Source organism: Theobroma cacao, chromosome 3 (genome assembly GCF_053813885.1).
Source record: "Theobroma cacao isolate CCN51 chromosome 3, ASM5381388v1, whole genome shotgun sequence".
Lineage (NCBI taxonomy): Eukaryota > Viridiplantae > Streptophyta > Magnoliopsida > Malvales > Malvaceae > Theobroma > Theobroma cacao.
This window is the reverse complement of record NC_142641.1, coordinates 678,419-1,251,621: the sequence shown is the minus strand read 5'-3', so window position 1 is coordinate 1,251,621 and position 573,203 is coordinate 678,419. Positions and strand designations below refer to the sequence as shown.

Below are 573,203 nucleotides of genomic sequence, written 5' to 3'. Positions count from 1 at the left end.
GGAGAGGACAAAAGACCGGACACAGTCGAAAGTTAGCCAAGATGATGGGTATTACTTTGGCTGAAGTTGATCATAACCTAAGGAAAAAAGGGGACAATGAATGTATCTCGTGGAGTTTTCTGCGTAGTTATATCATGAAGTATCGGGACACCGAGCAAGGACAGCTTGTGATGGCCTTGGGAATTTATGGGCTAGTGATCTTTCCCAAAGTTTTGGGGCGTATAGAAGTCGGAATTATAGACTTATTCGAGCAAGTCATCAACAAAGCCAATCCTTCGCCCTCTATTCTAGCGGAAACTCTCAAATCACTGAATTACTGTCGAAGAAAAGGTGAGGGACGATTTGTGGGATGTGCACAGCTTCTCTCTATCTGGATAGTGAGCCACTTTGAATGCAAGGTCGATAAGTTCAAAAAGCCATTTCATCCGCAAACTGCCCCTATCAGAGAATTTTGTGAGATTGAATGGCCAGAAAATAGGACTAAGGAACAATGGATCTCTAGACTTTGGGAACTCATGAGTGTGAAAATAACATGGAGAGCCCCGTGGATGCCGCATCACCAGGTCTTGTACAAATGCGGAAATGAACCTTGGGTACCATTAATGGGGCCATGGGGAGCCATCAGTTACGCCCCAATTATGGTGAGAAGACAATTTGGGTCAGAGCAGTTTGTGCCGATGACACACCGACTTAATACTTTGGAGTTTACCTTTGGAGAACCGGGTTTTTTGAAAAAGATTGAGGAGATTGCGCAAGCCTGGAAGAAAACTAGCCGAGTTGATCAAGGGAGGTACACCGATGAAGTGACTACCGGATATCAGATATGGCATGACCAACGAGTTAAGGATGTGGTATATCCGAAAGAAGATGCACTACGTGGCCCAGTTGATCTAGAACCACGAGACGCTTTGCTCGAAAGTGAGTTGGCTCGAAAGAAGTCCGAAGCTGAAAATGCCAGTTGGAAGCAACGGTATGAAGACCTCCAAAAAGAGTGAGAAAATGAAAAGAGAAGTAAGTCAGCAAAAAAAGAAAGTCCGAAAAATGGAAGGGAAGTATGAGAGCCTGAATGATAAGTTTTCGGCCACAACCAGTGAACTTCAAAGGGAAATACAGGTGAAAGAAAATCGAGGCAATGAACTTCAAACGCACAATGATGGGCTAAGAAGACAAGTACGATTCCAACAAGAGTCCATCCAATTACTGAGACAAGAGTATGAAGAGGTCGAAGGGGTCATGACGACTTATCAACAGGAATATGAACGCCTCAAGCAACAGAGCACCAGAATTCAAGAATGGGGTGAATCTTATAGACAAGCTTATACAGAGAAATACGACCATATGGATTACTTGGTTTGGCAAATGAGGGAGGTGGCTTACAAGGCGAGAAGCATGGCTTGGAAGACGGACATATTAAGAATCCAGATCTTTCCAGTTGGAAAACAAGAGCAACAGTTGATCAAGCATTTAGATGAGGTGTATAGCCATTATAATAAGATTGGCGAATATTTCTAGATGGCTTCTGAGTTGTAATCAAAGACAAATATCTTATGCAATGGATGACTTTGTTGTTGGGTGTCATGTGACGAATACTTTTAGTACATAATCATTCATACATGCATAAATCATCATTTCATGACAATGAGTATTTGCATATAAAAAATAAAGATAATGGGTTCATTCATGCATCAAATACGCATCTAATTCATGTTTATGATCAATAATAAGGTTCCAAAATAGCTCGACCACCTAAGCCAAGTGACTAACTTGTTCATAATACGCGTCAGCGACCAAGGATCATGGAAGAAGAACAAAGAGAGCGAATGGACAGAATGGAAAGAGCTCAGGAAGAAATGAGAGAACAGTTAGCAAAGATGATGGAATTGATGATGAGTCTCAGTAAAGGAAAAAGAGCGATCGAAGAGCCAGCTCTGTCAAAAAACCCACCAGCACAAGACAGTGGAAACCAAATGGATGATCCATCCTATCCCCCAGGGTTCACTCCACCACATGCCCAAACCTCTCAAAGGGTCCACCCTCAAGTGATGCCACCCGTCTATTACAATGCACCACCCCCACTAGGCCATCAACCGACTCACGGGCAATTTGGGCCATATCCTGGGATAAATCCTGCTGAGCCAATACACGTCCCAGATTTAGACGACCCAAAAGAACAAGAGAAACTGAGAAAAGACTCGTCGCAAACAGGAGAAAATGAAAAAGACCAGAAGAAGTACGACTTATTGGAAGAGCGTCTTCGTGCTATCGAAGGAGTTGATAGGTTTGGTACCATGGACGCAACTGAGCTATGCTTAGTGCCGGATGTATTGATCCCTGCCAAGTTCAAGGTTTCGAAATTTGAAAAATATGACGGAACAAAATGTCCCATGGCACATATTACCATGTATTGTCGGAAGATGGCTGCACAGTCTCACGATGATAAGTTACTGATCCATTTTTTCCAAGACAACTTGACTGGGTCAGCTGCTCAGTGGTACGTACAACTAGATCGAAACAGTATTAAGACTTGGAAAGACTTAGCAAGAGCCTTCATAGCTCAATACAAGCATGTGGCTGAATTAGCCCCTGATCGGTTGTCATTGCAGACTATGGAAAAGAAGCAAAGTGAGAACTTCAAGGAATATGCCCAAAGGTGGAGAGATACAGCAACGCAAGTTCAGCCACCTCTCACTGATAAGGAGATGACTGTTTTGTTCATAAATACCCTCCGAGCTCCATTCTATGAGCGCTTGATTGGCAATGCCACGAAAAACTTTGCAGATTTGGTCTTATCGGGAGAAATAACAGAAAGAGCTATCAAAAGTGGAAAAATTGAAGGGCATGAAGTTGCCAGCTCAAAGAAAGGGAGTACGCCCAAGAAGAAAGAAGGGGATGTGCAAGCAGTCGCTCACAATAGCCAACAAGCCCACAACTTTAACCCATATTACCCGTACCCCCCATACCAACCCTTCTATCCAAACATAGGCAACATCACACAAAACCCATATGTGTACCAACCTGTCCCGCAACCAACATTTCAAACCAATGTTCTTCCACAAACTCCACCACCAAGACCGGTAGCTTCAACCAATAATCCTGGCCATGGTCAAAGAGGACCTAAAACTACCCTAGAAAGACCAAAGTTTGATCCTATTCCAGTCCCTTACACTACATTGCTGCCACAACTCATAGAAAATCGACTCCTTGCTCGAACCCCTTTAGAACCACTCCGACCACCTTTCCCGAAATGGTATGATCCGAATGCGCATTGTGATTACCATTTTGGAATTCAAGGGCACTCCACCGAGAATTGCACTGCTTTAAAACATAAAGTTCAAGCGCTCATTAAGGCTAAGCTTTTAAATTTTACCAAAAAAGACAGTTCGAGTGTTGATGGGAACCCGTTACCTAATCATGGAAGACCGACTGTGAATGCCATACATGAAGGGATGATTCGAAGGGTGAAAAAGGGTATTGATGAGATTCAAACGCCAATGAATAAAGTGTTTGAGGCGTTGTCCAAGATAAATGCCATCACTCCAGAACCCATTGACACAAAGGAATTGGGGCATGATCTCGCTTATTCTTACAAATTTCATATGGGGGCAATTGGGCATTCCATTCAAAATTGTGATAGCTTTCGTCGTAAGTTGCAAGAATTGATGGATTCATCGGTAATTGAGTTTTATGAAGAAGCTGAAAAGAATTTGGTCGGAACCATAAATGGAGAAACCCCAGCTGAAGTGGCATCAAGTTCATTCAGGGGGAACAAACCTAAACCTCTCACTATCTTCTACGAAGAAAACAGAAGCCCGATGAATGATACATCCCCAACTATGATCAGAAGTGGTATTACCATCGAAGTCCCCAGCCCATTCCCTTACAAGAGCGATAAGGCTGTCCCATGGAATTATGAGTGTAATATTTTGGGCACAGCTTCATCCGCCCCCCAAGCATCTCCTGAAGATCTAACTAGTGTGGGGGGTATAACGTGAAGTGGGCGATGTTATTCCCCTAAGATAGCGGAAAGAGTTGGAAAAGGGAAACCAGCACAGGGAGAGGGAGGCCTAAAGAAAGTAGATACCTTTTTCAAGGACCAAGTTGACGAATCTGTAGTGGCTCCAAACAATGAGGTCAAAAATCCTGTTACCGATAAAGAAGCGGGTGAATTTCTCAAGTTTATCAAACACAGTGAATACAGCGTGGTAGAACAATTAACCAAGATGTCCGCTCGCATCTCGTTGTTGTCCTTACTGTTGAATTCGGAAGCACACAGGAACGCACTGCTCAAAGTCTTGAACCAAGCTTATGTGGCACAAGATATATCAGTGGAAAAGTTAGACCACATCGTGGGGAACATTACAGTGGGGAACTTCATTGCCTTTAATGATGAAAAAATACCATCGGGTGGTCGAGGAAGTAACAAAGCGCTGCACATTACCATCAAATGCAAGGACCATGCCGTACCTAAGGTCTTGGTCGATAATGGTTCAGCTTTAAATGTCGTGCCTCGCTCTACTTTAACCAAGTTGCCAGTAGATGTGTCGTATATGAGAACCAACCGCATGGTTGTAAGGGCTTTCGACGAGACCACAAGGGAGGTGGTAGGGGACATTGAACTACCGATAAAAATTGGCCCTTGCATTTTTTAGGTCCAATTTCAAGTCATGGACATTGCCCCGTCATACAATTGCTTGTTAGGGCGTCCATGGATTCATATGGCTGGAGCCATACCATCTTCCCTTCATCAAAAAGTTAAATTCATAGCTGAAGGCCAACTGATAAGTGTATGTGCGGAGGAAGACATATTGGCTATTCAACCATCATCTGCTCCCTATGTAGAAGCAACAGAAGAAGTCCCAGAGTGCTCTTTCAGATCTTTTGAATTTGTTAATGCTACTTATGTGGGAGAAAGAAAAGTGATACCGACCCCTCGTTTGTCAGTAGCCACTAAAATGGGGGTTAAGCAAACTGTGGGTAAAGGATGCCGTGCCGGTTTGGGGTTAGGAAAGAATTTACAAGGAATTAACCGTCCCCTGACTCCAATGAAGAATGAAGAAAGGTTTGGCTTGGGGTACAAGCCTACCAAAGAAGAGAGAAGGAAACTGACAGCTCAAAAGAAGATTAAAAGGATGGCTCAACTTGAGGGAAACGAAGAAGAATTCGGGGAACAGACAATCCCACACCTATATGAGATTTTTCACTCTGCAGGTTTCATTCATCCGGAAGCACCATCAAAGGTCAATCAGGTTTTACGGATATTTGATGAGCTATCAATCCATATGATTGGAGATGAAGAACCTCACGAGAAGATCCCTATGGTGTATCTAGTACGACCAGGAGAGGAGATAAGCAATTGGACAGCCACGAAATTGCCCATCATCTTTAAGTCTTTCGAAATGTAATGAACAATTTTATCTAAATGCCTATGCCCAAGGGTGTTAAGAGTAATTTCCTGTTTAAGTAGGGCTTTCTGTTACCTTCATCATTTGAATAAATGACAATGCATAATGTGTTTCATAATTCATTAATCTTTTTGCATATTTCCTTTCATCTATTCTTTTAGCCAATAAATACTTGCCCATACACCCGTCCAACTTTACCCGTTTGCAGGTCTTTAAATAATGAATACGATTTGGATATCGATTTTGAGATGATTCCGAACATTGATGAATTGAAAAATGAAGAGGAGGTGGATGACTATAGCTTACCCCCTGATTTGTCGAGAATGTTGGAACAGGAAGAAAATGAGATTTTACCTCATCAAGAACTCACAGAAATGATTAACCTCGAAAATGGGGAAGAGAAGAAAGAGGTTAAGATTGGCACCTCGCTGTCATCCGATGAACGACAGAAGCTAAAAGAATTGCTCCGTGAATATGTGGATGTGTTTGCTTGGTCATATCAGGACATGCCAGGTCTTAACACTGATATGGTTGTTCACAAGTTACCTTTGGAACCAGATTGCAAGCCTATTAAACAGAAGTTGAGAAGGATGAAGCCAGAAATGTTGCTGAAGATTAAAGAGGAAGTAAAAAAGCAATTCGACTGGATTTTTAGAGGTGGCTAAGTACCCTGAATGGGTGGCTAATATAGTTCCAGTTCCTAAGAAGGATGGAAAAGTTCGAATGTGCGTCGATTATAGGGATTTGAACAGAGCGAGTCCGAAGGATAGCTTCCCTTTGCCACATATTGATACTCTTGTGGACAACACAGCAAAACATGCTTTGTTCTCATTCATGGATGGCTTTTCTGGTTACAATCAGATTAAGATGGCACCCGAAGATATGGAAAAAACAACGTTCGTGACCATGTGGGGAACGTTTTGTTACAAAGTAATACCATTTGGATTGAAGAATGCATGCGCCACCTACCAAAGGGCAATGGTAGCTTTGTTCCACGATATGATGCATAAAGAGATAGAGGTATATGTGGATGACATGATTGCAAAATCTCATACAGAAAGGGATCATACTGTCGATCTCAAGAAACTGTTCGAGAGATTGTGAAAGTTCCAGCTCAAGTTGAATCCTGCAAAATGCACTTTCGATGTAACTTCTGGGAAATTGTTGGGGTTTATAGTAAGTGAAAAAGGAATTGAAGTGGACCCGGATAAAATATGAGCTATTCAAGAGCTACCATCTCCCAAAACGCAAAAAGAAGTGAGAGGATTTTTAGGGAGGTTGAATTACATTGCTCGATTCATATCCCAACTCACCTGCAAATGTGATCCAATCTTCAAGTTGCTTCGGAAACGAGACCCAGGAGAGTGGAATGAAGAATGTCAAATAGCCTTTGATAAAATCAAAGAATATCTCACAAATCCACCGGTGTTGGTGCCACCGACTGTCAAAAAACTTCTTATTTTGTATTTGACTGTGAACAAGAATTCTATGGGATGTGTATTGGGACAACATGATGAAACTGGGAAGAAAGAACGAGCCGTATATTACTTGAGCAAGAAATTCATGGAGTATGAGTCCAAATATTCTGCGCTCAAGAAGATGTGTTTTGCGCTAGCATGGACCGCCCAGAGGCTCCGACAGTATATGTTGTATCACACAACATGGTTGGTCGCGAAATTAGATCCCATCAAGTATATTTTTGAAAAACCCTGCATGTCCGGAAGAATAGCTCGATGGCAAGTGCTATTGTCTAAGTATGACATTGTGTATGTGTCCCAAAAATCAATCAAAGGAAGCGTCATTGCCGATTTCCTTGTAGATGAGCTAATGAGGATTATGAATCTGTAAGTTTCGATTTTTCAGATGAAGATTTGATGGTCGTTTTGCATATAGAAGAGGGTGGTCCCAATGAACTTAACCCATGGAAGGTGTATTTTGATGGAGCATCCAATGCTTTGGGGCAAGGAATTGGGGCAGTATTGATTTCTCCGAATGGAAAGTACTATCCAGCCACGGCGAGATTGAATTTCAATTGTACTAACAATATGGCGGAGTATGAGGCGTTGGTAATGGGATTACAAGCAGCAATTGAGATGAAGGCTAACGCGATAGATGTTTACGGAGATTCGGCTTTAGTGATATGTCAAATGAAAGGTGAATGGGAAACTAGAGATCCTAAACTAGTTCCATATAAAAAGCTGGTTACAGAATTAAGCAAACAGTTCAAAGAAATCAGCTTCAACCATTTACCTCGAGAAGAAAATCAGATTGCTGATGCTTTGGCCACCCTCGCAGCATTGTTCAAAATAAAAGAAGCGACTGATGTACGCCCTTTTGATTTAGAAGTCTGTGAAGTCTCCGCACACTGCTTGAATGTTGAAGAAGAGGTTGATGGTAAGCCGTGGTATCATGATATCATGCAATACATCAAGCACCAGGCATATCTTGAGAATGTCACGGATAATGACAAGCGAACTCTTAGAAGATTAGCAATGAGTTTCTTCCTTAGCGGAGAAGTGCTCTACAAAAGGAGTCGAGATCAAGTACTCTTGAGATGTGTGGATGTTGCGAAAGCCAACAAAATAATGAAAGAAGTCCACGAAGGAACTTGTGGAGCTCATGCTAATGGACATATGTTGGCTAGACAAATTATGAGAGCTGGTTATTATTGGTTGACATTGGAATCAGATTGCATAAACTTTGCTCGAAAATGCCACAAGTGTCAAGTATATGTTGATAGGATCCATGCTCCACCAGCCCCATTACATGTTTTCACAGCACCTTGGCCATTTTCAATGTGGGGAATGGATGTGATTAGACTTATTACGCCAAAAGCCTCTAATGGACATCGATTCATATTGGTGGCCATTGATTATTTCACGAAATGGGTAGAAGCAGCTTCCTATGCTAATGTGACACAAAAGGTGGTGTGCAAGTTTATCCAAAAGGAGATCATATGTCGGTATGGGCTTCCAGAAAGGATCATTACGGATAACGTAAGCAATTTGAATGGTGCGATGGTGAAGGATGTTTGCGCTAAATTCAAAATCAAGCATCATAACTCGACAACTTACCGTCCGAAGATGAACGGAGCGGTAGAGGCAGCCAACAAAAACATCAAAAAGATTGTCGAAAAGATGACTGAAGTTTATAAAGACTGGCATGAGAAACTTCCTTTTGCCTTACATGCGTATCAAACTTCTGTGCGTACCTCCACCGGGGTAACTCCGTACTCATTAGTATACGGTGCAGAAGTAGTTCTACCTGTTGAAGTAGAAATCCCATCATTAAGGGTGTTGATGGAAATAGAATTGGAAGATGCTGAGTGGGTCCGCTCCCGTTACGAACAGTTGAATCTGATTGAGGAGAAAAGGCTTACGGCTCTTTGTCATGGTCAGATGTACCAACGAAGGATGATGCGAGTGTACGAGAAAAAAGTTCATCCCAGACAGTTCCGAGAAGGAGAGTTGGTTCTCAAGAGAATACTCCCTAATTAAACTGATTTTCGGGGAAAGTGGATGCCGAATTGGGAAGGGCCATACGTGGTAAAGAAGGCTTTTTCAGGAGGAGCTTTGATCTTGGCTGACATGGATGGGGGAGATTTGCCTAATCTGATAAATGCGGATGCGGTGAAGAAATACTATGCTTAAAAAAAAAAAAACGGAAGGGGTTCGTGCTGAAAACCCGAAAAGGGCAGCTCGTACCTAAAAAAGGAGGCTCATGCTGAAAACCCAAAAAGAGCGGCTTGAGGTTGAAAAGCAGGAAGTTAGAATGGAATTTGAGGATGTCAGCCTAAAGGGAACACAAGATGGAGGTAGAAATACACAATGAATGGAGCTCCACAATTTCACGAAATAGGGGAAGCTAGGGAATCTGCAACCTACCGATTTGCTCAAAGCATCAATCGAGGACAATTCTTGAAGTCGAATATCAGATTGTTTTCTCTTAGTGGTCTGAGTGTTCATTATTTAAAGATCTAATGTTTGCCCTGTAAATTCTTTTTGCCTTGGATTATTTGATTTCTTATATATGAAATTCTCCTTCGCCTATTTGTTTTAGCCCTTTTGTTATTTACCATCCCATGATTCACATAGTGATTGTCATAGAAATGAATGATAATTGGTAAAAGGAATAAACTAATTAAGCAAGAAGTTACACTCAGTGTTCAGCAAAAGACTTAAGGATGAAAAAAGGAATAGCAGAGCCCTGAACCAAAGGCAAAGTCAGATGTCAAAAGAGAGGGTACTTAAGGGAAAATTTGGAGTTACCTGAATTCTACAGGAGGAAAGAAAACAGGCAAAGAAGATCGAAAGTTGCAGTGAAAAATTGGATGAAGCAAGAGGAAGGTTTTGGAACCTTAATGAATCGTAAACATGAAAAGCATTCAATCATGTCAATCATGCATACATGCCTAGCCACGCACTCGACAAGAATCAAAATTAATTCATGTCCCAAGCGTCGAAGGTAGAAAGTCACTCGACCTAAAGGGTTGAGATTGTAAAACTTCAATGGAAGGATTTGAGTCTTTTCATTTCATGTTATTCCAATTAAGTTGGCATTAAAGAATTAAATCGAACCTGTTGTGAGATAGGTCGAGCCTAGATTAAGTCTAGGAATTTCAAATCGAACCTGTTGTAAGATAGGTCGAGCCTAGATTGAGTCTAGGAATTTCAATTTTGTTTAAATCGAACCTGTTGTAAGATAGGTCGAACCTAGATTAAGTCTAGGAATTTCAATTTTTAAATCGAACCTGTTGTAAGATAGGTCGAGCCTAGATTAAGTCTAGGAATTTCAATTTTGTGTAAATCGAACCTGTTGTAAGATAGGTCGAGCCTAGTTTAAGTCTAGGAATTTCAATTTTGTTTAAATCGAACCTGTTGTAAGATAGGTCGAGTCTAGATTAAGTCTAGAAATTTTAATTTTGTTCAAATCGAACCTGTTGTGAGATAGGTCGAGCCTAGATTAAGTCTAGAAATTTTAATTGAATTTGTTCTAATATGAGTCAAGCCCAGATCAAGTCCAGAAATTTCGTTTTTGTTTAAATCAAACTTATTTTGAGATAAGTCGAGTCTAGATCGATTTGATTAAACCAACTGGCTTCGAGATAAGCCAAATGTGGTGTCTACGTCTTTGCACTATCCTTGATTCTCAAGAATGTACAAAGAGGGGCAACTGTAGACACTTAAATATATATATATATATAATAATTAATAAATAAATAATTTTAAATTATAATAAAATAAACTAAAAAAAATCAAAAAATAAAAAAAAAGGGATGGCTGGGCGTACGCCCACCCACTACGCGTGATGGGGGTTCTGGCCACCAACTCTAGGGGGTGCCAGAACCCCATCACCGGGTTGTCCAAATTTTTCGACAACCCGGCTCCTTAAAACCACCTGCAACCTGCAAAAAAGGAGAAAAAACAAGAACACAAAAAAAAAGAAGCAAAAATCCTAGATCTACTAGCATCTACCTAACCACACAAAACAAAAATAAAAAAAAAAATCAAAAGGGGGAGCCAAAAATCGAATCGGGGTTTCAACGGGGGATTTGGGTTCGGCTTGAGGGAGAGAGATCGGTGAGCGGTGAAGGGAGGGACAGATCTGTGGAGTGCCGGTCACCGGCGTGAGCAAACCTAAACCCTTTTGGGTCACCGCCGATCGGAAGGAAAAGGGGTGCCCGATCCGTCGATCGGAAGGGAAGAGTGCTTCAAGAGAAAGAGTGAGGAAGCCAGCGCGAGACTCGGGGAAAGAGAGGACGCGACGCCGGCGTCGGCAAGGGAGGCTTTTTCTAGAGAGAAGGGAGAGGGTGCGGTTAGAGAGAGAAAAAGAAATTGGAAAATGGATAAAAAAGGCTAAAAAGGGTTTTTATACCCAGAGGAAGTATGTCTAAACGGCGTCGTTTCAAGAGGGTGAAGAATTCAAAGGGTCGACGCCTAAACGACGTCGTTTGAGGGAGACCCCGGAGCCCAAAACGGTGCGTTTAGGAGAGGGCTAGACGGACCAAGGAAACGAGCTTGGCAGACCTCCGTGTAGCCCAGACAACTTGGGCCATCTTTCTGGCCCAAGCAAGGTGAGGCCTTATCCGTTTCTTGTGGATTTGGGCTTATTGTTTTGGGTTTATCTAGTTTATTTTAATTGTTTGCTTAACTTTAATAAAATATAAAAATAATAACAAAAAAATTAATATTATAAATATATTTGAAGGCTTGCAAAAAAATAAAATAATAATAATAATAATAATTCATGATGCAAATGTATATATATACATATTATATTATATTTATATATATTTTAAAAATAAATAAATAAATAAATAAATGAAATAAAAAAATAATAAATAATAATAATAATAATAAGTGAAAAATAAATAAATAATAATAAATAATAAATAATATAATTGGAACAAATATTTGAGTATTACCACCAAAAAGGGGCGAAGAGTTGCCTCTTTCGGGTGGATGTCTTTCGGGTGCGAAGTTCGAGACAGATTTTCACCGAAGCGTCGGGATAAATCTGAACTCTAGATTTCAAAACCCATTAAGTCAAATAGTCATTGTTAGAAAACAATATATGTAGGAAAATTTTGTTACATTCGAATTAATATTACTAAATAAAGTTAATCCAATCGTTTAAAAATTAATCAATTATTTATTAGACAAGCTTTATAATCAGGTAAGAAAAAATTGACCAACAACAAATATGGATTTAAATAGAAAACAAAAAATAAAGTATATATATAAACAAAAAATAAATAATAAATAACCAATTTTTTTAAACAATCAATAAACGCGTGCATATAGATATCATCATTGTATACTGTCATTGCATGCCACTCTTATTTTGCAAATGGCGCGGGAATCCCGATGATGGGATTTCCCCGAGGAGCTTGTAGAGACGAGTTCTTCCGGAGATATCTCTAGGTGAGGAGGATTTCGAGACTTCACCAAAGCGTTGGGATGGTCTTCGAATAATTTTCCAATAAAAGATTACTGACTCCATCATTTAAAATAAACAAGTCACGACATCATTCTACGCTTGCATCATATGCATACGTAAAACCGAGTGGAAAACTCAGTTTGGCAATTCAATAAAAATTTAATTAATAAAATAGGGATTAAACTAAGAAAAGGCTATATTAAGATAACTTAAGATTAAATGGTACTGTTCATAGAACGGGCGTAACGGAGGTGCTAACCCTTCTCCGTGCGTAACCGCACTCCCGAACCCATCTCTAAAAAAACGTGGACCAGTTCTCGTTCTTTCGACGGACCTAAAATTAATTTAGGACTTCATTCTTGGTGGCGACTCCTAACCAGATTTTAATTTTCGCCCGCGTCTGGCGGACGGGTTCCCGGACCCGCACGTCATGACAGTGTCCGCAACAAACCCAATACAAAATCCATAGTCACGTGTTCTCATTTCCATTCAAGAATCGATAAAGGCTAAAGAGTACCTGATGGTTTCTAATGTTCTGCTTTAATCTATTGGCATGTGAAACATTTCGCTACAAACTCTGGTACGTCTCGTTTCATACCTCGCCACTAATAACTTTCCTTAATAGTCCGATACATCTTGGTGCTTCTGGGATGTAAAGCGTAGGCAGAAGAATGAGCTTCTTCTAAAATAGCTCGTCTCAACTAATTATCCTTAGGGATACAAACTCGGTCTCTAAACATCAAAGTACCATCATCACTGAGTCTAAACTCACTAGTTTCTCCATCTTGCAGCTTTTGAACTTCTTGCTTCAACTCATCATCGAATTTTTGTAATTCTCTAATTTGATCCAACAATGAAGGTCTCACAATGAAACTAGCAAGTAGGGTTCCATCTTCACCATTATTCAACTGAATCCATAGAGACTTCATATCAAGTAACATCGAAAAATAAGAACTCCGAAGCATTGCTAATGAAGATGAGGATTTACAACTTAAAGCATCTGTTACAACATTTGCCTTCCCCGGATGAGAATCAATCACCAAGTCGTAATCCTTAATCAACTCCAACCATCGTCTCTGTCTCAAGTTAAGCTCTTTCTAGGTGAGCAAGTATTTCAAACTCTTATGGTCGGTAAAAATCTGACAACGCTCACCATATAAATAATGCCTCTAAATCTTCAATACAAAGACTACTGCTACTAACTCCAAATCATGGGTAAGGTAATTCGTCTCATGCTTCTTCAACTGCCGGGAAGCATAAGCTATCACTTTCTCATCTTGCATCAATACGCACCCTAATCCCAACTTAGAGGCATCACTGTATACCACAAATTCTTTTCCATTAACAAGAAGTGTTAAAACTGGAGCGGAGGTCCATCGGTTCTTTAGCTCCTGAAATCGACTCTCACAAACATCATCCCACTCAAACTTAACTCCTTTATGAGTCAAACGAGTCAGAAGAGCTGCTATCAATGAAAATACCTAAATAAATCTCCGATAATAACCGACTAAGCTAAGGAAACTACGAATCTCAGTTACCGTTCTCGGTTGCTCCCATTGTAAGATCGCCTCAATCTTTTTGGGATCGACATAAATTCCAGCTTCAGACACCACATGTCCCAAGAAAATCACTTCCTTTAACTAGAACTCACATTTAGAGAACTTGGCATAGAGTTGTCTCTCGCGCAAAGTTTGCAACACAATACGCAAATGGGCAGCATGTTTATCATCATTCTTTGAATAAACCAGGATGTCATCTATGAATACTATCATAAACTTATCCAAGTATGGATGGAACACCTTGTTCATAACATCCATAAAAGCTATCGGGGCATTAGTCAGACCAAACGGCATCACCAGAAACTCATAATGCCCATAATGCGTCTTAAAAGTAGTCTTGGGTACATCCTGCTCCTTAATCTTCAACTAATAGTACCCAGATCTCAAATCAATCTTAGAGAACACCATAGCACCTCATAACTGATCAAAAAGATCATCAATCCGGGGTAGAGGGTATTTATTCTTGATGGTCACTCGGTTCAGTTGACGGTAATCAATACACAATCGAATAGTGCCATCCTTTTTCTTTACAAATAGGACGGTGCTCCCCAAGGAGAAGTGCTAGGGTGAATAAAACCTTTATCCACCAAATCTTGCAATTAGACTTTTAGTTCTTTCAACTATGCCAGAGCCATTCGATATTGAGGGACAAAAATGAGTGCGGTACCCGAAAGTAGATCAATGGGGAACTCAAGCTCTCGATCAGGAGGTAGTCTCGGTAACTCATCAGAAAATACATCAGGAAACTCACTTACTATTGGGACATCCTCTAACTTAGGTTCCCCCTTTGAAGTATCGATCACATGTGTTAAATATGCTGGATACCCTTTCTGCACCAATTTCAAAGCTTTGATGGTCGAGATTACACAGGATGGTAATACTCGACGTTCCCCTACAAATACAATCTCTGCTCCCTCTGAATTTTGAAGAATAACTTCTTTTCTAAAACAATCCACATTCGCCTGATGTGCAGTTAACTAGTCCATACCCAATATCAAATCGAAATCTTGGATCTCTAGAGGAATCAAGTCACCCCTAAATTCTTCCTCACCAACCATTACTCCACAATCTCTATAACAACTATTTCTAACTACTAAAGGGGTGTGAACTACAATTTCTTCCTCTAATGGTGACAGGTTTCTATCAGCAATTGATGCAAATGCCATACTCACATAAGACCTATCTGAGCCAGAATCTATCAAAACATAAGCATCTTTATCAAATAAAGATATAGTACCTGTCACTGCTCCAAGTGAAACCCGTGCCTCATCTTCTGTCACGGTGAAAATCCTTGTTGAATAACGAGTCTGTGGTCTAGAGGGTGGTTGTATCGGGGTATTACTCTCCACACCGGACCATATGGCTACTCCTTGTCTCGGTGGTAACCTAGAAGAATCTCTCATCTGCATATAAGTGCGAGCTAGTGGAGATGGAGCAGTTGCAGTAGCTTGTCCTAGCTGTGGGCAATTACTCTTGAAGTGACCTATCTGTCCACATTGAAAACATCTTGCTGGCCCTCTACAAAGCCCAACATTATAATTCTCACAATTTTTGCATATGTCAGAACCTCCGGAACTCTTTCGAGAAGTAGTCATCGTAAACCTACTAGATCTCAAAGGCCTCTGTTGTTGCTGTGGAAATGGGGGTCGAGAAAATGCTACGGAAGCAGAAGTAGTACTCCTTGAAGCAGATGAGTCTTTGCCCCTTTTTACTGACTGACTAGAAGATACACTCGAATTTCTCCTTTTTGTAAACTCGATCCAAATCCTTATATTCTCAATCACTAGTTTCTCAGCCCGTAAAGCCATCTATACCACCTCCTTATGTGGCTCCCTACAAATAACCGTCATTCGCTCTCTAATCTCATTACAGAGCCCTTCATCGAAGTAATTGGCATGATCTTGCTCAGATTTCACCAGATCCGACACATATAACATCAACTCGTTAAAACGAGCTTCGTACTCCTCTACAGTTAAATTTTCTTGTTTCAAACTCAAAAATTCTCTCTTTTTTTCTTTCTGATGAAAATAAGTGAAATACTGACCATCGAATTCTCTTAGAAAGTCTGACCAGGTCGGAGGAGTAATGGAACGGGATTTTACTGAATTCCACCATGTACGGGCTCTCTTCTCTAGTAATCTCATGACCACCATCAACTTCAGGTCATCATCCAACCTCATATCAAAGAATGTCTTCGAAACTTGATTAATCCAATCCTTGGCTATGGTTGGGTCTAACTCACCCGTAAAAGAAACACAACCAAGTTGCCTAGCTTCCTTCCACTTTTTTGCAATAGAGACATCTGACACTGGTGGTGGAACATGAGGTGGGGGTAGTGGTACTGAAGGAGCAACTGGTGGTACTATAGGAGGAACCTGACCAGCCTGAGCCTGGCCAGCAATAGCGGTAAAGAAGGCTGTCAATGCCTGGACTACCTCAGGAGACATGGCAGGAATATCAGTCGGTGGCGAAAGATGTGGGGAATGTGGAGGATGTGGAGGAGTCTCAGCCTGCTCAACAGCAGGTGCTGCCCAAAGGGTGGATGCAGCCGATTCTTCTTCTACTGCATCTAGCTGATGACATCGGGAATGACCTCTTCCCCTCCCAACCGATCTAGTGAGAGGTGGGCGTCCGCGTCGAGGAGGTATGATAATCTATAAGAGGAAACAAGCAAGTGTAGGAAACCTCAAGCTCTATATGCAGATGCATGCATTCTATCTAACTTAACCTAACTTAACCCGGGGCCACACTGACACAGTAAATTTTTAAAATAATATTAAAACTAAAAACTCTGATCTTTAAAACTAAAAGCTCTGATACCAAAAGAATTGTCACGACCCGGTACTCCCTTCGAGCCCGAGACAACCGTTGCGGTGTTCTGGTAAACACTCATTACCTGAAATGTCAACCCGAAACCCCACAAGGCTTAATATCAGTTTCTCATTTCCAACTGAAGATAATATTTTTAGAAAACTGCGTAAATAATTTTTTTATAGAGTAAAAGCAAAATAAATTCTTACATACAGTAGTACAGATAACTAGAGTATGAAATTTAATTTATAATGACACGTGGACCCCCAAATGACAAAAGTGAAAGAAGGCTATGAACCTACTATTTTTAAAGAAGTCGAGTCAACTGTAGCCTTCGACGCTATCAGCTATCTACAGCTTATACTGAGCTTGAAATGGATGAAAATGAGGGTGGTGAGATTATAAAATCCTAGTGAGTAAACGGACATTATCATAAACATCTAGAGTTGAGTACATGGAGATGATAAAATAAATCATCGTAAACTGGGTCACAGCATTAGTACACATTTCATTCAAAATACATAACAAGGCTTATGAATCTCATAAAAACTAGGCTTGTGCTATAAATCCATCTTCGGAGACATCTTGGCCGAGGCATCCTACCGAGACCGCCAAGGCTGTTAAAAATTCACATTTCTCATAAAACATATTTTTTTCATTTAAAAGCACAGCCGTTCCTTGGCGTTGGCTGAGTTCTCCCTCACGTGGTGGTTTAGCGTGAAATGAACCCTAAACTTTACCTTAGGAGATACCATACGCGCCTTTCCGATCGAGGTAAGAAATAATGGGGTTTACCGTACCCCTCTAAAAGGCTGGTCCATAGAAACCCCCTACTGTAGTGATTAATTAATATATAATCCACCAATTCAATAAAATTTTGACAGCATGACATGACTAATATAATACTACCCAGCCTACAAGTGTAAAATACAACAATTCATACAGTTCACAAAATCACAACCCAGCCAGTCATACCAACACATTAACATAAGCCATCACTTTAAACAATGAAATTGTAACAAATAGCAGTCTCCGTGTACTCTATTTTTTAACATCATTATTAATTTCAAAACAATTTATAAATTGATTTCATTGAAACATATTTATTCATAAAACATGAAAATTTACCTTTTTAAATTCCTTTTTTCATAGAATTCATGAAATCATCTAAAAGCCACCCTAGATAATTAAAATGATAGTAAGTTTACTCACAATATCTATAGTGCAGATTTTCGAAGTACTCAGACTACTGGTCCTCGGGTGCAATTCCCTTGCCTTTATCGGAGGACTCACCACCTTGACACAGTACAAAATCAAGAAATTTACTTCATTGGTACTAAATTGAATTTAAACTAATTTAGACAACTAATGCATGATATGGAATGCAAAATGTCTGATTAATCGCTTAAATGTAATATTCGACCTAAGTCACACTATATTTGGTCTAATCGATTAAAATCTCCAATTTAACTCCAAATCAATTCTTCTCACTTTCTACACTCCAATTATACCTAAATTACCTCAGTGACTGTGAATGAGATTCAATTTATCAGTCCGAACCATAAATCGCACATGTCTATACATTAGGTAAAAATTTAGATTTTCATGCCAAAATTTCCCATTTAATTTCTAGCCTCACCAAACATTAAATATCACCAAAATATCATAAAATATCATCAATTTCAGCCACAATATCCTCCCTAGAAAATTCGGCCAATGAAGAATACATAAGGAACAGGTGATTTTCAAGCTTGATTCTTACACTAAACACCATAAATCATTGAAAACATCCATATAACTTAAAATCCAACCAAACCATCACCAAACTCTCTCTCTCTAGAATTTGACCTTCATGGGTTTCATCATGCCAACTCAATTTTTAGTCATGGAAATAAGAGAATAAAGCATGGGTATGCTAGATCTCAAGCAAAAATTGAAAAATCATACCTTATCTTGCTTGATTCCTTGAAATTTCCACATTTTTTCTTGAAATTCTCTTATCTAGGGTTTGTTCTAGTTTTTCCTTTCTTTCCTTTGTCTTGACCGATTATGGAGAAGAAGAATGGGATAAATATGGTCTGATTTTCATAGAAAATAATAAAATATCTTTGCTTGACACATGTCACATGCTTATTAGTCTATTTTTCTTTTTATACTTTAATAATCATGCTTCCACTCTCGACCACATGATTAGTCAAAGGTCAAAATGAGGATAAGGGAAGACCATGTGCTGGACAAGTGTCTTGGTGGGGGAAAATTACTGTTTTGCCACTAGGGTGGCAAAATTACCATTTTACCCCTATGCTCCGAAAAATACCAAGATTATAATTTTTCACTTCTCAACCTCAAATTATGTTCTAAATAGTCAATCTTGATCAATCTTAGTCAAAAATTTCATTCAACACTCACATCTTAACCTCAGGTGGCAAAATGACCATTTTGCCCCTAGGTCATGAAAATTCCAAATTGACTCCAATTCATCCCTCGAACTCCAAATCATCATTTTAAATCATTCTGGGACTTTAAAATTCTAAATTTCATCTTAAAATCTCTCTTTGATCTAGTTCGAGTCTTAATTCAACTTAGTTGCATCTCTAGGTACCCTATCGACTTTTGACAATTTTTCGGGACTCTCCTAGCATGCAAACATGCTATCCATCACATGTATGTTATGACAAGTATTTTATAAAGTCAGGCTTTACAAATGTATCTTGTTAGCAATACATGATTTGATATATCATTTGTTGTAAATTTATTAGCAAGATATAGTTATTTTCCAACTCAAATACATTAAAATGAAATTAAGCATATACTTGGTATCTTCGAGGAATAATAAACATGGGCTTATATTAATTAAATGTATTTAAATCAAATTTAATTAGTTATGCAGATGTAGGATATTACTTTGATCCACACAAAACTCTATCTCAAATAGATTTTTTATTCACATGTGGAGGTATGACTATTTCATAATATTTTGTAAAACAATTTATAGTAGTTACTTCTTAACTATGTAGAAATTCTGGCAAGTGGTAAATGTGTGTGGTTAATATTTGTAACTTAACATATTTGAGGAAAGTGTGGTTTGTCAATCAAGAAGAAAATTCCAACAACATTATATGAGAATAGTACCCCTTGCATAGCCTAATGAAAGGAAAGATACATTAAAGACGAGAATACAAAACATATTTAACCAAAATTCTTCTTCACTCATGATTACTAAGAAAAAGGTGATATTAGTGTTTAACAAATTCATTCAAGTGACAATCGAGTAGATTTATTCACCAAAGTCCTTCATACTATAATATTTGAAAAGTTGGTACAAAAAAGTGGAATTCATCATTTTAAAGATCTTAAATAATGTCGTCATCAAGGGGAGTAAAATACGCGTTGTACTCTTTTCATTCATCAAGTTTTTTTTTCGTTGGGTTTTTCTTTTTTAGGTTTTTAATGAGGTAGTATTTCAAAGCATTTTTCTGAAAAGAATTTTATACTCTTTTTCCTTTACTTGCATTTTTTTTATAAGGTTTTTTTTCTTATTAAGGTTCTAACGAAGTATATTCTTAATACAATGAACATTCAATGAGAAATGTTATAAATATATGTGTGAATGTTCATTATATCATAACCCAAGAATTTAGACTAGGCCAAACAGTCTAGTTGACATTAGCTTAATCAGGTCAAATAGCCCAACATACTAGACACAAGAGTAGACTTGGCAATTTTAGACACAACACGTTAAAATGACATGAGAAGATACAAGTTAAACAGGTTTTGGGTTTAGTCTTAATGTGTTTCATGTCTAATTATGTCTGACATATTAAGGCATGAAAATTTTCGTGTCTTAATATGTCAGACGCAATAAACACGTTTAAACACATTTACTGAATCGTGTTATCGTGTTTAAACGTGCATACATGACACATTTATTAATCTATTAAAAATTAATAGTTAAATATTATTTTAACCTTATATAAATATTTTTAAATAATTATTTTAATAAGTTTTTTTAATTTTATAAAGGTAATAATGTAATTATTACAATTGAAAATTATGAATGATTTTTTATATTATTAGCATTTGAAGGTTAGATGTTAATTATGTATTTTATCATATTATATGATAATGAATTTTATATATGTTATTTATATTAAATTTTATTATATTTGATGTTATTATTATTTTTGTTTTGTTATAATTATTTTTATAATTATAGATTTTAAATTTAAATAATAAATTATATTTAATTTTAAATATTTTTATTTAATCATGTTAAACGTGTTAATCGTGTTATTAATCGTGTCGTGTCATATATTGACACATTTAATAAATGTGTTAATCGTGTCGTGTCGTGTTACACATTTATGAAACGTATACGTATACGTGTTTTAAATTTAAAACATGAATATTAAACATGTCGTGTTCGTGTTTAACCTTAACATGTTTCATGTCTAATTGTGTCAAATACGTTTACGACACGAAAACATGAATTGTCAGGTCTACATAGAAGTGTAATTTGATTCGAACTCTTTGATTTAATTATTTATATCTAAATTCGAATGTAAGTTAGATTAGGATTTAATTTGATTATTATTTATTTAAATTAAATAATTTAACATTATCTTTACCTTGTAAATTCTTTCTAAATAAGAGTTTATTAGCCTATAAATAGACTCATTATTTCATTTGTAAAGACACATTCAAAATAAGATTTTTTTACTTTCTTAATACTTTTTTTCATAATTGTTGTTTAAAGCTATATTTCATAACATGAACAAAATTTTTTAAAAAAATAAATGTTTTTCTTTTATGATTTTTAATAAATTTTAAAAATTATAAATTTGTAATAATTGGAATTTTTTGTTTTTTATTTTTTGTATTTTCATACATCTTATTTTTTCGACAATTGATAAGACAATATATAAGAACGATACGAGCAGCGATATTGAAATTAGATATCCCACTTAAGTCGTAAACTCATAATCAATGTTGATGCCCCACTTAAGAAAATTGATCACACATTTTAGTGAAAAAGTGAAAGGCCCCACTTATTTTTTGAGATCAATTTGTATTTGTCTATTAAAGCCATAAGCAAATTGTAAATAATAAAAAAAGTGTTGCTCCAATAAACATTTGACACTACACACATCTACCTTGAACTATCATTATTGTCCCTTTCACGCCCTTTCTTTTCTTCTCTCTGAAATTGTCTTCGTTACTTTTATGATTTTTGCCTTTTTTTTATAGCTGCACTCCCAATTTTGACACGTGCAACCTATGAGTGGCTTTAAGTGGAGTGTGGGAAGTGAAAACGGGAGTGGGAGTAGATGAAATTGACCGGTATACTTAAACGTAATGATTGGGGTGTGTGCGACTAAAATAATTCTATTTTCTGCTATGGCAACCGGCTATCGCTATAACCTTGGTTAGGACTGAAGAACTGAGGAAGTAAGACTCGTTTTATTAATCCCTGTAAGTTGAGTATTTTAATAACTTCATTATATTGAGTTCCACATACATATATACTAATTATTAGGTGCAAATTGGCTAGCTTGGTAATCAAATTTAATTTTCCATTTTTGTTTTGATAGATGGAGGTCAATAATGTTTGTTCGAGTGCAATTGTTGCTCAAGTTCTTAACGGAAAAGATAACTATGAAAACTGGAGCGCTTGCATAAAAAACTATTTGCGGCTAAGACATCTGTGGGACGTTGTGGAACAAACCTCAGAACCTCCCCAACAGGAAGAAGGTAATGGGGCTGATTTCAAAGCTTGGAGAAAGAGGAATGTGAGTGCTTTGCATGCTATTCAAATTTCATGTGATCCGATCATGCTTTCTCATATTAGAAACATGACTACGGCTAAAGATGCCTGGAACACTTTAGCCCAAGTGTGCCAATTGCCTATGCCCCAACAAGAACCTCAGGTACCCCAAGATGCAACACAGATAACCGAAGACAGACCACAGATACCAGGTCTCTCTCTCTCTCTCCTATTAATTAATCTTTGAACGAAAAATGGGGAAGAAACAGTGGTGCATCTCGGACCAACGGGCACCCATCTCTCCCTCCTTGTCTTTCTTAGTTTTTCAACAATTGATAAGGCACTCGAATAAACTGAGATGTCTATATTAATTTTGGAATCAAACCTAAAAACGAAATGAGTAAGGATATTGAAATTAGAGGCCCCACTTAATTAGGTCATAAAGTCATAGTCAATATATTGATGCCCCACTTAAGATTCTTTTTACACATTGACCACCTTTAGCCAAAGTGATCACACATTTTAAAGAAAAAGTGAAAGGCCTCCACTTATTTTTTAAGATCAATTAATATTTGTTTACTAAAACCATTTGCAAATTGCAAATAATAAAAAAATGTTTCCCCCATAGACATTTCACTTTTAATTGCAAATTACAATTAAAATATTATTTTAGATTTGTCTGTTGTTTACTTTCACTTGAAGTTGGAGTAGTGATGCTCGTGATAATAAAATATTTTAAATTCGAATACGATGATTCTTGAGGTTATTTAAAATATAAATTTTAAGCATAATTAATAAACAAATTGTACATCTACATCCTACCTCAAATATCTAACTCAATAATTATTAATTAAAATTAAAACTATAAATCCTTTTTGCTTAATTGCTGAATAGTATATGAATAAAAAAATGATAAATAAATTGTCTTAAAAAAAATTGCCAACTGGACTGTTGTCTTTTTCCCCCAGGGAGCACAACAAGTTTGCTGACCATCTTGGGAAAGCTGGTATTGGGAGATCTACTGAGCTCATTCAGGTTTTTAATCCTTTCATGGTCGATGCTTCTTCTTCTGGTTGATGTCTATTCGGGATTTTGCGTGACTGGATTCCTTTCTTTTTATTTTTTCTCCCCTGTTGTTTCGGCTTTGTGGCTTCTTCCTTTTGATCCCTTCTTTCTCTGATGTTGTGCCTCTGTGTTTTTCTTCTTTAGGATACTTGTTGGTCGTGCTCTGTTTTTGTGATGTAGCTTTGCCGATGCTTTCCTTAATATACCTTCTGCTATTCAACAAAATAAACGAAATATTAAATTTTAAAAGTGATTTTAATTTCGTTGAATTTAAGCTGAAATTTTATATTCAAATTTGGGAAAAGCAATTTTGCGATCTTTGGTCTTATAAAAAAAAAAACACCGCATGGGGCGGACATGACTACTCTAGATGGGAAGCTGCTGAGGTCCAAGTCTTTGCAAAGTCTTATTTAAATAAAAAATATAGAATCAGATCTTAAAGTATTAATACTATTATCAGTAGACTTATTGTACCGTTTACATCTGCACATGGCTATGCAAGAAATTGTGATTCACGCCTAAAAAACCGTCTGTATCATTGCCTACAATTCAACTCCAGAGAGAAATCATTGAGCCAAGAACAGTTATAGAGTGTTAGTTTGCAACTGCATGCTTTCCCCACTGATTAACTGAAGCACAAGACTCGTTTTGTTTATCCCTGTAAGTTGAGTATTTTAATAACTTCATTATATGAAATTCCCCACATATATACTTAATATTAGGTGCAAATTAGGTAGCTTGGGAACCAAATCTAATTTTCTTTTTTTCTTTGACAGATGGAGGCCCATAATATTTGTTCGAGCGCCATTGTTGCTCAAGTTCTTAACGGAGCATCTAATTATGAAAACTGGAAAGCTTGCGTACAAAACTATTTGTTGGTTAGAGATCTGTGGGACGTTGTGGAACAAACCTCAGAACCTCCTCAACAGGAAGAAGGTGATGGGGCTGATTTCAAAGCTTGGAGAAAGAGGAATCTGAGTGCTTTGCATGCTATTCAAATTTCATGTGATCCGATCATGCTTTCTCATATTAGAAACATGACTACGGCTAAAGATGCTTGGAACACTTTAGCCCAAGTGTGCCAATTGCCTATGCCTCACCAAGCACCCCAGGTACCCCAAGATGCACAACAGATAACCGAAGATGCACCACAGATACCAGGTCTCTCTCTCTCTCTCTCTCTCTCTTATTAATTGTTTAATTGTTGTTGAGCTTGAAAAAAGTACGTGGAAAAATGTCGCGTAGATTGTTGTGGTAGCTGTGATTTGAGGTTTTTCTTAGTATTGGATGTTATTGTAAAAAAAGTGTTGTTAGAGAGTTAAATTGTTTAAAAAATAAGATGATATTTAAAAGTGTTGTTGGCTTTTTATAAGTGCTTAACATATGACAAGTTTATTAAACAAATTAAATAATGATAAAAATGAATTAAATATGATATGTTAAAGTTATAATATAACAATACAATTAATTTGTTTAAACACAATTAGTCAATGATTATATAATTTTAAATATCAGTAATATTTTAATAAATAAATTTAAATTGATTAAATGTATATATTGAATCATGTGAATTAACTTATTCAAACACATTATAATAAATCACATACAAATTATACGAATCAAGCTATATTGGACGTGAAAATCTATATTATAATTATGTTACATTTTACAAAATCTAAAATTATTCAACCTAGTACGTAATAAATTACCAATCTTTGGCATAGTATTCTATTAATAACGTTGTGTGGTGGCAGTGGCTAGATGTATTAGCCGCACTCGTATTTTGGAGCTCCTCAAGGCTATTAAGGAAAGAGGTTTGGAACCAGCGAAGAGTCTTTTGACGTCCCAAGCGCATTTAGCCACTGCTGCCATTTGCAACTCCTCTTTCACGACCTTTCATTTCACAATCTTCAAAGGTCAGTTGGATATGATTGACGAATTTCTAAGCACAATGTCAGAGGAAGACCTCAAATTGCAAGATGGTACTGGTCGCACAATTCTTCACCGTGCCTCCATTTACACTAAAAACTCCAAAATAGCCCAAAGCTTGATCAGAAAGAATGGGGAATTACTTACTGTTCAAGATCACAAAGGAGAAATTCCACTTAATTATGCATGTTGGATAGGCCATAAAGATATGACTCACTATCTATGCAACATGACTACACGAGAATTTCTACTCTCACCAGAAAACGAACGTCAGGCAGCGTTGTTCGTCAAAGACTGTATTAATAACAAATGGTTTGGTAAGAGTGACATAAGTTGTAAACACTAAAACAATTCTTTTTTTAATATATCTTGTCACGGGGTTTAATTTTTTTCAATATCATCACTTTACTAGATGTTGCTTTGGATCTACTCCGTCATCGTCCACAGTTAGCATTTGCTCAAGAGAGAAATGGAGTGAATGCTGCTTTAGCATTATCGTGTCAACCTTCTGGATTCCTTAGCAGCTGTGGGTTCTCATTTTGGCAACGCTGGACCTATTCTTGTCAGTATCACTTCTCTCTTTCTCTTTATCAAATTAGTTTCCAATCTAATGCCTTTAATAATTAAAGTAATCCTTTTGCAAATTTTATTTCATGCAAAATTTTTAAACAAATCAAAAGTTATTATTTGTTCATTTTCTTTTTCCACTGGACAATTCTAATTTTATAAAGAAGTAATTGTTGGTGCAAATGGTGTTTAGATGGAATTTAAGGAATAAATATAATTAGCTTTAAAGTGAACCTTTCAATAGACGTTATTTTTTAAGACTTATTTTGCCTCTACTACTCGGTATGCAAAGGGGAATTATATGAATATCCATAAAGATATAATGAAGCCAAAGTCTAACTTCGTCTTACACTTTATGAGAATAGACCATTAGATATGCCTGAAGGTTTGCAAAGTTTTTTGGCCTTGTAGCTTACTTTCGGCAGCAAGTAGATTATAAGGAATTTGGACTCTTTTGGTAGTTGATGAGAATTTAAGTGTTTATGTTAATTTTTAGAACATAATATTTCTCTTACTCTTAATTTTGTTCTCTTATCTTGTTTGTTTTTTGTGTTAAAATGGTTGGTAGCAAATCTTTTATATAGACTTGCAAGTATCTCTTCTCAAAGGCACAACCCTTTCATTAAGGTATCTTTTTTCTTAAAGATTCCTTTACATTTTTGCAAGACAAAATCTTTGGGTAAATGTATTGCTTTAATAATTATTTTGTGAAATGGTAACTATTCATTTCATAAAACATAATCTTTGAGATACAAATATAAAAAAATAGCTTTTCACTTGAAGAGACAACTTTTAATTTTGAAAATATACTAACAATAACTATGGCTATTTATGTGGTGTTTTTTTTTTTTGAAAAGCTAAAAAGGAATGCTTATATTCAAGACTAGAAAAGGGAGTCCTTGTACAAGCAGTCAAAAAACCGTAACATAGCAAAAAGACTTACGGTGAATCAACCATTTGACAGATCAGTAAGAATGTTTTGAGGGGGGGGGGGGGGGGGGACATTTGTTTTGAACTTGACCAAATCACAAATCTCTACAATTCAACATACTTCAACAAAAGCAAGAACAAAAAAAACACCAAATGCTCAAAAGAACCCTCACATATATGAGCAGTCAGTATGTACCATCAGTTAGCGACAGAATCTTATTACTATGCACTGGATTGGCTTAAGAACAAATCCACAATAAATCATGAGGCCTCGACACTCCATTTTTAGCAAGTTGATTAGTAGCTTCATTTGCTAACCGAGGCACATATCTAATCTGCCAAGACAAGACTCTTTCGAGCAACTTTGAAATTAGGATGATGTGCTGGCTATATCTCTAAGGTACCTCAAAGGGGTTTTGGATGATGCAACCACATTAGTATAATCAGATTCAAGGATTAAAGAGCAAGAATGAGACCAACTTGAAGCTACGGAAAAGACGATGGCTTCCTTAGCAATAAAGATCTTGATGGCATTGGAGTTAGCATGCCCTGTATCTTTAGAGAAAATAATAAGCGAGTCCCTATTATCATTTCTCAAAAAACTCCCAATGCTTGAGTCTCTGAGGTTGCCTCTAAAGGAGCCATCGGTGTTAACTTAAGGAAACCGGCTTGAAGCTTCTGCCATTTAGCCAGGATAGGAATTTTCTTAGCATTTTTTGGGATGATGCCTTTATTGGGGAGTTGAATTAAATCTCTAATGCATAGGTTTAGGTTAAGCCATGACGTTACACCATCATTCCACTCTAACCTTAATGAGTTCAAAAATTTGATCAACATACCATTCCTTGCCTTTGAATGCCACTTCATTCCTTGAAATCTAGATTGTCCATAAGATAGCGTACCAAGCCATGACCCATATGTCTTTGTTATCCAACTGATTGCCGAACTCGCACCATGGAAAAAAACATATTTGAGGATCTCGATGGGAAACCCAATTGACATTCTAAGGCATGGCCCATAAGTGCCAAAGGTAACATGTATTTTCACATTCAAAGAAGAGATGGTTTATTGTTTCTTTTTTTTTTTTTTTTGCAAATAAGGCAACAAGCAGATGAGTCACTTATGATTATTTTGCTTGCAAGGCTATCCTTCACTACAATTCCTCCTTGTAGAAGTTGCCAGTAAAAGATTTCAGTTTTGTAGAGGGCAAGACCCGTCCAAATTTTCTCCTAAAGGCCGGTTTACAGCGTAATGGCTTGAAGGACATTGCGGTAGAAGGATCTCGAGTTGTATTTACCATTAGAATTACCCTTCCACACCAAGTTATCTTGAAAGTCTTTGGCTAAGATTTGACAGTCAAGAAGCTCCTTGAATTGTTGACATTGTTCACTCTTCGAACCTAAAACTTCTCACCTTAGATCAATTTGCCATTTCCATTCATTTCCATCCTAAGTACTAAAATCAACAACTCGACCTTCTTTCTTGTTGGCAAGGGCAAAAATCCTAAGGAAAAAGAATTTAAGCATGTATCCTTCAATCTATTGCATATCTTAAAAGCTCACTTTTTCACCATTACCAATTGAAATTTCGATGCCATCACAGACAAAGCTGTTGTAGTCATATGTACCATCAAGGGGTCTGGTGATGTTGTTCCATAGTCGGGAGGAATTCACACTGTTGGCAATAGTTGAGAAAAGACTATCATGGTTGTCCCCAAGCTTTCCTACCAAGACCTTCCTCCACAGGCTTTCCTGTTCATTGTTAAATCTTCAAAGCCACTTGTTTAAAAGCACCTTGCTTTTAAGAGCAATGTCAAGCAGCCCAAGTCCTCCTAAGGCCCGATAGTTGCCAATAGAGTTCCAACTAACATGGTGGAGTTTACGAACCAAATTTGGCCCTCCCCAAATAAATCTTCGTTGGATCTTGTTAATAGTGTTTTGAACTTTGACAGACATTTGAAAAAGTGATATATAAAACACAAGGAAACTATTGAGAACCAATTTAAGGAAAGTGATTTACCCTTCCATAGAAAGAGTTTTGGCTTTTTAAGAATCCAATCTGGTTTCAATCCTCTGAATAATTAGTTGCCACATATTGGTTGATCTTTGTTTCGCACCAAAAGAGAGCCCAAGATAGGTAGTTGGCAGCACACCAAGTTTGCAATTGATGCAGGCTGCCAAGGGCGGCTCAATAAGTTTAAAGGCATAAAGCGAAATATTCAATGAAACATTCTTTTATTGAAATTAAAAAATAATTAAGTTTTTATTCTTCTAGTGTTTTAAGATGCACAATTTTTATATTTTTTAAATGACTAATACAAAATCAACAATCAAGATTTTTAATTCAAATAAATCAACAATCATATAAAATAAAGGTAATATAATAATATAATATAAATTAAAAATTAAAGTAAAAAAATATGTAAATATTAGAACAATAGTACCTAATTGTTGAATGCTTATTGTAAATCGCAAATGAGGTTCATGGGTTTATGAAGATAATAACATAACGACTTCTTGTGTATTCCTTGGAGGAAAATTGAAGTTAAAAGAAGAAGGAAGAAAGAGCAAATAAGAAAAGAAGAAATCAAAAGTAGATATTATACATTGAAAAAGAAATAATTGGTTTTATATATAGGAGAAAAAAATAGTTGTTAGAAATCATTAAATATGTTGATTGAAAATAAGAGAAATAAGTGAGAAAAAAATAATTGTTGGAAATGATTAAATACATATAACCGTTAGTTGATTGAAAATAATATAGTATTCTAGAAAGTAGAAAGTAATAGCAAATTGAGATTTATTAGACACATAATTAAGGAAGTGAGAAAACAAGTAATTTTATTAATTATTTTTTATTTTCATATTTTTTAATTTTTATATACTTTTAATGTAATAAATTATATTATAAAATTATAAAGCCTCTCCGAATTGGGGGCCTAAAGCCCTTGCTTGGGTGGCTTTACCCAAGGGCTGGCCCTATAGGCTGCCCACTCTTCAACAATATTTTGCTCAATGCCAACCCCATAAAGGTGACTTTTCAAGAAGCTTATATTCAGCCCCAATATCACTTGAAAACACCTTAGAACCCTTTTAATATTAAGAAAAGAATTGAGGTAAGGTTCAAATAAGATTACTGTTTTGTCTATGTACTGGAGATGAAAAACATGAATTCTGGTTCGACCAACAACAATACCTTTAATCCGCTAATTGTTGACAGCTTTATGCATCATAGAGCTAAAAACTTCCACAACCAAGTTAAACAACATAGGGGACAATGGACATCCTTGTCTTAAACCTGTACCCATTTTAATTTCCTTGGTAGGGGTTCCATTGAAAAGAACCAAGACTGTGGTAGTGGAGATACATGACATTATGCACCTACGCCATTTGAACCTGAACCCCATATTTTCCATGATAGAGTCAACAAATTCCTAAGCGACACTAATAAATGCCTTTTCGAAGTCAACCTTGAAGAAGAGACCTCCAACTTTACTTCTTTTTTTTTTTTTATCTTATCCAACATTTCATTTGTAATGATGGAACAATGAAGAAGCTATCTTCCACTGATGAAGGCAAATTGGTTGATTCCAACAACCTCGTAAATAACATTTTGCAACCTTAAAGTAAGGGTCTTGGCAATGATCTTGTAGAGACAACCTACAAGGCTAATAGGTCAAAAGTCATTAAAGGTTTTAGGATTTTCCTTTTTAGGCACCATGACAACAAAGGAAACATTAATAAACCTTGCAATAATCTCATTAAAATATAAGTCCTAAACCAAGTTTAAAATTTCTTCCTTTATAAATCCCTACTAACTTTTGATACAAAAGTTAAATCCATCTGGCATTAGAACGAAAGTTAAATCCATCCGGCCTTAGAACAAAAGTTAAATCCATCCGGCCTTAGGGCTTTACTACCCTCAAAGCTAGCAATGGCTTCCTATATTTCTTGCTTAGTGAACTTCCTCTCATGAGATTCCGTAGATTCCATTTTGAGTCTCATGATATCACAGTTAAGGGCTTTAGGTCTATGCACTCCCTTGTGTTCATAAAGCTTACCAAAGTGTCCTTCAATCTCTTTTTTGATGAGCTTCAAATTAGTGATTAAGAGGCCTTGATGTAGGATTTTGGTTATTCGGTTGGCTCTTTTTCTAATTGAGGCGACATTGTGGAAATAGCACATATTACGGTCTTTTTCAAAAAACCATTTGATTCTTGCTTTTTGCTGCCATGTGCGTTCCTCTATTTTGTATAGCTGCCATAATTCTTTTTTTTTTTTGGCTAAGTTTTGGCTTTTTCAGCATTAATCCGTTTAGTTTGCATATTTTATAAAATTGATGAATATCTAACTCTAGAATGTGAATTTTGTCACTTAAATTGCCAATGGTGTCATGTTGCCATGTTCTGATATTCTGCTTAGTGCTTCTTAAGCGATGTCAAAAACGGTTAAGCCTACTGAATTTAGCATTATTTTTGAAATCACACCAAGTAAAGTTACCACTAGATAAGGGAAGATTGAAAAGACCTGACTCTTTTATGAAGTCTCTAAATTTAGACATTCAGCTATCCACATACTTGCACCCGGTTCTTTCCTCAATAGATTTGACCACGTCGAAGTCACCTCCCATGCACCAAATAATGTCTAAACTGCTGATTAGCTCTAATATCTATTCCCATAAATTTAATAGAGTTATGTAGTTTTCTTATGGATACCAATCAGTATGTCAATATAAAGAAATATATGAATTATTATGTGAATAAATTTTATACTAAAAGAAAACAAAATTAAAAAAAAAAACTATAGGTTTCAACTAACTAAATGAATAAGTTAAAGAAAGAAAAATAAAGAAGTGTAAAAATTTGGATTCGAAAGTGTTAAGTTTTATTAATTAACATATATATATATATATATATGTACGCAACAATGTAAAACTAACTGATAAAACTAAGTATCTAGATAAAGCTAAGATGATAAGAATAGAAATTAGATTACAATAATAGATAACGTCTAGTGTTATCCTTAATAATAGCCCCTTTCAAGCTGATGACAATCTTGACATGAGTCGAAGCTTGGCACGATGCTTTTCAAATAGAGATTTGCCTTGTGATTTAGTAAGGATATCGATTATTTGATCAGCATTAGAAATAAATCGAATAGCCAATTTACCTTAAGCTACCAATTCCCTCACAAAATGGTAATCTAATTCAACATGTTTTGTGCAAGAATGGAAACCAAGATTGGTAGTAAGATAAATAGCACCAATGTTATCACACCATATGGTAGAAGGTGAAGAGGAATGAAAACCTAATTCTCCTAGCAAGGAATTAAGCTAAGCTAACTCAGCAGCAACATTTGCCATGGCTTTTTATTCACTCTTTATGGATGATGAAGCTATTGTTGGTTGTTTCTTGGCAGTACAAGAAATCAGATTGACTCCCAAATAAATTGCATAACCATTAGTTGAACGTCGATCATCAAGACACCCTTCTCAATCACTATCAGTGAAGCATTGGAGTAAAAGAGAAGAATTATTCGCCAAGAACAACCCATAATCACTAGTATGCTTAAGATAATCCAATAAGCATTTTACAACTTTTTAATGAGTAGTAGTAGGACAATGCATGAATTGACAACAGAGCTTGTTGACGGAGAAAACAACATCTGACCTTGTGAGGGTAATGTATTGAAGGGCCCCAACAATTTTTCTATACAATTTAGCATCCTCAAAATGCTCACCCAAGGGTTTTTACAAAGGAGGATTAACAGCCATAGGCGTATAACAAGATTTGCTTGCTACTATATTTGTTTAGGAAAGTAAGTCTCTAGCATATTTTTGTTGAGACAAAAGCATACAATTTGGTAAGTAAGTAATTTTAACACCAAGAAAATAATGTAGAGAGCCCATGTCAAGAACAAGGAATCCTTGATGTAAGTCTTTGATAAAAGAATGAATCATATTCGGATGAGTACCTGTGACAAGGATGCCATCAACATAAACAAGAAAAATAGCTTAGGATTGCCATGTAGCTTAATGAATAAAAAGGTGTCGACCTTAGATGGAATAAAGCCATGTTGAATGAGATAATTGTGAAGCTTGTGAAACCAAGCTCTTGGGTCGTGCTTTAAAACTATGCAATGACTTTTACAGTTTACAAACATAATCAAGATGTTCACTATCAATATGGCTAATTGGTTGCTTCATAAAGATTTCATGATTAATATAACCATGTAGAAATGCATTAAATATATCCAACTGCTTAATAGACCAACCACAAAAAACGATCAATGCTAGCACAGTTCGAATAGTTGTGCTTTTAATAACAAGACTAAAAGTTTCAGCGTAATCTATTCCATCTTGTTGTGAGTAGCCCTTAGCAACGAGACGTGCTTTACAGCGATCAACATTGTCATCTAATTTCTTTTTAATCTGGAATACCCATCAATTGTCAATGACATTTTGATGTTGCGAACGAGGAACCAAAGTCCATGTGTTATTAGTAAAGAGTGCAATAATCTCATCAGACATGGCATTTCTCCATTCGACATATGGTTTGGCTTGGAAAATGTGTAAGGTTCTTGATGAAGAAAGTTTGGTTTAGAGGAAGGCAATAGGGCTGTATGAGCATGTCATTGTCTTTGGAAAGTAGAAGGACGTTATTTCATTGTATGCGTGCGAGGTGGTGAAAAAGGACAAGAATCGGTTTTGTAGTTGAAGTTATTGGAAACAAGATCTTATGTTATATCAACAACTAAATCAAGACTAGGTAAAGATTAAAGATTAGCAAGAGAGAATAAAAGAGATCGAGAAATTGTAAGAGATAAAAAGGAGGTAGGATTAGAATCTACTAAAGAAGGCATGGATGAGGATGAGGTGTTTAGGCATATTTGGGTAAGTAGAGGTTGACTATGACATAACGAGATAAGTAAGGTGATAGGGATAAAAGATAAGGATAGAGTAGAAGAATTAAAAACATTACTTGAAGGCTTGCATGCGATTGAGTGGCTATCTTTATACCCACAAAGAGAAAGCCATTGCTGTGAGGACTAAGACATAGAAACAAGTTGAGTGTATTTGTGAAAGGGAAATTCTTTGTCCAAGAATTTGACGTGTCAAGCTAAGTGTACGCAACCTGTGTCCAATTAAAGACAACAACGTGCATAATGAAAGGGAGAATCACTTAAATAAACGCACAATTTTTGCGAAAAACAAATTTATGTTTATTGTATAGGTGCAATAAAGAAAAGAGAGCACAGGCAAAGGGTTTGAAAATGAAATGATCTGGATTTTTATTACACAACAAGGAGAAAGGACTTTTATGTAGAGTAATAGGAGATGGTAAGGTATTAATCAAAACAATGGCCATATCAAAAGGAAAATTCCAATATTTTAAAAGGACTTTAGCATGAGCAAGTAAAATAAGGCTAGTGTCAACAAGATGACAAATTTTGTGCTCAACAATACCATTTTGTTCATGTGTGTATGGACAGGCAATGCGATGAACGATACCGATTTGTTGAAATACTTATTTAATTTATAATATTCAACCCCCCAATTTGAATGAAAAGCTTTAATTTTAATATTGAATTTCCATTCCACAAAGTTATGAAAATTAAGAAAAATGGAATAGACCTCACTTTTACTCTTTAAAAAGTACACCTAAATGTATCTAGTGAAATCATCAATAAATAAAATGACATATCTATGTCTTAAACTTGACAGCATTGGAGTCAGGCCCCAAACATTGGAATGAATAACATCAAATGGAGCTTGACTCCTATGATCAACAGAAGCCAAAGCAAATGAGCTAATTTACTTAACAAACATGAAGAACAAGGAGACACTAGTGAAGATTTCAAACAAGGCAAATTAAAATCTCTAACTACTTGAGAAACTGTACGAAGGTGAGGATGGCAAAGTCGAGCATGTTAATTTGTAAAACACAACCGTTCACTAACCAAGGCTTCCTTCTTTATTTGCAAAGAACGAAAAACATAAATTCCATCTTCACTCGGTCCATGAAATAAAACCTTCCTAGTGTCTTGATCCTTAATAAGAAAAGTGTTAGGCAAGGATTCAAAGAAACAAGAATTGTCATTAGCAAATTTTTGAATAGATAAGAGATTCTTGGTAATTTGTGGGACATTTAAAATACTTCAAGGTTTAAATTGCCATGGGAATAAGTAGGAAATGCAGTGCCAGTATAAAAAATATGCAAACCTTGACCATTACCCACATGAAGTTGATCACCACCTTTGTAGTCATTGGTAATTGTGAGATCAAAGAGATCTAGAGTAGTATGATAATTTACCGCAGTGTCTGCAAACCAAGGTGTAAATAAACTAGCATGGGTGTAATATGCAGATGGATGGGGTGAATAAGGAATAAATGAAGAAGATGGAGACAAGCCATAAAAGACATGATTAGCTCGTGGATTAGAAAACTATCGTGGAGCATAACGCTTTCTGCATTTATCAAGCATGTGATTCTTGAGTCCACAAATCTCACAAGGGCTCTATGGGTGACGTGAATAGGAGATAGAGGATTTTTGGATTGGAAGATAATGGCATAGAAGTGCAGGAAGGAGAGGGGTAGAATTGTTGGAAGAGGTAGTAGATTTGAGAATAATGTTAGCAATTGGTTGTTCATGAGTGCCTTTAAGAAGAATTTCGTGAGCAACTAATTAACCATGCAACTCATGAAAAGGGACAGGATTAGGCCGAAGATTAAGGGCAGTAAATAATGGTATTAAATTCAGCAGAGGTCATTTTTTACCCAGCAACACTTAATTTATCAGTAAATATTTGGCCCATTGTAGATATTTAGAGATAGAAAAATCATTTTTCTTGAATTCCTGAAGTTCAATGTGAAGCTGAAGTTGAAAATTTTTAGAAAAATCCCAAAAGCATTGGCAATAAGGTGCCAAACAGTGAAACAAGAAGGTAACCTAATCAGATAGGGAGAGATTTCTTCAATTAAAGATGATAACAGCTAAGAAAGAAACATATAGTCTTTTGAAACCAAGATTGATATTCGGGATTGGTAATTTGTTCTTGGGGTAGGGTGGGAGAAAGAATAATCTTGGCTGGTTCAAGAGAGGTTCCATCAATAAGGCCATTAAGATTTTAATAGTTTAAGAAAGGCAAAAATTGTGTTTTCCAAGCTAGGTAGTTTTTGGTAGTGAGTTTTACAGAAAAGGTGTGATGAGCAGCTGTAGGAGTAAAAAGGGGAGAAGTGGAGGTTTGAGGAATAATACTCATGGTGATAAAGGTCTGACACCATGTGGAGATTTTGATTTGTAATTGTTAAGTTTTATTGATTGACAAGAGTATATATATATACAATAATGTAAAACTAACTGATAAAACTAAGTGTCTAGATAAAGCTAATATGATAGGAATAGAAATTAAATTACAATAATAGATAATGTCTAGTATTATCCTTAACAAGAAGAACTAAACACAAGAAAGAAAGAAAATGTAAAAAACGTTTAAAGAATAAATGAGTTTGCACGTAAAAAAAAATTGTGGTGTATGTATAATACATCATAATATAATTTAACGATAATGACATATTGTTGTCGTAGGTTTAAAGGTAAAACAACCCAAAGCTTGGTTTAGTGAACACGATGTTCGGATAAATACTTATGAACTACAAGATCAAAAGGAAATGAAAAACTTCACAACGCAAGGTATGTTCTACTTCATGACTTGAACTACAAGGAATGAATTGGTTTTCTAATAATAAAGAAATTCTTTCTACTTTAGAAGGTTTTTTTCGTGTGTGTCTGTGTGTAATTAAACTTACTTGACTAACCATAAAAAAAGCTTTAAGTTTAATTTTACAAAAAAAAAAAATTCTGTGTTTGATTGGTGAAAAATTCAAAAAAAGAAGTTTCAAATAAAAAGGAAATCACATATAATAGTAATATACGAGTGAATTTTTGCCTCAGCTTATGGAAGAGTTTTTCTACTACAAAAGTACAAGTGTTTAATTCTCAAAATTTTAAAATTTTTAGCTTATGCGAGAAGTCTATTTGACCTTTTAGACAAAGTTGCCGATCATATTATTTTCAAAAAGTGCTAATGAGTAGTAAAAAGTATTTAATAAGACTTCTTTATATTCTAACTTTATTTTTCATAATTTATAAAATTATAGGAAGAATTATATTTTTTTATATTCATCTTTTTCGTTTGGTTCAATTTTTTCTCTTAAATTAATTCATTTTATTATTTTTAATTAATAAAAAATTATTTTATTTATTTATAACATGCATTCTAAAATTTATAATTTTGTTGAATACAATTGAACCTCTTATTTTTTATTTATAAAAATAAATTAGAATATTATTAAATAGTTTTTTACATTCTATAGTACTTCTGCATTAAGTTTACCTAAAGCTATTTAATTTCTCTTCACAGTACTTTTTAAAACAATTCTACTCAAACCGCACTTTTTATACAAGCTCTAAGTAAGAATGCTCTAAGATATGTTTTTCTTAATTATAATTAATTTTGCTCTAAGTGTTGTTTTCTCAATCAGACATCTTAACATTAAAATTTTAACTTGAAGATCTCATATTCAAATCTTAGGACGACAAGAGATCTTAAGTATAACAAAATGTTTTCTTAATCAGAAATTGGAATCTCAAATTTATATTTTTTTCATTTTTCCTTGGCTTAAATCTCAAATTGCTCAGACTTGATATTCTTTACATTGGCCTGTCTAAGTCAGAGAATGGGTTGAATTGTGCAGTTGCAGGGCAATTACTTGGGTTGGGGTCAAATCTCTTAAAATTCTTTGGTATGTTACTTGATCACTTTTGTTTATTCCCTTTATATATTTTTCAACTCTTGTTTTGGCAGCCATTTCTTCTATTATAGTAATTGGTTAAAACTTATATTTATTTATGTAGGAATCAAGCAAATATATGATTTAAAGCTGGCCCATGTCTATGCCCATGAGCTTCTGCTTTTGATGTCTAAGACAATAGCTACGTTTGAGATGGAACAATGTTATCAAGGATTAGTGATTCCAGCAATTATCAACGCTGCTCAACGGGGGATGATGGAGTTTATTGTTGAAATCATCAAACATAATCTAGATTTATTGATTATTAGTGACGTGGACGATAGAAGCATATTCCACATTGCAATTGCACATAGACAAGAAAAAGTTTTTAGCCTCATATATGGGCTTGATACTATAAAGTATATTTTTCTTTCTTTCACTGATGTGAACAACAATAATATGTTACATTTGGCAGGGAAACTATCACCCCAATCTCAGCTTAAGCTTCAACAAATCTCAGGAGCAGCTCTGCAAATGCAAAGAGAACTACAATGGTTCAAGGTCAGCATCTCTCTCTTTTTTATCAAAGGCATATAAAGGTTTCATTGATAGTGAAACTTCACAAAAAATTACCCTTTTATCTTTCAATTTTTCCACATTTAACACATAGCTCAACGGCCAATAAGATATCACTTTTTTTTAAACATACTCAACACATCAATAACATAGGCATTTGTTGAACATTTTGAATGAAATATGGAAAATTGAGAGAATACACAAAAGGTGAAGAAGAACAAGGAAGAAATTAGTCGAGAGGAAGGAGAGAGAAGAATTCTTTTCCACCAAAACGGGGCATCAAGGTTGCATTTCATTTAGCTTAGAAATAACAAATATATAGATGGTTTGATGAAAGAGAAAAATAAATGAAATAACAAACCATATAAAGCCATCTAGCATTCTAAGGATTGAGGTGTGCTAGGATCGGTGTAAGATTCCCTGGCACAAGGACTCAAAACAACTACCCAAACGGTATAGTTTTAACAAGAAAAAAAAAGTATATTCCAATCCTCAACAAACATAGAGGTAAACAATAAAACACAATAAAAAAGACTAAATGTTATAGTGACTACATATCAAACGACAAGAGCAAGAACACTAAACAGTAGCTTCCTAAGACCTTCTTCTTCCTTTCAAATTTCTTAGTTTCTTGTAAAATCACCATTAAAGCTTTCACTGTAACAGCTTGGTTGCAAGGCAAAGACCATAATTATTCAACGCACCTCCTTGGTGTTTGAACTACAAATCCTCAATTCAATTCTTAGAAACATGAATTGATCCTTACTCAAGCCTTTTGTGAAAATATTTGCAAGTTGAATACTGGTATTTCAATGCTAAACATTGTAGATGCCCAATTCTGGTTAACTATTACTTTTAAAGAACTGTTTATAGGAAAATTACATCAGGGATGTTCCAAACGCAGAAGTACCCCAAGGTGTTCCAAGCGTGGAAGCACCCAAGGGTGTTCCAAGCGTGGAAGTGCGGAAGCACCCAAGGGTATTCCAAGCGTGGAAGTGCCTAAGGGTGTTCCAAGCGTGGAAGCGCCTAAGGGTGTTCTAAGCATGGAAACGCACAAGGGTGTTCCAAGCGCGGAAGCGCCCAAGGGTGTTCCAAGCATGAAAACTCCAAGGGGTGTTCCAGGTGCAAAAGTACTCTAAGAGCAAGTATGGAACAGCTGTTTGTACGATGAGGTAAAAGCAAAGAACAAGTGGTAGGGTTCATGAGTTACCTTCACATTTGGGATGTTCTAGAGAGTTTGGCTTGGTAGCTCATATATGAAGATAATTAAGAGGAATTCCTTTTAACCTTTCCTTGAAGTACATGTGCTTCACAATTTTTTCTTCCTTACTCCTTAAAAATACACGTGGCTCACTATCAAGTGTTGCTATTCCATTACTCAAAACTTACACCAACTACTCAACTACATTGTCATTCTTTTAATATCCCATAAAACGTTCTTCCATCTGCTCTTCCATGATAAGCACGTTCTCTCATGATTAAACATGCTCTCCTAACTACTCATAAGAAAGTGCTCCCATTAAGTATAAATAGAAAGTTGGGAGGTAAGGAGAAAGGATTAGATACCTAGCAAAGATTACTCTGAAAGGTCTCTCTAGATTCCTCCAAGCATTCTTTCTCTTAAGCCTTTCCCAATCGCCATTGTCTGTTGCCTCTTCCACCTTTTCTCATCCCTCACCACCTGCCACCCAAAGCACTTACGCTTCAAGGACTGCTTCATTCTTCCTCTCTGTCGCCTCTAACGAATCCTGATTCACTCATTGCAACACATCATCTCTCTCTCTAACTAAAAGAACCCTTTACAAACATCAACTTCTTCATCTTTTATAGCGTCTCGAATAACATAGACCTTCACCTTGATATGTTTTGTTTTGCCATATTGGATTAGATTCTTGGCAATTGAGATAGCAGATTTGTTATCAATATACAACAAAATACCTTTCTTAAAGCTAGAACCCAAATCATAGAAGACTTTCCTCGACCAAATCACATGATTTAAAGTTGTTGCAACTGCTGTATATTCTGCTTTAGTTGATGACTGAGCTTCCACCTCCTAATTTTTTGAATTCCAATTGAATAGCACTTCCCAAGGAGAAATAATACCTTGTAGTACTTTTGGATTCATCAGTACTTCCAGGCCAGTCACTGTCACAAAAGCCTACCAGTTCATTACTAGACTTTTTCTTAAACTTCAAACCATAGTCAAATGTTTCCTTAATATACCTCAATACTCTCTTTGTTGCTGAGTAATGAGTCTGAGAATGTTACTGCATAAACCTGGATAATAGGCTTGTTGAATACATAATATCAAGTCTAGATGTTGTCAAATAAAGTAAGCTTTTTATAATACTTTTGTAAACAGAATTCACAGCACTTGGGGAACCATCACCCTTAGATAACTTGCAATTTGTAGGTAAAAGAGTATCAACAAGCTTACACTCTTCCATTTGAAACCTTTTTAACAATTCTTTAGCATATTTACTCTGATGTATACAAATAAAATCAAGAGTTTGTAGAAATTACAATCCAAGGAAATAACTCATCTCTCCTAAGTCAGACATCTCAAATTCACTCATCAGTTTAGCTTTAAATTCCTTCAACAATGACTCACTCAAACTAGTGATGAGCAAGTTATCCACATATAGAGAAATAATAAGCCAGTGAGATTCTACAAAGTTACTTACATATAGTGTGTGCTCATTTGCACTTTTTTGGAACCTTGAGATGTCAAGTAGGTGTCAATCCTCCCATATCAGGCTCTAGGGGCCTATTTCAAGCCATATAAGGCCTTCACCAACTTACAAACTTTACCTTCAGTTCCAAGAAAAACGAAGCCCTCTGGTTGCTACATATAGATATCCTTTGTAAGAAATCCATTCAAAAATGCAGACTTAACATCTAAATGCCAAATTTTCAATCCTTCCTTAGCAACTAGAGCAGTGAATAACCTTATGGTGTCATGCCTTGCCACTAGTGCAAAAGTCTCATAATAGTCCACCCCTTATATCTATGCATAACTATTAACCTTGCCTTGAATCTGTTGATTGTGCCATTTGCATTTAGTTTGACCTTGTAAATCCATTTGACGCCAATGATGTGTTAATCCAACAGGTTTATATACTAAAATCCATGTACCATTGTTCAAAATCATTTGTATTTCTTTATCCATTGCTTTCAACCATCTATCATCCTTAGCAGCTTTAGAATAGGTGGTTGGCTCACACACTGCCACATTACACCTGATTACACTTGACATAAATGTCTTGTAGTGATCCAATGCTTCTCATTACATGACTCATGTCACTTTTTGGATCATCTTCATTGACAGTTTCTTCATTAACCAGTCTTATATTTTCACATTGTTCAATAGTCAGCTTCTCCCAATTCCTCCTAACGTTCATATCAAACTTAACATCTCTACTAATGATGATCTTCTTAGAGTCAACACTATACATTTTGTATTCCTTTGACTTTTCACTATAGCCAACATGGATACCTATCTGACTCTTTTCATCTAGTTTTGTTCTTTTTTCATCAGGGATTGTGACATAACCAACACAACCAAATATTCTCAAGTGAGACACAGATGGATTATGACCAAACCACCATTCATAAGAAGTTTTGTCTACAAGTGCCCTTGTCAGATTCAGGTTCAACAAATAGTTTGTTGTATTTATAGCTTCCACCCAAAATGACTTAGGTAATCCTTTTTGAGATAGTAGACACTTAGTTATCTTCATGAGAGTTTTGTTCTTTCTCTTATATACTCCATTTTGCTGTGGATTATATGTCACAGTCAGCTGATGACTTATGCCAAGTTGAGATAAAAATCTTTCAAATTCTATAGAAGTGAACTCCTTACCATTATCACTTTTGAGAATTTTGATACGTGAGCTTGCTTGATTCTCCATTAGATTTCTGAACTTAAGAAAGTTCTTCAAAGCTTCAGACTTAACCTTTAAGAAAAAAAACTACTAATACCTTAATGCATCATCAATAAAGATGAGATAATAACTGTTCCCTTCATGTGACATAGTCTTCATTGGGCTTCCCAAGTTAGTATGGATCAACTATAGTTTTTCTATAGCTTTCCATCTCTTTTCTTTAGGAAATGAAAGTTTACTTTACTTGCTTAAGTGACATATCCTACAGACAAGGTCAAGCTTCTCAATCTTAGACAAACCTTTAACAATATCTTGTGAATTCATTCTTTGCAGTGACTCATAGTTGACATGTCCCATTCGTTTGTGCCACATTTCAGAATCAGTAACAGTACTGTAAAAGGCTTCATGCTCAATGGTACTCCAATCAATAGAATAACACTTGTACTTCATCTCTATAGTTAAGACTTTATCTCCATTTAGATCAAATATAGTACAATATATGTTCTTGAATAGGCGAACATAATGACTCTCAGTGAGCTAACCAACACTCAGGAGTTTTTGATTAGCTTTTGGTACAAAGTACACATCAGAGATGTATTTGTTGCCTATTTGAGTTTCAACTACAACAGTCCCTATCCCAAGGATTTTCAAAAAAGTACCATCACCAATCTCAACTCTTGATTTGTAACTCCTGTTGAGTGTGGTGAATTTGCTTTCATCACTTCTCAAATGATTAGCAAGCACTATCAATCAACCATTCCTTTCTTTGGATTGGTTTTCCAATTTCTCTAACCATAAACAAAACTTCATCGGAAGCTTCAACTTCTTCATCAATAGTTGCTTTCTCATCAAAAGCTGCAACCTTATTCTTACATAACTTTTCCACATGGCCAAGCTGATTTCATGACATGCATTTCACATGAGGTCTATACCAGTAAAATTTTACAGAATGAGTATTCTTTTTACAATGAGTATAAGGAGGATCCTTGGTTTTTTGCTTCCCTAACTTATCACCACCAATTTTCTTCCTTTTATCCTTTTTTTTTTTTCAGAAATAGTTCTTCTAGTACTATTACTTCTAACTTTCAAGTTCTTAGTTTTAGCCACTAAAGCACTATTAACCAAGTTTTTTTTTCCTAAAGGCCCTTCTCTGTTATAATCCCTCTAGTGCATTCACTAGCTCTTTCAAGGTGAGTTGTGCAATATCTTTTGAGTCTTCCAATGAAGAAATTTTGGACTTATATTTCTTAGGAAGGCTAACCAACATTTTGTTCACTAATCTTTTCTCAAGTATTACCTCTCTAACAGTCTAAGTTGACTAACAAGTCTCATTAATTTTTTAAAAAGTCCCTAATTATTTCATCATCTTTTGTTCTCAAAATTTCAAATTGTCTAGATAGATTTAAAGTTTATATCTGGCTAGTACATTCACTCTTATAAAACTTATCCTTCAGCTGATCACAAACCTCTTTAAGATTTTCTAAATGCATGATCCTAGCAAAAATTACATTAGAGACAGCAAATTGCAAGCAAGACAGAGCTTTATACCTCTTAGCAATGTCTTCTTCATGTTGCTTGAGTTGAGCTATGGTGGGGTTGGCATGCCTCGGTATTGGCTCAGTCCTAGTTTCCACTGTATCTCAAAGATTGAAGGCCTTAATTTAGGACTTTATCTTCATCGCTCAAAAAACATAGCTATCTTTGTTGAACACTGGAGGAGTAGATGTGCTAAAACTAGTTGTTGCCATGAAAGAAAAATAAGAACACACTACAAGATAAATAATGATCCAAGGATAAATGAAGAAACAAAAACAAAACAGTCCCTCAAGGTCCCTTAAGGTGCTCTGATACCATGTTGAACATTTTGAATGAAATCTAGAAAACTAAAAGAATACACAGAAAGTGAAAAAGAACAGGGAAAAAATTAGTCAAGAGGAAGGAGAGAGAAAAATTATTTTCCACCAAAATGGGCAATCAAGGTTGAATTTCATTTAGCTTAGAAAAAACAAATATATGGATGGTTTGATGAAAGAGAAAAATAAATGTAATAACAAACTAGATAAAACCATATAGCATTCCAAGGATTGAGGTGTGCAGGGATCTGTGTAAGATTCCCTAGCACATGGACTCACAACAACTACCCAGACAATGTAGTGTTAACAAGAAAAAAATATATTCCAATTCCCAACAAACACAGAGGTAAACAGTAAAACACAATAAAAAAGACTAAATGGTAAAGTGACTAAATATGAAATGGCAAGAGCAAGAACACTAAACGGCAACTTCACAAGACCTTAGTCTTCTTTTCAAATTTCTTAGCTTCTCGCAAAATCACCGTTAAAGATTTCACTGTAACAGCTTGGTTGTAGGGCAAAGACCATAATTATTAAAAGACATTTCACATAACTTGAAAAACTTGTTCCCGTGCGATTTCTTTGTATAAAACATATATACATACACTTATGCCTACTTCAATTGATAAAACCACATCAAAATATTTCCTAGGCACAATTTCTTCAAACACCATTTTCATGCATTTCTTAAAGACCATTTAAATGTAAGTCCATTTACTTTTTAAGCCACCACCACAATTCAAGGCCACCTAACCAAACTCCTCTGGTTATCAACCCTTGAAGCTACAATGATGCCTATAACAAAAAGGTTCATGATTAAAATTCTAACACATACTTTCAATTATAGAGTTTCAACTAGAACTATATGCATAACTTAGATCTAGGTTTTGCTCCAACACTGTCTACACAATTTCATACCCAATTCAAATCTTAAGGTTGATTTTTTTTTTAAACCTTGCCATGGTAAGCTCCTTCAATCTAGCTTCCAATCTTGATATATGAAGCTAAGGTTGGAGGTGGGTGAGAGAAAGAATGAAAAAGTTGAAAGAAAAGTGAAAGAGAGAGAATGAAAATAGAAGAGATAGGTCTTAATCGGTTGTTTCCCTCTTTTTATTTTTGCTTGCCACTTTAGAAGTATTGATATCTCTGATGTAAGTATCGATACTTCCCATGCAAAATGCCTTTCTAGGGCATTTTGACCCTTAAGTATCGATACCTCCTTTGTAGCTATCAATACTTATCATGCAAGATGCTTCCGAAGGCATTTAGGAACTCAAGTGTCAATACCTCTATTGTAGGTATCGATACTTTTCATAAAAAATGCCCCCCAAGGTATTTTGGACAACAAGTATCAATACCCTCTTTCAAGGTATCAATACTTCATAGTTTGCCATATTTCACTCCAATTCTCTATCATTCAGTTTCATAGTCATTTTCTTTCTCTCAAACAACTTAAGATTTCTATAACTAGGGTTTCTAAGGTGATTTTGAGACATGTGGCTCAAGATCCAATAATGCCTTTATGTCAGATTATCAATTCACCTTTATGTAAAATTTCGAAGTTCTATAAGAACCTCATTTATCTCCCACTTCTTTTTTTATAAACACATACTCATTTCTAGCTCCTTGTATCAACCACAACGTAGCACTACACACAAATGCCCAATTAAATTTACGTCCCATTTGTTCGCCTAAAAACATGGCCTGCTCCAAGAAATGAGCAATTGTGTTCGGCATGCACATTTTGCACTCCCACCATTTCATAATCTCTCACCATAAGTTCCAAATTCATTTACAATTTAAGAGAATGTGATTACTTTCATTTATACATACCTTACACCTTGGGCTCATCTTTTCCTCCTTCGATATTTGCATCCCTCTCTATGCTAGAAAGCTTTTTGTTGGGACTCATTCCAAGTAGGCTAACCAAAAGAAAACATTAGACCTTTGGTGGTAAAGGTCACTTCCATATTCGATGAAGTATCCCATTCTCCTCTTGCGGTGTCACTCCTAATAACTTGGATGACATTTTCCTCACTGAAAAACAGCCCCTCTCATCCCATGTCCATACCAACTTATCGCCTCTCTTAGGAACCAAGAAAACATAATCAAGGTTCTCGAATAATCTACCCAACTCCAACCCCCAATCAAACAAACTCCTTCTAAACTCAATCTTTTAAAGCATACCATCACCTTTGCCTCCTTTTTAGTCACAATATTAAAAAGCCAAGAAAAGCTCTCCCTAAGAGGATCATCAAGCCACACATCATACGAAAACAATATGCTTTCACCATCTCCCAAAACCCATCTACACCCTTCAGTCCCAATAAAGCTAGGAACGGCCCCGTCCTCATTTTGAAGTCTCATAATATCTTTTAGCTTAGTATTTTTCATTTAGTATTCAAGTCAAAAATAAATATTTGCAAGATAAAATTCTTCGACTTTCTTTTAGCTTAATCGTGAAAATATTTATTCACTTTCAGTTTTCCAAAAATTTGATTTATGAAGAAAAAAAAATGTTAGAGCTCAATAACATTGAACAAAAGCTTTAGTCAAGTAAAGCACATAGAAAATTTTCTTTCTCAAAAAGAATTTTTCTTTGAATATCAATTGGGCTTGCATTGAAACTAAAATAAATAATCTTTACAGTAAATTTTTGGCTAAAGAAATGTACAAAAATATTAAGCAAACCATACACAAAAGTCATTTCACAAGTCTATATTTAAGTTGTTTCTTTTATCTTTAGCTCACTTCCTTGCCCAATCCGCTACAAATTCTAATTATAAGGGTCAGTTCCTCGTGGAAAAACAAATCTTAGTATTATTTGTTCTGGATCAATAACTAAATTTAATTCCTCTAGCTTCATTTTGTATTAAAACTAGTGCATGATTCTTTTGTAACTAAAGTTTCCTTTGGTTGATGTTTTTGTTTTTTACTTTTGGCTTTTTTTTTTTGCAAAAAAAAGTAAAATAAATAAAAATAAATATAAAAGCAAAGAAAAATAATAAAAATTATAGCAAAAAAGTAACGATATATAAACAAGGTCTAAACTAATGAGTTTATGTATTTTTTTTAAAGCAATTTTAGTAGCACTAGAACCTTTATAACAACCGAAGTCTTCAATGTTGTTTGCAGAGCACTTCTTTTTACATATAAATTGACTTGTGCTGCATCATATCTATACAATTCCATATCCATCCACCACTCAGAGTTTTAGTGGCAGATACTCATATGCCTACATGACCTTAGAAAACATTGTGGAATAGCTCTCTATCCTTTACCCAAAAAAACCCAAGCAAAACAAATTAGGGTCCCAACAACCTGTCCCAGCATGATTTTTAATCACTCCCCTATAAGTAATTAAGTGATCAGAATTAAGTAAAAAACACAACTAAGCACTTTTCCTAATGTTCTTTACAACATACACAAAACCACAAGATCCTAAAATTCAATCCAGCTTGGATTTGGATAAAACAAAATTAAGAAAATTAGGAGGTACCTTGTCCATCAACATCCCTAGCTAACACACATACACGATCAAATTCTAGGACTGTTGATGAAAAAAAATTGAAATTATTATATGAACTTGACTGTCTTATTAAATTTATCTGAAATTTATCACAAATTATTATGTACGTGTATAATCTATTGCGTGTATTTGCTCTAGTATGTGAATAGAAGTTCAATGATGCAATGGAGTTGTAAATGTTAAAGTTTATTGTAAAATTTTAAAATCAAATGACCAAATTTAAGTTGTCATGAAGGAAATTGCATGGTGTTTTTGTAATATTTATTTTTATTTGTGATCTACGAGCTCACTTTTTTCATTTGTGATATTTTGAATTTGTTTCAAACTACGTTAAGATGCCATTAATATGGAAAAATATGGACAAAATTTGGCATGTGGCACTTAGATGAACATACATGTGAAAAATTCTATCGGGAAGTTGATAAATGGATTATTTGAAACAAATTCAAAAGAATATGAATGAAAAAGTTTTTTAATCAGAAAAGAAAATGAGATATTGTGAAGCAGTTATATATGGATTAATCATAAAATTTACTCGAGTATGTAATGTACAATGAAAAATAAATATGAGAAAGGAAAAGACCCTGAGAAATCTTTTGGCTTTAATGTATGACTATTTTCATTTCATTGAAGTTAAATTATACTAAATCCTTTCTCAATCGAAAAAGGACAAGAAAATAAGTCATCTGAGTTTTATTGGTTTTATGAATTATGAACACAGGAGGTGGAAAGCATTATACCAGCTGCGTATAAAGAACATAGAAATTCTGAAGGGGAAACTCCTTATGAAGCATTTAATCGAAGTCATGCAGAATTATTGAAACAAGGGGAGAAATGGATGAAGGATATAGCGCAATCCTCTACGGTTGTTGGCACTCTTATCATCACCATTATGTTTGCTTCTCTCTTTACTGTTCCCGGAGGCCTTAATCAGAACACTGGTGTTCCCTTACTCTTAACAAAGAAATTTTTTAAGCTATTCATAATATCGGATGCTATTTCTCTCTTTGCTTCGACCACTTCAGTGTTGATGTTCGTTGGCATCCTCACATCACGATATACAGCAGATGATTTCCTAAAATCCTTGCCCAACAAATTGATCATCGGACTTTCCTCCCTCTTCATCTCTATTGCAACAATGATGGTAGCTTTTTCCTCAACTGTCATTATCATGCTACAGGGCCAATTAGAGATTGTTATTCCGATCGTTTTGCTGGCTGGCATACCAATCGGTCTCTTTGTGTGGTTGCAGTTTCCACTTCTTGTTAAGATTTCTATCTCAACTTATGGACCAGGGATCTTTGATAGGAAAATGGAGAAATGGGTCTAGTTAATTATAGGTATATTTATGTTTTCTGAAGGATGTGTCGAATTGTGATTGTAAGTGATACTAATTTTATGTTTGGTGTCAATTTTCAAAGACATGGATGGGGAGGATTAAACTCCTCAACGCCCCCCTCTATTTTCTGTTACAGTTTCCTGTTACCAAAACTTTGACGAGCTTGGATTCTAATATATCTCGCTCTTGGATTGAAAAAAGGATAAGAGAGTTTATGAATGGTGTTTCAATATATGTAAACAACTTCAACAAGTTTTCCAGAGATAAGTCATTTCCCAAGCGCAGAACTCAGGGCAACAATTCGATTCTTCACATCTGATTCTTCCACCTGCCACTCTGATTAGCAGTTGCAGTTGCCTCACTGGATAGCCATTTTTTACTTCCTAATTGATCATAATAAGAACTTCTTAAGCTAGCTTGGATAATAACAAGCGTCAAATGATTCCACGGTGCAATTACAAGTTAGGCTAGAGAAACACTAAACGTAAATAACATTTAGAATTATGTAAATCTATTAACTCAAATTCTGTCTTTCTCAAAGATACAATATTTCAGGTTCTAATGTCCTAACTCTTGGTATATTAAAAAAATTTAAATTTTTAATAAAAAAAATCGAGACATTTTAAAAAATAACCCTTAAAGATAAAATGTTTTAAAAAATAGCCCTCTTTATAATTTTAACTATTTTTAGCCACGTTGGATAAAATTAACCTTAATGAAATTACATGCTATGTGTTACATGTCATGTACAAAAACATGTTACACACCATGGTTAGGTTGTTACATGCCATGTACAAAAACATGTGACAAGCCATGGTTAGGTTGTTACGCGCCATGTACAAAAACATGTGATAAGCCATGGTTAGGCTGTTACACGCCATGTTGAAAAAAATACTATTGTTACATGCCATGGTTAGGGTGTTACACGCCATGCTGAAAAAAAATACTGTTGTTACACGCTATATACAAAAACATGTTACACGTCATGGTTAAAAAAGGTTATTACACGCCATGTTGAAAAAAAAAATATTGTTGTTACACGCCATGTTGAAAAAATATTGCTGTTACACGACATATTCAAAAAAATTTTATTACACTTTAATGCTTAAAATGTTGTTGTTACTTACGAACCAAAACTTAAAATGCTCTCAACTCTTTTCATTTTTTTTATTTTTTTGACAATTTGACACCGATTAAAGTGTTTCTAACATGTTTTCATAAATCAAAATACAAATTTTTTTTATCTAAAATACATATTTTGACTAAAAATAAAAAAAAATTATTTGAAAACCTAGGTTTATAAATTTCAAAATTTTGAGTTTATTGGTGTCTAGGTCCCGAATTGATTCAATTAAGAGCTATTTCATTTATTTGTGATTATTTCTACCATTTTAGTTTTATCCAAAATACCTAAAAATCAAATTTTCCAAATAGCCACCCACCGAAACACGTCAAAACCATTGCTTGGTGTCTTGAAATCGCAAGAAATAGAAATCTGAAAACGCGAGAGAGAGAAATCAAAAACGTAGCAGACGAATGTCGAAGAGAGAAATCGATAAAATTTGAGAGAGTGGGATGGTGAGAGAGAGAAATCCAAAACACAAATGAGAAGAAACTGTGATGAATGGTTTAATTTATTTGAAATAGTTTAAAGGGTATTTTTGTCAAATCATGGATAAATATGGCTAAAAACAGTTAAATTTATTTTGATAGTTATTTTTAAAATGTTTTTATCAAAAAAAGTCATTCTTCACAATTTTCTCATTCTTTTTTATGAATGATGGATCAACCTTTTAAAAGAGAGGGGTCGATCCCTAGCTAGCAGCGAGGGAAAGTTTTGCTCTCAGGTTTAGAGGAATCGACCTTTAAAAGAAGGGGGTTGATCCCTTGCTTTCCACGAAGGATATTTAACTGCCTGGTCTTTGAGGATCGACCCTTGAAGCTCAGGGGGTCGATCCCTACATCATATTTGTGAAAATTAAATTGTTTTGAAGAGCTCTTTCATGCCAAAACACTTAACCAAATCCTTTCTAGGTATTTAGGGGATTTTCTACTTATTAAATCTTATTTTAAACACTTGTTTAAGCAATTTTGTTCCTCGACTTTAGTATTCGTATCTTTTGGGGTTTTTCTTTTTCTTCTTACAGTTATCTCATGTAATTAATAAGCTAATAAGCTATCCTTAATCCTTTTAGTTTATTGTTGTTTATCACTAATATAATTTTACCTTTCCAAAAAAAAATTGACATGAATGATGAATAAAGCATTCAAAAAAAAGAAAAAAGAGTATATGAATTTTTTTTTCTCTAAATATCACCTTAACTAGAGCAAAATCCCACTAGATATCGGTTAACGTTTTCCGTAAAAAAAATCACTAAGGTAGGAGGACAGATCTATTTTTCCTAAATACTAGCATATCTATGAGCAAAAACAAAAGATTCTAGCTAGGGACTCTGGTTCCATTACATATAGGTATAGTAATTAATTAGTGTTATCTCATCACTTCCACTCTTAGCTAGCTAATCATATTATACACATTTTTTAGTGAAAACATGTTGGCCATAATCATATTTTTACCAACGACTAATATATTGTCTCAAAGGAAAATATCAGTAATGCCAAGATTTCTTGCAACCAATATTAAAATATACAGGCAACTTGACTATCTTTGCCTCGAAAGAAACGTATAGGTTTTTACGAAAAGAAATCACATGCCTTTCAAAAAAAATATTAAAATATACAATTCATATTCTCTATCTAACATTGACTATGAAAATAATTAGGTCAAGGTCTTAAAATAAAGGATAGGTGATTTGTCATATTACTTGGTGAAATGTCATAAAGCCCAAACAAAGTAAAGAAAACCCTGAAAGAAGAGTGAGAATAACAGAAAAAGCCAAAAACAAATTTGGAATTAAATTCTAAAATCAATATTTGTGAGTGATTGCGTCTTACAAATTTAGATAAGTTTCCATAAGAGTAAATACTTTTGGAAAAGATAATCCAAAAAAATTAAGTATTGGGTCAATCTAGCACAAACAAATAAAGTATTCGGGTTTATATTATATTGGGTTTGGTTTTGGTTGGTAAGATATAATGTAAAATCCGACCCTATAAATACATGTCATGACATACATGCACTGAGTAGCATGTTATTATGTTAGGAAAGCATATAAGAAAAGACGAAACCCGATATCGTACCTAACGGTACACTTGAGTTGATTTAACCTCGAACTAGTTCAAATAGGAATTGTAGGATGAAATTTAATATTTTATAGTCTAGGAATGACAAAAATGATTGTTCGGAGTTCGAGGGTTCATTTGGGGTAAAATTGGAAATTTTGATGTTCAAGGGCAAAATCGCCATTTTGCCACCTAAGATAATAATTTGATCATGGAGTGAAATTTTTTGACCAAGATTAACTATTTGGAGTATAATTTAATGATAGGAAGTGAAAAAGTTTAATTCTGGTGATTTTTGGAGTGTAGAGGCAAAATCGTAATTTTACCATCCGCGGACAAAATTTGGGATTTTAAGAGAATTTAGATCAAATTTGACAAATTGGAGAATGGTATGAGAATAAGGGATGAAAAATATGTCTATGGGCAATTTTTCAGTTTTTGGGGCAAAAATGTAATTTTTGACTTTTACGGGGGCAAAAGTGTAAATTTTAAAAAATTACTCCACCGAGACTTTGGATGAGTCTGAGAATTTTATCTAAGCTATGAATATATGAGACAAGTGTATGGTGAAAATTTGGAAACAAATGGATGAAATTTTAAAAATGGGCCAATGGGAAAGTGACATGTGGCATTTTTTTAATGAAATAATATTATTTTAATGAAAAGTCAGCCATTTAAACCCAAATTTTAAGTGCTGGCCGGCCATAAAGAAGAACAAGAGAGGAAATAGAGAGGAAAGGAAGAAAAAAAGAAAAAACCAAAGAGAAACAAGAAAATTCAAAGGGAAATTCGCGGTTTTCGACCGTTTACGCGTCTAACGGTAAGATTTTTCAATTTTAGCTTGATTTCTACCTTTCCTATGCCTTTATTTCCATTTAGCATGCTTGAGGAGAGAGATCAAAAAGTGATATCAAGGGCTGGACGAAATTCTAGGAGAGAAATTGAAATTTTTAGGTTTTGATTTTTAGTTAAATTGATAGTTTTAGTTAGTTAAATGTGTTTAGAAATTAAATTGGGCAAGAAATCAGTAAATTTTCACAATACCCACTCTTGGCTGGATGCTCAATGCTGTACAATGATGATGAATTGATTTTATTCTAAGGAAAATGAAGAGAAAATGATGAAAAACGATTAAACGTGATAGAAAAACAAAGTAGAAAATTAACCGACTTAATGTCCCATTTTTGGCCGAATTTTCCAAGGAAGGGAGTGAGCTGATTTTGTTGTTTTTAGAAGGTTATTGGCTGATATTTAATGGTTAGAAATGTTGGAGAGAGAATGGGATGATTTAGAGCTAAAATGGAGCGCGTTAGTAATTTATCGGGCAAAGTGCCAAAAATAGGTTAATATCGCGTTTAAGCCGTTTTAGGCTATTGCATTTCATACCATGCATTAGTATAGGATTTAAGTTAATTATATAGTGATTTAGCATCAATGTGATGAATTGTGTAAATTTTTGTAATGTGCCTAGGAGGAGAGCCTTCCGGAAAAGGCAAAAAAGTCATACCCGACGAGTAGTGATCGGGGCGCTTAGAAAGCTTTTAGTTTGTACAAACGGTGAGTAAATTTATTATTATTGTAAATTATCTAGAGTTTATTTTAAATGCCATTTATGTATTTTATGAAATGAGAACGAGATTAAAACTGGATTTTTGATGTTTTAGGAATAAATGTGACAAATAAAAATATATTGTATTGATTATGAAATTGAGTAATTGGAGGCTACAAATTGACTTGAAAAATATATACTTTCCTAGGAATGGCTTATGAGAAATGAGTATATGTGGCTATATTTTGTGAATGCATTGGGAAATTTATGTAAGTTGTTTTACTATGCAGGCTGGATAAATAAATAAAAGCCACGTTATACTATCGAAATTTTATTAAAATTGGTGGGTTAGTCACTGCAGTGACGGGTTTTCGTGGACTGCCTATTAGAGGGGCATGGTAAACCCAGTTATATAGTTTCTCCGGTTGTAGAGGCGAGGAGGGTAACTCCTGGGGTAGTATTAGAGCTCACTTCACGTCGAACCCCCACGTGAATGTGTAACTCGGCCAACGCCAAGGGACGGCTTGTTTTAAAAATAAAAATGTGTTTCACGTGTTAATATTTTAACACCCTTGGCGGACTCGGTTAGATATCTCGGCCAAGGTATCCCCGAGGATTAGTTTTGGCTTGAGCCTTATTTTAATAAAAGACATAAGCCTTAACAACTATTTTGGTAAATTACAAATATTTTATGGTTTAAGAAATAAATTGAAAACATTATGAAATGTGTTAATTTGTTGTTTAAACTTGCCTCCATTTTACTCGCCTTTAGATATTTATGATAATGTCTGTTTACTCATTGGGATTGCAAAATCTCACCCAACTCTTTTCCACCCATTTCAGGTTCAATATAGACTGTAGATAGCTGATCTCATCGAGGACTACCATTGGATCTGCATTTTCCAAATCGTAGGTTCACAGTCCTCTTTACTTTTGTTTATTTGGGGGCCCTCTTGTTATTGTAAATTAAATTAAATATTTTGGCTTACTGTATTTCAGTATGTATAAATTTATTTAGCTTTTACGCTATAAAATTTATTCACGTATAACTCTATAAATATTGTTTTATAAGAAAATAGAATATTTTCCTTAATATTTCTTTTATTTTTTTATTTTATTCAAATAACCGTAATTTCGTTTTAAATGAAGATTTTAGACTTTTAAACTCATTTCGAATATGAATTATGTGTTTTGTACTTGTATATTACGTTTTAGCCAGTTTCGAAATTTTTGAGAAAAAAATGACCAAAATACCCCTGTGTGGCAAAAATTTTATTTTGATTGTTTTTGATCTAAGATAGTGTATATTCTCTAAAAACTCGATATTTAACAACGATTGCTCACAGGAAAGGAAAGAAACTGATATGTAAGCCTTGCGGGGTTCCGGTTGGCATTCCGGATAATGAGTGTCAATCAGGGACGTCGCGGCGATTGTCATGGGCCTGAGGGAGGTTTCGGGTCGTGACATATAAAATAATTCAAAACGAAAGATTGAAAGAAGCAATTCTGTAATTTCGTAAAACATCAATATTTTTTTTTTAAAATTAGAACATCAATAGTTAGAAGCAAACATTTCTTTGTTCAAGTTCTCTAGTTGTTGGCGTAACAAGCATGCATCTCTCCTACGTAATCAATTTGAATTTTGGTAAATAAAATTATTTGTATTTCACCAAAATACCAATGACATTGCCGATGGTCTTTGGCTCATTTTCCACTGAAGGAATCATGGTAAGATCGATGGAATAAGTGATAGCACCAATGAAACTTAAAAAAATTAGTAACATTACACTTTATCGGTGAATCGTCGATAATTTCATCGAAAAATTATAGACAGAATTGGTCGATGAATTTAATCGTATATCTACCAGACAGAAGATCGACAAATTGGACTCTTTACCAACCAAATTTGTTGACAAAATATTCTGTTGGTGAATTATTGACAGATTTTTCCTATCTCAATGGAATGACCTTTACCAATCAGGGTATTTTCGATTGAATACCGACAAAACTTTCCATTGACATTCCATCAATAATTTAACTTGGCAAATGGATTTTCAAACTTTATCAATATTGATGCCCCACTTAAGATTCTTTTCACGCACTGATCACCTTTAGCCAAGTGATCACACATTTTAGTGAAAAAGTGAAAGGCCTCCACTTATTTTTTAAGATCAATTAGTATTTGTTTACTAAAACCATTTGCAAATTGCAGATAATAAAAAAATTTGACACTACACACATCTACCTGTCACTTCTAAACTATTATTATTGTCCCCTTCACCCCCTTTCTTTTCTTTTCTCTGAAATTGTTTTTACTACTTTTATGCTTGATTTTTGCTTCTTTTTTTTTATTTTTTTTATAGCGGCAAGCACTCCGAGTTTTGATACGTGCAACTTTTGAGTGGCTCTAATTGGAGTGCGGGAGTAGACGAAATTGCAATTATAATAATTGCAATTTCTGCTATGCCTACCGGCCATCGCCATTAGCTTGGTTAGGACTGAAGAACTGAGAAAGAAGACTCGTTTTACTTATCCCGGTAAGTTGAGTATTTTTATAACTTCATTATAGGAAATTCCACATATATATACTTATTATTAGGTGCAAATTAGCTAGCTTGGGAATCAAATTTAATTTTCGTTTTTCTTTTTTGTTTTGACAGATGGAAGTCAATAATTTTTGTTCGAGCGCAATTGTTGCTCAAGTTCTTAACGGAAAAGATAATTATGAAAACTGGAAAGCTTGCGTAAAAAACTATTTGTGGGCTCGAGATCTATGGGACGTCGTGGAACAAACCTCAGAACCTCCTCAACAGGAAGATAAGGCTGAATTCAAGGCTTGGAGTAAGAGGAATGTGGCTGCTTTGCATGCTATTCAAATTTCATGTGATGCGATCATGCTTTCTCATATTAGAAACATGACTACGGCTAAAGATGCTTGGAACACGTTGGCCCAAATGTGCCAATTGCCTATGAAAGAAGAGTCACCAGGTCTCTCTCTAGATCTCTTCATTTTTCTTAACTATTATAGTGAGTCCCTAACATATGACATGCTTATTAAACAAATTAAATAATGATAAAGATGAATTAACTATATCATGTTAAAATTATGATATAACAATACGATTAACTTGTTTAAACATAATTAGTAGATTAATTTATATATTTTAAATATTAATATATAAATAAATTTAAAATTAGTTAAATGTATACGTTGAGTTGTGTGAATTAACTTATTCAAACACATCATAATTGGTCATATATGGATTATATGAGTCAAAGCATACTAGACAAGAAAATTAATTTTCATATTATAAATATGTTGGAGTCATTATACAAAATCTAAACTTGTTCAACCTAATAAATTACCAGTTTTTAGCATACTACTTTATTAACAGCATTGTGCGGTGGCAGTGGCCAGATTTATTGATCGCACTCATATGTTGGAGCTCCTCAAGGCTGTTAAGGAACATGCTTTGGAATCCACAAAGAGTGTTTTGACGTCCCACACGCATTTAGCCAATGCCGTAATTGGCGACTCCAGTTTCACGACCTTTCATTTCGCAATCTTCGATGGTCAATTGGATATGATTGACGAATTTCTAAGCACAATGTCAGAGGAACACCTCAAAATGCTAGATCGCCAGGGTCGCACAGTTCTTCACCATGCCGCCGTGACTGAAAACACCAAGATTGCCCAAAGCTTGATCAGAAAGAGCAGGGAATTACTTACTTTTTTGGATAACAGAGGATATATTCCACTTAATGCTGCATGTTTGGGAGGCCATAAAGATATGACTCACTATCTATATAACATGACTACACGAGAAGTTCTACTCTCACCAGAAAATGAATGTCAGGCAGCATTGTTTGTCTGTCAATGTATTAATAACAAATGGTTTGGTAAGAGTGACATATATCGGTTGTAAACACTAAAACAATTCTTTCTTTAATACATCTTGTCACGGGGTATAATTTTTTCTATATCATTCCTTCATCAGATGTTGCCTTGGATCTGCTTCGTCGTCGTCCAGAGTTAGTATTTGCTAAAAGCAGAAGTCGAAGGAATGCTGTTTCAGTATTATCGTGTCAACCTTCTGCATTCCCTAGCGGCAGTGGGTTCTCATTTTGGCAACGCTGGATCTACTCTTGTTAGTATCACTTCTCTCTCTCATCAAATTAAATTTCAATTCAATGTCTCTAACAATTAAGGTAATCTTTTTACAAATTATATTTCACAAAAAATTAATAAATAAGTAAAAATTATTATTTATTCTTTTCTTTTCCCATCCCATAATTTTAATTCTAGAAAGAAGTAACTATAATTATTCATATAGTTTTCTTATTCATACTGATCAATATGTCAATATAAATAAAAATAAAAAAAATTACAAGTTTCAACTAATTAAATGTACAAATTAAAGAAAAAAAATGAAAAAAAACTAAACACAAAAAAAAGGAGAATGTAAAAAATGGTTAAAGAATAAATAAGTTTGCACTTAAAAAAATAGTTGTGTATGTATAATACATTATAATATAATTTAATAACAATATGTCATTGTTATTGTAGGTTTAAAGGTAAAAGGACCCAAGCCTTTGTCTAGTGAAGACGATGTTCATATAAATATTTACGAACCACAAGATCAAAAGAAAAAGAAAAATTTCATGACGCAAGGTATTTTCTACTTCATGACTTTGAATAACAACACACTTCATTCCTTGACAACATTTGGTTTTCTGATAATAAAGAAATTCTTCTGTTATTGTAGGAATCAAGCAAATATATGATTTAAAGGCGACCCATATCTATGCCCATGAGCTTCTGCTTTTGATGTCCAAGACGATAGCTGCTTCTGATGTTGCACAATTTGATCAAAGTTCAGTGCATCAAGCAATGCTCAACGCTGCTCAGCGGGGGGTGACGGAGTTTATTGTCGAAGTCATCAAACCTAATATAGACTTATTGATGGTTTTGGACGAGGAGCGAAGAAACATATTCCAAATTGCAGTTGCACATCGACAAGAAAAAGTGTTTAGCCTCATATATGGGCTTGATGCTATCATGTATCCTTTAATTGCTTACACTGATAGGGACTACAATAATATGTTACATTTGGCAGGCCAACTATCACCCCAATCTCAGGTTAAGCTTCAACAAATCTCAGGTGCAGCTCTGCAAATGCAAAGAGAACTACAGTGGTTCAAGGTCAGCATCTCTCTCTCTTTTATAATTCTTGAACTTTGTCTTTGAAGAATAGTCAAATCTCTGAGTAAATTGCACCATCAGTTTGTGTTCATTTCTATTTATATCTTAAATAATTTGATTATTTTATATGTAATTTCTTGAATTTGTTTCAAATATATCTATCTATTAACATGTCTTAAAATAATAATAATAATAGAACACATCAGAAATAAATTTGTTTCATTTCTATTATCTCTTGAAACTAAATAGACATACACATCAGAAATAAATTTTGAATAAATTCAAAAAATCATAAATAAAAATAGAACACACACAGAAATTCCGAGTCTCTTAATTAACACCAATACATTGAAGCTTGCACTTTCGAAATTCTCCAATGCACACAGAAATTCGGATTTGCTCAAAATTAGTTCTTATCTTGTGCTAAAAAAATTGCCGTTTTGCATCTTTCTCGCTTTCATTTCTTTCTATACTTGTCCGATTGATTACTTCAACTGTTGGCTGCTTTTCTTTGCTTTTCTTTGAATTAAAAGAAGAAAAACAACATATTAATAGAATAATATTTGAAAATATAAATGAAAAACAAACCCAATAACCCTTTTTTTTTTTTTGCTGATATTGAATGAAATACTTATATTTCACTTGTGAGTTTTGACGCTATTTAATATGTATGCAACAAAAAACTTTACAGACACTTGTTGGGGTAAAATGATAAATAATTACTAAAAATGTTACAAAAATTAGTGAAAATAATACTTCAATGATTTTTAAAAATGTGCTTTTAAAATCTGACTTTATCTATCTATTTAATTTTATTTTTAGTAAGAAATAATAAAAGAATAAAAAATGGAATATTGAAAATAGAACTTATAATAAAAATTATTACATTTTTCTTTGTTTTTTTCTCTTCCTCTCAATTTTCATATCTCCTTCAACCTAGTGCACACAATCGATTTGGCTTTTTCGGCAACGGTGGAGCTAGCTAAGGCCAAATCTGAGAGCCATGTCGCACTCCTCTTTTTATCTTTTAGGTTCCGTTTAGTAAGGATGAAAATTTTTTCTGAAAATTTTTTTTATCACTGGCTTCTTAATTCCCATTTAGGCTACGTAGAAGTATGTAGAGAAACCCAAAAGAGAGTCTCAACAAAAACATTTGACAGGATACCTCACCTATTTAGCTTCTTACTTAAATATTTGGTATTCATTTTATAGTCAAATTATCAATTTATGTATTAAATATTAATTTTAATCTGGCCTAGATTTGGATAAAACAAAATTAACAAAATTAGGAGGTACCTTATCTATCAACATCTCTAGCTAACACATTATATGGTCAAGTTCTAGGACTGTAGAGGGAAAAAATTGAAATTATTATATGAAATTGACCATCTTATTAAAATTTTTTAAAATTTATTACAAATTATTTAACTACATGTCTCTGTATAATCTGTTTCATGTATTACTAATTGATAATCTAAAAATTATTTTCTAAAATTTTTTTATCACTGGCTTCTTATTTCCTATTTAGGCTATGTAGAAGTATGTAGAAAAACCCAAAAGTGAGTCTCAACAAAAACATTTGACAGGATACCTCACCTATTTAGCTTCTTACTTAAATATTTGATATTCATTTTATAGTCAAATTATCAATTTATGTATTAAATATTAATTTTAATCTGGCCTAGATTTGGATAAAACAAAATTAACAAAATTAGGAGGTACCTTATCTATCAACATCTCTAGCTAACACATTATATGGTCAAGTTCTAGGACTGTAGAGGGAAAAAAATTGAAATTATTATATGAAATTGACCATCTTATTAAAATTTTCTAAAATTTATTACAAATTATTTAACTACATGTCTCTGTATAATCTGTTGCATGTATTACTAATTGATAATCTAAAAATTATTTTCTAAAATTTTTTTATCACTGGCTTCTTATTTCCTATTTAGGCTATGTAGAAGTATGTAGAAAAACCCAAAAGTGAGTCTCAACAAAAACATTTGACAGGATACCTCACCTATTTAGCTTCTTACTTAAATATTTGATATTCATTTTATAGTCAAATTATCAATTTGACACATAAAAAAATTTACAATTAAGTACTCTAACCTTCATTCTATTTAACAGATCACACCTTAACTAACTGTATTAATTGAAAATGTGATGTGCCTTGAACAGTGAATGACAAACCTACTTTTAAACTTGGAAAATTTTAATTGCTTCTTTGTTTCAAATTTATTTCTTTTACCAAGCTTTTTAAATCTTAAAGCTCATTTTTTTTGGAGTTATTTTCAAATAAAAAACTTATGTTATCTTGTTGGCACAATGTTTCTTAGAAACCTTCCAAGGAGTATTACATCAATTTTATTGAGTGATATTATGGGAATTACATTCTCACGTGTTATTTTAACATGAACGTACTTTATTATTTTCTTCTAACAAAAAATTACCAAAATTTTGGAAGAAATAATTTTCATTTAATGTTTGAGTTCAAAAAATAAATATTAGCAGAATAAAATTCTTCGACTTTCTTTTAGCTTGATAATGAAAATATGTCTTCACTTACATTTTTGTCAAAATTTGATTTCTTAAGAAAAAAAATGTTAGAGGTCCAAAACATATCTCCAAACAAAAGCTTTAGGCAAGTAAAGCACTTTGAAAATTTTATTTCTCAAAACCAATTTTTCTTTGAATATCAATTTGGGTTTCCTCTTGGTTCATTTTGTATTAAAATTAGTACATATGATTCGTTTGTAACTAAAGTTCCCTTTGGTTGATTTTTTTATTTTATTTTTTTGCTTTTTTTTAAAATGACTAGAGAAAAAAAAAGTAAAAAATAAAAATAAATAAAAAATCCAAGGCAAATAATAAAAAGCAAAAATTAACCGTATTTATCAAACAAAGCCTAAACTAATGAGTTTATGTATTAAATATTAATTTTAATCTAGCCTAGATTTGGATAAAACAAAATTAACAAAATTAGGAGGTACCTTATCTATCAACATCTCTAGCTAACACATTATATGGTCAAGTTCTAGGACTGTAGAGGGAAAAAATTGAAATGATTATATGAAATTGACTGTTTTATTAAAAGTTTTTACAATTTATTACAAATTATTTAACTATCTGTCTTTGTATAATCTGTTGCATGTATTAGCTCCAATACGTGAATCGAAGTTCATGATACAATGGAGTCATAATAGTTAAAGTTTATTGAAAAATTTTAAAATGAAATGACTAAATTTAAGTTGTTACCATATAAATTGCCTAATGTTTTCATAATTTTTAATTTTATTTATGATCTAAATGCTCAATTTTTTTCATTCACGATCTGTTGAATTTGTTTCAAACTATGTTAACATATCATTAAAATATGAAAAATATGGACAAAATTTGGCATGTGACACTTATATGAACATACATGTAACAAATTTTGTCCATATACTTCTATCGGCAAGTTGATAAATAGATATATTTGAAACAAATTCTAAAGGTTATGAATAAAAAAAATTACATTTTTTAGATTATGAAAGAAATGAAATGTCGTGAAAAAGTCATGAACGAATGAATTATAGAATTTACTCAAGCATGTAATGTTCGGTGAAGAAATATACACTAAAACGAAAAAAACCTGAGAAATCTTTTGACTTTAATTTATAACTATTTTCTTTTCATTAAAGCCAAATTATGCTATAATCTTTCTCAATCCCAAAAGGATAAAAAATGTCATCTAAGTTTTATTGGTTGTATGAATTATGAACACAGGAGGTGGAAGGCATTATACCACCTATGCTTAAACAACATACAAACAAAGAAGGAGAAACTCCTTATGAAGCATTTGATCGAAGCCATGCGAATTTGGTGAAAGAAGGGGAGAAATGGATGAAGGATATAGCGCAAACCTCTACAATTGTTGGCACTCTTATCATCACCATTATGTTTGCTGCTCTTTTTACTGTTCCTGGAGGTCCTGATCAGGATACTGGTGTTCCCTTACTCTTAACAAAAAAACTTTTTAAGATATTCATAATATCGGATTCTATTTCTCTCTTTGCTTCGACCACTTCGGTGTTGATATTTGTTGGCATCCTCACATCGCGATATACAGCACCTGATTTCCTCAAATCCTTGCCCAACAAATTGATCATCGGACTTTCCTCGCTCTTCATTTCTATTGTAGCAATGATGGTATCTTTCTCCTCAACTGTCATTATCATGGTAAAGGGCCAATTAGAGATTGTTATTCCGATCGTTTTGCTGGCTGGCATACCAATCGGTCTCTTTGTGTGGTTGCAGTTTCCACTTCTTGTGAAGATTTTTATCTCAACTTATGGACCAGGGATCTTTGATAGGAAAATGAAGCAATGGCTCTAGTTAATTATAGGTATATTTATGTTTTCCAAAAGGAGGGGTCGAATTGTAATTGTGTTGAAAATGGAAGATTGATTTGCAATACGGCGTGTAACTTCTTTCTTGTGTTTCTACCTTTTGCGTGTAACTCTTCTCTCGTGTTTCTGCCTTCAGCGTGTAATACATGTGTTTCCTTTTATTGTGCTATTTTATTCCTTCTGTTTAGCATGTGCCGCGAGCATTTTTAAGTGAAGCTCGCGGCATGTGCCGCGAGCATTTTTAAGTGAAGCTCGCGGCAAATGCCGCGAGCTCTTTTTAACAAAGCTCGCAGCAAGCGTTGCGAGTTCCTTAAATATTATATATATTTTTAAAATGTTATATATATATAAATTTTTTAAAAAAGTTTTACTTATTTATTATATATATTTATTTATATTGCATATATAAAAATAATAATAATAATAATAAATTTATAATTTTGATAAGTTTTATTATTTTACTTTGTGGTTGTGATTTTTTTTTTTTTATACATAACAAATAAGTAAAAAAATATTATGTATGTATACTTATCTCTTTTTTTTTTTTGATTATGTTTGTAGGCTTCTTTTCCATCTTCCCTTATGCCTAGGATGCGTCTCCCTTCGAAGATCCATTATGGTGAGCCTGGGAGAGCTGCAACAAAGAGAAAGACCACTGCACATAAAAGGAAAAATAATGATTCTGAATTAGTTGCTCCTAAGAAAATTAAGGTAGGAAAGAGTGGTGAAGTTCCTCCTGTTCCTGAAAACTGGGAAGATGAAATTATTAGAGAACGAGGAGAAGATCGTTTTTGGGAAGAAGTTCGTGCCAGACAAGTTGACGAACATCCCTCTGAGTCTGTTGGATATGATTGGAATCGTTTATGCTCAGAAGCACCTCCTCATAGAAGAAGTGGTATTCCAGGACCATCTATTCTGAAATTCAGGTTTGAATGTGGTGAGTTTCCCCTTTCTGCTACTAAGTTAGGGTCCAATTCTCAATTTGTTCATGGTTGGGATGAATGGGTAACTAAGGTATTGAAGAATCCTTCTTATGTTAAACTTCTCTCTTCTACTAGGATACTTGATGCTATACGTATCACTTCTAAGCTCAATATTCGTACAGAAAAAAGGATAGATGTGTGGCGTGCTATTCTTGCGAGGTGGAGCACGTTTCTCATACTATGATTACTGCATGGGGGGAATTTACCTTCACTCTAGAAGATGTATGTGTTCTCTTGGAACTTCCTTGTATAGGAAAGGATGATTTTCACTCTATTAAGCTTTCTGAAGAAGAGGTATGTACTCGAGACTTTTTCTTTGATCTACTTAAGAGTCTGAGTAAAACTTCGAAGGTTGCACGATTTTCCAATTGGATAGGGGTTTTTTATAAAAAGTTCAATGCTAAAGGAATTGAGATTGATTCTCCTGAGTACCCAGACCATAAGTATGAGCTAGTAGCTTTAATAATTTTTTGGTTGGCACGGCACGTACTCCCAAGGTGTCCAAATGATGGTATCTCCTCAGCAGTTGTTCCTTTAGCAATAAAAATTGTTAAGGGAATACACTTTCCTCTTGCTCCACTGTATTTAGGATCCCTATATAAGAGATTAGACTTATACCAACTCAAAATTATTGAGTCAGCTGGGCGTTACAAGGTTTTGACTTATGTGGATGTTTCCTTCATTCATATGTGCTTGTGGGAAAGGTTTGGTACTTGCGCTCCCATGCCTAATGCATATCCTTTTGCATCTTTTTCTGTGAATAACCTTTTATCCAGAAACAACTATAGAGCTTGGGCATGGCATGATCGACTACAAAGGGGTAATGTTCTTGAAGTGATGGATGTTACAAAAGAATTCAATCCCAGACCTTATGTGCAGCCTATAAATGGATTTGGTGATCCTGCAATTTATTATGACCTTCATCCTCTACAGTCCGGAAGAATGAGCTCACGAGGTATTAACTTTTGTATATGGGTTCATAGTTCCCATTTGCCTTCTATGATTGAGAGTTCTAGTTCTGGTGGAGATAGAAACTTTCGTTCTGTTGAAGTGTATTCTCCTTATAGAGTGGCACGTCAATTTGGATTTGATCAACCAACTCCACCTGACTCTTCTTCTCCTATCAGCTTTTCTTCTTGCGTTTCTTCATTTCTCATGACAGGACTTTCACTCCATTCAGATAAACTTAAGAGTTGTACTATCCCAGCTTTTGATAGAGTTGGTATCCATACTTCTGGATGGTTTGCTTATTGGGGAGAATGTCTTGGAGAATGGAGATCTTTTACTGTGCCCTTAACTAATCCCACAGCTCGTCTCTACACTCTTCATGTAAGTAACAATGATGTATCCTTGCGCTTGATTCCTCTTAGAAAGAAGAAATGCATGACTGAAGAAGAATATACTGCAGTTCCTTCTCCTATTCGTCAAACAAAAGATAAGCATGCCTATCGAAAAGTAAGTTAATTTTTTTTTCTATATATATATATTTTATTTCCTCATTTTCATCAATTTTTTTTTTTAGGGAGAATCAACTACAAGAGGAGAACTCAATTCAATTGAAGAGGAAGAAACTTCTGAAGTAGAGACTGAAGAAGAATCATGTGACTCTAAACGTAGTGATGAATCTGATGATGAATCCATTGATGTTGATAAAGCTGAAATTGAGGGTGGGCCAACCCCTTTTGATGATTTCATTGATTTTGATGTTTTATTTCCAAATCATGTTCATAGTTCTACCATGAACCAGGTATAAACATATTACTATGTTACTCTAATTGATGTTGTTCCATTCCTCTCCCTTTTTTTTTTTTTAAATTAAGATCGTTCTTACTCCCCAGGCTATTCGAGATGAGGTTGTTTCTGACACTGAGACTATTCTTGCTGGTGAAGTTGTTCCTGAGGTTACTCCAAATATTGAGGTTATTCAAGATGTTAGAATTGATACTGATAATGTTAAAGTTATTCCAATGACTCCTCGTGCTTATTCCTCCCCAGTGCCAGAACATAGAGATACAAGTAGTGCTTCTGGCACTCAAATAGCACATACCGAACAAAGTAGTAAAAAAATTGACTTCCATGGTTTTCAAGTTTCACTGGAATATGTGACATACTTAGAACAGATTTTCAACATAGAGGGAGAGTTTTGGAGTACCTCATTTGTAAAGAACGTAGACGTAATTTGCTTAATGATGGACGTATTGGGTAGAGCTTTAGTCATTTCTCATGCTCCATTGATAAGTACTTCACCAGAGGAATTGCAACAGATGTTACAAGATTTCGATGATGCTTGTAACTTTGGATTCAAGCTTGAATGCCTCAATGATTGTAGATCAAAAGCCAAGATTTTTCTCAACAAGTCTTCCTTGGAAGATGAGTTAGAAGACATTGCAGTGAAGATAACTTCATTAAAAAAACGTGAAGCTGACGTACGAGAACAATTAGATGTATTTGCCAATAATAACTCTTCTCTATGGAATATGTAATTGGCTAGTCTTTTACTTTTCTTTGACTCTTTTTGAAACTCATTTGAGTCAGTACTTTGCTATTGATATATCACATTTCTTTTTCTTTTACAATAATAATAATGTTTCGCTTGTTATGTACTTATTCACTTTTTGTATCATTGTATGCGGCCAAAAGGTAATTCTCAACTTTTCATCAAGGAGATTAACTCTAACTTGACGTGAAAGAGATTATTTCATCCCTTCAAATAAGCAAGCATAAGAGCTGCGGCCAATTTGTGAGTAATAAGGTAAGGCCAAAGATGAGCGATGAAGCTTGCGGCCGATAACATACTATCATTACAGCCAAATTATGAGCGATAAAGCTAGCGGCTGAAATGTTAATGATTAATTATGGTCAAATATTGAGCGATACAGCTTGCGACCAATAATATTATTGCAGCCAAGATATAAGTAATGAAGCTAGCGGATAAATTATAAATAGTAAAACACAGCCAATATAAAAGCGGTGAAGCTGCGGCTGAAATGCCTTTCATTGCGAAAAAGTAAATCATGTATTTTGCATACAACAAAGAGTGGAGTTAGAACCTCATACATGATACTTCTTTATATATTAAAAATTGATCGGTGCAGTGATGGCGTTGTTCTTCGGATTTATCAATTTGCAATATCCACTTTCATTCACCTCATGAACAATATATGGTCCTTCCCATTTTGGGGTAAATTTAGAAGATGGTGTTCCTCTTCTAATATGCTCAGCTGCGCGTAACACTAGATCTCCCTCTTCAAAATTCCTCCTCTTCACTAGCTTGTCATAAGCTCTACTCAACCTTCTTTGATAGACTGATAAATTCTTCTTTGCTCTATCTCTTCTTTCTTTCAATGCTTCCAATTCTAACATCCGTAAATTATCATTATCAAGTTCAGCGTCTAGAGCTAATCTTGCAGACGGAACTAGAATTTCAGCAGGTAGCATTGCCTCTGTTCCATATACTAATGAAAAAGGAGTTGCCTTCGTAGGTTTACGCTTGGAAGTCCTATATGCCCATAATGCTACTGGAAGTGCATCATACCACATCTTTGGTTCTTCATGCACCATTCTACTAAGCACTTTAAGTAAAGTCTTGTTAGTAGCTTCAGCTTGACCATTTCCTTTCGGGTAGTAAGAAGTAGACTTCACATGATCCACATCGTAAAGAGCGAGTAATTCCCTTACAATGGCATTAATGAACGGAGTACCATTATCTGAAAGAATACGTCTAGGTATGCTGAACCTGCAAATGATGTTTTCCTTGATGAAATTTGCCACAGCCGGCCCAGTCGCATTCTTCAAAGAAATAGCTTCCACCCATTTAGTAAAGCACTCTGTTGCTGCTAATATCCAAGTATATCCTTTAGAAGGAGGATTGATAGGTCCAATCAAATCAAACGCCCAAGTATGGAATGGCCATGGAGTAATGATGCTATGAAGTTGTACAGCTGGAGCATGTATATCATTCCCATAAATCTGACATGGATAACACTTCCTTACGTAATTCACTGCATCTGCTTCCATAGTAGGCCAATAATACCCAAGATCCAAAAGCTTCTGATAAAGTTTTCTTCCACCTTCATGCTCCCTACTACTACCTGCATGCACTTCTGCTAACAATGGATTGACATCAGCTGGGGAAACACATTTCAATGATGTTCCTGCAAATGAGAGCCTAAACAAGTCATTTCCTTTAAGAAAAAAACGTTGAGCTCTTCTCTTGAGTTGTCTTGCATCTTGAAAGTTAGTTGGTAAAATTTCATTTTGGAAAAGATCAATATAAGGCCTACGCCAATCACCGGCACTTCCCACAAAATTACACTCTTGTACATCTGGTGGTTCAGAACATCTAATGCAAGCCTTTTGAAGCTGTAAAGCATCTTTGGACATAGATGGCCAAAAATATCCTGCTCTTTGGATTAAGCGATGTAAAGGTGGTCCTTCCTCACCACACCATTGTTCGTGGGCTATTCTCAATCTTTCTTTTGCCTCTTCCTCAGAAACGCATCTTGCTAGAACTCTATTACTTCCTTTGTGGTAAAGTGTACCATGAATCAAAATGTAGTGCTTTAAGCGTGGAATAGCAGTAGAACTAGGGTTAAGCAACTCTTCTATGATGGATTTTCGCCAATCCTCTTCGTCATAAATTGGAGGTAGTAATAGCTCACTGGATGGACATGAGATAGTCCTCTTGAGTACAACTATAGGAATACTTCGTTCTTTCTCCGGAATACAGACTTTAGAAGCCAAAGTAACAAGAGCATCTGCATAACGGTTCGTTGTTCTCGGAGTATGTTCACATCTCACCGTTTGAAATTTCTCTAACAATGACTGAACAAGAGTCTTGTAAGAAGCAAGTATTGGTTCTTTCAAAGAAAACTCACCATTAGTCTGCTTTACAATAAGATTAGAATCCCCATGGATGCAAAGATTGCTTATTCTAATTGTTGCTGCCGCATACAACCCCAAAACTAGTGCTTCATACTCAGCTTGATTGTTTGTGCATGGGAAATCTAGCTTGAAAGCTAACGAGATAGGTTCTCTACTTGACTCAAAAGAGTTTAACTCTAAACATGAAATCAAGAAATTCCCATCTTCACTTGGTGCTTCCAAGACACGAAGACCTTTTCTCTCCAAAGAGATGTGACCTCTACTCAAATGAGAGACAACTAATTCAGAACTTTGTACTGCAGAGTTATCTTCTCTATTCGGAGGAATAAGAACTATTCCGGCACCTCCTCCAAAACTATTTGAAGAACCATCAAAGTATAAACTCCACTCCCTTTCTTCAATATTTACTGCGCACACTTCTTCATGAAATTCAGCTGGAATGGCATCAGGAATAATCTCTTCAAACTGAGATGGAAAATATGCTAACAAATCTGAAAGTGCTTGAGACTTTATAGCTTTTGGCTGAACAACTGATACATCAAATTCTCCCAATAAAAGAAGCCACTTTGCTATTCTTCCAGATAGAACTGGCTTAGAAAGTAAAAACTTGATGGGATCTGACTTTGTCACGATTATGAGCTTGTGTGCCAAGAAATAGTGCCGAAGCTTTTGAGTTGTATAGACTAAAGCAAGACAGTGCTTTTCCATAGGTGAATAATTCAACTCACTTCCGTGTAAGCATCTACTAATGTAGTACACAGGTTTTTCTTCTCCATCCATTTCCTGAACAAGTAAAGCACCAATTGAGTATGGAGTAGAAGTCAAATACAACATCATTTGCTTTCCTTTGATAGGCATGATCATCGTTGCAGGAGAAGTAAGAATCTTTTTAATCTTTTCAAATGCTTGTTGCTGTGGTTCACCCCATATGAATGGAACACCTTTCTTAAGCAAGGCTTGAAAAGGCACAATGATTTCTCCTAAAGCTGGAATGAATCTCCTAATATAAGAGACTTTTCCCAACAAGCTTTTGAGTTGTTTTGATTCATCAGAGATGGCATGGATTGAATAGCTTTTATTTTTGTAGGATCAACATCTATACCTTTTCTGTGAACCATAAAACCCAAAAATCTTCCAGTTGTTACTCCAAATGCACATTTTAAAGGATTCATGCGAAGATTATACTTTCTACACCGTTCAAATACTTTTTTCAGATCTTCAAAGTGATTAAAAGCCTTCTTGGATTTCACTACTATATCATCCACATAATCTTCCATAAAATCATGCATCATGTCATGGAAGATAGCTGTCATGGCGCGTTGATAAGTTGCACCTACATTTTTTAATCCAAATGGCATTACAGTGTAGTAAAAATTTTCAAATGGAGTTCTAAAAGCTGTTTTCTCTGCATCTTCTCGTGCCATCTTTATTTAATTGTATCCACTAAACCCATCCATGAAGGAAAACATCTCATGACCAGCTGTAGCATCCACTAAAGTATCGATATTAGGAAGAGAAAAATCATATTTTGGGCATGCCTTGTTCAAATCTCTGAAATCTACACACACCCGAATTGTTCCATTCTTCTTTTTCACCGGAACTACATTTGCTAGCCATGTAGGATAATGTATGGGTTTGATGAATCCAACCTTGAGAAGCTTATTAATCTCCTCCTTTATCTGGCCCTCTATCTCATGATGAAATACACGAGCATGTTGTTTCACTAGCTTGCTTTGTGGAGAAATGTGTAACTCGTGAGTAATGAGATTCTCATCCAGTCCAGGCATCTGCTCATAAGTCCAAGCAAACACATCTTGGAATTTTCTTAACAACTCAATTAGCACAACCTTTTGTTCACCAGAAAGACTCTTGCTTATGAAGAGTGGCTTACTTGTCTCTCCTTCTTCTGCCATATTTATTTCTTCCAATTCATCCCCTTGAGGCTTGGGTTGATCTGAAAGTTGTTCTTTTGTGGATAATACTTCCTGTACTTTTTCCTTTTCTGCTTTTACTTGAAAACATGATGGTGATGTATCCGGTGGCTTCCAAAGTTTGGGATCAGGAGAAGATGTTTCCCCAGACCCCGCGTCCCATCATAAGCAATACATAATTTTTCCATCTTCACGTGCATAGGAAGTTACCCCATTAGACGTCTTTTCTTCATTTACTTCTTTGTATGTGGAAGTGTTTTCCCTTTTTCTCTTCCCACCTCATTCCTTTTTCTTGCCATTACTCTCTGTCTTATTCTCATACTTCTCCCATCGTGGAAATGGAACACCGATAGGTCTAACAATAGCTGTTTCTCCATCTGTTGCTAGATCTTCAAAGAAAGAAGCCTCTATATAACTCACCTCATGCCGTTCAAACGGAGCTTTAGTGGCTGGAATGAAAACCTCCTTCCCCTTCCAATATCCCTTAATACATTGATGACGTGAAGAAGGGATGATATTGTGCATATGCAAGAACTTTCTTCCAATTAGAGCATGATAAGCCACATTTGCATCAATAACATGGAAACATGTTTGATCTTGAATCGGCCCCATCTTAAAATTCACTGTCACTTGTCCCAAAGTTATAATCTCCTTGTTATCAAAAGAAGTGATAGCCATAGGACGATGTAAACTCTTCAAATCCATGTTTACAGCTTTCAAAGTGGATAGAGGTATGAGATTCACAGAAGAACCATCATCAATGAATGTTCTCCTAATAGGATATCCATTGATAGTACTTTCCACATAAAGGGGTTTATTATGATAAGGATGAGGTGTACACATGTCTGCCTCTGTAAACACAATAGCGTTCTTATATGCACCAACCATCTTCCCCATAGGTCGTCCTATTAAGTTACATTCTCCATACTGTTCTCCAGCTATCTGAACTAGGGATATAGCTGCTTCTTTCCTTGCTTCTTCTGAAAACCCAAGTTGGTCAAAGAAATGCCGGAAGCTAGGTGTCTTCATGAGTGAATTAGCAATTGAAGAAGTAACCCTAGTAGCTTCATTTGCATCATTGAATTGGGTGTTTGAAGAGGAAGGGTCATCATGGTGAGCATGAATTATTGCACTTACTTGTCCGCGAGGATTTGAATGAATGGGAAGAGGGTTATTTTGGACTCTGTTATTTCCAATCAACACTTCTCCTGCTTGCACCCGTCGATGGAACATTCTTCAAAGGTTTCTGCATTCAGCAAGTGGATGACCGACTGTCCGATGATAATCACAGTACCTTGGATTAGCCTTTTCCTCCGCTGTTGGTGGTCGTGGAGTGTAAGGTAAGTTTATTTGTCCATCCCTAACCCATTCTTGGAGAAGAGCTCTCACTCTATCTAAAGGTACTGAAAACGGTGGAGAAGAGTCATTCTCCTCATCTGGCCCTCTCCTAGGGACATCTCTTCTAGGACGTAAATTTGCTCGAATTGGACCCCTTCTTTCTCTACCTCCTCCTTGGATGGCATTCACCATTGGGTTATTCCTTCTACCAAAGCGAGTGAGTCCCTTTTGTCTAAGAACTGTATTATTGGTCCTTCGTGCAGCTTCCACTAATGTAGCAAAGGTTGGAAGAGGTAGATTCTCCAAGTGTAACCTGTATTCATCAAACATCCCCTGAATACACACTTTTACCAACTCTTTCTCATCATGAGATTCTTGTATGTCCAGCACTCTATCTCTAAAACGTTGGATATACTCCATTAAATCCTCCCTAGACTTTTGAAACTCTCTTCCAAGATCAACGAGAGTAACTTTCTCTTGAGTAGAAAAGAACTTTTCCCCAAACATCCTACACATCTGATTCCAAGATTGAACAGAACCAGGAGTGAGGTTAACATACCATGTATAAGCCTTCTCAGTGAGAGACTTGGAGAATTCTTTCAACTTCAGGTCATCATCCAATCCAGCTACTCCAAGAGTCTCCACAAATTTCATGACATGTTCGCATGCATCACCAGTCTTCCCATTAAATTGTTTGAACTTAGGGCTAGTATAGTCTTTAGGATATGGTTTTGCAGCTACACTAGCCGGGTAAGGCAACTTGAGATCAAACTCAGAAAAATTCAAACTCTTGTTCTTCTGATCTAACAACTTTTGGAGCTCTTCCAGTGTCACAAATCCTTGAGTAGGAATAGATGGGATTACTGTAATAGTAGTAGTAGTTGGAGTAACTGCAATAGTGGTGTTGGTAAGGTTAGGGTTTGCAGCAACTACTACATCAGCTGCACCTTCTCCATTGCCTCCATTCTCCTCAATGTTTGTAACTAGATGAGTGACTCCAGCAGGTGCACTCTCATTAGGATGCACAGATTGAGCTTGAAAAGTGGTGACAGTAGAGGATGCAAATTGAGATATAGTGTCCATCATTCGCTTATTATTGTCCTCCAAAATTTGTATCCTCTCTTGGGAAGTTTGAATCATTCTCATCAGATCCTGAATGTAGGAAGGAACAGGCGCATCCTGGTTGCCAGTGGAACTCTCCATCTTTTTCGAAAACAAGAAATTTCAGCAATAAAAGTCTTACTTAATGCAATCACTCCTCCTCAGTGGAGTCGCCAAAATGTAAAGAGGGTTCTTGTGATAGGGAGAGGAAGTGTTGCAAACAAGTAAGAGGACGTGCCAGAGGAGGCAGAGAGGAAGATTGAAGCAGTTCCTGAAGTACTAAGTGTTGTGGCAGGTGGAAGACAATAAGAAAAGACTTAAAGAGACTTAGAAAGTACAAGATAATTAGAGAGAGAATTTAGAGAGAGAAGCTCTCAAGTTGAGAATGTGTTAGGAGGGGCCAAGAAGAGTCCTCCCAAATGAATTGTGAGGCTCTATATATAGTGCTAAAAGTGGCGGTTACATAAAAATAGGCTTTAATGCGCCTAATGAATGACATTATTATGAAGAATATTAATGAAAGTAACCGTTACTGTAATTGGATGTAGTAAGACTTGTTCTCAAGTAAAGGTAATAGAAAAGAGGTGTACGAGAATAGGTACAAGAGAATAAGCTGTACATAAATAAGTATACGAGAACAAGATAAGAGGGTGAAACACTTGTACTTCAGGAAAGGGTTAAGAGGAACACCTCTTAACTACATCCATATCTGAGCCACCAAGCCAAACTCTCTGAAACATCCTAAGATGAAAGTAACTCATGAACCCTGCCACTTATTCTGAGTTACTTTCACTGTCATCCAAGTGAAGCGGTTATTCTATTCAAAGTAGCTGTTCTACTTGTATTAGTTGTTCCATATGGAGTAATACTTTACTTTTTTCTGATTATTTTGCTTTAAGTAGTACTTCACTTATTCTGCGTGAAGTAGCGCTTCACTTGTTCTGCGTTAAGTAGCTCTTCACTTGTTCTAATTATTCTACGTGAAGTAGCACTTCACTTATTCTAATCATTTTGTATACAACATTATGTTGTAACATAATTCTTTAAAGTAATAGTATTAACCAAAATCTAATATCTACAAAGTCAAATAATTTATTGATTATTATATTATTTAAATCTAGAAATTTTGATAAAAAATGCGCATGACAACTTGAGAAACTAGACTAAAACTCTCCATTGAAATGAAACAGATAAGTCAAATGCAACTTAGAAATTTGCAATCCAAGCAATTGATTAGCCATTGTATTCTTTGAACTTGGACAGGAGCAAGCACCCATGATTCCCTGATAGAAAAGGAGGAGTTCAAAGTAAAACGTTTTCTTTTGATTATAAGAGCAGCAGTTTCTGTTGCTACATGGAAAACAATGTCCTTTTCACGAGCCCAAGCTGCCGCCACTATGTCACCCACTCAAACTCTGGAGTCTGGACCAATGTAAGATATGGAAGGACTGCCTTATCCAAGTTCCAAATTCTTTTGTCTGTGAGAATCTCCAAATAGTTACTTAAAATGAAATCAGCCTATGTAAGCCTGAGTTTACCATTCATAGACTTTTCATTTTATGCCTGAATGAAGATAATAAATTTACCAATTATATAAGTAATAGAACATAGTATTTTTTGTGATAAACACAAAAAATGAAATAAAATAGATTTTATGTCTAATATAAAAATATATACATGGAGGAGTTGTAACATGTACCAATTTATTGCCAATGTTTAGACCTAAAACCTTTTGTCCACAATATTGCGAGTACTAATTTTTCCAACCCATTGTAATGACGGGCCTCTTGAGTAAAGACCAACAACCATTCTTGAGCTCACTTAGGGAGCTCATTATTATCACCCAAAATTGACAGCCCCAGGCATTTTTAGTGGTGGAGATCATTTTAGTTTTAAGTTTATATCAGGTAAATTTGTGAGGAAATTGTGAAAAATAATTCTCTTTATAAGTTCAATTTAAAAATATCTTTTATTATAATTTTTATTATTTGTAGTCAATTTTGACATGACTTGACAACATTGCCTTTTAAACAATTTCAGACAAATTAAAATAGTTTCGATTTTCTCTATCTCGCCATATAGACAAAATTTTGCAAAATTAAATCCTGATTTCTCTCTCTTACTAAATGCTGTCTATTTCGCCATTCAGTTCTTTCTCGCCATCCCAAAGAGTAAAAATAATATTAAGGTATATGTTTTAGATTTTTGGATTTATTAGTTTATTCATATAATTTCAAAGTTGAGAGGTTGAGGTTGAAATTGATTAGACATATCTATAAATTAAAACACTGTATGATTTTGACAACTTAAATCTGGCTGCAAGCAGACAAACCAATTAGTTATTAGATATTGCATTACTAGTTTTTAACCATTGTGTCACTGATTTTTAGATATTGCGAGATTGATTTTTAGGTAATGCCTAAACCACACAATACCTAAAAATTAGTCATGCAATGTCTTACGAACTAGTCACGCAATGTCATATCAACCAATTACGCAATACTTAAAAATCAATCACACAATACTTAAAAATTAGTAATGTAATACTTAAAAACTAATCACGCAACTCCCAAAAATCAAATACGCAATGCCTAAAAACTATTAAAACTATTGAATTTCATTTAACAAAATCAACAACTTCAAACAATACACTATATTCCATTTAACAACATAATCAATAAATATGCCTACTTAATCAAAAATGCTCAAAATGCTTAAAGGCTTTTCTTCATGTATCAAAAGCTACTCCAAAATACTTAAAAATGCTCAAAACGCTCAAAAAAAAATTTTTTGTGTATCAAAAATCACTCTAAAATGCTCAAAATACTTAAAGGTTTTTCTTTTTGGCAAGGAATGCTCTAGAGATGAATGGTATGGTTTGGTGAAAAAAGATCAACGGATATGAGTCGATTTGAAGCGTGAATCTAAACGTATGAATCGGTTTAATTAAGGGTAATTTTATTCAAAATTAATTTCTCTTGACTAAAAATAGTTAAAATTATAAAAAGAGCTATTTTCAAAAATATCTTAGGTATGAGGAATATTTTTGAAAAAAAACCTAAATTTTTTGGTCTACATACAAAGATTTGCACATTTCAATCTGTGCCCAAATCTTCATTCCCTGTGCTTGTCATCCTAGCCGTTTGTGACCATTTTCAAACAACATTTTTGCTTCTAAACAACAAACAACAATACCCTTATGACTAATTGCTATTAATTCAATTGGTGAATAGAAAGTATCTCGTGTGTAGGGATCGGGGTGTTTTTTGGAGTATCCTGTTCTTACCAAAGCTTTTGTTTGGATTCTGTTCATGCTGATTTTTTGGGCTTGAGATGTTTTTTTGTAAGTGAGAGTTGTTTTTTCATAGAAAGTAGGATGATCTCTTAGGAGGGGACTTTGAAATATTATTTTCGAATTAAAAAATAACAGGATAAAATCATCTTATTCTGGAAATAATTGTTCTCATTAATGAATATATTTTAATTTTTTTTAAAAAAATTCGATTGGTGAATAGATAAATCCAACATTTTTGCATTTTTCCATTTCTTGGTGGATTCTCTTCCAATACTAGTTTTTAAGGTAATTAAGCACAATGAATCCTCTTCTTTAATGCAAAACACATGGAAAAATTACCCTTTGCCCCACCATCAATTATTTTAATCCTCTTACCGAAAATAGATGCATTCCTTTGAATATTCCTTCCCGCAAGGTACCAACAAGAAAGGGTTTTCTTATTTTCTTCTTTTTGGTACATTAAAACAGGTCAAACAAGAGAAGAAAATTGAAATATTTTTTAGAAGTAAGTTTTTTTTATTGAAAAATTGAGATGTTTGCTACCAAATCCAAATGGGTTTATGCATCTGCAAAGAAATAGACACAAACCATTTAGAAATAGCAAAAGAAGTAAGATTACTACTTTTTGTTTAGTCAATCTGCGCAAAATATGGCCGCTTTGCTCACCTTCTGGTAATCACATGCGGATGGAAGTTTTTTGCACTTTAACGCAATCCCAAAGACAAAACATCAAAAGATCAAACCAGCCATCTCTAAACTCACCCAACACAGTAATCCTACCACTTCAAACCTTAAACCCATCATCTTTTGGGGGAAAAAACCTTAAACCCGTGTTTTAAACAGTCAAAAGCCCATGATTTTCTTCTCAAAAACTAAAGTATAAGAACAACAAATTAAGGATATATCTTACAACCAAACATAATGAACCCTCCCCAGAAAATAAACCTGAAACATAAGAAAAACAAATAAGAACAGAAAGGAAAGCAAAGGTTGGTGAGGAGAGAGGAGGCAATGGAGATGAGGGTTAGAATAAGTATGGTTTTATAATGGGGAGGAAACCGTCTTTAGGGCAACACTTTGGCCTGCTGCCAGGCTGCCAGCAGGTTTAGGGCAGCGCGTAAAGAGGTGTGTAGAAGGAAGGTGTGTGTCCGGGCAAGCCATTGCAGCTAACCCAAATAATAAAAAATTAGGCAACTTGCCAAGGGCTTTGCTGTCTAAACCCAAATATATTCACTGTTTTTGAGAGTTTGTGACGTCTAAATCCAAATTACTCGTTTTACTACATTAAAATCCAAATTTTTATATTAATTTTCATAAAATAGACATTTTAATTTAATAGAAAATAATCAAAATATACATTAAAAAATGCAAAAAAATGTATTATGTTATGCAAATGTTTATGTTCTTTCATGCATGAATAAAAGATAAAAAGTAGGTTTTAAACTTCAAACACTTGGCAAAAGTGACATCTGGGATGCAGCCATGGTTGCAGAAAAGTGCACGTACCAGCTTGTAACTTTGGATTGGGGCCGAGAGAAGTTTCCAGCCGAAGAAGAGAAGGATGGCCCTACGAGCTGAGAAAAAGTAAGGTCATCAAAACAGATGATTGCTTCGGAATAGAAGTTTCTATGTAGTACATGCCACTTCAAGGCCCATCGGCCTATGTGGTTATGGATTTTCATAAAACTTTATTATATAGAAAGATAGTATAGATATTATCTGCCCCATAATAATCTCCGAGATAATATCTCATGATTAAAATTTTGAGATTTTAATTTACAAGTCTTGGATTCGAATCTTAAAAAATTCGAATAACTTTTGATAATTAAATAAATTAATATAAAATTTCTTGATTAATTTGTAACAATTAAACTAACGTAAAATAATCTTCTAAGTATGTAAGACTGACTACACACCTAGTAAATATAGAACCAATCGTCTTTTTTTAGGCGCTTCAGTTCATATTGGCGTAATTATGCCAAAAAATCTTGAAGTAATAATATTATTATTTGTAGACTTATTGTACAGTTCACGTCTTGACGTGGGTAAGTAAGGAATGATAGTTCAATAGAAAATAGAATGACTATTGTTATGAAAATAGAATAAGATAAAAATAATCATTATGTAATTTGGTTCATGGAATAGAATAAGGTAAGAATTGTTATTATGATTTATTTTCATATTAGATTTGTAAAAATAGCTTTAGAATAGTAAAAGAATAGGAGATAAAAAGATAAAAATATATTTTATTATAATATATAATTTTTAATTTAAATATTTATTTTTATGATTTATTGAAAATATTAATAATTTTTTATTTAAAACTTAAATATGATCACTTATTTTATTTTTTAAAATTTAAATTTTTTTTTAAAAAAGTTTTTCTATTTTAGTATTTTCAATTTTTTCTTTTTCTTTTTTTTAGTTGGTAGGCCACCAATAATGTGACTAGCGTAATGGAGTGTTGATCTGACACTCTCAGTGGTCGGATTTGACCAGATACAATTATGGACGCTAGATTCAACACTGTCTCGATCTGATCTAGCTGTGGAGCACTTTCTCACTGCCAACACCAAGGCTACCTTCGCCATTGTCTCCCTTCGCCGCCCTCCAGTGGTGGAGGGAATTTCGAGAGAGAAGGAGAGAGGCAAAAGATAGGTAGAGAGAGAAATAGAAATGTGAAAAATAAAAAAAAATTGTATTTTACAAATGATAATTTTTAAATTTATTTAAAGATAATTTTACGATTCCTTCACATTCAAAATAACCAGTACTGAATCCCTTTTGGTATTGACTATTCACCATTATTCGGGAATGACCATTTCGTGACGTAAACAAATTTTTAAAGAGATCTTTGAAGGAGTATTCCATTGCTCCTTAGCAAACATACCCTTTTAGAATTAATAATATAATCAGCAGACTTAATTGTACCATTCACATCTTGACATGAGTGTAGACACTATCTATTTTATCTTTTATCTTTGTATTTTTATTTTTTATCTATCTCTTATTTGATGTTATCTATCTTTAAGAATTGATTATTACTATCATAATTTAATTTTATTTACTTACTATTATAATTTGAGCTTAATTTAGCTTTTATTCTCATTTTTATATAAACTAACTTTCACTAATGTCATGGGCCAATGTTTGATCCGAAATTGAAAAAATTGAGCTTTTGGGTCTTTGGCAGCTTTGGGCACATTGATGGCCCAATATCAGAAACCAGTCCAATAAAACTAATACAATTGAAAATGGATCAAAACAATTAAAACATTAATCAAGATTAAATTCCAAACGAAATCTGAATGCTTCAGAAACAGATAAAATAAATAAAACATAAAAAAGAGGGGAAAATAGCTGGACGATTGGCAGGGTGTGGTACACTGTGCCAGACGCGGGTCACCCTGCCAGGTGCAGTACACTTTGCCAGACAAGAAAAAATTGGGTATAAAAAATCCACTGTGGCAACCAAAGAAAAAGAAAAAACGGTAGCAAAAAAATCAAAAAATCCCTAGCTTTCTAGCAACCATTTTACCTTAGCCACAATAGAAAAAAATAAAAAAAATAAAAAAATCAGTCAAAAATATACAAGGAAAAATGAGAGAAGCAAAAGGTTTGTTTTAGAGTTTTTTGGTTTGGGTTTTTTTAGGGGTAGATTTTGATTTTTGGGAGGGATTTTTGACTTGGGTGATTGGCAATTTAAAAGAGGGAGAAGTCTTTCTTTTAGGAACAACCGGCGACAAAAGCAGAGGCTCGATTTAAGAGTGCCGCCGGTTAGGAATAGAGAGCTTTAAAGGGGTGTCGCCGTTTGGTAGAGACAAAACGGTTCGGCATCGAAATAAGAGAGAAACAGAGAGTCGAATCGGTGATAAAGGAGAGGGTGAGAGAGAAGATCAAGTAGGGAGAGGAAATGTATCATTTTGTTGGGAGATTAGAAAGAAGGAAAAGAGAGTTCAACGGCTTGAGAGATGAAGTGAGTTAAAAAAGAGAGAAAAGTGAATAAGAGAAAGGAAGGCTCTAGGGTTTAAAGGGTTATAAAACGACACCGTTTTGATCTACCAAGGCCTCCTTCCCATCGCCAAACGACGCCGTTGTTGTTGCTTGGAATCTGCCACACCAAGCTCTAAATTGTTCCACTCTAAGGCAGGCCAGGGTCCGGCGGTAGTTTAGGCTAACTAAGGCCAATCAGGTAAAAAAAAACTTTATTTATGCATGAATCTGTGAGGGATTTGGATTGGTTGTTTGGGGGCTAGCCCACTCTCTTTGATTAAGCTTTATTATTTGACTATATAAAATAAATTTAAATGCTTTGGGCATAATATTTAAAATCCTTTTAATAATATTTTAGAAGATTAAAATTAACAAAAAAATGTGAAATAATAATGTTAATAGTAAAAGATAGTAAAAAAATGTTTTAAATAATATTTTTTAGTCATAAAAAGAATTGAGATTTAGAAGAATATATATGTTTACAAATATATAAAATAAATAAATAAATAGTAGGAAAAATGTAGTAATAGATTTAGTCTAGTTTAAAAATAAAATGAATGAGAAGAACAAGATAAAAAGAAAAGAAAGAGAAAGAAAAGACATAGGAATAAGTAAGTAATTAATAGAAATAAAGTAAACGAATAAGCAAAATAAAAAACAATAAAGTATAATATAAGAGAAATGGATAAAAAGATAATATTTGTTATCAAGAGTTAAAATAGTGTGGCGGAGAAAATATTAGTCACAATAATAAAAAAATTGTTTTAGGTCAATATTAATAATTATGATAGTACATAAATTGAGCCTTAAAGTACCATACTATTAACAATAGGAATAATAAATAATTAATACCGATGATGGGACAATTGTCCAAGATATGAGAAGTCACAATTTTCAAATTAATTTTCCTTAAGCTCGGAATTCAAATTAGGGCTCTACCAGTATGATGGGAGAGCCTCGATTTTGAGATTTTGAGATTTTAAATTTTAAATAAATAAAAAAATTAATATTGTTTTCGCCATTAAACCATTAATTAGAAATCAAGTATGCTTTATGTTATAAATTCTTATTATGATAGATCAGGGATTAGTGTAACCTTCTTTATATATAAAGTTTTCTTTTATCAACTTGATTTTTTTATTTTGATTTGTTTTCTTACTTTAGGAAGTAAACGATAAAATTACATTTTATTAACAAAGTAAATAAGGTTTGAAAATGATGAAAATTAAAGGTAAAGAGAGTGAAAAAGAAAAACACGAGGGGAAGATAAAAGAAAAAAGAAGTTGAACTAACATAAACAAAAATTTTAAACATAAATAAATTAATAGAAATCAACATAAACAATGAAAACCTGATTAAAAATACATATATATAATATTAAGTTTGATTTTTGGATCGATTCGATTTGAAATTTTTTTTATTGAGAACCAATAGAATAAATTGTTAGTATCAAAATATTTGACTGATGAACTGAATAGATCAATCAAATAAAACAATTTTACTGGAATTTCATTTGAATCAGTCAAGTCATTTGATTTGGCCCATTTTGTACTCACCCCCGAGTAGGATAGAGCATGAGAGAGAGAGAGATTTGAAATTTGAAATTTGAATATAAGAAATACTAATTGAAATTTGAAAGAAAGCATGCGCGGTTCAGATGAAATTTGAATAGTATACAAAGCAGTCAGATTCCTCTTTCTCTCCAAGCCTTGAAGTCAACCTCATCACTAATAATTAATAATTTTAATTTTGTTTGAATGAAAATTTTAAAAAAATTATATGTTTTTCTTTATGATTTTTAATAAATTTCAAAAACTATAAATTTTGTAATAGTTGGAATTTTCTTTTTCTCTTTTTGTATTTTTTGAATTTCATTTTTCTTTGTTTTTCAACAATTGATAAGGCATTCGAATGTCTATATTAATTTCGGAATCAAACCTAAAAACGAAATGAGTAAGGATATTGAAATTAGATGCCCCACTTAATTTTGTTTCATATTTAAGTCATAAAGTGTGTCTATATTAATTTCATATTTAATGGACTGCTCTTTTGTTTGAAGTTGTTTTCGAAGTCTTCCTTCCAAAATGTCGTGGGAGACTTCATTTTATTGCTTGGAAGTCCTTTTGGAGCCGTTAAAAAGCATTAAATGCCAAAACTAGTTGTTGGGATTCATAAATGCTTGCTTGTCGTGATCCAAGGATCGACCTTTTACCGAAGGGGTCGATCCCTAGTCATAAAGTCATAGTCAATATATTGATGCCCCACTTAAGATTCCTTTTACACATTGATCACCTTTAGCCAAACTGATCACACATTTAAAAGAAAAAGTGAAAGGCTTCCACTTATTTTTTAAGATCAATTAATATTTGTTTACTAAAACCATTTTCAAATTGCAAATAATAAAAAAATGTTTTCCCCATAGACATTTCACTTTTAATTATAAATTGTAGTTAAAATATTATTTTAAATTTGTCTGTTGTCTACTCTCACTTGAAGTTGGAGTAGCGATGATCGTAATAATAAAATATTTTGAATTCGAGTATGATGATTCTGGAGGTTATTTAAAATATAAACTTTAAGCATAATTAATGGACAAATTGTACATCTACATCCTACCCGAAATATCTAACTCAATAATTATTAATTAAAATTAAAACTATAAACCCTTTTTGCTTAATTGCTGAATAGTATATGAATAAAAAAATGATAAATAAATTGTCTTAAAAAAAGATTGCCAACTGGACTGTTGTCTTTTCCCTCCAAGGAGGACAACAAGTTTGCTGATCTTCTTGCGAAAGCTGGTATTGGGAGATCCACCGAGCTCATTCAGGTTTTTAATCCTTTCATGGTCGATGCTTCTTCTTCTGGTTGATGTCTATTCGGGATTTTGCGTGACTGGATTCCTTTCTTTTTATTTTTTCTCCCCTGTTGTTTCGGCTTTGTGGCTTCTTCCTTTCGATCCCTTCTTTCTCTGATGTTGTGCCTCTGTGTTTTTCTTCTTTAGGATCCTTGTTGGTCCTGCTCTGTTTTTGTGATGTAGCTTTGCCGATGCTTTCCTTAATATACCTTCTGCTATTCAACAAAATAAACGAAATATTAAATTTTAAAAGTGATTTTTAATTTCGTTGAATTTTAGCTGAAATTTTATTTTCAAATTTGGGAAAAGCAATTTTTCGATCTTTGGTCTTATTAAAGAAAAACCACCGCATGGGGCGGACATGACTACTCTAAATGGGAAGCTGCTGAGGTCCAAGTCTTTGCAAAGTCTTATTTAAATAGAAAATATAGAATCAGATCTTGAAGTATTAATACTATTATCAGTAGACGTATTGTACCGTTTACATCTTCACATGGCTATGCAAGAAATTGTAATCCACGCCTAATAAACCGTCTGTATCGTGGTCTACAATTCAACTCCAGAGAGCAATCATTGAGCCAAGAACAGTTATAGAGTGTTAGTTTGCAACTGCATGCTCTCCCCACCGATTAACTGAAGCACAAGACTCGTTTTGTTTATCCCTGTAAGTTGAGTATTTTAATAACTTCATTATATGAAATTCCCCACATATATACTTAATATTAGGTGCAAATTAGGTAGCTTGGGAACCAAATCTAATTTTGTTTTTTTCTTTGACAGATGGAGGCCCATAATATTTGTTCGAGCGCCATTGTTGCTCAAGTTCTTAACGGAGCATATAATTATGAAAACTGGAAAGCTTGCGTACAAAACTATTTGTTGGTTAGAGATCTGTGGGACGTTGTGGAACAAACCTCAGAACCTCCTCAACAGGAAGAAGGTGATGGGGCTGATTTCAAAGCTTGGAGAAAGAGGAATCTGAGTGCTTTGCATGCTATTCAAATTTCATGTGATCCGATCATGCTTTCTCAGATTAGAAACATGACTACGGCTAAAGATGCTTGGAACACTTTAGCCCAAGTGTGCCAATTGCCTATGCCCCAACAGGCACCCCAGGTACCCCAAGGTGCACCACAGATACAAGGTTTCTCTCTCTCTCTCTCTCTCTCTCTCTCTTATTAATTGTTTAATTCTTGTTGAGCTTGAGAAAAGTACGTGGAAAAGCGTCGCGTAGATTGTTGTGGTAGCTGTGATTTGAGGTTTTTTTAGTATTGGATATTATTGTATAAAAAGTGTTGTTAGAGAGTTAAATTGTTTAAAAAATAAGATGATATTTAAAAGTGTTGGGTATTTATACTACATTGAGTCCTTAACATATGACAAGTTTATTAAACAAATTAAATAATGATAAAAATGAATTAAATATGATATGTTAAAATTATAGTATAACAATACAATTAATTTGTTTAAACATAATTAGTCGATGATTATATAATTTTAAATATCAGTAATATTTTAATAAATAAATTTAAATTGGTTAGATGTATAAAATGAGTCATGTGAATTAACTTATTCAAACACATTATAATAAATCACATACAAATTATACGAGTCAAGCTATATTAGACATGAAAATCTATATTATAACTATGTTACATTATACAAAACCTAAAATTATTCAACCTAGCACGTAATAAATTACCAATCTTTGGCATAGTATTCTATTAATAACGTTGTGTGGTGGCAGTGGCTAGACGTATTAGCCGCACTCGTATTTTGGAGCTCCTCAAGGCTATTAAGGAAAGTAGTTTGGAACCAACGAAGAGTCTTTTGACGTCCCAAGGGCATTTAGCCACTGCCGCAATTTGCGACTCCTCTTTCACGACCTTTCATTTCACAATCTTCAAAGGTCAGTTGGATATGATTGACGAATTTCTAAGCACAATGTCAGAGGAAGACCTCAAATTGCAAGATCGTACTGGTCGCACAGTTCTTCACCGTGCCTCCACTTACACGAAAAACTCCAAGATAGCCCAAAGGTTGATCAGAAAAAATGAGGAATTACATACTGTTCAAGATTGCAGAGGAGATATTCCACTTAATTATGCATGTTGGATAGGCCATAAAGATATGACTCACTATCTATGCAACAAGACTACACGAGAATTTCTACTCTCACCACAAAACGAACGTCAGGCAGCGTTGTTCGTCAAAGACTGTATTAATAACAAATGGTTTGGTAAGAGTGACATAAGTATTAAACACTAAAACAATTCTTTTTTAAATATATCCTGTCACGGAGTTTAATTTTTTTTAATATCATCACCTTACTAGATGTTGCTTTGGATCTACTCCGTCATCGTCCACAGTTAGCATTTGCTAAAGAGAGAACTGGAGTGAATGCTGCTTTAGCATTATCGTGTCAACCTTCTGGATTCCCTAGCAGCAGTGGGTTCTCATTTTGGCAACGCTGGATCTATTCTTGTCAGTATCACTTCTCTCTTTCTTTTATCAAATTAGTTTTCATTCTGATGCCTTTAATAATTAAGATAATCCTTTTGCAAATTATATTTCATGAAAATTTTTTAAATAAATCAGAAGTTATTATTTGTTCTTTTTCTTTATTGGACAATTTTAATTTTATAAAGAAGTAATTGTTGGTGCAAATGGTGTTTAGATGGAATTCAAAGAATAGATACAATTGACTTCAAGGTGAACCTTTCAATAGACGTTATCTTTAATACTTGTTTCACCTCCATTACTTGGTATGCAAAGGGGAATTATATAAATATCTATAGAGATAGAATGAAGCCAAAGTCTAATGTCGTCTTGCACTTTACGAGAATAGATCATTAGATATGCTTGAGGGTTTGTAAAGTTGTTTGACATTATAGCTTACTTTTGCAGCAAGTAGATTATAAGGAATTTAGACTCTTTTGGTAGTTGATGAGAATTTAAGTGTTTATGTTAATTTTTAGAACATAATATTTCCCTTCCTCTTGATTTTTTTTTTCTTCTGTCTTGTTTGTTTTTGATGTGTCAAAATGGTTGGTAACAAATCCTTTATATAAACTTGTAAGTGTCTCTTCTCAAGGACACAACCCTTTTATCAAGGCATCTTTTTTTCTTAAAGATACCTTTGCATTTTTGCAAGACACAATCTTTGAATAAAGGTATTGCTTTAATAATTACCTTGTGAAAGGGAAACCATTCATTACATAAGACAATCTTTGAGGTACAAATATAAAAATATAACTTTTCATTTGAAGAGACAACCTTTAATTTGAAAATACATTAACAGTAACTATGGCTATTTATGTAGTGTTTTTTTTTTTTTTTTGAAAGGCTAAAAAAGAATGCTTATATTCAAGACTAGAAAAGAGAGTCCCTATAAAAGTAGTTAAAACACCGCAACATAGCAAAAAGACTTGCGGTGAATTAGCCACTCGATAGAACAATAAGAATATTATGTCAAATGCGGGGGAGGGGGGGGGGGGACAAAAAGAAGCCCTGTACATTTGTTCTGAACTTGACCAAATCACAAATCTCTACAATTTAACATACTTCAACAAAAGCAGGAACAAAAAACACAAAATGCTCAAAAGAACCCTTCACATATCCCTTCACATATATGAGCGGTCAGTATGTACCTTTGGTTAGCAACAGAATCTTATTACTAATCTTATGACTATGGACAGGATTGGCTTCAGAACAAATTCACAATAAATCATGAGGCCTCAACACTCCACTTTTAGCAAGTTGATTAGTAGCTTCATTTGCCGACCGAGGCACATATCTAACCTGCCAAGACAGGACTCTTCTAAGCAACTTTGAAATCAGGATGATGTGCTGCCTATATCTCTAAGGTACCTCAAAGGGGTTTTGGATCCATGCAAGCACATTAGTATAATCAGATTATCAGATTCAAGGATCAAAGAGTAAGAATGGGACCAACTTGAAGCTGCGAAAAGGAGGACGGCTTCTTTAGTAGTAAGGATCTTAGCAGTATTGGAGTTAACATGCCCTCTATCTTTAAAGAAAATAATGAGCAAATCCTTGTTATCATTTCTCAAAATACTCCCAATGCTTGAGTCTCCAAAATTGCCTTTAGAGGCGCCATCAATGTTAACTTAAGGAAACCGGCTTGAAGCTTCTGCCATTTAGCTAGGATAGGAATTTTCTTAGCATTTTTTGGAGTGATGCCTTCATTGGGGAGTTGAATTAAATCTCTATTGCATAGGTTTAGGTTAAGCCATTTGGCGTTACACCATCATGCCACTCCAACCTTAATGAGTTCAAAAATTTGACCGACATACCATTCCTTGCCTTTGAATGCCATTTCATTCCTTGAAATCTAGATTGTCCATAAGATGGCGTACCAAGCCATGACCCATATGTTTTTGTTATCTAGCTGATTGCCGAACTCGCACCATAAAAAAAACATATTTGAGGGTCCCGATGGGAAACCCAATTGACATTCTAAAGCATGGCCCACTAGTGCCAAAGGTGTGCCAAAGGTACCATGTATTTTCACATTCAAAGAACAGATGGTTTATTGTTTCCCTTTCTTTTTTGCAAATAAGGCAACAAGCAAATGAGTCACTTATGATTATTTTGCTTGCAAGGCTGTCCTTCACTACAATTCCTCCATGTGGAAGCCACCAGTAAAAGATTTCAGTTTTGTAGAGGGCGAGACCCGTCCAAATTTTCTCCCAAAGGTTGGTTTGTAGGGTAGTGGCCTGGAGGACATTGCGGCAGAAGGATATCGAGTTGTATTTACCACTAGAACTACCATCCCACACCAAGTTATCTTGAAAGTTTTTGGCTAAGATTTGACAGTCAAGAAGCTCATTGAATTGTTGACATTGTTCATACTCCCAACCGAAAACCTCTTGCCTTAGATCAATTTGTCATTTCCATCCCAAGTACCAAAATCAACAACTCGACCTTCTTTCTTGTTGGCAAAGGCAAAAATCCTAAGGAAAAAGAATTTAAGCATGTATCCTGCAATCCATTGCATATCCTAAAAGCTCACTCTTTCCTCATTACCAACTGAAATTCTGATGCCATCACAGAGAAAGCTATTGTAGTCACACATTCCATTGAGGGTCTAGTAATGTTGTTCTATAGTCAGGAAAAATTCACACTATTGGCAGTAGTCTAGAAAAAACTATTATGGTTGTCCCCAACTTTTCTACCAAGACCTTCCTTCACAGGCTTTCCTGTTCATTGTCGAATCTTCAAAGCCACTTGTTTAAAAACACCTTGCTTTTAAGACCAATGTCAACTAGCCCAAGTCCTGATAGTTGTAAATAGAGTTCTAGTTAACATGGTAGAGTTTACGAACCAGATTTGGCCTTTCCCAAAGAAATCTTCGTTGGATCTTGTTAATAGCGTTTTGAACTTTGATAGGCATTTGAAAAAGTGACATATAAAACACAAGGGAACAATTGAGAACCAATTTAAGGAAAGTGACTTGCCTTCCCATAGAAAGAGTTTTGGCTTTTCGAGAAGCTAGTGTGGTTTCAATCCTTTGAATAATTAGTTGCCACATATTGATTGATCCTTGTTTCGCACCAAAAGGGAGCCCGAGGTAGGTAGTTGGCAGCACACCAGGTTTGCAGTTGATGCAAGTTGACCACTCTACAACAATATTTTGCTCAATGCGAACCCTATAAAGGTGACTTTTCAGGAAGCTTATAATCAGCCCCTATATCACTTGAAAACACCGTAGAACCCTTTTAATATTAAGAAAAAAATTGAGGTAAGGTTTAAATAAGATTATTGTGTTGTCTGTGCACTGGAGATGAAAATTTGAATTCCCGCTCAATGAACAGCAATACCTTTAATCCACTAATTGTTGACATGTTTATGCATCATAGAGCTGAAAACTTCCACAACCAAGTTGAACAGCATAGGGGACAGTGGACATCCTTGTCTTAAACCCGTACCCATTTTAATTTCCTTGGTAAAGGTTCCATTGAAAAGAAATGAGACTGTGGCAGTGGAGAAACATGACATTATCCACCTATGCCATTGGAGCCTGAACCCCATATTTTCCATGATAAAATCAACAAAGTCCCAACCGACATTATTAAATACCTTTTCGAAGTCAACCATGAAGAAGAGACCTCTAACTTTACTTTTCTTTATCTTATCCAACATTTCGTTTGCAATGAAGGCACAATGAAGAAGCTATCTTTCACTGATGAAGGCAAATTGGTTGATTCCAACAACCTCGTAAATAACATTATGCAGCCTCAAAGCAAGGGTTTTGGCAATGATCTTGTAGAGATAGCCTACAAGGCTAATGGGTCAAAAGTCATTAAAGGTTCCAAGATTTTCCTTTTTGGGCACCATGACATCAAGGAAAACATTAATGTCTTACAATAATCTCATTAAAATAGAAGTCCTCAACCAAGTTTAAAATTTCTTCCTCAATAAGTCCCCATGGACTTTTGATGAAGTAGAAGTTTAATCCATCCGGCCTTAGGGCCTTACTATCCTCACAGTTAGCAATGGCTTCCCATATTTCTTGCGTAATGAACTTCCTTTCACGAGATTCCGTAGATTCCACTTTGAATCTCTTGATATCACAGTTAAGGGTTTTAGGTCTGTGCACTCCCTTGTGCTCATAGAGCTTACCAAAGTGTCATTCGATCTCCTTTTTGATGAACTTCGAATTAGTGATTAAGAGGCTTTGATGTAGGATTTTGGTTATTCGGTGGGCTCTTTTTCTGACTGAAGTGATATTATGAAAGTAACACGTATTACGGTCTCTTTCAAAAAACCATTTGATTCTTGCTTTTTCCTGTCATGTGCGCTCCTCTATTCTATATAGCTGCCATAATTCTCATTTTTTTTGGCTAAGTGTTGGCTTTTTTTAGCATTAATCTATTCAGTTTGCATATTTTCATAAAACTGATGAATATCCAACTCCAGAGTGCGAATTTTGTCACTTAAATTGCCAATGGTCTCATGTTGCCATGTTTTGATATTCTGCTTAGTGCTTCTTAGGCGATGCCATATAGCAACACTCTTATTGATGAGACTTTCATATTCCTTCCAAGCTTCCTTAAACATAATCTTAAAGCTTTCTTCCTCAACCCACACATTAAAGAAACTAAAGGGCTTAGGCACCTAATTGGTATCATTAGAGCATAACATCACCAAGTTATGATCAGATAAAGAGCATGGCATATAGTTTCGAATTAGGCTAGGAAAATTGTCAACAATTTCAACACTAAACAAAAAACGGTTAATCCGATTGAATTTGTCATTATTTCTGCAATCACACTAAGTAATGGTACCACTAGATAAGGGAAGATTGAAAAAACCTAACTCTTTTATGAAGTCTTTAAATTTAGACATAGAGCTGTCCACATACCTGCACTCAGTTCTTTCCTTAATAGATTTGAGGACATTGAAATCACCTCCCATGCACCAAATAATGTCTAAACTGCTGATTGGCTCTAATACTTGTTCTCAAAATTTTAATAGAGTTATGTAGTTTTCTTATGGATACCAATCAGTATGTCAATGGAAAGAAAAATATGAATTATTATGTGAATAAATTTTATACTAAAAGAAAACAAAATTAAAAAAAAATAGGTTTCAGCTAACTATTTGAATAAATTAAAGAAAGAAGAAAGAAGAAGTGTAGAGATTTGGATTTGGAAGTGTTAAGTTTTATTGATTGACATATGTGAGTGTGTGTGTGTGTACATAACAATGTAAAACTAGCTAATAAAACTAAGTATCTAGATAAAGCTAAGATGATAAGAATAGAAATTAGATTACAATAATAGATAACGTCTAGTGTTATCCTTAACAACAGCCCCCTTAAGCTAATGACAATCTTGACATTAGTCGAAGCTTGGCATGATGCGTTTCAAATAGAGATTTACCCAATGATTTAGTAAGGATATTGACTATTTGATCAGCAGTGGAAACAAACCGGATAGCCAATTTGCCTTGAGCTACCAATTCCCTCACAAAATGGTAATCTAATTCAACATGTTTTGTGCAAGAATGGAAAACAGGATTGGCAGTAAGATAAATGGCACCAATGTTATCCCACCATATGGTAAAAGGTGAAGAGGAATGAAAACCTAATTCTCCTAGTAGGGAATAAAGCCAAGCTAACTCAGAAGCGGCACTTGCCATGGCTTTATATTCACTGTCCATGGATGATCAAGCTATTGTTGATTGTTTCTTGGTAGTACAAGAAATCAAATTGACTTCTAAATAAATTGCATAACCATTAGTTGAATGTCGATCATCAAGACACCCTTTTCAATCACTATCAGTGAAGCATTGGAGCAAAGGAGAAGAATTATTGGCAAAGAACAACCCATAATCACTAGTATGCTTGAGATAACACAATAAGCATTTTACAACTTTCTAATGAGTAGTAATAGGACAATGCATGAATTGACAACAGAGCTTGTTGACGGAGAAAACAACATCCGACCTAGTGAGGGTAATGTATTGAAAATCCCCAACAATTTTTCTATACAATTTAGCATCCTCAAAAAGATCAGCCAAGGATTTTGACAAAGAAGGACTAGCAACTATAAGCATTTAACAAGATTTGCTTGCTGCTATATTGGTTTAGGAAAGTAAGTCTCTAACATATTTTTGTTGAGACAAAAGCATACCATTTGGTAAGTAAGTAATTTTAATGCCAAGAAAATAATGTAGAGAGCCTATGTCACAAATAAGGAAGCCTTGATGTAAAGCTTTGACCAAAGAATGAATCATATTCGAACGAGTACCTATGACAAGTTGGTCATCAACATAAACAAGAACAAATAGCTTAGAATTACCATGTAGCTTCATGAACAAAAGGGTGTCAACCTTAGATGAAACAAAGCCATGTTGAATGAGATAATTATGAAGTCGTTGAAGCCAAGCTCTTAGGGCTTGCTTTAAACTATACAATGACTTTTGCAGTTTACAAACATAATCAGGATGTTCACTATCAATATGGCTAGCTGGTTGCTTCATAAAGATTTTGTGATCAATTTAACCATGTAGAAATGCATTAGATATATCCAACTACCTAATAGACTAACCACAAGAAATAGCCAACGTTAGCACCGTTTGAATAGTTGTGCTTTTAATAATAGGACCAAAAGTTTCAACATAATCCACTCCACCTTGATGTGAGTAGCACTCGGCAACGAGATGCACTTTATAGTAATCAACAATGTCATCTGATTTCCTTTGAATCTAGAATACCCATCTATTGCCAATGATATTTTGATGTTGCGAACTAGGAACCAAAGTCCATGTGTTATTGGTAAATAGTGCAATAATCTTATCAGACATGCCATTTCTCTTTTCAACATATGGTTGGGCTTGGAGAATGTGTAGGGTTCTTGATGAAGAAAGTTTGGTTTGGAGGAAGGCAACAGGGTTGTATAAGAATGTCATTTGTCTTTGGAAAGTCGAGGGGCGTTATTTCATTATATGTGTGCAAGGTGGAAAAGAAGGACACGTATTGGTTTTTGAGGTGAAGTTATTGAAAACAAGATATTGTGTTACATCAACGGCTAGATTAGGACTAGGTAAAGATTAAAGATTAGCAAGAGAGAATAAAGGATATCGAGAAATTATAAGAGATGAAGAGGAGGTAGGATTAGAATAACTAGATTGGGCATGGATAAGGATGAGGTGTTTGGGCATACTTGGGCAGGTAGAGGTTGACTATGAGATAACGGGATAGGTAAGGTGATATGGATAAAAAATACGGATAGAGTAGTAGAATTAGAAACATTACCTGAAGGCTTGCATGTGATTGAGTTACTATCTTGATGCCCACAAAGAGAAAACCATTGCTGTGAGGACTGAGACACAAAAACAAGTTGGGTGTATTTGTGAAAGGGAAATTCTTTGTCCAGGAATTTGACATGTCGAGCTAAGTATACCCAACCTGTGTCTAATTAAAGGCAATGATGTGCACAATGAAAGGGAGAATGACCCAAATAAACACATGATTTTTGCGAAATCAAACTTTTGTTTATTGTATGTGCACAATAAAGAAAAAAGAGCACAGGCAAAGGGTTTGGAAACGAAATAATCTAGATTTTTATTAACCAATAAGGAGAAGGGACTTTTATTTAAAGTAACATGAGATGGTAAGGTATTAATCAAAATAGTGGCCATATCAAAAGGAAAATTCATATATTTTAAAAGGACTTTAGCATGAGCAAGTAAAATAAGGCTAATATCAACAAGATGACAAATTTTGTGCTCGACAGTACCATTTTGTTCATGTGTGTATGGACTGGCAATGCAATGAATGATACCGATTTGTTGAGAATACTTATTTAATTTATGATATTCACCCTCCCCCCCCCCTCCCCCCCCCAATTTGAATGAAAAGGTTTAATTTTAATATTGAATTGCCATTTCACAAAGTTGTAAAAATTAAGAAAAATGGAATAGACTTCACTTTTATTCTTTAAAAAATACACCCAGATGTATCTAGTGAAATCATCAATAAATAAAACGATATATGTCTGTCCTAAACTTGACAACATTGGAGTCAAGCCCTAAACATCGGAATGAATAATATCAAATGGAGCTTGACTCCTACGATCAATAGAAGCCAAAGTAGACGAGCTAATTGACCTAACAAGCATGAAGAACAAGGAGACACTAGTGAAGATTTCAAATAAGGCAAATTAAAATCTCTAACTACTTGAGAAACTGTGCGAAGGTGAGGATGGCTAAGTCAAGCATGCTAATTCATAAGAGACAACCGTTCACTAGCCAAGACTTCCTTCCTTATTGGCAAAGAACGATGAACATAAATTCCATCTTCACTTGGTCCTTGTAATAAAACCTTCCTGGTGTCATGATCTTTAATAAGAAAAGTGTTAGGCAAGAATTCAAAGAAACAAAAATTGTCATTAGCAAATTTTTGAATAGATAAGAGATTCTTGGTAATTTGTGGGATAAAATATTTCGAAGTTTGAGATTGCCATGGGAATAAAGAGGAAATGCAGTGCCAATATGAGAAATGTGCAAACCTTGGCCATTACCCACCTGAAGTTGATCACCACCTTTGTAGTCATTGGCAATTATAAGATTAGAGAGATCCAGAAGAGGATGATAATTTACTGCAGTGTTTGAAAAGTAAGGTGTAAACTGACCGCATGAGTGTAATATGCAAATGGATGGGGCAAACAAGAAATAGATGAAGAAAATGGAGACAAGCCATAAAAGACATGATTAGCCCGTGGATTAGAAAACTATCATGAAGCATAACGTTTTTCGCATTTATCTGCTATGTGATTCTTGAGTCCACAAATCTGACAAGGGCCCTATGGGCAACATGAATGGGAGATAGAGGATTTTGGATTAGAAGATAGTGGCATAGAAAGTGTAAAAAGAGAGGGGTAGAATTGGTAAAAGAGGTAGTAGATTTGTGAACAATGTTAGCAATTAGTTGTTCATGAGTGCCTTTAAGAAGAATTTCATGAGCAACTAATTAACCATGCAACTCATGAAAAGGGACAGGATTAGGCCGAAGATTAAAGGTAGTGATAATACTGTGGAAATCACTACCTATATTTTGGTAAATAATGGCATTGAATTCAGCAGAGGTCATTGTCTACCTAGCAACACTTAATTCTTCAGCAAAATATTTGGCCTGTTGTAGATATTGAGATAGAAAAATCATTTTTCTTGAATTCTTGAAGTTTAATGTGAAACTACAGTTGATGATATTGAGAAAAAACCCAAAAGCATTGGCAAAAGGGTGCCAAACAGTGAAAAAAAAGGATAACTCAATCACATAGGGAAAGATTTCTTCAGTTTAAGAAGATAGCAGCCAAGAAAGAAGCATATTGTCTTTTCGAAACCTCGATTGATATTCGAGATTGGTAATTTGTTATTGGGGTATGGTGGGAGAAGGACTAATCTTGGCTAGATCTAGAGAGATTCTATCAATAAGGCCATTAATATTTTAATAGTTTAAGAGAGGCAAAAGTTGTGTTTTCCAAGGCAGGTAGTTTTTGGTAGTGAGTTTGACAGAAAAGATGTCATGAGTAGTTGTAGGAGTAAAGAAAGGAGAAGCAAAGGTTTGAGGAATAATACTCATGGTGATAAAGCTTTGACACCATGTAGAGATTTTGATTTAGAACTGTTAAGTTTTATTGATTGACAAGAGTATATATTTATACAATAATGTAAAACTAACTAATAAAACTAAGTATCTAGATAAAGCCAAGATGATCGGAATAGAAATTAAATTTCACTAATAGATAATGTCTAGTATTATCCTTAACAAGAAGAACTAAACATAGAAAAGAAAGAAAATGTAAAAAACATTTACAGAATAAATGAGTTTGCATGTAAATTGCGGTGTATGTATAATGCATCATAATATAATTTAACGATAATGACATATTGTTGTTGCAGGTTTAAAGGTAAAACAACCCAAAGCTTGGTCTAGGGAAGATGATGTTCGTATAAATACTTGCGAACTACAAGATCAAAAGGAAATGAAAAACTGCACAACGCAAGGTATGTTCTACTTCATGACTTGAATTGCAAGGAATGAATTGGTTTATGATAATAAAGAAATTCTTTCTACTTCTGAAGGTTTGTTTCGTGTGTGTCTGTGTGCAATGAAACTTACTTAGCTAACCATAAAAAAAGCTTCAAGTTTAAAATTACAAAACAAAAAATTGCATCTGATTGTTGAAAAATTTTTAAAAAAAAAGTTTCAAATGAAAAGGAAATTGCATATAATAGTAATATATGGGTGAATTTTTGCCACAGCTTATGGAAGAGTTTTCCTACTACAAAACTTACTGCAAAAGTACAAGTGTTTAACTCTCAAATTTTTAAAATTTTTTCTTACGCGAGAAGTCTATTTGACCTTTTAGACAAAGTTGCCGATCATGTTATTTTCAAAAAGTGCTAATGAGTAGTAAGAATTATTTAATGAGACTTCTTTATATTCTCACTTTATTTTTCATAATTTATAAAATTATAGGAAGAATTATATTTTTTTTCATATTCATCTTTTTCATTTGGTTCAATTTTTTCTCTTAAATTAATATATTTTATTATTTTTAATTAATAAAAAATTATTTTATTTATTTATAACATGCATTCTAAAATTTATAATTTTGTTTAATACAATTGAACCTTTTTATTTTTGTTTATTAAAATAAATTTGAATATTATTAAATAGTGTTTTACACTCTATAATACTTCTACATTAAGTTTACCTAAAGCTATTTTAATTCCTTTTCATAGTACTTTTAAAAATAGTTCTACTCAAACTGCACTTTTTATACAAGCTCTAAGTAGGAATGCTCTAAGTTATGTTTTTCTTAATTATAGTTAATTTTGCTTTAAGTGTTGTTTTCTCAATCAGACATCTCAACATTAAAATTTAAAATTTTGACTTGAAGATCTCATATTCAAATCTTAGGACGACAAGAGATCTTAGGTATAACAAAATGTTAAGTTTTTTTTATAGTTTTGAAGAAAACAATGATGAAGAAATTAGAATCTCAAATTTATATTTTTTCCATTTTTCCTTGGCTCAAATCTCAATTTGCTTAGACTTTATACTCTTTACGTCGGTCTGTCTAAGTCAGAAAATGGGTTGAACTGTGCAGTTGCAAGGCAATTACTTAGGTTGGGGTCAAATCTGCTAAAATTCTTTGGTATGTTACTTGATCACTTTTTTTTTTCTTTATATATTTTTCAACTCTTGTTCTAGCAACCATTTCTTCTATTGTAGTAATTAGTTAAAACTTATATTTATTTATGTAGGAATCAAGCAAATATATGATTTAAAGCTAGCCCATGTCGATGCCCATGAACTTCTGCTTTTGATGGCTGGGACAATAGCTACGTTTGAGATTGAACAATTATATCAAGGTTTAGTGAATCATGCAATCATCAACGCTGCTCAACGGGGGATGATGGAGTTTATTGTTGAAATCATCAAACATAATCTAGATTTATTGATGATGAGTGACGTGGACGATAGAAGCATATTCCACATTGCAATTGCACATCGACAAGAAAAAGTTTTTAGCCTCATATATGGCCTCGATACTATCAAGTATATTTTTGTTTCTTTCACTGATAAGAACAACAGCAATATGTTACATTTGGCAGGGAAACTATCACCCCAATCTCAGCTTAAGCTTCAACAAATCTCAGGAGCAGCTCTGCAAATGCAAAGAGAACTACAATGGTTCAAGGTCACCATCTCTCTCTCTCTCTCTCTCTCTCTTTCAAAGGCATTTAAAGGTTTCGTTGATAGTGAAACTTCAGAAAAAATTACCTTTTCATCTTTCAATTTTTCCACATTTTAACACATAGCTCAACAGCCAATAAGATATCACTTTTTTTTAGCATACTCAACACATCAATAACATAAGCATTTGTTGAACATTTTGAATGAAATCTAGAAAACTGAGAGAATACACGGAAGGTGAAGAGAACAGGCAAGAAATTAGTCAAGAGGAATGAGAGAGAAGAATTCTTTTTCACCAAAATGAGGCATCAAGGTTGCATTTCATTTAGTTTAGAAATAACAAATATATAGATGGTTTGTTGAAAGAGAAAAATAAATGAAATAACAAACCATATAAAGCCATCTAACATTCTAAGGATCGAGCTGTGTTGGGATCGATGTAAGATTCCCTGGCACAAGGAGTCACAACAACTTTTTCATCTTTTGTGAAAATATCTGCAAGTTGAATACTGGTACTTCAATGCTGAGCATCAACTTCTTCATCTTTTATAGCTTCTCGAATAGCATAGACCTTCACCTTGATATGACGTTCCTTGACCAAATCACATGATTTGAAGCTGCTACAAATGCTGTATATTCTGCTTTAGTTGATGACTGAGCTACCACCTCCTATTTTTTTGAATTCCAATTGAAAATAGCACTTCCCAAGGAGAAACAGTACCTTGTAGTACTTTTGGAATCATCAGCACTCTCAACCTAGTCACTGTCACAAAAGCCTACCAGCTCATTACTAGCCTTTTTCTCAAACTTCAAACCATAGTCAAATGTTCCCTTAATATACCTCAATACTCTATTTGCTGCTAAGTAATGAGTCTGAGAAGGTTGCTGCATAAACTTGGATAATAGGCTTTCTGAATACATAATAACAAGCTTAGATATTGTCAAATGAAGTAAACTTCCTATAATACTTTTGTAAACAAAATTCACTACACTTGGGGAACCATCACCCTTAGATAACTTGTAGTTTGTAGCTAAAGGAATATCAACAGGCTTACACTCTTCCATTTGAGACCTTTTTAACAATTCTTTAGCGTATTTACTCTGATGTATGCAGATAAAATCAAGAGTTTGTAAAAATTGCAATCCAAGGAAATAACTCATTTCTCCTAAGTTAGACATCTCAAATTCACTCATTAGTTTAGCTTTAAATCCCTTCAACAATGACTCACTCAAACTAGTGATGAGCAAGTTATCCACGTATAGAGAAATAATACGCTTGTGAGATTTTACAAAGTTACTTACATATAGTGTGTGCTCATTTGCACTTCTCTAGAACCTTGAGATGTCAAGTAGGTGTCAATCCTCTCATATCGAGCTCTAAAGGCCTATTTCAAGCCATAAAAGGCCTTCACCAACTTACAAACTTTACCTTCAATTCCAGGAGAAATGAGGCCCTCTGGTTGCTACACATAGATATCCTTTGTAAGAAATCCATTCAAAAATGCAGACTTGACATCTAAATGCCAATTTTTCAATCCTTCCTTAGCAGCCAGAGCAGTGAGTAACCTTCTGGTGTCATGCCTTGCCACTGGTGCAAAAGTCTCCTAGTAATCCACCCCTGGTATCTATGCATAACCCTTCACTACTAATCTTGCCTATAATCTGTTGATTGTGCCATCTGCATTTAGTTTGACCTTGTAAATCGATTTGATGCCAATGATGTGTTGATCCAATAAGTTTGCCTACCAAAATCCATGTACCATTTTTCAAAATCATTTGCATTTCTTCATCCATTGCTTTCAACCGTCTATCATCCTTAGCAGCTTTAGAATAGGTGGTTGGCTCACATAATGCCACATTACACTTGACATAAATGTCTTGTAGTGATCTGGTGCTTCTCACTGCACGACTCATGTCACTTCCTTGATCTTCTTCATTGACAGCTTCTTCATTAACTAGTCTTATATTTGCACAGTGTTCAATAGTCAGCTTTTCCCAATTCCACCTAGCATTCTCATCAAACTTAATTTCTCAGCTAATGATGATCTTCTTAGAGTCAACACTATACATTTTGTATTACTTTGACTACTCACTATAGCCAACATGGATACCTATCTAACTCTTTTCATCTAGTTTTGTTCTTTTCTCATCAGGGACCTTGACATAGTAAACACAACCAAAAATTCTCAAGTGAGACACAGATGGTTCATGACCAAACCAACATTCCTAAGGAGTTTTTTCTCCAAGTGCCCTTGTCAGAGTCAGGCTCAACAAATAGTTTGTTTTGTTTACAGCTTATACCCAAAATGACTTAGGCAATCCTTTCTGAAATAGTAAACACCTAGTCATCTCCATGACAATTTTGTTCTTTCTCTCATATACTCCATTTTGCTGTGGATTATATGTCACAGTCAGTTGATGACTTATGCCAAGTTGAGATAAAAATCTTTCAAATTCTACAAAAGTGAACTCCTTACCATTATCACTTTTGAGAATTTTGATAGATGAGCTTGCTTGATTCTCCATTAGATTTCTGAACTTAAGAAAGTTCTTCAGAGTTCAAACTTAACCTTCAAGAAAAAAAACTAATAATACGTTGATGCATCATCAATAAAGATGAGATAATAGTTGTTCCCTTCAAGTGACACAGTCTTTATTGGGCTTCCCAAGTTAGTATGAACCAACTGTAATTTTTCTATAGCTTTCCACCTCTTTTCTTTGGGAAATGGGAGTTTGCTTTACTTGCCTAAGTGACATATCCTACACACAAGGTCAAGCTTCTCAATTTTAGACAAACCTTCAACAATATCTTGTGAATTCATTCTTTACAGTGACTCATAATTGACATGTCCCATTCATTTGTGCCACATTTCAGAATCAATAACAGTATTGCAAAAGGCTTCATGCTCAGTGGTACTCTAGTTAATAGAATAATACTTGTTCTTCATCTTCATAGTCAAGACTTCATCTCCATTTAAATCAAATATGGTATAATATGTCCTTGAATAGGAGGGCATGATGACTCTTAGTGAGCTAACCAACACTTAGGAGGTTTTGATTAGCTTTTGGTACAAAGTACACATCAAATATGTGTTTGTTGCCTATTTTAGTTTCAACTACAACAATCCGTATCCAAAGGATTTTTGAAAAAATACCATCACAAATCTCAACTTTTGATTTGTAACTCCTGTTGAGTGTGGTGAATTTGATTTCATCACCTGTCAAATGATTAGAGCAAGCATTATCAGTCAACCATTCTTTTCCGTGGATTGGTTTTCCAATTTCTCTAACCATAAACAAAACTTCATCGAAGGCTTCAACTTTTTCATCAATAGTTGCTTTCTCATCAAAGGCTGCACCATTATTCTTACATACCTTTTCCACATGTCCAAGCTGATTGCATGACCTGTATTTTACATGAGATCTATACCAGCAAAATTTTACAGAATGAATATTCCTTTTACAATGAGTATATGGAGGATACTTGGTTTTTTGCTTCTCTAACTTATCATCACTAGTTTTCTCTCCTTTATCCTTTTTTTCAGAATTAGTTCTTCTAGCACTACTTCCAACTTTCAAGTTCTTAGTTTTAGCCACTAAGGCACTATTAACCAAGTTTTTTTGCATAAAGGCTCTTCTCTGTTCTAATCCCTCTAGTGCATTCACTAGCTCTTTCAAGGTGAGTTGTGCAATATCTTTTGAGTCTTCCAATGAAGAAATTTTGGACTCATATTTCTTAGGAAGGCTAACCAACATTTTGTTCACTAATCTTTTCTCAAGTATTACCTCTCCAACAGTCTAAGTTGATTAACAAGTCCCATTAATTTTCTAAAAAGGTCCTTAATTATTTCATCATCTTCTGTTCTCAAAATTTCAAATTGTCTAGATAAATTTAAAGTTTATATTTGGCTAGTACATTCACTCCCATAAAAACTTATCCTTGAGGTGATCACAAACCTCCTTAAGATTTTCTAAATGCATGATCCTAGCAAAAATTACATGAGAGACAGTAGATTGCAAGCAAGACAAAGCTTTATACCTCTTAGCAATGTCTTCTTCATGTTGGTTGAGTTGAGCTATGGTGGGGTTGACATTCCTCAATACTTGCTCAGTCTTAGTCTCCATTGTATCCCAAAGATTGAAGGCCTTAAGATAGGACTTTATCTTGACCACCCAAAAAGCATAGTTATCTTCGTTGAACATTAGAAAAGTAGATGTGCTAAAACTAGTTGTTGCCATGAAAGAAAAATAGGAACACACTACAAGATGAATAATGATCCAAGGATAAATGAAGAAACGAAAACAAAACAATCCCTCAAGATCCCTTAAGGTGCTCTGATATCATGTTGAACATTTTGAATGAAATCTAGAAAATTGAAAGAATACATAAAAGAGGAAGAAAAATAGGGAAGAAATTAGTCGAGATGAAGGAGAGAGAAGAATTATTTTCCACCAAAATGGGGCATCAAGGCTGAATTTCATTTAGCTTAGAAATAATAAATATATAGACGGTTTAACGAAAGAGAAAAATAAATGTAATAACAAACTAGATAAAGCCATCTAGCATTCCAAGGACTGAGGTGTGCAAGGATCTGTGTAAGATTCCCTAGCACAAGGACTCACAACAACTACCTAAACGATGTAGTGTTAACAAGAAAAAAATATATTCCAATCACAGTGACTATATGAAAAAAATACATAGAGGTAAACAGTAAAACACAGTAAAAAAGACTAAATGGTAAAGTGACTATATGAAACGACAAGAACAAGAACACCAAAACACAACTTCACAAGACCTTCTTCTTCTTTTCAAATTTCTTAACTTCCTGGAAAATCACCATTAAAGATTACACTATAATAGCTTGGTTGTAGGGCAAAGATCATAATTATTCAACAGCATTTCACATAACTTGAAAAACTTGTTCCCGTGTGATTTCTTTGTGTAAAACATATATACATACACTTATGCCTACTTCAATTGATAAAACCATATTAAAACATTTCCTAGGCACAATTTCTTCAAATACCATTTTCATGCATTTCTAGCCAACCATCTAAATGCAAGTCCATTTGCTTTTTAGGCGACCACCATAATTCAAGGCCACCTAACCAAAGTCCTCTGGCTATGAACTCTTGGAGCTACAATGGAGCCTATAACAACAAGATTTATGATTAAACTTCTAACACATACTTTAAATTATAGAGTTCCAACTGGAACTATATACATAACTTAGATCTAGGTTTTGCTCCAACATTGTCTACACAATTTCATACCCAATTCAAATCTTAAGGTTGACTTTTTTTTTTGAAACCTTAACTTTGTAAGTGTCGTAACGTGCGGGTCCGGGAACTCGACCGTCAGACGTAAACGAAAATTAAATGTTTAGGAATCGCCACCAATCATCTTTTATCTAGGTAAGATTAAACACCTATTAATCCGATTCTAATCAACGAAGTCCTAAATAAATTTTAGATTCGTCGAAAGAACGAGAACTGATCCACGTTTTTTTTAGAGATGGGTTCGGGAGTGCGGTTACGCACGGAGAAGGGTTAGCATCTCCGTGGCGCCCGTTCCCTGAACGGTACCATTTAATCTTAAGTTATCCTATTATTGCCTACTTTCGATTTAATCCCCGCTTATTAATTAATTTTTTATTAAATTGACTAATCGAGTCTTTTATTTGGTTTTACGTATGCACATGATGCAAGCGTAAAATGATGTGGTGACTTGTTTATTTTAAATAATGGGGTTGGCAGTCTTTTATTGAAAAATTATTCGGAGACCATCCCAACGTTTTGGTGAAGTCTCGAAATTTTCCTCACCTACAGATATCCTCGAAAAAAACTCGTTTCTACAAGTTTTTTGAGAAAATCCCATCATCGGAACTCCCGTACCATTTGCAAGATAAATGTGGCATGCTATGATAGGATAAAATGATGATATCTACATGCACACGTTTATTAACTTAGGTGGTTCATAATTCACCCAATTATGTGTTTAATAATTTATCATTTTGTTTATATGTTTATTATTATTTATTATTTTTTTATGGATTATTTATTTTTTTAAATATATTTTGTTTTCTATTTAAATCCATATCCTTTAATTAACGTTTTTTATTAATATTTTACTTGATTATATAGCTTATCAAATAAATAATTAATTAATTTTTAAACGATTAAATTACCTTTATTTAGTAATATTTATTTAAGCTAATTAACTAATTATATTAATTTAAATTCACATGCAACATTATATAAATTTTCTTTTATATATTATTTTTGACAACAATTATTTGATTTAACGGGTATTGAAATTTAGAGTTCGGATTTATCCCGACGCTTCAGTAAAAATCCGTATCGAACTTCACTCCTAAAAAATTCACCCGAAAGAGACAACTCTTTGCCCTTTTTAGGTAATAGTACTGAAATAACCGTTCCATTATATTATTATTTTTTTTTATAATTTTTATATTTGTATCATGTGTTATTATTTTTTTTTATTTTGATTAAAATAAACATTCAATACATATATAATTATATATAAATAACCTTTCCTAATATAGTTTAAATTATAACAAAAAAATGTATTTTATTTAACAAAATGGTTTAGACCCAAAATTAATTGAAACAAACCCATATCAAAGAAAAGGATTATACCTTTCTGGGCTCAGTTTAGTCCAGCTCAATGGCCCACAGAAGCCCAAATCTGCTACACTCGATCTGCTTCCTGAGGTCCACAAGGCAGAATTCAAAATACATTATTTGGTACCTGTGACACTACTCTATACGACGTCGTTTAGCTTCGAACCTTTCAGTTCCCCGCTCCTTGAAACGGTGCCATTTGGTTCTCTTACACCTGGGTATAAAAACCCTTTTTTTTTGGGCTTTTCTATTATTTTCACCTTCCTCTTTCTCTCTCTAGCCCAAATGCTCTCCCTTCTCTCTAGCTTCAAGCCACGGCCCCTCTCTTTTCACCGTTGGCCTTCACTTTCCCTTCCTTTACCAACGATCGGACCTCTCCCTATCGTTGGTGCCACTCGGATCTGCTTCTTGACCTCTTTCCTTCCGTCGGTGACAAGCCCAAACCCCTTTTTCCTAATCGACGACGAACCAAGCTCCCCTCCTCCTAACCAGCAGCAGCCCCAAACTTAAACACCTCACCGACGGCACAAAAACCCCTTCAAAAATCAGCAACAACCACCCAAACTCTTCCTCCTAAAATACCCAAACCAAAAATACACTAAAATCACTCTCTAACCCCCTCTTTTATATATATATATATATATATTTTATATTTTTTTACATTTATATTTTTTGTCGTTGATTGTGGTTAGGGTAGTCGGCTGCTAGATCTTAAGGTTTTTTTTGTTGTTGGATCTGTGTTTTTTGGATTATTTTCTCTCTGTTTCTTTTTTTGAAACTTTTTTTTTTGAATCTCAATTTCCTTGCTCCTAAAAAAAATTCCCTCCGAATCGGTTTGAAACCCCCCTTTTAAGAACTGGATTGTCCAAAATTTTGGACAATCCATAGGTGAAATCATGTTCTTCTAAGCTTGATTTCACAAGACTTTGGCAAACAGGAAAAGTTGGTAGCTGGAGGTGACCACTCCTCCCCAAATTCGGCTACCTTTCAAGAGCATTAATGCCCTGTAATGATGAACTGGAGGAGGGGCTGAGCACAAGCTCAATCCCTTCATGTTCATTCATTTTTTTTTATTTTTTATTGTTTTTCTTTGAAGTAGGTGTCTACAGTTACCCCTCTTTGCACATTCTTGAGAATCAAGAATAGTGCAAAGACATAGACACCATATTCAATTCATCTTGGGGCAAGTTTGATTCTAGCACTTTGATTTAAGCTTGACCTATTTCAAAACAAGTTTGATTAAAAACATGAAGTCCATAGGCTTGACCTAGGTTCGTAAAAGAATGAGATTTCTAAGTTTGACTTAAGCACAACCCGTCCCAAAATAGGTTCAACTAAAAAACGAAAATTTCTAGACTTGATCTAGACTCGACCTATCTCAAAACAGGTTCGACTTAAAAATTGAAATTTCTAGACTTGATCTAGGTTCGACCTATCTTACAACAAGTTCGACTTAAAGAATTGAAATTCCTAAACTTAACCTAGGCTCGATCTATCTCACAAGACAGGTTCGATTTAAAGAATTGAAATTCCTAGACTTAACCTAGGCTCGACATATCTCACAAAACAGGTTCAATTTAAAGAATTAAAATTCCTAGACTTGACCTAGGCTTAACCTATCTCCGAAAACATGTTCGATTTAAAGAATTGAAATTCCTAAACTTGACCTAGGCTCGACCAATCTCACAAAACAGATTCGATTTAAAGAATTGAAATTCCTATACTTGACCTAGGCTCGACCAATCTCACAAGACAGGTTCAATTTAAAGAATTAAAATTCCTAAACTTGACCTAGGCTCGACCAATCTCACAAAACAGGTTCAATTTAAAGAATTAAAATTCCTAGACTTGACCTAGGCTCGACCTATCTCCGAAAACAAGTTCGATTTAATTCTTTAACGCCAACTTAATTGGATTAACATGAAATGAAAAGACTCAAATCCTTCCATCAAAGTTTTACAACCTCAACACTTTAGGTCAAGTGAATTTCTACCTTCGAAGTTTGGGACATGAATTAATTTTAATTTTTGTCAAGTGCATGGCTAGGCATGTATGCATGATTGACATGATAGAATGCTTTTCATGTTTATGATTCATTAAGATTCCAAGACCTTTTTCTTGCTTCATCCAATTTTCACTATAGCTTTCAAGGACCTTCGTCTTGTGCCTTTCTTCATTGGCTGACATTCTTGATTTTCCTTATGTGTGCCCCCTTTTTTTTGACATTTGACTCTTTTTTTTTTTTTTGCTCAAGTTTAAAGCTCTGCCATTCTTTTTCTCATCATCAAATCTTTTGTTGAATAATGAACGTAATTTCTTGCTTAATTAGTTTATTTCTTTTACCAGTCATCATTCATTTCTATGACAATCATTATGTGAAATCATGGGATGGTAAAGAATAAAAGGGTTAAAATAAAGAGGCGAAGGAGAATTTCATATATGAGAAATCAAATAATATAAGGCAAAGAGAATTTATAGAGCAAACATTAGATCTTTAAGTAATGACCACTCAGACCATTCTGAGCAAACAATCTGATGTTCAACTTCAAGAATTGTCCTTGATTGATGCTTAGAGCAAATCTGTAGGTTGCAAACTCCCTAACTTCCCCTGTTTTGCGAAATTGTGGAGCTTCATTCATAGTGTACTTCTACCTAAGTCTGACATCTTTAAGTTTCATTCTAACTTCTTGCTTTTCGACCTCAAGTCGCCCTTTTCGGGTTTTCAGCATGAGCCTCCTCTTTTAGGTACGAGCTGCCCCTTTTCGGGTTTTCAGCCATGAACCCCCTTCGCGTTTGTTTTTTTTTAAGTATAGTACTTCTTCACCGCATCTGTGTTTATCGGGTTAGGCAAATCCTCCCCATCCATGTCAGTCAAAATCAAAGCTCCTCCTCAAAAAGCTTTCTTTACCACGTATGGTCCTTCCCATTTTGGCATCCACTTTCCTCAAAAATCGATCTGATTAGGGAGTATTCTCTTGAGAACCAGCTTTCCTTCTAGGAACTGCCTGGGACGAACTTTTTCTCGTATGTTCGCATCATGCTTCGTTGGTACATCTGGCCATGACAAAAAGCCGCGAGCCTTTTTTCTTCAATCAAATTCAATTGCTCAAAGCGAGAGCGGACCCACTCAGCATCTTCCAATTCTGTTTCCATCAACACCTTCAATGATGGGATTTCTACTTCAACAGGTAAAACTGCCTCTGTACCATATACTAATGAGTATGTAGTTGCCCCGGTGGAGGTACACACAGAAGTTCGATATGCATCCAAGGCAAAAGGAAGTTTCTCATGCCAGTCTTTATAAACTTCAGTCATCTTTTCGACAATCTTTTTGATATTTTTGTTGGCTGCCTCTACCGCTTCGTTCATCTTCAAACGGTAAGTTGTTGAGTTATGATGCTTGATCTTGAATTTAACACAAACCTCCTTCACCATCGCACCATTCAAATTGCTTGCATTATCAGCAATGATCCTTTTCGGCAGCCCATACCGACATATAATCTCCCTTTGGATGAACCTACACGCCACCTTTTGTGTCACATTGGCATAAGAAGCTGCTTCTACCCATTTCGTGAAATAATCAATGGCCACCAATATGAACCGATGTCTATTAGAGGCTTTTGGTGTAATAAGCCCAATCACATCCATTTCCCACATTGAAAATGGTCAAGGTGCTATGAAAATGTGTAATTGGACTGGTGGAGTATGGATTTTATCTGCATAAACTTGACACTTATGGCATTTTCGAGCAAAATTTATGCAGTCTGATTCCAACGTCAACCAATAATAACCAGCTCTCATAATTTGTCTAACCAACATATGTCCATTAGCATGAGCTCCACAAGTTTCTTCGTGGACTTCTTTCATTATTTTGTTGGCTTCCGTAACATATACACATCTCAAAAGTACTTGATCTCGACTTCTTTTGTAGAGCACTTCTCCGCTAAGGAAGAAATCCATTGCTAATCTTCTAAGAGTTTGCTTGTCATTGTCCGTGACATTCTCAGGATATGCTCGGTGCTTGATGTATTGCATGATATCATGATACCACGGCTTACCGTCAACCTCTTCCTCAACATTCAAGTAGTGTGCGGAGACTTCACGGACTTCTAAATCAAAAGGGGGTACATCAGCCGCTTCTTTTATTTTGAACATTGCTACGAGAGTGGCCAAAGCATCAACAAGTTGATTTTCTTCTCGAGGCAAATGGTTGAAGCTAATTTTCTTGAACTGTTTGCTTAGTTTTGTTACCAGCTTTTTATATGGAACTAGTTTAGAATCTCTAGTTTTCCATTCGCCTCTCATTTGACATATCACCAAAGTCGAATCTCCGTAAACCTCTATCGCGTCGACCTTCATCTCGATTGCCTGCTTGTAATCCCATTACCAACGCCTCATACTCCGTTATATTATTAGTACAATTGAAATTCAATCTCGCCGTGGCTGGATAGTACTTTCCATTTGGAGAAATCAACACTGCCCCAATTCCGTACCCTAAAGCATTGGATGCTCAATCAAAATACATCTTCCATGGATTAAGTTCATTGAGATTGTCTTTTTCTATACGCAAGACGACCATCAAATATTCATCTAGAAAATTGAAACTTACAGACTCATAATCCTCATTATCTCGATCTGTGAGGAAATTAGTGATGACGCTCCCTTTGATTGATTTTTAGGACACATACACAATATCATACTCAGAAATTCTCCCAGACAAGAAGGGTTTTTCAAAATTATACTTGATGGGATCTAATTTCGCCACCAACCATGTTGTGTGATACAACATATATGGTCGGAGCCTCTAGGCGATCCATGCTAGCGCACAACACATCTTTTCGAGTTCAGAGTATTTGGACTCATACTCTATGAATTTCTTGCTCAAGTAATATATGGCCTGTTCTTTCTTCCCAGTTTCATCATGTTGCCCCAGTACACATCCCATAGAATTCTTGTTCACAGTCAAATACAAAATAAGAGGTTTTTCAACCGTCGGTGGCACCAACATCGGTGGATTTGTGAGCTATTTGACAAAGGCTATTTGACATTCTTCATTCCACTCTCTTAGGTCTCGTTTTCGAAGCAGCTTGAAGATTGGATCACATTTGCAGGTGAGCTGGGATATAAATCGAGCAATGTAATTCAACCTCCCTAAAAATCCTCTCACTTCTTTTTGCGTTTTAGGAGGTGGCAGCTCTTGAATAGCTCGTATCTTATCCGAGTCCACTTCAATTCCTTTTTCACTTACTATGAACCCCAACAATTTTTCAAAAGTTACACTAAAAGTACATTTTGCAAGATTCAACTTGAGCTGAAACTTTCGCAATCTCTCAAACAGCTTCTTGAGATTGACAGTATGATCCCTTTCTGTATGAGATTTTGCAATCATGTCATCCACATATACCTCTATCTCTTTATGCATCATATTGTGAAACAAAGCTACCATTGCCCTTTAGTAGGTGGCACCTGCATTCTTCAATCTATATGGCATTACTTTGTATCAAAACGTTCCCCACATGGTTATGAATGTCATTTTTTCCATATCTTCGAGTGCCATCTTGATCTGATTGTAACCGAAAAAACCATCCATAAATGAGAATAAAGCATGCTTTGCTGTGTTGTCCACAAGAGTATCAATATGTGGCAAAGGGAAGCTATCTTTCGGACTCGCTCTGTTCAAATCCCTGTAATCGATGCACATTCGAACTTTTCCATCCTTCTTAGAAACCGAGACTATATTAGCTACCCATTCAGGATACTTGGCCACCTCCAAGAACCTAGCGTCAAATTGCTTTTTTACTTCTTCTTTAATCTTCAGCAACATTTCTGGCTTCATTCTTCTCAATTTCTGTTTAATAGGCTTGCAGTCTGATCTCAAAGAGAACTTATGGATGACAAGGTCAGTATTGAGACCTGGCATGTCCTAATATGACCAAGCAAACACATCCACATATTCACGAAGTAGTTCTTCTAGCTTCTGTCGTTCATTAGATGACAACGAGGTGTCAATCTTAACCTCTTTCTTTTCTTCCTCATTTTCGAGGTTAATCATTTCTGTGAGTTCCTGATTAGGTAAAATCTCTCTTTCCTCCTGTTCCAACATTCTCGACAAACCTGCACGGCATACCATAGTCATCCACCTCCTCTTCATTTTTCAATTCATCAATGTTTGGAATTATCTCGAAATCAAAATTCAAATTGTTCTCCAGATTGTCTTCATATTCATTATTTAAAGACCTACAAATAGGTAAAATTGAACATGTGTATGGGCAAGTATTTATTGGCTAAAAGAATAGATGAAAGTAAATATGCAAAAAGGTTGATGAATTGTGAAACACATTGTGCATTGTCATTTATTTAAATGATGAAGGTAACAAAAAGCCCTACTCAAACAAGAAATTACTCTTAACACCCTTGGGCATAAGCATTTAGATAAAATTGTTCATTACATTTCCAAAGACTTAAAGATGATGGGCAATTCCGTGGTTGTCCAATTGGTTAACTCCTCTCCTAGTAGTATTGGATACACCACAAAGACCTTCTCGTTAGGTTCTTCACCTTTGATCATATGGACTGACAACTCATCAAACATCTGCAGAACCTGATTGACCTTTGTTGGTGCTTCGGGATGAATGAAACCTGCAAAGCGAAAAGTCTCATATAAGTACGAAATTGTCCATTTCCCAAATTCCTCTTCCTTTCCCTCAAGCTGAGTCATCCTTTTAATCTTCTTTTAAGTTGCCAATTTCCTTCTCTCTTCTTTGGTAGGCTTGTACCCCAAACCAAACCTTTCTTCATTCTTTATTCGAGTACAAGAACGGTTAATTCCTTGTAAATTCTTTCTTAGCCCCAAACCTGCATGGCATCTTTTTCCCACTGTCTGCTTTACCCCCATTTCAGTTGCTACTGACAAACGAGGAGTTGGTATCATTTCTCCTTCACATACATAAGTAGCATTAACAAATTCAAAAGACTTGAAGGAGCATTCTGGGACTTCTTCTGTTGCCTCTACATAGGGGGCAGATGAGGGTTGAATAGCCAGTTTGTCTTCTTTCGCAGATACACTTATCAATTGCCCTCAACTATGAATTTAACCTTTTGATGAAGGGAAGAGGGTATGGCTCCCGCCATATGAATCCATGGATGCCTTAGTAAGCAATTGTAGGATGAGGCGATGTCCATGACTTGAAATTGGACCTAAAAAATGCAAAGGCTAATTTTTATCAGTAGTTCGATGTCTCCTACCACCTTCCTTATGGTTCCATCAAAAGCCCTTACAACCATATGGCTGGTTCTAATATAGGATAGGTCTACAGGCAACTTGATTAAGGTAGAGCGAGACATGACATTTTAAGCTGAGCCATTGTCGATCAAGACCCTAGGTACGACGTGGTCCTTGCATTGGATGGTAATGTGCAAAGCTTTATTACTTCCTCGGCCACCCGATGGATTTTTCTCATCATTAAAGGCAATGAAGTTCCCCATCGTAATGTTTCCCACGATATGAACCAACTTTTCCACCGATATATCATGAGCCACGTAAGCTTGATTTAGGACCTTAAGTAGCGCATTCTTGTGTGCTTCCAAATTCAGAAGCAAAGATAACAGCGAGATAATAGCAAGCATTCTCGTTAATTGCTCCACCACACTATACTCACTGTGTTTGATAAATTTGAGAAATTCACCTGCTTCTTTTTTCGTAACAGGCCTTTTAATCTCGTTGTTCGGAGCAACTGAAGGTTCGGTGGTTTGGTCTTTGAGAAAAGTAATTGCTTCTTTCATATCTTCTCCTTGTTTGTATTTTCCTTTTTCAACCCTTTCTGCTACCTCAGGAGAATAACATCGTCCACTTCGCGTTATTCCTCCCACACCAGTCAGATCTGTAGAAGATACTTGTGAAGTAAAGAGGGCCATACTTAAGATATTACATTAGTAATTCCAAGGAACAGCCTTCTCACTCTTGTACTGGAACGAGATAGGAATTTCAATAGTGATGTCATTTTTGACAACAATAGGGGATGTATCATTCGTCAGACTCTTGTTTTCTTCATAAAAGATGGTCAGAGGTTTAGGTTTATTCACCTCAGATGAACCTGATGCTACTTCAACTAGGGTATCTTCATTTATGGTTCCGACTAAATCCTCTTCGCCTTCTTCATAAAATTCAATTACCGATGAATCCATCAATTTTTGTAACTTACAACGAAAGCTATTACAATCTTGATGGAATGCCCAATTGCCCCCATATGAAATTTGCAAGAATGAGTGAGATCATGCCCCAATTCCTTTGTGTCTATGGGTTCTGGAGTGATGGCATTTATTTTGAACAATGCCTCAAACACTTTATCCATCGGCATTTGAATTTCATTGAAATTCCTTTTCACCCGTCGAATCGTCTCTTCATATATGGCGTTCACTGTCAAACTTCCATGGTTAGGCAAGGGATTCCCATCAACATTTGAATTGTCTTTTTTAGCAAAATTCAAAAGTCTTACCTTGATGAGCACTTGGACTTTATGTTTTAATGCAATACAATTCTTCGTGGAGTGTCCTTGAATTCCAAAATGGTAATCATAATGCGCATTCGAGTCATACCATTTCGAAAAAGGAGGTCGAAGTGGTTCTAAAGGGGTTCAAGCAAGGAGTCGATTTTTTATGAGTTATGGCAACAATGTAGTGTAAGGAATTGGGATAGGATCAAACTTAGATTTTTCTGGGGTAGTTTTAGGTCCTCTTTGACCATTGCCAGAATTATTGGTTGAAGCTACCGGTCTTGGTGGTGGAGCTTGTGGGAGAACATTGGTCTGAAACATTGGCTGTGGGGCAGGTTGGTACACATATAGGTTTTGTGCGATGCCCATGTTCGGATAGAAGGGTTGGTATGGGGGGTACGGGTAATATGGGTTAAAGTTGTTGGTCTGTTGTTTGTCATGGGCAACTACTTGTACATCTCCTTCTTTTCTCTTGGGCATACTCCCTTTCTTTAAGCTAGCAACCTCTTGCCCTTAAATTTTTCCACTTTTGATAGCTTATTCTATTATTTTTCCAGATAAAACCAAATCATTAAAGTTTTTTCGTGGCGTTGCCGATTAAGCGTTCGTAAAATGGAGCTCAGAGTGTGTTTATGAACAACACAATCATTTCCTTATCAGTGAGAGGTGGCTAAACTTGCGCTCCGGTATCCCTCCACCTTTGGGCATATTCCTTAAAACTCTTACTTTGTTTCTTTTCCATAGTTTGCAATGACAATCGATCAGGGGCTAATTCAGTCACATGCTTGTATTGGGCTATGAAGGCTCTTGTTAGATCTTTCCAAGTCTTAATACGATTTTGATCTAGTTGTATGTACCACCGAGCAACTGACCCAATCAAGCTATCTTGGAAAAAATGGATCAGTAGCTTGTCATCATGAGATTGTGCAGCCATTTTTCGATAATACATAGTAATATGTGCCATGGGACACTTTGTTCCGTCATATTTTTCAAATTTTGAAACTTTGAACTTGGTCGGGATTAGTACATCAGGCACTAAGCATAGTTCGATTGCATCCATGGTACCGAACCTATCAACTAATTCGATAGCACGAAGACGCTCTTCCAACAAATCATACTTTTTCTGATCTTTTTCATTTTTTTCCTGTTTGTGATTAGTCCTTTCTTAGTTTCTCTAGCTCTTTTGGATCGTCTAAATCTGGGACATATATTGGTTCAGCAGGATTTATCCCAGAATACGGCCCAAATTGCCCATGAGTTAGTTGATGGCCCATCAGGGGTGGTGCATTGTAATAAACGGATGGCATCACTTGAGAGTGGATCTTTTTAGAGGTTTGGGCATGTGGTGGAGTGAACCCTGGGGGATAAGGTGGATCATCCCTTTGGTTTCCAGTGTCTTGAGCTGGTGGGTTTTCTGACGAAGCTGACTCTTCCGTAACTCTTTTTCCTTTACTTAAGCTTGTCATCAATCCATCATCTTTGCTAACTGTTCTCTCATTTCTTCTTGAGCTCTTTTCATTCTATCCATTCGCTCTCTTTACTCTTCTTCCATGATCCTTGCTCACCGACGCGTATTATGAACACGTTGGTCACTTGGCTTAGGTGGTTGAGCTATTTTTGGAACCTTATTGTAATCATAAACATGAATTAGATGCATATTCGATGCATGAATGAACTAAAGAAATGAACCCATTATCTTTATTTTTAGGTGAAAATACTTATTGTCATGAAATGATGATTTATGCATATATGAATGATTGTAAAAGTATTCGTCACATGACACCCAACAACAAAGTCATCTATTGCATAAGATATTGTCTTTCATTACAACTCAGGGGTCATCTAGAAATATTCACCAATTTTATTATAATGGCTACACACCTCATCTAAATACTTAATGAACTGTTGCTCTTGTTTTCCAACTGGAAAGACTTGGCTCCTTAATATGTCCGTCTTCCAAGCCATGCTTCTTGCCTTGTAAGCCACCTCCCTCATTTGCCAAACCAAGTAATCCATCTGGCCGTGTTTCTCAATATAAGCTTGTCTGTAGGATTCACCCCACTCTTGAATTCTGGTGCTCTGTTGCTTGAGGCGTTCATATTCTTGTTGATAAGTCGTCATGACCCCTTCGAGCTCTTCATATTCCTGTCTTAGTAATTGGATGGACTCTTGTTGGAATCGCACTTGATTTCTTAGTCCATCATTGTACGCTTGAAGTTCATTGCCTCGATTTTCTCTCACTTGTATTTCCCTTTGAAGTTCACTAGTTGTGGCAGAAAACTTATTATTCAAGCTCTCATACTTCCCTTCCGAATTACTATCTATTTTTCGGACCTTCTTTCTTTGTTCAATTACTTCTTTTTTCATTTTCTCACACTCTTTTTGAAGGTCTTCATACCGTTGCTTCCAACTGGCATTTTCAACTTCGAACTTCTTTCGAGCCAACTCACTTTCGAGCAAAGCATCTCGTGGTTCCGGATCAACTGGGCCACGCAGTGCATCTTCCTTCGGATATACCACATCCTTAACTCGTTGGTCATGCCATATCTAATATCAGGTAGTTACTTCATTGGTGTACCTCCCTTAGTCAACTCGGCTGGTTTTCTTCCAAGCTTGCTTAATCTCCTCAATCCTTTTCAGAAAACCCGACTCTCCATAAGCAAACTCCAAATTATTAAGTCGGTGTGTCATCGATACAAACTGCTCTGACCCAAATTGTCTTCTCACCATGATTGGCACGTAGCTGATTGCTCCCCATGGCCCCATTAACGGCACCCAAGGTTCATCTCTGCATTTGTACAAGACCGAGTGATGAGGCATCCACGGAGCTCTCCACATTACTTCCACACTTATGAGTTTCTGAAGCCTTGAGATCCATTGTTCCTTAGTCCTATTTTCTAGCCATTCACTCTCACAAAATTCTCTGATAGGGGCACTTTGCAGATGAAATGGCTTTCTGAACTTATCGACCTTGCATTCAAAGTGACTTACTAACTAGATGGAAAGAAGCTATGCGCATCCCACAAATCGTCCTTCCCCCTTTCTCCGATAATAATTTAGTGATCTGAGAGTTTCTGCTAGAATAGAGGGTGAAGCGTTAGCCTTATTGATGACTTGCTCGAAGAAATCTATAATTTCAACCTCTATATGTCCCAAGACTTTGGGAAAGATCACTAGCCCATAAATTCTCAAGGCCAACACAAGCTGTCCTTGCTCGGTGTCCCGATGCTTCATGATATAGCCACGTAGAAAACTCCATGGGATACATTCATTGTCTCCCTTTTTCCTTAGGTTTTGGTCAACTTTCGTCGGGGTAATACCCATCATCTTGGCTAACTTTCGCCTATGTCCGATCTTTTGTCCTTTCTAATATATCTTATCCGGATTATCAAGGTCAATTTGTAAGAGAGCCGAGTACTCTTCGATTGTGGGGACCATATCCACTTCATTAAACATGAAGCACCTGTACGACGGATCCCAAAATTGCACAATGGCCTTCAACAACTGTTCATCAATCTGGACCTTAAGAAGTCGGGCTATGTGGCCATATTTCTTATCGAAACTTGCTCAAGTGGTGGCCCTCCATCTATCCCATATGTCAAGCAAATCGGTGAAGTCATTCTGTTTAAAATCAATGTGGACCCTATCAGGTAGTTATGAGAAGTGATCTTTTGACAAGCAATCTCCCTCACTTTGTTGGGCACTCGCCATGTGCTGAGTCACTTCGTATATTTCATCGTAACTTGAAAATGGCCATGATGACTGCATGTATGCAATTGGATCTACTCTATCAACGGTTGTCAGGTGACAAATACTTTTCCTATATGCAAAATTATGATGCAAAAATGCATATGACAAAAAGTTTAAGTCAGTACCGTAAACAAAAATTTCAAAAGATGAATAATTAATAACATGATACCTTTATTACTTCGTGGAGAAGAATTTAGAACAAGGAGATTATGAAAATTCCTTCATGTGTACCTAGTCAAAAAGTATATTCTCACGGATGAAGCTCTACCTAAGCAAAGACGACTCTCGGCATTTTACATGCTGAGTTTGGGTTGAAAATAGAGCTAAAGGTTCCCAAATCACTCCTTATAGTCGTCCACACGAACTAGTAAGGCACCCCGGTCTTCACCCATTACAGGCTTTAAACGGACTAGGTTCGATCTGAGTGGGAGTCTTCACTAGCCCATGCGAAGATTATCACCTCACGAGAGCGTAGCTACTTAACTCATTCCTAATTAAGGACAAAGCCCAGGTGGAAGGCTTATGCATGAATGCAAGATGTGTAGTGTGTGAGAAGAAATATACTAACCTTGGACCAATAATTTCACACTCCTCTTATCTTAAATTTCTAACAATTATTAAAAACAGTGAAGTAATAATAGCAAAATAAATGAATGCATTAAACAAAAATATGCAGAATTGATGCTAGGGAAGACAACAAATTATTTAAGGCTTAAGATAACTTATGATTAATTAATGGCTTGACTCTCAATTTCCCTAGTGGAGTCGCCATCTATCATAATGTGCGGGTCCGAGAACCCGATCGCCAGACGCAGACGAAAATTAAATGTTTAGGAATCGCCACCAATCATCTTTTATCTAGGTGCGATTGGACACATATTAATCCGATTCTAATTAACGAAGTTCTAAATTAATTTTAGGTTCGTCGAAAGAACGAGAACTGATCCACGTTTTTTTTATAGATGGGTTCGGGAGTGCGGTTACCCACGGAGAAGGGTTAGCATCTCCGTGGCGCCCGTTCCCTGAACGGTACCATTTAATCTTAAGTTATCCTATTATTGCCTACTTTAGATTTAATCCCCGCTTATTAATTGATTTTTTATAAAATTGACTAATCGAGTCTTTTAGTCGGTTTTACGTAGGCACATGATGCAAGCGTAAAATGATGTCGTGACTTGTTTATTTTAAATAATGGGGTTGGCAGTCTTTTATTGAAAAATTATTCGAAGACCATCCCAACGCTTTGGTGAAGTCTCGAAATTTTCCTCACCTACAGATATCCTCGAAAAAAACTCATTTCTACAAGTTTTTCGAGAAAATTCCATCATCGGAACTTCCGTACCATTTGCAAGATAAACGTGGCATGCTATTACAAGATAAAATGATAATATCTACATGCACGTGTTTATTAACTTAGGTGGTTCATAATTCACCCAATTATGTGTTTAATAATTTATCATTTTGTTTATATGTTTATTGTTATTTATTATTTTTTTATGAATTATTTATTTATTTTATATATTTTTTGTTTTCTATTTAAATCCATATCATTTAATTAACGTTGTTGATTAATATTTTACTTGATTATATAGCTTATCAAATAAATAATTAATTAATTTTTAAACGATTAAATTATCTTTATTTAGTAATATTTATTTAAGCTAATTAACTAATTATATTAATTTAAATTCACATGCAACATTATATAAATTTTCTTTTATATATTATTTTTGACAACAATTATTTGATTTAATGGGTATTGAAGTTTAGAGTTCAGATTTATCCCGACGCTTCGATGAAAATCCGTCTCGAACTTCACTCCCAAAAACTCCACCCGAAATAGGCAATTCTTTGCCCTTTTTAGGTAGTAGTACTCAAATAACCGTTTCATTATATTATTATTTTTTTTATAATTTTTATATTTGTATCATGAGTTATTATTATTATTTTTTTATAATTTTTATATTTGTATCATGTGTTATTATTTTTTTTTATTTTGATTAAAATAAACATTCAATACATATATAATTATATATAAATAACCTTTCCTAATATGGTTTAAATTATAACAAAAAAATGTATTTTATTTAACAAAATGGGTTAGACCCAAAATTAATTGAAACAAACCCATATCAAAGAAAATGATTATACCTTTCTGGGCTCAGTTTAGTCCAGCTCAATGGCCCACAGAAGCCCAAATCTGCTACACCCGATCTGCTTCCTGAGGCCCACAAGGCAGAATCCAAAACGCACCGTTTGGTACCTGTGACACTGCTCTATACGATGCCGTTTAGCTTCGAACCTTTCAGTTCCCTGCTCCTTGAAACGGTGTCGTTTTGTTCTCTTACACCTGGGTATAAAAACCCCTTTTTTGGCCTTTTCTATTATTTTCACCTTCCCTTTTCTCTCTCTAGCCCAAATGCTCTCCCTTCTCTCTAGCTTCAAGCCACGGCCCCTCCCCTTTAGCCGTCGGCCTTCACTCTCCCTTCCTTTACCAACGATCGGACCTCTCCCTACTATCGGTGCTGCTCGGATCTGCTTCTTGACCTCTTTCCTTCTGCCGGTGACAAGCCCAAACTCCTTTTTCCTAATCGACAACGAAACCAGCTCCCCTCCTCCTAACCAGTGGCAGCCCCAAACTTACACACCCCACCGGAGGCACAAAAACCCCTCCAAAAATTGGCAACAACCACCCAAACTCCTCCTCCTAAAATACCCAAGCCAAAAATACATTAAAATCACTCTCTAACCCCCTCTTTTATATATAAATATAAATATATATATATTTATATATATATATATATTTTTGCATTTATATTTTTTGTCATTGATTGTGGTTAGGGTAATCGGCTGCTAGATCTTAAGGTTTTTTTGGTTGTTGGATCTGTGATTTTTGGAGTATTTTCTCTCTGTTTCTTTTTTTTGAAACTTTTTTTTTTTGAATCTCGGTTTCCTTGCTCCTAAAAAAAAATCCCCTTTAGATCGGTTTGAAACCCCCCCTTTTAAGAACTAGATTGTCCAAAATTTTAGGAGGTAGCCGGAGGTGACCACTCTTCCCTAAATCTGGCTACCTTTCAGGGGCATTAATGCCCTGTAATGATGAACTGGAGGAGGGGCTGAGCACACGCTCAGTCCCTTCCTGTTCGTTCATTTTTTTATTTTTTATCTTTTTTCTTTGAAGTAGGTGTCTACAGTAAGCTCATTCAATCTAGCTTCCAATTGTGATATATGAAGCTAGGGTTGGAGGTGGGTAAGAGAGAGAATGATAGAGTTGAAAAAAAAGCGAAAGAAAGAGAAGAGAAATAGAAAGAAATAGGTCTCAATCGGTTGTTTCCTTTCTTTTATTTTTGCTTGCCACGTTAGAAGTATTGATATGTCTAATGTAAGTATCAAAACTTCCCATGCAAAATGCCTTTCTAAGGCATTCTGACCCTTAAGTATCGATACCTCCCTTGTAACTATCAATACTTATCATGCAAAATGCTTCCCAAGGCATTTAGGAACTCAAGTGTCAATACCTCTATTGTAGGTATCAATACTTTTCATAAAAAATGCTCCCCATGGTATTTTGGACAACAAGTATCAATACCCTCCTTCAAGGTATCAATACTTCATAGTTTGCCATATTTCACTCCAATTCTCTATCATTCAGTTTCATACTCATTTTCTTTCTCTCAAACAACTTAAGATTTCTATAACTAGGGTCTCTAAGGTGATTTTGAGACACGTGGCTCAAGATCCAATTATGCCTTTATGTCAAATTATCAATTCACTTTTATGTAAAAATTCGAAGCTCTACAAGAACCTCATTTATCTCCCACTCCTTTTTTTATAAACACATACTCATTTCTCGCTCCTCATATCAACCACAACGTAGGACTACATACAAATGCCCAATTCAATTTGCATCCCATTTGTTCACGTAAAAACATGGCCTGCTCCAAGAAATGAGCAATTGTGTTTGGCATGCACATTTTGCACTCCCACCATTTCATAATCTCTCCCCATAAGTTCCACACTCATTTACAATTTAAGAGAATGTGATTATTTTCATCTATACATACCTTACACCTTGGGCTCATCTTCTCCTCCTCCGATATTTGCATCCCTCTATATGCCAGAAAGGCTTTTGTTGGGATTCATTCCAAGTAGGCTAATCAGAAGAAAACATTGGACCTTTGGTGGTAAAGGTCACTTCCATGTTCGATGAAGTATCCCATTCTCCTCTTGCGGTGTCACTCCCCATAATTTGGATGACATTTTCCTCTCTGAAAAACAGGCCCTCTTATCCCATTTCCATACCAACTTATCGCCTCTCTTAGGTGCCAAGAAAACATAATCAAGGAGAAAACCTCCCAATCAAATAAACTCCTTCTAAACTCAATCTTTTAAAGCATTCCATCACCTTTGCCTCCTTTTTAGTCACAATATTAAAAAGCCTAGAAAACCTCTCCTTAAGAGGATCATCAAGCCACACATCATACCAAAACAATATGCTTTCACCATCTCCCAAAACCCATCTATAAAGCTAGGAACGGCCCCCTCCTCATTTTGAAGTCTCACAATACACTTTTAGCTTAATATTTTTCAGTTAATATTCAAGTCAAAAAATAAATATTTGCAAGATAAATTCTTTGACTTTCTTTTAGCATAATCGTGAAAATATTTACTCACTTTCATTTTTCCAAAAATTTGATTTATGAAGAAAAAAATGTTAGAGCTCAATAACATTTCTCCTTCTAAGAACAAAAGCTTTAGTCAAGTAAAGCACATAGAAAATTTTCTTTCTCAAAAAGAATTTTTCTTTGAATATCAATTGGGTTTGCATTGAAACTGAAATAAATAATCTTTAAAGTAAATTTTTGGCTAAAGAAATATAAAAAAATATTAAGCAAACCATATACAAAAGTCATTTCACAAGTCTATATTTAAGTTGTTTCTTTTATCTTTAGCTCACTCCCCCGCCCAATCTGCTACAAATTCTAATTACAATGGTCAGTTCCTTGTGGAAATCAAATCTTAGTATTATTTCTTCTTGATCAATAACTAAATTTATTTCTCTTGCTTCATTTTGTATTAAAACTAGTGCATGATTCTTTTGTAACTAAGGTTCCCTTTTGGTCGATGTTTTTGTTTTTAACTTTTAGCTTCTTTTTTTTTTGCAAAAAAAAAGTAAAATAAATAAAAATAAATATAAAAGAAAAGAAAAATAATAAAAAATAAAGCAAAAAGCAACGATATATAAACAAAGTCTAAACTAATGAGTTTATTGAGTTTTTTAAAGCAATTTTATTAGCACTAGAACCTTTATAACAACCGAAGTCTTCAACGTTGTTTGCAGAGGACTTCTTTTTACATATAAACTGACTTGTGCTGCATCATATCTATACAATTCCATATCCATCCACCACTCAGAGTTTCAGTGGCAGATACTCATATGCCTACATGACCTTAGAAAACATTGTGGAATAGCTCTCTATCCTTTACCCAAAAAAACCCAAGCAAAACAAATTAGGGTCCCAACAACCTGACCCAGCATGATGTTTAATCACTCCCTTATAAGTAATTAAGTGATCAGAATTAAGTAAAAAAACACAACTAAGCACTTTTCCTAATGTTCTTTACAACATACACAAAACCACAAGATCCTAAAATTCAATCTAGCCTGGATGTGGATAAAACAAAATTAAGAAAATCAAGAGGTACTTTGTCCATCAACATCCCTAGCTAACACACCTACACGATCAAGTTCTAGGACTGTTGATGAAAAAAATTGAAATTATTATATGGAATTGACTGTCTTATTAAATTTTTCTGAAATTTATCACAAATTATTATGTACGTGTATAATCTATTGCATGTATTTGCTCTAGTATGTGAATAGAAGTTCATGATGCAATGGAGTCATAAAAGTTAAAGTTTATTGAAAAATCTTAAATAAAATGACTGAATTTAAGTTGTTATCAAGGAAATTGCCTAGTATTTTTGTAATGTTTATTTTTATTTATGATCTAAAAGCTCGCTTTTTCTCATTTGTGATCTTTTGAATTTGTTTCAAACTATGTTAAGATGCCATTAATATGGTAAAATATGGACAAAATTTGGTACGTGGCACTTAGATGAACATACATGTGACAAATTCTATCGCGAAGTTGACAAATGGATTATTTGAAACAAATTCAAAAGATTATGAATGAAAAACTGAGTTTTTTAATCAGGGAAGAAAATGAGATATTGCGAAAAAGTTATAGACAAATTAATTGTAAAATTTACTTGAGTACATAATGTACAATGAAAAATAAATAAGAGAAAGGAAAAAAACCTAAGAAATCTTTTGGCTTTAATAAATGACTATATTCATTTCATTGAAGTTAAATTATGCTATATCCCTTCTCAATCCAAAAAGGACAAGAAAATAAGTCATCTAAGTTTTATTGGTTTTATGAATTATGAACGCAGGAGGTGGAAAGCATTATACCAGCTGCGTATAAAGAACATAGAAATTCTGAAGGGGAAACTCCTTATGAAGCATTTAATCGAAGTCATGCAGAATTATTGAAAGAAGGGGAGAAATGGATGAAGGATATAGCGCAATCCTCTACGGTTGTTGGCACTCTTATCATCACCATTATGTTTGCTGCTCTTTTTACTGTTCCTGGAGGCCTTAATCAGAACACTGGTGTTCCCTTACTCTTAACAAAGAAACTTTTTAAGCTATTCATAATATCAGATGCTATTTCTCTCTTTGCTTCGACCACTTCAGTGTTGATGTTCGTTGGCATCCTCACATCACGATATATAGCAGAGGATTTTCGAAAATCCTTGCCCAACAAATTGATCATCGGACTTTCCTCCCTCTTCATTTCTATCGCAACAATGATGGTAGCTTTTTCCTCAACTGTCATTATCATACTGCAGGGCCAATTAGAGATTGTTATTCCAATCGTTTTGCTGGCTAGCATTCCAATCGGTCTCTTTGTGTGGTTGCAGTTTCCACTTCTTGTTAAGATTGCTATCTCAACCTATGGACCAGGGATCTTTGATAGGAAAATGAAGAAATGGGTCTAGTTAACTATAGTTATATTTATGTTTTCCAAAGGAGATGTGTGGAGTTGTGATTGTAAGTGCTACTAATTTTGTTAAGCTTGAGATTGTCAATTTTCAAGGACAAGGATGGGAAGCATTAAACTCCTCAACCCCCTTTATTTCAGTTAAAGTTTCCTGTTACCAGAAATTTGACAAGCCTGGATTCTAATATTTCTCCCTCAAAGATTGAAAAAAGTATAAAGAGAGTTTACCAATGGTGTTTCAATATATGTAAGCAACTTCTACAAGTTTTTCAGAGATAAGTAAATTCCAAAGTGCTCCCTCCCTCTCTTGGGGAGCACCGATTGGTAATCTCTTGAATTTTTTTTCAAAAAAAATTATATAATAATAATTTTTAAAATTAATAAAAAAGAAATGATATTTTCATCTTTTCATATTTTTTGTTAACGGTGTTTACACTTTTAAGGCAGACTGTTTATTTTGAAAACTAATAAATCTATATAAAATTATAACTAAAATCAAAGAGGTGAGAATATTTTATTTTAAAATATTTTATAAGAAGACATCAAGCTCTATTCATGACTGCGCTTACACTGCATATATTTTTTCTTGCAAGAAATTGAAATATTCACCGATAGTTCTATGTGATAAGGCATTTAACATTACATATCAATTTCACCAACTTCACAACAATTAAATAAAAAAAATTTGACTATCCCGTCTGCAGCGCGCGGGCATCACTTTAGTATATGAATTAAAGGTGGCCAATGTCTACGCCCATGAGCTTCTGCTTTTGATGTCTAAGACGATAGCTGCTTTTGATGATGCACAATTCCATCAAAGTTCAATGCAGAAGCAATCATCAACGCTGCTCAGCGGGGATGACGGAGTTTATTTCGAAATCCTCAAACCTAATCTAGGTTTATTGGTGATTAGTGACGTGGACGATAGAAGCATATTCCACATTGCAGTTGCACATCAACAAGAAAAAGTTCTTAGCCACATATATAGGCTTGATATTTCGAAGAATCTTTTTTCAACTTCCAATGATAATTTCGGCAATAATATGTTACATTTGATAGGGAGTGTGTCTGTCTTATTGTGATTCGTTTTTCTTTTTTCTTCTTGTTCCAGTTTTCATTATTTATGCAAATTTGTGCTGGCCATTTGAATGGTGTCTTGGCTGGGTTGCCATTTCATCTTCTTCTTTGTATTTATCATTTTATTATCAATGAAATCTTTTGATTGGCTGATATATATATATATATAACATTTGACAGAGCAATTAGCATCCGAATCTTAGCTGAAAGCACTCCGAGTTTTGATACGTGCAACTTATGAGTGGCTTTAAGTGGAGTGTGGGAAGTGAAAACTGGAGTGGGAGTAGACGAAATTGACCAGTAGACTTAAACGTATGATTGGGGTGTGTGCAATTACAATAATTCCATTTTCTGCTATGCCCACCGGCTATCGCCATGAGCTTGGTTAGGACTGAAGAACTGAGGAAGAAAACTCGTTTTATTTATCCCGGTAAGTTGAGTATTTTTATAACTTCATTATATGAAATTCCACATATATATATATATATATATATATATATATACACTAATTATTAGGTGCAAATTAGCTAGCTTGGGAATCAAATTTAATTTTCGTTTTTTTTTTTTTGACAAATGGAGGCCAATAATGTTTGTTCGAGTGCAATTGTTGCTCAAATTCTTAACGGAGCATGCAATTATGAAAACTGGAAAGCTTGCGTACAAAACTATTTGTGGGTTAGAGATCTGTGGGACGCTGTGGAACAAACCTCAGAACCTCCTCAACGGGAAGATGAGGCTGAATTCAAGGCTTGGAGTAAGAGGAATGCGGCTGCTTTGCATGCTATTCAAATTTCATGTGATCCGATCATGCGTTCTTATAATAGAAACATGAACACAGCTAAAGATGCTTGGAACACTTTGGCCCAAGTGTGCCAATTGCCTATGCCCTAACAAGCACCCCAGGCACCCCAAGATGCACCACAGATACCAGGTCTCGATCTCTCTCTCCCTCCTTGTCTTTCTTTTTACAATATTTATAGTTCAACTTCCATTTTCTTTTATCTTCCCTTCGCGATTTTCATCATTTTCAAACGTGATTTACTTCGTTAATAAAAAGTAAGAAAACAAACCAGAATAAAAAGGATCCAAGTGACATGTGGCAAAGTATGGTTTTCTGCGTATTTGTTGATCAAAAGCTAATAGGAGAGCAACAGTTTAATTCCAGTAGTTGTCGAATTATACCATACTTAGGCGCCTAATTTAACATTGTTGTTGAGTTGAAAAAAGTACGTTGAAAAGTGTTGTGTAGACTGTTGTGATAAGTGTGTGATTTGAGTTTTCTTTAGTATTGAGTATTATTGTAAAAAGGTTGTTGTTAGAGAGTTAAAATGTTTAAAAAATAACATGATACTTAAAAGTAAAGAATGAGTTATTTTTTAAAAAATAATTATTGTTAAGACATATTAAATAATAATAATAAAGCTTTAATGTTCTATGGCATAGTTTTTAATATGTTATAACACGTATATATTATGATATTAATGAAAAATGATATGTATCGAAATAATTATATTTTATTTGCTAAATATATATAAAAATTACATCATATAATACATGATACATATTGTACGATATGATCGATATGTTTTTTATAAGCATAATCCTACCAGTTACTAAAATTTTTTTTTAATTTATTTTATTTTAAGTTTTTTTCAAGATTATTTTCTTTGGAGTTAAAATATGAAAATATATTTTGTAAATTTCAATTTTCAAGATTTAAATTTTAAATAAAAAATGTTATAAAACTCGAATTTCCCATTTGACTTCAACATGTGAATGTCTTTTGAGTTTATACTACTTTGATAATAGTCTCAAAATTTTCTTGTTAATAACATGACATTTTGGTGATGACCTCTCTCTATATCTCTCTTCATTTTTTCTAAACTATCATGCGAATGTCTTTTGAGTTTATAGTACATTAAGTCCCTAACATATGACAAGTTTATTAATCAATTTAAATAATGATAAAAACCAATTAAATATGTTATGTTAAAATTATGATATAACAATATGATTAATTTGTTTAAACATAATTAATCAATGAATATATATTTTAAAAATTAATAATATTTTCATAAAAAAATTTAAATTGGTTAATCTGAAAAAAAATTAAATTGGTAAATGTATGTTGAGTTGTGTGAATTAACCTATTCAAACACATTATAATAAGTCACATACAAATTATACAAGTCAACTATATTAGACATGAAAATTTTTATATTATAACTATGTTAACGTCATTATACAAAATTTAAACTTGTTCAACCTAACTGTCACTAAGACATTACCAATCGTTAACATAGTTTAACAACGTAACATCGTGTGGTGGCAGTGATTGATGGTTCTGAACGCTGGCGTATTATGTCCGTCCTCCGGGATATTAAGCAACATAGCTTGAATGAGGACAACCTATATTTAGCCAATGCCGAGATTTGTTGGTCCGGTCACAGGGTCCTTCATTTCGCAGTCTTCGAAGGTCAGTTGAAAATGATTGATAAATTTCTAAGCAGAATGGCAACGAAAGACCTGAAAATGCAAGATACATATGGTCGCACAGCTCTTCACCATGCTGCCATGTCCTCTAAAAACACCAAGATTGCCCAAAGCTTGATCAGAAAGAACAGGGAATTACTTATGCAAGTGCGGTAGGCCTTAAAGCTACGACCTGCTATCTATGCAACATGACTACACCAGAATTTCTACTCTTACCAGAAAATGAAAGTCAGACAGCGTCGCTCGTTATTGTCTATATTCTTAACAAATGGTTTGGTAAGAGTGACATCGGTTATAAACACTAAAGCAATTCTTTCTTTAGTGTGTCTTATCACGCGGTATGTAATTTCTTTTCTATATCATCACTTCGCCAGATGTTGCTTTGGATCTGCTCAATCGTCGTCCACAATTAACATTCGCTAAAGGCCTAATTGCAATAAATGCTACTTCAGTATTATCGTGTCAACCTTCTGCATTCCCTGGCGGCAGTGGGTTTTCATTTTGACATCGCTGGATCTAATTTTGTCAGTATCACTTCTCTCTTTCTCTTGACCAAATTAGTTTTCAATCTAATTTCTCTAATCCTTTTGCAAATTATATTTCACCAAAAATTAATAATTCAAAAGTTATTATTTGTTCTTTTCCTTTTCTCATTTGACAATTCTAATTTTATATACAAGTAAAATTAGAATTATATATAACAAAATATTGATGTATGTGTAATATATCATAACATAATCTAACAACAATGTTGAAATAGTTCATTGTTGTTGTAGGTTTAGAGGTAAAACAACCCAACACTCCGTCTAGTGAAGACAATGTTCGTATAAATATAGATACTGACGAACTATAAGATTAAAAGGAAATGAAAAACTTCAGGATGCAAGGTATGTTCTACTTCTTGACTTGATTTACAATAATAATATTTGATTTTCTGATGATAAAAAAATTTCTTTTTATTTTAAAAGATTTCTTTTGTAACATATATATTAGATTTGGTAATTTTGTATACGACGCGACAATACAATACGAACACAACTCAAGTTTAAGGGGGTTTGGATTTAAGCTAATCATGTTTCATGTATTAATTGTGTCGACAAGATTAAAACACAAATAAATCATGTCTTAACCTTATTAGACCCATTTTACCCATTTAAGACACAATTGATTAATCGTGTATCCGTATAACCTGTGACTCGTTTATTACCCATTTATTTAATCATGTTCATCGTAAACACATTTAGTAAATGGTTAAGAACTATTTATTTATTCATATAAATATAAATATTGTTATGATAATTAAGATTTATTGATGTTGAATTTTATTATATTTGGTAAATATTATGATATTTATAAGTTTTTGTTATAAATTTGAATAATATAATTATATTTTACTTGTACATATTCTATTTTAATAGTTTTAATTGGGTTAATCTCATTAATCATGCATTAATCCTATCAATCATGTGAACAGGTCGTAAATCATATAAATTTTAATCATGTCGTGTCGTATAAAATTTAACTTGATACATTTAATAAACATGCTAATCATCTTGTGTCATATTACATATTTATTAAATGTATCCGTATACGTGTTTAAGATTTTGACATGATTAATTAATCATGGCATGTTTACCTGTATAACTATTAATATCTTATATTTACACAACACGATTAAAACATAAATACACGAATTATGAGATCTAATTTATACATGTTTTGCGAAGTCTGGTATATGTGTGTAGCACAAAGAGAGATATTTATAAATCTCGTATTTCATGAACCTTACCATCCTCTTTCCAATAAACAGACTCGAATATAAGATCTTTAACCATAAAGGTACCACCATCAGGACAATTACCATATCCTTTTTAATTATTGAAGTTTCATTTTACAGAAAATAAGTATGCATTTGATTGATGAAAAATTCCAGAAAATGAAGTTTCAAAGAAAAAAGAGATCGCATAATAAAAATATATGAGTGCTCACTTTATAAAAGAGTTTTTTTACTGCAAAAGTACAAGTAAAGTTTTAAACTCTCAAAATTATAAAATTTTTAGTTAATGTGACAAGTCTATTGTGTTTTTAGACAAAGTTACAAATAAAATCTTTCTCTAAAAGTGCTAATAAGTAGTAACTGATATTTTATGAGACTTCGCTATATTCTCGCTTTATTCTTCAGCAATTTATAAAATTACAGAGAGAATTATATTTTTTTTCATATTCATCTTTTTTATTTGGTTCATTTTTTTCTTAATTTATTTTATTTTATCATTTTTAATCTATACAATTCTTTTATTTATTTTTTGCGTTCTAAAATTTATAATTTTGTTTAATAAAATTGAGCTTTTTATCTATAAAAAATATATTAAAATATAATCAAATAGTTTTTTACATCCTATAACACTTCAGAATTAAGTTTACTAAAAGTTATTTTAGTTTGTCCTTGCAGTACTTTTAGAAACAGTTCTACTCGAACAACACTTCTTACCGAAGCTCTAGCTAGGCCGGCTCTAAGTTTTGTTTTTATTAATTATAATTAATTTTGCACTGAGTGTCTTTTCTCAATAAGACATCTTAACATTAAAATTTAAGATTTCAACTTGAAAAGAACTCATATTCAAATCGTAGGATGGGAAGATTTGTTTTGAATCAAAAGAAGAGATCTTAGGTATAAAAAAAAACATCTTAAGTTTTTTAGGCATTTAAATAAAACCAAATGACGAAGAAATTGGAATCTCAAATTTTTATTTTTCCATTTTATCTTGGCTCATCAATTACAGCTTCAAGTTGCTCGGACTTTATATTCTTTACGGTGGTCTGTCTAAGTCAGAAAATGGGTTGAATTGTGCAGGGCAACTACCTGGATTGGGGTCAAATCTCTTAAAATTCTTGGGTATGTTACTTGATCACTTTTGTTTATTTTTCTTTATATATTTATTTTTCAACTCCTGTCCTAACAGCCATTTCTTCAATTAGAGTAATCAGTCAAAATTTATATCTATTTATGCAGGAATCAAGTAAATATATGAATCTAAAGCTGGACCACGACTATGCCCATAAGCTTCTTATTTCGATGTCTAGAAGAGCAATGCATTTAAAAGCTTCAGAAATCCATCCAAGTTTAGTGAGTCAAGCAATCTTCAACGCTGCTCTTGGTTTAAGCTTCTTACTTCCATTCCATTTTATTCCCATAAAATAGCATTCTATTCTCCCTCTATTTCAATTTGCGAACCAAACATAGTGTAAGGTTTGTCAGCATAAGTAAAATGCAAATGACTAATTCTATATATAGATTTATGAATTTATATTTGATGTGATTCTATACACTATAGGGACTTGGAACTAAAATTAAAAGTTTCCTTAAAAAATACGTAAAAATAAAAAAAAAATTTCTCTCCCCAACTCCCTCACACTGTTTTTCCTTCTCATCTTTTTATCTGTCCCCAACTCCATCATCTTCTTCTCCTCTTCTTTTATTGAAATTAAGTTTTTTTTCTGTCAAAATTAAGTTTGATTAAATTGTAAAACTTTATAAAAACAATAAGATAATTACCGATTTCAAAGTAAAAAAAAATAAAAGGGCTAAGTTTGACGATGAAGGATGAACAATTATAAATATTCGTTAAACGTTTTCTCTTTTCTTTTCTTCAAAGAAAAAGGGTTTTGAATAAAGGAAAAGGGAGAAAAACAAGTTTGAAGGTAAGGCAACCACTAAAAGACGGTTAAAATCACATCAAATTCTTCGTTTTTCTAATGAAATAAACAAGTTTGGTTGGCTAAGGTGAAGGTCCAAACCAAAAATAATCTAATCTCTCTGTTTGGTTTGAATACTTAAGTCCGTCTTAAATTTGCTTTCTCAGTTCTTTCAAAGTTGGTGGTGCATTTTCTGCACGTTCTTCTTGATCGAGTGGTGGCTCAACAAATAGCAATTAAAAAGGAAAAAAGCCAATGTCTGCCGAGTTAAGAACTTGACAAATAGTTCTCCATATATAAATCTTTATCAATTTCCTTTTTGATCACCACTAAATAAAAAGACTTTATGCTTTTTGTTCCTTTATAAAAAATTTTTAATTGCCTCTAAGAATCGCCCAAAAAATGACAAAAATTTTTATTCTTTTCTCAAATTCTAGCTTGATTTTAAGTCTTTATATTTATTACTTAGGTTTCAAAGCCATTATACTGTTCATCCTTTATGTTAAACTTAGTCCCATAAACAATTGATTTCTTTTTTTATCTTGAAATTTTTAATTATTTTATTGTTTTCAAAATTTCACAATTTTACCAAATCTAATTTTAATGAGAAAAGAGGAGAACAAGAAGATGACGGGGTTTAAACCAGATAGAAAGAGAAGAACAAGAAAAGAACAGTCATGAGAGAGTTGGAGAGATAAAAAAAGAAAATTTTCTTTTATTTTTTATATATTTTTTAAGAAAACTTTTAATTTTTAGCTTTAAGTATTCAAAAAATTTTAATTTTACTTCATGGCAGAATTTGATGCATAAAAAAAAAACCTTAAATTTATTATTTGAAGGTGACTTATCCTAACAAACCTGGACATGGCTATTAATATTCTTATCAGTATACCCACTATATCGTTCACATCTTGACATGGCTATTAATATTTTTATCAGTAGACTCATTGTACCGTTCACATTTTGACATGACTAATAAAAAAAATAGTGCATGTGTTTTCTGACATGGCTAAGTAATCAAACAAGGTTATGGTTGTTTGCTGATATTTTCTTGATAAAGACATGACAACTGCTGCTAGACCCATATCGGCACATGCCAAAGTCAGGTATGAACAAGGTGGTACTGGGATTTTTGGCCCGTCCCGAAAGTACTTTAGGACCTTGCTTTCCATACTTCACTAAAGCGTAGAAAGGAAGGGCAGGACACTCAAAAATGACAGGAACGGCTAAATAATTTCACAAGGTTGGCTAAATATTTAAATGAGATGTTTTTATTAAAATTAAAAAAATTATTAAAATTTTATTTTTTTAGTTTTTTGAGATGTAAAATTTCTAATTAAATTTTTATATTATAAATTGAAAAAAAAATTGGTTATATATATATATTAAATAATTGTTAGAGAACATTAAATATTTATTATGGTTAATTAATTGAAAATTAATAGCATTGTGAGAATTGAAAAGTAATAAAAAATTTAGATTTATTAAATAAATAATTAGAGAAATGAGAGAATATATATTTTATTAATTATTTTGTTTTTTATATATTTTTAATAAAAAATAAGATAAATAATTGAAAACTAATAAGAATATGAAAGTGTGGCTTTATGGTAGAGTCAGCCATGCAAGATGAGTTGTAGAAGAGAAACTTCTATGATGATCTTGAAGAGCATGAACGAAAGGCACTTCTTATAAAGGACAAGAACTATGATGACAAAGATCATAGGAAGGATAGCCATCTCCGTTTGGAAAGGGCAAAGAGGGAGGCTGTGGACCGAATTGTTACACGCAGTGTTGAGGACCTAATATTGATAACTATTTTTATTTTATTTTATTTTCATAAAATAGTTATTTTATTTCTTTTTCTTGTATTTTATTTTACAAACCATACATGCTGTAAGGTTTATCAACATAAATGAAAAGCAAAAGACTAATTATATAGATTTATTATTTGAAGACTTTGCAAGGACGACTTATGCCAACATACCTTGACCTGGCTATTATTACTTTTATCGGTAGATTCAATGTACCGTTCACATCTTGACAAGATTATTAATATTTTTATCAGTATACTCATTGTACTGTTCACATCTTGACATGACTAAGGAAGAAATTATAGTCCATGTGTTTTTTGACATGGCTAAGTTATCAAACAAGGTTAATGCTATTTGCTGATATATTCTTGAAGAAGACATGAAAATTGCTGCTAGACCCACATGGCTAGAATTGAATGAAAGTGTGGATGATGTGTTTAGAGATCCCGCGTCAGTAAGTTTAGTCCATAAGGCAGGTGGATTAGATAACCTCATAGGAAGGAGGAATTTATTGTGGATGGAGCATCATCAGGGACGTCGGGATAGGTAGGCATTGGGGGAATTCTCCGAGATCATAAAGCGGAAATAGTTATAAAATTTTCTAAGTCCACTGACATCTGTGATGTCAACCTGGCGGAGATATTAGCTGTTTGGGAAGCTTTTGTATTGTTCTGCAATTTTATGAGAAATTCACAAAGGAAATTGTTGATAGAAAGTGATTCTCATAACGCTGTAACATGGATTAATAATCCATCTCCTTGGCGTTTCAAGCAATATATGGTACAAATTGGATGGCTTCAAAAATCAATTTCCAAATGGATGGTGACACATAAGGAAATCCAACTCTGAGGCAGATGTGCTAGCCAAACACGGTGTATCATCTGAAAGGGACTTGTTTCAATTAATGTTTGGCTTGAGAAATTATTGATTCGGTCTGGTGATAAATATGTTTCAAGATTGCTGTCGAGCAGTGCCGTGGGGTGTATGTCTCATAGTAGTTAATTTTACTTGGTCTCTTTTTTAGTCTTTGACTTGATGGTAGCAATCTTGATTTAAATTTTTTTTTAAAAAAAAAAGGCGTTTATTGTGGAGAGGAATCTTATTTGACAAATGTTAACCTATTCCTTATGTTCTAGAATAGCCAACACCATAGAAGCCCCAATAATGACAATTCCCCTTTTTCCCATAATGGCCCAACCAAACAAAACTTTAAGAGAGGAGTAAGAATAGGGAGGGAATGGTTATTCCAGTCCCCCAACCAAACATATTATAATTTGTTAAACTTAACCAACAATTAAAATATTGATAATAAAAAATAATTTTATATAACATGTAAATTAAAAAAAAAAGACTTGCAATAATCTTTTAAGAGAGTTATGTTCAACCGTGTTTCTTGGATTCAAATTCATCAATTATATATGGACTTTGTACTAAAAAAAATCTATTTATTTAAAATTGAGTTTTGGACATTTTGATTCACATTGCTATTGTTTATGAGTTGAGCATTGAGGTTTAGTGGGTTAAGTATAGGAAAATCTTTTGGATGATTTGCATTTTTTTAAAGAATTTGTCAATTGTTTTTAACTTACTCATACTTTAATCAAACTTAAAAAAAATTAATATAGTCAATATCTAATATTCATTTTTTATTTCTATTTAAACTTAAAGTATTAAATATAAAACTATAATGCATAAAATATAAATAGTTAAATACAATAAGCAAGATTAATAATTTTCTCTTATATAATTAGGATTAATAAAAAAAACGTTGAGTTTTAGGTTGACTAGAATTCTAGATCTTATTTGATTAGGATTTTTTGTTTGTGTACAACATTGAGTAGTTGTATAGTTTTAAACTTCTTATTTCACATCGAATCCTAATCACATTCTACTTTAGACTCTTATACTATAAAAATAGATTTCTAGGCTTTAGAATTGCAAGTAGTGCTTTGAGAGCTCTAGAGAGGGAACACCTTGTAACTTTGTCTTTTGCTCTAGGTGGAGCGAGAGTGGTTTGAGTGAGTATTCTTGGAAGGTTATTGAGGAAGAGTGTGCAAGGGATCTTAGGTTGGTTTAGGGAACCATAATGGTCAATTTATTGTACTTTAAATTCTCAATAATAGAAGAACAGTTTCACTCCGTGAACGTAGGCAAGAAGCCGAACCACGTAAATTCTTGTGTTTTTCTATTTGCTTAATTTCTCTGGGTTTTATCTTTGTTGATTCTTAGGCAATTTTCACAACAAACTAGTATCAGAGCTTCGGGTTCAGTAAATTCAATATTCAACAAGGATGTCAAAAGTTACTAGTTCTATGAATTTTTCAATTGAGAAGTTTGATGGGAAGACTAGTTTGATGCAGTGGTAGAGAAGAATGAAAGATCTCCTTGTGCAGCAAGGTTTAATGCGTCTCTTGCTAGGAAAGGAGAAAGGGCAATCAGATAACATGAAAGATGTTGAATGGCAAAGTTGGAGCAAAGGTGTGTGAGCACTATTCGGCTTTGCATTGAAGATAATGTATTTAACCATGTTATTCATGAGGATTCTGCTCCAAGATTATGGGCAAAGTTAGAGAGAATTTACTTGGCGAAAAGTCTTTCTAACAAGTTGCAGCTTAGGCGAAAGTTGTATCGCTTAAAGATGGAAGAGAATGGAGACCTCATGAAGCATATGAATGAATTCGATGGAATCATTGATCAATTGAAGAAAGTTAATGTGAAGGTGGAGGAAGAGGAAAAGGCACTATTATTCCTAGCTTCGCTTCTAGACTCTTATGAGGTATTTTTGGAATCTCTTATATGTGGGATGGATACAATAATGTTAGAACAAGCACAAGCACAAGCAACATTAATGTCTCGTGAAGCCCGAAAGAAAAGTAAGGAAGGGGATAGAGATCCAAGTGGCTTAGTATTAGTAATTGAGGCTCGTAGGAGGAAGTCAATTGGTAAGGGATCTAAGGGTGGCAAGTCTAGATCCAATAATGTTCAGTGCTTTCAATGCAAAGGGTATGGACATATTAAAAGGGATTGTCCTACAAAAGATGATGAAAGTAACGAGAACAAATGTGAGTGTGCTTTTGTTGCTAAAGGTGATGATTGTGATGTCCTTACAATCTCAGAAAATATGGATGCAAATTCTGATTGGTATTTAGATTCTCCTTCTGCTACTCACATATGTTATCAAAAAAATTGTTTTGATTTACTTCAAGAAGGGGTGGCTGGGAATTTGACTTTGGGTAATAAGTCAATAGTGAAGGTCATGGGTTTTGAAGTGGTGAAAATCAAAATGTTTGATAAGGTTGTGCGCTCTTTGGGTGGTGTGGCCTATATCCCAAAGATACGTAAGAATCTAATATCATTGAGCTTCTTAGACTCCAAAAGGTATGGATATTCTGCTTGTGATGGAGTGGTAAAAGTCACACAAGGCGACATGGTCCTAATGAGGGGGAATTTGCATAATGGCTTGTATCGTCTAGAATGTGAGGCCTCGAAAAGATGGGAACAGTGCATAGGGGATGGTAGCTACCAAAGTGAGATTTCATTTGCCGAGGAGGTGATGAAAGATTCCTATGGTGTAGATGATGGTGAAAGGACAAAAAATCTTGCCAGTAGTGAATTGGAAGGGTCGTCGAGGTCCCTTTTCGAAGTCAATTAGTGCCATTGACTTGACGGCTACACAAGTGCATTGGCCGTTTTGTAGAATTGAGTGTTGGACCATACTTGATTCAGTATGTGTAGTCGTGGTAATTATAAAGGCCAATGATTTAGAAAGTCTTATGCTTGGAGAGTTGTTCAATGTGTTGGAAAGTAGGTGGAGTTAAGAAGTTGCAATTAGGTGCGATTGTAGACACCTCTTTTAAAAAATAAAATAAATAATAATGAAAGAAAATATAAATATAAATATAAATATAAAAAAATAGAAATAAATTAAAAATAAAAAAATAATGAAAAAAATAAAAAAAAAGGAAATGACTAAGCATACACTCAGCCATCCCTCCCATATAACCATCACAGTGCATTTAATGCACCTAAAAAAAGGAAGGGATGGGGGCTCTGGCTACCAACTCTCTGGTGCCAGAACCTCCATTATCGGGTTATCCAAATTTTTGGACAATCTGGCTTTTAAGGGAAAACACCAGAGAGAGCTCTAGGGGAGGATTTTGAAAGCTAGAAAACATAGGCAAAAATCAGGAGAAAAACGTTTCAAAAAAAAAAAAGCCAAGAAACAACCAAAAAAAAAACCCAATCTTTCCAAAGAAACCAAATCAAAAAAACCAAAGAATCCCATTCTCTAAACCAACAAAACCACAGATCCAAAAAATTACCAGTCGACTACCTAGCCACAACCAAAAAAATCACAACCAAAGAAAGAAACCAAAACACTCAAAAAAAAACCAAAAATGAGAAATGGGTTTTTTGGGTTTTGAGAGAGAGTAAGAGAAGGCTGAAAGTTTGAAGGAGAGAAAGAAAGATCTGAAAAAGAAAGGGAAATAGAGAAGAACAAGAAAAGAACAGTCATGAGAGAGTTGGAGAGATAAAAAAAAATTTCTTTTATTTTTTTATATATTTTTTATGAAAACTTTTAGTTTTTAGCTTTAAGTATTTAAAAAATTTTAATTTTACTTCATAGCAGCATTTGGTGAACTAATAGTGTATAGAACTTATGCCAACAAACCTTGACCTGGCTATTATTACTTTTATCGGTAGATTCAATGTACCGTTCACATCTTGACAAGATTATTAATATTTTTATTAGTATACTCATTGCACTGTTCACATCTTGACATGACTAAGTAAGAAATTATAGTCCATGTGTTTTTTGACATGGCTAAGTTATCAAACAAGGTTAATGTTATTTGCTGATATTTTCTTGGAGAAGACATGAAAATTGCTGCTAGACCCACATGGCTAGAATTGAATGAAAGTGTGGATGATGTGTTTAGAGGTCCCGCGTCAGTAAGTTTAGTCCATAAGGCAGGTGGATTAGATAACCTCATAGGAAGGTGGAATTTAATGTGGATGGAGCATCATCAGGGACCTCGAGAGGGGTAGGCATTGGGGGAATTCTCTGAGATCATAAAGGGGAAATAGTTATAAAATTTTCTAAGTCCATTGACGTCTGTGATGTCAACCAGGAGGAGATATTAGCTGTCTGAGAAGCTTTAGTATAGTTCTGCAATTATATGAGAAATTCACAAAGGAAATTATTGATAGAAAGTCTGTCGCTTAACGCTGCAACATGGATTAATAATCCATCTCCTTTGCGTTTCAGGCAACACTGTAGACACCTATAAAAATATATATATATATATATATAATAAATAATAAAATAAACTAAAATATAAAAAAGTATATTAAAAAAATAAAAAAAATAATAAAAAAAATCGGGATGGCTAGGCGTACGCCCAGCCATCCCTTCGCCGTCCCATCCCCCACCCACTACGCGGGATGGGGGTTCTGGCCACCAACTCCAGGGGTGCCAGAACCCCCTCGTCGGGTTGTCCAAAAAATTGGACAACCCGGCTCTTTAAAACCCTGCAAAAAGAAAAAACAGGGGTTAGCCACAAGGACACGAAAAAACCAAATCACCAGCAGTTAGCCACAGAAGGAAAAACACAAAAAAGAAACAAAAAAGAAAAACAAGGAGAGGGGGGTGAGATCGGAGAGGTGAGAGGTCGACGGGAGACTGAGATCTGGGAGGAGAGAAACCGACGGAAGGGAGAGATTTGAGGGGAGTGAGGCCGACGGAAGGGTGAGATCTGAGAGGAGAGGGGCGTCGGCGATAGAAAGAGAGAAAAGAGGGTGTCGACCGGCGTTCGAAGCTAGAGAGAAGGCGGAGGGTGCCGCCGCTAGACAGAGAAAGTGAAGAATGAAAGTGAAGAGAGAAAGAGAGAAAAGGGAGTTAAATACCTAGGGTTCGTGGGCAAAACGGCGTCGTTTCAAAGAGCCAAGCAGAAGCTGGAAGGACCAGGCCAAACGGCGTCGTTTTGAACGGCTTCGCAGGCATCAAAACCGTGCGTTTGGATCTTACCTTGCGGGCTTCCAGAAACAGGTCGGGGTGTTGGATTTGGGCTCCCACGGGCCGCCGAGTTGGGCCAATCGCAGCCCAACAAGGTATAACCCTTTTTGTTTTGTTTTGCTTGGGTCTAGCCCATTTTAATTTAAATGCATTTATCATTTTTTTTAAGAAAAATATTTATATAATATGGACACTTATATTTAATATTTAAAAATCAAAAAATAAAATAAAAAAATAATGATAGTAATAAAAAATAAAAAAATAATAATAATGGTAAAAATGCATAGTCTAAAGAACATATATATCAAATAAGTAAATAAAAAAAAATTCATAAAAATAAAAATTAAAATATATATGTAAATAATAACAATGACAAGTGAATAAAAAATATTTATATTATAAATATATTTGGAGGCTTGCAAGAAAAAAAATAATAATAAAATAAAATAAATAATAATAATAATAATTCATGATGCAAATATATATATATTATTATATTTTTTAGATAAAAAATAAAAAAATAAAAAGTATATATGATAATAATAAAATGAAAAATGAATAAATAATAATAATAAATAATATAATTGGAAGAAAATATTTGAGTATTACCGCCAAAAAGGGGCAAAGAGTTGCCTCTTTCGGGCGGATGTTTTTCGGGTGCGAAGTTCGAGACGGATTTTCACCGAAGCGTCGGGATAAATCTGAACTCTAAATTTCAAAACCCATTAAGTCAATTAGTCATTATTAGAAAATAATATATGTAGAAAGATTTTGTTAATTCAAATAAATATTACTAAACAAAGTTAAATTAATCGTTTAAAAGTTAATTAATTAATTATTTAGATAAGCTTTGATCAACAACAAACATGGATTTAAATAACCAAAAAATAAAGTATATATATAAATAAAAAAATAATAAATAACAAATAATCAAATTTTTTTTAAAACAATCAATAAACGCGCGCATGTAGATACCATCACTTTATACTGTCATTGCATGCCACTCTTATTTTGCAAATGGCGCGGGAATCCCGATGATGGGATTTCCCCGAGGAGCTTGTAGAGACGAATTCTTCCGGGGATATCTCTAGGTGAGGAGAATTTCGAGACTTCACCAAAGCGTTGGGATAGTCTTCGGATAATTTTTCAATAAAAGATTATCAACTCCATCATTTAAAATAAACAAGTCACGACATCATTCTACACTTGCATCATATGCATACGTAAAACCAAGCAAAAAACTCAGCCTGACAATTCAATAAAATTTAATTAATAAAATAGGGATTAAACTAAGAAAAGGCTATATTAAGATAACTTAAGATTAAATGGTACCGTTCGTAGAACGGGCGTCACGGATGTGCTAACCCTTCTCCGTGCGTAATCGCACTCCCGAACCCATCTCTAAAAAACGTGGATCAGTTCTCGTTCTTTCGACGGACCTAAAATTAATTTAGGACTTCGTCGATTAAGAATCGGGTTAATAGGTGACCAATCACACCTAGATAAAAAAGATTGGTGGCGACTCCCACACATTTTAATTTTCGCCCGCGTCTGGCGGACGGGTTCCCGGACTCGCACGTTACGACAGATGGCGACTCCACTGGGGATATACATAGAGAGTCAAGCCATTAATTAATCATAAGTTATCTTAAGCCTTAAATAATTTGTTATTTTCCCTAGCGTCAATTTTGCATATTTTTGTTTAATGTATTCATTTATTTTGTTATTATTACTTCACTATTTTTAATAATTGTGGGAAATTTAGGACAAGGGGAATGTGAAATTATTGATCCAAGGTCGGTATATTCCTTCTCACACACTACACATCTTGCATTCATGCATAAGCCTTCCACCCGGGCTTTATCCTTAATTAGGAGGGAGTTAAGTAGCTACGCTCTCGTGAGGTGATAACCTCCGCATGGGCTAGTGAAGACTCCCACTCAAATCGAACCTAGTCCGTTTGAAGCCTGTAATGGGTGAGGACCGGGGTGCCTTACTAGTCCGTGTGGACGACAGTGAGGAGCGATTTGGGAACCTTTAGCTCCATTTTCAACCCAAACTCAGCATGTAAAATACCGAGAGTCGCCTTTGCTTAGATAGAGCTTCACCCGTGAGAATATACCTTTTGACTAGGTACACATGAAGGAATTTTCATAATCCCCTCGTTCTAAATTCTTCTCCGCAAATAAATAAAGGTATCAGGTTACTAGTTACTTTCATTCATCTTTTGGAATTTTTGTTTGTAGTGCTAACTTGAATTTTTTGTCATATGCATATTTGCATCATAATAGGAAAAGTATTTGTCACCTGACAACCATTAACAGAGTAGATCCAATTGCATACATGGAGTCATCATGGCCATCCTCAAGTTACGATGGAATTTATCAAGTGACTCAGCATATGGCGAGTACCCAACAAAGTGAAGGAGATTGCTTGTCAAAGGATCACTTCTCATCACTACCTGATAGGGTCCACCTTGATCTCAAACAGAACGACTTCACCGATTTGCTCAACATATGGGATAAGTGGGGGGCTACCACTCGGGCAAATTTCGATAGGAAATATGGTCACATTGCTCGACTCCTTAAGGTCCAGATAGATGAACAGTTGTTGAAGGCCATTGTGCAATTTTGGGATCCGTCGTATAGATGCTTCGTGTTCAATAAGGTGGATATGGTCCCCACGATCGAAGAATACTCGGCTCTCCTGCAAATCTATCTCGATAATCCGGACAAGATATATTGGAGAGGACAGAAGACCGGACACAGGCGAAAGTTAGCCAAGATGATGGGTATTACTTTAGCGAAAGTTGATCAGAACCTAAGGAAAAAAGGGGACAATGAATGTATCCCGTGGAGTTTTCTACGTAGTTATATCATGAAGCAACGGGACACCGAGCAAGGACAGCTTGTGATGGCCTTGGGAATTTATGGGCTAGTGATCTTCCCCAAAGTTTTGGGACATATAGAAGTCGGAATTATAGACTTTTTCGAGCAAGTCATCAACAAGGCCAACCCTTCGCCCTCTATTCTAGCGAAAACTCTCAGATCACTGAATTACTGCAGAAGAAAAGGTGAGGGACGATTTGTGGGATGTGCACAGCTTCTTTCCATCTGGATAGTGAGCCACTTTGAATGCAAGGTCGATAAGTTCAGAAAGCCATTTCTGCTGCAAACTGCCCCTATCAGAGAATTTTGTGAGAGTGAATGGCCAGAAAATAAGACTAAGGAACAATGGATCTCTAGACTTCGGGAACTCATGAGTGTGGAAGTAACATGGAGAGCCCCATGGATGCCGCATCACCCTGTCTTGTACAAATGCGGAAATGAACCTTGGGTACCGTTAATGGGGCCATGGGGAGCCATCAGTTACGCCCCAATTATGGTGAGAAGACAATTTGGGTCAGAACAGTTTGTACCGATGACACATCGACTTAATACTTTAGAGTTTGCTTATGGAGAGCCGGGTTTTCTGAAAAGGATCGAGGAAATTGCGCAAGCTTGGAAGAAAACTAGCCGAGTTGATCAAGAGAGGTACACCGATGAAGTGACTACCGGATATCAGATATGGCATGACCAACGAGTTAAGGATGTGGTATATCCGAAAGAAGATGCACTACGTGGCCTAGTTGATCCAGAACCACGAGACGCTTTGCTCGAAAGTGAGTTGGCTCGAAAGAAGTCCGAAGCTGAAAATGCCAGTTGGAAGCAACGGTATGAAGACCTCCAAAAAAAGTGTGAGAAAATGAAAAGAGAAGTAAGTGAGCAAAGAAAGAAAGTCCGAAAAATGGAAGGGAAGTATGAGAGCCTGAATGATAAGTTTTCTGCCACAACCAGTGAACTTCAAAGCGAAATACAGGTAAGAGAAAATCGAGACAATGAACTTCAAACGCACAATGATGGGCTAAGAAGACAAGTGCGATTCCAACAAGAGTCCATCCAATTACTAAGACAGGAGTATGAAGAGCTCGAAGGGGTCATGACGACTTATCAACAGGAATATGAACGCCTCAAGCAACAGAGCACCAGAATCCAAGAATGGGGTGAATCTTACAGACAAGCTTATACAGAGAAATACGACCAGATGGATTACTTGGTTTGGCAAATGAGAGAGGTGGCTTACAAGGCAAGAAGCATGGCTTGGAAAACGGACATATTAAGGAGCCAGATCTTTCCAATTGGAAAATAAGAGCAACAGTTGATCAAGTATTTAGATGAGGTGTATAGCCATTATAATAAGATTGGCGAATATTTCTAGATGGCCTTTGAGTTGTAATCTAAGACAAATATCTTATGCAATGGATGACTTTTGTTGTTGGGTGTCATGTGATGAATACTTTTAGCACATAATCATTCATACATGCATAAATCATCATTTCATGGCAATAAGTATTTTCATTTAAAAATAAAGATAATGGGTTCACTCATGCATCAAATACGCATCTAATTCATGTTTATGATCAATAATAAGGTTCCAAAATAGCTCGACCACCTAAGCCAAGTGATCAACGTGTTCATAATACGCGTCAACGAGCAAGGATCATGGAAGAAGAACAAAGAGAGCGAATGGACAGAATGGAAAGAGCTCAGGAAGAAATGAGAGAACAGTTAGCAAAGATGATGGAATTGATGATGAGTCTCAGTAAAGGAAAAAGAGCGATCGAAGAGCCAGCTCTGTCAGAAAACCCACCAGCACAAGACAGTGGAAACCAAAGGGAAGATCCACCCTATCCCCCAGGGTTCACTCCACCACATGCCCAAACCTCTCAAAGGGTCCACCCTCAAGTGATCCCACCCGTCTATTACAATGCACCACCCCCGCTAGGCCATCAACCGATTCATGGGCAATTTGGGCCATATTCTGGGATAAATCCTGCTGAACCAATAAATGTCCCAGATTTAGACGATCCAAAAGAGCAAGAAAAACTAAGAAAGGACTCGTCACAAACAGGGGAAAATGAAAAAGACCAAAAAAAGTATGATCTGTTGGAAGAACGTCTTCGTGCTATCGAGGGAGTTGATAGGTTTGGTACCATGGACGCAACCGAGTTATGCTTAGTGCCGGATGTATTGATTCCTGCCAAGTTCAAGGTTCCGAAATTTGAGAAATACGACGGAACAAAATGTCCCATGGCACATATTACTATGTATTGTCAGAAGATGGCGGCACAGTCTCACGATGATAAGTTACTGATCCATTTTTTCCAAGACAGCTTGACTGGGTCAGCTGCTCGGTGGTACGTACAGCTAGATCGAAACCGTATTAAGACTTGGAAAGACTTAGCAAGAGCCTTCATAGCCCAATACAAGCATGTGGCTGAATTAGCCCCTGATCGTTTGTCATTACAAACTATGGAGAAGAAGCAAAGCGATAACTTCAAGGAATATGCCCAAAGGTGGAGAGATACAGCAGCGCAAGTTCAGCCACCTCTCACTGATAAGGAGATGACTGTTTTGTTCATAAATACCCTTCGAGCTCCATTCTATGAGCGCTTGATCGGCAATGCCACGAAAAACTTTACAGATTTGGTCTTATCGGGAGAAATAATAGAAGGAGCTATCAAAAGCGGAAAAATTGAAGGGCATGAAGTTGCCAGCTCAAAGAAAGGGAGTACGCCCAAGAAGAAAGAAGGGGATGTGCAAGCAGTCGCTCACGACAGCCAACAAGCCCACAACTTTAACCCATATTACCCGTACCCTCCATACCAACCTTTCTATCCGCACATAGGCAACGTCACACAAAACCCATATGTGTACCAACCCGTCCCGCAACCAACATTTCAAACCAATGTTCTTCCACAAACTCCACCACCAAGGCCGATAGCTTCAACCAATAATCCTGGTCATGGTCAAAGAGGACCTAAAACTACCCCAGAAAGACCAAAATTTGATCCTATTCCAGTCCCTTACACTACATTGCTGCCACAACTCATAGAAAATCGACTCCTTGCTCGAACCCCTTTAGAACCACTCCGACCACCTTTCCCGAAATGGTATGATCCGAATGCGCATTGTGATTACCATTTTGGAATTCAAGGGCACTCCACCGAGAATTGCACTGCTTTAAAACACAAGGTCCAAGCGCTCATTAAGGCAGGGCTTTTAAATTTTGCCAAAAAAGACAGCTCGAGTGTTGATGGGAACCCGTTACCTAATCATGGAAGACCGACTGTGAATGCCATATATGAAGGGATGATTCGAAGGGTGAAAAAGGGTATTGATGAGATTCAAACGCCGATGGATGAAGTGTTTGAGGCGTTGTCCAAGATAAATGCCATCACTCCAGAACCCATCGACACAAAGGAATTGGGGCATGATCTCGCTTATTCTTGCAAATTTCATATGGGGGCAATTGGGCATTCCATTCAAAATTGTGGTGGCTTTCGTCGTAAGTTGCAAGAATTGATGGATTCATCGGTAATTGAGTTTTATGAAGAAGCTGAAGAGAATTTGGTCGGAACCATAAATGGAGACACCCCAGCTAAAGTGGCATCAAGTTCATTCGGGGCAAACAAACCTAAACCTCTCACCATCTTCTATGAAGAAAACAGAAGCCCGATGAATGATACATCCCCAACTATGATCAGAAGTGGTATCACCATCGAAGTCCCCAGCCCATTCCCTTACAAGAGTGATAAGGCTGCCCCATGGAATTATGAGTGTAATATTTTGGGCACAGCTTCATCCGCCCCCCAAGCATCTTTTGAAGACCTAACTGGTGTGGGGGGTATAACGCGAAGTGGGCGATGTTATTCCCCTGAGGTAGCAGAAAAAGTTGGAAAAGGGAAACCAGCACAGGGAGAGGGAGGCCTAAAGAAAGCAAATACCTTTTCCAAGGACCAAATTGACGAATCCGTAGTTGCCCCGAACGAGGTCAAAATCCTGTCACCGAGAAAGAAGCGGGTGAATTTCTCAAGTTTATCAAACACAGTGAATACAGTGTGGTAGAACAATTAACCAAGATGCCCGCTCGCATCTCGTTGTTGTCTTTACTGTTGAATTCGGAAGCATACAGGAACGCACTGCTCAAAGTCTTGAACCAAGCTTATGTGGCACAAGATATATCAGTGGAAAAGCTAGACCACATCGTGGGGAACATTACAGTGGGAAACGTCATTGCCTTTAATGATGAAGAAATACCATCGGGTGGTCGAGGAAGTAACAAAGCGTTGCATATTACCATCAAATGCAAGGACCATGCCGTACCTAGGGTCTTGGTCGATAATGGTTCCGCTTTAAATGTCATGCCTCGCTCTACTTTAACCAAGTTGCCAGTAGATGTGTCGTATATGAGAACCAGCCGCATGGTTGTAAGGGCTTTCGACGGGACCACAAGGGAGGTGGTAGGGGACATTGAACTACCGATAAAAATTGGCCCTTGCATTTTTGAGGTCCAATTTCAAGTCATGGACATTGCCCCGTCCTACAATTGCTTGTTAGGGCGTCCATGGATTCATATGGCTGGAGCCATACCATCTTCCCTTCATCAAAAAGTAAAATTCATAGCTGAAGGCCAACTGATAAGTGTATGTGCGGAGGAAGACATACTGGCTATTCAACCATCATCTGCTCCCTATGTAGAGGCAACAGAAGAAGTCCCAGAATGCTCTTTCAGATCTTTTGAATTTGTTAATGCTACTTATGTGGGGGAAAAAAAAGTGATACCGACCCCTCACTTGTCAGTAGCCACTAAAATGGGAGTTAAGCAGACTGTGAGTAAAGGATGCCGTGCTGGTTTGGGGTTAGAAAAGAATTTACAAGGAATTAACCGTCCTCTGACTCCAATGAAGAACGAAGAAAGGTTTGGTTTGGGGTACAAGCCTACCAAAGAAGAGAGAAGGAAGCTGACAACTCAAAAGAAGATTAAAAGGATGGCTCAACTTGAGGGAAAAGAAGAAGAATTCGGGGAACGGACAATCCCACACCTATATGAGACTTTTCGCTCTGCAGGTTTCATTCATCCCGAAGTGCCACCAAAGGTCAGTCAGGTTCTACGGATATTTGATGAGCTATCAATCCATATGATCAGAGATGAAGAACCTGATGGGAAGATCCCTGTGGTGTATCCAGTACTGCCAGGAGAGGAGCTAAGCAATTGGACAGCCACGGAACTGCCCATCATCTTTAAGTCTTCTAAAATGTAATGAACAATTTTATCTAAATGCCTATGCCCGAGGGTGTTAAGATTAATTTCCTGTTTAAGTAGGGCTTTCTGTTACCTTCATCATTTGAATAAATGACAATGCATAATGTGTTTCATAACTCATCAATTTTTTTTTTTTTTTTGCATATCTCTTTTCATCTATTCTTTTGGCCAATAAATACTTGCCCATACACCCGTCCAACTTTACCTGTTTGCAGGTCTTTAAATAATGAACACGAAGACGATCTAGACAACGATTTGAATATCGATTTTGAGATAATTCCAAACATTGATGAATTGAAAAATAAAGAGGAGGTAGATGACTACAGCTTACCCCCTGATTTGTTGAGAATGTTGGAACAGGAAGAAAAGAAGATTTTACCTCATCAGGAACTCACAGAAATGATTAACCTCGGAAATGGGGAAGAGAAGAAAGAGGTTAAGATTGGCACCTCGCTGTCATCCGATGAACGACAGAAGCTGGAAGAATTACTCCGTGAATATGTGGACGTGTTTGCTTGGTCATATCAGGACATGCCAGGTCTTAATACTGACATGGTTGTTCACAAGTTACCTTTGGAACCAGATTGCAAGCCTATTAAATAGAAGTTGAGAAGGATGAAGCCAGAGATGTTGCTGAAGATTAAAGAGGAAGTAAAAAGGCAATTCGATGCTGGATTTTTAGAGGTGGCTAAGTACCCTGAATGGGTAGCTAATATAGTTCCAGTTCCTAAGAAGGATGGAAAAGTTTGAATGTGCATCGATTATAGGGATTTGAACAGAGCGAGTCCGAAGGATAGCTTCCCTTTGCCACATATTGATACTCTTGTGGACAACACAGCAAAACATGCTTTGTTCTCATTCATGGATGGCTTTTCTGGTTACAATCAGATTAAGATGGCACCCGAAGATATGGAAAAAACAACGTTCGTGACCATGTGGGGAACGTTTTGTTACAAAGTAATGCCATTTGGATTGAAGAATGCAGGCGCCACTTACCAAAGGGCAATGGTAGCTTTGTTCCACGTTATGATGCATAAAGAGATAGAGGTATACGTGGATGACATGATTGCAAAATCTCATACAGAAAGGGATCATACTGTCAATCTCAAGAAACTGTTCGAGAGATTGCGGAAGTTCCAGCTCAAGTTGAATCCTGCAAAATGCACTTTCGGTGTAACCTCTGGGAAATTGTTGGGGTTCATAGTCAGTGAAAAAGGAATCGAAGTGGACCCGGATAAAATACGAGCTATTCAAGAGCTACCACCTCCCAAAACGCAAAAAGAAGTGAGAGGATTTTTAGGGAGGCTGAATTACATTGCTCGATTTATATCCCAGCTCACCTGCAAATGTGATCCAATCTTCAAGCTGCTTCGGAAACGAGACCCAGGAGAGTGGAATGAAGAATGTCAAATAGCCTTTGATAAAATCAAAGAATATCTCACAAATCCACCGGTGTTGATGCCACCGACGGTCGGAAAACCTCTCATTCTGTATTTGACTGTGAACAAGGATTCTATGGGATGTGTATTGGGACAACATGATGAAACTGGGAAGAAAGAAAGAGCTGTATATTACTTGAGCAAGAAATTCATGGAGTATGAGTCCAAATATTCTGCGCTCGAAAAGATGTGTTGTGCGCTAGCATGGACCGCCCAGAGGCTCCGACAGTATATGTTGTATCACACAACATGGTTGGTGGCGAAATTAGATCCCATCAAGTATATTTTTGAAAAACCCTGCCTGTCCGGAAGAATAGCTCGATGGCAAGTACTATTGTCTGAGTATGACATTGTGTATGTGTCCCAAAAATCAATCAAAGGGAGCGCCATCGCCGATTTCCTTGCAGATCGAGCTAATGAAGATTATGAATCTGTAAGTTTCGATTTCCCAGATGAAGATTTGATGGCCGTCTTGCATATAGAAAAAGTTGGTCCCAATGAACTTAATCCATGGAAGGTGTATTTTGATGGGGCATCAAATGCTTTGGGGCACGGAATTGGGGCAGTGTTGATTTCTCCAAATGGGAAGTACTATCCAACCACGACGAGATTGAATTTCAGTTGTACTAACAATATGGCGGAGTATGAGGCGTTGGTACTGGGATTACAAGCAGCAATTGATATGAAGGCTGATGCGATAGATGTTTACGGAGATTCGGCTTTAGTGATATGTCAAATGAAAGGTGAATGGGAAACTAGAGATCCTAAACTAGTTCCATATAAAAAGCTGGTTACAGAATTAAGCAAACAGTTCAAAGAAATCAGCTTCAACCATTTGCCTCGAGAAGAGAATCAGATTGCTGATGCCTTAGCCACCCTCGCAGCGATGTTCAAAATAAAAGAGGCGGCCGATGTACGCCCTTTTGATTTAGAAGTCCGTGAAGTCTCCGCACACTGCTTGAATGTTGAAGAAGAGGTTGATGGTAAACCGTGGTATCATGATATCATGCAATACATCAAGCACCAGACATACCCTGAGAATGTCACGGATAATGACAAGCGAACTCTTAGAAGGTTAGCAATGGGTTTCTTCCTTAGCGGAGAAGTGCTCTACAAAAGGAGTCGAGATCAAGTACTCTTGAGATGTGTGGATGTTGCGGAAGCCAACAAAATAATTAAAGAAGTCCACGAAGGAACTTGTGGAGCTCATGCTAATGGACATATGTTAGCTAGACAAATTATGAGAGCTGGTTATTATTGGTTGACGTTGGAATCAGACTGCATAAACTTTGCTCGAAAATGCCACAAGTGTCAAGTATACGCTGATAGGATCCATGCTCCACCAGCCCCATTGCACGTTTTCACGGCACCTTGGCCATTTTCAATGTGGGGAATGGACGTGATTGGACTTATTACACCAAAAGCCTCTAATGGACATCGATTCATATTAGTGGCCATTGATTATTTCACGAAATGGGTAGAAGCAGCTTCCTATGCCAATGTGACACAAAAGGTGGTCTGCAGGTTCATCCAAAAGGAGATCATATGTCGGTATGGGCTTCCAGAAAGGATCATTACGGATAATGCAAGCAATTTGAATGGTGCGATGGTGAAGGATGTTTGCGCTAAATTCAAGATCAAGCATCATAACTCGACAACTTACCGTCCGAAGATGAACGGAGCGGTAGAGGCAGCCAACAAAAACATCAAGAAGATTGTCGAAAAGATGACTGAAGTTTATAAAGACTGGCATGAGAAACTTCCTTTTGCCCTACATGCATATCGAACTTCTGTGCGTACCTCCACCGGGGCAACTCCGTACTCATTAGTATACGGTGCAGAAGCAGTCCTACCTGTTGAAGTAGAAATCCCATCATTGAGGGTGTTGATGGAAACGGAATTGGAAGATGCTGAGTGGGTCCGCTCCCGCTACGAACAGTTGAATCTGATTGAGGAGAAAAGGCTGGCGGCTCTTTTTCATGGTCAGATGTACCAACGAAGGATGATGCGAGCATACGAGAAAAAAGTTCATCCCAGGCAGTTCCGAGAAGGAGAATTGGTTCTCAAGAGAATACTCCCTAATCAAACTGATTTTCGGGGAAAATGGATGCCGAATTGGGAAGGGCCATACGTGGTAAAGAAGGCTTTTTCAGGAGGAGCTTTGATTTTGGCTAACATGGATGGGGGAGATCTGCCTAATCCAATAAATGCGGATGCGGTGAAGAAGTACTATGCCTAAAAAAAAAAAAAAAAAAAACGGAAGGGGTTCGTGCTGAAAACCCGAAAAGGGCGGCTCGTACCTAAAGGAGGGGGTTCGTGCTGAAAACCCGAAAAGGGCAGCTCGTACCTAAGGGAGGAGGCTCATGTCGAAAACCCGAAAAAGGGCGGCTTGAGGCCAAAAAACAGGAAGATAGAATGGAATTTGGGGATGTCAGCCTAAAGATTGAGGTAGAAATACACCACGGATGGAGCTCCACAATTTCACAAAGTAGGGGAAGTTAAAGAATCTGCAACCTACAGATTTGCTCAAAGCATCAATCAAGGACAATTCTTGAAGTCGAATATCAGATTGTTTTCTCTTAGTGGTCTGGGTGTTCATTATTTAAAAGATCTAATGTCTGCCCTGTAAATTCTGTTTACCTTGAACTATTTGATTCCTCATATATGAAGTTTTTCTTCGCCTCTTTATTTTAACTCTTTCGCTATTTACCATCCCATGATTCACATAGTGATTGTCATAGAAATGAATGATAACTGGTAAAAGAAATAAACTAATTAAGTAAGAAATTACACTCATTCTTCAGCAAAAGACTTAAGGATGAAAAAAGGAATGGCAGAGCCCTGAACCTAAGGCAAAGTCAAATGTCAAAGGAGAGGTTACTTAAGGGAAAATTTGGAGTTACTTGAATTCTACAGGAGGAAAGAAAACAGGCAAAGAAGATCGAAAGTTGCAGTGAAAAATCGAACGAAGTGAGAAGGTCTTGGAACCTTAATCATAAACATGAAAAACATTCTATCATGTCAATCATGCATACATGCCTAGCCATGCACTCGACAAGAATCAAAATTAATTCATGTCCCAAGCGTCGAAGGTAGAAAGTCACTCGACCTAAAGGGTTGAGATTGTAAAACTTCAATGGAAGGATTTGAGTCTTTTCATTTCATGTTATTCCAATTAAGTTAGCATTAAAGGAATTTCAATTTTTAGGTCGAACCTGTTGTGAGATAGGTCGAACCTAGATTAAGTTTAGGAATTTCAATTTTTAAATCGAACCTGTTGTGAGATAGGTCGAGTCTAGATTAAGTCTAGGAATTTCAAATCGAACCTATTATGAGATAGGTCGAGCCTAGATTAAGTTTTGGAATTTTAATTTTGTTTAAATCGAACCTGTTGTGAGATAGGTCGAACCTAGATTAAGTCTAGGAATTTCAATTTTTAAATCAAACCTGTTGTGAGATAGGTCGAGTCTAAATTAAGTCTAGGAATTTCAAATCGAACCTATTATGAGATAGGTCGAGCCTAGATTAAGTTTAGGAATTTTAATTTTGTTTAAATCGAACCTGTTTTGAGATAGGTCGAACCTAGATTAAGTTTAGGAATTTCAATTTTTAAATCGAACCTGTTGTGAGATAGGTCGAGTCTAGATTAAGTCTAGGAATTTCAATTTTGTTTAAATCGAACCTGTTGTGAAATTGGTCGAGCCTAGATTAAGTCTAGGAATTTTAATTTTGTTTAAATCGAACCTGTTGTGAGATAGGTCGAGCCTAGATTAAGTCTAGGAATTTCAATTTTTAGATCGAACCTGCTGTGAGATAGGTCGAGCCTAGATTAAGTCTAAGAATTTTAATTTTGTTTAAATCGAACCTGCTGTGAGATGGGTTGAGCCTAGATTAAGTCTAGGAATTTTAATTTTGTTCAAATCGAACCTGTTGTGAGATAGGTCGAGCCAAGATTAAGTCTAAGAATCTTAATTGAATTTGTTCTAACATGGGTCAAGCTCAGATCAAGTCTAGAAATTTCATTTTTGTTTAAAATCGAACTTATTTTGAGATAAGTCAATTCTAGATTGATTTGATTAAACCAACTGGCTTCGAGATAAGCCAAATGTGGTGTCTACGTCTTTGCACTATCCTTGATTCTCAAGAATGTACAAAGAGGGGCAACTGTAGACACCTATAAAAATATATATATATATATAATAAATAATAAAATAAACTAAAATATAAAAAAGTATATTAAAAAAATAAAAAAAATAAAAAAAAATAAAAAAAAAATCGGGATGGCTGGGCGTACGCCCAGCCATCCCTTCGCTGTCCCATCCCCCACCCACTACGCGGGATGGGGGTTCTGGCCACCAACTCCAGGGGTGCCAGAACCCCCTCGCCGGGTTGTCCAAAAAATTAGACAACCCGACTCTTTAAAACCCTGCAAAAAGAAAAAACAGGGGTTAGCCACAAGGACACGAAAAAACCAAATCACCAGCAGTTAGCCACAGAAGGAAAAACACAAAAAAGAAACAAAAAAGAAAAACAAGGAGAGGGGGGTGAGATCGGAGAGGTGAGAGGTCGACGGGAGACTGAGATCTGGGAGGAGAGAGACCGACGGAAGGGAGAGATTTGAGGGGAGTGAGGCCGACGGAAGGGTGAGATCTGAGAGGAGAGGGGCGCCGGCGATAGAAAGGGAGAAAAGAGGGTGTCGACCGGCGTTCGAAGCTAGAGAGAAGGCGGAGGGTGCCGCCGCTAGAGAAAGAAAGTGAGGAATGAAAGTGAAGAGAGAAAGAGAGAAAATGGAGTTAAATACCTAGGGTTCGTGGGCAAAACGGCGTCGTTTCAAAGAGGCAAGCAGAAGCTGGAAGGACCAGGCCAAACGGCTTCGCAGGCATCAAAACGGTGCGTTTTGGATCTTACCTTGCGGGCTTCCAGAAACAGGCCGGGGTGTTGGATTTGGGCTCCCACGGGCCGCCGAGTTGGGCCAATCGCAGCCCAACAAGGTATAACCCTTTTTGTTTTGTTTTGCTTGGGTCTAGCCCATTTTAATTTAAATGCATTTATCATTTTTTTAAGAAAAATATTTATATAATATGGACACTTATATTTAATATTTAAAAATCAAAAAATAAAATAAAAAAATAATGATAGTAATAAAAAATAAAAATAATAATAATAATGGTAAAAATGCATAGTCTAAAGAACATATATATCAAATAAGTAAATAAAAAAAATTCATAAAAATAAAAATTAAAATATATATGTAAATAATAACAATGACAAGTGAATAAAAAATATTTATATTATAAATATATTTGGAGGCTTGCAAGAAAAAATAATAATAATAAAATAAAATAAATAATAATAATAATAATTCATGATGCAAATATATATATTATATTATATTTTTTAGATAAAAAATAAAAAAATAAAAAGTATATATGATAATAATAAAATGAAAAATGAATAAATAATAATAATAAATAATATAATTGGAAGAAAATATTTGAGTATTACCGCCAAAAAGGGGCAAAGAGTTGCCTCTTTCGGGCGGATGTTTTGTAGGTGCGAAGTTCGAGACGGATTTTCACCGAAGCGTCGGGATAAATCTGAACTCTAAATTTCAAAACCCATTAAGTCAATTAGTCATTATTAGAAAATAATATATGTAGAAAGATTTTGTTAATTCAAATAAATATTACTAAACAAAGTTAAATTAATCGTTTAAAAGTTAATTAATTAATTATTTAGATAAGCTTTGATCAACAACAAACATGGATTTAAATAACCAAAAAATAAAGTATATATATAAATAAAAAAATAATAAATAACAAATAATCAATTTTTTTTTAAAACAATCAATAAACGCGCGCATGTAGATACCATCACTTTATATTGTCATTGCATGCCACTCTTATTTTGCAAATGGCACGGGAATCCCGATGATGGGATTTCCCCGAGGAGCTTGTAGAGACGAGTTCTTCCGGGGATATCTCTAGGTGAGGAGAATTTCGAGACTTCACCAAAGCGTTGGGATAGTCTTCGGATAATTTTCCAATAAAAGATTATCAACTCCATCATTTAAAATAAACAAGTCACGACATCATTCTACACTTGCATCATATGCATACGTAAAACCAAGCAAAAAACTCAGTCTGACAATTCAATAAAATTTAATTAATAAAATAGGGATTAAACTAAGAAAAGGCTATATTAAGATAACTTAAGATTAAATGGTACCGTTCGTAGAACGGGCGTCACGGAGGTGCTAACCCTTCTCCGTGCGTAACCGCACTCCCGAACCCATCTCTAAAAAACGTGGATCAGTTCTCGTTCTTTCGACGGACCTAAAATTAATTTAAGACTTCGTCGATTAAGAATCGGGTTAATAGGTGACCAATCACACCTAGATAAAAAAGATTGGTGGCGACTCCCACACATTTTAATTTTCGCCCGCGTCTGGTGGACGGGTTCCCGGACCCGCACGTTACGACAAACATATGGTACAAATTGGATGGCTTCGAAAATCAATTTCCAAATGGATGGTGACACATAAGGGAATCCAACTCTGAGACAGATGCGCTAGCCAAACAGGGTGTATCATGTGAAAGGGACTTGCTTCAAATGTTTGGCTTGAGAAATTACTGATTCGGTAAATATGTTTCAAAGATTTCTGTCAAGCAGTGCCGTGGGGTGTATGTCTCATAGTGGTTAATTTTACTTGGTCTCTTTTTTAGTCTTTAACTTGATGGCAGCAATCTTGATTTAATTTTTTTTTTTTTTTAAATAAAGGCATTTGTTGTGGAGAGGAATCTGATTTTTAAGATACTGAGGTAATCTGGACACCTAACTTAACTGAAAGTCCGTTTATGCGCAAATATGGTGTGGATAGAATATCTGCTGAACGGCATTCAGTTGTTTTAGTGTTTACAACCCATGTTACCCTTATCAAACCATTTGTTACTAATACAGTCACTCACGAGCAATGTTGCATGACTTTCATTTTCTGGTGAGAGTAGAAATTCTGGTGTAGTCATGTTGTATAGACTATGAGCCATTTCTTTATTGCCTACCAAACATTCAAAATTAAGTGGAATTAGTCCCGGTTATCTGTTATAGTAAGTGTTTCCCTATTCTTTCTGATCAAGCGTCGTATAATCTCGGTGCTTTCAGAGGACAAGGCGGCACGGTGAAGAACTGCACGACCATTGGAACCTTGTATGTTTAGGTCTCTGTTTGACATTGTGCTTAGCAATTCCTCCATCATTTCCAACTGACCTTCGAAGATTGCGAAATGAGGGACCGTGCAACAGCCAACAGGTGCCTCAAAATTCGGTATTGGCCAAATGCAGGTTGGCCGTCAATAGATTCTTTGTGGTTTCCAAATCACGTCCCTTATTAGCCTTGAGGAGGGCCAGAATACGAATGCGTTCAACATCTCTGGGCACTGCCACTGCATGACATTGGTAATAGATTACCATGTTAAACATCGGTAATTTATTACGTGACAGTTAGGTTGAATAAGTTTAGATTTTGTGGAATGACACCAACATCATTATAATATAAAAATTTTCATGTCTAACATAGTTTGACTTGTGTAATCCGTATGCGACCCATTATACCGACCATCATAAAGAAGGCACCTCAGAAATCAAAGGAAAAGTTAAAACAGATAATGAACCAGAATTATTGCTCAACCAAATTTCATCTACTCTTACCATTTGAGTTAAATAATTTAAGTGACATCGTCAATTATGTTATACTTTCGTGTTAACATTTATTCATTATAAAGGTATAATATATTAGTCGGTTATTTATGTCCATATTGTAATATGCCAGAAAGGCTTGGACTATAATTTCTTACTTAGTCATGTCAAGATTTAAATGGTACAATGAGTCTACTGATAAGAATATTAATAGCCGTGTCTATAGATTTTTTATTTGAAGAAGACTTTGTAAAGATGACTTGTGCCAACAAACCTTGACATGGCTATTAATATTCTTATTAGTACTCATTATATCATTCACATCTTGACATGGCTAACTACTTGTTCGGCTTAGTTTATTTTTAGCTTTTTTATTTTTTAAAAATAAAAGCTGTGCCAAATAATATTTTATAAAAAAATTTAAAAAATTAATTTTTTTAAAAGAATAAATTCTTTTTAAAAAAATCATAAAAAAAAAGCTCCTAATAGGAGCTTTCTCTTCTCTTTTTTTTTTTAAAAAAAAAAAACATGCTAGCTTTTTAGAAGAGTTATTTTTTTTTCCCAAAAAGATCCTTCGTCAAAAAATACTCCTTCCCTCTCTCCCTATCAATCTTCCTCTTCTCTCCCTTTTTCTGTAAATCATTCTTCTAGGGTTTTTTTTATTACAAAAATTAAGGAAAAAAATAAAAGTTTAAAACTGCATTCAAGTATTATTTCTTCTTTTTCTTTCTGTTTTGTTTTTCATTTTATTTTCTACCCTTCTTTTTTTTTGGTTTTGAAAACTCTTTTTATTATATGATATTTCTCAGTTTATTGTTTGATGTGACAATTACGTGTCGTAACGTGTGGGTTCAGAAACCCGACCGCCAGACGCGGGAGAAAATTAAATTGTTTAGGAGTCGCCACCAATTCTTTTTTTTATCTAGATGTGATTGGTCACTTATTAACCCGATTCTAATCGACAAAGTCCTAAATTAATTTTAGGTCCGTCGAAAGAACGAGAACTGATCCACGTTTTTTAGAGATGGGTTCGGGAGTGCGGTTACACACGGAGAAGGGTTAGCACCTCCGTGGCATCCGTTCCACGAACGGTACCATTTAATCTTAAGTTATCCTATTATAGCCTACTTTTGATTTATTTCCTACTTATTAACTAAATTTTTATTAAACTGACTGATTGAATCTTTTATTTGGTTTTACGTATGCACATGATGCAAGCGTAAAATGATGTCATGACTCGTTTATTTTAAATAATGGGGTCGGTAATCTTTTATTGAAAAATTATTCGAAGACCATCCCAACGCTTTGGTGAAGTCTCAAAATTCTCCTCACCTAGAGATATCCCCGGAAGAACTCATCTCTATAAGCTCTTCGGGGAAATTCCATCATCGAAATTCCCGCACCATTTTCAAGATAAATGTGACGTGCTATGACAACATAAAATGCTGATGTCTACATGCACGCGTTTATTGATTAGTTGGTTGGTAATAATAACATGTTAATAATTTAAGGTAATTTATTGACTTATTTATATATTTGTCATTATTATTTATCATTTTTTTTATGTATACTATTTTAAACAACAATTAGGATTAATGGGTATCGGAGTATAGAATTCGAATTTATCCCGACGCTTCAGTGAAAATCCATTTCGAACTCCGCACTTAAGTAACCCACCCAAAAGAGACAACTCTTTGGCCCTTTTAGGTAGTAATACTCAAATAATTGTTCCATTATATTATTATTTTTCGTAATTTTTATATTTGTATCATGAATTATTATTATTATTATTATTATTATTATTTGATTATTTGCAATCCTCTAAATATACTTATAATATAAATATTTTTTATTCACTTATTATTATTATTGTTATTATTTATATTTTTTTAGAAAAAAAAAGGAAGGTAAACTAAATCTATTATATATTTTAAAACATTCTATAGTTTTTTTTTATTTTTATCTAAGGTAAGCAAATTTCCTATTAAATAAACTGAATAAGCCCTAAATAACAAGTCCAAATCTACAATAAATGGGCAAGGCCTCACCTTGCTTGGGCTAGAATGATGGCCCAAGTTATCTGAGCTGCACAGAGGCATCCCAAGCCTGCTTCGTTGGTTCGTCTGGCTTTCCCCCAAACGCACTGTTTTGGGGCTCCGGGGATTCCCTCAAACGACGTCGTTTAGGCGTCGATCCCTTTTAGTTCCTCACTCCACTGAAACGGCGTCGTTTAGACTCTAAACTTGGGTATATAAACCCCCTTTTTGGCCTTTCTTCTCATTTTCAAATTTCGTTTTCTCTCTCTAGCCTGCCACTCTCTCTGCCTTCTCTTTAAAAACCTTCCCTCTCTTCGCCGACGCCGGCATACTAACCCCCTTTCTCTTCTTTCTAACCGACGGCTCGAACCTTCTCTCCTTTAAGCCGATGCCGCTCCGATCTTCTCTCACTACCCGACGGCTTCCTCTCTTTTTCTTGCTCTCTCGCAAACCAAATCCCAACAACCTTATCTCATCCTACAGCCGGTGACTTCCTCTCTCTAGCCACCCACCACAAATTCGACCCTCCCAAAAAAAGACCAAGTCTCCCTCCTACAACCGGCGGTATCTACAACCCCACTTTCTCTGCCCTCCAACCAATCCAAACCCCTTAAAAAAAAAAAGATCTAAAACCCAACAACCATGCGATGAAAAGGAAACATTTTCCCTTTTTTCCCTTGATTTCCTATTTCTCTCAAATTTTTCATCTTTTTTGTTGTGGTTATCTGTTGCTGGTAGTTTAGGATTTTTTTTGTATTTGACCTGTGATTTTTTTTTTTTTGGTTATCCCCTGCCCTTGGTTTTGCAGGTTTGATTTTTAAAAGCTGGGTTATCCAAAAATTTAGACAACCCGACAATGGGGTTCTAGCACCAAGGAGTTGGTAGCCAGAGCCCCATCATTCATGGTGGTTGGGCGAAGGGATGGCTGGGCATACGCCCAGCCATTCCTCTTTTTTTTATTATTATATTTTTTTATTATATATATTATTTTATATTTTATTTTATTTTATGAAGTGGTTACATTACGTGATGTTTATTTGTTCTTAACTTCTTGCTAGTGCATATAATATTTCTTTTTTTTATCTTGAAATTTTTAATTATCTTATTGTTTTAAAAGTTCCACAATTTCACCAAACCTAATTTTAATGGGAGAAGATGAGGATGAGAAGATAACGGTGTTTGAGACAGATAGAAAGAGAAGAACAAGAAAAGAACAATCATGAGAGAATTGGAGAGATAAAAAAAAAATTTGTTTTATTTTTTATATATTTTTTAAGGAAACTTTTAGTATTCAGTTTTAAGTCTTTAAAAAATTTTAATTTTACTTCATGGCAGCATTTAGTGAACTGATAATGTATAGAACTTATACACTGTCAATGCATCAAATATAAACCCTAAATTTAATATTTGAAAGTGACTTATCCTTACAAACCTTGACTTATCAGTATACTCACTATATCATTCACATCTTGACATGGCTATTAATATTTTTATCAGAAGACTCATTGTACCATTCACATCTTGATATGGCTATTAATATTCTTATCAATAAACTCATTGCACCATTCACATCTTGACATGGCTAAGTAAGAAATTATAGTCCATGTGGTTTTTGACATGGCCAAGTAATCAAACAAGGTTATGGTCGTTTGCTGATATTTTCTTGAAGAAGACATGACAACTGCCCCTAGACTATAATTTCTTACTTAGCCATGTCAAGATTTGAATGGTACAATGAGTCTACTGATAAGAATATTAAAAGCCATGTCTATAGATTTGTTATTTAAAGAAGACTTTGCAAAGACTTTGTAACGACGACTTATGCCAATAAACCTTCACATGGGTATTAATATTCTTATTTGTACTCATTATACCGTTCACATCTTTACATGGCAAATGAACTGTCTCTATAATAATCTGTAATTCAAGTCCAAAGAGAAATCATTAAGCCTTAAGCCAAAACAACCGTTATAAAGCATTAATTTGTAACCACTAAAACCTTGAGGAAAACAATAATATTTAAATTATTAATTCACTAATATTTTAAATTTTGAAATTAAATGAAAATTTTAACTAGAAATTAGAAAAATTAATTTTAATATTTAATATTTAATATTTAATAAATTATAAAAGATAAATATTTTAAATTAAAATTATATATTATAATAAAAAGTACTTTTGTCTTTTTTATCACCTAGTCTTTTAATATTCAAAATCTCTTTTTACCAACTAAACATTGAAATAAATCATTATAGTAATCAAACAAGGTTAATGTTATTTGCTGATATTTTTCTTGAAGAAGACATGAAAATTGTTGTTTGACCCACATGGCTAGAATTGAATGAAAGTGTGGATGATGTGTTTAGAGATCCCGCCTCTGTAAGTTTAGTCCATAAGGCAAGTGGACTAGATAACATCATAGGAAGGTGGAATTTAATGTGGATGGAGCATCATCAGGGACCTCAAGAGAGGTAGGCATTGGGGGAATTCTCCGAGATTATAAAGGGGAAATAGTTATAAAATTTTCTAAGTACATTAACGTTTGTGATGTCAACCAGGCGAAGATATTAGCTGTTTGAGAAGCTTTTGTATTGTTCTGTAATTATATGAGAAATTCACGAAGGAAATTGTTGATAGAAAGTGATTCTCATAACGTTGTAACATGGATTTATAATCCATCTTCTTGGCTTTTCAGGCAACATATGGTACAAATTGGATGGCTTCAAAAATCAATTTCCAAATGGACGGTGACACATAAGGGAATCCAACTCTAAGGCAGATGAGCTTGAAGAGCATGAACAAAGGCATTTCTTATCAAAGGACAAGTCCTATGATGATAGAGATCATAGGAAGGATAGCCATCTTCTTTTGGAAGGGGCAAAGAGGGAGCCTGTGGACCGAATTGTTCCATGCAATGTTAAGAACCAAATTAATAATTATTACTATTCTATTTTATTCTCATAGAATAGTGATTTTATTTCTTTCCTTTATATTTCATTTCACGAACCATACATGCTGTAAGGTTTTCCAGCATAAATAAAAGGCGAAAGACTGATTGTATAGGTTTATTATTTGAAGACTTTGTAAAGACGGATTATCCTAATTAACAAACCTTGACATGACTATTAATATTTTTATTAGTAGACTCATTGTACCGTTCACATCTTGACATAGCTATTAATATTCTTATCAGTAGACTCATTGTACCATTCACATCTTGACATAACTAAGTAAGAAATTATCGGCCATGTGTTTCTTGACATGACTAAGTAATTGTTGTGGAAATTGCCCAAGAATCAACAAAGATAAAATCCAGAGAAAATAAGCAAACAGAAAAACACAAGAATTTACGTGGTTCGGCCTCTTGCCTACGTCCACGGAGTGAAACTGTTCTTCTATTATTGAGAATTTAAAGTACAATAAATTGACCTTTATGGTTCCCCAAAACAACCCAAGATCCCTTGCACACTCTTCCTCAATAACCTCCCAAAAACATTCACTCAAACCACTCTAGCTCCACCTAGAGCAAAAGATAGAGTTACAAGATGTTCCCTCTCTAGAGCTCTCAAAGCACTACTTACAATTTTAAAGCCTAGAAATTCACTTTTATAGTATAAAAGTCCAAAGTAGAATGTGATTAGGATTCGATGTGGAATAAGAAGTTTAAAACCATACAACTACTTAATATTGTATACAAACAAAAATCCTAATCAAATAAGATCTAGAATTCTAATCAACATAAAACTCAACAAATCTCCACCTTTGACTTGAATTCAAACTCTTTAAACCTCTTCCACTAGTCGCACCTAATTGCAACTTCCTAACTCCACCTACTTTCCAACACCTTGAACAACTCTCCAAGCATAAGACTTTCTAAATCATTGGCCTTTATAATTACCACGACTACACATACCGAATCAAGCATGGTCCAACACTTGATTCCAAAAAACAACCAATGCACCTGTGTAGCTGTCAAGTCAATTGCACTAATTGACTTCGGAAAGGGACCTCGACGACCCTTCCAATTCACTACTGGCAAGATTTTTCGTCCTTTCACCATCGTCTACACCATGGGAACCTTTCATCACCTCCTCGGCAAATGAAATCTCACTTTGGTAGCTACCATCCCCTGTGCACTGTTTCCATCCTTTCGAGGCCTCACATTCTAGACGATACAAGCCATTATGCAAATTCCCCCTCATCAGGATCATGTCGCCTTATGTGACTTTTACTACTCCATCACAAGCAGAATATTCATACCCTTTGGAGTCTAACAGGCTCAATGATATTAGATTCTTACGCATCTTTGGGACATAGGCCACACCACCCAAAGAGCGCACAACCCCATCAAACATTTTGATTTTCACCACTCCAATACCCATGACCTTCACTATTGACTTATTACCCAAAATCAAATTCCCAGCCACCCCTTCTTGAAGTAAATCAAAACAATCCTTTTGATAACATATGTGAGTAACAGAAGCAGAATCTAAATACTAATCAGAATTTGCATCCATATTTTCTGAAATTGTAAGGACATCACAATCATCACCTTCAACAACGAAAGCACACTCACCTTTGTTCTCGTTACTTTCATCCCCTTTTATAAGACAATCCCTTTTAATATGCCGATACCCTTTGTATTTAAAGCATTGAACATTGTTGGATCTAGACTTGCCACTCTTATATCCCTTACTAGTTGACTTTCTCCTATTAGCCTCAATTACTAATGCCAAGCCATTTGGATCTCTATCCCCTTCTTTACTTTTATTTCGGGCTTCACGAGACATTAACGTTGCTTGTGCTTGTTCTAACGTTATTGTATCCATCCCACATATAAGAGATTTCACAAATACTTCATAGGAGTCTAGAAGCGAAGCTAGGAACAATAGTGCATTTTCCTCTTCCTCCACCTTGACATCAACCTTTTTCAACTGATCAATGATTCCATCGAATTCATTCATATGCTTCATGAGGTCTCCATTCTCCTCCATCTTTAAGCGATACAACTTTCGCCTAAGCTGCAACTTGTTAGAAAGACTTTTTGTCAAGTAAATTTTCTCTAACTTTGCCCATAATCTTAGAGCAGAATCCTCATCAATAACATGATTAAACACATTATCTCCAATGCAAAGCCGAATAGTGCTCACACACCTTTGCTCCAACTCTGCCCATTCAACATCCTTCATGTCATCTGGTTGCCCTTCCTCCTTTCCTAGCAAGGGGCACATTAAACCTTGTTGTACAAGGAGATCTTTCATCCTTCTCTGCCACTGCGTGAAACTAGTCTTCCCATCAAACTTCTCAATTGAAAAATTCACAGAACTAGTAACTTTCGACATCCTTATTGAATCTTGAATTTACTGAACCTGAAGCTCTGATACCAGTTTGTTGTGAAAATTGCCCAAGAATCAACAAAGATAAAATCCAAAGAAAATAAGCAAACAGAAAAACACAAGAATTTACGTGGTTCGGCCTCTTGCCTACGTCCACGGAGTGAAATTGTTCTTCTATTATTGAGAATTTAAAGTACAATAAATTGACATTTATGGTTCCCCAAAACAACTCAAGATCCCTTGCATACTCTTCCTCAATAACCTCCCAAGAACAGTCACTCAAACCACTCTAGCTCCACCTAGAGCAAAAAATAGAGTTACAAGATGTTCCCTTTCTAGAGCTCTCAAAGCACTACTTGCAATTTTAAAACCTAGAAATCCACTTTTATAGTATAAAAGTCCAAAGTATAATGTGATTAGGATTCGATGTGGAATAAGAAGTTTAAAACCATACAACTACTTAATATTGTATACAAATAAAAATCCTAATCAAATAAGATCTAGAATTCTAGTCAACCTAAAACTCAACAGTAATCAAACAAGGTTAATGTTATTTGCTGATATTTTCTTGAAGAAAACAAGACAACTGTTGCTAGACCCACATGGCTAGAATTGAATGAAAGTGTGGATGATGTGTTTAGAGATCCCGCCTCAGTAAGTTTAGTCCATAATTCTAAGCCAAAAAGAAAAAATATAGATTGGATAGCACCATAAGAAGAGTGGATTAAATTAATGTGGATGGAGGATCATCAGGGACTCTGGAAGATGTAGGTATTAGGGGAATTCTCCGAGATCATAGAAGGGAAATAGTTATAAGATTTTGTAAGTCCATTGGCGTTTGTGATGTCAACCATGCAGAGATATTAGCTATTCGAGAAGCTTATGTATTATTCTGCAATTATATGAGAAATTCACTATGGAAATTGTTGATAGAAAATGCATACTACAATATGGACATAAACAACCAACATATAATATCTTTATAATGAATAATTGTTGTAATACAAAAGTATAACATAATTGATGATGTCCTTTAGATTATTTAACTCAAATGGTAACGGTACATGAAATTTTTGTTGAGCAGTAGTTCTGGTGCATTATTTGTCATAACTTTTCCTTTGATTTCTCTGGTGTCTTCTTTATGGTGGTAGGCCTATGGAAAAGGAAGACCTGCATGAGGTTCTTGAATAGTGTGGAAGTGCATACCATATTTCCTCTCTTTGAAGGGACTGTATTGTCTATCAACATTTTTAACCTATTCCTTATCTTCAAGAATAGTCAAAATCATGAGAGCCCCGGTAAAGGCTATTTCCCTTTTTTCCTGAATGACCCAACCAAACAAAACTTTAAGAGAGGATTAGAAATAGGGAGGGAATGACTATTTCATTCCTCCCAACCAAACATGCTGTAATATGTTAATTTTAATCAATAATCAAAACATGTAAATCAAGAAAAGAAATATTTATAATAATCCTTTAGGAAAATTGTGCTCAACCATGTTTCCTAGATTCAAATTCATCAATTATATATGAACTATATACTAAAAAACATCTAACTTCTTAGGATTGAGTTTTGGATATTTTGATCTGCATTGCTATTGTTCATGTGTTAAAGCATTGAGGTTTGGTAGTTCATGTGTAGGAAAATCTTTCGGATGATTTGCATCTTATTTTTTAAAAAATTTATCAATTGTTTTCTACTTACTCATACTTTAATCAAACTTGAAAAAAAATGAATACAGTTAACATCCAATATTCATATTTTATGTCTATTTAAACTTATAGTACTAAATATAAAACTATAATAAATAAAATATAAATAGTTAAATATTATAGACAAGATTCATAATTTTCTCTTATATAAAGATAACTTCTTTTCAATTAAATATAAAACGTAAAGCACATAAAAAAGATATATTCAATATAATTTTATCTTATATAGTCAGGATTAATAAAAAATTGACATATTAATGAAATTTTAAGTAACAATGCAATACTACAACTTATATTTGAGAATTATATAATAATTCATTAATTTTTAGAGATTAAAATCATAGAAAATAAAATCCATATAGTAGAAAAAAAACATAGCAAGTAGAAGATAGAATTGACAAATGACATAACAAAAAAGAAAGAAAAGAACATGGTTCATGGTTTATAAAATTTGAAAAAGAGAATTTATAAAAACTTAGAATATATAAGCAAATAGAATAGAAACAAAAAAAATAAATAATAATATAAATTGAAAAAAGAAGATAAAAGAAAACCTTACCTTCTCTTAATTTCAAACAATGGTGTTGAGTGGTTTCCGTCCTTCCTTGTCTAAGCTAACAAGTTCATAAACCTCTCTTGAAATGAAGAATGCAGTCAGTTTCGGTAATAAATTATAGAGAAAAGAGTACAGTAAAAATAAAAAGATAAAAGAGAAGAGAAAGAGACAGATATTTAGAGAAACTTAAGGAAGGTAAAATTAAAGGAGACATTTGAGATCATTTTGTTATTTTTTATTTATTTTAATTATTAAATAAAAAATTATTTTGAAGAACTATTAAAAGAACACATAAAAGATTTTAAAAATTTTATATGTTATAAAAAAAATTTTAAAAATTTCAGGCCCATAACTAAAAAGAGGATCCGCCCCTGTTTGAGACTAGAAAGATCTCAAAATATTCCTTGAGAAATTGGGCGGTAAGAATCAAACCTTTAATATCTAGCTTTATGTCAATGTCATAGTATTAAATGTTGAAAGTAGAGAGCATTGAATGACATCAATTTTGAGCCGATGAAGCGTCTAGATAATAGTCTGCAATCCAACCCCACAGAGAAATCAATAAGCCAAAACAATAGTTACAGTGTGTTAATTTGCAACCACTGAAGAACTGAGGAAGAAGACTCATTTTATGGATCCCTGTAAGTTGAGTATTTTAATATCTTCATTATATGAAATTCGACATATATATATATATATATACACTAATTAATTTTCCTTTTTTTTTTTTTTTACAGATGAAGGCCAATAGTGTTTGTTCGAGTGCCATTGTTGCTCAAGTTCTTACTGGAAAGGATGATTACGAAAACTAGAGAGCTTGCATAAAAAACTATTTGTGGACTAGAGATCTGTGGGACGTTGTGGAACAAACCTCAGAAGACGGGGATTGGAGTTGGAGAATGAGGAATGTGAGTGCTTTGCATGCTATTCAAATTTCATGTGATCCGACCATGCTTTCTAAAATTAGAGACAAGACTACAGCTAAAGATGCTTGGAACACTTTGGCCAAAGAGTGCGGATTCCAAAATGAAAATGATGCTGAAGGTCTCTTCCTCTCTCTTACGATTTACATCATTTTCAAACCTTCTTTACTTAGTTAATGAAACCTAATTTTATCTTTTACATCTTAAAGTAAGAAAACAAATCAGAACAAAAAACATCAAAGTGACATGTGCCAAGTATATGGTTTGATGAAAAGCAAATAAGAGAGCAACAGTTTAGTTTATATAAAGAAAAAAAAATTAAAACTTCAGAATAATTTTTACCAACGGTTGTCAAATTATACAATACTTAGGCCCAATTTTAATATTGTTGTTGAGGTTGAAAAAAAGGTATGTTGAAAAGTGTTGGGAAGACTAGTTGAAAGAAGTACTGTTGTGGTAAGTGTGATTTGAGTTTTTTTTAGTATTGGGTATTATTGTAAAAAAGTGCTGTTAGAGAGTTACAATGTTTCAAAAAAAAAAAGGACATGATATTTAAAAGTAAAGAATGAGTTTCTTATATTTTAAATAATTATTGTTAAGATGTACTAAATAATAAATTATTGTCAAATTTAATTTTAAAAATATACACAAAAAATATGTTTTTGATTTTTTAAAATATTAAAATTATTTCAAATTGGAAAATAGATAGGTATATTAGCACTATTTTTTTATTTTAAATTCAAAATATTATGCATAAAAGAAAAAGAAAAAACAAGAAAAGGATAAGAGAAAAAAAGTAATGGAAAAGTATTATAATTGGAAAAAGGGTAAAGAATCACACTAGTTATAACTTTTTCATGAAAATTTTCATATTATGCTTACCAATCTTTGGCCTACTACTCTACTAACAACGTTGTGCGGTGGCAGAGGACGGAAATGTACAACGCAAAAGTACTTTGGAGTTCCTCGAGGCTATTAAAAGATGTGATTTGGAAAGGGCAAAGATTCTGTTGAGGGCCGACCGGCTTTCAGCCAATACCGAAGTTCGGGCCATGGGTAATCTCTCGGTCTTCGATTTCGCAATCTTCGAAGGTCAGCTGGAAGTGATTGATGAATTTGTGAGCGAAATGGCAGAGGAAAACCTGGGAACGAAAAATCACCATGGTAACACGGTTCTTCACTATGTCGCCTTGTGCTCTGCAAACACCGAGATTGCCCAAAGATTGATCACAAAGGACAAGGAATTACTTCCTATTCAAAATTGAGAAGGGGATATTCCACTCAATTTTGCATGTTTGGCAGGCCATAAAGATATGACTCAATATCTATACAGCATGACCAGACCAAGATTTCTAATCGAAGAAGAAAACAAACGTCAGGCAGTGTTGGTCGTCCGTCACTGTATTAGGAACAAATTGTTTGGTAAGAGTGACATATAGGTTATAAACACAAACAATTCTTTATTTAATGTATATTGTCACGGGGTATATAATTTTTTTTTTCTATATCACCACTTCACCAGATGTTGCTTTGGATCTGCTTCTTGAATGTCCACAATTAGCATTTGCTGAGGTAGATGGAATGAATGCTGTTTCAGTACTATCCTCTCAACCTTCTGCATTTCCTAGTGGCAATCGGCTCTCATTTTGGCAACGCTGGATCTATTCTTGTTAGTATCACTTCTCTCTTCTTCTATTACATTAGTTTTCAATCAAATTTCTCTAATAATTAAGATAATCCTTTTTGCAAATTATATTTCACCAAAAATTGACAAATAAGTTAAAAGTTATTATTTCTTCTTTTTCTTTTCCCATTTGACAATTTTAATTTTACAAACAAGTAACTATGGTTATTCATATAGTTTTTTTATGGATACGGATCAGTACGTCAATGGAAAGAAATATATGAGCAATCTTTATTACATGAATAAAGTTTATAATAAAAGAAAACAAAAATAAAAAAAATTACTGCTTTCAGTTAGCTAAATGTATAAATTAAAGAAAGAAAAATGAAGAACAACTAAACGCAGAAAAGAAAATGCAAAAGACTTTCAAAGAATGGATGAGTTTGCACCTAAGAAACAAAAAGTGGTGTATTTATAATACATCACAATATAATTTAACAACAATAATGAAATAGTTCACTGTCGTTGCAGGTTTAAAGGTAAAAGCATCAGATTTAAAGAGAAAACAACCCACGAGTGAAGACGAAGTTCGTATAAATACTTATCAAGTACAAGATCAAAAGAAAATGAAAAACTTCGCAATGCAAGGTATGTTTTATTTTGTGACTTGAATTGCAATACACTTCATTCTTTGACAATATTTGATATTTTGATAGTAAAAAAATTATTTTAAGAAAAAAAAAGTTTAATTTAAAAGATTTCTTTTGTGACATGTGTGTAGCTAATTTACCAAACGTTATTTTAGCTTCCCTTTACAACATTTTTTAAGAAACAGCTCTACTCGAGCAATGCTTCTAATGAAAGCTTTAGCTAGATCGGCTCTCAGTTATATATTTATTAATTATAAATTAATTTTGGTCTGAGTGTCTTTTCTCAATGAGACATCTTAACATCAAAACTTAAGATTTCAATTTGAAGGTCTCAAAGTCAAATCTTATGACAAGAAGATTTGTGAAATGGCAGAACAGATCTTATATGTAAAAGAAATGTTAACTTTTTTATACAGTTGATGAAGAAATTGGAATCTCAAATCGTTATTTTTCCATTTTTCCTTAGCTCAAATCTTCAACGAAATAATTATAGCCTCAAGTTGCTCAAAGTTTATATTCTTTACATCGGTCTGTCTAAGTCAGAAAATGGGTTGAATTGTGCAGTTGCAAGGCACACACTTGGATTGTGGTCAAATCTCTTAAAATTCTTTGGTATGTTACTTGATCACTTTTATTTTTTTCTTCATATATTTTCAACTCTTGTTCTAGCAACCATTTCTTCTATTATAGTAATTAGTTAAAACCTATATTTATTTATGTAGGAATGAAGCACATATATGATTTAAAGCAGGCCCATGTCCATGCCCATGTGCTTCTGCTTCTGATGTCTGAGGAGATAGCTAAATTAGATTTTGCAAAAGTCCATGAAAATTCCGTGCATCAAGCAATCATGAACGCTGCTCAGCGAGGGATGACGGAATTCATTGTCGAAATCATCAAACGTAATCTAGATTTATTGGTGACTAAGGACGTGGACGATAGAGACATGTTCAAGATTGCAGTCGCACATCGACAAGAAAAAGTTTTTAACCTCATTTATGGGCTTGATACTAAGAAGCAACTTTTTCTTCCTTTCGTTGATAAGCTCGACAATAGTATGTTCCATGTGGCAGGGAAACTATCATCCGAATCTCAGGTTAAGCTTGAACAAATCTCAGGATCAGCTCTGCAAATGCAAAGAGAACTACAATGGTTCAAGGTCATCATCTCTCTCTCTCTTATAATTCCTCAGCTTCAACTCTTTTTTTTTCTGATTGCATGCTTATTTATCATTTGTGAGTTTTAATGCCTTTTTTTTTTTTTTTTGCTCGGTAGTTTTAATGCTATTTAATATGCATGCAACAAAAACTTGACAAACACTTGTTGGGGTAAAATAATAAATAATTATTAAAAATGTTACATAAATTATTGAAAATAATACTTCAATAATTTCTTAAAATGTGCTTTTAAAAATTATAACTACTTTTTAAATCCTACATCTAGGAAAAAGAAGGAAAATTTTATTTACCCTTTTTTGTATCAAACAAAAAGGAAAGAAATAATTTGACAAACAAATAACGCAAAAAGATTGAACAATTAGCTTTTATAAGATATTTAACTTCTGAAAATTAAATCACATAATATTATTAAAAAAATAATATTTCATTTACATATTACAAACAATTTGTTAAATAAACATATAATATAAAATGTCTCTAATTATAGTTTTTTGTAAGTATTCCTTTATAAATAAAAAGAAAGAAACAAGGAAAAAAGGGGAAATTAGAAAGATTCATAATGTTTATTTTTATTTATTATCTAAAAGCTTGATTTTTTCATTCGTTATCTATTGAATTTGTTTCAAATTATGTTAACAAGCTGTTAAAATATGGAAAAATGTGGACAAATTTTGGCATGTGGCACTTAGATAAATATACGTGTGATAAATTCTGTCTATATAATTTTATCAGTAGCTTAATAAATAGATATATTTAAAACAAATTCAAAAAATTATGAATAAACAAATTGAGTCTTTTAGATTGAGAAAGAAAATAGAATATCGTGAAAGTCACCAACGAATGAACTATATCATTTACTCAAGTATGTAATGTATAATGAAAAAATAAATATGAAAAAGAAAATAAATTTGAGAAATATGTTGACTTTAATATATAACTATTTTTATTTCATTGAAGTTAAATTATGCTAATATCCTTTCTCAATCCAAAAAGGACAAGAAAATATGTCATCTAAGTTTTATTAGTTGTATGAATTATGAATACAGGAGGTGGAAAGCATTATACCCCCTATGTATAAAGAATATAGAAATAAAAGAGGAGAAACTCCTTATGAAGCATTTGATCAAAGCCATGCGAAATTGGTGAAAGAAGGGGAGAAATGGATGAAGGATAGAGCACAATCCTCTTCGGTTGTTGGCACTCTTATCATCACCATTATGTTTGCTGCTCTTTTTACTGTTCCTGGAGGCCCTAATCAAGAGACCGGTGTTCCCATACTCTTAAGGAAAAAACATTTTAGGGTATTCGTAATATCGGATGCTATTTCTCTCTCTGCTTCGACCACTTCGATGTTGATATTCGTTGGTATCCTCACATCACGATATACAGCACACGATTTCCTCATATCCTTACCCAACAAATTGATCATTAGACTTTCCTTCCTCTTCATTTCTATTGCAGCAATGATGGTAGCTTTCTCCTCAACTGTCTTTATCATGCTAAAGGGCCAATTAGAGATTATTATTCCAATCGTTGTGCTAGTTGGCTTTCCAATCGGTCTCTTTGTATGGTTGCAATTTCCACTCCTTGCTAAGATTTTTATCTCAACTTATGGACCAGGGATCTTTGATAAGAAAATGAAGAAATGGCTCTAGATAACTATAGATATATATTTATATATGTTTTCCAAAGGATGTGTTGAATTGTGATTGTAAGTGACTAATTTTATGTTTGGTTTCAATTTTCAAGGACATGTGTCATGAGTCAACCTTGTATAGGGCTATGACAAGGTAGAATTCCTTAGGAGACTAAGTCTTTTATACCTCTAAGGGAGATGTTCCCCTTTCAAACATTGTAATGGTTTTTGGTAACATCGTTAGAAATACTTGTTAAGTCTTTATAAGAAAGACCCTTTAGAAAAAGAATGTTCTTATTTCAAGCATTATAATGGTTATTGGTGAAATATTTATAAAATCTTGTAAACTCTTTATAGAGGGTAAATAGTCGGCAAGTTATTGGACTGTCTCACTGGTTCAGGTGTGTTTGTGGCTAACCATCTAGGGTTGCCCCTATGGTCCGATGATGGCATGTTCCTTCTCTTAGTCCCTCTGTATATATAACATTCGATATGCCCCTTTGATTTTAATGTTATTTTTCATGATTTAACTCGTAACTATTATTTATGTTGTTCAGATATAATCGAGCAATTGATTAATTTGAGTGAAAGCGTCCATTCAAGCACCGCACAAAATATCATATACTTAAACGAAAAAAGTGTAGTCCGTGACAACATGGATGGAGAGCATTAAACTCCCCAGCCCCCTTTTATTTTCTGTTACAGTTTCCTGTTACCAAAAATTGGACAAGCCTGGATCAAATATTGAAAAAAAGTATGAGAGTTTAGCAATGGTGTTTCAATATATGAAAACAACTTCAGCAAGTTTTCCAGAGATAAGTAATTTCCAAAGTGCAGGAACCATTACGCGCAGCTCTTCACGTCTGATTCTTCCACCAGCCACTCTGATTAGCAGTTGCAGGACTTCAAACACTTGGCAAATAAAGTCACATCTGGCATGCAGCCATGGTTGTAAAAAGTTGTTGTGTTATTCAACTTTTGGATTGGGGCCGACGAAGAAAACAATGGGCCTAAAGAATTGTGCAAAAGAAAAGCCGTCAAACCCATTTTATTAACAAATAATTGCTTCAGAATAGAAGTTGCTTTCGTAGTGCATGTCATTGCAAAGCCTATTGGCCCCATACAGTTATGGACTTCCATTAAGTTTCATTTTATGAAATGAGAATATTAATATCATCTTTTACTCCTAATAGTCCCTGAGACAGTGCTCGGGATTAAGAGTTTGAGATTCTAATTTAAAATTTTTGGATTAGAAATATTGAAAAGAGTAAAATAATGAGATGAAAAGATCCATCAATGAATACAACAAACCATTGGACGACGTGATATCACCTGACAACTAATGTAACACACAAGTATAATTTCGAGCCATGTCATTTACCACATATACAAAATATATCACGTAACATTGAATCTAAATATTTCATTAACATTAAAAGTTTATTTACATACAAATCAAAGAACTTTTTCACATAAATGCAATAGTTCCAGAGCTTTTTTAATATTTAAACATTTATTATTTCAATTTTCGTACTTTATCTAATACCAATTCACTGCATTATTCATTAAAAAAAAAAAACCAATTTGCTTTATTTTTAAAGCAAATACTACACCTTTTACCATACCAAAATATAGGGCACCAATATTTCCACATTTTCAAAATTTTGCTACCTCCCTCTTCCAATTATCCTTCTCTATACACAACATTTTTTTAGTAAAATGTAAACAATAAATAAATAAATAAGTAAAAAAGGAATTTGTCAGCATTGGAAAATTATTTTTGTTTTTCTTTTTGGGTTTTTTTTTTTCAGCTCCTACCATTAAGTAGTTATGACCTGTCAATCCCATCCCCTCTACAAAGTTGAGATCACTTGGATACACTGAGCTACAACAACATTGTTTTACAAATAAAAGAATTGAACATTAGGGACAAGAAAAATTTACATATACACATCATTCTCATCCTTCACAATATCCAGGGAGTTTAGTTCAGCCAACAGTCGATAATACTCGCGCTGAACCTCACCGACTTCGCTTCTAAGCTTTTCGACCTGCTCGAGCAAAAGGATGTTTCTTATCAGTTCGGTCAAATTCAGGAACAAAGCAAGACTTTGGATGCCAGAACAGACAGCCAAAACTGCCTGTTCCATTTAAGTTTATTACCTTGATGTTAAGTTCCTCCCTTCTCTTCTCATATTCCGAGCATCTGAAACACGAAAAGTAAACCTCTGGTTATCAACTGAAAGGTTATTGCTAGTGGTTATCATGTACGTATGAATTTTATTTTCTTTTACAAACTTCTAAAACCATTGCATCAAGTAAAAAATGTGGATAAATATAGAACACTCACTTTGCACGCAGTTTTTTGTTTTCTTGCATCAAGTAAATAGTTTCTTGATCTTTCGAGTGATTTGCAGTAGTATCGACAGGCTAGAGGGAAAAAAAGCACAAAATGGTTAAGCAACAGAAATCCATTTGTTAAAAGATGCAACAGATAGATACTACTATGAGTAAGCAGAAGAAAACCAAATGTCATGTCACCAAGGTAAGAAGGAACTGAATCCTTAGGGTAATTGCCCCATGCAACAGCTAATTAAATAGCAAGAATTGGGTAGAGAACTCATATATGAGCAGGAACAATGGAAGGATTTGCATGCATGCCGTTTAAAATTTCAAATTTGCTTTGAAGCATAGAACAGTGAAGTAAAAGTTGTATGTTGTAGCAGACAATGGACTTATAGAAGGCACCCACAACTCCCTAATTGAATCTCATAGTCTAGAAACTTAAGAAAGTATGCTCTCTACACAGACCTGTACAACTGTGTTGGCACTAGTCCCTGCCTGACGTTTCACCTTTTCAAGGTTTGCTAAGTCGCCAGGTTCCTTCCTCTTCGTAGGCAATCCTGCACAATTACAAGGCACCTTGACTAAAAATCAAATCCTTCATATTAGTACCAAAACAAAATCATTATAGCACTTACCTTGCATGCTTCTCCCGTGAGAGTTGGTGATTGATTGCTTCACTCCAACATCTGTACACCCTGTTTTAGCTCTGTCAGCATCCAAGGAAGTTTGATTCAACAGAACAGGTTGTTCTGCACTGCTCTGTCCTGTAAAGTGAGATGAAACATGAGATGCTGCTGGTCGAGACTTTTTCTTGACCTGATACCCAATTAGTCCACAATGATAATCCCTGCAATTGGAAGAATGTGCTTCAGGTAGGCTGTACTGAACTATGCTTAGACCATGAACTACAACCTCATGAAGAGGCCAATTGGTCATTAAAAGAAATTAAGGAAAACACTGGAGATATACAATCTAAAGTATATAAAGGCAAAATCCATACTTCAAAACAAATTTGATCAACTATCAAATTGAATCACATACAAATACAAGCATGGGAACATATATTTTTTTCTCAAAACAGTAATAGAAAATAACAGTACATAGTTTTCATCCAAAAACATACAAACATAACATGGTAGAAAATGTGTAGTTCATCTCATAAACAGCCATGGTAGGCACCCAATACTCAGAGCAAATGGAACCACGAGACTAATTAGATAAGCAGAAAAGCAGGAGTAACAGGAAGCAACGTTAAGTGGGAGAAACAATAAGCTATGAACTTTTCATGTAATTTAGACATTAAAGAATAGATTACCAATATTCCCATGTCATTTCCTTCAAGCGACCTTCAAGCTTCTGAAAAAGGGAAGTTCTCTCAAAATCTTGTTTGTTATGAGTTGGCTCAACAAAATTAGCTTCCAAAACACCTGAAAGAATAAAACAACTCATTTGGTGAGTGCTAACTAAGATTTTAGGCGGAATTAACCTATGATAGAGAAAAAAGGAACCAGATATCAATGAGTGAATATATTTGTAGGCTTCTTACCAACCACACCTCTACCCCTACTGTCTGAATAGCTAACAACCTGCCAAAATGGCTGCAAAAGAAGAAATAGGGAAAAGACAATAGTTTAAGAAATCCTCCATGGTCACTTGAAAAGAAAATGTGTAATATCTATCACATGCAGCAGAATAAGTTTCCTCCTTAAAGACATCCAGGCATGTGACATTAATCACATCTACGAGAACAAGTTTCCTCTTTCAAGACACCTAGCCGTGGACACATGCATATGGCAATGCAAAATGCAAATATAATTATAATATCCCTGCACCCAGTAAATTCCCAGTTTTCTCATTCAAAACAAATGCACATAAGCATCATAAGACAGAAATGAAAGTCCATTTTGTTAAAGAAATAATAGGAAAAGTTTATTTATGATCTGGGCAATCATTCACTTTATGAAAGTTACCAGAATTAGACGGTTCTTGTGGTAGACGCAAAAGCCATGGATATTAACTTGTGGAGCTTCTTTAAGAAAACCAATTGTACATACAACCGTACCCTGCACAATTAAACCAGAAAGCAGAAATGTCAATACATGGTAAAGTCATAGAAACATGTAAGGCAATCAGCATCAAAGGATGCATGCAATACAATCATATCAACAAAAGCAACTTCCATAAATTCTCATCTGCAGCTCCCAACAAATGAAACCTGACAGTTGGGGTTAAATTACAGAGGATAGTTATTTTGGACATCAACCAAATTTTGGCTACTAACTTGAGGTGCAACATTGGAAAGGGAACTATTGTGGTTTATACAGTTCATTAGTTTCCAATGAAGATAAACAATGATAAACAACAAGGATAAGGCGTGGAACAAGTAATAGTACCTCCACAGATCCAAAGCTTTGAGGCCTATACAAGATATATTCTATAAATTTGAGATCATCAGCTATGTTATGATGCTCGACAATTTCCCCACGCAATATTATCCTGAAAGTGTCAGGAATTCGCAAGTACAAGATCGACAAATATACCTGTATGGTGAGACAGAATTAAAATATGAATCCTTTTACTTGTAAATTTAATATACAATAACAACACAAAGAAACTATGGACTCACACGAAGAGAAATATGATAACGGCTAGCAATGTGTTGTTCATTTACAGCTTTCCAAGCAGGGATTGTGTTGACTTTTTTGGTGTCTCCACTAATGCGAATATCCTGCAACCAGAATCATAAGATTTCATTTGAAAGATATTGCAACATATTCAGAGAGAGAGAGAAGGAGAGGATGCAAAAAGAAATTTCAACCTTTGGATCAGAATCAAAGTCTAGCTCCGAATCCCGATCATTATTGAGCCATAAATTGTAGATAATAATTTTTGTGCCATGGGAACCAATGTCATCAAACTGCAATTAGATGGAGGTACATGTGAAGCTAGTGAGATGAGAACAACTTTAAAGACCAAAACATTTCATGAAATGTCAATTAAGATTAGTTACACTGCAAGAAATTTGGTCTGCGCTCCACTTCTCAAGTCAAGGTGCTTGCATAAATTCAAAGTATATTTACTTATTTTCAATTTGAAGTGAAAAAAAATTAATAAATATCCAAACCATTAACATGTAATTCAAGAAGTTATTTAATTGTTTAAGGGAAATTAAGGTGACAACACTACCAAAATAATTCCAAAATCATAACAAGAACAACAATACATAAATCGTTTACTAGATATTAGGGTTAGTTATATGAGTTGAACCAAGTATGAGCCAACTCAATCTGTATCATATCAAAGTCTCAAGTCCATGTTTGTGCTTCATCAAAATAATACCAAACATCAAATTTAAGTCAACCTTTGTTTATTTAATTAATTTTGCAATTATAAATATATTACAAAAAGAAAACAGCACAATTAGCTTGCAAGTCACTCAAGCCAAGTATAAAAAACTTTGAAGTCAAATCTAGAATTTGTCAATCAACAAGTTTAGAATTATTTTTCAAGTAAAGCTCAGATAGCTTGCAAATAGGCTTGATTTGCTTACACCATACTGTGGTACTCAATTTAAGGAATATCCTTAATTCAACAAATAAAAGTTTTTTTCTGTTTCTTTTCTCCAATTTTTTTTTTTTTTTTGTAATTTCAATAGTTTCTTTGGTCTTCCCTTCTCTCTTTTGATATGGGCATATTATATTAAGTCACATTTTCTAATAAGAATATTTGCAAGTCTTTGTATCTCACACACCCCGACCACTTTTAGCATGTCTCTTTCATTTTTTCTCCCATTAGTACTATGCCACCTTCATCTAGATATACTTGCATTGATCATTTTCAATATGGACATACATCCATTATATCATTCTCGTCTCGGATATACTCATTATCTAAAAACATTAATATTTAGTTGTCAATCATTTAATGCAATAAAGTACTATATGAAATTTTCTCTTGAGATTTTCCAAATCACAAGGACTAACTCAAATTTTGACACTCCAATATCATTTATAGTTTTACTAAACTTGTAGTCCTTGCACTCAGTTCTAGACCTATTTAATGAGAAAACCCTTTGCCTTCAAAGTTCTCTTCACAACTCAAGCTTAGGATTAATCTTTGCTCTATAAATATATTCTACAATTTAGTCTCCTGAGTAAATCCTTCTATTCCCAGGGAAAAAGATAAACACTTGAAATTTTATCCTTGGTATAAACTTGTTGCTGTTACAAAGTAGTCAATCAACCCCACAATAGTAATTATGCCAATTACCAATAATACATGTTCTTTAGGGTGAAAATATCACAATATAAACTCATTTCTTCTCCAACATCAATGAACACCATGTCTATGTCTTTGTTTACTACTAATCTCTCCATCAAACATCACAACTAGATAAATAGCTTCCATAGTCAAAGTTCCTAGCACAAATCCAACTTTAGTCTCCAAGACACTAGTCTTAAAATTAACTTTAGCTTGACCATGCTATCCTACGAGTTTATATAGCACAAGTCATCAATTTGATACCACTTAGACATAATTCTATGTTAGTCTCACATAAACTTGTCAAATTACTCATTCTCCACACATTGAACAATTTCTTGGTCCACAAATTTTAGAACTAGTAAAGAAAAATTTTCACTTTGTTATATACTTCCACACCTTCAGAGGGGTGCCATGAGATTGATTTACTTTTCCACACCCTTCATGTTTAAAACCTTCTTTAAAACCATTACTTTTCAACTTTATCAATAAAAAGCACGCTTTCTTGTTCTTCCTCTCAAATACTCAATTCCTGCCAAATTGTATTGCAATAACATCCAAAGCAACAAACTTTTTAATCTTCATTCTTAAGCACTTAAATCTCCATCTCTTTCTCCCTCTTATGCTTGTACCCACCTATAGAAATGCTTGAAAGCCATAGTTTACTCTTCACCTACTGCATTCATAAAGATCAATATGTATTTCTTGCAGTTTTCTTTGTTTCTAGATTCATGCAAAAGTATATAGCCAGTCCTTTAACTTTGATAAGTTCTTGCACCTCCTTTTCTACCACCAGCATTCTTTATGTGATAAAGCACCCTCTCATTTAATTCTCCTAAAACTTAGCTTCCCCATTCATATAGAAAGTAACTTGTTCATACAGCAGAAAAGTACCTTGTTAAAAAAACCTTTTCTTTCCCTTTAAAACCAATTATTCTCTCCCTTTCTCAAATCCCATTATCCAAGTTGGATATTGAACATTTGCTTGTACTCTTTCATTTTTAACTTAACATGGGAATTGATAATCACTAACCTATGTTAGGTAGTCAAGCTTTCTCTTGAAATGACTTTGCAATCTTTACATGATTTTTTGTACTTTTTCCTTATAAGAAAAATATCATGAAAATATAAAATTAATTTTAAAAAACAGCCAGCAAAAAATACTATAGCTAACAGGAAAATAACATACATACCAAATTAACCAACCAGGTTTTGCAAATGTTATGTTCGGTACTTTTTCCTTATAAGAAAAATATTATAAAAATATAAATTAATTTTAAAAAACACCCAGCAAAAAATACTATAGCTAAGAGGAAACTGTTATACATACCAAATTAACCAAGTTTTGCAATGTTAATGCAGCAATAATAACCATTAACAATTGTAAGAAGGAAATAAAATCACAAAAAAAGAAAAAGGAAGAAGAAATGCACGATGCCTACTTGCTTCAAAAGCTCAGCCTCTGTTGAATATGGAGACCATTGCAACAAAATGGAAAGATTAGACACAAAATGTTCTCTACCATGCAACACATCCAGCATGCCAGTTGACACATTAAGCTCATAATCCACCTGCAGTTTGCACAAAGATCTTATAGTGGGCACTGGAAACTCATAAACTCAAATAGAGAGAGGATGCTCACCATAGGTACTACTATTCTATCATGGCCTGTTCTTGTCAAGAATGTATAAGAGAGGAGACCAATGCTTTGAGTCAATGACCTAATCATGGAATAAAGGGCATTAACCATTTAAAAGTGGCAATGCATGTGTGTTTAAAGACAAAAACATAAATACATGTAAATTGTTCTCCATATACACCGAAGATACAAGAAAAGCTTTCTTTATTAGGTGTCACATCCCAGGCTCATGCATAACTTTATGGACTTGAATCACATGAATTAAGACTTAAATCTGGACTATTAGTTATTAATAACTTGAACTTATATACAAATCATCTATCCCACCCTTTTTCATTGTGGGATGGCTACCAGACTCTATACATGCAAAACTCAATTCCTAGTCAAGGCCCACACCTCATATATTGAACCAAGATTACACAAGGACACAAGAACTCCTACCATAATTTCCCAAACTATAAATCATGCATGCTGTGATAGATTCATATCAAAAATAATGCCTCGAGCCCATCACCGCTAACTCAACAACTTTCAGACGTTGATCCACATGACTTACAAGAGCCTAAACTCAAGTTGGTAGAAAATAGTCTCTTGAAGTCTCGAACCCTTCTTTGCAACCCATCTATCTCACTACTTTTTAATGTGGGACAAAGAATCAGATTAGGCAAATAAGTTCTTTAAAATAAAGAAAAGTTAAAACAACATTTTCCTTCTTAGTCTTTAAAGGCAACACAAAATCATTTATAGCCCTATTATTTGGCTCCTTTTATTGTACCCAAATATGCCCTTATTCTATGATTTTTACCAAGATAACCCCTTATATGTGACCTTAACAGTCACGAAAGACAAGGCCAATTGACATTCTTCACACCTGTGGCAGATGACGTGACTTTTCTAACGTAATGAAATTTGTTGACTGGGACAACCACATCTTGGGCGGGAAATTTTCCCACTCAACCAATTTTACCATGATAGAAAAGTCATGTCAATGCCTACGGGGTGCAAAATATGCCAGCTGGCTATGGGCCTAATGATTGTTAAGGTCATGTGACATCTTTTCATCACATAAGGGCTAATTTGGATACAAATCATAGGATAGGTGTGACATCTTTTCATCAACATAAGGGCTTATTTGGATACAAATCATAGGATAGGAGCTTATCTAGGTACAAAAAATGAATAGGGTCTTATTTAGTATTAACACTAGCATTTTTCCCATTATTAAAAATGATCTTTCATCAGAATTTTATGAAAATGACAACATTGTCCTGTAAACAAATAAACAAGAGTAAAAGTTAATGCTCTACCTATAAGCGAACATACAAGATTAGCAAGAATAATATTTTAATGCATAAGGTAGAAAATGCTTGTGGTATAGGAACCAAACCTATTGTCTAAGTGGCGGCTGAAAACAATGACATCTCCTCCAAGTCTCATAGAACTAGTCTTGAAACCATTGCCATCTGGAAGACCATAACTTTTTTGATAAATATAAAAAGAAGGAACCAACAAAAATTCCAAAGAAAACACGAGATTAATACATTGTCCAATTGCAGATTTTGACTTCTTATCTGAAAATCCAAAGCTCATGCAGCGACGCATTGCTTCAGGGTCCATTCCACCACCATCATCTAATCGATAAGCATCAAGTTTTGGGAAGTAGTAGTTACAAAATTTTTTATTGTAGACAAATTTTATGAAGAAAATAACATAATTGAATTATAAATGAAAAAGATAACCTTAATGGTTTTTATGTGATTGAGACAAAAAATACCTTGAATTAACAATGCTGGACTCCCATCCCTCGGATTTGATGTTTTATCTACAATGACAAAAGTGGCCCCATTTTGGATCTATCCAATTTGAAAGAAGTAGGATGTGAAGTGCAAAACAGTAAGAATTCATCAAGATTGGAAATTGGGAAAGCAATGTAGTACCCTACATAATTGCACATATAGCTACCTACAAAATATCTATTAAAAAGGTACTAATGTGATAGAAAGTACAAGTATGCTTAAATTTCGATCACTTGAATAGGTCAACCATAATTTGAATAAACTCTACAAAAGTGTTTGTCTAGCCTTAGGTCTAGTTAACATATAAGATCTTTACTGTGGCTTTTATCTTATTCAAGTTGGTCTTATTCCCCAATATTAATGATTATATACAAACTAGTCGAATTAGGTTTAGTAAATCTTTGCCACTAATAAGACTTCAAAGTATTGATTGTAACAAAAATTCAAGTTTCTTGATTATAGTTCAATCCATATGAACAATACCCACAACCTGATCTATCTTCCCAATTGTAAACATACATCAATGCCCTTGTTCTACTACTAAAACCTCAAATCCCCTGCAAATTCTCAGACCAATTCCTACAAATTAGACGCACTTATTATATTATTAGATTAGATCCTAGTTCCATGACTGTTTTATCATATAATGTTTTCCCAGAAAACCTCATACAAAGCATTCGCAATACAAGAGAACCAAAATAAAAATTAAAAAAAAAAATGTCGAATAGTCTAAGCTGAAATTCACCTCATCAATGGCATTGTCAAGTAGTTCTGCAATAGCTGCAAACAACAACAAACAAGTAACTAGTGTAATACATGTAAAGTAATTCATTGATAAACGAAAATGGAAGCAGTATCAAAAAGAACTGCACAAGCTAGACATACCACCAAAGGCCCACTTATGCGAAGTGGCATTTGAATGAAGAAACAGCGGGTGAACATGTAGATAATTTTTGCTATCTGTTGTACAAGAATAGAATAAGAAATTAAGAAACATAAACAATCAGGAAAATCACATTTTATTAAAGAGTACAATACTATGGAAACTGATAGCTTCATACTTTGTAGAGTGACCTTGGAACCAAGCCCCCCTTCATAGCTCCCAGCTTTCCAGAATTGTCGACAAACTGGCGCTGGAGACACAGCTGAAGTTGAAGAAACACCTGTATCATCCCCTGGAGACTGGCCTTGTTCCAAAAAACTGGTACTACTTTGACCAGTACTTAAAGCGTTGTTTGAGCTTTTATTTTCTTCAGAAGCTTGTTTTCCTGATTGGGTTTTGTACTTAACAAGCTCAACAGGTTGGAATCTATGGTTATTTTTCTGCTTTGTTGTGCTGCCAACAACAGTTCCAGGCTCCAATTTAACAGGTTTCACATCTACCTCTCCAAGTTCATCATCACTAGACAAGTCCACAATTTCTACACAGTTCATCTCCAAAACTGTAAACAGACATGGAAACACAGAATTCATCTCCTAAGAACATGTTAAAAGAAAAACACATAGAATCATAATGCATGTAAAAAGAAACCCAAATATTCAATTCCCAATAAGCAAGGAAATCAAATACCAAGACATTACAAGAAAAAACATTGAATTTCATTCAAATTACACATGAAAGAAAGGGGCAAATAAATGAAAAAAAAAATAAAAAGAGCTTGGAATAAGTGGAAAGAACAAGCAGGGGACTCTACCTAGGAAAATCTAGCAACTCCTTTTTGGGTGAAAAGATTTAAGGACACAAAACTGGAACAGGAAAAACTGCCCAATTTCTTTCAACTTTCGATCTCCCCAACATCAACCAAATAACATGAACAAAACCAAATAAAAAAACAGACAAAACAGAAAACAACAAACAAACAGGATCTCTGTCTTGGGTTCCCACTCTTTTGATTAAAGGTACTTCCTTCTTTACATTTTGGAAAAAAAAAATTGTTGAAGCCCTAATCCTACAAAAAAAAAAATCCAATATTTCTTTGCTCAAGGGCAAAGAAGGAAAATAAATCAATAAAATAGGCTAAAAGTGACAATCAATTCAAGGGTATAGCTTTAATCTTTGCTCAAGGGCAAAAAAGGACAATAAACCAATAAAAGGGGCTAAAGTGAAAATAAAGGTAGGGGTATAGCTTTAATCTCAATCCCCTTATAGAGGGTATTATTGTTAATTTATATTTTTTTAATATACATTTTTTGATATTTTATTATTTATTAAATAAAAATTTTATATTTGTTTATTGTGTTTTTTAATGATATATCTATTATTTGTACCTTACAGTCACTCTTCAAACATGATTTGAATTTTTTTTTCAATTTTAATGAAATAGCTTAATCTATTTTATTTTTTGTTTCTTCTCACTCAATTTCTAAGATTTCTATTTAAAAACAACCATCACTTCCTCTAAATTAAATCTCATATTTTCTTGCCTTCTCCCTCCCCTTCACTTTTTTGCTTCCTCTCTTTTTAGATTATTTTTTCTTCTTTCAATTATTTCTTTTCACTACTTTGAAATCACAAAACAAATAGTAAAAGAAAAGTAAAAACAAATAAATATATATATATTATACTCTAAACAAGCTTTTAAAAAATTAAAAAATTAAAAAAAATTCTTTTTTTTATCTTCAACATCGTAAAATTTATGTAAATCAAGTTAATGGAGCTAAATTTCTTACTTTAAAATCTGATTGTCTTTGTTAATTAATTTCTCAAGTGATTATAAATGCTACAAACATTGCATATAAGATACAAATACTAAGATAGCTTAAAGTGATGGAAACAATTTAAGTCTAATTTATAATTAATTCTATCCTCTATGATTTAAACTTATAAACAAATATTTTAAATCAGCTATTTAAAAAATTTTACAAATCTGTTGCATAGCGTGAGTACTCTTCTAATCTATTATGAAAATGACAGTTAGAGGGTGAAGGAGTTTGTCAAAACTAATTATTCCGTACCTGAGCAAGGCAGGTTCGAGACTCTTAACTTAGGTTCGAAAAACTTGAATTTCTGTACATGGAGGTCTAAGAGGGTTTTCCATCATTGGTTAATGTAGTGGTATGGCTTGGTTATTTTTGCTTCGGAATCTCACCATTTGTGGTGTGGTGGTATAACTTGATTATTTTTGCTTCAAAATTTTACCGTTTGTGGGGTTTACGTCATAATTTGTCAAGTATTGGTTAATTATTTTCTCAAAATAATAAATTTATTATGAATATACATGTGAATATCCATTGTGTCACTTTTTAAGAGCTCAAATCAAGTCAAGCAATCAAAGCAAACCAAACAAGCCAACAAGCCAGACACAAGAGTATAATTTGATTTGAATTCTTATATTTGATTATGTATATTTAAATTTTGATGTAAATTAGGTTGGATTAGGATTAAGATTTAGCTTGAATATTGTATATTCAAATTAAATATTTTAGCATTATCTTTATCTTGTAAACTTTATCTAGATTAGGGTTTATTACCCTATAAATAAGCTTCTCACTTCATTACTTCATTAACACTTTTCTCTTATAGTTATTCTTTCAAGTTATATTTCACAACACATTATTAGATTGTTTAGTTTTCAAAATCATCTCAAAGTCAAAGTTCCATTTCTTTAAGTTTCAAAAACATTTCAATGGCTGGTTTTTGATATTTGGTTTTAGCAAATCAAATAAGTGACTTGATTTCCCTTTGATGTTTCATCCTTAAAAATCAGTTTCAATGTGAATTTGTTATCATGTAGTATATATCATATTTTGTCTTTTGATTAATTAAATCAAGTTGAGCATGCAAATATATATAGTTATATATAATCACTTTTTTTCTGATTTTTAGAATATGATTTACTCAATACATGATTTCTTTGCTTTGAATTTCGAATATAATTATGCTCAGTATATATAAATATGATTTTAACACTATAAGATTTTGCATAATACATTTTGAATTGAACATATAAAATTAACTTTGTTTTATATTTGTTTTGTAAGAAATAGATGAATACTTTAACCCACCAAAAATGGATAAATACTGTTAACCCACTATAAATGGATGAATAATGTAAAGATACAATAAAAAGAAAAAGGTGGATAGAATAAAAGTAAAATTGAAAATGTCTTATCATCGATGTGGAATGAAAGGCTATTGGTCACGCACTTATTATATGCTGAAATATCTTGTTGAATTTTATCAAGCATCAATGAAAGTTAAAAGAAAAAAATATCAAAATAAATTTTGTTCAAGATGATTTTAATCATGGTCAAATGTATATAACACATCTAAATGTTGCTAATTTTCTTGTCCACTCTAGTGGAGGAATTTATTATTTGATTGGTGATGTAAATATCCAAAAATGAAATTTCTTAATAGTTTGTTAGTGTATTTTAATATAATTCTATTATGAAGACGTTTTTATATGTTCTCATTATATTTAAATGATTTTTTTAAGAAAGAAATATCTATATTCTAATCAATCGTGGTCAACAAACACCTAAAACATTAGACAAAAACAAGTTTGTAGACCTCAAAGGTGGATTATCATAAATTAAACAAGACTTATTTTGAGAAAAAACCCAAATTTGCCATGAAATCTACTAGTCTATTTCTTTCACAAAAACCATTACGAGTTTTCACGTCCCATTCACATTGAAGAAGATTATGTATGGCCTTGATCAAATTTGAATTGGAGCAAAGATGTGACAGAGGAGATGTCATAGCTTGAACTATCAACATACTATCAACTTGAAGATCAATTCTTTTGTATCTCAACTCCTAAGCAAGGGTTACTTGTCAAGCACAGCTCTACAATATGTTTATTATACCATTCTTACATAAGAATGCATGTTTGCTTACTTTGGTACCTTGAAAATCGTTAAAGGACGACAATGTACCAAATGGTACAATTAAATTGAATTAAGCCTCGAACTAGACCAAATAGAGATTTTAAGATGAAATTGAGAATTTTAAAACCCCAGAATGACTTAAAATGGTGATTTGGAATTCGAGGACCGATTTGGAGTCAAATTGAAATTTTCATAACCTAGGGGCAAAATGATCATTTTACCACCCAAGGTTAAAAATTGGAATGTTGGAAGAAGTTTTTGATCAAGATTGACTATTTAGAACATAATTTGAGTTTGAGAAGTGAAGAATTTTAACTCTAGCTATTTTCGAGGATAAGGGCAAAATAGTCATTTTGCCACCCTAGGGGCAAAATTGTAATTTTACACCACCCAACACTTGTCCAGCACATGGATTTTACCCAATATTATCATGGATAATTGAGAAAATTTAAGTAGTGGAGAGAGATTGCTTAATGGGTAAGTATGACACATGGACCAATGGAATGGTGACATGTGTCAAATTTTCATTCATTTATTATTTGGCCTAAAAATCAGCACAAAATCAGCCTATTTCTCTTCATTATGGCCAGCCAAAGCAAAAACAAAGGAAGAAAAAGAAGAACAAAAACTCTAGAGTGAAAATTCAAGGGAAAAGTGTGAAAATTTAAGGAAACAAGTGAAAAAAAAGGTAAGATTCTTCATTTAAGCTTGAGATCTCTTTTTCTTAAGCATTTTTTCTTATTTTTCATGGTTGAATCACATGATTTCATGATGGGTCTCTTGCTGGCCAAACACTTAGAGGGAGGTTTTGATGCTTGATTTGGTTAGATTTCAATGTATTTTAGTGTTTTTAGTTAGTTAGTGATGTGTAGCATGAAAAGCCAACAAGAAAAATTCACTTCCTCTCATCGCCCATCATTGGCCGAATTCTCCATGTAGAATATTGATGATGATTTTGATTTTATTTCAAGTGATTTGGTTAGGAATTAGTGATTTATGGTATGAAAATCAAGTAGAAAAAATTATAGTGTTGATGCACCCACCATGGTCGAATTTTCCAAGAGAAAATGTAAGGATGGTTTTGCTAAATTTTATGTTATTTAATTTGTGTTTGATGATTTGGAGTATTGGGACAAAAATAGAATTATTTGGAGTTGAATTGGACATATTGCCAATTAATCGGGTGATAGATCGAATTAGGCTAATACCATTTTATTTAGATACATAATTGAATTTATATTAAACACCATATTTAAATAGTTACTCGAGTATTTCACATCCCATTTCATGCATTAGTATAAAGCCTAAATTGGTTTTACAACGGTTTAGCACAAATGTAGTAAATGGTTTATTGTACATTATGTCTAGGTGGTGAGCTTTTTGGCAAAAGTAAAGAGATAGTACCCGAGGATCAAGAATCGGAGTACTCGAAATTCGACTCCCGAAATAGTGAATAACCTTACTATCATCTTAATTATCTACAGTGGTTTTTATCCGATTTTGTGATTTTATGAAAAATGAGTTAAATGGTAAATCTTTGTGTTTTGTAACTAAAATGTGATTTAAATGAAATGATTTTATAAAATTGTCTTGAAATTGAATAATGGTTTTGAAAATGGAGTAATTGGAGACTAATTGTTGTGTTATAATTCATGGTTTGAATTGAACGGCTTATGATAATGTGGGCATGAGTGGCGGATTTGGTAAATATGTTGAAAAAGTATGAACTGTTGATTTGCCTTGAGAGGTTGTAAAATAAAATAATTGTCATGTCATGCTGTTGAATTTTATTGAATTGGTGGGTTATAAATTGATCGTTGTAGTGGACGAGTTCCGTGGACCAACCTATTAGAGGGGCACGGTAACCCTATTATATTCATATCTTAGTATGAGAGGCGCGGTTGAATAACTCCTGAGGTTAAAACTTTAGAGTTCACTTCACGCCAAACCACCACGTGAGGGTGAACTCAGCTAACGTCAAGAAACAGCTATGTTTTTAAAATAAAAACATGATTTATGCGTACATAACTTTTTAACAGCCTTGGTGGACTCGGTTGGGATAGCTCTCGGCCAAGGTATCCTTGATAACTGAGTATGAGAATGATTTTGACACGAGCTAAAATTTTAAGAAATTCATAAGCCATGTTGATTACTCGACTTATATGAATTGATTTTATTTGGTTGAAATGAGTTGAAAGGTGATGAATTACAGTATGTTAAATTATTTTATCTGTCTCCATTTACTCAACTTTAGATATTTTAGATGATATTTATTTACGCACTAGGATTACATAATCTCACCACCCTCCTTTCCACCCATTTCAGACTCAGGATAGTCGGTAGATAGCTCATTTCGTTGAGGGCTACAGTTGGACTTGCATCCTAAAAAATTGTAGGTTTACCGATTTAGATACTTTTGGTCGTTCGTGGGCCCACGTGTCACTGTAAATTAAATTTTATACTTTGATTATCTGTATTATAGTATATATGAATTTATTTAACTTTTACGATAAAAAAATTATTTACCGGTAGCTCTATAAATATTATTTTATAAGAAAATAGAATATTTTATTGAATATTTTTATTATATTCAAATAGGTATAGTTTCACTTTAAATGAATGTTTTAGACATCTAAACTTATTTTTGATTATGAAATATGTGTTTTCCACTCGCATACTACATTTTTAGCTAGTTTCGAGATTTTTGAGAAAAAATGATCAAAATGCCCTTGTGAGAAAAAAATTATTTTTCTATTGTTTTGATTTGGAAATAGTTTATAATCTCTCAAAACATGATACTTAACAACTGTTACTCACAGGGGAAGTGCGAAAAAACTGATATTAAAGCCTTGCGAAGTTTCGATTGGCATTCCAGGCAATGAATGTCTATCGAGACGTCGCAGCGGTTGTCACGAGCTCGAGGAGAGTACCGGGTCGTGACATTAATCCTTTAAAAACTCCCCAAAGTTCAACTCTATAAGCCATGCATTTACCAAACCGAAGGGAGTAACCTCCTCTCCAAATTCCATAAGTATCTTGAAATACACCTCTTATTGTTGTCGCTACCATCGAGGGCCTATATGCACCATCTGAATTCAATGCAATCGAATTTGCGAAGGGGGGTTACCATTCAATTAGTTTTTCTATCCAAGGACTTGAAGGCAAAATACCTTTCCAAGACCAAAAAATTGATGAATGGACATCTGTAGCCCAACTTTTAATAAGACACAACCATCCCTCTATTGAAACCTCTTTCCCATTAAAAATGAAACTATTACTCCATTTCCAAAAGAACCAACAGGTAACACTGAAAAAAATAATCCACAGTATATCATTCCACGAATCTTTACTCCTACTAAGTTTAACAGACAACGATATTAATGTAGGTGGAGCGAAGAACTGATCTATTTGATCTTGGGATACAATCCTTGTCCAAGTCGTAATGGCGATAGGATAGTCCCTTAAAACATGTATGATCGACTCATATGTGACACGACAAAATAAACAAGTTGGATCATTAGTTTAAACGGTGATGCACTTTTTCTTTGTTGGAATTGTTGAAAGGATAGATTTCACAAGCATGAGATAAGCTGGCAAAAAAGAGTGTGAAAGCTTTCGAAGAGCTTAATTTGTTTCAAATTTTTTTCTTCTAAATATGTTTTTATTATGTGTTTTAATAATATATTTTATATCTAATGTTCTTTTATGTTAACTTGTTAGTTTCTTAATATAGATATCTTATTCTATTGAAAAAAAAATATAGATATTCATCTAGTTGGTTCCAAGATCAATGATACAGATATATGTCTAACAGACAGCGTTATAATTCACATTATATTTAAAGACAAGAAATTTTTTCCCCACTCGACAATGGAAAAAGCTAATGTCAATACAATATCTAGTAGTATAAGATTAATTGAAAGTTCAAAAGAGCCAATATTTTACTACCCGAAGGAATAAAGTTTATAATAGAGGATGAATTATTTTCAACTAACCCGAAGGAATAAAGTTTATAATAGAGGATGCATTATTTTCAACTAAGTCTTAAAAAAATTTATCAAGTTTTAAAAATATTCATCTGAGTGAATATCATATAGAAATAACAAATGAAAGAGATACTGAATACCTCTATATTACATCTATTATTTCAAGTAAAAAGTGTGTGTTAGAAAAATTATCCACTTTATTCTCTAGATTGTACTACACAAATACTAGAATGATTGAAACTCATGTTATAGTAAATCATAAACTTACTAATGATTTTAATGTTTGGCATGATCAATTCGACTATCTCGAATCAATAATGATGTAAAAAATTATTTAAAATTCATGCAGTCATCCATTGAAAAACTAAAAGATTTTTTAATATAATGAATTCTTATATACTACTTGCTCTAAAGATAAAATAATTATAAGACCATCACCAGCTAAAGTTAAAACTAAATCCACTACATTTTTGAAACGTATTTAGTGTGATATGCGTGGACCCATATATCCACCATTTGGACTATTTAGATATTTTATAGCTTAATTAAAGTATAGATAAAATGGTCACATGTGTGCTTATTATCAATTCACAATTTGGCATTTGCAAGATTGTTTTCACAAATCATTCGTTTGTGAGCACATTTTCCTAATTATGCAATCAAGATAATTTATCTTGACAATGCTAACAAATTTACATCTCATGCCTTTAATAAATATTGCATATCAATTAGAATAACTATTAAATAGTCTATTGCTCGTGTTCATACACAAAACAAACTAGCAAAATCATTTATTAAATGCCTCCAACTAATTGTAAGGTCATTACTTATGAAATCTAAAACTCCATTTTTGCTTGGAGGCATGCCATTTTGCATGGTATAGCACTTGCATGTATCAACCCAATGAATTATCATAAATTCTCCTCTATACAATTAGTTTATAATCAGAAATCAAATATTTTTTATCTAAAATTTTTTTGATGTATAGTATATGTTCCAACTACTCCATCACAACACACAAAACTAGGTTCTCAAAGGAGATTAAGAATATATGTTGGATTCAAATCTCCATCTATAATTAAATATATAAAACCATTAACAAGCAATTTATTAATGACAAAGTTTGCCGATTGTCATTTTGACAAAATAATTTTTCCAACATTAAGGGGAGAAAATAAGCAGTTGAAAAAGAAAATTTTCTAGAATGCATTAGTATTATCTACTTTTGATTTTTGCACAAATTAATATAAACATCAAGTTCAAATATAAGTCATTTGCCAAATATAGTAAATCGGTTGCCAGGCGCATTTATTGATCTAAAGAGAATAACCGAATCTCATATATCAACTGCAAATGTTCCAATCAGAATTGATGTCCTTGTATGACAATCTACTATTTCTAATGAGTCTAAGGCACACCAGAAATGTGTGAGACTAATTGGTTCTAAAGATAAAAGTTCTAAAAAAAAAAAGAACAAATATTCAAGATGATCAAAAAAAAGAAACAAAAACAAAAACACAATGTGGGTTACTTAAAGAAAGAATTTGAGATAAAAGACCTGAGAAAACAAAGTTTTGTTTGACTTTTTAAATTGAGCACTTGACAAATGAAATTTTTGTCCATTAATCAAATTATATAGCAAAAGTGCTAAAATGATTCTATTTGAAAAAAGTGCATCTATTGAATTCACTAATGGTTGTAAGGTCACTAGATGTGAAAAAACATCATTTCTAACCTAATGCAATCAGAGAACTAATGTATCTTGCTAACATTACACGAGATGATATATCATTTGTTGTAAATTTATTAACAAGATATATTTCTTCTTCAACTTGAAGATATTGGAATGGAATTAAATATATACTTAAATATTTATGAGGAACAATGGATATGGGCTTATATTACTCAAATGTATCAAAATTAGATTTAATTGGTTATGCAGGTGCTGGATATTTATTTAATCCATACAAAGCTCGATCTCAGACAAGTTATTTATTCACATATAGATATACGACTATTTCATGGCGTTTTGTAAAACAAACTATAGTTGCTAGGTCTTTTAACCATGCAGAAATTTTAGCAATTCATAAAACAAGTCATGAATGTGTCTAGTTAAGATCTATAACTCAACATATTCAAGCAACATGTGGCTTGTCAATCAAGAAGAAAATTTCAGCAATATTATATGAGGATAATACCGCTTGCATAGCATAGTTAAAGGAATGATGTATTAAAGGCGATAAGACAAAACATATTTCGTCAAATTCTTTTTCTCCACTCATGATCTTCACTCATGTTCACATGACAATCTAGCAAATTTAATCACCAAAGCACTTCCTATTGAAAATATTGGAAAAGTTGGCATACAAGATTAAAATGCATCGTTTTAAAGATCTTAAATAATATAGTCATTAGAGGAGTAAAATACGCACTGTACTCTTTCCTTTTATCAAGGTTCTTCCCACTAGGTTTTTTTTTTGTAAGGTTTTTAATAAAGTAGTATTTTAAAAGCATATTCTTATAAATAATTGTGTATTCTTTTTCCTTTACTCTGATTTTTTTCCCATGAAATTTTTTCTTAGTATAGTTTTAACGACATATTCTTAATACAATAGACATTCAAAATGGAGTGTTATGAATATATTTGTAAATGTCAATTATGTCATTGTCCAAGAGTTCAAATCAAGATAAACACCCAAGACAAGCCTAACAGTTCAACAAGACAGGCACAAGAGTGTAATCTGATTTGAACTCTTATATTTAATTATGTACATCTAGTTTTGGATGTAGATTAGATTGGATTAAGATTATGAATTAATTAGAATATTATCAATCCAAAATAAATCCTTTGGCATTATCTTTCTTGTAAATTCTATCTAGATAAAACGTTACTAACCTATAAATAGGCCCCTCACTTCATTTGTAAATATACTCTCGAATAAGATCTTCTTGCTTTATTAATACTTTTCTTTCATAATTATTCTTTCAAGTTATATTTCATAACAAAATTTTGCTTTTTTTTATTGTCAAATTGGTATAATACTCAAATAAGTTCTTGAATTATATAAAAAATGTCAACTAAAATCTTATGTTTTTGTTGCATTCAATTAAATCTTTATATTTATATTTTGAGTCAAATAAGTCCTTATCATTAACAATTAACTAACAACCTTTAGTCAAAATTACAATTGTCCACTTAATGTCATGCCATTTACCACACTGTCACATGGCAGATAACATGATCAAAGATTTTATTGATTTGTCTTTCAACTTTTTATCCAGCCACATGTCTTAAAAACATCGGTTAAAATTAAAAAAAAAATCAAAATAAAATAAATCTAATTGCTAAGTGTACAAAAAGTCAAGGCAAATCCAACTTAAGTTCTTAATCACTTCAATTAAAGCACAATTAATAAAACTTCAACAAAATTCATGCTTTGTGATGCTAGCTTCTAGAGTAACAATCTTTATTTATTAGCATTTTCACTTTCCAATCAACAAAAAATTTCTCCAAACAACAAATCAAAAAATAAATTTCACAATTTGTTGTGTTAAGATAATTTTATAAATTACGTAGTTAGAGTTGATTATCGACTTAGACTACAATATTTAGTTAAGAGTTACACTACAATACACACACTTATATAACAATACAATTTTATCTACTACAAGATTTCCTCTTCATTTAACATGTAACCAAAGCTAAGGCTCTTTTTTCTTTCCTGAAATCTTGTTTCCACACCCTTTAAACTAAATCTAGCTTTTAGTTTCCATCAATTTTGATTGTTCGAAAGAGAAACTGAAGTTTTTCGACCAATTACAATTGTTTTGGAAGGAAATAATTACAATCAATATGCCTAAGGTATGAAAAGTTTTCTAATTGGACATAAAATTTGATATATTACCATTAAAGACATTGTTCAACCTACACAATGGGTTGATGAGACTACAGCAAAGTTTGCCAAATGACTTGAAGATTAGGATAGTAAAAATCATTAGATTATAACTTGGTTTTATAACACCTTTGTTCCAACCATTGATTTTGACATGGAAAAGAAGATTTGAGATTTTCTTGCCACCAACTATAAACCTACTAGGTTTGCTCACTATTATCAGTTATTTATCAGTTATGGACTACTCTTTACAATCTAACATAAGAATCTGAACAATTAGTAAATGATTTTTTAGCCCAAATTCATCTTATTTGGAACCAATTGACTCAAGCCAAAATCAGTGAGAATCAACTTCTTCTTATTCAAGTTCTCATGGCTCTTTGTCCGAAATATAAAGCTACCAAGGCTTCTTTGCTACATCGAAGTCCACTTCCAACATTTGATACTACTATTCGATAAATTATTTTTGAGAAGACACGTCTTGGTTTGGCTAAATCTACACAAATTGATATTACTCTTCCTACTACAAATTCTAGGCCTTCACCTAAAAAGCTAAAGTTCAATTTTGTATGTATTGCAAACAACAAGGTTATATTTTTTTTTTATTGCCCCATGATTGAATGCAAATATTGCCACAAGATTGGACATCATGTTGGAAAATGTCTTCTACTTAAATCAAACGGCAGAACCTTTAAACCTAAAAGAGATTCCTCATTTGGATTTTCACCCATTGATGCTGTTACATTTAAGGGAAATATTATCCTCACTACAAGAGACATAAAGGCTCTACTAAAACAGGTCATCTTCTCCATTTCCTCTTCTTACACTACTCTTTTTATTAATCTAGGTAGTTCATCTTGACTCCTTGACTCTACCTATTATAATCACATGACTCGTAATTCATTTATTTTTTCTACTAAAAATCAACTTCATTTATCTTTCTTATCCTTATATACCACCAATGCTACAAAAATGAATATAACTCATAGTAGCCATTCTTCTAACTTATATCTTAGCCTTCATGGTACTTATTCTGTTCCTACTTTAGCATTGAATCTTATTTATGTTGGTTAATAATGTGATTTAGGTCCTATTGTTCTCTTTTCTTCTTGAGACAAGTTGAAGGTAGGGAGATTATTTGAGCTTGTTTTCCTTAATATTCTATGAAACATGTGTCAACTGCCATTTTATCTAGTTCATCCTTGTATTAGTGGCATTGTCGTTTAGGTCATGCTTCAACTTGTAAACTTTGTCTTTTGGTTTCTTATGGATTGCTAAGATTTAAAAAAGATGAGTCTTTTCGTTGTTTGCATTGTCAACTTACTAAACAATCAGCTTTGTCATTTAACAATAGTAGTTATATTTTCATTCACCTTTTAAACTTGTACACTCTGACATTTGGGGCCTTTCTCCGACTTCTTTTGTGAATGTTTATCAATATTTTGTTATTCTTCTTGATGATTACTCTCGTTTTACTTGGATTTATTTTCTAAAACAAAGATCTAAATTACCCAAATTTATATAAAGTTTGCTCCGATGATCAAAACCTAATTCTTTCACACCATTAAAATCCTTTGAATTGATGATGCAATGGAGTATAACGAATCTTCACTTCTTCCATTCTTTGATCAACAGCGCACTTTCATCATTCTTGTCTTGGTACATCCTAGCAAAATGGCAGAGCTAATTGTAAACATAGTCACATTCTTGATTCAGTTCGTTCTCTTTTCCTTTTTAGTTTGTCTAAACCAATAATATGGTTATCTTCAAAATATTTACCATCAAAATTAATTAAGATAATTTAATCCTTATTAGATTATAATTGGTCAACCAATCTCATTACATTAGGAATTATCCAATCTTATTGAATAGAAATTTAATTATGAGATTTGATATCAATCAATTCAAACCAATTGATTCTGTCAAGGATTCAAACTCTTTGATTTTAGGCATGTATCCCTAACATTTAGAGAATCAATGATCAACTAAGGAAAGAATTTTTCTTGATCATTGAATGGTTATTTTTTTCAGCACACAACCTAATTCAATAATATGGTGGTGGCCATCCCAAAGGAATGGTGCGGCAGCGATATGTGGCGACTCCATAGACAACTTTTGTCATAGGTGCCGTTTGCAATGTAAAAGACATTCATTCAATTTTGCTAAGCGGCCAGCCAATTAAAAATTAATTAAAATTTAGAATTAATCCTTTAATTGAATATTTCAAATAAGGATAATATTATGAAATTTTCAGAATTAATTTTGCAAGATTATCTTGCCATACAAAAATCAAATCTCAAGCTATAAATGTACATTGAACTGAGTTCATATCATCATCAATTAATTTCTTAATTCAGCTTATTTTACCATGAAAATTTCCAAAAATAATCCTTAATGAACATTTCAAATATGGATTTAATTCGGAAAATTTTCAGAATTAATTTCCGAGACTTTTCTTGTCAATTAATATTGAATCTTATGTCAAAGCAATGAGCTGGATAGCTTTCACTTTTTGCTCCAATTTCTTACTTAAATTCAACCTATTTAATCATGAACGTTTCATGATTCTGCAATCCACTTATCCAGAATATAATGTGGAACAATTCCACAAAATTTGTTTGTTGAAAATTAAGCAAACTTCTAAGCAAGAAGTCCACAAGAACTATGCCACCCGAATTGCTCACTATTCCGTTTCCTTTTGCAATTGATTAAAGGTGCATCTCATGCATTCTTCACTTGCGTTAATGGCTGATTATTAACCTCTTGATTGGCCAATTAATGGATAAAGAATCTCTAGAACAAGGCTGATTATTTTCTGTAACCAAATCAAAAGATCAAATCGAAATATATGTGCTATCAATGGCTAATGGACAACACAAAACCAAATAAGATAATGCTACATTCAAAAAGCATATTTTAAATGGTAATTAATCCTAACCTTTTTAGGACTTTAAACATCATTTAAAATAATTTAAATATGATCTAAAACATGACCAAAAACGTTTTTGGATTTTTAATAAAATTGAAGCAAAACAAAAAAATTAAAAACAACAATATTGAAACCGGCTTTGCACATAGAGATACCAAAATCAAAATGTCAAACATCTTAATGCTTATCATCATCATACAACATGTTTCAATCATCCAAAACCATGAAAGATGGCTCTGATACCACTGTTGAGAGAGGGGTTTAATCATGCGATATCAACAATTGAAAAATATAAAATAAACATGAATATAATATCGTAGCGGAATTGAAATTAGGAACCGACTGTCTTTCTAATTTCACTTTCATTGAATTTTGGATGATTTATAATATAAGATATTACTGGTATGATCTGATTATTACCTTAGAAACAAAGAAAAGTTGAATTTCTTATCTTAATAACACTAATCAACCTTTAAAAAGTCTTTTCACAGAACTAAGTTGTCTCAAATCAAAGCTGTCCAAATGCATAGCTTTTAATGATCATCCACACGATGATTTTGAGAATCCCTACGTTAGGATGGGATTACTAAACCATTCAATGTGCTAGCAAAGGAGTGTTCACAACACTTCTCTTTTAGAATCACTTTTGCCAAAATGACAAAAAAAATATTGTTTTTCTCTTTTCCACACACCTAGAGGCGGCACACAAGTGGTTACATTTTCTTTTGCCTATATCTTTTTAGAAATGGCTTATTGCAAGGTATTTATACTTTGGGGCAACTTCAATCTTAATTAGCTTTTACATTATTTTTCTTGTAATTTGCTAATAAGTCCTTACATTTAATTGAACCATTCAATTAAGTTGTTAATTGGTCCTTGTACTTAATTAAATCATTTAATTAAGTTCAACTGAAGTTCAAAATTTTCAATTTTTTTTTGTTTAAGTCCAACTTAATCACCTATCCCAATTTAATCTCAATCATCATTTTTTGTATGTGACCTATTAGGTTTTTAACATGTTAGTAATAGAATTAAATTGTAATTTTAATTTTAATTCATTTAATTTCATAAACCAAGATTGGCATCTAGCAATGCATCATGGCCACCCAAATGTTAGAAAAGTCAAGATGGTTTGATTCAATCTTTCAGTGAACAGTCTCTTAATGTAATTCATTCCCTTATCATATATCTTGGAGATAATAAAAGTATGATGCAGTGTCTACTCTTATAAATCTTCAAATCATTCTTGAAATTAGATTATTAGCTCTATAGAAACTTATGAAACTCTTTTCATAATCTCCAAGTCACCTTGGCCAAAGGCTTCAATAAGCTAATAGCACTTGGAATAATGATTCTTATCTTGAACACTCATTTGCCTTCAAATGCTTTATGCTACAGCCAACTATATCCTATTTTGGCATCCTTTGCAGGACTCATAAGGATAAAATCAAATATATAACACTCTGCATATAAGACAACCTGATATCTCAAGTTTAAGAAGTATTTACACGATTGACATAAGAAAAGTATTGCATAAACACTAAAGTGAGATACCAAATACACTTCTCATATTATGTCATATTCAATAAACTTGCTCTCCCATGGCAAGCTCCTACCTTCTAGTTTCAAGTATCTGTATACTGCAACTATGAGATCGGTTACTTACTTTTCAAGTAAAGATATAAAATGTATCAGTCTCTAGGCATCATTGATGTCTAGTCTCAATGATACATTGACTAGGAACATTTAAAGTTATGCTTTATGGATAAGGAACTCATAATTGCAATCCATTGCAATTCCCTTACAAGGTATATTAATTTTATGGACTTCATCTAATTAGACTTATAACCTATTATAATTGATGTCTTATTGATAAAGAAAAACCCCTAATCATTCAATGTGAATAATATTTTTACATGATTGGAACCAAGCCTTGACCAATCTCATTTGGCTACAAAGCTCATTCTAACACCTTAACCATTACTTTATCCTCCTCTTTTGGAAGCTTTGAATCAGGTTCCTTTCCATTGCCATTTCCTTTGACAGTAAAGAGAAGAAATGACTTGACCACTTCTCCAACAAACTTCTTGTAATTAAAATCAGAAAGGTCGATTCCTAGTCACTTCAAAGCTGGGACTTGGACTTTAAACACAAACGACTCTTCCAAATCAATTTTGCTAAATATTTACCTCACAATTTCCTTGATCTTTTATTAAGTTTCCTGTTCCATATTATAGAGATAGAAAAAGAGAAGAGATAAAATGAAAGGAAGATATATAGAATTAAGAAATAAATGGCTTTGGATGTTCTACAGAAAACATATTAGGTTTTTTTTTGTTTCAAAATCCTAAATCAATGATTTTAAGATTTATGGTTGAGTAAAAAAATAAAAATCAAAAATCAAATCAATAATTAAAAAATCTAACTAGTAATTAGGCTATTTAAATTTTTTAGCCACGTCATCTGCCATATGGTACTGTCAACCTAAAAAATGACACATCAACATGTCACGTGGTAAATGACATGGCATTAAATTGGCAGTTGTTACTTTGATTAATAGAAGTTAGTCAACAGTTAATGAGAATAGCTTATTTGATCCAAAATAAAAATACAAAAGCTTATTTTAAAGATAATAAAAGTATAAGGACTTAATTGACTTTTCTTGTATAGTTCAGGAACTTATTTGAATATTATATCTTTCAAATTTAATGTCTATTAATATAATCTTTAATTTATGAAATATTTAGTATAATATTTATATTAAAAAATTCAACATAATATCTAAATTTTTTATCTTATTTATAATTGTATTTTGAGCTTTAAGATTGTTAATCAAAAACTAAATGAATTAATTTCATTAAAAAGAATCAAAATCGAAATCGATATAATTAATCAATTTAATATAAATTTTAATCACTCAAAATCATAATATTTTTATAAAAGAACTTTATTTAGTAGTTTCCAAAAAAAATAATAAATTAAACTAAAAAAATTGAAAGCTTTTGAAAATTTTCAATAAATTATCAAGGTTGATTAACAAGTATGTATAGATATTAATTAAGATCCGTTAAAATATTATATCAAAACATATTTTCCTTTTAATGGATTATTGTCACCAAATTCAATAAAAGATGATCCATCAAGCAAAATTGTTTATATAAAAAAGGTTTGATAAGGGTTTGATTAACAGGGGCCTATACGCACTTGTTAAGTTTATAATTTCTATTCAAGAAAATATCTTTTCATTTAATACACCATTCTCACAAGATTAAAAAAGAGAAAATGCAAGTAATGCCGATGCCCCTGAGCATTTGTCAAAAAATTGAACGTTTGTGCAGGAACTTTCTGTGGGGGAGTGATGAAAGTCATCGGAAGATTCACCTTATTAAATGGGAACAACTGTGTCGACCAAAAGATGAGGGTGGTATGGGAATAAGAAAACTAAAGCTTATGAATGAGGCCTTCCTCCTGAAATTATTGTGGCAACTGAGAGAGAGACAAAAGGTATTGTGGGCTAGAATTCTGTGTAAAAGGTATAATATCAACACTACTCGAAGGCTAGAAAGTATTCAAAGAAGTGGAGCTTCTAACCTTTGGACTGCAGTAAGTCGATTATGGCCAGTGGTTGCGTCTGCTACCAGATGCGTAATTGGAGATGGTATGTCAGTGAACTTTTCGAAGGATAAATGGCTAGGTGACAGAACGTTAGCGAAAATAACATGCAGAGTGGCACATCCGGCGTTAGATAAAGTGGTGGTGAAAGACTTTTTGAGTCCAAATGGACACTGGGACCATGATAAGTTATGCCATTGCCTTCCGCAGGAAGTGGTAATGCAAGTGCTACAAATCATGCCTCCTACGTTGGATTTTACACAGGACGAATTATACTAGGGATTATCTGTTTCGGGTCAGTTTACCATAGCATCAGCATATGATTACTGGAGACAATCATCATCATCAACAGATGTAAAGCCGAGCGGAATATGGCAAGGAGCTTGGAAGTGGCAAGGTCCACAAAGAGTAAGAACATTCCTTTTCCAGTGTTTACATGGGAAACTTATGACCAACAGAGAACGGTTGTGCAGAAAGCTTACAACAGAGGCATTATGCCCACTGTGTAAAATGGAATATGAAACCACGATCCACGTTCTATGGGACTACATGATGACGACATCTTTATGGGTGCGAATTATTCCTCAACGAGAGCAAGACAAGTTTTTCACTTCACCACTACGGGAATGGCTGGTATGGAATCTGTAAAAACACCAGCCACTAATAGGGGAAAATCCATGGTCTGTGGTGTTTGGACTGGCATGTTGGTACTTGTGGAAATGGCGCAACAATCTGGTATTTAATGATATCTCCATTCCAACACTTAACCGCTTAAGCTTGGTCAAAAGTATGGCGACTACTACAACAACAGCAGTGGCAAATTTTGATGGGGTGCAGGTTGAGGGAAGAAAGAAGGAAGAAATTTTGATAGGGTGGAGGGCCCCACAGGCGGGCTAGGTAAGCCTAAATACGGACGGAGCATACAGGAAGTCAAGTGATGAGGCTGCTGTAGGGGGAGTAATTCATAATGAGGCTGGTGAATGGCGAATCGATTTTGTGGCGAAATTGAGCAAATGTTCAGCATATAGAGCTGAACTGTGGGGAATGCTCTTTGGACTTCGATTGGCTTGGGAGTCAAGGTTCAAAAAAGTGATAATTCAAGTTGACAATAAGATGGTAGTTAAGGCAATTTTGATGGACAAATTAACACCATACGCGAATATGGACTTAATACGTGAAATAAAAGGCTTTTTGTAGAACGAATGAGAGGTACAACTGGTGCACATCTACCGTGAGGGTAACATGGTGACGGACTACATGGCCAATTATGGTTTTGATTCAGTAGATTCTTATGTTCTTTTTGAGTACCCTCCTCCTAGAGCGAGAAAATTTTTAATGAATGATATGTTGGGAGTGTATATTCCATAAATGATCTAAGTTTAATAAAAGATCTAGCTTTATAAAAAAAATATTACTTAAAAAATCTTTCTATATATATCATATTAATGAATATTTATAAATATTATCTTGAGAAACACTTATAAGCACATTTTTAATATTTTCCGATAAATATTACCTTAAATAATGCTTACAAAAACTCCTCAAATTATTACTCTTTTCTTTTTGGTGAAGTTAAAAGGACAATTAGTACTATATTCATTAAATGACATTAAATTTCCATTGAATAGATGCATGCACTAAAACTAGAATGCCATTGAAAGAGTAAAAGCTTACTCTGCATATTCACTCACAAGAGAAAAAAAATTCTTAGACTAAAAGGAGTAACAAGAATTGGTCCGTAATTTTACTCAAAGAAATCGATGAATTGAACCCATAATTTTTTCGACCATAAAAAATAAAATCGAATATGAATCTCGAAAAGATGTGTAAAATTACCTATTGACCCATGAGCAAGATTTGAAAATTCCAACAAGAAGTAATTTTCCTTCAAATCATTTTAATCTTGCTTGCATTTTCTTTTATTATTTAAAAAAATGAGTAATTAAGCACTACAAGTAAAATTCACAAGTTTAAGGCTTCGTTCAATAAAGTTGGTAGCGGTGCGATTGCAAATAGTGATGGTAATAAGATTAATAAATAGTGATTGCAAATTTTTTTTTCTTTGTTACATATTTATTTATGAACTTCAATAAGTATTTACTTATTTTTAATTATTAAATAATTAATAAAAACTTATGTATATATATTTACATTATTTTTTTATTTTTCTATACACATTTATTTCTCTTTTTTGCATTGATTTTTTTCCATATAAAAAGATGGCTAATACCAACTTTGAATTGAACCCTCTTTGTTTCTTACTCAAGGTTGGTGACAAATTCAATTTTCTCCTCACCAACTCCTTTGCGTTCTTTTTACGGATACATAAAGCAATTTCAAAAATTAACTTCAAATTTTTAATAAAATACTTGTAAACCAAGTCGTTATAATATTATATTTCTAAAATTTCGATTAACACTGTTTTTATATATTAATCACAGCAATATTATCTTATTAGCAATTTTATACTCAATTTTTTTTATAAAATACTTATAAACTATTTTTCTAATATCAATTTAATACTCAACAATAAAGTTAACAGTACTTGCATTGGACTCTCCAAATATACGGCCTCTATTGTATAAAATTGTGAGAGATTGGGTGAGAATTGTCTTTTCCAATATGCAGCAAGCCAGAAAATGAGCAAATCTGCCTCTTCCTTCCTATTTTGTCCGAAAAAACCTAACCCATTCTAAGCATTATCCACCACCACTCTTGAAGAGTTGCAGCTTACCAACCAAAGACAACATATGCACTGGCAAAATTACAACCTCTGAATTTGAAGTAAATAAGTTTTGACAATTATGTACCTAAGCAGTTAACTCAGTCATTAATGTGTATGTACAAATATTTAATTCAGTAATTCATATCTACAAAAAAGCATTGAACTCAACGATTGATGTATGTACAAAAACATTTAATTCAATGGTTAAAGTGCAGAAAAACAACACTCTTATTACAGTGACTCTTTCACTCATTAAGGAAGATCTATCTTAGTTCGAACTTACTTTCGTCCTAATATTTCATGGAAAATCTCAAATCAATAAAAAATTAAATAAATTCTTATATCACTTATCACGAGTCTACATTTTTAACCCAAAACATAAACCTATTAGGTGAAGAAAAAACTCTTGCTTGTAAGCTCAGGGCCCATTTCATTTCTTATTGATACGAAATCTATGACGTACACAAAAGTATTTAATTTAGTGATTGATGTATGCACAAGAACATTTAACTTAATGGTTAGCTTGCACTCAAAAACATTTAACTTAATGATTGACATATGACACAAACACCTACTCAAATCTCTCTTTTCCCATATCAAAAAAGAAAGAAACTAAAGAAACCATCCTTTGTGGTTGAAGATGTAACAACAGTTTTGTCACTAGACAATGCTAACTCTTTCCTACGGATTTCCTTTGTACCACAAATTGAAGTGCAAGTGAAATGCATTACCATGCATAGTTTATACCTTGTTGATGAAGTACAATTTGTCACCACATCAAAAAATTTTAAAATCATTGATCAATGAATGAACCCCTTTTTTCTTTTTCTTCTTTTTTTTTTCAATCTCTGTTCCAAAAATATCTAACAACTTTTCTTATGTGAAACTGAAGCCAATGGGGAAAACCAAAAACTATAGAACAAAGACAAGGTTGTTTGCACCAACTATTCAATTTGATTTTTGTACATTGTTTACATTTCAATCGTGGTAAGCCAGTAAGATGATAATGCTTCAATCCAATAAGATGCTAAACATAAAGGGCGTACCGCGTCAACGTGTACAACCTACTTGGTGTTCTATGGTCAATCAAAGCATTTCTGTACAGGAAGCTACGCATAGTAGAAAAACAAGCTATTTCCAGAAGCACAAGCAATCAAGTTTGCACATGGGTGCCAAGCGACATGTTGCAGCTTAGAACTTGAGGACCAGGAAAACTCATTACCAAGGGTTGTGTTTTCATGCCCTGCTTAATTAGGAAAACAACTAATAAGTGGCTGCTCAATGGAAGCCAAGAGCAAATAAATTAGCATATACTGGAATCTGAGAAGTTAACAAGTCTACTGAATACTGATAGCTCATACAAGGTATTCAAATCTATACATGCTGTCAGAAGGGGGAGAAAGAGAGAGAAGAAGTACCAACCTTGCTTGTGAAACCCGCGCGTAAGGTTACTTAAGGATGATCTTCTTGCCCTCTGAAGGGGCTTCCTACTTTTAATATACAAAGAAGAAGTACAAAGTACAATGTTTAGTCAGAAAGAAAACGGGCAGAGGCAGCCAACAAATGCTTGTAATAAGCATGCCGGGCACGAGCTCATAAATGTCATCATTTTACCAAAAAGTTAATTTCTATGAGTTAATGGTCAGTTGAAGAGAATCTTTTCTATGATCCGAACTGATTATGTAGACACCAATGTAGCTTTAATTAAAAAAACCTAAAGAAATCTAACAGGGATATCTATGAAAGCTGGTTTTTGGATTCTGATGTTTAAACCAGAAGGCATCAGTTCCTTGGAAATCAACATTATATGATATCTCAAGAATGGGAAAAAAGAGAGGGGTCAACTTCTATCAGATGTTAGTCCTTCCCCCCCTCCTCTTCCACCCACACACACACACACACAAAGAAGAAGAAAGAAAAGAAACAGCCAACCTGTTTGGATTTTTGCTAGCTTCTACTGTACTCCCCTCTTCACTTCCAACACCATGAGAGAAGATACGTAAGAGATTGCTGAGTCAAAATATAAGCGATTTGTGTCATTAGAACTGAGATAGGTCAGCAAAAGCCAGAGTCCTTTGACAACAGCATCTGAGAAAATTAGATGACTAAATACATGGAATATCAAGTAGTAGGAAAACCTATAAGATCCAGTTGCAAAATGAAGTCCATCTCCACTGAGGCAGCACTCAAATTTATCAAATATGGAGTCATTATTATACAAATCGCATAACTGCACGACAATTTGCAAGCTATCAGCCATAGGGAGACATTGATATGCAACACACTTTCTGAAATTTATCATATCAAAATTAACTAATTAAGATATTAGCAACTTTCAGCTTAATTGGAGGACGTATGTCAAACAAGTCATAAAGATACCAGCAATGAATCAGGAAGTAACCAAGCTGAAGGATAAATTGCTATATTTAAATTTCTAGAAGGAAAAGTTTTTATCTGAGCTCTAGATTTCAAGGCTTCAAGCAGCAATAGATTCAATTATGGTCGACTTGCTGGACCACCTTTAAGAGATATGACCAATCCGGTTGCAGGATAAGTTTACCAAAGTTAGCTTCATTATTTGGGACTATCTAATATCCAAAGCAAGCTTAAGTTGGTCGCTGTTCTCTCTACTGCAGTGTTGGACTGAACAACATGAAAATGTCGGAAGTATGTGTAGGTGGTGATGCTTCGCATGCCAATAACCTTAGTTTGTATCTTTGTGACATACAATGGAATTAAATCAAATAGGTAAAGCTACAGCAACAGAAATAGCAATGATCTCTCATATGCAAGTGTATTCATTGTAAGGTGTTGCAGTTATTATGCTTGCAACATATCACTAAGCAGTGGACGACTTAGAAATAGGTAAACACAAAATAATGGAGATAAGAGAGTAGCAATTTCTATAGCTCTAGTCCATAATAAAAAATAAGGGAACTTCAATGTCCAGCACGTTCATAAATAAACCTGGAGCCTTTAGCTGAAGCAACTTTTAAGTTTACCAAGTTAAATCCAACTTCAAAGAAATTAATTCATATGCCTCTTCTATACCTTCTCAAAAAAAATAAAATACTAAGATTAACAGGAAATTAACAAGAAAGCAAGTGACGATGCTCAAACTCAGGTGTTGGCTGGAAAGAAAATCTATCATTGCAACTCCTGCAAACTTCAACATGACCTATTCCAGCTCAATAACTTAAACCAGAATTTCATTGATGAACCCATAATATGCATGGGTGTTATAAAAATAACTCATACTCCTTTAATTTGTACTGATAATTGACATTTTGTGCCAATAGGGGAAGATATGGCCATTCAGCAGTTAGGACTCACTATTGAGAAATTATTCACTCGACCTGCCGGAATCGAACCAGCGACCTAGAGGATAAGTCCTCTGCTCTTGCCACTGAGCTAAGGCCGACTTACTAAACCCTACCATCATCGATGTTAACAAGTAAGACAATTTGTCAATGAACAGAAAATCAATGTTAGCAAGTAAGAGAATTTATCAATGAACAAAAGATACTGACAAGGCCTTTAATAGCCTTCTAAAAAGAGGGTTCATCACAGCTAAAAGAAATAGCATTTTCCCCTTAGCTTTACCATTTTCTTTATATGTTTTACCTCCAGCCTTTAACAAAGCTGACAGCACAAAGATTAGAGACTGTGCAGAGATGTCAGTCACTCTGTTAAAATCAGATTACAAGACGGTTAACACATAAAAAATGGCACTGATTTATCATGCATGAGCTTCCGCTAGAGATATCTTACAGATCAATAGGCAATGGAAGGATATGCACTTACCTTTGGGCGTAGATGTTCATGAATTTTAAATGTTGCAACTGGTGAAGAATCCATGTTTATATCCCACAGCTAAAATGTAACAAGAAAAACATCAGTTAATAGAAGAGATAATCACGTGCATTTGCATTCAGAATATGATATACTCACTAATCACCTTGACCATGTTCACACACCTGTTCATACTGTTATGACTAGAACTTAGTAGTTTAGAACAATAGAGGCAGAGGGTGAAATCAAGAAACCATGAAAAACAATAAACAGGATCAGAAAACACAAGGTTTTTGAAAGCAAAGAACATTTCTGGTGTGCTTGCTCCTTTCCAAATGCAAAAGCGCCAAAATTGAGCTGAGAAGTCAGGAAATAGCCTTTTATCTTATTTTATTTGAAAGAAAAGTGTTTCAAAGATTCAGCAATTGTGGGATTTTAAATTTATTGCCAAGACATTACAATATCTAACATATCTGAGAAAATTAAAATACAATAAAAAACTTTATTTGGATAAACATCCTCATCACCCCAATCTATATAGATGAGTATTGACATATGGAAGAAAGACCTTGGAAAATCACATCACACATTAAAGAGTCATACTCAGTTCTGGTCAGGTACCTTAAGGTCCATGTAGTCACGGCTTAAGATGTGCCGCCCATCAACTGAAAACTTTATATCGGATATAGAGGCAACAATCTCAGTAAAGAATGATCTTGACCCTTGACATTCTGCATCCTGCAATCTGTGTAATTGAAACCAAAGATGACAAGCATTAGAAACCTCCAATCCATGTTTGATAGTAACTGAAGTCACTGGTCATAATAACTAGAGAACTGCAAAAAACAAGAGAAGAAGAAGAAAGAAAAAGGGGCCATAACTCACATTCTAGCACTGTAATCACATAATGCTGATTGTCGCATGTCAACAAGGCGAATAAAACCTCTTGAGCTGCCATATGCAAGCAGGTTACAATGAATTGGATGGAATTCAGCTGACGTGATGACCTCTGTACAAAACTTAAAGAGATTGATCAGAAATGGTTGCAAACAGCCTGATAAAAGGTCTTGTCAAAAGGAGATGCAAACACTTGACTAGACCTGACATCAATTCAATTGGAACCACATATGGCAACTTCCCGTTCCAGGACAGAAACCTTAACCATGACTCAACCAACATAAGAACAAGAAATGTATGTTAGTCACCTATCTTACCCAGTTACCTCTCTCACCATATAAAAATCATTCACAACAAAACTAATCTTAAGTTGAAATGAAAAAAGAATGACAAAAAATAAAATGTTTTGAAATAGTTAATGGAAAAAAATCAGATCACAAGATATGACCAAAGTCATAAAAAAAATACATAGAGGATGCACAAAACTTACCAGTAAGATCCTCCATATTTAATGGCTTCATGTCAATGATATTAAATGACTGATTACTAATTTCAAGGTTCCACAAGTTTATCCTAAGATCATCTGCAGATATAAATGTCTCGCCGTCACTGCAAAAGGATTAGGAAACAAAATTATCATCTTAGATACAGCAAAAAGTTTAAATTTTTAATTCTACACTTTATTGATTGCCTTGCTATAAGTAGAACCAAAAACTCAGTGCTTTCTGAGTTCTGACACACACCTTTGGACTGCAAAAAGAATTTTAGATATAGAAGAAATTAAATGTACAGGATAAAGTTACCAGATGGAGGCTTTTACCTATTATTTGAAATTGAATTGATATTAAAATCATGAGCATGAGCATAGACCCTTCTACATCTTGCATATGTGGCATCTTCATTGTTACCAATCTAGGAACATAACAAGCTAGTAAATAATCTTGCATACCAAACAAACTAAAACAGTAGCTCCATAAGAGCTCTGAAATAGTCCACTTATACATACCTTAGCATGCAATTCTTGAGATGCGAATGTGTTGTTAGCCACATTCTCTTTCCACTCTAGGTTATTGCCATTAGTAAAAGATGGTATGTCTTGCTCACTCACAAAACTCCTTTCAGCCAGAAGAGAATTTTCTGAAGAGACAAATTGATGAGGATCCACTTCCTTTGCCTTCTTCACCTTTCGATCCTTTACCTGGCTCCATAAACGACAAGAAATTTCATCCGCAAACCATAATAAGTACAGAACAATGGGCTAATTTATCTACAAAGATGCCAACTTCTTGGGCTTAATCTTACTGATAGGTGTTGACTGAAAGGAAAGAATGAGAAAAGCAAAGCATCATATTTCTCCACAAATAAGACACAATGCCAATTAGAGTACTAAGGGTTAAATGAATGATGAAGCCTTGTTCTTACAGAAAGACTTAGATCTTTTGAATGTTGCATTGTAATGTATATTATGGAAAAAAAAAATTGAAAGTGTAAATTATCAAAGTTATGAGCTATAAGAATCCACACCTTCCACAATTTAATTGTCTTATCGTTCGTTGAAAGGATAAAGAGTGACCCATTGGGTGTTGTACACCATTTTACTTTGTTTATCTTCTCTTCAATCTCCAAGCTCTTCAAGTAATCAAACTATAGGGAATAAAAATGCCATCAGGAACCGCAATGCAAGTATATAACATATCATAAACAACAGTTTTTCACATGTGCGCACACCTCAGGCTCATGACTCTGAAATTCAGTCTTATATTGATATTCAGGATGGTCTAAAGAGACAAAATCCAACCGCTCCAGCTGACTTCTGGAATAGTGCTCATCCGGTGTCTAAGAAGCCAATAAGCAATTGTAAAAAAGATCATAAGACAACCAATACAGCTGCCAGCCTAAAACAAGATAGACAAAAATGAATTCCAAAAAATGAAAATAAAAATATTAATTAAATAAATAAGGTTCCATATAATTACTATTACTTTTACTACTTGCTTTCCGGTATTTACTTTTTTATGCCCTAAAAGTCCATAAAAAGTAAAAGCAAATACTTAGTAAAAAGCAAAATCACACTATTTATTTAAAAATAATCAAATGGTTGAGACATAACACACATTGAAACATAATTATTCAATGTAAAAGTAAAATTATGCATATTATTAGTAAAAAAAATTTATTTATTCAAGTATTTTTTTTTTCTTACAGGCGCCTATTGCCTTTTTCTCTAAGAAGGGAAAAGCAATTAAGAGAAGTACTACTCCCTCCATCCTTTTTCTTCGTCTTTTCTGTTAGATTTCCCAAAATGAAGTTCTTTTTAATCTCTGAAATGCCTAATAGTCTTACTTTTTTTATATTATAACTTTATTTTAGTATAACTTTTCTATTTTTTTATTAAAAATATTTTTAAATTTTAATATAAAATAGTCAATATCAAAGTTTTTGTATTAATATCCGAAAAAGTCAAAGAAAACAATCGATTTCTAACAATTAAACCAAGGTTAAACTTAGGTTAACGCATTGAAGATAAAGATGAATAAAATGAGAAAATTCTCACAGCTTTCCCGTCCTTTCTCTCGAATATTACAACCCGGCCGCCTCGATCTCCAACAGCAAGGTAATCACCGCTCTTCTCAAATTCAACCGCCGATATTCTATCAACTGAAAACAAACATCTTCAAGTCATTCTCTACACTTCACTTCGTCTCAAGGAAGTAAAATTTCAATTTCCTAAATTCGAAAAACAAACATTCTTCTTTTTTTTTTTCTCCAAACTACTGATAAATACTGATCACAACTCCGTCAGGAGCAGCCAAACAGTGCAAAGACAAATTGATCCATGCATGCAAACATTCGGTAGAGAGAGAGAGAGAGAGAGAGGGCTAACCATCTTGAACATCTTCGCCGGCGCTTCTTTCGCCGAAGACTTGAGAGAACTTCCAATCCAGAGGAGCCGGAGGAGAAGCGCGAGTGGAAGGCTGGCGCGTGCTCATCAAATTCATGCTTGCTTCCCTTCCTCAGTCCTTATACTGCGTCGTTTCTGTCCATCTCCTTCGGAGAAAGTTGGAGATTTTCACGAGCTGAATACGAGAATTACAACAGTTTGCTCTTTGGTTCGGACAGAGCGAGAAAGACTTTGATTCTCTCGTTCAGGCCTAAGTTTCGTTTTCCCCCTTCTGTGCCAGTGGATAAAATATGCGCCATTTTCATTAATTTCCTTTTTTTTTCCTTTTAATTTTCTTTCCCCTTCTTTGCGCCATAATATGTCGGGTGGATTCCCGTACAAGCCCATTGGGCCTTAACACGGGCGTAAAGAATTTCTTTTAATTATATATGAACTCAAAATGTGTAAAAATCATTCAAATATCAATTTTTATAGAAAAATTTTTGAATCGATCAAATTGTATTATAAAATTGATTTAAATTCAACCAGTTTATCGGTTTTCCTACTTTTTAGTATTTTATATAATATATAAAATGTTAATTAAAAAATATTGATGATATTTATTAATATTTATATTGTATTAAATTCTTATTATATTTATAACATAGAAAATATATTTTTAATAATAAAATTTTTTCGATCCATTCAACTGAAAATTTAAGATATAAAAATTAATGACAATAATAAAATAAACCAAATTAAGTAATAAATTAAAACCGAACTAAATTGGTCATATTCAATTTTTTTTTTTATAATTGGATGAGAGAGAATTCGAATCTTATTCTTTTAAGTAGAGGATCATGCACTAACCAATGAACCAAAAACTTGGATGCTATCAAATTCAATTTATTTCAATTGATTTATTTGATTAAAATCAATTAATGTTCATCTCTAATCTCAGATGAAAGAAAATCTTATATTTGGATTTATATTAATTTTTTCAATTGAAAAAAAGAAAGTTATTTGAATAATATATATATATATAGTAGCAGACGGTGTCTTTTTCAATAATTCAGCCCCTTAAAATCGATAGGATCCATCACGTCATTTTGACTGAAGACTAGGGAGGGCAATATCCAAGGCATGATCACGTGAAATTCCTTGGCATTAAAAGGATAGCTATTCAATTTCATGAAAAGATGAAATCATAATTTAAAATTTTAAAAAATGCTAACATTTAAATTTTTATTTATATTTTAATAATAAATAAAAATTTATATGACACAGTCAAATTTTTAAAATATTATTTAAAAAATAAAAAACTTATAAATCTAAATACTTGTTTGTTATAAAATATCAACAAGTTGATTGATGGAGATTGAAATTGTTCTCTCACTCACATTCATCATGAGACCAATCAATACTTCAATTGGATGGTTATTCATCACGAAGATCTCTTTTTGGAGTTGCATATTACGGATTCTCCACCATCAAGAACTTTCATTTATCTTTTAGTAGATAATTTGAGAGTATTTTGATTTAGAATGATGTAATTTGTTAAATTCCACATATATAAAAAAAAGACTTTTAATTGTATTATTGAAAAAAATGTAATCGAAAGTCCAATTTATTGTAATGCCTGCATTTAGCTTATTAATTAGTACATATTTTTTATTAGTATAATATTTGAAAAAATTCTTGAATTATTTTAAAAAATTCAAATAAATCATTATTTATTTATTGTATTCAATTTAATTTTTTTATTTTTATTTTGAATCAAATAAATTTTTATTGTTATTAATTAAAATATTAATTATTATTTTATATTCACATAAAATTAACATCACGATAACAAGAAAAGTAAAAAATATTAAATGATCATATTATTATATCATATTAATATATTACGTCGTTATCTATTATAATATTTCAATAAACTAGATCAATATCAAATGATATAAAATGATAAATGACAAGTTGAAAATCAATCATCAGTTATACTAATTTTTTTATTCAAAATAAAAATATAAAAATTTAATTAAATATAATAAAAAAATTTAATAATTTAATTTTAAAAAAATATTATATTTTTATTCAAAGAGTAAAATCCCAACGACAACAACAAAAGCTAAGCTATTTATTGCTAGAGGTGCCAAAATTGGTCACAACAAATTAACAGTATTCCCTGACACAAAGGTTGTGTTGTCCAAAGGAATTGGTAATGCGTCCTTTTCATGGCAACAAAACCCGTTACTTTTACTGGATTTGTCTTTTCATAATCATAACGCCACACATTTCTTAGTAAAAATCATGAATGCACTTACATAATTATTAAATTATTTATAATTTTTTCATATATATTAAGTAAAGGAGATTCGAACTTATCCTTTTTAAAAGAAAAATTATATACTCCTTAACGAGTTAAATTTTCAGATATTATTAAATTATTTATAATTACGTTCATAAATTTTTACATAGTATCTAAAACAGTTTTCAAATTATTTAAAAAAATTCAGATAAAATTTTTTTTTTATTATGTTGAATTGAGCTCTTATCATTTTATATTTCACAACGTTAATGTGTCAACTAACGTATCGTAATAAACAATAGCATAGCATAATGACGTAATATGATAATATGATCATATTATATTTTCACTTTTCATATTATCATTATATGAGTATAAAATGACAAATAATATTTTAATTTAATAATAAAAATTTATTTAATCTTAAATAAAAATACAAAAACTTGATTCCATGTAATAAAAAAATAAAGATTTAATTGATTTTTTTAAATAGTTTATAGATTTTCTCATGCATTATGCAATAAATTTTTAATTAAGTGATTGAAAGCAGTATAAAAATTAGAATGTAAAGAAGAAAAAAAAAGAACGAAGTGAATACCGATGATATGTGCAAAGTCATTGTTTCTATGTGTCAAAATCAAAGTTTTCTTTCCACAATGGGAACAAAATTCTCCAAATAGCTTTGGCCAGTCTTTCTCTCAGATTTACAATTGTTTGGTTTCCCCAACCTGAAGAGAAAATGAGTGAGTCAGGGCTATCTTGATTCAGGACTAGCCCTGATGCCAAGCTTGTGACTGGATGACTCTGGACCTGTTTGTTGCTCATCTAAAGCTAAAGGCCCCATGAAAGAACCAGATATGGTGTCTTCTGGGCTTAAAACACTAGCATTCAAGAAGGGAGGTTGTTTGGGAGAGGGAATTTCACAACTTTTATCTGTTAGCATCTGAACTACTTCTGCCATGGATGGTCTTAGTGCAGCTGAAGCCTGGGTGCACAGGAGACCAACAAGAAGCACACTCGATGCCTCTCTCTCTTCAAACCTACCTCTTAAGCCACTGTCAATAGCTTGTGTAATGGTGTCTGCCTTGTAATTCTTCCAGACCTGATAGAACAAGGATGAGTTGTCAGATTTGTCTGAAAAACGTATGGAACTGATGATAAAGGAAATCCCCGTCAGTTCAATTCAGAATCTTCTTAACATATAAATATAACAAAGACCTCTCCACCTATAAAGTATAGCACCCAATTTGTAGTCAATGGAAAAGGATTATGAATCTCACCGAGTACAAAATTGAACTTGAACCCTCTGAGAAAACACTGTTTTTCCTACCAGTTGCAATCTCAAGAACTACCACCCCAAAAGCATAAACATCTGCCTTCTCTGTTAGTTGTCCTCGGACAAGATATTCAGGAGCCATGTATCCTCTGCAACATCAATTTCTTGATCAGAAGTAGGTAGAAATGATTCATAGCAGAAAGCAGATAGGAATTAGGAAGAAGGGAAGATATCATGAACAAAATGAAGATTGAATCTCAAGAAAGGAAGGCATTAGATCTTTGCTAACACATCATTGTTCCACAAAAACTGTGAGGTTTTGTTACCAAAGAAGTTACTTCCCACCTCCAGGATTTCAAAAACGACATTGAACCGAATTATGTATATGCTATTTGGATTGAATGTTGAAAACAAGAATGTCAAATTTGTGCCAAAAGTGAACACTTGCTAATGAAAGATCAATGTTCTTACAGTGTCCCTGCGATTGCGGTACTAACATGAGATTTATCTGAAGCAACACAACGAGCAAGTCCGAAATCAGCAATCTTTGGGGTGAGATTCTCATCAAGGAGAATATTGCTGGTTTTTATGTCTCTGTGAATGATTTTTGCCCCGGAACCGCCATGGAGATACGCTAGCCCTTCTGCTGTTCCGCATATGATGTTGATCCGCTGCGACCAGCTTAGAATATGTCTTGTGTTCTTAACTGCATCAGGTAAAGGTTTTATTACAGTCTTGGAGAAACTTCAGAACAAAAGAGATACAGTGAGAAGTCTTCTTATTCTATATGCTCTTCGATGACTCAATAAATGAAATGAATGCCAAGTTAAATTTTGGAGGAAGGGAAAACCAAAGGCCTAATCACAATGGGAAATGCAGAAATGATCAGAACTAGGAATGTAACAACTCTATGAATTACCATTAACATGATAATCAGATTAAGTCAGAGAACTTCTTACCAAAAAGGATTTGATCTAGGCTCCTATTAGGTACGTATTCATAAACTAGAAGACTCTCCGGACCTTCAATGCTGCAACCTAGAAGCCTTACGAGGTTCTTGTGTTGAACTCCACTGATCAAATTTACTTCATTGAAGAACTGATCCACCCACTGCCGGGTATTAAAGAACAATCTTTTAACTGCAACATTTTTACCATTAGGGAGAATCCCCTTGAACACAGAACCTGCTCCTCCTTGACCTAACTTCTTTGATTCATCAAAACTGTTGGTTGCCTTTTCGAGCACTTCATACTTGAAGCTTAAACTAGTCTGGTTTCCAGTAGCCGGATTGTCATCTAGACCATCTAGCCATAAGAGAAGTCCACAGAAAATGGTGTTGAACACATAATTCAATAAAAATTGAGAGGTTCTTAAACTTGTAGTCTATAGATATATATACCTTCTTTCTTCTTGGATAATCTCTTATAGCTTATAAAAGCACCAATGGTAGCAAGCACAGTGAATGCAGTTGCTGCTAAAGCCATTCCTATGATGAGCCATCTACCAAACCCTACAAAGATAATACAGGAATACCCATGAAACATGACAAAAGCCATAGATAAAGAAGAAAATTTTTGAGAATTTAAAGCAACTTTTTTTAATTTTTTACCCTGATTGTCGTCTGTTTCTGCGTGATCAAAAAATCTATTGGTTGAATACCTCATATAACACCCTGAAAACATAGCCCTGCCTTCAGCTCCAGGGGCACACTTCCTCAACCCCAACCCTGCATTCCTCAAACACTCCCCGCAAGATCCTGCATCAATTGTCTTCCAACACTGCGCCAATGCGTAAACGGTCACCAGGCCTCCTTTCACCTCCGTTACCCCATATCCATTTTTCTTCAACGTCATCTTCGTCACATTCATGATCACTTGATCCAACTTATTTTGAAAATCCTGATATATGTAGCTGTCAATGGAAGCATTGGTAGGCGAGCCACACGTTGCGCGATCATATTTGGCATCAACTCCTTCATTGTAGAAGCTGTAATTATCGAAACGTTGAAAGCAACGATCAAGGTAGATACGGCCGGATGTGGCAGGGATGCACCTTTCGAGTTCTTCTCTGGCTGTGTCGAGACAGAGTCTGCAATCGTCTCCTTTGACATCTTTATAGCATTGGCCTAACCCAAAGACGTTAAATGGCGGATCGTTCACCGAGAAGGTCCCCCAGCCTTTAGCAGCAACGGATTCGGACAAAGCTCCCATGACTCTGTTAACATTCCCAACGAAGCTCCGAGAGGTTTCGTTGGTGGTTCCACACATAAGGCGGGCTTCCAAGGCTTGAGAATCAGAGAGGGAAGGGAAAAAACATGAAGAAAAAACCCAGAACATCCATATTATATTCCAAGGATATGGGATTGAGAATCGCATCGAATTCCAACCCGCCTCTTGCTTGACCCTGCTACCCTCTTTTTCTTTCCGTGCTCTGTTTTACAACTCGAAAGGAAAAACAAAACAGCATTCACATTTTCTGCAGAAGCTTTCTTCTCTTCTCTCCTAACCCTCTCTATTTCTTGTTATTCTTGAAGGGATTGGAGAAGGGGAGAGGACAATTAACTCCTAGGGAGGTATGGAGTCGTTCTGTGTAAAACGTTTTATGTTTTGTTCCTTTGCATGCATAATGCAAAGTTACCTTTTTCTTTTTGGGGTTTGTTTTTGCAGAGAAAGGGGAAGATAGCAAAACGAAGAAAGCAAAAAAGGGATAAATGAACTGAATTTCGTTTCTCTTCGCTTTCTTTAGGCCATTTTTAGACAATTGCTTCAATGCATTTGGCTGTGATCCTCCTTGATACCAGACAGAGTTAGGGAGGCCTACATTTCACATCTGCGTTTGGTTCCCAATCAGCCGCCAAAGTGGGACTACTTCCAAGACGTGCAATAGATTTTTTTTTTCTCCTCTTTTTTACTCTTATTTTATTTTTCTTTTCCTTTTTCCATTGTGTTTCTTGGTATTTCTTTAATTTGAAAAATTGAGCTGAAATGTCCAAAAAAATTTTAGCACAGAAGTGGTGGTTCGATGAAACAGATATGAAATATGAATTTAAAACGTGACATAAATCGTAAATAAATGTTTTTATTATAATCAAGTTCATTATTGAAATTCGCAAAGTCAATATCATGTTCAATTTTTAAAACGAGTATTCAATTTAAAATTTAGTTATAAATGAAAACACTTACTAAATAATAAAAAAGGCTCGGGACATGAGATTCGTCCTTATCAATTTTGAGTTATTATCTTCTTTGTTATTCTATCTCTAATAGTCTTATTGCTAGATATTTATTATGGCAAGAGATATCTTTCCTCTATTTTATTTTACATTTATTTTTTTTAAAAAAAAAGGGAAAATCCCAAAAAATAACTTAAAAATGGTGAAATGTAAATTGCCTTGTAATGATACCAAGATTTCGCAAACTATGGTAAGGCTCAATAATGACATGTTCCTTGAACAGGAAGCTTTGATGTGTGACTGATTTGTATCCATATAGACATAATTAAAGTGCAAGAAACAAACTATCTGATAAATTTGCTATACACTAATCAAAAACACAAAGATTAAAGAATGTTTGGGCAAAGTTCAAAGCAAAATGATTGGTTCCTTCCTTATTTCCTCATATTACTACTCTCTATCTCATGCTTGAAATCAAGTTGTTGTACTCCTTGTTGACAGATGGTATTATTGCTTGCCATCATGCTAATTAATCACAAGAAATTACTCTACAGATAAGCAAAAAAGAAAGAAAGAAAGAAAGAAAACAGCCCAAATCTTGTCTAATATTCTGCAAAGTTTTGGGTTTATAGTAGTTTGGGTTTCTGCATAGCTCACACATGCAGGGAAATAAATTCTGACCACAATAAGAGGAATTGCACTATTTGACTATAACAAAGCAATTGCCGACAAATCTTCTTCTAAGTCTCGAGTTTCTAAGATTTTAGCTTTGAGTTACCAACAAAACCTGCCCGTGTCTGTTGTTGCTATTTATGACCTTGTATTTGTTGTTAAATTTCTTTGGAGAATTCGCACTTCGATTTTTTGAATGTTTTCAAAACCCGATGTTTTGAATAATGCATGCATTCTATGATCATGGTAGAATGATTTTTTTTTTCTGCAATGTATACCAAAGAGTTCTGTAGAGTTGACTTCCACGGCTTCCACTAGCTTAAGCAATGGTAAGGGCTACTAAGTAATGAGTAGCTGTTTGAAATCATTGGCAGTTGCTGCCTCAATACGCAAAAACTTGTAAATTTAAAACTCAAAAATTCAGGATATTGCCTGCGTCAAATATCAGACCATCCTAGGGAGTATCATGAGAATTTTTAGAGGAAAACTGCTATCAAAACTGGCTAGGAACCTGAACACATTCACGCTCTCTTAGAAACCAGTTTAAAGAATGATTCAGGACTTGTTACTTCAGTTCGTTGTCATTTCCAGCTCTTCTTTACCCCTGAAGCACCTGCTTCATAGATCATTTTCGTCACTGCAATCGGATTATCTTGGACGACAAATATCAAGTAACACAAATTCTTTTGTTGAAAATTAGACTTCGAAATGCACAGCAGAAACCAACTATCAAGCGATTAGACAATGAAGATAAACATTTCATTCGACATCAGCAAGGTTTCAGGTTCAAGAATGTACAAAGCAAGACAGAGGCATCCCCTTAGTCATTCATGAAAAAATGGTCCACATAAACTGTCCATCACAGCAATTTGCATGTTCTCTGATGGTTTCCAGTGGCGTTTCCTTTGATTTATAAACCAGTTGTTTATCTGTTTCTGGTCTAGTCCTGTTGCCTCAGCAAGGCCAACCTTGTCTGCCTCCTGCATAAATCATATATTGACAAAAGTAAGTTGCAACAAAATGATATGATATTTTCTTATTCTTCTTAAGCAGAATAAAGTAAAATTTTTACTGATGTACACGCACTCTACATAATTTACCGTGGGATATGGCCATTTGTAGTGAACATTCCACCAGTCAAGTAAAATTTGCCTTGCTTCTTTCGGTAGTTTTCCTTTCTTCTTCTTTTTCGAAAATTCATGCTTAAGTGTGCTAATATAACCACTATACTTCCGTAAGAGTTTCTCTTTCAATTCGCGGTCTTCGTTTATCTGGTAATCCTCCAGTGCTTCCATCTCCCCTCCACTGAAGCCATCTTCGGATGATCCAGCAGCTTCATCTAGTAAGACCAGGATGATCAAACAGCAGAAAGGTACAAGATCTTCCATAGGCTGTAATTTATACATGCAACCAACACATTCCAAGATACAAAGGTAATTGTAGCCAACAAAACAAAACACCATGCTGCCTAGATTTGATTAGGAAACAAAACTAAGACAAACCATGTTTTCCAATTGTCCCAACAAAAGCAAAACCAGAGCCAAGCCCAGATATCAAATAAGGACATTACCTAAAACACATGGACATGAAGTTTCACAAAGCAGACCAGACAGGAAAAAGGCCCACCTTGAGGTCTTTGGAGGTAAGTCCATTAAAACCAACCAACCAAACCAAAAGACTTAGGTCCATTACCCCTGTCTTTTATCAATTTTTCTTTCTTAGGGGGGCAAGGAAAAGACCAAAACCCAAATGGGGTAAAGGGCCAGAAGACAGAAACCACATGGAGGGAAACCATCCATGTTTCTCCCAGGATGTGATGTAACACAGGTTAGGGGACCCCACATTCATTTCCTAAGTAAAACTGCAGATAAAGAGTGAGAGAGAGAAGAAAAAGATGGTGGAGGCGTTCGTTATGTCGTATCCAAGTCAGAGTTCAGGGTGGAGTTTCTTTGCAGAGCTGTTCGCGACAGTCAAAAAAGAAAGAGGGAAAGAGAAAGAGAAAAAGAGCTGAGCCTGCCTCTGCGTGCGTGTGCAGTAGTAACCCGCAAGGCACGCACTGCTTTTGGCATTTCAAATCTCCCTGCTCCTGTCAAACACTCAGTTCAGCAAGAAACTCAAAATGACAAAAAAAATAAACAAATAAAAAGTTAAAAAGTTGGGTTGATTCAAAGTACAGTGTTTTTTTTATGCAAACTCAGCAATTTCCCTCAGCCTTGGAAAGGGGTAAAGGTTTCTTTCTTTAGGTTTATGGTTGGCTACCATGTCGTCGTTTTCCCATGGAGTTTTTACATGGCACGTGTGATCAGAATCCTCAGCCTTGGGAATTGGCTAGCCGAAGAGACGAGGCAGGTTCTGGCAGTCATATTCAATTCTCAAAAGCTGTCTGCAGCGGCTCCTACGGGGGAGGGGGGAGCTGGGGGCGCGGGGCTCTCTTCAGTGTTCAGTCCATTTATGACCACTTCCACCACCAAAAAAATAAATGCAAGGCCAACAGAATCTAAAATCTACGCACACTATAAACAAAAAATATACAGATGGAAGAAAAAGCCAGTGACTTAAGAGAAAAAACTTCAACCCAGGAATTTGATGAGTGGCGGAGAGAGAGAGAGAACCTCACTGCATGCAAAATTATGCTCCAAGTTCAACATGGACCTTAACTCATTTTCACGTCTGAAATGCAAATGGATGAAATATATTCTATATGCATGACTTATTTATGTGTTGATCTCGGTATACAATTCGATTCTACTTGAAAATCGAAACGTTAAAACAACGAACACAAAGCACCTTCATATATATACATATATATATATATATAAAGGAACCCCAAAGCTCCTTCACATGCTTTGGTTCTATGATGACCACAAAGATGTCCAACTTCCATTTACATCGAGTTTTGGGATTGAAGATGAAAAATTCTGTGAACACAGTAGCACATTCATAAATTTACACAACCCTAATCATAATCTAATAAAACAGATAAAAGCTTTAGCGGTAGGCACTAGTATTGTAAAAATGATAATGCCATTGGTGTTAAGCACTCATGCCAACCAAGTACTAGTATGGTGAGCATCAAAAAAACCTGGACAAACTTAATAGTAGACATTTCCCCTTCCCCCTAAAGCCCAGCTGCTTAATCAGACAATTATCTTACCCTCAAAATTTATTTGGATGAAGCAGAAAAATTTAATACTAAAAGTATCCCATACGCTGATAGCAGAGTTTTAGAAACTCCGTGCGCATGTTTATATGCTTGTCACATTTTCATTAAAGCCGTTATGTTAACTTATTAATTTTCTTATATAAGTAAAATAGACACGTGACAAGAATATATACTCAATTGCGGAGTTTTAAAACTTCACTGAGTTTATAAGATAATAATGTGAAAAACTAAAAAAGGCAAGAGATTAGTTTAAAAGCTTAATTATGTCCCTAATTGTTGATAAATACTACAAAGTAACCCATAATAGGATGTCTACATCAGAAAAGAAATAAATTTTGCTGCATAACATCATATTATCACTATATATATATCTACATACTATCTATGAAATTAATCAGCCTTTTGACTTTTGAAAATGAAACTGTAATAGGGAGATTAAGGACAATTGCTAAGAATAAAATGAGAAACATAAATCATGAATTAAAAGTTTTAATAACAAGGAATTATGTGATCGGATGGAAAACAGAAGTATCTTTAATTATGCCGAAAATGAATATATTTAAGTTATATAGTTCACATGCAGCAAATGGAAATATTACAAGAAGCTAGCTTAGTGTCATAAATCAAAGCCCCTTTTAGTCTCATACACACCTATGGTTGTGAGTGTGTGTGAGTAACCTGAGCTCATATTATTTAACGAAAAGGTTCACTTAATAATGCATTTCCTAACTATTTTAGAATATAAAAGGAATAAAGAAAACTAAAATGTGCAAATATTTGTTATGAACTGAGCACTCTTCAGGAGACATCAACCAGGTTTCAACAAATAAGTAGGTAAATCATAATTATAAGACCCAAATTATTTGCAATCATCCACTCTATGTAGACGCAATATCCACAAAATACTTCTCACGATGAGATTGCAACCTAACCAAATGCCTATACCCTTAACCACCAGAGATGAAAACCAAGGAAAAGGCAGTAACGCAGTGATCATAAACAAGCCAAAACAATAATGTCAAAATGCTTTTTTGCATTAATAACTACAAATGAACATCTAAAACAGGTGCATGTTGAGAGTTTGAAAATAATATAACACAACTAGAAATTTGGAAACAGTTAAATCTTTAGACACTTTATGACTTCGTATTGGGAATACGCATATAAAAGACTGATATTTAATCACCTTGATCAAAAGCACTGGATGTTTGTAACAGAAAAATTTGCATACATACACTAAGGTGATAAACTACAAATTTCTACACTGGCAAACTATCGTTTTTCGTGTAGTAGTTCAATTATTCCATGTATTAAAATAGTAACATGTGCTGCTACAGTGTGGTATCTATCCAGTAGACAAGAATGCAGTGAAGGTATGACTAAAGTACCCTAATGTTGCAAAATAAAAGTAGAAGAACCTCTTAATCATGCAATTAACTGAAGGGCATAAAGCCTGCCAATGATCTTCAAGATCCAACCAGTCATATGCTTCCACCAAAATGTCCTCTTTCAAAACTTGAACTTTAGGTTCGCGCATGCCAGCTCCTACATTATATTTATTGCTGGTTCTCCACATTCAAAATCCTCGTACTCAAACCAAATCCATAACCTCCAAGCCGCACAACTAAAAGTACCATGCAATAAAGCAGCTTTCTCTTTAAGTGATGCTAAAAATAGCTTGAGACAATACAATATGGATGCCATTGTCGCCTTGACCACACGAAAGTATTACTAAAATAACATTTTGGAGACAAAGTCTATCTGTACCAACTGCAAAAGCCTATCGAATCGACTCTTATTTAATAACACAAACTAGCTTTAAAAATAGGAAATCAGAAGCAATGAGTAGAAGTAAAAGGAAGGAATTGAAGATTAGATCAATACCCCACAGCAAATGTAATACTTTGGAAACCTAACACAGGGTACTTGAGTCTATTGATATCTTGTGCTCATTACAATATTCTATAAGGCCCTACAGATGATGAGGGTGATCCTGGAAAAGGGAGTCTCTTTCAGATCAGGTTGTATTTTATACACATGAAACTGCTTGAAACTATTCCCAATCAGTTTCTTTTATGTGCAAAGAAACATTTAGCAGGCCCAGAGAAAGTACTGCAGCTCATGCAATATTAGGACACTAATAAACAAACATCAGACATAATTATGGGACAATGCCATTACAAATAGGAAAAGAGATGCATTCATAACAACAGGTTCTTTAAACATGAATTAAGTGATAGACCAAATGCATGTGCCCACACAGCAAAAGCAATGACTAACTATTCCATAGAAAACATGCAGATTATCATTTAACTTTATTTCATGATGGACCATTTTAGTAACCATTGCAGCTAAGTGAGAGGAAAAAAATTTGGGTTATTCTATTGCAATGGCCAAGAACTCGGTTATATTAATGTCCATTGGATGTACTTACCTTTAGGAAAATTATTTATGTGTTGCATTCTAAACTCCCAAGGACACCGTTATGTAATTTCCTCTTCCCTCATCTATGGAAAAGCATGTTTATCCTAGTCCTTTTGCCACTTTAGTAACTAAGGTGCATTCCATCTTGAGAGCCAAAGAATGCCTCAGCTTAAACACTATTTTGTTCTCATAAAATAAGGATAGACTTAGAACTGGCTTCATAAGGCTAGGAGTTTGTAAATGCACTTTTCAAAACCAAATGAAAGAGCAATAACATGAAATGAAAAATCTGTTTCCATTCACATAACAATGCTCCAAAAATGAACAATAATAGGATGGTTAATCTTGTTTCTGTAATTACTCACAACGAATGCCGTGTTTATATGTTTATATATACCATACCGAGAATGGTTTTTAATTAAGACAATTGGGAAAAACTAAAATCACAGTATCTACAAACACTAAAATATCAAGGATTCGATATACAACCTATAATTACAATAACTACACCCTAATTAACAGAAGCCTCCAATTCACAAAATGGATTACTAAAAAAATAAAATTGGTTTCTCAACTGCAACAAGGACAGCTTCATTGTTATCCAATATCACTTAAAAATTGAAATTGGCAAGAAGTGGTTTGAATTACATGATTGAATGTTAATAGAAGAATAGTTTTGCAAGACTAAGGAGTAATTAAATTAATTCGAGAGTAATTTAAAAAGAAAAGGAAGACCTTCTTATGCATTTTGTGCCACACCTACATGAGAAAATTGGGTGTCTTACTGGTTATGAAAAGAACATGGAAAATATTTAGAAATATTTATTCACCCAAAAGGGGAAAAAAAAAACCCCTTAGCTAAGAAAGCTGTTATGAGTTTAATTAAGCTGCTAAAATGCGCTAGGTTTTTGCTAACCTGCGCCTATTGTCCTCCATGCGATCACATAGAATTAACTCAGCAAGATCGATGCCGATAAATGAATAAATAAAAATAATGAACAGCACAAAAACCAACAAACTGGAATAGAAAATTCGAAAACAGAAACATACTGCAAAGAGAAAAGGATAAAATAAGAAAACCGAGCATGCTAGAGAAAGAGAGCAGAAAAGGTAACTGGTTGTGGAAGTAGCAGTAAATTTTACCATTGCAGAGATGAGAAAGCTGCGTTTTAATATTGTTGAGAAACGTGGTAGCATCATCAAATGGCTTTGACAGATCTGATTTGTACTTGAGCAACAAATCGCAGTAGGTTTCCTTCCCAACAAAAAAAAAATGAAAGTCAAATGAGGAAATGGATTGAAGCTTAGCAGCAGCTTCAAGAACTGAGAATACAAAGTCTAAATCTTTTCAAAGATAAAACAAAAACCCAAATTTTTGTGGTTTAAAAAAAAGGGAAGCTACCCATTGAAGAGATTTACAAGCATGTTGGAATGATTTTTTATTAGGGTTTAGGGCTGATGGAAGGTTGTTATAAGGGTTTGGGTGTGGCTTTGAGTAAAAGAAATGAGAGGGAATAAAGAGAAACCATGAAGTGATCAAGCTCGGGATCGGCACCCAAGCAAGTAGGAACCAAGGCGGTTCTCTTGCAAACGTCGCTTTCTCCACTGATTTCATCTAACATTTTGGCTATCTCCGGCGGTGCTCCCACCTGAAACAAAAAAGAACCCAAATTTCAGAAACTTGTCTGTCAAAGCGCATCTTTTCCCTTCCATTTCTTTTGTTTTTCTTGGAAGGAAGGTGGGGGATGGGATAAGCTATTTCTCTTTGCAAACTGAGTTACTGTGCAAGATTCAACCTACAAAACGGATTGAAAAGGAACAAAAATAGTAAAGACGGCGGGAAAGTTGAGTTATTAGCTGAAAACTGGCATGAAAAGGATAAATTTTAGCAGCTACAAAGAAGAAATCTACCAGAAGAGCACATGCAAATGCTAAAGCCCAAGACTCTTTCAAGTACACTGAAACCTTATAAAAACGTAACAGAATCTATCGCTAAAAGTTAACTATAAATGTGCAAAAACGAGCACCATCTTTTCCTCACCCACTCCCCAACCCTCTTAAATTCAAGTCTTTCCAGCTTCTACTGAGATACATGAGGAGTTCACTACTTTTTCTCTCTTTTTCTTGTGTTTTCCATCACCAGTTTCTCAACATCCAAACATATATATTAATACCTTCTGGCAATCAATATAGGCTTGGAGAAGTTTAGGGTAAAGAGGGTGAGAGGCAATCTTAGCCCTAATTGCACTAGAAACCTCTTCTTCACAGCCACCTCTTTGAATCTCAGCAACCATTGAATCAGCATCCGATATCCCAGACGAGCCAGACAACAACTGGCCTGACCCAAACATGTGCTCCACAAAAGCAGTAGCAGCAGCCGTATGAGACGGAAAACCAGCCGGGTAGTTTCCAGGAGGACTTAACATGTTGTCGGCGGCCGGTTGGGTGTCCATGGAGTAAACAGCTGTGGTAGCCGAGGAATGGAAACCGTACAGTTCCTCCATGATTGCTTTTAAGACAAACAAACCAGGAATACGATGATGATGATATTGATGCACAGAAGAAAGAAACAAAGCAAGAAAGCTTAGAGATGTGGTCTGTAAAGAATCGTTTTCTGTAGCTTATTACAGAGAGAGAGAGAAAGAAAGAGAATAAGTAGCAGTGAAAAGAAACAGTGGCAAACTTTTTTCTCTTTTTTACTAGGGAAAAGAGAAGCAAAGATAAAGAAAAGACCAGAGAATTAAAAGCATTTGTTAATTAATTTGAATGGTCATTTGCTGTGTTTATAATGATTGAAATGAAAGTGGAAACGGAGGAAGCAAGTGAAGGATAGAAAAGGGCCTTTGGGGTTTTGGGAGAGTGTGTGGTTTCAAGAATTTTTTAGCGTACAAACAAGGAGAAGCTCTGAGACTGAACCTGCCCCCCCTGCCCTCTGGCCTGGCCCTGAGTTAAAACCTTCTTTCCAAGCTTATTCTTCACTCCACGCTGTTACATGCCGCGTTTGCTTCACCTTCTGTTCTTGACCATCAAACACTTACTATAAATGCTCTATTTCTGGTACAATGGAATTGAACTATTTTAGTATCTCTATTTTGATGAAGGACTTTAATTATCAATTGCATGGTAGTAGTAATGAGTTGAGATATGTACATGTGACGTGATGCTACCCTACGCTGTATGTCCAATATTATGGTAATTTTGTGACATTTATTACAGATACTTATAAGTCAATACATTGATTCTACGCAGTGACGGAGTAAGGAATTTATGTTTGGAAGGATGAAGACACAGGAGTATTAACATTTTGTGAAATACTCATTTTCTTGAAATAAAATTCAATTCTCTTATTACTCATGATAATTTATTTTCATAATTCAGAAATCTTTAAAATTATTCAAAGAATTAATTTTAATAATTTACTTAAAATAACTAACTACTATAATAATAAATTATTTAATAATGACAATAATCTCAATTCCTAAATAAACTTTAATAACAGATAAAAATTAATAAATATAATAACAAAAATTTTAATAGAAAGCAATACCCTAAAAAATATTAAGTGCTATCAATAAACAATTTAATGGAAAGCAATTCCCTAAACTTAATCACAAAATTAAATACAATATCAATCAACAATTCAATGAAGAAGCAATCAACGAATAAAAAACTTAATTCTTTACAATAATCTAAACAAAAAAATAATAATAATTTGTAGAAAACAATCAAACAATCCCTAAATAAATAAGTAATAACTAACTTTAGGTATTTAATCAAATCCTTGCTTTGTTGTTTTCAACAAAAAATGATTAAAACAGTAAACTCTAAATCAAAATCACTAAATAGAAACTATTAAATAAAAAAAAAATTTAAAGTTGACAACATTAAAAACAAAATAACAGTAACTATACTAAATTTATCAATTATCGTGATATGAAATTTAAGTTATTAACTAGAGGTTTTATGCACAAAGAATGCTCAAATAAAAAAGTGTAAGGAAAAAATGACTTTTTGTTTCTATTTGGTAAGAAGAAAAGAGAACAAGAAGGGATAGTTGTGAGATTTTGAGAAGTAGGGTTTTGATATAATTTTATTGCAATAAGTTTTATTTGTAATTCTAAAGTCTATTAAAATTAATTGTTGACTCATTGTTCTGGGATTTCTCATCAAATAAAATATTATTATAAAAGTAAAATTATAAAATTTCAAAAAAATAAAATATGTTAAAAAAATTTTAAAAATTTTATTAGGAAGAAATTAAAAATTTCAAAAAAATAAAAGTAAATATAAAAATTTTAAAATTATTAGGTGGCCTCTGATTGTACGTAATTCTTGTATAATATTTTTAATCTTAATGATATTTCAAATCTATTTATTTCATCAATTATTGTTAAAAATCAAAAATAACATTGTCACAACAACTCATAAATCTCTTACATTACATCTTATTAATTTCACCTTAAAAAATTAATAGGGTTCACGTTTTTACCACCTAGACACCAATAACAACTTAACTCACTTGTTTTACCATGTGAACATCCACGTAATGATTCACATAATGTTAAGGTGATCGATTGTGTAAAATTTTAATGACAGTTGACAAAATTAATGAAATTTTAAAAATCAATCTTTATAAATTATGAATAAAAATTAAAGATTACACAAAATTTACTTGATATTTACATATAACCATTATGTTAATTAGCATACATTCATTCTTATATATCCTCGTATGTTCATTAGTATACATCCATTCTTATATATCCTCATATGTTCAAAATAATACATTTGAAGTTTGAAAATTTAAGTATTTAAATTAACCATCTCTCTATATATATACATCTATATTATATAATATAAATTAAAAAATAAAACAATTTAATGGAAAGCAATTCCCTAAACTCAATCACAAAATTAAATACAATATCAATCAACAATTCAATGAAGAAACAATCAACGAATAAAAAACTTAATTCTTTACAATAATCTAAGCAAAAAAAAAAAAACAAATAATTTGCAAGAAAACAATCAAACAATCCCTAAATAAATAAGTAATAACTAACTTTAGGTATTTAATCAAATCCTTGCTTTGTTGTTTTCAACAAAAAATGATTAAAACAGTAAACTCTAAATCAAAATCACTAAATAGAAACTATTAAATAAAGAAAAAATTTAAAGTTGACAACATTAAAAATAAAATAACAGTAAATAAACTAAACTTATCAATTATCGTGATATGAAATTTAAGTTATTAACTAGAGGTTTTATGCACAGAGAATGCTCAAATAAAAAAGTGTAAGGAAAAAATGACTCTTTGTTTCTATTTGGTAAGAAGAAAAGAGAACAAGAAGGGATAGTTGTGAGATTTTGAGAAGTAGGGTTTGGATATAATTTTATTGCAATAAGTTTTATTTGTAATTCTAAAGTCTACTAAAATTAATTGTTGACTCATTGTTATGGGATATCTCATCAAATAAAAAATTATTATAAAAGTAAAATTTTAAAATTTTTAAAAAATAAAAATATGTTAAAAAAATTTTAAAATTTTTATTAGGACGAAATTAAAAATTTCAAAAAAATAAAAGTAAATATAAAAATTTAAAAATTGTTAGGTGGACTCTGATTGTATGTAATTCTTGTATAATATTTTTAATCTTAATGATATTTCAAATCTATTTATATCATCAATTATTGTTAAAAATCAATAATAACATTGTCACAACAACTCATAAATTTCTTACATTACATCTTATTAATTTCACCTTAAAAAATTAATAGAGTTCACCTTTTTACCACCTAGACACCAATGACAACTTAACTCACTTGTTTTACCATGTGAACATCCACGTAATGATTCACATAATGTTAAGGTGATCGATTGTGTAAAATTTTAATGACAGTTGACAAAATTAATGAAATTTTAAAAATCAATCTTTATAAATTATGAATAAAAATTAAAGATTACACAAAATTTACTTGATATTTACGTATAACCATTATGTTAATTAGCATACATTCATTCTTATATATCCTCGTATGTTCATTAGTATACATCCATTCTTATATATCCTCGTATATTTAAAATAATACATTCGAAGTTTGAAATTTTAAGTATTTAAATTAACCATCTCTCTATATACATCTATATTATATAATATAAATTAAAAAAATAAAACAATAAGTATAGTAGTGGGAAGAAGTCGCCTATGGGCTAGTGGAATCATGAGCCGTGAGTGAAATTGTCTTGTTAAATTACTACAAAAGTACCTTTGATTCTGATAGGACAAATGTTCATCATGCAATATAATTGCAGTTATTCTTCCACTTTAACTTTAATTTAAGTTTTTTTTTCCCTAATCAAAATTTTCATCATCATTCTTAGTAAACTTAGGGGATGTGACTTTTAATTTATAAATAAATAAATGCAAAAAGAACACCCATGGAACTGAACTAATGCCTACCTTTTCCTTTGTTCCCTTGGACTCAACTATAACCATAAGCTGACAAATTGACTTTATATATGCTGATCTTATATATATACTAGTTCTTTACAAATTAAGCTTATTTTAAGCAAATGTGATTTAATTGATTAAGGGTAAACTCTATTTATGTCTTTTGTGATTTCAATTGTTTTACATAATATATTATGAATTTTTTTATTAACACTTCATGTATTTTTTTTAATTAGTATTCTGTGAATAATTTCTATCTCCACGAAAGGTTAAACGATTAATATTTCTCAATAAACTAGCAAAAAATTATCTTTAAATGCCAACAAATAGATTAATTTTGAGTTAAGGATATTTTTGCTATTTTTCTTCAGTAAAATTAATAGCTTAATCTCTCATGAGAACAAAAATTATCCACAAAATGTTGTGTCAAGTGAGAAAAAAAATGAATATATGTGAACAAATAGATTAACTTGGAGTTGAAGATATTTTAAGATTTTTATTTAGTAAAATTAGCAATCTAACTTCTTATAAGAACAGAAATTATTCACAAAGTAGTAAATTGAAAAAAAAAATATATTCAGGTGACATTAACGAAGGAAAAAATCATAAGATATCACTTGAAATGTAAGTGAGATTTATTATTTTTTAATTAAACCGTCCATTATATTGATTAATGTGTATTTAATTTTTAATTATTTCTTTATCTGATGGCATGATTTTCGTGGGTTTGAAGTCACAGAAGGGGTGAAAGGTTGGAAGGTTGAGAATGAAGGGAGAAGAATAATCAACGTCATTGAAATTTGAACCTACAAAGGTCGAAGGAAATGAGGGGAGAAATTCTAAAGGGAATCTAGGTCGTGTGTGGATCACACGATAGGAATTTGCTTCTTCCCCCCATTGGACTTGTACGGCATCTTTAAGTTAATCCAGCCATGCACTATTCTGCCCAAGCAAGTGGGATAATTAAATTTGCAATTGCTGAGCTATCAATAAATGTAAATTATTTTTTTATCCTCTCTATATTTAAATTCATTTTTTTTCAATTAATGATGGCTTGAATTTTTCCTCAAACTAAATATTCGGATATTTTATTTTTTACTTTTACAATTAAAAGAGCAAGAATTTTCTTTTTTTGTGTTGGATATAAATCGAATTAGAGACAGATAGATACGCAATAAGAAAAGAACTTACATTTTAAATAACGTTAATGGAGACTCATTGATAATCGAAATTGATTCTATTTGTTGATGAATTGAACAAACTAATTGTTTAGATCAAAAATTTTATTCATATGAGAAAGAGATTTCAAATGCAATATTACAATATGCACAACGCAGAAAGAACTTACATTATTAATATTCAAAGTTAATATTATTTATTAATAAAATAAATAAACTAATTACTAGAATCAAACATTTTGTTCATACGAGAGGCATTTTAAACTTTAAACTTTCATTTTGAAATTATATATTGTTGATATAAATTGAACAATTACATTGTGAATAATGTTGATGAAAAATTTATTAATACTCGAATCTAATACTATTTACTATTGAAACAAACAAATTGACTATTTGAATTGAACATTTTGTTGATAAGAGAAAGAGAGAGATTTCAAAGCTATATATGTTGTTGATATAAACTATACAACATTACAACGGGTGCAACATAGAAAGAACTTACATCTTGAATAACTTCGATGAACAATCATTAGTACTCGAATGTAATACTATTTACTATTAAAGCAGACAAATTAACTATTTGAATCAAACATTTTGTTCATTAGAGAAAGATTTCAAACATAAATTTTTCATTTCAAAACTATAAATCATTGATATAAATTATAAAATATTGTAACACGTGAAACATGAAAAGAACTTATATTTTGAATCACGTCGATAAAGTATCATTAATACTCAAATCTAATACTATATACTATTAAAACAAACAAATTAACCGTCCGAATCAAACATTTTATTCATGCAATAAAGAGATTTCGAACTTAAAATTTTCATTTCAAAACTATTATGGATATAGACTATTTATCATGCATATAATAACTCTAAAAAAAGGATAAAAGAAGAAGAAAAAAAAAAAAAAGAACTCCCTGACCACCTTTCCATGGGCTGGATAGATGAGAATCTAAAACTTTAAACAATTCAAACTCCGGTCCTAACCCTCTGGCCTTGGGAATGAAATTTAGTGCAGACATTACATGGTGGAGGCCCTAAAAGTCATCGTGATCACATTGTTTAATACTATGGTATTGTTCATGCATATTTATCTTATTAATTAATTAGACGCAATCAATTAAACTATGATGAATCCATGCCCTACTTTTTGATTAATTGCAAACACACAAACACTCTTCTTAAACGGCCGAATGAGAGTTAAGAAACGTGATTTAAATCTAAACAAAACCTAGCCATCTTTCCTTTTCGGCCAAAATTTATATGATTCTCATACAAAAGAATAAATTTATGATCTTTGTTCACAATTTTTTATTCTTGTACATATGAGAGGTATAAGAGAGGAACAGAAATTCTGACTTTGAATCTTAGTCTTTTTAAAGAGAAAAATAATTACTAAATCGAGTATGAATTTGTGTATTTATGTATGATTTTTATTTATATTTTTACGAATTTATATGTCTATGTGTGTACGCATGTTTACTCGTCAAATCCAATCCCTAAGTAATAACTACTGAACTAGATAGTAATTGACTGTGTTGATCAACCCTTTTACCCTAGCTCTAGTTTTTATCATTCAATTATTTTGGATACAATTATTCCAAACTTATATAGTTAATACTAAATTTTGAAACAAACACACACACTATAAGTGTTTGAATTCTATTTTATTTTATTTTATAGAGTGTATTGTAACTTTTTTTGGGTAAAAAGTTGCAACAAAGCTAATAAAGGGGAAGAAAAATAAATTAATTATGAAAGCATCTCAAATTGAAATATTTATTCATTCTTGATTTGGCACAAAAGTTAAGGAAAACTTCTAGGTTATTGTATTTTGAATGAAAATTTTATTTTTGATATTTATTTTCAATAATGTAAAATGTTATATATATGTGTGCGTGTGCGCGCAAGTGTGTGTGAACAAGTAATAAAAAAACACAAAAAGGAGGACAAAAGAGGCTGAGATGGGAACAAAGAAAGTAAAGGAAGAATTTGATAAATAAAATATAATTGAGTAAAATAATACAGGTATAATTACTTTAAGAACTTTTGAATTATTTAAAATAAATTTAAATAAGTCATTAGTCTTCTATTACATTCAAATCAAACTTTTATATTTTTATTTTAAGTCAAAAAGATCCTACACTAATTGTTATTAATCAAAATATCCTTTCTCAATTTTTATCCATGTGACATAATTTGAAAAATAAAAAATATTACATGATCATGTCATAATATCACATCATTATTATTTATTATAACATGTTAATATGCAATGTTTAACATATAAATGACAAGTGACATTGTAATTAATAATAATTAATAAATTATTATTTATAAGTATTTATTTAATTTAAAATAAAATTATAAAAACTCGATGAATGTAATAAAAAATTAAACATTTATTTAAAAATTTCAAGTACAAATATATAGTTTAATGCACACTTTTCTTAATATTATCTTCGGCCCCAGGGCCCAAATCGGCCCAATAAACTTGGAATAAAAGTCCTTGGGCCGTATGTCAGGCCCACTTTGTTCTTCATTCCTTGACCGTGCGCTTATCATTTTCCTCCCTGGAACTTTCCTACTTCCAAAACTTCCAACTAACAAACATAACGGTATTTTCTCATTCTCTTAATTTTTCCCATTTTCGCGCTAATAATAACCCAAAATTTTCCTTTTTCTTTTTTTTTTCCCTGTTTGACTGGTTAAATTAACTTTCAATTGTGTGCTTATAACCTGTTTGATGAAATGCGCAGTAGAGGAATGGACGTGGCTCATTGCTATTTAGAAGGCAATGCCGATGCCGTGGAGTTCTGCCCGCACGAAGGTTACCAACACGTGCTAGCGGCTTCGACTTACACGCTGCAAGAAGGCGACCAACCGAGCCGAGCCGGTAGTATTTCATTGTTTGATGTGAATGCTGAAAAGGGTAATCTCGAATTGTTTCATCGGGTGGATACCGCTGGGATTTTTGATATTAAGTGGAGCCCTGTCGGAGGCAATGTGGGTCCTCTCCTTGCTCAAGCTGATGCTGATGGGTACTTGAAAATTTACAGTTTAGAGGGTCGCTCTGATGGAGAGGAAGGTAGTAGAGGTATTGTTTCAAGTTATGTGGAGCTGTGTGTGTGTGTGTTAGTCCTGTTGTGTTGATGACTGAAAGTTATTCATACTTTATCAAACTTACTTTGCTACGGTTGGAAATCCGCGTTGTCATTGGATTGAAGATTCTAATGATTGAATATCTTCCATAGCAGGACCACTAAAAAAATTTGGGGAAAAGAAACAAAGATCATGCTTTTTACGCTGTAATGTTCATTTCATCGTGTTGTTTAATGCATAGTAATGGACTTAAAGGGAGTAATTATGGCTTAGGTATTAAAAATTTCCATTAACTGGGAAAAATATATAAGATACTTGAATTGATGGTATAATTTTACTCTAGAGACCCTTACTTGTAGCATGTATACAAACATATATGAACTTTTAAAATTATTTCTTTCTACTTTAGGTTAGTGTCAGAGCATGCTAATACTGGCGTTCAGTTCAAATTGCCATCCGTCTTCTGCTACTACTTCAAATTTTGCTCCTTGTTACAGAGTGATTGGCAAACATTGGAGTAGTGTAAAATTGATTCAAAATGTGCTATGCATCTAATTAAAGTTTCTGTGGTAATAAAAGGGGGAAAGCATATTTTTGGCGCTTGAGTGAACTTTAACAACTTTTGCCCTATGACTAATGCTTTAGCTAACTAACCTTAACTCTTTTCGAGTTAATCATGGCCATAAAATGTACAATATTACTCTGTTGAGCAAATATATCCTAAGCTATGTCATGTGAGCATCTGCAGCTAGAGGAAGAGAGTTTATTCATCATTAAGTTTGATTATCATTCTAAGCTTGTACACATTCGATATGATCATGTGAATTCAATTGCTTATTTAGGACTGTTCCACAATTGTTTTTAATATTTTTAATTCTACATCAAGTTCTTCGCATTTAAAATTATTCTTCTATTGCTATTGTTAGAGAAAGCATGTTGCTTATGGAGCATGAGATTAGATTTTTTTTGTTTTATAAATGCATTTTATTTTTTTCTTAAATTTATTTATGTTCGATGCAGGAGGCCTTCTTAATGCAGTCAGTGGTGAAAAAATCAGCTCCTCCATGTGCCTTTTCCTGGATTGGAACCCATCGGCCACATCCATCTCCGTTGGTCTATCAGATGGTTCTGTCTCAATAATTTCCCTTGTAGAGTCTGGAATAGAAACATTACAAGAGTGGAAGGCACATGATTTTGAACTATGGACAACTTGCTTCGACTTTCAACAACCACAGTTAGTATATACAGGATCTGATGACTGCAAATTTAGTTGTTGGGATATGCGGGATAGTCCAGCCCAGATGGTATTCCAGAATTCCAAGGTCCATAAAATGGGAGTTTGTTGCATTGCCAAGAGCCGCTGTGATCCAAATATCATCCTTACAGGTAGCTATGACGAGTACTTGAGGGTATGGGATCTAAGGTCGATCTCAAGGCCAGTAAATGAAACTTCAGTTTGTCTTGGGGGAGGAGTTTGGAGAATCAAGCACCATCCTTTTGTGTCAGGCTTGGTCTTGGCAGCTTGTATGCATAACGGATTTGCAATTGTCAAGATTGGAGGGGAGAAACCTGAAGTTGTTGAAACTTACAATCAGCATGGCTCGCTTGCATATGGGGCAGATTGGCAAAAAGATAAATTATTACCAGTAGGCAAGACCAAGAGTACTATTGTAGCCACTTGCTCATTTTATGACCGTCTTCTTCGCATATGGATGCCAAAAAGTGATATTTGCTGCATTTAAGGACATCTCATTCGTTGAGTTCACATCGAACCAAAGATGTTGGTTTACAAAATCTTTTTTCAAACTTAGTTAGATATGTATTGCCTACATATCAAATCTTTGTTGTTTCCAATTATTCATGACAGGTTGTTTTGCCCAAGATATGCAATTATGCATGAAAATTCTGTGTCAAGTGGGGCTCAGACATCTACCCTTAAAACGAGGGCTTTCATATGCTACCCTATCAATCAATTATTTAATCAGGGAGAATTTAAAAGTGTGATTAGTATAGATTTACAGAGGAAGTAAAAAGGTTAGGAGCATTATCTTAAAAAACCTTTCGGCACTGAAATACTTATGTAGCAGACATAACTTTCTCTATATTATTTGGTTATTGATCCTTTTTTCGTTTATACTCAACTGGAATCCAAATGTCTGCTTCTTTTGCTGAGCTGCTCAAGACTGGTTTTAGCCTTGCCTGTATCACAGCATCAAGAGCATTCTTCCTTGAAATGCATACAGTTAAAGTACTTCAGTTAGAAAGCCTTTTACAAATTTGGGAGGGGAGTATTCACGTGTGAGTAGTGGCAATTGGTGGGCCTGAAACGGTCCTTGTTCCTTTTGTTCTTTTCTTTTGGGATAAGATTCCAATGCTGCAGTTGATATAGCTAGCAACATGAGGATAATTCGCTATTTGAAGCCATCTTCGAGGTACTGTTACTTCTCAAAAGTTCTGTTCTTTTTCTTTTGTTATTTTCTTATGCATCGACCAGGAAACAAGGATTTGGCCGTTTTGTGACTTTCTGTTACAGTACAATCTGCCAACTCATTACTGCATTCGATGATACCTTGACTAAATACTGAAAGATTCAATATGTTCATTCTTGTAATCTTTCTGCACCTGTTGTCAGAAATGATTAAAACAACTGAGGAACATGCTGCACATTCTGGGTTATGCAAAATGTTAAGTACCCGACATTTATTTGCGAAGGATTCTTCATTTGAAAAATTGGAATATGTGTTAAAAAGCATATGTTCATGGGCCTCAGATGGCCTGAAATGATCTTATTTTGTGCTATTTGGTTCAGCTTGACCTTGGGTTTGTAACTTGTTCAAACTTCCTTATTGTAACAGTGTCACGGTCTCTTTAGGGAATCATGAAAATCTCATATCAATTGTGTATTAGAATACAATTAGATATTTAAATATTCACACTATCTTCAACTTGTGAGACGTATATTTTTAGAATAAAACTGTGAAGCTCAATAGGCCAAAATAAACATATCTTGTAAGTTGGTGTGGACCATGATAATTAATATCAAAATCGAGTTGTAAATTTCATATCAACTATGTACTAGAATACATTGAATATTTAAATGTTCACGCTTCTTTTTGCTCATGGGAATTTTGCAAAGCATCCTCTTCCTAAGGGCTGTATCCGTATGTATGCCAGTTGTTCACCTTTTGGATTGCTATTGTCTGGTAATTAATGTATGACCATCCATTCTTTTTAACCCATTCTCTTGAAATAATGTTATGCCTAACCTAGGGTTTTTTCTTTTAACACTGCACTTGTTGAATCCAGCTTGCTTTGCTGTGCCCATTTGGTATCAGTCCATTTCTCCATGGCAAAAACTATTCTCTCTTTTTGTCTTATATCTTATAGCTATCATGTCTTATTGTCTATTATATATATATATATTTGCTCTGTTCTTTCTCAAAAAAGAGTCGTGGGAGAGGAATGGAAGGGGCACTGCTAATAGGTAAGGAGATAATGTTTCTGAGGTTGTGCTTCAAAACCAATTTATCTTATTGGAAACTGCTGCTGCAATTTGTCAATTTAAATGATGAGGTCCTCAACCACCTTCTTTCTCTGTCTTTGCCATTTTGTTTCCTTACTCTACTGTGGGCCTAACTCACCAGGTGACACCTACACTTCCTTGTCTGTTAAAGCCCTCTTTTCTCTTTTACATTCATTGTTGAAAATGATGCCTCTCTGAATCAGCTTTGAATAGTAACCATCATTGAGAATTTAATTGTTGCCTCTAAATCTTCGGATGATTCATTAATCTTTTCCTAATTTAGTCTGTCTCACAGTAAAACTGATAAGTTATTGAGTTCAAATCTTACCATATGTTTGTAAATTTGAGTGTACGATTTACGTAAGATATAATATATCTTTTAATACGAAAAAATAACAATTTATTTATTTCTGAATTTTCTTTATTTTCTTTTATAAAAAATGATAAATTGATCAATAAATCAGGAAAAAAATGTGAGACATTTGTTTTTTACTCAAACATAGCTGAATAAAATGAGGTCATTCAATGGAATAAAGAAGGGTTGATTTTACTGGTATCTTGTTTAATTTCGAATGTATGATTCCGAATTTTCTTTTGTATAAAAAAATGGTAAACTGGTCAATGAATTAAGAAAAAAACCGTGGGTCATGTTACTGTAGGCTTGTTATTGGCTGTATAAAATGGGGTCGTTAAATGGAATCTGCTCAAGCTGTACACTACACAAATTTAATGACAAACGCAATAAAAATGGCCATTTTCTGGATAAAACATGGTATCTGTCTTGAGAGAGCTCCACGTCCACGTGAAAGTGTTTCTCTTATCAAGTGAAAAGACAAAGGCAAATCAAACAGAAATTGAGGCCACCAATATATATGCATTAAGCTTGATGTTTGTCCAAAAATATGTTGAACACCCTTGGCCTTCCTATTCTTCATGTGAGCATTTGTCAATGTCGGACCACTGTTAGCTATTAATTCCAACACGAAAAAATGGGTTTTTCTCTGTTAATGTTTATGAATCAGAAAATTCAATTCCTGTATGAATCTGCCTCACATCAAATGTTATTATGAAGAGAATTGGCAAATGGTCTACTTCCTTGGAAGAAATAATAAATTGGTTTGTGGTAATGAGTCAAAGTTCCCCAAGGAGTAGGCAAGGTGGAGTACTTATCAATCAGCAGGATTGCAAACTGGAAAGCAATAAGCATTGAATTAAATGCTCCAAGTTATAGGCAGTGGCATCATAACTGTACCATATGTTGAAAAATTTGTAAACTCCTTGCTCTTTGTTAAACTAATTCACGGTACCAATGCTTTTCTGACATCACCCGGCATAAAAACCAAAGAGTTTTGGTATGTCAAAGTTAGGCTGGATGGTTGATACTGAATCTAGGTAGCAGTAAGTACACTGACTTGAGAGGAGCAAAAGCTTAATGCTCTCTCCCTCTGAGATTTATTTGCACTGTAATTTTTTTTTCAAGCCCCTCTGGCATGACTTTTAACCAAAAAACAGCAGTTGATACTCCTTGGGCGTCTGTCCTAATTTAGTGCAAATCCTCCTTGGAATCTCTCAACCTCTCTCTCTCTCTCTCTCTCTCTCTCTCTCTCTCTCTTGCTTATCTACGCGAAACACAACCTGTCCTAGAGTGTCAGTTTCATGTGCACTATTCTTAAACTGGTAAACTATCATCAACCACTACCATTACTCACCTTCTAAACCACTCTTATTGCCAATAATCTGCGTCTTCTTCCCTTTCTTTGGTCTCCACCACATTTTTGCCAACATTATTATCCCCACATAATGCATTAATTCGATTTCTCTCCTTATTTTTTGAACGTTGTAGGCAGACCCCACAATAATGGCTCCCTTTTCCTGATGGAATTCTAGCCTGTACGTCTTTGAGACTTCAGTCTGGTCTCTGGAGTCTCCTCTGAAATGGGTTTGCTCAAGGTGTCATGTGTGCTTTTGCTTAGTTTGGTTTTTTCAGCTTTGTCTTTCAAAGGGAATTGTGACGGTTCAGAGTTCTCAGTGAAGTTCTTAAGGGCTCCTCATGCATTATCTCACCTTAGCTCAGCCAAATTTGTCTTCGAAGTTTTGGGAGGTGGCAATGGCACTTGCTCAGACTGTAGCATCACTTGCAAGGTTGGTTTGTTAGTGACACTGCTTGCTACATTTGCTCATTTACAGTTCTTGGTTATTCTCTCTCTCCTAGTTAAATTGTTCAACTTCTTTTCAACGTTTTAGAATCTAATATTGGCAAAGTTGCACAGAAACTAAGTAGCATTACCTTGTTTGAATTATTCTACCCTTTTTTTTTGTTCAGGTTTCTACTGTTCCTCTCTACTATACTGGAACTGAAGAAACTGCTCATGATTTTGACTCATTTAGTCAAGAATTTGTTGAGAATTCTTTTTCCGATTGCTAACTCCTTTCCTATGATGCCATGAATGCAGCTGGATTATGGCTCTGCTTCAGACTGTGGAGCTAGAAAGATTTTGTACTCAGGCTTGCCGGATGGAAACCACACATTTGGGGTCTGCATAAATGGCTCTCAAGGAGCTGGCTGCAGTAGCTATAACTGGACTGTTGGTTAAGAAACCTTCCTTTATCCTTTATAAGTTGTAATCATCTTTTCTCCTATCTACAACAAGTCACTTACATAATCAACTTTGCTCATACCATAAAAGTCTTCGAACGAGTCCTCTTCCAACGCATTGTGCAATGCACCAGAAATGTGTCAGCTTGAAATGTTTTGCAAAATCATCTTGGATTTCTGAACTCCCAATCTTTTATGCACCAGAGCTTTTTCCAACTTTAGTATCTTTGTATTTTTGCTTTAATATCTTTCTTCTCAATTCTTTTTGTTTCTTCTTCTGAAGACATTCAACGGGACCTCCTGCTATATGCATGAATTGCTGTTTGTGTAAAAGACCATGTTTGCTTTCTGTAAATCTTGCAGAAACTGCAGCTATCATTCTTCTGATATTTTAACTCAAGTTTGCACATGTTGCCAATTATAGTGGATTTGGTTCCTGTCTAGTCCTTTACTAAGGCCAATTCTACCTTACTTTTGCAGACACAGTCCCTCCCACAGCATATGTAACCTCATCGGCACCTTTCACAAATGCTCTAAATGTTTCTGTAAATATTTCTTTCACTGAATCTTGTCCTGGTGGAGGAGGTTTCAGATGTTCGTCTGTAAATGATTGCAATGTGAGTAGGTGCTTAAATTCTTTTAAATTAACTGGTGTTGTTCATAACTGCAGAACCTGGGGTAACCCCTTTGCTTTCCATCTACTAAAGTTTGGTTAGTTGATCGACAACAATGTATGATCACAACGCTGTCAAGAGTGTTTTCTGTGATGTTGTGATGTGTCTTTTAATGATTTTCCTTGTCATTTTTCTCTTAAGATCAGTCATTAGTCTTTTATATCAGTTTATGCAAAAAATTAGTGACCAAATTCTAACAAAGAAGTCTGCATCTCTTTGCAGCTGCTTGTTTATGGTGCTGGCCAAGTTGTACCCTCATCACTCATCATTCTGGAGCCAAACCTCAAGTATTCCCTTTTGGTGGCCATATCATCTGCTGCTCAGTATGGACGATTGGTATTGGTAATGGACAGGAGTTTTTGTACTGATTCTGCTGGGAACACATTTACTAGATCAGCAAATTCAAGTTTTCAGGTGCATTTTGGTGAGTTTTCTTGTTTGTTTATTCTTATACTAATTATCATCGTATGCCAGATAAAATTCCTTCAAAAGTAATCTCTGTTTCAATCTTTAAATATGGTTATAAGTGATATAAAAGCTTCTCTAAAGTTGTTCATCTTTTTTATCTCACTTAAAGTTCACATTATCTCCTTTCCAGCAGGAAGTTATTGGAAAGATCTTTAACATTTTGTAGTTATATAAGAATGCTTTCACATTAAAATGATGGGACCATTGTATAAATTTCTTTGAAATAGGGTTGTTAGGAGCCAGATAAAAGAATGTTACAAACTGGTCAAGTCTGTCCTTTGCCATGTTGGACAATGAAAATTCTATCAAGTATTACTTGGCTGCTTTGAGTGTTCTTTTGTTCCCACTTTTTTCAGTTTGAGATGTATTTACTCATAAATTGTTGACATGTTCTAACCCTAACTTGATGCTTGTGGCTGGTTGTGTTTCACAGATAGAAGAAGTGTATTTGTTGACCTGAGGACTCATGTTCCTGAGAAATTGCTTCAAGTTAATAGTAAAATTAGAACAGTGCGGGCAACCAATAATCATAATAACCTGAAGGTGTACCTATACTTCTCAGCACCTATTCTCAATTCATCAGCTGAGATTCTAAGTTCTCTGAACATAAGGCAGGGTAGGCTTCTTCCCATCAGTGGAGAACATCATGGGAATCGCAGATTCGGCTTTCTGGTTAGTCAGTCAGTTCTATAGTTTTCACTCATCATTGCTGTACAAACAGGTTTTGCCTTTGGTTTATCTATTTAATATTCTCAAGTCATTTCATTGTTTCCTTTCAGGTTGCTAATATATCTGATATTGCTATAGTAACAATAAGCCTCACTCCAAACTCTACAATAAGCAGACAGGGGACTCCCGTTTCTCCTGTGGCACCAGTTACTTTCCTATATGGTACAAGCTACATTTCTAAAAGAAGTTATAAAGAAATTCACATCTCATAGGGGATAAAGTTTACTTTCAGTGTTTCCCCTATTCTCTTCAAAATTGAAAATATTTCCAGTAAGAAGAAGATTCTAATATTCCATGGAGTTAAATCATTATATGTTGGATACTAGATGCATTAAATGCCTACTGACATGGACATAGATGTGATCTTCAGATTCTCAGAGGACTGCTGTGAGATTAAGCACAACATCTCACATGAGGACACGAGAACACAATGTCCCGATTTCCATAAAATTCATGAAGCCAGTTTTTGGGTTTAACTCGTCTTTGATATCCATCTCAGGAGGGCGTTTGCAGAGGCAAGTAATTTCTCATTACCAACCTCTATTTGGCTAGTCTATGTAGGAATATAAACTGCAGCTCAGAATTCAAGAGGCTGATTTTGTTTTCCCTGCTTTGATGCATTCCAGCTTCCATGAAATCAGTAGAAGCATATATGCTGCAGAAATACAAGCAGATGATGATGTTGTTTCTGTCAATATCCCTGAAAATGTAACTGGGGATGTTGCTGGAAATAAAAATTTGGCGTCTAATGTTCTCCAAGTGAGGCACTGTAAGGATCTTTTCCCACTTTTCCCTGTTAATTGCTGAGTGAAAATATACCAAGTCCTTGATGTTTGCTATACCAACTATATGCAGATTCTATACCTATAATTTCTTCTGTGATTTCCATCTTTGCAACTGCTGCTTTTTTGTTGACTTGTTTTGCTGCGGGGCTTCTCACCATGTCAACTGCAAGCCTTCAATCCGTTGGGGCATTTTCAAGACCGTCTTTATCTTTGTCATCTGACCCTGCAAGGGTTCTCTTTGTATGATACCAAACTCATCAGAACTCTTTATTTTATTTCCAGAACTTAACTAATCTCTCTTATATGACGAACATACATAAGATTTCATGCAACTCTTATAATGCTTTTGACTAGTCATGCAATATTTGATTAAGCTTCATGAACCTCAGACCAACAAAAAGTTTCATGAATGGATTGTGGAGATCGTTCAATATTGATGTTTTCTCATTTTCAAGTAAAAGTATAAAAACAATAGTGACAAACAATTCCATTCTCTTGCCTTTCTTTTTCTGCAGAGAAGTGCATGCCACATTCAGGTTTTTGCACTGTCTAGGTGGTTGGCAGTCACATTGCCAGTTGAGTATTATGAACTTGCAAGGAGTTTAGAGTGGAGCATCCCTTATTTTAGTCTCCCATGGGAAACTGGGCACATTCAGCCTGTTATGATGGGTTCAAGCCCCAGTGACGGTTCGACTTCTTTTTTTTCCCGAGCATATGATTGGGAAATATCCAATAGTTTTCAACCAAAACAAGAGGAATTCAAAGTAGCTGCTAATGTATATGGTTTACCACTTAGTGCAATGGAATACAGATCATTTTTTGAGGTCAGAAATCACTTATTCCTCATGAAAAAAGCTCGTACCTTTACATTGAACACCATTTAAGTAACAGAGGTGTATTTTATGTGAGCAGAACCAAAGCATGAAACCAGAAGCAGATTATATTTTGGATAAGCTGCATTCAAATGGGTACGTTGTCAGCATATACCTTCTTTTGTCTTTCCAACGAACTCTTCTATTGCTAAATGGATCTTGCAGACAGAGTAATGCAGAAACAATTGACATGAGTTTAATTGTTTCCTGCAAGCATATAGACAAAGTACAAAGTTCAAAGTTGACAGTTTCCTGCAAGCATATGGTCAACACCATGCCATCATGGTCAATGCCATTGTCAGAATTTTTAATAGAGACAACCTGAAGGTGTTAATGATTGGTCTAACATCAACAAGTTTTGAGAGTACAAGTACTCAGTTCATACAAATTATAGTAAAAGGACTAAATTCAACATTTTTGTAAAGCACATATACTAAATGTCAAGAAAGGTTATAGAATTTCATGCACATTTCTCTACTTTGCTGGAAACTGAAAAGTATCTTAGTAATTATAAAAATGCTGATTTTGGTAGCAATGGCCAATGATGGATATGAGTGTGTGTGTGTGTGTGAATGTATGTATGTATGCATTTTGAATACTTCTTACAAAGGTTAAAGTACTAACAATGTATATCGATAATATATCCTGTTTTTCTCATCTGTGTAGGTGGAGGGATTTTGATAGAAGCTTGTTCTGGTTAGCTGTAATTGGTGGCAGTTTGGTACTGCTGCATGTTTTTCTCTATTTCATTCTGAAGTGCAAGAGGAGAGATTTTGAAAAGCAGGGGAGTTACGGAGCACTAATATTTCCTAGATTTGAGATATTTCTTGTAATTCTTGCACTACCTTGTATCTGCCAGGCTTCTGCTGCTCTAGTTGCAGGTATCTTAAACATCACAATGTTTCCCTTAACTATGAGCAAAGTTAAGCATTCATGGATAAGTAAAGGATTTCAAAAAGAAACTCCTCAAATTATGTTCATCTGTTGTAAAGGATTTAAGTTAAGGTGGTGCACAACATGGAGAGAGTTATAGTTATAAGTGAAAGGAATAGTTGGAATTTCTTATAATGTTGTTGAAAAAGCTTGCTGATTTTCCCTCTGCTACATGGTTATATATTCCTTTACTGCATGTCTACATCATAGCAATGGCCAAAACAGATCTTGAGAAACATGAAAATGTTTTTCCATTGATACTGACTGTGAAAATTCCTGTTTAGACATCTTTACTCATTTGAAAACTATTTGACTGGGACATTACCTTTTCCAACTTTTGTGTTTCAAGGAGGAACCCCTTCAGGAGTTGTAGTTGGGATTCTGCTGCTGGGTGTTGTGGCTTTCGTACTGCTGTCATTACTATTGTTCCTGTCTGTCGGAATCACACTTGGAAAGCTGCTTCAATACAAGGAAGTCCATCGAGAAGGCCAGCAGTTTCACTGGTATCAAGATATCATCAGAGTGACTCTTGGTCCTGGTAAACGAGGCCAGTGGACTTGGAAAAAGAAAGCCAACTCTGTCCACCTAACCATGTTCGGCCCTCTGTTCGAAGATTTGAGAGGTCCTCCAAAATACATGGTCTCGCAGATATCTGGTGACAATCCCAGCAGACAGGGTGACCGTATCATTGCTTCTGATGATGAAACAGAAGATGCTGAAGCACCTTTCATTCAGAAGTTGTTTGGGATACTCAGAATATACTACACACTGCTAGAATCTGTGAAACGAGTTTCTCTGGGAGTTTTGGCTGGTGCCTACTTGAATAACTGGTTGTCTAAAACTCCAGTAGTTATCTTGTTATGCATTACCTCTTTTCAGCTTTTCTTCCTTGTTCTTAAGAAGCCTTTCATTAAGAAAAAGGTACAGTTGGTTGAAATCATCTCTCTTTCCTGTGAAGTGGGTATGTTTGCCACTTGTTTTGTTCTCTTGGAGAAGGAATTTTCAGCTGGGGGTGAGACTAAAATTGGAATCTTCATGCTTATGTTATTCCTATTTGGATTCTTGGCACAAATGATTACTGAATGGTATGCTTTGTATGAACAAACAAAGCAAATAGACACTGCTAGGAACTCTTTCCTGACAGGTTTGAAAATAGCTTCAATTGGATTTCTCCTGTATTTCATCCCTCAGAAATTGATGAAAAGCTTTGAAAGCAACTTCCCAGCATTTCAACGTGGGGGTGAAGTCACAGCGGATACAGGTGTTCCTTCCGACAGGATGCGGAGTACTTCTGGGAGCAGGAGCTCTGGCACACCAGAGAAACCATGGCCAAAACAACTAAGGGAAATGGCAAAGGCTAGCTTTAGTAAAGATGGAAGCAAAGTCCCAACTGATCCTTCAAGCAGCGGAACCAAATGGAGTGGGTTCTGGGGGACAAAAAGGAGTGGGAGCTCTTCTCTAAGTTCCTCTTCGGATATGAAGTCAAAGTCGAAAGGGTTGTACAAAGACTTAGAAGCCATTTTTGCATCCAAATGATGCCTATACATCCCCAAAAACTGGAAGAAAACTTGAGTTTTATTCAGAGTTTTTCTAACCTTCCAGCAGAGGAATGTAGAGCTGAGACAACCACCTCTTGAAATTCTGCAATTGGTAATTCAAAATTGGGCAAATGTTCCAAATCATAGCTTTATAGGAATAATATCATGGCTTCCTGTGGCTTCTGCACAGACACAAAAGTCCATTGTTTAGTTTTACCATTTATGGATATTGAAGTTCCAGTAATATAATTCTTTCTAATGCTTTGAAATTGCTGATGCACCCAACTTTATTGTTTCTCAAGCATTCAACATGGTAACAAAACCAATGCTAGTCCTGACAAAAAAGAATGAATTTTCCCTTTGAAAAATTTGCATGTATATATAAAGCATAGCTAGTTAAACCTGAAGTGAGAGTTTGGACACAGGTGATCTCAATGCCCCTTAAGTTGATGATCTTCATGTGCAAAGCCCTCCCATTTTCCCCATTTTTTTTCTCTTTTCTTGCAGAAGCTGGCCAGGTGGTGCAGCCATTTTCTGCCACCAATGGTGCATGTAAATGGACCTTGAGACACCTGGTCTCAGCTTTGGCTCTACACAGCTACACGTTTAAAACACCAGGAAACAAGATAAATAGCCAGGTGATCCGGTGTTGTTGCAATTCAAGCAAAAAGACCAAAAAAGAAAGAAAAGAAAAAACAAACCCTATCTCTAGAAGTGGCACTAAAGAAGGTCGAGGAGATTGTTTTCTGCAACCCTGTTGTTGTCTTCAGGTACTCAACTGTTTTTGACTAGAAAACTAGATGGAAAAGGAAATTTGACAGCAGTTTACAAGGTCATTGAACTGGATGAACAAAGTAAGAAGCTAGAGCATGTTTACTGTAAACAAAGTTCTCAACATTTGTTTTGTACTATGTTATTTTCTGAGGAAATTTCGTGCGTATAGAAAGGTGATGGACGGGAGATGCAACAAGCTCTAGCTGAGTGGAATCGTCAGGGGACAGTGCCTAAAGTGTTCGTTGCAGGAAAGCACATCGGTGGCTCTGACGGTAAGTCCAACAGGATCTCTCTACTTACTGTGTTATAAAATTTCAACAGTTCTCTAGGTTTTGCCATTGCAGCCGTGGTGGCTAAGTATGAAGCTGGGGAGCTGCTGCACCTTCTTGTAGCTGCCGGCTCCATGCCCAACATACAACTGTGAACCTGCTGTACTACTCAACTAAGAGCTGCAACCCACATTATCAATGTATCTGTTTCTAGATTATTATGGAAATTTTACCAAACACTATCTAATTCCTGTTTTATTTGGAGTTAATTCACAATTCTATGAGTACTAATCTTAAGAACTCATTAACAATCAAAAGCCTACATCACAGTTTCCTTACCAAGCTTAAGAAATCATTAAGAATCAAAAGCAAGAATGACATGCTTGCCGCTGCAATACCTTGATTAACTTCAGTTTTACACGATATTCCGCTAATATAAATGATAAATTAAATTCAATATAATTGAATTACAGTAATAAAATTTAGTAATAACTCATAGCATATTAATTATTTAATCTTAAAGTTTAACCTGATAATCTCATAATATATTAGTGATTTAATCTTAATTTCATAAACTAATAAAGTTTAAATCGATAATCTCAAACATGAAATAAATGTTTTTTATTGACATAAAATATTATTTTAATTATAATTTTATATGTTAAAAATTCATTTTATATATTTATGAAAAAAATATAAAAAATACATGAATAATTTACTCGAACTAAATATTATATTAAAATGAGTTTGAATCCTCCTTACAAATTAGAAACATCTGAATCTTAAATTAAATTTTGATTTTTTAAAAAAATGTTTTATGTTTGTGAGATGCATAAAGTGGCTTATCTCACAGAGGACAGTAAAAAAGTTAAAAATCCAAAACTAAATCAAATATTACCAAATAGGACTATGATTCTATACTAATCATGATTTTGATCAGACAATCTATGGAAGTTGACTTTTGTTAAGTTGATGGTTTTGGTTTGCATTGGCAAATTCTGCAGTAAGATCATTATTTTTTAACTGGTTAAAGATCATCTAATCAATGAGATTAAATTGCAGTCATTGATTTAAAATCCATAAAGAAATCGGTAAACAAATTCATCTGGTTAATAAAAAAAATAAAATTAAAAAAATTAAAGAGTTAGGAGAGATTAGAACTCTCTTCGACAGAGTGAGTTCTTTTTGGATGGAGGAATTTTTTTTTGTAATATTTTGTTGTGAGTTTCCTGGTTAAGTTTATTTTCCTTCACTCTCAAATTCACCTTTAATTAACGGGCAATTTTGTTGCAGCAAGTTTACAATAGCAAGCCATCCTCAGTCTGAGAGTTTCCAGGACAAGAGACTCTACCAAGAGCTACTTTTAAAGCAATGACTACGGGCATGATATATTTCCTTAGTGTAGGGTTTTGATCAATGGCCTTGGACATGGGTATTTAGTGTTTACTAAAAATAGAGGCCTTTTTCACATGTATATTGTTTTAAGGAAACTATGCCGTTTCAAAACTTAGTGGCAATGGCATTGAATAAAACACTTTGCTATCTATATTATATGATGCCTAGCCACATAAGCAAAATTAACATGTTTTTCCCCTTTATATTGTAGTGACTGTAAGTAGCCTGTTCTCTAAGTTAAATAGAGATGTATTTTTGTTATTGTGTGTTATTCACAGTAATCATGTATGTGCTTAATTCACATGTGAAGCTAAGAATCTAATGACCTAAGCATAACCAAAGTCAAATAGCATATAACAAACAATGGTTTTGGATCAAACAACATAGATATAGGGAAATTGGAGTTGCTTGAAAAGAAGCAATCTCTTCCATTGTTACAAATCAAATGGCAAACCAAAAATTCTCTTTTCTGTGATGAGACTTAAGCATTGCATATCATCATTGCTTCACAATCTGTGAGTAGATTCAAAATGACCCTTGATTTGATTAGACAAAACCATTTCAACCATTTCTCAGTACATTAATCCAAAGAATCATTGCATTTTCATAATCAAATTGACCTACTTTGTGAATTTTTCTACAACAAATATTTTATACATTCTCTAGTATCAATTAAAATTGGACATCTTTTAACGTCTCAAAAAAAAAAAAGTGGACATCTTCTTAGTGAATTAGGAAAGGATAACAAATGACATAGAAGTAAAACTACCAAAGATCCCTTTGTTATCACTTGCAAAAGAATTGCTCAAATTACTATTTTTTTTGCTAATATTCCACCTACAGGAAGGATGTAGCACTAACTTCTTACTTTTATACATGTTGAAAAAATGATCATGTATTATTTTTGGTTCTGCTTCTATACAGTATGAAGAAATTTGCAATTAGGCCATCTTCATGGCACAATTAAGAAATGATTATTGCCTTTTACCTTTTTATAATATGGTAATGACATTGTAGTCCGTCACTATCCATGAGATTAGCAATTATAATTTTGCCACAATTACTATTGTCTAGTGTATCAAACTGGTTGCAAATGTACAAAATGTCTTTCTCTTCTATCTTCCATCTCCTTGAGTTTGTAGATTACAAATTCATATTTACTGCAACCATAAGAGAATTAAAATGACTTGATTTGCATTCAATAAATACTAATAAATTATTGTAAATTAGGAACCTGACAATGCTAATGTATTAACAAGATGAGAGAAATGTCCAAGTGGCCAGAACATATGTGACACCTCAAACAAAACACCATGGAGAAGAAAGTTGATATGAGATGGTTGTTTCCTTCTTGGTTTGATTGAATTAAATTGTAAACATAATAATGCTATCTAATTCATGGTGATTTAAAAAATTCTCAGATCATTGCTACTTTCCTAATGTTTGAACTCACTGTTCTGCTTATCATTCATATCAATAATTAGCTTATGGAAATTGATTTAGAATTTTATGGGGATAGTCTACATCTGAGCCATGTATTTTTTTTCTTTTTCTATTAGAATTGCTTAAAAATAATCTGGTTTATAAGTTAAAAATAATTTGGTTGTATTTGAACATCATTACTACATAACTTATTAATTTATGCTTTGGCATTTGTTATTAATGTCTATCACAACAATTATTCAATTCATAATCTTGTTTGAGGCTAGTTATATTCACTTTATAATGTAGTTTTACATATACTATTGTTAGAAAATGTGTGATAACAATAATGAGAGATGTTGAGACTATGACAAAAACTGTCAAACCTTGTTAAAAAAAAAAAAATTACGATGTCATTTATATGCTCAATAGAATGTTTACATATTTAGGAAGTTCGAGAAATCGTTAAAAGACGATATTGCCCATAATGGTACCATTAAGTCGATTAAGCCTCGAACTAGTTCAAATAGGAATTTTAAGGTGAAATTAAGAGTTTCATAGTTCAAGAATGACTCAAAATGGTAATTCGGAGTTTGAGGATTAATTTGGAATCAAACCGAAAATTTCACTATCTAGGGGCAAAATGGTCATTTGCCACCTGGAGACAAAATGAAAATTTTTAGAAAAGATTTTTTGGCCCCATTTGATTTATTGGAGTATGATTTAAGGTTTAGAAGTGAAAATTTTTAATTTCGGTATAATTTGGAGTAGATGAGTGAAATGGTAATTTTGCCACCTCGAGGGTAAAACGGTAAATTTTCACCCCCGATACTTGTCAAGACCAAGGGATTTTATTCATCATAGAAATGGATAAACATGAGAAATGTGTGGTAGAGAATTAAAGAATTAAAAGTCAAATATTTAAAATTTGAACCAATAAGGAAATGCCATGTGTCATACTTTTATTATTTTATTGTTATTTTATAAAAAGGCATAAAAATCAGCCCATTTCTCCCATAGTGGTCGGCCAAACCAGAAGAGAAGAGAAACCAAGGAAGAGCAAATCCTAGGTGGGAAAAATCAAAGAGAAAGTGTTGGAATTCAAAGATTTGATCAAGTAAAGGTAAAATTTCTTTGATTTTGCTAGTGATTTACCTTACCCACGCATTTTTCCTTAATTTTCATGGTTGAAAAGCATGCTTTTATGGTGAATTCATGGCTGGTCAAAATGGGTATGGAGAGAGAATGATCTTGGATTGGTTTGATTTTGAGGTATGTTAGTGTTTTTAGGTGATTAATGATGTGTAACATGAAAACAAGTGAAGAAAACCACCAAAGGTTTGGTGTCCATCAATAGCTAAATTCTCTAAGTGAATACTGAGGAAGAATGAGGTATTATCCTAGGTGATTTGAGTAAGAAATAATAGTATTTGGTGTAGGAATTAATGAATTATGGTGAGAAAATTACGTAAGAAAAATCACGAAGTTAGTGTACCATTGTTGGCCAAAAGTTCCAAAAAGAAAAGTAAAGATAAATTTTACCTAATTTTGTGTTAATTAGTTTGTGTTTAGTGAATTGAGGGATTGAAAAAGAAATAGAGCAAGTTGGTGTGAAATTGGACGCATTGGCCAATTTATCGAATGAAAAATCAACTTAGGCCAATACCGGGTCTAGATGGCTACCTGTGTATTTTTTTCATTTCATATCATGCATATATATATATCGAGTCTGAAATAGCTTATGACTGTTAGACACAATTTAATTGGAATATGTGTCATGGATTATGGCTAGGTGGTGAGCCATTGGATACAGGTAAAGGACTGTACCCGCGGATTGAAAATGGGAGTATTTCTACTCCTAATATTGTGAGTGGACAATTTATCGTCTTAAATATCTAGAATAATTATACTTGTTTGATGCTTGTATTGAATGGTGAGTTTAAATTATAAAATATTATGTTTTTCAATTAAAATGTTTTTTAATAAAAATGAGATTTATACTGATTTTGAAATCAAATATTGTTTTGGAAAAATTGAGTATATGGAGACTGTGTTGAAATTTATGATTTTATATGTTATTGAAATTGTGGCTTATGACACTATGGTAGCATGATGGCTAAATTTTTAGGGTTGGCATGAAATATATGAACAGTTTTGGATTGGTCTCGGTAGACTGGGTTAAATTTTATTCGCCATATTATGCTACTGAAAATTTTATGAGTCTGGTGGTATATTAAACGGTCACTGCAGTGGTGAGGGTTTCCGTGGACTGCCTAAGAGAGGGGCACGGTAACCCAATTATATATTTACCTCCAGGGGGAGATGCTCGATGAAGTATCTCTTGAGGTAAGATTTGAGTGCACCTCGCGTTCGGGCCACCACGTGAGAGTGAGACTCAGCCAACGTCAAGGAATGGCTGTGTGTCAGATGCGAAAACATGTTTATAGGTATGAGACATTTAACAACCTTGGCGGTCTCAGTGGGATACCTTGACGAAGGTACCCGCGAGAATGATTCTGGCAGGGGCCAAGTTTAAGAAACTCATAAGCCAGGAAAATTTTGATGTAAAGAAATTGTTTGGTATAGATTGAAACGAATTTTACGTTATAAACATTATTGAAATATAACGTTTTTATATTGTCTCCATTTACTCGGCTTTAGATGCTTTTGATGGTAATTGTTTACTCACTGGGATTATGTAATCTCACTCCTCTTCCTATTCATTTTTCAGGCTCAGAACAGTTTGTTGATAGTTGATTAAGACGAGAATAAATCTCGGAGTTGCATCTTAGAAAGTAAGGGTTCGTAGCCCTACACCTTCTTGGTTAGTTAGGGGCACACGTGTCACTGTAAAAGTAATTTTATATTTCAATTATCTGATTTAAAGTATGTATGAATATATTTAGCTTTTACACCATGTTTTTGGCGAGTTTCGATATTTTCAAAAAAAAAAGACTAAAATACCCTTATGAGACAGAAATAAATTTTCATTGTTTTTGGATGGGAAAATAGTCCATATAGTTTCAAAACACAATTTTAGTTACTGTCGATCACAAGGGAGGTAAGAAAACTGATACGAAAGCCTTGCGAGGTTTCGGTCAGCATTCGGGGTAAAGAATGTTTGGTGAGACTTCGCGGTGGTTGTCACGGGCTCGATGAGAGTTTCGGGTCGTGACAAACTTCTTGCATGGATTTCGTTTTAGAAAAAGGTGAAAACCATAAAAACATAGATGGCAACAAAGCAAAGTCATTAACAAATCTTGTTGTCCAAAGCGATCTAAGAATGCCTTTGTCTTTTATTAGTGAAATGTGTACATATGTTGCTTTTTTGTTATTTGACATAATTGTAAGTATTATTGTTCATTAAATTGTGAAATTTATTATATATTGATGTTTATGTTGATGATTAAATTTAGTTTATAATAATAATTTTTTTTACAGTGAATCCATTTGTGGTGAAAATAAAAATAAAAACACATGTAATTTAAAGTTGTTATTAAAAAACCTAAACGTAAAGTTTTTAAAAGTTATGATTAAAAATTCTTAATGAAAAACAATAAGAATTGACATAAAAACTCGTAAAGATAGAACAATTAAATTTAAAATCTTAACGTAAATGTGTGAGAGTTAACGTAACAACTCAATTTAGGAAAAAAATCTAATTTTAATGAAAACAAAATATTTTAATTTATATTATCAGACTAAAAGTGTTTAACAATATAAAATTTGCAATTTTTAAATAAAGAATAATAAAGATAAAAATAATTATAGTTCAAAATTGATATAGAAAATCTTTTATGTGAAATTGTAAGAATTAACATAAAAAATTATAAAAGTGGAATATAAATTGAAATTTGTATATCGTTAAACACTTTTAACTGAAGAATATAAATTTAAGTATTTACTTTTCATTAAAAGTAGATTTTTTGTACTTAATTGACTTGTTACATTAACTTTTACATATTTACATTAAGATTTAAAATTTATTTATTCCACTTGTATAAGTTTTTACATCAATTCTTATAGTTTTACGTCAAAACTTTTCTATGTCAGTTTTGAAATATAATTATCTTTATTGTCAGTTAAAATTCAAAAACTTGTCAGTTAAAATCCTACTACGCAAGTATACGTATCGAATAGATGGTATATTAGCAAGCAGGGTATCGATCTCACAGGAAATTAATCTAAAACTTTACTAAGTACTAAAATTAGAACAATTTAATCTTATCCAAATAATCAAAATTAAATAATTAATTAAAACTAAAATTAAAACCAATACAAAAAATCAAAATAATAACTTGAGAAAATATCAAATCAAACAAGCCTAGGATCACAATATCCCTCACACTTCATCTAAATCTTACCTCTCTTACTTAACTTATTTCAATGGGTTGAATTGCTAATCTAGAGTCTTAAATTATTTATAAGGGTCTCCCGACTCAACCTATAAAAATATATATTTTAACCAAAACACTATATCCAAAACACTATATCCCTATGTGATTTGAAATTAAAACAGACTCATTAAGTTCAGGCTATAATTTAGCTACATACGGCCTATAGGTATATCCTTATCCTATACGCAAATCAATTAATTTGATCATATGCTATCCCAATTTTAGTCTACTCTAAACTCCCTTTTCCAAGTTTGTTTAGGTTCCTAGATCAATTTAATTGATGATCAGACAATTAAAAGCAGTAAGAACAAATTGGAATAAACAATTCAAATCCCATTAAAATAAGCAAGAAATAGATTTAAAAATTTAGACTACATGTGAGTTCAATTGCAATCTTAGAAAAAGAAATTTAGCTACTCATACTTGCAAAATAAAATAACATTGTATAAAATTCAACCATTGAAAGTAACAAAAATAATAAAAGCCAAGGAAGAAAACAAAACAATATTTGCCGCCTTGATTTCCAAGTTTCAGCCTCAACTTTTAGCTTATTGAATCTCCCAAAGGTTCTGTCTAATGTTGTTAAACATATCTTATTTATACTAATAGACTAAATCTAAAGTTCCTTAAGCTGACCTAGGGTTTAATTGGGCTTAAAAGTGTAATAAAAGGCTCAAAAATCAATTATCAGTCTTTACAAGTTTTCATTCCCGGCACAGTACGTCCAGCCATATTCCGACGCGATGTTCTCTATCTTCGAGGCAGAACTGGGCAAAGTGATCTTCATGAAAGTTGTAGCTCTGTTTCTTATCTTTCCAATAGTCAAGAATCGCATCATTTGAAGTTTTGTAACCCGAGATATGGCCAAAATACTAAAACATACGCAAGCAAATTTTGGATCTTTCAACACCTTACTTTCCAAAATTAAGCCCAATCACTTTTAATCCTACAAAAAATATAAAAACCACTAAATAATAACTAAAATAAAAGGAATAACATAAAATTAAAATAACTCACTAAAAAGTAACCTAATCATAAAAACAACTAAAAATAATTAAATTATAATTGAAAATTGACGACTTAGCTAATATTTAATAACAAAATTGAAATAAAATAATTCTATAAAAAAGAATTATCATTTATCCTTATTATTCTTCATTTAAAAATAAAATTTTATATATCGTTAAACACATTTAGCTAAGAATATAAATTCAAATATTTGTTTTTCATTAAAATTAGATTTTTTTACTTAATTGACTTATTACGTTAACTTTAACACATTTACGTTAAGATTTAAAATTTAATTATTTCACTTTTATAAGTTGTTATGTTAATACTTACAGTTTTACTTAAAGGCTTCTCTATATCAATTTTGAACTATAATTACTTTCATCATTATTATTCTTTATTGGAAAATTAAAATTTTTATATCGCTAAACACTTTTAGTTCAAGAATATAAATTTAAATGTTTGTTTTTCACTAAGATTAAGTTTTTTTACCTAATTGACTTGTTAGATTAACTCTCACACATTTATGTTAAGATTTAAAATTTAATTATTCTATTTTTACAAGGTTTTACGTCAATTCTTATAATTTTACGATAAGGTTTGTCTATACTAGTTTTGATTTATAATTATTTTTATCTTTATTATTCTTTATTTAAAAATAAAAATTTGTATATCGTTAAACACTTTTAGTTGAAAAATATAAATTTAAATATTTATTTCTCATTAAAATTAGATTTTTTTACTTAATTAACTTATTACGTTAACTCCTACACATCTATGTTAAGATTTAAAATTTAGGTATTCCACCTTTATAAGTTTTTACCTCAATTCTTATAGTTTTACGTTAAAATTTTTCTATGTCAATTTGAACTATAATTATTTTTATCCTTATTATTTTTTATTTTAAAATTAAAATTTGTATATCGTTAAATACTTTTAGTCTGAGAATATAAATTTAAATGTTTTTTTTTCACTAAAATTAGATTTTTTTACTTAATTGGCTTATTATGTTAATTCTCACACATTTACGCTAAGATTTAAAATTTAGTTATTCCACCTTTATAAGTTTTTACGTCAATTCTTATAGTTTTACGTCAAGATTTTTCTATGTAAATTTTGAACTATAATTATTTTTTCCCTCATTATTCTTTACTTAAAAATTAAAATTTGTATATCGTTAAACACTTTTAACCCGAGAATATAAATTTAAATACTTATTTTTTATTAAAATGAGATTTTTTTTACTTAATTGACGTGTTACGTTAACTCTCAGATATTTACGTTAACATTTAAAATTTGTTTATTCGACCTGTATAATACATCAATTCTTACAGTTTTACGTCAAAGCTTTTGTATGTCAGTTTTGAACTATAATTATCTTTATCTTTATTATTCTTCATTTAAAAATAAAAATTTATACAACGTTAAACACTTTTAGCCAAAAAATATAAATTCAAAAATTTGTTTTTCATTAAAATTATTATTTTTTACTTAATTGACTTATTACATTAACTCTCACACATTTACGTTAAGAATAAAACTTAGTTATTCCACCTTTATAAGTTTTTATGTCAAGTTTTACTTCAAGGTTATTTTATGTCAATTTTCAATTATAATTATTTTTATCTTTATTATTTTTTATTTTAAAATTAAAATTTGTATATTGTTAAATACTTTTAATCCGAAAATATAAATTTAAATGTTTGTTTTCATTAAAATTAGATTTTTTTACTTAAATGACTTGTTACGTTAACTCTCACATATTTACATTAAGATTTAAAATTTAGCTATTCCACTTTTAGAAGTTTTTACATCAATTTTTACAGTTTTATGTCAAGGCATTTTTATGTTAATTTTCAATATAATTATTTTTATTTAAATTTTTTATAATTTTTATAAAAATTAACATAAAAACTTAAATGTGTACCTTGTGAAATTTTTATAATTTTTATTTAAATAATTATAGTTGAAAATTAACATAGCAAACCCTTGACGTAAAAATGTAAGAATTGACGTTAAAACTTATAAAAGTGGAATAACTAAATTTTAATTCTTAATGTAAATGTGTGAGAGTTAACGTAACAAGTCAATTAAATAAAAAAAACTAATTTTAATGAAAAACAAACATTTAAATTTATGTTCTCGAATTAAAAGTATTTAACAATATACAAATTTTAATTTTAAAATAAATAGTTATAGTTCAAAATTGATATAGAAAAGTCTTGACGTAAAACTGTAAGAATTGATGTAAAAATTTATAAAAGTAGAATAACTAAATTTTAAATTGTCAAACCCTGTTCTATAAAATAATTACGACGTCATTTACATGCTCAATAGAATGTTTGCATATTTAGGAAGTTCAAGAAATCGTTAAAAGACAATATTGCCCCTAATGGTACTAGTAAGTCGATTAAGCCTTGAACTAGTTCAAATAGGAATTTTAAGGTGAAATTAAGAGTTTCACAGTTCAGGGATGACTCAAAATGGTAATTCAAAGTTCGAGGATCAATTTGGAGTCAAATCGGAATTTTCACTATCTAGGGGCAAAATGGTCATTTGCCACCTGGAGACAAAATGAAAATTTTAGAAAAGATTTTTTTTGACCCCATTTGACTTATTGGAGTATGATTTGAGGTTTAGAAGTGAAAAATTTTAATTTTCGGTATAATTTGGAGTATAGGGGTGAAATGGTAATTTTGCCAACCCGAGGGGCAAATCTGTAAATTTTCACCCCCGACACTTGTCAAGACCAAGGGATTTTATTCATCATAGAAATGGATAAATATGAGAAATGTGTGGCGGAGAATTAAAGAATTAAAAGTCAAATATTTAAAATTTGAACCAATAAGGAAATGCTATGTGTCATGTTTTTATTATATTATTGTTTCTTTATAAAAAGGCATAAAAATCAGCCCATTTCTCCTATAGTGGTCAGCCAAACCAGAAGAGAAGAGAAACCAAGGAAGAACAAACCCTAGGTGGAAAAAATCAAAGAGAAAGTGTTGGAATTCAAGGATTTGATCAAGCAAATGTAAAATTTTTTTGATTTTGCTAGTGATTTACCTTACCCATGCATTTTCCCTTAATTTTCATGGTTAAATTACATATTTTCATGATGAATTCATGGCTGGTCAAAATTGGTAAAGAGAGAGAAAGATGTTGGATTGAATTGATTTTAAGATATATTAGTGTTTTTAGTTAGTTTAGCATATTTAGAAGCAAAACAATAAGAAAAGAATCCATTTTCCCCATGAATCTTCATTGGCCAAATCTTCCTTGATGTGTGTGGGTGATAGATTGTTATTATTTCAAGAGAAATGGCTTTGAAAATGATGAATAATGGTGAGAAAATTAAGTAGGAAAAATCACGGTGTTAGTGCACTGTAATGGCCAAATTTTTCCAAACAGGAAGGTTTTGTGCTAAAATTGGTGTTATTTGAATAATGTTTGGTGAATTGAGGTATTAGAAATGAAATGGAGCAATTTGGAGCCAAATCGGACACAATTGTCATTTAATCGGGTAATAGGCCGAATTAGGTCAGCACCGCATTTAAGCGGTAGTCGAATAAGTTGCATATCATATCATGCATATACACCGAGCCTGAATTGATTTTATAATGGTCAAGCATTAATGTGGTGAATTATGTATTGTACATTGTGGATAGGTGGTGAGTAAATTACACTGGTAAAAGTACAGAGTTTGTGCTTGAAGACTGAGATTAGGAGTACATCGACTCCTAGAACTGTGAGTAAACTTATTATCATCTTAATTATCTAGAGTAGTTTTATACAATTATGTGATTTTATAGAAAATGGATTTAAATGGTAAATTGCTATGTTTTAGGAGAAATTGTGATTTTATAAAATGATTTTATAAATTTTCTGAAAAGTGGAATACTGATTTTGAAAATAGAGCAATTGGAGATTGCCTACTTGTGTTATAAATTATGTTTTAAATTATATGGCTTATAGCAATATGTGAGCATGAATGGCAAAGTTGGTATTTGTATCAAAAATTATATATACTATGTATTCAGCCTTGAGAGGCTAGATTGCGATAAATTACTATGTCATGCGGATAAATATTTTATAAATCAGGTGGTAGATAAAATAATCTATAATCACTGCAGTGGTGGGGGTTCCCGTGGACTGCCTATGAGAGAGGCACGGTAACTCAGTTATATATTTACCTCCAGGGGGAGATGTTAGACGAAGTATCTCCTGAGGTAAAGATTTGAGTGCACTTCACGTGGATCACCGCGTGAGAATGAGACTCAGCCAACGTAAAAGAACGATTGTGTGTCAGATGCAAAAACATGTTTATGGGATATTTAACAGCCTTGGCGGTCTCAGTAGGATACCTTGACGAAGGTACCCGCGAAAATAATTTTGGCAGGAGCCAAGTTTTGTGAGATATATAAGTCATGTTGATTAATTGAGTAAACTGAATATTCATGTTATGAAACATATATTGGAAAAGAATATTTTAATTTGTCTCCATTTACTCGCTTTTAGATGGTTTAGATGGTGTCTGTTTACTCACTGAGATTTTATAATCTCACCACCCTCATTTCCTCACATTTCAGGCTCAGAAAATTTCATAGTTAGCTGACTTTGACAAGGACCTTCATTTGGACTTGAATCGGCAAAAACTGTAGGCTTTTAGCTTCCAATGCATTTTGGTTAGTTGGGGGCCCACGTGTCACTGTAAAAATAATTTTATACTTCAGTTATCTAATTTAAAGTATGTATGAACATATTTAGCTTTTACACCATGTTTTTGACGGGTTTCGGTATTTTTGAAGAAAAATTGACGAAAATACCCTTGTGAGTCAAAAAATAATATTATATTATTTTGATTTGGAAACGACTTGTGATTTTTTGAAATGCGAGATTTAATAACTGTCGCTCACCGGAGAGATGCGGAAACTAATGCTAAGCCTTGCAAGGTTCCGATCGGCAATCCGAGTAATGAGTGGCTATCGGGACGTCGCGGTGATTGTCATGGACCCGATGGGAGTTCCGGATCGTGACATAAATCTTAATATAAATGTGTGACAGTTAACGTAATAAGTTAATTAAGTAAAAAAATCTAATTTGAATGAGAAATAAATATTTAAATTTATATTTTTCTATCAAAAGTGTTTAACGATATATAAATTTTTATTTTTAAATAAAAAATAATAAGGATAAAGATAATTATAGTTCAAAACTAGTATAGAAAAACCTTATCGTAAAACCATAAGAATTGACGTAAAACCTTATAAAAGTGGAATAATTAAATTTTAAATCTTAACATAAATGTGTGAGAGTTAGCTTAACAAGTCAATTAAGTAAAAAAAACTTAATTTTAGTGAAAAACAAACATTTAAATGTATATTCTTGAACTAAAAGAGTTTAACAATAGAAAATTTTTAATTTTTGAATAAAGAATAATAAGGATAAAAATAATTATAGTTCAAATTTGATATAGATAAGCTTTGAAGTAAAATTGTAAGAATTGACGTAAAAACTTATAAAGGTGAAATAATTAAATTTTAAATCTTAACGTAAATGTATGAAAGTTAACGTAATAAGTTAATTAAGTAAAAAAATCTAATTTTAATAAAAAATAAATAGTTGAATTTTATTCTCGGCTAAAACTATTTAACGATATACAAATTTTTATTTTTAAATGAAGAATAATAAGGATAAAGATAATTATATTTTAAACCGATATAGAAAAGCCTTGATGTAAAACTGCAAGAATTGACGTAAAAACTTATACAGGTAGAATAAATAAATTTTAAATCTTAACGTAAATATTTGAGAGTTAACGTAATAAGTCAATTAAATACAAAAATCTAATTTTAATGAAAAATAAATATTTAAATTTATATTTTCGAGTTAAAAGTGTTTAACAATATACAAATTTTAATTTTTAAATAAAGAATAATGAGGGTAAAAATAATTATAGTTCAAAATTGACATAAAAAAGTCTTAACGTAAAACTATAAAAATTGGCATAAAAACTTATAAAGGTGGAATAACTAAATTTTAAATTTTAATGTAAATGTGTGAGTGTTAATGTAACAAGTTAATTAAGTGAAAAAAATCTAATTTTAGTGAAATACAAATATTTAAATTTTTATTCTCAGATTAAAAGTGTTTAACGATATACAAATTTTAACTATTAAATAAAGAATAATAAGGATAAAAATAATTATAGTTCAAAGTTGATATAGAAAAACTTTGACGTAAAACTGTAAAAATTATGTAAAAACAAATAAATTTAAAATTTTAACGTAAATATATGAGAGTTAACCTAACAAGTAATAATAATAAATTTTATTGAATTAATTAATTAAATCTAAATTTAATATAAAAATAATATTCTTATAGTTTAAAGTAAAAAATAAAATAAAATTAAAAGTTAAATAATTTTAAAAATAAACTAAATAAGTTTAAAAATTATCTACATTATTATCTTAAAATAGATAAATTTAAAAATTATATATATTGTTTATCATTTAGCCTATTATGCAAGTTTTTATTATTTTTCAAAAATTTGTTAATTACCCTTACAATAAGGTTAGACTTAGATAGCATTTGGTACTTTATAATGTAATGTGATTACAGGTAATATGATTACAAATAATGTGATTGCAAGCAATGTGATTGCAGGGAAGATAACATTGCAGTGTTTGGTATATAAGTAATGTAATGATTAAAATGCAAAGAAGATAACATTGCAGTGTTTGTTTTACAAATACTTTACAGGGTATGTAATGTTAATTTCCAAAACTATCCTTATATATTAAAATACAAGTTTAACATGTATTTTTTTATTGTTAATTTTTATATAATGTCATTTTTAAATATATTTTTAATTAAATGTATTTTATTTTTCATTTCTTATTACAAGTATATATATTTTTTTATTTTTAATATAATTTCTTATATTGTATATTTTATTTTAAATTTTTTCTTTAGAAGATAATATTTTATTTTTATTTCTTAATACGTTTTATATGTATACATTAATGTGATGGCTTCCTCTCTTGTAACCAATAGCAAATCACAATAAATTGTGATAGGGTGCAACCAAAAGTTGATATAACGACTGGCAGTATCAATGAAACCTTTTTGCACTCTTTTCTTGCACCCTAAAATCTAAAAAAAAAAATTGTAATGATTTCTTACTGTCAAGACCAATTTTACCCTAAATAAAATAAAAAAAATGGGAGGTCAAATCTTAATAAAAAGGCAAAAAAAGAGTAAAAATTCAAATTCAGGGTTAAAATGAGATTTTTTGGGGTCAAAACGGCAGCAAACTGCCTTTGGCTGTTTGTCATCGCATAGATCTCGAAAAGTTACACGGATTCAAAATAAAAATCACCCCGATCGGACAACCGAGCGCAAAGTTACAACTTTTTGAAGTTGAGTAGGGGAAGAGATTCCTATATAAACCAACGGGACATTTTTAAAATTAACTCTTACATGTACAGAAACATATGACACGTCATGTATAAAAATATGTGACATACCATGTAAAGGAACTGTGACATACCATGTAAAGGAACATGTGACACACCATATACAAAAACATGTGATACACCATATACAAAAACTTGTGACACGTCATGTAAAGGAACATGTGACACGTCATATAAAGGAACATGTGACACGTCATATATACAGAAACATGTGACACGTCATATACAGAAACATATGACATGTCATGTACAAAAATATGTTACACGCCATGGTTAAAAAAGTTTGTTTCACACCATGTTGAAAAAATATTATAATTATACGACATATTCAAAAACATTTTGTTACACTTTAATGCTAGGTACGAGTTCTGCTCAACCACCGACATTAAAATCTTCAGTTAGACTACAAAGCCAGGATCCATGGATTTAGCAATACTAGGTACGAGTTCTGCTGCTTTCAGCATTTCTAATTGGATAGAACTTGAAAACTATTTGATTACCCATATTTTGTTAAGGGAATAAAAACCAAAAATTACAACCAAACACGCAACATTTTATTTCATCACAATTACCTGTGCCTTTTGTTGAAGATTAGCCTAGAAATCCAACCTCTCTTGCCGATCAAGGGTCAAATTGTTTTAGTGATAAATCGTAAAATACAAATAAGAAGAAAACTTAAATTAACACAAAAAAATCAGATTAAAGAATATAAGAAGAAGATAAAAAAAAAAAAGAAAAAGAAGAATGGGAAATTTCAACCCACAATTTCAGATGATGAAGAAGCAGAGCTAGAAGTAGGATGAGCGACTTTAGCAAAATGGAGAAGAAGCAGCAGAAACCCCAAAAATGACGATTTTACTTCGAGTTTTTGAATAATTTTTTTAAAAAATAATGGGTAAAAATATCCTTAAAGATATTATAGAGTGCAATATAATATAATTACATTAATTTTAGACTATAATTACATTACATCCATTAACTACAATGTGATTACATTACAATCTTATATTACAATAATCTATTATAAAATAAATATTATAATATAATTTAATTAAAAATATTATAAAAAATATGAATTTACATCCCTTATACCAAACACACCCTTATTATAGCGTTCACCGTAAGCATCGCACCTATCCCCTCACTTCCTTTTCGGGCAGAAGCAGCCTGACCAGCTGGAGACTACATGCCCTGCCACCAAACTATTACATGAAACCTGATCTCGAGAATTGAGACACCTGGTCTCACCTTTGGCTTCATATAACACTCACCCACGTCGCCAAAAAACAACAGAACTTCTCATATAAACCATGGGCTCTTGGTTCAGTTCAAGCAAGAAAAGCAAAGAGGAAATCCAAATGGCGCTTGATAAGGTCAAGCAGATTGTTTCCTCCAACCAAGTTGTTGTTTTCAGGTATTGGATAAAGGGTAGAATTAAAATTCCAATTTTTTATTTTGTGGGGTTGGATTAACAATGAATGCTGCAGGTGGTAGGCTTAATGTTTGCTTATGGTGTTTGATTAATGATGGGATTCTAATTCTGAACTTGCTTCTTTTGCAGTAAAACCTATTGTGGTTTTTGCAATAGGGTCAAGCAGCTGTTTACACAGTTAGGAGCTTCTTACAAAACTATTGAATTGAATCAAGAAAGTGAGGGAACTCTTTGTTTGTTAAAACAATAAATTAACTAGTTTGCAGTAAAATTTTGTTTAGCATTCAACATGTACTCAGGAAATTATGTGAGTTTGTGTTTTTGAAAGGTGATGGGGATGATATGCAAGCAGCTCTGCTGGAGTGGACAGGGCAGAGGACAGTACCTAATGTGTTCATTGGAGGAATACACATTGGTGGCTGTGATTGTAAGCCCCGATTGCTTCAACTACCCTTTAATTGTTGTCATCTTCCTTTGGAAAATGTGAAATTGAATTGTACTAAATATGGATATTGTTCTCTACTATATTAGTTATGACCTTTAATTCTTAATCCTGAATTTCAGAGTCATGAACCCATTTGTAAGAAGTTGATTTACATTACATTTTCCTGATTAAAGAGATGAAGAAATGTAAAAGGTAGTGCTAATTTGGGTTATATACATGATAAATTTTCTGTTTCTGTTTCTCCTTTCAATCATTGCAGCTGTTGTGGCCAAGCATCAAGCAGGTCAGCTTGTGAACCTCCTCACAAATGCTGGTGCTGTTACTGTGAGCGCCTGAGATTGAAGTGTTTGGGACCAAACTCTGCTGCAGAGAGTTGCAAACCTTTTGTTTCCTATGTAACCAGTGTATGCTTCGACAATGCTTTGCATTTGATGATACTTGTACTTAAATGGTGTAATAATGATATGAAACTGCTACAGACTTTGTTTGGTTCTTGCTAATCTTCTGATTTTCTTGACTCTACATGCTGAAACAAGTAGATTTGGTGCTGTAGTTGTTAATTTGGACAATTTCTGGGTACATGCTCGGGTTTTTTTTAAGTACTTTATTGTAAGCAGAAAAGACGGACAGACATTGGACTAATGATAGCTGCTAGATCATAAGCAGAAAAGAACCACAGACATTGGTCTAATGACAGTTAAATTTTTGTAAAGGTTAAAAGCTTGTTTGGGAAAAAATGATCATAGTATAAGACCTTTTTTAAGATTTAAGCCTAATACAAAACTGTTCCAGTTCAATGGATTCCAAAGAAATTGTTCTAAATTTTGACCAAGCACTCTATTCTTATACGAGTAATTACTATAAAAGCTTTTACAGATGAACAACAATCAAAGCAGTGAAACAGGACAGAAGCCAAAAGGCTGCAGGTGCTTTCTTCTCCCATACAATGTCTTGCAACTGAAATTCATGTGTTGGGCGAAATGGGAACAAAAGATACTTGCAAAATACATAGCTGAGGCCAAGATAAAGACTCAAGAGTGTAAATCTATCTATGATTACAAGCATGCATTTTCTTCTTCTTATATTCAAATGTTTCACTGTTTCAGGATGATCCCATCAATTCCTTTGAAGTTCAGAGGAGCGAGCTTCCAATCCTTCCACATGGAAACACCGTTCTAATGTAGTACAAAGAAATCCCAATTTTCCAAAAGCATTTCCAGGTTCTTGAGCTTTTATTGAATGTTTAGCTAAAACTTCCAGAGTTTTCTTGTACTAGAGCTTTTGCTTGCATGTTCTGCATTGGAGAAGAGAAGATATTAGTGAAGTTCAATCCAATCCGATGAGTAAAGCTACATATGCACAAAGTAGGTTTCACTTACGTTTGAGATGTCTATCCATGAACTAAGGGTATTGAGAGCTTTTCCTGATAATTGTGTCTCACGAGCCAAACTTACTCCTTCAGCAAGCGACTTCACACAGCCACTGACTAGGAGAGCTGCTGCTGCATTAAGGATCTGATAGATTGCTATTGTATTAGAATTCTTTCATGATTACAGACATGGCATGCACATCTGCATGTGCACATACATACCACGCAGAGAACAAAGAAAGAAAGGAAATGGTTTAGGGTGGAAATAGCTTACAAGTGCATCCGCAATGTGGCCTCTTTCCCCTGCCAATATGCGCTTCAATACATCTGCATTGTACTCTGGGCTACCACCTCGCAGGTCATCTAAAGTGCAACGATAAATGCCAAATTCCACTGTCCAACAGACATTCTCATGTTCTTACCATTTTAAAGTGTAAACATAGCATTGTAAAATCTTTTCTGCTATTAGTATTCAATACACGATGATATTTATTACATCCATCAAGGACTCAGCTTCACTTCAGTTGTACTACTACTCTCTAATTTCAATGAAGGATGAAGAAATCATGAATTACCAACAACATCTTACATGGATCAAATGAGAATTTTTCAATTTTTTCTGGAGTGACATCAAGAACTTGCCCGGGCCCTGTGTACATATGTCAAGAGATTGTAATGATTTAGGCCTTAAAATAGGAATAAGAAAGTAAAAAAATTGCACATAAAGATGACATCATGGATGACAGTGCCAAGGGGAAGAAGGAACAAGAATCTTACCGAGGGGACTCATTTCATCTAAACCCTCTGAGTGAACAACTAATGCTCGTTTCATGCCAAATCGTTGTAGTGCATTAGCCATTTTGAGGACCTATCTCAAACAGTTACAACTCATCTCAGTGTTGAATTGATGGAGCAAACTATCAAATTACATACCAATGCAAGTGCTTTACTATAAATCGAATGCTTTTTTGCGAGAATGATAGTTAAGTAGAAAATCACATATAGTAGAACCATTGTATGAAAAATACGTAGTCCTGCATCATAGTTTGAGGTGGAATCTTCAAGACCGTTGCACCACTAAGGTGTTAAGCATGCAAGCACATCACTCTATGCACATCTTATAATTTTCTTTGTGATATTGATAACTACTGGTATATATTTCTGGAGGGTTTATGGACATAATCTTCATCATAATATCTAGTACACCAGAGTTAGGGTTGAAATTATAAGATTTCTATGTGTACTCACCGTTCCATTGAGGATCCAAACATAAATACATTTTGGAAGAGTTTTGAGACCCTCATTCCTCATTACCCTTCATCATCAGTGAGCATCTAAACTCCTAGGACAGAAGCAGTGAACAACTAAAATCACACACACACACACACACACACATGTATGTATATATATATATATATATATATATATATATAGATATATGTATGTAGATATATGTATGTATGTATGTATATGTATATATGGATGAGTACATAATCAGACAAACAAACAACATTACATGATGCTAATTGCAAAATCGAGGTATAATTCTTGGGGTTTGCATGACTTGAATTCCAAGAACCTAAAATGAACTCTATTCCCAGATGCTTTATCATATACTATCATTTTAGCAGAATATCAACAATGTCCAAAATATTCTACCATTAAGAAAGGACCTCTGAACATAACCGAGGAAAATTGGCAACTACAAGGTTCAACAAAGAAAAAAAATGAGGGTTTACCAAAAAAAGAACATTTTAGCCGAAAAGTTTTGACCCATAAGATGCTCAAACTGGCATAGATGGCATCTAACAACCTAAAACCCCCAATTTATCCAGCCAGGAAAAAGGGGAAAAGGGTTTACTGACTCAATTCCTAAATTGCGGTCTGGAAAGGGTAGCAAGTAATTCTGTCTTACAGAATGCCATGTGCAAGAATTTGTAGGTCTGCAATGGTATTGGGCTCATAGTTTGGTCAGATGCAACTAGGCCCAAAATGCAGCTTTATAACATCACTCTAAAGGTAGGAGATTTGAAATCATAATGGATACAGCCAAGGACATAATCAATGAAATCATCAGAATAATAATTCAAAAAAGAATAAAAAAACTGATTATTTTGGTATATAAAAACACACAACCTTTTAGAAATCCTCCTTTTCTTTCTGATCAGATTTTAGGCTTGAAGTTGGAGAGAGAGTAATACTTTTACTAATGCTAATGCTACAAGGCACTAAGGGCACTTACTAGATCTTCGTTGTAAACACCAACAACTGCGTAAGGCACTCTTGCAGGGTTCAACATTGGGCCCAATATATTGAACACAGTTTTAATTTTTAGCTTCTTTCTAACGGGGCTAACAATCTTCATTGCTGGGTGGTACTTTGGTGACATCATGAAACCAATTCCTGCTTCATTCACACAGCTTGTTACTCCCTTCAAGAAAAAAGAGAAAAAGAAAAAAAAAATTGTTGAATCAATAACACAATAAGATCTGTACAGAGTTATAAATATTATATTTGGTACACATTTTACACTCATTTAATTGAGTGGGCCAGCAACTAAGGGCTTCTATCTACTTGCCACTTAAATATAGTTGCAGAGACATGTCATGAGAAAACCACACAAAATAGCAGCATTGATAATATATCAGAATAAGTTATATATGATGTGATAAAAATGCATGAACAAAATGTCATGACGTAAACTGTCGAAAGCCACGTGAAGTTTTGGTAGCAATAATAGTTGACCTTCTTTAGGTGAAAGTTTCAGTCCGTACGCTCTGATGCTGAATATGAAATTACAAGACATAGGAATGATGAATCTCCATAAATTCTCAACAACAGGCCACACATTGGACCCAAAGATAGAAAGCCTTTACTCTATAGAAGCATGTTTCCATTTCATAAAAGTACAAACAGCATTCAAACTGAAAGCCTAACAGGAGCAACATGTGATTAGGTAGAACCAACATGATGGATAAATAGGGCAGCGTTAGCAATTATATTGAATATAGCTGGTTGTTCTATTAAACTTTGAAAAGATGAAAAAAGAAAAACATTTAGGTATAATTAACATGGTGAGATATTGAGCATCGTATAAGAGTTCTATATTAGAACTAACAGGGTTATCCATCTAGTAAGTACTGGCAATTGTTACAACACTTCCCATGCATTGGCCTGACGAGCATTGAATAAAGCACCTAGTAGTTCCGCCACACACCACACGCCCCAACCCCCTCCACACCCCCCCCCCCCCCCCCCCCCCCCGCGAAAAAAAAAAAAAAGGCTCTGACAATTCATGGCAAGATGCTTGATTAATTTCGTTTTTTAGGTGCTAATATATGGATGAATGAGCTTTACCAAAGTGCCAAGTAGGTTGGCTTGGGGGAAAATACTACTCATCACTGAAACAATATCATTTACATTACCCTAATGACAAAAGAATGGGAGAAAAATGTATTACTTCCCATGATCATAAAATTAGCAGAAGAGCTACTGGGTTGAAGAATGTCACAATGTTTCACACGCTATAAAAATTGCCATTCGACCCAGCCCGACATGGAAGACTAATTCTAGCATCACAATATCATCAATGCAACTATAAATGACATGGTTCAAAATATACCAACCTCTGGGTCCAAATCAATAACTACCCCCAGAGCTTCCAATACATCAGCACTTCCACAGGCAGAAGAACTTGATCGGTTCCCTTGCTGCAACAGAGACAATCAAACAGTAATTATAGCAAATGATACCAGTACATCAGACAAGCAATTTTGCATCCATAAAGGAAAAATAAAAAAATAACTTGCTATAACTTTAAGGTATTGTCAGTCACCTTGGCAACTTTTGCACCACAAGCTGCAGCCAATATTGAAGCACCAGTTGATATATTCACAGTGTTTGCACCATCACCACCGGTTCCAACAATGTCAACCACATCATTCAACCCTTCTAACTTCCAAGCATGCTTTATCATTGCCCTCGCCAAACCAACAACCTTAATAATAATAAAAAAAGAAGAAGTAGTCTTTACTCTGATTCTGGCCCCATTCAAATGGAAAAAAAAACACCCATTTGCATAAAGATCAGAGTACTTATTTCTCTTTATTAGGCCAATAAATATGCCAATCAATCACACAACTTGTCAGGAAAAATCTCTTCTTTGTAATCAAAAGTAGGTAAAAAATAAGATACTTACTTCTTCAAAGGTCTCGCCTTTGGCTCTCAACAAAACAAGAAAAGCACTAATCAGAGCCTCATTAGCTTCAGCTAACAAAAAATCGAGGGACGCCTCTGCCTCGGACTCCGTTAAATCCACTCGATTTATCAAAGATTCAATCAACTAAAACCAAAAAATAAAAACAACCCAGATTAGGAAAATGCTAATATTCATACGTCCTAACACCCCCAAAACAAAATTCAAAATTTTTTCTTCTTACCTCATTAATTGAACCTATTGATGAGCTCGGCTTTTCACGTTCACTGGACAGAGCAGAAACAGAAGCAGAGCCAGAAGCAGGGTCAGAAACAACTTTGACAATACGCTGATATGAGCAGCGGTCAAGTCTTGCTGCAAGGAAACGATTCCGAGGATCGAGGATTTTGATTGAAGGGCGGCGTTGAGTAAATGCAGAGAAAGAAACCGAAGAAGACTGCAGCAGAAACACTGTTCTTGCCATTGCTCTGCAACCCAGAATCAAGTCAAACCCGGAAAGCCTTTTACGTTAGTAAAACAAGAACAATCCACCGATCCCGGAATTTAATATGGGTTTTTGCCTTTCACTTTTCTTTCTCCTGCCCTTTGTTTTGTTTTGTTTTGTTTGAGAAAAACTGAAGTAGCCAACGGGGATGTGGAATTGTGGACTGTATCCCCCAAATCTATAAAATAATAGGAAAGTGGAGACTGAGATTGGATAAGGCAGAATGAAAAAACATGGGTGAAAATAAGATTGAGGGGGTTGATTTTATAGGAGCTTTGATAGGTACTGCGAGTATCCACCATAATTCTGTTTCTGAATATGGAAATTGAAAGGTGATTCGTCGGGATTTATGCCATACCATTTATAGCTGTGTATATCATCCGATGAATCAATTACTCGTATGCTAATCGTATTTTTTTTAGCTGCTCTGCCTAAAAGAACTAACCATGCCACCAATATTTGAAGCACAATTAGTGTATTAGAATTATAAAGCTTAGGTTAATTTTAACAAGTTGAATCTAAGTGATGGCAAAAAAAATTGAAAGAAAACCCATTTGGGATTAACTAATGTGAATGAGGATACATGCATCTGTTATTAAATCAAATGTTCAAATGGATTTGGTATTTTTATTTCCTAATTTATTGACTTTGGTTGTTAATTTTTACTACCATATTTGCGTCTTAGCTTTTATACAAAAACACCCGATACAGAAAAAACTCTACTTGATTCGACAGTTCAATAATTTATCATCCGGTCATTGTTCAATGTTTTTGAAATTTTTCATTAGAGAAAGGGAGACTTGAATTGAATTTTTTAAATATGAGATACATATATCTATTTTGAAATCAAATATTTATATATACATTTATCTTGATCATTTGATAACTTGTTATTCGATCAATGTTCAGTGCTTTTGAAATTTGTCGATCAATTAAGTTTAAAAGATAATTTAGATTCAATTACTTGAGATTGATTATTAAAGTTTGAAGGATAGCTTTCTTTTTTTAGTCGAAGCATTCATAAGGTAAACTCTTTTAACTAAAGAAAAACAAAATCTGTGATTAATGTTCAAAGTTAACCACATCTTTCAAAGAGATTTCAGCAATATGGAAGACAAACCCAGAACAATTCTGATGAACCCTAACATCTATCTCTCTTCTCTCAACCAGAAATCAAAAAGTATAGCATGTTCTTAAAGGTATGGTGCAGGCAACATTGTGCTAATGTAACAATAGCATTTACATCATATTGATAAGCAAAGTTGAATCTATGTTTTCAAAGGGGCGCTTCCCATCATTCACATCGACATACATATAAAAAATCCTGCAAATAAATCAGATAATTAGGTATATATATGCGTAAATCATTGAATTTATTATATATATATATATGTGTGTGTGTCTGTGTATGTGTGATTTTAGATTACATAACGAAGAAATAGTTTTTTCTTTTTCGTAAATCTTACACCACCTAATTCAGGATTCTAATAATCGGATATCTCTTTTAAAGATAAATTAGTTATATAAATGGTTGTTTCAATTAAAACTCAACTATGTTTCAGTTTGGTTGAAGAGTGAGAGACAGAGAGAGGTACCTGCCAATGCAACCACCAATGACCATGTCCTTTTACTCGACGCTGAGCCTTCTGTGCAGAGAACAGACTTTGATTATTGAAACATTCAAAACAGGGTAAAAATAACTAAAACAAACAGTGTTAATTTCTTCTTCATTGGGAAGGGCAAGCCTAGCTTGATTTCCATGCAGGCTAAAAGATGGGGGTGACAATTTTAGGTGCAATAACTTAAATTCAATATGTCAATTAATTTAATCGTATATAAAAATTTCGAATCCAATTTTTAAATAAACGGATACATATATCTATTATTGAATCAAATATTCAATCGACTGTTAGTTATTATAATTATGTACATAGTAATCACACCACTAGGAAAATGTATCATATTTATCATCTCAAGAGGAAAAGCACTACTTGTCATCATCTATAAACAAAACTAAACTTGCAATGGAAATGGCTATCACCCTTAAAACGTTGAATTGTTGCTGCCGTCAGCTTAAACTGATAGATGGTTTTATACCATAGATAGAGGAAACATAGCATTAGGCTAAGAGTGGTCCTTAAATCGGATTGATGCTTTTTATATATAAGCCATTACTTGGTAGATATGTTGATATGATTTTTTTTTAAGTATTCGTGTTCTACACATATTCAATAAATATAGAAAGGTAATCCTTACAAGTATATTAAAAAATTTTAAAATTTTAATCATAATGTGTTCACACATCTAAATCCAACACTCACCCTAATCTGAATAACATTGATTGATAATTATGTTACTCTAATTCTTAATTGTTTTTAAATATCCGTATTTGACACGTATCTAACCTTTTAACTGTATAAAAAAACTTAATTTTGAACGTAAATTCATATCTAACACTCGTCCAAATCGGAGTAACATAGATTGATGGAACCGAAAGACAATTTGGTGTCAATCAATTTTCTCACCTGAATCACAAGTGGTGGTGGAATTGAAGCTGCCGCACATGCACAACTGCGTAACTCCATCACTTCCAAACCCACATGCTCCACCGGTGGCCTCACAAGCCCTACAAAACTCATCATTTCCTTGAACCGAATACTTGACTCGGATCCCATATGACCACCCACCAGCCCCATCAACTCTCAATGGAGCAAGGCTATAAGCACTACTATACCCTTCACACTCAAGCTTGCTCAGATTTATAGCCTTGATGGCCTCAAATGGCACAGCACAACACTCTGGTGGGCCTGACCCAAAAACTGACCCTACCTTTTTGTGACCCACCAGGCTCCATGCCGGGCAATCATAGTACTCTTCGCATCCCATCCCGGATACATTCCTGCAAGGCAGGTGCTTTCCAGGGAAACCCTGGAAGAGTGGTGATTGAGCTGAGCAACCTATAAGCATGAACACGTTATCAGGCGTCGGATTGAAGTACGTCGACCGCCATTGCTCGACTGCGAAGCCGTTGCCTCTGCCGCCTAGCACGATGGTGTCACAAGTTGACATGTGGGGGTCATGTAACGTGAGCGCTTGGTAAGCATAGTCTATGTCTAGGACCCTGTATGATCCTGAGCTGATGTGAAACATCAGAACATCGTTCATGCAGAACAAAAGGTCTCTGAAACCTGGATGACCGCAGCCATAGTCAAGAGCAAAAGGGTAATCTATGGTGAGATTCCCACAATATGATCGGCATGAGTTAGCTCGGACGGCGGCAAAACTTGGTCTAGCTAAGATCAATGCCAGAAAACTGAAAAAAGAAGTGATCAGGAAGAGTGAAGTCATGGCTGTGAGTGAAAAACTGAGAGTTTAGACAGGAAATTTGTGTTGCAAATGAATAAAAAAAAGAGAAAATGATACTTTGCTTGGACGGTAGAGGAATGAATGTTGGGTTTCTGTGAGAATATGATGCTAGGAGAACTTTATTCACATGCATTGCTTATACTTTTATGTGTTCTTCTTTCACTTTCATGAGGAATGATTAGGGTTTTTCTAAATGATTCTGCTGGCTTTTTGATGTGCTGCAAGCTTTAGTTTGCTTTCTGAGTTCACAGATGAAAATCTACATAAAATAATGGTTGATGGGTTTGCTTTATAATCTAGAAATATTTTACTTGTCTGTGACTATAACAGTGCAAGTGGAAAGCAATTTAAATTAGAGATAACAATGGAAAAGAGATTGTCAGATGGATGCTAATTAGCAGATGGCCGGACAAAGGCTCCAAATCCCTTTATTTGTTAATCATTTCTTGCTTACCTTCTGTATTTTTTTTTTCCTTTTTAAAATTTCTCAAGGAAATTATCAAGTAACTAGAATGATAAGATCATTGCTGATCAGACTTTAACACTTGAGAAGAGGATAAGAAAGAGTTTATGTTAGTGTAAACAAATTGCCAGAAAGAAAAACTAAAACTCCCAAATTACCAAATATATATATATATATTTATATATATTTATACACCTACTTACTTACTTTGAATATTGAAGGATTTCTTAATTTGTTAAAAATTGTCAAAATTCTTTTATTTTTATAAAATTTTTAATTATTTTTTAATAATTAAGTTCTGTCTAATTTTTGTAATTTCAACTTTTTCCATATGACATATTATGATTTTTTTTCTCAATTAACACGTGGGCTATTTTTTAAAAAAATTAATACCCTTTGGATATCTTTTGGTCTCACAAGAATTAGATTGTGAATTTTCAATAAAGTTATTAAAATACTTTAAATTCAAAATTAATTTATTTATTCACATTTAATGATTTTTTAATAATTTTATAGAACAAAATTAATATCTTTATAAAAATAAAACTTATTCACGAAATATTAATAGAGAAAAAAAGATATCCATGAGTACTCATTGAGAAAAAAATCACAAAATGTCATGTGAAAAAAGTTGAGATCACGAGATATGTAGACGGAATTTATTTTTATTTAATTTTGATATTGATTTTTAATATCTGAATTGATTTACCTTTATTATTTTTATTATCGTGTTCATTTTAGTTCTTTTTTAAGGTTACTCTATTGGAATAAAATGACTCGAACAAACCCTACTGGGCTTTCTCCTCTTCTAAATTCACCACTGCCTCAGCATATGAAGTATTATGTGGAGAAGCGAATCAAGTTATGGAGAATGGGTTTGGACAGTGGAATTTGGCTTGGAAATGGCAAGGACCCGAACACATTCGTACATTTCTGTTCCACTGCCTACATGATCATTTGTTAACAAATAAGGAAAGAGTGCAAAGACGTTTGACTAATGGCTCCTTTTGCTCTCGATGTCACTCTACTGAGGAATCGATTTTACATGTGTTAAGGGATTGCTCCTTTGCTATTGTAACTTGGACAAGAATTGTCCCTCGAGAGCAACATGACAATTTTTTTGCTTCATCTGCATCAACGTGGCTGTCTCTTAACCTTAGTACAGATAAGGATCTGTTCAATGATATTTCTTGGTCAATTATCTTTGGAGTAACCTGTTGATTCCTTTGGAAGTGGCGCAATTGTTTTATTTTTTATGGGAAAAAAATCTCACTAGAAAGTCGGTTTGTGTCTTGTGAATAGCTGGTCTCAAGCTCTTTTCTTATTCACTCTCCTTTGGTTCGGAGTTTGAAAGTCCCTCGGCTAACTCATAGGTAGAAAGTTTTATTGGTTGGTCACCTCCCCATATGGACTGGATTGCATTAAATACTGATGGTGCATATAAACATTCATTACAGCAAGCTATTGCGGGAGGTGTGCTTCGTGACTTCTCTGGAGGCTTGGAAAGGTGGTTTTTCTATTCCGGTTGGTAAAATGGCATATAGAGTCGAGCTATGGAGAGTTTACAGAGGACTGAGCCTTGCATGGGACTTAGGTTATAGGAGGATTGATCTTCAAATCGATAACATGTTGACCCTTTAAGGTATAACATCTCCTCTATCACATCCCGTTCCAATTTAGGTTTGATTAATGCCATACAGAACCTTCTTCAACGTCAATAGGAACTGCAGCCTTGACATACTTTTCAGGAAGGAAATAGAGTGACAGATTTTATAACTAATCTGAACATCTCTCAAACTGATTTATATTTATTTTATCACAACTCACCTTTGGGGTCTAATAATCTGTTATTAGCAGATGTTTTGACTGTTTGTTTCCTAGGAATGATTAAGATGTAAAAATTTCTTCTCTCAAAAAAGAAAATTACTCTATTGGACACCACGTGCTTCTCACGTGATAGAGAAGGGAAACTTTCTTTCGGGAATTTTCACATGCACCGTGCCACCTCTGTCGGTGGCGGCCGCTAATACAGAAACCATTTCGAGCTTTTCACCTGATTCCCGCTGTTTGGTTCCCGAGAAATCGAGGGCTGAAAAACAAAACAAAAACGTTTAATCGCATCCATTTTTCTCCTTTTTTTTTCCTTCTATTTTGCAACACCATAATTTGATCAATGGAAGCTCCTGAAGAAACCACCTCAAATGTAAGTCTTTCACTTCAATTTCTTTGAACTTGCTAAAAGAAGAAAAAAATCTTTTTTTTTTCATAGTGTAAACATAATATAATCTTTGCTTATAACTGAAAAACTTTGATCCAGTCAAGTTAGTTTCATAAAATTTCAAAGAACAGATTGCTGTCAGTAAAAGATAAAAAAGGTTTTCTCATTTCTATGGAGTGCTTGTAATTCTATACTTGCAACTATTCATTCTGCAATTATATGCTTTCTTTGCTTGATTCAGGTTTCTAAAACTTGATTTTGATGATACCCTTTTTGTAAAAATATATTTTTTGGGAGTTTTTGTTATTATTTAGAGCCATGGGTTGAAATTGATTTGATGAATTAATTAGCCTGAATTTGTTTTATGTATGATCAATCTTATATTGAAGCTATTATCCTATTGCATAGCTAAAAGTGCTAAGTTTTTCTATATCAGAAAACACAAAGATTAGCTGGAACTGTAAACTGGGGCACTGCGACAGTCATTGGAGTGTTTGCAGGCATGTTATATGGAGGTAGCAAGGAAGCTGCTGCTTCAGTTGTAAGTTTTCTGTTTCTGTAAAAACCTTCAATTTTAGTTCATAGGGAGTTGCAAGAATGTTTGAGCGTGATTTTATTTGTAATTGATGGGGGCTTACAGTCCTGCAATTGTTTGCCCTTGCTTGCAGTCATGTGATTGCCTGCCCTTCTTTCTTCAACGTTGTCTTTGTTAATGTTTATTGCATATCAATTATGTCCATATTAATAGTTAACTCATGTGGTTGTTTCATTCGATGGTATTTTTTGATTGAAACTTGCGAGTTCTTTGGCAGAGCAAAGATGCAGAAGTAATGTTGAAGCTTGGCAGCACTCCAGATAAACGGGAACAATATCGGTTGATGCGAGATGCAATGGAAAAAAGGTTTATCCGGGTCACACGTGGCTCAATAGTTGGTGGAGTTCGTCTTGGAATGTTCACTGCTGCATTCTGTGGTATACAAAATTTGTTAGCTGAGAAACGGTGTGTCCATGATGTCTTCAATGTTGTTGGAGCTGGTTCAGCCACTGCTGCATCCTTTGGTCTAATTAGTAATAATTCATACCTTTTGAAACTGGCTTTGGGAATTTGCAATCAATTTTCTAAGGGTTCTAGCATTGCTAATAATCTCAATGATCAACTTCTTTCATAGTTGAAATTGGAACTTTGAATAGAGAAGAACAATAGAAGGATAATATATCAGTCTCTTCTTTATTTAACTTCTTCCTTTTCTTTATTTGTTGATATATGTAGTGCCTGGGTCTCTTCAATGGCGTGCAAGGAATGTGGTGCTGGGTTCAGTTCTGGGAGCAGCTTTATGTTTCCCTCTTGGTAATTGATTTGCACATTATAATTGCGCACTCATAATTTCCTGAATTAACAGTGATCGGTTGCCTCCAATGTCCTCTTTATGTAACTGCTTTTTTGTGGGTTGCTCGATTCAAAACCTTGTGGCTCATTATAATAAGTCATTGTGATAAGGAGACGTGGCGAAATCGGTCTTAGTACAATAGTCTTTGCAGATTTTCTGCTTCATCATTTAATCATGAAGTATTTTACACCATGCACTCTAGACAATGTTACCATTAAAGCTTTTAAAGGTGAATGGGAATAGAAGCCAATGTTACTTTTAGAACTCTAGAAGACAGAAGAGTTGATTTATAGGGCTGAACATATAACATAAAAATTGCGTTTTCCAACAGGTTGGATCCAATTGAAGCTTGTAGAGAAAGCAAATGAAGGGAATATGGTTGCTAAAGATTCAGTACAAAGGGGAGAAGCAAAGAGTGGCCTTGGGGCTGCCATTGACAGGCTTGAAGAAAACTTGAATAAATAGAAACCAAATATTCTGATGGGTAAACCTTCATGTTTTTCATGGGTAGAGAAGACAGCATGACAACAGTGGCTTGGAACTGGATGTAATCCTTTGGGCATGTTTCTACTTCTTACTTCCTTTACTGGCCCTATCATTTGTTTATTAGGGCAAAAATCTCAAGTTTTGCATGGATAGAGGGCTGAGGAGAATGAATTGTGGCTTTGCTTGAAGCTGGATTTATGCTCAGTATGTACAGGGACCAAGATCCTTCTTCTTCACTTTTGGTTTTTTCCTTTTTGGGATATGGTATCAGTTTCTAAGTTCTTGCACTTTCAGCCTTCTATTCTACCTGTAAGATTTTCTATGAAAAAATTACAGGTTAAAACTGTTAATTCATGTAATTTATTTTGAATAAAATGTAGGCATTGGCCATTGAGGTATCAGAACACTATGAATATCTCGATACACAGCCGATCTCTTTTCACCTTCATTGTTGCTTTAACATGATACACAGGTTCAATTCCATTGCTAAATAAACAAGACTGGCAAAAAGAACATTATGTGAGCTGAATTTTTTAAAAAATTACATGCAATTAATGACTTGATTAGGCAGGAATGCTATTATCTGTTTGTGATTACATCAAAAACTAACTCACTGAACTATCTACCAAAACTTGTATCCTTATCTATGCTTCAGAGTAAAATCCAGGTTAGCTGCTTCACATTGACTTCCCCCCTAGCTCTTTGTGTATTTGTTTCTCTTGCTGATAAAAGACCTAGAGAGTGAAAAGAGTAACACTGAGGTAGAGATGAACCCGAGCCTGCCTTGTCTTCCTCTTTTAAATACATATTGTTGTCCCCCCACACTTAAGGAAAGTAAGTCACTCGTTTTCCTTACCTGCAAATAGTATGAAGAGTTTGAGAAAGGAATTGATTAGTTCCTAGAGTTATGATGTGCAAAGAAGAATAGCAGATAGAATAGTCACCTTCATTGCTATCGACTTGTGTAGTCTCTCGTGGCTTTTTAGCCAACCGTTTAGCTGCTTCAGCTGTAATCAGTGGCCAAAGTTGATTGTTGAAATGAATCAAAAGTTGAAGCATAAAGAAAAAACTTGATGAGATAAACTGAAAGGGCTAAAATGTCCACCACCAACATTAGTACACTGTATTCTCTTGACAGGATAATAATTCAATTACCAAAACTAAGACTCCGATTGGTTGATGCTTTCGCCTTCTTTTTTTTTTTGCAAAAAATGAATAGAAAAGAAAAAACAAAAGATAAAAAAATGAACAGAAAACCAAAAACAAATAGTAAAAAGCAAAAGCATCAAACTAAACAGAGCCCAAGTAACTGCCATCAGTGGAGGTTTTCGGTAATAGCAATAGTACAAGGAGAAAGATATTGCTCGTGAGAGGTTGTGCATTAAACCATTAACAGGAAAGGCTTCTTTTCCAACATTATTTCAATACAAGCTTACATGAACTCTGTCTCAGCAGGTTTCGGTATACAAAGGATGGGATTCTAAAGTTTCTAAATTGGATACAATAAGAACAGAGTATTTGTATTATATTTCCCTTTTATGATGCTGAGAAATTTTGATTTGCTTACCTTTAAACTTCCTTTTCTTGTTAGCCCTCCTCCTCTTCCTCTCTGACCTTGTAAGTTCTGCTTCTTCTTTAATGTCACCTTTACCAGCAAAAACTTCTTCAGGAGCCAGCATAGCTGCATCTGAGACGGCCATAGGAGCAATCTAACCAAGGAAAAATTATAAATAAGCATGTATACACATACACACACATGTGAGTAAATTGTTAAGCTATAACAAGATCAAAATTTTTTAAAAGAAAATTGGGAACCCTTTTTACCTCTTCCATTGCAAGAGCAGGGACATTTGTCTGAATAGACATGTCCTCAACAACCTAAAAAAATCAAGACATTATTGATAAATACTAAACACTCCACAAGCTGTTTTATAACGACTGTATTCAGAAATCAAGAAACTAAAAGAGAAGCATACAGGCTTTGGAGTAAAGTGAAAATGAGAAAGGGCATCCAACTTCAAGCAAAGTTTCTTGAATAGCATACTGGCCTGCAAAAAGAAAATACAGGAACATAACACCTTAGATGTCAGAATATCAAACATAAAAACTAATGTAAAAGGTTAATTCTTGACCGGAATGCTGTGGAACTAGTGTATCCAAGGACACAAACAAAACCATATGATATCTACCTCTTTCTTTAGTTCATCTGAGAAGGATAATGGGGCAGCGGCAGGATCTGTCTTCTGGACAAATTCTTCCTGCAAAGGATTATACATTTTTTCTATTTTCAGTTTTTGCAGTTAAAAAGAAGAAAAAGATAAAAATATTCTATGTCACAATTACTTATGATTCGTGAGCAAATATAGAAGCCAGTTTATGAATGAGAAATACACAAAAGTGCAGAAGGATGATTGGTAGTCTAATAATGTACAACAACATATGATAATCACATAGCATACATACCTCATAAACTTCAGCAAGACCCTTCTTGCTCTTATTATCATCCTGCAATATCACCAAATTGCAGCTTCAAATAATTAATTTCCATCATTAAATAAGGAGTCACAAAAACTTTAAAGGATTATTAATGATGAATTACAACTTACCAGCTCTTTGGTCTCTCTTGGTGCTTTTGATGATAAACTGCGAGATTTTTGAACATCATCAAACAGCCCCTAAATAAAATCATTTCGTTAATGTCTGCTAACACTTAGCAATCCTCCACTGGGAACGTGGCACATAATGAGAATTTACAATTTATTGATCTATCAAAACCACAGTGATCAAAGAAGCACTTCAAAAGGCATAAGACTATCTCAACAAGTACACAGTGAAAAACAAGAAACAATAAAGAAAACGTAGAACTAATAAATGCCGTGAAACCTAATTATTCATTCTTAATAGAATGTATATATTAACAAATCCAAGTTAAACAATCAATAATTTAGCGTAAAATTTTATATTAACTTAAAACAAAATCATCTAGAATTTCAGATGTATCAGATGACATGAATCAACAGGCACAAAACTTCAGGAAAATAATGCATACACCTAAAAATATAACAAAAATCTCAAGCTACATAAACTTATTTACACACCCAACCATCTACAATTGAGATATATGTAGAACTCTTCAAGCACTCAACAAAATTAATGGGGTTTAAGAGACATATAAAATGGAAAGATATGTGGTGCTATCATAAAGCAGTTTTTAGAAGAAAGTACAGAACTTTCATAATTCATGATATAACATTTTGAAATAAACATGTGAAATATAGTTTATTAATTTATTAAAGAACAAATTCCAAATTGTAACTGTTAGGGAAGAAATTTACCTCACTGATCCTAGTCTTAATTAAATCTTCAAGTGATGCAGTAACCTCCTCTGTGATTACAGGTGCAGGCCTCACATTGTGCTCAAAATCTAAATCAACTTCTAAGGCACTATTCTTTTGCCTTTGTGCAGCAGTTACCTGTTATTATAAATCTTAGCATATGGAATCTTATTCATGTCCATAAACACATGTGGTAGATGATATTAGGAAAGTTTATGCTAATATTGACAAAGTTACCTCTCCACGCATTGTCCAAACTTTTGGATCCAAGTTTGCTTTCTCCATCTGCTCGATTTTAGATTGAAGTTTCTTGAGTTCTTCTTCATGTGTAGAAAGACCATCCTTTCTCTGTAAAAAATAAAAATAAAAATTGGAATTTAGTCCAGTAAAATCAATGGCCGCAGTATCTTTCACTGAAGTTTTATAGTAACAGTAATGTGTGTAAAGTTCCATTATATATTTGTAATACATCAAGAGAATATAAAGCCTGATTTTCCAGGACCTTATCAAAATCTTGTTCATCATCTGATCCTGAATCTCCCTCGAACCTGTCTCTAGATTTGGCTTTCTCCTTTGGACCTTTGTTCTTTTTTGTGCCAAAAAAATCTTCATATCTGAATATAATAAGGGACAAAGTAAGGGTTAGGGGAAAGGTCAACCAATCGATAAAATCTAGAAAGAAGGCAGTGCCAATCATATGTCGTGCAAAATTATTTGCATACAATAAATTCAAGAAATAAAGCTTGAGAAAATGTAAAGCACCCAAACAGCATTAAGGCCGTATATCATATCCCAGCAGGGGAAAAGAGAGGTGATGATCGGATTCTGTTAGTCATTTTACTATGAGAAAAATCCAAATAGAAAGAGGAAATTTCCTTTCAGCAAACATACGGGGCCGATGCAGAAGTATGATTGATACATCTTTTAGAGTGATCTTAAAAGAATGAGGTGCATAAATTAAAACAATACACATGCATCAGCAACCTAAGGGTCGGTAAGAAGTGACATTGACGAATACAACTGCAGAACTGACAAACTACTAGTGATGTTTAAGAACAGATGTTCGTGGTGCAATGCTGACACCATGAATAGAAGTAATAACAACATCCTTATGGTGGCATCAAATATTGTTTTTCGTAATTTCAGTAACAATCATGCAGCACACAGAAATTGAAACGTCATTGGGAGCCATTATGTTGCTACTGTAATGCCAAGTTTGCCAACCATCACGCAACAAATGACAGCATTACCGGTAATGCAATCCCATCAGTAGCAAGATTACGAAATAACTAGATTCACATCTTAGATATAGTAAACATTCACTTCAGTAATAAGGAAAAACAGAAAGAAACAAAATAAAGTTAACAAAATTATATACACAATGTGCAAATTTAGAACCTGGCATTTTCCAAGCTGTCTTCATCGTCTTCGTCATCCCCATCAAAGAGTCCAAGCTGCAAAATACAAATTGAATTAAATTCTGATCAACAAAATTCTCAAAGATAACCAACTGAAAAAAGAAAAAAAGAAGTTCTTACCTCATCTTCCTCCTCCTCTGCCTCATCATTATCATCATCTTCTTCTTCTTCTTCTTCTTCATCTTCACCTTCTTCCTCTTCTTCAGTGTCTTCTTCCTTCTTTTTAGTTTCCGTCTTTGTTTTCTTGTTCTTCTTCAAGCCATATTCTTTGGCTTCATCCTCCTCTAAATACTCTTGCAATTCCTTAATTTTCAAAAACTTATCCTCTATCCCTCCTTTTTCCTCTCCCTCCAATTCCATTTCCTCTCCTTCTCTCTCGCTCTCCTCTTCCCTTCCTCTCTCCTTCTTCTCCTCCTCCTCCTCATCATCATCATAATCATCATCGTCATCCATATCTAAATCGTCGTCGTCGTCGTCATCATCGTCAATGTCATCAGTCCCCTTTTCTTCTACAACCTTCTTCTTCTTTCCTCCTTCTATAGCTTCCTTGAGCTTGGAAATCTCCTCCGGATTCTTCTCGAACTTCTTGACCTCGCGCCGGAGGGTGTATAGAAGCGGCTGCGATTGGAGGTCAATCTGCTGCCATATCTGCTCTGCGTCGAACCCTTCGATCAGCAGCTGATCAAACGGAGACTTCGGACTGTGCGGTTTCAGGCTCGAGAACAGGTGCTTCGACGCCGCTCGAACCGCTTGCGAGAGCTCCTGTTTTGGCACGAGCCACATCGGTGGCTCCTTCGACTTGATTTCGCGCAACGATTCCACGGCTGCTTCGATTGACGTCGCCATTGCCGGAAATGAGTTCCGCTGTTAGCGTCGTTTTGCTTTGAGGCTTTCCCTTGGATTTCTGGGGTTTAGGGTTTTAGGTTTGGTGCCCGTGAACCAAAAGTCAGCTCCTACTGATTAGTTTTTCTGCTGATGATGTGTCGCTCTTCTATTGGCTGATTATTTTGTTAAGAGATTTTTTTTTTCAAGGCTTGAAAGTTTTAATTTCAAAGATTAGTAACTAATACCTAAATAATAAAACTAAATTATAATGGTCAAATAAATTTTTAAATTATTAAAAATTAAATAAATTTTTTATTATATTTAATTAAATTTATATATTTTTATTTTATTAAATAAATTTTTATGATTAATAATTGACTAATTATTATTAGTTAAAACACTATTATTATTTTATATCCAAATAACACTAATATGACATTGATGTGAAAAATAAAAAATAGTATGTGATCATTTTATCATATCAATTTAATATGTCATATCATCATCAATTATAAAATATAAACACGTCTTATTATTACTAATTATAATATGTTAATATATCATGTCAACGTCACGCGGTATAAAAAGATATATGACATTTCGACTAAATCAATAATTAATTATAAAAATATAAAGATTTATTTAGTTCAAAATAAAAATATAAAAATTTATTTGGTTCAAAATAAAAATATAAAGGTTTGCTTGAACATAATAAAAATCTAAACTCTTATATTAATTTTCCTGAATAATTTAAGAACTTTTTTAAATATTATGTCAGAAACTAATTAGTCAATTTTTATTATTTGAGTTGATTAAAATCAAAGTTAATTAAGTGATGAAAACATAAAAAATTGTAATGTCATATAAAAGGTTTCAAAGAATTAGATATGATATTTTAATCCCATAATAAATAAATAAGAAAATTTTGAAAGATTTATAAGATTGTACGTTGCATACTTATCGAGTTAATGTATAATACTTCATAATAAAATGTAGGGAATGTTTTAAAAAGAGAATAATAATCTTTAATAAAATAAATTCAAGTCAAACTTAATTTTTATTTTATGATAATGACTTAAACTTAACTTTTGAATATTATAACTTAATTTCACCATCTAAGGTATGAAATAAAAAGATTTTTATTTTTTTTGACAACCACATGTTCCAATGAAGTAATTACCTAGACATCTACCAAACTTTGACAAAACCACTTTAAATCCTATATTTTTTTAGATTCCACATCCTTGTGTTTTAGAAATTTACAACTCTAAAATGTCCCATTCCACCTTGTTTCAAACATTATCTAAACTCAAACTTGTTCAATTTTGACTAATATATTAAACAAGTTATTATTATTATTATATTTTATTATATTAAGAAAATATACATATCTTTTTACTTATAACTTATCAAGAGATTTCATGTTTCAATTTTTATCGTTCCTAATGTATCATAAAATTTAGAAATATTTTTTTTTGAAATTTAAAAGTTATGTTGGATGAAGTTTTAATTAACATGTTTCTTTAAATAAAAAAGTCAATTTTAAATAAATTTTTATTTTTTATTATATTAAATAAAATCATATATTTTTATTTTAAATTAATTACAAATTTTTTATAATTAATGATTGATTAATCGTCATTAATAAAAATAAAAAAAAATCGTTATTAGTAAAAATGTTACTTGATATTTTTATATTCATAGAGTATTAACGTGAAAAGTGAAAATATCACATAACTATACTATCATATCATGTCATCATTTATTTTAATATATTAAAATGTCACATGCCACGTATAAAATAATAAATGATGACTAAATTAATATAATTAGTTAATTATTAGTTAGAAGAATTTATTTTTTTAGAGTGAGTTAGAAGAATCTATTTGATTTAAAAGAAAAATAAAAAAACTTGATCGGATGTAATTAAAAAATAAGTATTTATTTGAATATCTGTGATTAATTCATAAATTTTTTAAATATTATATCCAAATAAACCTATTTCTTTTCCCCTTTATTAAAAAACATTAAAGTCTTTTTTTAAATTGGTGCATGAAGCAAGCCACCAGCTTAAATAAATAAAAAAATTGGCCAATTTTCATCAATTTTGATGTTATTTCTCATTTCACAATTGTCTTAAAATCCAACAAAAAAAAAAACATTTACGAAACTCTCACAAGCACAGGCACTTTCAGAAATCTAAATTGTCTCTAATTTGTCCGGCGCCATAACGGTCAAAACCTGCCAGTCCACTCTCAATCATCTCCGGTTCGACGCCGTCCGATTACTATTCGCAGAGGATCAGTCCGATTTGTCTTTCCACAAGGTTCGGCTCGGTTTTTTGATTAATCTCTGATTCTTTACTTTTTTGATTCGGATCACGAGCCGTTGATTTATTTGATCAAAATTCTCGATTTCATTTCCAAATGATTAATGGAGAGGGGACTCGTAAGGAGAACCTCGCCGAAGTCGCCTCTCCCGATCCGTTCGATCCATCCCGTTCGAAATCGGACGGTGGTGGTGGCGGGGGCGGTGCCTCGACGGCGTCCTCGCCGCACTACTCATCTTGCGGAGAGTCTGAGCTCGAACGATATTGCAGCGCGAACTCGGCGCTTGGAACGCCGAGTTCGATAGCTACATTCAATGATTGTTTCGGAGAATCTGAGTTCGGGTCAGTGAGGAGTGTTAGTGGTTTTGGATTAGGTGATGATTTTGAGAATTTCAGTTTGGAGGGGAGCCAGAAAGTTCCATCCAATCGAAGAATTGAGTTTCCAAAAGACAGAATCGAAGACGGAAGGGTTGTTAATGTTAAAAGTGTTGAAGAAGGTAGTTCTTCATGTTTGGTTTCGGAGTTAAGGGAGGAAGATGGGAATTCATCGAGATATGAGCATTCAGAAGGGGAGGATTCGATGTATAACTATGGCATGGATGATGATGAGTGTAGGAATAATTCTTATTATAGGAAGAAAGATAATGATGAGTATGACACTAAGAATGTGAACGAGAATCCTTTAGGGATTAATTCATCTGTGGCCTTTGGTTCCAATGATTGGGATGATTTTGAGCAAGAAGCAGGCACAACTGATCTGGCTTCTTTCATGCTAGATGCAACTGCTGAGAGGGAAAAAGTTCAAGGTGGGAATGAATTGCAAAAGAATGTCAATAGTTTTGGTGAATTTCCAATTGGTTTATTGAGTTCAGTTGAAACAGAGCTTGTAGAAGAAGTGAAAGACATTCCTGTGGCTAGTTTTCAGGAACAGGTGGCTGATGACTTAGTGGAAGAGGCAAAAAGTTCTTTGGTCAATGTAATCAGTTCTCAAAGGGGTCATGAGGCAGAGAAATATGTGAAAGATATTCCTGTTACTAGGAATCAACTCCAAGATGCTGATGATGACATGAAGTATCTAGAAACTTGTTCTGTTACTGATGTCTTTGAAATGGAGCAGGATCCCCCTATAGAAAAAGCCCCTGTGGAGATAGGTTTGGATGTTTTGGATTCTGACAGGGTAAGGAAGCATCAATCTGCTCATGCTAAGGAAGTGATTGCTGTTGATGAGAGTTTATTATCAGAAAGACAGGAAATTGGCAATTATAAAGCAGAATTAGATCCCCTTGCTGATTGTGCCCATCCAGTCTACTCTTCTCAAAAAGTAAATGCAGAACTGTTTGATGATTGCAAACCAGATTCACCCACATCTACATGTGAAAATATTGTGAGCAGTAGTACATTCAAGAATATTCCTGTGCCAGCAGATGTAGTTGAAGAACATCCTGGACCAGTTAAGGTCAGTCACTTGTAAATTTTCTTGTTTCATCTGCTAGTATCCTAATCATCATTCAGATTAGTTAAGATTTATCTTATGCTTATGAATTACAACTGTTAGCTAGATGTGTTTATACATATTTTGCTAGTACCGTGAATGAATATTAACTTGAACAAAATCATTTTGGTCTGGCTGGAGAAGCATTTTGTTTTTATTTATTGAACTATTGGCTGGATACTTCAGTCAAGAATCACAATGATGCTCAACTCCATTGGGAAAATAACTAAGTGACAAACTTGTGACGGCTCTAAGATGAGCTGCAGCAGTAACCATCATTCTTACCGTAGTTGTTCATTGACTAATGTTGTAGTATATGACCTTTTTAGTTGTGCCGACTTACAACAAACTTATCATTCTGTGCGATGTAGCTGGAATGAGCTCATTAAGCGTTGAATGTGTCATTTTATGTACTGGTTTATTGTCAAATTTATGGGCCACGTACTTTTTGAGTTTGTGATTCATCAACCGTCTTATGTAGATAAGTGGTTATCAACCTGTTGGGTTCTGGTTCCATAAATTTCATTTTAAGCTGCTAATATTCTTATTTGTCCATCCTCTACATCTTGCAGATGGAGAAACTTGAGCTAAATGAATTTTATGATGAGGTTGTTCATGACATGGAAGAAATTTTGCTTGAGTCTGTTGACTCTCCTGGAGCCATGTTCTCTCAGGGTAATAGGATGTTCCAACCACAGTTATCTCTACCTCTAAGAGATGGAGGGTCAACTGCTTCTACTTCAGGTGTAGATGATGCTTACTCACACTCTGCACACTTGCTGAGAATAGATGGTGTTGAAGTGGTGGGCGCAAAGCAGCAGAAAGGAGACGTCTCACTTAGTGAAAGATTGGTTGGGGTAAAGGAGTACACTGTGTATAAGATAAGAGTGTGGTGTGGCGATGACCAGTGGGAGGTTGAACGCAGGTACCGTGATTTCTGTACTCTCCATCGTCGCTTGAAATCATTATTCTCTGATCAAGGTTGGAGTCTTCCTTCGCCCTGGTCATCTGTAGAAAGGGAATCTCGAAAGATATTTGGGAACGCAGCTCCTGATGTTATTGCTGAAAGAAGTGTTCTTATTCAAGAATGTTTACATTCCATTATCCATTCCAGGTCTTTTTCTAGTCCTCCAAGTGCATTGATTTGGTTTTTGTCTCCTCAAGATTCATTTCCTAGCACCCCTCCATCAAATACTCTGTCGTCTCAGTCTACAGATTTTTCAAGAGGGGCACATACAGAAAAGATTTCTCCTTTAGGGAAGACTATATCGCTTATTGTTGAAGTTCGACCACCCAAACCAATGAAACAGATTTTAGAAGCTCAACATTACACTTGTGCTGGATGCCACAAACATTTTGATGATGGAATGACTCTGATGCAAGATTTGGTACAGTCACTTGGATGGGGAAAGCCTAGACTTTGTGAATACACCGGCCAGTTGTTTTGTTCATCATGTCACACAAATGAGATGGCAGTCTTACCAGCAAGAGTGTTGCATAATTGGGATTTTACTCGGTATCCAGTTTCACAATTGGCTAAATCGTATCTGGATTCTATACATGACCAGGTAGTGGCTGTGGTATGAGATGCTGTTTGTAGGATCTATGTATAAGTGAATTGTAAATTAAAGACAACCCAAATATGGAAGATTAGGCATTGTTTTACATATGCCCATCCAGGATGGAAATTAGAGCATTCAGGCAGACACCTTTACTCCTACCTATGGAAAAAATTGCCTTACTCTCTCTTCTTCATACTTTTCACAGATCTAAAGATAAGGATCATAAAATGGGTAACTTTGATTCTCATCATTTTCCAATGCATTGATATTTGCTGTGGGTAGGGAGCCTAAGAATGACTTGATGGCTATTGGCTCTGTACTGGAAATTTCTTCCCTCGTAACCCCTCGTACAGTTTTTTATATATGTATTTAGATTTATGTTTGCATTTAACGAAATGCTTATAAGTAGAACTTTAATCTCCCAAATGTTTGCTTAAATTAATACTTAATGCCAAGCCAGGTGTTTTAACCAGATTTTTTATTTTTTTGCAGCCCATGCTTTGTGTTAGTGCAGTTAATCCTTTCCTGTTTTCGAAGGTTCCAACCCTGCACCATGTTATGGGCATCAGGAAAAAAATACGAAATATGCTTCCATATGTTCGCTGTCCATTTCGGATGTCAATCAACAAAGGACTTGGGTCTCGAAGATATCTTCTTGAAAGCAATGATTTTTTTGCACTTAGAGATCTCATAGATCTTTCCAAAGGAGCTTTTGCAGGTTAACTTCCCATCACAAGCTAATTTGGTTTTTAGTGGAGGATACTTTACTATTTAGAGGTCATTATTTTGAGTCTATCCATTTCTATAAGAGCGGGTAGAATACCACTTTTTGGAAGACTGTGACATGCAAACCAGAAACACTCACACACAGATTACCAATGTTTGAAGTTTTTGTTGATTGTTAAAATTTTAATGTAACATGTGTCACAGCTGTCACCCTATCGGGGTGAAGTCTTTGTATAAGGTATTATATATCACCTGAGAAATAAGAGGGGACTTTCACTTTGGACCTTTTTATTTTTCAGACATTACTTGTATTAGCCTTTTGGTTTTCTGAATCTGCAACATAGGATTTTTTTTTTCTATTACTCTCTTTCACTCTCTTGGCTTTCTTCTCCTATGTTGGTTTGACTCTGAAGTAAAGATGTCAATTCTCATGTCAGCTCTTCCTGTGATGGTGGAAACTGTATCAAGGAAAATTCAGGAGCATATTGTAGAACAATGCCTCATATGCTGTGATGTGGGAATCCCCTGCAGTGCTCGTCAGTCTTGTAATGACCCATCATCTCTCATATTTCCTTTTCAGGTCCGTGTATATCCCATTGCTTATTGCTGTTTACTACCTAGGTAATCTGTTGGTCCGAGATAAATGTTTACCCTCCAAATTTTCTTATAATCCAGATGTCTTTATTTCCATTATCATCACATGAATTCCACTACTACATGATGCTCTTTGTACTTTCTTGGGCTTGTTAATCAGAATGCCTAAACCATTGAGCTTGAGCATTACAAATTCTATACATGCTGATCTACTCTGTTTCCTCTGGTAGTTCATTTTGCTGGGGAAAAAGTAGCATATTTACTCTATTAACTTTTGCCTGAGAAAGCTCAAAAGTTCTGCATTATTGGTTTTTTTTTGTAGCCTATTCATTGCTACAATCTGACAGCATGAAATTTTAACAGGAAGGTGAGATTGAAAAGTGTATGTCCTGTGGTTCAGTTTTTCATAAGCATTGCTTTAAAAAGCTTGTAGACTGTCCATGTGGGGCGCTACTTAGGGCAGATGAAGCTACGAGGCATGCAAATAGTCTAATCCGTGGTGTCAGTTTTGGGGCCAGTGGAGCTTTGGACTTGTTAGGGAAGAGGTCAAGTTCAGGGTTACCTGTGGGTTTCCTCTCTGGACTATTTTCAAAGACAAAGCCAGAAGGGATGGAGCATAAGGATAATGAAAACATCATTCTAATGGGTTCTATGCCCAGCAATTATTTGTGATCACATGTGATGTATACTTTGTAAGTTACTTTGATTTGACAGGCTGGAGTTCGTTTTTTGGAGCTTGGTCTATTAATTGATATCGATGTGACCAAATTCTGAGGTGCATTCTCAACACCTTTTCCTTTTCACATTTTGTGCTTTTGTTACTGATAAGTTTCGCTATCTTCTAAAGTTTAATTCGTCTACTTAAACAGAAACCTGTGTCTTTGCTACAGGTGTTGACCAGTCACCTGTAGATAAAACATACACGACAAGAAAGCTGTCTCGAGGGCCATCATGTATGTACATAGATTTCTTTCAGATTTTCAGTTTTCTGGTGGTAAAAAATCTGGTAAAACTTTCCAAAGTTGATAATTTTAGAAGTTGTAAATCTTGTTTCTGCAAAAGGGTTGTTTAGTGGGAAAGTACAATGTTGTCTTAAGCCAAATTGTTGTCATTGATATTGTCTGTAAACACTCCTGAACGAGGATTAAGTATCCTATTGATCGCATTAAGAGAATCACTTTAAATAGCAAGCTACTCGACAAGTTTCGTCTAGTCAATTACGTTAACTGATTCAGAAAACATGAGCTTAATAGATCCTACTTCATCTCTCAACTTCACCTTTCCAATTTTTCATAATCAATATTCTAGTGGATGTTTGGAACAAAGCATGAACTGACACAAGGTATAATCCCTTGTAAGAATGAATGCATGCATGAGCCCACAAACATTACAAATTTTTGTTAATAAATTGCAGTTCCTTGTTTCTCAAGTTCACCAAGATATTATAAAAGTATATATCTGATGGGTTTATGTTTGATACATTGTCAATGTATAAATTCTATATATAATTAATGAATTAAATTTTGTCACACCACTAACGCATAAATAGGGATGTCAACGGGTCGAGTATCCTATAATTTCGAGGTACCTGAACTCTAATCTTACTAAAAATTAACTACCCTAATCTTATTACCTACTCGAATAATTTAAAAATTACTACTCTAACCCTAATCCTAATACATTCTTACTACTCTATAATTATCTTAACCAGTTTAAATATCCGATTAAATAAAAAAATTATTAAAATTTGTTTCATGGGTACCCAATTAATTTTTCTAATCTCATAATTTCTCTTTAGATTTATACGTTATAAGTTTATATAAATAAATGTATATATACTGTAATTAATAATTTTATGAGTTATAATTTTTGCAATGTTAACACAAAATAAAAAGTAAATATATTTATATTTAAAGTATATATATATATATACACACACATATATAAAAAATATTTTAATATATAAAATAGTAATTATATTTCTTATAAATTAACACAATATATACACTATATATATTAAAAGACATTACAAGTTAATCAATAATAATAGTTTCATGAATTAATTTAATCAATTATAAGGATTTGTTCTTAATTTCATGAAATTAAAAAAAAAACATTTAGATTCCAAAACTATTCTAATTTCAAAAACTTTCTTTAAGTATATATATTATAAGATTATATAAATAATGATATATATTATAATTAATAATTTTATAAATCATAATTTTTATAATTTTAACACAAAATAGAAAGTAAATATTGTATATTAAAAGTATATATATATAATAGTAATTATATTCCTTTATAATATGATATAATATTCAAATTATTTAAACATAATTAACAATCTAATAATTTTTTAGTTTAAATATATTAATGTCATCATATTAATAATTAGAGTAACCATATTTTTTATATATTTGTTAGTTTTTAACAAAAAAAAATTGCTTGTAAAGTTGATAGAAATTGTAAATTTTTAATTTAATTATTAAAATAATAATAAAATATTTATAAATAGTAATCGGGTTCGGATAACGGATACCCAAGGGGTGGTATCTGAACCTTTCCCGAATCCAATTCGGGTAGTAAAATCACTACTCGAACCCTTTTATGGAGTATCCTAATTCGGTGTAACAGAGTAGGGTACCCACGGGTATCTTCTAATAGGGTACTCGTTGACATCCCTACGCATAAATTTAAAACTTATGATAGTGTATAACCTCATTCAATATCATGATAAATGCTAATGGATAATTTTGGGTAATGATCTCTGTCAACAATGTTATGTGTTATGGTTTAGAGAAAAGTTATGAATCTCATATTGGCTGTATATTAGAATATTTACGAATCTAATTGTTTACATCATTTTTTAATCTGTAATACATATCTTAGCATTTAGTTTATTAATTAGTATATAATTTTTTATTTAGAGAATATAATTCGAATTTCCCTTTTTCAATTTAAAAAAAATTTGTGATACGAGATAAAATTGTGGGACTCTATGAATCAAAACAGCACTCATGTGAAATGACAGAAAATCCTAGTTGCTGTTGAGATTATTTTATAATTGAAGGATAGGTAAAAGATCATGATTTATCTATTGGAGTTTCTTTAATAGGAAGAATGGTTGCATAACTTTTAGTTGAAAACAACTAAAAGACTGTTGGACAGAAACAAAATAAAATAGAAAGATTTGAAGCTGTCGGTGATTAATTTCCTCTTTTTCTCTTTTCTTTTTCTTCTTTTTTTCTTTTCCTCCTTTTTGGATATCAACGTGAACATCATTCAAAAGCACCGATATATGATTGAGCCTCTGTTTCCTTCCCCTGAGTCAGCTTCCACAAAGTGAAACGATGTCATTACTCATTATGCTTCGCCGTCTTTGACCCCATTTTTCTTTCCCACACAGGTCATGCCCTCCACCTCAGCTAGACCAATCTATCACTGTTAGACCAGCCAAGTTGAATAATAAGCTTTAGAAAGCTGATGGGAATTTTTCTATCTGTTCTTTTTCCTCCTTTTCTCCTGCTGATAAGGAATAGATTGATAATGATTTGGGAGTTGGGACAGTTGCCAATTCCCAGGTTTTTGATATCTCGGAAAAACCCGTCATCGATGAGTTTTTAATAATTGAATATGTACATGGCCGTAAGGGCTCACATCGAACAATGGTGTGTTAGAGAATGACTGAATATTTAAATGTTTACATTATTTTCAACTTGTGGCGTCTCATGTGAAACAAAATCATGGGATAAATAATATGTAGATTAATGTGAATCGTGATAGATGGTATCAGAGTCGGTTCTAATAAGATTAAAATAAACAATACTCTGCAAGTTAGTGTAGACTGTGATAGTTAGTATCAAAATCGACTTTAATGATTATGTATTATGACAGTTTATGTATACACGATATTTAATCAAACATGTTGATTCAAATCATTTTAAGTTGATATTGTAACTTGTATGTACAAAAATACATGAAAATTGCTTGAACAGAAAAAAGAGACAAAAAAAAAAGTTGACAAGTAGACTTGGAGAAATAAGAGATTTTCCTTTGAATTCTTTTGAATATCTATCGGTAGTTACAACTTAAAAACTACTACACAACTCCCTAAAATGGATGTACAAACAAAGATTGCCTGCTTTCTTGCTTGGCCTGTTTTGTATCTTCCAAAACGCAATCTGATGTATCAACCCCTTCTGTCAAGTTTCTGATGCAAGAATCCTGAAGTTCCAATTATGTTATATCTGCCATTTGATGCATTGTCTGTATCTTTTATGGGGGAAAAAAATTCAAAGACCTTCTAACCAATTGTCTGCATAAACCCACCAGTTGAAGCTACCTCATACACTGATAGGAGTCAGGGAACCATCTTGAAAATGCATAGTGCTTCAGCTTTACCATCAAAGCAAAGAGACCATAGCATGGGAAATGCATCAATGCCACCGAAAAGTACCTTCAAATCCCAATTCAGAGATGAGAGAGTAAGTGTTTGTGCCAAGATGCTTGGATATATACAGATCAAACATGGTTTCTGATAGAAGCTTTAATGATTAGAAGAACATACCATAAGGGAGCAAATGGAGATGACAGATCAAGAAATGGATATGGCCACCTGTTTAAAATGATTGAAATCAACATTAATCAAAAGATAAATGGAGATTATGTATACCATTAGAGACAGATGAGAGTTTAATGGATTTACCAGACATTCACCCAAGCATGAACAAGCCACTGGAATATAACATAGATCACTGTCCAGAGGAAGAAGTATGCGATCCGGAAACAAGGAAAGCGCTGGACGTGACAATAAGCCGAAATTAACAAGAAATCAAATGGAAAGATTTAGAAACTATCAGGCTTTGAATGTGAGTAGTGTCACTTACCAAGCAGTTGAAAGCGGTATCAGCAAGCAGGAGGACAGCATTGATAGAATGCATATTTATGGCCAGCTGCCACAGAAAGATTCAGAAATTGTGCAAGTAAGAACCAAAGAAACTGACAAAATATTTCGGATTTTTGTTCTGTTTTTTCATATCATGATATGCCGAAAAAATTGGAATGCTCTATGCTTTTTCTCTCTTAATGGATTGAACAAGAAGATCAAGTTCATGAAATGATATCTTAAATTTGATCAAGTACAGTGGCTATACTTACAACACTCAGATTGTAATCTTTGATTGCAAGAAAAGGGACAATTATGAACCAAAAAACACAATCTGTAAGAAAAACAGCACCGGCATTCATCTGTTCACAAGAAAAACTATGTCATCATCCCTAGGAAGCAAAGCAGCTAAAAAGAAGTTCCCCTTCAAGGGCTAGAGCTTCAAGGAGAGACGAGTTACCCTTTGTTTTTAAAATTAGTTTACCTGGAAGATTATTTGAAAGACATAACCCGAAGTGCCTGCAGGTTGGCGAACAGAATGACCCTCAGGACACTCAGGGTTTTTTGCTGCATTGTTAGAGGTTTCTCCACCTATAGTATCTTCATAGCTTCCTTGCTCTGCATCTAACTCTACGTTATCAACCTTGTCGCCACTAACCCTTTTGTGGTATTGGTAACATCCACGCATGGAGAGCACTGATCCCAGCTACAATTGAAACATGAGATGAATGAGTTAACAAATCAAGAGCAGAAGAACAAGCTCTGCGATAGAGATGAACAAATATACAGATAAAATCTCATAGAAAAGATAAAGTGTACCCCAAAATAGATGGTGATCAATGTGAAAGTCCACCTGCACAGAACAAGGAAAATGCAGAAAGACTCAGAAATTGGTCAAGTCCATACTTCATGTAAGTAAGTTTAATTGGTTTCCATGAAAAGTTTACATGCAAATGATACGGTAAACTGATTTTAGCTATTTCCATAAAGAAACCATGTGATTTTAGAACCTCAACAACAAATTACATGTTCCTTTTTTTAAGAACTACTACAACATCAGTGCAGAAATTCATGATCTTTTCTTCTTCTTTCTGTAAGAAAGAAAAAAAGGCATATCCTCAATGCAAGGAACTCTAAAAAGATCATTGTTGTAAGGAAATCATCTTATATCTCGAAAGACAAGTATAGAGTACTAATTAAAGCTTGCAGCAGGAATCACAAATATGCAGAAAAAAAGAAATTTTCCCTTCTCAAATTTCATACATCAAATACGAAATACTATGAGTTTCGTCCAAGAGAAAGGGAAGCTTACTGAGTATAGTAGTAGAAAATGCTGCCTCCATCGACAAAAGAGGTGACAATTAGCAATATCAGAAGCACAAAGAAAGCAACAAGTCTGAAAGCCAGCAACCAAGCAGGGTGAATTCCTTTTAAACATGGCCTCCAAGTCTCATCCTCATGAAGAGATCCTGCTGTATCTTGCTGAGTTCCTCCATTACTGTGACTAGATTTGCGGAAACCTTCATATTTCCATATAAGAATAAAGGAAAAAGTGGCTGTGATCAAGACCCAAATGGAACAAAGCAAGACCCTCCAGTTGAACCAGTAGATTGTGGTAGTTGTGTTGACAGTCATGGCTGGTTGCCAAGAATCTCCTCCTCCTGTTAAAGAACTCATGATGGAGCAACTAATTACTTCTCTGTTTTTTGCCAAAGAATGAATTTGAAAAATGGTTTTTTGTGCTCAAATTCTTTCATGGAAATTAAAAAAAAAAAAAAAGGAAGATGAACAGCAACTTGGTTCTGAAAACAGAATGAATAGGATCAAGAACGTACTGATTTGAATAGAGGATAATAATGAGATAACTTAAATGAATCTAAAATAAAATCATGAAAATATGGTGAATGATTTCTTGAAGGAAAAAGGAAGAGTTTTTCATTAAGGAAGTAGGGAACATGAATTGCATGAAACAACAGAAAAGCTCCAGAGAATCTTGATGAAACAACAAACTTTCACTATTTTGAATGAAACAAACTCAGAAAACAGAAGACATTTTGTAAGATTAGAGCTCCAAAGGAATGATCTTTAACATACTAACTATTCCAAAGTTGTTAATGAAAAAAAATTGAAATAACAAAACAATTGAAAAATAGAGTTAAAATCTTAAAAACAAAGAATCAAACAATACAGGAGCGGCTGACTTGTCATGACTTAGGCCACATTCAAGAGAACTTTATGAAGAAATGGTTTTCTGATATATTCTTATCAACATCAAAACAGGTAGAGAAGAATCAGACCAATTGGAAATTCAGAAAATCAAAAGTTGCCCCAGTTTGAATTTGACCTCATATTAACAAATGCATCAGGCCTTTGGCAGAGATTCCAAACTTTAGAAATGTTTTTTTTTTTTTTTTGCACCAGAAATATACATTAACATAAACAAAAAGTTTTGATTAATATTAAAGATGAGATAAAAGCAGAAGGTAAATTCTGAGCAAAGGAAAGGTTGATGCTTACAAGGGAAAGCAAGTTAATGTGGAGGAGATGCTTTGATTCTTTGCTTACAGAGAGAGAACCAAAAAAACTGATAAAGCAACCAAATTTAAAGAGAGAGAGAGAGAGAGAAGGATAAAAAGGGTGGTATGCTTTGAGGGCAAGCTTCTCTTTCTCTTCCTGTTATTTATAAAGGAAAAAAGAATTCTTGGGAAATAGACTAGACTAGGCTAGAGCCCTTTTCCAGTCTTCACATAATCTCCATACCACCATGCAAATATTAAATTCCCAGACATGCAAGTTTTTTGTCACCTTTTTCCTTGGAATTCGAGTCTTTTGTAGTCTTTTTGGTCAATTTTTTCTTTTTTTTTAATTGATTATTCACAAAATATTTTAAAACAGGACAGAGAGATAGGAACAGTCACTATTATATTTGGATTTTGTGTTGGAATTCCGACGATGCTTTTTGGGAGTTCAGAGACTGTTTTGGTGTGTTCTGAACAGCTACTATTTGCAAGGAATAAAGCAACTCACAAAGGAGGGAAACAATGGTCTGATGAAGTGAAGTACCATTAACTGGTGATGATGAACCTTACTTTTTTTTGACTAATGATTTATCCATCATTTTGTTGTAACATCACATTAAAGATGATATTAGACTTGGGTTTTTGAGATATCCATAAACACCTACTGCTATTGATTTTTTACGTAAAATCATGTTAAAGGGTCTTCTCAGAATTGGATTTTGCATTGAAATTCAATCAATCCTCTTGTTTGAGACAAGATTGGGATTCTAAAAATCATCCTGGCCAGGGTCATTTGGCATGATGATGTTTACCCTTTTTTATGTGTTAGTTAAAGCATAATATCAGTTGATGTTCAAAACAGGGGACCCAGATGTGACCAAAGGTCATGTTTCTTGCCCCACAATCCCAAATCTTGCAAGTTTTCATAGGTCGATTTGCTAATAAAAATAATTAATAATTTTTAGGTTTTTTTTTAATTTTTTTCCATGTCGGCTCAACTTGGATGACACGTGTCATCCTTGAATTGGTTGAATCGCAAGAGCCGAGACTTGATTGATAAGTTTGGACAAGCAAGGCCCCACCTCGGGAATCTTCCTTGGCCTTGCAGAGAAAAACACACTTGGCAGAACAATAAAACCTTGAAGCAGAACATTTATTTTTCTTTTATTTTGCAAGCAAGCTAAAATAAATAATAATAATAATAAATAAATCAAAAAAAGGAAAAATTAGCCATCTTAAGTTTTGACTTGTCGCATCATATATATATATATATATATATATAGAAAGAGAAAAGAAAGAATAATAATAAATACTTTACATTACTTTATCTAGTTAAATAAAATTAAAATAATAAAATTATTATTTATCACCTATTGGATTTAGATTTAATACTGATTATAAAGTATTCGCTGCTCAATTTCACATCATATATACATATAAAAGAAAAAAAAAGTAAAAATAATAATAGATATTTTATAATAAGATATATAAATAATATTATCTAATCTGATTTGAGTAAGATTTAGATAATAAAATTATTATTTATTACGATTTTGAATAAAATTTTATAATGATAGTAAATCACTTATTATTTAAATTTAATTATATATATATATATTTTATAAATTATTACAATAATTTCTGAGTAAAAAGGAAAAAGAGATGAATGATTCGTTCATACTGTGGCATTCTTGCTTGAAAGAATGCGTGAGAAGCAATGACGGTGTGAAAATGGGAAGGAAAGGTGAGTGTGACTTGTTTTGGGGGTGATGATAAACGTGATCTCCAAGCATTAGCAAAGCATAAAATTAAATTAAATTAAATTTAAAAAAAAAAAGAAAGAAAGAAAGGAAAGGTCGGCACGAATTTCTTTGCTGTTTCGACAATCTAAATTTGCGGTGTCCTGTTCCAAATCATTGATAAAACAAAAGAATCTGTCAGGTCTGACTGCTCTTGTCTCCAATGTTTCATCAATGATAGTAAACAATTAATGCTTGTTGGATTAATAAGCTGATCATTGCTTCAATGTTGCTATAAAATTTCTTTATTATGTCTCTTACGAACATGAATTTTAAAGATTTCAACTCACAAAATCATACTAATTAGTCTTTGTTCGATAGGAAAAAAAATTTTCCAAACTTAACTCTTTAAGCAAAAACTTTGCCGAAGCTTAGGCGAAATACCTGCGGATTGATTTACAAGGCAAGCTAAAGAAGAAGACAAGAAAGAAAGGCTAGGGATACAAATGGTGGAGCTTGTGATTTTTAGAGTATAGAAGTTCCAAAACAAGGAAGAATGTTACTGTGGAATGTCATTCTCACATGTCACAAGGAACCCGTTTTCAACCCAATTTGCCTACCAAACTAATCCCCTATTTCCTGCGCATCCAAAGGACACCCATCAAACTTGAATATGGATATGCTGGAAACCTAGCCATAGTTATTAATTTAATTACGTGTTGCATATTGATTCGTCAAGTTTAATGTTGATGTGGTAAGAAAGATCTTTGTGATAACCTCTTGTTGGCTTCTAAGCAATGGTATATCCAGAAAGGGTTCAAAGAATTCAAAGATACCTTTGTGAGGCTGGCAAAATGAAGAATTGAGGATGTGAGAAGGGTACTGTTCAGGAAACAGTAGCAAGCTTGTTGGGATTTGCTGTATGGGCACAAGGACTGGGAACAAAGACTTCAAAGGAGCTAAAGGCAAAGGAGAGTTTTGAGTCCAGAAATCACAAGAAAATGGACATGGAAATGAGGATTAGATTATTGAATCTCTTTTAGTAAAAAGCTGAGATTCCTGAATTGTAGAAATCATATAACCTGATTTAAATACAAAATCTGAAAATAACATACTTACTATTTGGAAATGTCCATTGATTAATTTGTTCAAGGTCATCAACTCTTGTTACAAACTCAAGCGTACAACAGAGAACCATAAAACTCATTCAATCTCTCCTCTTCTCTATTATTCATTGTCATTGTAATTTCTTGGTGTAGAATGAGTAAAGATAGAAGAAATAGTCTTCTACATTCTTTCTTGAGTTTCAGACATAGACAAGATGGAACTGAAAAGGTTTTGCAAATGAAAATCATTGATAAGAAAATGAGAGGAAAAAGAATGGTTCATTTACGACATCCTTCATTCCTTCTACGTATGCATTCATGTTATGCAAAAAACAGAGAGAGAGAGAGAGATACCTTTCATGTTTGCTGATATCATTGGTGAGGGAGCCAGAGACTAACCACAAAGCTTTCAAAGACAACGCAAAGATGACAGAAAAGCAGTGAGGTTTCGTGCATATATATGTAAAAGATAAAAGAAGGCTAACAAGTTCATGAGGTTGACTGAGTAGGATGGGAATTCGGGTCCATGTTTTAAGCAAGCGGGGAATTCATGTGTGTCGGTCGTGCACCGATAAGCTTAGAATCAACAAATTGGAATTCTGCAAATTCTCGTGATCACAACAAAGTGTTATGCTGTCTAGGAATTCATTGAAAAATCATGACATCTTCAATTGAACACAGGCATATTTAGAATCGAGTTAACCTGTAGGTAGGCTGTCCCCGAAACCTCAGAGAATAATAGCCACAATTAGCAACAAGTCCCTCAAAATACAAGCAAGCTAGCCATTTCTTACAGACACCAAACCCTTCCAACTCATGCTACTTAGATTTTCATTCAATCAAAGGGGAAATTTTCATACAAAAACATTTACATTCATCTCTATCAAATCATTTTGTTTACAGTTTTCATTAGTTTGTCTGTACAGGAAAACAGTTGAAGAGAATATTAACCTATATACTCACTTACATAGGAAGATCTATACACTTGGATCACAAAAAAACATGCTTTACAATGCGAAGCTTCAGTTTGAAAATAACCTGATTCTATTTGTAGATATGGTAACTCCACTTCACCCAAGGTAACAATATCATTTCAGATTTCAAAAAGTATCGGAATCATCTCCTAGTGTGGAGAGAGAAAATGGGGCAATGGCTACATTGAAACTCGGCGAGCCTAATCTGTCAATGTGTTTCATCTCAAAGTCTCCTTCCTGCATTACAATGAACCCAAGGAAATTAGAACTTCTAGGAATGCATTTTAGCACATAGTCCAAGTAGTCCAAATAGTTCAGGACTCATTCACACAGAAAGGCATTAAAAATGACAAAAATCAAACAAAAAAGTGGCACAAAAGACATGTATAGAAGGGGCCAAGGATCCTTATCAGTTTGCCTCAGAATTGAAGCTTTCACACCCTCAAGGAAGTGGAGAAAATAACCATAAAGTGGACTATGGTCAAGCAACCTGACTCACTTTTACTGATTCTACGATGGATATGCCATAGAAAGATTATTACTAGGGCTGAATAACAATAACTATGTTCCACTCAAAATATTAAACTATAAATCCCAACAAATAGGAAGCTTAATGAAAAAAAATCCAAGATATGCTTTGCATTGTCTGTCAAGCTTGCCATTTATTTCAACCATTTTCCTCTACCCAGGCTTTAACTTGTTGCGTATTAAGAACAATTGGATTATATTAGGTAATAAGGCAGATTAAAACCTTGACCATGAGCTTTCTTTGTTGAAAGCAATTTAGCCAACAACTAAAAAAGATTACAGCACGTTGCATCACTTAAATAATAATTAAACATTATGATCAAAGTTCTTGTATTGTAAATCCCCTAAATTGAAAAAAGCAAGTTGAAAAAAGAAATTCTTTTTCTAATACCATGAATTAAATGGTAGTTCAGTTTTGACAAAATTAAACAACTTTTCCAGTGAGAAAGAAAGAAAACCAAAGGGCAGGCCCCTCTTACCATTCTGCCACTGGGCGTGCTTAATGGGCAAGCAGATGAGTATTCGAAACCTGTTCTGGGAAGAATAACTGGCTGTTCACCAATAACTCCCATCCCCCTGCAGTAAAAGAATGCTACAAGATCAGATGTGATGGAAATTAAGGAATAAAAACTTCCATCTGGTACTTATCAAACAGTGAAGGGAGAAGACTGAGACTAAGCTATATTAACAATGATAAATAAAAGATAGCATAGAAGATAATAGAGTTAACTCACCAAACATTTTCAGTTTTCCCATTGGCATCCGTGATAATCCAATGCCTTCTGAGAAGCTGAACAGGACGATCTGAGTTATTGGTTATTCTTATTCTATATGCAAAAAAGTACTGGCCCCTCGAAGGCAGACTTCGCCCCTCTATGTACACACTCCTAACTTGAACTCTGATTCCCTGAAATATCACAGAATATTTGTATCAGATTGACAAGGTTATGGTTCTTCCATTTCACCTTTAATAAACAATTTTCCGTAATTCAGTGTTGGCTCTGTCTTAACAGATATAGATAAAACGCTTTAAAAAAAAACAGATATAGATAAAACAGATTCCACAAAGCCAAATGTCTCACAAGTTGGAAACCTTACAGACCTTACTCCATTCACTTGGTAAGGAATTAGAATCCCAAGGCATACATCAACTTAGAATTTGATCAGAGAATCAAAAAAAATATGAAAAGAGTATCTAACTTAAATTCTGGAGTCTTGACAACAATAATGGCCAAAATGAACTTTCAAGCTAAAATATAATTTTAGAAAGCAACATGGAAGACATTAGTTATCCAAAATACCCAAGTTATATAAAAGAAGTTGAGATTTTGATAACCCTAAGCTACAAGAGAAAATTAGAAACAATTGTCCCTTTTAGAATCAGATCACACCTTCAATAAAGACATCTCACAATACCAAAAGATCTCTAAGAAACTTAACGTTTCACTCACTCATTGCTAGTACTACTTCTCTTTTACTTTCTCAAATGATGCCATGAAGCAAAATCATACTTGATTAAAATGAAAAGAAAATTGACTAAAAAGTAAATTGATTCCAACATAATTGAGCCCTAGAAGGCAAATGAAAATTTTCAAAATAAAATAATATTTTTCAAATAAAATATTATTATTATATTCGCTGCTGAATGTAGTCATGAAGGTGAACTATATGGCTAACTAGAATGCAAGTGGAAATTGGTCATTACAGTTAGATTAGCCATATAGTTCACCTTCATGACTAAATTCAGCGGCGAATATGGTAATAATATTTTAATATTATTTTTAATATTATTTTATTCAAAAAATATTATTTTTATTCCAAAATTTTTCACTTGTATTCTAGAGCTCCAAAACATCTTAATTGGCCCAATCTACTTCCATGTGACCTTCTGACTCCACTAATTCTGCCTCTAATAAATAAGTATTATTTTATCATTATTTTAGTATTATTTAATCACGTAAATATTGTTTTATCCATAATGTTTCCTTCCACCTTCTTATGCCTAGTAACACCATAATCGACCTTAATTCTCATCAATTATCCGTAATTAAGCTCAATTAGCTAGTGATCAAAGTACGGGGTGTTACACACACAGAGGTAAAATTTTTGTTTTGTTATTTATGAAAATTAATTTTTGTTTATGTATCCAATGCACTTCTTGATTTTCACTTCCAAAATCAAAAGGTAAGCAGCAAAATTAACCCCAAATGAAACCTTAGAAGCAAAAACAGGAGGTCAAATCCTGCTCATAGAGACTAAAATATGATAAAAACTACCCAACTTATCAACTAACCTAGAAAAAGAGACGTTACATGAACCGACTATATTCCACTAGAATAAAATTTTAAAAAATAAAAACATGCTTTTGAAAACCAGCAATCGCAGTGGTGTGTAATTAGATCATTGCCATACCAAGGTTGTTGCATCACTTGAACATTTCAGGAGAGAATGAGGTGCAATTTCCTTCAACTCATCACGATATCGAGCTGCATCCTGAAGAATTACAGAAAAGGCAGCAGATCCAACAGGTTAACAAACACATGCACATATATAATATTATTATCCATAAGTAATCTCTAACTGTCTGACATTAGAAATTAAAACAGGAAATTGGAGGAAAATGTATAAAGAAAAGTAGGTCATTCTCCAGTGTAGAAATGAAGCTTGAAAGAGGTTATGAGCCTCAAAGAATTGAATGTCAGCTACATCCAGATCCATATGAGTATGGGAAATGAATCTGGAAAGAGACAATGAGCTTAAAAATTGACTTTTGAGTTCAGCTGCATAAATGCAGGACAAGAAATAACAAAGGTAATAGTAATGAAAAACAGACACAAAGGCCATCACAATATGTAAAAGCACTCAAGGAATAACATTAAATCCTGACCCTGACTTAATTGAATACAAAATAAAGGAGCAACCACATACATGTTTAAAATACATCATGCTACAACTGTGGTAGAAGTAACTTCATCTCCAGAAGCATAATGGCCAAAATTTTAGGCAAGATTCCTTGGTCATTTCTCTTAGGTACCTAAATGAACTAAGTCAGGTGCTTAAAATTGCTGACCCAAAAAATAAAACCGGCATGAGTTTCAGGTGAAGTCAGCAATTTCACTCATTTGACTTATTTTCATTATGAAATCCTAGGAGAAGAACACATGGAACCTTAAGTAACTTTTTTCTATAACGTAATTGGATTATTGTTCCATCTTAAACTGCAAGATTTCGACAATTGTAATTCGGATAGCATTTCTAACTAAAAAAGCCACATCCCATGATTCCAAACTACCAACACTTCTCATTCAAGTCACAAAATCAAATTGAACAGGACAAAGAAGAAGAAAAAAAAAGCTGCCCATTGAAGAATCTTAGAGAAGTACCTCAAATCTTTCATCAGCAACAGCCTCTCGAATCAACCTCTTAAGTTTCAAAACAGGCTCTTCTTCCTCAAACATTTTCAGAGAATCACGTATTCTTGCTGCTTCTTTATAATCCTAAAAGCCCAAAGAAAACTCTTACTTCGGTTTAAAAAAGAAAAAGAAATGAAAAAACCCAAAAGGCGCAAAACAGAAAAAGAAAAGAAAACAACCTCAGATTTAGCGGCGACCTCCATTTGCTGTTTCAGCGTTGCATAAGTTTGGCTCCGGGATAAAAACGAACTCTCATTCGGAGTCGGGTTCGGGTTCAAACTCGGACTCTCCCCTCCACCATTCCCGCCATTCCCGTTCCTCTCCACCGCACACGCCACTATCCTACAACTCCGAACACCAGCAGCGCCGCCATTCCAACAACCCGACCCAACCCTTCTCGTCCTTCCAAAGTCTAGATCTGTCGCCAATCCGTGACCGACCCGACCAGGAAAACAGTTCCTCCTCGTTCTCGCATTCAAATCAGTAAAAACCTTTAGGCTCAGGGAATGCATTTTTTATTTAAACCACCTTGTTAGACGGAAAATTCTGAATTTTCCGTCACTTTCTCCCGCTTTACTCCTAAGAATTTTCCCGGAAAATTGTTGAAATCAATAAAGAGGAAGAATAATTTTATTCAGAGGATAATGCTACGTAAGACAGGCAGCCGCGACACGATTTTCACGGGACGGAGTATCTATGTTTGGAAATTGAAGTTACAAAACTAGCCTTGGTTTTCGTAAGTTCAAGGTCGAGAAGAGGGGTAAATGTGGAACTAGTGGGTTTTGTTGTCGGTCTCTGAGCCACGAGCCACAAGCCAAGTATAATTTGCTGCTTATGGCAGAGACAGATTGCACGTGTGGAATTTCTGTTCGTCCTACGTGGCTGAATATGAGGTTGGAATCTTCTAAGAATCTACCAAGAATCTACCAGCCGTCAGATTAAATGTGGAACTCATTGATGGGCCAATTGGGCCTACGTTTTGGATCCAAACATTTTCAAATCCAAATATCCTATGATCCATGGCTTATCCACGTGGAAACTTATAGTGTGTACAATCACGAGAAATATTAAAGATTATCAATCAATATTTGTTAAGGTGATATTTATAAAAAAAATTAATTGATGTATCATTTTTTCTAAATGAAAATCATGCCTTAAATGAAAAATTATTTCTTAAAATAGTATTTTAAATAGTCTTGACGAGTGTTTATAGACAAATGTTAACTTGATCCGATTATTATTTATTAAAAAATAATTTCTTTTAAGACTTCAAAATCTTCTAGTTTATGATCAACAATGTTGTTAAGAATATCTATTTTCAGACAATTGAGCAGTTAGTCTCTAAATATATATATATACATGTATGTATTATGTACAATTGAGCAGTTAGCCTCTAAATATATATAATTATAAATGTATACGTATGTATTATATTACTATGATCTTATATGATATCCTTAAGAAACACATTATTAGATGAAAATGATTTATTTTTTTTAAATAAAAAAAAGGAGAATTTGAATCTTATTCTTAAGCAAAAGATTATACATCAATCAATAAGTTAAATGCTTAGATGCAGATGAGAATGATTTGTTGTTAGGGTTTGATAGATGATTTGATATAATGATATTGTTTTTTTTTTTCTCACCACCCATAGTTTTATAGTGTTAAGAATGCATGTATATCATGAGGGCAATCATTTGTTATGATTTTGTAAGTAAATAAATTTGCCAATTTGGTTCAACCTTAGAAAAATATTTAAATATATAAATGGCTTTTTGCAAAAACAATTAATAATATTTTCTTTTGAAATTTTCTAATTTTTTGAGGAAGTTAAGCGATATATAATCCGATTTCGAATTTGTTAATAACTTAGCAATTGATAAAACACGCATAAGTCTTGTACCTAAACATAAGCTTTTACTACTAAAATCATCACACTATTAGCCATTGATTCACCAAGATTTGCTTTCATCAATGGAAGATCAGTGACTTTGCATTTTTTTCTTCTTTATGGGATTTGGGTGATGTTATTAGTTTGGTTAGTGCTCATGATCTTCCAACATGTGATCCACGCCTCTAATGATTAATAAGTACCTAACCCTCTTTACCACATAAGCACGTTTGATTATCTTTTGACTAAATATTTAAAAGAAAACTCTTGAATAATCATCATTTGTTCGACTAAAAATGAGTCGTTGAATTTTGATTTTTACCCAAACAAACTCCTAATCAAATCGTTGTTAGATTTAATGTCGGTTGATCTTTTTTTCTACCCACATAATAACTCATGTGACCAAATATGTCGCTTTTTTTTAATCACATCAACTTGTTAGGTCATATGCCACATAAGCAAAAATGATCCGTTGGTATTTAATCTAGCGAAAGTTAAATTTTCATTAAGGTAAGAATTTGTTTAGACTTAAATTAAAGTTTAAGGGTTCTATTAAATATAGTAAAATGTAAGGAGTTTAATTGAATAAATGGCTATATTACAGAGATTTTTTTAGGGCTTATGCCTTATTTTTTTACTATCATCGATGTATAAAATAAAATGATTTATATTTGATGAATTGTAAATTTATAAATTTCTAACAAACAAATTCATACTAATTTCATCTCCAAATTATATATATTTATTAATTTATTTTATTGCTTATTTTTATTCATGCTGATGTTAATAAGCAATTAGCAAATTTTGGTTAAATCAAAATCTTAGAAAATACAGTTCAATTATTAATGAATTGCTAACACTTTTAATCTGCCAGTAATCATGCTGCTTTGTGGTCCTTTCTTTTTTAAAGCCAGCTTTGATATCTTGTACTGAAACTGAACTTGTGCATGCTGACAAGGTAAGATCCTTAGAGATATTAGAGAGAAAAAAATAAATAACAATCAAATAGAAATAGTTGATTTTGTTTATTTTTTATTTTAAAATTTATTTTAATTAATTATAATTTAATAAATATTAAATTAATTCTATCGATTTTACTAATTATTGATCGAGAATTGAGATGAAAGTGTAGATGAAGCTTGCAACAGAGAAAAATAAATATAGAATTCGATGGTGTAAATTGAAAAAAGTCGATTTTGATTATTTTAAATTTTGAATATAATTTGATTGAGTTTAATTATTTTTGTAAAAATTTAAAAATTTAATTAATTAATTTATCTAATTAATATTTAAAAATTTGATTATTAATTGATACATAATTTTTTTATTTAAAAAATAAAATTTGAATATATTTTTTTAATTTTTTTAAAAAAATTATCCCATCAGTCTCTTCGAGAACTTTCTCTAAAATTGAAATCATATGAAAAAAATTAACATCGACCCTGAATGACACATAATAATCGAGAAATTATCCAAATTATTATTTCAGAAAAAATTTTTTTAACTCAACTGAGCAAATACTCGTCTCTACATTAAACCATCGAGGGATAATTGAGACGAAATAGTAGATGAAGCCCGCAGCACGGCATGTATCTAATTGGTCAGAGCACGGTTGAGTTGGTCGGTCAGCTGTGTGGGGGTGTCCGCGAATCACGGACCAACTTTTCATGGGTTGGGGCCAAACACAAAAACGTGAGCCTGAAACCAAGCGAGCCTTGGGACCCGCAAAGCTTTGATGATTCTTGGCCCTTTCCGCACACAGCCCTGTTTGTTTTGCTGGACGTTGGCTAACTCTGGCTAGCTAGGTGGCTGGCTCCTGATTCTGCCCCCACCCACTATCTCTCTCTCTAATTGATTGCTTCTTTTCTTGGTTTTGGTTAAGTAGAAAACTTCCTTTAGCTGGTTAGCATCAGCCTGACCACCACCATCATCTGCTCACCACCCAATTAAGCCTAAAGAAAAGCATGTCTAAATACAAAAATGTCCTCTTACCTTATTCCATTGATATTATCATTCCAGGCCTTGTAGTTTTGGAATGGCAAATTTGGCTTTTTGTCAGGTTACCCACCAAGAAAACGAATAGCAATTTGCCATTGTGTTCCCCCCAAGAAAGAATCATTGTACTGATTGAATTTTTTAACTTGAAATGGAACATTTTCTCTGTAGGAACTATACGTGAAAATTGATACCAAAAGGTATGAGAAAATCAGAATAGAACCTTATCGACCTGACCTGCCATCCAACCTCCCAAAAGGGCCAATTTAGTCAATCTGTCATCAACCAAGAAAAAAAAAAATTACTGGTGGGAAAAAGGAAAAGGAAAAAGAAAAAGAAAAGAAAGCTGAGGATCATAGAGAGCCATGAAGAATGCACCAACGAACAGCAAGACCAATAGACACAAACAACAGCAACAACAACAACAACAACAAGGAGTTCCCGTACAAATGGAATCATCGGTTTCCTTGTTAACAACTATAACCACTCACACCCCATTCTCCCTTTGCTTTTCCCTATGCCACCACCACTACCATCTTCTCTCCCTCTTTATTTATATTTCTCTCTTCTTCTTTTCTTATTCCCTCTTAGCTGTCTTCTTCTTTTCCCATTGTATCTTGTCAAATATTTTTTCATCCTCCACCTCCCCAGATCAGTTTCTCCTCCATTCACTTCGGTTCCAGGTACCCTTTTGTTGGAAAAGAAAGAAATTTGATTTTCTGATGTGGTTTCTTTTGCTTGGAAGATATGGGTGTTTTGTTTTGTTGTCTATCTAGTATTTTTCAGGTTTTTCTTTGTGAAATGAAATCCCAACATTTGGGATTTCCTCCTTTGTTCTTCTTTTGATTGAAAAATGGTATATTATGTTACTCATTTTGATCACAGGAAAGGAGAAGCCTTACAAATATGGGAGTTTGGGTTTTTATTTTTACTTATCAGTTTTATTCTAGATGTTCTGTTTATTGTAAGTGATTCATGTACTTTATTAACAATTGCAAGATTTCATCTTTTGCAATGATGCTATGGCTAATGCTGATGCTAATGACGGATTATATTTGGTTTTCTCTAGGAACATGTTTGGAGGCCATAACAACAATCCGGTATTGCCTGTTTTCCTTGAGGAAAATCGGTTTCAGTACGAAAATAATGCACTGCCTCGGCTACAGTTATTTGGAGATTGTAAGTTTTCCCTAGAAATTATAGTTGATCTTTGGGTGTATTTTCCTCTTATTGCAGTTAAAAGAAAATAAAAAGCCTCTTGTTATTGCTTGACTTTGGTTAGATGCCGTCTTTTGCTGTTGATTTGGTGATTGTGTACAATATTTCTCATATCCAGTACCATATATTCATAATGCTTTGTTTGAAATGTTTTTCCATAACTTGGTGTATCCTGGTTTTGCAAGTTATTTTCTTTGATCCGTACATCCTGGCTTAAACTTTAAGCTTGGATGTTTAGCTATCATGTTACGAAAGTACAGATTTTGTGTTGCTCCATTTTGTAGCTTGTGTGTAAGTCGGTTTAGCTCAATTGTTCTATTGAGCCTACTCAGTGAGGGAGAGTGCTAATGAGGTTATCTTGCATCACTTTAGTTTTGAGTATGTTGCGGCCTTATATTCAGGTTTTGGAACATTCATTTGCTGCTATTTGTTTTAGGTTGCATGCTTAATATTGTTTCACCAATTGGACCGAAATCAATACTGTGACTAAGGTTTTGGTGCTTGAGTTTTACCGATGATATGCAACAAATATTGCAATTTTTTTTTTATTATATGGTTCCCTTGGAGCTCTTGCATGAATCAAATTCTCTTTGTGCTTCTGCTTATGCAAGAGACTTTTGAATAGTTGACATCATTTGGGAAAATGTTACTTTTTTTACTAATGTATGAAGCCCTTTGTTTCAATCCATCGAAAACTTTGGAAATTTTTTAATATTCTTTAAATGTCAAACAAAATACTCTTCTAATAGCATGAAGCCTTGTGCTGGGTGCAAAATCCTAATGTATTTCAATATGTGCCGTGGCACCCATTATTTGTGATTTTTTTTTTCTTTTGTGAAAGGCATTATTTATGATTGTGGCAGCATGGGTTGAGTGTTGTGATCATTTGAGTAGCAGAGTTAGTGAGGATTGTCGCTTTGCTTTCTCACCGATTTGGAATTTTTTATCTTGGTGGGAGCAATTGAATTTTTGTAGTTTCTAGGAAGACTAAATGTGTTGCTTGAGGTAGCATGCTTTTCAATCTTTTAATTATCAAAGCCTAAGCTTTATTGGCTAGAATATAGATAATTCTTCAAAAGGCTCAGGCCATACTTTTTATAAGGAGTTTAGAACCAAAACCTTCTTTCTACATGTTACTTCTATTCAGACCATTTCTTCCCTTCCAACTTACTCTTCCACACTGATGTTTCCATAGGCCTATGTTTGATATGGTGTAAACATCTAACGGGGCTGTAATTTACTTTATTTTCAATTATTGCTTTTTCACATTCCTACAATCGACTTTTAATTTTTTAGTATAGGATGCCTGCTATTCCTCTTCAACTATGTTGTTTTTGTTCTAATTTCATAAAACAATGTTGCAATCCGTTACATTCTAAATTGGCTGTGGTGCAGGCCCCTTCAACAACATGGGAAATGAGAATACGACTTCTGTGAATCGGCCAATTAAAAGAGGCAGGGAGGCAGAACCAACTCTCAGACAACAAAGGCACCACATATCTGTGAATAATAACCTATGTCTAGATGAAGCTGGTCAACCTCGTAGTGTTCTGAATCCAAACCCTGTGTCGACTGGATTAAGACTTTCATATGAAGAAGATGAACGCAACTCTTCTGTTACCTCTGTAAGTGGAAACGTGACAACTTCCCTCCCTGTTATGCTGTCTCTGGGTGATAATCTAAAGGCGGAAATTGATAGGCAGAAAGAAGAGTTTGATTACTATGTCAGACTTCAGGTAATAATCTGGTCCATGATTTTTTTTTTTTTTTTGCTTTTTAGGCAGAATGTGCATTATTCAACTTCTCATGGTTCGCATTTAAGAAATATGCACTCAGTAATCAATCAACTTGTTATATGTGGGCAATAATCAATCAATAAATTTCCTTTCTAGTTTTCTACACAACAAACAAATGTGAGTTTTCTAGCAGTTGTGTAATGATGATGGTGATATGATGGTGGGATTTATTTGCAAGACTGAACCAGGAATATTGTGCTGGTAGATTTTTTTTTTTTACACATGCAGTCGCAAAGCTGATTTCTCTATTTTCCCTTCACTCCCCCTGCCCCAAATATGTTTCCAACAAAATGAATTGAGGCTTGTAAAACAGGATGGCAAAAGTAGACTGAAAATTTCACTACATGCTTCAGGATAGGGTAAGAAAACATGCATTTTAGTACTTTACAAGGTTTTAAGGATAATGCTCAGCTTGTGTTCTATGCATGCTGCTGTGTAGATATGTTTTACATGCTTTTCTTACTTGGTGTTTACATAACAGGAAGACAACATCTTAAAAGGTGTAAGAGAGTTGAAGCAAAGACAGACAATTTCTTTTCTAAATGCTATAGAAAAAGGAGTAGGCAGAAAATTGCAGGAAAAGGAGCTTGAAATAGAGAACATGAATCGCAAAAACAAGGAACTAGTTGAGAAAATAAAACAAGTCAGCATGGAAGTTCAATCCTGGCACTATAGAGCTAAGTACAATGAGTCTATTGTAAATGCTCTGAAGAGCAACTTGAAGCAGGTAATGGAACAAGGAGCCGTGCATAGTAAGGAAGGCTGTGGGGAAAGTGAGGTTGATGATGCAGCCTCATACACAAACCAGAACCATCTGGATGTCTTGGATGGTTCTGGAAATTCATTCTCCTTGAAGAAGCAGATTAATTGCAGAGCTTGCAAAATTATGGAAGTTTCTGTCTTGTTATTGCCTTGTAGACACTTGTGTTTGTGTAAAGATTGTGAAGGCTTTATTGATGTATGCCCTGTCTGCCAGGTAATGAAGACTGCAAGTGTTCAAATATACATGTCTTGAGAGTGTACTGGTGTATGTAAAGGGCATGTAACTAAGCACTTGCACTTTTCATTACCTCAAAATCGAGGAAATTTGTTCCACCGGATCAATGAATTGTTCCCAGGGAAATTGCTGAACTTGAATGAATGGAGTTGCAGTGATCTTTCCCATTCATTTCTCTCATAAATAACCCTCTGGAGGACTCACCAGGATTTTGATTTTGTTGGCTTTTTGTTACAGAACTTCCAAGAGCTTCTCTTCCTTGGATCCAGAACAGCTGAAAGCCTGAAACAACAGTTATGCCTGTTAGGTACTCATACTTGGCATTGGTGTGATGTTGGCAAACAAACACAATCATCTATTTTTTGCTTGCCCCTTTCTTATCTTTAAGTAAAGGAAAACAAATTTCCTTTCCCTTCCATTTGTTCCTTTTCTTTCATCACTTTTTCCCACTTACCAAACGCAGAAAAAGGTGGTCTGGTCCATCTGACATCACCGTGCACTTGACGGACGACTGAGGCCCCGCGCCCCCCCAGCAAAACCAAAGCTGTTGCCAATGTAGCATGCCTTGCCACTGCAAGGTTTGCCTTTTCCAATAGTGGGAATAAACCACGTAGGACTCATCATCGGGCTAAAAAGCTCACTCCCAGTCCCAGCCGTTTGCCCATGGCTTCCATGAATATGCAGAATCAACATCAAACAATCAAAACATTTAAATAATTTTAGTCAGACCTACCCCCCGGTCCCCAACCACACATTTGGAGCAGCCTTTGCAAACACTTCTTTTTTAGCAAATTTCTTTTATAACATCAGTTTTCACTAATAATAATAATAATAATAATAATACTCTTTTCATCATTTCCTTTATGGAACATTTTTTTAGACACTTAATATTCTTATTTTTCGTGATTTTTTATTTTTTAAATTAAAAAAATTGAACATTTATATTATAATATTTCTTAAATTTTAACATTAAAATATATTAAAAGCAATAATTACGTATACAAATCCATTCAAAGCAAAGATCTAAAAACCGTCTTGGTCTCCAGTTCTTGGCCCCTCTTTCCTTCCCACCTACCCAAGTGTCACGCTCAAGCCCAAGCTCAACCAAACCCATCACTGTTTCCTTCAATTGGCTGTAAATTCTCATATTCCAAAGTGCGTCGTACACCCCCACCTGTCCATTGAAATAGCAATGGCATTACCAAGTATGTACACGGGTATTCGGTAGTATTCTCTTTTATAAACGGTTCAGGCAGTAATTTAAGGATATTTATTATCTGATTTTAATTATAAATAATAAAATTTTAATATTATTATTATTTATTTTAATTTATAAATTATTCAAAAATATAAATTAATTAATTAATAAAATAAAATTATAAAAAATGATTATATTTTATTATTTATCATTGAAATTGAATTGAATCGAATTTTTTGTAACGAGTATTCATATTATTATTTTTAATTAAATAAATTTATTCGTACATATTTTAATCGAATACGAAATTTTCCCTGAAAAAGAAAAATAATTTCCTAAAAAATAAGTAAGAAAATTGCAACCCAAACATTGGAATATCCGACATTCCAGATCCGTTGGCCTTATATTACAACTAAATAGTGTTTTCCTCCCTCTCTCTAAAGGGGCTGCGAGGGAAAGCAAAGCAAGGAGGCGCAACCCGCTGTTCTCTACCAACTCTTTGACGGATTCCCCAAAACTCTTCTTCTGCCGAAAATCCTTTTCTCTCTTAGTCTGCGTAAATCGTCAGATCTCTGAACAAATTTGGAGATACAGAAACGAAGATGCAGAGCGCGGCGTTTTCTTTGTCTTCACCTTCTTCGTTTCCTTCTCTGAAGCCGAGGATATTCGGTTCCAACCTTAGATTCGATCCTGTTCGCGTTTCGTCTTCTTTCTCCGCTTCCAAACGCCATGATCTTTCCGCTTCGAGCAATGTCGTTTCGGTGCCTTCCTTGCCTAAGCGATCGTGGCGTCTGTCCTCCTCCTCTGGCTTGCCGCTCAGGGCATGGAACTCGGTTCCTTCTGATTCCAAAGCGGAGCGTTTTGAGGTTAGAGCCACGGCGGCCGAGAGTGCCGGTGAAGGCGAGAAGGCCGGTAATTTGATGAAGACGTTGGAGCTTGGATTGCTGTTTGGTTTGTGGTACCTCTTCAATATCTACTTCAATATCTACAACAAACAGGTTCCACTTTCATTTTCCTCACGTTTTGTTCATCTTTCTTTGTTTTTCTTAGTCATTATGAACATGGAATGTTAGATCACGTCAGCTAATTAGAGAATATTTCCAGAAACTTTCTTTCTAAAGAAAGCTTTAAAGGGAAAAAGAAAAAGAGACAAGAACAGAAATTAAGGTGTAAAGAATTCTTTTTCTGGAAAAGTAAATTCAATTTGATTTTAACAGTTCATGCGAAGCATCCGAATGATTCCTTTCCGTTGACACATGCAAATCAAATGAATGCTTAGTTATAACACAAGTTATTTCGACGCCGTTTGGTTGTTGGCTCTTGTTTCGAAAGCAAAAAGTGCGATTGGATTCAAATTGCAAAAGCGAATAATAATAATTTTCAAGAATTTAAAAAAACTAAAATTGCAAAATTTTCTATAGTTTTACTGTAATATAGCGTAATCATGTTAGAACAAGTGTTTCATTGTAGTCATTTTTTCATTTATAATGAATTATGATTTTTCGTTTAAATATTTGCTTTTGTTTTGTTGCACTTTTAAGGAAGCAAATAGCAATATACAATATGAAGTCTCGTAATGTAATGAAGAGAATGGAATGTGATTGGATTCTGTTTCTTTGTTCACAGGTTCTTAAGGTCTTCCATTACCCTGTAACTGTCACTGTAATTCAGTTTGCTGTTGGGACTGTACTCGTTGCTCTAATGTGGACTTTTAATCTGTATAAGAGGCCAAAAATTACCGGTGTTCAGGTATTTGGGTTTTTATTTTATTTTATTTTATTTTATTTGTTTGCGTATGCAAATAGTGATTCTGTTGGGGTTGTTGGTTGATGCTTAATTTTCGACTTGTTTCTTGACAGCTTGCGGCCATTCTGCCACTTGCACTTGTGCATACGTTGGGGAACCTGTTTACAAACATGAGTCTAGGCAAAGTGGCTGTTTCATTCACTCATACGATTAAAGCTATGGAGCCATTCTTCTCAGTTGTGCTTTCTGCAATGTTTCTAGGAGAGGTGTGATTTCTTTTTTAGCTATTGTCTTCAATTTTTTTTTCACATTTTCTTATATAAATATAATAGCTCAAGATTATAATTTAAATCAATAATAAGTTCTACCTGTTTGAGTTTCGATTGTTCTGTAACATCTCTTGAAGTTGCTTAAACTGTTCATTTTTATTGTTTGCATGAGTGATTATAATAGTGCTTGTTTTGAATTGCTTTTTGTGAAAAAACTGATGCAATTTCATTTTTTGTTTTTTAAGGATAAGTAATGCAGTTTCATATTCTCGATACTATTTGTTGTTCGTTTTTCACATTGGTTGTTCTAACTTGGATTATGATGTTTTGCTATTACAGCTGCCTACTGTTTGGGTAGTTGGTTCCCTTGTACCAATTGTTGGAGGAGTTGCACTTGCATCTGTTACTGAGGCCTCTTTCAATTGGTAAGAAATTGAAGATGCTAATATGTAATATCTATATTTAACTGTTGAAAATTTTCTTTCATATGCAAATGCAATTTTGTTTCTGATTCTGTCATAGATATCTTGATAGCAAGTACTTATTTAATTGGTTACTCTATATCATTGTAATATAACCTTTTTTTTTTCCCCTTATCAACCTATAAAGGGCTGGGTTTTGGAGTGCAATGGCTTCCAATTTGACAAACCAATCTCGCAATGTTCTCAGCAAAAAGGTCATGGTTAAGAAAGAGGTAAATTTAGTTTTTGAGATCTGTGTCCTTTTGGTCACTATGGTGCTAACATTTGTTGGAGTGGAAAGTCTATCTACTTCTTGATTGATACACTGCAATGTGGTCCTGCTAATCTAGTTTGAGAGTTAATTTATATACTTTTATATTGGCACATAACTATCTGTTATTATGTGCCAGGACGCAATGGACAACATCACCCTCTTCTCAATAATAACAGTTATGTCCTTTATCTTGTTAGCCCCTGCGGCTATCTTCATGGAGGGTGTCAAGTTTACCCCATCCTACCTGCAATCTGCTGTGAGTATTGGCAATTAGCTAAAATTGTTTTAATTACCCATTTCACTGTTGACTAAAAAATGTTTGTCTGAATTTCCTTGTAATGAGCTTTATTTTTTGTTGTCTAACAGGGTTTGAATGTTAAGGAAGTCGTAGTGAGATCTCTAATCGCTGCTCTTTGCTTCCATGCTTATCAGCAGGTGAGGAATTTTGATTTTGATGGTTTTTCTGTCTTCCTTAATAATCACAAGCATGAATACGTATGCACTGCTTACTGAACTACAAGTTTGGAGAATGGATTAAAAGAGATAAGAGGAAAAGCTGGATGCAGAAAGAGTCCACTTAGTATTTTGGATGTCTTTTGTTTTTTTGTTTTTAAAGTAATGCTGCTTTTTCCGTTATGCCAAATTCTTCTGAATATAGCCTTAATTTCTTTCAAATACATGACACTCAATGCATTCTTGATTCTTTTTCGTTCCAAACCATGCAGGTTTCTTATATGATACTGCAAAGGGTATCCCCTGTTACTCACTCTGTGGGTAACTGTGTGAAGCGGGTGGTTGTCATCGTCAGCTCTGTTTTTTTCTTCAAAACACCAGTTTCACCAATCAACTCTCTTGGTAAAATTCCTTTCCACTAACATTTCATCAAAAATTATCAAGCACCTTTTGCCGGTTCCTCGATTCTTTTGCTTTTTTAAGCCTTTCTTTAGTCTGAGATCATACCGTGGTGGTTTTTTGCAGGCACCGGAATTGCTCTCGCCGGAGTTTTCCTATATTCTAGGGTGAAGCGCATTAAGCCAAAGGCAAAGGCAGCTTAAAAAATTTTTGTTGCTGATAAATTGAGTCTGTTAGATGATATGTCGCCTGCCATTGATTCAAAGACTTGTTTGTAGTTTAGGCCAGCAACATAATTAGTCATTCTGGTTTGTTTTTCCCGGAATAATCTTAAATTATTTTTTGTGGACTGCCACTTAATTTTAGCAAGGAGAACAATTCTCATCTCAATTTTCCAACGGTTCATTTTCTCATTAATTTTAATATGTAGTATATAAATGTGTACAGTATGCTTTTCAAAAAAAAATATTTAGTATATAAATAGATATTTATTTATTATTATACAATTGAAAAAAATTAAAAAAAAAACTGTCTCGACTCCTTTTCATATGTAGAATAGATATAGATTAAGGTCAATTTTGATATATTAAAAATGAAAAATAGCATGTGACTGAATCTGCCAAATAAATCATACTTGGTCCCAACTCTCGGTATAAATGTTGCATTTATTACACCATACCTTATTTCTTGCATTAAAAGCATAATAAATTTTAATAAATAAGAAAAAAAAAAAAACTCCTTAAAGCGTATCCAAGAGTAATGGTATGCTATCTTCCATGCATGCCTACATCGACATATACATAGTTACATACATACATACGTTGCATGTCAGAACAATTCCCAACAAATATTTAAGTTGCTTTATTTTATTATTAAAAATCTTTTCTGCAAATCTGCATGGCACCCGTTTTCTGTTGATGCCACCCTTAATTCTCTAACTTAGCCAAATTCCCTGGAACCAAGCCTAGAACCTGCTCTGATAGTTGGCCAGAGTTTTGTCTTATGCTGGTTTTTGGGGGGCCTTATTACATGTTAGCCTGCTGGGAGATCATCTCCACCAAATCCAGCTCCTTCTTCACTTCATTTTTCATCACCAGAGCCATGTCCACAGGATCAGCTGCACCAGCAACATTAGGAGGAGCACTGGGTATTTCATCAAGAAGAGAATCGATGCTGCAGCTCTCTTGAAGCAGCTTCTCATCAAAACAAAAATCTGGGACCTCATTAAAATCATATTCTGGCACTAAACGATCGGTGGGGCAGAAATCCAAAGCTTTTGGCTGATGATTTGGTGCTTTGGTTGAAGTGTTCATGTCTGCTATGGCGGCATTAGTAGCAGTGGAAGGTTTTTCTTGGTACCTTGTGCTGCTGCTTGACTCCAAGTTCAAGCTCTTGATATATTCCTGCAGAATGGAACCCCTGGGGTACTTTGAACGACACTTGCGCTTTGAGAATTGCCTTCTTTTGGTTGCATTCCAATGGTTCTTGATGGAGTTTTCTGTTCTTCCAGGCAACCTCTTTGCAATTTCTGCCCATTTGTTTCCTATCTCTATGTGGGCCTGAATCAGGACCTTGTCTTCCTCTTCACTCCATGTGTCCTTCTGTAAAAGCATGCATCATGGAAAAATTAAAAAGAACTGACAATCTCATCTCGTATACTACATATGTTAATATGTTCATCATGAAATTCACTTAAAAAATTAACAAACGTAAGAGTAAAAACTATACGAACCTTAATGTCTGGCCTTAGATGGTTGTGCCATCTCTCTCTGCATTGCTTTCCTATCCTTCCAGGCAACATCTGAGCAATAAGAGACCATTTTCTCACCCCATACTGTTCAACTAATTGAATCAAGAGCCTGTGGAAAGCATGCATATGACCAAAACAGATGAGCAAAATCTGTTACCATGAGTAAATAATACATAGCAAATTCTGGTAATATTACAGTGAATTTCATATTTTTAGTTTGTTTAGAAAAGAAAACAACACTATGATGATTATAATTTTACTTTGACATTGATTAAGTCTTTTAAATCTCACGTAATTGTGTTTGAAATATACGTATTTTCAATCAATTTAAATATCGATATTATACCGTAAAAAAACAAAGTAAAAAATCAAACCTCTCCTATACCTGTCTTCTTCAATTGTCCATTGTCCCTTGACTACATTGGACTTCTTACGACCTTTCCAAGTCCTTTTAGTTGAAGCCAATACCCTATTCTTGTTCATGCCAACTTTCTTGTAGTAAGCATTTTCAGCAGTACTCACGCAGGAGACTTCATCTGGCACAACGAAATTCACAGGCTTCACACCTTGAAAATCAAAGGGCATGTAACCAATACTATCTGATCCCATAACAACATCATCCGAGTTCCTCTGAGAAAGGTTCAAGTACCCTCCACCACCCTGGAAATTATCCATAACTTGCCCATGTCCTGCCGCTCCTACATTATCTGCAAAAGGCTTACACTCATAGAAGTCAACATCATTTGCTGAACAGCCGTAAGGGAATGCATCAAAAGGATCATAGCAAGCTGTCTGGATACCAAAAACAGGATTCGGAGACGACCCATTGACATCAAGAACTTGATGATGATGTTCAAGGTGGTGAAAGTCTTGCCAATGGTAGCAACCCTTTGATGATGATGAAGGAGTGGTTTCAAAGGGGAACAACTCATCTTTCATGAACATTGGCTGCTGGCCTGGAGGGGTCATGTTTTCTCTAAGCTTTGCATCAAGCTCCATCAGGAATTTGAGAGTTTTCTGTCCATGTCATTTTCCATCCTTGAGTTCCTTAATAAGGAGAGATATGCGAAGGCATTTACTACTATTTGGCTTGATCTTGGCCGTGGATTATGGCTTATATCCCATGGTCAGCATTTGCTTAACATCAGTATTCATTTTATTGCTACATTTATCACATTTTTTGTTGTTGTATAGATTATCAAATTGGATAAAGTAAAGGATTTAATTCATAATTAATTACGTGACACTTTCTTCTTTTATTTTTCTTATTAATATGGTCAAAGGTATATTCACTTTTCATTTGAGCTTAATTCTCTTCTAGAACAATACCAGATATATCCATAATTTTACTTTCGAAATACTTCTTATATAAGTATGAATCTTACCTTAAATGGCAATAAAAATAGACTCTTCTTTACCGATTAGACTAAGTCACGTAAATAATATTCTCATTTTTATTCAACCTCAAGCTTAAGTATAAAAAATTAAGAAAAATAGAAATTTTGGTTGAATGTAAGACACAAAACAAAAAAACAAAAGCAACTATATATTTTCAAATGAACAATTAGTATTAGTAACTGAAGAATATTAAATATAAAATTTTTTTGGGCCAAAGTTAGCTAAAACATATACCTCTAATTAATTTAATTTAAACCTCAAAAAATATCCAAGATTGTTTTGTTTTTTGGTTTGGTATTTAACATAATAAATGAGCATTAATTTGTAACTGAAAACTCCAAAACATTAAGACAAACTCTTTAAATCACTTTGATTAATCACATATATATGGCTTAAAATTCAGCATCATTAATGGTAATTTTGGTTTTACATAATGAAGGCACAATAAAAACCAATTTTAATTCTCATTGGTTTGGTCAGGGTAACGCATGACCAGCAGTCCATTGATCTTAAATCTTTTTCGTGGCTGTTCTTAATTTAGTAGTAATTAAAAAAATTAAAGCTTTTAGTGTGTAAATAGTTTCAAATCAAAGCATCAAACAACAATTTCAACAATGGTGTTTACTTGCGGTATAAGTCTCAACTTTTTATTTTTTTTTATATTATTATTTTTATTTTGATAGATGGTACGGATGCGCGTAAATTACGAACAAGAACAGACCAAGGATGGTGGTAGGGGTGATGGCTGCCACCCTTGTTATATGTATAAAATTTGAGATATTTAATTTCATTACCCTTTTAACCACCCTTCATGCAAAGTCCTGAATGTGACACTGCATCCTTTCAATATGAAATTTCAAGTTCTAACTAGGGATGTGTTCTTAGACACACTATATAAGTGATTTTTTTTAATAGGAAAAGAAAGAAAATAAAGCCTAACCCTCTCATTTTCCAGGCACTTTTCTTTTTAATCTTCAAGTGATGGTGGGTAATGAAAGACAGATCCCACCAACAAGTTCTAACCTCTCTAAAGCTGTACACTACAGACATTCATCCAAACAAAGATATATGAGACATTAGAAACTTGTAATTTTGATTTCCAATTCATCTCCAATACCAAAAAGGAGATTCTATTACCAATAATTTGAACAATGCAGTTTAATAAATGAAGCTGTTAATGGAAACAGCTTGGTAAGTTTCTAAACAAAGTACAGCCCATCAAAAGGGCCAACTATTTCCCAGTTGCAACCAGGGAGGAAGGCACACCTGTATGATTTAAGTGGAAAAGAATCAACATATACTTGGGGGAAACTATAAGCATTTCTGCTGAAATGCCTTCTCGGGATTGTTCCCATCAATCTCTGAGTGGTGAGGAAAATCATACGGCATTTCTGCAGCGGAAAGCCATGCTTCATTGAAAACTCTCACAAGTTCCTGGAAGACTACGGCATTGCCTTCTGGTGTCAGATGCAATCCATCCCTGATATAAATAACAAAAATATATTCAGAATGTACTCCATGTAACATTTTCCATCTACTGATCTAAATCTTAGTGGTGAGTCTTCTAACTGGATAGAGTATTTCTTTCTCAGGGATTTGGTGTGCCTAATTCCCCAAGAATTAAGTCGGTTTTAGCTACCATTAGAACTTACAAGGAAGGCACTTTTGATTTAACAAACCATCTCATCGAGAATGGAAAATTTAATTGAACTTGATTGGATATTGTCCAGTAGAAACAACTGTTGCAATGCGTATGCTTAACTTCTTTCACTAAGGATCTGGTCTTTAGATATAGAGTAGCAAGCTTCTAAAAGTAGTTTAGAATACCACAAACCTCAGATATTGTTTCTGCCAACCATCTGTTTCCTGCATCTTGGACCACAGATTGACGGATCGGAGACCCAGTTCCTCAGCCAACTCAACACACCCCCTTGCATAGACTCCTGCCATTTCATTTGTTCTCTCTGGCAATGTCATAGCTTTCTCACCGTAAGTTGCCCTGTAAAACCAAATTATTAATTATTTGAGTTCTGACATACTAAGAAGTAGTAACATTTTCATGACAACAGAACTCCTTATTACAGTTCGCCTGTGTCTTGAGTTGTTGAATTTTCAGGTTCCCTGGATCTCCAAGTCGGGGGACTTGGAAGTTCAGAATTGAAGGAACTTAAAATTATTTAGGTTCTCAGTTTTATTGGGTTCTCATTTTCCTCTTTCTGAGATTTTGCATAGCAGTGCTTTGTAGTAGTATGTTGATTATTGAAAGAAATGACAGAACATCGACAAAAGCATTATGGGTGAAGGTAACATATCGTGATATAATTAAGTTTTATGTTTGATAACTCTATTATATAATAGAGTTATCTCATGTATATTTGAAACTTAAATTAAGCCAAGTCCTCTAGTTTCTAAGTAATTTATAAGTAGTTTTTTATACTTTTTAGTAGTAATTTAATTTATGTTACGACATTTTTCATTTATACAATTTTAGTTTAAATTCTTGTTAAAATTCGTTATTTCAGTTTCTACTTAATTAATATTCTGATATTGAAGGATATGCAAGGACTTGGAACTTAAAATGTCAATGGATGGTGCAAATGGGCTTAAAAAGTTCTTTGAACATACTGCGATGTTTTGAACACAACTCGAGCTACAGAAGTCTGAACGAGGTGATTCTTTGACAGTTGGAAAGTCGAAGACCTACAACTTTGGTGTTTAGCACTTCACCTAGTTTGGAAGGGATCATAGCCAAGAATGCATTTGAAGAGAAAGGACTGCAACAGACTACACAGTGCAAGTTAGAGAATTCCTTGCTGCAACAAGAATTCATTTTGGTTGTGGTGAGAAACATGAAGAAACCAACCCCGAGTCAAACTTTCTCGCTGTAGTGAAATTCATTTTGGTTGCAGCAAGATTTTCAACAACTTAAATCCAAAAGTTTCTCATTGCAGCAAAAATCCATTTTCGTTGCAACGAGAACTCGTCATTTTATGAAAAAAAATCTGCACAGGTTTCTAGGGCTAGGGCTGAAAATGGGGGTATAAATACATATTTTTGAGCTGATAAAAGGGAGCTTTTGAAGAGCAATTTTTTAGGCAAACAAGAAAGCTTTCCACAAGGAGAAAAGAAGAGGAACCTTTGAAGATAAGCTTGACAAAGCTGCACTAAAAGAGTTTTCTCTCACTAGCTTTATTTTTCTCTTTCTAAATCTCCTTGTATAAATGCTTTATTTTGCTAAAATGTTGTTGTAGGCTATGGAAATGTTAGGGCTAAACTTTCCTTTCTATTTGTTGCAGTTCTTTCTCTTCAAATGCATTCTTGGCCATGATCCCTTTTAAACTGTGTAAAGTGCTAAACACCAAAGTTGTAACTCTGCCTCTCGGCTTTCCAACAGTTTAAAAATCATCTCGATCGGACTTCTGTAGCTCAAGTTGTGCTCAAAACATCACAACATAGTCAAAGACTTTTTTAAATTCACTTGCACCATCCATTGCCATTTAAGTTCCAAGTCCTTGCATACCTTTCAATATCAGAAGATTAAATAGATAAAGGCTAAAATGAGAAATTTTAACAAGAATTTAAGTTAAAATTGCATAAATGAAAAATATCATAATATAAATTAAACTATTACTAAAAAGTATAAAAAACTACCTAGGATTACTTATAAACTAGAAAACTTAGCTCAATTTAAGTTTCAAAAATGCATGAGATAACTCTATATAATAGAATTCCCATACCTCTAAAGTTAATATTTTGCTAGTCCTCGAGCAAAACTTTAAAGCAATAAAAGAAATATGAGAATTGAAAATACTAAATGACAATTCAATTGCACCAACTCAAAGATTACTTTTAATTATTCGTTCACAGCAAATCATAAATATTGTTCAAGTTCATGTCTCAACAAAATTGCAAAAGTTCATGTCTCAACAAAATTGCAAGCTCATTTTCAATTGGTTTTCCTTATGTGTGTGTAGAGTTCCTTGCAATTAACATCATGTCACTTGAATAGGTTCATACTCATACAAGAATTTAAATTAGTTAAGAGTTTCATAAGTTTGCTCTTCATTCTCTCTCCACTAATGTAGGCTAAAATTTAATCAAAGATTTTTAAGACTTTATCAACCTTGTAATGTATGGCTAGGGTTCAAGTAGGACATAAGATAATATATGACTCAAATTACCCTAAACACACTATTGTTTTAGGACCTAAGTAGAGCTTTTTACTTTTATTTTCCTAGTATATTTTTCTTCTTTTTCCTTTTCTCTTCTTTGTTCAACACTTTATTCGTTTTCTTGTTTTTCTCCTTTTTTTTCTATCAAAACTTGACACCCTCAAACTTTTTTTTTTTTTGTAATAGATAATGGGGTGAATATTTTTGCAAGATTATGAACTTTTTAACACAATATCACATTTCAACAATATGCCATTACTCAATACAAATATCCTAAAACAATAAATATGCTTAGGAGTGGGGTATGCAAAACTGGAAATATTTTTTATAAGGCTAAGCTAATTTATTATATGGTTAAACAAAGAAAAGGGAAAATTAAGACTCAAACGGGGTATACTATAGATAAAAATTATCTAGGTGGACTCGAAAGGCTCAACCGATCCAAAAATGACCTAAGTCATTTCCTTAATTAAATGTAGCTTAAAATTTTGCCTCAAAAAAAGGTAAAACAAATTCTAAAACTTAAGACTCTATTCAAAAATCCACATTTGCATAAACTTTCTCTAAATGATCAAAAATAATTAAAGCAAGAAACATGTGCTCAATAAAGTGAAAAAACACAATTTACAATGATGCTTAGCAATAAAGATCAATGCAATACTCACACAATATTCACATTCACTGAGAGCATAAAAATAAAAAAGTAATTATTTTTCTTCATTGGATAAGTAAATCTAAGCCATTGGTGCAATTAATTATCAAATCCAATATTTTCAAAAATTAAAATCAGCTAACTTAAACTAACTTGAAGTTTAAAAGCAAGAAATATAACAAACAAATAGAAACAAAGTTTAAAAATTGTAAACTCCCCCCCCCCCCCCCCTCCCCCCCCCAACTTAAATTTAACATTGTCCCTATTGTTAAAGAAAAGTTAAGAAAGGAATACTCTCCTTAAAAAAGACTATCTTTCCTCCTCCTCATCCTCATCACGAGCAGTATCCTTTGCGATGGGTGAAAAATTTATCTTGTCCACCCCCATATGCTCAGCGAAAGCATGAAACATCTGCTCTATGGTTCTCATTCGTCGCTTTAGACACTTTATTCTTTGTGGTAAGGTGAGTTTTGTGCTACGAGCTTAAGGTCTTAGCGGAGCAGATGAACTCGCACCAGCAGCTTGTTGTTAATAGACTTGCATTCTCTGTATGACCCCAAGATCCAATGGAGCTTTTGATTACATGATTTTTTCATTTCGGCTCTATTGTACTCCTGTTTGTTTGTACAAAGTGATGATGAGCGACGGATACCATAGATCATCCCTACTAGAACTAGCAGTATACAAAATATTAGTGAAAAGTAATTGACAAACGTTAAGGGATTTAGTTGAAAGGATGGCGTATATCAAGATTGCTCTATCTTTGGTCACATCACGCGTATACTTGATTCGTAACATCTTGACTGCAACGAAGTGGTGTCAAACTTTATATTCGCTTTTCAGTGCACTTGCCTTGAAAGTTGTTAAACCTCATAACTAATCTCCATGTAGTCCTAAGGTTACCAAGCAAGTTAATCACCTCTTCTAAATTCACCTCTCCATTAACATATTGAGTGTACTAATCATTCTCAATATTCTAAGTGTTGTAGAATCAATTAATGGTGTGGTTATCAAATTTTACCCTTTTTTCCCAACAAAAATGCCATTATATTCTTGTGTTCTACTACATTGGCATAAAATTCTCTTGCTTCTAGTATGATTGATGCCTCAGGTTGAGTACAAAAGGGTTTTCCATCTCCTCTCCTCAATTATATCCACAATATCACTATAACAGATATAAGGCAAGTCAATACCTCTTTAAAAAACTAGAGATTTATTTAGCAATGATTGTGTGTGACGTTGAAATGCTGCTTCCGACACAAATTTTGCTTTATCAAAATCACTACTGCTAGTTTTAGCTCTTTTTGGGACCATGGTTCTCAAATCTCACACATCAAGATTAATCCACAACACTCCTAAATTTCACCAAATAATTCCACAATAATCCACAAGTGAATGAAATCTCTTCGAACCTCTTACCATAGTCAACAATTCACTAATACATTAAATTCTCATAAACCCATACAACCTAAATTATTCAAAATTGATAACTAACAATTTCCACAATTCCACCAAAATTCACCAAACTTGAACGTAATGCTAATATTATAGAAACTAAGCAATGCCCATCAAGAATTATCACATATAATTAGCACACGAGCATTTGGCTTATTGGTTGGTGTATTATCCCCCTGCCTAAAGAGCAGGGTTCAAATTCCCCTTCCCCCAATTATAAAAAAAAAATTATCACATAAAATTTTTTCAACCATCACTTTTCTTGAAAATCAAAATTTTGGCAAAAACTTAAGATTTACTTACCAAAAATCTGCACTTTGATGAAGAGAAATTTGAAAACAATTCTTGAATCTTATGTTTTGAAGTAACATTTTGTGTTTGTGGAAGGTTTAACTGAATGGCTGATGAAAATTTTGGATTTTTGTAAAGAGGATTTTGAGAATATGGAGTGCCATTTGTAGGGAAAAAAGAGTACCATTTGATAACTACACCACTAATCGGTTTTACAACACCCTAGATATTGAGAGTGATGAGTACACTTAATATGTTAATGGAAAGGTGGATTTAGAAGAGATGATTAATTTGCTTAGTAACCTTGAGACTACATGAAGATTAGTTAAGGGGAGCAACTTTCAAGGCAAGTACATTGACAAGCAAATATAAAGTTTGACACCACGTCGTTGCAGCCAAGATGTTGCCAATCGAGCAAACAAGTGATGTCACCAAAGATAGAGCAATCTTGATATATGCCATCCTCTAAATCCCTTAACGTTGGTCAATTGCTTTTCACTAACATTTGCATACTATTAGTTCTAGTAGGATGGCCTATGATATCTATTGCTCATCACCGTTTTATGTAAACAAGCGGGAATACAATGGAGTCGAGATGAAAAAATCATGCAATCAAAAGCTCCATTGGATCTTGAGATCGTACGGAGAATGCAAATTCATCAACAACAAGCTGTTGGTGTGAGTTCATCTACTCTGCCAAGACCTTTAGCTCATAGCACCAAACTCACCATGTCACAAAGAATGAGTTCATCTAGAGTAACGAATGGGAACCATGAAGCACATGTTTCGTGCTTTTGCCGAGCATATGAAGATGGACATGACAAATGTTCTACCCATTACAGAGGATACCATTAGTAATAAAGATGACGAGGACGAAAAGGAGGAAAACAAGTCTTTTTAAAGGAGAGTATTCTTTTCTTTACTTTTTTTTAACATTGGGGACAATGTTAAATTTAAGTTCAAGGGGGAAAGTTTGGAATTTTTAAACTTTGCTTTTATTTGCTTGTTATATTTCTTACTTTTAAATTTCAAATTAGTTCAAGTTAACTTATTTTAATTTTTGAAAATATTGGATTTGATAATTAATAGCACAAATGGCTTAGATTTACTTATCCAATGAAGAAAAATAATTACCTTTTTATTTTTATGCTCTTAGTGAATGTGAATATTGTGTGAATATTATGTTGATCTCTATTGCTAAGCATCATTGTAAATTGTGTTTTTTTCACTTTTTTGAGTACATGTTTCTTACTTTAAGTAATTGTAATCATTTAAAGAAAATTTATGCAAATGTGAATTTTTGAATGAAGTCTTGAATTTTAGAATTTGTTTTAGTTTCTCTTAAGGTGAAATTTTAGGCTACACTTAATTAGGAAAATTATTTAGGCTATCTTTGGACCAGTTAGGTCTTTCGAGCCCATTTAGACAATTTTTATCCATAATATACCCCATTTGAGCCTAAATATTTCCTCCTTTCTATTTAACCACATAATAAATTAGCTTAATCTTGTAAAGAATCTTTCCAATTTTGCATAACCCACTCCTAAGCATATCTATTGTTTTAAGACATTTATATTGAGCTAATGGCATATTGTTGAAAGGTGATACTGTGTTGAAAAGTTCATAATATTGCAAAAATATTCACCTTACTCTCTATTACAAAAAAAAAAAAAAAACAAGTGTTGGGGTGTGAAATTGTGATATAAAAAAAGAGAAAAACAAAAAAAAAATATACTGGGTAATCAAAAGTAAGAAGTTCTACATAGGTCCTAAAACAATGATGTGTTCAAGAAAATTTGAGCCACACATTACCTTATATCCTACCTAGACCCCAACCATACATTACAAACTTGACAAAGTCCTAAGGATCTTCAATTGAGTGTTAACTTATATCAGTGGAGAGAGAAATGAATTTAGCTTATGAAACTCTTAACTAATTTAAATTCTTGCATGAGCATAAACCTATACGAGTAACATGGTGTTTATTTTAAGGAACTTCACACACAAAGAGAAAACCAATTGAAAATGAGCTTGCCATTTTGTTGAGACATGCACTTGAACAATATTTATGATTTGCTATGAGTATGGAAAATAAGACAATTGACGAGGAATTAAAAGTAATCTTTAAAATGGTGTAGTTGAATTGTCATTTAGTGTTTTCAATTCTCATATTCCTTTTATTGCTTTAAAATTTTGCTTGAGGACTAGCAAAATATTAAGTTTGAGGATGTGGTAGCTCTATTATATAGAGTTATGTCATACATATTTAGAACTTAAATTGAGCCAACTCCTCTAGTTTATAAGTAATCCATTCATAGTTTTTTATGCTCTTCAATAGTAGTTTAATTTATGTTATGACATTTTTCATTTATATAATTTTAGCTTAAATTCTCATTAAAATTTCTCATTTTAGCCTCTACTTATTTAATCTTCTGATATTGAAGGATGTGCAAAGACTTGGAACTTAAATGGCAATGGATAGTGCAGGTGGACTTAAGTAGGTCTCTGAACATGCAGTGATGTTTTGAGCACAACTCAAGCTATAGAAGTCCAATCGAGGTGATTCTTGGATCGCTGGAAAGCCGAGAGGAAGAGCTACAACTTTGGTGTTCAACACTTCATCCAATTTGGACAGGATCATGGCCATGAATGTATATGAAGAGAAAGGATTATAATAGATGCAAAGTGCAAGTCAGAGAGTTTCTTGCTGCAATTAGAATCCATTTTGGCTGCAGCAAGAGCCAAGAAACATGAAGAAACCAACCCCAAGTCAGAAACTTTCTCGCTACAGTGAGATATATTTTGGTTGTAGCTGCAGCGAGATTTTCAGCAACTTAAGTCAAAGTTTCTTATTGCAGTGAGAAACATGAAGAAGCAGTCCTAAGTCAAAGAGTTTCCCGCTACAACTAGAATTCATTTTCATTGCAATGAGAACACGTCATTTAATGAAAAAAACATCTGCATGGGTTTCCAGGGTTAGGACTGAAAGTGGGAGTACAAATATATATTTTTGAGTTGAGAAAATGGAGGTTTTGAAGAGCAATGTTCTAAGGCAAAAAAGGAAGCTTTTCACAAAGAGGAAAGAAAAGGAATCTTTAAAGAGAAGCTTGACAAAGCTGCACTAAAAGAATTCTCTCACTAGCTTTATTTTTCTCTCTCTAAATCTCCTTGTATAAATGCTTTGTTTTACTAAAATTTTGTTATGGGCTATGAAAATGTTAGGCTAAACTTTCCTTTCTAGGATTATGGTGGAGATTAATGTATAGTTTGGATGCTTGATTGACTATTACTTTTTTGTATGGAATATTTAGTGTTTATTTAAATCAATATTTATTTCTCATTTTATTGACTGATTATCAATAAGATGAGTTTGAGTTTTTAGATAAGACTTAACAAAGTCCAAAAGGACCATGGTTTGAGTAATATATGATCATTATAATTTAGAATTAATTGGGTGATTTGTTAATAGGGTAGACATACACCTAATAACCATATACAGTCAATTATAGGACCTACACTTAAGGAACTTAATTAATTAGCTATAGACATATGGAGAATTAAATTAAGTTAGATCATTGTGCGATACCTTGACAGAGTATCGTACATACTTAAGGATCCTAGGCTAGCATCAGTTTTTTTATAAAAATAGGTAATTAGTCAATCTTAAGTCCAAATGAAGCATTAATTAAAGCCTTAATCTTAGGTCTTTCTCTGTTGTTTCCAAATTAAATTTACTTGCAATTCTAGTTTAACTTTAGTTGATTAGATTTCATTTTCACCAATTCTCAATTATCAACTCTTGGATAGAATTAGTTTAGTTTGAAATTAGTAATTAGCAATATAATTAGAGATAATTCCTCAAGAGATCGACACTATATTTACCACTTTATTACTTGTTGCAACATGTCTACTTGTGTGCTATTTAAACTCGACAACAATGTTGCTAATGATATTGCCAATGTCACAGAGATAATGTAATGAAACTCATGAAAACCAGAGTAGTTCTTTGGTTGAGATGTGGTATGGCTGGGTTGTTGATAGTTTTAGGGTGCTAGAGAAAAGATGAATTCAATATGGAAGATTGGAAGCAACATGTTGGTCTTGTAGTTGCAATGCATGGATGGAGTAGCAACATTGTTCTGGTGGAATTTGGGCAATGAAAGTTGTGGACCAGTTAGGATTTGTAACAAAATAATCTTGGAATAAGTAAGCTAGGGATGTTGGAAGTGTCAACTAGAACATGAAAATGAGGCTCAAGAGGTAACAGTTTTAGTAACTAACAAGGAAGGTAAAGAAGCAATATAGTGTTACAGTGGCAAAAGGCTTAGTGAAGGACAATGAATGTCTTATTTTCAGAAGTAATGGTTTCTGTCTAAGAGTAATGTTGAGAACCTAGCAGAAAAAATGGACCACAATGAACCTTACACGCACAAATATGACAACCAAAACAAAATGAAAAAGAAAGGTTGATGACAGAAATGATAACAACATATGTTGTTATACGTAATAAAAAGACCACATAATCTGAAAAAAGGTTAAAAAGAAGAAAAAGAACTCAAAAAATGCCTTGTTGTACCGTGCATATGCCATGCGCCCTTCCTCATCAATAGGTGGTGGAGTTATCAGCACAATAAGCATGGTGGGTGAGCATTCCTACAACCAGAAAATAATGATAAAGTGAGAACCATGCAAATTATGAGAACAACAACCCTCTATCACTTTTCTATTCATTACTTTCCAATACACCTTGAATCACCATTCACAAGTATGGGTTTCATAATTCATGGATGGATCTTACACATGTGAATGATGATGATAGGTGCATTGGAAAGTAATTGAGGGGAAGCCAATCCGTAAATTTATTCCTCAAGTTTTAATATACTCTACTTAAAATAAGCATAACACAAAAACAATTGAAAATTCTAGAGAGAAATGTGAATAATTTTTAAAGAGACAGTGTAACACCCTGTACCCTTGTTTAACAGTCTATAAGACCCTATCGATAAAACAAAGGGTCACTTGACGTAAATTTAAGTGTCGAAGAACAGTGACGGGTGAAAAAAAATATTTTAGAATAAAATAATAAATAAAATATTAATATTTTATATTAGTCAGGAAAGAGGGTTATATGACTAATTTAAGTAGGGAAGAAGAAGTGAGGAAGGATTTTGGAAAAAAAACGACGACAGTCGTACCCGCGTGTCTTTATTAAATAAAGTTAACGCGAGTAAGTAAATATTTAAATATTATGGTGATACCGCGTTGAAATGCAAACTTTATATTTTGTTTGCACACGTGTAAAGAAAGAAAAATAGAATGAAATTAAAATTTAAAATGTGTTGGAAGGACCAACTTGTAAAAGATGAAAGTTTGAAAGGTTACATGGTAAATAAAGTAAAGTTGAGGGCTTATGTGTAATTTTAATATTTAGAGGCTAATGAAATATTATTGGATGATATGGTGGCATTAAAAGGAAATGCATGTGAAATGAAATGCAAATGAAATGAAAGGAATAAATAAAGAAAGGAAAATTCATGACATGATATGTGATTAAAAGAAAAATAAAGAAATAAAAATAATGAAAGTGGCAGATGGAGAAAAACATTTTAAGGTTTGCCATGTGAATTAAAACATAAAATAAGTGAAGAAAAATCAAAAGAAGACATGGATCCTTGGGCTAGCCGCCCATGTGAACAAGATGGAGAGAAAAAACAAGTTTAAAAAAATAAAATAAAGAAAGTAAAGGAAACATTGTGTGTGTGATGGTAGAGGAAGTAAAAATATTTATGCAATGTGACTTAATGCATAAAGTAATGAAAGGAAAAGCCAACAAAATAATAAAAAAAGGATTGAATAGGAACAAGCCGGCCATGAAAAGAAAAAAATGATGGAAAAGGTGAGACTTTAGGCAATTCGCCCATAGGTGACAAATAATAAAATAAGAAAAACCATTTTAAGGCTATGCTTTTGAGAAGTCCGCCCATATCCAAGAAGAAAAGAGAAAAGATAAGAAGGAAAGGAAAGAAAGAAAAAAAGAAAAAAAGAGAAAGGAAGCAAGGTTCGGTTAGAAAAGCTAGAGAAAACCCGAGAGGTTTTTCCTCCCACCCACACGCCATTGTTGTGATTCAAGGAGAGCTTGGAGGTTTGGCTTAAAGATTTCAAGGTAAAGAAGATAGAAATTGTTAGTTTGATAGAATATTTACCTTTCAAACCGATTATAATGTGTGAAAATATTTGTGGCAGCAAGAGCAAATCGTGCATGTTGGTGGATCACAAGAAATGAGAGATTTCTTGATTTTAATCTCAAGTTGAATTATTGAGTAAAGCAAAAGTGTCAAAAGAGGAAGTGAGCTATGGTGGAGTGTCGAATCAGGTACGAAGTGACCGACGAATAGGATTAGTTATATACGCGCACAAATCAATAGCAAGGTAGCGTCTCGCTATTTCAAGGTGAGTAAGAGGTGTATATTTTAAAACTTCCATAGTGTTATATATATATGTGTGTGTGTGTGTGTGTGTGTATATATTTAAATGTGATGATTTTCTTTAAACGCAAAATTATGGAAAGCATGAGCTGTTAGAATTCTAGGAGTTTGTGAATGCTTAAATGATTGTAAATGTTTTGATTATATATAAGCTAGATACGTAAAGTGTTTTTAAACCATGATCTTTGTTTTATCAAATATACTTTAATGTTTGTATGTGGTTTGCATTCTTGAAGAAAATATGTGTTCACCATGCGAACTTATACTTTAACTTCATGCAACGATTTTATGTTAAAAAGCTTGTAAGGGTTTTAAAATGAGTTTTTGAAAGCATAACTCTATTTTTAACTGGTTTACTAAACCAAGAGATTCGAGAGTAAGCTGGCTGTTACTTCGATTATGTAGAATCCTCGTGCACGAGTGAGCTTTAGTTAGAGAACCTTTAGGTCATCGACGGGCGATTAGGCATGGCGGGAGCCACGGCCTGTGATATATATAAGTGGCTAGGCCACCGGTAATATACGCGATTGCGACCGCTTGACTTCTCCGATGTCGGTCAACATCGTCGAGACTACTATGGCATGTGGGATCCGTGGAGCGAGGCTCCCGAATGTTAAGGAAGATGTGTTAGAGGAAAATTTTTCGGATATTAAAATGATGCCAATAGTTAACGAATTTGAAGATGTGTTCCCAGATGAATTGTCAAGGTTGCCCCTATAACAAAAAGTTGAGTTTTACATTAGTTTGATTCCTGGCACGGAACCAATATCTGAAGTTCCATATCGAATGGCACCGGCAGAAATACAAGTACTGTGAGAGCAATTACAAAAGTTAAGGGAAAAATGATTTAAAACCACATCGGGAAATAAATCGAGGAGCTGTCGAATTCTTATAGTTCTCACCATGCGTAGAAAACATGAGTGTAAAAACCCAAAGAAACCTTACTCTCGAGTAAGAAACGAAGTAAAATAAAACCCGTGGTTCCTCTATCACGTAATAACATCCGAGAGCCTCGCTCCACCGGATCTCACATGCCATAGCAATCTCGACGATGTTGGCCGACATCGGAGAAATAAAGCGATCGCAACCGCGTATATCACTGGTGGCCTAGTCATGTATATAAATCACAGGCTGTGGTCACTAAACCTGACAATTTTGAACACAACACATTAACACAACACGAGAAGACTCGAGTTAAACAGGTTTTGGGTTTAGTCTTAACGTGTTTCATGTTTAATCGTATCTGACACGTTAAGACACGAAAATTTTCATGTCTTAATGAGTCAGACACGACAAACACGTTTAAACATGTTTACTTAATTGGTTATCTTGTTTAATCGTGTTATCATGTTTAAACGTGTATACGTGATACATTTATTAACCTCTTAAAAATTAATAGTTAAAAACTATTTTAACCTTATATAAATAATTTTAAATAATTATTTTATTAAAATTTTTTATTTTATAAAAGGTATAATGTAATTATACATGTTCAACCCTAATTTTTAACTTTTGGTGATTATTTGATGTTATTATTATTTTTGTTTTATTATAATTATAGATTTTAAATTTAAATAATAAAATTATATTTAATTATAAATATTTTTATTTAATCGTGTTAAACATGTTAATCGTGTTAAACGTGCTAATCGTGTTATTAATCATGTCGTATCGTATATTGACACGTTTAATAAACGAGTTAATCATGTCGTGTCGTGTTACACGTGTATTAAACGTGTATGTGTACGTGTTTTAAATTTAAGACACGAATATTAAACGTGTCATGTTCGTGTTTAACCTTAACGTATTTCGTGTTTAATTGTGTCTAATCGTGTTAACGTGTTAACACGAATTGCCAAGTCTAGTGGCCCTTGCCAAGCCTAACCACCCGTCGACAACCCAAAAGTTCTCTAAATATAGCTCACTCGTGCACGAGGGTCACACTTATCCGAAGTAACAACCGACCTACTTTGAAATCTTTCGATTTAGTAAACCATTCAAAAATAGAGTTATGCTTTCAAAAACTCATTTCAAAACCCTTACAAGCTTTCTATCATAAAATCGTTACATGAAATTAAAGTATGAGTTCGCATGGTGAATACATATTTTCTTTAAGAATGCAAGCCTAACACAAACATTAAGGTAAATTTGGTAAGAAAAAGATCATGGTATAAAGGCTTGTTTCTCACTTTAAAAACACTTTACGTATCTAGCTTATATATAATCAAAACATTTACAATCATTTAAGTATTCACAAACTCCTAGAATTCTATCAGCTCATGTTTTTCATAATTTTGCATTTAAAAAAAATCATCACATTTAAATATATATATATATATATATATATATAATTATGGAAGTTTTAAAATAGGCATCCCCTACTCACCTCGAAATAGCGAGACGTTACCTCGCTATTGATTCGTGTGCGTAGATAACTAATCTTATTTGTCGATCACTTTTTACCTCGTCCAGCACTCCACCACAGCTCATTTCCTCTTTTTACACTTTTTCTTTACTCAATAACTCAACTTGAGCTTAAAATCAAGAAATCTCCTATTTCTTGTGATCCACCAACATGTACAATTTTCTCTTGCTACCACAAACATTTTCACATATTATAATCGGTTTAAAAAGTAAATATTCTATCAAACTAACAATTTCTACCTTCCTTACCTTGAAATCTTTAAGTCAAACCTCCAAGCTCTCATTGAATCACAATAATGGCATGTGGGTGGGAAAAACCTCTCAATTTTGCTTTAGCTCTTCCAACTGAACCTTCCTTCCTTTCTCTCTTTTTCTTTCTTTCTTTCTTTCTTTCCTTTCCTTTCTCTTTTCTTTCTGTCATTCTTCTCCTTTCTCTTTTCTTTCTGTCCTTTTTCTCCTTTCTCTTTTCTTCTTGGATATAGGCGGACTTCTCAAAGGTATAGCCTTAAAATGGTTTTTTTTTATTTTATTATTTGTCACCCATGAGCGAATTGCCCAAAGTCTCACCTTTTTCGTCATTTTTTTCTTTTCATGGCTGACTTGTTCCTATACAATCCTTTTTCTATTATTTTGTTAACTTTTCCTTTCACTACTTTATGCATTAAATCACATGGCACAAATATTTTTACTTCCTCCACCGCCAATCACACAATGCTTCCTTTACTTTCATTATTTTATTTTTTTAACTTGTCTTTTCTCTCCATCTTGTTCACATAGGCGACTAGCCCAAGAATCCATTTCTTCTTTTGACTTTTCTTCACTTATTTTATATTTTAATTCACATGGCACGTCTTGAAATGTTTTTCTCCATCCGTCACTTTCATTTTTTTTTATTTCTTTATTTTTCCTTTAATCACATATCATGTCATGAAATTTCCTTTCTTTATTCATTCCCTTCATTTCATTTGCATTTCATTTCACATGCATTTTCTTTTAATGCCACCATATCATCCAATAATATTTCATTAACCTCTAAATATTAAAATTACACATAAGTTCTCAACTTTTCTTTATTTACCGTGTAACCCTCCAAACTTTCATCTTTTACAATTTGATCATTTCAACACGTTTTAAATTTCAATTTCCTTCTATCTTTCTTCCTTTACACGTGTGCAAACAAAATATAAAGTTTACACTTCAACGCAATATCACCATAATATTTAAATATTTATTTACCCACACTAACTTTATTTAATAAAGACACGCAAGCACGATTATCATCGTTTTTCTCCAAAATCCTTTCTCACTTCTTCTCTCCCACTTAAATTAGTCATATAAACCTCATTCCTTACTAATATAAAATAATAAATAAAATATTAATATTTTAATATTATTTTATTCATAAAATATTATTTTATTTTAAAATATTTTTTTCACTCGTCACCGCTATTCGGCACTTAAGTAACCCTTTGTCTTATCGATAGGATTTTTTAGACTGCTAAACGAGGGTACGAGATGTTACAGACAATCCTTAAGTAGAGAAATGTGTCATCCACCACATCAAGAGCTCTGTTATAAGCAGACAGTCCTAACTCCTACGTAGGGCTCTTGCTAAAATCTCAGCAACTGACCAGAAAAAATAAGATAAAAGAAAATACAAACATCAACAAGCTAGGCAACAACCCTTTTACTCAATAAAGATAAACAGTTGCTGGCTTTAATCATTTATTAATAGCCTATAGTTTAGAATTACGACCATCAATATTGCTCCTCCTGTATGTGAAGGTTAACTTGTAGGTTTCTTTTAGCAACACACTCTCCGTTTTGTTCTCATAATGCTAAGAAAGCTTGTTGGAAAATGCAGAATGAAGTATGTGTAGATCATGCATGTCAATTGCTGAAACATATAAAAATTAATTAAAGCTTTAAAGAATACACATATCGGATCTGGAAGATGCCCTGCTACAATGGCTGCTTAAAAGTACTAGTGAAAAAGGGGAAAACCGAACCTTCAAATGATTTACAATTTTTCTGAGGTTCTCCTTGTACTCTTCTACAGGGACATGCTGCCTTTCACTGTTTCTCCCTAAATGAGCTGCATCATTAGCCCCAAAGAAAATTGTGGCAGCAACTGGAGGTTTCGCAGAGCCCTAAGAGGAACAAGATAGATCTAAAAGACTAGTACATAATATCTAGTGCAGCAATTATGTTTAAACCAAAACTAAAAAAAGAAACTTTGTTTAGGGGGGTGGACAAGCAAATATATGGCTATCATCAGTGAAATGAAAGTATCTCCAGCAAGGCAGCAACACGAGATCAATGAACAACAACAATATAAATTAAGAGAGAGAGAGAGAGAGGTAAGTCCCCTGACTTCAATGACTATCAGAAATCTGTTATAAACTGAACAGTTTGATCCGCAAATGCACAGCAATGAGTCGTACGTACCATCATTCTATCCTCAAATCCATAAACATAAGGACTAGAACTTTGTTTCTTTACCAGCGCAGTTGAGTTCTCATTTCTCCCACTTAATAAATCAGGATTAAATTAATCTGTAGAGATCTATCCCTCATTCTAAGAACATCAAACAAAGTTCACAACCACAATCTAAAAACCTCACATTTCTAAAACAACAAAGTTTAACAGATCAACAACCCCATCTGCAGATCCACAACAGTAGTTCCAAACAAATAAAAAACAAAAACAAAAAAGTTAAGAACTTTACCAGAGGGAAGAGATGATGCAACAAGAACAAAGCCCATCTGCTGTTGTATCCACCATACCCACGAACTAAAACATCAGCCTATTATTAAAAAAAATCACAAGAACAGTAAAAGGACTCAAATTTGAAGGATGGGTCGTTTCCAAAAAGCAAGAAAATTACGAAAAATGTTGAACCTTGCGAGAGTAGGTGTCAGCAAGAGAAGCACCCCAACCGCCTGATCTAAAAGATTGTTGTGTTATTGAATCTCCAAATAGAACTATGTTTGGTCTCATTTTCCTTTAGTCTTCTTTTCTTCCTGATGCCCTCACCCCGTGCTATATACACAAGACAACGAAAAAAGAACAAATATTTAGTAGGAAACCACCAACTAGTAACTAGGCATCTGAGTTAGGGACCATATCACCTGCCGGTCTTTTCGCTACAAGCATACAATTTCCTTAGCTGGACCAACCAAAACTTGCCATGTGACAAAGTGCCAAATCATTAAACTTTAAAGACATGTTCCAATATGTTATCTTCTTAAAAAGCTTTGATCTTGGATTTATGGGTTTCTTTCATGTTAAAACTTAAAATCTTCCAGAGGGCCTTCTGCTAATCTTCCAAAGGGAGAAAGTGCTGATGATGAACGTCTGAAATGTGAGTTTGGGGGTTAAAAATAAGTTGACATCTCTGTTTATGTGGCAAGTCATGGTTGGTTCAACTGATTGAAATTGTAAGATTGTAGGGAAGGAAAAGAGTTGCGGGTATCTACGTTCGTGAGTCGTCCCTCTTGACTCGATTCTGTACGAGGATTACCGCCGTTTTTTAACGGTCTTTCCCTTCCTCGACCCTGTACGCAACGTTTTCCAATGCTTGTGTGTGTCCGCGGGCCTAAACCTTCTTCGATATCTCAGGCAGAGCTCGACCAAATTTGGGCCTTGAAAATCTTAGTTTAAGCCTAATTTTTTTCGTTCTTACATTGTGCTTTATTATCCTTTGAAAGGGTTGGATTTCTTTTCTGATAATAAGAGAAAATTTTGCTGATATCATGGCGTGCTACGTTTGATCTTTGCTGACATGAACACAGATATTAAATCTTCCACGTTTGATGAAGTTTCCACTACCTTGATATCAAGTTTCAATGGGGAACCGGATAAGAGAATCAAATCTGTCTTTATACAGATACCGAATGAAAGTCACTTCGGGGCCCCTTCCACTAAACAGCAAGATATGGTGCAAGAAATTGTAGGCTTACCAGGCCAATAGTTTCTTCATGTATGAACTAAAACTGGGAAACTAACTGAAAGAAAAACAAATCTTGTTACATGGAAGGATTTCAATATAGGAACTAGTGCCGGATGTCTTTGTTACATATAAGATTTTAGGATATCTTTACTTTAATTGACGTAAGATTTCTTTTATCATCACTTCAGTAGATTTCGATATAGGTACTCCCTTTAAAAGGGGGGTCTTTAATCTGGTCTGGTCATCAATCTATAGGAGTACAAAATGCATAATTGAAAGATGAACAAATAATGGAATGATAAGACAAACTAAGAACAAGCTTGGAGCCCCCTATGTACAAGTAGCAGAGATAGTGGAAGACTAGTTTACTTACCACTAGCAAGTGTCCCCTAGCTACTTAGCATAATGGATAGTCCAATCCTCCTCATTTCTGTGTGAATCATCCTTTCCACTGTCTTCATACTACAGTTTATGATCCTTCATAGTGGCATTTGTCAGACATTTGTGGAAAGCATTACAAGTGAAAGAAAAAAGGAAAAAGTGAACAAGCAGGAATTCAAGGAGAAAAGAAAAGACAATCACATAAACCAGGAACAGTGGAAAATTTCCGAAATCAGTACGAAAATGTACTTGTTTTCCACTAATTCATTACATTACCCTGGCAAAAAAGGAACATTCTTTGAGATGAGAATCGGGCATCCCTTGCATTTAAACTGCTGAAGGGAACATCCGGCTAAGACAATAATTAAAAACTTAGAATCTTGTTCTGCTGAGAAGAGTTCCCAACTGTTATGTGGATCTCTTGTCGGGAAATTGGATTTTCTCATCAACAAATCGATGATATTTGCACTGAATAACTGTACAATCATCATGCCTAAATCATGATGAGATAAATAACAAAGATTCACATCCAGAATAGCTAAAGCATATGCTCCCTTTGCTACATTAAAGAGATTCCACACTCATTATCCAAAGACTATAGTCCAAAGCCCGATGGATATAAAGTTCATCTGCATTTATCAGTGCACTACTGCTTTGTAAGGATGCTTTAAGGTAAAAGTTTGCCCCCTAAGAGAATCTCATTTAAAGAGTTTCGACTATAAGTATTAACACGGAGACGAAATGCACCTGTTCTGCCTTCCCTCTGCTGTAATATGAAACATGTTGGACCTTTATTTTTCAGCTTAACGTAGTCATGCTGCATGACTCGGTCTGTCCCTGTGATCTTAAGACCCTATAAACTTAACCACGAAAAGAAAGCAAAGCATAAGCACAATTAAAATAATCTGGGCATTTCTGGGGCTCTGCTGCAAAACTTTTCAAACCAGTATTTCTTCAAGACACCTCTGATATAATGTTTGACCAATTGCAATAAAGAAATGGATAATTTACCTGAAAGTTCTGACCAAATATTTGCATCATTGTGCAAAAATAACATCTCTAACGAGTAATAGATATGAAAATTGCAAAGAAGATGACCAAGTAGTATATTGTTTATCTTCAAGGCAATGCATCAGATTATCTGAATTGCCATACTAGAAAATCTCATCATTTTAATAAAATATGTTAAATCATAAGGCTCCCAAATCAATCGGACAGTCAGGCAGATAAACAGAATTTGATCTACATGTGTTTGGATATTTTATTTGCAGTTACAGGACGTCTTTGCTATTCTTTCTTTCAATGCTTTTAAGGCTTTCATGAAAGAACACGAGAAGTAAGATCAAACAAGAAATTCAAGCTACCATACGTGATAGTGAAATAAACACATATTCCATTATATTGGGAGATACAATTAAACACCCTATCGTTAGACGGAACTGGAAAACACACTGAAAAGATAACACCACTTACATGAACTAAGCACAAGACCTCTCGAGTGCCATTGACATAAACTCACTACTAACCAGAATTACAAATGAAGGTTTTTTAGCTTGACAACGAAGCATTGCTGCTTTGTCCAAGTGTAGATGGTCCAGGACTGGGAGTTTGCTTGAATTCTAATCCCTTTTCAGTCAAGCTGGGGCTTATTTCCCCCCTCAGTTGGCTAATCCGTGGACTACGTGCCCTTTGGGAGATCCGTGGGCTGTAAGCAGGTTTTATGTCCCCCAGTGAAGTTGGAGTTGCACTTGATATTTTAGGACTCTGTGAACGGCGGATTTCTCCACGGCTTCTTGTGATAATTTCATCTAGAATTTCTGCACCATCAATATTGTTAGTCCTTGCCTGAAGTTCCTGGTCCTGTTCAGTTTACAAAACATCATGCATTAGAATTCTCCGGGAAGATCTCAGATCATAGTGTGATCCATAAAAAAATTGTAAAAGAGAGATCAATTCATATTGAAAATATCGATATTTCCTAAAGCAATCCAAACAGTTGCAACTGTGCATACAGCAGCAGATACAAGGCACAACCATACTTATATCTAAATAAATTACACATAACATTAATATAAGTACACTTACTACCCTTTCTATTTAAAAGATCCATGAGAAAAAATGGCAGAGGGCAGGTACAAATAACTGGGCAAAACCAACACTTATTGCAACCTGAGCTACAAAGAAATCTATGATGAACTAAAGAGAGGTTCAGAGAACATACTTCAAATGTCCTGTTGTAGGCAATGGCTGGAGCTTCCTCATATTCTGCAGCATCAAGGTCTTGAAGATGTGCACCTTTGAAAAACTTGGGGAGCACATATTGCCGCACTGGCACAAGAAGCATGATCAAAAGTGGGAAGAGGACTCCAGCTATTGGGATCCATGTTATGCCAAAGCATACAAGCAAATAAACAGTCTGGAAAAAGGTAAAGGTGGCAATTGTTTTGAAAGGCACAGTCTCAACAAAGGTTGCATGATACTCCTCCAACACCCTGACACATCAGATACTGGAATTTAGATGTCTAATCTTCCAAAAATAATAATGATAAGTTGAAGTATGGACATTGTTACTTAAAAAAAAAAAATAGCGAACTTTTAAGATTATTCATCTTTGTTGAGCAATGATGTGAAAAATTAATGTCTATATACATGACAGTTTTATGATAAAGCTGCAATGTGAAATGAACAGAGAGAAGAAGATTTTGAGTAGAACTGGAGATAATGATTAACAAAGTAAAAAGGAGTTTATATTCTAGAACCCAGGGCAAGAATCCTGTGCTAAAAGCAACAGGAGCTAGATTTGGCTGGCTTTATGAACAAAACCCCCGGTACTCAAAAAACTAAGCAGAAAGTACAAGGAGAAAAAAAACACATACTTGTATCTTCGACTTGGAGCAGTGAAAAGCAATAATATCCTCTCCCAAAATTGATTCCCAGGCAAGCTTTCAATGGCCATGAAAGCAAAATAACCCCAAAGAACAGAAGTGGGTATCTTCTTAAGAAGAGGCATAGCAGCAATGCAACCAGCAACCATCAATGACTGAAGCAGGTTACTGAGACGTTGTTCTTTGACTTCAACAGGTAAAAGCTCATCAATTTCCTTATCCACGTCAAAAATGGCCTCGTCAACAGGTGCATCAATGTAGCCAGTACTTGAGGCCAGTTGGATAGTGGATTCTTTCAGTTCTTTCAGTCCCTATTTAAATAAAGGTGAGGGGCAAACAGGGATTATAATAGATGAAGTAAATGAAAATGATGAATACAAATTAATCTACCAGAGTGGATGGAAGTTGATAGACAAGTGGAGTCTGCATTTCATTGTATGCCTCTTGCATGCTCCGATAAACTTGACTCAGGTTTGAATTTTTACTTATACTTTTCCGTGCTGTTGACACAAGCTTATTACGCAAAAGCTGTCACCAATAAGACAAAAGAATCAATCACAGTGATATACATAAGAAAGGAGGACTAACAAAATAATAACAATGAAAAGGCTTTGTCTGCCTTAATAGGAAAGATAATGAAAATGTGGTAGGAAACTGGAAATCATGCTCCCATATTGTCCAAGCTCCTTGTTTTACCCTCAGGAGTTCACCAGGTGAACTCGATTCCATTTTCAGAACTTTGAGAAAAAATTTTAACAAAACGAAATAAAGAAGGGAAAGACAAAGAAGAGTAGGGTCAATTTATAGCCTCATATAGAAGGATAGAATGAAATTTCACTTAATTGATGATAGAGATCTCACTAAATTATAAGATCTCTGAAAAACTGGTTACATTTATATATTATCAAGAACTAGTAACTATCTATTACCTGATGTTTCAGGGTTGCTAAGCTTTTTGTGTGCATTGGAGATTGTGGAATAACACCATTGGATGGCGGAATGCCAATAAGACCACATAATATAACCTGGTCAAAACCACATTGAGTGTTAAGGAAAAAAAAAACTTTCAGCAGATAAAATCTGCATTTGTTACTATATTTGAACTTTCTTAATAGGTACATCATTCTAAAAACTGTATCCCAATACAATGCCGCACCAGAAAACCCAAGAGAAGAAGGTCATAATGGTATGAAGGTGGCTTTTTCAGATTGAACTCTTTCTGTTGAGCAAGTTGTGATGCTACACTGTGATCAAAATAGTAAAGCACAGCAATCATCGTTGCCGGAATAAATGCTCCAACTATGTAAAGAGGGGGCACATTCAACATTTCCTGAACAATCGAAAAAATGAGTCTCTTTCCAGGTTTTGTAGAAAATTTAACAAAAAAATTTAGCTCTAATGAAAAAAAAAAAAAAGGGGGGAGTGAATCGATACTAAACTATAAAACCACAGAGGAATCACCTTGATCACTGTCCAATTAGAGTATGCACCAGGAGACCATGGGTTTGGACTGAAAAGACGCCTTGGAATCCCTCTTGGAATATGATTAACAGGTATGTAAGATGCAGCAGTCCACACAAGCACCATAAGTGGCACCCCGTAATCTGCTATAAAACCTCGAACCCAGCCTATCAAAAATAAGATGTGCAAATCAGTATAAGATACTAAGATATTAAAAATTTGGCCTTCTTCCAACCAGGGGACTGAATAAGGTGATAACTTAATTAATGAAGGAAAGAGCTAGGACACACTTGCATGGTTATTAAACTATCCTTTCAATGGCCAAAACACAGATAACGCCATCCTCCAAATCCCTTATGGAAAGAGTTGGAATGCAGTAATCCAGTACCTGTTCCATAGCGCCAGGATCTTGCTTTACGGCTCCTTAGTGCAGTGAGAAGAAGGCCGAAGGACAGAACTAGTGCAAACATTCCATTGCCAAATCGCCAAGAAGGTCGCAATGCTGTTTGATCAGGATTTTCTCTTGCGGGAATGCCAAACTCCTCCACAACTCCCTGTAGGATTAGATTCATTATGTACTAAAATGAAAGAGTTCTATCACAGTTTTGGAAGAGAGCACAGGAGAAAAGCGCTGGTACTTTTGAATTTGAAATAACATAAAAAATAGAATTCAAGAAACCCAAATTAACTACTGGCACATAAAAGCATGTTCATAATCATTTCAACTCTCCTGATTCTAAGAACAGATCATTTCATATTAATCTTAGCAACCTGAGGATACTCACCCGAATAGCTTGCTGCATGAAAAGCATTGCAATTAGTAGACCAAATAATTCACCAGCAACACGTGTAAATCGATTTATTATAGAACATGCTCCTAGAATTGCCAATAAGAAAAGCAAAAGTGCTGTCCACACACAAACCCTGAGAACCCATCAAAGTAAAGAAAACAACTCAGTGCCACCAGAAAATCTATCTGGTTCAGTACTTAAGTATGCTGAGAATCTAACAAATACCATCCTGCCCAAGCTAAGAAGAGTTTATGCCCCAAATCCTTTCGGTCCTTCACAAAGTTGTACATAAATGTATACATCAACACTGTTGGCTCTGCAACGCCAAGAATGAGCAGGGGCTGCCCTCCAACAACCGAGTGAATGATGCCACAAAGTGCTGTTGATGCAAGAGTTTGTACTGCGGTCAAGCTTCCATCTGAAACAACAATAAAGCATCTCTTAATATCATGACTGACATAGAAGAACATGCAAATATACATGTGTCTAGTTTCTAGTTACCTGTATTTCTTTCCAGCTGCTCCCCAAAAGATATTACTGGAATTGCTGAAGCGAAGAATATATATGTTGTTGGAGCAAGGATCCTAAGTGATCAAAAACAAATATATCGATTATAACTTCAAAAAGATTGTAGTTTTTGCAATAATGATGTTTCATAAGAGCATATTGTATCCCATACATGAACAGAGATGAGCAATGAAAGTTACAAACCTGATACCTGCTCGGAAGCCACCAGTCCAATCTTGCTTGTAGCATAAAAGCCTTCCTTTCAGGTCATTCTTGATTCCACGGAGTGGAACAAAAGTTTCTTCCATGGTAGCTCAATATTGTTCAGACAAGAACGTTTTTCTTTTCGAAGTCTTTTCTTATTTAGATTGACAGATAACTAAAGAAGACAGAATACAAGACACAACACACTGACAAAGATTAAAGCACTCGAGAGGCCAGTATGGTAACTAAACTTGCATAAGCTAAGCTAAGCTGGGAAATTATGGACAGAAGGACAAGAATTGGCTGATCATGTTTGGAATTAAGAAGAAAAAAATATGTGTATTTATCATTTCTGCTATGTATAACCGACCCTTGGTAAGGCCTGCAACTAAATATCTAGAATAAAAGAAATTTACATTTTCAAAGAATTTATAAAGAATGATTGGGGAGTATATTGCTATGACGGATGAAAAGAATCAAATTAGATACGAATCAAAGCACCAAAATTCAATTTGTGGGTAGAAAGTCAAGGATGCTAACGAGCAAATGCCATGGTGAATTTGAGAAAGATCTTAGTTAACGGAGAGAAACGATGCTCTCCATATCTTTCAGATCTTAACTAACGATCAAATTCAACAAAACTTAGATCCATAATCACTTCTTCTTTACCTCATTGTTCAAAAAAGAGAAAGAGAAGCTTTCTTGACATGAACTAAATCCCGCCAAAAGTTTACCAACAAGAACAAAAGGTACAATTAGATATGATAAATTACATGGTATAATCTTACATGCTCAAAAACCAGGCAGAAATCTCAGTCAAGCTAAAAGTTTTAAGAGTTCGAAAGCAAGTACCAGAAAATTAGCGAAAACCCATCACTGTAAACTCCATTTGGGATCGTCTAAATCAAACTGAAGCAAATGGGCATTAACAAAATCCACGAAGAAACCTTTAAGATCAGAAAAAAAAAAAAAAACTGCCAGTGGAACAAGATTAACGAGAACCCATGATTGGACTCATATCAACAACTTTAAACCAGCTTTGAGGAAATGGACATTAATCAAACAGAGAAAGGAAGCAAAAAAGACAACTTGATCAAGTTACATTATAGAAAAAGAGACCCTTTTGAAGGAAGAACACTAAACAATTACAAAAAGAAGCAAACAAGGAGAGCAGTTGAGAGGTATAGTTTTGCAGTTACAGCTTAAAGGAGCAAGAGTGCAGAGAACATATATATAAGGAGTAAGAGGTAAGAAGACAAGGAAGGGAGAGAAAGGTTTTCAGAAGTAGCCAAGAAAAAGGTTGGAGTTGAGGAAAGCTATTAATGAGGGAAGTAAATAAACAGAGAATTGTTGAAGAGGTTTTTGGCAAACAAACTCTGCAATGAGGGAGGATTTTTGGCGTGAATCGAGATAGTGTGTGGTGACTAAGCATAAATAAACTCTTTTCAGATATGAATAAAAACAAATCATCAGCAATATCATGACAGAGAGAGAGAAAGAGAGAGAGAGAGAGTGGACTAACGGTTGCTGAGAGAACTGGGAAGAAAAAGGAAAAGAAGAATTAGACAATTTAAGCTTGATGTAATCCTGAGGGGGAAAAATGGAATGAAAATTATAACTGAAAACAGTCAATCATAAAGCAGCCGTTTTTGCATTGGGAAGAGCTTTTATAGTACTAGCAGTAATCTCAGTCTCAGTACAACATTTTTGAACAATTTTCCCTCTGTAACTTTCTCTATGTTTACTCTGCTGCATCAAACGAAGTTTGATTCTTTGCCCCTTGAGCTTAATGCAGATTATTATTATTGCAACGAGTTTTATCCTCAAATCTTGTTTTCACTCCACAGAGCCATGAATTTTGGCCTAATGATTACTTTTATTTCGTTTGCCTTCATTTTTCTTCTTCTTCGTCTTCTTCTTCTTTAAGGAAATTTGAAGATTTGAAGACTGTACAGTGAAATCAATATACCAACAACAAATTGAAATCGATCCGTGTGGTCTACCTTGGGTGCTCCATCATTAAAGTTCAGTTTGAATAATACTTTTTAAACAACTGAGTGATCAGAGTTAATTTATACCATAAACATGTAATCAGCTATCCATTTTGGGCTGACTTCTGCTTTGCTTTTCTTGCCCCTTGGTAAAGGGAAACGTTTAATCGCAATAAGGAGGAGAGGCTGGGAGGGGGGCTTTCAGATCTGAGGGTCAGACAAAAATAATGATGCAACCCAAAGGTTACTGCTGTATGCTGTAATAGGAAAGGGACTGATAAAGACTAAATTTAAGGAACAATTTGGACAAATTGATTTGTCCAAGTTAGCCTTACATCTTAGGGAAATAACAATGAACCCTTGCAACCCCACCTTGGCCCCTCTCCATCCCCCCACCATAAGTTTCATAATTTTTCTGCATGGTATCAGAGCTTACGACATGTACATTACCAGGCTTATCTATGAGTTATAATCACTGATTTTACATAAACCCGGTGATTGTTTTAAAATTACAGAACCAGATTTAAAGGATTATAGAAATGGCAATTGATCAAGTTTGTTCTCTTGCAAATGCAAACAAAAATGAAAGAGAAGTTTCTCTTGCAATTTCACCACACTCAGAAGGACAACCTGGGAAGTCACACAGATGGGGGAAAGTGGCACTCTCTCCATGTAAAAATTAATACTGAATACAACTTTGATGTCTTGATCTGATCCACTGGATGCAATGCCAATTCCAATGCTCTCCTTTCATCTGAAAAAGTAACATGCATGCAATTGCCATACCAACAACAAATACCATGCAAATAATCAGCAGAATTTAAGTAAACAAAACTTTACAATTCAGATCATTCTTTCTCTTGATACCTTTAAACTGTATAATCAAAAAGCTAAGGCCTTACCCTTTTCAGGTTTTGTCCAGCAAAAAGTAGCTTTAAGACAAACTTTCATTTTAGAAAGTTGAAGAACCTCAATGCATATTTATTCTCTTTCGGCTATAGTACTACACACCATTACCATTAAATTATTACAATATTTAATGCTAAATCAGGCAACTGAGGATAAAGTTAATTAGACGAAGATTATATTATTATTATTATTAGGCGTATTCTTAAGGTCATCCGAATCATCATTTTTTTTAATTATCATCTGCTAATTGTGCTTACGGTCCCTTTCCTCTTTTAGGTTTGGTTAGTTAATTTCGTCTTTAGTCCAATTAACGAATCCATTAACATATGTTTATGGAAAAATCAAGACTTCTACCTTAAAAAATTGGATGATACTTGTATTAGTTAATTACAGGGATTCGTTATAGTTAGGATGCAGTCATTTTCATATTTTTACCAGGAGCCTATATATATTTAATTGTTTTTAAATTAAATATTTTTCTTTTATATAACTACAGGCTCTCTTTTTTAATATATTTCAAAAAATTAAATTATTTCTTATGGTAATTATTTGTTATAATTATATACTACAAAATGTGTCATATATTAATATTTATATGTTAGAAGTCATGTTTTTTTATATCACTTGAGTTAAATCAAAATGGTTTCCGTAACGATTTCTTATTTTATTATTTTACATTTTAACTGTCTGAAATGTGACATTTGTTTAAAAATAATGAAAAAAAGTCAATGTAAATCACCTGCCTCGAAGAAATGCATGATATTTTTAATTAAAATAAATTAAATTTCAATTTTTAATTTTAAAGGTGTGAAAGCTTCACCAACTTAATTGACTAATGAATAATAATAAAATAATTTTAAGCTTCGGTTTGTTGCAATTAGTTTGTGTCATTCTCAACTACATGCATTAACATTTAATTAGTCTTTTCCCGATTGGACTACTCTCACCTATGGGAAGATCATTCTCGATTACATCATTTGCTTTATTAAACTACTATTTTTAGACGTAATCACGCATTTTATCCCTCTGTTTGAAGAATTACATTTGATTTTTTTAAAGTAAAAATGTTTTTAATAGGATGATAATCTCGAATATGATCTAAGAAATACAACTTAAACGAATTATGTTGTAGATAAGAATTTACTTAGTAAGATAATCGGATCAATCGAAAACTCAAATTAACCATGCAATCAGCCTATATAAAAAGAAAAAGAAAACTTAATTGTTCACACTTAAAATCAAAGTGATGGAACCTAGCTATTATTGCACAAAATCTTTTGTTGTTTATTTATTTGCCAAAGGTACAAAATTAAGCTGCTGTTAGTCAATAGCTATTGAAATCCAATTAGCCAACGCTTTTTGACTTGAAAAAATCTATTTTCAAAGATTTAATTAATAGTGTGTCATTATTATTTGAAAGATCAGCCTTGGCCACTTGACCAATTTAATATGTTGATTAATCATATCATATATCATAACAACGAAATCCCCAATTTAATACACTAATGACAATGATGCTATATGCCACGCTTAATAGTTTATAGCAATAGCCATTTTTTTTATACTTTCCTTTATTAGTATTATTTTCTTACGTATCTATTTTAATTAATTAACAAAAATGTCACGTAAGAACCTTAAAATATTGTCTGAAACTGGTTTTATTATTATTGCAAGTATTCAAATATAAATATATAAATATATATATATACGAAAATATATTTATCTTGCTCTAAATATAAAAGATTATTTAGGACTTAGAAGGATGTACTATTTTCTTTCCTTTTTCACTTTGCGACCAAGGACAGTCATAGCTAAGCTCTTGTCGTTTTCAATCTTACTCGTAAACTTTAAAAACTTCTTTTTTTTTTTTTTTAATTTCATGCTAACTAATACGAATATTTTCCTTTCCTTTACGAATAAGATAATTTTTTTTCCTTTCCTTTTTCGGGTTAGTTAATAAATGATAATTTTCCTTCTATTTTTCTTTTTTTTTTTCTTAGGCTCCCTTATACTTTTGCATTGGGTAGTTGACAGTGTCTACTATGTTCATCTGCCCTACCATAAACAGTCAGCTGCTGATCTCTGTTTTACATGATAAAGATGAATACTATAATCCCTAAGATGTACGGAAATTCAAACTTTTTTTTTTTTTATCTTCGTAAAAAATAGGATAGAGATGATGAGTGCAAATACCTAATATGCTGGATCAGAGATGTTCATTGGTTTGTTCACATTATTTCTGAGATTAGATAAGCAAATTATGCCCAATGTTTTTTGTTGGCATTCACCAAAAAGTGATGAGATGATTGAACTTTATTTGAGAGGATAAAAAGGTGCATACCCCATCGTAGCCACCTTCTAGGGCAGCTAGCTAGGTTTCTCAAGGAAAAATAAATAAATAAATATATATAATATTAAGCAAATTGTGGGATTGTTAATTATATTTTAATGACATAATATATAAAAAAATTTTGAGTTATTCAAAAAATTTTAAATAAATTATTATTTTTTTATTATGTTTATTTAAGACTTTATATTTTTATTTGAAATGAAAAAGATATTTTTAATTAACTTGATTAATTATTATTAATCAAAACGTTACATGTCATTTTATATTACGTGATACTAATGTGGTATATTAATATCTTTACGTAACATAACGATATATTTACGTAATATCTTTACCATCCACTTCAATATCATATCAACGTCACATGGATTAAGTAACGTTTTGATTAATAACAATTTATCAATAATTAATAATAAGGATTTATGAACCTTAAATAAACGCACATAAATTGGATTGAACATAATAAAAAATAAAAAGTTTATTTAAATTTTCTTCGAATATAATCAAGAGCTTCTTAAAATATTATACATTAATTATATTTTAATTGTAAATATGTTACATATTAATGTAAAATAATAGCAATCGTGGGTTTGATTTTTGGTAAAGACAAATCGGTCTTTTGCAGCCTTTAAGGTTAATAATAATGCTAATGAAGGAGTGAGAATATCTAATTCGTTAATTAGCCATCTTTTCTAAGATTAAAAAGATTATTAACATAGTTGAATTAAGGTTTGATTTAGACACTTAAAAATTAAAAGAGTTGACAAAATGATCAATTGCAACTCAAATAATAATAATAATAATAATAATAATAAAATAGTGACTAAACCTTGATTGGATAGGGGAGGAGAAGGACAGCAAGCACATTGGGGCAATTATTGTCTTCAATTGGTTGAAGTTTTTTTGGTCTAATTTAATTTTGGGATTACAATTTGATAATATAAATTTTTGTCGTTTTGAATTTATCTTTGGTTAACTATGCTTAATTAATTAATTAATTAATTTTTTATTTTTATGAATAATATGGAATTGTTTTTCTCTATGATTTGATGAATGAAGGCGTCATATAAACAAAACAATATCACTTCATCTTTTTGCCGGTTATCCTGCCGGTTTTCTGTAGGGATGATAAAAGAAGCTTTTCTGTTTCCAGGTGGGGCAAACTAGAGTTCAAGAACAACTTGAATTCCTTCAACTTACATCATGCTTCGGCAATGCCCTCCACCCTCAACAAATGTTTGCCTTTTTCTTCTTGCAATTCAATGACCCTTATGTCATATCTAGGAATCAAAGGGGTTGTTTTTTATTTTTATATTAATGTATTTGGAATTAATGGAATGGCCTTTTTACACTATGTTTGGTAAGAGAGAAAGGACGGGAAACACAGCGAAAAAGTACTGTAAATAAAGGAAAAAATTCCAAACTTTTGCTATATGAGCTGTATTTAATTAAAGATTATTTATTTATATATATATACTCTTAAATCATATCAAAAAGTATTCAAATATTTGGCTCGAGTAACAAGCACATGCATATTTTTCTGTTTAAATAGTTGAATTCAAATCTCTCTTTTCTTAAACGAGAATAGTCGAGAGACATAAGTTAAATAGCATTACTCAAAATTCCACTTGTCTGTCCACACTGTTTGAACTGGGGCAGGGACCAAGTTGGCTGGAGGGTGCAACTGGGAGAATAAACTATGGTGATTGGGGACAATCAATAATTGTTTCCTAGTGAGTGTTGTTAGGTCAATGGTTAGGTTTTGTAAGGGCTCGTGGAACCCACCTGGTCTGGTGGACAATTACGCATCCTTTGGCTACCTCACTCGTAACATCAAAATTATTATTATTAGTTTGTCGAGCTAACAAACAGGGTATTAAATTTGAAGATCAACATTCAATTAGGATACCTTTAATTCAAGATGTTTTTTAATATCTTCCTCGTGTGGTGGTGTAATAAACTTATTATTAATGAGCTTATGTGCGGTAAAGATTTCATAGGTAAAGATCATAATAAACTTATCACGAAAGATATACTAAACTAGGTAATATTTGTTTTGATTTCATATCTAGGACACCATTTGCTAACACCTTTTAAAATCAACCTTCAATATTCAAGATTATTTTAATTTAAGATGTTTTTTAATATTCATTTCATGTGTAAGAACAATAAACCTATTATTAATGAACTTATGGTGCGACATATGGGCTTTGTGCACATAAGGATATACAAGCTTATCACATAAGGGGCAACAAACGTGACAAGGTCCGCTTTGATATCACACCTTTTATAAATGAGTATTTTTAAAAATAACCCTTAAAGAGAGATGTTTTCAAAAATAGTGATATTTATAATTTTAACTATTTTTAATCAAGTTGGAAAAAATTACTCTTAATGAAATTATACGTTATGATGTTACACGTCATATACAAAAATATGTTACACGCCATGATTAGGTTGTTACACGCCATGTGCAAAAACATGTTATACACCATGGTTAGGTTGTTACATACCATGTACAGAAACATGTGACACACCATGTATAGAAATATATGACATCACATGGTTAGATTGTTACATGCCATATTGAAAAATACTGTTGTTACACGTCATGTTGAAAAAATATTATTGTTACACATCATATTCAAAAACATTTTGTTACACTTTAATGTCTAAAATGTTGTTGTTACTTACAAACTAAAACTTCAAATTCTCTCAACTCTCTTCATTTTTTTTTTTTGACAATCTGGCACCGATTAAAGTGTTTCTAATATATTTTCATAAATCAAAACATAAATTTTCTTATCTAAAACACCTATTTCAACTAAAAATAAAAAAAAATTCTTTGAAAATTTAGGTTTATAAATTTCAATTTTTTGATTTTATTGGTGTTTGATCCCGAATTGATTCAATTAAAAACTATTTCAAACATCTGTGATCATTTCTACCGTTTTAGTTTTACCCAAAATACCTAAAAATTAAATTTTTCAAATAGCCACCCACCCAAATACATTAAAACTGTTGCTTGGTGTCTTAAAAGCGCAAGAAAAAAAATATGAAAATGCGGGAGAGAGAAATCGGAAGCATAACAGATGAATACCGAAAAGAGAAATCAATAAAATTTGAGAGACTGGTATGGTGAGAGAGAGAAATCAGAAACACAAATGGGAAGAAATTGTGATGAATGATTTAATTTATTTAAAATAGTTTTAAGGGCATTTTTGTTAAGTCATGGTTAAATATGGTTAAAAACAGTTAAACTTATTTTGATTGTTATTTTTAAAATGTCTTTATCAAGAAAGACTATTTTTCATAATTTTCTCTTTTTATAAATTAGTTTTAGACTGAGAAGTCTTCATTATATTGGTAAATTAATGATGCATGTAAAAAAGTTAATATATGACAGCTACTTTCCAACAAATCACCATTTTTTAGTGCAGAACAATCGTCTTTCACGTTCCACGTAAAAAAGAACAGTCTAATGTCTTCTTTATTATAAGCTCAGGCTTATTACATGCAACTTGCAAAGTTAGAACCGATTAAAACTGTGGTTACTAATCTAAACCTTCAACATGCTTTTGATTATTAATCAAAAGTTCAAAACAAGCACAGTTCAGCCTGAATGCATGCATGCATGAGAGTTACTTTAGGTATTAAACTAAATCAAAAAAACCAAGTCCATCAGTTTATACTTTTTGTTCTACCAGGGGAAAGAAATGGCAAACCAGATACCCACAGAAAGATTAAACAGGTTCAACAAGTCCTTCACTATCTTAGATCAAACAGGTTCATCGAGTCCTTCACTATCTTGGGACATGGTTTGTTTATTACTAGGTAAATTGGTTATCAGTCATATTCCGGGCACTTTGACAACTAACAGAAGTTAGTTTACAAGAATATACTGCATATGCATATGATATGATTGACACCCCCCTCGATTCCAAATCGTCAGGCCATTGTTTCCCCAGAGTTTCATGCCTTTTTTGCTTGCTTTCTTGATGGGGCAAAGTTTTGTCTTTGAGCTTTTGTCTAGTTTCCCTATAAGAAATTCCCAAAGCAATTCGGGTGATAGCTAGGGCTACTATTTTGGAGTCAACTTCAGCCCTGAAGAAACCAAAGGAATCACATCTACTTTACCTCGAGAAGTATAGAAATTTGCTTCAGGAATTAACATTGCCATAGCTACCTTGCCTTCAATTGTTTAAAACAATCATGGGTAATTTCCCATATAAGCTCCAAATTTAATCAAGGCCAAGCTTAATTAAGGCAAACCAGACAAGGTGGCTGCAATAAATGAAAAGCTAGCTATATATACCAATAAACTGTACAAATTGCTCTACTACACCCTACTTGCTTCTGTCTCTATGTGTGACTTCTTAATTAGCTTTGAAATGTAGGCGGGCGGCTGTATGGCCAAGCTGTAGAGCTAGCAATCCAAACAAATTGCAAAGAGACAGTGCTGAGCAAACCAACTAGATGAAAAGAGTTTAGTGTAGTGAATGACATGAAAAGGAAATTTCCCATCAATAATTTTGTTGAGCATTGAAGTGAAAGGGCGGTAGAGCTCCAACGATAGAGATAAGATGAGAATATTTTCCCTCCTTTTCTTTTCTTTTCCTTTTTCATGTCGCAAAAGTAACTTACTTATTTCATCACTAGCTACCCAACAACAACTATGGAGATACAATATCCCTTATGTTTCACTTCTCCTCCCATCATAAAAGGGAAAAAGAAGTTGCTATTTTTGTAGCCTAGTAATTAAATTTTGAATGAAACTGTGTCATGCATACGTGCTTTTCGATTTTGATTATCGAATTTTAATTTATCTTGATTAGATCATTGAAATTTGTAAAATATACCAAATTCGATCACCTTAATAGATCCTGTCCAAACAATTGATGGAAAAAAATGACGTAGCTATCACATCAATTGGCACATCAACAAAAATCCATTCCATTTTTTTCTTTTTCTCTTATTTTGTGAATTTTTATTAACGTGATAATCACAACAATTTTACATCGCTTAAATACAATCTATTAGCATGACCAACAATTAAATCGATGCATATTTCTTCAATTATTCTCTCTTGTCATAATAAGGAATTTTTTTTTTGTAATTTTGTAGCCTAATAATTAACTTTTGAAAGAAAATATGCCATATATATATTATGTTTGTTTTCTAAGAAAAAACCATGACATATTAATGAAAGTGCATTAAATCTTTGAAAATTTAGTCCAAGAGAGGGGGGTGGCTAAGAGTTGTAGCCATGCAAATCAATACTTTGAGGTGGGGCAGAGGCTAATTTGGAGTTCAATTTGTAGGTATGCAAAATTCTTCCATCCTATAAAGTAGTGGTTAGTACTTCAAATAATTAGGGAGGGGGTGGCAGGTCAAAATGCTAAGGGGTTGTTGTAGGTATATATATTAAAACATCTGAAGTAAATGACCATTTTTATATAAACTATAAATATTAAGTTTAATTAAAAATGGTATTAATGTTCCAAAAAAGATAAAAGTAATCAATAAATTATTTCCTTTTTTGGAAAAGAAAATTATCGTGATGGGTTTATTCGATTAATTTATGCCGATGATCACTAAACTTTCTTAAGATTTTCACCTTGATCATTAAATTTTAATCTATCTTGGGTAAGTCATTGAAATCTAAACTATATTAAATCTGATCATTCTAATAGATTTCATCCAGATAAATGACCAAAAAATAACTTAATTGTCACATCAACAAAAGGTCAAAGTCATTTTTATCCTTTTCTTTCCTATCTTGTTATTCTTTTTTCTTTTGAAAAATTAAAAAAAATAATTAAATTATTATTGATATGATATATTGATGTGACAATTATGTCATTTGTTTAGATAAAATATGATAATATGATTAAATTTTATTATATCATGTCATGTCATCATTAATTATAATAAATTAATATGTTATATCATAATTAATTATAATATTTTTTTATTTAAGAAGGAATTTATTAATTAACCAAACGTGGAATACAAACTCCCATCATATCATTCAGGAGTAGAGAGAAAGCCTTTGCTGATGGGTAGTCATACAAAATACTATCAGAGTTTAAGTCAAACCCAAGATTAAATATAAAATCTGCAATTGTGTATATATGACTTATATTGACCTCCCAAGTCTACTTAACATACCTTTAATTGCTCTAATTAAATCAAGATTTGGAGCAAGGATGAACAGAAGAAAAGCTGATTGCCTGAACCACTGCCTTGTTATCACTTTGTAATTTAACTTTGCGGAAGCCTCGTTTCCAAGCCAGTTAGAGGTCTTTGTAAACCCCCCACAACGTCACGCGATATAGAATAACAAATAACATTTAAACTAAGTCAATTATTAATTATAAGGACTTATTCGACTCAAAATAAAAAATTCAAAAACTTATTTGACTCAAAATAAAAATATGAAAACTTAATTAAATGTAATAAAAGTATAAGAACTTTTTTAAATTTTTTTAAATAATTTAAAAAAAAATTTATATATTATGCCAAAAAATAAATTGCTAAGTGAAAGTTGGGTTTTTCTGCTTAGGTTTAGGTTGGCTTAAAACCGGTGTTGTTTAGGGTATTCTTGAAGCATTTGTTTGAGCACCAACGGTGCGTTGGTGGGGGAAAGAATCAGGCCTTGTTTGAGAAGGCCAGCCACAGCCCTGTTGGTGAGCATTACCTAGCTTGCCCGTGTCAGTGAGCCCACTACTATCTCTTGGAATCAGGCTAGCCCATTAGCCTATCTAAGGGCCTTGTTGAATCTTGGATTTGTGTTTCTATTTGATTTTTTCTAGTTTAGTAATTATAATTACTATTTTATTTTTTAAAAAAAATTGTATACAAAATATGATAATTAATAATATAAAATATCATGTGTTAAAAAAAATATGGGTATGCATAAAAAATATATATGACAATAATATATAAAAAAAGAAAAAAAAAAGAAGAGAGAAAGAGTATGTTATTTTGATTAATACTAATGATAGCATTTTTATCAAGGACACGAGAAGTCGTAATTTCAGATTAATTTTTTTAAGTGAGAGATTTAATTAAAACTTCACTAATATAATTGAGAGTTTTAATCTTAAATTTTAATATTTCTTAATTCGAATAATATTTTAAATTAGTTAATAAAAATTTGAGAATTTTGTTGGCTTAGGGTAGAAAAATAGAATGTTCATGTATAAAAAAATCTATAAAATATTTATGTTTTTAAAAATAAAATAATAACAATATAAACATATTATGAGTTATACCAATGATGGAATTTTTTTACTCAAGATGTGAGAAGTTGTAATTTCAAGTTAATTTTTTTATGTAAGATATTTGATTAAAACTCCACTAATATGATGATAGGGTTCAAAGAATGTTTTAATAAAAGACGTTTATTCGTACTAGAGTTTACAATCATGAAAATATTATTTGTACCTACAAATGATTATTCCAATGATGACATTTATTTGATAAACTTATGAATGAGAGTTTGTTCAAATAATTTATGATCAAATAACTTATGAATGACATTCTAAGTGAAAGCGTATCTTGGTATTCCACTAATATGATGAGTGAATTTGAAAACTATTTTCAGTAAAAAGTTTTTATTTGACAATTATTGAAATTTATGTCATATATTTCATAATTGTATCATATACATGTCATACTCATAAAACTGAATAATGGACTTTAGGTTACAACTAAAATAAAAAAAATAAAATAATAAATTATAATTAAGAAAAATTAAATGAAAATCAAGAATTGAAATTAAATAAGAATAACTCATGATTAATTAATATTGATATTTGAACGGATGTTGCAGGGTGCTGATATTTCCTTGCACGTAATTATACTTTTGAATTTGAATACTGTTTCGTAGATATGAACTTATTTTGTTAAAATGAACTTAAATTAAATTTAATATAACATTTTTAAAAAAATAAACTTAAATAGACAGTCAATTATATCTCAACAAAAAAATTTAATGACGACTCTATTTTACATTGAGTGGTCGGGTTCTTGAGTCCGTGCATTATGACAATAGCTGACGTATCCGAACCTGTCGATAAAAGCATGTCGCGTGTCTAAAAATATCGGGAAGAGAGAGAGAAGCGAGGAGAGGGAGGAAAGGGTACAGAGAAGGAGAGGAGGTTGCCTAGGCCGATCCGGTCGGAATGAAAGTATTGGGAGAGGAAAGAAAGTCTAGTCCAACAAAATGTGGGCTTCAATTTTGGCCCATGTTATCTATATTCTATAACCCTCATTTGGGCCTTACCAGTTGACCCAATTGATCTCATGGGCTTAAAAAGAAACCAACTTTGCTGACGTGGCAAGATTAGCGGGAGAACCGTGGAACCTGAAACCATCTCCTCCGGTCTCCACGTGTTCCCAAAAAAGGGGCCTTTCCCGATTTCCCCAAAATCTTTAAATACCCAATTTTCCCAAACCCCTGAAAAGTTGAAACCTGGGAACTATTGAAACAATGTTGAGGCTGGCATCAAAGAGGCTGCTAGAGCTAGCGTCGCGGGATGCTGCACCGTCACGGACGGTACAGATTCTGCCGCGGCTTTACCACGAGAATGTGATCGACCACTACAACAATCCTCGGAACGTTGGATCGTTTGATAAGAACGACCCTAACGTTGGGACGGGCTTGGTTGGCGCTCCGGCTTGCGGCGATGTGATGAAGCTGCAAATCAAGATCGACGAGAACACGGGGAAAATCACGGATGCTTGCTTTAAAACCTTCGGCTGTGGGTCGGCCATTGCTTCTTCTTCTGTAGGTATGTGATTCGGTTATTCCGATTAGGGTTTTGTATTATCTGCTCCTTTGGATTGTTAAAGGCTGATCGAATACTTTGTATGTTAATTCCTTGTTTTTAGATTGAATTTGTCAAATAATTAGAAAGAAATAGTTTTGATTTATGCAACTGTCTTACAGTTTAATGGCTATTGGGATACTAAATTTCGTACCCGTTTTATGGCTGTTTAATTAGCTGCTTGGAATTTGGTGCTTTGAGTTTATTGCAATAGATTTGGACTTCGGTTTTTTCTGAAGACGAGCTATGCTATAACTTGGGTTTTTCATGTTGCAGCTACTGAATGGGTGAAAGGGAAGAGCATGGAGGAAGTGTTAACCATAAAAAACACGTAAGTTCTATCCCTTATCTCGAAGGTGTATTTGTTTGGATTCATCTCGTTATTGTTTTACAAGTATATGTTTTGATATCCCTTGTTGTGTCCATTTATTTCATCAGATTAAGTATCTTTGGCGCTTAGAACTTATGTACTATTAGCTTTTATCTGTTTATTATTTGGTCGTGTTTGCATCTCGTTAGAGAAGGCATTCGTTTCTTGCAGCTATACACATACATTTACATAGAGCTAGTTTTCTATTTGGTTATCTAAAATTCATTCTTAAAAATATATTATATTTGAACTAATGATTAACTGTGAGATCAAAATCATGTAATAATCATTTCTTATGCTTAATTAAGTTTCAGAACCTGATCTTGAGTATTGATGATATGACAGCTGAAATTACCAACAGGAAAAGAAAATGTGGGTATAATTTTTTAATTAGAATTTGTGTGGTATAAATAAATATGTTGCTGTAGATAGATAACTTTACAACATCACAATTTAAGTATCTGGTGATTATGTGCAAACAATTATCAGAACTAACCTAAACAGAAGATAAACTAATTCATAGGTTCTTGATTTGACAAATTGCTGTATTTCTGTCAAGGTTTATAACATGTACGGAAACAAATCGGCTTTAACTTGTAAGGATAACATATTTTAGAAGAGATGAACCAAGTAAATAAATGATTGATATGAAAGAATGTTGTCATGGTTTCATCTCCCCTTAAAGGCAATGGTGCAATGTACATGACCAAGCCCTTGTATTGTGTGTAACTTAGATGCAGTTCTAGTTTCTTATGTTTCCTTGAATCTAATACGGTAATGTTGAACTGCAAATCTGATGGTGTGTTGGGCACCATGGCACAGTGCATTTGGGAGCTCCCGACTGCACTGTGCAGTGGTGCCAAACTGCATCTGAGTGCTTTATTGTGTTTTTCCTGACATTTGTAGCTTCTAAAAGGGAATACATTATATATATTGTAGAGCGATTGCAAAACATCTTGCGCTTCCCCCAGTTAAGCTGCACTGCAGCATGCTTGCAGAAGATGCTATCAAGGCAGCTGTGAAAGATGTAGAGGCTAAACGTGCCAAGTTAAATGGCAGTTCAGATGCTGCACCTGTTGAGAAGGCTGCTGATGCCTGATACCTGTGTATATGCTGAGAAAAAAAAAATTATCTGAAGACTTGCTGCACGTAGCACATCTAGAGTTTCCCCAGCATCCTGCAAAGTCAGTTGGACAGCAACAAAACGGAAGCTGAGGAACTCTAAAAAAACTATGTAGAGGACACACTTAAAAACTTCTGATAATATTAGGGGATGTTTGATCCATGACTATTAGCTAAATTATATATGTGAATTAAGTCTTGCCTCAACCTAGATATATAATGTGATATTGTTTGAAGCTGTTGTAGACTTCTCTCACCTTTTATCAAGTATGAGGTTTTGCAATTGACCTTTTTTTTTTTCCTCTGTGAAGCTTGCATGTCAATTTTGGGCCAAAAAGGTAGTCTGCCTTTGTGAGAAATGCATTATCAAAAAAATCACATTTCTTTTCTGTTTTTTCGTTTTTCATTATTCCTGGGTCTATGGGCTGAGTTACACAATAGAGATAGTCTCCTGTTACCTGATCTTGCTGAAGGCCTTACGAGATATCTAGTCTTTGATTGAATAATGAGAGATTTTTTCAAGCATTGTACACTATTAAATTAATCTTTTAGAGAGATAATGGTTTCGTGATAAAATGGTAGAGGATCTGACCGAGGCAATTGTAGGATTGGGTGGGGGAGATTGATGGGTAGAGGATCTGACCGAGGGTAATGGTCTTGACAGTAATGATCCTGTGATGCATACATGTCTTTCGCAGTTCGAATGCAAATGTAAGAAACTTAATGTTGTAGTTCGCTACTATATTAATTAGCATTTAGAAAAGATCAGCTATATTTGATAAAGTAGTTTTAGGTATTACTTTAGCTGCTACTAATCTAATTCCAATCATGTGCAAAATATGGTGGTTCCTATTCCAATTAAAGGTGAAGAAAACGACCAAAGTTAGTGCGGCGGTCCTGTGGGATGCTTCAATGTGGCGAGACCTCCTTTAAATGCAATGGCTGCATTAGCTTTGCCCATCTCCATGAAAGCTTCTTTTGGATGGTTGCTTGTGTATAAAGCTTCAACTCCTCCTTCAGGCCGATTATGGAGCAATGAATTAAACATTGAAACAAGTCTTGCTCTGCGGTTTTAGGTAAGGGGAGGGGAGGTTCATTAAAATGCTTTCAATATCAATAAAGCTATCACAATTAATGCTGCATTTAGCTTTTTGGTTGTAAAGGAAGAGAGTAGGCTGGCACCATTGTTACATGTTAGGCTTAAATAGCAAAATATTTTTGAATTATATATTTTCTTCAATTAAATCATTGTTCTTTTATCTATTTAAATAAATTTTTAATCTTAACAAAACGTGTGAATAGTTGATGTGATCATGCATTTGATCACGTTAATTATCATATGATTATATCAACTTGTTAAGTCATATATTATTGGCTTATAAAATATCACTAAATAATTTATATCCGTTGAAAACGTCACTTTACGTAAGATATGATAATAAAATAAAATAAAATAAGAGTGGTAATAGTAAATTAAGAAATTAAAATAAATTAATGATTAAAAAAAAAACAAAAGAAATGGATTTCTTAGGCGGCGCCGAGAGTCAAAGACAGAGTCCAGTCCAAAGTCCAAACTCGTGGGAAGTAAACATTACGCTCTTTCCTCTCGGGTAGCACTCAAACCTATCTCCACGACCGGTAACCCAATCCCAGTGTGAAAAGTATTGTCGTACGTTCAATTTTTCTCCTTTGGTTCGCACGATCCTGGTTCCCGTGTTTTGCCTTTCACCAGCTCAACTCAGTTATCATCCAATCAAAAAAGGGTTTCAAAGGTTGGGCAATTCCACACCCGTTTTGGGTTTTTGGTTTCCAAGTCTTCAATTTCTCACCTACTCCATATCTCATTCTTTTGTGGACTTTTCACTATTTGTCTTTGATTTTTTAGCCAATTCACTATCTGGGGTTGAATTTTGCTTTTCCATTTTTATTTTGGGATGCTTATCTTGATCATTGAATGTTGGTTACTTTTCTTGTTGACCTTTTCCTTCATTAAATTACAGTATCCATTTTTATTTTTTTTTCTTTGCACCCTTTATTTATAATTTGGGTCTAAGTCAATCTTATTGTGAATTCCCAAAGCAGCCCACTTTGCTCAGCTTTTTTTTATCAATTCAACAACCCCATTTCATATTTTTGCTTATTGATCTGGATAATGAATTACTTATTTGTAGTATTTTCTTTGTAACAAAATGAATTTGGTAAATTGAGTACAGGACAAGTGACCAAAAAGTCTCTGCCCCAAAAAACAGTTGGGGTGGTGTGGTTAGGCAGCAAGTGGTGAGAATATTGTTGGATTAATGGCTGGGTTAAGTGGAGACCAAGTTCTTGAAATTGACGATAAGACTGAGGACATTCAAAACAATATTAATAAGGACAGTAATTGTGATAGTAACCTTACCAACAGAGAGGTTATAGACAAGGCAGGGTTGGTGGTGAGAGGGGAGGAGAATAGTAACAATAACAATCAGGGAGGTGAGAGAGATATGGCTCCTCCTGCTAGCAATTCCATTCACAGGTCAGGTTCAAGGCCTCAACTTGACCTTAGCAAGGCTGCAATCCAGGGCAGTTCTGAGGAAAGGGATCCTACCATTTTGTTGCCTAATCAGTCTGATGATATTTCTCATTTGGCTCTTGATATTGGAGGTGTGATCATTTTTGATTCAACCCTTCGTTTCTTCTCTTTAAAGTTCTTTATGTGTTGTTATTTCTTGGATGGTTTTGGAATGCTTTTGCATTTGGAATTGGTTTTTGTTTTAATGGTTGGCTATTGCTTTCTGGGATTTTTTTTCCTTTCATTCTTTGGGGGAATGGAGATGGAGAAAAGCTGGGTTTCCTGTGTGGTCAATGTCATATATCTAATTACATGCATGCTATTCTTTTTCCCTCTTCTTCTTGCCTTTTTCTTCCTCCTCCTCCCCCTTTTCAACCACACCCTTATGTATGAGGAGGAAGTTCTGCAATACCAACTCTAGTCTGAATTATCGTGGAATTAATAATGGGAGAAGATTGATAATACTATATCTGAAGGAATTAATGCTTGATTTGGATTATTATATTTTGTTTCTTTAAGAAATCCTTATACCTGCTTCTGATTTCAGCATTTTAACTTCTTTAATAAGAGTTAAGATGACATTTGTAAGTCATTACTGTTTTAACAGCAAAATGAGACCCCTGCTGTAACAGTTTCCCTCCCTTTCTCCACCCTACCTGTGCATGTTGGTTCTGTTCTTTCTCTCTATGCTCGATGGCAATGGTTCTTTAATCATAGAACAAGAAACCTAGAAAGAAATTATTTGCAGCCTCTTCCAGTACATTCAAAAGTTCAAACATCTGTTTTTTCAGGTTCTCTCATTAAGTTGGTGTATTTTTCAAGACATGAAGATCGATCAATTGATGACAAGAGGAAGAAAACTGTTAAGGAAAGACTGGGTATTTCAAATGGTAACAGGAGAAGCTATCCCATTCTTGGTGGCAGGCTTCATTTTGTGAAGTTTGAGACAAGCAAGTTAAATGAGTGTTTGGATTTTATTTCTTCCAAGCAGCTTCACCGTGGCGGTATGCATCTGCATATCTTTCCCTTTTCATTTTTCTTCGGTCTTCTTATTTCGGAAAGTTAGAGAGTGCACATGCTGGTAGCATCATATTTGTGGCTTTTTTACCTGCATTAACATATTATGTTCAGTAATTCCATTCAGCCTTTTTGATTAGTCTTCTTCTTTTCCTTCCTTCTTTGCTAATAGGAATTGATTCCCACCATTGGAATTCTGAGGCCCCAGCCAATGAAAATGCAGTTATCAAGGTATTTTTGTTTTTATGACTTCTTCATAGCATTTTTACATTCTAATCTGTAGAAGTTGCACCAGTTTTATATTGCATTGCAGAGAATATCCTGTATTAAAGTTTTGTTTTCAAAATGTCTATCATAGTAAAATATGCATGGCATCTCATTTGACTTTGGCAATTTGAATGTCCAGCTAATTCTAAGCAATTGTTTCCTTATGCTGACAGAAAAACATTGGACTACCCCTTACTGTATATGCTGCTGTCTCATTTCTGCTGCTATTTGTTAATTTACTCTTCATACAAGATACCATCTCTTCTATTCTGAGTTTACATGGCTCATTATATGGCCTGGCTCAAGTTCTTGACCATTCATTTTCCCAATATTTTAGCAGTCTTTTTTAGGGTTCATTTTACTTAAGCAGCTATATTATGAATATTTTTCCTGATATTTCTTTAAAAAACTATCAAAATATTTCATTGATTTTGAGAATGGTCTTGTTCTTGAGCAATAATTGCAATGATAAGGTCAAATGTTCTTATAAGAATTGTTTAACTAAAGTTTAAATTGTTAATAGCTTCAACCACTTCACATTTATACTTTTTTAAATGCATAGTTCTCCTAACAAGTTGAGTTTATGAGAAGGCCACAGGGGGCGGGGCGTACAAGTTTGCAGACCTCTTCAAAGAAAGGCTGGGGGTCAGTATCGACAAAGAAGATGAAATGGATTGTCTTGTGGCAGGAGCAAATTTCTTACTTAAGGTCAATTCTTCATTAAAATTCCATTTTCATCTTTATCAACTTGTACACACAGGTGGACAAAGATCCTTATGTTTGTTTGATTGTCGAGATTGGAAGTTGAATGCATAGAATTAAGCTGTTCTGTCTTCTTGATGAATTCATGAACGCATACTAATTGTTATGTGGTCTTGTCTAGCACTCTTCATGTAGATGAACATTGAACACAGAGTTCCCAAATGGCTGTTGTTTAAGCAGAAAAAGCTGCTGGTAGTATATTCTTGAAGCGGTTGAGAATCTTCATGGGGGGCAAATCTATACAACAGTAGTGAGATAGCCAATCTTATAAGAGTTTTGGTGAAAAAATAATTTGTTCATTTGTGGTAATAGTTCCTAAAGTGTGTAGAATTGATGATTATTTTGCAATCTGCAATCTTGGGAATTCTTGAGGAGGGCTATCCTGGCTATGGAAGAAGTTGGGTAGAAAATTGAGCAAACTGTTGATTATCCAGATTAATTAAGGTCATTTATAATCCTAAACCAGATTATATATTATCCAAACATGCATTGGTGTAAAAAATTGTTTTCAAAATATATGTTTGGGGGTATTTTTCATATACTTTTACAAAATTTATGCTTGCTACAATAGTTTACAGCAAACATCTCAAATGTAAATTTGGTATTGTAACTGAGCAGGCTATTCGTCATGAAGCTTTCACACACATGGAGGGCCACAAAGAGTTTGTTCAGCTTGACCATAATGATCTGTTCCCCTATCTTCTTGTTAATATTGGATCTGGTGTTAGCATGATAAAGGTATTTTTTTTTATTTTTTTTCTTTTACCCTCATTTTCAAGCTGCTTGGGACATAAGCTTGATTAGGATATAAAACAATCTATACTCCTGGCCTGGTGAAGGTTGATGGGGATGGGAAGTTTCAACGTGTTAGCGGAACGAATGTTGGAGGTGGAACTTATTGGGGATTGGGAAGGCTGCTAACGAAGTGCAAGAGGTTGTTTTAATCTCCTAGTCCATTTTGTGTTATCCCAAGATGCTACATCTTCTCTGTATATAATTTTATGCAGGCCTTTCTCTTAATTCATCCCCTTTTTCAGTTTTGATGAACTGCTCGAGTTGAGTCAAAGGGGAGACAATAGGACCATAGACATGCTTGTTGGGGACATTTATGGTGGTATGGATTACTCTAAGGTATATCTTACTTATCATCTTTTCTATCTGTTACCAAAATATGTAAGAGGCATGGGCAAATATAAGATGCGTCAATTCTATGATTTATGGACTACTTGCTCATTCTTGATATCCACTATAGTTACCACCCTCTATTCTTAAATCATCACAGATTGGTCTCTCTGCGTCAACCATAGCTTCAAGTTTTGGCAAGGCTATTTCTGACAAGAAGGAGCTTGAAGACTACAGACCTGAAGATATTTCCTTGTCTCTCTTGCGAATGATTTCATATAATATCGGGCAGGTTAATTTCATGAAAACAAACCATTATGTAAAGTAGAATTACCTGATTGGAAATATATTGGTTTTGTTCCCTTTTCTAAGGAATTGGTAATGGGATTAGGCTTAAAGTCTTGCTTGAATTATCTTCAAGGATCATCCTCCCTCCCATATGATGGCAATAATTGCCACTTTCCTTAACCCTGAGAAGGTGAAGAATTATATTGTGAAAAACAATTCCTTTGCTGGGCGTTTTGAAAATGTTTTCACCTCTAAGAACAAACTTGTTAATTTATTTGTATATTAACTAGTTTTTATTGTGAATTTGATATTCAACCTCCTACATAACCAATCAGATAAATTATATTGATGTTCCTTATGTTGTTAGATGTCTTTCTGCTGCTGATTTCAGTAATTCTGCTATGTAGATATCTTACTTAAATGCACTTCGGTTTGGGCTTAAGCGTATCTTTTTTGGAGGATTTTTCATAAGGGGACATGCGTATACCATGGATACAATCTCCTTTGCTGTTCATTTCTGGTAAGTGTCTGTGTCTCTCTTTATTATTCAAGTTTGTCCATGTCTGTTCCTGTTGATGAGTAGTTACTGTACACTCCACAAATATCAAATGTTATATCTATGGTCTAGGTCACAAGGAGAGGCACAAGCTATGTTCTTGCGACATGAAGGGTTTTTGGGAGCTCTAGGTGCATTTATGAGTTATGAGAAGCATGGCCTTGATGACTTGATGGTGCATCAGTTAGTTGAAAGGTTCCCAATGGGAGCACCATACACAGGAGGAAAGATACATGGACCACCACTAGGTGACTTGAATGAAAAGGCAAGTATAGTTGGATTTTGTGATATCTGGCCTGAGTCTATCAACCCCTTAGAGATCAATGGGCCTGGGTTGGGTCTAAGTTGTAGTAAACGGGTTGGATTTGGGTTTGCCTCTCGACCTCGGTTTGACACTACATTGAAAACATTTTACATATTTATTTTCTTAAAATCTTCAAGGTTTAATCTTCTGTATGGGGGGTTGATTTCAAATGAATTAGTCTTGGCATATAGATTACTCTGGGCCTAACTCTGGGCTTTTAAAATATTCCAAGAAGAAAAATCAGGTAGAGCATTGTATATTAACAAATCTTGATATCGTACTTTCAAAGGTCAATTTTACCTATTCGGGAAATTTAAAATTTTAGTATTTATTTTGTACATCAATTTTCTTTCTTTATTACTTTCAAGGAGATCTTATTTTACCTTGTTTTCTCTGTTATCTGTCAATTTGAGAAATTTCATGTTTCGCTCAGTATTTGAAATACAAAGGTTCTGCAGAACCTATTTCTTAAAATAGGTAAAAATATCATTCCCGTGAGACAATGAATCACGGAGTTAATGCTGCTTACACTCTATCACATAAACTTTTCACCTTCGATCCTGCTTTAGAAATATAAAAACAAAAGGTTTGGATGCATATACTTTGGCCTAGATGAAACAAAGTTTTAGATGTAATAATTAATTCATTGATTTTTGCACCCTTTTACTTTATTTTAGTCTTGATAATTCTTGAACTTTTTCTTTAAGTTAATAATTTACAGTAAATAAAGGGCAAAATTTTAGAATCGAAAAATGTATATGTTTGCATGCTTCTAGTTGTGGAAAAATTATTTGGGATGGCTGAAGAAAGTAAAATGGACTCAATTTTTGTCACAAAGGGATAATTGAATAGGGGTAGAGATGTGGAGTAGCTTTCAAGTGAGGAATACTTTGGCACCCAAAGAACATATTCCATTAAAAGTGGATAACAGGAGCAACCTATTGTATTGTTAGTCAAGATATAAACTCTGCTCATCCAGGATCGATAGCAACTATTATTATGCATAGCATAAGAAAGTGTATTAAACAATTAAAAGTTGCAAAAGCATCTCCACTATAATGATTCCCTAGAATCTTATCTTTTCTAAGGCAACATAAAGACTTGATTCCTAAAGCACCTGTGTGGGAATATGTCCAGTAAAAGTGGACTATTATAGAAAAACTTAACTGACTCAGACAGATTAGAACATATTGATGACTTACCAAGATTGAAATCTAGATATTGCTGTTGTTAAATCGAAGAAAGGAAATAGGTGAAGGTTATCCATTTAATTTATTAGAGTACTCCCTAAATTTTCTTAGTGTATGCTAGGGCTAATGAGGTATATGAACATTTCTCTTCTTGGATGGCTGTTTCCAAAATTTGGGCTTCATTCATCCTATATTAGGACACGACATGTTGAACCTTTCTGATGAAGCATAAACTTGATCTGTAATTTTTTCTATAGAAGCAAGGTGGACCAACAGAAAATATTTTCATTTCAATCATGAGATCTCATGCTTTTCCAACAGAGGCTTCTTTTTTTTTTCCCCTTATGCTTCTTTTCTATGATCTCTAAGGCTTTGTCCATTTTTAAATTCTTTCTTTGAGCTTTTGTTCTCCCCCCTGGCCTCACACCCAATTTGTGTGGGTTTAACTGCAGATTTCTTGGATGGAAAAGTTTGTGTTGAAGGGGACTGAGATTACTGCACCAGTACCAATGGCTCCACCTGGAACCACAGGACTTGGAGGATTTGAAGTTCCCTCTTCCAAAGGTGGTACTTTGCGCTCTGATGCGAGTGCTTTAAATGTTGGTGTTCTCCATCTTGTTCCCACTTTGGAGGTGTTCCCATTATTAGCCAACCCAAAAATGTATGTAAATTACACTTTGGTGTTCCTCACTGTATTCTATCTCTGATCCTATTCTTTTTTTTTTTTATTTATAGTACCTATAATATTTTGCACATTTATCCTGCTAATGCTTAGACAAAAGACCAGTAGTTTATAGGTTCTGTTTATATATATATATATATATATAGATATAGATATAGGTCTACAAACAATATGTGAAGAAGTTGAATGGTATTGACTACTCTTTTGTCAACTTAATGCAGCACACTATGATCTGCGAGAAAATATTTGCATTATGAAATATACTATATCATACAAATTTTTTTTTTTATCTGTCCGTGCAATTGTTTAAACTCATATCTTGAATTACATGCAAACAGGTATGAGCCCAATACAATTGATCTCTCAGATCACAGTGAGCTAGAGTAAGTATGCACCTCAAATATGCTGCTTCATTTTTATTCAAGACTGCAGCTTATTTTGGAAATACATGTTGCTTCAGATATTGGTTCACTGTGCTTTCGGAGCACTTGCCAGACCTTGTTGATAAGGTAATTTAAACATTATAAAACCCTCTCTCTCTCTCTCTCTCAAGTGAGCAAGGCAAATCCTTGAGTGACTAAATCATGAAAGATCTGCCAATTGTATTTTAAGAGAGGAGCCATTTCTGGTAGAGTTTTGACAACTTCAATGTCACTGATTGGTGATGGCATTTCAGAATGGCATTCAAAATTCAAAATAACAATTTGAGCATTTGCCTGACATAACCTAGTGCCTACTGATACCTGGGTCAATTTTCATAAGAAATGTTTATGAAAACATAAAATCATATAAGCTGGAGGCTGTAGTTTTCCTTCTAGAACTAGTCAAAGATTGAGGACAGCTGAACTTTCAAATGGTTAAAATGCATTCTCCTAATCCTTCATTTAGGATCAGGAAAAACGAAATTTCCCTATTTCAAACAAAGAAAAAAAACGGAGAAAGAGAGAAAGAAAAAGTATTCTCCTTGCTTTCTTTGGCCATATTAAAAGGACTTTAGTTTAAATAATTGGAAGTTGAATTGCTCTTAGAACTATTGTATAATTTGTGAGCTTGTCATATATGTTAGGCAGTGGCAAGTGAAGGTGGAACTGATGATGCTAAAAGAAGAGGTGACGCTTTTGCGCGTGCTTTCTCTGCTCACTTGGCGAGGTGACTTACTCTAATGATTTTTATATATATATATATATAGTTAGTTGATAACTGGTAATATCTAGTCAACCCCTAGATGGAAAAATATCATGATTGTAGCTGAGGTTTTTTTTTTTTTTATATTGTAGAGGCTCATTATAAAACAAGAGAAACATGGGAAAGGCAATAATTTCAAATTGAAAATCACATTAGGTCACTTTGCTTAGAAACTTTTATCTGAGATCAAAATAAATGCTGCTTTTCAAAAAGCTTGTGGCACAGTTTATTATTGTTCCTAAATTTTGTTGAACTAAAAGTTATTGGAGACAAATTGAACTTTTACTTTTGGATGCTTTTGCTTTTACGCCCAACCAAATAGGTTGATGGAGGAGCCAGCTGCATATGGGAAGTTAGGGTTGGCTAATCTTTTGGAACTAAGGGAAGAGTGCTTGAGGGAGTTTCAATTTCTTGATGCTTATAGAAGTATCAAACAGAGGTAACCTGCATTTCAACCAAGTTGTGAAAATGCTTTTTCATTTTTTAAAACTTAGCTGTCCACTTTTCTTGCAATCTTATATGTTATGTGTGCACGCACATTATGTAGGTGTGCGTCCTTCATTATACCTTGCATCAATACATCTGTTTTCTTGTTTCTCCATACATGAGCATAAAAAATTACATGGACCATACTTAACTTGATCTTAAAAAATATGAAAGTGTTTTAACACCTAAATATGATTTAGGTATATTTCTAGTGGTTTTTTAATTAATAAAATTTTGCAAATTTGTTGATGAAGAAAAATTTTTCTATAATGCAAGCCTAATCAGGACAGGTGGAGTTTCCTCTACTAAAATGAAAAATCTGCTTATTCTTTTCTCGCAGAACTGGTTTAGTAAGAGGCTGAGCAATTGCATTGGCTGCTTGCATTTATTTGAAGAAGGGAAACACCATTTAAACTATTTTTAAGACATTTAATGTTTTCAAAGATAAGCCCAGTAGGAAAGCAAAATATAACTTTTGTCTTCTCCCCTACCAAGGTAGGTCTATGTGGATACATTATGTGATTTAATCTCTTTTAACATTTGATTTCCCAAGCATTTATGCATAGGAGATAAAAAGGGCATTAAAACTAGTTGGATATTTGTCCAAATACCTGCCTGCACTAGTAGTTACACAGCCATACTCGTACAGTTTCATGATTCATCTTACCAAATTCATGCAACAAAGATGGTCATTCAATGTTGTTTCTTGGGATCTTAGTTAAACTTCATTCACTTATGACTGTTTCACCGATCACAACAGGGAAAATGAGGCATCTCTTGCTGTTTTACCTGATCTGTTGATGGAGCTTGACTGTATGGATGAGGTATGGTAACTTTGAATTTTTCCTTATTTCCTGATTGAAGGAGCTTGTACTTACTGAAAAAATTATATCAGATGCTGTAAAATAACCTTGCTTCAAGTTTATTCATTCTTATCTGAAAAATGTTATTATAGGTATGAAACTGCTGTATCAGGCAAAAGACTCAGATGTGAATATGTGATCATTTGATATAAATTCTGAATTGGATTTTTGGTTGAGGTCACATAGTTCACACCACCATCCACCAGTTGTAATGCCCTGCCTTTCCTACTATTTTGCTGACCTTTCTTAATTCTCCTCATATGCAGGAGGCAAGGTTACTTACCTTAATTGAAGGTGTTCTAGCTGCAAATATATTTGACTGGGGATCCCGTGCCTGTGTTGATCTCTATCATGAAGGAACAATTATTGAAATTTATAGGATGAGTCGCAATAAAATGCAAAGACCTTGGCGGGTGAGTGCAGAAAAAATTGAATATATTTAAGGAATCTTGAGTTGCACTGTATTTTTTATTGAATAGAAAATTCAGTTAAGAAAAAAAACTCAGAAACAAACTCTTTGTTTCTGTACTACAGGTGGATGATTTTGACCTCTTTAAGGAAAGAATGTTGGGATCTGAAGGGAAGAAACCTCAGCCCCATAAGAGAGCTTTACTCTTTGTGGACAACTCGGGTGCTGATGTTGTCCTGGGCATGCTTCCACTAGCAAGAGAACTCATCCGGCGTGGAACAGAAGTAAGTTTGTCTCTTTATTGTGCTGGTGAAAGATCTTCCACTGAATAATGACTTGCACAATGAGATTGCCTCAAGTAGTTGAGTCCTTTACACTTCTGAGCCCTCCATTGTCAGTGTGAAATGTATCTGTGTACTCTTTCAATGCATTGTGTCATAAATTAAGTAGTATAATTATTCTCTTCTGAAGATGATTATTGTGCTGCACAAAAATGCCTTACCTTTTGAACTGAAATAGCAATCTTGTTTTGTGGACTGGTTATCTTCTGCAATGGCTTTATCTTGTTTCCTTACCATTTAAATTGCAGATTAACTTATAATGAGATGTTTCTGCAGGTTGTTTTGGTTGCAAATTCTCTTCCTGCACTGAATGATGTAACTGCTATGGAGCTTCCTGATATCGTTGCTGAGGCTGCAAAGGTTTGCCTTTTCTTGATATTGCTTGCTTTTCCTTTCCACTTCGCTTCTACATTATTTTTTATTTGAATACGTTTTTTGAAGCATCTCATGAAATGTTCTCTCATTTAATTCTAGAGAAAGAGGGAATCAGTTTCACATATGAACTTGAATTATAGATGAATTAGTGGACAACTTGCATCTAACTAGAGAGTTTACAAGACTTTTCTAGCAGAGATTGGGCTCTGATGAAAGAAAATGGAAATCATAATTTTAATGCAACAGAGACATATAAATGGCTTCATTTCTAGTTTTAGCTTTTCAGCTTTTGTTGTACTTTTTACCATCATGCATTCAACATGGTAAGCTGATTCTTCTAGTCCACAGCATTGTGATATCCTTCGCAGAGCTGCTGAAGCTGGAGGTCTTCTGGTGGATGCAATGAACAATACATTAGATGGTTCTAAAGAAAATGCATCTTCAGTTCCTTTGATGGTTGTTGAGAATGGGTGTGGGAGCCCATGCATAGATTTACGGCAGGTCAGCTCTGAGCTAGCTGCAGCAGCCAAAGATGCTGATTTGGTATGTTATTTGTTCTCTGATGCTTGCTTTTCACTGACTTGCTTACATCTGTCATGAGAATAAGAGAAATCATGCATTTTTCTGTGCAGATTATCTTAGAAGGGATGGGTAGAGCTCTTCACACCAACTTTAATGCTCAGTTCAAATGTGAAGCCCTGAAGGTATGGTTCTGTGATTTTCTATGGAAGCAATTATATGTAGCCTTTTCTCTAGTTGACGGAATAATCAGTGAGCGGAATCTTTGTATCAGATTTTTCTTTAGCTTAGGGTTTTTTACACTGGTAATCCTCAGCAAATCACTTGATGTAGTGGAGAGGGTAGAAAATAGTTCAGCATTTCAGCTTTTGCAAAAATATACGTTTAAGAGGTTTCTCGTGACCCTTAACCTAACACAAATACTCTGTTTGCAGCTCGCAATGGTGAAGAATCAGAGGTTGGCAGAAAAACTGATCAAAGGAAAGATATATGATTGCGTTTGCAGATACGAACCTGCCAATTGAAATCTTATATACTAACAACTTCAGGAAAAAACTAATAACAACTTCAGGAGTGGAGATGGAGCAAAGGAAAGCCCACAGCATTAGCCTATATCTTCCTTTTGTCTGTTTTAAGTTTATGATTTGTTGAATAGAGCACTTGGTATTTACCGGGCAGCTGCTCGCAGAGCTTCTTCAAATTGTGTTACTATTAGTAACTCCCATCATTAGCTGATTTCAGAGGGATAACGAATCTTCATTAGGATATTACATTGGAAAAGTTCTTCATACATCAACTGTAATTAATCAGGAGAAAACATGTTTGTAGATTGTTGTCAGAAATGTAGTTTAGCATCAGAACTATTATTTGTTTTTTGTAACTTGATAATCTACTTCGCACTAAATCTTTGTGCCGGTCCAAATTATCAGAAGGATGGTAACAGTTTTACCAAAAATCCTGTTCAAGGGTGGTAGCAGCGTCGGTGAAAATCGTGTTCAAGGACAGTTTATACGACTAGCTATGTGCATTGTGCCCACAAGCATCTGAGGGCGTTTGGTCTAGTGGTATGATTCTCGCTTTGGGTGCGAGAGGTCCCGAGTTCGATTCTCGGAACGCCCCTGTATGTTTTGGCAAATTTTCTTTTAAAAATTCTGGTCCTATGGCCACCTATGTGACGGGCAGAAGTGATTGGAAATAGGCCACTGCATTTACCATTTGATCACTGCAGGAACGGCAGAGCGGGAATCCTCAGAAGCCTGAAATAGAACTGGTTTGCTAGTAGAAGTATAACACTAGGAACTGAGGCTTTCCAATAAGTTAGTATGGTTTTGTAGAGAATGAGCAAACTCTCCGCATTCAACTTGAGAATCTCAAGGGTGGATTTAGATTTGGTAATTTTAAACACGACACGATAAGATACGGGTTAAACAAGTTTTGAATTTAGTATTAACGTGTTTCGTATCTAATCGTGTTTGACACGTTAAGACACGAAAACATGACAAATACGTTTAAATACGTTTACTTAATTGTGTTATCGTGTTTAATTATATTATCGTGTTTAAACGTGTATACGTGATACATTTACTAACCTATTAAAACTTAATAGTTAAAAACTATTTTAACTTTATATAAATAATTTTAAATAATTATTTTAATAAATTTTTTTTATTTTATAAAAGGTATAATGTAATTATACATGCTCAACCCTAAATTTTAACTTTTGGTGATTATTTGATGTTATTATTATTTTTGTTTTATTATAATTATAAATTTTAAATTTAAATAATAAAATTATATTTAATTGTAAATATTTTTATTTAATCGTATTAATAGTGTTAAACGTATTATTAATCATGTCGTGTCGTCTATTGACACGTTTAATAAACGTATTATTTTAACTTTATATAAATAATTTTAAATAATTATTTTAATAAATTTTTTTATTTTATAAAAGGTATAATGTAATTATACATGCTCAACCCTAAATTTTAACTTTTGGTGATTATTTGATGTTATTATTATTTTTGTTTTATTATAATTATAGATTTTAAATTTAAATAATAAAATTATATTTAATTGTAAATATTTTTATTTAATCGTATTAATAGTGTTAAACGTATCATTAATCATGTCGTGTCGTTTATTGACACGTTTAATAAACGTGTTAATCGTGTCGTGTCGTGTTACACGTGTATTAAATGTATACGTGTACGTGTTTTAAATTTAAGACACGAATATTAAACGTATCGTATTCGTATTTAACCTTAACATATTTCTTGTCTAATCATACCTGAAACATTTACGACAAGTTAACACGAATTACCAAATCTAGACGGATCCATATGCGGATGGCCATTAGCCATAACTATTTTCCCACAGGGATATGCAATTGTTTGTCATACACCAGTTCAACGGCAATCAAGGGTGTTAATTGTTGATTCACACTTTCCAAATATAACTTTCACAGGTTTGCTCAACCAGCATCGAAAAAGATGGAGAAAGAAATAGAAATAACACAATGGACATTAAGACGAGCAAATGAATTGATGTCTGAAAATGAAGAAAAGCATATTAAATCCAACATAGCCACTTAAGTAAGACTGAAGATATATGTTGCCTGCTCTTCTTCTTCCAAAATTTTCATCCCAGAAAGAAATTCTGTAAATTACATTTCAACAGTATCTAACTGTCTACACATTGAAAACTGAGGCTATTGAAACAAAATCAAAATTTCAAACCTGATTATTGCTTTGGATCTCTGAATCTGATTAATAATAGCCTTCCCATACAACAAAACTTATATGGTAGCATGTTTCCATCGTTTCCCCATTATGACTGACTCATTAAAACAGAACAATAAAAAGCAGTGAGAAAAATAACAAAAAGCTCACTCCATGACAGCAACTCCTCCAGCTGACTTTATCTTCTCAATTATGTCATTTGCTTCCTCCTTGGTGATGCCTTGTTTGAGCAAAACAGGTACCTTTTCAACAAGGTCCTTGGCCTCTTTCAAACCCAAATTAGTAAAAGCTCTCACTTCTTTAATAACTTTGATTTTTGCAGCAGCATCAAACTTCTCCAACTTAACATCAAATGCTGTTTTCTCTTTCTTCTCCTCAACCTTTGTAGCTCCTGCAGCTCCTCCACCTTGTGAACCCAAGTCCATCCCTTCAGTCTCAATCGGCTGCAATTTTGGGTGCCTTAGCGTCTCGGACAGAGTAGGACCAATTTGTCTGCGTTCTTCAGGTAGTAGGGAAGCAATGCGCTCTGCCAGTTGAACAATCTTATCAGAGGGCAGAGGTCTTGGGCCATATGGATCATAGAATTGTGGATATTTGAACCTTTTAGGCTTAGCATTGGGATCTCTTGGAACAAAATCATGCTGGAAGGTACGAGACTGCAAAGGTCCAGTTACTTCACGAACAGAGGGACGGACATGAATCACTTTTACAAGTCCAAATAGCTTCATGATTTGCATCAGATAAAACAATGACTCATGGAAAATATGGACAGAAAGAACTTATCTGCTTCAACCAAGTAACTAGAAGTTGCCAACTGTTCAACACCGCCTCATAAGATCTCACCTGCATGTGAAAGGACAATTAACACTATTTTTGCAGAGGAAAAGAATCCCTGCTCACATCTAAAAACGCAATGCTAATATCTGGCTATCCACACAACAGATGTTAGTCGTGGCAAGGACTAATTAATCATGCCCATTCCCCAACAAATATAGTCATTCCAATGCACTGAAATCATACTATATATATTTACATAGCATGTTACGTTTAGTTGATGGAATTATAGACTAAGCAATATTGGAGCTCTATCAATGGCTTAGGGAATAAATAAGTCAAGCCTATTCACAAATTACTTGGGCTCAACTCGCAAAATATTCAACTTCAATTAGTTCACAACCAAGTCGAGCTCAATAATCAAGCAAGCCAAGCTCAAGCATTAGAACACTTGGCTCGAGCAAGTCGCGAGCCTAACTGAGCTCCAAAAAGCACATAAACAACAACAACAAAATTACATGCAAGAAGCTTTAACTTAATTTTAAGTTACTGATAATAACAAAACGGAGTTCTTAAGTTCAAGTAGCTCTTACTCCTTTCAAGGTAAGCTTGAGTTTGAACAACGAATCCTGATCAATCAAATTTTACCAAACTTACTAAAACTGGGTTGCTTTTAGTTTCATTAAATAAGATTGAGATTATCGAAAGGAATTTTCAATGACAACGAGAAAACGAGAACGAGATTTGGCTTACGATTAAATCCATAGGAGATAAATCACTCAAAAGAAACGTAAGAATTTCTACTTTCCACCAATCAAAGTAAAAGTGTTTTTGGGACAAACCCAAAACCAGATATGTACTAGAAAAACACTATGATTCCAGCAAAAGAAGAAGAAAAACAACATATATCTTCCCGAATCAATCCCCGTTTTGAAAAATAAAGACAAATCCTAGAACCCAATATGAAACGAGACAAAAGAAGTAGTTCACTTACTTGAGAGGAAATGAAAAGGACTGTGCCTTTGAATCGGCGCGGCGGCGAGAGGCAGATGGAAAGGTGGAGCAAAGTGAGGGAAAGGAGACGAGAACAGGCAGAGCTCCTTTCAAAATTTCGGCCTGTGACTTTGGACTTTGTTTGGGCCGATGGAAATTATGCAAAGAAGAAATGCTTGGCCCAAAACGCTGCCGGTTCAAAATAAAACGACAACAAACATTTCCTGTTAATAAGGCTTGTTTTGTTGTTTGTTATTAAAACCCAAGTCCATAAATTCCCATTGTTAAAGGACTATTAGGCTCATACAGTCATATAAAATCTAATATTTATACCTTATTTAAACTCGATCAATAATATCTTATGAAAATTCTATTAAAAACTGAATCTGTTTATTTAGTTAAAACTAAAACTTAACCCAACCCGAATTAAATAATAAAAAAGTAAAATTTTAATCATTTTTATGTAATTTATTAATCAAAATTAAATTAATTAATTCAAAATAAATTTTATATTTAGCTAATTTATAAATTAAAATAAATAATTTGTCAAGTACAAATAATATATATCCTAAAAAATAATATGAAAATTAAAATACTTGTTAAAATATTCATTATATAAAATCATATTCGAATAACAGATATTTTAAAATTACTAATTGAAGCCGTTTTGATTTAAATGGACCAAATACTACGAAATAACCGTTTAAGTACTGCCCATTGTCCTCTCAATTAGTAGGTTATTTGTCTATTAATTGTAAATTTTAGTTACAAGAAAGAAAATGGAAAAGATTGAGTTACACTTGCATATAGCTTTTTCTTAGGTCGATTTCTCCAGCAAATGGCTATCTTTTTTCTTGACAAAAGCAGGATTTAAGAAATGAAAATCCCATATTCATCTTTTCTTTTTCTTTTTTTTTTTTTTGGTTGTGGAAAAGAGTCTCCCTCCAAAGGACAGGAGAGAGAGCACTTGGCTTAGTTGCCATGCTCCTAGTCCTAGCAATGAGCAGGGAGCCACCTAGGGTCACATGCAAACAGCAGGCAGGGCGGTTTCCAATTTCATGGTTTCCAGTTTCCCCTCATGCCTTTCATTTTCAGAGAACTCCCCAGGCCTCAACCATTATCAGACAATGCAGACATTAAGATACAAAAAGTGACAGCAAGAACTGGAAAAGAGCACTCTATATCTTCATCGGTATAACAACAAAATCCTAGAGCTTAGAATTTCTTTCACTCAAGACACCTGAGCAGAAAGAAAGCAAAAAATAAAGTAAAACAAACATTAATGCACTAAGGTGGCCATTTTTGGGAACTGCCTTCAGAGTTTCTCATTCACAAGCACACTGTTTCCTTCTTGTTAAGTCAATAAAAATCGAAGGCCACCCTCACAAAAAAACCAGATACATTTACTTGGAGCTGGACAATCTAGACTAATTAATGCAGATGATGATCCACAGTCATTTTAAACAACGTGCTGCCTCCAGGATTTCTAAGCAGTTGATTACAGATTGCTTCAGACCAATGGATTTGTCGTGGAGGGTCCATAGTTATTCATCATTCCAGACCATGATCCCAAGTTGTTCAAGTATCCATAAGTGTCTTTCCCAGCGTCAGAACATCCTTGATCTTGCCAGTCAAGGGACAAGAGTTTGGTGTTTGGCTTCACATCGACTGCATGTTGATCTGCATTTGCATCATAAGGAAGCATTATCCTCTGGCAGGTGTCCAGGAAAGTGCCACCGTTGCCATCAAGGGACATCCCGTATGGAGAGCAGAGGCCATGAAGATTTGGTGCCAACCCATGGCCCATATCGCCGAGTCCCCCAACCATACCCAACTCACCATTCCCCATAAAATCATAGTTCCTAGAGCTCCCAACAATGGCTTCTAGCTTGCTCTCCATGAAATCAATCGGCCTTGGATTTTCAAGCAGAGAATTGTACTTGCTCTCCATGAAGTTATTATTAGCACCATGAGTACCAAGCATGTTATTAAGGTGAGAAAGGTTCATTTCAGGAAATGAAAGGTGAAGATCAGTGGGATTATGAGAAGATGATCCAGGGTTGTTGCTGTTTGCTGATTGATCATTTGATTTCTTAGAAGCAACTTTCTTGTTCTTTCTACAGCCTCCACCAACAGGAATGTTCCTTAGCGTCCCTCCCTTGGTCCAGTACCTCCTACAAGTCTTGCAAAAGTACCTGGGCTGGGAGAGGCTGTAATTGTTGTAGTAGCAAAACTTGGTGTGCGTGGAGTCACACCTGGGGCACTTGAGAGCTTGGTCATGCGGGGGCCTCAGCCTCCTTTCTATCAAGGGCCTCGAACATGCGAGCATATCACCAGATGGGGATGAAGAATCCATTCCAGACTCCTCGTGAATCGTGCCCTAAACATGGAAAACAAGGAAGTAGTGGAAAATGTGTCAGAATTGTCAATTTAAAACAGTAATGAGCAATGTTAGGACTAGACATTCTTTGTCCTTTTCAGGCGGCAGATAATGAAATGACTCAATATTCCTTTATCCTTTCCACATATCCAACTACATTGTCTGAATGCAATAAAAAAAATCCTACTGTACTGACATATAGAACAATAATTGCTAAACGAAACCCGAGAAGGGAATTCCGCAGTTTAAGCTTCCAAATCTAGTAAAAACAGTTGACATATCTGGTAGCAAGATGTTAGTAGTACTAACATAATCCACGCATTCAGTGTAGTTTAGACTTCAAAAGCAAATGAGGAATCAGTGCGTTTTCTTTCATGCCCTTTCAAAGTTCAAACACAGAGAAGATCCCTTCTAATTGACATTGTTTCATTATTCATTGGAGTTTATGACACCCTAAGGTCATAACCAAGTACACCAAGACAACCATCTAGCTTGGCCGATGATGAAGAAAAGAAAGATGTATATACAAGACTTATAGCTTTGAAATGGCATGTAACAGGCATACCTGAAGCCAGTCAGAAGAATCCATGCAAACTTGCAGAGAAGTAAGACCCATTGAAACAAAACCGACCCAACAAAGACAGAATGCCAAATATTCAAAAGAAAACAATTGCTCTCTGCTCAGCAGCCTTTCTCTCTTCACTAACACTTGAGAGAGGGGCACAAGGGTACAGAAGAAGAGGGATGAGGAGGAGAATAAGTGAGAGAGAGAAATCCAGGGATTGAAATGGTTTGTGTCAGCTAAGGAGTTGGCTGTGAATAAGAAGGAAGAAAAAGGCATGAAGGGAGTAGAGTACATAAGTAGAGAGCTGATACTGTGTAGCTACGGTCCAATTCATTTCCTCCTAGTCGTCGGTGAGCCAAAAACAATATATTTGATGGGCCACCACGATGCTGTCCAATCCGAGGACAAAGGGCCCACTTATCACCATCTTGACTAACACTAGGTTAGCTTGATCAAGGGCTGTGATGTCACCTTGGTCGTCCTGTTGGGACAACCTGAGCCGCGAGATATGGGTTTGGTTAGACATTTACGTCAGAAATATCGGCGTAGTCGTCACAATGAAAACGCAGACTCGTGTTTGACGTGACTCACCCCAGTGAAGGAAAGAGAATAACAATTTTTTGTTGGGTTTTTCGATAAAGAAGGGAGGGAGGGCATACCGAAAGTGCACTCCACTTGCGGGCCCGAAAACGAGTGAGGGCCCCACTCGCCCTCCTCCTACAAGCAAAGGATCGATTCTCCTCTCCCCACCTCGTCACGTGCCTCCCTCCTCCATGGCCTCCTATGCTGGTCACTTGTCTCTTTACGTTCTTTATTTCCCTGGATAAATAGCTTGCTTTAACCCATTTTATCCCAAGAGAGAGTTACAGTCTAGATAGCATCAGCAAAGGCTTCTCACCATCAAGATTAATGAATCACTCGATTCAATGAATCCTTCGTTGACTCTCTAAGTATTAATGAATGGCTCATCAGGCCAGGTGCATGGCTTTATCCACTGGTTTGGATTTGCTTAAACACACATTTTTCAGAATGCATGGATTTGTTTACATGTGGGAAATTGCTTGTTTTCAGTGTCACCAACTACATTCCTTTGCAATCTAGCCTATCTTTCCCTGTCTGTGATATAAAAATAAAAATAAACCAAACCCACAAAAAGATAGACAGAGGGAATGAATACTTTTATCAAGATACCCAGTTTTCAAATCAAAATTCCTCCAGCTAGGCGGCTTTGGGTTTTCTTGGATTCAAAAACCAGACATATTTCAACAAAACACTCGATGGCTAGCTACTGCTAGAAAACGAGATGCTTGGGACAACCAGTTTCAGAAACTAGCTTCAGGATCACACTTGAACCAAGAGAGGAGGGCCCAAAAGTACAGACTGTCAGGTGAATAAAGTGCACTTACATGCCCACGTTTTCACCGTACATTTATACCCTTGACAGTTCCTTCACGGTAAAGGGTAAGAGGATGATCAGTTTCAGCATGGTCCACACAGTAAAATTAATCCCATCATTAATTTTCCTTTAGGCTCCATTCTTTTCGTCTTCTTTGGTTCAGGGAAACAATCATCTCCAAATGATAGCTCAATGACCCTTTTTTCTCTTCTCCCCTCCACTGCCTTATCCCCAAAAGGGAAATCAAGGTTTTTGTAAGGCACAGAAACTAATCATTTGCTAATTCATTAAGTAGCTCAATCCATCATGGCTGTGTTGAAACTTCTCAAAATGAAAAAAAAAAAGATGAATAAAGAAAAAAGAACAAGAGGAAGCAATGCAACTTATTTTCTTGAGTAATGTGAATGAAGATTTGGGCTACTTTTTGATGTAATACTAAGACTTTGATGGAATCATTTTCAGCCACTAGAGAATGCTGGCCAACAGTTGTCATCCTGTGCATAAAATGGTGATAGTGGACCTGTAAGATTTTTGTGTGTATATGGGGTATCTTTGTTGCCAGATGGTGACAAAATCAATGTGAATTCATAGCATTAGACTTGGAACAAAATCAATGTGAATTCATAGCATTAGACTTGGATCAAACATGCTAATTGCTTTTTTTGGAAGAAAAAATTTAACATATTGTCAAAAGCCCTTTGGAAGTGAAGACCCATAAGAGCAGCTTTGGTGTTCATCTGTCTATTTTATGTTCAACACAAATACTTTTCAAATTTACAATTTGCATGTATGATTGTTATGGTCGATTTTTCAATATTTCACACGTTAAGATTTAAATTTAAAAATTTTAATTCAATGTGTAAACGAAATATTAACTATTTCAAAATTTTCGTTTCAAGTTGACATTTGCACCCAATCGCAATGCCAAACTAAACTAGAGTATAAGTTGATATTGAAATATTGAATTCAATTAAAAGTTGGTAATTCAAACTTTAAAGGAAAATGAGAATCGATTTTCTTACAAGATTTTCCACCCACCCAATCACACTGTCAAACTAAGTGTAAACTTAGTTTCAAATCGCTCAATTTCAAATCAGCAACTTTGCTTCAAAATTATTCCTCTTTATCAAAGTAACTATATATCAACAAAGAAAGGTGAAAGAAACAATCTAGCTTCAGCTTCACGATGCCGCCATACCCAAATCTTGAATCAGTTCTTTAGCAAGCCTATTTTTTTTTTTCCTTTTGTAGATCAGCAGCCTAAAGCTCAGGAAAAGCCATGAATTCATCACTCTCTTATAAAAAAATCTTGGGTCTTTCTCTCTTTATTTTTTTTTCCTATCCTTTTCCTTTTGGAAATTTACAATCTTTTGATCGGATTAGTAAGCAACATTGTTACACGTACACCGCTTATCAGAAAAGACAAAAACATTGTTGATCGTATCTTTGTCTAGGCTCAAAGATGAAACACAGGAAACCTTCAAATTTTAAATTGAAAAACCAGGAGGGGGGAGGGCCTTTAGCCATATAAGAATCCAGCAAAGTTCCATGGGAGAGAAAAGGAACCCAAACCCAGTTTTGGACGATGATGATCATCAGATTCTGGTGTGGTCCTCTTCATTACGAATTGATGATTGTGGTCAAACAATGGAAATCTCGTTAAGCGTGCAGTCAATCTGGGTTTCAATCCTTGGGCCTAGCTCAGGAGGAAGGGACAAGGGGGAGTCTTATCATTGATCCTAAGCTTTTCTAGGCCACATGGAAGGCAATGATGCACCCCATCAAACAGGGTTTCGGGAACCATGATTGCATGGGAAAAAAATAAACTAAAGAAAAGTTTTTGCAATGAGTGTGATTTGTCTCTCGATCGAACGGCGCGGTTTGCTTTTGATCAGGCAATCGCAGCTTGGAACATTTGCTAAAGTTGCCGAGAAGAGTACAGTACAGGGTTCAAGTGTGAAAACCAAAGTGAAAAAGAAGGATTAAGGGGTCCTAGGAAGATAACCTAAGATTGTCTGATCTGATGCAGGATCCATGGCCTCGTGCATGTGAAAGATTTGGTGTGACAGATAGGGTTAATTAATGGACTAAGATTAAGCATAGTTGCATGGAACCTTTTTCTAACGTGGACAATGTTGGGGACCAGATGGGTGGATATGCTTATCTTCTATGCTTCCCACTTTAGCCTCCAAGAGCGTGTACCACATGTTTTGCTTGTAAATTTTTTAAATATTTTAATATTATTTAATTATAAATTTAATAAATATACAAATCTTTCGATGTAAATATTAATCGATTGAAATTGAAATAAGATCAAATTTTATTAAATTTAATTAGTTTTATCTTATTTTTTTGGATAATAATTGGTTACGATAAATGATCTATTTATTATTTCGATTGGTTTTTAATACTTAAGATTTACAATTAAATCAATAAGAAAAATTATTATATCTTGAAAGTACTGTATTTAAATAAAAAAATAGCTGACAGAACTAACAGACATAGATTAATTGATTTCGATCATTTCTTATAAGAATTCTGCAAGATAAACATATGGTTAAGACCAAAAGCAAAACAATTTTCTCAACTTGTTGGTTAATACCATAGTGGTAATCAAATCAGTAGGAGCGTGGGTGGCACTGTATTTTGAAGGGCGAGTGGGGTTTATCCGGAGGCAAAATTGCTGGGCTGCTCTAAACAATAGCGACACTGAGCTGGGGCAGCTCTAATGCGCATGCGCGACACCTCCAACGGTGACTGCGGCGCCAGGACTAAATCAAAACAAAAGGAAGAAAAAAGGCCACGCCATGCCAGGCGACTAACCACCTTACTTGCCTGAGGAATTTCTATTAAACCGAATCTCAAGGGTCGGTGGACTGGATCTTTAGACGACTTCCACCCTACAATTATTTTGTTCTCGTTATCATTCTCCTCCTACAGTTACTATATATTATATACTAATGTCTTATTATTTGAATATTTTTAAAAATTTTCACATTAATTAAATTAAAAATATTTTAAGAATTTATATATAACAAGAATTTCTTCTTTTATTATTAATTAGTTTTAAGTTAGATGTCTGATTTAAAAATTGAATACAGCATCCTGCTCTCATTTATTGGTTTTTTGTGAATTTTTTAAGATTTATTTTTCGTGATAAATCCGTTATTTTATAGGGGAGAAAGAGTATTGAGGTATTGATAAAGGAAATTTTCACATTAATTAAATTAATGGTATCTCCAGAACTTAAATATTATAAAGATTTTTTATTTATTGTTAATTGATTTTAAATTAAATGTTAGATTTAAAATTGTAATATATATTTTTATTTTAAGAATTTAACTTATTATTTAATTCAAATTAAGATATAATTTTTTATTTAATTTAAAAAATTATAAAAATAATTTATTCAAATTAAAAATTAACTTCATGTGATAATAACTACTAGTCCATCTGTCGTCACCACTCACGTCTTTGAATAAATTAAGCTGAGCTGGAAGTGATGTATTGAATATATATGTTTCTTCCCAATTAAGCTGATTTGATTTGAAATAGAAAGAATAAATAAAAATATCAACAGTTCAAATTCAATAATCAAAAGGAAATAATTCGTAGTTTTGATTTACCTTGTGAAATTATATACATTGATTTAATCGTGATTACATATTTGATTTGAACTAATTAATCCAATAAACACATAATTAAAGCATTAATGATTTTTTTTAAAAATGGTTGATCATATAATATATTTCTTGGGGTTTACAAATTTGATACTAACTTGTTTTTGTTCCTATTACCATGCATATGTATATGCATGCATCTGAATAGTCAACAAGGAAATTGATCAATGGTATTATCCATGAGCATGCCAAACTTTTCTTTAATTAATCGTGTTTATATTAGACAATCTTAAGTAATCCACTTTATAATCAAACATCCGTACTCTTTTAAAATTTTTGTTCTCTAATGAAACATGTGAAACACAATTACGTGTGACCTTGCACGGCGCCGTCTAATCAAAAAAGAAATATTACTCTTACTAGAGCATAAATCAAAAGCGATATACATGAAGATATCATTAAACTTAAATTAGGAATTAATAACACCATGATTTGTCTTGATCCATTTAGTTTAAGGAGTCGAGCGTGTGAATGGGATCTGGTAAGTGGATATATGGTTGGAATGTTGGGGCTTGCCTCAGGTGTTTTAAGAAAATGGAGAAACTGACTTGCGACTTCCGGTCAGCAAAAGGCTGCATGGAATTGCCAATAGGGGAAATTTCCCCGAATTTATGTTGGCTATGCTAATGCTAGTCAATGTAAAAGGAATTTTTTTAGTACATGTAATCTATTAAAATGTTAGATTTAGTTTTCGTTATAATAATTTGTATTAAATCTTTTGATCTACATGTAATGGGTTATAGTTGGAGTTTAGCACCATATTGGGCTTTTAAAGTCTAGATTCGTGATCCATCATATCTTTTGACTTAAAAAGCTCATTGTAAATAGGGATAAAAATGGATGGATTGATTTTAGATAATATAATATTCTATATAATTTTGGATAAGATTTTGATTTGAGAGTTAAGATACCCAATCCTCTAAACTATTTATATACACTAATCGATTTGGGGTGTGGATACCTAAGTAAATCATAAATTATGAATCTTATAAATAAATGTAACAAGAAAGAAATAAAAATTTATAGTAAATTCTCTGCTCTACATGTTACAGGCCACCATTGGTCTATAACACTATATTGAGCATTTAAAGTCTAGATTTGTGATCCATTTTATATTTTGACTTAGTAAGCTCATTATAAGTATAGTAGGGATGAAAATGGATAGATTTGACATCCACATTAATGTCATTTTGGATAATTATAAATAGATATGGATAAATTTTAAATAATAAAATTGATATCCTGAAATAACTTTGAATAGGATTTTGATTTGAAAGTTAGGATATCTTATTCTTGAAACTGTTTATCTAATAATTGATTTGATCATAGATATTGAAATAAGGAGTAGTTCTAAATTATGAAAAGAAAATTATAAGAAATAACTCTCCTCATAAGCCTAATTAAAAAATAGCCCTCATAATAATTTTTACTATTTTTAATCAATTTTTAGCATAACTTGACAACAATGCCCTATAAACAATTTCAGATAAAGTAAATGGTCTCAGTTTTCTCTATCCTACCATTTAAAAAAAAAATCTAAAATTACTATTTATTTGGCTATCTAGCTTTCTCTTACCATCCCAAAGAGCAGAGATGACATCAAGATATGTGTTTTTCGTTGTTGAGTTTATTAGTTTATATTCATAGGATAGAATCCCAAAGTCGAGTGAGTAAAATTGATTAGATATGTCTATAAATTAGAGATATGTATGACTTTGGCAACTTAAACGTAACTGCTGCGAGCAGGTAAATCAATTAGTTATTATGCATTGCGTTACTAGTTTTTAAGCATTGAGTCACTGGTTTCTAGGCATAGGAGAAATAAAGGTTTTTAAGCATTGGTGGTAATGTTTGTAGGCATTGCGAGATTGGTATTTAGGCATTGTGTTACTGGTTTGTAGGCATTACGAGATTAGTATTTAGGCATTGTGAGACTGGTATTTAGGAGTTGCATGACTGGGTTGTAGGCATTACATGACTAGTTTTTAGGCATTGCATGACTAGGTTCTAGGGGATACGTGACTGATTTTTAGGCATTGTAATATTGGGTTGTAGGGATTGCATGACTGGATTGTAGGGGTTGCATGATTGATTTTTAGACATTGTAATACTAGGTTGTAAAGATTGCGTGACTGAGTTGTAGGGATTGCGGGACTAATTTGATGGCATTGTGTGACTAGTTTGTTAAACATTGAGTGACTAGTTTATTAGGCACTGTGTGACTAGTTTACTAGGCATTGCGTTACAAATTGATTGAAGCTTACGATTACTCTTTTTTTTATATATAAATTGATTAATTGTGACACTTATGTTTTGTTAAATTTTAATGACATATCAAATGTAAAGTTTATGATTACATACGGTGATCAATGACATTCTGAATTGCAATTATGCAGATGGTTGATAACTCTATTAAATAGAGTTATTATAGGGTACTTTTTGGAGCATAAATTCATCTTATTCTTTTAGTTTTCTACGTAGTTCTTAGCAAATTTTCGTGCTTTTTAGTAGAAGTAACTTTTAGGGTGTCTAGTGTCATTTAGACAATTTTAGCTTCATTTTTTTTTATCAAAAATCCCCTCAGTGCAACTTCTGATCATTTAACCTTTTTGATGATTGAAGGAATGTTGGCTGAAAGTGAGGACCAAAACAACTCTGCATTAGGCAGCTTGAAGGAGAAGAACATGGAAGCAGAAAGCTCAAAGTTGCAGCTCCAAGAACGTTCAGGCAAAGAGTTTCTCTCTGTAGCGAGAAACAAAGCATTAAGGCAGCAGGATTTTCGTTGTAGCGAGAATCCAATCTCGTTGCAACGAAAATGAAGGTTTTTTTTTTGCAATGCCAAGTCAGCTTCTAGCTCGCTGCAACGAGAACACGTCAAAAAAAGGAATATACTTGGCTCAAGATTCTAGGTCACGGCTGAATGAAGAGGGGAGTATAAATAGGAATCTTTGCACAGAAAAAGAGGAGATTCGGGGAGACACTTTGGGCAAGAAGAGGCAGAAGCAAAACGGGAAAGAGAGAAGAATCAAAAGCTGGAGCTTGTAAAGCTGCAATAGAACATCTTCCTCTCTCTCTCTCTCTAGATTTGAAGCTTTCTCTCTCTATCTCATTTTATAAAACAATGCTTTTGTTTGCTATATTGTGTACTCTCTTTTTTGAAATGTTGAGCTAAAATCATTAATCTAAGATTATGGTTGACTCTATTATGTAGTTTGGATATTGTTTTGGTTGGTTGCTTAGTCTCATTGGAAATATTGATGTTTACTCAAGTTTGAATTTATTGTCTATTTAATTGATTGATCACCAATTAAATGTGCTTAAGTATTTGGATGACACTTGAAAAAGTTAGTCTAAATTAGACCTAGATTTGAGTAATGTGTGTTTAAAACACTTAAAAAGGAATTTTAGTGCTTTGATGTGCAATTAGGGTAGGATTACATTTAATTGCTACACATAGTCAGTTGGGAAAATTTTGGATTAAAGAGCTTAATTTAGTTGTCTCCTATAGACATATAGTGATTCAATTAGATTAAGTGAATGTGTAATATCTCGACCGAGAATTACACATACCTTAAGTTTTTAGACTAACTTCAACTTTCATTGAGATTAAGTAACTAATCAAACTTAATTCCAAATGAAATATTAGAAGAGACCATAATCCTAGAATATTAGACCATTGATTTCACTTCAATTTATCATTTGCACCACTTAGATTAAACTTAGTTAATTAGATTACATTTTTTATCATAGTTCAAAATTTGTTACTTGGATAAAATTAGCTTGTTTTAAGTTTACAAGTTAGCACAATTTTTAGATCAACTCCTTGAGGATTGACACATCAACTTATCACTTTACTACTTGTTGCGATCGTGTTCACTTACACGTAATCTTTGCTTGTATGTTGCATTCAAATTGAGCATATCCCATAAAGAGAATTATTTTTACAAGCAACAAGTTTTTGGCACTGTTGTTGGGGAGTTGTTTTCTATTTTTATGCTAATATTAATACTAAGCAAGCTAGTCTTAATTCAAGCTTTAGTTTTTGTGTTTTTAGGTACGTAGAACCCTTATTATATGAGAAAAGTACGAAGCTTAGAATGGGTTTTGCGTGATCCGAAAAAAGGGAAAACGTTTCAAAGACTACTTAGAAAATATCCCCAAGACGGTGAGCAAGTTGAAAACATGGCTGCAAATCAGAGGGAACAAAATGTGCAGCAGCACGAAATAGCGAATAATAGATCTTTGAGAGACTATACAGTCCCGTTGGTGCAAGGTTTTCACTCAAGTATTCAGAGGTCGGCCATTCAAGCTAATAATTTTGAGATTAAGCCGGCCATCATCCAAATGATACAAACCTCTGTTCAGTTTGGAGGCCTGCCCAATGATGACCCTAACGCGCATATCGCTAATTTTTTTGGAGATTTGTGACACTATCAAGCATAACGGGGTCACCGATGATGCGATACGATTGTGATTGTTTCCTTTTTCATTGCGGGATAAGGGGAAAGTGTGGCTGAACTCCCTTCCCACCGGATCCATCACTACATGGGATGACTTGGCGCAGAAGTTCTTAGCCAAATTCTTTCCTCCAGCAAAGACTACGAAGATGAGAAATTACATCATCTCTTTCACGCAATTGGATTCCAAGTCTTTATATGAAGCTTAGGAGATGTATAAAGATTTGCTTTGGAGATGTCCACACCATGGCCTCCTTAAATGGCTGCAAGTGCAAACCTTCTACAATGGGCTGCTAAACCCGATTCAGACTACCATCGATGCAGCAGCTGGATGTGTTCTCATGGCAAAGTCGATTAATGATGCGTATGACCTCTTAGAGGAGATGGCCTCTAACAACTATCAATGGCATTCCGAGAGGGCCTTGCCAAGAAGGGTAGCTAGGGTTCACGAGCTAGATGCTATTAATGCATTGACAGCCTAAGTAACTGCTCTCACGAAGAAAATTGATGCTTGTGGAGTCCATTCAGTACAAAGTCCATTTATTTCTTGTGAATATTATGAGGACGGGCATCCTACCGATCATTGTCTAATGAGTGCAGAATCAGTGCAATTTGTTGGTAACAAGCAGTAGAATTTTTCACAGCAGAATAACCCGTATGCAAATACTTACAACCTCAGGTGGAGAAATCACCCGAATTTCTCTTAGAGCAGCCAGCAAGGATCTTCATTAGCTCCACGTCCACATTTTCCTCCGAGTTTTCCACAACAACCTAGACCCCCAGTGCAAGAAAAGAAGCCTTCCATGGAGGATTTACTCATGCAGTACATGGCAAAGACAGATGCTCTTATTCACAGTCAAGCAGCCTCATTGAAAAATCTAGAAGACTCAAATGGGGCAGTTAGCCAATGCTATCAATGTTAGGCCTCAGGGAACATTGCCTAGCAACACAAAGCCAAATCCAAGAAGAAAAGGAAAAGAGCATGTGAAGGCCATCATTCTTAGGAGTGGAAAAGTATTGGTTGGCAGTAGTGCTAAGCAAGAAAAGCCTCAAAAGAAGTCAATTGAGAATGAAATAACAGTTGAAAGTTCTGACCAGCAGAAGCAAGTCAAAGATACTCAAACCACAAACCCACCATCTCTATTTCCTCAGTGTCTCCAAAAGCAAAAGTCAGATGCTCAATTTCAAAAATTCTTCGAAGTGTTCAAAAAGCTGCACATAAATATACCGTTTGCTGAAGCATTAGAGCAAATGCCCTCATATGTCAAGTTTTTGAAGGATATCTTGACAAAGAAAAAAAGACTTGGCGAGTATGAAACTGTGGCATTAACCGATGAGTGTAGCGCCATAATTCAGAACAAGCTGCCATTGAAGCTCAAGGATTCGGGAAGTTTCACTATACCTTGCACTATTGGGGCATTGTTCTTTGCTAAGGCTTTAAGTGACTTGGGGGCCAGTATAAATTTAATGCCTTTGTCAATCTATCAGAAGTTAGGATTGGGGGAAGTAAAGCCAACCACGGTGACACTACAACTAGCTGATCGCTCTCACTTATCCACGAGGGATTATGGAGGATGTGTTAGTCAAGGTGGATAAGTTCATTTTCCTAGTGGATTTCATTATTTTGGACATGGTGGAGGATCGAGAAGTACCAATCATACTTGAGAGACCTTTCTTACGCACCACAAGAGCTCTTATTGATGTAGAAAAATGGGATCTTACATTGAGAGTTCAAGACCAAGAGGTAACATTTAATATTCTTCGAACTCTAAAGTTTCCCAATGACCATGATGAATGCTTTACTGTAAGTGTTGTTAACAATATCACCCATGAGGTATTTGAGGAAAGTTACCCCCAAGACCCTTTAAAGGCATCTATAGTAGCTAGTTTTGAGAGAGACGATGATGATTTTGTTAAATGTGTGAAATTATTGGATGCATCTTCTCGAGTATTGAGGACACCGTTTGAAGCTTTAGATTTTTCTGCTACATCATCATTAATAAAACCATCCATTGAGGAGCCTCTCATGCTGAACCTTAAGCCACTACCTTCACATTTGAGGTATGCATTTCTTGGTAATTCAACCACTTTTCCAGTTATTGTTTCCTCTGCACTTACTAACTTGTAGGAAGAGAAACTTTTAAAGGTATTAAATGAGCACAAAAAGGCTATAGGATGGACTATTGCAGACATTAAAGGGATTAGCCTTTCCATTTGCATGCATAAAATCCTTTTAGAGGAAGATCACCATACTTCCATTGAGCATCAAAGAATACTTAATCCCATTATGAAAGAGGTGGTAAATAAGGAAATCATCAAATGGTTGGATGCTGGAATCATCTACCCCATCTCAGACAGCTTATGGGTGAGCCCAATTCAATGTGTCCTGAAAAAATGTGGGATGACTTGATCCCAAATTGGAACAATGAACTGATCCCCACGAGGATAGTAACCAGATGGTGGGTATGTATGGATTACAGAAAGCTCAACCGAGCAATAAGAAAAGATCACTTCCCACTTCCCTTTATTGATCAAATGTTGGACCGTTTAGCTGGTAAGGAATTTTATTGCTTTTTAGATGGTTACTCGGGTTATAACCAGATTGCTATTACTCCTAATGACCAAGAGAAGACAACTTTTACTTGTCCTTATGGTACTTTTGCCTTTATGAGAACGCCTTTTGGTTTGTGTAATGCTCCAACAACATTTCAAAGACGCATGATGTCTATTTTTCTGATTTGTTTGAAAAATGTCTTGAAGTGTTTATGGATGACTTTTCTGTATTTGGTAGTAATTTTGATGACTGTCTTTTGAACCTGGCTAAGGTCCTTCAACGGTGTGAAGAGACCAACTTAGTGCTAAATTGGGAGAAATGTCATTTCATGGTGGAAGAAGGCATTATGTTAGGGCATAAGGTTTCGAGCAGGGGCCTGAAGGTTGACAAAGCCAAAATTGAGACAATCGAGCAGCTTCCACCACCAACTTCAGTGAAAGGTGTTAGAAGTTTTTTGGGTCATGTTGGTTTCTATAAGAGGTTCATTAAAGATTTTTCAAAAATCTCAAACTTTTGTGCAATTTGCTAAAGAAAGATATCCCATTTAAATTTGATGATGCATGTCAGGCTGCATTTTTAGAATTGAAAAAGAAATTGGTGTCTGCTCCTATCATTGTAGCTCTAGACTAGAATCTTCCTTTTGAGTTGATGTGTGATTTTAGTGACTACGCTGTAGGAGCAGTACTAAGAAATCCAGAATTTTTCATTCTATTTATTATGCAAGCAAAACATTGACTGAGACTCAAATGCACTACACCACCATTGAAAAAGAATTGTTAGCTGTAGTATTCGCATTTGATAAGTTTTGTTCTTACTTTGTTGGCACTGAGGTTATTGTGTACACTGATCATTCTGCAATTAAGTATTTGATTGCCAAAATAGATGCCAAACCAAGGTTGATTAGGTGGATCCTGCTGCAACAAAAGTTTGATTTAGAGATCTGTGATAAAAAGGGAACTGAAAATCAAGTAGCAAACCAACTCGCAAGATTGGAGCTTGAATAACAAGGTAAGGAGGAAATTGTCATCAAGAAAACTTTCCCGGATGAACAAATCTTTCAAGTGAGTAAGAACTCGATCCCTTGGTGTGTTAACTTTGTGAATTATCTTATAAGCAACATTGTTCCCCAGATTTAAATTTTCGCCAGAAAAAGAAATTTTTGCATGATGTTAAATCTTATGTGTGGGATGAGCCTTTCTTGTTCAAGTAGTGTAATTATCAAATTATGAGAAAATGTGTTTCAGAAGAAGAAGTTCAAAGCGTGCTTCATCATTTCCATTCTTCGGATTATGGAGGACATTTTAGAAGAACAAGAACTGTTGCTAAAGTCCTTCAATCAGGTTTGTATTGGTCTACATTGTTTAAAAATGCTTACAAGTTTGTTTTGCAGTGTGACAGATGCCAAAGAGTGGGTAATATTTCCAGGCGACAAGAAATGCCCCTCAACAACACGTTGGAAGTAGAAATTTTTGACGTGTGGGGTATTGATTTCATGGGGCCATTTATATCTTCATTCAACAATAGATATATCTTGCTTACTGTGGATTATGTCTTCAAGTGGGTGGAAGCAGCAACATTTCCTCACAATGATTCGAAGGTGGTAATGAAGTTCATCAAGAGGAATATTTTCACTCGATTTGGCACTCCAAGGGCAATTATTAGTGATGAGGGGAGTTACTTTTGCAACAAATATGTCGATGCACTCTTTGCAAAATATGGAGTTAAACATAAGGTTGCAACTGCATACCATCCTCAAACTAGAGGGCAAGCACTAGCTTTTATCGAATGTAATTTTTCACATCTAACATGGTACAAACGGGTTGGGCAGGATGTAAAACGCACCTTCTGTGTTTGGCATGGCTTTGTCATCATGCCCATCTAGCTTTTACTTTTGCTTTTTTCTATTCTTTCTTTTTTTTCATTTTTATTTTATTTTTCAGAATGTCTTATTTGTTTAAATTACTTTGATTTTTTATTATTGATTTTAATCCTGTTTATTTAGTTTCACCCATTCTACTTCCACTTTAATCATTTGGACTTGTTTTCATTAACAAGCTCAAACATTAAGTCTATTCATTAAAATTCACAAGATTTTTAATTAAATTTAACTAACAATAAAATGGAGTAAAATAAAAGAATAAAATAAAAATAAAAATGTATACAAAATAAATAATAATAATAAAAATATTATATAAAAACAAAACAGATGATATCTACAGTATTTGATGTTATCCATAAACCTTCAATACAAATTAAGAGCCAACTTATTTAACAAACCATTCACCTCTTTTTTTAGTTTGTTTTATCTTTATTCATGATTTATATCGTTTTCTTTATTTCTTCTATTATCTTTTTTGTGAATTAATTAAATATTTTTTCTTATTTTATTTTATTTTCTCTTTGCACGTGATTTGCATGATTTTCACTATTTCCTTTCTTCTATTTTATCGTAAATTAATTAAATTTTTATATTTTTTTACTTTAAACTAAATAATTATACTAAATTTTTTATATTTTTTCTTTTTTTATTTTGTTTTTCCTTTAAATACGATTTAAATAGTTTTTACCATTTCTTATATTTTCTTTTATCGTAATCAATTAAATAAATTTTATTTTTATTATTTTATTCTCTTTTTTTCACACATTTTACATGATTTTTATTTCAATATTTTATTTTTCTGTGCATTAATCAAAATTTTTTTTCTCTTGTAACTGTTTTTTTATTTTGTTTCCTATTTACACACGTTTTGCAAAATTTTTACTATTTTTGTTATTCTATTTTTCTGTGAATTAATAAAATCATTTTTTCTTTTTTTATTTTGATTTCCTTTTGTAAACAATTTGTAAAATTTTTACTATTTTTTCTATTATTTTTTTAAATTAATCTAATAATTTTTTCTTTAAAGTAAATAATTTACTAAATTTTTAATTTTCTGTTTTCCTTTTGCACACAATTTAAACGGTTTTCGCCCTTTTTTCTATTTTCGTTGTTCATAAATTAATCAAACAATATTTCTATTTTTTATTTTATTTTTCCTCTGTATATAATTTTCACAGTTTTTACTTTTTTTTTTATTTTTTTAAGACATTTATAAATATTTCATTTGAATAATAGATTTATTTTGATACTTGTTTTGTTCTAAATTTAGAATTTTATATTATATTAGATGACTTTAATGTAAGATAATTTATTTGTTTAAATTTTTTTATTGTAATTTGTATAATGAATCTACCTTATAATTGGTTAAAAAGATTTTACTTTTAAAGAAAATATTTATTTAAAAATTTTATTTTAATCTCAAAAACTTTTTCCTTCGAAAAAGTTAAAATCAGTTGTGTTTATTTCAACAACGATAACAATTTGAACTTCTGTTTCAATTTTTGCAACAATCTAAATGTCCACTTCAACTCTGACAGCAAAGTCAACATTCACTTCAACTTTGATAGCATCTAAAGTATTTTTGGAATCCGGGTGTTTAACCCATGCAACTTCAACATTAGCTGTTTCGTTGAATTCAATCATAAACTGGCGAGCTCAACCTCTTCAGTGTCTTCAACTTCAACTTCAGAATCGACGGGTAACCGAATATTTGAACTTCAACAATTTTAAAAAGAGTATAGTACAGTTAGTTAAATCACTTTCCTAATTAAAAAAAAAAAACTTCGACATTAACAGCGTCAACAGCAGCCTCAACATCCACTACAACTGCACATAGTTTTTCCTTTTTTTCCTGTGAACTTTATAGAAGCCTTTCAACTATTATTATTATTTTTCTCCTTTACATATGATTTGAATTTTTTTGAAACAACTTTTTTTTTTACATATGGTTTTCACCATTTCTTTCAATTTTATTTGTGAATGAATGAAACAATTTTATCTTTGCAAACCAAATAACTATATTAAAATTTTTAACTTATATAAATTTGAAATTCCTAACATTTAGCATTAGTGAATCTGAAAATTTATATTTAAATTATAAATGAAATTTATGTTATAATTTAATTTTATTTTAAAAATGATTAATATTTTGTTTTGAATCGAATTATTAACCTGATTCATGATTACCTTTTATCCACCCCTTATGTGAAATCTTGGATTCGCCATCAAATATACGAATTTATGAATTGATTCGATTTTATAACGTAAAGAGATTCCTTAGGGAGGTGGAAGATGGAAATGATAAAAAGTCACTGCATTTTGCAACAAAGATATTTTCTTTTGTAGCGAGGAAGCTGAATTGATCTGATGATACTGGTTGTAGCTTGGTTGGTATTAGGTTTTAGTCAGCGTTATAGTTATAATTTATGAAGATATTAAAAGTAATTCTTGTAATCAGTTAAATAATCTTGTGATGGCAAATTCCACAATAAAGTCATTGTATCTGGGCTAGTGAATGAAAGTTAATAAAAATAAAAAAATAAATCTCTAATTAGTAAAGTTAAAGAACCGATTTTGCATTTTATAAGTGGACTCAATTTGCTTCTTATCAATGATGTATTTCGCCAGCATTGAGATGTCATTGCTTTTCCTATTTTGCAGATTTTATTGCAATGGTAAGATGGGCCTTGGAAGATAGTCTTTCTTATTTTTCTTGGCATTATTTGAACATTAATGAAGGTATTGTGGATCTTGGGTTCTGCATAGCTAGCACTCATTGCTTTCATTTCCTAATTTCTTTTTTTTTGTACCAAAATAAGCAATATAGTGCCTTATAATTAAGAAAATTTATGCTATATTTAAACATTTTCCTTGATTTTACTTTTAAAAGTGTCTCAATGAATTAATTCTTTTGTAAAAATTTAATATTTAAATATAAAAGAATTTAACAATTTACAAAATTTAATTTATAATTAAATAATAATAAAGAAAAAACTTAGGGTAAAATACAGTAATACCTTTAACTCTTAACTATAATTATACGTGAATTCATTACTTTGCAAAGTGAATGCCTCACCTCAAACAAGTAAACTGATTTAATATTTAAATGTGAAATATCTAAAATGTTTTTTTTTATTCTTTTCCTTTTTTAGGTCGACCGGCGATGTTCTTTACCTTAGCTGACCACCTAGTGCCCAGATCTAGCTCAGATTCAACCGGATTTCTCAAGGAACACCATATTTGGTGCTCCCAAGACCACCAAGATCGGGGCTTGCTAAGAAGCATTAGATTTGTGCTCCCTGTGTAGCACGTGAACGGTGCTCCTTAGGAAGCAACCATATATGCTCATTAGGGAACACACGAACAGTGCTCCCTCGGGAGCATCAAAACGGTGCTCCATTCTGTGCTCTCCGAGGGAGCACCTGATCAGCGTTTTAAGGAACACCATGATGGGTGCTTTTCTAGGGATCTCGATTTGACCGGATTTGGCACTTTCCAACCAGATTCGTCCATTGGGTGGTCAACCGTGAGTGGTCAGTGACTGACGATTAGAGGTAAGATAGAATTTTTTTTTAAAAAATTATAATTTAGTAAATTTTAAAATTAATAAAAGATAAAATTATCTTTTCAATAATGTCACGTCATTAAACTAGCATAAATATTAACAGTTGACCAACGATTATAGTTATATGTCTAACAGAAGATATTCCTTTAAGACAGAATATTTATTTTAAAAATTAGTGGATTCGCATGTAATTATGGTTAAAAGTTGAGGATGTCAGTGTAGTTTACCGTAAAAATTATCATAGTGAAAATTAACAATTGAAAAATCTTGACGCAAAATTATAAAAATAAAAAAAGAAATCATAAATGTGGAACAAACATCATTAAAATATTAGCGTAAATATGTGAAAGTTAACGTAACAAATCAATTAAGTCAACATAAATATGATTTTTGTGAAAATTAAATATTTAAATATATACTCTCGAGCTAAAAATATCTAACAATTTACAAATTTTAATTTATAAATTAATAATAGTAAGGATAAAAATAGTTATAGTAAAAATTAGCAATTAAAAAATCTTTATTTAAATTTATAAGAATTAATGCAAAAAATTATAAAGGTGCAACAAATATTATTAAAATATTAACATAAACATGTGAGAAATAATATAACAAGTCAATTAAGTTAAAAAAAAATAATTTTAGTGAAAATTAAACATTTAAATGTATATTTTCAAGCTAAAAGTATTTAACGATTTATAAACTTTAATTTATAAATGAATAATATAAAGGATAAAATAATTATAGTGAGAATTAGCAATTTAAAATCGTCACGTAAAATTGTAAGAATTAACATAAAAAATTATAAAGTAAATCAAGCATTATTAAAATTTTGACACAAATGTTTGAAAGTTACCATAACAAGTTAACTAAGTTACAATAATTTTTTGTGAAAATTAACCACTTAAATTTACATTCCCAAGCTAAATGTATTTAATGATTAGTAAATTTTCAATTATTAATGAATAATAATAAAGATAAAAATAAAAAAGTGAAAATTAGCAATTATAGTGAAAATTTAGAGGCTTTTGTTTCGATAATTGATCAACAAAAAAAAATTGCAACATGTTTGCCTATCTATCTAGCAGGTTGAGGAGAAAGACTTAAATAACCCTTAACAAACAAAAATAAAAAGTATTAATTAAGGGGAAAGAATTAACAAAGAGAATAACAAAATTTTTATGATAATTAATCATTTGCATTTATATTATTGAGTAAAATATATTAATTATTGAGAAATTTTTAAATAAATATTATAATAAAAATTACTTTTATAATTAATTATTTTAATTATAATTATTTTTATTCTTATTATTGTTTATTGATAAATTAATACTTAAAAACCTTCAAATACTTTTAACTCAATAATATAAATTTAGATGTTTAATTTTCACAAAAATTATATTTATTTTGATTTAATTGACTTGTTACGTTAAATTTTACACATTTACATCAATATTTTGACAATATGTTTTCCATCTTTATAAATTTTTACGTTAATTTTTACAGTTTTATGTCAAGTTTTTTAAATTGTTAATTTTCACTATAATTGTGTTTATCCTTATTATTATTCATTTATAAATTAAAATTTGTAAACCATTAATACTTTTAGCTTGATAAAATAAATTTAAACATTTAATTTTTTAAAAAATTATATTTATTTTAACTTATTTAACTTTTTAAGTTAAATATCACAAATTTATGTCAATATTTCCACAATACTTTTTCACGTTTATAATTTTTTATAGTAATTCTTTTAATTTTTCGTCAAAAATGTTCAATTACTAATTTTCACTATAAATGTTTTTATCCTTACTATTATTTTTTTATATATTAAAATTTGTTAACCGTTAAATATTTTAAATTCGAGAATACAAATTTAAAAGTTTAATTTGTTTAAAAATTATCTTTATTTGACTTAATTATCTTATTACGTTAACTTTCACACATTTATATTAATATTTTAAGAAGTCCTATCCACTTTTATAATTTTTTACATTAATTCTTACGGTTCAAGTAAATGTTTTTCAATTTTTAATTTTCATTATATCAAATTATGAATTTTTTAGTACGTGTAATCTATTAAAATGTTATATTTAATTTCAATTATAATAATTTGTATTAAATATTTTGATCTACATGTAGTGGGTTGCAGTTGGAGTTTAGCACCATATTGGGCTTTTGAAGTCCAGATCCGTGGTCCATTTTATATTTTGACTTGATAAGCTGGTTATAAACACGGATGGAAATGGTCGGGTGTTAATTGGGTGTCAAAACGAATTAATATTGTTTGGGTTAATTATAAATAGAGATGGTTGGATTTTGGATAATAAAATTATTACTCAATATGATGTTGGATAAGATTTTGATTTGAAAGTGAGGTTACTCAATTCTCTAAACTATTTATATTATAATCGATTTAAGTGCGAAACCTCAGTAAAGAGTAATTATAAACTATTTATGAATCTTATAACTAAATGTGATAAGAAAGAAATAAAATTTTATGTAAATCATTTGCTGTACATGTAACAGGCCACATTTGGGGTGCTATATTGGGTATTTAAAGTCTACATTTGTTATCCATTTTATATTTTGACTTAATAAGCTCATTATTAGTGTAGTAGGGATTCTTACGAAAATGGATAGATTTTAATCCGGTGTCAAACAAATTAAATTCATTTTAGATAAATATAAATAAATATGGATAAATTTTAGATAATAAAATTAATATCCAACATAGTTTTCAAGAGGATTTTGATTTTAGTGTTATGATATTCAATTCTTGTTTATATAATAATCGATTTGAACACGAATACTCAAATAAGGAGTAATCTTAAATTATGAATCTTATAAATAAATGTGTTAAAAAAGAAATAAAATTTTATAGTAAATACTTTGCTCTACATGTAACAGGCCACAGATGGAGTTTAGCGCCATATTAGGCTTTTAAAGACTATATTTGATGTCCATTCTATATTTTGACTTAAGAAGCTCATTATAAGTAGGAATGAAAATGGACGAGTTTTAATCGAGCGCGACACCAAATTAAATCCGATTAATGTTGTTTTGGATAGTTATATATGGATATAAGTAAGTTTTTTTTTAAAAGCAGATATAAGTAAGTTTTGTATAGTAAAATTAACATGTGATCGAATTTTATAAAAAGTGCTAATTGAGGGTTGGAATACCCGTTACTCGAAAATTATTAATCAATTTGGGTTCAGATACTCGAATAAGAACTTTACTAAATTATGAATCTTATAAATAAATAAATAAATAAATAAATGTGATAAAATAAAAATATGACCTTATAGTAAATTCTTGGCTCTACAAGTAATGGGCCACAGTTGGTGATTACTGATTAGCACCATATTGGACTCTAAAATCCCTGGCTCATACTATATTGAATTAAAAAGCTCACCATCAGAATCCCGATTTCATCGGCAAAGGTCAAGGAGGGTTACAATAGTAATTTCATCTATTCAATCGCACCGCTCCAGCTCCTCGGCTTCAAGAAAACGCGCGTTTCGCGTCTTAGGAAGAATAAAACCCTTCGGAATAAAGGAGAACAAAAAAAAAAAAAAAACTCAAAAGTCACAGTCGGGAAAGAGTCTCTTTCCTCTTCCAAAAACCCTCCCCTCCTTTTTCCCGCCAACTACCCTTTTTTTCGCTGTGAAAATCTCTCATTAGAACGGCGATGGTTACTTCCAGAGATGTTCAAGAGATCGTATCCAAGCTCTCCTCCGATAAAGCTAAAGCTCGAGAGGTAAAACCCTTCTACAGTTCTACTTACTTTCTTTACTGTGTTCTCGTTTCATTTCCCTGAGAAAATGATCGAAAAACGAGTAGAATCGAACTGTAATTTTCTTTTTATTTCATTTTTTCTTTGGTCATTTGCTCCGGTTTTCACCGATGAAGGAAAATCCGAAGAAAAGGAAGACATTACGATTCTAGCTTTTTTTTTTTTTTGGTTCGTTTCCATATATAAAATGGCATACTAATTTGGGAGTAATGGTTTAACCGACTCAAAGAAAGGCCATTCTATTAGCGTCATGATTTTTTTTTTTTTACTTTCTCACATTTCTAGTGAACCAAACATGATTTTCTTATTTTCTCGCAATTTCTAGGACAAAACAAGAGCTTTTCTGTTTACTTTTCGTTTAATTTTGGTCCAGAAAAAATAAGAAAAACAATTGTGTCGTGCCAAACAATCTGTCAGTTTTGTATTTTATTTTTTATTTAGTTCATTTACTTGATAACTAACCGAACTTGTTTTGGTTTTTTGGTCGGACTTGTATATTTTTCTTGCAATTTCAGGAAGGAATAAAGTTGTTGAATATGTGGTTAGAGGGAGAAAGATCAATCGGATTTTGTAAATTTTTTGGACAGAATACTGCAAAACTTAAACCAAATGAAATTCCTCAGTGTAAGTTCAATGTCTGTTAGTTTGCTTATGTTTTTGACATGCTTTCCTAATGTGTTGCACAAAAATTGTTGAAAGGGAATTGACATTCATTATATTGTTGTCTACAGCTGAAACGTGGCCATTTCTTATTAAATTGCTTACACAGTGTGTGTCATTGGAGATATCAACAAGCAAGCGCCGGCCACCTAAGTTGACTTTTGCAAAAACTCTTCGAATTGTCATTCAACGTGCAGAAGATACTAAGTTTTCAGGTAATTGACTGAGTGATTTGGTTCCCATATGATTTATATAGGAGAAAATTGTTTACTTGCATCTTTGTGTTATCAACAACTGGGTGGTCTTACATTCCTTAACTCAAGGGTTGCCATTTTTCAGTCAGGTAGATAGATATTTATATACTCTAGGGAGATTCTTGGTGAGTGAAATCTTTCTTAAAATTAATGCCAGCCAATATAAAATGTGGCCAATCCAACCAAGAATGGAGACTAGTCAAACTACCTTGCTAAAACCTAACAGCCACTGAAAACAAACCCTAAAAGTTATTCCTAAGACTTCAGGAGACATCTAGTTATGCCTATGGTAGTCCATATAAATTTTGAAACTGCACATTGACAGACTACAATAAAAAGTTTTGTGCAGGTTCTCAGCAATTTGTGCTTTCACCTTTTGTTAAAATCTTATATTGATATATCACCATTTTCCCATGTCAGGAAACATGCTTCCTTTGTTGTCCGTGGTTAAAACACTTTTTAGTCACATATGGGATGTGCTAAACAATGTTCCAAGCTTTCAATCAGAATATGGGATTATATTACGACATCTTTTGGTGGTCAGAGACTACCGATTTCATATGAGGAAGCACATTTACTCCTGTGAGTTTTATGTTGTTTATGCTTGAGGCACATATCTTTTCCTGTTTTAATGTTGGCAATCCTTGTTTGGAACTCTTTAGTCTTCTCTAATTTATTTTAATGCTTTTGGCTAGGTTTTATCATTTGCTACATGGAAAAGGTGGAAACAACCTTGACTGAGAAAAGTAACACTCAATGTAGTCAGAAAGAGGAAATCTTTCGCAGCATTCTAACGCTTCAATCTCTTCTAGAAAATCCTCCTGGAGATTTCCCAGATAACCTTAGGGAAGACATTGTGAAGGGGTTTGTTAAGATATTTTCTTATATAAGGTACACAGTTGATGGAGCCTGCTTGCTTTCAATTCTATTTTGCCTTATTGCTGCTTTATGCCAATTATTCTCTGTAGTGTTTGATATTGAGCTAATAGTTACTGCTTTCCCTTGTTGTACATGTTCAGAGATGAGGGAAAAGTTTCACGCAAGCTAATTGAGTGTATTAACACATATTTGTTGAAGGATGGTCCAAATTTGAGCAGTCAATCCTTAGAGATCCATAATGCAATACAGCAATTTGTTTTTCATTGTTGGCTGATAACTCATGATAAGGGTCTTAAGGTTAAACTTTTCCAATTTTTGAATTAAACTTGATTTTATAGATTGTATCTTATGTATTTTTTTTCCTTCTGCAGGATGCACTTGTTCACTATGCAAGGTTGCAGCTACATTTAATTAGAGGTGTAAATGATGGGAGTTTCTTGGTTGAACAACTCTTGGACGTCATATGTAAGGAACTAGATCAAAGCAATTTATCTATTCCTGTTACTTCTTGGTGAGTGCTTTTAATCTCTATTCTATTCCTTAAACAACTCAAACACCCCCTCTCCTACAACCCCCCCAAAAAAAATTGTTTTATCTACCAGTTGTTTGTTCTTGCTTTGATGGATGGTCATGCAAGAAACATTTAGGAGTGATGGAGCCAAGGATGAGAAGTTTGGAACCTTGAGTAGTTCGCAGTACAATTTGGTGGAGCTTGCGGCACTAGTATTATATCGGGTATTCTGCTCTCATGCTTAGTATCTAATAGCTGCATTTTACAATTATAAGTGGTGCTGTTTTTATGTGAAACCTGCATAATAATTTAGGTTGCCGCATTTTTTTGTCGAATTTTAAAATTGAGTTTCTGGTGCGCGTGTTGTTGATACACTTTAAATAATTATTGTTGAAATTGCCAACATTTTGTCAAGTTTTAATGGTTGAATTTTGTTAAATTTTAATGACATTCTTAATGTCATATGACTCAGGCATGTGCCAATAAAAGCAGAGCAACATCAAATGAAAAACGAGTTAAAAGGGAGAGTACCGCTGCCCGTCTAAAGGAGGCACTTATGAAAGGAAAATGGTTATGGTATGATTAACCTAAAAAAATTACTTTTTTACCATATATCCTTGAGTGGATTGCGAGTTGATTACTTTTTTTTTCATCATAGTGCCATATTAGATATCACATTTTTAAATAGTTTCATTTAGAGAATATGTTTTATACACATATATTCACGTTGATATGGCACTGATGCTTCTGCTGCTGTGGGAATTTGTTCAATGGTGCCTTTGTGATCTTTTAATTTACTGCCATTTAGTTTTAATCCCTATCAGGCTATCTCTTTTTTTCTTGTAACTAAGAATTCATTGAGTCTTTTATTTTATATACTTGGAATGTTCTTGTTGTGAACTTTGAATGATCAGTTGTGAATACTTGATTTTACTGCCGTACCCCAGTGACTACTTAATTCTACTTAAAAAACTGTTTGATAACTTTGCTGTGGAATCAGGGTTACAATCATATCTGTTTTTGCAATGCATTTTTCTTGTGCCTTTTACTTCATTGTATGGTTGCTTTCTTAATGTTTCAATATGGACATTTAACTTCTTCCTCTACTTCGAGTTCATTGACTTTATTTTTTCTTCAGAGTTCTTGCAACTCACCTTTTTGACTGAGTAGAAGTCTATATTAATATATTTTTTGTAGTCCTCGACATTTTTCCTTTAGGAAGGGAGGGTGGGGGCAGGGGGGGGGGGGGGGGGGGGGGGGGGGGGGGGGGGGCTTATTAGACTCTGTTAAATGGTAGGTTTGGTGATTAGGTGCTAAAGAGTAGGAACTAGGGTTTTGCATTAATTGTATGATATTCTACTATAATGATGGTTTGATTTAATGATATTTGATAATATGCTTCCATCATTGCCAGAGTCTGTTGAAGATGTCTTGTGTTAATATTACTGTAGCTTTCTTAATATGTTCAGTGCTGCTCAATCTCAATGATTTGTTAATATATGTTTATCTTCAACATAATGGCACAAGTTCCTCTTGTTGTATTTTCTGTAAACAATAGTGTGTTAAATTGAGCTGCATGGGCTTTACCACAGGAATGTGGCATTTTGTTATCTCATTCATAACTACTACACTCGCATTAGTAAGGATCTTCTTGTCTACTGGTTTGAAGGCATTTGTTCGAGCTTTGAAAGGTAAATCCAGCATCTTGTAAAGCTTGTCTTGTTTGATTGAATATATTATCTTTTTTGACTTTTTCTTTCTTTTTGGTAGCATATTGGTACATGAAAAAGTTGTGCCTTCATATGGTTTCTTTGTTCTTCCTGGCAACACCTTGAAAGCAGTGTGGGAATTTTACTTGCATTATTCTCAGTACAAGTGCAATACAGGGACACATGCATAAGCAAGTGCATGCATGCGTCTTTGTGCTCACATGCATAAAGATGTTCCCACTTGAGTATTTCTAAAAGTAGATTTGAGTGACATTATATATATATATATATATATATATAAATTAGTGGATTTGCCTTTGTGAGTTACTGCACCATTCTGCAAAAACATTCCATGTCTCTAAGGGGATCCCCATTGATTAGAATTTGAGACTCCATTTTGGATCTTGGGTTCAAAATCCTAGGATGGAAGGGGTTGGATTTATGGGATGGGAGAGGCTACCTTCTGTTGTGTAACTTAAAATTCCTGTGTACAAAAAACCAAAAAAAGACTCTTCTATGTTGAGGTATCATCTACTAAAGCCTTGCATGTTGAGGTTTATGCATCATATTTAGGAATTTTCTGGTTGATTATTGACAAATATGCATGATCTCTAGTTGCTTGAGGAAACAATTTGTGGTATTTTTCTTAATATTTGTGAACCATAACCTGCCATTATTTTTATTGAACTTTTTTGTTGGATTAAAATGTTGTATATGTTGCAGAATTTTGAATGATGCAAATATGGGGCATGCTTATGATGGTTTGCTGTGGACTTTGCGGTACACCCTTTGGACAACAAAGTTTTTGGATTGCTGTTTCTTTAAAATTTTCTTGATTCTGCATATTTCGTCTTCAAATTTCTTAAATTCCTTGCTTGGTTCATCTTATCAGTCATATTTAACTTGTAATTAGAGTTCTCTCTTCCTCTTCCTCTTCCTGTCTGTCTTTCCTTTGAGCTTATACATTTTAGTTAAATGCATCTAAAGGAGTCTGCAGGAACTTTCTTCTGTAGCACTGCTTTCAGATGCTCAAGTGGAGATTTCATTGAGGTCATCGTTTTCCTCAAAAGAGGTATCGTTTTCTTCTTACCCCTCTTTTCTTTTGGGATAGTTTTCTCTATTCTGTCATGCACACATTTTGGCCATTGATTTGTTAGAAAAATAGATCCTCATAAATTTCAATTTGGCTTATGTGTAGCAATTGGGAAACAGCAGCCTACTCCTGCCATATGGCTTGGTTGTTTTGAGTGTTGTTATCCCAAATTTTTTAAGTGTAGAATTTGACGTGGCTTTATATTTAGGTTGGGCTTCATCTATTGCTGACCGGTTTTTGTTTGGATGCTCAACATTGAGTTCCTTGGTTTTTTGTGTTGCTTGTTGCCCTTATTGGTTGTTGATTCATTAGATTTACTTGTTTAAGTCTTTAGTATTGGGTCTAAAACTTATGTGTGTGTTAAGTTGTATTCTTCTATGTGCTTAAATTTAGAATTTGTTGTGGTTTATGTTTGGTTAGGCTTTGCCATTGCCAACTGGTTTTAGGTTGGATGCTTACCAGTTTCTAGGCATTGCCTTGGGTCGGCTGCCTCATCGTGTCTATTGTGTGGGCTTGTAGAGCTGAACTTAACAGAAACTCTATGTTATTTTTGTGGATATTATTTCTCTCATTCAGTATGTGCTACTTGAATTTACCATACTCAGAAAGCCAAACTGAAGGAAGTTTGCCATATGTATGTGTTGTTGTCATCCACCATGAAGTGTATAATTTGAGTTTCATGCTACTGTTTGAATAATAAGACAGCTGTTTGGGAATGACCTGAAAAATCCTGGTTTATTCCAAAATGGTAGGTGTTAAGAGTTCCCTATAGAAACCATGCCCATTTTCCTAGTTTTCCAGGCATTTTGTTGTGTGTAGAAGTTAGTAGAAAACACCAAAATGACTGAGAATAATTATATGGAGATATACTAACTTTTTCTAACTTTATATATGGGGACTACTATTGGACAATGTTGTATTGTGTAGTCAGTCCTTGTTATTCAAATTTGCACTTATTTTTTCACCTGTCCAAATTCTTTGCGCATAATAATACACTATAACCATGGTACAGTCCTGAAAAAGACTATCAATTTGACTAGTTGGCTTGTTTCATCAATTATTTCTTTTGCTTGATTGTCCTTGTTGAGTGAGTTCTCTTACTTACGATTGTTTGACTTGGTGGTTGACAAACTCTGCAGTTTGATTGTGGTTGGCAATTAATATGGAGCCATCTTATGCATGCATTGCCAACATTTAGCAATGTAACCCCTGTAGTAAGTTCTGTCTATACCTTTCTCTCTGGCACTTTTTTTCCATAAGTTGGTTTAATGCTTTGTTTTCGTCACTTGTTCATTAATGCACTGAATATGTGTTTTTTGTTTTTCCAATGAATAGCACCTCAATGCATTAAGGTTTCCTTTTTTAGAGAAATGTAAAGTGACTTTTGAGCCTGCTAGAACATGCTAATATCAAGAAGCCTCTACAACAGTTGAAATCATTTTTTTTTGAAAGGCGAAACAATTGAAATCAATAATTGATATAATCATTCGTTACTATTCATTCTCGTCATTATTTTCGGAGTTTTGTAATTGGGTCTATGTCCCAATGCATTTGCAATGAGTGAGTTTCAGATTCTGTGCTTTTTGAGGTTAGAATGAGCATTCTTATTTGGAAGCAGTTTCAAAATGATCAAGAATTAGTCGTCACTAATGAAATTTTATGCAGCAGGATTGTGGTTAGTTAAATTTTCTGGTTTTGATGTAAGTTTTTAGAATCCAAGATGCTCACCCTCAAATTGATTCAGTAGTATTATTACTTAATTTAAGCTCTGTAAATATGGGTCTAGTCTATTGTTGGAATGCTAGGATATAATCTAAGATTAAGTTTCCTGCCTGTCTTAAGGTTCAAGTTTTCTGTTGTGCTGTCTATCTCATTGCATGGATGCCTTCTACTACTTATTCTTCCCAAAAGTTAGTGGATATACATATGTTAGATCTTCCAATTGAAGGGTGTGGACAGAACTGGATATCTATATGGATTAGTGGAAACTGAGTATAGAAGCTTCAAAACTAACAATGTTTGGTACAGCAGCTGCTCTTTGCAGGCACAGGCTGCTGCAGTTCAATTCCCACTGAACTCTTGTCATTCTTATTTCTTTCACTGGTAGAGGCAAAAAGGGTTATATATCTTCTGCTGTTGTTAAAAGAAACCAGTCCTTTCTGCATTTTTACTTAACCGCCTCTGTTCTTAATTCAGCTGAGGAATTGTGAATGCTTCCTACTTACAGATGTATTTTGTGAAGATTTATTAAAAAATAAACCTACCCCAGAAACCGCTTATACGTTTAGAGGAAACTCTTTTTACTTCTTTTGAGAAAGTTTTTTCTAGTCTTTGTTTCTTTACAAGTGGGATCCTGTTTGGCTAAAGGATAGCTTTGTAGACAGCTTAGTTAGTCGTTGCATGAAAAATAAAACGGGAAGCTCCTGCTAATCCAATTCACTAGTTTACTTGTATCCTGAGCTGCTATAAAGTTCTGAATTCTAGAATGTAACTAGGAAAGGGTCTGCTCTATGTTGCAGAGTCCTCTTATTTTCCTTCAAAAAACAAATTAATTAAGTAATTAATGTAATATTTTTATTTAGTGATATTTACAAATTATAAAGTTTACGTGACTTATCATAAAATTTTTTCAACTGATTATGATTTTATCATATTTTGAGTTAGTACAATATTTGACGAAATGTCATAGTTTTGGATAATACTTAGAAAAAGAAAAAAAAGAGATAAATGATGGGAAAATGAGAAAATTAAAAGAAATTGATATAATAGGGAAAAAAGATTCAAAGTTTTCATTGCATCTATTAGATAAAACTTCTTCACATACCTGTACATTTATCATTATGTCTTTCTTCTTATCTTTTTCATTTAGTGATTCGGACTAGTCAGCCTTGAGAACTACGTTGGAGAACTTATTTTGTATTAAATGGCTACTTTACCATTATTGGGGTTTACACTAAACTTTTGTCATGCTTGGTTTACTAGGGGTATTGAAATTAGAATTACATGGAATTTTGGTATCCTTGTCCAATAGCCTTCTTGGAGAAAAATGGCATTCAAATCCATCTAATCCTAATTTGAAAATTAAACTGCATGCTAGAATACAGAGAATTGTTGTTTGGAGATCTTTTTCATTGAAAATTTTAAAAGGAGTAGAAATATCATTTGTGTAACCTTCTTTTTGGGCTTCACTCTGCTGTTAAGTTTTTGCTTGGATTAATTTGTTTATTCATGCAGGTTGATGCTGCTCTGGCGCTCCTTGGAAGCATTATTTCAAATGTGAGTGCTATTCTACATTCCAATGGCCTATCAGTTAGTAAGAGAGTGCTGTATTATGATTTAAATTTAATTTACTAAAACTAATCTATTATCCTTCCCTTATTTAATTGTTCTTATGTTCTTTACTTATGATTTCTGTCTTTAGGATTTAACAAACACATGTGTTGTGCCCCATGATATATGGGATCTTCAGTTATTCAAAGGAATGCCGTCATTGTAAGTGCTCTTGTACTTTTAACTTAATGAAAAGATTTTTGTTAGGTGACTTTAATGAAAAGGTGAATAATATTCTAGCTCAACTTGTGATAAAAAGCTATTTTAGGTGTTTGTCTTTCCTAAAGTTTGTCATAACGTCTTTTAGTATTAGTCATCACTTAAAGAAGGCATACTGCCCAAGGATAAGAAAAATTTACATGCTTGAGAGATAAACTTGCTTCAATTTTTTTGGCTGTAATGGTAATTCTTAGAATGGAGGGAAGTTAATGCTAGAGCATGTAAAAATCTTCAGCTCTCCTAGTTGAAATCTTGAATTTCAACTGTAATGAAGGATATTTGCTAAGATATATGCTTATCTGTCTAAATATCATTGTGTTGCATTGCAACATTTTCTACTTCATCTGGATGCATGTAACTGTTTGTAGTGGATATTAACGTCATCATTTGTCAATTAAAATATCAATTAAAATAGAACAGAATCTGAAATTTTATGTGCATGTCAGAAAGCTGAAGTGATGATTAAGAAACTAGTAAAGTAATCCCAGTTGATACTGGAAATTCTCTTCCTTTATCTTTCACCATTTCTCTTTTTGAGGAACCTGATGTGCTTTATTTAATTGTGTGGCTGTTATGTTAATCTAGGTTTGCTCTGTACTTCATTGCATGCTATTTTTCTCGGAACGGTTCTCAAGTAAGTGGCACAGACTGGTATCTTTAGATTTTCAATTATTATACCACAATTGCTTTCACTGTCTCTATATGCTGGTTGAGTACTTGTCTGTTATTTTTCATTTAGCTCATATTATATTAGTCAGATACCTACTAGATTCGTTTTCACTCTAATAGTATGCATGGGAGTTTGCTGGTTTTCTTTTCGTTAAAATTCGAGAGAAATGATGTGTATACGGTACTCTCTTTGGGAAAGAAACAAATTAATAAAGAATCTTTGTCAAATATCCTGCCAACTTTGGTTGAATAAAATAAGATTTATCACCTTTTTTTATTTTAAGCTGGAACTGTAGCTGGCATGGCATTGTTTGTTTTACTATGCTAAGAATGGGGACTGTGATTTTATATGGAATCTGTCTTAACCTAAAATGTTTTCTTTTGGGTTTTGGGATCACACTGAAGGTCAACTTTGGATAAGCACAGATCATGTTATCAAGTCTGAAAGAAATTTTATGTATTTTATTGGCCATCTCCTGGATTTTTGCAGGGTGACCTTCGAGACATTTTACATCTCCGGAAGTATCTCTTAAAAGCAACTTTGGGCTCTCTCAACTGGAACGTATGTTGCTCTGATTCCTATACCACTACTGTCCTTTGATTGGCATAATTTTTAATGTTATTTGTGGCCCCTTTAGAGTGAGCATAGAAGTCAGAACTTTTAGATTGTTGTTTATTTTTTCTTTCTTATTTATTGTTTTGATTCGGGAGTAGGGAAATGGCTCTGTGTATGTGTTGGGAGAAAGGGGGTGGGTTGGGGGAGGGGAGCTATCCTTCCTTTCTGTTGATTTGTATCCAAGATTGATTTCTAGTTTAGCGAGGCTGGCTGTGATTTCTAGATTTGTTGTCAGAGTCTCCTCTCTAAGAACCTTCATTCTTAGGAGAAACATATTTTTATGATCTTAAGTCACTCCCAAGCTAAAATTTCTTGATTTATTGTGGCTCAGAGTGTTGTCTTTTAGGCATCTTGCCACTTGTATGTGGAAGCAAGTATGCTTGATCCTCTTCCATACTGCTTTTGTCTTTCTTTAGTTCAATTTAGGTGAGTGAATTTGTGTTGGGTTTCCTCCGCCCTTAGGCCATTTGTCAGTAGGCATAATGGCATGGATGGTTTTGAGGATTCCCATGTGCCTTTTTTCTTGAAATTTATTGACTGCTGCAAGTCAACTTCCTTTACTTCCCTTGGATCTTTTGTTGGGTTATGCAAATTGTCCATCTATAGAGTTCAATAGTTGGTTATTTGGTGCACTCAAGTTTTGTGCAATCTAGGATCTTTTGTGGGTTATGCAAATGGTTTATTTATAGAGTTCAATTAAAAGTTGGTTCTTTGAAGTTTGAAATGCACTTCAGTTTGGTGCATTCTTGTTTTCAATTCTGTGCTTGTAGGAAATTTTAAGTTGAGAAGAAGTTTGTTTTATGTGGAATTTTTGGTTGTTGTATAATTTTATTTGTCTGTTGAGAATGAAAATGATATCAGGTTTATACCATGTTCGTGGTTGGTTTTGGCACTTCTTAAGTTTATCCATTTGCAGCAAGATGGACTATCAGAAATCTTAAGTTTTCTTTATTTATTGAATGCAGGAGTCTTCCTTACTAAACGACCGCATGGTATTATTGTTACCAGCAGCTGTTTATGCTCTTTGTGCTGGTTGTGAGCATTTTACCCATTGTTATGAAGAAATTCTCCAGTTAAACTCTTTTGTGGATACTACCGAGGTTGCAGATGATTGGATCAAGGTATGTCATGATGGTTGATGTTTTCTTGTTTCGGCTTGACATTTGAATCTTAAAATTATAGGTTTAGTGTCTTCTGATACATTGAAATTGGATCATGTTTGTAGATTGATGAATATGATCATGAAAGGCAGCTTGAAAATTTTGAATGCTCTGTTGAGGTTCTTGCAAATATTGATTTGGATTCAAATGTTCAGGTCCTGGGCTTGTTATTGTCAAAAGCATTCTTAATATTCAGGTTTATATGATTTGTTAGTTCTGATTGATTTCAATAAACTTTCAGATTTCCCCATCTCAATTCCATCAAAGTGTATGTCTTCCTCGACAGTTGAGAGAGCCACTTCTGCATGAAATGGAGGCCCATATTTTGGGTGTTTTAGCAGATCACAAGGCTGAAAAGAAGCCTCCGTCTGATGTCTTCATCATATGTGCTTTACTATCCAATTTAATATATGGATTATATTTAACAAGGTTTGTATTATCTTCTTAACCATGTTTGATCATCGTTTAAGCTAGTCGTCATCAGCTTTTCTCTGCTGATGTTTTATTTGTTCAAGCAGCCATGGAAGTAGAAATTACCTCATTTTATGTTATGTTTTGTAGAAATTAAAACCTGTTCTTGATCTTTCTCCTATTATCTTAATCCTTTAGGTTCAGTGATTACTGAGTGTGATATTAAAGGCCCTTTTTACATAGCAGTAGAGTTCAAATCTTGCGTTCCTTTGTTTGAGTTAATAATTAACTTTCAGTACACTGCATATGTCGGACTTTGCTATCTTGAAACAAAGTTTATATAAAATGTATTTTAGACTGTGCTGATTCCATAGAAGCTTGACAGGCATGTATGTGGTTTGACATGTTAGAGATTAAAACTTATTAATTGGTTCTCATGCAACAATTTGAGTATTTTTTGAGTGGATTCTTTGTAATGCACGTTACTTTGAGCAATTTCAATTACTTTACAAGGAGGGGCATATGTAAAATTCTGAAAGGTAGCTTTGGTAATGTAGTTGAGTCTAGTGTTTCTAGGAGTTTCGAAGAGTATTGTGTGTTAATGTAATTTCATATTTAGGCTTCTGACTACTTGGAAGTCAAGGAATTGTTCAAGAGTTCCTCTTAGTGCCAGTCTCCTGTCTACATTATAGTTGGCTTATGGTTAATGAAATTACAAGTTAATTGTTTGCTTGAGTGCATGGTTGTACTGTGCATTAACTCTCCATTTTTTTTTTGTCTAATTGTTCTCATTCTCTTTTATCAATGTTCTCTATAGTATTGTTACCGTTGCATTCTTCAAATTAAGCCCTTCCTGAATCTTCTATCCCAAAGCCTATTCCTCAAAATCCTAGAACCTTGTCCTACCATTGAGCGAACAAGCTCAATTCACAGCCCTATAACTATAAAAATAGTTGTTGCCTATATTTCCTGCAACTTAGTGTCCAGTTTCACCAACTAAGAAGGGCTCAAAATTTTGAACTTTTCCTTCCAGTATGGCCCGAAAGAAGTTGTTGAACTTTGAAATTTCATCCCTACAAACAGAAATCTTAATATATCAACAGCAAACTATGCCGTTATCCACCATATAGGATTGGCAATATGGGTCATAGTGCAGCATTATGCTTTATTCAAGACCATATTCTCAGTGAGCTCTGTAAAAATAAGGTCCTTTCTATAGTTTCGGTCAATGTCTCTTTGGTCTTAATATCTCTAATTTTCTTAAATCTAGTCCACTGCATAACTAGGTGGATAGACTTTCACACATTCTTCCTGTTCCAGTTAAGTTTCTGTTGTTTTAGCTTGTTAATCAGGTAAACGGCTAATTCAGTGGCAGAATTTGTGAAACTTGCCCTTTTCCAGTGAATTTTTTGTTTGACCTTGTCTATTGCATAGACAGCCAATTTGTTTCAAACTTTTCTTCTACCAAGATGGTTTATTATTTGCTAGGGTGAGTTAATACTTGAATGCTAGACCAGTCGTGTCCTTAAGTTCCTTCCATTTAGGGTGAGAAATTTTTCTCTGTTCTTTTTGTAAATTTTCTCTATGGATGGTGCCCAATCTTGTTTGATCTTTCACTCTTTTGGAGTGTAACTGTGCATTTTAGAGATTTAACCACAGTTTTCTTTTAAAAACTTTTTATTCATTTACTACTTATCTTTTCCTATCATCTATTCCTTTCTTCTTCCACTCTTTTATTGATGCTTCATATGCATTCTTTATGCCAGGGAAAGAGAAGAAGTTTCGCCATTTCTCTCAAAATTGGGCCATTGTTTGTTAGAACTGTTGAATTATGCTGTTAATGTAATTGAAAAAAACAATAATGACTTAAGATCTCTTGGATTTTTGGGCTTTACCTCTGGCTTTAACCAAAAAAGTGCTGTTGTTGCTTCATTTAGAAGCTTCGTTCTTTGCCCCCTTTTCACCCAAAGGAAAGATCAAGATGCTCTGGATGTTGAACTTTATGATGCTGTAAAAAAATCCTTGGCAAGGCTTCTGAAGGCATTTGCTAAACTGTATGATGAATATACTAAATTCGTAAGTAACCTTCAGTCTGAGATGCTCTCATCAGATTCTTCTGGATCTGATTCTTCTGTACAAATTTCAAACCATATGGATAGCAATAAAGGTAGGATCATGGACATGGAGTTGGATGTGAATGAGGATGCTAAAGATGTAGATATTCTGACATCTGGGGGAAAAATTCCCGCTGCTGGAGCGTTCTCTGCAGTGAAGTGGAAGTTGGGTATGGTATCACTAATGTCAAGTTTCTTCTCAGTCTTGCACAGAAAAACATGGGATGTCCTGTTCAACCTCATGGAGAAAGAACTTGACTTGAAGGTAAGCTAGTGCGTAGTGTTATTATTCTGCGTGTATCTCATCCTGCATTTTCTGCATTTTATTGGTTCTATCTTTTCTATTATAATTTCACTTCTCAATGCATTCAGGTGTACGAGAATATTTTGTGGAATCTTTGTCGACATCTTCACTCGTTATCTTCTTCAAAGCTTGCAGATCTGGTATGGAAAATGTCTGGTTGATGATTGTTAATAATTTAATCCGGAAATTCTGGAAACTATTTATAATAGAAACAATAATAGGCTGCAAATGCACCCAAGCATTTTTTTCAGTTGTTGGTGCATGATCCGCCTGCTCAAATAGATGTATTTAACTTCCCCCTTTCTATTTAAATATAAATAACAGCCTGCTTAATGCTCATGCCTTTTTAGTAGTTTGTTTATCTTGTCCACAATTCTAACATTCCATTTTTCCTCTAGGTCAATTTAATAAATAACAGGATCAGAATGCAAGTTAGTCTGAAGCTTGATAGTTTTAATGTTCTAGCTGCAATTTCTTGTTTGCTTGATACCCTACTATCTTTGGACATTGGAAAGGATAAATATGGTGCCCTAGCTTTGGAAGAAAGAGAAGCTAAACAGGTATGCCAGAATGTTATATTATGTTTGTTTGTTTGTTTTCTTTTTAATTATTGGAGTTTATATGCTTGATTGGAAAAATAATGATGATAGTTTTTTTAATATTTGTGTAAGAGATTGAATTTTGAGGTAAATTGCTAGTTTTGGTTCAGATATAATACATCCATGATTTGAATGGAGCAGCCTGTGTAGATTTGGGTCAAATATGCTACAATTTTCATCGTTCATTAATGAACGAGTTATTTAGTCTAGTATTGTGTTGAATTTCAGATATCTTAAGCTGTTCTTAAACCAACCTGAGCTTGCACTAGGTTGACCCAAAAGCAAGATCGACCTGGAGTATAACTTGATTTCTATCTGCTAGTAGAGTAGAAATGTGGCAAAAAGTCATATCCAAATTGACTTGAAAAGATTACGATTGAAACCTAATCAACCTGAAAGTTGAAACCTGAAATGACCCAATCTACCCTGCTGCACCTACCGTCACCTCTACTGCTGGGGTAAGTGCAGCACTAATCTATTGCAAAAAGTCAATTCATTGCAATATGAATGAGCTAACTTATTTTTGGGTGCCAGCTTACTCTTGTTAGATTATATGTGTGTGTGTGAGTGAGAGAGAGAGAGAGAGAGAGACCTTAACATCGTGTCACTTGGTCATAGTTTGGATGAAAAATTTTCATGTGAAAGTATTGTATTTCACTCACAGACTGCTTTGTCCACCTTTTCTAATGCGATAAATCCTGATTGTAGCAACGTGCTCTTATTAAGTGACATGAATATTTTGTGTATTGCGGACATTCTGTTTTGACTATGTGTGCAGCTCCCTATTTGTAATTGAGTATTCAAAGATGTGTTTCCTTTGCTGCAAAATATAATACCTCATTCAACAATTTGTTTCTTTATGGTTATGATGAGATTGGCCAGGAGATTATGTCCCAACCAGTGTGTTTTTACTTGATATTGCTTTGCAGTCCTTGACATATCTTGCGGAGCTGGTGATCAAAGTTGCGGAATTTGATTTTCTTGACTGGTTTGGTCGAGTCAAATTGATTGACTGCATTTGCAATTTTATTTTACTCAGTCCCGAGATTGGTCAGGTGATTATTTGTGGATCCTTCCCTTATATGTTGGCACTTATGTTTCCTGGGCTCAGGTTGGAGAGAAAAGTACATGTTCTTGCTCACTTAAAATCTTAAATGTAGAAGACAAATGTAGTGCTGATATGATTTTTATTTACTTTATATATGATGTGGGAAATCTAAAAACTTATAGGTCATCAGCAATGTGAGGAAACTCTCTTCTTGATGAGAAACAATTTGAATCACTTTAGTGCATTTGGTCAACTACTTCATTTAATAGGGAAATTGCATTTAATTATTTTTACTCTTGAGACATATAAACATATTTCTGAAGTATTTATGCCTCCTGGACGCATGTTATTGCTCAATTCATTTTTCTATTTTTTATGATTGTAGTTTTCATCACTGTCTCATTTGCTTTAGGACATCAGAGAATATTTTGTTCTTATTAAGTTATTTTAATTCTCTCTCTCTCTACATGCCACTATATGGGGCCATTGTTGCTGCTGCTATAAATATTTACAGACAATGATTGAAAAGCTACTTTTGATGCTTCAAGATCCTGATTATCGAGTTAGGTTCTTTCTAAGTAGACGAATTGGTGTTCTATTCCAGACCTGGGATGGCCATGGAGAGCTCTTCCATGATATTTGGTGAGTTTCTTGAAATGTATTTGATTGTGTGAGAGGCTTATCTAACCATAAGCTTTTCTGACTTTGTATGTTGGAGATATGTCACATAAATCATGGTTAGTTCTTATTTTTCAACTTTGTTCTGATGCACATGCCAGTAATTTTGCCTTTTATTTCTGTTAATTTGAGTACATAAGTATTAATTGTTTTGCTAAAGGTGAAGTTTCAACACTTATTTTCTATTGTTGTAGTTATTGACGCTGTTATGTTCCTCTGTGTCTTTTTATTTCTCTACCTTAATGATATGATAGACTTCATCATTTTATGTTTTGTCTGTTTTTTTGACACACTTTAAATTTTCTCAATGGCTTGCCCTTTCTTATTTTCTTTCATGGATGTGTATATGCTTATTTAGTTACTATTATGATCATATTTAAATTTTTATTTTTCCTTTTCATGTTTGTGCCAAGCTAATAAAACAAGGTATTGTTTTTTCTGTTATCATTAATGCTCTCTGTTCATTAGTTATTCAACTTCAGATAAATTATGTGTTGGACCTCCTCCCGCCTTTGTGATGTTATCATCTTTCCTTAGTGTTTTGTCATGGGCAAATCCCTATCGGAATTGACCTAAAACGGACAACCTTTTGTGAATTGCAACAAATGCATATACTTTGTTTTTGTGTGTAATGCCTTTCGGAGGTTTTGAGAAGAGAGAATACGGTTTGAGTTAGGTTTGGGGTTTTGGAGACTGCTGCTATAATTATCTTCTACATCATTAAACTTTCTTGCTTTTCTGTTAGGGTGATGTGCGCTTTGAGAAAACTATATTGACCATATTGATTTTGCTTTTGGAAAATTTTAGTTGATTGTTTCTTCATCTTCTTTAATTTGCTTTTAGGTTTATGAGATTGTCTAAACAATGTTTACTTTGAACTTCTGAGGGATATTGAAACTGAAAATAGATGAATCTGAGCATCTCTGTGTCATTCTGAATATTAGCGTTACTTCAAAAGTATTTCTAGTTCTATTTTATATTGGGAATTATTGTAAAGGGTATATTATCTTATTGTACTCTATAATTTTAATAAATACATACTACCATATGGGTAGGTTCTCTAGTTCTCTTCAATCTATTTTCTCTCTCCATTAACATGTATGGAAGTGATCCTTAATCATCAAATATTAACACATCAAATCTTAACACTTAACTTGATTGTTTTTGCAGTTCCAACTTTGGTGTTGAGTTGGTGTTTTACTCAAAAGAAAAACTTGTTACAGCTAGGGAAGTCCTTGCTGCTGGTCCACAACCTCGTCCAAGAGTTGAAACTGTTATTATTACTCTTATGCAACTTGCTTTGCATAGTGAGAAAATTGAATTAGAGGTATGACATGTGTATTTGGTCTCTTACCGTAACACTTGCAGTTGTTGAACCATCTATATAGGATTGATAGGTCAAATGTGCAATTTAAAAAACTCAATGCTTGTATTCATTTAATATGCAGGCTGTTTTCATGATGTGTGCAGTTTCTGCCATTGATCCTAGTCAGAGGTATAATATTCTACCCTTTTTTTTGCAATTTTTTACTAATCATAGTTTTGTTCCTTGAACTGGTAATCCTTTTGCTGCAGGGAATTGGTTACTGCAGCACTCGATAATCTATCAAGAAACCTACAGTATATCTCGAGAATGATGGTGTGCAAATTTCTTTTCTTTTGATAAATTATGATTGTCCACATGAAACAGTGATGGTTTGGATAGTTGAAAAGGTTTATGAATATGTTCTTCCTTGGATTGTTTAAAAGAAATCAGGGTTTTTATTTTTTATTTTTTAATCTGGATGTTTTTTGGGGCTTGGTTACTGAGAGTTATTGAATTTCCGCTATCTGGAACTTCATTGGCTTTAACTTTGTAGAATTTTCTTTCTCTGCAGTACTTGGAAGAACTCATTGGATCCATTCTCTTTTGCTGGGTTGCTTGTGGTGTCAGCATAGCTGCTCTTGTGGAGGTAATTTATCTGTTAGCTTCTTATCGGATTCTGTTCTGATTGAACGAGACACAATGATGTCTTTTGTATTTAATCAAGTATGTCTTTTCAGAATTCGTATGTTGTATTGGTTTTGTTGTTTTAACAGCATTTATGCTTTTAGATAGTCTTAAAGATCTTTAAAATATTCAAAGGCGATACTTTTATGTTATTTAACAATGTTGCTAATTGTTGCTCCATCAGCTGTCAGCTTGATTTGAGTCTTCTCTATCTCTTATCATATATGTTAACGCTGATAAACTATAGAAGTTACTGAATATTTTGGAGTTTTATCTGTCTCAATCATTGAGTTGCATGTTTAAATCAGTTTCATTGATTATGTGTTGTAATCTTAGCTAATATCATTCTAATAGTGTTACTTTATTTGCATTCAATTATTAAACTTGAGAAGTATGTTCTGGTTGTTTATTTCCTTACGTTCGTTGTTTTTTCCATATATAATAATTCTTTTCAATTTTTTTCAACTTCTTTTTCCTTCTAAAGGAAAACATTGGCTGATCACTGAGTGGTTATTCTTTGCAGATACGACAACTTTTTGTATCAGATGCCGAACCTAGTTATTTCCTGCCATATTGTTTCAATTGGCTTCTTCCAGCTCTAGTTCTTCATGAGGACAACTCTAACCTGAATTGGGTTGCTAAGGTAGGAGCAAATTCATTGTTCTATAACTTTTCTGGTTTCAGTAAATAAAGAACTTTAAGGTTTCGAATAACATCAAAATTTTGTTAAATACTAGTTAGAAATCTTTGGGTAATGTCAATAATTTATCTTCCCTTTAGCAAGAAATTAAGGTTTATAGGTTGTCTTTAGTTGGGTCAGTCTGGTTTTTGCTTTGTTTCATAGATATACTGGTCTCTTAATGCCATCTCTTCTCTTTTCTACTTATGCACTATCTTGTGTTTTACTGACATGTTTAGTTAATTGCAGATTGCTGGCCAACCTTTGCCTGATATGGTTAAAGATCATTTTGTGCCAATTTTTTCAGTTTGTATGACACTGCATTGCAGTAAGAGCTCTGGGTGTGAGAAGGGAGCAGTGGTGCTTCGGAATTCTATTTTGCATTTGGCTGAGATTTCTGAGAATGAAAGAGATAAACTCATCAAGAAAAATATGGTATGTTCCTTGCAGGTTTGTGATAAATCTAATAGTTTGAGTGTGATTAAAAAATTAGGTGCACCATCTTTAAGTTGGTTTTTGCTTATGACTACAAACACTCTGCAGGATCCTTTGAGGAAAATTTTGTTATTTCATATACTGTTTTACTGTATATATGGAGACATCAGTAATGTTTCCTCAAGCTTTTTCCTGAAAACTAGTGTTTAATGATTACCAAGTTAGAACCATTTGATAACAGGTGGAGAGGGCCAACTTGAATATAAGGCCACAACAAATTGAGAACTTAATTGATGTTGGATAAAGCCACTTAATGCTGATCTGCATGTATAGAATGTGACAACTAAAAAACAAACAGGTTTACCATGTGGACTGTGAATATGGAACTAACAAGAAAAAAAAAAAACATAACAAATGGGCAACAAACAACGTAGGCTCTAATCTTGCCAAACACCCTAAGTAAAACAAATTGATAATATGTGGAGACTTCCAACTTGAATAGAAGGCCATGACAAACTGCAAAGATAAGTGATGTGGGATAATGCCAGATAACTCAACTGAACCTTAGAAAGTAATCTTCTGCATACGGATAATGATGTGCTAATGGTTTAGGTGCATTTTACGTTTTTCTAGAAGAGTTTTGTATGTAGCACATACATTTTGAGGACTTGCAAGTGCATTTTGCAATGAGGATATAAGTTGCATGCGATTGGGCAGGCTTTTCACTGAATGTTGGCTTCTGATTCAAACACTGAGGGACATTGCTCCTTTTATTATGCATACATAGTATTTGATTCATGGATTCATATACACTGAGTTCTATTTACATAAAGCTGTATTCATTATAAGGCATTTTTTATTTATGGACAAATAGATTTCATACTTGTATTTGATCAGGACCACAATGACTCTAATTTTGGCCTGCTTCTTTTATGCATTTGTAGGTGTCTATCGTCAGCCATATACTTTCTCTTGCATCTTGTGCATCAGATCCTATAATTCCCTTTTTCTCCAGGGATAATGTTGTCTGCGCAATCCAAACAGTTGTTGATGGATTTTTGGAAATGTGTGTTACCATCTGCTTTTTATGTCTCTGCATATGTAAACTTTTGTTTATTGTATGAAAAACATTTTCTTGTTTGACTCATGTAGGGAGGATGGCCATGCAAGTGTTAGTGTTATTGATAAGATTAACATTTTTCGCCCTGACAGAGTTTTCATGGTGATGATGCACTCTCTTATTTAAGGATTCTTTTGAACTCCCTTTCAATGAATAGTCTTCTTTGATTTCTGTCATGTTCTCACATTTATTGTAATTTTGCAGTTTATCATAGAAATGCATTACAAGATTTCTGCAGCAATTCATCACAGGCACAGATGCCATCGGTTAGCTGCAGTAGAGGTGCTTGTAAACATTCTTGGACATAGAGCTGCTCTGTCAAGTACTTCCAAGTGAGTTGCAATTAGAACTTCACGAGTTAGTCGAAATTATGCATGTGCATGTTTGAGACATTTGCATGAGCTTCTAAGTTAGTGTCTGTTTGGGTACTTGCTCTATGCTTTTGTCAAAGTTTGCATGTACTTATGTGGAGCTGTTATACATTTTCAGTCTTTTAATTCATTTGCTCAGTGTTGAATCAGAATAATTTTGAAGTTTTATTTTATTTATAATTATAACACTTTATTGTTGTGTTAAGTTGTGTTATTGTGGTGCTTAAGACTAAGTTATTAAAACAACAAATGAAGATCACATTAGGACTAGGAAGGAAGTGGGGGCTAGTTTATGTGGGATTTCCCTTTTGTTGTGGTAAAGTATTGCATATCACCAAAGTAAATATTGGATGTTTGGTTATATCTGGATTAAGGATGTGCCTAAATGTTATGTTTTCTTTTCTTTTATGAACATGTACTTTTTTCTCTGGATTTTATAGTGGAATACCATATTAGAGCTCTTAGGTTGAGTTGATTGCCATTTTAGGATGTTCGGACTGATATCCTTGCTAGATTATTGCCTTGTTTTCTTTCTTTTGTTTGTTTGTCTAAGGAGTCCGACCCCTCTGAGCTACATTGCAATATAGTTGTCCACTTGCTCAAAGGCAATTTCACCTTTAATGCAATCTTCTCTGGCCTGGGACATTAGTAAAAAGAAATTGATGCTGAATTTAGAGGATTTTTATTTTTTTAGTTTAATCTCTTCTTTGGATTCTTTTAGTCTCTAATTATTGGGTTGTGTGAAAGGGTTATTTTCTCTCAGACATCTTTGGCTGAGTTTAGTTTTTGATGTTTTGGTGCTCGGGTTTTCAGAATCACCTTTGAGGTTTTGAAAGAAATTTCAGTCTGTGATATGTAATAGTTTCAGCTTATGCAGTTATCATTTAAACTTCTGAGCTTTAATGAATTGAATTCTCATTGAATGGTTTTTGAGTTAATGCAGTTATCTTTTCAATTTGATTGGGCAATTTATTGGTTGTCATGCTTTACAAGATCAATGCTGTCGGATAATTTCTGCCTTACTCAAATCTTTTAAAAGTAACCCATCTAAGGAAATTGTTGGTGTGCTTGGTGAACAACTCCAGGTGTTGTATTTTCTGAACCCTTAAAAGCTGACAATATATTAACTTGATCACTCATCTCTGTTCTCAACTTGTTTTCTTATGCAGTTTTTGGTGTCTAAGTTGGTGGCATGCTACATTCCTCTTGAAGCTGATGGGCAACCTTCTGCATCTGGATCATCTCAAGTTTTATCTTTGCTCCTTGAGCTAACAGTGGATTCTGATCCATTGCTTTATGATTATATAAGAGTATGTTTCTTTGGCTTCATATCTATGGAGTTGAGTCTCCTGTAATTATTCCTTTATTGGACTTTGGTGCTTAGAAGTTTTCTGGACGCATATGTGATATTGTTTTGTATGAGATCAATGCTAAGTGAAGAAGCAGGCAGTTTTCTGTTTCTCTTTTGAACTTTTGGAAGTTTTATCCTTTAACTCATGTGAATCACTCTTTTTCAGGAACTGGAACCCTTTCCTGAAATAGATATCTTTGAAGGAATAAGAAATTTCCATCAGGATTTGTGCCGAGTGTATTCTCCAAGAGACCACTTATTAAAGGCAAGACTGAATTTAAGTTAAATGGTTTGTAACATTATATGTGTAACTGGATTGTTTTCTCACCATAGTTTGCCTTTTCTTTTTCTCTCTTTTATTCTGCTTGTTTTCAGTTTGTGAAGAGATCTTGCTACCTTCCGCCAAGATTACTTTCATGGAGGTGATTGTCCTTTGAAAACAGACGTTTCCTTGCTTTTGGTTCTTCAAATTGAAACTTGTATTAAATATCTATAGCTTTCGTAGTCAAGTTAGCATGGAATGCAAAAAAGAAAGCCTACTACTACTAACTCTCCCACTAGAATTTGGGAAGTTAGAATTTATAATTGGTTGTTTTTAAAATGCTTAAAGTTGATGTATTCAAGATTTAGAATGGAATTTTGTGATCTTATGTTGCTCTTAAGATGCTTCATCTTACTTGGCATTTGCAGTCTACAATCACTGCACAAGAAGCTACTCGCAGGGGAAACATTTCAAGAGGGAAAGACTACTGAAGAATTTGTGGATGCCACTTATTGGCATGGTGACCAGGAAATTGTCCATGCAGTTTGGACACTTGTACGCATGTGTGCCGCAGATGATGCAAATAGGATTAGAGGATTGGTGTCTGATTTTATATCCAGGGTATCTATGTTAGATTTGCTTGCACCTCATTGTCGATACTTTATATGATAGTTTACAATATTTTTCCCTGCGTAATTGTGGTTGTAGGTTGGCATTGGAGATCCACACTCTGTTGTTTTTCGTCTCCCTGGGGACTCTAACCACATGCATGTTTGTGGGCCCATTAGTCATAATGGTGCCTCTGAAATAAATTTTTCCATGGATACTGGCATATCTGAAGAGCTTCTAATTGCACTTTTGAAAGTTTTGAAGAAATATCTAATGGATGATTCTGTTAAAATAGTTGCTATAACGTCACAAACTCTTCGGGTGAGTCCATAAAGATCTGTTTGCCTCTGCCTTTGGCAAAGGTTATCAATTTTATAATTCTATTCAGTGGCTTGCTTTTGTTTCTTTAGCCAGCAGAAGTTCTTTTTACTAGGTAAGTATTAATGACAAAATAAATGTTACAAGCTCAGTATATTACCTGCAAACAAAATTTAAATCTTAATGAGAAAAAAGAGTTAAGTCTTTGTTGCTTGATAATTAATGCCTATGCACTTTCTTATAACTTATGATTAAAAATGAAATTTGAGTGGATAAGACCAGGGAAAGGCGCGTGACCTTGTTAAGATAGTGGAATCTTTGGTGAGAGTGAGTTCATAAAAATAATGGTCTTGGACCTAATTCTCTTAAAGTAGTTGTATCTTTTATTTTACTTCATTTTGTGGGAAAAAGTAAAATCACTCTGATTTATTCTCTTTCCTCCAATATCCTCTTTTCTTCTTTGGTTAATCATTTTCTCATGTTCTTTAAGATGTTATTTTTAAGTTTCTATGATAGTAAAAAGAGAATCTTATTGATTTTTTATCTGTACCCCTCCCTTCCCCAATAGGGAATACTGTCAACTGAAAGGGGTCAAAAAGCTATGTTGTCCTTCGATTCTTATGAAAGATCTCTTATTGAGGTATGTATTCTATTCTTTCATATAGTATACTTGTTATGCTTTCGATTCTTAATGTTACAAGTTCCATAAAACATTATGACTGAGGCCCGAGGGGATAGGTGGAACATGTATTCACTTTATTTTAATTTATTTTAACATGGTTATTTGGAATTTTAATGTAGCTATATCCTTCAACAGGGATAACTGACTTCTATGAGATTACCATCTATATCCATTTTATTTTCTTGTTTAGGTTGAATATGATGTGTCGTAGATGCTTGTTAGTTTAATATAAGTTGAAGTTTCTGTCACATACGAAGGTTGTCTCGTGTGCCTGAGTCAGAGAAAACGATGCTGCATCTGAATAGAATTTGATTTTGCCTTCTTGAGCGGTGATTAAATTCACACTTATTGATGATTGTCTAGGAGAAAAAGCTTTAGCTTAGGTTTTGATGCTCACAGTGCTCGCTATATCTCATATCTATTGTACCTAACTGGCTGCCACTAATAATCTCCTGCTTTTTGGAATTTCAATATGTCCTTTTCATTATCCTGGTAAGTTTATTTTATTTGATGAAAATTTTATGAAAATCTTTCTCTCTCATAGGTTTAAGTAAAGATCTTAATCTCTTGTAGGTTCACTCCAAAGGCATTAACCTTGAGCTGGTGGAAAAGTTTTTGATGGATCTCGAAAAGAAGTTTAGAGGTAGTGGTAGTGCATTGCTGAATGAATGAAAATTATTTCTCTCTGTTTAAAAAAGTTTAAGTGGCCTTTACATGTTGAACGGAACTTAGTGTTGTAGGTTTTTCTTTTTCTTTCTATTTTTAAATATTTTTGGCTACATTTGATATTTTCTCAGACATGAAGAAATCAATTATTCTAAGTCAGTGTAAACTTTTTTTGGGACACTTAGTGATCAGTGATGGCTTTTCCAATAATGCTATATGGCTTTCTCTTTTCAATAAGCATGGCGATTTACATGACAAAACAATTAAGGGAGTATGCTTGAGGACATGTAGATCCCAAATCGTGCAACTAATTGGTTCTTGGTTAAAAATAGGATGGATCCATTTATTGTGCCTTGTAGCAGCCTAACATTTATGGTGCCTTCTGTTTTGGTTAACTCAAATCCTGATCTTCAATTTTTGTGGAACATTTTGATTTTACGGTAAATAACATAAGTTTACTGTTGGTTTTTCTGTATCTATGTTCTTTAGCGATTGAATGTGTGATGACTTTTTCTAAGTTATGCCAGCTGAAGACATTTCTCTGGAGAAGTCTACCACCTGGGTGACACATGGTAAAACTTTTGAGACGTGGATATGTCCTCTTGTATACTTATTGATTGGCTACTGCAATGATGTGATCATAAGGTAATATTTCATGCATCTTCAGAAATGTTTTATGGTATGTTTCAGAATCTGCATTTGAGATGTGGGGCTTGGATTATCAAATTCAAATATTTTGGTCCAGGAATGGTTTTAAAAATTTGGGCTTGAGTTTGGGTTAAACCCGCTAGGAATTTTAAAAGGTCCACATCTAGGGTTTCAAATTACTTTTTGAGGTATGTATTTGTCAAATCCAGCCCAATTAAAGTTCTTTCTTCTCTAATAGAAGATTGTTTAAAATCGTAAATTCCAGTAATATGTTTATCCAAACAAAGGATTTCAAATTCTTGAATTTTAAATCAAAACTTTCAAATCTTCAAATTTAAATCCAAATTTAGGTTCTTAAATGCAACCTCAGTAATTTGTAATTCTGATTTTATTTTCTGGATAGTGTGCTTAAATTCCCAATTGCTTAACTTGTTTGCTTAATGTGCTATGTTCAGATTATGTCAGGATGTTGCACTGCTGAAAACTGAAGTTGCAGAGCTTCTGTTGCCCAGTGTTGTTGTCAATTTAGCTTCCAAAAAGGATATTGATGTGGACATTCAGAAGTTGATATCTTGTCAGGTTGCCCATTAGGATGTTTTTGTCAAAGTTTCAATGGAAGTTTTTCTTGAACATCTTACTAGTTTACCTTTCTGCTTGGCTCTTAACTTTTTAATGCATGTTATATCTTTTGCTGTATTTCAGGTATTTGCTTTACTAATTCAGTCTGTTATCGTATGGGAGGCAATAGCTCAAAGAGTGTTGTCTGGAGAAAAAGAATCTGTTTACTTCTTTTGTGTTTTTGGAGGAGCATATAGAGTTTGAAGTAGGCATGCTGTATTTCATTCTACTAAAACTGAAAAAAAAACTTAGAACATCAATGCTACCCATGATAGGTGATCTGTAGTCTTAATACTCAAGATCAAGCATTTTGATGCTGTTATTTCTACTAGTGGATGAGGTATTACAAAAGCAAATTAAAGGTGTTGAATAAACTCATTTTGAGTAACAATGAGTGGCATCATTTAAGAACAAGATAAAAGCCTTTTTGTGATCACCAGAGGAGCAGTCCAAATTCATTGGATTTTCATGAGAACAAGGAAGTGTGGGTTATAGAGAATGAATGACAATTAGATAAAGCGGCATTGGATACTACAGGATCATGTACAGGGATGGATATGACTTGAAAGCATGTGATATAGCTTTTGGCTGCGCAATGGACTGACCATCATTCACCACTGATATGAAATAAACAAAATGACTATTTTCCTGCTTTCGTTTTGTTTCCTTCTATGCCATCTTTCTTTTATAAATTTCCTTTGATACTGTCTGACTCTTCTTTCTTTTACTTGTAGATTTAACCAATATTCTTGTTGGAATGCCTTCTGAGTTCACTTTAGCTTAGTTCTAAATTGTGTATAATGCTAGTATTATTATGTCTCTATGATCTTTGTTGCCTAATCTTCCATGTGTGATACTTAGTTGAAAACACCAAGCTTAACTTTTAGCTTTGTGTAATGTGCAGGTTCAGGAGCATATATTTGTGGCGTCTAATAAGTTGATAAAATCGATTCAAGTTTGGTTAAATGCCCTTAATGAACTTCGGTTGTGTTACGTTCTAGAGAGATCTTCTTCAGGGCCATTACGGAGGGAAAGTTCTAAGGTGCATGTATCGGATTTCCTCTTTGATTGTTTATATGTGATGTTTGCTATGCTTTTTACATGCTGACAATTAGATAAGATTGATGAATAACTTAATTTACATTTCTTTGTCTTATTTATAATGATTTCTAAGATGCTTCATGCAAGGTAGTGTATCAGCATCATATTTATCATATTGTTATAGTTGCTATCTTACTTTACTTATCTACATTTGGTGAGGGTGGAGCAGAATAGTTTCTTAAGCATGTTGGGAAATCTTTGATTGAAAAACATTGGTGCAAAGCTTTTAGTGTTTTGCTGTAAAGAGTCAAAAACATGTTTAAGTATTTGAAAAGATACTATTCTAAGAATTTGTAATGTTCCTTGCTTAGTACTGGTCCTCTGAGAGGGTGAACTTTTGCATATAGCTTCCTCAAAGAGTCAAATCTGAATATCCAGTCATGGAAGCAAGCAAAGTTTTTTAATCCATACACATGGGCATATCCAATAGCTTATCTGTACTTAATTGTAACTGACCTATCAATGTATGACATTTTATTGCTAGTCAATATCCATGGCTTGGAACTATTAAATATTTGTCAATTTATCAGATGTTTGTATCGTTACTATTTGTATTCATAATCTAATGATTGTTTTGTGATGATTTTGCAGCATGCTAAAGCCTGTAGTTATAGCTCAAGATCCCATTCCTCCACTTTGAAAACTAGAGATTCAGCAGCTAGATTGAGCGCAATCGCCATGTCAACATCTTCATGGGACAAGGTTTGTTTTTCATTGTTTAAACGTGCATAAACATATAAAGAATACAGTTGGTGCCTTGCACTTGAGTTGATCCAAATATAATATGGAGAATTACCTGATTAGTGAACCATTTTGTTTTCCAGTCTATTAGGTTCTCCTCTTTATAGAAAGAGCTGTGTCTCGTAACCTTGGGCATCTTGAAAGGGAACTACTGACCTTCTGATTGGCTTAATAAAATACAAGTTTGATCTAAGGACTTGTGCATAATGTTAAACATCGCTTTATCTTGTTCATTCTTGCATGCTTCATGCTGAGTTCTGATTGTGGATGTTATGAGGTGTGATACCCCATCCCACATCGAATGTGAAAGTGATACTTAAGGCCTATATAAGGGTCTAAGTCAATCACTACTAACTTGAGTTTAAGCATTTGAGGGCCACATGGTTTAGGCTTGAAAAGTTGTTGGGCCAGTGGTGCTTGGATTTGGGTTGTTACAATTGGTATCAGAGCATGTGCCCTTCTAGTGTGGGCTTACACATTGCACTAGTGAGATCTCAATCTTGTGGAGTTGGTCTCGATTGTGATTGTGATTGTGATTGTGATGTGTAACCTTGATGAGGGTATCAAGGATTTGAGTGAGTGAGATTGTGATATCTTATCCCATATTAGATGTGAATGTGATTGTTAAGACCTATATAAGGATCTTAGTCTATCACTATTAGTAACTTGAGCTTAAGCTTTTAAGGGCCACATGATTTAGATCTGAACCCGAAAAGTTGTTGGGCTAGTGGTGCTTGGATTTGGGTTGTTACATGAGGAGTGCTAATGGAAAGTTATCCTAAGAGAAATGTGCTATTCTTTTGGTTTATTATTGAAAGGAAGGGTTCGCTAGAAGTTTCCTTAGTTTTTTTTTCCTAGTGCTAGAGGTGACACGGTACAATGTTGGATCAAGAATTTGTCCGCCTTGTTAGGATTTCACCTAACTAGTTGGGGAAGGAGAATTGTGGCACTTAATTGGAAAACAAAATATTTGAACTTATGGGTGGTAATGATTAATAGGGTCTTCTAGGAGCTAATTTGAATTAAGGCTATTAAAATTGAGAAGCAAGGACATACATGTGGAGATTTTTTTCCTTATTGTCTAGCTCTATCTTTCACCATTTCCCCTATCAGTGCTGTTCAATAGGTTCCATTAGTCCTAATTGATGACATGAGATGGGCATCACCTACTATTCTTAGTCAGTTAATGTTTGAATATCTTTATATCCATGCGTAAGGGATATTGACTTGCTGAAAGGTTCAAAAGGGAATTGACAACGAGAAAATAAAAGTTGCTTAAGGTACTTCAAATGCACATTTTTGTGATTTAGGGGCAGTTGTTACTCTAACTAGAGTTGATTGTTGAATATTGTTGCTCACGTGACCGTAAATTGTTGGTACCTCTGACTGGGGGTGTGAGTGGCTTATTTTAGTCATGCTTTGCTGCTCCCTTGATTTTTCATTTTGAGCTGATGTATTATTTTGCCAGGTGTATTGGCTTTCTATCAATTATCTCATTGTTGCTAGGTCTGCTATTGTGAGTATCAGAATCTCCACGCGCCACTTCCTTTCTTTTGTGCATCTTTTTTTATGCTGCTTGGGAATTATGTTCTTTTCTCTGATAGAATGTCCATGTTTTATAGATTTGTGGCTCATACTTTACGTCCATGATGTATGTGGAGTATTGGTGTGAAGAACACTTCCACAGCCTCACCCTTGGGAGCCCTGATTTTTCAAATCATGAGATGGTAACTTTCAGAGAAATTTTGTGTGCTATATTGTTCAACTTTAAATTGGGATACTAACACAGCGTATATGGCACGCTGTGAAGTTTAGTTCAGTTTTTGGCAGTCACTCATAGAACTGTGCAAGGAACAATGGGAACTCATTTAGTCAATTTTCCATTTGGTTTGTGTTTCTCTCATGTGGTTGCTGTGCGACAATACCTCATCTAACCATTCTCCTTTTATTGTCTGCCCCTGCAGTTACCGCAGCACATTGAAATTCTTATGTCGGCAATTACTCAAATCAACGAACCTGACAGCTTATACGGGGTTATCCAGTCACATACAGTTAGTCTACGTTGTCCATACAGAGCTGCAATTAGTTCTTGTGATATGTTTGTAGCTTTCTGTTCAATATTTATGGCATAATGTATACCCTTTTCGATGATTTTTGCATCTGATTTTTTCTATGCTTTCACTATCTTTTGCTAACTGGATTAGTCAAACTGCATAGCATATGCCTAGATATATGACATGTCTTCATGGTATGTGTGCTATTCGCCAACAATTATCCTGGAAATTGTTACTTAGTAAGGTTTTCTGCAATATTATGAGTGAAAGAGAATCAAAATTGTCTACCAGACCAACTAACCTTTAGCCAACTAAGCAAAAAAATTTTCTTCTTGGACTTTGTTTCTGACATGGGGAAAAAAATTGAATTGTAGTGTTTGTCAACTCAATTTTAGGAAATTCTTCCTGTTGTATGCATACAAATAACAAAGGTGTAAATGATGTTGAGTTAATAATTTTATTGTTTGCATGTACATTGAAAAAAAATGTTTGTCTAACAGTTGTCTCAATTCTCCTTTTTTTTTTTTTGGGGTTTTTGTTGTAATAGCTGACCTCCCAAATAATTACCTTCGAGCATGAAGGAAATTGGAACAAGGCCCTTGAATATTATGACTTACAAGTGCGATCTGAAGCCACAGCTTATGTGGTGGGGGGCAACTCCACAACTTTGTCATTGGCAGAGACCCAATCATTATCTCATTCTTCCCTTTCCACATTAGAAGATGAGACAAAGAGGAAACCTTATAAAGGGCTGATTAGATCTTTGCAGCAAATTGGTTGTAGGCATGTGCTGGATCTGTATTGCCAGGGATTAACTTCTGGGAAGGGTCAGTTTCAGCAGGATTTAGAGTTCAAGGAATTGCAGGTTTATATTCTTATTTTGTTTGTCTGCCATTGTTATGGATGGTTGGTTAACTATGTGTTTTTCTATCTGTCTGGATTTAATCTTTTCTCACTCTTTCCCACTCTTTATCTGAGCAAATATTTGCAGTATGAGGCTGCTTGGCGTACAGGAAACTGGGATTTCTCTTTACTTTATACAGTAGCTAGTTCTCATTCTTCAGGTCAACATACTAAAACTCATCATTTCAACGAAAATTTGCATAGGTAACTTCTTTTGGACATGTTTTGTATTGAATTTTTCAATTCGGATTTGTAAATTCTATTCTTACATTGTTTTTCGCCATCACAACGACAAAGATCTGGATGCTTAGATAGCAGAGACACATTTTCTGCACTCAATTTTTGTTTCTTTGTTTTCTCAAGCATCTAGGTCAATTTTTCCTGGAGATCTAAATGAACAACTCTTGATTGATCAAAAACTTTTTCATATTAATATCTGGATATGTCATGAGTCCAATGATTTAAAAGTCCATAAAGGAATTATTATTGTCACAAAATAATATTATAGACACGAGATATGCTGTTTCTGCTGGGTTTTTTATGAATGAAGTGAAAGAAGTTAATATACTTTTTCCAAGACTATTCCTTAGCTTTAGTGACGGTAATAAAAATCAAGTTTTAAGCATGAGCTACTGAGGATATTGGCAGTAGGTTTACAAGAATATGATGGATTGAGTGATCAATTTTGACTAAAAGTAGAACAGAAAAGAGAAAAACTAAAAGTAGGCTAAAATGGAAAAGAGAATGGAGTGAATGGGTAAATTATTTTTTTGATTGGCTTTGACATTGGCTAGTAGCTTAAAGTTGTTTAAAAAGTATCATATTAACATTGAAATTATTAGTGCTTTTCGTGCTTTTATTTTCCCTTCTGGTTAATGCGGAAGAAGAAAGCAAAAATGGAATTAAACTTGTTGATGAGCTATTGGATAAATTCATAGGTAAATAGACATGTTACTAGTAATAGATATTTAATGCACTGCTAGCTGATTTTTCCACTTGCTGGAATGCCAGTTGTCTGAGAGCTTTACAGGAGGGAGATTCTGATGAATTTTACAGAAAGTTGAAGGATTCGAAAGAGGTGATCCTAGTTTCATATATGTCCCAATTTGCGGGCTGCTTGGCATTGCATGACCTATTGACACATTCTCATTTGATTGTTTACATTTTAAGGAGCTTGTCTGGTCTGTTTCTCATGCAAGTGAGGAGAGCACTGAGTTTATCTACTCAACAATAATAAAGTTTCAGGTACGTGAATATCATTGCACTGCTGATATGGAGAATTTGACATCTGATAGTTTCTACTTATGACTGAAAATGTTTCATATATTGAAATAGATTTGAGCTTTGTACCCACATTACTATACCAAGATAGTATCTTCAGTCCAAGAGATGTACATTATTTTGGATCCACTGGCCAGGCTATGATCGCCCACCTGTCCTCAAACTCTTCCCCACCTAAGAGAAGAAATCTCTGACAAAGGTCAAATTTGGTAGCTTGTGAAAAGCCAAAACACCGCTATGTTAGTTTGAGTTGCTTTCTGAACGATACCTGAGAACTTTACTAGCAGAATATTTTTTATGTTTCTGTTCTTTTTTTTCGGCCAATTCAATATTCAGACTAATGAAGGAATTAAATGGTAAATCATCGGCAGAGCTCTTTGTAAAGGTTGACATGCTATGAAAACTGATATCCTTACTGCTAGGCATGTGGGGTCCCCACTTGTTGACTTAAACGAGGGAAAAAATAAGTCTTGCAGTTCATCCTAATATTTGGTCCCTAATGTCATGACCAATTCTTTCATGCAGATCCTGTATCATCTTGGCATAGCATGGGATATACGTTGGCCAACATCTTCATATGAAGGAATAAAACTCCAGAAACATAAGCAGAAAATGTTTTCAGTTCCTGTAATCCCTACAATGGGTCAGGTATTTATTCTGCTACTTTGTATACCATAGCTTTGGCAATCAATTTATGAGTAGGGATAATGGTCAAGTTCACCAGTCTACTAAATTAGGGGACTCTGAATTTACCATTCTACATTTTTGGTACAGTGTTACCACTCAACCTCAATTTTTGCTGCAATTTTACTATATCTTGATGGAAAAAGAATATAACATTAAGAATCATAATATTCTGTTCGCTTTTGCTAATTTGGACAAAAATAAATTATGTTTTATTATTTATATTTATATTAGTTATAAAAACCATTTTAAAATAAAAAATTCTAAAAATCAAAGGGTTGGATAAATTTAAAAACTAATGGAAATGTGTCTTGATTATTTAGAAATAAAAAATTTTCTTTTTCTCTTTTTGCTCTTCTCTTTCCCTTCTCTGGCTTTTCCACTGACTAACTTTCCTGACGGCCCTGGACATCTAGCCAGCGTTGATGGGTAAGATCTTAGTGGCTTTTATAACAGTAAACTGCTATGCCTTACAGAATTTTTAATGAATGTAACCTCAAATCTTAGAACAAGGAATTCATGCCTTACATTATAAATTTAATCAAATTACATTCATTTTATTGTTTGAGACCGAGCTGGGAACAATTAAATCAAAAACATGCTCCAAGTAAGATGTTGATTCCTTCCACCCAAAACCACCCCATTACACGACTGCAAACTTATGGCCCATATCCTATCACAAGGAAGAAATTTGACATTATATTTATGCTTGCATGTCACAGCCTATTGCTGAAGGAGTTCATTGGTGGTCTCAGGTCGTAAACCTGATTTGTTTGGGGAGGGTGGAAAGGAGATCTACCAGTTGTAACTGTAAATTGATTATACTATCTGACTTTAGCAAATTCGAAAAATAATGACAGGAGAAGAGAAAAAAAAAAAAAGACAGAAAAAATAGTGAGGAAATTTTTTTTATATTTTTCCTAAAAACTTGTTTTTTGTACAAATATAATTTTAATTTTTCTGGTATAAATTATATTTTAATGTTAAAACTATGAAAAATTAATTATACCAAAAAAATATGAAAAATAAAAAATTGTTATAGATTTTTGTACAAATATAAAAAATAGTATTGACATATTTTAAATTATAAAAATATATATTTTAAATTTATAATATGTACAAATGTAGAAAATTGTTGAAGTTTTAAATTTTAATACCAATTTTTAGTATTTATCATATTATTGAAACATGAATTAATTAACTTTTTTCACATTAGGAAGAGTTAACGGAATATTGGATTTTTAATAAAATATTCCTTTTCCATCTATATGATGGTGAAATTACACCAAAAATTATGGTAGAGTGGTAACATTGCATCAAAAAATGTAGAGTGCTAAATTTGGAGCCCCCAATTTAGTAGTGGTAAATTGACTGTTATGTACTTGCGATTGTTTGTTTCCAAATCCAACATTTTATGATGAAAAATGATTTGGTCTAAAAGTTTTTGTTATTTACTGTATAGTCTTGGTTTTATATGTCAATATCATGGGGGCACTGCTTTTCTTCTATAATTGAGGGCTGGAAGGAGAGAAGAAAATAGAAGATTGTTACAAGAATTTTGTTTATATCTTTGGGCTTCAAACTGGAGGCTTGTGGGTGTTTGCTTGTAGTATAATTTCATGGATTGTGTGCTTGAGGCATCATTTACCAATGAGATGTTTGAGTTTTATAGTCATAACCCAAATGACTTGGTTTGATCTAAAGTGTCTTATATACCTCAGTGTGTGGAAGGCTTGTCCTGCAAGGGGGAAAGTTTAAAAACTTGTTGTTAACTTAAATTTTAATAACAATATTCTTTTGCAGTTCATCATTTAATGCCATTGAAAGATGTTGGATGACTCCCGTCTTGCTAGAAAAAGATTGTAGACTTGCTACTTATTCTATGAACAGATCACTCCTACTTGCTATAATTGAAAATTTCATTCAATATTTTGTAGAAAAGTGTCATCTTCTTTTTTGTCATGTATTCTGATTGTCTTTGGAATTTATATATGTATATATTGCTTTTTTGGCAGTGGCAATTCAAGGGAAAATTTTCTTTTCATCATTGTCTTAAACAACTTTGTTATTTTCAATGTAGTTGTCGTGGCTGAATAAGGACTGGAGTTCCATGTTGAAAAAATCACAGTTACATATGAATTTGTTAGAGCCATTTATTGCATTTAGACGAGTTCTACTTCAAATCCTGAATTGTGACAACTGTACAATGGAACATCTTTTGCAGTCTGCATCCACACTTCGTAAGGTATGATAATCATTTGTAGTACTAGGCAACCATGCTGTATTCTGTTTGTCTGATTGGTTCTCTGTGGCACAGGGCTCTAGGTTTTCTCAAGCTGCTGCAGCTTTGCATGAATTTAAGTTTCTTTGTGGGGGAACTGGAGAACATGGTTTAACTCCATATTGGCTTGGAAGGGTAACTTTTTTTTTTTTTGTATTTTTCCTATATTGCTTTGCAGTAGAATTTACAAGCTATAGTACCTCATGTGTTTCTGCGGTACCATATTGATTGAAAGAAAATTTCTTCATATTATTGTCAAGCATAAAAATTAAAATTGATTGCTTTAAAAATCGAGATATTAAAAAATAAAGATAAATTAGAAATATTGTAATTTTTATTAATTTATGTTTGAGAATATATGATTAGTTTTTTACTTAGTTGGTGAAAATAAATTTTAAAATTTGGTTTTCAAATTAATATTATAGTCTTTAATATTTTTATTTGTATTATTATTTTCAATATTAACTCTAAGATAAAAACAAAATAAATAACATTTTAAATTCAATCCTTTTATGGTAACGGAATAATTGTTATGCTCTTTAAGGTGATGATTTGATTAAAATTTGTATATATTTACTCATCACGGTTTAAAATTTTTACTTTCGGTGTTTCGAAAGGTAGACATATATTTTCTCAAAAATGACTTTTCAAACGTTTATTTAAAGGTAGACTGGATGATATGAAACACGGTCTCTGGTATCTACAAGGGTTTCATTTAGCCTTTATGTTTACCAAATGTTGATACTTAATTTTGTATTGAATCAGAATCAAGCTATGAGAGCATTTTTTTTATGGAAAGGGCTATGAGAGCATTTTAACAGGTCATATCTTTTGGTTGTCAATAAAAATGACTTTTGGTTTTTCAAAATTGTTTCAGTTGCTTTATTCAGCAGTCAAAATAATTTTCTGCTCTGATTTCTCTAACAAACTTGGGATATATGGTAAATCCATATTAGGTTTGCCTCTTCATGATGCTAATTTGTCATCCCTTGACTTTTTTTGTCATATAACAGCTATGGGCTGCAAAAACTTGCCTTTTCTCATATTGTCCTTTTTTACCCCTTGTACCTTCATTCTATCTATTTCAAAGTTACTTGCTTATTTTGTCAACCTCCTGCCTCTATCCCACAAAGTAGAGTAGAAAGAAAAGGGGAAAATGATAAAAAGAAAGAAATAAACCTTTGCGTTTCCTTCTGGAGTAAATCATTCAATACTACCTTTCGTTTTCTCTTCACTTGGTGATTGAATCAGTTTTCTGGAGTGTTCCTTGCAATAAATGGTATCTATGGTTTATCTCATACGAGAGCATGCCTCCATTTTGTGTAATCATAGTTGATGTTTAAGTAAAAGCTGGAACCAGCTTTAGCGCAATATTTGTTTGATTATAGCTCGAAGAAGCAAAGCTGTTGCGTGCCCAAGGTCAGCATGAGATGGCCATCAGCCTTGGAAATTATGTCTTAGAAGCTTATCAGCTGAATGAGGAAGCTTCAGATGTATATCGATTGGTCGGAAAGTGGCTGGCAGAAACTAGATCTAGCAAGTATGATCATCTAATTGGGCCAGTCGTTCTTTTTTCCATTTCATCTATTATAAATGCTGATTATCATTCTTTGTTTAATGTTTTCTGTGTAAATATAGCTCAAGAACTATTTTCGAGAAGTATTTGAAACCTGCGGTGTCACTTGCTGAGAGTCACAAGACTGCCGACAAGAAGTCCGCAGAAAGACAAAGCCAGACTCATTTCCACCTTGCACATTATGCTGATGCACTGTTCAGAAGTTATGAGGAAAGACTTAACTCCAATGAATGGCAAGCAGCAATGCGTCTAAGAAAACATAAGGTAGCAAATGAACACACGCATATATACAAATATAACTTCTCTCTAAATTTTATGTAAATATTGACTCTGCAGACAATGGAGCTAGAAGCCCTTATTAGGCGGCTAAAAGGTTCAACGAAGGTAAGCTGCAACAGTCTTTGCATTCAAGTCAATTTATGCAATGCTATGTAATTGGTTCTTATGGTGTTTAAACATTAAATGTTTTCTTGTTTATCCTGGTTGATGGTTATATTAGGGGGATCAAATTGACTACTCAGAGAAAATAAAAGAGTTGCAAAAGCAACTTGCAATGGACAAGGAAGAAGCACAAAAATTGCAGGTACTGATTTACTCTTTTCAGTTTCATAAAGCATGATCATCTAAGCAAGGATTTCTGCATGTGCTCTGCAGAAGATGGCATGTGATGAGCTAACAGATATTCTTAGTCAGAAGTTATCTGATGTAGCTTGCTTAAAGACTCTTAGGAGACTAATGGATAAAATATTTGGCTTTGCTAACCTAATATTAAATTTTGGAATATCTAGGGATTCATTCTTTGATATAGGTTTTTTATTTGTTACTGCATAGCTGTAGTTTGTCTTTTGACTGACAGAATGCTTTGTAATCCATATATATAATAAAATTAACTCAATTGTTCTTTTTTCTTCTTTTGATCTCCCAGGATGACCGGGACATTTTTCTCAGCCTGGCTTTGGAGGGATATAAACGTTGCTTGGTCATAGGTGACAAATACGACGTAAGAGTGGTATGCACTTCTAGCCAAGTATTTGTGTGTAAGATAACACAGAAATGTACTAATTTTTTCCATTAGAAGATATAGAAATAAATATAATTATTGCTAATACCAATTGCTTTGGTGTCACTTATTCGAGAAAAATGTACACTTATTCTATTTTCCACTTTTATTTTTCAACTTTACTGGAGGAGAAATTATAGCAAATAAATTGCTCTTTCAGAAACTAATTTTTGGGCTTTCAGGTGTTTCGACTTGTATCGCTATGGTTCAGTCCTTCATCTAGACCAGATGTCATTAATAACATGCTTAAAACGATTGGTGAGGTAGGGAATTCAGATGGGCAATATCAGTGTAGTTGATGTGTAACCTATTATAATCTCAATGCAATTTTATTTTCTTTTCACTATTATTCAGGTTCAGACTTATAAATTTGTACCATTGGTGTACCAAATTGCTTCAAGAATGGGAAGCATAAAGGATGGAATTGGGCCTAATAATATTCAGGTTTTACATTTCTTGAAGTGTTTAATTTTCTTGGAAGTTGGATTTCAATACTAACCTAAATTAGCCATCTGCAGTTTGCCTTGGTTTCTCTTGTGAAGAAAATGGCCATTGATCATCCGTACCATACAATCTTCCTGGTAAGTTTAACAATTTGACTGGCTTCTTGGAAAAAATGAAGTTACATCGCTGAATACATCATTTGAGTAACTTATAAAAGAGCTTCTAAAAGAATTTGTAGCTGCTGAGTGAAGCCGAAACAGAAGACTTAGATAATCTGTGTCCTAGCACCAGAGAAACTTTTCTCTAACTGTTTAGTATCTATGCGGTTTTGTAACTAAATATAGTTCACAGAACATTGTTTTTTGTTTAATATATTCTACTTTTCTTTCCATTTTGATATTAGCTTCTAGCACTTGCAAATGGTGATCGTATCAAGGACAAACAAGGTAGGAGGAACTCATTTGTTGTGGATAGAGATAAAAAGCTTGCAGCAGAAAATCTCTTAGGAGAGTTATCAGCATATCATGGGCCTGTTATTATACAGGTGACGGATTTTTTTTTTTTTTCATTTTTGGTTCTTTCCAGTGGTTGTTCTTGTGTTAGTTTACTTGGCATTTTTTTTCATTATTTGTCAGATGAAACAAATGGTGGAGATCTACATCAAGCTTGCAGAACTTGACACAAGGAGAGAGGTTGGTTGCATACTTTAAATATACAGTGTTTGTGTCATTTCTATTCTTTTAGAGCAAGCTCCAGTTCAATTTCACCCAATAGTTAATTAAAATTCTCTCAATAGGACTCCGGTAAAAAGGCATCACTGCCTAGAGATATTCGCAGTGTACGACAGCTGGAACTTGTAAGTGCTTCATTTCTATCTCATAACTTTTGAATTGTTCGATTTTATTCAGAAAGGTTGCTCTAGGATCTATTCAAAATATTTGATAGATTAATTTCTGGATGTTAATTTTACCAGTTACACTCTCTGTGCTAAAAATATTGCTATATTTATCTGCTTCAGGTTATAGGTTTTTTTAATCACAAAGCCAAATCAAACTATGTCAAGACAGTAATTAATGATCTGTTATCCTTATACGAGCTCAAATGTTTAAATATGTATGTTTTAATGTGCTAGAATCATGCCCCACGTTTCCTAACTTCACCATGCAAGTCTACACATACAGCATTCAATTTGGCAATGACAGGACACATGTTTAAATATTTTAAATTTGCTCTAGTTTCTAGATGTAGGTTGGATAACCATCTTGCTTTAGGCGCTTCTGTTGGCTGAGTTACCTACTTCACAAACTGGTTAGCCGCTAGTAGTTTTAAACTATATATTGAAATTAATATCAGTACCAAATGTATTAAAAAAAAAAAAAGAGATCAGTAATAAATGTCCTGACCACTCCCTATCTAAGTGACTTATGGGCTTACTAGAAGTATATTATGGATTTGGTAGTAAATGGCAGTGAGACATAATTATCAGGTGACTTCTTAGAAACATGTTTGCAATTGGAAAGAATCAAGATCATATTTGTTACAGTTTGCAACACTTCATTCAAAAGTGGAATATGTATTTGAAAGCACATTTTTCCCAAGGACTAATCAGAAAATATTTTAATTGCACTTCTTGGTCTTCGTTGACTCACACCTGACTCATGTTGTTGTTATTAGAACAGTAAGTGTCAACCCAAAAACAGTCTTGAATTCTACTTGTTGCCACAGTTTCTTCTGACTGATTTTTATTCTTCTGGAATCTGTGTTGATGGAATGATATATTTCTGTAGCAGTTACCTTGTTTTTGCTTCTTGATATGATTAGCAGTTATTTAGTGCAGCTTTGACTCCTTGAATGCTGCCAAAGATGCTGAACCTTGATTTTTTAATTTTGATAGGTACCTGTAGTGACAGCCAGCTTTCCAGTTGATCATAGTTGTCAATATCCTGAAGGCTCTTTCCCACATTTCAGAGGATTTGCTGATTCGGTTATGTGCGTTTAGCCATATAAGCTGTGTTTGGGATTAACCACACTATTTATGTTTTTTCAGTATGATAGCAATACTTGAAGCTAACACTGATTGGTAATGATGAAATAAGCAGGGTAATGAATGGCATAAATGTTCCAAAAATGGTTGAATGCCTGGGTTCTGATGGTCGCAGATATAAGCAACTAGCAAAATCTGGAAACGATGACCTGCGACAAGATGCTGTAAGAGTTTTCTCTATGCTTCTGTTTTAGTGCCTTCTTGGTGACAGTAAATTTCTAGATAGTGCTCACACTTGAATTTATCTACTTTGGAAAGTATAATAACCTATGAGCATGCTTCAAATGAGCATATCCCGACATCTATCTACTTTGTGTATAAAAATGATTTTACTAATGTCTTTTTTCAGGTTTATATTTGTGATCCACATTGCTATGTTCTTGCCAGAAAATAGGTCAATTTATTGGGGGAATAGCTCTGCCAGTTTCAGATTAGAATTGATGGTTATTGCTCTGATAAATATCATATAAAAGTTTTGTTAAACTACTCATAAGTCATATATGGAGAACAAGCTATGATATCTTCCCTGGTTTTTCCCTTTTAAAATTGTTAGAAAAGCATACTTTTCTTGAGTAGTGGAAGCCCATGTTGTGCATCACGTAAGTTAAATGTAAACCTCGTAAATACTTTTTCCAGGTTATGGAACAATTTTTTGGACTAGTCAATACTTTCCTACAGAATCACCGCGATACATGGAAAAGGAGATTAGTCATACGTACTTACAAGGTACTATCTCATTTCTTTTATAACAAAGATGAAACATCTCAATGTGGAAGTGAAGAATTGGCATCATTTCCATAATTTTGAAAGCTTGGTTTAAATGCTGATTAGCTCATAAATTTCCTTTTTCCCTTCTGCGTGGTTTTCAAACTTAAGAATTGTTTTCTATTGATTTTGTCATACAAATTTCATAGTGGATGCAGGATTCCTTGTGTAAGTTGTGCAATTTCACCATTGTGAAATTTCTGTCAACTGATTGCACAAGAGTTCATAGAATGAGTTAGATTATATACTTGAAAAAATGAAAAGGGAGAGAGACCAGGGGGTGGGGGGGGTGTTGTTGATGATTCTTCTTGAAGAACTTGAACTATAATAAGATTTTGTTTTATTTTTGGCTTTATGGTGATTTCATCGAATAAGTGTTGTGAGAAGGTGAAAATTAACAGTGCTGGCTGGTTCTGTATTTAAGTGTAAATGTTTTTGTGGTTTAATTAAAGCTAGTTCTTCTTTCAAAGTTATAAATGCCTTTTTATTGATGAATTAGGTTGTTCCTTTCACTCCAAGTGCTGGTGTTATTGAATGGGTTGATGGCACTCTTCCTCTCGGAGAGTATCTTACAGGAAGGTTAGTCAACTTGCAACAGTTCGAGCCCTATTGCATTACCAGTTGATTGAAAGAGATTCCACTGAACTCTAATGACTTAAAATTCTCAATTTTCAGCAACAGAAATGGAGGTGCACATGGCTGCTATGGAATTGGAGACTGGTCATTTTTAAAATGCCGAGCACACATGTCAAATGCAAGTTGCCTTTCCTTTCTGTTACTTAATCACAAACAATAGTTTAATTTCTGTGAGCGCATGTGCCTAACACTTCTTCCTCTTCTCTTCCTTTTTTGGCATGTATAATAGTTATATTTCTGTAAGGTGTAATTTTCTAATTACCTGGAGAAAACTTGTCTAACCCTTCTCCATTGAGATTGGTGGATGAAAAAGAAAAGCTACCTAATATATTACTTTTATTTGTTGATAGGAAAAAGATAAGCGCAAAGCCTTCCAGGAAGTTTGTGATAATTTCAGGTTACACTATTTGGGTTACAGTACAACTAATGTTTAATTTTTATGTTTTTCAACTCCTAATGCACTTGAGGCCTTATGCAGACCTGTCATGCATTACTTTTTTCTAGAAAGATTTCCGCAACCAGCCAACTGGTTTGAGAAGAGACTAGCTTACACACGAAGTGTGGCAGCTAGTTCAATGGTAGGCACACTCTACTCTGCTTTGCATTAATGTCAATGCCCTATTCATGTTAAAATTAAGAATTGTTTCCTCCTAGCATCCCATCCAACCATTCATTTTTATCTTCCAGAACTTTTATTCAATTAGTCCAATTTTATATTTTAACAGGTGGAAGTACAAGATGAACTAAAAGCCTGATTTCCATATCTCTCACCAAAGTCTGGCCGTTATTTGTGTTTCCAACAACCAAATTTGTTGTGTTATATCATAGCATAAATATTGAATGCTGATGTCCCTAATAAGCCACTTTTAAGAAGTCATCCAGTATTTTATTTTTTGGTAATACGATCAGGGGTGTCCCCAGGCTTTGCCTGGGCCTAATCCTCTCCTGGGGAGATCTTAAAGGTGCGCTCCCCCACATTGGCCTGATGCATTCAGGATTTTACTCACGGAGTGCTCCCTACGAGGTTCTAATGCTGGTTGACAGGGAGAGGGAGCTCCTCTCCTTACCAACTGGACTAACTCATGTGGGTAAGAGTCATCCAATATAACAGCCTAGGAATGTATTTCTATCTATGCAACTGTGAGTCAGAGGTAAAAATTGAAAAATTCATCCATTTGTAGGATTCTTGGTCTGTATCATTTCCATCAAAATGATGTTTAATGACTTCTTTCCTTTATTTCATATTTTATGTTCTAAAAGGTAAAACTTCTGTTCTCTTTGATATTAATAGTAATTCAAGTTAAATTCTGATTTCATTACCTCTCTGAAAAACAATGTAGCGCAAATGAAGTTGTCAAGACATTGCTGAAGGCCTGAGTCTGTCACCATATTTGATAGTACTGAAAACATCTTTGTTGTTTCAGGTGGGTTATATTGTTGGCCTTGGAGATAGACACACTATGAATATTTTAATTGATCAAGCCACAGCACAAGTTGTTCACATTGATCTTGGTGTTGCTTTTGAACAAGGCTTGATGCTCAAGACTCCAGAACGGGTACACTTTTTCAGTATTTAGCAGTTTTTTTTGTCTCCCATTGCTTATTCAGTTATTGTTTAATATTATTTCTCACCATCATTTCTTTAACCAATTGTGACAGGTTCCATTCAGGCTGACAAGAGACATCATTGATGGCATGGGTGTAGCTGGAGTGGAAGGTATTTTCAGAAGATGTTGTGAAGAAACTCTCTCAGTAATGCGGACAAATAAAGAAGCCCTACTGACCATTATTGAGGTATGTTACTTGGGCAAGTAAAATTTCCCTTTTTTATTTTTCTTTGCTGAATATGAGAATTCTTTGCAGGTTTTCATCCATGATCCTCTTTATAAGTGGGCTTTATCACCCCTAAAGGCTTTGCAGCGTCAAAAGGTATTTCCTAAAATATGTTCACTTTCCCACTTATGCAATTTGACTACAGCATTTCTTTGATTAAGAGAAATGAATAGTGAGATAATGAAGGACATCGACAACTCAAAATCCAACTGGAAAAGAATGCTTTCACATAATTGTCTCAGTGATGGCCCAGAAAATTGAAACAGTTTTTAGCTTTATGATTTGTATATTTGAATACAGGAAGTGCAAAAGGTATTGCCATCTATGATAAACAAATAATAGAATCCCACACCTGAACATATATAGAATGGCTGGTTGGCAATAGTTCTACATACAACTCTGCCACGCACCTCTCTCCTTCTCTACCACTTTTTGAGGTGATGCCTATAGGGCTCACTATGTAATTATCCAAGTTAAGGTCCTTTTATGTTATGGCTAGTGAGCTGGTGGCTGATTCATAGAATATGCCAGCATTGCTTCAGTCTTTCCTTCTTCTGCGTAAGTAAAAGCCAAATTTTTGGGATTACATTAGAAACTACCTATGCCAAGATATAATATCAAGAAGTATAAACTTTTTTTTCTTAATTATGCTATTCTTTTCATTACCTTAATAAATAATTTCACCAATAGTTGACGTGGATTCATCACCTATATTCCAGCGTTATAAGAGAACCAGCTCTTTTATCGTGATAGTAGAATGGCCAAACTGCTTTGACATTCGTGTTTCTGGAAATGTTACATGTTTTCTCAAGCATCTTGTCTGTTTCTTTTTCCCATGGCCATTAACAGGAGAACGATGATGATTTGGATACAAGCTTGGAAGGTGCCCAAGATGAGTATGAAGGTAATAAGGATGCTGCACGTGCTCTCCTGCGTGTCAAACAAAAATTAGATGGGTATGAAGAAGGTGAGATGAGAAGTGCACATGGACAGGTAATCTTTAACTGCTACTGCCACGGTGGTGGTCCTATATTTCTAGAAATATTGCTAGCATGATGTTTCTTTTTGTCTAATTCTGTTTTTGATGGATATGCTTTGGTTTTTGGTTGCCTCAACTAAACTCCATTGAATGATCTTGATCTTGTTGTCATGCATGAAAGTAATTTGCATCAGATAAATTATTGTTGTAAACTCCTGCACCTCATTAACTTAGTTTGATTCTACATAAACATGAACTTCAGTGCTCTAAACATTATAGCAGATATCTTGGCCAAAAACAAAAAAACATTATATCAGAGGTCCGAAGCTAGATTGAGATGAATATTAATCATTAGCAAGCAATAAATCTCCATTCGTTTTTCCAAGATTTTTTCTAACTAACCCTTAGATGACTCTTTCAAATTTCTTTTACTATCTAAGTTTGCAACAGATAACAGAATTTATGACTGCGGACTGTTTAATTAAACAGCTAGCAGAATTTTTTATCTAAGTTGATTACTGTATTGTTATTTGAAAGGAGGCTGATATTCATAAGCCTCCCCATGTTGCATACTCCTTTTCATTGTTTTATGGAAATCGAGCCATGACGTTTTTCTAGCAGCATACAGCTGAGATATTGAAAAATGAATGATTTTTTGAACTGTAGGTTCAACAACTAATTCAAGATGCCATTGATCCTGAGAGATTGTGTCAGATGTTTCCCGGATGGGGAGCTTGGATGTAAATCATATACCCGTTCCACCCAATCATGTTTGTACAGTCGGCTTTCTATTTGTTATTATAAAAAGTGCATAGTGAGGTTTCAGGGTTGCTCGTTGTGTTGTTTGTATAGTGAATTGTATCGTACAGAAAATTCCCCTTTTGTCTTTTATGTGTTTCCTGGTTTGGTGGATATGCAGGAGCTGGGGCTTAGCCCACCCGGCAACCCCTAAGTGGGGTGGGTGAACCGTCAGGCTAAGCCGAAGATGCCAGGTTCATAGAGGAAAAATTTTGAAGATTGGCTTGGAGTAGGGACCAAGAATAAATGCAAGGGTTTATATTTGTGTACTGATATATTGAATAACAAGCCGCCATCCCATTATTATGCAAATATAATAATAAAAAATTTTATCTAAATAAATATATTTTAATTAAGAGAAATCTAATTATATTATGGATTTAAAATTTTTAGATAATCAAATTTTTCTTATTCTTCCTTTAGAATATTAGGAAAGAGAAACAGGCAGGGAATATTTCCTTGTTATAGTTGGAAAACTTGTGTTAGGAATGTGTTTAACATCCAATTGCCGAAACAAAGTAATCTTTGCCTCCAAGGCCTATGATTCCCTGGATAGAACTGAGAATATTACACTTGAAAACAACAAAAATGCTCACACGTACTTGTCTGCTGCCACTTTTATGATGATTCCAGGTGGCAGTTTCTCTTCAACTCTGGACCTCTAAGTTCCATTTTTCCACCATTGATCACGCAAAGCGCCTCATGTTCCACATTGGCTAGAATCTCTCCAACTTACGGATGTAACTTATCATCGCTAAAACCATCTAATCATAACTATGCACCGGCAAGAATCTCTTTAGCTAAAACTTTATTCAGACGTAATAATTTAAGACTAGACAGTTGAGTTATTTCAATCTATCGGCACCGGTAAGAACCTCTTGAGCTTACACGTTACTTAGTTGTTCTATTTAATTGTTGACTTGACGGCTCTGAGTCTTTCAGTGTAATCTTTGGATTTAAACTAGATAATTTGAATAGTTGAAAGTTGCTATTATTCATTTAAGTGATTAAGATTATTTGGTAAAATGATCTCACTCATTGGGGTCCCCTCTTCCCTTTTCTTTAAAGGAGTGTAGTTTCCTCGATATTGATAATTACATATCCCAACTGCCATGGATGCCTAGGTCAAACCTAGACCCTCTACTCCGCCGCTGGGTTTCATTCAAGTGGCAATGAGGTCTGAGCCTGTGGTGGGCGTGGGTCTTGTCAAACAAACCCTCTTTGCAGACTGAATGCTGTGAACACAATGGCTGGCGGCACATGTGATGTGATGAAATCAATCAGAGTTTTGCAGCAAATACAAAGTACCATTTGTACATAAATATAACATCCGTCTTTCAGTAACACAACTCCTCCGCCATCCACAGAATTTATATATATATTTCCTTTTTATCAGGTATGTGTTAACATCCAATGCCAATGCCAGAACAAAGTCTTATTTGCAGGAGAAATATAACAAAAATGCTGTGTTTTGCCATTTATCATGGTGGATGATTCCATCCAGGAGCAGTTTTCTTCAATATCTTTGAAAATCTAAACATGGAATCTCCTCCAAGTTCCATTTTTCCACCATTGATCACGTGAAGTGAGTTGCCTGTTTTACATATATTGACTTGTAGATGTAGTTATCCATAGGTTCTTACTTTTCATACGTAATTAACATAACATTAGTTGGTATAAGATATTTTTGGTAAACTTATCTCAAACTCATCAGTCCCCTCCTCCCTTTTAGAGGAGTGGATGAATCCCACTGCAATCATGTTAATTAAATAGGATTTTTATTAGTAGCGGACTTATTAAATTATTATGATTACAATATTAAATACTTTAATTTTTTTAATATTAAAAATTTCTATGGTAAACTTTACATTTATTCTGAATATTAATTCAAGGTAAGTGCATGCACCTCTGATTAAAAAACCAGGTTCAAAAATCTTTTTACCATATAAAAAAAATTAACATCTAAACCTAATGCATCAAATATCAAGTATATAGACCAGGAGGAGTATCTCTCCCTTGGGTCTTTGGTGCATGATTTTTGTAGTCCAAGACATGTAAATGACATGAACTCCTCTCATCACCTTTGTCTTTGTAATAATAATAATAACTTCAATTATACTTAATTGAAGGTAACAACTGACAATGGAATTAAAAAGATTTAATATTACCAATTAACCCAAACCAGGTCTAGGTCTAGGTCTAAGTCTATGTTTCAGTGTTTCTGGTTTTGGTTCAAAACAAATTTGAGCAACCTGGAATGAAGATTTCATCTTTATCCTTTAACTCTCAAGCCTTCCCTCATGCCTGGAAGGTTGGGCCAAGCCTTTTCCTCCTTCCATTCTCTCCGGGGGGGCTACGCGGTTTTCTTAAAATCCTGCCTAAATGACAATTTTATTTGGTTTTATCTCTCTACATAATTTCAGCATATTTACAGATTCCAACCAAGACACTTAAGTTTTAGTTTGCTCAAAAGAACTAAATAGAATTAATATTCAGTTATTCGTATTTGTTGTGTCATAATTGTATTGTATTTAGATTAGGTATTAATAATTAATATGAGTAAATACAAATTAAATGAATTAAACATGTCATAAAAAAAATTAAATAATTTTAACACTCGTTTGAGATACGAAACAAGATAATCTTAAGTTTTAAATTGACACTTTATTTTATATCGTTTTCATGTCGTATTAATAGATTATGTCTAAAATTATTATATAGTTAATTAAAAAGAATGAAATATCATGTATTGAAAGTGATGATTTGATAGCATTTCTTACTTTTAATTTGTAAAACCGAGACTTGTTTTTCAAAGAAGAAATCAAAATCTTGTCATAACAAAGAAATGTAGGGCATGAGGGAGATATGAATTGGTTTCTTTCCTTCATACTGCTTGCGTATGCTCATGCGCATACTAAAAGAAACACAAACCAGACCAAGGATTTGCCCAACTCTCGTTCACACACACAAGCTTAAAAAAGGATTAAGTCGTAGTTAAAGTGGAATTAATTCCCATAATCTTCTTTCCATGAGAAAGGTCGGTTTGAGCAGGAAATGACCTGTTTTGCTTTCTACTTTCTCCATGAACCCCAAGACAGGGAAAAAAGAGAACGCAAGCAATTTAAGGATAAAACCTGTGAAGATGTGAAGGCATCCAGCCATCCATCAATCAGCAATTCCATGTGCTATGAAAAGCCACAATGAAAGACACATGTACTACCCGCAATGGGATATATATATAAAATATAAGTTTTTCTTGAAAACAACACTCTTCCCAGTCTCTATTTCCACAACCCAATATTCACCCTCCCTATTTTCTCTTATATAATAATAATAATAAAGGGATAAATTCTATTTACCCTTTTGAGATTTGATGTGATTTTACTTAAACCCTAAACCCTATGTGAGAATAAATAATATAAATGAAATTTAACTAAAAATAAAATAAAATTCATAAGCAAATATATATATATATATATATAATATTATCGAAATACCAATCCCAAGATGAAATCTAGATAAACCCTAAATACAATAATCCCAATGACCCAAAATCCCCGAAACCTAATATATTAAAATAAAAAATAAAATAATACTTATATTGTTCTATTTTAATAAAATAATACTAATATTGTATTGGGTATTAGTGTTTCCTTCCTTAGAGCCCAATCCTGTAATTTTCCTTCCCTTTTTTCAAAATCCAGGTAAGCCAGGCAAGGGGTAACCGCCTTCTTTATAAACCCAAAACGACAGGCTTCCCACCTTATAAAAGAAAAAACAACTAGCGCCCCATTGCCCGCCCACGGCCATTGCTTTCCTTCCTTCTTCCCCACTCCAGGAGAAAAAGTCGGTTTCGTTAGTTTTCCCCTGTTATCTGTATTTAAGCAAGTGTTCCCCTTTTTATCTTTTTGCTCTCTTCTCCAAGTAAACCCGATCTTAACCTTTCGTCTCTGCTAACAACACCTGGAATTCTTTCCATCTTCTCTGTTTCTTCTATTCTACTCTGTCCTTCAGAGATGTATAATTAGATTGTTTGTTTGTATCCTTTTTTTTTTCCTAATTTTTTTCTGGGTTCGTTCAACTTGTTTTCGTTAGATTCTCTCTGGGTACATATTCTCTGTTTTTCTTTTTTGCTTAGTACTCGATATTGGTTCATATTCTGATCCAAAAGTAGAAACTTTGATTCTGGGTTTCTTTAAATTATTGCCACTATGGCTTTTAACCAAAACGAATACAACGACAACAATGACAACTTCCTTTCTTTCGAAACACGAGACTCTGAGAAGACTCACACGGCATCTTCAAATTCGACTACGTTAGACACGGTAAATGATCAAGAATCCGTTCTTACCGATTGCGAAAGCGGCGTTTCTGGCCCCAGTTTTGATCAATCTCCCCTGTTTAACAATGGGTTGGTTCGGTTATTCCCGGGGGACAAGGCGCATGACGTGATCATGAAAAGGTTTCTTTCCAATCTGGGTGCTCTGGCAGCTCATACTAAGGACTTGACAATCCATAAAAATAGTTTTCTTGGTGTTACTTGGCAAGCAAGGCTTCAATCTTTCCAGATTTTCATCAAAGCAATGGAGAAAAAATGTGGGGGCGACGCCAACATTAAGTATGCATGGTGCTCTGCTTCTAGAGATGAGATTTGTAAGATTGTTGAGCATGGTTTTGGTCATTTCGGGTTGCCTGAAAACAGTGGATTGTATGGTTGCGGCCTCTATCTTTCCCCTGATGATTCTCCCATGGAAAGGTAAAAAAACACGACCGGGTCATTATGTTCTTATTGAAAGTATGGTTTTTTTTTACTGTTTATTATTAGATATTCATTGCTAAATTTGATTGTTTTGCTTCAGTGTGAAGAATGCAATGGTTGATAAAAATGGGATGCGGCATTTAATGCTTTGCCGTGTGATATTGGGAAAGGCAGAGGCGGTGCAGCCTGGTTCTAAGCAATGTCATCCAAGTTCAGATGAGTTTGATTCTGGCGTTGACAATCTGTCGTCGCCGAAAAAGTATATTTTGTGGAGTACACACATGAATACTCACATCTTGCCAGAGTTCATCTTGAGTTTCAGAGCTCCATCGTCCTTGAAAGGTAAGCGACCTGAGTTGTATGGCGTTGAAAAAGCTTTGAAAGTCAAAGGGATTGGTTTTGACCTTGGTTGCTTATTGTTTAGGTTTCCTTGGGATGCAAGATAGGTTGAAGATACCAACTTCGCCTTGGATATCATTTCCAGCTCTCATATCTGCACTTTCGGAATTCTTACCTCCTCCTTCCATCAATTTGATCTCCAAATATCACAAAGATCTCAGGGTAAGTTCTGTTTATTTGGTTTTTTTTTTCCTATGAAAGTCATATGGTCTTGTTCTTTATTTACAATCTTATGTTGAATTTTGTTCTGCAGGATAAGAAAATATCAAGGCATGAACTGATACAATTTGTAAGACAAATAGCAGGAGACAAGTTGTTGGTTGCTGTCATCAAATCCTCCAGGACCAAGGTATGGATAAACTAGATGTCTTATGACTATCCTGGAGTTGGTCTTCTTTTCTTTTCTTTTTCTTTTTTTATTATCTATTTAATTTGTGGAGAAAAAAAAAGTGAAATACATAGCTTTCTGCAATTCTTGCAAGTTGCTATGCTTAAATAAAGGAAAAGAAGTTGCAACACTTATTAGATCTTATGAGGAATGATTAATTCTATTTTCCTACTGTCCAACATGCTTAATGGGCCACTACCACATGCTGTATACTTTTTCTTGTGGAAAACATGTATCTAACTCAATTGATTCAAGGAATTTAGATCCCAAAATCCTCATCCTTGAACCATGTGCTGTCTTTTGAAATGTTTTTTTTTTTTAATCCATTGAAAAGCTTATTAGACCTTTTCAGCCTCATTATAAAGACATCACATTGTTTTTTATGTGTATCTAATTCACTGAAACTATAGCTCTAGCTTTGTCCTTGGAATGAACAAACTGTTATGCAGTTTTTCATTACCTGCAACTTTAGTTTGTGTTAATGGAATCAAAACTGAAAATGGATGTTTACTGACAACCTAACAATTAGGTGGAAGACCGCTAACAACCTAACAATTGGGTGGAAGACAAAAAACTTCTTGATTGAGGAATAGCAAGTGGAATGAAAAAGGCTTCTTGTCAATTGTTAAACCTTGTCTTTCTATTCAAGCAATTTCCGTGCAGCTTTTCTTCATTCATTTTACTTTGCTTTTTTTCCTATCTACCATCTAGAAAGTTATCTCACTGCAAGGAAACCTTTTTATGTTCTGCTTTTGCAGCAGCCTATTGCATTTAGCAGCATTCAACGAACAACTGAGCATGGATCCAGGAGCAGGTTTCGACATCCTTAGAAGGCTGGCTATCTAGGTTGACTCAATGTTTTAAGTGGATGGGAATTTTCTGTATATAAATAGAAGTAGCAATCACTGAGTGGGGATGAGAAGGCAGATCACACAGACCAGGCAGATTGTGAAAGCTTGAGGTGGAACTAAGATTCTGTTTTGTCAAAAACCAGTTGTGGAATGTTTGGTGTTTTTGCTTTACAAAGCTGTCACGTCTTCCTTTCAAATTACGCTAAGTGAAAATGAACTCGGTTCCCTGTTTTTGGTTGATTGAGGAAGTAAACACTATGGTTGCATTGACTTAAAAATTGTAGAATGTCCAAAGACAGCTCAAAGATCAGGTTTTTGTAGTCAGCTTAACAGTACAAACTTCATTTACATTCTTCAAATCTTGCTATTAGACAGATTTACTAAGCAAATTGGTTCTTTCCTGAATATGAAAAACTTAAAACTACCTTAAGCAAGATAGCCTCTTTGATTAGTACAAAATGTCTGCTAAATTTATACTCTTAATTCTCACTTTGCAAAAGAAAAGACAGCTTAATCTTGGGTTATTTCCATGCAAACCAGAAACTTTCTTCTAATCTTAATTCCTATTTCTTTTCAATTCATTTACAAATAAAAAATAGAAGAACTGGTAAGGTGTGGAACTGAGGTGGGTCGGGATTTCATGCTAAAATTGTTTATGTATCCAAGTCCAAGCACAGATGAGCCCAAGCCCAGTAATCCTCTGACTGGATAGGACCAAAACTTTTGGACACCATGGTTACTAACCTTGGCCTAATTGAATCCTAAAACCTACTTTCATGGCTAGAGTTCTGTCAATTCATTCTATTCTTCTTCCTTTTGAAGAGGGTTTGTAGTCTCTTTCCAAGTCAAGGATATATCTACATAGGTTAAGCTGCATTGAAAATGTGCATTTTGCCACAATATGTTTTCCTTCTAATTCATAAACCCCAATCAATCACCAAGCTTGGGAACTTTTGGTCATTAGGAAGTTGACAGATGGATTGGTCTTTAGCTCTAGAGGCAAGTACTCCCCTCCAAAATTTTGTTTGAAATTAATGAAAGTATAATTCATTTTAACCTAAAAGAAATTCTCGTATATGAATGTATCATCAATGTATAATATTCAAGTCAATATAGTCGATTTAAGAACAAATGATGTTTACAAATTCACAAATGAATGGCATAAAAATAAAATAAATTTATGTGTTCCAAACACATTTGAGAAGAAAAATTCTGTAGAAATTTGGTTGCCTATGGTAAATAGATTATTTGAAGATGACCCAAACTCAAACAACCCTTTGTAGGAGACTTTAGGTCCTAAAATATTCAATACAGTTCACACAATTATGGTATATGTACCCCACAAAAAATGAAAAAGAAACAATTAAGGTATGGGTGGCAATTACCCCTTAATCACGCAGCTGATGCACACTCGATTGCAATCACAATTCCCCTTTCCTTACTTCCAAAGTTTACTTTGCCTTTACCAATTTATTCTGCAAAAAGAAAATAATAATAATAATAATAATAATAATAATAATGTGTGAATTATTGGATAATTAAGTTCAAAAAATAAGGGTGGTTAATTGCTGTTAATGCTGTAATAACTCAATCAAAAAAATATATATTGTAATGGAAACATATCATTGGATTCATGGGATATATATACATATATGCTCATAATCATCAAAATTCAGCAGCTATCTCATCCTTTTTTACATTGAACTACAGCATGACTAAAGATGAACAAATATTTAATTCAATAAACAAGTTTATAAATTACCCATGCCAGCTCGATATCATCGAGTGCAATACATTGTCGATCATAATTTTTATTTGGTACACATGAGAGATAAAAAGAGGGAGTTGAGTCGGAATCTTAGACCTTAATCTCTTTAAAATGAATAACAATCGTTAAATTAAACTTGAATTATTTTGATGATTATAAGTTTTGAATTATCGTAATCTTAGTCAATCTGATTTGATGTCTTGGTAAGGGAGATAATTACAAATCAAGTCAAATTTAATGGGTTTTGTACCCCATTAGTATTATGTAGTGAACAAGAAAACAAAAAAAACTGTAATGTCACAACATATGAGGTAAAGAGTATCAATCACTAATTATGAACAAATACAAACATGTTAATGTTTAAGTATTTCTTTTTATTTGATCAAATGGTTTATTGGTGATTGAAACCTTATAGTAAAATATTAAGCTTGCTAGCACACATTATTTGTAAACAGCGTTTTAGGATTAGACGGCGTAGTTAAACACATGCCAAGCAGATGATGCGATCATATAATATACGTGATAAAATGAATTTTTATTTTTAAATATTTAATATTCTTATTTTTTATATTAGAGTTTTTTTAATATTTATATTATTAAAAAAATTAAAATTTTAATATAAAATATATCTATATCGAAATTACGGAACGGAAAAGGCAAAATAAAAAGTGTCAAAATCATGCAAGTTGTTACGTGAATTTCCTCCCTCTCCTGTTGGGCAGTATCCTTTTCACATGAAATTGCGTGGCAGCAAAACAGGATTGTGACCCCCTGAGGGGGTTTGGGGATTATGAATTCGAGACAAGTGTTCGGCGTCGAACTTCCGACGTGTCAAGCAGCGGCGGCGGAGATTGCGACGGGAATCCTCCACATTACTGGTTTACGTCACCGCCCATTGCTGGCAAAAGCAAAGGAAGCCAAGTCTTTTAATTAATAATTTAGATGAGATTCGATGCCAATTCTGGCTACGTGGCTCTCCTGCCTTCGCCTTTCCCCTTTGCAACAAAACAAGTGGCCGCCATGTGTAGACGTAGGCCAAACCTCCTTCTTGGGTGCAGTAGTTGAGTGCTCTTTGCACTTGTAGATTACTAGGCTTGAACTCCTTTTTTTAACCTTCTAACAACTTTAAAGATGGGAAATTAAAGCTGCATTTTCAGCTATGAAGGTACGCGTCACATGAGATTTGTGATATTTTATTTTATTTTCGTTATATTTATTTTTTCACTCATATTTAAAAAAATTTATTTTCATATTAATATTTTTTATAAAAAATTAAATAAATTTGGATGTGACTTGCCACGAATGCATGTTTTTGACTTAAAAGACATTTCGGTCTAACCTCAACATTACTGTGAAGGGAGCGGTCTGCTGCAGCAAATCCAAACAGCTTCGTTTAATTTTAGAAAAATGTTGTAAAAGTTCAAGGCAAAATGGTTCAAGTTTTGATGTCTACATCCATGATCAAACATCAATTCAACAAGGTCCTCTATAGGGTTGAATCATTTAATGCCCCCAAGACTTAACCCTCATTTACTCACATCTTTCTGAAATAAACAGCTAAGCAGCCTAAGGGAAAACAAAAACAGAGGAAAAAGGCCACCGCCACAGTTACAAATGACACTAGCCTCCTATTTACTGTACTCGCTTGATGTCTCGTTTAATGTTCTATTTATTGTTTTATACGAGACATTTAATGTAATTCTTATATTATTGTCATTCTTATTAATAAATTCTTTATTTCTATTGTTAAAGTTTAGAAATTAAGATTTTCAATTTATAATATAAATTTAAATACGTAGTAACGTAGAATTACGAAAGAAATACTAAACAGGACATTGAGAGAAGTCGGAGGACTTTTATGCTGGTGTGAAATCATAAACTCTTCCACGTACAAAACAAAAACCCAGCTCATAATTTCGTGTGAAAGAAGCAAAGAACTTTCCAAGATTAGGAAAGAGGAACTCCCTCTAGAATTAGACCAAAAACAATAACAACAGGAAATTTATAAAAAGAAGCCAATCCATTGGTCACATTCACCGAACGTTTTCCGCAATCCCAACAGCCCCCCCTTCTCTCTAGAAAGCGCGTCTGCCTCCCCCCGCCCGGCCCTTTCTTCAAATATCACTCCATTGCTTTGGAGCTTTGTTTGTTTGTTTCCTTTTCTTTTCCTTTTTCTAATGCTTGGAGGAAATGGGAATGTCTTTCTTAAAGAACCCATTTGATTTTGAAGCCCAATCCTTTATGCCTATAACCCGGACTTGACAACCTTTTCTTTCCCCATTTCGACCAATTCCATCTCCTCTTGAACTATCAAATCTTCCTCTCTTGTCTCTCACTCAACAAAAGAGAAGGAAAAAAAAAAAAAAAAAGGGAAACCGGGTTGGTTTTGATCTCTTTTTACTTCTTAAGTTTATCGTAGATATGCAAATGCAGGCAAGTCCACTTCTGTCTCTGTCCCCAAGCTCTCCAAGCTTCAACACTTACTCTTCAGGCAGGCTTGCTGAAATCGCTGCGAGAGTTGTCGAAGAATTCAGACAGGAGTCTGGTGATTCGTGTCAGGACGACATTTACGAAACCTGGCCCCCGCAACAAAAACAAAACCCGCAGCTCCAACAGCAAGTCATAGAAGAGGAAGACAATGAAGAGGAGGAGGAGGACGATGATTTCGAGTTTGCTTTTGTCTGTAGAGAGCCGGAGACTTCTCCAATCTCGGCAGACGAAATCTTTCACAACGGACAAATCAGGCCAACTTATCCACTTTTCAACACCAACTTGTTGCTCAGTGATGATCAAACCCCTGATGGCAAAACCGTTGACTCTACTCATCCCTTTGTATCGAAACCAGGACCCCGTCGCTTACCATTGAGAAAACTCATGAGTGAAGAACGTGAAACGACTTCGTGTTCGTCCTCGGAAGCTGATGAATTGGAAGGAGTAACGCCGGGGTCTTACTGTGTCTGGAAACCGAAAGGAGGGTCATCAGGGAATGACCAAGAATCCCCTGGAAGATGCAAGAAGAGCAATTCAACCGGGTCATCCAAGAGATGGAAGTTAAGAGACCTGCTTTATAGAAGTAACAGTGATGGTAAAGACACGTTTGTTTTCTTAGCACCGAGCAAGAGAGAGAAAACCAGTAACACTAATGGTAACAAGGCCATGGAAATTCCAGGAAAGTTTCAGGCAGCTGAAGAACATTGTGGTGGTACCAGAAATTTGAAACCAGGGGACAAGAGAAGGTCCTTTTTGCCATACAGGCAGGACTTGGTGGGGTTATTTTCTAATGTCCATGGCTTGAGCAAGAATTTGCATCCATTTTGAAGATATATCAGAATCACAGTGTGAGATGAAATTGAAAGGTGGGCTTATTTCTCCTTTCCCTGTTCCTTTTCGTTTTCCTTTTCTTTTTAATTTCCCATTTTTGTGCTTGATAGTTTTTTCTTCTTTTTCCTTTGAGAAAGTAAATATGATTAGTTTGATTAAGATGGGTTTTCCATATGTTGTGTATAAATTAATATATATACAAGCGCTTGAGTAAAATCATCCACTCTTTTCTTCTGCTTCTGTTCTTCTTCAAAGCTCCATGAGAAAGACTGAAAGAGCAAAATGATTTGTCTGTTAAGTGTGAAAATCTGCATTTTGGGTAGGCAAAATTTTGTAATTTTGAATGTGAAAGCTGTTGAGAATTGAATTGAATTACAATTTACAAAGCCAGAAGATTATGTCAGTCTATATATTTATTTTACAATTATTTTAGATTTAATAATGAAGATTAGGTTTGACAGTCTCTTTCAGGATCATCCAGGGCGCCGATTTTTGCTTACCATAGAGAAAAAGATTGGTACAGTTGAAATTGAATCTTCTGTTCTTCATTTGACATAGTCTAATGTCGGCGAAATTTGGCTACTGGAAAGAAATATTATTATAGGGTTTGTTTCCGTCTTCTTTTCATCAATCATACCCAATATTTTATAATTAGAAATGCAAAGAAGTCAACAAAAGATTTCTATTAAGAACTTGGAGAGAATGTGCCTAAAGAACCATCTGCCCTACCAAGTCATGCAATGCAAAGGGGTTATGGGGTTTTCTTTCTCAACAAGAGCAAAGGAAAGTCATCCAATATAAAGTTATTTTTATCCATTAAATATTGAAATAATATATCAAATCAAATTATGTAATAACTATTCTCATTTTAAAGAGATTTAGGCTAAAAGTCAAGTACTCATCTGCCAAAGTTTGCTGCAAGATAACAGGCTGTTGGTTGGTTTAGAATCTTAATCTTTTATCCTGTTTGTTTAAAGAACTTATCCCCTTCTTTGGTTAAAATTAAAAAGGAAACTTGTCAAGATCATGAGCAGGCTACCTCTATTGAGTTTTTTCTAATCGGAATGGAACATGCGCCGGTGGTTCACAAAATTCTTAACTATCTATCAAATCAAGGCTTGAAGATGGCTTACAAGCAAGTAGAGTGGGTCGTAAACCTGACGTTAAGTATCCTCAATCAAACCAAACAAACTAAAATTATCTCCCGAATAAAAACTTTCATATGGCACCCCCTAGCTAGGATTGCTAAACTTTACATCATTACATAATCATAAGTTGACAATTGAATATCTCATATCTCGTTCCCAATTTCTTTTTGTTCTAAGGATTGCCAGGGGGGATAAAGAGGATGGAAGTAGGTAAGAGGAAAAACTATGATGGCAGATGCAACTTTGTTCTTTTCCAAGTGAAGATAAATATTAATTAATGTAAAATTTAAAGGATGGTGAGAATTACATTCACAAGAAAAGAAAAGAAATAATGATTGCAATGCTGTCATGCTTTTATGGCCATATTGTTGAAATAAATAACCTTGCCCTTTGCTGATTCACAAGCGCAATACCCCAAGAAAACTTAAGATTATTCTACTTTCCATCTTGCCTCATCATTTCTGGAAACCCCAGAGTCCCAAGTCTCAAGTATTAACCAAAAACTAAGAAAGAATCCTGTAAAACTTTTTCTTCCAGGGCAGCTCCTCCAGGGTCCCATAAAAGGGGCATACTAAGCTATTTTGTGATTTGTGGGATGGGAAACAGTGGGGGCCATGATCTTAGTCCTAGTTTTCTTTTGGGGGGAACAAAATTTTTAATTTTTTCCATTTGCCAAGGCTGTGTGGGTTGGTATTGGATCCATTAGGACAGCAGCTGTAGAAAATGAAAACGAAAAGCAAGAGGTTAAAATGATGCCATTGGCAGCAAAAATGAGTGTCGCGTTTGGGAGCCTTTAGGGTCTTGGTCTTGGTCTTGGTGTATGCCTTTGTTTTTTTTTTTTTTTTTTGTCATCTTCCTCCTGATTGAGTCTGTCCAACCCATTTTTACTGCAAAAGCTTCCAGGGATTGTTGGATATTGTGTAAAGCTAGAGGAGGAATCCTCCTTCTGCATTCCTGATCTCTTCCAAGGTTTTGACAATTACCAGACAAAATGACCACACATCAAGGAGCATGCAATGCATTTATCGAAGCCTCTAGCTGTGGTTAATTTTTTTCGCTTGCTTTGGTTTGATGCCCCTCCTGTATGTTTCGTTTCCCCACCTGTTTGCAATCTGGTCTAAATTTTCCTTTAGAATACTACTGCACTAGATATAAAGTAATAAAAGCAAATGAATTAGTCTCTTAGGGGGGGGGGGGGGGGCATCCGATGAAATTGGAGTGATATAGAATGTTACAAAAAGAGAAATTTTATGTTTTGGTTTGTATATTATTCATATATATAAAGAGAATCAAGTTAACAATATCGTAATTATAATCTAACATATCATCGAGTTAATAGTATCGTAATTGTAATTTAACAGAATTTTACTGATTTTAATTATAATTTGTACAAGTTAACTAAGAGAATGTAGATGAATTAGATCCACCCAAATTTAATGGTAAACTTGATGAGTTGAGAGATAGAGAGAGAGAGATAGGATACAATCTAGCAAATCTAAGCTTTTCCTCCCGAAGAGAAAAAAAGATAAAAAGGAAAGTAGGGTGTCAATGTAAGATTAAAGAAAGGATCACAATCTGCAAGATTCGTTTCAGGTACCAGGACCATTGAGCCTTTTCTCTCTCTCCCTCTCCTTTAAAGGGACACTAGGAAACAGAGAAAAAATAACAGTAAGTGATTGAATCAAGCTTTATTCTATCTTCTTCTACACATTTTTATAAAGAAAACAGGAGAAGGTAACTAAGAAATAGCAGAAGAGGGCATCTTGGGTCTTAGACTGTGGGGCATATTTCACATCCTTTCTTTTTACCTCTTCTAGAGCATACCATATGCCACAACAGTCAAAGCCTGCATACTCCTCAGTCACAGCCAGGCACCCTTATTTCTTGGGGTACCAACAGAATCTGCATTGAGTCCCTCCATGACTCCCCACTTTGCTAAAGCTATTTTACATTTCAAAAAGGCTTTTTCCAGTTTTTTGTTTATCAATTATATTTTTCCTCTCCCCTTTGAACTCTCCAAAGAGAAGCAAAACTAATGTTACAGCCTCTAATTTGGTAATATTACATAAATCCAATAGGTTAAAATTTACTTCTATTAGTTTGAGTTTTAGCTTTTATTATAGCTCGTAGGGAAAATGATTGCAACTCTACAATTTCTTTTATTATCATATAGAATATGTCTAAAGCATAGTAGCCCTACCATTTGCTTTGTCCAAACTTGCAAAAAAGGTTCACTGCTATAGGCTCTGTGTGTACCAATTTAACAAGTCATTGGGATTACATTAAAGCATCCAGCCACCCTATATGCCATATTCCAACAGGAAATTTAGGTGCATCCCATCACTATGTTTAGCCATCTTCCTAGAAGCTATACCATGCCAATTATCCCATATCCAAACATTGACTCAAGAACAGTTTGCACCAAAGTTTTTTTTTTTTTTTCTCTCCAAAAACCATAAATATGGATACTGTTTATCTTGATTGGATTCATGTGGTACAAGGTGGGGGGTGGATTTCTTAATGTATAGCTGGCCATGCTGATGAGAACCGCAGCTTTAGAGCCACTTTGCTCAAAATGGCAGACCAAGTTTTTCCCATTCATGTCCTTGCACAATTGCCATGTTGCTTCTTGATTTCTTTCATGAAAACAAAAAAAAATGCCATCTCTATCGGCAGCAGCAGTGACATGTTAGCCAGCATAGTATCTACGGTGCAAAAAGGATGAAAAAAAAGAGCTTGCTTGTCCCCATTTTAACTGAACTTTCACACATCCAACATTGTAAGTTGAGAGGATTAGATGCTCTATCTCTCTCCCTAAGACTTGGGTACTTGCCTAGTACCTATTAGCCAATGTTGGTCTAATCTGCTCTTATTCTCCTGATATTTACAACCACCTTTATCTTTTCTTTTTCTAGGGAAATAAGGGGCAAATCAACAAAATAGTTATTGATAAATCTTTCTATTTCAAGATTTCCTACTTAACTTATAATCCGAGAAATATATTAAATGTATGATCAAAGGATTTTCAAGAAACTAAGAGTACGATGATTTAAATTTAAAACTTCAATCCAAATTCGTTTATTCCTGTCGTATTTATTATCAAATCTTATAAAATTAGAACCTGCAACCCTTTGGAGCACAACTTTTGTTTGATATCTCATATTGATCATTAATTATTGCTACTAATTAAGGAGAAACAAAATTTGCTCACCACTTAAGTTGAATGGTTTCACATTGAGAACAAAAATCTAGCCATTGTTGAAGACACCCAAAAGTTTGTGGATGGACCAAAAGATGGATGAGAATTGTCAAAGACGGAAGCTGGATATATACAAAGTTTAACCCCCAAAATGATTCAACTTTTGACACCATGAAAATGGATTCTGACGTTTTGAAGGATTGGAGATTGTGACAACCAGACAAGAAAATACTAGATAAAAACAACCGTGTTTAGTGGAGATTGCTGTTGATTGGTCGCATTGTCCTAACTATTTTCCCACCCAATTTATTAGTGTAGCTTTAGGTTGGGATATAGTGCTAGTTTCAGTGGATTCCAGATGAATCTCTATCCAACAACCAACACTTAGATAAAAATGGCAAATCCCTGGGGAAATAGCCTGGAAATGAGACTACATTTATGTCTGCACCGTTTTTGGACGATTTAAGAGCTCTCCAACCTGGAGATCTCGTGCTTGTCTACAGGCACAGTAGCCCATCAGAGAATCCATTAAGTTAGTGTTTGTTTTTAAGTTATGATTAAAATTGGGTATTGATAAATGTAGAAAAGGATAATGTCCGACCATTCATAAGCTTCAAGACGTGTATCAAAGTGAGTACAGACGATAAATCTCGAGATTATGGTGCAGGAAATGTGCTCTTTTCGCTTTCTAATTGTAAAGGTTTTGGACTAGACAGAAAGGATTTAGACTGGGTGTAAGCTTAGTTTTGAGGTGTCACGGCAGCGGCCCATGCAGTTGGCCTTAAACCCTCACCCCAATCCCAGGCTGCAGCACTTAAAATGAACAGCTTAAACTCAATCCAATCAAAAATCGGAACTGACCCAGTTTCAAAATTTCAGGTTTGATTCATGGGCCTGGTCTGAATCACTCACCTTGTGCTAGCCGAACCTCAATACCAAAGTCTGATGAAAACCAGGCTCTCTATTGTTAGGTGAAGAGCACAAGAACAAGGAATCCAAACCCAACTACCCCGTTTACATGTAATCATGTCAACCGTGGCTCATATTCCTCGAGAACATATAACATTTCCTGGCTCTCTAACACCAAGGAAACATTAAGGCAATCGGAAAAGTAAGCCATGGGTGTAGAAAATAACTGCAAAAACAAAATCAAATGAAAAACTTTTTGTACAGCAAAAAGCAATCTTCATTGTTCCCCCACCTTTTTTTTCCTCTCTACTTATCTTCCCCTCTTTTGGTTATAAAAGCTGATAATAATTTTCAAGCTACCAATATACTTAGGATTGTGTTTGAGAATGTACAACTAAACAGGGGAATGTTATTCAGGAATATATGAAACAATTGCTAAATGCCCCCATAAATCTTCGCAAGAACGCCAGCCTTTGGCATAAATTCAAAACTTCCGAGTCTTCCAAATAGGGTCATTGTTATCCTGGCCACAATGAGCAAGCCGACAATCATGCAGGAACAGGACTTAGACCGGAAGGGCGTTGCAAGCTAGCAGCATAGTCTCGTGCCCACAAGTCATAATGTATAATTTCCTCTAGGGAAGGAGTGGCCACCAATTCGTCCCGGTGCTTCTCACAAGTTAGTTCCACCAACTTGAAAATATCCAAATAACTGATCCTGAAATATCGAAACTATTTATTAGCTCCATGTAACCAAGTTCTTATATCAAGCAAATGCATAACAGTAGAATGAATTTATTATCGATGGAGAAGCACGTGCATCAGCTGATATAATCCTCATATCATGATAACAAAATGTTTAATAATCACCACTGTATATTGACTTAACCTAATTCCAGAGACAGGGAGATTATCTAGCTTCTTCCAAAATGCTAGTAGTGCTTTTTCCAAAGAAACCATTCAGTCATGCAAATATAAAGGAAAAAGTTTTTCAAGGAATGGTTAAGAGAAGTAACCACAAAAAGATTTACATTCAAAACAATGGAGGTGTGTGAAGGGGAAAAAAAAGCACTAAGCAATTGAGGGAAGAAAGGTGTGGTTTTGAGGTGGGGATAAGAATCATTCTTCATATTCTTCTTTAGGAAAGGGCCAATCATGAAATTTGCTGATGTATCTCAAAATGGATTGGTTGGGGAGTAGAGAATACTTTACAGTTCTATATATTTTTAGATATAGAGATTCATGTCAAGATCAGAAAATCATCATTGGCTTACCAAAAGAAAACAAATGTATTTGACTTAATAAAACAAAATTCGATAAATAAAATTATTTCGCTTGTTTCACAGCTTTTATGATTTTTTAAAAGGCAAACCATAAACGATAAATGCAGGATATATGCTGGCCAAAATATCCAATATTCACATGAAAGGTATTCCACGTTTTCATAACTTCAACATGGTTAGAAATGTGTACTGGATTGGAAGAAATTTTAGTTTGATTTGATGTTGCTCTAACCTAATTGGTTTTATGTTCCTTATTTATAAATTACAATCAGTAAAAGTGGTTTAAACCATAAAAGCCATCAAGAATCTTTATCATTAAAAAAATCAAAATTCACATTAAGGGGGAAAGCAGAACCAGAAACAAACTGTAAAATAAAAAAAAAAATTTCTAACAAGATAACATCGAGAAACCAAGCACTTACTTTTCATTGATGAACAGCTCTACAGCTTTTTCATTAGCTGCACTAAGAACTCCTGTCATGGTGCCTCCAGCTCTTCCAGCAGCGTAGGCAAGACTCATGGAGGGGTATTTCACATTGTCAGGATCCTTAAAAGTTAGTGAACCAAGCCTGTTTCATCCATCAACCAATTAAACTCAAGAATTCCAGTATAGTGATTATGAATTTGAATGAAACCCAATCAAATTTTGAAACACTAAATTAGTAATGAAATTAAAATTTGAAAGGAGACAAGCCAATTACTTGCAAAGATCAAGGCGAGGCCAAGATATTTCAGAGCAGTAAATTCTTTCTGGCCATGACATAGTGTAGAGGATTGGCAAGCGCATATCTGGCCATCCCAACTGAGCCAGGACAGATGAATCCTGAAAATATGGAAATACAAAAATAATACTGAGAAATGAAAATTGAATTCCAGTCCGTACTCTCCACATCTTGCCAATCAAGAGCACAGCTGCGAGACAAACTAAAAAGTGAACTATATGCAACATCTATGGCATCACCGAGCAATAGCCAACATGATAGAGTTTAGAGTAAAACCTGTGTTTCAACCATTGAATGTATAATAGATTGTGGATGAATTACTATCTCAATGTTATCATACTCAGCTCCAAAAAGATAATGGGCTTCAATGACTTCTAGACCCTGTCAAATAGAGACTCTGCTTAATGCTTGTAATTCAGACCAGAGTAACATTTTGAAAAATAACATACAAATTTGAACAGTACACTGCTTGTAATTTTGAATGAGACATTTGATAAATCTAAACCTTATTGAAAAGGGTAGCAGAGTCCACAGTAATCTTTTTTCCCATATTCCAGTTAGGATGCTTCAAAGCATCAGCTACTTTAACTTCTTTCAATTTTTCAACAGGCAAATCCCTATGAGAAACAAAGTGAGCAAATCATTCAAATAGCTTCTTGATTGGAGATATGAAAACAAGTTAAATCACATGTTCAGTAATAAATACTATACACTTGATCCTCAAATGAAGGCATTTATGTGTGTGTGTATACACACTCACATGCGTGTTCGAATATAATTTCAACGCAGGAATGTGTATAAATAATGTTAAAAGCCTAAGTTTTTAATAATGTCAACTTCAATTGCTTTACAATTAGAAAAATAAAGTCAGGCGAGATCAGCAAGTAAACAGTTCATAAATTCAGATTTTCAACTTACGAACTTAATCATTCTAACTTAAATTATGATTCCACACCTGAAAGCCCCACCAGAAGCAGTTAAAATAATACGCCGAAGTGCACTCTCTGGTAGTCCCTGAATACACTGAAGAAGCAAAAGATTCTATGAGCTTGTTCTGAAATTATCAAGAAAAAATTTGAGGGACAACATGACAGGCCAAGCAAGTTGACTAACAAGTTACACCAAGAAAATTGTGAAAGATGCCCAACTACCAAGAAGAAAACAACATAACTGACAGAGAATTTCTGAACTACGCAATTTTCAGGCAATCTTATTCATCGAGTTACAGTTCCATACCTGAAATATGGCAGAATGTTCCGAATCAGCCGGAAGGATTTTTACTTTATGCTTGTGAGCAAGAGGAAGGACAAAGGGACCACCAGCGATCAAGGTCTCTTTATTGGCCAAAGCAATATCTTTCCCTGCTTCTATTGCAGCCACTGTGGGCTACAAAAAAAAAAAAAAAAAGACAGACATTTCAGCGAGCTAATCAATGTAATATAATAAGCAACATACTCTTTGCTTCTCTTTCTAATACATATTCTAATTCTTGACAGTCGACTGTAGCTCATAATTTCTTCAATATACACTGTTCAGTGGACGCAAAGGAAACTATACATAGAGGAAGTAGAAATAGATCTGCACATAATTCTCTCTCGTTTGTGCACAAATGAGCACTACAACCCACTCATAAATTTAAAAAAAAAAAAATCGAAACATCTAATTTTCTTCTTTCAATTAGACTAAACTATCAAGTTTTAACATTACATTTTAAACTAAAACTAGCCCAAGAAATCTTACATGCAGCCCTTATGGAAAGCTCCTAGGTCTTATGGATCACAGGGTTGAAAAGGCAGCATGTGGAGCATGACCAAATGAGGGGAAAAAGTAAAAAGATGAGAGAGTACCTTCAATCCTGCACAGCCTACTATCCCAGTAACTACACTGACAGCATCTGGATGGCGAGCAACCTGTAAAACTTTTTAAGCTTAACCATCTAAATAATGAGAATTGCTCTATATATTTAAACAAAAGAAACAATCAACTAATATAGGCTACCTCAATAACTCCTTGTTCCCCAGGAATAATCTCAGGCTTTTGTTCCATATCGGCCAAAGCCTCTTTGAGTTCACTTACCAAAGACTCATTTCTAACAGCAACAATTTGAGGTTTGAATGTCTTCACCTGTAATAAGCAGAAAAATTATCAGCCCTCAAAGCCTCTACACCCTATTGTACCAAAACTCAATTCATATTTTAAATTTTTATCAGCGGAAACCACTTGGCATGGTATTATACTATACAAACCACATATGGCTAAAGTATCAGTGGATAATGACACAATCATGTTAGTCCATGAATCAAGTTACTCGAGTCCTTGTTTGACATTTATAACTTTAAGAATTATTGGAAATTGGAAAAACTAATGTATTACAAGTTGCCATAACTCGGTGAAAACTGAATAATTACCTGATCAGTAAGAAGGGTCACATTTGAACCAGCAGCAAGCCCCACAATTCTGAATTTATCTGGATTTTCTGCCACTATGTCCAACGTCTACAAAACACCAAATTATGATTCTAAACAACTTGATCAAGTGCCAAAAACAAGCATGCAAGCCTAGAATTAAAGTTCAATAGCAAAACGGGGCATGACCAGATAGTTATCAAATGTTAAAAAGTTCAAAATTTTTCTTCTTTCCCCTTTCACCTGAGTTCCAATGGAACCAGTTGAACCAACAATGGAGATAGGCTTGGGACCATCCCAAGTCTTGCGTCCAGGCTCCGGAAAAGCTCGTCCTGGCCAGGCCGGTGGTGGTTGTGGAGCCTGAGCTGAACATTGAACTCTCCTCCCAAACGTCGTGCCACAATCCTTCCTCTTCAAAACAAACCCCCCTAAAATTCACAAAACACTAATCTTTAGAAGTATAATCCGAACCCAAGTAACCAAGACACAAGATTTCTCAGTGCTTTAAACAAAAAGAAACAAACTTTCTGGGTTTCCTCAGAAACCGAGCATAGAACCAATCAAGAAAGAAAGAAGTAAACTTGGAGTACGCTGAGGCACAAAAACCTAATAAAAAAACCAAATGGGAAACCTGGAAAAAGCTTGGGGAGGAAATTGGACTTGGACTTTGTGGAATCCAAGAAGGAGATAGACTTGATCTCAGGAGAAGAAATCAAATTCAAAGCCATCAAAACTGTGGAAAGGAACTCTTTTTAACTCAAAAAGCAGAGGAAAATTCAAAGAAGAAATGAAATGTGTGGTGTCAAAAATAAAAACTTTGAGAACTTTTGGAAAAACTCATAAAAACATAGAACTTTTAAAGAGATGTGTGGTGGGATTGGGAAGTGGCAGAGACTGGGGAGTGGGGGAGTGGGGGTGTACGGGTGTTTGTTTTTACATGGTAAGCTGAATAAACAGTAGAGTTAGGCAATGGGACAACTGGGACAGTAAATAGTGATTAATGAACTAATACCGGTGTATTAGTCAGAGTTGGATCATTGGAGGATGATGAGAGGATAAGACCATGAGGGAATCAGATTGCGTTTTGGACCAGAGTGGTCGACCGGTGCCCTTTTGTCCTTGTTGCTGCTCCATTTTCTTTCTTGGGTCAACTTAATCTCCAATCTTACGTCCTTAACTTGTTCAGAGGCATTGCAACGTGTCCCCCACCATGAATTTTTCACCCCCTATTCCCCCACCGGCCAACCTTGCCAGGCCCCAGCACTTTGTAGCTTCCAGTTAAATTCAATGCCCTTTAATATCTTCTTTTTTTATTAATTTTTCTTGATTTTCTACTATTTTTAATTTACAAAAGTTCTAAATTTAATTTCCATTTTAGATGGAAACATATCAAGACAGATAAAAATAAAATTTTATCCAACTTAAACTCAATCGACAATTTAAATACTTTTATTGAATCTTGGGGATTGAATCATCAGTTGTTTTGAATTGAAAGAAAGACAAAAAGGATCTTGAATAGTTTTGAAAACCCATGATACTCCATCTCATGAAAGTTGGCCTCTCCTCTTTATACCTTAATCTGCATTCAAAGCATTTGGAGCTGCCTCATCAACATATTATTCCTTCTAACCTTGCTTTCTATATTAATTTAATTGTATGCCAAAACTTTGAACACATTCCAGCTGAGAACAACACAACTCATTGTCCAAGGACAATGCCACTCCATTATTTTTATGACATGGTTAAATTTCATTATTTAAAAAAGATATACGTTATTTCAAAAGGTGTAATTAAAACTCAAATTTATTGTAGTATTTTTAATTTTGTATAATTAACGGTTATGAATATCAAATGATGAGCGATTGATGAATACTAACTAAAATCATTTTATAAAATTAACCCGACATCTTAGTATGGATCTTCTCATTCATTTTCTTCAAAAAATTAATTTATGTTTTAATAGTAAATTCAACATGCAAGTACAAGATTGAAAAATTTATAATTTCTTTTCAGTTGAAATCATGGAAAGTGAGTGAGGCAGATTGAAAGCAACAACTTGTTTTAATTGTTAATCAAAATATTGGGAGCATTCAGTAACTAAATATGGTATTTGTCATTTCATGCAAGAGCATCTCCCTAGTTTTGTGCTGATTATTACAACAAAATCTTAAACCTAGAAAATCAACTTCTTCTTTAAGACAAAAAATGGTTTTGTCATACTGTGTTTCTTTTGGGGCAGATTCTTTGATTTTTTTAAGAATACTTTTGATGATTATAATGTTTTGTTGTTGGACTTCACCAAAATAAAATACAACAAAGTTAATGCCCAATTCTTTTATTTGTGACCACTCACATCTGCAGCCTCTCAAGAATCCTACTGGAATATTTCCTTTGCTCCCTCTATATATAATTTGACAAAATGTTTATATACGTGTAATGTTATTAATCAGGATATTTTCTAAATCGACTTAATGTATTTAAGATTTTATTGTTATAACATTTCTCTGTCGAATCTTAATTGATAAAGAAAGAGAACTCGTTTCTTTATCAATTGAATTAACTCGTGTCGAGTAAAGATCGTGAATGTTGCTTTAAAGAATACTCGTCTTATTTTCAGGTTTAATTGTCTTGTATTACTAGTCAATTCCCCCTCTCCAAATTAATTCAACACTTCTAGAGATAAATAGGATACCTTGGTGAGAAAAACGTTTACGTCTGACTGGAAAAGGACAATTATTTGTTGTTGAGACAGATTCTGTGGATGTAAGAAGAGAGCATGTTTCACATGCATCATGGATTCACGTGTATTTAAACAAATTGATAAGCAGAAGAACAGAGAAGGAAGAAAATTGTTACAGCTTTAAATCATTAAAGATGTGATTAATGAATAGTTATCTACACCGAACAATAATAATTTTACGTGATCACAAGATAGCTGACGTAAGTTCTTAATTGTCATCGCATGAAAGATACTCACGTTTCCTCAAATAGACAAGGGTAAGCCTCTGATTTATTTAGAGGCGTGGAGGTTAGTGCAACTTATTTTCAACGTTATCCCAAAAGCAAAGGATCTCCTTTCCCTTACCCTACATTTAACTAATACTATAAACACTAAGATTTGCTTCAAGATCATCCTTACTGAGTGGATGGGTGCCACAAATACTATATGGAGTGGGATGTGAAGAGAAAAGAGTGGATGAGTGGTTCCAAAAGGAAAGACTTGCTTAGAGTTAGTGGGGTGGGCAAATGTTATACCTAAAAACCCAACATCATTAGCTAATTCTTCAGTGTAATGCTAGAATTTTTAAATTTTTTCGACAAATGGATGCAAACAAAAGTTTTCAGCAGTTACAGGGCCAGCCCAGACCAGCTCAGACGATCATTTACCGTCAGGGTGTTTCCTCATCAAACAATAACTAGACTCGGAAACTGAATGATGCAAAGAGACAACCTTGCACATACCTCAACAGCCTGTTGCGTGCTTTTCTTGACTACTTAGGTAGGTAAGTAGCTAAAAGGCAAGATGATACTTTCAAAAACTAGCAGACAATGAATTATTATTATTATTATCATTCTACATACAGAACTTGCCATGAAAAGAAAGGTCTGCCTATACTGCGAGGATGCTCAATTTTAAAGCACAGTAGTTTAGATGTTGACAGAAAATATTCTTGGGTACTTTTTATCATTTTTAAACACATGTATTGGTAAACCTTAAATCAGGCTTACCCTAGAAAGTTAATCCGGCTTTAGTTCTCTGAGTAGCTCTGTTCTTGTTCTTGTATCTCAGTTGAGTTCATGCTTGAAAAACCCCCATTTATCTCCACTGCACCTGCTGATTCAGATATTTTTGTGATCCTATTTAACTCATCAGTTGCCTCTAAAGGCCGAGCCACTGACTGATCCTCAGCCAATTCCTCTTGTTTAGCAGCCTCTTTCAGAGCTGATGATTTTGGCCGTCGAATGGCTTCAGCTGCTTCTGGCATTGCCACAGGTGGCGGCTGGGGAGGAACCCATGTACGCTGAACTGGTGGTTCATTGGTTTTCACCCCATAAGGTCCAGCCTTAAGTTCATCTTCATTTTCAACCTCTGTGATTCTGACATTTTTCCGTTGCCACCAAGGTGTTGAGCTCTCATCATCAACCAAATAGTTTAACCCATTGTCTTGAACTTTTTGAATCAAGCCTTCGCCACTTCCTTGAGACTGGAGTACCTGGCTGGAGCCATTTTGCGCCTCCCAAGGCTGCTCATTTAAAAAAACAAATAATAGTCAGATTTGGGCAAATTAAAGGCACCTTGACATGACCCTTTCTAAGTCATATTTTTCAGCAAATAAAAGCAGTAGTACTGATTATTTCCAAGTATTCTAACATTCTAATGGCATTAACACAGTGGCAATTCCAAAATTATCCCAAGAAATAAAACATGGTGACCAAGATTTGATTATATTTCCTTAGATTGAACCTCACCAGACCGTGAGATGCAGAAACCTGATCCAGAGGGCCACTCTTTTCGTCCAAAGCATCAAATCAGTAACTATTTGGTAAATAGATTAGTTGTGGCCCCCTATAGGTGATGAACAAACTCTTCAAATATAATACTTAAAATATCCAATTTTTCCAAGATTTTAAGTAGTTAACCATCTTGAAGTGGAATCCTGGTAGTCTATGAATATAATGCAAGAGGAAAATGATCCAAAAGATTAAAGAAAAACTCTAAAACATACCTTAGTTCTTGGTGCTATGCGAGGATTTGATGGTTGCTGGTTAGGGTTGGGAGGCATATCATTGATTTCCTGCATAAGAATCAGAAATGACAGAGTTACCATTGATGCAGTAGACAAGCTAATATCAACATAGAAATGTAAACTGGTTTACTCTGATATTTGAAGGTTTCTCCCCTCTCTGGACCATTGCCATAATCTGCAACATAATTACAAGTATCAATTAGTAAAATTTCTTCAAAACCTATCCAAAAATATGATTTGTGTTTTGAAACTGTTAGAAACGGATTGAAAGACCAAGTAAATTAAAAATTCAAACTCAGTCATAGCTTGGACTATGAGAATTAAGGATAGCAAGTACATTATGCAGTACAGAGGACTGTGGAACATTATTATAGTACTTCTTTTTAAGGATGTCTGAGTAGCCAAAAGATCAAGAGAATTACTACCTCCATATATGACTTTGGGTGAGGTGGTTCCGCAGATGCAGGTGGTGAGGCAGATCTCACTGCACAGGAAATCCTTGTTATACGGTACAGGAATTCAAACTGTTTAACAGACTACATAACTAACTACCAGAATATGAATCACAGAAAAATTACCTGAGCGCACATCAGCATCCACCCTGCCATTCGCATAGGATTGCTGTAAAGGCATTTTTTATTTAGTAATAACTCATCTTGCACTCCTCAAACGGGGATCAGGGAATTTATTTTCCAATACAGATAAAAAGCATTCAGAGTCAACACCTGGTTTCAGCATACCTTCGTACTTGAGGCCGACACTCTGTGATCTTCATGATCAACAAATGTTCTGCCAGAGCTATCAGCTTGTCCTAATGGTTAGGCAAACAACAGAATTTAGTAATGAACTTAAACAACTAACCAACCACCATTGGGAGGTCTTATGCAGAAATCTAAACTACATCCAGGCACAAAAAGCTAACAATAACACTATTTATTATAATTTGATAATAATAAGAAGGCATAATATCTTAAAAAGTCCCCAAATTATTCAAGAAAATTCAAATAAATCTTTATTTTTTAATTGTGTTCAATCAAGCCGTTATACTTTTATTTTGAACCAAATACATCCTTGTACTTTTATTTTGAGTCAAATAAGTCCTTATAACTAATAGTTGACTTAATCAAAATGGCACGTGTCATTCCATGCCATGTGACATTGATGTGGCATTTTGACATGTCATAATGAATGATGACATAGTCATGTGGTATTTTTTACCCTCCACATCAATGCCACGTGGGTGTAAAATGACAAGTGGCATTTTGGCTCATAACAATTAGTCAAACATTAGTCATAAAGACTTATTTGACTCAAATTAAAATACACGGGCTTGATTGAACGCAATAGAAGAATAAAGATTCATTTCAAATTTCTTGAATAGTTGGGGGACTTTTTCAAGCATTATGCCTACATATTTATTGCATAGCAACAGAAGAAAATCAGACTTACAAAACCAAAAAAAAATGTATTTATTATCGTCTAGTTTACCATGAGTTGAGAGGCTTTTGTGTGCCAGAAACTTGAGAGAATGCTCTACAAGTGAGGTATCAATATTCACAGCTGAGATAACTTCCAGCATGATGTTTATTAACCAAGGAAGTGGTACAAAACACTAGTACTTCCTCTAACTAGTGTTCATTTAATAATTTCTGGGGATCAATTGTTGGTAATGCAACAATTCAGATATAAGCAAGGACACAAAAGGAAAAGTTCAAGAATCAAAGTCCATGAATGTTTCATAGTTTGACTAAAAGTAGGATCTAAGTACCTTCCAATTTCCTTATGGCATTACTCATTGACTTCATTTCTTGTACTTGCACATCTATCAGATTCATAAACTCCTCAAAGCGCCTTCTCTCTGACAAGGATCAAAGTAGGTTCAGTAAATCAAGAAGATAATTACTGAGGCGTAAGGAAAAAGACCAATAAAACATAAACAAACTACTCAGTAAAACAAAAAGGTAATTAGAATCCCACCTTCATTTTTGGAGCTCAACATTTCCTGGCTTGCTCTTGCAACATCAGCGGCTGCAGCCGCAGCTGCTTTTGCTGCAGCAGCTGCCTCTTCTGCCAAACTTGGTTTCGCATCACTTTTCTTGGCATTTTCATTCTCTTCTTCCAACACAACTTTACGAATCCAAGACTTCAACCTTGGGATAATAGCATTCTAAAACAAAAAAGACATTATCTGAACATGCAATATAACTGTGAGAAAACCCTAGCTTATGCAATTTCACTTGAAGCCGGATATAAGCAGTTTGAAGAGATGGCAACCGAATATGTAAGTTAGGCTAGGCATTAACATATGATATATCTTACTAAATATGAAATGATAGAGATGTACTATTTTTTTGGGTAATGATACAATAGCAGATATTGATACCTTGATTAATACAGCTGTGCCAGCTCCTGAAGCTGCCAGTACCCCTACAGCAAAAACAGCATGATACCAGTGAAACTGCCTCTGTGCAAGTGTCCCGGCAGACACAATACCAGTAGGAGCAGCTGCTACAGGTGGGGGAGTTTGCATTGTGGCTTGAGTTTGAACGCTAGATGAAGGCTTCACTTGTCCATCTGGTTGCAGTATGTTACAGTAACAAAACAGCATCAGTGATGCAAGGATAAGAAAAAAGGCTTGGCTCCCACTTTACTAATACATGTATTACCTTGATTCAAACTAGCTGGCTGTGAACTAGGAGGAGGGTCCTGTTAAGAATCAATAAATGCTTCATAAAAAACATATCATGAGAATAAAAATGTCAAGATAATAAACCAAACTAAAACAATTAGTATCTTTCTTACAGGCACACGCCGGAAAGCTTCATCTATTTCCTCCTTTGTAAGGCCTTTCCTCTCGAGAAATGATCGTCTATAAATAACAGGGGAACCCCTAACTTTGGGATGTGAAAGAAATTTGACAGCATTCGAAACCTGGTCCTCTCTTATCGGTTCGGAGTTCACAAACACAGATGCTGGAACATTCGGTTTAGCAGCCTCTGGCCTACCATCTTGTTGAACCTCATTTGCTTGTTGTACAACCTCTGCAGCAATGGATTTCTAAAATTAGAATCATCTGTCTATCCTACACATACAATTCTTTTTTCTTCTTTTTCCCCTTCCAATTTCTCACTTTATCCAAGACCCGGAACTTCCTTTTTCATATAATTCAGCTTACAAGACCGCTTCCAAGTAAGGAAATTCATGTAAAAAACTTGGGTTTAATTCTACGTTAATAGAATGTCAAAATTATCAAGTTTACCGACTACAAAAACTTCAAGAAAAAGGAGAACGTAATAGAGAAATCAGACCTGGAGTAGTTTGGGGTTTATCTTCGGTGGAATTGGGAGGAGCAGGGGGCTGAGTCGTCGCCATAACAAGTTCACTGAGTTAAAAAGAGAAAAAAGTTACTCAGGTGAATATAAAACAAAGCAGAATCAATAGTAACAGAAAGGGTTGAAGTCGAAAACAAAACGTGATTCGAGAAAACAAAGCTTACAAGGTTGGTGACAACAGATGATACGAAAAGAAAGAGTCAGAAGAAATGGGTTTTGCTTATTTCGATGCTGCTGCCGCTATCATCTTCTCACCATTTATTTTATTCCAACAATCTCAAGCTCAATCTCACCTTCTTCTTCGTCGCTGGTGGTTTTGGGCCTTGTGATCGCTAACACGTAAGCTGGGGGAAAGAAAAGGAAGACGCCGAATATTCGGTCCGGAATCGGATAATATGATTTCTTACTGCCTTTGGTTTCTTGGATTGGGCTTCCTTTTTTCGGCTAAAATCTATACTAACTTTTTTAGGCTTTTAATCAATTTGATCGGTTCGGTTTTAATTAATTAAAATTTTATAAAATAATTAAAATTGACCAAATTATAATTAAAGTTTGAAAATAATCACAATCATACTTATTTCGAACAATTTTAACTATTTCGGAAATTGGGGTTTTTTATTTTTTAAAGTTTATTTTTAAATTATTAACAATTTTTATATATGTAAAATATTTAAGACTATTATTAATGGTTGGTTTTTCAATCAATTCAAATCGACGTCTTTTCTAGCTAATTTCTTGTTCAAAATAGGATAATATGATTTCTTATCGACTTGAGTTTTTGTTTTTCAGTTAAAATTAGTACTTACTGTGAAATATAATCTGAGAAAAATGTAATAATAAAGTAAAAAGATGTTCTTGAAATGTGTCTTTATAAATGAAGTGAGGGGTTATTTATGGGTTAATAGTGTAGATAGAATTTATAACAGGATATAATTTGAACAATTTAAATAGAACTATAACATAAAGATAATGTTAAAGAATTTAATTTGGATGGAAAATATTAAAATTAAATCATAATCTTAATTTACTTCAATCTATATCCATATTTAAATATACATAATTAAATTTAAAAATTCATATCAAATTATATTTTTATGTTTGGTCTTTCAGGCTGTTCGACGTATCTAAATTAATCTAAACTCTTGAATGGTAACATAATAGACATTTACATATATATTCATAATTTTATAACTTTCTCCTGTAAGCTAAAATCTATACTCACTTTTTTTGGGCTTCATACTTATGAGTCAAAGGAGAAAGAAAGGTGCTCAAATTTGACTATTTAATCGATATTTTGGGTTTAATTTTAAATTTTTGAAAATCAAATTAGCCAAAATCTTCTAAAAAATAATCGAAAGCGAATAAATTATAACTAAAAATTAAAAATAATTGAAACTAACTTATCTAGATTAGTTTTAACTATTTTAGGGTTTAGGATTTTTTTTGGATATAAGAGATGTTACTGAGGTTTATTTGTAAATTATTAATAATATATATAATTATATTTAAAACTATTACTAGTGATTGGTTTTTCAATACCATAAATCGATTAGACTCTTATAACCTATTAATATAAAAATGGAAAAAAACTAATCCAAAATCAATTTTGATCAATTATTTAGATTTGAATTGATTAATACTCATCCCTGCCAACTTGGGTCGAATTAGAAATGAGCATAATTGGATCATCTAGCCTAGCTAAAGAAGGGGCTGATATTTGGGCCCAATCCAACAATTTTGGGTCAGTATTCCTTTGCTCGAATATGGTATTAGTGATTATGACATGTATATATACAGCTTAATTATAATTTCTTTTTTGAAAATAGAGCTTAATCATCATGTTATACACTTAATTGCGTATTTTATCTATTAATAATAAAACTCCACACAGCTGCTATTTTTGCCAATTTTTTTTTTACTTCCTCAAGCCAATACTTTTGTTAAAGAGTTATAAATAAAATAAATATCTTTAAAATAATAAAATCTTATATTCTACTTTTATATACTAACGATGTTATAATTAGTATCAAATTTTAATTATTTATTTATTTTAATCCATTATATGATTATGCATTTAGTTTTTTTACGTACAGTTTATAAGAAATTTATAAAATAAATAATAACACATAGCAAAAATAACAAAAGCAACTATCAAAAATAATTTTAAGTACTTTGTTATCATAAACATGTAAATATTTGGCATAATGCTCAAAAAACTTTTAAATTATTTTAAAAAATTCAAATAAGTATTTATTCTTTTATCACATTTAATAAAGTTTTTGTATTTTTTTTTTGATCAAATAAGCCATTGTAACTAATAATTAATAAATTATCATCAGTTAAAATATTATTTATTATTTTATATTCACATGATACTAACATGACACTAATGTGAATAATGAAAAATGCTACATAACTGTATTATCATGCCACATCAGCATGCCGCATTATTATCAACTATGATATGTGAATATATCACATCATTATCAATTATGACATGTTAGCATTTAAAGTCAATGCCACATAATATATAATGACAAATGGCATTTTGATTAAATCAATCATTAATAATAAAGACTTATTTAACTAAAAAAAAAAAAAAATATATATATATATATAAGGACTTATTTTGTTTAAAATAAAAGTATAAAAACTTGATTAAATGTAATAAAAATATAAGAGTTTATTTAAATTTTATAAAATAGTTTTGGGTTTTTTTTTATATTATGCCTAAATAGATAATTCAAGGATAAACACATTATATTTAACTTTAAAGAATTAGGAATTAATCACATAAATAATTTTATGTCTATGCATATAGTGTCATGAGTTTACGTCTTCAACTCAAAACACGTGCCTATTGAGTAAAAGAAAACCTTTATATATAAATTTAAAACTCATCTTATCTCTTACTAATGTGAATTCGTGACATATAATATATATTTCTTAAAGAACAAAAAGTTTTCAAAAGGTCAAGGCTTCAATATTGATTAATGAGTAAAAGTATATAAAACAAGAAGAGTTGTTTGGAAAACAGAAGAAAGAAGCATTATAGGAGGATGGAATGTTAGGTAAAGTTTTTATAGTCAAGTTGCTAAGTTTTCTACCTAATGTTGATTTTAATATAAATTAATGACTAAAATGTCAAAAACATGATTAAACATGATTTATACATAAAGTTTAATCGATGATTATTAAACAATGAAAGTTATATTAAAATTTTAAAATAGACATATAATTTAAAATTAATTAATAATAAGTAAAGAGATCATAATTATATTTATATATCTAAGTTATACTTTTAATTTAATAAATATATATTTTTTTTATCATTATTTCAATACTCTTTTTTACGTGTAAGAATCACGTACTGATTACCCAACATGAATCAATCGATTGAAGATAACAACGAGGGAGGCATGCACGGCATTATAACCTTTGGACCCTATATGAAAAGCACGTGCATGGCTTGCATTCAACGATACCTTTGAAACGCAAACGAAATAAATAATATAAAAGTTGAATACGTCCTTATCAGCTTAATAACCTATTGGGACTTTTTCTTTAATAATTTGTAATGCTTTATGATATTTTATGTATAATTATAAAAAAAGATAGGATTAGATCCAAGGGTGGAGGAAGAGGGGTGACAGGGGTGGCGGTCGCCACCCATTAGTTTTTAATTTATTTATTTACATATATAATTAAAAATATCTAGATTTGTCACTCTTATCCAAATTAAATGTGTTGTTTTGGAATCGTGGTAAGAAACTTAAATTAATGTTTAGTGGCTTAAGTTTAATTCTTTTTATATCTAAAATTTTAAATTATTTTTTTTCTTTTTTTTCTTTTCTTTATAAATATACTAAACTTTTTTTTTCTTTTCAACTTTTTTTCCCTTTAAAAGCATAAAATCAAGTCGAACATAACTTTTTTTCTTCCACCTCAAGCACAATTTACGATGCTTAATGTGAAAATTTAATATTAATATTTCTTTTTATATTGATAAATCTAAAAACTTATATAAATTTAAATTTTTAATGAAATTTTATGTTATAATTTAGTCAAACACAATTTACGATGCCTAATGTGAATATCTAATATTAATTTTTCTTTGCACTTTATGTTTATTACGATACTTAATGTGAAAATCTAATGTTAATTTTTTTTTGCTTTATATCTATTTATATTGGTGAATATGAAAGCTTATATAAATTTAAATTGTTAATTAAATATTATATTATAATTTAATTTTATATCATAATTAATTAATTTTTTATTCAGAATCGAATCATTGACTCGATCCATAACCTAATCCATGTTCTTGTATGATTAATGTACAGCCACCCTTCATACAAAATCTGAATCTACCATTGATTAGATCCAAAACATAAGATAACAAAAAAGAAATTAATTATCAAGATTAGGGGGTGGATCGATCCATAAATATTAAAGAAATAATTAAAGATCAAGGACAAGTTTTTTCTTTTGCATAACCTCGAAGTAAAGTATCGATGGAAAGATTCAAATTTTATTGTTTTAATTAAAAAATCATGCACTAATAGTTCTTTTAGTTAATTATTGTAATATGAAAATATTTGCTTTTACTCATGTTTGGTTGGTGAATGTTTTCAAAGGGACCATGTGATTAACTTCATAATTAATTAGAACCCTAAATTAAGTCCATAGGCAAGAGCATGGTAAGCTGTGTGTTTAGACATTAACCCAAATTTTTTAAATCCAAAGGAAAGCTTCTAGGAAACAATCACATCAGTTTTTTTATTTAAAACAAAAAAAAGTGTATCAATTATTTTTTTTTAAGTTCAAAAGGAGATTGTTTTACGATTTTTTATGTTGGAGATAACTAATAAAACTTATATTAAAGACTCTAATCTCAATGAAATTTCACCTATTACATATATATTTTATTCATGTACTATTTTTTTTTGGATGAAATAATTATTTATTAATTTGATAAGAGTATTATCACAAAAAATACATTTTTTAATAATAATTGGGGATATTTGTTCATGTGTTGAAATGGGTCAAAAAGAAAGAAAAGTTTAATACTGTCAAGTATTCGCTAGTTAATTTACCCGCGAACCCGAAAACCCTAAACCCGATTAAACGTTAAACCCTAGGGATTTCGATTCTTCGAAAACCCCTAAACCTGATGAAGACGGTAACGGGCAAAATCCTCTCTTCAACTCCGATTTCCGTCTCCAAAGCAACGAAAATCATCTCCAACTTCGCCGCTACAGACAACGGAGCGTCGCAAGCGGTGAGCGCATACCTTCGACGCGCCTCGGCTTCATTCAACGAGCTCAAACAGTTGCACAGGGAGCTGCGAAAACAGTCGAAATCGGGTTGCAAGCACAAGAAGTCCAAGTCTGAGATCACGGTGGAAAGTGCCGGCGAGTCGAGTCTAGAACCGAGTGTATTCAACTTGACTCGTGGTGCTGTGGAGCTGAGTCAACAGGCGAGTCATGGGTGTGGGGATAGTGAGGGAAAGAAGCATAAGAACAAGAAGAAGAGAGAGAAGGGTGAGGTTGGTAATGTCGGGGATGGTGAAGGCAGAAGTCTAATTTACGATGGAGAGAGCAAGAGGAAGAAGGAGAAGAATGAGATTGGTAACTATGAGGAAGATGAGGAAAAGATGGTAATTGAGGAACCAAGTGAGAAAAAGAAGCACAAGAAGGAGAAAAGTGGCCGAAAAATTGAAAATTTTCAGGCAAATGGGGTGAAAATTGAGAAGGGTGAAATGAGACATGAAGCAGAAGGGCAATGGGAGAACAAGAAGAAGCGTAAGAGTAGAGAGATTGAGGAGGGAATTGAAAATGATTCCTTTTCAGAGCCAAGGAAGAAGAAGAAGAAGAAGATTAAAAATGAAGTGGATAATTGATTGATTTGAGGCAATGTAACAACTTCTGTTGTTTTCTTTTCGTTTTTGTTTTTCTTCTTATTTCTGCTGTAGTGAAGCATTTGTAATATTAGTGTTTGTTTTAGGTCTCTGCGGCCATTATGTTTGTTGCAGGAATTAGCTCTTGCTTGGAGTATTTGGAAGCTGTCCCATGGCCTGAGGAGGAAGAGGAGAAAGTCATATCTCATCTCAGCCAACTTGAGCTTCATAGCTCAATGACTGAGGTTCTTCAGAGAGTATCATCTGAACCATCTACTTCTGCAAGAGCTGATGACATCTTCTTGCAGCTACTTAGTGGTGTTCTTCAAGCCAAGGATGATAAAGCACGTGGAGAAATGAAAACTCTTATTTCACGGTTACTTAGAGAAGATTCATTTGATGATGACCATCGGCTTGATGTCTCCAAAGAGACCCTTTGTCATCTCTGTCACAGATGTCCTAGTTCTCTAGTCCTCTGCTTATCTGAAGCTACAGGTATGGACAATAGCTGGCGAGATCGAGGGGTTTTAATGGCTGAAATAGCTCGAGAAGCTGACAATTTGCAGTGGATTGTTGATATTCTAATTGACAAAAGAATGGCGAATGACTTTTGTGAAATTATGGGCAGACCAGAGGGAACTAGTAGCCCTTCATTCAAAGATTCCCATTATGTACCGGCATGAAATCAGCAGAATCACTGCTCAACTATGTACCGCAATTGGTAGAGGAAACATCTTGGTGCCGAAAGATAGCCGTTTCCCTTTGCTGTCGACATGGTTGGAAGCTCTTTATGAAGACTTTGGATGGATGAGAAGGGCTTCTAGATCTGTAGATAAGAAACTAGTGGAGGATGGACTCAGCAAGACAATTCTTACCCCTTCTTTGAGGCAACAGCAGGTTATCTTGCTCAGTTGGTTTGATCGATTTCTCAGTAAAGGGGATGACTGTCCCAATATCCAGACAGCATTTGAAGTTTGGTGGAGAAGAGCTTTCATCGGACAGTACACTGATGTGCAAGATAGTTCCCAGTTGCAAATAACTGTTGGCAGTTATCCGACGTGAAAGCTATGCCAATAAAAGTTAAAGCCAAGTATGTATATACAAAGTGACATTCTTTTGTAATTTGTCAGCTTGTCTCCATGCTTTTGATGTCCTTCAGTCCATATGAAAATTTTTGTTCTTTTTCTGAAGCTTCTATCTTCTATAGCTGGGGCCAGAGGTCATGTATGGTAAGAACATTGGTGTATGGAAATGAAAACGGTTTGACTCATTAGAAATTGTTGAAATGCCATTTCTTTTATATGCCCAGAAAACTTGTAACAAATCTTGATCCAAGTTCAAACTTCTTTGGCATGAGCACAGTATGTACAAGAACTTGATTGAATCGCAAGTTGAGTTCAAACATAAAGTAATCAGACCTAGGTCTATCAAAATTCATTTACTGGACAACATTTGAAAACTGCCTGCGGCATCTATTATATGGCAACCACAGGCAAGTCGCCTAGAGATTGCACTACTTCCAAGATATTCCAATCATAGAGAAAACAGTTAAGGGTCCCTATATTTCACATTTGATGAGATTCTTGGGACTTTTTAATAAGATAAATGCAATCAGCCTCTCTTCTCTGATCAGAGAAAGTGCCATGTTGAACAGCATTCTTGATTAGAAGCCAGCCAGCTTCTAGGAAACGAGAAAGTGCAAAACTTTCACTCAAATGCTACAGCCCTCCGACCATGCTGGTGACTGTCAGGCGAAAAAAGGGAGCGGCAGCCGCGTTTTCTTCTCTTGACATCTTGCAACTCTGAATGGATGATGCTGATGCATAATCAACATAGAGCATACTGTTGACTGCACAAATTTCTGCTTGATAATTTCCAAAATGATGAACTCAAGATAAAACTGGATCTGGTCCATATCGTAGCATAGGAGGTGGATCAACTCTGCAAGTAGGAAAGGAAAATTAACTACCACTTCTTAAAAACCCATGGAAGTTAAGAAAAATCTTCTCTAACAAAACATTATGTTCAGTCAATGCAGGGCTTAATTAACAATATGGCACCCATTTTCAGTGTTCCTCATAAGAACATGCAATTCCAAGCATGAAAACTTGTATCCTTAAAAGTGTGAATGAGCATCAGTCCATCATTACTTTCAACCTCCAGGTTATCGACAACCCCAACAGAAAAGTTAGATGGCATCCACACAATGCCAACAAGAATTAGTAAGTAGGTTACTTGCAAAGTCATCATAGGAGCAACAATGATTAAAGGTCCAAATCAAAACAGGAGAGATCTGCAGATTATGGTAGGTTCGCGATTTGTCAAAGAAGCAGCAAGAGGAAGAACGTTTGAGACAGTAATTTCTCCATAAGAGGGGATGCTCAAACAGTCTGCACAAAGCAGCACAAGATTACTCAAATCATTCTTTTTACATTAAACGGGAAAGATTTAAGGATTACATTCAAGCTGTATTGTTACCAAAGCACCACAATTGGAAACTTCAGTAGTTTATTTCTCCACCAGCAGGAAATACAAAAATTCACATATAGCTACATCAAATCCTAAAAACTCATTCTTGTCAGTTAAGTTCGTATCTGTCTGCACCAGAAAGATAGCCATCAACTGTAATTTATGACTCATAGAACAACATGCAAGGCAATGCATATTTCTTGGATATTGAATCTATTGCAATGGACAGCAGTGATGGAACATGTGAAAAAGAGACACAAGACATTTGTAACAAAAATCAAGACTCCTGATTAAAACAGCACTGAATTTGAGTATGGCAAAAAGTAGTCAAAGGAATCAAAAAGTAGTCAAAGGAATCAGTAATAACCAGAGGCCAGAAACTTGGAACATTCTAAACCGACTTCGTCAGTCTTCAATAATTCAAATTACTTCTCCACAATTAAATTTACTTTATTGATGGATTGCCCAGTAAAAATTATAAATAATAATAGGGCATTAAAACAGATTATTAGAAAATGTATCGCATGCTTACCTCTGTATAACTTTGAGTATTCCAGTGCCTATCTGCATTGGGATGCCCATGATGATGCACTCAGTAACTCCCTCAATCTTGTCATCCCTCCCGTTAACAGCAGCATTGAAAAGGTGATCAGCTGTCCTCTCAAATGAAGCCAGCATCAATATACTCTTGTCCATTTTTTGGATTCCAAATCTTGTGATGCCAAGAACTTCCCCCTGATACAATAATAATGTAAATGCAGTTATACATTGTCCTAGAAAAATTATGTACACAAAACCAGAGGTCCAAAACATAATCTAGATTTTCATTACAGGACAGAAAAATGGAAAAGAAAAACTTATTTTCATTTTTATTTTCCAAGTGACAACAGGCAATGAATGTCAACGAAAAACCAACCCTAAATGTCATCACATCTGCTAGAAGCATCATATGGCGTCTGTCTATAGTCATTCCATGATGTTCCATAGTTTGTGCTATCTCATCGATTATGCATTTCCTTGCAGCTTCAATTCCCAATATCTGCTCCATTTCCATTACATGGTTACTCCATGTCCTCCGTCCATCAATTCCTTCAATGCCCATAACTGCTTGGAGCCCCGTGCTGAAAACATGCACAAGACATTTCTAACAGTTAGGAAGAAGTAGCTCTCAAAAAGTAGGAAATGGTGAAGGATGCAATAATTTTTGTAACAACAATAAACATCACACAAGCAAAACGTGCTTGAAGAACTATAAATCAACATGTTAAATTCCATATTTCTGCTTTCATCTCCTTCCATGCCCTTTCATTTTGCTGCTGGAATTTAATTGTTCCATCACTTACTCAGATTATAAAAGTCTATATTCCTTCATCAGATTCAATTTGTACATCCAATGCCTCATTGAGCTCAAGGTAATTACACAGAAGTAAACCACATCAAGCAGCTCTCTGCTATAGCCCTATTTCTCCTAATCAGAAGAAATCTTTTTTCTTCTTTAGCACTTTGTGTAGTTTTTTCTGCCGTATTCCTTTCTTGCCTCAGTTCCCTTGTCTTAGTAATGACCAAGTGACTTCTTTTTTTAAATTCCTGCAGTTCTTTTTCCTTTTCTAGATAAAAATATAATCCTCACCCTTCCCCAGGAGTGGGTGATGGGCAAGGCTAACTTCAATTAAGTTGTAAGTTACAAAAGAAATATAAATTAGACATGATTGCCAAAATAAGTTAGCATTGATCTCTATCCATCATTTTATCCAAAATACTATTTTATGGTATGCATACAGCACAAGTTGCAGGTTTGAGGCACATTAAAACCACTTCAAAGAGACAAACAGGGCAATTAGTTTTAATTACAGCAACAACAGAATGAAACCTGTGGAATCTAGCAAAAACCATACTAACCCTTCTACAAGCAACTGGAAATGCTTCGTTGTCTCTTCTTCTTTCTGATTTTTCTTCTCTTTGTTCTTGTCATAAACAACAGTGCGTTCAACAGTTTTTATCCCCTATCATCCAAGGACATTGAAATAAGCACATGTATTCTCTCAACATCTCCAATCACAAAGATAAACTAAAGCCTCACCTTTACCACAACCAGTGGAAGCAGATTTTTAAGAGAATGAAGTTCAAAATGAATTTGACTTCTATCAGCTGGAGGAACAACTTCCAATTTTCTACCATCCAAAACCTTCACATGCTGCAGAGTAACATAACAGGAGATGTTAAGAATCCAGAGTGACAGTGTCAAGACCATAAATAAGAAATCTGACCTGCTCCTTTAGTTTAATTTTCGGAGTTTGCAAAATTGATTCTTTCACAATATTTGCATCTATATACAATTCTGCATCTAGGATTATTTCCATGTCAAGGGTGATAACAACTGATGCTGATCTTGAAGTAATTACAATCTTGATGCTCTTAGCAACCTACATTACAAGAAGATAGTCAACTATGAAAACAAATCAACCATATGAGAACAAGTAGACAATAGAAACAGCATTGCTTTTTGTTTTTATGAGATCATAAACAATGGAAGAAGAATCCAAAAGCTAAAGGTCCAAGAATTCAAGACATCCATAACATATAAGACTCTGAACAGAATAAATTAAGTGATAGATGTCACAAGATCCACGACTACATAAATTATAATCCAACTGATGAATAAATATTAAGAAGTTATAACAAGAAGAAAGATGGAAAATAAGACAACTATAATTCTTCTGAATAGATTATTTCATACCTGCCCTAAAACGGTTTTCTCAATTCGACCTTTTACTATTTGTGCAATGTTCGGATTATCATCAAACTCAAGTTCTGCAGTAATTACGGGAGTACTAATTCTTTTGGCTGCATTTATGATTTCTTTGATACGAGGAACTCCTTGTGTAATATCTAAAACAATGTTGAGGAATCACACTAACAAACATTTTAAAAAGACCCAAAGCAACATTAATTAACAACAAGAGCATAAAGGTTAATAAAATCAATGAACAAGGATACTCATGCTCGCAACTCCAGCAAAGTGAAATGTCTTCAGCGTCATCTGTGTCCCAGGTTCACCAATACTCTGAGCTCCAATAGCTCCAATGGCAGTTCCAGCTTCAATTACTTTAGAGCGATAACGAGAAATGCAAGTACTAACAAAAACCTATTATGTCGTAAAACAAAGACTATCATTAGAGGCTGCCACATTTTTCTAATCATATAATAACAAGAAAAATATGTTAAGAGGGCTTGAGTATCAGAGCATTTAAATACAAGAAGAATGGCTGAGATCAACCCATGGCATGGATATTTCTCCCTCCGTCAGATAATCAAGTTCCCTTCAGAAAAGCAAAAACTTCAAGAAATTCAAATTTCAAAATTCTCATTCCAAAACTATCCATTTAATAAATGAAGTGTAAAGGCACAAATTGCGATGTTTTTGAAAGGTAATTTTGGAAAATGAAATAATAATTCTATGTACTGGAAGGTTGATTTTGGGACATTTAAATATAATCAAAAGTGCTTATTCATCATGGTACAAGGAAGGACATACATACATGTCTGTACATACGCATGCACAAACATATTCACAATAATTCATGCATGCATTACTCTTACCTAAGGTCTTTTTTTCCACCCAAATATATATATATATATATACACACACGACACACACTTCTTTGGCATGAGGAGAAACAAGCAACAGAAAACAGGAAGACGTGTGAAGCAATTATTTACACAATGGCAATAGTTACCTCCAACTGCCTGTCAGATATACCAGATATTTTATGGCCAACTTTCTCAAGTATCTCACTCTTCTGTGCACAATTGTTAACCAATTTCATCACTCTGTCTAGTTCGTTCGTCTGACTTTTAAGGAACCCTTTCAGAGATTTTTTGAAGGCTTCAGAGCAAACCCCAGCAGGATCATGTTTAGCAAGCTGCTCCTCTAACATTTGCATGATAGAACCAACATGTAAGCATTTCTGTTCTATCGGAGGACAGGTAGCCTGCAGATGGACATCAAACAACATAGTCAAGTTCATCCACCCCACAAATTACAAAATTTACAAAACCTGCTGAGCGGGGACAGGGTTCCACACCTTTACTTTCATTAACAATCTGTCAAAATTCAGAGGAAATCCACTTTTTCCCTCCATACATGCAGGATCCATGCCATCATCTCCATAAATAAATTGAACTATACATCCACTTGCATTGCGAACGGTGTTATCATAATGAATGCTCAAGTCTTCCAATGCTTTGATCAGTCTACGAGACATGTATCCTGTCTCAGCTGTTTTTACCTGCAACAGTCAAGATAAGTCAACAATAATTATTTGAGCCCAGCCATACCTCTCTTTCAATCAATGAGAATTTATTTCAACTCTTCAGATATAGGTGTATTAGTATCAGTAATGTATTACAACAATTCCATAAGATAATTCTGAATGCCCCAATATGATGCTGAATTAAAATAAACGTCTTACAGTAGATATGATACAGAATAAACAAATTCAAAACTTGATGCAGATTATTGCTTTCAACTTGTATCAGTAATAAAATACCAAAACCAACGCCAGATGTAATCAAATTAAAACAATAGTTCAATCAAGAAATAATTCAGGTCTATGTCCATAACTGAAAATACATAATAGATAAATTTTGCCATAGAGTAAGTGATCAATCTAGTAGTCCCCACTAGTGAAATAGTCCCTCCATCCTAATTTACAGGTACATGCTGAAATTGCAGAAAGTTTAAGATGATTGACTTAAAATGCATTTACTCAAGTTTAAGATGTTTTATCTTTGTAGTTGTTTACATTTAAAATAAAGGGTAGCATTGTAAAAAAAAAATCATTAGTGATTGTCTACTTTTAGCAGTGAACCAAAATTTTGGAAAAGTGGTCCAGGCCAGAATGTAATTAAGCACAAATAAGCACACAAACACATGTACAAACGGCCCACAATATATAACTGCACCAAAACAGATTTCCTCACAACAATTTCTATGACCAGACAACTTTAAAGGACATAAAAAAGAAGTGAAAAGAGATCATTTGTACAGCTGTATCCACAAGGCCTTCTCGCCCAGCCATCGTGTGAAAGAAAAACTCTGTAGCAGTCAAACCACTGTAGAATGAATTTGCAACAAAGCCCTTAGCCTGCAAAAAATCACAAAATTATATGCTCAGAACTTCATCATGTTTCATCAAAATCTCCAATATTGTTTTATGAGAAGATGCAAGACAAACAATTCCATGAATACCCAGATTTGTCAATTGTCATCAACATTTTTGTGTGGTTTTATGAGATGAAGAAATACAAAAAGCATCTTCTTTCAAAATTTATCACCTCAATCTATCTTTGCTGTTCAAAGCCATATAAATGCAATGATCATTTTAAATATATTTATCTCAGTTTTGGATAACGTTGATGGTATGCTGCCACGTATTACTAAATCTACAAAAGGATAAAATATGACGAATTGTACATTCACCTAATATAAGGGAAAGAAATTCATCTTTTGTATAAAAAACCACAACATGAATAAAGAATAATCATCTTGCAACACTGCATTTCACTGCTATGCATCCATAGGCCTTTTATTTCAAGAAAATCCGACAGTTAAATAGCATAGATTTGGAGAATATGCAGCAGACTTAGGGTCTGTTCGGTAACCAGAAAATAACTTTCTACGGGAAAATTTTTTCTATGTAAAATATTTTACAGGAAAATTTAATTCTTTCTATTGTTTGGATAAACTATATAAAACATTTTTTGTTGTTTGGATCATCCTGTGAAAAATATTTTTGTCATCACTATGAAAACTATCTTCCACCATCCTATTTATAAATAGGAGTTGATTACAAAACAATGGTGCCATTTGGTTTTCACTAATTTGGAATCAAAATTAGGAATGAAGATGAAAATGGACAAAATCAATAATGATATTTCCCAAAACATTTAACCACATATCAGTAATGAAAGTAAGCTATATAAAAAAAACTTCAAAAAATTTTCCATCTCATCACTTTTATACAATAACACTATATAAATATCGATATTCATCAATAGTGTAAAACATCCAAAACTATACTTATAAATGTATATTCATCAAATGACGATCATTGAAATATTTTTTATTATAATCATTAGTAACATATATTCAATTTATAAATAAAAATTTTAATTGCATTGAATGATTTCATTAAAAGATATATTTTTTAATTATAATAGTATTGAATAATTTAAATATTAATATATATTTTTAATATTTTAAGTTAAATATTCATCAAACACATACTCCTAGGCTTAATATAAGAGTTTTTTTTTTTTTTGGTTCTCTGGAAAGTGTCTTACACCCCTTAAGGGCGTAAGACATTTTACCTGGCCAACGGGTGTTTTTCCTGATGACCCATAAAATATTTTACATTTGGAATAAATTTTCTGTCTTCCAAACAAGTATAAGTCGTGAAAATGTTTTCCGGAAAATATTTTATGTCAAAACAAACAGACCCTTGAATACACTTGATTATTCAGGTTTTTTATTAGGAAGCAATGGTTTGAAGTATAGAACTCAAACAGGTGGTGGAAAGTATAAGTATTGATATAACTTTGCTGAAAGCAAAGGATTAAGTTGCAGGAATGATCTGGACAGTAGCTTTCATTATAGGTTCCCAGGTTGTTTGCTTAATGGTTGTTGAAGGGTCTCAAGGCTACGAATAGATTCAGGGGTTTGGAGAATGAGGAAACCAAGGCTAAGCTGGAGTTAATTCAACTATCACAGTAGCAAAGATAAAATAAAGATATTTTTAATAACAGAAAACCACTGTAAGAGAGGGTTGCCCAGCAACTACAATGCCTCAAGCCCTAAATATCCTAATTAGCTCATAGTTTCATTGATAAAAGCCTAAAAATGTATACAGAATGAAACTATTCCTCACACCAGATTCAGAATGTAATTAGTCACCAGCCAACTAACTTAAAGAGAACAAACACAAAGAATCAAACCCTAGAATCCCTATGCTAGATTGAAAATTAGAAAAACACCAGTGTCATATGGTATAATAGTCCTTTAAACCTAGGTAAAGAGTATTTGTTTGTAAGTGTAAATCACTCATAATCTTTAGCATGAATGTGAGGAACCAATATGAACAACTCAACCAATAACCCTTTGAGTGAAAGTTGAAATTTAAATAAACATTCATTAATAAAACCAACATGATGACAAAATAAACATCAATACTGAACTTTAGGACAGATTTCAGACATCAAAAAAGTCAGAAATTATATTCCATCTTATATGCATATCAACTTAACACAAGCTATTCCAAAGAACAATGACATGTAGAGAAACAAGACTCACTGAGAAGTATTAAATCATGAATGTGAGGAACCAATATGAACAACTCAACCAATAACCCTTTGAGTGAAAGTTGAAATTTAAATAAACATTCATTAATAAAACCAACATGATGACAAAATAAACATCAATACTGAACTTTAGGACAGATTTCAGACATCAAAAAAGTCAGAAATTATATTCCATCTTATATGCATATCAACTTAACACAAGCTATTCCAAAGAACAATGACATGTTAATATAATACAGGATATCATGAGAAACAAGACTCACTGAGAAGTATTAAATCTTTTTCATTGTTTTATTTGAAAGACACTAAAATCGATCTATAAGCTTAAGTTCTTGCACAATTAACAAAGAAAATTAAGAAAATTAGGTTTTCAGAGCTAAAAAAATGTAAAATAAACTTACAGCAGGGGTTTTTGATCCTCTATGAAAATGAGGAAGGCTACGATCTATGAATCCATTAGGAGCACGACGACCACCAACTGATTGCTGACCAACACATGCAATCATTTGACTTATATTTATAGCAGAACCCTTGGAACCACATTGCGACATGATCAATGGACTGTTTCTCCAATGTAGTTCTTTCATGCATACCTGTTTCAAAGCAATTCTCATAAACCATCATCAAAATAGTCTTCAAGTAATCATCATTCTAAAAACAAATGCATAGTTCAACGTGTATGGAAGATGATATAAACGCAAAAGATTAAAGGAACACAACTAAGTTTTCCAGCAGTGACCATTTAACACGTTCAAATAGAAATTCGAAAATACTACAACATACCCCCAATCATTACCTTCCCCGTTTTGTCCCGAATGTTATTCAATATTGCAGTTACATTAGCTTCTAGTGTTTGAGCAGCATCATAACCAGGTTTAGGCTTTAGTTTTCCTTCATTGAACGTCTGTATCTCTTCATCACATTTCTTATAATCTCCTGAAATTGTTAATGCTTTCTCATCATTCAACCTTTTCCCCGGTTGGACATCATCAATTCCAATTGAAAAGCCGTGATTCCCTATCCATCGAGCACTGCATAGAAGCATATAAAGAGAAAATATTTTAACAGAAGAACAAAGAGAATACGAAGTCAAATTAAGACCTGAAATTACATTAAACGCAACAGAATCAATTGGAAAGTGAAATAGGATTCTGTAGAAACGGTAACATGTATCATTCATGTGACTGCTATAAACAATATGAAATCCATGTTATATTAGGCTAGACTAAGATTTTAAAGAAAATTTTTCACGAAAGAATGGAAAAATTATGAACTTGCCCTCACAAAAACATGAAGAACTTGCATAGCATGGAGTCATTCAAACAACCAAAATGTTCACATATGAACTTCAGAAACAATGACAGATGAAATTTGGCAACCAAAATCTTATTATGATTGGTTACCTCAGTTTAGCTAACCGATTCATGCAGGCAGCAGCAGCATGTGCATTGTAGTCCCTGAGAAGAACAGAATAAAGTCCATCCTTGTTGCCATTTCCTGGATTCATTTTGCAGAATATAAGAAATTGAAAATGTCAAGAGCCTAACCTGAAAATTATTGTTCTTTTGTCCACATAAGTCAAGCCAAAGAGCATTTCCAGAATGTTAAAAAAAATTAAAATTAAAATTAAGCAGTTAACAAACTTCAAAAACAACAATTAATCTCTTACATTAACTACTGGCATCTGAAACAATCCAAATAGATAGAATATGTACAATGCTTAGACTGCTTGCTGGAAACTATTCTACTGGGTTTCAGCCTGTGTTTAGTTCATCACAGAGGAGTTCAACAGAGTGTGGGCCCTGTAACCTACTATAAACCCATAATAGGAAGGTGGAATCATAAATAGGCTAGATACTAAATCCAGTCCTAATCCTAAAGCAATTAGTAAAACCTAAGTTTGCCCCATTAAGAGCCACCCAAAAATGTCATGTTGCAGTGATCTCAAGCTCTAAACTCGCGATCATGTAAAAGTGGCCCTACAAGCCAATAAGACTCATTTCAAATATATCAAACAAGAGGTAGAAAAGCAGCTCTATCATACACCGTACACAGAGGAAACCAGAAAACAGCAGAAGAAAATAAGAAAGATAGATAAGAATTAGCTCCTCCACATCTATGGGCAACTAAGAGTGTCTGTGTGTGACAGGCTTTCTTCCTTTCTAATTCTAAGGAATAAACTGAAAGGAACATAGCAATTATAGTTAACATAAAAGTTTAGCCATGGTGAGTAATAGATTAAAAAATGCAAAGTCTCAAATAAAAATATGCTCTAGAGAATGTCCAACACAAATTACATTCTCTTCATTTCACCTAACCAAAAGTATGATAGAAACTTTGGAACAAGAACTGTATTCTCTTCATTCAGCATGCAGTTTTTGTCTAATTTTTTATTGAGTAATCTTTTCAACATACCAAATCAAAATTACAAAGTAACAGATCTTATCTCACCCTGATGATACTAGATGCAGCTGGTATCTCTCAAGTGTCATGATTATTAAACTAATCTATGAGACACTTTGCCAATGCACGTTTCTATGACTCAATAAAAAACCTAACAAATGAGAATCGTATTTGAGGATAACAAATTAAAAGAACATGAGATTATTGATTACATGCAGAACATGTAGGAAAAAGTAAGAAATATGCAAAAACTCACCTAAAGTAGCCTTCCCCAGTTGCCCACATATAAGCTCACTATTCCGAATATAGACAAATCCATCGTCTGGGCACATTGTTTCTACTTCTATTTCCTTATTTCCAATCCTTTTGATAATCTTCTTGGAGTAGTTCCTCTCCTTAACAATAAGATTCAAGTAGACTCTCACACTCGCATGTGGGCGTAATAGAACACTAAACAATTGCTTACCAGTCCAAAGCTCTATTGGCTGCATCACAACAATTGAATTCAATAAAAAATAGAAAAGCATATAGCAAAAGTACTACAAAAGGGTATCAGCATTTACCTTAAGTAATGCTGGAGTCGGCAAATCTATAAGATCCATGCCATCACCCATATAGGAGCATATAAGAGAAAAAGCTGCACGATCATAGAAAATATCCTTCCTTGTAATGAGAAAGGAAGATGTTAAAAAATCTTGAGTAGAAGCAACCAAAATTTCTCCATTTTTTGGCGTGCATAAATTATTTTGCACCTGGAAACACAAACAACAACTCATAAGAAATTTTCAGATTTATCTAAATTTTCACGAAAAGGTGTTCAGTAGCAGTTCATAGGTTCATTTCTGAACATGTTTCCTATCATACCATTATCATCACTATGATATTGTGGTTCATCAGTGGAAAAACATTTTAAAGGCCAGAAATACATATCAATTTGAAGCAAGCTGAGTGGGAATTAAAAAAACTAAATGCATATGATATTCACAGGCACAATTCCTAAGATAGTATGATATAAAAGAATTTACCCCCATCAACATGAGTGCCTCTGTTCGAGCCTCCTCCGTTTGTGGGACATGCATGTTCATTTCATCACCATCAAAATCAGCATTATATGGGTTACAAACAGACTCATTGAATCGCAATGTTCTCCACGGCATGATTCTCGCCTGCATTCATGGCATGAGGAATATGATCAACCAACAACTTGGAGAAAGAGAGAACAGAATAACTACATGCTGCAATTTAGTACATCCACAACTAATAATCACCCTATGGCACATGATAGACATTCTATGCAAGCTTGGCTGTCTATTGAAAAGAACAATATCTCCATCTTCTAAATGGCGATCAACTACACAACCGAATTTTAGTTCATCAGCAAGACGCTTTCTGTAATCACCTATCAAGAGCCTGCGGCATTAAATTTTAAGCCCAAACCATTAGCAAATGAAACAATTATCAATATTAATATGATGACAAACATTATAAGATGCAAGAGTGATGAACCTAGCTGAACCATCAGGATATCTGACCATCCTTGCACCAGGGTATTTCGAAGGGCCATTACGAACACACTGCCTTAGCTTCTCTATATTGTGATTGGAAACACGTTCTGGATAAGTCAAAATCCGAGCCATATGGATTGGGATAGCCACCTGAACCATTAATTCCTTCAGAGGACAAATAAACCAAGATCTCAAAATCCTAAAACTGCTCAAACATTACTAGGACACCCAACCTCAGTAATTTTCAGATTGGGGTCAGGTGATATAACAGTCCGGCCAGTATATTCAACACGTTTGCCAGATAAGTTACCACGAAAGCGTCCGTGCTTCCCTTTGATGCGCTGAACAAAACCACTCAGCGGCTTTGACACTTGCATACTAAATGGAACACCTCGAACATCACTATTAATGTACTGTGCAACTTCAACTTGAAGCATCTCCCAGCCACCCTAAAGAAAAATATTCAGCATAAGACATCACAAGTGATATTCCCAGAGAAGAAAAAAAATCTAAATTAATAACATTTCTCAGCACTCAACAATTTACTAACTAGCCTTCAGCATTCCTACTATAACAAAACACCTGCAACCATACTTGTTCTAGTCCTACTTAGCCTCTTTAATATTTAATCTTTAAAGTATCTCTCCAGAATTTAATTCATCTAAAGGATAAGGAAACGCAATAAGACGATACCAAATATGATTACAACAATAGCATTCAACCAGTTAACAAAGAGACATTTCAATGGTTAAAGCTTGGGGCTTCCCACTACAAGGTCTGATGGGAGGTGGATATAACTCCCTCTCGTTGTGTACCTCAAGGCCCAATGGGCCTCCATATATACAAACAATAATGATAACAGATTCTACATTGACCTAAATTCCTGCAGGTACCTATTAGGTATCAGAATCCATTTCCATACCAGACATTTGAATGCAGCATTTGTTTCTACTAATTCCTGACGAAGGCTAGCATTTGCCTGAATAATTCGTTTCAACCTCTCAGTAATGTCATTTTCGTTGCTGCAACAAGGAAAGAGGAAAATTGTAAAAATAATTTATACTTTTATCACCTATAATTGCAGCAACTACCAGAGACAAAACATGATGTGTAGCAAACAAAAAGAGAACCTCTGTGACCCATCCATAATGACTGAAGGTCGGATAGGTATAGGTGGCACAGCAATATTTGTAATTATGAGCTTCTCAGGTCTATCAGAAAGATATAGCAATTCGCAATCCTGTGAACAATGAAATGCAGAATATCTCGTGTTATAACAAAATCAATAAGTGCAAAAATTTTATAAAAGATCAAAAAAAGAAACATTTCTTTGTTTTTTATTTAAAATGCATGCTCCAATATTGGTTTCCAATATGCAAAACATGTGATAAAATTTTGCAAACCAAAAGAGCATAGGGTTATACCAAATCAGTCATCCTTTTAAAAAGAGAAAGCACTTTGACAGGGTTTAGAACATAAGTAGCAACGTTGAAGGATGCCTTGGACTCCTTTGTGTGGGAAATTGCTGATCTAAATTCTTCCAAACTGTTGTCATTAATTTTTGAACGATCATGAATAATGCCCAACATCGCCACAGCCTTCTTCACCGTACCTACAACCATCAAACAGAAAAGTAGTTCCTAACTGGTTTCATTTCATACAATTATAAAAGCCCAACAAATCCAATATAGCAATTAGCACAACCAGCTTGGATTCTTACATCAATGAAAAAGATCCAGCCATTTTAAAATAAAACAACCTCAAGAAAACCCTATATAGCAATTACCATAACCAAAGATGAGCTTCATTTCACTTTTAAAGATGATAAATACATCATGTCAGACAATTATATTTAAGTTAAAAGTAAATATAGAATCCAAACCATTTACATATCCACATCTCCAGCACTTCACAGCTTTACTACTAGCCATAGCACTACACTTCTTCACGATACTTTTCATTATATCACCCTTCTTTAATGCATCGATCTTCGGACTTCTCATCCTCTTCAGATAATCTTTGCATAATTTCTCATCCAAAATTATACGAGAACAAGACTGTACGCAAAATTTCGCAAGTAATAACAATCAACACTGTGCTTCAATTAAATAAAATCACAATTCAAAAATTTGGGTCACAGTTTTATTACCTTACAGATGCACTTTAAAATGTCTAAAATTGTACTTAAATATCCAACATTATAAACAGGAAGGGCAAGAGATAAGTATCCGTAATGGCCTGGGCAATCCGCAAAATTTCCATAGCAGGTTGCACATTTCCCGCTTTTATTTGCAGGACCCTAAAAAACCCATAATGGAAAAAAAAAAGTAAATTAAAACTTGAAAAATAAAATAAAATAAAGCAAAAAAAGAACAAATAAATACACAATGGAATAAATAAAATTACGTAAAAAAAAAAAACATGTAAATACACAATGGAAGTAAATTTTAAGTACCATTCGGGGATCCAATAAGCCGCCTTCGATGGGGCGGCTTTTAGGATCATAGTAAAGAGCTTGATAAACTTGAACTTCAGCAGCTTTGGCTATCTCCGAATCTGATAACATAGAAAATTGAATGCTTTTTCTGCATACATAATAATTAAAAACAACATTAATAATTTTAATGAAAAATTAAAAATCCAAAAACGACAAATAAATGAAATACAATTAAAAAAGAGAGAACGGGTGTCACATTTTTCGCGGCCCGACATCTTCGATGTACGGCCGTTTTGTAAATTTTTGCTGCATCTTCGATCAAAAATGAAGAATTTTGAGGACAAAAAAAAGGAAAAGAAACGGAGAGAGGAAGGGGTTTAGGGGGTGGCGGGATGGTGAAGTTGTATCGTGACTTTCTCGGCAGAATCAAAGTCGGGTCGGGTAATGAAATCCTTTTAGAAGGCCCCCGATGCCCAATCGCACAAGGCAAATCTGCCCATGTTCTTTTATTTATTTGGGCCTCTTTCACTAACATATGCTTGACATGGACTTGGACTTTATCCAAATCGACTTTGGGCTACGAATAAAATCTTCAATGATGGGCCAATATTTTCTCTTTACATTTCCCAAGCCCCGAACATTAGGTCTCATCAAGTGAAAATTGAAATCCTTTTGAGATCTTATATTTAATTTTTGAAAAATAAAATTACCAAAAAATTATATAATATAAGATCAAACGAGATTTTAAATATACAAAAATATTCAATAACTCTTTATTTTTTTAATTTTTAATTTTTTATTATATATATAATTTAAGATATATAAATTTTTGATTATGTATAATTATATTTTAGTCACTTTTCATATAAAATCTTGAATTCATTAATGTATATATTAAACCCTAATTGATCAATTATTTTATTTGTTTTCGATAAATGGTGTGCATGTAGGGTGGTGGAAATTGAACTAAGCTTTGATTTTTTTTAGAAAAAATGTTATAAAAGAAGAAGAAGAAATTGATTTACATTGTCCATTCCAATTGAATTAGAATGCTTTATAATATGAAATAATAGAATAATAATAGCAAGTAGCTAGTTAGTGCTAGACAGTTGCAAAAAAAAAAAAATGTCAATTGTCCAAAAATTGAGACAAATAGACAAAAACAAATTGCTAAAATTCAACATAGAATTAATTGATATTGGGAGCCAGGAAAGTACCCTAATTTTTCCTGGCAACAGCTAAGACGATATATTGGAATTATTGCTGGCATTCAATAGGTGAAAGTTATATGCATTATCCCAAAAAAAACTTATATAAATGTGGATGAGTTTAGTCTTCCAAGTTGTTATATATATATATCATATTAAACTTTAGGTTATTAATTTAATCATCTCGTTTTTTTTCATGTCAAGTTGAGTATTTTTTATTATCCCAATCGATCTTCGTATTATTTTTTTTTCTAGTATTGTAGTGCGTTCAATGCATGCCCTTGTTACAATATTTATCAAAAGTCTCAAGAAAATTAACTTGACCATTTCGTATTTCTTTTAGTATTAATTGAATTAAAAAAATGTGGGTTTTAATTCAAAATTATTTTTTTTAGAATTTAAACCTAAAAACCATTGAATTTTATTACTAATAATGCAAGATTCTTTTAGTTTTGTCATTTTTCCCAGTGTTTGATTGATGCTTAAAACGTTAACGCGGCCGCAAATGTTAGCAAGAGGCAAGACCTGTCGTTCCCAACATATTCTTTCGTTACTGTAGTGGAATGTGGACTTGCTTGCTTGAAAGTTAGGTCTCCATTTTTCATGGCCTTCCGTCTGTTTATCATACAAACCAGAAACTGGCCTCCACGTACGTACTGCCTTCCCACGTTTCTTTTCCTTGTCTTTCCCTTCAATTTATTATTCATTTCTGTTCTTCTTTCTCTCCCTCGTCCTTAGCCGGTCGAAAGCGAAAGCTTGGCTTCAAAATTAATTTAGTGCTATTTTAAGTAAACAAGCTTAGAGTAATCTATCATAAATTATGAGTTAATTATTGATTCAAAAACATATTATTATTTTGTATTGTTACGTTTTTTTTAATGAAATATGGTTTATGTCATTAATCTCTATTTTGTATTTGACATAATACATAAAAGAAAATCTAAACTATTTAAAATAATTCAAATAAATCATTATTTTTTTTATTAAGATCGATTAGGCTTTATATTTTTATTTTGGGTTACACAGATTTTTATAATTAACGTTTGACTAATTGTTCTTAATTAAAATATCATTTTTTTATACTACGTGGTATACTAATATGATGTAATACATGTTAATGTAACATAATGATCTAATCACGTAATATTTTCATGGTTTACATCAACATTATATTAATGCCACCACCAATGGACTATTCTACCATTTGGGCTCAAAACTGCACCATTACTATTTCAAAAGGCCATGATCAAAATCTTTGAGCCCATCCTTGACTCGGCCCTCATTCACATCGATGACATTCTTCTGTTCAGTCCCATAGAGCAAAGTCATCTTCATCTCCTTCAAAGATTCTCAAACCTTATTTTTCGATATGGTATCATACTTTCAGAATAAAAAATGCAGATATTCAAGTCAAAAATAAACTTTCTTGGAATGCATATTCTTCAAGGAAAGTACAAGCCTGACCCGCATATCTCACAGGAATTATTAAAATTCCCATATCACAATCTTACAAAAAAAAGTAGGTTTAGCAATTTCTCGGAATAGTAAACTATCTCAGAGATTTCATCTCTAAACTTTCAAAATAGATAAATCCTTTCACAAAAATGCTCAAAAAAGACCCTCTAGAATGGGGACCAGCCCAGTCAAGAGCAATACAAGATCTCAAGCAAAGGATGCAAAATTTGTAACCATTGCAAATACCTTCTGATGGAAAAAGGATCTTACAGACAGATACTAGTGATAAATATTGAGGAGCAGTTCTTCTTGAAAAAAAATAAGGTAAAAGAAATCTTTGTGCATTCAATGGTGGAAAGTTTTCAGACTCAGAAATACATTATCATTCCACTTTCATAGAGATCCTTGTAGTCAAAAAAGTCATCACAAAATTTGAATTCCACCTTATAGGCCACCATTTTTTGGTCGAAATGGACATGTCATCATTCTCTCAGATGCTCAAGTTCAAATAAAAGACAGTTCCTCATCCTCAGCTGCTAGGGTGGACATAATGGTTTTCAAAATACTCTTTTGACACCAAACACATCCAAGGAAAGAAAAACCATCTTGCAGACTTCCTATCTAGGAATTTTCAAGAACAAAAAATCCTGATGTTTAACCCAAGACCTCTAACTCAGCCAAAAGCAAAACAACCCACTTTCACACCTGAACCAGGAACACACATTGAAGGAACTCCTTCTTCCTTTATCCCAATAGCCCCAAACCTTCACCTTGATTATCCTCTCAAAGTCCTTAGGTTAGTTCAAGAAAGAACATTCCATCCAAAAACTGACTAAATGATTTTTGAATACAAAATTGAAGTTTTCAAAAAATATAGAGGACTTATCCTAAAATCATCCGGACTTCATCCCAAATACCCCTTTATCCATCCCTTTTACTATGAGTTCATGGAATTTTCAGATGAATTAAAATGGATTTTTTTGTACTTAACCCATAGGTACCACATTGGCATACAACTTCACATTATGGACTTCCTAGAATTCATTGAAAAAGCAATCGACAAAGAAGTTGAGCCATGACGAAAGAACTTTGTAGATATGCTCACATGGTTCTATCTTCTTTCTCATTGAAAAGCATTGGTTGTCTCAAAAGCAGGAAAGAAGAACCAAATGACCATTTTTATCCTTTACAAACCTCAATACTTTCTCACTCATGGGAAAGCCACTTAGCTCGATTCTATTCCCTCTACATCGACTTACAAGTCATCCCCCTGTAGTATCAGAGAGTTGGAGAAATAATATCAAGAATTTCAAAGGAGAATTTGCCAGCATAACAAGATTATCCCAAACCATATCTGGCCTTCATTTGAGATAGAAATGTCATGAGACTATTTTTCAAAAATACCAAGACCCTACTAGAAAAACATACAAGAAGTATTGAAAGAATATAATGAAAGAAACCCATATCCTCACGAGTGGTCTCAAGATCCATGAGATTATGGAGAAATTGATGAAGACAAAATTACACAACTCTCCATGAAAACACTAGAAGACAAAAGCACACGTTTCTCCAAAACACAGTTAAGAGATAAGGCCTCATCTTCTAAATCACCGTGTGATACGTGTGGAGGATACTGTAAAGAAGACTCAAAAGATTTTTCTCTTCACAATTAAATCTGCAGAGAGAAAAAGTAGTAAAAAATAATTGAACTAAACCTCACCTCAGACCCAGAAACTGACTACGACTGAAAAAGACTTATCTATATAAGTCAACATCTTATAAAAAAGTCTAAGCCTATATATTCAAAAAAGTCTAAGCCTATGTATTAAAAGTCCTAGCCTATGACTAAGAAGTCTAAGTCCTGGATAATCTTATCCAGACAATTTTGTCCTTTGTGTAACTCGTTGTCTATAAATATGGAGAAAATCAATAAAAAATTTAATCTTAGTTCTAGACAAAAAATCTCTCTTCTTTATCATGTCTTTCTAAACCTTCTTTTATTTCTTTAGGGATATTATAGTAAGAAATTTACAGTACAGTTAAGAAAATAGATCCTTTGAGTATGCTCTGCACTTGCCATTGATAATGGATCCTGTGCACCAAAAAGAACTCTGTTCTTCAAAACAAAAGGCTGAGCAGTGAAGATGAATCCTTAGGTCTTATGAATTATACTGATAGATAAAAGGCCAGAGCCACCGTCATGGCTAGGAAAGTCATTTTATGGCCAGTGCACACCTTCTATCTGTATAAGTCATATGCACTTAGACAATTATGGTACTAGAGCCCTAGCACTTTACCTTGAATTGTATCAACGTTGTGATTGATTTTCTTGAGGACAAAATTTTGTGCAATGGCATTTTCAATTTGCCAATTTAGTGTTGCTTCTGCAGCACTGATTTTGGTTGGCCTTCCTGTTGCATTTGCTTGAAGCAAGGTTGGGATTTTAGGTATGTGTCTAAAGTCTTTTTGTACAAATTCCTCAAGAGGAGGAAACTCTTGTTAATAAGAAGGATTTGTGGGTTGGAACATGGAGATTTGAGAGTCTAGTTGTGAATTTTGTACAGGATGAGTTTGGCTATGTTTTTGAATCCATTTTTGGGTTTTCCTGTAGCAAGGTAGAACAGGTTTTTGGAAATTTGGTGGTGGTTGTTTCTGGGAAAGTTCCTCTAATGGTACAGATTTTGTCCACTTAGAAGGTGAATATTTTACTATATACCGGTATCTTCTACCATCTTGTCCTAAAGTTTCAACATGCGGATCTCCATATTGGAATCTCTTGTACAAAACTCAATCTGAGCATTTTGACTTGATTTTGACTTTTTTTTCTTGTCCATCTCATAGTCTGCTGCAAAGTTGTCTTCTTAACATCCTTCACAAGTGCAATTGACGTCCCATGGATAGTGACTAGTGATAAGATCTATGAAATGGAAAATTGGTTTGCCCCAATAGTCAAAGCTTTCAATGAGCTTTTGTTCTGAGCCTGGTTCTACTGAGTCAGTCTGTCTAATCATAAACATTGATGAAAAAACTGGTGGAGTAGAAGGTTCTTTCAAGTGGGAATGGTCAAATTTTATTTCTATAGTCTCATCAGTTTTTTTGGTAAAATTGGTTTGTGTGGACTGAATGAAAGTTTTGGCTTATTGCAACTTTTCATAATTGATGATCCATTTTTCTGGAAGAAGTTTGGCAAGATCCTCTCTAGGGATTCTTTTTGGAACAAATGAACAAATAAGAGCTTGTGATATGTTTATGGCCAAAACCAATGCATCATTTAAGTTTGTCTGAATTTTGGAAAGGTTAAATGCATGGTCTTGAACTTTATAAACCATCTGGTAATGAAGTGTTGCTATAATGGCAAAAGGTATTTGTGGGGCTCTTATGATCTGAACTTGGACCTTTAAGGCAGACAATAAGTTGGGATCACAAAGGGCCATGGTATAGTTTGGAAATAGGGTAACAATTAAAGTTTTCGTATTTAAGGTGTCCTCAACAGTACCAATACATGCATGTTCATACTTTATGTACCTGCTATCAAGTAAAGCCATATGTGCTACAACTGACTGTCCTTCTCTCCCATGATAGTTTAGTGCTAGTCTGACCGCTCCAAAATGGATATGTGAATACCCATGGTGAATCCATTGCTGTGGAAACTCAAGAGGTATCTGAAGTGTAACAAACTGTTCTGCTTGATCTCCTTGAATGAAGTGTTCATCAAATCTTGTGGACTGGATGTATTCTTTTGGTGCTTTTGGTGAGTGTTTGATTAGGGTTTTTATAGATTTTACTGGTGAGAAAGTAGGTTTTGCATACACAGAGTAGGGGTTGGTAAGAGAAAGTTGCAATGGTTGGGTTTTTCCTTCTTCAGGGATATAATCTACTTCACGTAAAAAATCTATTTTGGAGATGGATTTTATAGCAGAGGTAGCGTCTAAAAAAATTACAGCATTATTTACAATAGTTGAATTTTTTGAAGAGGACATGTTTTAAAGAGATATTTCCTTAAAGAGTATTATAACAAATGATCACAATACATGGCTCTGATACCATAACAGTGACTCTGGTTTTTTATCTATCAATATAATTCATAAGACCTAAGGATTCATCTTTACTGCTCAGCCTTTTGTTTTGAAGAACAGAGTTCTTTCTGGTACACAAGATCCATTATCAATGGCAAGTACAGAGCATACTCGAAAGATCTACTTTCTTAACTGTACTGTAAAATTCTTGCTATAATATCCCTAAGGAAAGAAGAGGAGGTTTAGAAAGACATGATAAAAAAGAGAAATTTTTTTTTTTAGAACTAAGATTAAACTTTTTATTGATTTTCTCCATATTTATAGACAACGAGTTACACCAAGGACAAACTTGTCTGGATAAGATTGTCTAGGACTTAGACATCTTAGTCATAGGTTAGAACTTTTAATACATAGGTTTAGACTTTTTTGAATATATAGGCTTAGACTTTTTTATAAAATATTGACTTATACAGATAAGTCTTTTTCAGTTTCTGGGTTTGAGGTGAGGTTTAATTCAATTATTTTCTATTGCTTTTTCTCTCTGGAGATTTAATTGTGGAGAGAAAAATCTTCTGAGTCTTCTTTACAGTATCTTCCACATGTATCACATGGTAATTTAGAGGATGTGACCTTATCTCTTGACTGTATTTTGAAAAAACGTGTGCTTTTATCTTCTGGTGTTTTCATGGAAAGTTGTGTAATTTTATCTTCATCAATTTCTCCATAATCCCATGGATCTTGGGACTACTCGTGAGGATCTGGGATTCTTTCTTTGTATTCTTTCAATGCTTCTTGTATTTTTTCCTGGTAAGGTCCTAGTATTTCTAGAGAATAGTCCCATGATATTTTTGTCTCAAATGAAGGCCAGATATGGTCTGGGATAATCTTGGTATGCTGTCAGATTCTCCTTTGAAATTTTAGGTTTATTTCTCTGACTCTCTGATACTGCAGGGGAATGACTTGTAAGTCCATGCAAAGGGAATAGAACAGAGCTGAGTGGCTTTCTCATGAGTGAGAAAGTATTGAGGCTTGTAAAGGATAAATATGGTCATTTGGTTCTTCTTTCCTACTTCTGAGACAACCAATTCTTTCCAATGAGAAAGAAGATAGAACCATGTGAGCATATCTACAAAGTTCTTTCTCCATGACTCAACTTATTGGTTGATTGCTTTTTCAATGAATTTTAGGAAGTCCATAATGTGAAGTTGTATGCCAATGTGGTACCTATGGGTTAAGTACCAAAACATCCATTTTAATTCATCTAAAATTTCATGAACTCATAGTAAAAGGGATGGATAAAAGGGTATTTGGGATGAAGTTCGGATGATTTTAGGATAAGTCCTCCATATTTTATGAAAACTTCAATTTTGTATTCAAAAATCATTTGATCAGTTTTTTGGTGGAATGTTCCTTCTTGAACTAACCTAAGGACTTCAGGAGGATAATCGGGTTGAAGGTTTGGGGCTATTAGGATAGAGGAGGAATGAGTTCCTTTAATGTGTGTTCTTGGTTCAGGTGTGAAAGTGGGTTGTTTTGCTTTTAGCTAAGTTAGAGGTCTTGGGTTAAACATCAAGATTTTTTGTTCTTGAAAATTCCTGAATAGGAAGTCTGCAAGATGATTTTTCTTTCCTTAGATGTGTTTAGTGTCAAAAGAGTATTTTGAAAACCATTCTGTCCACCTTAGCAGCTGAGGATGAGGAACTGTCTTTTGTTTGAACTTGAGCATTTGAAGGAATGATGACATGTCCATTCCGACCAAAAAATGGTGGCCTATAAGGTGAAATTCAAATTTTGTGATGGTTTTTTGACTATAAGGATCTCCTTGAAAGTGAAATGATAATGTATTTCTGAATATGAAAACTTTGCACTCTTGAATACACAAAGATTTCTTTTGCCTTGTTTTTCTTCAAGAAGAATTGCTCCCCAATATTTATCACTGGTATCTGTCTGTAAGATCCTTTTTCCATCAGAAGGTATTTGCAATGGTTACAAATTTTGCATCATTTGCTTGAGATCTTGTATTGCTCTTGACTGGGCTGATCCCTATTCTAAAGGGTCTTTTTTGAACATTTTTGTCAAAGAATTTGTCCATTTTAAAAGTTTAGGGATGAAATCTCTAAGATAATTTACTATTTCGAGAAATTGCTGAACATGCTTTTTTGTAAGATTCTGATATGGGAATTTTAACAATTTTTGTGAGATGCGGGTCAGGCTTGTACTTTCCTTGAAGAATATGCATTCCAAGAAAGCTTATTTCTGGCTTGAATATCTGCATTTTTTGTTCTGAAAGCGTGATACCATATCAAAAAATAAGGTATGAGAATCTTTGAAGGAGATGAAGATGACTTTGCTCTATGGGATTGAACAGAAGAATGTCATCGATGTAAATGAGGCCGAGTCAAGGATGGGTTCAAAGATTTCGATCATGGCCTTTTGAAATAGTGATGGTGCAGTTTTGAGCCCAAATGGTAGAACAGTCCATTGGTAGTGGTGGTTTGGTATGCAAACTCCTGTCTTGGGCCTGTCTTCATAATGGATTCCCAATTGCCAAAACCTTGCCTTCAAGTCGAATTTTGAGAAAAATCTTACTTGAGAAAGGTTGTCATCAAGTAGAAAATGATTAAGCGGTTGGTAGTTAACAAACTTAAAAAACAACAATTAATGTCTTGCATTAACTATTAGCATTTGAAACAAACCAAACAGATAGAATATGTACAATGCTTAGAATGCTCGCTGAAAACTATTCTACTGGGTTTCAGCTTGTGTTTAGTTCATCACAGAAGAGTTCAACTGAGTGTAGGCCCTGTAACCTACTATAAACCCATAACAGGAAGAAGGAATCATAAATAGGCTAGATAATACATCCAGTCCTAATCCTAAAGCAATTAGTAAAACATAAGTTTGCCCCATTAAGAGTCATCCAAAAACGTCATCTTGCAGTGACCTCAAGCTCTATGACTTATGTAAAAGTGGCCCTACAAGCCAATATGACTCATTTCAAATATGTCAAGCAAGAGGAAGAAAGCAACTCTATCATACACTATACACGGAGGAAACCAGAAAACAAAAGAAAAAAAATAAGAAAGATAGATAAGAAGTAGCTCCTCCACATCTACGGGCAACTAACAGTGTTTGTGTGTGACAGGCTTTCTTCCTTTCTAATTCTAAGGAATAAACTGAAAGGAACAAAGCAATTATAGTAAACATAAAAGTTTAGCCATGGTAAGTAATAGATTAAAAAATGGAAAGTCTCAAATAAAAATATGCTCTAAAGAATGTCTAACAAGAATTTTATTCTCTTCATTCCACTTAACCAAAAGTATGGTAAAAACTTTGGAACAAGAGCTGTATTCTCTTCATTCAGCATGCAGTTTTGGCCTAATTTTTTATTGAGTAATCTTGTCAACATACCAAATCAAAATTACCAAGCAATAGATCTTATCTCACCCTGATGATGCTAGATGCAGCTGGTATCTCTCAAGTCTCATAATTATTAAACTAATCTACGAGACACTTTGCCAATGCATGTTTCTATGACTCAATAGAAAACCTAAAAAATGAGAATCATATTTCAGAATACCAAATTAAAAGAACATGAGATTATTGATTCCATGCAGAACATGTAGGAAAAAGTAAGAAATAAGCAAAAACTTACCAAAAGTAGCTTTCCCCAATTGCCCACATATAAGCTCATTATTCCAAGCATAAACAAATCCGTCGTCATGGGACATTGTTTCTACTTCTATTTCCTTATTCCCAATCCTTTTCATAATCTTCTTAGAGTAGTTCCTCTCTTTAACAATAAGAGTCAAGTAGACTTTCACACTTGCATGTGGGCATAATAGAACACTAAACAATTGCTACCAGTACAAAGCTCTATTGGCTGCATCACAACAATAGAATTCAATAAAAAATAGAGAAGCATATAGCAAAAGTACTACAAAAAGGTATCAACATTTACCTTAAGTAATGCTAGAGTCGGCAAATTTATAAGATCCATGCCATCACCCATATAGGAGCATATAAGTGAAAAAGCTGCACGGTCATAGAAAGTATCCTTCCTTGTAATGAGAAAAGAAGATGTTAAAAAATCTTGAATGGAAGCAACCAAAATTTCTCCATTTTTTGGCGCGCATAAATTATTTTGCACCTGGAAACACAAACAACAACTCATAAGAAATTTTCAGATTTATCTAAATTTTCAAGAAAAGGGGTCCAGTAACAGTTCATAGGTTCATTTCTGAACATGTATCCTATCATACCATTATCATTACTGCGATATTATGGTTCATTAGTGGAAAAACATTTTAAAGACCAGTAATACATATCAATTTGAAGCAAGCTGAGTTGGAATTCAAAAAAACTAAATGCATATGACATCCACAGGCACAATTCCTAAGATAATATGATATAAAAGAATTTACCCCCACCAACATGAATGCCTCTGTTTGAGCCTCTTCTGTTTGCGGGACATGCATGTTCATTTCATCACCATCAAAATCAGCATTATATGGGTTACAAACTGACTCATTGAATCGCAATGTTCTGCACGGCATGATTCTTGCTTGCACACATGGCATGAGGAATATGATCAACGACATTAATGCTTTTTCTGCATACATAACAATTAAAAACAACATTAATACTTTTAATGGAAAATTAAAAAATCCAAAATCGAAAAATGAGAGAAATACAATTAAAAAAGAGTGTGAGTGTCACATTTTTCGTGGCCTGACATCTTTTATGTATGGTCGTTTCGTAAACACTATATCCTGTGATTTTTGCTGCATTTTCGATCAAAAACGAAGAATTTTGAGGGAAAAAAAAGGAAAAGAAATGGAGAAACGAAAGTGTTTAGGGGCTGGGAAAGTGAGGGTTTTAGCCTAAGTTTTTAGGTAGAATGAAATACTAAAATGAACTTGGGAGCTCTTTTTTGTAACTGTTTCTGTGAAATTTGGGCTGGGCTAGTTCAAGTTGGGTCGGGTTGTGTCGAGAAATATAATATATAAAAAGAATCCAAAAGCGGTGTCTCGAAACTATTTTATGACTCATAGTACAATATGCAAGGCAATGCATATTTCTTGGATATTGAATCTATTGTAAAAGACAGTAGTGATGGAACATGTGAAAAAGAGACACAAGATATTTATAACAAAAATTAAGACTTTTGATTAAAACACCACTGAATTTGAGTATGGAAAAAAGTAGTCAAAGGAATCAGTAATAACCCGAGGCCAGAAACTTGGAACATTCTAAACCGACTTTGTCAGGCTTCAATAATTCAAATTACTTCTGCACAAATAAATTTAATTTATTGATGGATCTCCTAGTGAAAAGTATAAATAATAATAAAGCAATAAAACAGATTATTAGAAAATGTATTGCATGCTTACCTCTGTATAACTTTGAGTATTCCAGTGCCTATTTGCATTGGGATTCCTATGATGATGCACTCAGTAACTCCCTTAATCTTGTCATCCCTCCCGTTAACAGTAGTATTGTGATCAGCTGTTCTCTTAAATGAAGCCAGCATCAATATACTCTTGTTCAATTTTTGGATACCAAATCTTGTGATGCCAAGAACTTCCCCCTGATACAATAATAATGTAAATGCAGTTATACATTGTCCTAAAAACATTATGTACACAAAACCAGAGGTCCAAAACATAATCTAGATTTTCATTATAGGAAAGAAAAATGGAAGAGAAAAACTAATTTTCATTTTTATTTTCCAAGTGACAACAGGCAATGAATGTCAATGAAAAACCAACCCTAAATGTCATCACATCTGCTAGAAGCATCATATGGCGTCTGTCTTTAGTCATTCCATGATGTTCCATAGTTTGTGCTATCTCATCGATTATGCATTTTCTTACAGCTTCAATTCCCAATATCTGCTCCATTTCCATTACATGGTTATTCCATGTCCTCCGTCCATCAACTCCTTAAATGCCCATAACTACTTGGAGCCCCATGCTGAAAACATGCGCAAGACATTTCTAACAGTTAGGAAAAAATAGCTCTCGAAAAGTAGGAAATGGTGAAGGATGCAATAATTTTTGTAACAATAATAAACATCACACAAGCAAAACGTGTTTAAAGAACTATCCATCAACATGTTAAATTCCATTTTTTCTGCTTTCATCTCCTTCCATGCCCTTTCATTTTGCTGCTAGAATTTAATTGTTCCATCACTTAACTCAGATTATAAAAGTTTATATTCCTTCATCATATTCAATTTGTACATCCAATGCCTCATTGAGCTCAAGGTAATTACACATAAGTACACCACATCAAGCAGCTCTCTGTTGTAGCCCTATTTCTCCTAACCATAAGAAATCTTATTTTCTTCTTTTGCACTTTGTGTAGTTTTTTTGGTTGTATTTTTTTCTTTCCTCGGTTCCCTTGTCCTATTAATGAGCAAGTGACTTTTTTTTTTTAAATTCTTGCAATTCTTTTTTCTTTTTGAGATAAAAATATAATCCTCACCCTTCCCCAGGAGAGGGTGATGGGCAAGGCTAAATTCACATACGTTGTAAGTTACAAAAGAATTATAAATTAGACATGATTGCCAAAATAAGTTAGCATCGATTTCTATCCATCATTTTATCCAAAATATACTATTTTACGGTATGCATACAGCACAAGTTGCAGGTTTGAGGCACATTAAAACTACTTCAAAGAGACAAACAGGGCAATTAGTTTTAATTACAGCAACAACAGTATGAAACCTATGGAATCTAGCAAAAACCATACTAACCCATTAAGATCTTTTTGTCTTGAAGTAGTTTTAATTAGTATGTTTTCACTAATTAAGATCTTATGTATTAAAGATCTTTTTGTCATGATATTGTTGCATGTGGGTGAGTGCCATGCATGGTTTTCTTGCTCCAAAAGGTTATGACTCCATTGTTGGGTGAGTTCCACGTTATGCATGTTAGAATTTACTTTTAACTGTAAATTTTGTGAATTTTGCAGTAAGAAGGCGTGGAAATGGCTAAGCAATCTGCTGAAGTTGTTGTTGAAGGACTGAAGAAGATTCTCATCAGGTTTCAGTATCCAATAATCGATTTATCTATCTAGAGAAAATAATATTACTTTTATTAACCAAGGTCTGAGAGTAGCAATTAATTGTAGGTAAGACTAAGAAAATTTTTATATGTTGGTTTCAGCCAGAAAGAAAGCCTGGATTAGAAGGTTCAAGGAAAAGTTGAGAGGCTTATTGTTGAGCTCTAAGGGAAAAGGCCTTCATTCGACCTAGATGCTTAAAGGATCAAAGATGGCTTTGGCTTCTTCAAGAAGAACATATATGAGTAAGATGTCAAACTTGGACTAGAATTCATCCCTGTATAGTTTTCAAACATTGCTTTGTCTTTTTGTCCAATTATTAAAGAAAAAATAAATAAATTTCTACCCTTTTTTATAGAAAAGCTGAAGTTTTTATTAATAAAATTGAATTTTTTCCATACAAATAAAAGACTTAAAGATCAAGTTTATGAATTCAGTTGTCTCGAAATTATTAATTACTAATAATAAATTTTGTTATCTTTATACGTTGATTTGATTATCTTATCTATTACTTTATGTATAATTTGAAAGATACATCGAATTTACTATCTTTTTGATAACATTCTACCTAGATGCATGCTTGAGAAGAACCAATAGTTCTAATTCTCATGGAAATTGGAAACAAGATGCGGTAGAGACTCAATTAATGGATAATGACACCAATTTTTCTGCTTTCTTGTAGCAAATATATTGAATGTTTCAGTGAACTTGCAGAAGGTCAACACCCAAGGGTAAATCACTTTCCAACCCAAAGTTCTTAATCAAAATTTGTTTCTATAATTTAAAAATGATTAATTAAGATTATGTAATACTAATTAATATATTAATTAATGTGTTGTTAATTCATTGTTCAGTTTTTGGTCTTTGCATGCTCGGATTCTCGAGTAAGCCCCTCAGTTGTTCTGAATTTCAAGCCAGGAGAAACCTTCAGTGGCCTCAATATTGCTCATATGGTTCCTCCATTTAACTAGGTTAATTTCCCAAACCTTTTGTATTGAAAAACAAAATTCTTTCTGTTGCACAGGATCCATTAACAATGACAAGTGCATAGCATACTTGAAGGATCTGATCTTATGACTGTATTGTAAATATTTTACTATAGTATCCCCTAGGAAAGAAGAGAGAATTTAGAAAGATATGTTTAAGATCATAAGAAGAGTTTTTGTTTTCTAGAACCGATCTTGTATTTTACATCGAATCCCTTCATATTTATAGATAAAGGGTCATATATAAGACAAACTAGTTGGATAAGTATGACAAACTTATCCAAGATTTGGACTTTTACAATACCTAGGTTTGGACTTTACAATACTTAGACTTGGACTTTTACAATATCTAGTCTTGAACTTTTACAGTATCTAGATTCAAACTTATCTGAGACTTGGAATGCTTTTACAAAATCTTACCTTTTATAGATAAGTCTTTATCATTAGTTATAATCAGTTTCTGGATCTGAGGTGAGGTTGAGTTCAATTATTTTCTGTTACTTTTTCTCTCTGCAGATATAATTGTGGATAGAGAAATCTTATGGGTCTTCATTACAATATCCTCCACATGTGTCACATGGTGATTTAGAGGATGTCGCCTTATCTTTTGATTGTGTTTTGAGAGAATGTGTGCTTTTGTTTTCTGGTGTTTCTATGGTGAGTTGTGCAATTTTATCTTCATCAATTTCTCCATAATCCCATGAATCTTGGAACCACTCGTGAGGGTCTGAGATCCCTTCATTGTATTCTTTTAATGCTTCCTTTATCTTCTCATGGTAGGATCCTAGTATCTTTAGAGAATAGCCCCATGACATCTCTGTCTCCAATGAGGGCCAGATATGATCTGGGATGATCCTGTTGTGTTGACAGATTCTTCTTTGAAACTTTCGGTATTGTTTATCAAGTTCTTTGATACTGCAAGAAAATGATTTATAAGTCCAGGCAAAGGAAATAGTACTGAGTTGAGTGGTTTTCCCATGAGTGAGAAAATATTATGGCTTATAAAGGATAAAGATGGTCATTTGGTTTTTCTTTTATGCTTCTGAAAGGACCAATTCTTTTTAGTGGGAGAGAGGATAAAACCATGTGAGCATATCTACAAAGTTTTTCCGTCATGGCTCAACCTCTTGGTTGATTGCCTTTTCAATGAATTCTAGAAAATCCATAATGTGGAGTTGTACGCCAATGTGGCACCTATGGGTTAAGTACCAAAACATCCATTTTAATTCGTATGGGAATTTCATGAACTAATGGCAAAAGGAATGGATAAAAGGGTATTTGGGATGAAGTCCGAGTGATTTTAGGATAAGTCCACCATATTTTCTGAAAACTTCAATTTGGTATTCATTGGAGACAAAGATGTCATGAGACTATATTTTAGAGATACCAAGACCCTACCATGATAAGATAAAGGAAGCATTAAAATAATACAATGAAATGATCCCAGACCCTCACTAGTGGTCCCAAGATCCATGAAATTATGAAAAAATTGATAAAGACAAAGTTGCACAACTTTTCATAAAAACACCAGAAGACAAACACACATTCTCTCAAAACACAGTCAAAAGATAAAGCTACATCCTCTAAATCACTATGCGACACATGTGGAGGATATTGTAATGAAGACCCAGAAGACTTCTCTCTCCACAATTATATCTGCAGAAAGAAAAAGCAACAAAAAATAATTGAATTTAACCTCACCTTAGATCTAGAAACTGACTATGACTAATGATAAAGACTTATCTATAAAAGTCAAGATTTTGTAAAAGCACTCCAAGTCTCGGATAAGTTTGAATCTAGATAATATAAAAGTCCAAGTCTAAGTATTGTAAAAGTCCAAGTCTAGGTATTGAAAAGTCCAAGTCTAGGATAAGTTTGTTATACTTATCCAACTAGTTTGTCTTATATATGACCCTTTGTCTATAAATATGAAAGGATTTGATGTAAAATACAAGATCGGTTCCAGAAAATAAAAACTCTTCTTATGATCTTAAACATGTCTTTCTAAATTCTCTCTTCTTTCCTAAGAGATACTATAGCAAAATATTTACAGTACAGTCATAAGATCAAATCCTTCAAGTATGCTTTGCACTTGCCATTGTTAATGGATCCTATGCAATAGAAAGAATTATGTTCTTCAATACAAAAGGTTGAGCAGTGAAGATGAATCCTTAGGTCTTATGAATTATACTGATAGATGAAAGGCCAGAGCCACCGTTAAAGCCAGGAGTGCCGTATTTGGCCAGTGCATATCTTCTATCTGTTATAATTCATTTGTACTTAAACCCCTTAATGAATCCATTTTTGGATTTTTCTGTAACAACGTAGGACAAGTTTTTGAGAATTTGGTGGTGGTTGCTTTTGAAAAGGTTTCTCTAATGGTACAAATTTTGTCCACTCAGGAAAAGAATATTTTACTAGATACTGGTATCTTCCACCTTGTCCTAAAGTTCCAACATGTGGATCTCCATCTTGGAATTTCTTGTACAATTCTCGATCTGAGCACTTTGGCTTGTTTTTTGACTTTTTCTTTTTCTTTTCTCTATCCATCTCATAGTTTGTTGCAAGGCCGTCTTCTTGACATCCTTCACATGTGCAATTAATACCCCATGGACAGTGGCTAGTGATGGGATCTGTGAAATGGAAAATTGGTTTGCCCATATGGTCAAAGCTTTTAATAAGCTTTTGTTTTGAACCTGGTTCTACTGTCTCTGTCTGTTTGATCATGAACATTGATGAAAAGACTGGTGGAGCAAAAGGTTCTTTCAAATGAGAATGGTTAAACTTGATTTCTATAGTTCCATCTGCTTTCTTAGTAAAATTGATTTTTGTGAACTGAATGGAAATTATGGCTTCTTGCAAATTTTCATAATTGGTGATCCATTTTTCTAGAAGAAGTTTGGCAAAGTCTTCTTTAGAGATTCTTTTGGGAACAAATGAGCAAATAAGAGCTTGTGATGTGTTTATGGTTAAAACCAGTGCATTATTTGAGCTTGTTTGGATTTTGGAAAGGTTAAATGCATGATCTTGAACTCTACAAACCATCTGGTAATGGAGTGTTGCTATAATAGTAGAAGGTATTTGTGGAGCTCCTATGATTTGGACTTGGACCTTTAAGGCAGACAGTAGGTTGGGGTCGTAAAAGGCCATAATATAATTTGGGAATAGTATCAAATCATTGGTAATGTTTATCGAGATCTGTCTTTTTGAAAGAACAACATTTTCTTTGGAAGAATTCTTTTCTTTGCAAGGCTCTAAGATCATCAGGATTTCCAAGAAAGTATCTATGAAGGATTTGAATTACCTAGCCAAAATCTTGAAGTACTAAAAACTACATCTGGTCTGCTTGATTAATAGTATCCCACCAATTTCTTAGGGTTCCCGTAAATCTTGAGACAAATTTCATCAGAATAATATAATAACTATCTTCTGATAGTCTTTTAGTTTTAAGCCAGGAGTGGAACTCTTGAAACCTTTCTGCCCATCGTGATGGAGGAATGTCATCAATTGTAAATGTTAACTTTGAAAAAGTAGGTGCTGCTGAGTTCTTGGGAACATGAATATGTGGGACTTCATCATCTACATCCATTTCTTCAACTTTTACACCAGCTCCTGTTATCATGAATTGTGAGGGATTTTGATATTCCTCAAAATTGTGAGAGAGTGTTGATGATTCTACGTTTGAGGATTCGTTTGAATGACATCCTGTAGTTTCAGAGGTTGTAGCAGAGGACAAAGTGTGGTGTTGCTATGCTGCAGGTTCTGTGGAGAAGATTTTTGGAACAGTGCTTTCAATGTATTTTTTTGAGAAAAGAAGGGAGGGAATTGTCCATTTTCATCATTATCGTCTTTGGGTCTGTTGTAGTATTCTTGGTTATTTCTGGTTTTTAGGGAAGTGGATCATTACCAATCATTGGTCTCTTCCCTTGGGCTTTCTCAGAGATAATTTCTAATTGAGCAACATCTTCTCGTTCCTTTTTGCTTTTGTGTTTTTCTTCTTCCTCTTTCTACTTCTTGAGTCTTTTGTAAAGGTTAAAAAGAGTGACCTGTGTGGACGGTGGTGGAAAATCAATTCTTGTGGCTGATGGTTCTTCAGGTGATGGTAGAGCTCTTGTATTTAATCCAAATGGATCATTGTGTTTTGGCGATGGAATTCTTTTGGTTTCTTGGAGGAGTTTTATCTGAGGTCTGAGCTTTTGTATTTCCAGCTTTTTCTATTCTTTATATAGTTGGAATGGAACACCTTGTTTAGGGACTTCTGTAGAGACTTGTCGAAGTCTTTTATGTAAAAGTCTAATCATATCATTGGCAGCTTTGGTGTTTTCATCCACCTTTTCCTTTATTTCTTGCACTTTGCCTTGAATGGTATCTACCTTGTGGTTGATTCTTTTCAAGACAGAATTTTGTGTAATTGTATTTTCAATTTGCCAGTTTAGTGTTGCTTCTGCAGCACTGATTTTGGTTGGTCTTCTCGTTGCATCTGTTTGAAGCAAGGTTGGGATTTTAGGTACATGTTTGAAGTCTTTTTGTACAAATTCCTCAAAAGGAGGAAAGTCTTGTTGATAAGAAGGATTTGTGGATTGGAACATGCAAATTTGAGAACTTGGTTGCGAGTTTTGTACAAGATGGTTCTGGCTTGAATATTCGATTTAATAATAAATACACATTTTTTCAATAAAAAATTATGATTTTTTATAGTTCCCATTACCTAATTAAATGGACATGTAAAACTAGAAAATTATTGCTAAAAATTTTTCATTTATGGGATTTGGAATCCACGTTTCTCCTAATATTGTTGATTGCTTTATTGCATAGCTGAGACACACCGAAATTGGCTCAGCCATTGAATATGTTGTTAAAGCTCTTAAGGTGAAACATCTACACATTAAAATTCAACTCGTGTTCATTTCTCTTTACTTTTCCACTCCCTTTCCTCCCTAGTTTTCTTCGTCATTTTAGAAAATTCTGCATAACAAATGGAAAGAATTAAAGTAAAAAAAAAACATTTATAAGTAGAAAACATCCTAGTCATTGGACACAGTCGTTGTGGTGGGATAAAGAGGCTTATGAAGCTTCCGGACGAGAGTTATACTTAGTAAGCCTATGAACTCCAATTTTTTGTTTTGAAAAATCAAACAATTTTTTGTCAAATAAAAGGATTGAATTCTTATTTGTCTAACTTCATCTAACTTGAGCTATGCAGTGACTTCACAGATCAGTGGGTGCAAATTGGTTTGCCAGCAAAGATCAAGGTCCTGGAAGAGGCTAATCATCTGCCATTTGAAGAACAATGCAGGCTGTGTGAAAAGGTAAAATCACAAGCTGCCCCAACATGTTTCTGTCATCAAATTGAGCAAGGATATGTTCCATGGCAGACCATCTAATTAACAGAAAAGAAATCAATCCACAAATTGTGATGCAAGAATCAATGAAGAACTCGATGGCAAATCTGCTGACTTATCCATTTTAGAGAAATGCAGTGGTGAGTGTGATGCAGACGCATCAAGAATTCTATTTTATTTTCGTTAGCTTAGGATTTTATTTTCTTTATTTTGTTTAGTTTGAGATTCTTTTTCCTATCTTTATTAGAATTTTAGTACTTTAAGTCTTTATGTAGGATTAAGATTACTATTTGATTATGATTTATCTTAACTATTATAAGTACGTGATCTTAGATAGAAGATTATTATTATCATCTTTTGTTATTTTGAATATTTATTAAAGAGATTTCTTTAAAAAATCTAATTATCTTTCTATTGTTACAACACAATCAACCCTATTCTAGCCCTAATTGTTAAGTTTTAATTACTCTAAATCTTTCGGCTACATCAGAGTGGAACTCTGACAATGAGGGGAGGTTATTATGATTTTGTGAATGGAACTTTTGAGCAATGAAAGATGTGGACAGAACCAATGCCTCCAATGCCTATGCCCTTCTAAAAATATTTACAAGTTTTAGACAGTGAAGTCTCATCTAGAGACACAAATTAAACTTGTATGAATAAGGTAGAGAAGCCATTGTGAGCTTAGTTTGCTCTTAAAATAAGTTGTATTTGTTCTAGTCTTTCACTTTCTTCATTTCACTTGCTTGATCAATTGATTACCTCACTCTGTCTCGTTTCTTTTCATTTTCTTAGAACAAAGTTGGGTAATTAAAACAAGCATAATCAAAGTCCATTAGAATCTGGATGAAATGCTGAGGCCTATCAGCTGAGACGAAAACTAGACTGTCACTATTTCTATTGGGGTTCCATTCAAGCTACAATCCCAGCGCAAGCTTCCACAATTAATATATGCTTGTTGTACAACATCTGCAGCAATGGATTTCTAAAATTAGAACCATTTATCTATCCTACACATACAATTTTTTTTCTTCTTTTTTCCCCTTTAATTGCTGCCAATTTCTCACTTTATCCAAGACCCAGAACTTCCTTTTTCATATAATTCAGCTTACAAGACCGCTTCCAAGTAAGGAAATTCATGTAAAAAACTTGTGTTTAATTCTACGTTAATAGAATGTCAAAATTATCAACTTTACAGACCACAAAAACTAAAAAAAAAAAAAAAAAAACTTGAAGAAAAAGGAGAACGTAATAGAGAAAATCAGACCTGGAGTAGTTTGGGGTTTATTTTCGGTGGAATAGGGAGGAGCAGGGGACTGAGTCGTCGCCGTAACAAGCTCACTGAGTTAGAAAGAGAAAAAAGTTACTCAGGCGAGTATAAAACAAAGCAGAATCAATAGTAACAGAAAGGGTTGAAGTCGAAAACCAAAGGTGATTCGAGAAAACAAAGCTTACAAGGTTGGTGACGACAGATGATACGAACAGAAAGAGTCAGAAGATATGGGTTTTGCTTATTTCGATGCTGCTGCCGCTATCATCTTCTCACCATTTATTTTATTCCAACAACCTCAAGCTCAATCTCATCTTCTTCCTCGTCGCTGGTGGTTTTGGGCCTTGTGATTGCTAGTACGTAAGCTGGGGGAAAGAAAAGGAGGCCGCCAAAGATTTTGTCCGGAATCGGATGGTATGATTTCTTACTGCCTTTGGTTACTTGGATTGGGCTTCCTTTTTTCGCCTAAAGTCTATACTCACTTTTTTGACAATGAGTATTTAATTAATTTAATCGATTCAATTTTAATTAATTAAAATTTTATAAATAATTAAATTGATTAAATTATAATTAAAGTTTGAAAATAATCAAAATCAACTTATCTCGATCAGTTTTAACTATTTCGGTGATTAGGGTTTTTTTTTATTATGAGAAGGGATTTCGATTGTATTTTTTGAATTTATAACATGATATAATTTGAATAATCTAAATAGAATTTATAGCATAAAGATGATATTAAAGGATTTAATTTGGATAGATAATATTAAAATAAATCTTAATCTTAATCTACTGTAATCTATATTCATATTTAAATATACTTAATTAAATTTAAAAATTCAAATCAAATTACATATTTATGTCTAGTCTATTAGACTGTTCGACTTATCTAACCTAATTTAAACTCTTGAATAGTAACATAATAGACATTTACACATACATTCATAACAATACTCACTTTTTGGGACTTTGTAGCTTTCTCCTTTATGCTAAAATCTGTACTCACTTTTTTTGGGCTTTATACTTATGGGTCAAAGGAGAAAGAAAGGTCCTCAAATTTGGTTATTTAATCAATATTCAATATTCTGGATTTAATTTTAAATTTTTGAAAGTCAAATTAGCTAAAATCTTATACAAAATAATCGAAAGCGAATTATAACTAAAAATTAAAACTAATCGAAACCAACTTATCTAGATTAGTTTTAACTATTTTAGGGACTAGGGTTTTTTTTGGATATGAGAGATGTTTTTGAGGTTTATTTGTAAATTATTAATAATATATATAATTATACTTAAAACTATTATTAGTGATTGGTTTTTCAATACCAAAAATCGAATGGGCTCTTATAACCTATTAATATAGAAATGAAAAAAACTAATATGAAATTAATTTTGATCGATTATTTCGAATTTGAATTGATTAATACTCATCCTTACAAACCTTGGGTCGAATTAGAATGAGTGTAATTGGATCATCTAGCCTAGCTAAAAAAGGGGCTGATGTTTGGGCCCAATCCAACAACTTTGGGTCAGGATTCCTTTGCTTGGATATAGTATTAGTGATAATGGCATGTAAATATAGAGCTTAATTATCATTTCTTTTGTGAAAATAGAGCTTAATCATCATGTTATACACTTAATTGCGTGTTTTATTTATTAATAATAAAACTCCACTCAGTTGCTATTTTTGTCAATTTTTTTTACTTCCTCAAGCAAATATTTTTGTTAAAGAGTTATAAATAAAATAAATATTTTTAAATAATAAAATCTGATATTCTACTTTTATAATACTAACAATGTTATAATTAGGATCACATTTTAATTATTTATTTTAATCCATTATATGATTATGCATTTAGTTTTTTTAAGTACATTTTATAGGAAATTTATAAAATAAATAATAACACATAGCAAAAATAACAAAAGCAACATTTTTCAAAAAAAAAAAAGTTATCTTATCTTATCTCTTACTGATGTGAATCCATGACATATAATACACATTTCTTGAAGAACAAAAAGTTAACAAAAGGTCAAGGCTTCAATATTGATTAATGGGTAAAAGTATATAAAACAAGAAGAGTTGTTTGGAAAAAAGAAGAAAGAAGCATTATAGGAGGATGGAATATTAGGTAAAGTTTTTGTAGTCAAGTTGCTAAGTTTTCTACCTAACGTTGATTTTAATATAAATTAATGACTAAAATGTCAAAAATATGATTGGACGTGATTTGTACATAAAGTTTAATCGATAATTATTAACTAATGAAATTTATATTAAAATTTTAAAATAGACATATAATTTAAAATTAATTAATAATAGATAAAGAGATCATTGTTATATTTAATATTTAAGATATACTTTTAATTTAATAAATATGAAATTTTTTATCATCATTTCAGTACTCTCTTTTACATGTAGGAATCACAGACTAATTACCTAACATGAATCAATCAATTTTAGATAACAACGAGAGAGGCATGCATGGCTTTCTAACCTTTGGACCCTATATGAAAAGCACATGCATGGCTTGCATTTAATGATACCTTTGAAACCCAAATGAAATAAATAATAAAAAAAGTTAGATACGTCCTTATCAGCTTAATAACCTATTGGAACTTTTTCTTTAATGTATAATTATAAAAAAAGATAGGATTAGATCCAAGGGCGGAGGGAGAGGGGTGACGGGGTGGCGGCCGCCACCCATTAGTTTTTAATTAATTAATTTATATATATATAATTAAAAATATTTAGATTTGTAACTTTAAATCAAATGTGTTGTTTTGAAATAGTGGTAAGAAACTTAAGTTAATATTTAGTGGCCTAGGTTTAATTTTTTTTATATCTAAATTTTGAAATTATTTTTCTTTTTTTTTTTTTCTCTTTTTTACCTTTTTATCTTTTTCTTTTTCCTCTCTCCTTTATAAATATACTAAACTTTTTTTTTTCTTTTCAACTTTTTTTCCTTTAAAAGCATGCAATCACATCGAACATAACTCTTTTTTTCACGTCAAGCACAATTTACGATGTTTAATGTGAAAATATAATATTAATTTTTCTTTCTACTTTATGTCTTTTTATATTGATGAATTTGAAAACTTATATAAATTCAAATTGCTAATAAAATTTTATGTTATAATTTAGTCAAACACAATTTACGATGTCTAATGTGAAAATCTAATATTAATTTTTCTTTCTACTTTATATCTTTTACGATGCTTAATGTGAAAATATAATATTAATTTTTCTTTCTGCTTTATGTCTATTTATATTGGTGAATCTGAAAACTTATATAAATTTAAAATGTTAATTAAATTTTATATCACAAGTAATTAATTTTTTACTTAGAATCGAATCATTGGCCCCGATCCATAACCCAATTCATGTTCTTATTTGATTATTGTGCAACCACCCTTCATACAAAATCTGAATCTGCCATTGATTAGATCCAAAACATAAGATGACAAAAAAAGAAATTAATTATCAGGATTAGGTGGTAGATCAATCCATAAATATTAAAGAAATAATTAGAGATCGAGGAAAGGTTTTTTCTTTTGAACAAGCTCGAAGTAAAGTATTGATGGAAAGATTCAAATTTTATTGTTTTAATTAAAGAATCGTGCACTAATAGTTCTTTTAGTTAATTATTGTAATATTAAAATATTTGCTTTTACTCATGTGTTTGGTTGGTGAATGTTTTCAAAGGGACCATGTGATTAACTTCATAATTAATTAGAACCTTAAATTAAGTCCATAGACAGGAGCATGGTAAGCTGTGTGTTTAGATATTAACCCAATTTTTGTAAATCCAAAGGAAAGCTCCTAGGAAACAATCACATCAATTTTTTATTTAAAACAAAAAAAAAACGTGTATCAATTATTTTTTTTAAAGTTCTAAAGGAAACTGTTTTACGATTTTTTATGTTGGACATCTGGAATTTGAATTATGTGAAAAAAAAGAGGTTGGGATTTAGGAGACCAAAGATAATAAATAAAACTTTTATTGAAGACTCTAATCTCAATGAATTTTCACTTATTACTTAAATATTCTAAAAAAATTTCATAGTTGAGTTCAAATATAGGAAAAGAAAAGGAAAAAAAACTTATTTTATTCTCTCTTTTTAACTAATAGTATTTTAATTTTTTTTGTTACTTAACTTTTAAAAATAACATTTTGATCACTAATGTTTATAAATATTATTATTTTAATTACTCAATCGTTAAAAGATAATAAAATTTTTATTCTATTTCACATAATTAGTTGTCACGTGGTAAGAAAAAATGTAAATTATTTTTAATTGTCATAATCCTTATAAATGTTAATAATAAAAAACGTTATTTTTCTAAAATTGAGTGAACAAAATGAAAAATTTCAAAAACTTAGTGATCAAAAAATTAATTTATTCTAAAATTTGTGTCACTTCCTTTACTTTTGTGCATGCTTCTTTCTTCAAATCCTGGAAGAGCACTTGATCAAAGCACTCACTACTTTTTCTTTTTTTTTAAAAAAAAAATAAATAAAACCAACTATCCACAACTTTAGCACCCAACTTTATTTTGGTAGTTCTTTTTGTGCATCAATATGGTGACTACATGCACAAAATATTTGACTATATTCTCATAATTAATTAATTTTGAGATGTAACCAATACTTGGTAACGGTAATAAGATGTGTATTGATCCTTTATCTCGTTTGTAAAATTAAAAAATTTCAATGTCGTAATTATAATTGTCATTTATTCATATTATATAATAATGAATAAATAATTATAAATTTATATCGCATGTGCTTATGATCGAGAAAATCCAACACAAAGTCCAAGATAGTTAGTGAAGTATATAAAGGATTCGATGATTAAAAGAAAAAAAATAAAAAGGAATAATAGGATGACTTGCTCATAAATCTCCATAATTATTTATCAAGAAATTATATATTTGAATTGAATTTATTTATCAAAATTCCTTGGAAATTATTAAGCTGAGAAACTAAGAGGATAGGCATAGAATTTAGTGAAGTCTCAAAAATTTTCTCCTCCACATTCCAGATGTATTGAAATATGGAAAGGTTTCTTTGACTGAATCGTTCAACTTGCAGCACCTCGATATGGAAGCTTGGACGAAAAGTCTAGCATTAAAGATTTGATTTCCGAGATTCATTTCGATCCAAACTTCACAATTACACTAGTTTTGATGGCATGTGAAAGGGTTGAAGGATTGCCAGAAAAAGCAAAAGCCAAGTCTACCTCGTGCAGGAAAAAAAGAGGAAGAGTAATATGGACAAGTCTTAATTAACCAAACCTCTGAAAGCCAAGTCTATCTAATGCACCCATTAATGGAAAGAGGCTGACCGGCCTCTATGTGTAAGCAGGATTCTTGGCAACTGATCGAGAGGTTCAGACTTCATAATGAAAAATTAACCATTATCAAATTTAATACTAACTAATTAGTTTCTATCAATGTGACAAATGACATGATCATGCAATAGTTAAAAAATTAATGTGATCAAGTCATTAAGTCATGTTAATTGATATTGAATGCAAGAGTTGGTTAAATTAAAGATTAATTTTTTGAATACATTAAAAAAATAAAGGCTAACCTGTATACAGAAGGTTTGTGTACAGGTTCTATTTTGTTGATGCTTAATCTAGTAGTGGAGGTTCATTTTGGGAGATAGGTTAGGCTAACCTTAGGGAGGTGAACGAGCTGGAAAACAGGTGGAAGGGGACTACCAGATGACACTGCAGTCTGCAGATTATTTTTTAATAGAGTGGGTACAGGCTGTTGCCATGCCTCCTAGCTTATCTATATTGTGTGTGTGTCTTTTTATTATAATATACTCTCATTAGTTTTCCCAAAAAAAAAAAAAGAAAATAAAGGCTTTTTTAATATTAATGTCATCCATCTTTTATTACTTAATTATGCCTAGATTAATTAACACGTACGACTTTAATAGGCATGAGCTAGGCCTAGGAATGTTCTTGTCAAAGTGATAAAGGAGATTCAATGGTAAATGAATAGGTGTAGTAAGTGGAGAGGGCAGTTGGAGATAGAGAGGAATTTCTTTTGATGAAACAAACAAGAAATGAATCATAGAAAAAAGAGAGAAACGTGTTTGATTTTCTAGCTAATTAATGAAATATTGTCGTGACACTAGAAACAATGGTATAGTCTAGAACATCATTTTTGACAGGACGACCATGTCTTGGAAGCCTAAACTCAGTCTATAAATAGCAGCTTGAAGCTGCATGAAGGATGTATCCTTTAGCTCTCATATCTCAATACGTGTTAGCCGAAGTGTTTAGGAAACTGAGCCTGTTTTCTTCTTAAAAGTTCATAGCATTGCTCCTTAGACAAGGTTAGTTCGTTGATTGATTTTGAGAAGTAGAAAGTGAGCATGCATGCATCATCCATGTTATAGTTGAAAGGAAGAAAAAAAAAACATCGATTTCATTTCTTACATTTAAATAGACAAATTTCATTACCGACAAGTTAATTAAAACAAAGATCTTATAGTTTCATTACATGAGATAAAATTTTTCTTTGGAACTGTTGTTTTTGTGTTTCCAACTTTGTCCTCTTAGCTTTGGCCAGAAGAACTTACCCTTTCACTTTATTTAAATTTTAATAAAATTATTTTGCCTTCGAAGAAACAACAAAAAAGAATTTTCCATGCATGCTTTTTTCTGACTCCAAAATGTTATGAATCCATTGCTCGTTTAAGTTTGTCATGCATGCTTCTTTTAACTGTAAATTTTGTGAACTTTTTTGCAGTAAGAAGTCATGGAAATGGCAAAGCACTCTGCTGAAGTGGTTGTTGCAGGACTGAAGAAGATTCTCATCAGGTTTCAGTATCCAAAATTCGGTTATTTATTCAGAGAAAATAATATTAAAGTTTATTAACCAAGGTCTGAGAACTGCTATTAATATTTAATAAGACTAAGAATATATATATATATATATATGTTGGCTGCAGTGAGAAAGATGGTCTGGATCAGGAGGTTCAAGGAAAAGTTGAGAAGCTTATTGCTGAGCTCCAAGGGACAAGGCCTCCTCCACCCCCATGTGACCCAGATGCTCAAAGGATTGAAGATGGCTTTGACTTCTTCAAGAAGAACATATATGAGTAAGATGGCAAACTTGGACTAGAATTCATCCCTATCTGTAGCAATTTTGAAGAACTTAATGTTGTTTAACTTTTAACCAAACATTGCTTTGACTTTGTTAGTCCAGTTATTAAAAAAAAAAAAGCAAAAATTTCTATTTTTTTAACCTATATTTCAATACAAACAAAAGACTCAGAGATCGGCTTTGTGAATTCAATTATCTTTAAAATTAACTAATCATTAATAACAAGTCTTGTTATTTTTACGTGTGGACTTTAATCAACTTATCTGTCATATTATATATAATCCAAAGGATGTGTCAAATTTATTAGCTTTCAACCTTAGTTTTTAAGATTTCAATATGCAGGGTAACATTCTACCTAGGCGCATGCTTGAAAATAACCAATAGTTCTAATGCTCATGGAAATTGGAAACAAGAAGCAGTAGACAACTTAATTAATGGATAATGACACTAATTTTTCTGCTTTCTTGCAGCCAACATCCTGATTATTTCAGAGAACTTGCAGAGGGCCAACACCCGAGGGTAAATCACTTTCCAACCCAAAGTTCTTGATCAAATTTTTTTTATATTTAATAATGATTAATTAAGATTATGTAATGCTAATTTATTAATTAATCTGCTGTTAATTCATTGTTCAGTTTTTGGTCTTTTCGTGCTCGGATTCCCGAGTAAGCCCCTCAGTTGTTCTTAATTTCAAGCCAGGTGAAGCCTTCAGTGGCCGCAATATTGCTAATATGGTTCCTCAATTTGACCAGGTTAATTTCCCAAACCTTTTTCTTTCTTTTTGTGAAGTAAATTCTTATTTAAAGAAAATAAAAAATACTTTTAATAAAAGAAAAATTGTTCTTAATTAATTTTTTTATCTATGGTCGAGCAGAAAAATTCATACTTTGATAACTAATTTTATATTTTATCACGTGTCCATTTAATAATAAATGAACAAATTAATTATTATCAAGCTACAAATTTAAATATTTGATTCAATAATAAATACATATATTTTGGAATCCATATTTCTCCTAATATTGTTTATTGCTTTATTGCACAGCTGAGACACACCGAAATTGGTTCAGTCATTGAATATGCTGTTAAAGCTCTTGAGGTGAAACATCTACACTTTAGAATTCAACTCTTGTGTTCATTTCTCGTTACTTTTCCCCTGCCCTTCCTCCCCAGTTTTGTTCCTCGTATCAGAAATTTCTGTGTAACAAATGGAAAACAACATACATTTACAGGTAAAAAACATCCTGGTCATGGGACATAGTCGTTGTGGTGGGATAGAGAGGCTTATGAAGCTTCCGGACGAGAGTGTTACTTAGTAAGCCTGTGAACTCCCATTTTTTGTTCTGAAAGATCCCGCAATTTTCTGTCAGATAGAAAGATTGAATTCTTATTTGTCTAACTTCATCCAACATGAGTTGTGCAGTGACTTCATAGATCAGTGGGTGCAAATTGGTTTGCCAGCAAAGCTCAAGGTCCTGGCAGTGGCTAATGATCTGACATTTGAAGAACAATGCAGGCTGTGTGAAAAGGTAAAATCACAAGCTGCCCCAACATGTTTCTGTCATCTAATTGAACAAGGATATATTCCATGGCAGACCATCTAATTAATAGAAAAGTAATCAATCCACAAATTGTGATGCAGGTATCAGTGAAGAACTCGATGGCAAATCTGCTGACTTATCCATTTGTGAGAAATGCAGTGGTGAGTGGAACTCTGACATTGAGGGGAGGTTATTATGATTTTGTGAATGGAACTTTTGAGCAGTGGAAGATGTGTACAGAGCCAATGCCTCCAATGCCTATGCCCTTCTAACAATATTTGCAAGTTTTAGACACTCAAGTCTCATCTAGAGATACAAATTAAACCTGTGTGAATAAGGCAGAGCAGCTACTGTGAGCTTAGTTTGCTATTAAAATATGTTGTATTTGTTCTTCTCTTTCACTTTGTTCAATTCCACTTGCTTAATTAATTAATTAATTGCGTAAAATATCCCAAATCCCTTCAATTTTAATCGAAATTATTTTTAATTTCAAAATGAACACTCTGCTACGAACATCTAAATGGTGTTAATATTAAATATAAAATATCTAAAATATTTTTTTTTATTATTTTTTTTCTCAAGTCTGCCAACGAGGTCACTTGCACGGGCCGACCACCCAACGCTCCCTTAGGGAGCCCCCAATTGAGAGCTTTTTTTTTTTAAATTAATAAAAATTTGATAAAATTATATAATAATAATTTTTAAAATTAATAAAGGATAAAATTATTTTTTTAATATTATCACATCATCAAATTGACAAAAAAACTAATGATTGATTAACGGCCAGACCTATGTGTCCAATGAAAAATACTTTTTTCAAACGGAGTGTCTATTTCGAAAACTAATAAACGCATTTGAAATTTCGATTAAAACTTAAAATGATGGAAGTATTTTGCCCTTAATTAATCACCTCTCTGTATCCTTTCTTTTCAGTTTCTTAGAACAAAGTTGGGTAATCAAACAAACATAATCAAAGTCCATTGAAATCGGGTTATTTTGAACATGTAAATAAAAAAAATATTTCTACACTTGTTTCTATTAGCATTAGAGTTTCATTAATTCATTCAAAATAATTATTTTATTAATTTTGAATTATATTTATTTATGGAATTAAACTCTTATTATTTTATTATACTCAAACAAATATTTATATTTTAGTTTGTACATACATAATCTTTTAATCTTAATAAAATACTAAGAATCGTTAAATTCAATAACATTTGATATTAAATCTGACGATTGTTAAATTTTCTTTAAAATTAACAGTTTCGTTAATTGGATACAATAAAAATATAAGAGGTTTTAGAGCAAAAACAATTGTCTTTCTTCTCCCTCCAATTCCAAATCCTTATCGTGAATGAATGGTTGCATGTGAATCATTCTCTCTTCTTACATTCTCAAAATCTGTCTCAATAATTGTCTTTTTCCAATCAAACGTAAACGTTTTTCTCACCAAGGGTGTCTTATTTACTTTTAGAAGTGTTGAATCAATTTGGAGAGGGACCATTGACTAGTAATACAAGACAATTAAACCCGAAAATAAGACAAATATATATTCTGTAAAGCAATATTCACTATTTTTTCTCGCACGAGTTTGTCCTGTTGGTCAAGAAATGAGTTCTCTTTTCTTATCAATCAAGATTCGACCAAAAAAATCATAATCATAAAATCTTGAATTCCTCAAGTAGATTTAGAGAATATCCCTGATTAATAATACTATTTTTTTTGATAAAAGGTGAATTTCATTCATTAATGACTACCAAGACAAGTAATATATGAAAATTCATCAAATAGATACAATAATAGGCGCTCGCATTGTAAATATTCCATAACATAAAGAAAGAACCTTGTTAAAACCCTTCTCATGGAAAACCTTAGTAGGAAAAAACCTGTAAAAAGGAAAAAAGAATACCCTTTTATCATGCCAATTTAATTATCACCTGATTAATATCATCATTCCGAGAAGCACTTTGAGCCCTAATAGGGAGATCATTTAAATCCCTCCACAACACCTGTTTCATATCCAAAACCTTAACTGATCTGGTAATTTCATGAGCCGCCCCATTTGCCTCACGTTTACAATATTTAATAGAGGAACAATTAATTTGACTCATCATCAGACAGCAGTCCTCAATAACATGACCCATTTCACCATTAAATCATTTGCTTTGAATCCAACCTGCTGGCAATCCATTTCAATTTTAATCACCAAACACTAATTCTCTCCTACACATCAAAAGGCCCCACGATAAGGACTTCAATTCAGCCATCGCCATGATTGAAAGATAAACAAATTTTGCCCCTTTTAAATTTCTAATGATGAAACCTGTACTCACCCACGTTACACCTTTCAACTCATAAATAGATGCATCATAATTCAATTTTATTCCCACAGGTGATCTCCACTGTCTTGCACCAGGTGCAACTGTTTATATGACAAGAGATGGAAATATCCCAGCCTTTACTCTCGTGCATTCTTCTTTCTACTAATCTTGGAAGAGCACTTGATCAAGGTTCTCACTACTTTCTCCTTTTTTGTTAATAAATAAATAATTCTATATTTATAGTTCACATGCTTGTGAACAAGAAATTAAGCCCAAGATAGCTAGTGAAGTAGGTAAAGGATTGGATGGTCAGAAGAAAAAACAAAGAGAAATAATGTATGACTTGCTAAATTTTTAATTAGGAATACAAACAAAAACGAGAAAGGAGAAAGGAAGAAAAAGACTTTCAATAGTTTTTCTTTTCTTTATTTTTTTTTCCACCGAAATAGAAACTTGTGTTTATCTTTCTACCCACATACACGACTTGGGTTTCCATTATTTGTTTTATTAAATATAGGTTAAAATTAAAAAATTACTCGTTTAATTGAGAATATGTTATATTAGATTTGTCAATTTGTTCGGTTTTATATTTTTTTTTATTAAAAATACATTCAAACTCAAAAGTTACTCGCTTGATTATTGGGAGTATAATTTATACCAGTAATATATACATGTATTTTGTAAAACATAAAAAAGCCACACCGTCCTCTTAATATTTTATAATTATTTACTAAGAATAATAGTTGAATTGAATTTATCTAGATAACAGTGCTTTAAAAAGTTTCTGAATTATTCACAAAAAATTAAATAAATTTTTATTTTTTATTATGTTTAATAAAACTCTTAATTTTTATTTTTATGATTAATAGTTGATTAGTTGTTGTTAGTCCAAAAATTATTTGTCATTTTATATTTATGTGACGATAATATAGAAGGTGAGAAATACCATATGATTATATTAATATTATCATCCAATATAACATGTTAACATACCAATATCATATGATATAAAATGATGAGTGATATTTTAATTAAATTATAATTAATTAATAATAAAAAAGGTTGACCGGACTCTATGTACAAGCATCATTCTTTACAAGTGCCTAAGAGGTTAAGGCTTAATTTTTTTTTTTTTGAAGTAAGAGTTGATTTCGTTACCTCATCAATTGAATTGCATTTGGGACATATATAACGAGACAATTACTAATTGTTCAAAGTAACTTAAAGAAACCTTCCTTATATATGATTAAAGAGCCTCATTAAAACCCTTCTCATGAAAAAACCCTAAGGGATAAAAAACCATGAATAAAAGAGAAGAGTACCCTTTAAATCATATAATCATTGAGACTATAATAAACATTCTCAACCTAATTACCTTCAAACGAACTTCTAGACTCTCTAATGACAACCAGTTGAATATCATCAGGCATATGAGATATATTGAACCAAGCCACTGCTTCCTCACTTATGTCTTTGGCCCTTTTAGCCAACAAATGCGCCACTTCTTTACATTGTCTTGGACGATGGAGAATAACATCACTATCAATGCATGCTCACCATAAGATTGAGACAATCTTCTACAATATGGCCCAAGACACCTGACAAGTGTCTTCCTTTAATCCAATCAACCACCACCTTACTATCCATTTCAATCTCCTTCATCATAATATTCTCTCTTTGGCAGCAATGTAGAGACCAAACTAGGGTAGCTAATTCAGCTTTCTCCACCGTTTGATCCATGAGCATTCTTCTCGTGCCAGTGAATTCTACCTCCCCCTGACATGTTACGTACAACTAGATTTTTTTTCTTTTTTCCCTTCTTTTTTTACTGCTAGTTAGACTTTTTTTTTACTGCTTTTTTCCTTTTTTCTCTTTTATAAATGGTTTGGAGGCTTATCATCCATCATTTTCTCATATTCTCCTCTTTTATGAATCAATCAAACAATTATCGTTCATCAAAATTAAAAAAAAAAAACCTTTCTCATATTCTCTTTTTTCATGAATCAATTAAACAAATTTTTTCTCTTTTTTTTAATATGTATTGAAGGATTTGGGCCTTTCTCTTATTTTTTTTTTTTGGTGAATCAATCACACAAGTGTCATTCATCAAATTAGAAAAACCCTTTATCCTATTCTCTTTTTTCGTAAGTCAATCAAATAATTTTTTTTTCTTGTATTTCTCTCTAAACCAAATAACTATTTGGCTTTAGCATATATTTTTTTAGATAACTGGATTGACTGACTCTAAACACTTGGCATAACTTTATTAAAATATTTTGTATTATTTTATATAATATGCTATAGTCTTATAAAAAAATACGTTACTTAATAATTTACAATGCCTAATGTAAAAATCTAATGTTAATTTTTTTGCTTTATATCTATTTGTATAATTAGTAAATCTGAAATTTATATTTAAATTGTTAATGAAATTTCATGTTAGAATTTAATTTTATTTTAAAAGTGATTAATTTTTGTCCCGAATCGAATCATTGACTTAATCCATAACTTTGTATGATTATTTTTAGCTACTCTTTATGTAAAATCCTTGATCCACCATTGAATGTTATGGTTGTTAATTTTTATGTTAATACAAATAAAAGGATAAGTATTTCTTTAGATACAATAAAAAATTCTTATTTTTTTAAATATTTAAGGCATAGATTTTTTTATTAATTAAGTACATCTCACATCCTACATGTACCTCTTTTCCCATCGCTTATGTCATTTTGTTTACATTACTTAATTTTGTCCAGATTAATTGAAACATATGACGTTGATTTAATAGGCATGAACTGTAAAGGTATTTGTCAAAGTGGAGATGATTACTAGGTAAATAGGTGTGGAGAGAATTGGAGATGGAGAGGAATTTCTTTGAGGAACATCCAAGAAATGAATAATTGCAATAAGGGAGAGCCGTGTTTGATTTTCTAACCACAAAAAAAATTGTCACGACACTGGAAACATTTTATAGCCATTTTTCGCATGCACATCGTGGTTGGAAGGACCATGTCCTGGAAGCCTAAACTCAGCCTATATATAGCAGCTTGAAGCTGCATGAAACATGTATCTCTTAGCTTTAATATCTCTATATACGTGTTAGCCAAAGTGTTTAGAAACGAAGCCTGGTTTCTTCGTACAAGTTCGAGGCATTATTGCTCCTTAGACAAGGTTAGTTCGTCGATTAATTTTGAGGTAGAAAGTGAGCATGCATGCATCATCCATGTTAGAGTTCAAAGGAAGAAAAAAGATATAAAAAAAAATACCCGATTTCATTTCTTACATTCAAAGAGACAATTTTCATTGCCGACGGATTAATTAAAATAGGGATCTTATGTATTAAAGATCTTTTAGTCATGATATTGTTGCATGTGGGTGAGTGCCATGCACGCTTTTCTTGCTCCAAAGGTTATGACTCCATTGCTGGGTGAGTTCCATGTCATGCATGTTAGAATTTACTTTTAACTGTAAATTTTGTGAATTTTGCAGTTAGAAGGCGTGGAAATGGCTAAGCAATCTGCTGAAGTTGTTGTTGAAGGACTGAAGAGGATTCTCATCAGGTTTCAATATCCAATATTCGGTTATCTATTCAGAGAAAATAATATTAGGTTTATACCAAGGTCTGAGAATTGCAATTAATAGTAGATACGACTAATAAAATATTTATACGTTAGTTGCAGGGAGAAAGAAGGCCTGGATCGGGAGGTTCATGGAAAAGTTGAGAGGCTTATTGCTGAGCTCCAAGGGAAAAGGCCTTCATTCGACCCAGATGCTCAAAGGATCGAAGATGGCTTTGCCTTCTTCAAGGAGAACATATATGAGTAAGATGTCAAACTTGGACTACAATTCATCCCTGTATCATTTTCAAACTTTGCTTTGTCTTTTTGGTCCAATTTTTAAAGAAAAAAAACACAAATTTCTACCCTTTTTTTAAGAAAAGCTGCAGTTCTTGTTAATAAAATTGGATTTAAGAAAAGCTGCAGTTCTTGTTAATAAAATTGGATTTTACTTTTTCATACAAATAAAAGACTTAAAGATCGAGCTTATGAATTCAGTTTTCCCGAAATTATTTAATTACTAATAATAAATTTTGTTATCTTTGTACGTTGATTTGACCATCTTATTTATTATCTTATGTATAATTTGAAAGATACGTCGAATTTACTATCTTCTCAATAACATTCTACCCAGATGCGGCTTGAGAAGAACCAATAGTTCTAATGCTTATGGAAATTGGAAACAAGATGTAGTAGGGACTCAATTAATGGATAATGACACCAATTTTTCTGCTTTCTTGCAGCAAATATCCTGAATGTTTCAGTGAACTTGCAGAGGGTCAACACCCGAGGGTAAATCACTTTCCAACCCAAAGTTCTTAATCAAAATTTGTTTCTGTAATTTAACAATGATTAATTAAGATTATGTAGTGCTAATTAATATATTAATTAATTTGCTGTTAATTCATTGTTCAGTTTTTGGTCTTTGCATGCTCGGATTCCCGAGTAAGCCCCTCAGTTGTTCTGAATTTCAAGCCAGGAGAAGCCTTCAGTGGCCGCAATATTGCTAATATGGTTCCTCCATTTGACCAGGTTAATTTCCCAAACCTTTTTCGTTTTTGAAGTAAATTCTTATTTAAGGAAACAAAAAAAAACCTTTAATAAAAGATAAATTGTTGTTAATAAGTTCTTACATTTATGGTTGAATAGAAAACTTAATGCACTGATACTTGATAGTAAATGAATAAATTAATTATTATTGAGTAAAGGATTTGAATAATCGATTCAATAATAAATACACACTTTTTCAATAAAAAATTATGATTTTTTATAGTTCCCATTACCTAATTAAATGGACATGTAAAACTAGAAAATTATTGCTGAAAATTTTTCATTTATGGGATTTGGAATCCACATTTCTCCTAATATTGTTTATTGCTTTATTGCACAGCTAAGACACACCGAAATTGGTTCAGTCATTGAATATGCTGTTAAAGCTCTTGAGGTGAAACATCTACACTTTAGAATTCAACTCTTGTGTTCATTTCTCTTTACTTTTCCCCGGCCCTTCCTCCCCAGTTTTGTTCCTCGTATCAGAAATTTCTGTGTAACAAATGGAAGACAAAATACATTCACAGGTACAAAACATCTTGGTCGTGGGACATAGTCGTTGTGGTGGGATAGAGAGGCTTATGAAGCTTCCGGACGAGAGTCATACTTAGTAAGCCTGTGAACTCGCATTTTTTGTTCTGAAAGATCCCACAATTTTTTGTCCGACAAAAAGATTGAATTCTTACTTGTCTAACTTCATCCAACATGGGTTGTGCAGTGACTTCATAGATCAGTGGGTGCAAATTGGTTTGCCAGCAAAGATCAAGGTCCTGGAAGAGGCCAATGATCTGCCATTTGAAGAACAATGCAGGCTGTGTGAAAAGGTAAAATCACAAGCTGCCCCAACATGTTTATGTCATCAAATTAAACATGGATCGATATATATATTCATGGCAGACCATTCAACAAAGAACTAATCAATCCACAAATTGTGATGCAGGAATCAGTGAAGAACTCGATGGCAAATCTACTGACTTATCCATTTGTGAGAAATGCAGTGGTGAGTGGAACTCTGACATTGAGGGGAGGTTATTATGATTTTGTGAATGGAACTTTTGAGCAATGGAAGATGTGCACAGAACCCATGCCTCCAAAGCCTATGCCTTTCTAAAAATATTTGCAAGTTTTAGACACTGAAGTCTCATCTAGAGACACAAATTAAACTTGTATGAATAAGGTAGAGAAGCCATTGTGAGCTTAGTTTGCTCTTAAAATAAGTTGTATTTGTTCTACTCTTTCACTGTCTTCATTTCACTTGCTTGATCAATTGATTACCTCTCTCTGTCTCCTTTCTTTTTCATTATCTTAGAACAAAGTTGGGAACAAACATAATCAAAGTCCATTAGAATCTGGATGAAAGGCTGGGGCCTATCAGCTGAGACGAAAACTAGACTGTCACTATTTCAATTGGGGTTCCATTAACGCTACAATCCCAGCGCAAGCTTCCACACTTAATATCTGCCTAAGAGATTACTGTGCAGTCAAAATGGGCTAATGGCCAGCCCACATGAACTTTCGTCTTCCCTATGAATTTTCTATGCTTCCGTAATATAAAAGGAGTGATAAAAAAAATCTCACATAGATAGTTTGAATATATAAATATAGAAAGAGTCGTTCTACTTATTGTTATTAGTTTTAATTTTAGTAGTTAGCAATAACTATTAGATCAACTCTTTGAGGATCAACATTCAACTTATCACTTTATTACTTGTTGCGATTGTGTACGTTTGCACGTAATCTTTACTTGTATTTTGTATTGAATTTTGAGCTTATCCTATATTGCACAAGCAAAAGATAAAATTTTTCATATTGAATTTTGATATGCTTCGGTAATATCAAAGGAGTGATAAAAAAATCTCACATAGGTAGTTTGAATATATAAATATAGAAAGAGCCATTCTACTTATTGTTATTAGTTTCAGGTTGGATGTCTATTTAACATTTAACATGTTATAAGGGCAGGATTGCTTCTCTATTATTGTCTTCTTCCTAATAGATTATTTTGTGATAGCTCCATTGCCTTTATATGTGACAAAAAGTATTTAATGGTGATAAAGAAATCTCATGTCTGATAAGAATATTCTAGGTATATAAATATATCAAAACATTTTCACCTATTATCAATTGGTGGCCATATATATAAAAGTAATCATGGGTGCCATGTTTCCAGCTAAAATGCCATTACATGGCTATCAAGTAGATGGGTAAGTGCAAGCACATGCATGATCTTAATCTGCTTTCCAACCTTGATGTGGACAGCAAATTATCCTAATCAACATGGTTCAATGGACCACCACCTTCCTCTACAAGGTTTGAGCCGCCCAATGTCCCCTCCTTTTTGGTCAGGCACTTCTCCACTGGTTCATATTATGAGAGAAATTAATGTGCTGCACCATGATTACCTATCATTACATCAATTACAAGGTCAAATGTTCATATCATTTGAACATCACTTAACAAAGTTATCTAATGTTATCCAAAGAGAAAAAGAGATTAATTTTTATTAACTGTCTTATCAATTAATAACATAATATTATTTCTTATGCTTCACAGTATCTAAAACTCTTTACCTTTGTCCTCAAATTCATAATCATGCAATTAATTACCAACAATCTTATATATATATAAAGATGGTAATGGTGGGGATAATGTCAAGTTTATTTTAGTGTTTTGTATGCTGATTATTAATCCTTGGGTATTACTTGGTTGTTTTTGAATAGTTTTTATTGTAGGATTTTTCTCATAATTAAGATTCGTTTTTGCGATTTATCTGTTAAATTGTTTGTTATATATCAATAAAAATTCAATTTATTTTATTAAAAAAATAAATAAATAGGACCTTTGTTAAAGGTCCTATTTGATGATATGTGAAAGGGCCTTTGTTACCACATGAAAATGTGAGTGTACAACGTGCCAGAAACCTATCTCCCTCAAAAATTTATTGTTGTGCAGAGCACAGAAACAAACCCACTTTATTTTTCCTTTCTTTCTTGTTATGACTTTCTCAGTATGAATGATTTTGTCTTTGAAAGTGAAATTGGGTAGAATAAATGTGAGCAGGCAACTTTATGTACATTATTTCAAAAGCAGCGATAAGTTTTGTTGAGTGGTGTAGATGACACATTCAAAAGCAAATTTGTAAACAGAAGCTGTCTAATTTGGCCGTATCAGACAACAATGTCCATGCCCCATCCCCCTCTGCTGCTTGGCAGAAAGGCCATGGTGGTGTTGATGAAACCTTTTGTGCCATGGCTTTGATGGGTCTAAGCCCCTTCTTGTTGTCTTCATGCAATCTGGGATTTGTACCATTATGTAGAACAAAAAAAAAAAAGCAAAGATTCCCCCTCTTTCCTCTCAGATTTCCAAATTAACATTTCTCCTCCATATTCTGTGCCTTTTTATCTATCTCAATTACTTTGTAGATCATAAAGAGAATGGATGATCACGAGGGGAGGAAACAATTGTGTGAAAAATTTCAACAGTCCAATGATCATTGATGATCATAGCGCCCAAACAAGAAGAAAAAAACAAAAGGTAAAAGGAACGGTAAGTATATACAGTGGGTAAAGCCGATGCCAAGCCTGGAAAGATTGATGTTTTCCTGGTCAATTTGTTATCGGAGGCACTTGGCCTTTCTGCTATAAAAGCTCTTGTGATGAATTTCAGGGTGGTTCCATGGCAGATAGCATTTTACGACATTAATATCCACCAGTCTTTCAGACTGGTACAATCAATGTGACACATTGACGAAGGATCCTTGGTCAATGAGGGTACCACCACATTAATTAATTCCTTCGGACGCACGGTTGATGATTTAATTTGTTTAAAAAGTATGTATCAAAAAGATAAGATTATCCATATAAAGATTATTCTTTTTTCAAAAGTGTTATCTTTTATATATTTATACTAACTTGTGACATTTGCTATGTGTAAAACATTATTTTTAACTAAATACCATAAGTTATACTTTTATAACAAAAGAAACAGCTAGATTTAAGTTGGTCCAAAATATGAACGAGAAATTAATTATATTATGTTTAAGATTAAGTATTGGTATCTATAAACTTGATGCAATAAGATCATCTTTCTATCTCTCCCTACCCTAACCTCGGGTATCTAATTTGCAATAAGATCATCAATAATTGTTGTTTGGAAGGCTATAGCCATGGCTTAGCCCAATCTATGCCGAATGGCTAATGCCTTTGATGAATAATGGCATGTGACTAGCACATGCAATTCAGACAAAATAATAGAGACTATATATCTATTTATTTTTTACTGTATAAACTAAGATCATATATATGCATGAAATATTTATATATGTGCACCAATTGGACCTAAAAATCTGTTTTCATTAAGGAGCTTATGAGATTACAAGAAGGGGAAATTGTTGTTTACAAGCCAAGCCAAACAAAATCAAGAGACTCATCTAGGAACTCCATCACATTGGGTGTATGCGACTTAAGCTCGTCATGGAAAAACCAAGAAGAGCTTTCGTAGTCATCAGTAATGGCAACCAGCCCTTGTGCACCCTCACAATCAACTGCATTTTGAGAGTGCCCATCTGATGTCATAATCACCTTGGGGTTCACATGACCTCCGCCATCACAGCTATGGGGAAGTTTAGAATTTGGACTCGAAGATGTACTGAAATCTTGCCTTGATTTTTTAATCGTAATTCGTGAAGAAACGCTAACTTTATTTTTTTCCTTCTTGATCCCGAGCTTCTTGCTCAAATGAGTGTTCCAATGATTCTTCACTTGATTGTCTGTTCGTCCGGGAACTCGACCAGCTATCAAGGACCACCTTCAAGGTAAGAGTGATTGAATTCAGTATATGTGTGAACAGTAAATGACAATGTAAACAGTCCCCTATTTGTGTATAGCAGCTATAAGTATGTATATTAGGTACACCGTGATTACAATGTTTGTAAATAGATGACAATAATTACTGGTGTAGAAATGGCATATATTTGCCAATAATGATCTTCCCACCAAGCAAAAGCTCATAATTGTAAAGACAACCTTGGTTACTGGTGGAATCAAAAGTGGTAACCAGGATTGTTCAGGAGAAAGAATAAACAAAAGGGGGAGGGGCTAGAATTAACATATACTTAAAAGCAATATTAAACTTTTAGGACGGAAGGACAAGTAAAAGGACACTTGTCACGTGGTAACATATCACGAAAGGAATAACAACGGGAAAGTACGGTATCTCCTCTGATACAACAATGGGAAGAGCAGTGCTTGCTCTGATATAATCACTCAACAGATGTGAGATTTCTTGAACACCACTCTCATATGAACTAGAGGTATAGAAGGGGCCTGGAAAAGGAGGGGGTTGTGTTTAGCCTTCTTCTTTTGGCCTGAAATTGAAAGAAGAAAAAAAAAATGTACGAACCTGTTGCCAAGGAGATTATGAAGGCGAATGATAAGGTCATTTTCTTCCTCAGAGAAATCGCCACGCTTAACACCAGGACTAAGGTAGTTGATCCACCTCAATCTGCAGCTTTTGCCGCACCTCTTCAACCCTGCACCCAGAGTGACAAGAAACAGTCAGATTTAGTAAGTTTCTAGCCATACAACACCCCCACCACCCACGCCAACTTAAACAGCTTCCTTCTAGAGAAAATTAACAGCTTTGTTCCAGCTAACCTGTAATCTTCGGAATCCGATTCCATTTCCCTTTGCCATGCACCCGTACGTAATCCATTAGAATCCTATCCTCCTCCACTGTCCACAGCCCCTTTTTATATTCACTACTCTTTTCTTCCATATCGCTCATAGCAGCTAAAAAGTAGCCTGGGCTCTTTTCTTTCTAAGAGAAAGAGAAGAAAAAGAGAGTGGGAAGTGCTCTTAGATAATTTGGGAAGTTTCGTTAGCAGTAGCCTGCTGCTTAATAGTTGTGTAACAGTGTGATAGTGATGAAATTTAAGAAGGATGATCTTTGTGTGGTGGTGGGCTGGCTTTTCTAGGGACACACCAGGAGAGGGTTGCCATGGCCCATGTGTAGGGTAGGAACCTGCCCTTTGGTCAGGAACGGTGGAAGGGGTATCTTTAATTTTGATGTGTACGATTATAAAATTGAATATAAATATTTTACCTTTAACTCACTGGAGCTCGATTAATAATACTTACAAGAAATAAAATAAATACAGAAAGTAGACGGGCTTTATTAATAATATCTAAGTAGCTGTTTATGCACACTGTTTTCTCTGGAAAATGGCTAAAAGTCACTCTCAAGGTAATTCAGCTTGAGGCCATCATCCATCTAAATAAAGATCAGAAATGTGAAATCTAGGTGAATGTTAGTGTTCCTTTCCTGTATCTTTGTTCAAAAATGGGGTCACATCCCCCACTTTTCCTTTTTCTCAATTTACCGTGACAATGAGCTAGGGTCAGTACTGCGAGGTAGAAGAAATATTCCTGCTTTTTGACTTCCTGGTATAAGTAAGGGCAGAAGTGAAAGAAATCTGGTGAATATGCAAAGTTGAAAGACATAACAAGAAATCCGGGTCAGGTGATACAGACAGATAATTTTATCAGACAGACACCCCATGAAGTCATTTAGAACAAATTTTGTTGGTACAAGACAACATTTTACCAACTCATTGCCGGTGCTGGACATAAAAAGAAACGATGAGAAAATAGTTTTACTGATTACTACTCTTTAACCTATTCTACTCAATGGAATTGGATCCTTCTTTCATATGGAAAAACCAGATAAGTTTCTGCAACAATTTTGATTACAAACCCGTGACTCATCCAAGCAAAAAATTCTTGACTTTGGAGCTTACAACCTCCTGAAACAGAAGTTATTCCATGCAATGTTCTGTGCCTATTGGTGCTTTTCCAAGAAACTAGAAGAAAATGGGATATGGTCCAAGAAGAAAAGTGAAACAATGGAGAGAGATGGATGAAAACCTAAAGGGTATTTAATGCAGGAGCTGTATTGAATGGAAATGGGACAGTTTTGAGCATTGATTGCATGGGGGCAATTAGCAGTTGTTGTTCTGAATCTGGTGTAAAGAACCAGGTGGGAAAACCATGGTTCAGGTTTCGGTTGTCCACTAAAAGATTGACAGGAGCTTCGTTTTCAGCTTGTCGTAGTCAAATTTCAGTTCAAGCGATGAGTTGACGAGAATAAAAACAAGACAAAGAGGTAATAATCTATCAATTTCTCTCATATGTGTGGTATTTTCATTAATGAATATTGGATCAATTTCTGATAGAAATTTTCATTGAAAATTTCAATAATTTTCAATATCAAATGTATTAATTCGGCCTCATTTTTTTTAATCAATCTCCGATTACAATGATTTTGTCGAATATATTTCATCCAAAATCTGTTCAAAATATTAAAAAAACCAGTTTCCATAAAAAATCAGACGAAAATGGAAAGGTATAAATTCATCTACTTTCCTTTGCCCCTCTGGTATTTTCCTCTCACAAATTGAAAAAAAAATAATCTAGAAAGGTTTGGTAGTATACAATATGTACAATATCTAGACTGGACTGCTGAATGATGTTAAAGCTACAGGTTTAACAATTCAACAATCTATCAGAAGCAATTTAAATAGAAAATTGAATCCAATTCAATGGAACAATCTGTTCTTTTGATCAGCTTCAAGCCTCAGCTACTGCTGGAATACTTTTAACAAGTTCAGCAGAAAACTGATAAAGAAAATCAAATGCCAACAACCAAGATTTCCATGATACATTAATAATAACTCACTCATCAGTCTTCAGTGAGTACATGGGGGGGAAATAGGTCAAAATGACTGTTTAACTACTCATTTAATGCAAATAAGGCCAATGGATACGGCAGTCATTGTTAACTTTGAATGGTGTCTGTCTCTCACATGTACCTAACTCTATCAACCTGACAACTACTGCGTTCCGAGTATGTCCATGGAGTCCTCTAGCTGCATGAAAACATTGAGATTTATGCCAGACACATATAATGAAGACAAAAACAAACCAGACGAAAAGGATTCAAAAGCAAGGAAATACTATATACTACAGATTAGGAGTTATCAAACTAAATTTTCAACAAACTTGATCATTGGATGTTCTTAAGCAAATGCTCCACCATAATTATCTGCTGCGCTCCACTTAGGGATTCTGAGTTCATGATTGCGTTAGCAACAACGACGATGGTGTCTGGAGTGGCAGCATTCACCTAGAACATAGTACAAATTTTAAAGGAGAATTACTGTTAGTGTTGAGAAATTTTTACTGACTTCTTTTATTTAAAAAAAAAAAAGGAAAAAATCAGTAAGTGAAAAAATGCCTAAATCGAGTTTTTCAGTTGGCCCAATAATAGAAACGAACTGTAACATATTAAATACAGAAATTAAAATATTGTTTAACCAACTGCAATAAAATTGCTGCCTCAAAGATCATACCCAAACCCGGCCATTTAAGCCAACAGCTATTTCAAAGGAGAGTTTCTTGCCAAGAGCCTCAAGAACTGGACATGTTGGTGAACTTAACAGCCTTCAAAATGGAAAGGAGAAAAAATGACCAAGTCAATTATTATTCCACTCAAATGAAAAGCCTAAAAGCTATGTAGATGCCTGTAAAGAGTTAAGATGGACCCTGTAAGAAAAAAAAGTAAGAGTATCTCAAATGAATACATAGCGCCTCACTTTCTTGATAGACCAGTTGAAGTTTCAAACATGTATCCATCTTTGAGGGGGCCAAATTCAGCTGCTTTTCCACTGGCTATACATAATAAAGATTTCAAAGGTAATGTCCACAAAATCAAGACATTCACAAGGAAAAATGGCATTTGTTTTGACAAATGTAAAGCACGTTAGTGACTAACCATCAGTGCAGGACAGTTCAGGGTTCATGCCAAAGTTTGCCTTCACAACTCGGAGATAAAGAAGAGTACCAACCTGTAACAAGAAGCATTATACAAAAGGAAGCAGGGCTGAGACAAGATGCTACATTATAAATTGAAAACACACACACACACACAAATTCAAAAAACAAACCACTTACCGATATGTAACTTAAAATTTCGTGAGAATTTATCCTTTGGGTTTTTAACAAAAGCTTCCTTCATTAATCTTAAAACATAGTTGGTGAGCATGTATAACACTTTTGGATATGATGGAATGTTAATCTCACAGAAGATAACGAACACAGAGTGCTGCAGTGGAGCAATGGTGCCCAGAAAAAGGAAATTCAGTTGAAATATGGTGACTGCATAAATATGCACTCTAAAATGCTCGGAGTTGTGCCATCTAAAGCTTTGATAAAGTTACATGTACATCAATAAATCACAGATGCTGTGCATGATTCTGGAAGGTCCAAGGTTCAAGTAAGACAAGGAGGCTTGCAGCCTTCTCCTAGCAAGGAAAGTTTCCTCAACATGTAATGTACCTCTCCCAAAAGACACAATCCATCAATCGCATTGAAAATGAGATTGAATTATGAAACGGGTCCATAAATTTCAGTGCACGAGTTACTATATAGCATAGGGACATCTAGATAAAACACAATGGCTTTGCAATTAATGAAGATACATATGACCTGAATATGTTCACACCTCAAACTTCGGTATATTCCTCCTGGTCCCCCCTTCAAATGCAAGAACAGGCAAAAAGGCCAACACAGGTCCTTTGATGTCAATAAGAAAATTCTGGAAGGGGAAAACATAGAATAAAACAAGGAATAAGAAAAGGTAATTTGAAGTTCAGAAAAGCATGTGTAGATTTTGAAATTATGTAACACAAGGAAAATGGATCTATATATAAGCAATTAATATCAACATACAGATTGTTACAACTGGAGAGGACATGATAAATCAACCAGATTCAAACCGGGTATAATTATATAATTATGAAAGCAATAATGTTTTTGCTCGTGTTAGGTTACTTCAAGTTGAAGAATAGAACAGAAGAAGCACCAAATAATCGCCTCCACCTAATTTCATTCTTTTGCCTTTAATCACAAAACCCAAACAATTTACACTACATAAGGGGACTTTGACAGTGGCAAAGCTATAGCAATTGCCTTGAAAGCTAGGGGGAGCATTGGGTAGTTCAGTTGGCCTCGGTTGTGGAGGAGGCCACAACCGATCAAGCCAACGGGGGTGGTGGAACCGACCGCCACCGACTGAGCCAAAGGAGAAGCCGATCAAACCGTGACCAACCATGGTCGGTTGGTTAAGTGGTCAGTTCTAACAGTTGCAAAGCAAATTTGGCATAACAAACATGGCGTTGATGGACATCCTCTCAAAACTTTCAGTTGAATCCCTGGCACGTTTTAGTTGTGTTTGTAAGCCTTGGTCTTCTTCTTTCCAAACCTTTGATTTCATTACTAAACATTAAACATCACCAAAACAACCTCAAAAACAACAACCTTAATCTCCTTCTCAAACGTTGTCATAGCATCACCCTTGATGACATCCATTATTTCTCAACACTTTCAACAGAAAAAGGGGAAAACCTTTTTTAAGAATTGTTGGTATGCCCTTGTAGTTTCAGGTCCTTGCAATGGATTTCATGGAAGAAGCTCAGCTGAAACCCCTGTGAGAGTCATGAGTAGTTCTCAAAGCAAAGAGTGAAGGGATGATCAGAAAGAGTACGTTAAAGAAAGATTAGACCTTAGCCTTTCACTTTATAAGGGTTGGGGGGAAGGATTCCCCACTGACGGCTGAACTGATCAACCGCCCAAACTGCCACGATCAATAGACTCTTCAACTGGAGCCTATTGACTGAACCTTTTTCGGCCGAAACCACTGGAAACCATTGCCTGGGTGGTTTCAACTACCCAGATGCTTAGCCCTATTGAAAGCACAACAGCATGCCACAGGTGCAGCACCAATGGTCAAATTCTCTCTTCATCATACAATAGGAAACAGACTCTTGTTTAATTAAATCTGTCCATTGAGGTGGGAAATGCAAGCCTGGTTAAATGAAAAAAAATCATAGAGGGACTGCTACCGAAATCTGAAAATCAAAGCCAACCTTGCACTTAGTCATGGAGCTTATGAGAAAGACAGGAGACCTTTTTGTGAGACGTCATAGTTATTAGATAAAAATCTTCATAAGAACTTGCCAATGAATCACTTGTGCTTCTCCTTAAGTATACTCTCTCAACTCTCTGGCTTTAATAGGCCTTGAAATTTTTGGCAGTGGTAGCAATTTAGTTCACTTCCCAAGCGAGTGTGCATAATCCATATAGCTAGTTGATCTTGGCACTAATACCTCTTGGAACCATCAGCATTAGGAAGTGAGATTTGAATGCATCTTTGTTGTTATTTCTCAATAAATTAAATCTAATTGCATATGTCCTCTCTATTGCCTTTTGTCACCATACAAAATACTCCAGTTTTCAGCTTCAAACGTCCTCAACTAACCTCATTGAATGGCCTCACATCATGGTTAACTTTTTTCATATAGAACCAACGGGTTGCTCATGGTGCAAGACAAACACACATATGATGGGCCTGTTGCCATCTTTGCCACTCCAAGTGCATTCTTCTCTTGTAGTTGAGGAGATGAAGAAGGATAGAAAGGTAAGAGCCAAAAGCCAGTTATGTGACAGAAATTCTACTTGTCTGGAGATTTACTGCATTAATAACAACTGATGAAGTGCTATTAAATTCTACCAAAAGACGGTTATACTTTTTCACTCTTATAAAATCAGTCTTAAAAATTTCATATTGAATCTGTGGAATTCCAATCTGATCCTTGAGAATAAGCTCCAAAATTTCCTGTCAGTGTCTATTAATTGTACATCAACACTTCTCTATGATCATCTTATAAAATAGACGAACAAATTACAATAAGGCTCTATTAGCATAGCTGGACTTTCATTTGTCCTTATTCACCTTCAGCTTGTCCATACAGACAAGCATGAGAGAAGAAAAAAAATCTCCAAACTTTCAATTTCCTATGCATAATCTATCCACCCACTGAAAATACTTCATAAGAAAAGAACCAAACTGATTTCACTCTCTTGAATATCAGCATGTAATACAAAAGACAACCAATTACAAAACAATTTCACATATAGCTAACAACCAAATAAGGAAGGACTTACATCTGCTTTCGAGTCCACCACAATACCAAGAACAGTATCTTCCACGCAAGGAGTATACTGTGTAAAGAAAGAGTCATATTATTATACTATTATATTAAAAAAAAAGGAGGGGCTTGTGGGGATAATCAAAAGCTTTTACTAGCATCAATCAAGAATGCAGCGTTCACTCATTTTTCTCAATAATTAAGGAATTAAAAGAGCATGAAAACTAACCCTTTTCTGAGAACTTTCAACCCAGTACTTATTTGGTTTTGAGAACCTAAGTGTTCCAGCCTTCATCACAGAAATAGCATCACAATCCTAGGACAAGAAAACCCACCCCACTCTCATTATCATTCATTAAAGAAACTTAGAGAGAGAGAGAGAGAGAGAGAGAGAGAGAGAGATACCTGACGGAGACCACCACCTAGCATGATGGTCTGGTTGGTCATGGAGGAGAGGTCGAGCACCACATCCCCTGGAACCTAAACACACCTCAAAAACAAAACAGCAACTTCTATATACATAAGAAGAAAAACAGGGAGAATTGAAGAAAAAATTAAAAATCGAAAGGGAGGTAGAAAAAGAAGAAGAAATACAGAAAAAAGATTACTCACCACTGTCGAATCAATGAGGCTAGGCGGCGAGCCTGACTGTTTCTTTTCCATTAAAAATTTAGCTTCTTTAGAATATGGTTTATTCTCTTAATATCTCTGTTCCGAAGCTGCCGCTGCTGCAAAACGAGCGGATTGGAGGGAGTCTTTCTTCTCAGTTTGGGCTTGGAGGGTGAAGCTCTGTAAAGAGGAAACCCCTTTTATGACATACATAAAACGCAGCGTTTTATAACTGTCCCGGAAAAAAGTCAACCCAAAAAAAGGGGCTTCTTTTAGTTTAAGAGTGAACTAGATTTTTTATGTCTCCGAGGAATTGGAGAAAATGGAAGCTATGAACCTATTCAATCGCCATTCATTCAACATACAGCGTCAATCTAAGGATCAAGAAAATCTTCGATTGTTTTCTGGGCTACCTCATTATCCCAAAAATGTTTCTTTTATCAAAAGGCCATTCTCAGTTTCCAGCAATTCTCAAACTTTCTTCACTTCTCTCAATTTCCCTGAAAACCCATCTCAGAAACCGCAAAACCAACATGGGTTTTCAAGGAATAAGCTTATTATGGAGTTTACAGAACATGGATTGTTCGAAGATGCTATAAGGGTTTACCTTGGAATGCTTCAAAATGGTTTCCAAGTTCAAGATTTTAAGTTCTTTCCTTGTTTGATTAAAGCATTTGGTGGGGTTTCTGATGTTAAAAGAAGCAGGCAAATTCATGGACATGTCTTAAAGTTAGGATTTTTAGCTGATGTTTATGTTGTGAATGCGCTTTTGGGAATGTACTGGAAATGTGGGGAAATCAAAGATGCAGTTAAAATGTTTGATAAAATGAGTGAAAGAGATTTCGTTTCATGGAATTCAATGATTTCTGGGTTTTGTCAATCCGAGGATTTCTTGGATTCGTTGATGATCTTTAGTTTGATGGTTAAGGAACATGGGATGTTCCCGAATCGGGTAGGTTGTCTCTCTGCTCTCTCTTCATGTGCTTCGATTGAGTCACGGATTCATGGGAGAGAGATTCATGGATTTGTTGTGAAAAATGGATTGGAAAGTGATGAGTTTTTGGTTAGTGGGTTGATTGAAATGTACATGAAATGTGGAGATGTAAGGAACGCGGAACATGTTTTCAAGAGTATAATTAATAAGGAATCAGTGAGAAGAAATACTGTGATTTGGAATGTGATGGTTACAGGGTATGTTTCTAACGAGTGTTTGTCAAAGGCAATGGAATTATTTGTTGAGATGTTGGAGTTAGGGATTCAACCGGATTCTTCTACAATAGTGGCTGTTCTAGTTTTGTGCTCAAAGTTATCAGATTTAGGCATAGGAAAACAAATCCATAGATTGATATTTGCATTTGGATTAGAAAATGACAAAAGAATTGAAACAGCTCTTATCGAGATGTACTTCAAATGTTGTCATTCTGAAGCTGGTATGAAAATCTTCGGAAGATCTCGAAATGATAACTCAGTCATGTGGGGTGCAGTTATATCAAATTCTGCTCAGAAGGATTGTCCCATTGTGGCACTGGAATTGTTCCATAACTTTATGTTGAAATATGGCTTCCCTGATTCTCTGATGCTTTTGGCTGTGTTGCGGGCATGTTCGTCCTTGGCTCTTAAGTCTAAAGGCATGGAAATTCATTGTTTAGCTGTTAAAACAGGATCTGTTTCTGATCTTTATGTTGCTAGTGCCCTAGTTGATATGTATGGAAAATGCAGAGATATAGAGTCTGCTCAAAATGTTTTTTCTAGGTTACATCTCAGAGATTTGGTCTCATGGAATGCCCTTATATCTGGATTTTCTCAGAATGAGTGGGCTGATGAAGCTCTAGCAGCATTTCGTGATATGCAGTGTGAGGGAATCAGACCAAATAGTGTAACAATTGCGTGTATTCTCTCTATTTGTGCTCACTTGTCAGTTAGGATTCTGTGTAAGGAGGTTCATTGTTTCTTAATACGGCAAGGGTGGATGTCCAATGTTCTTGTGATCAATTCTCTAATTGCTGCTTATGCCAAATGTGGGGACATCAATAGCTCGTGGATTATATTTGAGAAGATGCATGAAAGAAATGAAGTATCCTGGAATACGATAATATCTGCTTTAGGAATGCATGGCCATACAGACAAAATGTTTGTTTCCTTTGAAAACATGAAACGAGCAGGCATGAAGCCTGACCATGTAACTTTTACAGCCCTTCTTTCTGCATGCAGCCATGCTGGGATGGTTGCTATGGGATGTAAATTTTTTGAAAGCATGGTTGAAGGATACAAACTTCAGCCTCAAGTTGAGCATTATACTTGTGTGGTTGATCTTCTAGGACGAGCCGGCCATCTAAACCAGGCATATGATCTGATCATGTCTATGCCTTGTGACCCTGATGATCGTGTCTGGGGTTCACTTCTTGGATCTTGCAGAAGTCATGGCAATGAAAAGCTGGCTAAAGTTGTGGCCAATCACATATTCAAACTTGATGCCACAAGCATTGGTTATCGTGTCCTCCTTGCAAATCTTTATGAAGATTTGGGGAAACCGAATGAAGTTGTTAAGGTTAGATCAGAGATTAAAGACATGGGGCTCAGAAAACAGCCTGGATGCAGTTGGATTGACATTGATAACAACATTCATATATTTGTTGCGGGTGATTGTTCACACCATCAATTAGAGGAGATATATGCTGTGGTAGAGAATTTAACACTAGAAATAGAAGGGGCAGGATATGTTCCTAATTTACCCTTAAGGAGTGTTGTGCCTGATGAGGCGGATTTTTAAGGGCTCTTTGCTAGAAGTGACAATGTTTTGGCATTGCTGGCAACATGTGCATAGAAAATTTAACCAAACCAGACCACTGGATAACACTTGTAAACCTAATGGTAGGTTTTTACTGCATCATTGGCGGCTAGTTGCTGTCTGCCGATTGAGGGACTCTGATACGAGACTGATGACTGTAAAAAGAATAATAGCTTACGTAGAGACATTCATGGATTGAGCTGTGACATGCCCTTCTCAGCGTATCCATGCTAGCCGTTTTTTCTTGGTGAACTTGAGGGTATATTTTGCTTGTTTGTTAAACCTTCTTTTTCAAAATTTAGGTGTTCAGTTGGTTTTCCGGAGCTCTCAACCTGTATGCATTTCAAGGACTCTGAGAATATAAAGCCATCTCCTTTTTGATTATAGGTGGATACTTGATAGTTGAGTGTTGTATAAAGGAAAAAGCAAAAAGCAATTGTCCTGCCTAGAGTCTTCACCTCTGTAAACAAGGGATTGAGTTTCCCGATTAAATGAACAAGGGAAGTTTACACATCCTTGAATCTGTTAACGATCCAGATTAAATATATTTGAAATGCTTTCAATGTTTAACTTGTCTCAAGATGCCTCTATGTCTACTCTCTTTCCTTCTCTCAGTGAAATTTGTAGGGCTTATGATGACTGTTTGAGCTGCTTTGGGGAATAGAGTTTGGGGAATAGAGAGCAACCACAAACTAGAATCAACCAAGTTCTTTTTTGAATGACTAGTTTCCCAAAAAACCAACAGACATGAATTGATTGTCTTTGCCCAAGTAAGAACTAGAAACCTACATTGACATGAAACACAAGCCTGCAAGACAGGCGGCCCTGGTCTTCACAAAATTTATAACAGGATTAGCAATCAATCAACTGAATAAAAAAGGATGAATTACATCATAAGATTTTGTTTGCCATTATTACAACATCTTATTACAGACATCTGATCTAAGAATCTTTACTTTATCACAGCAAGCAGATCCATACTTCAGCTGTTTGAATATAAATTACTTCACAAATGATAAGAAAAATAATCTAAAAGCAACCTTTAATCAATATAGAATTACAATAAATAATACAACCAAAACCCTGCTAGACAGTTTTTTCATCCCACCTTATCACCCATTATAACCATCCCCATGCCAAGAATCAAACAGAAAACCGATAAACATCTATTCTTTTCTTCTTTATCTTTCTTTCTTTTTCTCATTTTAACGAGTCCTATAATACATCATGTTCATCTATAAATACATAAATCCATCCGTATCACACCTTAATTCCCTCACCATTTACATTAGGAGGATTGTCATCGAGAAGGGTTTCCAATGATCTGGCTTTTCTGCTCCGAACTTTTCCTGCTTCTTTTAATAATTCAGCCAACCTTTTCTTCTCATCATAAACCTCAGGATTTGCCGTCCCAAGCTTTTCCTCTCTCATCTCAACAACATACTCCAGGATTTCAATGGCATCATCCAACCTGTGTTAATAGCATATATCACAACAACAAGGTAGAAAGAGCATTAAAAATTGTACTCAGAATTCATCAGCTGCCAGAATGAAGTAGAATGGTAGTTGTTCAGTTGAATATTGTCTACATTCATATTACGTGTACTATACCTAGCATAACTTAGGGAAAGACAGCGGAATAATAACTTAACTACAATTTTTTTTTGAAAGTTAATAACTTAACTAAAAATAAAAGAAGTATTTTGCATATCTTTCCCTTTTATTTCTTTTAAAAGGAAAATGGGGGAAGTGTGGAGTGTCATGGATTTTGACAATTATGTATGTAAATGAGATTGGGAGGAAAGGAATAAAAGAACAAAAAAAGTTGCATACCTGCCAATAGCATCATAAGTGCCGGCAAGATTACTACATACCCCGAGTGTATCAGGGTGGTATGGTCCACACGCTTGCTCCAAAATGCTCTTGGCTTCTTCAAACAACTCAACAGCCTCATTTATAGAATAGCGTTGCACACAAGCCAGCCCCATTTGATTGAGAGCAATGCCAAAGAAGGCAGATTTCCTCTCTCCACATCCACGTAACTTTGAAATGGCACTTTTGAAGGAGTTGTAAGATTCGGAATAATTCCCCAACATGTAATACATTACTCCCATCTGGGCTTCAATTCCAGCAGTTGTAGTTTGCTGACCAGGAGCATCATCGTATATTTTTAAAGCCCTTTGTAGCAACTTGATTGCCTGATCAAGGTCGTTCATTGATTCATAAATAGCAGAGACATCCGTGAGGCCACTTGCAATCTCCTCTGGAGGGATCCCAGGCATGGGCTTTTCATAGATTCGGAGGGCATTCTCACAGTATGATTTTGATTCCCTTAATTTCCCTGTCCTGTTATACAAATCGGCCAACCGGACAAAGACAGACCCAATAGCTGGATGATTCTCTCCTTTGGTTGTCTTAAAAGCTGTGAGTGCTTTCTGATACGCAAAAACAGCCTCATCGTATCGAGCCAAAGATAAGTATGTGTCTCCAATGCTGCAATCAACAGAAGCCACCTCTGCCTCCTGGCCATTTGCCACCATGGCCATACTGGCTAAAACAAGATGCTCTAAAGCAGCTTCATGGTCTCCCTTTGTTTCGCATATGAGACCCATGAGCCTCCTATCTGCTGCCTCTTCAAGAGAAGCTGGTGAACCATTCTCTCTGTGAATGTCAATAGCCATTTGACATAGCCTCTGAGCTTCATCAAATTGCAGTGCCTGAACATAAGCTTCAGCCAAATACCTGCAGGTCTCACCAACCCTGGGATCTGCTTCTCCCAGAACTTGTTTCTGGACTTCAAAACCAGTGCTGTAACAAGTTATTGAGTTTTCAAGCTGTCCTAACATTGCATGAGTGTCACCCAACTGCATATGACCAGCAAATTTAGCAAGGGCATGCTCCTGGCCTTCCTCAATTAATGGAATCTCAATTGATTGCTCAAGAAGAGGAATTGCCTCACTGTACTGGCCTAAGCTGCAATATATTGCTGCTGTGACATGCAAACACATGACCAGTTCTAAACTGGGTTTTCCATTGGCGCAAAGTTCATATGCTTTTGCTGCTCGAAGTGCTAATTCAAGAGCTTTCTGGGGATTGTCTCCTGAAGAAACCAAATCCCTAGCTTGCTTGAGCAAATATGGTCCGAGATCAGGATTACCTAACCCTGACTCAGATGCATCCTCGGATCCATTTTGTAACTTTGACCCTTTTCCTTTCTTCATGGATCCTGTGCTAGGTTTCTTTAGACTCCTGTTCCGCTTGTCGATGGGAGGTTTCTCAGGCGGACTTTTTCCCTTCGGACTGGGTTTTGTCGATGCTTCAGAGTCCAATTGTGACTGAGATGCTTTCTGCACATGACCTGAAGAAGTGGATTTTACACTTGCAGATTGGGTCTTGTCCAACTGCCCTGACTTTTTAGCATTAGATGAGCTTCCCCTCTTAGAAGAGGAATTACTACGAGTATCATCTTCAGGCTTATCCATATCCTCCGCTTGCATTATCTCAACTTCCCTCATCTCCCCTCCAACAAGATGGCGCAATTCTGAATCAATCCTAGATTCTTCACCATATGATCCACAGCTCTGCCTCGAGGGCGACTGATCAGAACTCTGCATATCACACACATTCTCATAAAGCTGCTCAATGGAGGTGTCAACCTGAACCATCCCATTAATGGGGTGATCTGCACCATGAGGGCTTCGTGGACTTGGCGTACTCTTAGGGGACTTATTCGAAACTGAATTTTCCTTAATATGTGCGGAAGTCCCATTCACTTCATTCATCACTGCTTCTTCTTTAATTTCATCCATGATAAGTCCGGGCATCTTTGTGTAACCAAACTCACAAAAATTCTATCTGCACCAGAAAGTTTCAAACACAAACCAAACCTATCTAACAATTGAAACGCCAGATCCTAGCAGAAGAAAGCATAAATTTTCACAACATATCCAACTTCATACAAACTATAAAACCAAAACATAACCAGAAACAATATCAACAACCCCGTAATAACATCAAAAGTTCAACCTTTTAAGAAACTCATCATGACCTATTCCTATTGAAACCTCGCTTAATACCCAAAAGCAAATATAGTAAGAAAAGTCAATGTTCCTCAATCAGATCTTCCAGAATCAAATCCACCCCAACTACTGATTAACTCATCTAGAAATAAAGCAAACCAATCATGCAAATCAACAAAACAAACAAAACCCACAAATGATATCACAAAATATCAAGAAAATATTGCAGTTGACCTGATATAAAAAAAGGGTATAAAATGGAAAAAGTAGAGCCATGACAATACCTCAAAAAACAGCCATGGAAGATGATTAAACCAACAAGCAAGGTGATATCTTTTCTGGGTTTTACATAATAAAGACAACAGTCAGGGAAGGGAGGAAAAAAAAAAGATTTATATACACAGAGAAAAAATCTGCCTTTTGGAGGCTTGGTATAAATAAAAGCTGGAGTCTTGGGAGGGAGACAGAAGAGGGAAATCCAGGGACAGACAAAGGGCAAAATGAGAAAATCAAGCTGTAAGACAATACTATAAAAATGTGGGGGGTCGTGGATTGCAGGGGTTAGACTGTCAGAAAGAAAAGGGCGAAGGCGACTTCTCCCCAAACCCAAAACCCGCGCGGACTGCAACTGCCGATCTGTGTCTTGTCTGTTTTTTCAGTTTTCCATGGGAACTTGCCACGTGGCAAGTTGCTAATGGTCCATGTAGTTTCCAGTTGGACGAGAATACCCTTTAGTTGAGTTGGGATTCGAAACTCGAAAGCCATTTTTGACTTTTTCATTGTATTTTTGGGTGGCATGTTAGCTTTTATATAGACAAAGTGTCACAGTCCTGAAGTTTACTTCCCTTCTCTTACACTTGAAATCTACTTCCAGCAAACTTATGTCTTTTCCTTTTCTTTTCTTTTCTTTTTCTTAAATTATGCAAGATGATGGGTTTCACAGCTAAAATCTAAAGCACAACTCTCTTTGTTCTTTTGTTTTTGTTTTCCTTCTCATTTCCATGGCAGAAAGCAAGACATGCAGCACTGTAACACCAACTTTTAAACAGCAGATGTGATACCTTTTCTTTTTTTCAAGGATTTGCATGTAGTTCCAGTGTTTCACTCACTCAATTATGCTACCAAAGGGTACATGTACTTTTTTATGTTAGCTTTGGCTCCTATGGAAGTTATATATATTTGTCGGTGGAGACAATTCAAAGAACTTTCCTAGTGAAACCCTGCATTGGAAAATTATTCATATCAACCCATATTAGTACTGTGCTTCTACTTTCTTTTCCTCAAATCCAACCATGCAACATTCAAGGTAGAAAAGCTGTTTTGCCTTTCAAATCAATCCAAAATGGTATGTATATTAATAAAAATAAAATATTTTTATTTTGATTGATTTCATTTCATATTCTGAGGATAGTGAGTGTTAGTAAAAAGTTTGAGTGATGCATTTAAAGGGCATGCAGGAGTGGGTGTGTGTGAAAATTTTAGCTCATCATCACACCAATATAGAAGGGAAAAGGATGACAAACAAAACAAGCTCTTAAATGCAAACAATCCAGGGTAGAGAACCTGTTTGTTGGTATATTTATTTCAAAATGATTGTAATTTATTAATTTTCACCCTTTTTCTTGGGCTCCATTTTCATTTCATGTGTACAGCATTTATTTACTAATTTTGTGAAATGCAAGTATTTGCCCAAGAAGCAATTGGCAGAGCTCATGCACTGCCTGATCTCTCTATAGTAAATGTCCATAATTGGAAAGCCATACTCTCTTGTTTTTAATGGATTTCATTGTATGATTAGTATTAGTACTACTACTATCACAATAATGGTATTTATAAGTGATCATAATAATTTAAAATTAGCACATACTTGAATATTCGGTTCAATAGTACGTACATATTTTTTATTTAAATAATAAAACTCGAATCTCTCTCTTTTGTAAAAAAAATTATATAAATGACATTTCTCTTCTCTTTTACAAATTTATCGTTAATTAATTAAAAATATATTTACTATTTTCATTAAACTTGTAAAATGGATCTCGAAATCACAAGACACCTAAACATTTGGCTTTAGACAATAAACTTTTAGGTCATTATTGCAAGTACTTTCTGACATTCCTTTGAGAATTTTAGATGCTAAAAGCCTAAAACCATGTTAAGAAAAAGAACTATATAGGTGGAAAAGTAAAAAAGGGTGCAAAACCTTTTGAATAATTATTGGGGTTGGAGAGTTAATTTACAATGCTTAAAAGATGGGAAATGATGTTTGGTACCCATTGATAATGGGAGTATGGGACTTAGTACCCCAAAAAAAATATACATATCTCAATGATCTTTCCTAGTGGGGTCTATAAAGATACTCAATTTAATTATTGGACCACCTAGACTTAGGGTTTGAACCCTTTTTTTTAATTATTATTTATTATTCTTTCAAATCATCTTTTGATGATTTTGGCCACCCAAAGTCTTACTTGTGAAGATAAGAAAAGGGAATGTGATGTAGATGTTGTGTTTTGGCAGGCCAAAGAATGATAGAGCACCAATGTTTCTAGATTAGCTGAAATCATAGTCAACAATTGAATAATCAAAACAGAGACCTTTCAACTCTCATCCAACTTACAAATTAATCGAAACTTGACACTTTGGGTTTAAGCACTTAGTTTTAATTGATATATAAAAAAAAAATTGAGTGAAAATCATTAATAAAGGAGAGGAAAGGTTATGAATGAATAATAATAATAATACTATGTTAGGAGTTAAGGATGAGAACGGATATTTTGTAATCGAGTACCCTACGATATTTGTCTCCACTCAAATATTTATGTTTTGATAATATAGATCGATGAGGCTTGAGTTCAGATATAATTTTTAGACGTGTCAATTAGTCTTACTTGATCCGACTTATTAATGCTTCTACTAGTACATATTAAAGTTAAAATAAAATTTATATTTGATGCATTGATTGTATATAGTTTTTATATATTGTCACTTCATTAATAAGGTAAAATTAAAAATCTTTAAACACTTAAACTTAAATATTAAAAAAAATTAATAATTAATAAAATTAAAAACAAATTTTTTTTTTTTCTATCAAATTCCCTCACACCTTTTTTATTGATTTCCTTTTTTCATCTCTCCCGACCTTTATTACTGCTTCTCCTCTTGTTACTCCTCAATAAGGAAATAATTCTTTTGTTGGAACCAAATGATTACTTTTCTTGTTTAATTAATTATTAAAAAATTTGACAGCTGTGGGATTTGAACCCACGCCCTTTCGGACCAGAGCCTAAATCTGGCGCCTTAGACCACTCGGCCAAACTGTCTTTATTTGTAAATGGCATATTAAGATAATAACTCTTGTTATTACTGTGAAAGTACATAATATTTGGTTGCATGAAAATTGCCTTTCTGATTGAAAACCTTCATATTTGACACACACAAATTTCGAGGAGAAGAATAGAGAAGGAATATGCAGGAAACAAGCATAAAACGTACCAATCAAAAGGAACTACTTCAGTTCCAATATATATATAAGTTCGATTGAACATCTGAAGCCCTACCTACACAAGTAATGGAATATGGTACACTTAGCATCACACATCATTTACCAAGAGTTCCTAAGCTTTAAAAGAAGCATATCAATAGTGCCCGGCAATGCATTTCGGTAGGCATCTCAAAATACCATGATCGGGAGAAGGTTTATAAGTTGAGAAAAATTCCGGATCCTCTTCAAGGGACTCTGCATAGTGTTCCAAAATTGAAACTATCTCATCAAAGTGTGGTCGTTTCTGTGGATTGCTTGACCAGCATCGGTTGATGAGATGACCAAATGCAAGAGGGCAAGTGGAGGGCAGCGGTGGTCTTGCATTCTGCATAAAAAACCCAGAAGATATAAGATGAAGAAAATCATTTTACACTATTATGTAAAACTTCATCAGGAGAAGAGCACCAGTCGTCCAACACTTCAACTCATGCCCCTCTGGAAATTCAGGAATGAGTGATATTTGAACTCAAGACTATACACATTATGCTGAAAATGAAGTAATAGCAGATCAAGATAATTATTCGTAGAAGTTTATGCAGCTACTACTATGCTGATGCTGACAGGTTCTGCATTTTATCCTATGAGAAGCAGGATAGGAGCTCAAGAGAAGATTCTATGCGCAATTCTTAAAGCACTCTAAACCCACACTATAACTATATGGCAAGACAATTATACGTGGAAACTAGAAAACTGCACTTCAGTGTTATGTCACCTGTAACATGTAACTTACTGCAACATAGAATCACGGGTTACAGCGCAACCTTCCACTTATATTTATTCCCTATTATTTATGGTGCATAATTCATGCATCTTTATTGGGCTTCCATATTTAGAGAATTATATTAATTTAGGTTGAAAGTTTTCACTGTGTAAGACATTACAGTACAAATTAATCACGATTGGAAAGAAAATCACTGCTTAAATTAAAAAATCACTTTATTCAGACTGCATAACACTCAAAAAATGTAATCACATGATGGAGTAAATTAAGTGTCATCATAATATCCGAGGTCTCAAAGAAGGATAAGACTGAAATATCTTCTGAAGTGTTTGTACAACTTTTATTTTGCCTCATACTTTTCTCTGTTTCTAGAAATACCAACGCAGGGAAAATGAGAACATATAGAAAGGGACAAAAGAGTGGAGGGAAAAGAGCAATGCAAACAATGAGACAATATGATAGGGTGATACTAACTGATCACTGAGCTAATGAACTGCAGTTTGTTTCTGTGGAATGTCATGCACTCACAATGCATTGGAAAAGATATATCACAGATAGATAATAGAGACTTGCAAAATTGGCATATAATATCCATGCATGGAATGCAGTCAATGCACCACTTACGGAAGACAAAATGGCAAAATGAAACTGAGCACAATACATCCACCCAGTAAGCCATTTCTTAAATTAAGTACATTACCCTATCCTATATTCAGCACCTCAGCAAGGTTGCATCATTGCCATACTATCGGTGGATTACTACACTGCCCATTTTCCATTGTGAGTCCATCTCAATTCTCACATGCTAACGTCAGAAACTAAACTACTAACATTCTGCCCATCCTTACCAACAAAAAGCATAAAGGGCCCTCCTTTCACATTGTTTAAATAGATTCTACTGAAATACTCATTTACACCATGCCCGCTGTCTCAATAGTTGAAAAAGCCACAAGAAATTGCTGGTTATTGGTGTTTAAGATGTTATGGCTAACAAGGAAAAAACAGTGATGTAAAATAAATCTGTGGTTGGAACAGGTTTTTTTTTTTTTTCTGACATTTTGATGAATAAGTGAGATTGTGCTCCACTTACAGTTTCACACTGAAGAGGAGCATGTCAGCAATCAGGATAAAGAAAGATTTGTCTCTCATACTCAATTCAACGCCAATTTGAGAATTGATATTAGATGGTGCGTCACTGCCTTCCATATTCTTTCTTGATGATCCGTGCTACCATCACCTAATTATAGGTCTATAGATCAAGGATTAATTCATGCATAATATGGGAAAAAATGTTCACATGTGGTACGGGATATGTCAGGCCAAAGCATATAAAACAAGGGGTACACTTACCACAAACTATTTCCAAATTCTTTAATTAAAGTCATATCCTCTATCTAGTTGCATGAATTCTTTGTAAACTTAAAAGGTGTTCCAGGCCTACTTATATTCATGGTACTTCATCCAAATTCAATCATATTTTAGCATCTAATCTTTCTCAACTTCTCTTGCCTTGCCATCATGCCATGTTGTAATCATCATAACACTCATTATTTCATATCCCCAATTCTTATTTGTTATACCTAACTCCCTAACAATGGGTTCCACAAAGTTAGGTTCTTCTATGGCTTTATCATAATATTTTTCAGTTAGTTATGTCTCACACTACATCTGCATCCTATATTTTACTACTCCATCTTAGCTTAAAAGGAAGAAACTATCTTCAAGTCTTCACTCGCCCAACCACTTATCAATGAAAACATACCAGTGAGTCCATTCAGTAACCAGTATACGAAAGCAGACAATATTCAGGCATTTACATTTTTCATGGTATCATCTAGCTTGGAAAGGTAATAGTTTTCGAAGACAAAAACTTCATCAAATAAAAAATTCCCCTAAAGCATATTTCAGCAAAAAATTAGCATATTAAAACTTCCATTATGATAAATTAGAAGGAAGATGGGGTGGAATCTGATAATACTAATCAGTTACTGAGAATGGCCCCCCAACTGTCATCTTCATATGTGAGTTAGATAACTCCTCAACATAAATTATATTAGGTTATCACCGTCCAGCTTCCTATTTCCAATATAATTGACAAATCCGAATTAATCCATGACCTTAAGAAAGAAAGAAAAAAGGATTGCAAGAAACAAAAAGCAAAAATATGGCTAGCCAGGGGTCAAAGGAGAGAATCTTAACAACATGGAAGCTTCATACCAAGAATGAGTCAGGTGCTTTACCTTTTGGCAGACTGCAAATGCAGCCTGTTCTGGAGTCATGTTGTCAAATGGTGTCAGAGCAGTTAAAAGCTCCCAGAGGACTATGCCAAAACTATAGACATCAACTTTCTTCGTATGATGTTTCTCTTTAATCATTTCAGGTGCCATCCAACGATATGTACCTGTAAATCCCTTTGCACTACCACACTGAGATTCTAAGCATGAAATACCGAAATCTGCCACCTTCACACACATATCTTCTCCAAGGAGTAAATTTTCTGATTTGAGATCCCTGTGGAGTATTCCTTCTGAATGAAGGTACTGCATCCCACGTGCAATGTCAAGAGCTAATTTGAGAACTAAATTGAGTGGGACTGAATATGGCTCCTGCTGATGCAGGTACTTTCTTAGTGAACCACCAGCAAGATACTCGGTGATTATACAGAACACAGGAGGTTTCTTACAAGCTGCAACGAACTGATTGGAGGATAAAGTAACAACAATTAGTTAATTAGAAGGGAATGGAAGCCACAAGCATTTATATATTAAGACCAGAAGTTGCTTGTCATGCACAAAAAGTTCAGGCTATAAGACTGCAATTTATATAGATGATTGCTAGCAATGCTGATAGGCAGTAAGAGGCATGAGTCTGTAGGTTTAATTGATTCAGGCCTTCTCTTCATTCTTTTTCTGTTTCAAATATATTTCATGATTACCAAGGGGAAAAATGAGGGGGTGGGGGGAATCAGTTGCTTGGCATGCAAGTGTATCTTCAACAAATGTAACTTATGTTAACTTCTTCAACAATTAAAGGTTAACACAAGAAGTCAAAGATACAAAGTTTCACATCTAAAAATTCCCTGAGAGAGCATCAGTAAGCCAGATTATGATAAATGACACTTAATGATAACAACCAATTGCTAGGACAGGAATCTGCAGTTGAACTTACCAATCTCTAAAACCTAGATGGAAGGGGGACAGAATTAATAGCTAGATCATAATACATGCCTGCGACTCAAGAGATAAACTTAAATATGCAGCCATACAAGCACATTTGTGGTCCATTCACAGCCTCCACTCATCCACCACCCCCAAAGAAAAGGGAAGAAACTCCTAACCTCAATAATCATAGAGGCAGACCTATACAGAAGTTCAAAGTGAGACAAATATCTAGGGAACTGGTTTGCCCACTCAAAAACAATCAATTTAAGATAACAAACAGACACTTCTGGGCATCAGAGTCTTGTTATTCTTTCCCATCTGGCACCATCTCACTAGTGAGAATTAATTTTCCTATCTTATGGCCGCATCTAGTTCTGATGCCAGACTTTGTACATCAGAACCAGAAGGGAATCCACATTCTTACAGTAAGTCAATTCAATGACACAGACAGGAGTTGTAACCCCTTCTTATCAAGAGGAGTGAAAGAGTAAGAGTAATAAATATTGCACATGGGTAATATGTCATGGATAGGTATGATAACAAGGCTCAATAAATGCCAACAGAAGTAGTTCAACAGTCTTCATGATCCCTTCCCCCCGAAAAAAAAGAAGGAACAAAAATCCAAATCTAACCAAACAATAAAGTGGCTAAATGGTAAGGAGCAAAGAAAAGAGTCACAAATTTGAAAGAAAGTGAGGCTACTTCAGCTGTATCGCTCAATATTGGCGTTGACTCATTTCAAAAGGCTAAGACCTTTACGACCTTTTAAGTTGGAATCTTTTAAAGAGAAAATAAGCACATTCTTCCTTTACAAGGAAAAGAAGTGTGATTCCCCCAATTATTTTAAGCAAATTCTCATTCCTGCAAAGTTGCTTTCCTAGCAGATATGTCATGATCCATTAATTTTCAGCAATCTTTTTCACTAAACTCTTACCTGATAAAGTTATGAATGTGATCACAATAAAATCACAAAATCAAAACGCATAGCACTATGTTTCTTTATGTCATCCACATCACATTCTCCCCCCACGCCATCCTTCCTCTCCCGCGCCCACCCCCCCCCCCCCCCCCCCTCACACAGTGTACGCACACAACCCACACAGAAAATACATTATTCAACATAAATGGAAAACCATGATCCTTTTCAACCGAAACATAATGCAGGCAAGAAAATATCAATTAAACAGATAGAACTTACAGTAATAATATTGGGATGCCTCAAATGAAAAAGCAAAGCCACCTCAGAAATGAACTGCTTCTCAAGAAAGTTAGCCAAATTCGCATCCTCCTCAGGCTGGCTTATAAGTTTAATTGCTACATCTCTTTGCTTATATATCCCTCTGTAAATCCTACTATGTCTCCCTGAAGCAAACTTGTTGCCAATAAACAACTGTGACATATCAGCACTCCATTCTTCTTCTCCTTCCCCCTTTATCTCAGCACCAGAGGAAACCAAATACTTGGACCAAGAAATTGCTCTTTTGTATTCTCCAAGTGAAAGCCTCCTCTCTGACCTAACATTGTTGGAGATTTGCTTAAACCAGTATAGATTCTTCATGGGTTTGCACTAAATCTCAAACAAAATCATCAAATCAACCCAATGTAGAACCTGAAAATAAGCACTATCCAAATTTTGTGGCAAAACAAAAGAGGCTTAATTTTAATGAAAGCCAAATATTTGAAATTTTGAACTTGGAAATTTAATGAAGGTTTCTCATATAGCTACATTTCGGAAATACGCAAAATTTGTATGTGTTATAAGAATGCATATACACTCATATCTATACAATTCAAGCTACAAATTTCATAGTTTGATTGAATCCCTGTATTTTGGTTTTGAAAGAGAAAAACTTGACCAAAACAAACAAAGCAAAAAGTTCTGTTTTTGCAGCTGAAGCCTTTGTCCTCTCTTTGTTTTCCCTGGAAATAAAAAGCAACCCCTTTTTTTCTCTTGCAAAATCCCAAAGCTTTAGCTCAAGAATCAAACGAAAATGACAAGGAAAGACGGCAGAATCCACTAGCTGGAACTTCCCTCTTGTTCTATAAAGAAAAAATTAAAAAAAGAAAAAGGAAAGCCAAACCAATAGTTGTGATTGGTTTGTTGATTATAGCTGAGGTTAAAGCTAATGTAAAAACGGTAGCTTGCTATAGAGAAAACTGAAGAGACCCTGAGAACTATTTCGGGTTGAAAGCTTTTTCTGGGCTTGAAAGCTTCAAAAAGCTAATAAGAGAGAAAGAAAGAGTCGGTTGGGTTGTTGTTGCTGTTGGTGTGCAGTGAAAGCATATGCAGAGAGCTCAGCTGGCGGTTTTCTTTTCTTTTTCTTTTCTCTTTCTCAAAGCAATCCCCCCAAAATCACTAAAAGCTGGAAAAACTAAAAAGAAAAATACTGTTACTACTGCTAGTAAAATAAAAGAAGAAAATCTCCCTCTCTTTCTTTTTTTATTATTTATTACTTTTTTCTCTTTCTGAAGAGAGAGGCTATGGCTATGCCGCTGCTTAGTGCTTACTGGTTGAAGTCTTGAAGACCCTTTGAACTTCAATAACGTGCGAAGATCCACTTATGAGGAGACAATCTGGGGTCTTCCTGATTATGACTTATGCCCATTCCCTTTTTCTCCTTTGCCCCCTGTTTCTGTACCTATTGTCTTACACTGCCATTTCTTCCGGTTTCTCCCCGTCTGCCTCTCTTGATCTCAATGTCCCATTCTGCCCCTTCCCCATCATCCCAATCCCAAAGCTTATGCAAAAACGGAGTATTCACGAGTCAATTTATACTAACTATTATATTTCAATCTTTTTAACTATAGAACCTCAATTGTGGCTATTAATATCTTATCTCTTTAATAGCAACAAAACTACGTAGAGTAATGAAAGTAATCTATGTCGATAAAATTACATTCGAGTATTTAATTTATTATTATTACATGATCTTTAGTTTATAAAACAAGATTGAATTTTTTTTCTAAATTAACAAAAAAGAATCTTACGTTGATAAAGTTATATTCCAGTGTGAAGTAATGAAAATAATTTCAGAATGTAAATCTTGTATTTAAAATATTTAAAACGTTTGACTTAATGACTTAGAAATAATCGAAAAATTTTACCCATTACAACTCTCTAAATTACACGAGTTCCTTCATTTTTTTTTTCTATTTGAGTACACGTGCTGCACTTTTAAGGAAAATTTCATCAAATCCATCATAATCACCGATATCCTAAACATTTATTAAAACAAAAGCTTTAATATCTCATGTGTGAGCATACTTTCATTAGTTGCATCGATTATATCTATGATTTAAAGCTTACTCTTCGTTCCTTCCTACTCTTTCTCTCCCATTGCTTGTTCTACCACCTGTTCGGCATTCCGTACTTTAAAACAAACTTATTTATGACATTACCTTAAAGGATGTAACAGTAACTTACGCACCTTAACAAGGGTAATTTGGTCAAGTGGACTTCAAATATGGAAACATTAAAGGAGGATCAGTAGCGTCACTTCGGACACCAAAGGGGCAAAAGCCATGCTGGGGGCGACGACGTTACCACAGAAAATAAAAAATAAAAAAAAAAAACCTGAGCAAAAAGAAAAAAAAATTAAAAGAAAATATTTCTTCCCTTTGGTTTGTTCTGTTTTTATCGGGAAGAGAGCAAATGGCGAGTGGGGCCCACTCGCACAGGTGGTGATCCGTGGGTGTGTCGGACATTGGCCGTATTGGTATGGTCCTCTTCCGTATACGGTCCTCCCTTTTTCTTCTTACTTAATAAATATTTATTTTATTTTTTTCTTAATTTTTGTGCCTTCCTCTTCTCTCTTTTGGTTTTAGGAATCATTTGTTTGAAGGCCCACCCGCTGTTGGAAAACGCGTGGGTCACGCTCCTCCAGGACTTTGGGGAGAGGCTAGCTGGGTTGGGGTTGGCATACCTGCTGCTCAGCCTCCGCCTCAGCCGGCAAGGTTGGGACAGTCTTCCTATTGCTGCTGCTCCTTTGCTGGATCTAACTTGTTAAGTGTTCATGTCCACTTCCTTTTTCTTTCCCTTTTTAGACTTTAAAGGCCTCTAAGTCCTTGAGCCTTAACATTCGTAATACTCGATTTAATCCGAAGTGTTGAATCCGTTCTCCAAAAATAACTCGAACTTTTAATACTTGATTACTTAATTTAATCGTAAACATTAAATCTGTACTCAAAAAATAAAATCAAATCTTGTTTTTCCTAAATTAAAAAAAATCGAGATCGTATAAATTACAATACCTAATCTCGTAGTTATAGTGTTTGTTTCGTACACTTCAAATGAAAAAAAAATAATTATCTAAAGTAATATGTTTCGGATTTGTTTATGTTAAAATATGCACAAATTATTTCATTTAATTTACATTTATAACTACATGTAAGTACTTTATATTCTAGTAATTATACATTCACTTATAAATTATCAATGAATTCTAATAATTTGACAACGAACAAGGTATTCGTTAATTTTAAAATATCTAAACCCTAAACCCAAACTCAATTATTGAAAAAAAATTGAGAAAAATGAAGATCCAAGGAAAAGTATATTTTGAGAAAAAGGTCGAGATTGAATTATTAGTAAATTACAAAAAGTGATGATGATGATGATTAATGAGGGATGATTGTTGTAAAGAGTACAAAGTGTACGGCGGTACCACATGCATGCCAATTTCAACATAGGGTCAACGTCCCTTGGAAGGATGGGAAATTGGGATTGGGATCTAATAATTTTAACTCACCATAATTAATTAAATAAATAATCACTAATTTATTTGTTATACAAAGCCAAACATATCCACACACTTGCACATGCATTCTTCTTCTACACATGCCACCTCCATGTCACATCTATTTCCCTTTTTTTCTTCTTTCTTTTTGCAATATTTAATCTTAATGTTTTATTTTTTTATTTTTTATTTATTAAAAAAAATTCAAATATAATTTTTCAAATAAATGAATATGTTAAAGGTGCATGTGTTATTTACAACGAAATTTGATTTAAGTAATTATATACATGAAATTATAGGGAGAACATATACCGATCCCAACATTATGAAAATCTCAAATTCGAATCCAATCAAAGAGTAAGGAGATTGATGAAAGATGTTTCGTCTCTGTATAATTCAAATTCAAAAGAATTTTATATATACTTATAAAAAAGAAGAAGAAGTTAGATATGAATACGATGATAGTCATGGTAGGTACCTAAAAATAAAAATAAAAATTTTAATTTTAGTTTTTTAAATATATTCTTTTTGAATCTAAATGTTACATTATACACTTCTCCTTGTTGGGGAAAAAAAAAGGAAATATAATAAAAAAAAATAAAAAAAAAAACCTAAGATGGAATCTTATTTTTGAGGTACATAGATACAAAAAATCACTAATCAAATTCTATAAACATCTTTAATTTGATTAAGGGAAAGTGATTAGATGTTCATAGCTTTACTTTATTTGATGGATTGGGGTGGGTTAAATCAAATCAAGTCCACTTAAAAAATTTTGATTTTCTTCTTTGGGTGCCATAGGTGGCAAGTCATTATCATATAAAAATCATCAATTAATTCTGTCACAAAATATTTTTATGCAAATCTTGTTGATTCTAATCTTCCATAAATTTTAGAAACATGCACATGCAAATGGGTTCGTTTTGAACTGGACGAAAGACCAATAATTTAATTTAAATTATAGTACAAATTATGCCCTAATCCGTACTTAATCACGGTAGTTGGTAGGTAATTAAAAAGCTTAATTTAAAATAATGATCCTTACAGCAGCCTTTAGGTGTAAGGTTTGACACACCCATTATTAATTTTATAGCATGATCATGGTAAACCTAATTGTTAGGTATGATGTATAATCAAAAGAAAAAAAAAGTATATTTATATGCTTTATATGGTCTTTTCTATTTCAATATTTTGGATTTGGAATACCTTATTATATGTAATTTTGTTGTTGAAAATAAAAGAATGAAACATTACCAAAGAGTTGAAGCAATCATGGATTTGTGATTATGATATCTTTGGAATCTTAGGTTCAAGATTTAAGGTTGCAAACATTGAGATCATACCTTAAGAAATACCAAAATTTGGAAGGGAAAAAAAATAATAAATTGAGGGTTTCTTTCTTCTTCAATGTTTGAGAGAAATAAGTTATTTTAATTTGTAAATTATGATGTAGATGTTAAAAATTATTTCTCTTGCTTAATGATAGGAAGATAGATTATCAATAAAGCTTGACATGATAATGAAATATCAAATTCCGAAAGGGAAGAGGAAAATTAATTGAAGTTTTTTTTTTTATCATGAAATATTCGAGATGAATAAATTACTTAAATTTTTAAATCATGATGTAGATGTTAGTAATTATTTCTCTCATTCAATAATGGTGACATAGATTATTAATAAAACTTGACGTGATATCTTATGAATTATCAAATCTTGAAAAGAAAGAAGATAGCCAATTGAGGGTTTTTTGTTCATGAACAGTTGGAGTCAAATGAGTTACTTTAACTTGTAAATTACGACCCTCGCTTAGATTATTAATAAAACTCGAATCCAATATCACTTAACTCCTAATAAATCTATGATTAAGGGAGTTGATTGAGGATAGAAACTTATAGGATGAAAGAGTGTGACAGAGAATATTTGTCATGTAGCTGAGACTTGTGAATTGCATGAACATGGGTGATGGAGGAAACCACGTGAACCC

General features: G+C 34.0%; 44 protein-coding genes, 2 non-coding genes and 3 pseudogenes across 77 annotated transcripts; 25 read left to right on the top strand and 24 right to left on the bottom strand.

Annotated features, from left to right (window-relative positions):
• Window positions 1-23,502: 23,502 nt before the first annotated feature.
• LOC18603943 (uncharacterized) lies at window positions 23,503-49,071 on the top strand. Of its 4 annotated transcripts, XM_088804584.1 has the most exons (8): window positions 23,779-24,200; window positions 24,317-24,701; window positions 25,295-25,786; window positions 25,882-26,031; window positions 36,553-36,657; window positions 37,722-37,769; window positions 37,882-38,318; window positions 48,321-49,071. In XM_088804584.1, the coding sequence occupies exons 2-8, from the start codon at window positions 24,317-24,319 to the stop codon at window positions 48,927-48,929; spliced, it is 2,226 nt and encodes a 741-aa protein (XP_088660710.1). In that variant the 5' UTR covers window positions 23,779-24,200; the 3' UTR covers window positions 48,930-49,071. The 4 variants fall into 4 exon arrangements, with proteins under 4 accessions (XP_088660712.1, XP_088660711.1, XP_088660710.1 ...); XM_088804586.1 differs by lacking the exon at window positions 37,722-37,769 and having other exon boundaries at window positions 23,503-24,200; window positions 38,233-38,318; XM_088804585.1 differs by lacking the exon at window positions 36,553-36,657 and having other exon boundaries at window positions 23,778-24,200.
• A 7,034-nt stretch (window positions 49,072-56,105) lies between these two features.
• On the top strand, window positions 56,106-63,436 carry LOC18603946 (uncharacterized). The gene is made up of 7 exons (XM_088804229.1): window positions 56,106-56,207; window positions 56,331-56,658; window positions 57,082-57,570; window positions 57,669-57,818; window positions 58,238-58,342; window positions 58,437-58,873; window positions 62,645-63,436. The coding sequence occupies exons 2-7, from the start codon at window positions 56,331-56,333 to the stop codon at window positions 63,251-63,253; spliced, it is 2,118 nt and encodes a 705-aa protein (XP_088660355.1). The 5' UTR covers window positions 56,106-56,207; the 3' UTR covers window positions 63,254-63,436.
• Window positions 63,437-67,325: 3,889 nt separating this feature from the next.
• Window positions 67,326-70,558, bottom strand: LOC148763426 (uncharacterized). The gene is made up of 2 exons (XM_088804328.1): window positions 70,237-70,558; window positions 67,326-70,120 (listed from the first exon to the last, which is right to left on the bottom strand). The coding sequence occupies exons 1-2, from the start codon at window positions 70,556-70,558 to the stop codon at window positions 67,326-67,328; spliced, it is 3,117 nt and encodes a 1,038-aa protein (XP_088660454.1).
• A 12,900-nt stretch (window positions 70,559-83,458) lies between these two features.
• Window positions 83,459-123,968, top strand: LOC148763425 (uncharacterized). Of its 2 annotated transcripts, none has more exons than XM_088804589.1 (9): window positions 83,459-83,622; window positions 84,213-84,313; window positions 84,430-84,793; window positions 85,397-85,888; window positions 85,984-86,133; window positions 96,082-96,186; window positions 97,296-97,343; window positions 97,453-97,889; window positions 123,232-123,968. In XM_088804589.1, exons 3-9 carry the CDS (start codon window positions 84,430-84,432, stop codon window positions 123,838-123,840), a joined length of 2,205 nt encoding a protein of 734 aa, XP_088660715.1. In that variant the 5' UTR covers window positions 83,459-83,622; window positions 84,213-84,313; the 3' UTR covers window positions 123,841-123,968. The 2 variants fall into 2 exon arrangements, with proteins under 2 accessions (XP_088660715.1, XP_088660716.1); XM_088804590.1 differs by having other exon boundaries at window positions 84,156-84,313.
• Window positions 123,969-167,747: 43,779 nt separating this feature from the next.
• Window positions 167,748-172,196, top strand: LOC18603942 (uncharacterized). Its single transcript, XM_088804814.1, has 6 exons — window positions 167,748-168,201; window positions 168,302-168,448; window positions 168,935-169,051; window positions 169,618-169,665; window positions 169,776-170,212; window positions 171,278-172,196. The coding sequence occupies exons 1-6, from the start codon at window positions 168,093-168,095 to the stop codon at window positions 171,884-171,886; spliced, it is 1,467 nt and encodes a 488-aa protein (XP_088660940.1). The 5' UTR covers window positions 167,748-168,092; the 3' UTR covers window positions 171,887-172,196.
• Window positions 172,197-173,612: 1,416 nt separating this feature from the next.
• On the bottom strand, window positions 173,613-183,915 carry DMS11 (Histidine kinase-, DNA gyrase B-, and HSP90-like ATPase family protein). The gene is made up of 20 exons (XM_007036209.3): window positions 183,603-183,915; window positions 182,970-183,350; window positions 182,794-182,868; window positions 182,654-182,688; window positions 181,887-181,965; window positions 181,654-181,743; window positions 181,500-181,575; window positions 180,116-180,194; window positions 179,916-180,044; window positions 177,032-177,130; window positions 176,840-176,941; window positions 176,607-176,753; window positions 176,184-176,276; window positions 175,760-175,811; window positions 175,529-175,640; window positions 174,849-175,060; window positions 174,679-174,770; window positions 174,218-174,297; window positions 174,031-174,073; window positions 173,613-173,918 (listed from the first exon to the last, which is right to left on the bottom strand). Exons 2-20 carry the CDS (start codon window positions 183,340-183,342, stop codon window positions 173,808-173,810), a joined length of 2,079 nt encoding a protein of 692 aa, XP_007036271.3. The 5' UTR covers window positions 183,343-183,350; window positions 183,603-183,915; the 3' UTR covers window positions 173,613-173,807.
• A 20,884-nt stretch (window positions 183,916-204,799) lies between these two features.
• On the bottom strand, window positions 204,800-211,800 carry LOC18603938 (serine/threonine protein phosphatase 2A 55 kDa regulatory subunit B beta isoform-like). 4 transcript variants are annotated; one of them, XM_018118183.2, is made up of 14 exons: window positions 211,460-211,800; window positions 211,130-211,233; window positions 210,304-210,411; window positions 210,100-210,219; window positions 209,582-209,773; window positions 209,396-209,487; window positions 209,066-209,184; window positions 208,564-208,687; window positions 208,300-208,423; window positions 207,691-207,759; window positions 206,025-206,116; window positions 205,819-205,896; window positions 205,309-205,376; window positions 204,800-205,132 (listed from the first exon to the last, which is right to left on the bottom strand). In XM_018118183.2, the coding sequence occupies exons 1-14, from the start codon at window positions 211,572-211,574 to the stop codon at window positions 204,996-204,998; spliced, it is 1,542 nt and encodes a 513-aa protein (XP_017973672.2). In that variant the 5' UTR covers window positions 211,575-211,800; the 3' UTR covers window positions 204,800-204,995. The 4 variants fall into 4 exon arrangements, with proteins under 4 accessions (XP_017973672.2, XP_017973673.2, XP_007036268.3 ...); XM_018118184.2 differs by having other exon boundaries at window positions 205,309-205,373; XM_007036206.3 differs by having other exon boundaries at window positions 204,800-205,129; window positions 205,309-205,373; window positions 211,460-211,799.
• Window positions 211,801-214,370: 2,570 nt separating this feature from the next.
• RKF2 (receptor-like serine/threonine kinase 2) lies at window positions 214,371-217,711 on the bottom strand. Its single transcript, XM_007036204.3, has 6 exons — window positions 216,650-217,711; window positions 216,440-216,550; window positions 216,000-216,344; window positions 215,512-215,746; window positions 215,045-215,189; window positions 214,371-214,866 (listed from the first exon to the last, which is right to left on the bottom strand). The coding sequence occupies exons 1-6, from the start codon at window positions 217,413-217,415 to the stop codon at window positions 214,519-214,521; spliced, it is 1,950 nt and encodes a 649-aa protein (XP_007036266.3). The 5' UTR covers window positions 217,416-217,711; the 3' UTR covers window positions 214,371-214,518.
• Window positions 217,712-219,621: 1,910 nt separating this feature from the next.
• LOC18603936 (homeobox protein knotted-1-like 6) lies at window positions 219,622-227,398 on the bottom strand. The gene is made up of 5 exons (XM_018116897.2): window positions 226,646-227,398; window positions 225,998-226,120; window positions 225,615-225,726; window positions 219,985-220,223; window positions 219,622-219,864 (listed from the first exon to the last, which is right to left on the bottom strand). Exons 1-5 carry the CDS (start codon window positions 226,973-226,975, stop codon window positions 219,709-219,711), a joined length of 960 nt encoding a protein of 319 aa, XP_017972386.2. The 5' UTR covers window positions 226,976-227,398; the 3' UTR covers window positions 219,622-219,708.
• Window positions 227,399-234,655: 7,257 nt separating this feature from the next.
• On the top strand, window positions 234,656-237,926 carry LOC18603935 (Transducin/WD40 repeat-like superfamily protein). 2 transcript variants are annotated; one of them, XM_018116905.2, is made up of 3 exons: window positions 234,656-234,731; window positions 234,873-235,201; window positions 236,236-237,926. In XM_018116905.2, the coding sequence occupies exons 2-3, from the start codon at window positions 234,880-234,882 to the stop codon at window positions 236,955-236,957; spliced, it is 1,044 nt and encodes a 347-aa protein (XP_017972394.1). In that variant the 5' UTR covers window positions 234,656-234,731; window positions 234,873-234,879; the 3' UTR covers window positions 236,958-237,926. The 2 variants fall into 2 exon arrangements, with proteins under 2 accessions (XP_017972394.1, XP_017972393.1); XM_018116904.2 differs by having other exon boundaries at window positions 234,873-235,210; window positions 236,236-237,356.
• Window positions 237,927-240,396: 2,470 nt separating this feature from the next.
• Window positions 240,397-247,602, top strand: LOC18603934 (uncharacterized). Of its 2 annotated transcripts, XM_018118133.2 has the most exons (13): window positions 240,397-240,880; window positions 241,192-241,327; window positions 241,815-241,951; window positions 242,231-242,432; window positions 242,910-243,148; window positions 243,256-243,367; window positions 243,576-243,720; window positions 243,832-243,974; window positions 244,061-244,230; window positions 244,506-244,814; window positions 244,903-244,958; window positions 245,529-245,743; window positions 246,145-247,602. In XM_018118133.2, the coding sequence occupies exons 1-13, from the start codon at window positions 240,674-240,676 to the stop codon at window positions 247,329-247,331; spliced, it is 3,258 nt and encodes a 1,085-aa protein (XP_017973622.2). In that variant the 5' UTR covers window positions 240,397-240,673; the 3' UTR covers window positions 247,332-247,602. The 2 variants fall into 2 exon arrangements, with proteins under 2 accessions (XP_017973622.2, XP_088660793.1); XM_088804667.1 differs by lacking the exon at window positions 240,397-240,880 and having other exon boundaries at window positions 241,218-241,359.
• A 17,596-nt stretch (window positions 247,603-265,198) lies between these two features.
• On the top strand, window positions 265,199-266,450 carry GRXC1 (Thioredoxin superfamily protein). Its single transcript, XM_018118119.2, has 4 exons — window positions 265,199-265,487; window positions 265,635-265,723; window positions 265,834-265,932; window positions 266,210-266,450. The coding sequence occupies exons 1-4, from the start codon at window positions 265,384-265,386 to the stop codon at window positions 266,284-266,286; spliced, it is 369 nt and encodes a 122-aa protein (XP_017973608.1). The 5' UTR covers window positions 265,199-265,383; the 3' UTR covers window positions 266,287-266,450.
• Window positions 266,451-266,762: 312 nt separating this feature from the next.
• LOC18603931 (tryptophan biosynthesis 1) lies at window positions 266,763-272,336 on the bottom strand. Its single transcript, XM_088804492.1, has 10 exons — window positions 271,759-272,336; window positions 271,518-271,661; window positions 271,155-271,316; window positions 270,946-271,029; window positions 269,562-269,750; window positions 268,097-268,187; window positions 267,909-267,968; window positions 267,594-267,712; window positions 267,330-267,464; window positions 266,763-267,244 (listed from the first exon to the last, which is right to left on the bottom strand). The coding sequence occupies exons 1-10, from the start codon at window positions 271,996-271,998 to the stop codon at window positions 267,194-267,196; spliced, it is 1,275 nt and encodes a 424-aa protein (XP_088660618.1). The 5' UTR covers window positions 271,999-272,336; the 3' UTR covers window positions 266,763-267,193.
• A 704-nt stretch (window positions 272,337-273,040) lies between these two features.
• On the bottom strand, window positions 273,041-275,403 carry LOC18603930 (wall-associated receptor kinase galacturonan-binding protein). 2 transcript variants are annotated; one of them, XM_007036195.3, is made up of 3 exons: window positions 274,545-275,403; window positions 273,615-273,665; window positions 273,041-273,343 (listed from the first exon to the last, which is right to left on the bottom strand). In XM_007036195.3, the coding sequence occupies exons 1-3, from the start codon at window positions 275,365-275,367 to the stop codon at window positions 273,318-273,320; spliced, it is 900 nt and encodes a 299-aa protein (XP_007036257.3). In that variant the 5' UTR covers window positions 275,368-275,403; the 3' UTR covers window positions 273,041-273,317. The 2 variants fall into 2 exon arrangements, with proteins under 2 accessions (XP_007036257.3, XP_007036258.3); XM_007036196.3 differs by having other exon boundaries at window positions 273,615-273,662.
• Window positions 275,404-277,792: 2,389 nt separating this feature from the next.
• Window positions 277,793-280,388, top strand: LOC18603929 (Mitochondrial import inner membrane translocase subunit Tim17/Tim22/Tim23 family protein). The gene is made up of 5 exons (XM_007036194.3): window positions 277,793-278,051; window positions 278,503-278,607; window positions 278,879-279,134; window positions 279,337-279,414; window positions 279,786-280,388. The coding sequence occupies exons 1-5, from the start codon at window positions 278,022-278,024 to the stop codon at window positions 279,917-279,919; spliced, it is 603 nt and encodes a 200-aa protein (XP_007036256.1). The 5' UTR covers window positions 277,793-278,021; the 3' UTR covers window positions 279,920-280,388.
• On the bottom strand, window positions 280,331-285,628 carry LOC18603928 (U3 small nucleolar ribonucleoprotein). Its single transcript, XM_018118334.2, has 13 exons — window positions 284,814-285,628; window positions 284,674-284,729; window positions 283,778-283,889; window positions 283,513-283,623; window positions 283,276-283,413; window positions 282,547-282,615; window positions 282,404-282,445; window positions 282,130-282,198; window positions 281,917-281,988; window positions 281,765-281,818; window positions 281,508-281,649; window positions 280,885-280,947; window positions 280,331-280,796 (listed from the first exon to the last, which is right to left on the bottom strand). The coding sequence occupies exons 1-13, from the start codon at window positions 285,537-285,539 to the stop codon at window positions 280,780-280,782; spliced, it is 1,671 nt and encodes a 556-aa protein (XP_017973823.1). The 5' UTR covers window positions 285,540-285,628; the 3' UTR covers window positions 280,331-280,779.
• Window positions 285,629-287,604: 1,976 nt separating this feature from the next.
• On the top strand, window positions 287,605-293,433 carry LOC18603927 (Phox (PX) domain-containing protein). Of its 2 annotated transcripts, none has more exons than XM_088804771.1 (6): window positions 287,605-289,303; window positions 289,912-290,907; window positions 291,394-291,619; window positions 292,065-292,207; window positions 292,585-292,996; window positions 293,091-293,433. In XM_088804771.1, exons 1-5 carry the CDS (start codon window positions 287,945-287,947, stop codon window positions 292,891-292,893), a joined length of 3,033 nt encoding a protein of 1,010 aa, XP_088660897.1. In that variant the 5' UTR covers window positions 287,605-287,944; the 3' UTR covers window positions 292,894-292,996; window positions 293,091-293,433. The 2 variants fall into 2 exon arrangements, with proteins under 2 accessions (XP_088660897.1, XP_088660896.1); XM_088804770.1 differs by having other exon boundaries at window positions 287,607-289,303; window positions 293,112-293,433.
• A 2,821-nt stretch (window positions 293,434-296,254) lies between these two features.
• On the bottom strand, window positions 296,255-303,140 carry LOC18603926 (UDP-N-acetylglucosamine-N-acetylmuramyl-pyrophosphoryl-undecaprenol N-acetylglucosamine protein). 2 transcript variants are annotated; one of them, XM_018118107.2, is made up of 9 exons: window positions 302,828-303,140; window positions 298,422-298,770; window positions 297,929-297,962; window positions 297,594-297,815; window positions 297,382-297,471; window positions 297,111-297,176; window positions 296,930-297,021; window positions 296,792-296,839; window positions 296,255-296,680 (listed from the first exon to the last, which is right to left on the bottom strand). In XM_018118107.2, the coding sequence occupies exons 1-9, from the start codon at window positions 302,847-302,849 to the stop codon at window positions 296,563-296,565; spliced, it is 1,041 nt and encodes a 346-aa protein (XP_017973596.2). In that variant the 5' UTR covers window positions 302,850-303,140; the 3' UTR covers window positions 296,255-296,562. The 2 variants fall into 2 exon arrangements, with proteins under 2 accessions (XP_017973596.2, XP_007036248.3); XM_007036186.3 differs by lacking the exon at window positions 302,828-303,140 and adding an exon at window positions 299,627-299,823.
• A 184-nt stretch (window positions 303,141-303,324) lies between these two features.
• Window positions 303,325-308,071, bottom strand: LOC18603925 (uncharacterized). The gene is made up of 6 exons (XM_018118110.2): window positions 307,568-308,071; window positions 307,359-307,472; window positions 306,388-306,468; window positions 304,710-304,882; window positions 304,455-304,551; window positions 303,325-303,684 (listed from the first exon to the last, which is right to left on the bottom strand). The coding sequence occupies exons 1-6, from the start codon at window positions 307,898-307,900 to the stop codon at window positions 303,574-303,576; spliced, it is 909 nt and encodes a 302-aa protein (XP_017973599.2). The 5' UTR covers window positions 307,901-308,071; the 3' UTR covers window positions 303,325-303,573.
• A 3,382-nt stretch (window positions 308,072-311,453) lies between these two features.
• LOC18603924 (E3 ubiquitin-protein ligase BOI-like) lies at window positions 311,454-315,428 on the top strand. Its single transcript, XM_018116726.2, has 4 exons — window positions 311,454-311,960; window positions 312,347-312,456; window positions 313,891-314,231; window positions 314,773-315,428. Exons 2-4 carry the CDS (start codon window positions 312,351-312,353, stop codon window positions 315,304-315,306), a joined length of 981 nt encoding a protein of 326 aa, XP_017972215.2. The 5' UTR covers window positions 311,454-311,960; window positions 312,347-312,350; the 3' UTR covers window positions 315,307-315,428.
• Window positions 315,429-316,925: 1,497 nt separating this feature from the next.
• On the top strand, window positions 316,926-320,478 carry CUE1 (Glucose-6-phosphate/phosphate translocator-like protein). The gene is made up of 9 exons (XM_007036179.3): window positions 316,926-317,484; window positions 318,113-318,235; window positions 318,346-318,498; window positions 318,841-318,926; window positions 319,111-319,195; window positions 319,373-319,492; window positions 319,603-319,671; window positions 319,962-320,091; window positions 320,215-320,478. Exons 1-9 carry the CDS (start codon window positions 317,089-317,091, stop codon window positions 320,289-320,291), a joined length of 1,239 nt encoding a protein of 412 aa, XP_007036241.3. The 5' UTR covers window positions 316,926-317,088; the 3' UTR covers window positions 320,292-320,478.
• Window positions 320,479-320,997: 519 nt separating this feature from the next.
• Window positions 320,998-322,837, bottom strand: LOC18603921 (transcription factor MYB98-like). Its single transcript, XM_007036178.3, has 3 exons — window positions 322,224-322,837; window positions 321,821-321,947; window positions 320,998-321,689 (listed from the first exon to the last, which is right to left on the bottom strand). The coding sequence occupies exons 1-3, from the start codon at window positions 322,835-322,837 to the stop codon at window positions 321,114-321,116; spliced, it is 1,317 nt and encodes a 438-aa protein (XP_007036240.3). The 3' UTR covers window positions 320,998-321,113.
• A 1,471-nt stretch (window positions 322,838-324,308) lies between these two features.
• On the bottom strand, window positions 324,309-341,776 carry LOC18603920 (SGNH hydrolase-type esterase superfamily protein). Of its 2 annotated transcripts, none has more exons than XM_018118194.2 (6): window positions 341,617-341,776; window positions 341,444-341,521; window positions 340,725-340,865; window positions 334,362-334,459; window positions 325,071-325,235; window positions 324,309-324,716 (listed from the first exon to the last, which is right to left on the bottom strand). In XM_018118194.2, exons 1-6 carry the CDS (start codon window positions 341,713-341,715, stop codon window positions 324,548-324,550), a joined length of 750 nt encoding a protein of 249 aa, XP_017973683.2. In that variant the 5' UTR covers window positions 341,716-341,776; the 3' UTR covers window positions 324,309-324,547. The 2 variants fall into 2 exon arrangements, with proteins under 2 accessions (XP_017973683.2, XP_017973684.2); XM_018118195.2 differs by having other exon boundaries at window positions 334,383-334,459.
• Window positions 341,777-344,418: 2,642 nt separating this feature from the next.
• LOC18603919 (putative boron transporter 2) lies at window positions 344,419-350,379 on the bottom strand. Its single transcript, XM_018117975.2, has 12 exons — window positions 348,897-350,379; window positions 348,687-348,769; window positions 348,411-348,603; window positions 348,180-348,318; window positions 347,783-347,948; window positions 347,395-347,561; window positions 347,090-347,263; window positions 346,863-346,958; window positions 346,324-346,461; window positions 345,925-346,244; window positions 345,270-345,540; window positions 344,419-344,908 (listed from the first exon to the last, which is right to left on the bottom strand). Exons 1-12 carry the CDS (start codon window positions 348,998-349,000, stop codon window positions 344,597-344,599), a joined length of 2,163 nt encoding a protein of 720 aa, XP_017973464.1. The 5' UTR covers window positions 349,001-350,379; the 3' UTR covers window positions 344,419-344,596.
• Window positions 350,380-362,602: 12,223 nt separating this feature from the next.
• LOC18603918 (iron-sulfur cluster assembly protein 1-like) lies at window positions 362,603-364,755 on the top strand. The gene is made up of 3 exons (XM_007036174.3): window positions 362,603-362,944; window positions 363,257-363,311; window positions 364,290-364,755. Exons 1-3 carry the CDS (start codon window positions 362,644-362,646, stop codon window positions 364,447-364,449), a joined length of 516 nt encoding a protein of 171 aa, XP_007036236.1. The 5' UTR covers window positions 362,603-362,643; the 3' UTR covers window positions 364,450-364,755.
• A 1,276-nt stretch (window positions 364,756-366,031) lies between these two features.
• PANK2 (pantothenate kinase 2) lies at window positions 366,032-378,269 on the top strand. The gene is made up of 23 exons (XM_007036173.3): window positions 366,032-366,244; window positions 366,686-367,115; window positions 367,815-368,027; window positions 368,213-368,271; window positions 368,899-369,015; window positions 369,688-369,807; window positions 369,909-370,003; window positions 370,107-370,200; window positions 370,352-370,483; window positions 370,887-370,999; window positions 371,108-371,300; window positions 372,982-373,190; window positions 373,550-373,594; window positions 373,672-373,720; window positions 374,278-374,360; window positions 374,719-374,835; window positions 375,643-375,706; window positions 376,012-376,158; window positions 376,280-376,438; window positions 376,772-376,855; window positions 377,219-377,413; window positions 377,503-377,574; window positions 377,824-378,269. The coding sequence occupies exons 2-23, from the start codon at window positions 366,770-366,772 to the stop codon at window positions 377,911-377,913; spliced, it is 2,796 nt and encodes a 931-aa protein (XP_007036235.3). The 5' UTR covers window positions 366,032-366,244; window positions 366,686-366,769; the 3' UTR covers window positions 377,914-378,269.
• A 167-nt stretch (window positions 378,270-378,436) lies between these two features.
• TRNAP-UGG (transfer RNA proline (anticodon UGG)) lies at window positions 378,437-378,508 on the top strand. Its single transcript has one exon. It is a non-coding gene; the product is annotated as a tRNA-Pro (tRNA).
• Window positions 378,509-380,102: 1,594 nt separating this feature from the next.
• On the bottom strand, window positions 380,103-382,031 carry LOC18603916 (Ribosomal protein L12/ ATP-dependent Clp protease adaptor protein ClpS family protein). Its single transcript, XM_007036171.3, has 2 exons — window positions 381,899-382,031; window positions 380,103-380,973 (listed from the first exon to the last, which is right to left on the bottom strand). The coding sequence occupies exon 2, from the start codon at window positions 380,865-380,867 to the stop codon at window positions 380,277-380,279; it is 591 nt and encodes a 196-aa protein (XP_007036233.3). The 5' UTR covers window positions 380,868-380,973; window positions 381,899-382,031; the 3' UTR covers window positions 380,103-380,276.
• Window positions 382,032-383,048: 1,017 nt separating this feature from the next.
• HCA2 (Dof-type zinc finger DNA-binding family protein) lies at window positions 383,049-385,117 on the bottom strand. The gene is made up of 2 exons (XM_018116842.2): window positions 384,843-385,117; window positions 383,049-384,277 (listed from the first exon to the last, which is right to left on the bottom strand). The coding sequence occupies exons 1-2, from the start codon at window positions 384,891-384,893 to the stop codon at window positions 383,408-383,410; spliced, it is 921 nt and encodes a 306-aa protein (XP_017972331.1). The 5' UTR covers window positions 384,894-385,117; the 3' UTR covers window positions 383,049-383,407.
• Window positions 385,118-395,266: 10,149 nt separating this feature from the next.
• On the top strand, window positions 395,267-395,971 carry LOC148763424 (uncharacterized). Its single transcript, XM_088804327.1, has one exon. It carries the CDS (start codon window positions 395,267-395,269, stop codon window positions 395,969-395,971), a length of 705 nt encoding a protein of 234 aa, XP_088660453.1.
• A 34-nt stretch (window positions 395,972-396,005) lies between these two features.
• Window positions 396,006-398,811, top strand: LOC148763423 (uncharacterized; annotated as a pseudogene).
• Window positions 398,812-405,958: 7,147 nt separating this feature from the next.
• ATM (Serine/Threonine-kinase ATM-like protein) lies at window positions 405,959-451,433 on the top strand. 5 transcript variants are annotated; one of them, XM_018117926.2, is made up of 79 exons: window positions 405,959-406,139; window positions 406,691-406,799; window positions 406,907-407,050; window positions 407,510-407,671; window positions 407,785-407,980; window positions 408,109-408,265; window positions 408,340-408,479; window positions 408,616-408,703; window positions 408,952-409,055; window positions 410,072-410,170; window positions 410,912-410,968; window positions 411,176-411,260; window positions 412,421-412,495; window positions 414,516-414,557; window positions 414,703-414,773; window positions 415,416-415,464; window positions 415,990-416,061; window positions 417,081-417,236; window positions 417,341-417,430; window positions 417,517-417,704; window positions 419,453-420,065; window positions 420,173-420,244; window positions 420,503-420,664; window positions 421,633-421,758; window positions 422,266-422,393; window positions 423,600-423,756; window positions 423,878-423,924; window positions 424,005-424,068; window positions 424,307-424,381; window positions 424,943-425,062; window positions 425,348-425,533; window positions 426,478-426,599; window positions 426,686-426,755; window positions 426,858-426,985; window positions 427,968-428,109; window positions 428,194-428,334; window positions 428,542-428,640; window positions 428,751-428,797; window positions 429,066-429,258; window positions 429,346-429,567; window positions 430,133-430,204; window positions 430,820-430,889; window positions 431,440-431,557; window positions 432,016-432,139; window positions 433,083-433,220; window positions 433,871-433,981; window positions 435,489-435,536; window positions 435,643-435,747; window positions 435,985-436,071; window positions 436,622-436,939; window positions 437,066-437,181; window positions 437,989-438,055; window positions 438,148-438,222; window positions 438,784-438,906; window positions 441,023-441,187; window positions 441,260-441,358; window positions 442,612-442,763; window positions 442,862-443,063; window positions 443,136-443,183; window positions 443,299-443,382; window positions 443,725-443,808; window positions 444,042-444,122; window positions 444,214-444,303; window positions 444,378-444,440; window positions 444,707-444,847; window positions 444,939-444,995; window positions 445,100-445,159; window positions 446,198-446,292; window positions 446,403-446,511; window positions 446,984-447,073; window positions 447,612-447,691; window positions 447,788-447,866; window positions 448,099-448,145; window positions 448,227-448,326; window positions 449,173-449,304; window positions 449,408-449,542; window positions 449,612-449,677; window positions 450,431-450,574; window positions 451,227-451,433. In XM_018117926.2, the coding sequence occupies exons 1-79, from the start codon at window positions 406,071-406,073 to the stop codon at window positions 451,302-451,304; spliced, it is 9,120 nt and encodes a 3,039-aa protein (XP_017973415.2). In that variant the 5' UTR covers window positions 405,959-406,070; the 3' UTR covers window positions 451,305-451,433. The 5 variants fall into 5 exon arrangements, with proteins under 5 accessions (XP_017973415.2, XP_088660809.1, XP_017973414.2 ...); XM_088804683.1 differs by having other exon boundaries at window positions 431,431-431,557; window positions 443,725-443,799; XM_018117925.2 differs by having other exon boundaries at window positions 431,431-431,557.
• Window positions 451,434-455,144: 3,711 nt separating this feature from the next.
• On the top strand, window positions 455,145-457,995 carry LOC18603912 (putative inactive poly [ADP-ribose] polymerase SRO5). 2 transcript variants are annotated; one of them, XM_007036166.3, is made up of 5 exons: window positions 455,145-456,114; window positions 456,218-456,459; window positions 456,542-456,678; window positions 456,770-456,865; window positions 457,666-457,995. In XM_007036166.3, the coding sequence occupies exons 1-5, from the start codon at window positions 455,570-455,572 to the stop codon at window positions 457,732-457,734; spliced, it is 1,089 nt and encodes a 362-aa protein (XP_007036228.3). In that variant the 5' UTR covers window positions 455,145-455,569; the 3' UTR covers window positions 457,735-457,995. The 2 variants fall into 2 exon arrangements, with proteins under 2 accessions (XP_007036228.3, XP_017974066.2); XM_018118577.2 differs by having other exon boundaries at window positions 455,147-456,114; window positions 457,663-457,995.
• Window positions 457,996-461,500: 3,505 nt separating this feature from the next.
• On the top strand, window positions 461,501-463,080 carry LOC18603911 (membrane-associated kinase regulator, putative (DUF1645)). Its single transcript, XM_018116758.2, has one exon. It carries the CDS (start codon window positions 461,945-461,947, stop codon window positions 462,839-462,841), a length of 897 nt encoding a protein of 298 aa, XP_017972247.1. The 5' UTR covers window positions 461,501-461,944; the 3' UTR covers window positions 462,842-463,080.
• Window positions 463,081-468,056: 4,976 nt separating this feature from the next.
• Window positions 468,057-473,518, bottom strand: DXR (1-deoxy-D-xylulose 5-phosphate reductoisomerase). The gene is made up of 12 exons (XM_018118204.2): window positions 473,141-473,518; window positions 472,753-472,937; window positions 472,513-472,599; window positions 472,103-472,228; window positions 471,952-472,014; window positions 471,341-471,490; window positions 471,060-471,127; window positions 470,610-470,721; window positions 470,381-470,485; window positions 470,084-470,205; window positions 469,805-469,951; window positions 468,057-468,817 (listed from the first exon to the last, which is right to left on the bottom strand). Exons 1-12 carry the CDS (start codon window positions 473,235-473,237, stop codon window positions 468,649-468,651), a joined length of 1,431 nt encoding a protein of 476 aa, XP_017973693.2. The 5' UTR covers window positions 473,238-473,518; the 3' UTR covers window positions 468,057-468,648.
• Window positions 473,519-476,039: 2,521 nt separating this feature from the next.
• Window positions 476,040-480,996, bottom strand: PEX14 (peroxin 14). The gene is made up of 13 exons (XM_007036151.3): window positions 480,754-480,996; window positions 480,566-480,639; window positions 480,060-480,298; window positions 479,924-479,963; window positions 479,641-479,831; window positions 479,235-479,424; window positions 479,026-479,115; window positions 477,998-478,068; window positions 477,836-477,878; window positions 477,683-477,741; window positions 477,388-477,432; window positions 477,237-477,305; window positions 476,040-476,753 (listed from the first exon to the last, which is right to left on the bottom strand). Exons 2-13 carry the CDS (start codon window positions 480,627-480,629, stop codon window positions 476,259-476,261), a joined length of 1,596 nt encoding a protein of 531 aa, XP_007036213.3. The 5' UTR covers window positions 480,630-480,639; window positions 480,754-480,996; the 3' UTR covers window positions 476,040-476,258.
• A 4,615-nt stretch (window positions 480,997-485,611) lies between these two features.
• LOC18603908 (uncharacterized) lies at window positions 485,612-486,877 on the top strand. Of its 2 annotated transcripts, none has more exons than XM_007036160.3 (2): window positions 485,612-486,506; window positions 486,596-486,877. In XM_007036160.3, exon 1 carries the CDS (start codon window positions 485,763-485,765, stop codon window positions 486,489-486,491), a length of 729 nt encoding a protein of 242 aa, XP_007036222.3. In that variant the 5' UTR covers window positions 485,612-485,762; the 3' UTR covers window positions 486,492-486,506; window positions 486,596-486,877. The 2 variants fall into 2 exon arrangements, with proteins under 2 accessions (XP_007036222.3, XP_088660953.1); XM_088804827.1 differs by having other exon boundaries at window positions 485,612-486,501; window positions 486,596-486,734.
• Window positions 486,596-487,765, top strand: LOC18603907 (BTB/POZ domain-containing protein At5g60050 pseudogene; annotated as a pseudogene).
• A 49-nt stretch (window positions 487,766-487,814) lies between these two features.
• On the bottom strand, window positions 487,815-503,072 carry NRPC1 (nuclear RNA polymerase C1). Of its 2 annotated transcripts, XM_018117638.2 has the most exons (27): window positions 502,918-503,072; window positions 502,680-502,809; window positions 502,374-502,523; window positions 502,107-502,281; window positions 501,649-501,836; window positions 501,355-501,464; window positions 501,147-501,246; window positions 500,458-500,673; window positions 500,226-500,374; window positions 499,988-500,129; window positions 499,745-499,885; window positions 499,283-499,471; window positions 498,976-499,204; window positions 497,720-497,813; window positions 497,113-497,347; window positions 496,718-496,909; window positions 494,006-494,104; window positions 493,043-493,246; window positions 492,695-492,949; window positions 491,955-492,102; window positions 491,695-491,846; window positions 491,225-491,380; window positions 491,038-491,151; window positions 490,857-490,960; window positions 489,874-490,078; window positions 489,490-489,692; window positions 487,815-488,429 (listed from the first exon to the last, which is right to left on the bottom strand). In XM_018117638.2, exons 1-27 carry the CDS (start codon window positions 502,971-502,973, stop codon window positions 488,378-488,380), a joined length of 4,188 nt encoding a protein of 1,395 aa, XP_017973127.2. In that variant the 5' UTR covers window positions 502,974-503,072; the 3' UTR covers window positions 487,815-488,377. The 2 variants fall into 2 exon arrangements, with proteins under 2 accessions (XP_017973127.2, XP_017973129.2); XM_018117640.2 differs by lacking the exons at window positions 502,374-502,523; window positions 502,680-502,809; window positions 502,918-503,072 and having other exon boundaries at window positions 502,114-502,256.
• Window positions 503,073-511,559: 8,487 nt separating this feature from the next.
• LOC18603901 (DNA-directed RNA polymerase III subunit 1-like) lies at window positions 511,560-524,451 on the bottom strand. Of its 7 annotated transcripts, none has more exons than XR_016025418.1 (8): window positions 524,192-524,448; window positions 524,004-524,077; window positions 515,112-515,316; window positions 514,734-514,930; window positions 513,765-513,952; window positions 513,302-513,490; window positions 512,996-513,223; window positions 511,560-512,516 (listed from the first exon to the last, which is right to left on the bottom strand). XR_016025418.1 is itself a non-coding variant. In XM_088804828.1 (7 exons), exons 5-7 carry the CDS (start codon window positions 513,939-513,941, stop codon window positions 513,161-513,163), a joined length of 429 nt encoding a protein of 142 aa, XP_088660954.1. In that variant the 5' UTR covers window positions 513,942-513,952; window positions 514,734-514,930; window positions 515,112-515,316; window positions 524,004-524,077; window positions 524,192-524,448; the 3' UTR covers window positions 511,560-513,160. The 7 variants fall into 7 exon arrangements, 3 of the variants coding, with proteins under 3 accessions (XP_088660954.1, XP_088660955.1, XP_017973131.1); XR_001927155.2 differs by having other exon boundaries at window positions 511,560-512,315; XR_001927156.2 differs by having other exon boundaries at window positions 511,560-512,153.
• On the top strand, window positions 516,325-523,334 carry LOC18603903 (carbonic anhydrase 2-like; annotated as a pseudogene).
• Window positions 524,452-530,212: 5,761 nt separating the features above from the next.
• LOC18603900 (carbonic anhydrase 2-like) lies at window positions 530,213-533,100 on the top strand. The gene is made up of 9 exons (XM_007036148.3): window positions 530,213-530,353; window positions 530,770-530,840; window positions 530,972-531,121; window positions 531,597-531,645; window positions 531,762-531,878; window positions 532,172-532,225; window positions 532,359-532,441; window positions 532,550-532,655; window positions 532,769-533,100. The coding sequence occupies exons 2-9, from the start codon at window positions 530,779-530,781 to the stop codon at window positions 532,937-532,939; spliced, it is 792 nt and encodes a 263-aa protein (XP_007036210.3). The 5' UTR covers window positions 530,213-530,353; window positions 530,770-530,778; the 3' UTR covers window positions 532,940-533,100.
• A 4,878-nt stretch (window positions 533,101-537,978) lies between these two features.
• LOC18603899 (carbonic anhydrase 2-like) lies at window positions 537,979-540,884 on the top strand. 2 transcript variants are annotated; one of them, XM_018118549.2, is made up of 9 exons: window positions 537,979-538,162; window positions 538,481-538,551; window positions 538,672-538,812; window positions 539,292-539,340; window positions 539,464-539,580; window positions 539,939-539,992; window positions 540,126-540,208; window positions 540,317-540,422; window positions 540,539-540,884. In XM_018118549.2, exons 1-9 carry the CDS (start codon window positions 538,049-538,051, stop codon window positions 540,707-540,709), a joined length of 906 nt encoding a protein of 301 aa, XP_017974038.2. In that variant the 5' UTR covers window positions 537,979-538,048; the 3' UTR covers window positions 540,710-540,884. The 2 variants fall into 2 exon arrangements, with proteins under 2 accessions (XP_017974038.2, XP_007036209.3); XM_007036147.3 differs by having other exon boundaries at window positions 538,666-538,812.
• Window positions 540,885-543,929: 3,045 nt separating this feature from the next.
• On the bottom strand, window positions 543,930-545,542 carry LOC18603898 (transcription factor WER-like). The gene is made up of 3 exons (XM_007036146.3): window positions 545,253-545,542; window positions 544,999-545,128; window positions 543,930-544,404 (listed from the first exon to the last, which is right to left on the bottom strand). The coding sequence occupies exons 1-3, from the start codon at window positions 545,380-545,382 to the stop codon at window positions 543,993-543,995; spliced, it is 672 nt and encodes a 223-aa protein (XP_007036208.2). The 5' UTR covers window positions 545,383-545,542; the 3' UTR covers window positions 543,930-543,992.
• A 1,614-nt stretch (window positions 545,543-547,156) lies between these two features.
• On the bottom strand, window positions 547,157-552,395 carry LOC18603897 (uncharacterized). 4 transcript variants are annotated; one of them, XM_007036142.3, is made up of 10 exons: window positions 552,254-552,395; window positions 552,047-552,150; window positions 551,871-551,957; window positions 551,658-551,714; window positions 549,157-549,249; window positions 548,428-548,500; window positions 548,249-548,324; window positions 548,006-548,096; window positions 547,656-547,779; window positions 547,157-547,522 (listed from the first exon to the last, which is right to left on the bottom strand). In XM_007036142.3, the coding sequence occupies exons 2-9, from the start codon at window positions 552,086-552,088 to the stop codon at window positions 547,660-547,662; spliced, it is 639 nt and encodes a 212-aa protein (XP_007036204.1). In that variant the 5' UTR covers window positions 552,089-552,150; window positions 552,254-552,395; the 3' UTR covers window positions 547,157-547,522; window positions 547,656-547,659. The 4 variants fall into 4 exon arrangements, with proteins under 4 accessions (XP_007036204.1, XP_007036203.1, XP_017973456.1 ...); XM_007036141.3 differs by having other exon boundaries at window positions 552,047-552,121; window positions 552,254-552,394; XM_018117967.2 differs by having other exon boundaries at window positions 552,047-552,131; window positions 552,254-552,389.
• A 169-nt stretch (window positions 552,396-552,564) lies between these two features.
• On the top strand, window positions 552,565-555,551 carry LOC18603896 (pentatricopeptide repeat-containing protein At4g21300-like). Its single transcript, XM_007036140.3, has one exon. It carries the CDS (start codon window positions 552,573-552,575, stop codon window positions 555,018-555,020), a length of 2,448 nt encoding a protein of 815 aa, XP_007036202.3. The 5' UTR covers window positions 552,565-552,572; the 3' UTR covers window positions 555,021-555,551.
• A 373-nt stretch (window positions 555,552-555,924) lies between these two features.
• Window positions 555,925-559,610, bottom strand: KLCR3 (Tetratricopeptide repeat (TPR)-like superfamily protein). Of its 2 annotated transcripts, none has more exons than XM_007036138.3 (3): window positions 559,342-559,610; window positions 556,872-558,951; window positions 555,925-556,509 (listed from the first exon to the last, which is right to left on the bottom strand). In XM_007036138.3, the coding sequence occupies exons 2-3, from the start codon at window positions 558,860-558,862 to the stop codon at window positions 556,299-556,301; spliced, it is 2,202 nt and encodes a 733-aa protein (XP_007036200.3). In that variant the 5' UTR covers window positions 558,863-558,951; window positions 559,342-559,610; the 3' UTR covers window positions 555,925-556,298. The 2 variants fall into 2 exon arrangements, with proteins under 2 accessions (XP_007036200.3, XP_007036201.3); XM_007036139.3 differs by having other exon boundaries at window positions 556,872-558,893; window positions 559,342-559,609.
• A 2,690-nt stretch (window positions 559,611-562,300) lies between these two features.
• TRNAL-UAG (transfer RNA leucine (anticodon UAG)) lies at window positions 562,301-562,380 on the bottom strand. The gene has a single exon. It is a non-coding gene; the product is annotated as a tRNA-Leu (tRNA).
• Window positions 562,381-562,549: 169 nt separating this feature from the next.
• On the bottom strand, window positions 562,550-569,215 carry LOC18603894 (serine/threonine/tyrosine-protein kinase HT1-like). Its single transcript, XM_018118344.2, has 3 exons — window positions 567,682-569,215; window positions 565,563-566,018; window positions 562,550-562,926 (listed from the first exon to the last, which is right to left on the bottom strand). Exons 1-3 carry the CDS (start codon window positions 568,039-568,041, stop codon window positions 562,696-562,698), a joined length of 1,047 nt encoding a protein of 348 aa, XP_017973833.2. The 5' UTR covers window positions 568,042-569,215; the 3' UTR covers window positions 562,550-562,695.
• Between the last annotated feature and the right edge of the window lie 3,988 nt (window positions 569,216-573,203).

What these genes read in the sequence shown, in the direction of transcription:
- LOC18603943 (XM_088804584.1), top strand. Translation starts at nt 24,317, where the DNA reads ATGGAGGCCCATAATATTTGTTCGAGCGCCATTGTTGCTCAAGTTCTT. An exon ending in TATTAATAACAAATGGTTTG is followed by an intron (nt 25,787 to 25,881) that starts GTAAGAGTGACA and finishes TCACTTTACTAG; the next exon opens with ATGTTGCTTTGGATCTACTC. An exon ending in GAAAAACTTCACAACGCAAG is followed by an intron (nt 36,658 to 37,721) that starts GTATGTTCTACT and finishes TGAATTGTGCAG; the next exon opens with TTGCAGGGCAATTACTTGGG.
- LOC18603946 (XM_088804229.1), top strand. Translation starts at nt 56,331, where the DNA reads ATGGAAGTCAATAATTTTTGTTCGAGCGCAATTGTTGCTCAAGTTCTT. An exon ending in TATTAATAACAAATGGTTTG is followed by an intron (nt 57,571 to 57,668) that starts GTAAGAGTGACA and finishes TTCCTTCATCAG; the next exon opens with ATGTTGCCTTGGATCTGCTT. An exon ending in GAGAACTACAGTGGTTCAAG is followed by an intron (nt 58,874 to 62,644) that starts GTCAGCATCTCT and finishes TTATGAACACAG; the next exon opens with GAGGTGGAAGGCATTATACC.
- LOC148763426 (XM_088804328.1), bottom strand. Translation starts at nt 70,558, where the DNA reads ATGGCACGAGAAGATGCAGAGAAAACAGCTTTTAGAACTCCATTTGAA. An exon ending in TTTTATGGTTCACAGAAAAG is followed by an intron (nt 70,121 to 70,236) that starts GTATAGATGTTG and finishes GATTCATTCCAG; the next exon opens with CTTTAGGAGAAATCATTGTG.
- LOC148763425 (XM_088804589.1), top strand. Translation starts at nt 84,430, where the DNA reads ATGGAGGCCCATAATATTTGTTCGAGCGCCATTGTTGCTCAAGTTCTT. An exon ending in AGGTGCACCACAGATACAAG is followed by an intron (nt 84,794 to 85,396) that starts GTTTCTCTCTCT and finishes GTGTGGTGGCAG; the next exon opens with TGGCTAGACGTATTAGCCGC. An exon ending in GAAAAACTGCACAACGCAAG is followed by an intron (nt 96,187 to 97,295) that starts GTATGTTCTACT and finishes TGAACTGTGCAG; the next exon opens with TTGCAAGGCAATTACTTAGG.
- LOC18603942 (XM_088804814.1), top strand. Translation starts at nt 168,093, where the DNA reads ATGACTCAATATCTATACAGCATGACCAGACCAAGATTTCTAATCGAA. An exon ending in TATTAGGAACAAATTGTTTG is followed by an intron (nt 168,202 to 168,301) that starts GTAAGAGTGACA and finishes CCACTTCACCAG; the next exon opens with ATGTTGCTTTGGATCTGCTT. An exon ending in GCAACGCTGGATCTATTCTT is followed by an intron (nt 168,449 to 168,934) that starts GTTAGTATCACT and finishes CTGTCGTTGCAG; the next exon opens with GTTTAAAGGTAAAAGCATCA.
- DMS11 (XM_007036209.3), bottom strand. Translation starts at nt 183,342, where the DNA reads ATGAACTGTGTAGAAATTGTGGACTTGTCTAGTGATGATGAACTTGGA. An exon ending in AAAATCTGCAATTGGACAAT is followed by an intron (nt 181,576 to 181,653) that starts GTATTAATCTCG and finishes ATGGTCTTCCAG; the next exon opens with ATGGCAATGGTTTCAAGACT. An exon ending in GGGAGGAACTTAACATCAAG is followed by an intron (nt 173,919 to 174,030) that starts GTAATAAACTTA and finishes TTGCTCGAGCAG; the next exon opens with GTCGAAAAGCTTAGAAGCGA.
- LOC18603938 (XM_018118183.2), bottom strand. Translation starts at nt 211,574, where the DNA reads ATGAATTTGATGAGCACGCGCCAGCCTTCCACTCGCGCTTCTCCTCCG. An exon ending in AGACAATTAAATTGTGGAAG is followed by an intron (nt 209,774 to 210,099) that starts GTGTGGATTCTT and finishes TTATGGAGCCAG; the next exon opens with GTAAAGGATCGAAAGGTGAA. An exon ending in GCGCGGGTTTCACAAGCAAG is followed by an intron (nt 205,133 to 205,308) that starts GTTGGTACTTCT and finishes TTCCTAATTAAG; the next exon opens with CAGGGCATGAAAACACAACC.
- RKF2 (XM_007036204.3), bottom strand. Translation starts at nt 217,415, where the DNA reads ATGCGATTCTCAATCCCATATCCTTGGAATATAATATGGATGTTCTGG. An exon ending in ATTATCCAAGAAGAAAGAAG is followed by an intron (nt 216,345 to 216,439) that starts GTATATATATCT and finishes TCTTATGGCTAG; the next exon opens with ATGGTCTAGATGACAATCCG. An exon ending in CCTAGATCAAATCCTTTTTG is followed by an intron (nt 215,747 to 215,999) that starts GTAAGAAGTTCT and finishes TACCTGATGCAG; the next exon opens with TTAAGAACACAAGACATATT.
- LOC18603936 (XM_018116897.2), bottom strand. Translation starts at nt 226,975, where the DNA reads ATGGAGGAACTGTACGGTTTCCATTCCTCGGCTACCACAGCTGTTTAC. An exon ending in CCTATATTGATTGCCAGAAG is followed by an intron (nt 226,121 to 226,645) that starts GTATTAATATAT and finishes TTTTTGTTTCAG; the next exon opens with GTGGGAGCACCGCCGGAGAT. An exon ending in CCGAGCTTGATCACTTCATG is followed by an intron (nt 225,727 to 225,997) that starts GTTTCTCTTTAT and finishes TTTGTTGGGAAG; the next exon opens with GAAACCTACTGCGATTTGTT.
- LOC18603935 (XM_018116904.2), top strand. Translation starts at nt 234,880, where the DNA reads ATGGACGTGGCTCATTGCTATTTAGAAGGCAATGCCGATGCCGTGGAG. An exon ending in TGGAGAGGAAGGTAGTAGAG is followed by an intron (nt 235,211 to 236,235) that starts GTATTGTTTCAA and finishes TGTTCGATGCAG; the next exon opens with GAGGCCTTCTTAATGCAGTC.
- LOC18603934 (XM_018118133.2), top strand. Translation starts at nt 240,674, where the DNA reads ATGGGTTTGCTCAAGGTGTCATGTGTGCTTTTGCTTAGTTTGGTTTTT. An exon ending in ATCGCAGATTCGGCTTTCTG is followed by an intron (nt 243,149 to 243,255) that starts GTTAGTCAGTCA and finishes GTTTCCTTTCAG; the next exon opens with GTTGCTAATATATCTGATAT. An exon ending in TGTTCTCCAAGTGAGGCACT is followed by an intron (nt 243,975 to 244,060) that starts GTAAGGATCTTT and finishes AACTATATGCAG; the next exon opens with ATTCTATACCTATAATTTCT.
- GRXC1 (XM_018118119.2), top strand. Translation starts at nt 265,384, where the DNA reads ATGGGCTCTTGGTTCAGTTCAAGCAAGAAAAGCAAAGAGGAAATCCAA. An exon ending in AACCAAGTTGTTGTTTTCAG is followed by an intron (nt 265,488 to 265,634) that starts GTATTGGATAAA and finishes CTTCTTTTGCAG; the next exon opens with TAAAACCTATTGTGGTTTTT. An exon ending in TATTGAATTGAATCAAGAAA is followed by an intron (nt 265,724 to 265,833) that starts GTGAGGGAACTC and finishes TGTTTTTGAAAG; the next exon opens with GTGATGGGGATGATATGCAA.
- LOC18603931 (XM_088804492.1), bottom strand. Translation starts at nt 271,998, where the DNA reads ATGGCAAGAACAGTGTTTCTGCTGCAGTCTTCTTCGGTTTCTTTCTCT. An exon ending in AAGGCGAGACCTTTGAAGAA is followed by an intron (nt 271,317 to 271,517) that starts GTAAGTATCTTA and finishes ATTATTATTAAG; the next exon opens with GTTGTTGGTTTGGCGAGGGC. An exon ending in AGATGAAATGAGTCCCCTCG is followed by an intron (nt 267,969 to 268,096) that starts GTAAGATTCTTG and finishes ATATGTACACAG; the next exon opens with GGCCCGGGCAAGTTCTTGAT.
- LOC18603930 (XM_007036195.3), bottom strand. Translation starts at nt 275,367, where the DNA reads ATGACTTCACTCTTCCTGATCACTTCTTTTTTCAGTTTTCTGGCATTG. An exon ending in CACCACCACTTGTGATTCAG is followed by an intron (nt 273,666 to 274,544) that starts GTGAGAAAATTG and finishes TTCTCTGCACAG; the next exon opens with AAGGCTCAGCGTCGAGTAAA. An exon ending in ATTGGTGGTTGCATTGGCAG is followed by an intron (nt 273,344 to 273,614) that starts GTACCTCTCTCT and finishes ATTTATTTGCAG; the next exon opens with GATTTTTTATATGTATGTCG.
- LOC18603929 (XM_007036194.3), top strand. Translation starts at nt 278,022, where the DNA reads ATGGAAGCTCCTGAAGAAACCACCTCAAAT. An exon ending in AGGAAGCTGCTGCTTCAGTT is followed by an intron (nt 278,608 to 278,878) that starts GTAAGTTTTCTG and finishes GTTCTTTGGCAG; the next exon opens with AGCAAAGATGCAGAAGTAAT. An exon ending in TGCATCCTTTGGTCTAATTA is followed by an intron (nt 279,135 to 279,336) that starts GTAATAATTCAT and finishes TGATATATGTAG; the next exon opens with TGCCTGGGTCTCTTCAATGG.
- LOC18603928 (XM_018118334.2), bottom strand. Translation starts at nt 285,539, where the DNA reads ATGGCGACGTCAATCGAAGCAGCCGTGGAATCGTTGCGCGAAATCAAG. An exon ending in CTGCTCTTGCAATGGAAGAG is followed by an intron (nt 281,650 to 281,764) that starts GTAAAAAGGGTT and finishes TTCCTTGGTTAG; the next exon opens with ATTGCTCCTATGGCCGTCTC. An exon ending in CAAGAAAAGGAAGTTTAAAG is followed by an intron (nt 280,948 to 281,507) that starts GTAAGCAAATCA and finishes CACTGATTACAG; the next exon opens with CTGAAGCAGCTAAACGGTTG.
- LOC18603927 (XM_088804771.1), top strand. Translation starts at nt 287,945, where the DNA reads ATGATTAATGGAGAGGGGACTCGTAAGGAGAACCTCGCCGAAGTCGCC. An exon ending in AACATCCTGGACCAGTTAAG is followed by an intron (nt 289,304 to 289,911) that starts GTCAGTCACTTG and finishes TACATCTTGCAG; the next exon opens with ATGGAGAAACTTGAGCTAAA. An exon ending in CTCTCATATTTCCTTTTCAG is followed by an intron (nt 292,208 to 292,584) that starts GTCCGTGTATAT and finishes AAATTTTAACAG; the next exon opens with GAAGGTGAGATTGAAAAGTG.
- LOC18603926 (XM_018118107.2), bottom strand. Translation starts at nt 302,849, where the DNA reads ATGATATCAGCAAACATGAAAG. An exon ending in ATACCGCTTTCAACTGCTTG is followed by an intron (nt 297,022 to 297,110) that starts GTAAGTGACACT and finishes TGTCACGTCCAG; the next exon opens with CGCTTTCCTTGTTTCCGGAT. An exon ending in CATGCTTGGGTGAATGTCTG is followed by an intron (nt 296,840 to 296,929) that starts GTAAATCCATTA and finishes CATTTTAAACAG; the next exon opens with GTGGCCATATCCATTTCTTG.
- LOC18603925 (XM_018118110.2), bottom strand. Translation starts at nt 307,900, where the DNA reads ATGCATTCCCTGAGCCTAAAGGTTTTTACTGATTTGAATGCGAGAACG. An exon ending in AGGTCGCCGCTAAATCTGAG is followed by an intron (nt 307,473 to 307,567) that starts GTTGTTTTCTTT and finishes TTGGGCTTTTAG; the next exon opens with GATTATAAAGAAGCAGCAAG. An exon ending in TTGCTGATGAAAGATTTGAG is followed by an intron (nt 306,469 to 307,358) that starts GTACTTCTCTAA and finishes GTAATTCTTCAG; the next exon opens with GATGCAGCTCGATATCGTGA.
- LOC18603924 (XM_018116726.2), top strand. Translation starts at nt 312,351, where the DNA reads ATGTTTGGAGGCCATAACAACAATCCGGTATTGCCTGTTTTCCTTGAG. An exon ending in GCTACAGTTATTTGGAGATT is followed by an intron (nt 312,457 to 313,890) that starts GTAAGTTTTCCC and finishes GCTGTGGTGCAG; the next exon opens with GCCCCTTCAACAACATGGGA. An exon ending in ATTACTATGTCAGACTTCAG is followed by an intron (nt 314,232 to 314,772) that starts GTAATAATCTGG and finishes TTTACATAACAG; the next exon opens with GAAGACAACATCTTAAAAGG.
- CUE1 (XM_007036179.3), top strand. Translation starts at nt 317,089, where the DNA reads ATGCAGAGCGCGGCGTTTTCTTTGTCTTCACCTTCTTCGTTTCCTTCT. An exon ending in TCAATATCTACAACAAACAG is followed by an intron (nt 317,485 to 318,112) that starts GTTCCACTTTCA and finishes CTTTGTTCACAG; the next exon opens with GTTCTTAAGGTCTTCCATTA. An exon ending in CAAAAATTACCGGTGTTCAG is followed by an intron (nt 318,236 to 318,345) that starts GTATTTGGGTTT and finishes GTTTCTTGACAG; the next exon opens with CTTGCGGCCATTCTGCCACT.
- LOC18603921 (XM_007036178.3), bottom strand. Translation starts at nt 322,837, where the DNA reads ATGGAGCTTGATGCAAAGCTTAGAGAAAACATGACCCCTCCAGGCCAG. An exon ending in TGGACAATTGAAGAAGACAG is followed by an intron (nt 321,948 to 322,223) that starts GTATAGGAGAGG and finishes TGCTTTCCACAG; the next exon opens with GCTCTTGATTCAATTAGTTG. An exon ending in ATCTAAGGCCAGACATTAAG is followed by an intron (nt 321,690 to 321,820) that starts GTTCGTATAGTT and finishes ATGCTTTTACAG; the next exon opens with AAGGACACATGGAGTGAAGA.
- LOC18603920 (XM_018118194.2), bottom strand. Translation starts at nt 341,715, where the DNA reads ATGAGACCAAACATAGTTCTATTTGGAGATTCAATAACACAACAATCT. An exon ending in TGCATCATCTCTTCCCTCTG is followed by an intron (nt 340,866 to 341,443) that starts GTAAAGTTCTTA and finishes TGTTCCTCTTAG; the next exon opens with GGCTCTGCGAAACCTCCAGT. An exon ending in TGGCAGAAACAATATCTGAG is followed by an intron (nt 324,717 to 325,070) that starts GTTTGTGGTATT and finishes TATTTATATCAG; the next exon opens with GGATGGATTGCATCTGACAC.
- LOC18603919 (XM_018117975.2), bottom strand. Translation starts at nt 349,000, where the DNA reads ATGGAAGAAACTTTTGTTCCACTCCGTGGAATCAAGAATGACCTGAAA. An exon ending in GCAGCTGGAAAGAAATACAG is followed by an intron (nt 348,604 to 348,686) that starts GTAACTAGAAAC and finishes TTGTTGTTTCAG; the next exon opens with ATGGAAGCTTGACCGCAGTA. An exon ending in TTCTTCTCTTGGGTTTTCTG is followed by an intron (nt 346,959 to 347,089) that starts GTGCGGCATTGT and finishes GGTTTTGACCAG; the next exon opens with GTTATATTATGTGGTCTTAT.
- LOC18603918 (XM_007036174.3), top strand. Translation starts at nt 362,644, where the DNA reads ATGTTGAGGCTGGCATCAAAGAGGCTGCTAGAGCTAGCGTCGCGGGAT. An exon ending in CATTGCTTCTTCTTCTGTAG is followed by an intron (nt 362,945 to 363,256) that starts GTATGTGATTCG and finishes TTCATGTTGCAG; the next exon opens with CTACTGAATGGGTGAAAGGG. An exon ending in GTGTTAACCATAAAAAACAC is followed by an intron (nt 363,312 to 364,289) that starts GTAAGTTCTATC and finishes TATATATTGTAG; the next exon opens with AGCGATTGCAAAACATCTTG.
- PANK2 (XM_007036173.3), top strand. Translation starts at nt 366,770, where the DNA reads ATGGCTGGGTTAAGTGGAGACCAAGTTCTTGAAATTGACGATAAGACT. An exon ending in AGCTTGACTGTATGGATGAG is followed by an intron (nt 375,707 to 376,011) that starts GTATGGTAACTT and finishes CCTCATATGCAG; the next exon opens with GAGGCAAGGTTACTTACCTT. An exon ending in TCATCCGGCGTGGAACAGAA is followed by an intron (nt 376,439 to 376,771) that starts GTAAGTTTGTCT and finishes ATGTTTCTGCAG; the next exon opens with GTTGTTTTGGTTGCAAATTC.
- LOC18603916 (XM_007036171.3), bottom strand. Translation starts at nt 380,867, where the DNA reads ATGCAAATCATGAAGCTATTTGGACTTGTAAAAGTGATTCATGTCCGT.
- HCA2 (XM_018116842.2), bottom strand. Translation starts at nt 384,893, where the DNA reads ATGGGTCTTACTTCTCTGCAAGTTTGCATGGATTCTTCTGACTGGCTT. An exon ending in ATTCTTCTGACTGGCTTCAG is followed by an intron (nt 384,278 to 384,842) that starts GTATGCCTGTTA and finishes TTCCATGTTTAG; the next exon opens with GGCACGATTCACGAGGAGTC.
- LOC148763424 (XM_088804327.1), top strand. Translation starts at nt 395,267, where the DNA reads ATGGGGCAGTTAGCCAATGCTATCAATGTTAGGCCTCAGGGAACATTG.
- ATM (XM_018117925.2), top strand. Translation starts at nt 406,071, where the DNA reads ATGGTTACTTCCAGAGATGTTCAAGAGATCGTATCCAAGCTCTCCTCC. An exon ending in AGAAAGAACTTGACTTGAAG is followed by an intron (nt 420,066 to 420,172) that starts GTAAGCTAGTGC and finishes CAATGCATTCAG; the next exon opens with GTGTACGAGAATATTTTGTG. An exon ending in TAGAGTTCAAGGAATTGCAG is followed by an intron (nt 436,940 to 437,065) that starts GTTTATATTCTT and finishes AAATATTTGCAG; the next exon opens with TATGAGGCTGCTTGGCGTAC.
- LOC18603912 (XM_018118577.2), top strand. Translation starts at nt 455,570, where the DNA reads ATGGCTTTTAACCAAAACGAATACAACGACAACAATGACAACTTCCTT. An exon ending in GATGATTCTCCCATGGAAAG is followed by an intron (nt 456,115 to 456,217) that starts GTAAAAAAACAC and finishes GTTTTGCTTCAG; the next exon opens with TGTGAAGAATGCAATGGTTG. An exon ending in AGCTCCATCGTCCTTGAAAG is followed by an intron (nt 456,460 to 456,541) that starts GTAAGCGACCTG and finishes CTTATTGTTTAG; the next exon opens with GTTTCCTTGGGATGCAAGAT.
- LOC18603911 (XM_018116758.2), top strand. Translation starts at nt 461,945, where the DNA reads ATGCAAATGCAGGCAAGTCCACTTCTGTCTCTGTCCCCAAGCTCTCCA.
- DXR (XM_018118204.2), bottom strand. Translation starts at nt 473,237, where the DNA reads ATGGCTTTGAATTTGATTTCTTCTCCTGAGATCAAGTCTATCTCCTTC. An exon ending in CTGGTTCCATTGGAACTCAG is followed by an intron (nt 472,600 to 472,752) that starts GTGAAAGGGGAA and finishes GGTGTTTTGTAG; the next exon opens with ACGTTGGACATAGTGGCAGA. An exon ending in TAGGCTGTGCAGGATTGAAG is followed by an intron (nt 471,491 to 471,951) that starts GTACTCTCTCAT and finishes TTTTTTTTGTAG; the next exon opens with CCCACAGTGGCTGCAATAGA.
- PEX14 (XM_007036151.3), bottom strand. Translation starts at nt 480,629, where the DNA reads ATGGCGACGACTCAGCCCCCTGCTCCTCCCAATTCCACCGAAGATAAA. An exon ending in TAAACCCCAAACTACTCCAG is followed by an intron (nt 480,299 to 480,565) that starts GTCTGATTTCTC and finishes CCATTGCTGCAG; the next exon opens with AGGTTGTACAACAAGCAAAT. An exon ending in GGATGCTGATGTGCGCTCAG is followed by an intron (nt 477,742 to 477,835) that starts GTAATTTTTCTG and finishes TTTCCTGTGCAG; the next exon opens with TGAGATCTGCCTCACCACCT.
- LOC18603908 (XM_007036160.3), top strand. Translation starts at nt 485,763, where the DNA reads ATGAAGACGGTAACGGGCAAAATCCTCTCTTCAACTCCGATTTCCGTC.
- NRPC1 (XM_018117638.2), bottom strand. Translation starts at nt 502,973, where the DNA reads ATGCAGCAAAAATTTACAAAACGGCCGTACATCGAAGATGTCGGGCCG. An exon ending in GATGTCGGGCCGCGAAAAAT is followed by an intron (nt 502,810 to 502,917) that starts GTGACACCCGTT and finishes TTATGTATGCAG; the next exon opens with AAAAAGCATTCAATTTTCTA. An exon ending in TTCCAGTTGCTTGTAGAAGG is followed by an intron (nt 490,079 to 490,856) that starts GTTAGTATGGTT and finishes GCATGTTTTCAG; the next exon opens with CACGGGGCTCCAAGCAGTTA.
- LOC18603901 (XM_088804828.1), bottom strand. Translation starts at nt 513,941, where the DNA reads ATGTCGTTGATCATATTCCTCATGCCATGTGTGCAAGCAAGAATCATG. An exon ending in AGGCATTCATGTTGGTGGGG is followed by an intron (nt 513,491 to 513,764) that starts GTAAATTCTTTT and finishes TTGTGTTTCCAG; the next exon opens with GTGCAAAATAATTTATGCGC. An exon ending in CGACTCTAGCATTACTTAAG is followed by an intron (nt 513,224 to 513,301) that starts GTAAATGTTGAT and finishes GTTGTGATGCAG; the next exon opens with CCAATAGAGCTTTGTACTGG.
- LOC18603900 (XM_007036148.3), top strand. Translation starts at nt 530,779, where the DNA reads ATGGAAATGGCAAAGCACTCTGCTGAAGTGGTTGTTGCAGGACTGAAG. An exon ending in TGGTTCCTCAATTTGACCAG is followed by an intron (nt 531,879 to 532,171) that starts GTTAATTTCCCA and finishes TTTATTGCACAG; the next exon opens with CTGAGACACACCGAAATTGG. An exon ending in AATGCAGGCTGTGTGAAAAG is followed by an intron (nt 532,656 to 532,768) that starts GTAAAATCACAA and finishes ATTGTGATGCAG; the next exon opens with GTATCAGTGAAGAACTCGAT.
- LOC18603899 (XM_007036147.3), top strand. Translation starts at nt 538,049, where the DNA reads ATGAAACATGTATCTCTTAGCTTTAATATCTCTATATACGTGTTAGCC. An exon ending in CAGAGGGTCAACACCCGAGG is followed by an intron (nt 539,341 to 539,463) that starts GTAAATCACTTT and finishes TTCATTGTTCAG; the next exon opens with TTTTTGGTCTTTGCATGCTC. An exon ending in TGGTTCCTCCATTTGACCAG is followed by an intron (nt 539,581 to 539,938) that starts GTTAATTTCCCA and finishes TTTATTGCACAG; the next exon opens with CTAAGACACACCGAAATTGG.
- LOC18603898 (XM_007036146.3), bottom strand. Translation starts at nt 545,382, where the DNA reads ATGAGCGATATGGAAGAAAAGAGTAGTGAATATAAAAAGGGGCTGTGG. An exon ending in TCGGATTCCGAAGATTACAG is followed by an intron (nt 545,129 to 545,252) that starts GTTAGCTGGAAC and finishes CTCTGGGTGCAG; the next exon opens with GGTTGAAGAGGTGCGGCAAA. An exon ending in CATAATCTCCTTGGCAACAG is followed by an intron (nt 544,405 to 544,998) that starts GTTCGTACATTT and finishes CTTACCTTGAAG; the next exon opens with GTGGTCCTTGATAGCTGGTC.
- LOC18603897 (XM_007036141.3), bottom strand. Translation starts at nt 552,304, where the DNA reads ATGGAAAAGAAACAGTCAGGCTCGCCGCCTAGCCTCATTGATTCGACA. An exon ending in GCCTCATTGATTCGACAGTG is followed by an intron (nt 552,122 to 552,253) that starts GTGAGTAATCTT and finishes AGGTGTGTTTAG; the next exon opens with GTTCCAGGGGATGTGGTGCT. An exon ending in TGGTGGACTCGAAAGCAGAT is followed by an intron (nt 549,250 to 551,657) that starts GTAAGTCCTTCC and finishes TTCCCCTTCCAG; the next exon opens with AATTTTCTTATTGACATCAA.
- LOC18603896 (XM_007036140.3), top strand. Translation starts at nt 552,573, where the DNA reads ATGGAAGCTATGAACCTATTCAATCGCCATTCATTCAACATACAGCGT.
- KLCR3 (XM_007036138.3), bottom strand. Translation starts at nt 558,862, where the DNA reads ATGCCCGGACTTATCATGGATGAAATTAAAGAAGAAGCAGTGATGAAT. An exon ending in ACTTATGATGCTATTGGCAG is followed by an intron (nt 556,510 to 556,871) that starts GTATGCAACTTT and finishes CTATTAACACAG; the next exon opens with GTTGGATGATGCCATTGAAA.
- LOC18603894 (XM_018118344.2), bottom strand. Translation starts at nt 568,041, where the DNA reads ATGAAGAATCTATACTGGTTTAAGCAAATCTCCAACAATGTTAGGTCA. An exon ending in GGCATCCCAATATTATTACT is followed by an intron (nt 566,019 to 567,681) that starts GTAAGTTCTATC and finishes TCCTCCAATCAG; the next exon opens with TTCGTTGCAGCTTGTAAGAA. An exon ending in CATTTGCAGTCTGCCAAAAG is followed by an intron (nt 562,927 to 565,562) that starts GTAAAGCACCTG and finishes TTTTTTATGCAG; the next exon opens with AATGCAAGACCACCGCTGCC.